Raw genomic sequence first — 487587 nt, forward strand, 5'->3', positions numbered from 1 at the left:
ATTAACACCTAATAATTACAGTTCGGGCTGGCATAAGTTTCCTTAATAACACCCCCCTTATCTTAATCACTGGTACATATTCGATACAACATTGATAGATCATTGTTAATTGTATGTTTCCTAACTGCTTGATAAATGTGCTTTTACACACGTGGTAAATGACACTAAATACTCATTTGGAATACTTTTATGGGTGTAATATTTCATATGTAAAATACGGATAGAATGATATAGTTTTGATATATGTTTCTATTATTAATCATCATCATATGATAGTAGAAAGAGAATAGGCTATCTTGAAATGTCGTTAAATGCGGAGACCAGTCTGCAATACAGGAGATATCTAATACATAGTTAAAAAATATGGCTAATAATTATTTATGTTGTGATCAGTACTTAATCCTTACTAATATTATAAATGCGAAAGTAACTCTGTCTGTCTGTCTGTTACACAATCACGCCTAAACTACTGAACCAATTTGCTTGAAATTTGGTATAGAGATATTTTGATACCCGAGAAAGGCTACCTTTTATTGCGAAATATGTACCACGGGCGAAGCCGGGGCGGACCACTAGTATTCTTATAAGATCATTATGATCAACATACTACGGTTTTATTATTACATTTGCAATGCTGGTAAAGTACGACTCTCTAAAGGATTATGCCACGTATAATAATTTTCATGATGCATACTGGTAAAAAACTAACCAAAACAATTAAAATCTGCTCAGCTGTTTTGTGGTTTTAGATTATGTACCTACCTTATTTTGACTTTCGTTTTAATACATATTTATAAAAGATGTGCATCCTTTTTTTTCAATTTTTCGTTATAACAGTTCTAAAAATTACTGGAAAAGGGAACCCTAAATATTCCTAATTAAATATAATATTACATTCGATGACACAAAAAGATAATCGATTATTATATTCCAAAACAATGGTATACAATTCAATTAGCGCAATGCGGTGAATAATTTTAGGTAATGTGGCCATTTGTTTTAATGAAATGTTACTTATTATCTAATTAAAGGTTTTATATCCAGCACGCGACTATTGTTCAATTTATAGGTACATTCGAGATGGTTTTTGTTGATATTGAGAAGGTTATACAACGGGAAGGAAAGGTAGGTCCCTTATTTAGTTGCATAATACAAAGTTACTAGCTCTCCACCCGCGGCTTCGCCCGCGCAGTCAAAGAAAAACCCGCATAGTTCCCGTTCCCGTGGGATATCCGGGATAAAACCTATCTTATGTCCCGGGGTAAAAAGTAGCCTATGTCCTTTCTCGGGTATCAAAATATCTCTATACCAAATTTCATGCAAATTGGTTCAGCAGTTAAGGCGTGATTGAGTAACAGACAGACAGAGTTACTATTAGTATGGATAAATAAACACATTTTTTTTCATCATGAATCAAAAAGAATTTGAAAATTCATATTTAAATAATATTTGATCTATTCAGTAGGCATCTTTAGAGTTCAAAATATAAGCATAGGTAATATTACGGTGCATTTACATCAAACGAACACAGTGCTATTTTTTTTTTTTTTATGTTATGGGAAGGCAAACGAGCGGACGCGGACGCACTGCCTGGTGGTAAGCAGGTTGCGTCGCCCATAGACCATAACAGAGGTTATGGTTGTTGTCTACCAGGATTAAGGGATTTGGAAGGAATTAGGGAGAAAGGGGCGAGGATGGGAGGGATTAAGGATAGGGGAGGAGAGGATGGGTAGGGGATAGGAAGGGATGTGGGCCTAGCTAGAACTTGAGCAAGGCATTCTTTCGTGTTCTTTTAGTGTAAACGAAAACTCGGTGTTGCTCCGTATTAGAACATTGCATAGAATCTTTAAGAACGCACTAAGAACAACGAAAAAATGCTCTAGCCTGTTCACACTGAAATTTTTTGGCATAGTGGGGTTAGAATGAGCTTTCGCTCGTTTGATGGAAATACGCCGTTACAATAGCATGAAAATCTTAGTTCGATGGGTCGGTAGATGTGGTTACTGGTTAGGTTAAGTAGCTCAATTAGCTAAGTACATTCTCAAGTCATGAAATTATTGTTAAAATATTTAACAAGGTTTAAGAGTGGCAGATACCTGAATAACTTAAGACTCCTATTAAAATTTGTAAAATAAAAATTAACACACAATAGTAGATCATGCAAACATAACACGCAATTTTTGAAATGTGTAACTATAATAACTATCTTTGTTAGCAATTATCAAAGACAATAAACATATAATATGTAGTATGGTGTACTGTTAACTACATGTAACTATTTATTTATTAGTTATATTAATAACAGGTGTATTTGCACACAACATTGTAAAATAAATATATCGACTTTATTGCATCGTGTGTGTTATGAAGAAATTATTAATACGCACTTCATATGAATAAGTGGAGAAGAAATAAAGACATAGTTTGAAAAGAAAATAATATTTAATTCAACGTTAAATTTATTGACGATTCGTGTATCAACCTAGATGTAAGAAGAATTAAAAACTAATACATGACCCGGATAACTTTCAACACCAAATTCAGACTATGTCTGTTTCTTTTTCGATGTTTTCCTTCATTTTAATACATTATTGCACGCCTCATAAGCGAAGCGTTGAGGTGGGTACTACTGTCACTTCGCGCAAAACACCTGATTTTTCAAACTTAAAATGTCTTTATGTATCATACATTGCACTTGTAAGATAATACATACACACACATATTAAGAAAAAACACTATTTTTAACATTCATTATATTTTTGATGTCATTTTTGTTATTTAAACTAGTTAAAAAACAGTTTAAAAAAGTTCTGTCTTGGACGTCCGTGTGTCTGTATGTGCGGATCCTTTTTCTTGTTAACACGATAGCGACCGAAATACTTTACTAATCGAGTCTTTTTTTTTCTCTTACGCTTGAGTATGCTCAGGAATAGAACCCTTTCATTTTTCAGGGTCTGATTCGATGTGGTTTAATTGTTATTAAATAAACAAAAATAATAATTAATAAATAATTATTAAAAAAAATTATGAGGCGTGCACTTTTGGATTTTCCAAATTATTTTTTTAACTTTTGCCGTTTAACAGTTAAAAACTGAATATAAATATTCTTTTAACACGCCCAAAAACGAATACATATTTCTACACAAAAAAGTTGCAAAGAAAGTTACAAAACGCGATCAAATTGACCAATTAACCCGTTACAGCAATCTGTCAATTTATGCAGTTAACCCTTCGCGCGGTCAGAGCGTCGTCTTAGCGGATACAATTAATATTCCTCTTGTTTTGACGTTTGAGTTGACAGTTCACTCCGAATGACAGATGGCGGTTAGGGGAGGGTTATGATGGTGAACGTTTTTAATATAAAACAAATTGGAGTTATCGGCTCGAATGATTTTTATGGCGTTTGGTTGGTTCGTTGGAAGGATATTATCTTGAATCTAGATAAAATACATATGTAGACACATTTTAAATGCCTATTTTCTTTACCTACGTAATAATTAAATCAGTGATTTATGCTTTGAAATATAGTATAATTGTTAGTCAACATTTTACAACGTAGAGACAACATTATTTTGCCAGATGTAAAGTAGAAATCTATTTTTCAACATTATAAAGAGATTGACAAATCGTTACCAATTTAACTATCTGTATAACTTTGCCAATCATATCCTTCCTATAAATCTGATTAGGAATTTAATGAATATTTTAAATTCACAGCGCAGCAGCTCATAACATTTTCTTTTAATTAGATTCCGTATCGAATGAATAACATTTAAAATCTGTTAAAACTACAAGTAGATAATAGATATATAATTAAAAAAAACACAAGACACAATTCACTAGTTCCATTTTTAATTCGATTTTTCCCTCATTTTTAAAATAATTCAAATAATTCAAATGTTGCATGAAAACTCGGCTTTACAAACCAATGTCCTGTCACCACAATCGATGCTCATTACTGGATGACTTGGCGCCATTTTGCCGCCAAATGAGGTCATTGCTTTTAATCATGCCCACTTTCAACAATTGGTTACATTTACATCTGTCAGGATGTGCATAGATACAAACAATAAATAATAATACCATTTGAATCTACTTGATAATTTGTTTGTTTAAAAATTTTGGAGGCGTCAGTTACATATATGTTACCGGCCAAACCCGATTTCAGGACAAACTAGTTTTGCCTAGGCTAAACTAGTTCGTCCTATACACTATCGGATGAACTGGTATAGCCTAGGCCAAACTAGTTCATCCTAAGACCAATAGGATAAATCAGTTCCACGTCAATACCACGTCATACATACTTACTTACGTATTTGTGTACTGTTTTCTTGTATTTTGTAACCCAAATAATATGATTCTATTCAACTATATAAAAAGCAAAGCTAAGCAAAGCTTTTTCCGTCACAGTTACACGATGATCATTATTCATCTGAATGTCTAGAATTTCTTGAAAATAAAAATAATCCCAGCAGAATTCCAAATGACAAGCAACATCATCCACAAAATCGTCATCTTATTGCTTTTTGCTCATCTAACTCATGAGTAAGATAATATCCAAGAAACAGGCATATTTAATGATGAACCCACCCACCAAATTACCAATTGAGGCGCTATTTCCTATCCAGTTTAACTGAATTTCAGTTAAATATCATACAAAGGTCCCTAATTACGTGAGACTCCGTACAGACTAGATGCCATTAGAATGTAATTCACCCTGAGATCAAACGCAAATTATTTTCTACCTAACTTTGAAATCGTGGGCTAAAGACGCTTAAATATACCGATAAATATCTAAGTCGTATCGTATTCGATAAATGATGATTTTGCCTTATGATGATGGAAATCGGGATTAAAAAACAATCTTGCTACATGACGATAGAGGTTTTACCTTGCCTTGTCTTCTCTATCGTTTTGTAAAAGTATCATTAAAATAAATTCAGCACTGCCAAAGTTTAACCCTACCAAACAGGAAGACAGGCTATATTTTATACGGTTTCTACTTTAGTATAGTACAGTTAAATTATTTTATACCCTACGACACGACATACCCCACGATATCGTGTCGCCAACGTGCAATGTCCTCAAGCAAGCCAGCAGTGCCCGAAGCTGCAATTAGAAACACAAAAGCGACTCTGTGTCGACTCCTTCCTGTCAACGAGACTCGCTAATCTGATTTTTGGTGAACACAGCTACCTTATTATATGTTGGAAAGTTATTAACAACAGCTAGTTCACGTAATTTGTTTTACACTGTACGATGTTTATAAATTTAACTGTGAAATTAGGGTTTTGGTACCTCACTGATATGTACCAAGCAAGCTGCTGCTGCTGCTGCTGTCTGCAAGCTTCACATTGAAGTCTAGTTTCATCTCATCTCAGTAAGAAAGCTGGAAAATGTTTGAAATTCCTTTGAAACTCTATTTCTACCTGTGATTGTTCCAACATCATATCCATATAGGTAGTATTTATTGAAAGTTACCTCAAATAGTATTAAAGAAATATCGACGCTTACCTGCACAAACACTAATATCATTATCTATAACATCAACAATCATAATATAATATAAGATATCTAAAGTCCATGTAATATAACTATTCACACAAAGATTTTATCCACACACACAATTAAAAATGCACCCATAAAGAAATACTAAACCGACATCCCAAAATAGATAATCTATTCATAATGTAATAGATTTAGACGTAGCCCGCAGCCCCTGTAACAGGATACTATAATCCGAACACAATTACTACGTTTGGTATCTCCTAAATGAGAATAAACCAATATTGCATGCTCTAGTAGCGGAGTGAATAAGTTATGGGTATTATTATTTGGAAAACTGTCTGCAAATGGATCTTGTTACTGCAGATTCGTACGGTACAGTGTTAGCTGCAAATCTGAGGAATTACATATTAAAAAGAGGCATTAATTTGTGTATTTCTAAAGTTAGTAAAATCGGACCAATTATTCGACCTACCTGAAGCTTATAGTGTTATCAAACGTCCTAAAACTCAATTAACTATTATTAATAACGATTATATTGAAACCCTAGGCACAGAATACTTAATAGTAGTGCCATAGGTTAGGGAAATGGTAGATTAGATAGGTAGGTACCTACCTAATCTTTTATCGTTTTGAAGGTAGGAGATGATACATACTATTTAGCTACATCCGATATCAATTTAAAATAACAATTTGAGTATCATTCCTTAGTTAATATTCTATGATACAAACCCCAAATATCACAATACATTCGCAAATAAATTGAATCAGAGTAATCTCAGTCTCATTCCGGGATCAGAGACAATCTCTCTCGAATTACGACGCGGTGCATTCAATATGTTGATGTCAATAGATAATATATTTGGTTTTGAATTATTTTTTTCTTTTGGTATTTTGCAATACCTTTACATATAGTATTTCAGGAGTTACTGTGTTCAAAAATTAAATAAAATAAAGGCTATGTAGGTACCTACTGTGGAAAATACTGTCTGTTAAAATTGTGGTTTAGAATTAGAGAATTTGGGAGGTGATCTAACTATTACATATATGATTTTAAGTTATCGTCAGGAATAGGAAATTATTAGAAGTAGCTCATTATGAAATAATATAGTCACTACAATTTTGAATTATTTTAATGTGATAGAGCAGTATAAGAAAGTCTAAAAAACTGTCGCCAAACGGTCACTCGCCTTAAAACCCTCTTTAAGTGAAAATGCAAATACGAAACAATAGCACAAGACAGAGGGCTGTGAGGGCACGCGGCGGAATAACGCGATAATACGGGACTCCATCAACATTCACAATTAAAATTAGTCGTATTTTTGTCGGAACCCGCGTAACTACGTTTACCGGCCCACTGCTCTGCGTTTTAATATTTTCTTTTGTTTCATTTCTTGGTTCTGGTTGCCGTTTTAATTTGTCAGCTTTGATTGAAATGCTCAGCTTGTTTTGTTAGGTATAAGAATTAAGAATGTCTTGTAAATGAACTCGACTGCTTACTTTAGAATCGAATTCTTAATTTTTCCTACTCTATTTCCTATATAGTTATACATATTTATATCCATCGACTAAACCTTTCTAATAAAAGTGAATTATTCAGAGACACGAGTCTTTTTATGTATATAATCAATTCCGGTTCGATGTAAACTCCTATTACATTTCTTTATCCGCCTAGCTGAAAATGTACAATGCCATGACACAAAAATAGCAACCTTCATACTCTGAGAACAATTTGGTGCCAAAAACATTTTTTCCCTCTCGAGCGAGTTAAACTAACGAACCCTTGAAACATTTAACGATGACAGCGGAAAACCTGAAGCGTTCATTTGTTAAAACGGGTCAAGATTCTTGTGTAACACCTCTGGATAAACGGCAAATTTTAGTATTAAGTTGCACTTGACCTGGGAATTTGCCTAGAATAAAATTAATCATCATTATCTGTTAGTTAAAATGACAATTAAGGTAGGTAATAAAATAAACAAGTGTTGGAACGTGTTCTGCTAATGGTAAAAGTGGCTCTTATCATGTGATATTTGTATTCTAAAAGTAATCTCTACAATATTCTGCGATAATATTATTTATTCGAATAGAACTTTCAGTCGCATTAGATCAATATACATACATTTACACATTTTAGTAAAAGCAAACATCAACAAGACTGCTACTTCTACTTCTAGACAATATTTGAAGTGTTGCATGTCTGTATACCTATATTAATCGCTTTTAACCTCGTAGTTCTAATGCTTCAGATTACTATTACTTTAATTCACTGTTAAAAAATTAACCGTTCCGAATTCATACTACAATCAATACAATACGTAATTACGACGAAAAATTTCTCACACTATTTCCAGCTGCAGACTAACTTCTTTAAAGTTAAAACTGCAAAGTTCTTAAAAAGATTCAAAGAAACAAAACAAACATGAATAGCAATTCCTTCATTGAACCAACACTTTTAACGTGTAAGTCAAATGTAAAGAACAAAGACTTTGTAAAGTCAAAACTCCTTAAACTTAGTTATTTAATTGCTCAATCAAAACAATTTAAACACTTGAAATATCGAAGTTAATAGAACTCGACTTCGAGAAAAAGTCAAGTCTGAAAAATAACTTTAATACAATTTAACCCCAATCACATGTGAAGGACTCTGGACTCGATAACTTTTAAACAATAATATTGTATTTATAAAACAGTTAGGGGTTATTGCTGTTAAATTAACTGTTATTTATAAGTTACTTTCACGTGGGAATGCTGATTTTGTTCTTTTGAAATTTTCTAAATGACTGAATAAAACAACATCGCTTCGGAGTCCGGGGAAGCGAAATTATTATTGACCACAGCTGCTACTTGTAACTATTATTTGTAATAGAAAATTCTAACTGTAATAATTGTATTCTTCTAACTCTAAAATACTGCTTGACAAATAGTTCATTTGAATGAAGTATTGAGGTAGAACAATAGCCTTACAATAGTCAATAGCCCTATTTTTCTTTTTTTCATGATTATGAATAATTAAGTAAAATCATTTTTCAATTTTATTTATCATAAACTCTCAGAGCATGCTACCAATAATCTGACATTAAATAGATTATAATCGAGATTCTTACAGCTGATTACTATCTCTTTCCCTAATTTCGACAAGACCAGAAATTATTTGAAGATTCTTACAGAATCTTCGCGATCATAATTAATGCCTCCTGAATCAATGCTGTTATTACCATACTTTATATAGTTATACTATGTATATCTATGTGTATAAAAATGAAATTCCTGCTCTGATTTCATAGATTTAAAATATTCAAAGTTAGCAAGAACCTCCATCAAACGGAAAAGTAAGCCATGAGCTATGTAACATTTATCAATCACGCAAGATTTGCAAAACAAATCAAGTTGAACATTCAGTCAACAAAGGGATTGGATATAAAGCTGCGTCCATACTGTAAAAGAGTTCATTATGCGCCCCGCGTGAAACGTTTAGGGTAGCGGGTTATGGACTGTGCTATGCAAGAGGGATATCTATCTATCTATCTCTTTATAATCACTACATAGTTAATTTTATATTTATGGTGAATAAATGATTATGATTGATAAAGCGCATTCCGCCGTCTGTGTCTACATGCTTAGATATTTATAACTACGAAACAACTTTAAATGCAGTTTTTAAGAGAAATTTATTAGAAATTGATTCAAGAGGAAGTTTTGTTGGGTTTTCTACAAAGCGGCAATTTAATTAGGTAGCGGTAATGGATTGGAAGACCTATTTAACTAGAGAAAAATAGAAACATTATGAAAGATATCAAGACTTCGAAAGATACAGAATTTCAATCAACCAGATGATTAAAATTGGCGTCAAGATTAGTTAAGATATTTGTGATATTAGAAGATATTTAACTATTTCAGTCTACAAATAAGAAATTACACTTTTTGTCAGTATTACCTACATAACACCATCCATTTATGTTTGAGCCCGCGATGTTTTATGCACCATCGAGCGTCGATCGCACAGTCACATCTATATTTGCTCAATCACTTCACTCTAAGGGGAGAGTAACTTTTCAATCGTTACGAATATGACACGAATACAAATATTGCAAATAAGATTTGCTTTGGTATGCAGTTTGGAAATTATAATTAGGGTATGGTTCCTTCCTTGGTGAGTAGGTACAATAAATTGGTCTTGTTGATGGTTAGTTTCATCATTCATGTTACTGGTGATATTGGCGTGAGTAGGTATAAGCAAATGGAAGGTCATGGATGTGACTTAGGTACTATAAACAAAACGCCCGGTTAGCAAAAAGACTTAATCTTATATATATAAAAATGAATCGCAAAATGTGTTGGTAAGCGCATAACTCGAGAACGGCTGAACCGATTTCGATAATTCTTTTTTTATTATATTCCTTGAAGTACGAGGATGGTTTTTATGTAGAGAAAATGTAAATATGTACCACGGGCGAAGCCGGGGCGGACCGCTAGTATATTATAAATTAATCTAGTGTGGATCGTTTTTTAAGTTCTAACTGGACATTTTAGCGTGGTCTTCACGTATATCGATGATATCGTAATAAATATTGTTTATCGTTTAGTTTTTTCGTATTACAAATTACAATACAGATTTATCGAATATGTAAGTATTTACGGTCCTCTGCAGGAACGCAAATAAGATTAGTTTTAATGAGAAAGCTTAATATGATCCTAATTTATTTAATTATCAATTCTTCCTAGATGAAGATGTGTCAGTCAACTGTATCGAGGTTTCTTACTTTGTTATCTTTTAATTTACTTCAGTTTGTAGATGAGACCTATCGCATACAAAACCTGTGGTATGTTATTACTTTAGGAATGGAAGCTTACATGCCCTTCTTGTTTCTATAAACAGCGAAGTTGTGAGTGAAGTAAGTCAGTTGGCTTTTCTTTCATAGACGTACACGTAATATGTGAAATTTACCTATGTATATTTATGTATTGTATGCATACCTACGTATTTATTGTATGTATAGATATATATAGATATGTATGTATAAGTACTTTTCTTGCGGACAAGTTCATTATTTTCATTTCATTCATGAATATTTTTCATTCATTAAGAGTACCTACCTATTAATAGCCTGACTGTTTTCATTTTGTTTCTTCCAAATAAATAACGAAGAAAGTATTCAAAAATAGTAGATTCTGCAAAAGAAGGAAAAAGTTTAAGGAATAGGTATTTCTCGAGATAATGAAGTCATAAAAATAAATAGCCAGTGATAGCAGAGTCTATTTTCAATAACATTATCAAACAAATGTGTCCTAAGTCCTTTTCGATATCCAATACTTATTTACTTTCTCTCGCGCCTAACGAGCTAAGAAACAAATGTAATTATTTAAAAGAAAGAAAAACAATTTAAGCTGACAGAAGCTCATTGAACAGCGAAACGTATTCAAATATCTGAAATTGTTGACAAATTAAGTTCCCCATCGTCCCTTACCACTTGAGAGGACGACTTCAAAATTGTTCACCATCTACCATTTACTACTACTTTAACCGTTGTATCAAAATTAGTTCCTTAAAATCATGGCTATAAGGTTCAAAATGGAGAAGCAAAGCATTTATAAACGTGTGTATAATGTGGTATTGATCGCGAAGGGACGCAGCAGAGATGCTCGTTTTACTAGTTACTCAATTAGGCCCTTTGTATTTATTTATCAGAGTTTGTATAACGCTAGACAGAGACACCGATACACAAAGCTGTGCATTAGACAGAGCAAGAAGATAGTAATTTGAGACAGTTCTTTTCACGTAATACGTTTCTATTTTTGAATAGCGCGGGAAATGCGTTTTTTTCTTTATGGTCCGGGAGCCAGCAGCAGATTTTATGACCAAGTTCCTCTCAAGCGGTAATTAGTAAAATGCATCAAAGTATAGCATTATGAAGCCTCGTGAACGTCAGCTGGAGCTCGGTTGGGGGGAAGAGCGGTTGTGGCCTCCCGTATCAGCTGACGGTTTTTCCACCAAGATACAGCTAGCTGACATATATATTTATCCACAGTTACATATAAGCTATCATCAGGTAAATTTTTGTTTGAGAGGAAATAACGGAAAATAAATTTTTCTTTAAATTTAACTTTCATGTTCGAGACACCAGCTGACGTATAATACACCATGTTGTAACCAGCTGACTATTTTTTTTCGTTGAGATATTGGGTTAGCTACAATTTGACAAATTTTTAGCTGAGAGGAAATGAATGAATGAATGTATTTTTTTTCCTATGTGCGTGGGAGGCTACAACCGCTCACCCCCCCAACCGAGCGCCAGCTGACGTTCACGAGGCTTTATAATACTATACTCTCATGCGTCTGACGAATTATCTCTTGAGAGGAAATAGTTAACCAAATTTGCACCTGGCTCCCTAACCATTAATGGTTGTGGATTTTCTTTGATACTTTAAGCCTTTGAATGTTAATGTTTTAATGCTAGGATGGAATTAAATGTTTTTTAAATAACGATTGTGTTGGTGGACATTCTTTTAGCTTGTTTGAATTAAAATAAATATACTTTCAGTAAATTATCATGCTGGAGATTTCCGAATAGTATGTTAGTTACCTAAGTTGTTGTCGGTTTTGTTCACATATTAAATTTAGCTTAATTTTGACGAAGAAATGATCTAATTCTAAATGAATTCATATGGAAATTGATAAATAAATAGGTACCTAAATGAAATTTTGGAACATAACTCGGAGATGAAACTGAAAGAAAATTTTTAATTTTAATGCATGGACTCAGGCTTCCATCATATGTATAACTATTTCACAAATACTTCACAAAACAATGACACTTAATAGGCAAGGAGTTGCATCACAAGTTGACACAACATTTGGACAACGAAACCCGCGACTCATGCTATCTGACAGTATTCAACAATGGCGTTGAAATAAATGTTTTATTATAAAATAATCGAAGCGCGCCGGTAGCGAGGCTCTCCTTTGTGCTCATGTCACTAGTCACAACTCAAAACACTTGGGTTTAAGAGCTGTTGAGTATTTTCGTATGGTTTAATGGTTTTGCAGAACTATTATATCGTATTTAGTACCTAATATGTATGAGTTTTTCATATTTCTATTAAGTGCATAGATACATTTTATATTTATTCGAAAAAAAAATGTTTTCATATATGAATCACTGTGTCTAATACACGATCATTTGTTTAATAATCTTCCGTTAGATAATTAAAAACGTAAATTTCTTTTTCAACGATATACTTAGTATCCACATAATTCATGTGATTGGTATGTCGTATTAATAATCAAAAACCGCTGAACTGATTTTGTTGAATTTGTTGTTTTAATAATACAGCTAAATTATAGTCTAGAATAATCTTACTAAAACTTCTGCAAACTTATTTGTGTTTTTCAACAACAACCGCTTCATTTCAGACAAAAATATTTCCACACTAAAAACACACACCATCTCTTACACTATTTAAAATGTTTTTAAAAAACAGTATTAAAGGCTTCCGTATGCCATCGTTTATTTAGTCATTGTTGGTGGATCGCCTAATTGTAAGAGGCGGACAGACGGATAGAAGTAACGATGGGAAACCGAACGTTTTTGTGTTATTCAAATAAACATTAATTTGGATGATGGTAATTATGGCCGACGGTTGGATATTATTTATCTGTATTGACTAATTGGTTGGATCTTGGGATTATCGTTTGTGGAGAAATTAAGCGTTTATATGCTTATTTAAATGTATATATACGAGTTATACTATATTTAATACGAAAATAATTTAATTACCTATGTACAGAAACAAAATGAATGTATTTTTTTCTGATATTACAAATTCGTGATATTTACTTTCTTTTATTTTTTTAAGTCATAGAGTTACTAATGAATCATAGGTTATAAACATTTTATTACTTATGCATAATTATTATAAATCATAACTACTTTCATCTCCTATTTCAATCCGATAAGGGATGATATGTATTTGAAAAAACTGCACTTATTTGACCCTAGGTTTTTAACTATTCCAACCGATTTACCTTGAAAACGTTTTAAACAGCCAGAGGTTCACAATTAGGTATAATATGCGCATGAACTGCATGTATTGCAAAAAGCACATCATATATACCCAGTATAGGTACATACAGGATAAATGAAGATGGACACATGAGCATCCGCTGTCACATCCTCATAAGCGCAGGAAGACCGCAATCTGGACCCAATGGCGAACGGCCACCACGGTATATAGCGCAATTGATTCGTCCGTTGCAATGTACACTTTTATTATTATTGAGGATTGGACAATGGGCATGGATATATAAATTGGTTTAATATAGGTAGGTACATAGATGGGAAGAAATAGAAATAAGATATAAGTAATAGGTAACACTGCATATCTTTTAAATAAAATATAGTCGCATTACTTGCAACTTACACTACTGCCCGTCAAGAAAGGCTGAAGGAACGGTATTCTCCAAGATTAGGATCATAAATGCTACCCATCAGTGTCGAGGCGACGACGAGGCGAAGTAGAAGAAATTCTACTGTTAAAAGAAGGCGAATTATACATATTGGTAAGATTATAACTCTCTTCAAAAAAATTACTCATTTGAAAATGGCTTCAAAACCACAAATTGCAAAGCAAAAATAAAAATTATTGAAATCAATCTAAAAACGCAGAGCTCCACCAAAACATCAAGATCTTCTCGAACGTTCAAAGAAACGTCAAACTTGTATAACATTTCGCGCCAAAAAAGGCTGTCAATTCGCAACAGAAGCGGGAGCCCCACAGACCCACAATGTAATCAGGCGCGAAACTTATCACGTTATCAAAAAGCAAATCACCGAATCCTTTGATGTCGTCGCTAATTTGACAATTACGGGGAGACGGGCGCAATCGATTTCAGATTCAATAATAGGGTGGATGGAGTTTTAAAAGTTCAAATATAGACTGCGTAAATGTACTCCATTCTTTTTGAAAACAAATTGTAGAGGTATCTCGGATTAAGAAATTTTACATATTAAATGCTTTAAAGTAAAAAAGAAGATATTTTTTTTTTCTATCTTTAATGCATTTATGTGAACTTTCCGTTTTACGGTTTCATTTGTGTTTTTCTAAATAATACAAAAAATATCAAAAACATTTTTTTTCGCACATAAATCTAAAGTTTAAAGAAATACAATTTTCAAAGAGTTTCCTTTAAATTCCTTTCAAATTAATAATTCATTAAAGTATCAAAGCTACCAGTTCATGTTTTTGAACAAAAGCCCCTGATGGGCCACGTGTCTTTGAATCTAATCAAAATTTAACTGGATACCCTTCAGTCGTACTTAATTTGATAAACGGCTCAATTACACTACTTTTAAATTATAGATACTTGATACATTATCCTACTTGATGTCGTAAGCTTATTATAGAAACAATTTTGAATTATTTTCAGTTCAGACTTAAAACATTTTGATCTTACGGTGTAGATATAGGTATGGAAATAAGACGGAATCCAATTCTCAATGCTTATTACTTTCGTGCTGTTATATTTTATTTTATTCAATTACAAAACTACTGCAGTAATGCACCAACATTGAGTTAAGATGGTAACAATATCTTTATCTAATTACGAATTTGGAATATAATAACCAAGACTTACCGTAACAAAAAACTATAAACAAAAAATTTCATGCCTTGTTGAAAAAAAAAATTTGCAGAGGAAATAAATGTAATTAAAGATTTCTTTAATTATTATAATAATACAATAGTGCAAATTAATATAACTTCCACATTAATTTACCCAAATTCTCACGGTTAAAACAAACCGCCAAAAGAGCATTAACGCGTCTAACAATACGCGTCCAAATTAACTTCCATCATTCGCATACCAAAACAATTGCATTCATTTCAATACAGGACCAATAAAGCAAGCGAGAAATATGCCTACTAATTTCACCTACTGATCATCTTTCGCGAATCGTCCTTACAAATCGGTGCGCTTTGATTATTCACAAAGCCGCTTCCTTGCTCCGTTTCCTTTCCACAATGGTTCTTTTATTCAGCGGTATTTTGTCGAGCAATCATCGAGCGCATTATATGTTCATTTGGGGTTGCATTGAACAAGTATTCGGTGTCACTCGGTGTATCCGGCTGCATCAATTAGCCACAACACAATAGAGGCGCGATTTGCGTAATGCGTTTTATTTAGATTTCTATGGTGTTTTGCGCGCTGTTAATTTGTATTTTATCGCCGAATATTATACGGAAAAGACATTTTCCACTAACATAAATGTTTTTGGAAAACTAATCGTTAAGTTTTATTCAATCTATTGCCAAAAAAGATGGTGTATGAATGTCGCACAAAACATAACGTCTTTCGAAAATTACAAACGGTATGTGATGAAAAAGTGAACATGAGTGTCAGAAGTCCCTATTTGGTTAGGGACTTTTCACATCCGTCACACTGATTGTTTTTACTTTAGTGGCAAGTTGGTGATCAGCCTTTTATACCCTGACAGGCCGACAGACCTGGCTTTTTTGGTCATGAATACGTTTTAAACCTGAGACCTCCTAGTTACTAAGAAATATCAGCAGACTAGAAGTGGTTGGGTTTAAAATTTACATTGAAACTCAAAATCAAACATTTATTTATTCAATTATACTTCTTCTAGAAACACTTTTGAATCGTCATTACACATTTTTAACATTTACCACCGATTCGGAAAGCAGTATCTATGGAGAAGAACCGGCAAGAAACTCCATAGTTGCTCTTTTAAATCATCGCATTAATATTATACACGCAGCATCAAACTGAAATGATGAATATTATAATAGACTTTAAAACCCGTCGCTCATTAAAATGCTATATTATAAGAAAAAAATAAACAGTTAAGATTTGAACGCGCAATTCTGATCAACAAAAAATCATAATTGAAAATATTATAGAGCGATAAACCTAATCCAAGTCCAATCCTAATTTCATAAAGCGAAATTAACTCAACAGGAGTTTGTTTAAGGTGTCACCCGTTACTTTGATCATTTGCAACTTATTTCGCGTTCGCGTAAAAGGATTTTTCCTTTGTCAGCCCGCGATCGTGAAATGATTGACGTGCGATTCGCGCCGATATTACATTACCATTCCCTTTTTATCACTGTTGCTAAAATACTGCACGTGAATTGCAACCCTATTCTCATAGAAATAAGTTCCTTGATTTGGTAATCGGATTTTATCAAGTACCAATGCCAGTTCGCTTCTACGAGATGTTACAATTTCATCTGTTAAGACGATATTGTTGTGTCGTTACAATTTTCGTCTCTAATGCTTACGGAATAAGATTGTATGTGCGTATATTTGATGGGAAAGGCTCGTGTGTATTAGTGTAATAAGCGCTTGGCTTGTAGTCTTTGGAAAATGAGTTTCCTTGGCTATACAGGGGCGTAATTGTCGCGAAGTCGGCGCGTCTGATCCGAGCCGCGGTGCCTTTTGATTGTTTTTTACGGTGCTCTGTTTTTGTTGTCGTTCGATAATAGCAAATCGTGGTTATTTACGAGAATAGATACGAGGTTTTGTGAGTGTGGCTTAACATCAACACTTCATTAAAGTCTAGTTTGTTACTTACTCTGATATTACGTATTCTATTACGCTGATGGCACTGGGCTTTTTAATGCCAATGCTTGATTATTATACGTGTGAGATTTTTTGCAATATGATGTATCTAGTAATGAGCGATGTGTTTCGAAATGGTCATAGAAAATGACGATCGTAATAAGAAATTGCAGCTAGCTTTCCGTCCTCTATTTTGACACGAACTGCCAAGAACTTACTAGACTAACTAACTTACTAATTCTCTGCATGGATCTAAATTTTCAGTTATATAATATATGTAATATTCAAAAGGTGAACACCATAGACCGCTTCTACACAATCCATCAGCTAGGACTGTTGAAAACAAAAAATATATAATTGTTTGTTTGTTGTTCCCAAGAGGAATGTGCAAGATTAACTATAGAAGGAATGGAACCAAGTTGCAAACGGGCTTACAAAATAGCAATTACATTATAAGAAATGAGAGAAATCCTCACATATTTACTTTAACAACCAAGCGTAATTGACTGTTTGTATATATGTATCCCACAGATATCGTAAACAAAATAAGTAAAGTTTTAAATAGATGTAGTTTGTTTATGGCGAAGTATTTTTAATGTCTCGTTTTACAAATAGTTATTTTATATTGATAGTGTAACTACAATCGCCGACTTTGAAATTAAACTGCTTGACATTGTTAAATTCGAATTATCTTTATTGCAATCAACATAAGGAACATGGTAATAAATGACAATTAAATTCGTTTCTATAATTTATTTTTAAATTTATCAATGTTCTACTGTAACAATTATTTTACTTGTAAAATTAATGTAATACCTACCTAACTATTTTCATGCAACATTATTAAAACATTGCTTCTTATAATAAATAAAGCAGACGTCATCACAATAAAATTATGATCCTGTTAATCCTGTTCCTAATCCTTATGAAATATCAGAATACAAAGTAAGTAGTAGGTAGTAAGTCAGTGATAATCACGTCAAAATCGGTCCAGCCGTTGCAGAGATTAGCCGGAACAAACAGTCAGACAGACCAAAATTGTAAAAATTACTACATATTTTGGTATGCACCGTACATAGTACATACATCCATATGCATTTAGTAAAAAGCGGTTATTTTAATATTAAGTACCAGAAAATAGTTAAGTGCGTAGAACTAGAATGAGCTTTGCCTATCAAAAATATCTTTTAATTATTTTGGCGTATTTATAAATTGTAAAACACAAATCACTGCGTGAATTTCATCTGAAACATGCATTACAGTGTAGAATGCAACGTGGGAAGTAACAGGCTGTCATGTCCGTCTGTTTGTCTGTTGGATGTTTTTAAACAACTCCCAACTACTTCAACGAACGTGTCGCATTTCTACAGTGAGTGTAGGGTTGACAAATTTTGTTTTTAAGTTTGAATAATCTATTTAGGTACCAATACCTAATTGTTTTCTTATGAATTTTTGAACTGTTATTCTTTTATAATGAGACGAGATTTTTGGTCATTATCAATTTAGTACTTGTATCGATTATTTTCTATTCATTGGCTATCTTGCATAAGCGTTTCTTCATATAATATAAATAATAATAACACTCGACAAATAATAGTGTACCTAAAGACTCATCTAACATCTTGTAGGTCTAACAACCAATGATTATATTTTTTACAGTAAAAAGTGTTCAAAACTTATCTTTCATAAACATAACTTTATAAAACATTATACAAGACATCTATACGACCAAGAATAGCGCTACATTTACAATTAAAAAATACAAATAAAAATTTAATAAAATTACCACAAACTGGCAACCCTACCAAAAGATCGCGAGACGTCCGCGTTGACGTGTCTTTAAAACAGAGTAAATATAAAACATCTCATGTTACGAGATCGATTTTAAAACAATCAGCTCAGCCCGGCGCCTCCGGGCAAACAGGACAGACAAACGTACACACATCTCTGTTTGATGTATCGTAATTTATTTGTTGGATAATTAAACTATCGTTACACGTTAAACAATAATGTTGTATTTGAACCTTGTGGGTATTTTGTTTATAATTAAGAAAACAATAGAACTAATTATTAACGATAAAAATAAATCAAAGAAGAATCAGCAATTACAAGTCGTGACTTTGCTCGCACTGTATCTGTATATGTAGGATGGTAATTTTTCAATTGACATTTGATATGTAGTTTAAGAGCAAGAGACAATAAATATATATATTGATTCATAATTACCCTTATAATTACCTAATATAAAACCAATTAGAAATTGGGTTGGTACTAAAAATTTCTTTTTAATTCCTAAAAGTATAGTTCTCTCATTTTTTAATATTTTACATTTCAATTTTACAGCAAATATTACCAAACTTACGTTTGCATTTCTACAAGCTCCATGAATATTCATTATTAAATTACTCAACCACTTATTTATTAGGCATTTGCAGATAAAAAGTATGAAATGAACCCCGAACACTTATTTTATCACCTCAGCGAAGTTTGTTTACAATTACCATGCAAATTGAGTAAAAGAACATTGGATTCTAAAATGGCGTACGCAATAAATACGCTGTGTTCACGTAAAATATATTTCCTTGTACATAATGTATCGTGTTCCGTTTTATGAATCCCTATCAGAGCTTATCAAATTACTTTTCTACAATTCTCTATAAGGAAGTACACCTGTGGGTCAAAAACTGGAGCAAGTTAATAGCATATAGGCGATGGTAAAGCCATTTATAATCAAATGCCAACGATAAATAGCCGACTGTAAAACAATAGACAACAGCTAATAATGTCATAATAATGTAATTTTTGTTTGGCATAGATCAGTATAATGTAGATGCGACAAATCTTTTATGAAGTAGAGTGTAAAAATATTTTGTACGAACTTTTAACTCGTTTGATTATACATTATTTGATATTTGAATGCTGACCATTTTTTGGTAATTGTTTATCAATTTCCGAAATTTTACTTACTGAATTTGATTCTGAATATTCAAGAGGTTTTTTCTAGAACGATCTTATGAGAGTATGTTTATGTGTTACAATTTGAATTTAATCATACGAAATTAATATTTTGAATTGATCTGATGATATATTTAACTAAACCTCACAACTCAACTAATGAAGCCTGAACCAAAACCACATCTAAATATTTAATCTATGTATTACAGATACATTATTTTTATGAATAACCGACTGCTTTACCAAATATGGCAACATTCAACATAATGAGGTGTTTAAATACTAAGTCTGAACATGTGCATTCTAGCGCCTTTGTTATAGAATATAGACCATAAAAGTTCTGTTAATAAAAAATAAAATAGGGGAGGCCGGGGTTCAAAGTGCCGGGGGTAGGTTGTTCCGATTGAAATAGCTCCGCCAAGAAAAGAGATAGCAATAAGTGTGAAGTGCATCGCGAAATGTCATATCATCGCGCATTTGCGTCAGTCATTTTAGTGACGGTCTGCCCGCGTGTTAGCGTGGTAGTCGATTGGCGACACTCAAACATTACGTAAGTAAATTTTTTCGTCATCATACTTTTTGGTCTATTTCAATCAATTTTCTAGCTATTTGTGTGTTACTTGCTATTACTTATCTGTCGAGCAAACTATAGTGATTAACTTTTTAATATCGTTTTTGGCTTTTTCAAACGTATTCTATCATAATTGGATGTTACTTTAGAAAATGGAATTTGGGGTTCCAAGTTCCTCTGCTGGGGGGCTAGTTGTTCCGCGGAACAACCTGCCCCGTAACGAACAAGTTAATAATAAAATTAAAACTTTGTTTTAGGATGAGAAACTATAAACGAAAAACCGAACGGGGCAAGGTTTCATTTGAGCTTTTGAGCCTGAAGCAATCTTGGCGGTGCTTTTGGTAAAGGTTTAACCTTTACCAAAAGCACCGCCAAGATCGTGTGTAACAACTAAGCGACGAATAAGAAAATCAGCAATACTGACAGATACGCCTGAAAAGAATGCTTTGGCTGAAGAAAAGGCAAGAAAAGTAAAGAGCAATAGTAAAATAAAGACGAAGGAAGTTGAAAAAAGAGTCAGAAATAATAAAGTAACTGGTAAAAACAAGCGAAATTATAAAGTGGCAAGTAAATCCGCAAATGTTAAAGAAAATGTGAAAAGGAAACTACTGCAAGAAGATAATCATGGAAGTGATAGTGACGAAGAGACAAGAGACCATGGAATGGTATTATCTAATATATTGCAATTTATATTCCAACTTACGACCAGGTGAACAATGGATTGAATGCGTCATGTGTAAGAATTGGGCTCATTCTAAATGCCTGAAATCTGAAGATGTTCATTCTTATGTTTGTCAAAATTGTAATTCTGACGACGACTCTGAATATTTTTTTAAGTTACTGAAATGGATCTGTTTTTCCAGAGTAGGTTATAAGTTTAGATTATTGATCTCAGTAAAGTCATTGCTATAAGACTGAATTAAGAAACTATAACTCAAAATGTTAAAATTTGTTATTTTTTGTGTTTTCATTAAAATAAATAATTTTGTTTTTTTTTTTGACAAGCAATCGTTTGTCAAAGTTGATTGAGTAATATTAAAAATGTTTATTATTCTAAAATCTATTAATTAGGTTGAACTACACTTGTTATTATTGTATGTTTGCAGTTATGTTCATTACATTTTTTAATTTTGTTGAAAAGTTTGTAAAAAACATTAAGATTTTGTACTTTTCTAAATAAAACTCTAATAAATATTCAATTATACACCTAATTTATTTTATATAATACCTTTCCAACTAATACTACGTTATTAGGGACTGGAGTTGATAAGCGGAACAACTTACCTCAGCTGAGGAACAACCAGCCCCTTTGTGGGGCGAGTTGTTCCTTGTCGACTTTTTGCAGAAAAAATATCCTGAGCAATAATATATGCTTATTTCAAAGAACTTAAGTTTACAATTTGAAACAAGGATAAATTATGCACCATTTTATATAGGAATTTTTTTTTTTTTTTTATACTTAGATAGGTGGACGTTTGACCCCAGTCCCACCTGATGGAAAGTGGTGACGAGATCTAAGGTGGTAAGTCACGCCCGCCTAGAAAGTGCCTGTTAATTCGTCTCTTGAAAATTCCCATGTTGTACCTCTCTGGAAAGATGGACGCCGGCAGAGAATTCCACTCTTTGGCAGCTCGCATTAAGAAGGAAGACGCAAAGCGTGCTGTGCGTGCAGTCGGCATTTCTACCAGATAAGGGTGGTATCCCGCCGTACGCCTGGACGTCCTTAGGAAAAAAGGGGAAGCTGGGATAAGGCCATGCAATTCAGTTGCACATTCCCCGAAATGGAGTCGATAGAAAACTGAGAGACTGGCGATTTTGCGGCGATGACCAAGGCTCTGAAGCCGGTTTTCGAAAAGCTGGTCGTTTCCTATAATTCGCTTGGCACGACGTTCCATAGCATCAAGAACTTCGAGGTGACATTTGGCGGTGCCTGCCCAGAGGTGGCAGCAGTATTCCACACAAGATCGAACTTGAGCTTGATAAAGAGTTAGAAGCTGTTCAGATGTGAAATACTGCCGCACCTTAGCTAGTATGCCAAGTTTTTTAGCTGCGAGTTGAGCTTTGGACGTAATAAACTGGCCAAAGTTGAGGGTTGGCGATAGTGAAACTCCAAGCATTTCTAAGTTGTCGGCTAGTTCTATCGACACGGCTAGTTGCTCGTCTTATTTTACGCACTACAAAACATTCAAATGAAATAAATTGAAACTTACATAATATGTACATAATGAGCGCACCTTTAGTTGAACATCGTGTACTTTATTTCGTTCAGGTGTACAATAAATGATATTCCAAACACATGCATGTTAAATTAGTAGAAATGTTGTTTTATAATTAAATTTAAAAGTGAAAATGCAAATTGGAATGTCTATTTGCTGGGGTTGTAATAAATCCTTTGTACCTTTTAAATAGATAATAAATACTTACTTATATTTAATTATGTTGTACCCATCGCAAGTAATTTATAACAACAAGACATGAAAGTAGAGTTTTTTCTTTAGAAAGAGAAACATTAGGATTGCATTTAGATTGCGTTTATTTTATATAGTTTACTAGCTGTCCCTGCAAACGTTGTTCTGCTTATCACTTAGGGGTATGAAAATTATATGTTGTTCGATTCCCAGACCTACCCGATATGCACACAAATTCAAACACCGCGACGCGAGAATTTTATATCTTACTTCCATTTAAAACAGATGTTTTGGGAAAAAATAATAAAAAATAGTATTCTCTCAAAAGGATTGAATAGCCGAATAGGCACCTAGGCGAAAGCTATTCTTGCTTGTTGCTCCTGAACTTACACTATCTACGAGAAATCAACTTCAAAAAAAATGTAACATCAAGAAAATCGATTAACGACGCAGCCACGCGCCCGATCTCTACGAAAAACGTGGCACATGCCAAAAAAGCCGTTACACAAAAAAATACCATCATCATTCCCCTCCCAATAATCATGACATGTAAATAAAGTTCGCGTATGCAAAAAACTTTAATCTGTATTTAATTAAAAGGAAATGAAGTCATCTCATATAATTACAAGGTGGGCGGTGGTGAGCCCAGTAATGGCTTGGTAATGAAAAGATGCCCGCGATACAAACTTTGGACACCTGTCAAAGCGTTTTAGTGATTAACAAAAAATAGAGTGTATTGTTCGTAATTAAGCTTTTATTTTAATAGCAATAAGATGAATAAGGGTGTGCAAGTTAACAGGAGACACTCGTTATTTTCATCGCAAAGGCATTCGCACAGTTCCATCTTGCCACGCCAAATGACAGTGGCATATTTTACTTTTACAATAGATAATATATAATATGTCTAAGAATATAGGAAATAATTACACTGATAAATGTGTAGTGAAATTAATGAAACATTTAACTAACGTAGGTATATAATAGAAAATACACAATGAATCTATCTACGAGTTAAATTAAGAGTCAAAAAAAAGTATTTTTCTGTTATATTTTTGTACTTATAACAAACAGAAAACACATCATATTTCATAAGATTAATAAGATTTAACAGCTCTATTATCTTGAATAGTAAAATATAATATTACCAATGACCTTATAATATTGAAGTAAATTGTTGAACATAAATAATTTATACAATTAACTGTTTATTATTACAAACATATTGGCGCAGACTACAATAGTCCATTTAGTGTAGTCAAGCAATTCGTTATGTTGGTTAATACGTCGTCAAACTGACTTTAATTTAACAAGCCTTCTGTAAATTATATATCTAAGTATACTAATTTGAAACATCGTAACATAAAACCTTTTTGTATTCCCGCCAATAAAATACTTTTGTTATTAGGTACAGATTATAATTATTGAAACTAAATAAGTTATAACAAAAACAGGTTCAATCTTCTGATTAAGATGACTATTAAAATTATAACAGTCGACAAAACCGTCGCCACAAAGCTGTTTAATATGATGCCCTACTCAAAAAACAATATCTATTAAACCCACCAAAATCTGTTTGTCATCCTTGACAGTGAAACTTAGAAAAAAACATGGCGCCGGCGCGTGAGAACCGCCAAAACCGAAAACTTTTACAGAAACAACAGTAACCTAATATTTTATACCGCAAAAAGTTTTCATATAATAACGGAAGTGTATCTGAGTGTTTATTTAGGCACATCTCGATGTAATGGAGAATAATATTTAGCCATCTTGTCGCAAATATTTTCGAAATGTTTTTACAGTAAATATTGGTGATGGTAACCCTATTTAGGCGCCATTTCGAAATGTCACTTCTATTATTTTTAATCATTTAGACCAATTAGTTGACTGAAATGTTTATTGTTTGTTTCATATCGCTAAAAATGCATAAAATTATAGTTTAAAATAAGTTAGTTCTCTAAACTACAAACATTTTACAACCGTTAAATGACAAAATAAATATCCAAACAATTTCTTAATATTTCTGTTGCTTTTTTAATTAGTGCATGGTATTCAATTCCATACTAAGAAATAGTTATTATTTTATCTATATCTATATAATCGGTACAAACTATTATAAAAATACAGGCTATTTTAAGACGAATAGATGCGGATGTGCAGGCGCCGTCATTACAGTTGGAGCTCGTCTATGTAGGACTGAAATACTATATGTCTCAAGTCATAGGCGGTAACGAATAATTGCAATTGATTTTAGAGGATTAAGATATTTAGAATTAATAAATTGTAAAAAAAATGATAATAAACTTTTACTTTTCTTGAAATTTTAAATAATAGATAGTCTTGTAGGTATGTCTCAGCAATGATAGAATATATAATAGATACGATTTAAAAGTATGTAGATGCAAAGTTTTTAAGTAAATGCTTCGTGTTTTAATTTCATTTCATTATTTAGACAGACAATTTTCAGTTGTTGTTATAGAAAAATAATCAACTACCTACTACAATTTCAAAAAGCTGTATGTACAAATAAAAAGACTGGAATCATTTTTTCACAAATAGCGGTTACAATTACCAGTAAAAAAACACTACGCTATACACTATTCAATTGTACCACAAATCTCCTGAAATCCGATCAGCCAGGTTAGAGGTGAACTGTCTGCGCCGACGTGACAACCAAATGAACTTAGGTACACTGTCAACGCACGGTTAAAACATAAGTAATGTATAGTGTTACCAACACTCAATATTGTTAGAATCGTAATTTTAACACATCTTATTCAGACTTTAAATTGTTTATTCAGAAATTAACTTGATATCCTAATTATGGTACAAAGCGAAATATATTCAAATGCTTTTGATAAATTAATAAAATAAATTTTGTCAAATTTCGTAATTTTTCATTAGTGGTATTGAACTAGGATTTATATCAGACTAGCGGTCCGCCCCGGCTTCGCCCGTGGTACATATTTCGCAATAAAACGTAGCCTATGATCTTTCTCAGGGTCTATGTCTGTGCCAAATTTCATCAAAATCGGTTGAGAGGTTTAAGCGGGAAAGCGTAACAGACAGACAGACAGACAGAGTTACTTTCGCATTTATAATATCAAACGTTGTTCTGCCCAGACACTCTAATACAGTCGACAATCGACATAATATAACAAACTCAAACATTTATTTATTCAATTATACTTCTTATAAAAGCACTTTTGAATCGTCATAACATTTTTTAACATTTACCGATTCGGAAAGCAGTAGGTACCTATCAATGGAGAAGAACCGGCAAGAAACTCCATAGTTGCTCTTTTAAAATCATGTCAATATTACAATTTAATTCTAATATACGTAACCTTGTATGTAACTAACACATATTACTATAGTTGACGCATGACGGGTCAGTCAGGATAATTTTATACATACAGGTCTATCTAACATAATATAGGTAGTACAGCCTAATTACAACGCTACCGTGAGCAAACACGCTAATTCTAATGCCAAATCCAAACTAGGTCGAAATCAACGGGCAAACAAATTAATGCTTAGCAATTCCACCAAACAGCGAACCGGTCATCGCACAACCCTTCGAATATGGCCGTTGAATTATTCATGTACCACAGTAGCTAATTGTAATGAAATTTATGCCCCCACCCTCCGCGCCGTTTACTCTTGATGTGGTTGGGGCTACATGCCGCTGTGACCGACTGCGGAAGAAGGGTTATGGTTTTCAAGTTTCTTTCAAAACCATTGATTGATAGAGTGAGAAAAGTTTATGGTTTCTACAAATATTTTAAGTGCACTGCTGTGTATTGCAACTCCAAACAAGATTGGAATGGATTTTACAGGTACCTATAGTTCAATTTTTGAGGATTTTCCGCATTCAGTTTTTAAAGAAGTTTCATATTAGGTGCATGCTGCAGTTAAAACTTGTTTAACAAATGAGTTGTGAATTACCGAACATAAATTTGACGTCGTTTCATTATACGACCAATATGTTTATGAATGCATAGTAAAGAATAATGCGCTAAAATCCATTACAAAATATCACATAAAATGTAATAATAGTCACAAAAATACAATATACCTCATTATTTATTTAAAATATTATAAAAATATATATATTTAAACGCTGTAAAATTTTAAACAATACATAGCGTAAATCTGAGCTGTAATATGTCAAAAAAGACAGGAAATAAATATATCCGGGTGTAATTATGTTATTGTTCTTATGTTTAACAAGTGGTTATTATGTACTTTGAATTATGTATTAATCACGCTTTATTTTTAATGTGTTATTACTTGTCATCATAAAATTTCATAAAATAGCCTATAAATCATAAGCCGGTCATAACTTGATATAAATAATTGTTTTGTTTGTACTCAGTTGTTGTTATTTATAAGAATTACTTCCGTGGTCGACGATGTGTTACGAATATTTGTTTAGATAAAAATCTTTATGTACAGCTTTTATAATTGTTTCATTCAATGATTTTCTAAATAAATATGGAACGAAATTGCAAGATATTTATTTTAGTTGCCATTACATTTCCTCAATATGTATATTTTTTATCCCAATACAAACCAGGTGTCATCCGATGCGAACGGCTACTACCTATACTATATTATACTAGATACTATATGTTCTAACTTCTAGATGATTGATAAAGGTTATCAACAAATATTCAAATTTCTCTTTACAATGCAAGGTCACCTTTCTCTACCTTTCGCATAAAAAATAAGTTTTTTTTTTTTAATAATATCAACTCATATCTGCGTCATGTAATCCCAGTCTTACATCAAGCGTTAGAGAACGAGCGAGTCTTATTATTTTATTAGTTCACGCGCGATTTAATCACGATTGTTGGTTTTGGTAAGTTAATAAGCGACAACGGGTTGGGGTCCAAATGACAATTTGGCGCAGCGAGAGGGTTACGTACTTTAGTTGTAATGGCGGGCTGGCGCCAATATTTTGTGCAAAAACCTGCAAATGCTCTAATAATGTATCCTTGTACTAGATGGATCTTAACGGCGCCATCCAAATTGTGATAAATTATTATTAAATGGCACTTCATTAATTTTAAATGCAAATTATGTGAATTGACTTCTAATTAATGATTGAATAAATGATGTGTCATAAAATGAGTTATCCATACATTTTACTACGAAAACATGTAATATGTAAATATATTTACCTGTGTCTAACAAACTTCTCCGTCAAAAATGTTATCTTATCAACGTTAACCAAAATCGCTACCAAAATACATACCTTTCACAGGAAATTACTTAGTGTAAGCTCAATATTGGACGAGGGCAAAAAATCGAAGACATTTTGAAAGCTCAAAAGACATCTTTTAGAGATCTCAACAATAGATACAGTTCAATGGGGTGTCGCCAGACCTTTTTTAATACGACGTTACAAAAATGTGTTTCGCGCGTTTTGTACGCGTTGGGGTAGTTTCGACCTAGCACCCTGCACATTAAGGGTTGTGTTTTTAGCAAGGAATGTTTATGGGAAGTTGTGATAAGTAATTTTGAGTAGAGTGGGGCGTTATCGGTCGGTTGTGTCCATCTATTTACTAATGACTTCCGGGCTCCGGCGTCAGGTGCGACCTCCCCGTCCTATTTTTTCGAATGAACCCTGATGAAACGTTCGTTTTTAATTTACGAAATGATCTAGGATTGTCGTGATGGATAAATTCGATACTGTTTAATGTTGGAATAACGAAATTTTGTAGAATCGAAAATAATGTTAGGTTACAAACAATCACAAAAGGTGATTTTTCTAACCACACATTGATAACTAACTTGTACTTCTAGATACTTAGCATTCTTTTCATACTTACCAACAAAGAATTTATTTAATTTTTTATTACAAAAATACTTACTGTCATAGTTGTTAAAATTAAAACTCAATTTGATTGCCAACACATCCAGTAGGTACCTATCTAGATTTTATCTTGCACCTACGGGAAAAGCTTAATTTATAGATAATTAAGGTTGTATTATTTATGTACTTATTTAATATTTTCTATTATAAGTTATCTTTAATATCTATAATCTAACTGTAGCATGGCACCTGGAATAACTTGTCCATCTATGACTTAGGTAACGTTCGTTGTTATAAATATTACCTCAACATAATATTATACAAATATGTACATACCTACTTATATAATTTTTTATAGACCGTATAGCATAGAATTGAAGACACAGCTGAGACTTACAAATTTAAAACACTTTTTAAATCGGTTTCCTTATTCTATAAGTTGATCAATCGGTCCTTAAATAAGTTAACTATGGAAATAAGATAATTAAGTAAAGTAAAAGTAAAAAGTAAAGTAAAAAATTATTTATTCTTTAAGACACGTACATCAGTCATAATACATACATTATTACATAGTACTTAATACATACATTATTACAGTAGGTATTAATTAATCTAGGTAGGTACATAAAATGATTTGACATTACAATATAATATATAGAACATTTACCTAACAAAATTTATAGTCCCCTATGTACCAAACATACAATGCCAAATAGCTTCTAACAACATCAATTTAACGGGACCATATCAATTACACTACAAAACCAAACTAAACTGAACTCTACTAACACACATTAGAGTACAATTTTCAATACCAACTCTATACAGTACTGGGGTATCGCTTACAAAAGTACCTAAAGCTATGGGCGGGAAATTGTGCTCTATCCCACTGGAATATAGGCGGGTTTGGTGTGAAATCGATTTAGAAGAAGTAAGGTATCAGTTACAGGATTGGCTGACATTGACTCCGCCTACCAAGTAAGTACAATATGATCATAGATATTGGTGACAGATAGATATAATAAAAGCACTTATAGCATCTATAGACACTCCTTATCAATCCTGGAGCTTTGGCCTTTGAGCTAAATAAATGTACTTTCTATTGATTTCTGGTACAAGTTGTTTAAATCGAAATTGAGTAACACCGTAAAAATAATTAAAGTTAAATTCAAAACTGAAAACATTTACTAAACTATAATTATCATTATCATGTATGTACACAACCTAAACTAACAAATTGTAATTAGGTACCTAATAAATTTTTAATAAGTAGGTACCTACTACCTCTTACCACCTAGGTATTTAAAATGTCGTTACTACCTATAAATGGTGCCCTAGGGGCCTAGATACAATAAAAGAAGTCAAGGAAGGCAATATAGAAGATGGGAGGATGATATAATATAAAGGAGGTGGCAGGACCATGCTGGACGAGCCGACGAGGAGTGCAAGAAATAGATCGATGTGGAGAATTCTTGGGGAGGCCTATGCCAAAGAGCAAGACAATCATAAAACCGGTGTCTAATGCAAACAATAATATTTTAATACGATGTTGCTTACATAAACTAACATGTTCAATAATACTTACTTAACTAAGTAGTTTTTAAGAAGAAATGTAACATTTAGATTGTTGATAAAGGCTTTATTTATTTATTTATTACTACCTATATACTACCTAATTATTTTATTCTTATTCTTATTCTAATCAGCAAGAAACCCAATTCGTAATTTTTTAAGTCAATTATTAAAATCATCTGTCAAACTTCCAAATCATCTTCAATACATTTTGATTGATAATAGCTAGACAAAATCGATTAGCAACGAAAATAATCGATTGCAATTATTAGTGTTCAAATAGTTTAGAACAGGCTATGACGTCATGCGTTATTAACAAAAAAAACTACTCGGCTATACCTATAGGTACCTACCAATCAAAGTAGGTAAACAATACCTACTACGTATTATGCAGCAGTAGGTAATCAATCTCAAACGTTAGTAGGTATAATGTAAGTAACAGTTAGATTTTTAAGGATTTTTAAATATTAGATAACAACTAGTTTTAAATATTATATGGCTTATACAGAAATGTTATGGAAGAAAATAATAAGCAACGCAAGTTCAAAGGACGTCTTTTCAAATATAATTATTCAAATATTTAATTCAATTCAACTATTTTCGTTTAAAAATATTAATATTTCGAAACTCATTTTATTGTACCTACGATTATTAAAATAACTACAATGAAACGTCATTCAATTGATACTAAACACAATAATAGGCCAACAATAAAAATAATTTAATACGCATGAGTAATAAAAATAAATATCCGAACATCAACAAACAAAATTATAATAAGGTTGAGAGCGTCAATTAACAGTTTGATGTGTTTAGAGATCCCTAGGATATTGTTTCCTATGTACAATTTCTAATGTTCTGCTACAAAAACTAAACAAATGTAGATATGAGTAGGTAGGTACTCACTCTAAGTACCTACCTACACTTAAATTTTAATTAAATTAATACCTATAGATATTTCGAAATTAATTTGATATCGTAAGGTACTAATAATTTTACAATTAGTTTGTTTATTCACAAAAATAATACTCAACGATGACGATACTCGACGATGTAGAGTACTCTACCTAATTATTACATTATCTAATAATACTTAATTTCATGCAAGCAATCTGTTCATCGTAATAAATGATATAGATAACTATAGGCATATAAAAACTTATACAAGACGCGGCATTCATCTCCACGGAACCCCCAAATAATTTAATCAATTCTAACATAATCATGTTGCCGGTCACGCACGGTCCAGTTGAAATAACACAGCATCCACACTCTCATCCCGTTGTCTATGCGCCGTACGTGACCAGAGACAATAACTGGCCATAGACACTGACCACAGATAAGTATGCTCAAGTGTCAAACTGAGTAAAGAATATTTTTTTGTATTCAGTATCAGTAGCATCTGCTTTGAAGAAAGTACTTGAATGCCGTATTTATTTTGATACGATCTTTTTAATTAACATCTGCGCGACCAGTTGCTTTACAAAGATATTATTTATGTTTATTTTATTAACTATTTTATGTTTTGGTGCTTGGTCCTTTAATGTTTATGGAAGATTTGTATTATTTAGGGAAGCACCTATGAATCTGTAATTAAAATAAACTACTAATAGCTCCATCTATTGATACCTATGTTGTAGGTACCTATACTAGTTTAATGTTACTGTAATTTATTGCGATTTTTGTGAACTCAGATATGAAGTTAAGATACTACCCGTACTTATCTGTATCTTTAAATTAATTATTTATATGTTTTATGCTATATAATTAGTATAATAACTATTAGATATAATACCTAATAGCTAATAACTATTCTCTATAGTATTTATGAAATAAATTGAGTAGGTATACGAGTGAAGTGTATTTCAAGTTCATTGACCATGCCGTAATTTAATCCTCATTATAAATAAAAGGTTACCAGCTCAAATAAGTCTAGATTTAGGCTAGTCACAAAAAATCACTCCAGCACCCTTCAGCGTGATAATTGTTGGCAGTTGAAGAAGCCTGTCTGCTCTTTGCCTAACGAAGCCACTTACGAGACAGGCATCTGCCCGTCATCTTCAACGAGTTTATGCTCTATGGTAACGTCTGTATTATTTTTTATCTGTGGTGGCGATGCTACTGTCATATTATACAGCCAAGATGTTTCTTTTTTTTATTGACGATTGATTGAATAACTGCAAACTAAACTTTTACAAGTAATAACAATTACTAGACTATGGAAGTTGTGTGACTACAATTAGTGACAAATAGATAGTAGGCATCTTGAGAATAATATCTATGACTTTTGATCTATGTAGAACAGTTTTAGGTAGGTACTTACACATATCCAATTTTCGTGTTAGTGTAACCACTAACCGCACTCCTCCGAAGCGTATTTCCAAACTATACAAGGCCAGCACGCAACGGTGTGAAACTAATCACGTTTAGTTTGGAAATAACTTTTTTACAAAGTTCTTCCAATCTATACAACAGCAGTACGCAAATACTCGCGTATACTTTGTAGTGAAGTAAGTAAGAATAGCGTTCCAAAACATACAGCGCCAGTACGCATACGGACTAATCGTGTATGTTTCGGAGTAAGCGCGGCGTTTTTCCATTGCTCGCGTTTATATTATTGTATTGCCTTTTTTAAATCTATTATTACAATGCATACACGAATGTTGCGTACTGATCGTGTATAGTTTGTATCGTGGATGCTTGCGTCTTCGTTCCCGACTATACTACACGACTTACTTACAATTGACAATAGTGAGTAAAAGTAAAAATCTAATAATTTGGAAAATCCAAAAGTGCACGCCTCATAATTTTTTTTAATAAATATTTATTAATTATTATTTTTGTTTATTTAATAACAATTAAACCACATCGAATCAGACCCTGAAAAATGAAAGGGTTCTATTCCTGAGCATACTCAAGCGTAAGAGAAAAAAAAAGACTCGATTAGTAAAGTATTTCGGTCGCTATCGTGTTAACAAGAAAAAGGATCCGCACATACAGACACACGGACGTCCAAGACAGAACTTTTTTAAACTGTTTTTTAACTAGTTTAAATAACAAAAATGACATCAAAAATATCATGAACGTTAAAAATAGTGTTTTTTCTTAATATGTGTGTGTATGTATTATCTTACAAGTGCAATGTATGATACATAAAGACATTTTAAGTTTGAAAAATCAGATGTTTTGCGCGAAGTGACAGTAGTACCCACCTCAACGCTTCGCTTATGAGGCGTGCAATATGTACTTAAGTCCAGAAGAAGACGGTTGCGAGGCGACGGAGTCCCGCTTTGCGGGGCTCCTATTTTTGTGTAGTTAAAAAAAACACGAACCTAACCTAACCCACATTATCTGTTACCTACCCCTTATCTGTTAGGTACCTATTTATTTGCCTAAGCTTACATAATAATATTTTTATTCCATATTTTACTGAATCAAAAATAATCAAGGAGAATAAAAGTAGATAGATATAGCTGTACAAATATATGAATACCTGTTTATTTATTATTTCGTTCAAGTGTAAGTAGTGTAGTATATTTGCGTACTGATCGTGTATAGTTTGGAACGAAGACGCAAGCATCCGCGTTACAAAGTATACGCGATCAGTACGCAAAATACGTGTATATATTGTAATCACAGACTTAAAAACAGCATTACAATATATACACGAGCAGTTTCCTATGGTTGCGTTCTGGCTATGTATAGTTTGGAAAGACGCTCCTCCGAAACTGCTTGACTGATTTTTTTATTTTTCTTTTGTGCACAATAGGTAATTTAGTCTAAGAAGAGGAAAATATTTTCATACCGCTAAGTGATAAGGGTGTCCTAGTAGAACTATGATTCAGATTGCCAAGTAATAATTCAATGATCAATATAAGTAAATAGATACCTATAGTACCTACTACCTATGTTGGTAGGTACATCATTAGCATTCAGCATTCATAAATTAATGACAACAAAACTGGTGTAGTTCCCCATGTCGACGGTACAATATGGGGATCAGTAATGATAGATATCCTGTCTGTTTATCTAAATTATAATCATATATACCTATGCATACGAATATACGAGAGTTAGGTATATGTTATACCTACCTACTATTTAAGTTATAAATGATCAAATATATTATAGACATACCCAAATCCTTATTCCTTACTAATATAAAATATTATACCTAAACGTAAGTACCTACAGGTATATTTTAATGTTTATATTTCTATTGTGTATGGCTAGAGAGTAATAATTGATATAAGCTACTTTGTACCGCGGTGAAACGTCGCGTTACCACTTACCTACCATGGGAATTTAAAATTGAAATTACATGAACAAATACGTGGGCGGAAAAGTATCAAGAGCGTGATTAAATAATCACGCCAAAAGAAACATTTTTAGCAGAGGTTAACGGACAAATTAAACTATTATTTACTTATGCCTAAATTATAACTATTTTCATATCGGTATATCTCATGTTATGTCGTCGCTACGCTCTATACTACGTCCGCGTCGTTATAAAATGTTCAATCAAAAACAGTACGGTACACCTAGCGCCATCTAGGACGTTCAAGGGAAATTAATGCTTTCTCAGAGTTTTGTTTTGCTCACAAATCAGAGAAATTGAGTAAAATTTGTTAACAGTTTCTAAGCACATTATAAATAGATACCTATATGTAGTTCTAAACTGACTGTGTGTTTTATAAACCATTTTAAATAGACCTAGGTATTTTATAATTTAATCAGTATTTTTATTCTATATCTAGGTATTCTATAATCTTTGTTATCTAGTATCAAGTTGGTATATATTTAATGTAAGTGTGTATAAAATATATTAATTAATCATAGTAAAGAGGACCAGCATATTAAAAACATAAATCGCAATTAATTAAAATAAACTGGAGTCAATAACTTGACTTCACAAAATATCATTGATTCCTAGTAGGTATATAATACCGTAAATTCAAAATTCATTGAACAGTTACAATAGAGAGTAATACGTCCATTCAATTATACGTTACACAACTTAAATAACAGTTACAGTGCTCACCCTAACGTTACAACATGGCGACATGTCAACCGCCATAATTACTATAGACAATGTTTTTTTTTTTTCTATAAGGCATAGAGCTCGGAGTCGAACGAAACCTCTTTTGTAATTTATTACAATGTGATTTTACAGAAAGGCATCGATACAAAAGATGTACATAGCTGGGTGTAAAATAACATTTTAAATGAATCTTTTCAGAGGGGTGCCATAATAGGTATTGCGAGCTCTCGCTACGCGTGACGCACCCTCTAAGTTGAAATCAAAATGTTGTATTTTAACACACGAGGTGACTGGTCACAGAAAGTTAACGAATAAAGAAAATGACTTGTTTAATTCGCAATATTACTTTAATACTATAGTAAGTACCAACGTTTATATGTAGAGTCATCTCATAGTTTGCTAAAATCTTCAAATAATCTTGCATTTTCTTCTATAACATGAAAACACAAGACATCGAAATAAAGCCAAAAGAATTCTAAGACGAACAGCCGGAGGAGGACTTGTTTCAGGAGTTAACATCAGTTATTAGACTAATCTCTTCATAAGTAATATTGTGAAATCGAAATTAATTATTAAATATCATTGTAGTAACTATCATGAGAAGAATAAACGACACCAAATAAAAAAAGTCCAGTGAAGTCCTCATCACTCCACAGTTAAATCGTATCGAGGGTACCTACGTGAGCGTTCACAAACGAAGTTACACAGTCAAGTAGATAACGAGTGCCCTCTATTGTGTCCTACACGTAATGCACAGAGTACGTAACTTTGTTACCGGCCGCCGGAGCGCATGCTAATGCCTTGCGAAAAAATTAAAAAAAAAAGAATGTCAGAGCTACGCGATGGCGCGCGCGGCAAATGAATTTCAATTTTTGTGAAAAACGAAAGAGTCGGCCGCGGCGGGATGGTGGTTAATCGACCGGGACGAGTGCAATAAAAATGAGAATCCTAAACGATATCCAGTGGATTAGTTTCACATATATATAGAATGTATCAAATTACTATAATAAATTATTATGAAGTAGGCATATAATATCATTACATCGAAATTCGAAAGTGTAAAATCGAAAGTTTAAATACTGAGTAGGTACTGTAGTCTGTATGTAACTAACTACATTTGTTTTTATGTCTAGATTCTTATGATATGTATTTTTGAAAGCCGACATTTAAAACGACCCAAAAAGGCTGCGTGACGGAAAATAAGATCGATATAACAAACAAATATCTACAATCTGCGCGCAATGCTCACCGAGGTTCATATTACAAGACAAAAATAGCAACTCGACACCGCATACCTGGCGCATTATAACGAATAATTTGATAAATATCTCCATTACGGCTTGAAAAAGCTTTTGTGCTATTAATACGCGCTTTCAAATATTATTTTGTGTGACACGACAGTTGTGGTAACCTTTTTGAAATATGTGGGTCTTATCTGTATTGAGTTGGTTATGGTACGGGCAAGGTACGGGCGTGTTTTGGCGGGATTTATGGTTTATTTTTTTTACTTTAAATGGGTTTTACTGTGGTTTTACTGTATTTAGGTGTTTTTATATCTATGCTTTAATATAATTAATAATGCTTTAATATTAATATATTTTCCTTATTAACGTTCGTCTGTCTGTGTTGAATTTCTATACCTTTCCACACATTTTATTTCTGGTAGATATTATGTACTTCTAAGTTCCAATGTTCCATAGCCTCCATAGGTTACTGGGTTTAGTCCATTACTACTATTTACAGTGTTTTTTTTTTTCTATTGTGTTGCAATATAAAATTAAATCAACAACAAAAAATCCACACAAAACGAAATACATACAAAAACTGTGACAAAAATCCCCAGGCCATTACTAAAAAAATAATTACATCCCAATGACATCCAATACATAGAAGGGTCCCTAATTATAAATCACGTCACGACATGACGGGGCGTGCCTCTTGTCGTCTCCGTGTCGCCCCCGTCGAGGCATTTACATCACAATAATCCTAGCTATGTACTTAGGATACTTGTATGTTAATAGCAATGTGACAAGCCCCCGCTGGGTTGCCATGTCGCTAGAGATTTGGTGAAGCATTAACCGATTTGGAAAAATGAGGATTTATTGAGGAACGTTTTGTAAATGCCACTCTACTTTGGACGCAAGGGCGGATCCAGCTGTAGTGCCAGGGGGGGGTCACATAGACGTGGTCAATTTTCAAAAGCTATATTTTGGTAATTTAATTGATACGTAGATTTAAAAAAAATGGTCAAGTGCGAGTCGGATTGGCGAACCAAGAGTTCAGTACAAACATTTTTATATGTTTTAATATTAAATTTATGCTTTTTGCGATTTTTCCTTTATCTGTGCTATAAGACGTAAGTTTCTATTAAATAAAGATTAAATATCAAGATTCTGTGTTCACGGGAAGTACCCTGTAGGTTTTGATTCCTGGCAACATCTGTGCTGACATTGCTTTTAACCAAATTTCAGAACTCTGTGTTCACAGGAAGTAGTACAATACCTATAGATTTTGATTCCCTTGCGATAATGTCGAAATTTGCAATAATTTACGGCATAAATGGCTGTATCTTTTGATTGCGTTGGCTTATAAGTTTGATTTTTTCACAGCTATAAGGAACCGTAGATTTGAGTATTCGGTATGAATTTCAGATTGATACCTCCACGCGTTCCTGAGAAAAAGGGTCTTCACAGGCAGACAAACTTGAAAAATATATTTTTTTTGCAATTATTCCTGTATCTGTACTATAAGATGTTGCTTTGTACCTACCGAATTTCAAGATTCTGAGTTTACGGAAAGTACCCTGTAGGTTTTGAGTTTTGATTCCCTTGCGAATGTCGAAATTTGCGAAATTTTTCGTCATTTACGGCTGTATCTTCTGATTCGTTGACATAGAAGTTTGATTTTATTATAGCGTAAAAGTATTTTAGACTTGATTTTTTGGTATGAATATCAAGTTAATAGATGTCAGCGTTCATGAGTAACAAGGTTGTAAGTTAAAATTTTTTTTTAATATTTTTTTATATTATAATCTAAGGAAAAATTCATGCTTTTCGCAATTAGTAAACAAAGTCGTTGTCTCTGTGCCTATGTCCCTATGTATGATTAAATCTTTTAAAACTACGCAACGAATTTCGATGCAGTTTTTTTAAAGATAGAGTGATTCAAGAGGAATAGTATATAATTTAAAAGGTTTTAGAGAAAGCGGGCGAAGCCGCGGGCGGTAAGCTAGTCTGCGTTATAAGACGTTTGATTGTACTAAATTTCATGACTCTGTGTACTCGGGAACTACCCTGTAGGTTTTGATTTCTTAGGGAGTGTCGAAAAATTTCAGCAATTACAGCTGCATCTTTTGATTGCGTTGGCTAAAACGTTTGAATTTTTCACAGCATCAAGGGACCTAGACCGTAGGATTTCGACATTAGCAAGGGAATCAATACCTGCAGGGAGCACCCTGTCCCGTAAACACAGTCTTTAAATTGAGTAAAAAGTATCGTGTTATAGCACAGATGTAGTAATAACTGCGAAAACCCTAATTATTTAATTAAATTAAATAAAAATATATTTTTAAATAATTTTAAACTTACAATCCCTTTACTCATGAACGTCTACATGTATTTATTTGATATTCACATCAGAACTCAGGTCTATAATAACTTAAATCTGTTATTTAATTCAAATTTTATGTCAATGCAATCTGAAGAAAAAGCAATTAGAGCCGCATATTCTGTAATTCGCAACTATACTTGCAAGGGAATCATCAATCAAAACCTACAAGGTACTTCCCGTGAACACAGTTTTGAAATTTGGTTAAAAGCAACAACTTAAGCACTTACAAACACAGATAAAGAAAAAAATCCTTTAAACAAAATTGTAAGATACAACATAATGAAAACATATGTTTGCTCGAAGTCCTCGGTGCGCGAGTCCGACGCGCAAAATTTTATAGTGTACATTTGAAAAAAAAATTTGCTATTTTATGTCTTATCCACGAACTGGGATATTTCGATATTTGAGGTTTTGTGTGAAAAGTGTAACAGCAAAAGTTGTAGAAAAAAAATTAATTACATACAACTTTACCATTACACTTTATTCCGCAGTTATAGTTTTGTTTTAAATCGAAAAACCTGTTATTTGTCCTTAAATTACGACCACAGGTCGACCCTAATAAACTTTTTCTATAATTTTTGTTATATTCTCTTCCGTTACCGTTTGTAATTGATTTCATTGTTCTATATTACTTTTATGTCTCAAAATTCAATAAAAAAATCATATTGAACAGTATTAATTTGTTAATTTAAAAAAGTTAATATTAAATTAGTGGTCCACTTAGGTCGTGGACCTAGCCCAGGGGGGGGTCATGACCCCGTGACCCCCCCCCTGGATCCGCGCTTGTTTGGACGTGTAATTAGCACCAGTAGCTATAGGTAGAAACTAGAAAGATTTTTGGGATTTTTTAAAATAAAACATTTTTTATCCTGCACCTGATGAAATGTTTCCAACATTTTTGTTAATGATCACGTAATTATTACAAAAATTTACGACAAAGAAGTTAATTTTATGATTTAGGTACCAATTTGTATAAGATTTGAAACTATATTAAAGAATATATTAGGCACCTATTTTCTATATTTCTTTTTCGAGTGCGTTAAGGTGATTGCAACGATCTGTTCCCAGCCAATATCCCGCTAGATGGCGCTGAATTCTACATTTCTAGTTTATTTGAGTTTTTGCGTAATTGGAATAGTCATCAAACCTAGGAATAGTCATGGCGGTTACTGAATATTATATTTTATTGAAATATGTTATATCATTGCCTTAAAATCCACCCAATTCGGTAAAATTATGCGTTTTAACATCTGTCATTGCATACAGGGTCGTTTACACACACAGACGTATACAAAAATGATAAAGATTTAACTCTAGATGGCGTGAATGTAAAGCGCGTCACACACGGTGAAGATACTACCTATAATATTTTATCTAATCTAGTAATATTTTATATTACAGTATCTTAAGGTATCCGGTATCAGCGTTCTGACCATCATTTTTCTTTTTTCGCTGTAGAACCGCCATCCTGTTACAAATGACCCACAAAGGAGAATGACCACGGGTGGTATCGGTAAAATTTTAGTTGTGCCACGTATTCGTTATATTGTTAATTCCTATTTGTATTTATAATGATCATATGTATCAATATTAAGTCTTAATTAAACCGGATAAATTGAAATAATAGTAAAAGCACAGACTAATAATAATATACTACGTATGTAAAAGTAAAAGTTTTTCTTTTGAAACATGTATGAACTTTCGCATTAGTAGGAAGTAGGATTGTTATAAAAATAAAAGTTATATTTGTTGGCGTAAACTATTTTATTGTAATTTTGGGAAATAAATAATGTCAAAATTGATTACCTACAATAAAACGCAGTTTTATTTTATTACCTACATTACACTATTGTTTTTTTTTTATCAAAACATGTATTTGAAGTAGCAAATATGATATTATGCTGATCCAAGCATTTTCACTCAAAACTAATATCACTAATGATTTGTAAAAGTAAATTATTTCAAAATACATTTCATAACCAACAAGTAAGAATAATTATTCATACAACAACAAATCAAAAACACTATTTACTATGGAAAAAAAACCAGGAAGGTGAAAAACATATTTATGATTTCGATGCACTCGACTTTTAGTAAAATAATAGGTAAAAATATTATTATGGTTTTGATCACAGACATATCTGTGGTTTTGATTTTAGCTACTAGTATCAGAAAGCTGCGTGTTCAATGCACGTCGGGGTCCCACAACTGTGGAGGAAGGAAGGTAGAATACCTCCATCGAATAAGTGAAGTTTCTCGACATACTCGATTTGCCGGCCGGCCTCAATGAAGATTGTCCGAAAGTTGTATATCTGCTCTGTAACGAAAAAATTTCGCTAGCGCGATTCAGAGTGAGGTGTCGTACAATATACCTAATGAAGTTTTTCATCTTTTTATTTTACTGCAAATACAAAATAAAAATTAAACAATGGTAATGTAAATTCTAAACAAACTACTACCAAAATACAATTAGAACAAAAATCATTTGACTTGTTTATTTCACCCAGAGGCCAGAGGCGGCTCGTGACAAAATTGTATAGGTGTTCACTTGAAATAAAACAACGAAAATACAATAGCGTTCGGGATGATTTATTACAAAATAAAACCGGCCAAGTGCGAGTCGGGCTCGCGCACAAAGGGTTCCGTAGCAGCAAATATAATAAATTACAGTTAAATCAACCTATCTCAAAAACTATAAGAGATACTTTGATCAAACCAAAAATCGTTGAAAGAGTTAATTAGCATGCATCACCTCTATTTTTTTTAGAATTTTATACCCCGTAGTTATAAAAATAGAGGGGGGGGGACATACTTTTTACGACTTTGAGAGCTGATATCTCAAAAACCGTTCACTTTAAGAAAAATGTTTTTTAGAAAACTTTATATCATTTTAAAAGACCTTTCCATTGATACCCCACACGGGTATGTACATCGAAAAAAAAAATTTCATCCCTCAGTTACATGTATGGGGGGCCCCACCCCCAATTCTTTTTTTTACTATTTAGTGTCATATTTTTGTAGCGGTTCATACAACACATATTCCCATCAAATTTCATCACTGTAGTACTTATAGTTTCCGAGTAAATCGGCTGTGACAGACGGACAGACGGACAGACGGACAGACGGACATGACGAAACTATAAGGGTTCCGTTTTTGCCATTTTGGCTACGGAACCCTAAAAATGAGCACCACATTTTATAAATGTCTATAACACTAAAAATTACAAAGTACAGGCTATTTCAAAACGAATTCAATGACTAGGTATCAATAATTAGTAAATCACCGAATTTGCATTCGCGAGCGTAGGTATCCATAGTGTTTGTCACTGACGGTCACTGACCTCTATAACTTATAGTTATAGAGGTCAGTGGTGTTTGTTGTGTAAACATGTATGTATTTGAGTAGTTAGTAGCATATTATATTCTGAATTTCTGATCCATGCCTATTCACTCAAAACTAATAACACTAATGATTTGTAACAGTAAATTATTTCAATAGGTAGGTATTTGAACATTTCCCAACAAGACGTAAGAATAATTATTCGTAGGTATACAAGATACAATAACAAATCTAATACACTATTTATTATTTTATTATTTACTAGCGGTCCGCCCCGGCTTCGCCCGTGGTACATGTTTACGTTTTCTCTCCATAAGAAGTAATAGCTAGAGAGCTAGCGCAAAGCTACCTGTATGTATTTGACCAGACCTGGATTTTTGTGTGTTGATTCCCCTATACCTACTATACATGAGATGAGGAGTCACTAAGCCCAGAGTGGTGGACGGGGCGCGCGCTTAGGTAAGACAGGTGGAAATTTTTGGCGAACTTTGAAACCATTTGACCACGTCTGCCATTTTGATATTTGAAAATAGATTATTATTACTATCGGAAAATAACAATGGCAGACCATTATCACGCGGATAACATTCTGGCAGACACTTATGAAAGTGCTGAAAAAAATACAATTTTGAAAGTATTTGACCAGATCTGCCATTCATATATTTTATTTATTAGGGTCTTAAAAACTTATTTTCGAAACGGCAGACATTTTCATTGCGTACAGACTTCAGCAGACAACAAAACTTTACAGACTTCAGCAGTCAACAAGACTTAGCTTCTACATGGTCAGATGTATATATGTATTACGTTCCCTGACCTTACATCAATGATTTACTTTATTAATGTTTTTATGGTCATTTACATTTAATTTTGAAAACTATGGAATAAAATTTATAAATTTGATGATACAAAACTAAATATACATTTGTAAAGAATCTCAAATATAAAGTTGTGTTGCAAATAACAAATCATCATTTAAATATTTAGTTTATTTCTTTATTTAAGAAACAATTAACAATTACAAAACAACATAAAAAAACACGCATGCATTTATTGAAATGTTCATTCATCATCACTATCGTATGGCGTTGTGTGACTCGTCTTCATAATCCATTGAATCGGATTCTGTAAAAGTAAAACGTAAATTATATAATAAAAGAAATGAGTCATTATAAACTTACCTAGTAAGGCAATGCCTTTGATGTCGCACGATGCCGCCGCGCCGCCAGTGTAGGTACTTCTGCTGCTACATGAAAATATGCTAGGGTTGCAACAAATGGGAAATAAAACAATTGTGATTATTACTATTATGATGTAATCATTTATTCATATTATGTACATTCAAAACAATTGCTATTATTAAATCTGATGTAATTATTTTTTCATAAATATATAATTATTATTAATTACATAATATATTGCACTGTGAAATATTTACGTATCACTTTATTTTTGATGTTCTTAATTGTCTTTTATAAAATTTAAGTGACGCATTCGCATTGGGATCAACAATCCGATAAGAAAAGAATGGAGACAACATATACATAGCTTTGATTTCAATTCTACAGATACAAAATATACAATCTATCTAAAATGATACAACGGATGTTTCCTGCGTTTTCTCGTCAAAATACTGAAACAACGTAATTATTGTATAGTAGTTGGGCGTGAAAGTAAAAAAACAAATGAAAAGTGTTTTCCATATGATTATTTATTAAATTTACGCGATTAAGAATAATTTCAACGATACAATTTAGTAACCGAGAATTCAGAGGATTAAAGAAAATACCTGCCTGATCATTTTATCAAACTCTAAAAGAATTATGGTTATTTCGCATCACTCGGTTTATTAGTTTGGTAATAATTATTAAAGGTAGTTACAACCCTAGCCATTGAGTCGAACGGTAGGCAACACAATATCGACTTTGTGCGGGTACATATGGTACATTTCTTCTTGCTGTGAAGCGTAATTATTATTATTAAGATTTTTTAGGCTATTTTGAATCAGCTGTTCTAATTTAATTCTAGAAATTTATTAAAACGTGATTTTTTTAAAAGTATATTATGAGTTTATAAATACCTCAACCAATAGTTATTGTGTCCTATCCTCATTTCTTTATATCTTGGTAGTTAACTAAAGTGTTAAATTTACATAACCTCAACAACAACATTTACACTGCCACTGCACTAAAACTAAACTAACTAGCTCTCTAGCTATAAGAACCATCCTCGTACTTCAAGGGATATAATAAAAAAAGAATTATCGAAATCGGTTCAGCCGTTCTCGAGTTATGCGCTTACCAACACATTTTGCGATTCATTTTTATATATAAGACTAGCGGTCCGCCCCGGCTTCGCCCGTGGTACATGTTTACGTTTTCTCTACATAAGAACCATCCTCGTACTTCAAGGAATATAATAAAAAAAGAATTATCGAAATCGGTTCAGCCGTTCTCGAGTTATGCGCTTACCAACACATTTTGCGATTCATTTATATATATATACTAGCGGTCCGCCCCGGCTTCGCCCGTGGTACATAATATTTACGTTTTCTCTACATAAAAACCATCCTCGTACTTCAAGGAATATAATAAAAAAAGAATGATCGAAATCGGTTCAGCCGTTCTCGAGTTATGCGCTTACCAACACATTTTGCGATTCATTTTTATATATAAGAAGATAAGATTATGTGAAAATAACCAGGAAGGTGAAAAACATATTTACGAAAACATAGTAACATAATATGGCTGTCGCTACAATAATTATATTTCAATTTTATCTTTTTATACCTAGTAGAACTGGCCGACGAATAAAAAAAATCGTATTAGAATAAATACAATAAATTACGGAACAAAAAAAGGATTGTAACTGAATTAGGTATGTTTGTTTCTGGGCGCACCGTTTTCGACGACGCGACGCGCGACGTAAGCGTATAGGTATAGGTACCTACTTTGCTAAAACAAACTAATAAAATTGTGTGTCTGTCTGAAAATTCGGAAAAGCATATTTTGCAAGTTTGTAATTACTTTGATAGTTTACCGATTTATAATAATTGTAATTGTAATTGTATAATATATAATTTGCAATGTGGTGAAATTTCATAAAAATCACGGGCCAATTTTTTGTTTTGAATCCCACCGAAAATATAATTGCGTTATTAGAATAATTAATTACTATACCTACCCACGATCAATTATTACAATATAGTCTCAAATGCATACTAGAGAAATATTGCAATTTGATTCAATTAAAATGCATAGCATACAAAAATAAATTCACAACACAAGAAATTCCGCGCGCAAATCATAGCGCGTGTCAATGAAATCAAGAATGTTTTATATCAAGCCGACGCGACGCGACGCGGACGACGACGCGACGCCGAACAAAAGTACCTACGACGGACGACCACGCTTCGAGTTGCCAAACAACATGAGTAATAAATTGTTTACAAAAAAAACAAGTTTTCCATTTTTCTGTATGAGTAGACAGAACTTCAAAACGCCACCTGCTACGGTTTATATTATGAACGATTGTTATAAAAATAAAAGTTATATTTGTTGGTGTAAACTATTTTATTGATCAATAATTTTGGAATTTAAAATTGTCAACATTGATTACAATAAAACGCAGTTTTATTTTATTACACTATTGTTTTTTTTATCAAAACATGTATTTGAAGTACCATATAATATTATGCTGATCCAAGCATTTTCACTCAAAACTTATATCACTAATGATTTGTAAAAGTAAATTATTTCAATATACATTTCATAACCAACATGTAAGAATAATTATTATTATTCCTACCTACAACAACAAACCTAAAACACTATTTACTATGGGAAAATAACCAGGAAGGTGAAAAACATATTATTATTTACGATTTCGACGCACTCGACTTTTAGTAAAATATAGTAGGGAAACATAATATTATGGTTTTGATTTTTGCTACTAGTATAAGAAAACTGCGTGTTCAAACTACTTGTTTGTCTGTCTGAAAATTCGGAAGTACTTTGGTAGTTTACCGATTTATAATAATATTGTATATATCGTTGTTTAAAAAATATTCAATCACAATAAAATATGATATATTTACTGATTTATCACTGGTTTCAGTGATGAACTGATGAGTCAATTATAGCCACTATACTTTCGTCATACGTGTGTATGATTGATGTGATTTGCAACGTGGTGATATTTCAGAAAAATCACGGGTCAAATTGTCCCACCGAAAATATAACTGCGTTATAAGAATAACTATACCTACGATAAATTATACATAATACAATATAGTATGATATAGTCTCAAATGCATACTAGTGAAATATTTTATTTGAATCAATAAAATAAAAAAATAAATAAAAAATAATAATAATACAAAAATAAATTCACAACACAAGAAAATCCGCGCGCAAATCATAGCGCGTGACAATGAAATCAAGAACTTTCGAGCCGACGCGGACGACGAAGGAGCCTAACAAAAGTACCTACAATCATAGGCGGCTCGTGACAAAATTGTATGGCCGTGTTCACTTGAAATAAAACAACGAAAATAGGTACCTACAATAGCGTTAGCAGTACAAAAAAAATGAGCACCACATTATAAATGTCTATTTATACACTAAAAATTATAGAGTATTTCAAAACGAATTCAATTATTATTTAGCAATAATTAGAAAATCCCCGAATTTGCATTCGTGATCGTATTCATAGTGTTTGTCTACACTAATATTATAAAGAGGAAAACTTTGTTTGTTTGTTTGATTGTAATGAATAGGCTCATAAACTACTGGACATTTTACCAATGTTTGCAAGTTTGTGATTACTTTGATAGTTTACCGATTTATAATAATTGTATACTTATATCATTGTTTAAAAATATTCAAACACAATATGATATAGGTACTGATTTATCACTGGTTTCAGTGATGAACTGATGAGTCAATGTTAGCCACAATACTAATCACTTTCGTCATACATGTGTATGAACTATGATTGATGTGATTTGCAATGTGGTGAAATTTCATAAAAATCACGGGCCAATTTTTTGTTTTGAATCCCACCGAAAATACATATATTACTAATTGCGTTATTAGAATAATTAATTACTATACCCACGATCAATTATTACAATTTACAATATAGTCTCAAATGCATACTAGAGAAACATTGCAATTTGAATCAATTAAAATGCATAGCATACAAAAATAAATTCACAACACAAGAAATTCCGCGCGCAAATCATAGCGCGTGTCAATGAAATCAAGAATGTAATTTTATATCAAGCCGACGAGCGACGACGCCGAACTAAAGTACCTACAGTACCATTTACCTTCAGTGTACAATACAGTTTACAGACCTACGACGGACGAACAATAATGAGTAATAAATAAAAAAAACATAGTTTCTAAGGTCATTAGTTTTATTTTATTTTATTGTTATTTTCTTTGAACGATTGGAAATGAAATTACTCAATTTTTACACAGAACTTTGATTTATTAGAATTATGCTCATTATGCATAAGATAACGAACGCGAATGCACGACATCTAGCGCGTCAATGTCTAAACATCGCCTTTCGTTTAGACATTGACGCGCTAGATCTGTAATAAGTATATAGTCTATGCGCTAGATGTCGTGCTTTATGTCGTGTTTCGCTTGGCAAAAGTCACGCACACTACTGTAGAAGTGTCAAATTTTTCCGGTATTTTACTGTTGTTTTTCTAAGTAAATATTGTAAATTATTGATTAAAAAGGTCGAACGCGCACACATTTCATTATAGAGAAGTGATAAAATGATTAGTTTTAAAGAAATAGTGTCTGTGTTAAGTGTTTAGAGGTAATCAAAAATGTATGGAGGGACGGTCGGAACATCAACCTTAAAACAGGAAAACCTGTGAAATTAAGTATTTTTGTTCAAATTTATTTAAAAATGTTCGTTTTAAAAAAGATAACAATTTGTTTATCATCATTGTAGATAATATAAAGCATATGGTTTAGACTGTTTATGCATTTCATACATATCGCAAATGCATCGACACGTACTTTCGATGCTTGAAATATCAACGATAAATCCAGCTATAAAGTGATAAGCACGTAGGTATGTCAGCAAGATTCGCGTCTGAAAGATACGAAAAGACAATAGGTATTATTTAATATTTTCATCTGTAGTGTATATTTTGCTTGAACAATTAAATAACGTACCTACTCTGGCACATTGATATATACATATGGAGACAACACCGCCTACATCACTTATGTTCCGCTCAACATACGCCATATGGCGTAAGTCGTAACTGCACGCTCATTTTTTATATGTTTTAAAGTGAAACGCATCAAATATGCCTTCGTGTGTGTTACGATATTGCACAAATAATACAAATAATACGGAAAAGTGCAAAGGAATAACTTTTATCGGTAAGTACCTAACTAGATAATAATTTTTAAAACTTAGTTAGAGCAAAAAAATGGCGCACAGATTTTGTTCGTGGTGTCTCCTCCATACGTAGTAATATTATCTCAATGACCTGGCAAATATGGAATAGTTATTAAATTATACTTAGGAGTAAATGTCCACAGGCTTTAAATTAAAAATCTAGTTTAGACGGGACTATAGATAAAATATTTGTAATATCTCATATAGGTACTTAAGTCAAATGTGAGAAATAATTCCATAAAACAAAACATAATTCAAACATAGCCTGTGACATTTCAATAACTTCGGATATAATACATTTCTTATGAAACGTCCAAATCTGAATCAAGAAAGAAATACACAACTCAAAACTTTACTCCCCTTCGGGAAGTCGTCACTCCCGTATCTAAAAGTGATTGCAATGAGAACAAAACATATCCTCCTCCTCCTCCTGCCATAAAAAATATCAAAAGCGCCAGTACTAAGAATATTTTCAAACAACATTTCAAGATATTCATTAGCGACATAATCGATCATACAAAGAAAGGAATCGAACAGATTATACACTATGAATAAAGCCCCTTGTCATCCTGAAGGCAATTTTTCACTGGCGAAATGATTTTATTGCATTCACATTGCTGTAGGCGTCACATTCTTTGCATTGATAATGGTGCGGATTTAAATAATTAAAGGCCCTATAAATTTCCTATATAGTTGGTAAAATCAGTGATACACGTCATGTAAACACGTTTATTAAAGTGAAACTTTTATTACATCGTCTCAAACTTTTTGGTCTGTGTAGCGCATGTCGCGTGACGGTCGAACCGTACGATAATTATCGTACAAATACGATAATTTTGTGCCTAAGTTTCACTTTTACCGTGGTTTCATAAAACCACACAACATTTTTTTTAATAATTTGATCGAAATACTCGTTTATTATGTCTAAATAATAAATTATTCAAAATCTCTTTTGAGGAATTCGTTTAAAATATTATCTATAGTCTATAGCCGCTTAAATATCCCATTGTAAGCATTGCTTTTTACTTTGCGATGAATTCTTTTTTCTCATTTAAACAATTAAAACCATTTAAAACATACTTATCATGCATCTATAAAAATCAGCAAAAATTACACGAGCCCTAACAACTTTAACTTTCGTTTTATTTTTTATCGAAGGCAATGGTCGCAAGTCTGACCCTGGTGCTTTAAACTGTGACTCTCATGGCATCGTTAGCCACCGTGACTTGCTGTCTACGATTGTCATTACGGGTTACTCATCTTAAGTGCGCTGTCTCACAGCCTTAATTTGTTTTTAAAACCGAATGACGACATTCAAACAAAATATGCTCACATTATCCTCGTAAAAGGCAGTAAGTCAGTGTAAACATTTTAGTGGCCAAAAAATGTATATGAAATTATGAATATTTTCTTTTATTTGATAAATTATTGTCACAATCAATATTATGCACTTGTACTAAGCTGCAAAATTAAATAAAAATAGAAAGTATTATAATATACTAAGTATATAAAGTACTATATACTTAATGTCTGTTTAACATGTTTACTTCTAGATTACACAGATAGCCACGGCCCGCGATAGGAATGTAATTTCCAATAAAAATCTTACAAGCGATACAAGAAAGATGTACCTACTTACTATAAGAGCGTTTTCACATTATCCGATCCGATATCGGATATCGGACGCCGATAGCCGATATCCGATATCGGATACAATTTGCCCTTTCACATTGTCCGATAAAATCGTTCCGATATCAACATGAGTGTTGCCAGAAATTTTTAGAGAAAACTAAACTAATTTGCCAGTTGATAAAAAAAAGGTGTACTTAATTAAAAAAAATCAAATGTAAATCATAGTTGTACATGTACATTAAAAATAACTACGATAAAGAAAAACAACTTCAAAAAAGAAAAGTAAAATGTTTATTTAGATGTGCTATTTACTAAATAGTTTTGATATCGGTCATTTGTATAACATAATATACTTATGTTAACACAATATAAATTAAATAAATTTATATCAATACCTACTATAACCTAGTATTAGTTAATAGTTTTAGTAATACCATGGACGAATATAATTTATATTTGTCTATGGTAATACATATTAGTAAATACCTTTCAAAATCTATTAAATGTATTTTTAGCAAGACGTACTAGTCATATTTTAGTCATTTTTTCACTACATACATTTATAAAAGTTCATGTAGTACCTATGATAAATTTATCAAGTGATACAATCTTTGTTCACATTTTCTTTTCTTTTTCTTATTACACTGTAATATCCTAAAATAATATTGTCTCTCGTTCAAATATATTTGTATTAAGATTGTTGTAATTTCCTGTAAGTAAAGATACATAAATTATTTTATTGTCATAAACAATTATTTTAGAATTAAGAGTTTTCATACTTTGTATTCTTTGTTGTAAATTCAAAATAAAAATAAAATCGGTGTGATCGGTTAAAAACAAAGCACTCAATGACAACAATACAAATATACAATATTATATTATATACAGCACAACCAACATCCGAGTAGAAGGAGGAGCGAGGCAGAATGAGATAAAATAAAGATGATAGACACTAATGTTTTCGAAGATAGATACATATTTGAATTTAAGAATGCAATATATTTTTGTTTACTTCAGTTCAGCCAATTGTCGTATATTTTAATACGGCAAATAAAAATACCTGCCGTATAAATCGTATTTTAAATGCCTATAAATACTTAAATGTGTGTTTTCTTAATAAAAAAAGGTTTCTTTTAATAGAAAGGGTTTTAGGTTAAAAGCAAAGAATTTTTTTAAAGATTGAGCGCCCTATAAGACTGAAAATACACAAACTAGTGCTTTTTTGCTGTTGGTATACTGCCTTTTCGAAAATTGAGTTGGCAACACTGAACATTATCGTCCGATAGCCACTGGGAATATCGGTGTCGGCTCCGATATCCGATATCGGACCGGACAATGTGAAAGACAGGCACATATTTCATACATTTTACTTCCCTCCGATATCGGATATCGGCTATCGGCTTCCGATATCCGATATCGGATCGGATAATGTGAAAACGCTCTAAGGGTGCACTCACACACATCAGTCACCGTCAAGTCACCGATGACTGATCGGTGACGGTTTGTGTACGTATCCACAAACACCAGTCACCGTCATGTTGTCCGTCAGTCACGTCGCCGGTTTGACTGAATCATTGAACACATACATCAGGTTAGTGAGTGATTAGACGTGTGTCACGCTAGAGAACATGTAGCAATTGACGGTAGCACGACGCTGACTGAACTGAGACGTGACGGCACCGGGTGAGTGGGGATAAAAGTATGATACATGTATGGAAAGATTATTTGACGTGCCTGACCGGGGACGTCACTGATAGATTTCGTGCCGGCGACTGTCGTGTGGGAACAGAGTCATACTAGAACTATTGATACATATTTTTTTTTAATCCTGTCCGGTGACGTGCCGTGACGGTGACTGATGTGTGTGAGTGCACCCTAAGAGTTATACCTACGAATTTAAGTGATATTTTCGGTGTTCGTCGGTGTTACACCAACATTATGATATTGTGACCTTATGTTGTAAGACTAACAGTATAGAATAGAGATTATATAGGTACAATAACTACCGTGTAACTACCTAATTTAAAAAATAGGTATCAGAATTACCAAGAATTATTACCTATATGAACGAAATTATTTGTGTAACGTAATTCTACATATCCACGAATCATATCGTACCCATATTATCAATAAATTTAATTAATTCTTGTAAGTGGTTCCTATTTAGAAGAGGTACAGAATAAAAATAATATTAAGTACCAGTGAAATCACAAGTGAAATATTTTGAAATTTCTTGAATGACGGCCACGGATGACGGCTATAATATGCCAATGCCAACAATCTTGACAAATGACATATGACATTGACGAGCACATCCGCGGGTAGCCGCTCGAATTCAAAGTTAAATCTCGGTTCAAACTTTGTTAAAGAAGATAAGAAAATGTTTTAAGATAACTTACAGTATGCGTTGAGCACGGTCGTGTTACACATGTGATGTTAATATTATTGCTGTGATATTTAATAAACATGGGTGTTAAAAGAAGCGGTGTACTTGAATTGGTGTCAGGTTGGGCGGCGGTGGAATTATTTTTCCAGTGTGTTTATATTGGTTTGTGGCAATTACTCCAGCTAGCTGCACGAAGGTTATGGAAAGGACATCGTAGAAAATTATCCAATAACAAGCCACCAGTGGAATTGACCGTAGACTCTTCAATTGGAACTCATTGCTATATAAAAATTATGGTATGTACAATGTGGGTATTTTACGAAATATAAAATGAACTAACTAACAGATTTTCCTAAGTATTTAGACTTGAGAGACTTCATTTTTTATGTAAATATAAAGCAAAAAATAATATAAACAGTAAGGATAATGGATATATTGATTATATATAATAATGGAAATAATTTCAACAGTTTAAATCCGAAATTCATAACAATCATTAGAAATATTGCCAGGATTTCATCCCTTCCATATATAAATGTTTACTGATTTGCTTTCTTATAACAAAATAAGTTTCTATTTAAATATAACTTACCAGCGTGAGCAATTTAGTTTAAAATATTTGTCACCATCAAATCACTGTTACAACAAAATAATAACAACATTTCAGGGGGTCAAATACCACTATGTAGAAACAGGGCCTCGTACAGGCCAAGTGATATTAATTCTCGGAGACGCCCCTGACACTGGTAACCTCTGGGTTCCATCCTGGTCCTCTATAGTTCGGAGGCTAGCTGACAATGGTTACCATGTGATCACATTGGACCTCCGAGGGTCTGGAGGCAGTGAGAGTGGGGATCGACGAGACCTGTCTCCGCCAAGGGCTGTGGAAGAATTAGCGGGGCTGTTGAAAGCTTTAGGGGTGTCAGAAGGCTGTCCCGCTATTGTTATTGGCTTTGGAATTGGAGGCTTGCTAACTTGGTAAGTTTTATATCACTTCAAGCTGTGTCTTTAATAAGTAGATATAATATTTGTCACTTCCTTCCTTTAAAATATAAATGTTTGTAAAAATGTGCTTTGTAAGTATGATGGCTGATAGAATTGAACAGGAGAAACATGAAAAAGCTTTTAGTTGTTGTAAGTAACTGCTCTTTACATGTAAATAGCTATTCTTTCCTAACTGTTATTCATAATGTCATTGATTTATTTTTTTACTTAATTTTACACAAGAAAGCAATAGGGTGACCATGACCACTGCACCTTGTACTTAATGCATTTACATTGAGTTCTCTTCATACATTATTGTAATAGTGTTTGAGTGTTACAATGTACGGATTTACGATATAATATGTATTTTTATTACCTTATTTAGTTTTCAAAGTCAAGGTTTGCTTAGTATTTTTGGTAAGCTGGATATATCGTTAATTAATTAAATTAAAAAAAATTATGTTGCTTTAGCGACTGTACCTTTGCGAGCGTAAAATACATCGTGAACATAGTAGACTTGAAACTTTTAAGTTTCATCAAAATAAGTTTAGCAATTATCCGTGGAAGCGTAACAGACGGATATTTAAATTCTCACATAATTTTAATACGGATATGTATGATAATAGGAAATTAAAATCGTATTGAATATACCTAATTTTTTAACCCGAACTTTAGTATCAATAGGACAAATGGTACCATGATGCAATATTAAAGTTTAATGTATTTTATATCAATATAAATGTGTTTATTACTAAAATTATTATCTGTCAATCGTTCAATAACCTTTAGGCCTAGTCTGTCGTAATCAGAATACCTTGGAATATGGAGATTATCAGATGATATCTTTAATTTAATATTTGTTTACTGGATGCGATGATTAGTTAATTTGTATTTAATTTATCCCTTTAATTAAACTTATAACCCTTTCATTCATTTAAAATCATATTCGAATTCGGGATTCGAACCAACATGCTTCGCCTTGCCCAACTATCTCATTGTATTTCAGTTCACCCATGCGCCTTTGATAACCCTTTTCGATGTATTGTCCAAATCAAATACATATTTTAAGTTCGATCGAGTAGTTCCTAGATTAGCTCATTCAAACAAACAAACACAACAACGCTCTATAATATCAGTAAATAGGTAAACATTATAGGTAATATGACTATAGACCAAAAAATACATAGCTACGTAACTAACGTATGCTCCACTAAACTAAGTAGCCACGTGCAACCGTCTATTTCATAAGAAAATATCCTTGAAAGATAAGCAATTATAAAAATTCCTCAAATAATTAAATGACTAACAATGAATTCTATTTAATCTACATGTCATTGTATGATTAATTACACAAAACCAGCTCGCATTGCTTCGTAGTAATCATTTATTTGAGACGATGTATTGATACTTATCTTGAAATGATATGCCTACATTTTTGAAATATTAAAACCGAGCCGCCTCGGTCGGCAGGATTTTCCCTGAATTTTTTTCTTTTTTATTCTCAATAATTCTGAAGAAAAATTAACATTAATAAGTTTAATGCTGACACTTTCCTGAAAATGGGTCCAGTCGATCGCATGTTAGAAATGCTGAAACACGCTTTCTTTTATATTCTTTCTAACAATCCGTTTTGTTGATATAATAGCAAGATAATACAAATTTCAAAATTAAAACTAAAGGCATACCATTCAAATTATTTACAGTTATTTGTTGTTTTGATAAGAGAGATAGAGTAATACCTCTGATAATGAATCAGCTTATTTAAAATCCGTATTATATCTAATACTCAGTAAGTACACATTTACAAACTATTATCACGTAGGAGGAGGGTGTTTTCAAGATAACTACTTTTTAATTTACGTACATTTTAGTTCAGTTTTGTTTATAAAAAAATAATTAAATCGTCTATTTGGCAAATGAAAGTGTTTAATGGTATGCATAGTTTTTAGTTATTTAAGATAAGATAATAAATCAATAATTATTAAAAAAAGTAGGTCAGTATGCCTGTTTTCACATAATTTATTAATTAATTATTATTATGAACTTCGCCTCCATTACAAGAATTATCTGAGTTCCTCGATGTGCCATAATTGTTTTAATTAATAATAGGGTGTCCGCAATAACAACAAAGTCATGGACATCAGCAAATAATAATAAGGATCAATCTATTTTTTTTATATGTGTATGATATTTGTAATTAGAACTTATTCATTTCTAATATATTACAGCATCTATTAAGTAGTTCTAGCTAGTCTAATAAAATAATCATTTAGGTATCTAGTACACTGCCAAGGGTCCCTGATAAGCAAGTTCATTGTGGTTGGAGCACCACATCCGAATCTCTACTGGCAACACCCACCGGCCAAGTTTTGCCAACGATCTCTGCATTTTATACAGGTTTGTGTGACAAAAATATGCTGTAGAATACTTCTTTGTTTTATAGAACACTTTATTATTATTTATTAATAATTTAGGAACTGCAGGAGAATTAAGAGAAATTTTCTTTCCGTTTCTCATTTTAACTCCTCTATATTTTAAGTTTTTTAATTATCTCTGTAGTTATGCTTTAGTTTATACAGATTTATTCTTTAGTAAGTTTAGTTGCTTCTTTTTGTACAGTGGCCATACTTCCCTGAGAGATGGCTTGCTGAGGGCGTGTCAGAAAACAATAAATGGGCAAACTCTCGAGCAAGAGATTGGACCGGCGCGTTAAACTATGTCAGAGGTAAGGTTTTTAGAATAAAATCTATGATCTGAACTATGGGACATTTTAAACGTGATTTTCAGTAAAAAGCCCTAATTCAGTTGTCTTGTCCGTGTACCCTATTAAAAATTGCCTTTGTTTCCTGCTAGATTTTATCAGCAATAAATATATAACGTGGCGCTCAGACTAGTCGATACGACTGGACTATAGGGCACTAAATATGATCCCTAATGGCTATTACCCTTGTTTTTCCGTATTATGAGCCAAAATAACCATCCTAGGGGCAGCTTGGTACCGAATACGACCAGAGCACAAGGTCCAAGCGCGTTGCTTGCTGGTCGGCGCCAAAGACAGCTCCGCGCAGTTAGTGGCCAGCGTGCAGTACTGCGGGAACGCGGCGCTGAGACTGGTCGATAGGACTGAACCGGGGGATTCGCATTTGCAAATGCTGATACACGATTTTATTGTTGGTGAGTTGGTTTTATCTTAAAACGTGTATCGTGTAGTATTATTTTACAAATTTTATAATTAGTGAGTTGGTTTTAGATGTTTTAAATTGTGCAGTCGTATTTTACATATTGTATTTCTATTTTAAATCCTGATCTTCGATGATTTTCTTTTTAGCCATTAGTCGATACCATATTTTTGTGTATTTTTTATTAATGCAGCCTTCATATTTAGGTTCTTTTGAATGAGCTTCTAACAGATTAATACTTACACTATATTATCAGATATGTACCTATCTTTTAATGTAACTGCATATATAATCTACCATAGATTTAATAGGCCAACGACGACGACGACGACGACCTATCTTTTATTCATTTTAATCTTAGAGCTTTTTTCCTTCAATAAAAAGTATGTATGTAACCCTACAACAAAATTTCAGGTAAAAAGAAACCAACAGAAGAAATACAGCGTAGTATAATGGGTCGGGTTTTTGAAGCCGTCGCGGATAAGGGCAGGGTTATTACTTCGCGCTTGGCTTTACCGGCCAATGCGTGATAGATAGTAAATATGTTTATGTGTTCTGTTATTTATGTCTCTTTTCGTATTGGTTATGGTACGAAGTGTAGACAATTTATATTTTTAGGGCTACAATTTGTCTATTGAACATACTTATACATATAAACAACTACTAATAATCCTAGCCGTCGTCAAAAAGTGTCCGAATAATGTTGTATGAAAATTCGCTCAAATTAACACCTTATTCCATGGCAGTAATGTTCAGAATCGAATTTTACACGTATAAGAAAACTCTGCCTAATTCGCGAAGGCAGAGTTTTATTTCAGACATATTTTGAGCGTGATTGTGTCTAGTTGTTTATTTTGCGTCAATTATTATTTATATGTCACTCTTTGTACTGAAAGGAGGTGTATCATTAAAAGGGCCTATAATCATAATAAATAAGGTAACACCAATATATAAATATTTCCAGTTCAGGAGATTATTATTGATATCAATAATAAATTATTTAGTTTATATAAATAATATCTAAAACAAGTGCCATTTAGTTCTCGCAATTATGGTATTTATTTTTTATAGATTGTATATTTGGTCGAACCATGCTTTTATATTTCAATACAATAAAATATTAAACTGAATTCTCAAAGTAAACGCAATTTTAAAACGTGCTTAAATTATTCTGCTTTCATCTTCAAAGATAAAGATTAAAATTGAGTTTCGTTTGAGTATTCAGCATTTAAGTTTTTACATATCTCTAAAACGTTGACTGGGATAAATATTAAATATGTATATAATAATTATGTAGGTAATGTAAGTTATAATCCAAGAATTTTTTTTAAATCAAATTATTAGCTTAAGCATTTTTTTGTACAAATAATCTTATTAGAATATCTTAAATAACTCAAATTATATCATAATAATTAACCTTTATAATTCCGTATCATGCGTGCGACACGATTGGGTCAACTATGTAGCTGTATACATTGAGATTATATACACTGATTTTATATCTGTACTAATATTATAAAGCTGAAGAGTTTGTTCGTTTGTTTGAACGCGCTTATCTCAGGAACTACTGGTCCTATTTGAAAAATTCTTTCGCTGTTAGATAGCCCATTCATCGAGGAGCTAGTTATAAATAAATATATTTTACAAGTCCTAATAAATTTACTTTTATATTTTGATCGTTACAATTTGTCGCCAAATCGTAATCGTATCAAATTAAAAGAAGTGTTACCATGATGTCTGATAGCAGTATTATTTTCAGCGTGGGAAAGAGATGGAGACCTATATAGCGCTGTCCTTTTTCCACACTAGATATAATACTGCTTACGAAATCATGGTATGGGGACTTTAAAACATGTCTTCATCATGCATTCTAATACATGACATTCTCACATACATGTGATTCCATTTTATCTATCATAACTGCAATTAAAATTAATTATTAATTTTCTTAATCACAAGTTATATAGTTCAATACTCAACCTCACTGATAGGAGTTCAAAGTGATGAAAAAATGTATTTTTGCATACATGATAATGAAGTGAAATGCATGTTATTCCATATAATGCATGTATAATAAATAATAATATTTTGTAAACATAGTGATAAGGTTTTATAATTTGTAGTTAAGTATATCTTTATTCCATTTCTTTTGTTTCCATGTCAATATGTATAATGTATTAATTTTAAGTTGTAAATTAGGGAGATGTTTCAAAATCGTGTGGCTTGGATTTGAACATTTTGTATCGAAAGATATATGATATATGTATTTTTTATTTTATGATATCAAATTACGTAAATTATTTTTTAAACAAATGATCACTTCAATTCAAAATAACTTATACAAGATCTATTTGCGGGTAATGTCAATTTTGACATTTCGCTTTTTTTAAATAAATTATTAAACTTTTTACTACTTCGTATAACAAGCCCTTTGAAACATCTCTTATAATAAACCAAAGAAATATTTATGTTCCTAATTATAATGTAATAAAAAGGTTTTGAAATAAAACATCTTATAAAGTGCAAATGCTTTTTATTATGCAATATGCCCACAAAAAGCTAACCGTTTATAAATTTTCTATTCATATATTATATTCACAAATCGGTAATATATATCAAAACAGTTGTGTATATGTGCATTTAACTGCACGTTATATAACCAGACAGTTAATTTTGTGACGGTTAAACATAACGAGAAGTTGGATTGAAACATAATTAAGTGGTTAATAACTATGTGTATTTTTTATACATGTTTCCTTTTTTGTAGTCATTTTTTACGATAAGAGGTGAAATGTTGCCTTACACGATAATTTACATTTACCTTACAGCAGCCTATATTGAATCTTTTTGTTTACAATTTCACAATTTTACCGATTTTTTACATACATACATGATATACTATACAATTTAGAATATCCCTTTAACAAGCCAACATCCATGCAATTATAGCAACACATTTTCATAAAACATTTAACCGCCACAAAGCCAATGCCTGAAATAATTAAAATTCTACTACATACATGTTTATAAACACTATACAATCTACATATTACTTCGATAACGTAAAACATTGATATTACATATTTATACCGTTATTTATCTAAATACAAATTGGTTGATGTCAATCGAAAAAACTTGAGAAATGAGATCAGAAAAAGATTTATTATTACCCTTCAATACAGCCGAAAGTCACAAAAACTGTTCCAATTAACTCAGTATGAATTTATGCTTTGGAAGACCAGTGTGTATAATACAAGTTATTACGAACTCTAAATCCAACTGACGCCACGATGAAAGTAAATTTATTTCAGTTAAGTGTATATAAACGTAAAATAAACAGTCAAAAAGACTAGAAGTAAGGCGAAGATAAAAATCAGTCAAATCTTTAACACCGAAAAGGCATAAAATCACCAACAATCCGATAAATTTGGCACATCGATCTGTCTTAACACTAATATTATAATTTACACAGCGACAATAAGCCGAAACAACCCGATATAATATCTAATCCAAACATTTTTACTGTACAAAATTATCTATTTGAACAATGATATTATGAGTAAAAATGTGTAGACAGGTTACCAACACAACTTTCGATCATCAAAAATGGCGCACGATTAGACGTTAAACTTAGATGGCATATTTCAATTATCGTGAGAGAAAAAGAGACAACTGATGTACTTATAATATGGCCAATTAGCCACATTTCGACTTTCCACGCCCGGAGCACTAACAACCTATATAATATATATACATCTTTTTACTCATAATATCTTTGTTTGTTTTTTTACTCGATTTCTTTAACTTTAGATTATCTATGCAGCTAATTAAATAGTGTCAATAAAAGGTCTACTATATCGGTGTACTATTTCACAATTAGCTGCTACAAAGATGTTTTTCAAATATTTTGTGACAAATATTATATATGTTACAAGAGTTATTGAGAAAATTCCTTTTTCGTGCCCCATCTTTTATAATTTTTTAAAAAGGAAGCAAAGTTTCAACCCAATGTTTACTCTGAATTTCGTCACACTAATAATTTTAACAAATTAAAATTGCAAAAGGCTTAAAAATAAATAAATGTACATAAATTACAACTTAACATTACTTTATACAAACTTAAAACAAATGGCACATAAAAATATACAAAAATTTGTCAAATACGTTAAACAAATTGTAACATTCCAAAATTCCTAATTCTATGTTAGTAATTATTAGTTGGCAGTGATCATTTCAATCCGTAAATAAAAATTTAGAATAAAATGCATAAATGACTATACAATAAAATAAATAGCTAATAAAATGTCCGAAAATGGTAACATTCTATTTTAATTTTCACTTGTGAGTAGTAAACATTTTTGTTCTTATTCGACATAAAACCTCGAGAAATAGTCGCACTTGTTATTTGTGTTAATGAAACACTAAAGAAAATCGAGTACAATTTTCTGTACTTCAAAAGTTCTTTACGCAAGAGCACGCAGACTTCAAACCAGAATTTCTGGCAAACGTTAGCTACACAGTAGTTTCCCCTTTCCTCTCTACATCAGACACGGCTTCGCTCACACAACTGTCACTGTCAGGTTTGAGCGTCACGTCACTATTAACCGTCACGTCCAACTGTTCCCTACGAGGTATCCTTTCCTTATCTCTACTTGTTATTTGCGTGTACAATTCATCTAAATCGCTAGAAAACGACACAGGACTCTCACAATTAACTTCTGGACAACTCAACGCTGGCGTTGGAACGTATTTGCCCAATTTTGGATTATTTTTTATCGTTTTCCGCCACCCCGGGTCGTAGTTCACGTATTGACTCTCTATCGTTGATACGTCTTCGTTGCTGAAGCTTATTTCATTTGGACACATTGACGATGGCGAAGGGGCGTATAAGCCGTGACTTCGTATGCTCACTTCTGAGACTTGGTAGTTTGGACAATAAATGTCGCTTTCGTTTTCAAAGCCTTGTTCGCTCGCATTTGTACTGCAAGTCTCAAAATCGTACGTCGTTTTCGCCATGAAATACTCCTCTTTACCACCGTCAAGTTTTTCTTTAGAACCTTCTATGTCCTCCTGATTTTGTAGTAAGTTATCCATCTCTCCCAAACATACGACATCCTGGGGCGTACTAGATCGATTTATATCATCGCTGTGCATTGTACATTCTTCAGAAATATCTTGCAAAGATTTGTCTACTCCGTCTTTATTTTCTTGATTCTTATTTGGCTGTAAGTAGTCAATGTATTGGCCGAAACTTTCCGTGTCTGTGATTTCGTTAGTAGAACATAAGGCACTGTGCGTTTCTTGTAGCGAGGTCATTTCTGAATGCGTGTTGATAGTTTGGTCAGAGCATGTATGCGGCATGGCCATTTCGGAAGCTGAACTGTATTCTAGACTACATTGCTGGGATATTGTGCGCATTTCGGGCTGGTCATTGGCATGACTTTGCAGACATTCTTCTGATACGCTATTCCTTTGTCCGTTTAATGGTTTCTGTACATTAGCTTTGACCACTTGATGTTGTGGCACTTGCGTCTCAGGAACATTTGTATATATGTTCATTATTTGATCTCTTCCAGGCTTGGAATCGTCATTTCTGTTCCACGATTTTTTAACTGTGGAATAACTTTTAAAGTCTTTAGATTCGTCTTCCAACAAGTTTGGATTTACTGCGTTACGGGTCTCCTTCATGCCGTTATTTGTTTTATCTACGTGCAAATTCGTGTTGTTCACTTTCGTACCAGATTTCATCATATTCGCAATACCATTATATGCCTCTTTTGAAGGCAATGGTAGGGAAATATTTGATTCTTCGTCACAATCTCTTCGTAAGGGTAGTTCTAAGCAATTTCTCTTCATACTCTGTCTTTGTTTCTTGAAGAATTTCTTGGCTACATTTATTTGGTTTGGATTATAGAACATCTCTGGCACGAAATTATTACTATCAGGGTACGTCATCATAGAATTATTTGATCTATATTGCTGTCTGTGCAACACAACTAGATTGATATTGGGGGTCTTTCCGTTGATATTTTTAAGATCTTTCTGCAATGTTTGTCCGTTTAATTCTGCTCCTGCTTTGTAAGTACCACTATTATTTGTTTTCGAGTTAGTTCTATTGGAGCTCCTGCTACCGGATCTCGATCTATTATCGCCTGGGATCTGCGAAACGGGTGCGGTGGACGTTTGATTCGGCAGAGCTCTGTGGTTTGTATCGAACACGCTTCGATTCCTACAGCACTGTTTGCTCGATTGTAGGTAACAATGCATCATTGACCATTGCGCTCTGACGTCACTTCTCGCTATGCCATAGAAGAACAAAATGAAAGTGCCCAATACTGTGGCACAGACAGCATATATAATGCTACATATATCTTCTTGGTATGGCAAGTACGCTGGTAATGGTCTATACACGGCTACAGCACCACAAGTCCAAACGGACATGTATAAACAAAGCACTATAACTTGAGCTCGTAACTGTATTATTGGTGTATGTTCAACGTCATCTATTTCTGAATCGGCAGCCGATTTAATACTGCGTCTCTCAGCCTCATTGGCCTGATTCGGTTCCCACATTTCTAAATCAACATTTTCTGTTGCTTGAGTACCTTCAGACAGTTGTACGTTCATACTGCGTATCGTACACCGAATTAATAAGAACAGAATCGTTAAGAACATAAGCAGAATCGCTCCAGGTATGAATAAGGCACTCAACGCTGGTGCTGTGCTCAAGAAACATTGAGAATAACCCGCGTAATCTTTCAAATTAACAGCTCCCGAAATCCCGCATACAATCAAAGCTATCCCCCATCCTACTAAATACAACCCTAAAATAGGTTTCTGAATCGGTATATCTGGTGGAATTTCATCTTCAGGCGATCTTACCGGATTGTGAGTTTTTGTCACCCATTTATACATATTACTGGCTGACACACACATCCATAGCAAACAACATAGCGATAGGTAATGTATCAAAAGACCGAGTATTTGACACAGTTTGATGTCTTCCGTTTGGTAAATACCCAAGGTATATAAGAAACAGAGCAATCCGATAGCTATCCATGTATTTATTAGGGCGTGTTTGGTTTTCTTCGCCATTTGTATCGCGGGATAGCACATAATGTATGTAAGGGTTGCGCAACTAACGCAGCCTATAAGAATAAGGCTCCCGACATACACAGCGGGATGGGACACTTTGAAACGCGCGCCGTCTGTTCTCGCCCCGTATATACCAGTTTCTACGTTTTGCAATAAACCCACGTAGGCTAAGCGCGTACAACTTATTATAATCATTTCGGATACCACGTGTGATACTCGGCAATCTGAAATGGAAAATAATTTGACGTTACTTATCAATATTTCAACAAACATCATTGTGGATGTGTATGTATATACATAATTGAAAAATATATGGAGTGCATAAAGTTACTAAGAAAAAGTCCTTCGTGTTTCATGCATCATGGCTTTTCTTTATTACCACAAAGCGTCGTGATCGAATAGTATATTTGCCACGACACTGATTTTGCTATGTGATATGGAAATATTATCGTGGAAACGATTGTCATAACGAGTTGTGAGCGTTATCACAAGAGACATAACACGATTGCATGTTGTGGATTTTTATTGTGACCAAGATGCATTGTGAGCTATTTTTTCGCTCAGTGAACGTAATATTCATATTTAACTACCGTGTATATGTGTATTTGTGTGTGTTTGCGCGCGTGCATGTGTGCATGTGTGCACGCACCCGAGTGTTGTATGCGTGTTGTGTAAATTACGGCTCTGCCTTCATACCAAAATGCTAGATATGCTGTTTGCACGGGAATAGAATGTGGGCGCGGCCTCTCAGCTAGCATCCAAGTATACGTTATTATAATTTTTTCGATTGTATAATTATTCGTTAACTCCGGTCTGCATCGAGCAGTCATGGGTATAAAGTTTAATTAATATGTAGTTTTAAAGTAAATTAGTTTTTTTGGGGCCTTCGAGAGCTCGTAATTTGTATGCGTATGCATGTGTATGTGCGCTCGCGTATTTGTTTGTGTATACATATATGTGCGTGTGTGTGTTTTTCTTATTATAGAGGGAAAAAATACCGTTAAGTAGAGATTGTCTAATCTAAAAATGAACGCCCCTCCACTAAACTTAATTGTTTCAATGTGTGAGGACAAATAATTATTGAACCACTTTATATGTGTGCGCGCGTCGATTCTACTGCAAACTTTGACACTCGCGCACTGATTTGTCAACTAATCGGGCGATCAGTTCAGGTGCCTAGCATTGTATGGCGGGGAGAGCGCGCTATGTACGGAATGACACGTCCGTTCTGTCGTGCATCGCGTCATTTATGCACTAGTTGGCCAACTGGTCCTGTCGTTCGGGCATGGACGGGACTGGAGGACTGAACGACCAATGAGGCAGACCAATTTGTGTGTATTGCGTCTATACACGTACTTTGAATGTGAGCGTAAACACAGTGGAGGGGCGTTCATTTTTAGATTAGACAATCTCTATCTCTCTGTGTGTGTGTTTGTGTACACTGTATACATATGTTGTTATATATTTTGTTATACATATATTGTTATATATTATTATATTTATTCATTGTATATGATATATTAATTTTATTTTGTTCATTTACGCCTTATTTTTTGCTCACCCACCTCAATCAAAATCTCTCCTTACGCATATACATACGGTAGCCTGGAAGAGATCGCTACCTAGCGATAAGGCCGCCGTTTGTACATGTCTTTCTCTATTTTATGTTCTTTCTGTATTTGTACTTTCTTATGTGTGGGCAATAAAGTATAAAATAAATCAATAAATAAATAAATATGTGTGTACATATGTCGGTGTCTGTGTGTATACATACCGGACGTGTTGTCAGTCCACCGCCTCCCCCCGCGGTCCCACAGCGCGGCCCGCGCGTCCCCCGCCCCGCCCCCCGCACGCACCGTCACTATTATCGGCTCCAGCAACGAGCCGTGCATTGATACGTCGTCTGATGAAAAAAAACATGAGATACACATTGAGATATACATATGGAGACGACACCGCCTACATCACTTATGTTCCGCTCATAAGCCATATGGCTTAACTGCACGCTCATTTTTTTATTTGTTTTAAAGTGCATCAAATATGCCTTCGTGTGTGTTACGATATTGCACAAATAATACATGCACAATTAATTCATCGGTAAGTACCTAACTAGATAATAATTTTTAAAACTTTTTAAACTACTACAACTATTTTTAAAACAGATTTTGTTCGTGGTGTCTCCTCCATACGTAGTAATATTATCTCAATGGAGATACATAGTATTTTCTAGTGTTTGATTTTACGCGAGTATTATACATTGAGAAATTAAAGACTTTTTAACGGATTTTAAACGCGATTTTATTCTTTTACATAAAAATATCGAATAAATCGCGTTTAAAATCCGTTAAAAAGTCTTTAATTACTAAATGTATAATACTCGCGTAAAATCAAACACTAGAAAATACAACATAAGATACGTCAAAAAACAGGCTTAAACTTATGATTTTTTTGTATTGACACTGATCCTTGATAAGTGTACAAATAAGTCATATAGTACAACAAAAACTCTCTAAAATTTGTGATATTATTGTATTGACACTGATCCGGCAAGTGTACAAAGTTTGAATTAAATCTGTCCGTTTGAAGTGGGTCTCAATCGAGTCGCTTTAACAGTAAATTAAAAAAATTACTCGAAAAAGTATAAATGGATAAAAGAAAAACGTGAAATTGAGCTTATCAAGTTATCTGTATGTCTTTACGCTTAGATCTTTAAAATTACGCAACATATTTTTATTTTTTTTTAATAGATAGTGGTTGTCGATGTAGGTTTTAGCATATATTTAGACCAAGCGGCCGAAACCAAAAGCAGAAAGCTAGTCATTACTATAACAAGTCTCTTACCAAGTTGAAACCCAACCACCGGCGAAGTGATCTCCATATTCATATCCTCCCTTTTAGTACTCCTGCCATAATAATCCTTAGACCGGTGTCCTCTTATTAGTCCGTCGTCTACCTCTGGTAGAAGGGGGAATAGTGAAGCGTCTTCGTAGAACGATACTACTAACTCTTGTGGCTTACTCTGTAGGAGGAGACCGGAGTCCGATGTGCTATAGAGTAATGATTGAGGGATCTGGAAGGGATGTTATAAATAAATAAATAAATAAATGTTATAGGACATTATTACACAAATCGACCTAGTCCCACAGTAAGCTCAATTAAGGCTTGTGTTGTGGGTACTAGGCGACGATAAATATAATATTTAATAAATACATATATAGATAACACCCAGTCCCAAGAACAAATAATTGAGTTCATCACACAAATATTTGCCCTGACCGGGGATCGAACCCGGGACCGTCGGTTCAGTAGGCAGTTACTTTACCACTGCGCCAACCGCGTCGTCAATAATTATTATTATGTACGGTTTAAATTTATTTTATGTTTGTTGGATAGACATGATCAAACTCGTTCTAAACTACAGGACATTGGCAAAATTGTGGCAATGTATTACTGTCATAAATTAAAATTTCAAATGAATAGTTGGTGGGATAATATAATAATTATTTATGCTACATTCTGCATAGCATTTTTTGATTGTGTAAAGATTACAAAAAACAAAAAACATTTGAAAAAAATATACATTTACAAACTGACCTGCACACTTGCATATATAAACGCGTCTGTAACAGTCAACAACGGTGCCACAGTCCTATTAGTGGTCGAGCAATGTAACCGTCGTTCGCTTTCCCTCCGCTTAGGGCTTCGCCCCCCGCGCTCCGCACTGTACCATACACACGTGACTCCGCTGAACCCTTCGCGGGCTGGGAACCGCTCGATCGCTAGTTTTTGCTGAAAATAAGGAGATAATTTTATTAACTGGCTAATTTAACAAGTTTCCATGTAACGGTAAAATGAAAAATAATAAAAATTTGATTAGTAATTATTTGCAATAAATAAAACATGGAAAGACGACCCCCGAAAGTATTTAAAGTAGATTCGGCTTTAGGGGATTTCAATTTTTATTATTTTCTATTTAGCCTACAATTTTACCACATTAAGATTATCAACACAGACTAAATAGTTTAGATTTACAAAAGTGTTGTCATTAATATTTATTTATAATTTTTTTTTTAAGTTCATTATGAATTTCTTCTTTTTCTTTTAGAAAATAAAATGTTCACCTTATGCCCTTGTACATTAGCTGTGTGCGCAGATATTATCTCGGCAGCTCGCACTAGGTTCGTACATGATCCATGAATGATTTCCGCGCGAGTCATCACTGATGTGGATATGTTCATTGACGCTTCTATCACTTCTAGTAATGCTGAGCCTGGAATGAAAGGTTTTTAAACAAAATAGAAAAAGGTTTCAAATACAATTTTGCTTGCATAAAACATTCGGTTATAAACAACTACAATTACAAATATAATTACAACTGGCATTTTCATAAAGCAAATACAAATTTGAATCAATAAATTACATTTTTGAAAACATTTAGTGACATATACATTTTATAATCTTACAACATACCTAAATCTTTCTCTTCAGCAATATACTGCATATAGTTTTTAACAGCGTCCGCGATAAACATAACATCATCGGCATCTGATATTTCTGCCAACGGATATGTCTTCTCTTCAATCAGCATAGCCAATCTCTCCGTAGCATTTATAGCCGAAAATTGCACTAAACTGACGTTCAGTAACGCAAACTGTTGCAATAACTTTGTTATATTGCTGATATAAGAACATTCTGTCGTATTCGCTTGGCCCCAGGTAGCGTTATCAAAGCATTGCCTGTACGCTTTGCCTTCACCGCTCCTACAAGGCACAGATGCAGTATGATTTAATAATAACTGCGGCCATGAATACAACCCCTTATTCCCCACTGTGTTATCTGTCGGACAATATTGCGTAAAGTTCGATAAAACTATAATTTGTACTGTATAATTGTGTTTAATGTGGTTCTGGTCACAATATGAACACGTCCAATTTCCCGCATGGTGGGTAGAAATACAGGGAAAGTATACAGTTGTTTCAGCCAAGCCTTCTTCTTGCATATCGGTGCTTGTTATATTTACGTCGCCACAGCATTCTTGCATTGAATGCACCCAGTTTAACTCATATTTGGCTACAACTGACGCAAAGGGGGCATTACATGTTAAACTCAATGTATCCCCTTCAAAAACAACTTGATCATGTGATGGTTTCACAATCAAACTATTCGTGGGCAGAACGCTACCACATGCAGAGAGATCTAGGAAAATTCTTAGTTTGCGTACTGGCTTGTCGGCCATGTTCTCTGGATATGCACATTTTGGACCACCAAATAACTTGACGCTTGTATTTCTTGACCAGTCGCCTAGCCAGAGTAAATCACAGTTGCATATTAGAGGGTTTTCTGTAATATCTCTGTAACAAAAATGATGGTAATTTTATAAAGTTAACAATGATAATATGAACATTTCCTAAACAATACTTTTATTTCATTAAACCTGACTGTTGTGACATCAAATAAAGGTCAATTGGTAACAGTTGGATATAATAATATTGAATGTAATTATAATCTATTACCTGAACTTTATATTACAGCTATTTTTTGTGTTTTTGTGGGAAAGAAATAGCTTTAAAAAAACATCAATAAAAAGGCAACAAGAATGTTCACTTACAATTGTTTCAAACCAATTAAATAATCAAACGTCCCACTTCCAAGTGCAGAGATGTGATTACGAGACAAATTCAACCGTTCCAAATTAACCAGTCCTTTAAACATTTCTTTGTAAACATTACTTATTTGATTATGTGATAAATCCAGTCTTTTCAGTGAAGTCATGTTGTAGAAGGCATCTGATTCTATTAAGTTTATTTGATTTCTGCTTAGATCTCTGTAAAATATAAAGTTTATAGTAAGTTTATTTATTAAGTAGTTTTGGTAATACCTAATTAAAAAAGGCAATTGAAATAGTGAACTGCATGTAACAAGAAGTAATAAATAAATTTATACTTTGATCAATAAATAACATAGTAAAACTTTGTGGGCTTTTGATTTGGAACCAATAGTTATAATTATGTAGCTAGGAAGATCAATTTCAAATTAGTAATTGTGTGGATATAATATACTTACAGCTTTTGTAATTTTGGTAAATGAAGATCCCTTGACAAAGTTGAAATCGCATTTCCAGATAAGTTCCTGAAACCAAATTAAATTATATTATAAATATTTTCTATAATAATTACATTATTTCTATTTTCTTCAATCATAATTTACATTTTTGTGAATGTTAAAAAATCAAGTAATACTTACAAGCTTACAACAATCGTAAAAAGTTTGCTCAAGTCGATTTCTTTGAGCTCCGTCAACTGGCCAGGGTTACCTCCACATCTCAACTCGCTCGGGACCAGCTCGGGCGCACTGTCACCCGATTTTATTACTTTGCACGAACATAACGATGGACAAAATCCAACGGACCTTCCCACGATTAAAAACCATATAATACACGAAAACCAAACCATTTTGCTTTTAAACTTAAAACCTCAGGATGGCACAAAGCCAAATACGACAAATAATCACATCTTCAATCCTCATAAATTCCGTACAACACCAACGACACACTTTGAAAACTACAGAGCAAGTGTTTAGACAATTTAAAGCGATAAATAGAACTAAATCCGGCCCGACTCCCTTTTATCATCGGTTTTAATTTTGTAATAGTAGAAAAATAAACAACAATCCATCCACACACAAGCACTTGGCCGACATTTGTAAAAATGACCAATGACTGATTGACGATTGTCATTGAACATTGATTGAATTTATATTTGACACAACATGTAGAAATGGTAATAATGAAATATTAATGTAAAACCTGAATACTTTAAAATATTGTGAATAATTTTTTATCTCATTTTATAATTTTTAGGAAATATAAATTAGGTTGATTTTTAGTCTATGGATATTCTCAAAAAGCTAGTATCTTATCCGCAAAAAAGAACCAAATGTAGGCAGTCTATTTAAAAAAGTAAAGCGTCGTATTCACGGTCCATCTTGACGTACGTCCCGCCAAGGTCATACACGATGCACGACGCAAAACGACAGTGAATAGTGTTGACGTACGTCAATAATTATTATTATTATCTTGCTGGATGTGCACGACCAATTTTTCATCCAGCGAGCACCCCCACCACCGCGAACGTCGTGCAGATGGACAGTGAATAGCGCGGACGTACAGCAGATCAGTGTTGCCAACAGAAATTAATGTAAATATGTACTTGGAAACGTGGCCTATTGATATGATTTTTTTGTGATAACCTAGTGAGTACCTACATGAGCAAGCAAGAAACAGTTATTTTATATTTTTATGTACACAGGAAATACCCAATTATCTTAATTATTACTTTTGGATCAACCTAGTACACATGGACAGTTTATATTCAGAAGTTATTATTTTAAAAGAACTCCAAGGCGAATTGATGAATAACACAGATTTTATGCAAAAGTTCACTGCAGAAAAATGGCAATTTATTTAAAAAAAATGTCCTAACGAATTTGTTTGTTTAAAAAAATGATTAGCTATATACTCTCTGTTCCCGCCACTTCAGCATTTACTGAAAGAGTCTTTTCGGTCATGAATGTGAAGTGGCGGGAAGAGAGAAACCGAGCTTCATTAAAAATTAATTGAAAATGAGCTCTTGAAATATATAAATTTAGATTTGGAATGTTTGGATTCATATAATTCATTTAAAAATAATGAAAAATTGTTAGGTACTGCAAAAAGTACAAAAAAATACATTTTTAAAAATATTTATTTACTCTTTATTTACCTCCTTTAAAATCAGATATACTCTATTTATTCAAATAAAAGTTGGCAACCCTAGCCATGCTTGATGCGCGCACGATCGTCAGTAGGATACTATGCGTGCCAAATAAGAATAGGACTGTCAAGACGCCATATTGTTCAGTAATACGCGCTAACTTCATTACCAAAGCGTATGGTGTGCAAAAAAATCAATAAAGAAATTATATTCAGTTTAAATATTTAGTGTACGCTTTGTTGGTATTTCTAATACATTTCACGCCAAATTTATTATGAATGAGTAGGATTTGAAAATAAAAGCACGTGTATAAAAAAACATGTATATTATTTCAGTTTTTATCAATCGGATAATATTTCCTCTACACCACTTAACACAGCGTCATCGTCGTCGTACTCTGAATCTTCATTGCTGTCGCTGTCACTGCTATCTCCGCATTAACTATGAAAATGTTAACTTTTTATGAATACTGTTTCCATACCTATATAATTAATTTATCCATAAGCCATCAGTGAAATTCAATAAATAGTATTTTTTAATGAATATAACAATTATACAATAATTAAATATAATCATGAACAATAAAATTTTTTTTTATGAAAATTCTTTTTCTCACATTCTTTTGCTGGCAGTACTAATTTCACAGTTTTCGTGTGAAGTTGGCAGCAAGCGCGGTCCTATTCTTAGTTGGCACGCATAGTACACCCAGCGTTCCCAACCGTACGATAATTATCGTACAAACACGATAATTTGGTGCCTACGTACGATGTACGATAGCATGTTATTATCGTACGCTGATTTTACGATAATTTCTATCAGGCAAAATTCGAGAATTTATATTATTTCACCCATACAAATATGAAATTTTGACGTGTTTCATATCGAACTTTCATGGGAACAGTGATACAGTGCGACACAAAAGAGATGAAAATAAATGAGGGCGCCACCGTCGCTCATATAGCAACACTGATACTGCGACGCAAGCGATCTTGATACTATAGAATAAAAATCTAAAAATCTATATAATATATTATATAATCTAAAATAAATACCGCGATTTAAACCGTTATAATTGTTTCATTGTAGCAATAGTGTAAATTTAAGACAAAAATACATTAGTATTTTAATTGACCTACCTAGGTCAAATTTTACTTAAATGTATTTGGAATTAGTTATTTTATAAAAATCGGTCAAGTGTTTAGACTGCAGAGGCGCACATAGAATCAAACATACAAACAAACAAGCATACATGCAGCTCAAACACATTACCCTCTTTCTGGGTCCGTCGGGTAGAAAAAAAACAAGGCGATTTGAAAACTACATATTTTTATTTTTTTTTGTAGATAAATTTTGTACTTTAATATAATTCATCAAAATCTAAATATTCTACTCCTTCAAAGGACTGATCATCACTCTGTTTCGAAGTACCTCTCCTATGTTTGGCTGGCGTTGAAAATTTGCCTTCATTTCTACTCCCTTCCTCTACTATCCTGCGTACTGTGCTTTCAGAAACCCCTATAACAAACGAATTAAGATGAATAAAATCAAATAGTACATTTAACATATTTTTATAGTAGCTTAAAACTAAAACTTCCTTTATTTTATTAATTTTTTTTTTAATGTAGGAGGCCAGCGTCCCTGCGCTACACTAGTAAGTAGTTAGTAAGCTAAATCTAAAATATGATTTTTTTTTCTTATGGTTTGATTGATTAATAGATAGCTGTATGAAAACAATTATCACTATACTATGTAGTAAAATCTAAACTAGGTACTTTATTTGAGGCTGGTTGGATTGGATATAACTTCTTGACTCAAATTGTGCTGGTCGCACTATAAAAACAAGTTTTTGTTTACATACAAATAACCTCAAATTAAATTGCGAAAACGTAATAATCGCCATACATACATACATTTAACACTCGTCACTAATGGAATATTCTATTTTACGTAGTAATGAACAAAAATAAATGGAATCTCACCGGTATATTCTGCTGTACGTTTGTAAACGTTTTCCAAATCAGTCAATAACTTTCCAGCTTGAAATTCGGACAAACACCGAATAAAAACTTTATACACGACATCACGGACACCGCTACGTTTAACCTTTTTCATGATGTCTCCTTTTTTATTTAAATTTCTTGTTCTAAATAACAATTTTATCTCAATAATTCTCCACTTCACGAAAAAAACAACAAATTTTTATTCAACTTGACAGCTACATTGGCAATTCAGGGTTGCCAGGTAATGAAAAACGAATTAGTTCCAAAATAATTAATTTCATCTCTTTTATGTCGTACTATATTTTGTCAGATTGAATTTTAAACTTGGCGCGTTTATTGAACATAAAGTGGAAATGGAATCGGTTCAGGTCTGTAGTCTGTACCACGCGTAAAACCAAAGAGTATAATGAATATTAAGGCACGTAAAACGTTTGGGTTTCAGTGTCCCGTTGATTTGACAGCGGTAGTTAAACAAAGATTAACTATAGAGAACTTGCATACTTATCAATATTACAATTTATATGATTTATTTATTTATAATTGACTTTATTCTAAAAAGTACGATAATTTCGAACCAAAAACGCCTAATGTACGATAATTTTACGCCCCTGGTACGATAATCAGCTCACTTCAGGTTGCTAACACTGAGTACACCCAGCACCGCGGCCTTGAGCTGACGTACGTCGGGGATGGACCGTGAATAAGACGCTTTAGGTAGTTTAAAAATTTTTGAAAGTTGTGCCGTTGGAGAATATTTCTTGTTGTTTTACTTTAGTTTGTATTTAAGCCATTTATATTAGTTACTTGTAAAATTTATTTTATTTCATATGTCGTAGTGTGTAAACTATCATGTCCGATCGATATTCTGAGATAAATCAATCTAAACGAGATGTGCCATCTTTTATTGAACCTAGACCACCGCTAATATCAAATCCGTTCATGCGCCCCCGACCGCAAAAGGGAACTAATCTAATGGATCTTTTCGAAGAGGAATCCGTAGTATGTGACGAGCCTGAATTAGTGCAAGTGTATTTGCGGTTGAAACCTTGCATTGCGCCAAGTGATCTATACGAAGTACGTTCTGATCGTTGCCTAATAACATCTCTCGATACCGCGACAGCTGGCCATGGCCGACGAACGCAGCATAATGTGTCGAAAATGTACACTTTTTCGCACATATTCAGATCAGACACTACACAAAAGGTAACATTATTTATGAAATCGTAAAACTTCTTACTATAGCACCTACTTTCGATTCTTATCTTAATTCTTGTTACTTTTATAAGAAATTTATTTAAATTTCCAGGAAATATTTGACCATGTCGTCAAGGATAACTTAAAAAAGTTGCCTGAAGGTCGCAGCTTTACGTTACTTACATATGGAGCGTCAGGTTCTGGTAAAACCTACACCCTCATGGGGACAGTAGCGTCACCAGGCTTAGTCCCTCGATCTTTAGAATATGTCTTCAAGCTTGTGGATGTTGCTAAAGTGCCAGATTTTAAGCCTTCCGAAGGTGGCGTTGATAGACTTAATTATGCTGAGCAGGAGTATGAGTTACAGGTAGGTTGATTATTTCTTTTAATTTATGTAACAAGTATCATTTGCAGGTGTAAAACTATTTTCTACAACAAAATAGGGTCATTGCGCCTGTTCGCGTCCACATGCCTATTCGCGTCCATTTTGCGGATATCTTTTAGAAAATTCACGAAAATAAGTATACTTTGAGTAAAATTGTAATAAGAAAAATTTCCGATAATACCTCATATGTATAAGATGTATAAGAGACACGCACACATATTCAAAATATGCCTGCGCACCGCCTATCCTATTAAAAAAATATATTTAATTTTGTCTATTAAACGAGAGAGCTAAAACGCGCGGGATTTTAAGAAAAAAATAGTGCGTAGCGTCGCGTTTGACGGTAAGTATCTTATTGTTAAATGTGAATTTTTGAATATGTAACTGTTTCTTTACTTTGCTAACAAAACATGGAATAGTATGGATTATAAATCAGCTTATTTCTTTTACAATTAATAGCTAAAATAAGGTGGACGCGAATTACTACACCGAATTTGTACAACTTCCATTTTGCGTCCACGGTGGGCGCAAACTATACCTACAGGGTTACAGGTTAAGTCGACCTATTCCTGTTAAGAGCGTGTAGTAGGGGTCAAAACAAACTGATTTGATCTTATAATACCATATCCAAAAGTTAGCCGTTGAAGAGTTATTGCAATTTTAATTTTTTTCTTGAAAATGCCACTTTATCTTCGCATTTAGCGTTAAATTTTTTATTTTACTTATTTGGTCTGGGTTTTTTTGAGTTTTTATGTAAAGGTTGAGTTAAACAATAATTCTCAGCAATAAAAATCCATATCCCTGCAAACAATTCAAAGAAATGGCTTTTAAACTAAAAATAATAACATTAAAGTAATTAAGTTAACTCCTTTTAAACAAAGATATTGAAAAAAATCTCTATGAAAATGTGTCTGCAGATGTTTTTAAAAACATGTGCATGTTCTTAGCTATGTAAAAACATAACAATAGAACATATTGCGTCCACATTGTTTTTCATTACTTAGCAATGAATTGTTTGTTAAAATATGTAATTTAAAATAGATTGTAAATTTTTGACTAAGACTACAAGTTGATAATTTAAATTTTCATTTACATATATTAGCAAATTTTTATGCTATTTTTTCATTTTAAAATGGGTATTCTAAGAATGAGACTAGTATCTTTGAGAATGAGAGTCTGTGGTTAAGAAAATAATATGAACAAAAAAGAAATTTAATTCATTAGAAAATCTCTCAAAAGGAAAAACCGGAATCCTTGAAGGATCACTTTGATATCCGTCCGTCTGTATGTCCGTCTGCCGGTCTGTCTTTCTGTCAAGACCCTTTTTCTCAGTAACGCGTGGAGGTATAAAGCTGAAATTTATATTGAATACTCAAGTCTACGGTCCCTTGAAGCAGTGAAAAAATCAAACTTATAAGCCAAAGCAATCAAAAGATACAGCCGTTTATGCTGCAAATTTTCGCAAATTTCGACCTTCGCAAGGGAATCAAAACCTACAGGGTACTTTACGTGAACACAGACACTTGAAGTTTGGTACGAAGCAACGTCTTATAGCACAAATAAGGGAAACATTGAAAAAATAATCATTTACAGTTAAAACATATGAAAAAAAAACAGGTTAATACGGAACCCTCGGTGTGCGAGTCCCACTCGCATTTGGCCGGTTTTTATTAAATAACTATATTCGTAAATATATAATTTATTAAAATCTAATTTTTATTTGCATTTATCTGATAAAATATCACCCAATACACTCTTAATTCCTTTTCTAAGCTGGTGGACGCGAACTGGTCCACGGGTGGACGCAAACTGGAATTTTTGGACGCGAACTGGGTAAAACGCCTAATTCTGCTATTTGTCTAGATAAATAAAAACCACATGATATTTCCAACACAATTGAAAGTAAATCTTAAAATAGACTATGTATTGAACACGTTACATAAATTTTGCGTTGAAATTTGTTCTGGAACATTTTTATTTTCTCCTTCAAACTTTCCAACTGCACTAAGTGGACGCGAACAGGCGCAATGACCCTATATGAATAATATTTATTTATTTATTGAATAGCTTCAAACAAAGAATACAGATAAATTGTTCTACTGTTCTGATAAATTGCAGAAAGTTACAGCATTTAAATAAAACAATATACAATTTTTATTTGATATTTCGATTTTTTTATAAATATAAACTGTGTGATGTAAATAATAGTATTTTTTCAGTGGGTGAAAAGATTAAGAAAAGTCTCTGCTCCTTTAAGAGAAAAGTACAAAAGAATGAGCGCCCAATTATCCTATGATATGACTGTCAGTCAGCTAGATTTATCCACACAAACTAGACATTACGTATGGGTAAGTGAGCATTGATAGCCTAATTATTAAAACTCCAGCTATATTGAAAAATTGGATAATCAACACTTGATTATTACACATTCTAATATAATAATGTTCGCTCTTACAACTATGTAAGTGTAATCTGTATAAAATGTATCTATGGTAGTTCCTTGAATTTTTGTAAAAGTGATAAAGTTGAAATTGAATGTAGCCAAGCTATGTAAAAAAAAAAGATTAGTACAGTAACACTATATTTCCTCTAATTCCTTTTTGATACCATGTTGTTATTGTGTAATACACTGCTTATTGCAGGTGTCATTCATAGAGATTTACAATGAAGGGATATATGACTTACTAGCTGCCAGGGAAAGAGGGAATGCCACAAAACTTGTTATCCGTGAGGATTCCAGTGGAAATGTGTACGTTAAGGTATGTAATTTTAGAGTATTCTGTTCTTTATTACATATTTGAATAATAAAAAAAAAATGTTGTGTGGTTTTATGAAACCACGGTAAAAGTGAAACTTAGGCACAAAATTATCGTATTTGTACGATAATTATCGTACGGTTCGACCGTCACGCGACATGCGCTACACAGACCAAAAAGTTTGAGACGATGTAATAAAAGTTTCACTTTAATATATTTCTTTATTGTTTTATCTCTAAGCTTAGCTGTAGCTAGGATACTTCTTAATTAATTTAATATTCCATTAGTGATACAAATAGGAGCAATATTTATACAGTCAAAATCTGTTATAACGACATCGAAGGGACTACTCATATTGAGTCGTAAAAACCGATAGTTGTAACAACCGGATTTGAATTTTCTCCCTTTCTTTCCAAACGGTTAAAATTGTCGAGTGTGATCTTAGTGTGATACACTATATTCTTTTGCCAGGTAGCTTTGAAATAATACGCGATTTTTCTTCGATATTGATTTGTTTTCTTTTTTGCGACATTTTACAATTTTCACAGTTAACTCAACAATAAGTAACAAAGTAACAAACTGACTTAAGAGATATGACGAAGCGGGCCTTCAGGCTAGGTACTGCATGCATGTGCTTTGTTTCTAAGAATTACAAAAGACCCTAAACTTTGATTACTTTTACGATAATAGCCATTGACTATTATACCGTGCCAGATGTGGATACAGTTACCTATTCAAATTGTTTACAATTGACAACGGACCAGTGGGCGGGGCTTAAAAAACATGGCTACGTATTGTGTGCAACAAAAGAATTAACCATAGGTTTACATTGAATTAGTGTCATAAATTTTAATTATTTATGTTTTCTATAAATGATTTTTTTCAATTTGTTGGATCATGAATGGATTAATGAATCCTCATTAATATCATTATGTTTTTTCACAGTATCCTTCTTTAAACTCCGATTTACTAGACGCTGATGTCGTGCCTCTATATTTTTTTTAGCTTTATTTGATTCTCTAGCAGAGCTTGGTAGATTACACGATGGAACACATGTTTTTTTTAAAGTCATCTTTTTAGTAATAACACCTGAAAAACAAATTTTTCAATTAGTTTTAGATTTATATTTACATTTATATTTGAGGTTAAACATTGTCAACTTACTTGGTACAATAAAATCATTCCTTTGAAAATGTAATGAACACACTCTCATATGCGGATTTATATTTTTCAATTTTAAAGCACGCTGCCAGGCTTTACATTGATCTACTTTTTCTTTTTTTCCGAAATAATTTTCAACATAAACAAAACTGCTACCAGGTTTAGGTATAGCATGAAAACTAACTTCTAAATTCGTATGAGATTTACTACCACAACCGTTCACCGCACAATAAACTCTACTTTTATTTTTAGTACGAAATTTTAAAGAATTTTTATTACTTAATTTAAAAAAAAATTGTTTTTTAATAGATTCGGTAATATACTTACTTGTGTAATTACTCCGAAAATATTAACCAAATGTGGTCGCTTAATGCGGTATGTCGTAGTAAACAATGTCGTAAAAACCAATGTTTTCGATAAGGCGGTCATATAACACTCAGCTAGGACCTTTGATTTTGGTCAATTTAACCGGTATGTTGTTCTAAACGATGTCGCCATAAACGGTTTTGACTGTAGTTAGAAATTAGTTGTGGGCACAGATTAATTTTAAAATTTGCTATTTTTCAAGTAATTATATATTGCACGCCTCATAAGCGAAGCGTTGAGGTGGGTACTACTGTCACTTCGCGCAAAACATCTGATTTTTCAAACTTAAAATGTCTTTATGTATCATACATTGCACTTGTAAGATAATACATACACACACATATTAAGAAAAAACACTATTTTTAACGTTCATGATATTTTTGATGTCATTTTTGTTATTTAAACTAGTTAAAAAACAGTTTAAAAAAGTTCTGTCTTGGACGTCCGTGTGTCTGTATGTGCGGATCCTTTTTCTTGTTAACACGATAGCGACCGAAATACTTTACTAATCGAGTCTTTTTTTTTCTCTTACGCTTGAGTATGCTCAGGAATAGAACCCTTTCATTTTTCAGGGTCTGATTCGATGTGGTTTAATTGTTATTAAATAAACAAAAATAATAATTAATAAATAAGTATTTATTAAAAAAAAATTATGAGGCGTGCACTTTTGGATTTTCCAAATTATTATAAGATATATTATTGAGGATTTTCAAGAAAACCAATTTGTGTCTCTGTATATTTAATTACTTTTAATTACTTAGTATATTTAATTATTGTCATATATTTAATTACTTATTAGACAGGATATTATATTTAATATCCTGTCTAAAATCATTGTGTGGCTTAAAAATGTTGTTAAGATATATTTACCATCAAAAACAGTTTTACATAGTTAGGTACATATTTTTCTTTTTTGCCATATTTTTTAATTCCATCCAAAAGGGTGCGACACAAGCATACGTGCGTTCAGGTGAAGAAGCGTATGACGTCATGGTGGCCGGTAAACATCAGTAACTCAGGCCCCGGAATCACAGACACAATAGAAAGTCTATTGTGTCGTGGCCCGATCGGGCCGTTCGGGGCTCAATGGGTTAAAAATGTTGTTGAGATATATTTACCATCAAAAACAGTTTTACATAGTTACATAATTTTCTTTTTTGCCATATTTTTTAATTCCATCCAAAAGGGAGCGACGCAAGCATACGTGCGTTCAGGGGAAGAAGCGTACGACGTCATGGTGGCCGGTAAACATCAGCTGCAAGTTGCCGCTACGGGTGTGCACGCGCAGTCCTCGCGATCACACTGCATATTCACTATCACTATGGTCACGGAAAAAGGTAGAATTGATTATAAGCGTAAGGAAGAATAATGTGTGAAAAAATTAGCAACATTTAGTTAGTTATTTTTTGTTAGATTTTCGAAGTGAACTGCTAAATTTGAAATTGTTTATTTAAAAGTGAGTGCTTTTCATGAATTCATATTGTTGAATAATATGTTTAAAAATTACCATTTTGTATGAAATTGTAAATGTTTTATTTCAGCAAACTAAAAGGAATTCATTTAAAGTTTAATTATTTATAGCATACAAATGCTTTATTAATGAGAAATAATAAATCCGCGTCTCTCGCCTTGACTTGCGCTGTGTTAAAAAAATAATAAAATAGGTTTTACGTGAAGTTGTTCTGTATTGTTTGAATGTATGTATTGTGTATTCCAAGATGGCGCCTGCAGCACGTCGTGCGTGCGCCTGTGCGACCTGGCGGGCTGCGAGCGCGCGCGGCGCACGCGCAACACGGGCGCGCGCATGCAGGAGTCGCGCGCCATCAACTCGTCGCTGCACGTGCTCGAGCGCTGCCTGCACACGCTGCGGCGCCGCCACGCGGGCCCCGCGCTCGTGCCCTACCGGTGAGTGTGTGTGTAGAGCGTGTGTGTAGAGCGCTGCCTGCACACGCTGCGGCGCCGCCACGCGGGCCCCGCGCTCGTGCCCTACCGGTGAGTGTGTGTGTAGAGCGTGTGTGTAGAGCGCTGCCTGCACACGCTGCGGCGCCGCCACGCGGGCCCCGCGCTCGTGCCCTACCGGTGAGTGTGTGTGTAGAGCGTGTGTGTAGAGCGCTGCCTGCACACGCTGCGGCGCCGCCACGCGGGCCCCGCGCTCGTGCCCTACCGGTGAGTGTGTGTGTAGAGCGTGTGTGTAGAGCGCTGCCTGCACACGCTGCGGCGCCGCCACGCGGGCCCCGCGCTCGTGCCCTACCGGTGAGTGTGTGTGTAGAGCGTGTGTGTAGAGCGCTGCCTGCACACGCTGCGGCGCCGCCACGCGGGCCCCGCGCTCGTGCCCTACCGGTGAGTGTGTGTGTAGAGCGTGTGTGTAGAGCGCTGCCTGCACACGCTGCGGCGCCGCCACGCGGGCCCCGCGCTCGTGCCCTACCGGTGAGTGTGTGTGTAGAGCGTGTGTGTAGAGCGCTGCCTGCACACGCTGCGGCGCCGCCACGCGGGCCCCGCGCTCGTGCCCTACCGGTGAGTGTAGAGCAAACATATAGATCGGTGGGTGATAGAGCAAGGGTATGTATTCCTGTCTTAAATTTTCTATTCTTATGGAAATTTTCCAGGCGTATAAAAATTTTCCTGGCTTATAAACATTTTCCTGACCTATAGAAATTTTCCTGACTTATGGAAATTTTCCAGCTTATAGAAATTTTCCTGACGTATAGAAATTTTCCTGGCTTATAGAAATTTTCCCGACGCATAGAAATTTTCCTGACGTATAGAAATTTTCCTGGCTTATAGAAATTTTCCCGACGTATAGAAATTTTCCCGACGTATAGAAATTTTCCTGGCGTCTAGAAATTTTCCTGGCTTATAAACATTTTCCTGACTTATACAAATTTTCCTTATCTATATAATTTTGCGGCAAAGAGAAATTTTCCTCACGTATAGAAATTTTCCTGGCTTATAGAATTTTTCCCTTCTCATGGAAATTTTCCTGGCTTATAAACATTTTCCTGACTTATACAAATTTTCCTTATCTATATAATTTTGCGGCAAAGAGAAATTTTCCGGACGTATAGAAATTTTCCTGGCTTATAGAAATTTTCCCGACGTATAGAAATTTTCCTGGCTTATAAACATTTTCCTGACTTATAGTAATTTTCCTGACGTATAGAAATTTTCCTGACGTAAAGAAATTTTCCTGGCTTATAGAAATTTTCCCGACGTATAGAAATTTTCCTGGCTTATAGAATTTTGCCTGACGTATAGAAATTTTCCTGGCTTATAAACATTTTCCTGACTTATACAAATTTTCCTTATCTATATAAATTTTCCTGACTTATACAAATTTTCCTGACTGATAGAAATTTTCCTGACGTATACAAATTTTCCTTGTTTATAGAAACTTTCCTGGCGTATACAAATTTTCCTTTATTATGGAAATTTTTCAGCTTATAGAAATTTTCCCGACTTATGGAAATTTTCCTGACTTATAGAAATTTTTCCTGACTTATCGTAATTTTTCTGTCAATCGCCCTAACTATTGTTTAAATCATTTTTCTTATCTTCCTAAAATTGGAAATTTTTACGACTGATTAAAGTAAACCACCCACCTATTCCCACCCACATCCCGTACGCTATGCTCTCTGTCCACAGGCCGCGCGTGCGCAGAATGGCTCAGTATCTGCATAGCTAGCGAACGTATAAACTCGCCCGGTCGTTGGGCGCTTTCACCAGGGCCCTGGAATTATGGAATTATTTCATTATTTAATTTCATGAACAATATCATCATCATCATTTTTATTGAAAACAATATTCATATATTTTTCTTTGCCCGCGGATTCCCCTGATGTTAAATTCGCATTAGTTGAGTCGTTTCACCGCTGTCAAAAGTTACCCATGGCCATGTCACATTAAAACGAATAAACACACTTTCGCATTTATAATATTACTAGAGGTCCGCCCCGGCTTCGCCCGTGGTACATATTTCGCAATAAAAGGTAGCCTATGTCCTTTCTCGGGTATCAAAATATCTCCATACCAAATTTCATGCAAATTGGTTCAGTAGATTAGACGTGATTGAGTAACAGACAGACAGACAGAGTTACTTTCGCATTTAAAATATTAATATAGTATGGATTTATAATGTGGTGCTCATTTTTTTTGTAATAAATTATCCTGCTAACGCTATTGTATTTTCGTTGTTTTATTTCAAGTGAACACCCATACAATTTTGTCACGAGCCGCCTCTGATATGTAGCGTGGTGGTTTCAGAGCGGTTTGTAGAGAGGAGGCGAATAGTGCATTGTGCTGCGCGACTGTGTCCACGGCCCACGTACACGGACACTTAGGCCTATTGATTACATGACCGCTCGTTACGTATAGCATGCATGTACAAGTGACACATTTCATTACTGTTTATATGTATTTTATTTCAACGGTTTAATGCATAAAAATTTTGCATCCAGTCAAAACGATTAATCATCTTTCTACAAGGGTTTTCTTTTTTAAAATGTTTATGTAATAAAATTGTTTTTTTTTTTTTCGGATTATGCGGAGCTGTGAAATTATGTTTGCATGCCAGTATAACTGGCGAATGTGCTGTACTTTTCCATAAAATAATAACTTGTGAACCACATTTGAGCAAATAAAGATTTATTTATTTATTTATTTATTCTCTAGAGAATCAAAACTAACCCGCTTACTTGGCGCCGGTTTATCCGGGGCACGTGGGGAAGCCGTCAGTATGGTGGTGACTCTGAACCCGGCGCAGGAGGATGCGCATGAGACAAGACACGTGCTGCAACTAGCTGCCGTGGCGAAGGAAATACGTGAGTATACACACACACACACACACAAAGACGTAAGCATACACGCATACATACGTATACACACGCACACGTTCGTATACACACACACACACACACACAAAGACGTAAACATACACGCATACATACGTAGACACACGCAAACGTTCGTATACATACACACACACACACACACAAAGACGTAAATATACACGCATACATACGCATACAAGCATACGCACGCACGCACACGTTCGTACATATACACGTACACATATAGACACATCAATACGCAGAAATACACGCAATAGATGCGTAAAACAAGATACAGATGCAGATGTGACACAAAAATACAATCACGCTTATACCTAGGACACACACAAACATTCGCGAGCACAACATAATACACACACGATCTCATACACAAAGACACACACATGTGACTAAGCGAGTTGACTGCAACAATACAAGGGCAATATTAGGTGTATATTTATTTATATTTGTTTATTATTTTCAGAAATTAACAATACTATATCTGAATACCCGAGCTCACTGGAGAGCAGCACACGAGACACGACGATAAGCTTCAATTCGGAAATCATGAAATTGCGCTCCGATAATGAGAGGCTGCATTTTGAATTGATTCAGTAAGTGTAATTTGTTTTTTAAGCTATTGCATAGCTTCTATCGCGGGCCTTGAGCGCGGGGACCGAATCGAGAAATTCCGTAACGAAAAAACCTCACGCTCCCCACTCCGACGGGCACGGAGGTGTGGCTTGAAGGCATGCTATGCAATAGCTTTACCGCGGCAGTCCCCGAGTGCCACACGTCTTTTTATATTTTTTAATAGACAATCCATTTTAATTAGGTTTGGTATATGAAATAATTTCGCCAAAATGGCTGAATAGAGTTGGAATTTTAAGGGACAAGACAGGATTATCATTTAATGATTATGTTTCCTCTGTTCTTTTGAATTAAATGTTTTATCTATATTGTGTCTTATTTTTATGGTGTTCAATTTTTTCTGTGTTGAAACTTTTTTTTAACTATGCATAACAAATCCTTATACATATAATGAAAAAAAACGACTAATATTAAACAAAATTCAAAACTACCCACATCCAATTACACTATTTTTAATATTATTTTTTCCACAGAGCACAATCGCAATACAAAAAACTGATGGGTGCGATGGAAGAAAGACAAGCGGCAAGCGCAGATACAATGCGAGAATTGGTCGAGGAAGCTAAAGAAATGACAAAACAGTATTATGAAGCACAATTATTGGCTTTAAGAGCTGAGGTAAGGATATTTAGTGTTTTTGAAGTGAGACTTCTTTAGGGGCGTAGACAGTAAAATTTCAAGGTCGCGTCACGGCAATGCCGTCACGTCATGGAGATGGTGACGATTTTGGTATCATTGAATCTTGCCAAAGAAGTTTCACTTCAGACACGTGTGCTCGGCACACTCTTTTTTATATATTTTGTGAACATTTCGCGATACAAGGAACTAATGGGTTCTATGGAAGAGAAACAAGCGCAGATACTTTTTTTACAGTATTATGAAGCTCAACTATTGGCTCTAAGGGCTGAGGTAGGGGTATATGACGTTTGTGTAGGGTGAAATTTGTGTTTTTTGCGGGAGTTTCAGTTGAGAAACGAAACATCTTTATATTAAAAATTTAACAATATAGAAAAAATTTGCTTGTTTTTACCAGGTAGAAAAATACCTAATTTTTTATTAATAATAAACATTGAGCTACATATATGGAGCAGACACCACGAACAGAATCTGTGCGCGGCGCGCGGCGGCGCGGGGCGCGCGAATGACGGCTAGACAGTCATAGATTATGCGATGTCACTGACTCACCGCTATAGAGGCGACACTTTGTTTCATTCTGTCTATTTTATTGGGTGCCACTCCTTACATGCACGTTGACTTGAAATTTTCTTTGTACTTACTTATTATTTATTTTAGGTATAAACTGACTTTACTACGCGGGGCTAACAATATCTGGCATATAATATAGGATGATGTAAATAGTGACGTCATATGGAATAATTTAATTTTTTTCGGGTTTTAGGTTCAGTCAGGGCTAAGGGAAGTTTCATTCCTTACAAATTGAGCCTTTTTTAGAAAAAAAAATAAAAGCCGTGTAATTTTGTACAAAATGTTTATTTAGGTCATCATCCTCAGAACATGTTCCCGGCTCAGAAATTGCTTGCATTGTTCCAGTACTATTGTAGCACACCTTCGGCTAAAATAAATATAACATAATGTTAGTGATGGCTAAAATAATATTTTATTTGTTATACAAATCCGTAAAATTTTATTATTATTAATGACATCAATACAAGGAAAAGCAGACTTCTTTAGAACACGCCTTCCCGCTTTTGTGGTATATTTATCCTCATCGCGAAAATGCAATGAACAGACGCAAGTTCTATCGGATGGTAACCAGGTTTCTTCACTGCGGTTGTTTTGGACAAATTTTACCCATTTTTCCCTTTCTTCACTGCCCAGACATGGAAACCTTGAAAAGAAAAAATATTAATTACTTATCTCTGAACTAGCGGTCCGCCCCGGCTTCGCCCGTGGTACATATTTCGCAATGAAAAGTAGCCTATGTTCTTTCTCAGGGTCTAAAGATTGTCTGTGCCAAATTTCATCAAAATCGGTCCAGTAGTTTATGAGCCTATTCATTACAATCAAACAAACAAACAAAGTTTTCCTCTTTATAATATTAGTGCAGATAAATAAATAATAATTCAGTTATACGTTCAAGTCAGTAGCTTATACAATATCAATTAAAAACTTGATTAAAATCAATTAACAAAAAAAAATTGGTGATTAAGTAATTGATTTTCATATTTCATGATTTCACCTTTTTTCAATTAACAACCAGTCTATTAGTCCATTGAATGAGTCCCTCCAAGGGGGGTCTAGAGTGCGTCAGTTAGTAACGTAAGATGTTTCTTCGGAAACATGTCAAGAGTCCCTAGGTAATAAACATACTAAAACCCCGGGCCACTAGGAGGAGCCCCGGAGTGGGGGGAGGGGGAAAATGGGTCCATTTTTTCATTTTTCGCTTAAATCTCAAAAACGGTACATGTTAGAGAAAAACTTTCAAGGAAAAGTTGAAAGGCCATAAAATTATCTACAAGTTGTACCTGAATCATTTTTTCCTATATCCTACCGTTTCTGAGTTATACGCAGTAAAAAATGATTTTGGCTCAAACAATTTCCCCATACTACACATCAATCGATCAAAAAATATTTCTTTCTTCCAAAAAACTCAAATGTGCAACTTGTGACCGGTACTGATAGATTGCTCTTAATAAGGTCTATAATTGGTAAAATAAACACATTCCTCCGTGGAAGCCTTTAGGAGGAATCGATTGTCAAAATATTATATTAGGGCAGTTTGAGTTACTGAACTTGATTTTTTTATTTTTTTCTTCCAAAAAACTCAAAAGTGCAACTTGTGACCGGTACAGATAGATTGCTCATAATTAGGTCTGTCATTGATAAAAATACCAGATTCCACCACGGAGGCGTTTACGGGGAATTGAATTTTATCAGGGTAGTTACGATACTTGAACTTTTTTTTTTTTCTTCCAAGAAACTCAAAAGTGCAACTTGTGACCGGTACAGATAGATTGCTCATAATTAGGTATATCATTGATAAAAAAACCAGATTCCACCATGGAGGCGTTTAGGAGGTATTGAATTTTATTAGGGTAGTTACGATACTTGAACTTTTTAACTATCTACCCTAATAAAATTCAATTCCCCGTAAACGCCTCCATGGTGGAATCTGGTATTTTTATCAATGATAGACCTAATTATGAGCAATCTATCTGTACTGGTCACAAGTTGCACTTTTGAGTTTTTTGGAAGAAAAAAAATAAAAAGTTCAAGTATCGTAACTACCCTGATAAAATTCAATTCCCCGTAAACGCCTCCGTGGTGGAATCTAGTATTTTTGTCAATGATAGACCTAATTATGAGCAATCTATCTGTACTGGTCACAAGTTGCACTTTTGAGTTTTTTGGAAGAAAAAAATAAAAAGATCAAGTTCATTAACTCAAACTACCCTAATATAATATTTTGACAATCGATTCCTCCTAAAGGCTTCCATGGAGGAATGTGTTTATTTTATCAGTGATAGACCTAATTATGAGCAATATATCATTACCGGTCACAAGTTGCACTTTTGAGTTTTTTGGAAGAAAAAAATAAAAAGATCAAGTTCATTAACTCAAACTACCCTAGTATAATATTTTGACAATCGATTCCTCCTAAAGGCTTCCAAAAGAAATATTTTTTGATCGATTGATGTGTAGTATGGGGAAATTGTTTGAGCCAAAATCATTTTTTACTGCGTATAACTCAGAAACGGTAGGATATAGGAAAAAATGATTCAGGTACAACTTGTAGATAATTTTATGGCCTTTCAATTTTTCCTTGAAAGTTTTCTCTAACATGTACCGTTTTTTAGATTTAAGCGAAAAATGAAAAAATGGATATTATTTGTGCAATATCGTAACACACACGAAGGCATATTTGATGCGTTTCACTTTAAAACAAATAAAAAATGAGCGTGACGTTCGCGCCAACGAGCGAGCAAGCGACTGAGTGCAGTTACGCCAGATGGCGTATGTTGAGCGGAACATAAATGATGTAGGCGGTGTCGTCTCCATATTAATATTATCTCAATGATAATAAATATATATATATATTGCGAGGTAAAATTCGCACCAGCGTCTTTTCCATACCATGGTGAATGGTAAAAAGAAAGTCTATAAGTTATAGACAGGGAATATAAGTATAGGTTATAGACTATAACCTATACTTATATTCCCTGTTTTTAACTTACCCTAATTAATTGAAATGCCAGAGGAGCAAGTAAAATGTACTAAAACAATGTTTTTGTTTAATTTTAAAATGTCTTTGTTCTTCTGTGACGCAAAACGACTTGTCTTTGTTGTAAATACAAATGTTGCTTATTGACAAATTAAATCGGAAATTAATGAGTTCAATAAAAACATTTTTTTTTTTTTTTACTTTGTTATAGATCGAAGAGATGGCAGAAGAATATGAAAATAAACTGAATGAATTAAGCAAGCGGTCAGTGCACAGCACTCCTTCAAGAGATAAAAAGGTACATATAATACAACTTTCTATATATTTCTATATATTTTACTAGCTTAGCTTAGCTTTGTCTAAAACCTAATAAATTATATACTAAAACCTTCCTCTTTAATCACTCTGTCTATTAAAAAACCCGTATCAAAATCCGTTGCGTAGTTTTAAAGATTCAAGCATACAAAAGGACATAGGGACAGAGAAAGCGACTTTGTTATATACTATGTAGTGTAGTAAATCTCACCAAATATTTTTTATTTTGCAGATCACACAACTGATGACGGAAAATGCTATTTTAGAATTAGAAGTGAGTATAAAATTAAAATAAGTATCTATTAAAGTTTAAAAAAAAAACAAACAATATCTATAGTTAATTTTTTATTCAGGAAAAACTAGCGGCTGAAAGATTAGCTCGCGTTAGGGCAGAGGAAGAAGTGCAACATTTACGCGCTTGTATTGAAGAAAGAGATGGTAATTATTTGAAACATAAATAAAGCCTTTTTAAGCATTTTTAGTAGTGTAAAAGTAAATAAAGTCTCATAATCTTAAGTTAGCATATATTGTATAAATAATTAAGAATGAATTCTTCAGATACACATAATTCATCAACTTTTTTTAAATCAATTTTATACAAATTTATTTATTTATTATTTGTTTTCAAGTTGTATAATATGTTACTCTACAATATTCCATTATTTATTTTGTTTCAAGAAAAAGAAGATTTGGCAAGTGAAGATGTTATGTCAGTCACTGAAACAGACAGCGAATCGGACGTAGACGATCCATGCAATGAAAGTCTCGAACCGACTTTCAAAAAGGAAGACATAGAAAAATCCAGAATTAAACATAGTATTGTAAGCGATAAGCAAGAAAACAGCAGCTCTAGTGAAGATAGTGTTCTGGAAAAATCTGATGATACACTAAAAGACGATAGTGATAATAGCATAGAGCATGCCTTTACAGATAATGTTCTAGTTACATGTAAGAAAGCTAGTATACGTAACACAATTGATATAGTTAAAGAAACAATAAATTGCGAATCGTCCCCAGACATTACGAAGGAAAAAGAAATTAAATCTCCCGAAGCTTGTGCAATTGATCATCTAAATAATGACACAACAAATGACGTAAGCGAAGAATTAGCTGAACAAACACAGGACCTTGTTCAAGTAAAAGTGAATCAAAAGGAAAGTTACTTCTTTAAAAAAGAAGATAATGTTAGTATTGAGAAGAAAGTATTACGCGGGACCTATTGTGTTTCCAATACTGATACGAGTGATGATTATGAAGACGCGCATGGATCATATAAAGAAAATAATGATACTGCCAATAAGAGTATAGATGAAAAAGAAGATATTGTTCCCGAGATCAAAATAGCTAAACATACAGATACAATGAAAACAGAATCAATCGTTAACAAGATAATACAAAGAAACTCGAGCAAAAGCAACAATTCCTTGACTCAATTTGAACAACTTGAACTAGCAACGAAATCGTGTAATGAAGGCAATAAGAAGGAATCTAAGGAATTTTTCCGCATTAATTTATTGAAAGAGAAAAAAACATATTTTGACAATGACAACCATTCGGATTACAAGTGTTCCGCTAAATTAGAAAGTAGAAAGGATTATTTTGCGGAATCTTCGAAGGATAATAGAAATATTGACGAAATAAAACAGAACGATGATTACAGATCTCCGTCTATAGTGAAAGATGAAGTTACAGGCGACTACGAGCCTAGTATGATTAAAAAGTTATTAGGCAAAAATCTTGCTAATATAGATGTGCCATCTGCGAATAAAAACACACTGCGTATTTCAACCGATTCTGTTGACCTATTCGAATCCCCTCATCCGACAACGAAGAACTTAGAAAGTGTGGAATTAATACGAAAGTCAATAGATAATATTGTATTGGCCGAAAGTTCTAGTACTGTTGAAAAATCTGCTGAAGTTGTTAATACAGCTACAGAAGTTAAACAATCACCTAAAGAAATTAAACTGCCCTTAATGAGTTCAAAGGAACTGGAAGAAATTAATAAGAAAATTGTTAAAGATAATGAAAGCCGCACTCTTAAAAGTAAAATAGCCAACACAATTATAAAACTCGAAAAAGCTTCACCAGATATTTTCAAACAATCTTTAACATTACTAAAGCAAAAAGAACTTGATGTTGTACAAAATAAAATCGATATTCAAAAGGGCAAAAACAATACTGATCAAGAAAAGAAACCAAAAACAGAACCCAATGCTGATTTATCTCAAACTATAGCAAATACAACGGTAAATAATACACTAGAAGATTTTGAAAATATCTACAAGGAGGGAACAATACCGCGAGCGACTGAGTTCGATCTACTCGTCTCACAGACTAATGAAAATGAAAAAGAATCAACGGAAACTGAATTAAAATATAACTTGCGTAAAAAATCACGGCAAAGAACACGAAGAGATCGCAAAGCGAATTCCATTGAAGAGAAAGGCGATATAAAAACTGATAAAGGCAAAAACGAGGATATGTTGTTAGAGAGTAACGCAAAATGTGAAAGTAAGAGACCAAAACGTAACTTGAGATTGCGTAGAGTTAAGAATTTCTATCTAGAAGACACGGAAGAAGATAGAGACGACAAATTGAAGGATATAGTTAATTTGCAAAGTGAATTCTCGGATGTGACAATGAACGTGCCGGCTCCTGATAAAGTGGTTAATGATATTCCTTCGCCAGAAAAAGTGGATGAAAATGTACCGCCTCTGATGGGTATACAGAGCTGTCCTGCTAAAAGGTAATTTGTTTTTTAAATCTCTTAAGAAAAAGGCTATTTTTACCTCTACTCATGCTTCCATAATAGTAATTATGGGAATGTTTGTGTCACGCTTAAAATTGCATGATTTGCTTCGAGTATAACAAATAAGTTATAATATGACTAACATGGGATGCTTTTTTCCGGTGCAAAGCGGACGACGTCGTAGGCAACAGCTAGTACGTTAATGATCTTCAATCAAATGTATAAAAGAAAAAAACAAGGTATTAAAAAAATATTATAAAAGTAAGGCATAAAAATAATAAACAAAAACGAAGAACGAAGCATTGACAATTAATATAAAAAAGGTATTAACAAAAGTCCAATTTCAATTCTATAAAACTTTATTATATTAAAATTATTTCACAGTACTAGAAGTCGCAGGAAGTTGTTCACTCCAAGAGCGGAACCATTAGATGAAAGTCTATCCCAAACAGGCGATAGTAACGAGAGGATACGCGTGCCGAGACCGTCCTACCATAGACCTAGAGCAAGGAGAAAGCTGTAGAAAAAATAAATTGTCTATGACAAGTGCTTCGATTGATATTTTAAAATGAAGAATGGATTTTGTTCAATTTTTTTCATAATCGTAATTTTTTCTGTTACATTTATCAAACCCGGAAATTAGTGTAAATAGACTTATTATCCATATTAATTACAATTGGCTTTGGTAGCGCAAGATTATTGTGGATTTATAATCAAATGATATAATTTAAAAATATGTCTTAGATAGACTGATTGATTAAAAATTGTGTATATAATTAAACTGACATGTAATTTTTAACGTTTATTAATAAAATTACTCTAATTACATAATGTAAAGGCATTTTTACTTATTGACTTTTATCCCCAACAAATAAAACGATTCCAATTGCTAAAAAAATATATTATTGTATGTATTAGTAAAAAAAGTAAGGTTAGAAAACATGAAAACCTTAGATCAGCGTTTCCCCTTTTGCCGAGGTATAAGATTATTCGAATCGAAAAATCTTATGCTTTCATAAAAACTACTTGCGTAATCGATTACAAACACTCTGCGTATTCGTAAAACATCGAAAGGACGTCTGCAAGTGCTCCGCTAAAAATGCCGTTTCATGCTGTCAAGTCTTACAGAAACAAGTCAAACACATCAAATTTTAAAAAAGATGGAATGACCTTTCATTTGTAAGTATTTTTTTATTTTTTTTACGTAAATATCTATTTAAATGCATTTTCTAATAATCGTCGATGTATCGTTTAGCGATATGATCAAGACAAAATAATCGAGTCATGTTTATTCGATTATTGACACGAGACTATCATGGAATGATTTACAAATGTAGCGAGACTATCTTGGAAAGAAATACAAATTTAATCTTTATGAACTACGCAATAAAGTTGAATTTAGAACGCGATATTGAACCGCACTCCCCACGAGACTATTTTGGAATGAAATAAAAATTTCGCGAGACTATCTCGGAAAGACATACAAATTTAATCTTTATGAACTACGCAATAAAGTTGAATTTAGAACGCGATATTGAACCGCACTCCCCACGAGACTATTTTGGAATGAAATACAAATTTCGCGAGACTATCTTGGAAAGACATACAAATTTAATCTTTATGAACTAAGAAATAAAGTTGAATTTAGAACGCGATATTGAACCGCACTCCCCACGGGACTATCTTGGAAAGAGATACAAATTTAATCTTTATGAACTTAGCGATAGAGTTGAATTTAAAAAGTCGTCGCTTAAAAGGTCGTAAATTTTTACGACTTTTTTTAGTGACGGAATACTTCTAGCTATCGTTGTCGATAAAAAAATATTTTTCTAAGTATAATTTGAAATGAGATGAGAAATAATCTTTATTATATTAAAATTTTACACAACTGCACAAAAAGGAGTATAATGTTCATTTTGTAAGTATATATTTATTAAAATTTACGCTCGGTTACTTTTAACTGGCAGAACATTTTATGGTACGGAACCCTTCGTGCGCGAGTCCGACTCGCACTTAGCCGTTTTTTTGTAATGTTAATCTTGCAACCTTTCTATTATGTAATTTGTTCATATGTAGGTATTAATATTGCGTAAATACATATTCAAATACAAATAAAATGGCTTTTTATTGTTTTTTCGTATGCATATAATAATGATGAAATCGTTACAAATGACCTGTGTAGTATTTTTTATGAATATAATATTAATGTTATTTCTAATTACAACAAAATTATTGTTTTTGTAATATCGATATGGTTACATCCCTTTAGAGCGATTGTATTATTACGTATATGTACAGAGATTTTTCTGTGTGATCGATGTATGTGTACAAAAACATGCTAGTGTGTCAATTTTGTAATAGTTTGAGTTTGTAAAGACACAAATTATTTTTGTGAATGTGTGATTGTGTTTCATAGTGTGAGTTACACTCCCCGCACCAAAATCGGCAGAAAGTTTAGTTAGAACATTTGCCAGCGTGCTCCATCCATTACTTAATGATCTAAGATGAAAACTAATGAATTTTCGAATTATTATGCCCATATTTTTTTTTATAAATATTAAATCTGGCAAGTTTCTCGAACAAAGTATATCGACTCTGTCCATCTAGGTATCTACAATGTCTATGGTTACTGTCAATTTGACATAATATGTCGGCTGCCATATTGTTGTGATGTGATCAGTGATTGATTTGATTGACGTCTACGGCCTGTTATTGTGATTGAATCGGAGTATATTTACATTTCTTTTAAAATCAATTATTATTAAGTCTTATTTATGATATGAACTGTATATAATAAGAATCAATTAACAAAAACCAACAATGACAACCACTGCAAAAGTAGCAGTGTCTCAGATACTGCGCAATAAAGATGAATTAGGTGAAGAAGATGATGAACCTAAAAAGAAATCCAGGGAGGATTGGCGTAAGGCCAAAGAATTGGAGGAAGCTCGAAAAGCGGGTACAGCACCTGCTGCTGTCGATGAAACAGGTAATTTATAGGTTAAATTACTTGTGTAAACAACATCATAGTCAATACAAAAGCCTACCGTTGCATTGTAAATACATATATTTTCCTACGATATGTATTAACAATGCATTAACATTTAAAGCTCAGTTTCTCTGTTTCATCAAAACTTAAGTATATTTAACACTGTTTTATTTAATTGTACACAATAAGAACTATGTTCTGTCATCTGAAACACAAGTTCATAATTCAATGACTCATCGATCAATGCAGCCTGCAATTAACTAATAAGCTACTTTTATACAAATTAGGTTATTATATTGATCAAATCAAGAAATCAATAATTAAAATAATAAAGCCTAAAATTTGTAAAACCAAAACCTGAACAACATTTTTTATGTGAACTCCTTTCATTTCAACAAAATTTTATCTCGCTTAATATTCCAGGAAAGGACATAAATCCGCATATACCACAATACATATCATCTGCCCCATGGTACTATGGGACGTCTGGGCCGACTCTCAAACATCAGCGTCCACAGGAAGACAGGGAAGGACAGTTTACCAAACTCGACACATTCTATAATAAGGGTGTTGATACTGTGAGTGTTTTAAAATGTTAATTACAGTGTGATCTTAATACTATTATAAAGGCGAAAGTTTGTAAGGATGTATGGATGTTTGTTACTCTTTCACGTAAAAACTACTGAACCAATTACAATGAAATTTAGCACACATATAGAGGGTAACTTGGATTAACACATAGGATAGGTTTAATCCCGGAAATCCCACGGGAACAGGAACTATGCGGGTTTTCCTTTGAAAACGCGGGTGAAGCCGCGGGCGGAAATCTAGTAAGTGATAAAATAAAGTATCAAGGAGTCAATATTTCCATTTCTTATGTAAGAGAATATGATTACATTTTTATAACTTTGTTGTATTGTAAACTAGCTTACCGCCCGCGGCTTCGCCCGCTTTGTCTAAAACCTAATACATAAATTATATACTAAAAGCTTCCTCTTGAATCACTCTATCTATAAAAAAAACCGCATCAAAATCAGTTGCGTAGTTTTAAAGATTTAAGCATACAAAGGGACAGAGAAAGCGACTTTGTTTTATACTATGTAGTGATGATGTGAATAAAATGTATGTATGTATGTTTATATATGCTGTTATTATATTAAATGTTAATATTATTATGACTGGAACATTTAATTTCCGGGGTCAGCACAGAGTATTTAAAGAAATGGAAACCATTAGAATTATATTTATTTGCAAAACTATAATTAAATAAGTATATTTTTTTTACAGACCTCAGTTTCTACCAAATATAGGAAGGGTGCATGTGAGAACTGTGGAGCAATGACACATAAGAAAAAAGATTGTCTTGAAAGGCCCAGAAAGGTAAGACATTAACTTTAACTTATTTCTATAAGTATGTTAATAAGTTATTGATTCTTAATATAAAGAGCTATAACGTAAATACTTAATTTGAAGAATCTTTTTTGGAAAAGATGAACTTTGTGTTTTAAATATCTCTTTTTTGAAGTGAAACTTCTTTATGGGGGTTGGAAAAAAATTTTGTGTAACATTTTTCCATTACGCGCCATCTTGTTTTTATCCCGTCCCGTCCCGTGCGTAAAGTTGCATATAGTAAATTATTTTTTGAAAAATAAGGTCATAAAGAAGTTTCACTTCTTACGTGTGTACACTAGTACACGCACACATTTTTTATTGAATATGTATGATAAAACCATTATTTTATTCTGTAGATTGGAGCAAAATTCACAAACGCAGGTATCGCGCCAGATGAATTCAACCAGCCCAACCTAAACTTAAGTTATGACGGCAAAAGGGACAGATGGAATGGCTACGATCCATCCGAGCATAAAGCTATTATAGAGGAATATCAAAAGGTTGAGGAGGCGAAACGAGAAATGAGAGCCAAGAAGTTGGAGGAAGGTAGAATATCCTAATCTTAATATATATAAATCTCGTGTCACAATGTTTGTCCTCAATGGAATCCTAAACCACTTAACCGATTATAATAAAATTCGCACCCCATGTGCAGTTCGATCCAACTTGAGAGATAGGATAGTTTAAACATGTAGGTACCACGGGCGAAGCCGGGGCGGACCGCTAGTTAGTTTAATAAATTACCAATATAATTTTGAGTTTGATCAAATTGTTATAAAACCTATAAATTTCAGATCCAACAGCAATGGAAGATGACGACAATGAAGGTGAAGACGAAGACAAATATGTGGATGAAGTTGACATGCCTGGTACTAAGGTTTGTATTTATAATACTTTTCAATGAATATTGTGATTTGTGCCCCCCTTACTTGATTAAGCTTTCTTTAAATCAAAAATAAAAATAAAAAAATTCTATATAAAAAATAAAAACCGAACTCATCATACATTCATTAACCATATTATATCTTTATAAACTATCAGAAAATATTCTATAAATAACATTCAAGTGTGTAACATTTGTTTAGAATCTATCAAAAAAAAATTGTAATTAAATTTGTTTTTTTCACAATATTCCATTATTTATAACACTGGGCTCTTTTTTCAATCCTTGGTTAAAACTTATTCGTCGAATAATGTATAAAACTACCATTTTAAAAACGTATCCTAATTGCCCATATTTGACAGTTTACGTGACATTTTAATATTATCGTGTAATACTTTATTGGACGGATAAGTTTTATCCAAGCATTGAAAAATTGGCCCTTAAAAAAACAATAAATTGTTATTCACAGGTGGATTCAAAACAACGTATTACAGTGCGAAATCTTCGTATTCGTGAAGACACAGCGAAGTACTTGCGCAATTTGGACCTCAATTCCGCATACTACGATCCTAAGACGCGTTCCATGAGAGATAATCCACACCCTGAGGCTGCAGAGTAAGTATTAAGCGCGTCACACACGGTGAAGATAATATAATATTTTATCTAGTACCTTAAGGTATCCGGTAACAGCGTTCTGACCATCATTTTTCTTTTTGTCATTGCGTACTAAGGCCCCTGTAGAACCGCCATCCTGATACAAATGACCCGAAACACTGACACAAAATTCAGGTTGGAAAGATGTATATAAATTAATAACATTTTTCATGATGTCTCTGTAATTTGTCAATGAATTTAAACATTTTCTTACAAAATACGACTTTATTAGAAAACTAAAGGTCTTAAGATGCTTATATTAGCTTCACCTGTATGTTTGTACCTGTGTGATTCCTAAACTCGAGTGTAACTGGGTCAAAATTTGTACACTTATCAAGGATCAGTGACGATGCAATAATTTCTATATTTATTTTTGATTAATATGTAGTTACATAATGTGAAATAGGTACCTATCTTTAAAACTACGCAACGGATTTTGATGCGGTTTTTTGTATACATAGAGTGATTCAAGCGGAAGGTTTTAGTATATAATTTATTAGGTTTTAGACAAAGCGGGCGAAGCCGCGGGCGGAAAGCTTGTATAATATAAAAAACTATAGCACTATTGCATTTATTTCCTCTTTATTTCACAAAAAATCTATAAAACTATATAAACAATGTAAAACTTTCCAGAAGCGACTACGCAGGCGAGAACTTCGTCCGTCTCACCGGAGACACAGCCTCACACGCACAAGCACAAGTCTTCGCTTGGGAGGCACAAGCCAAAGGACTGGATGTACATCTGTTAGCCGAACCCACGAAATTGCAGCTTCTGCAGCAGGACTATCATGAGAAGAAACAGCAGTTTAAGACAAAGGTAATTGTATAGAGTGAGTGTGCCAGCAAGATACAGGTGTATCTGTATTCTGTACTGGTCCTGTCAAATAATTTCATCATTACATACCCTTTTCCGCTCACAGGTGAAGTTATCAGTGCTGGACGCACCCATTCAGCATTAGTTGCTTAATCTAAACTGTACCGGTATAAACATTTCACTATAATTTGTTATACAATATCATATTTATTATTGTATACAGATGATGCAGTTAGTGCTGGACCCAACTATCCAGCACTGACTGCTTACTCTGTAGTCTGTACCATTCCGATAAAACAATTATTCAACTAAAATTCGTATTTCATTGTAGCACATTTGTGTGCAGATGAAATTGTATAAATCCGGTTTAATAATTTCACTATAAACCGTTCAAAATATTATATAATTTCACATATAATAGTTACAATTTTTTTTTGTACAAGTATAACTTTACCGGTCTGGTCGATTAATTTAACCTCCTTACAAAATACCTTTTTATCTCGCAGGTGAAACAATCAGTACTAGACAAGTACGGTGGGGCGGAGCACCTGGCGGCGCCCGACAGAGCCCTACTGTTGGCGCAGAGCGAAGTCTTCACTACGTACAATAGGGACGGCACTTTGTTGGCCGCCGCTGAGAAGTCCTGGCTCAAGTAAATAATAAATAAATAAATATTTCAGGACAATTTTCACACACGGCACAATCTGATCCCATACTAAGCTTTCACTTGTGTTATGGAAACCAGGCTGATAAACATACATATATAATTTTTAAATAAATACTTATATAGATAATCAACACCCAGACACAGAGCAAACATCTATGTTCATCACACAAATATTTGCCCCGGGTGGGAATCGAACCCACGACCTGTGGCTTGAAAGGCAGGGCCTCTACCAACCAAGCCAACCGGTCAGTCGAAATACCAAAAATCGCTCACAATTAAGTGAGTAATATAGACCATATGTAGTTCAATAACTAAATTAAGATACTAAGGGCTTACTTTTCAATCATTGGTTAAAACTTATTCATCGAATAACATATTAAACTACCAATTCAAAAATGTATTCTAATTGTCCGTATATGACAGTTTACAGGTGACATTTTAAAATGTTCGTGTAATTCTTTATTGGACGAATAAATTTTAACCAAGGATTGAAAAATCGGCCCTAAATATAAAAAACCACGTGTGTCACTCGGGGACTGCCGCGGTAAAGCTATTGCATGCTATGCCTTCAAGCCACACCTCCGCGCCCGTCCCCGTGGGGAGCGTGAGGTTTTTTCGTTACGGAATTTCTCGATTCCGTCCCCGCGCTCAAGGCCCGCGATAGAAGCTATGCAATAGCTTAAGCTTCATATATCTTTCTTATTTCAGGAGTAAATATGAGGAAGATGTTCTCATAAACAACCACACGACTGTCTGGGGCTCGTACTGGAAGGACGGGCAGTGGGGATACAAGTGTTGCCATTCCTTTATAAAGGTAAGTGTTGCCATATTCGAAAATTATTTGAAACTTAGTGTTGCCTAAAATAGTACATATTGTATTGAAAGCATTTTTAGATGATGTTTTTTTTTGTCGTATTGCTCTCCTATTTCTGTAATTATATTATTAACGCGAAGAAAATTTTACTAGAATATAAAAGTATTTATATAAATATTGTATGGTGTGCCAATTATATTATTATCTTGTTCACAGATGTCATACTGCGTAGGCGAAGCCGGTAAATCTGTTGTAATGGATGTTCCAGAACCTTCCACTAGTACAGCAGAAAAGAAAGGTACTGTGATAATAAATTATATTACCTGTATTATTATGTCGTATAATCTATACTATATTTTTTCGCTAGTAACAATATTTTAAAATGAAGGTGTATGCGAGAATAAAAAAAAACGCTTTTCTCTGGCTGTATATGCTTCTACTTTCTACAGAATTAAATAAATTTTTGTGTTTATGTTCCTTTAAAAAATGTATTGCATAAATATTTTTCTTTACACTAGTAACAACAAAATCGGAGAAATCGTCAGAATCGTCAGAGAGTTCGTCGTCAGAATCCGAAATGGACACGCGGACGAAAACAGAGAAGACAAGCAAGAAGAAAAAGAATAAGAAAAATGCAAAGAAGAAGAAGAGTAAGAAAGAGAAGAAGGAAGAGGATAAGTTGAAAAAGGTATTTTTGCATGTAGTTATAACGCGAATCATGTAAAAAGAACGCTGGATGAAAGTGATGGGATGTGGTTTGGCATGTATCGAGTTTAGCACGAAAGTTATTTGCTGCTTATTTTATTTTTGAAGTAGGCTCTCGAGTCGTGGCTTCGCAACTACATATTTGTTATTCTTATACCACCTCATAACACCAAATAGACCAATAAATTGCCAATGCGCAGCTTAACCGTCAGCGTTCTTAGACCTATAGATGAGTTTAGGAGCATGAACTTATTATGTTGTACATAGTTTATTTCTTTAAAAGTAGTAGGTAATTACATTTTTTTAAATAATGATGTGTCTTTGCCTCCTTTTAAAGTGAGCTAAATTTTAATAATTTCACCGCGTCATATTTTTTTTACTTGTTACATGAAAATGACATTTTTATTTATTTAGGACAAGTAATATTTAACCTTATGCCGTTGCTGTCCGAACAATATTCTTTAATAGTTTTTTTTCGAACAGGCGTTAGAAAAAGAAGAAAGGCAACAAAAGCGCGCGGAACACCTCCTAGCTCAAGATGAAAGGAAACGGCCATACAATAGTATGGTAGAAGTCAAAGAACCGACTAGTGAAGAAATGGAGGCCTATATGATGAAGCGAAGACGGGAGGAAGACCCTATGAGTCAGTTCATGTGATTCAATGTGAATAAAGATTAATTAGACATGTGTTTGTTTTATTTTGAAGTAATGTTAAAAATATACGTGACGACATCAAAAATATTTTTTTATTTCAATCAGATCTAAAGAATAAGAAATGATTCAATTTCTCATACATTGTTAATGGTTTTTCTAAAATTACTCCTCTCCATTGGCCGATACTGAATTTTTGCATAACTACCGAATACAAATACCCAAATGATTTGAATACTTTCTTGACCCACATCATAAAATATTATGATACTAGATTTCCGCCCGCGTTTTCAAAGGAAAACCCGCAAAGTTCCCGTTCTCGTGGAATTTCCGGGATAGAACCTATCCTATGTGTTAATCCAAGTTACCCTCTATATGTGTGCTAAATTTCATTGTAATCGGTTCAGTTGTATTTGCGTGAAAGAGTAACAAACACACACAAACATCATGACAAACTTTCACATTTATAATCCCCGTTTTCCAATTACAGAGCATAATGCGACTCAGTGCCGCACAATGCCGAATTATGCTGATGCTTAATTGGAACGTGAAACGCACCAGCAGGTTGCGCTATGTTCAGTGTTGAAAAAAAAAATTATTCATAGAGTTAGCAATAACCTCATTAATGTGTAAATAAAGTGGTATAGGTAAACCAGAATCTGATGGCAATTAGGGAAATCAAAATTTTGAGTGTGCAACCCTAGGGAAAATGGACTGATCGATCTTGATACTGCTTATTTTTTAGTTTGTTCTCAATATCATTAGTCACATTACATAAGTGGACAATACTGTACTTAATAATGAGATATCCACTTAATATTATGTAGGTACATACTTACATGTATAATATACATATTACTTTTACACAGGTAATACATATTATTATTTACACATACCTATATTTGTATGTTCATTATCATTATGCCATGTGAAAATATCGATGTTATATCGATAGAAAACTAGACTGCTTATAATTTTTTATAAAATAAAATAAAAGTAAAATAATATGTAAAACTATGTTTATTTTCGTAAGTATTAACAGATACACACATTATAAAATTGACTTGGACAGCTTGGACTTGACGAATAGCCGTATTGGAAACTCCTGTAATAAGTTTTCATAAAATTATATTCCAATCAACAAACAATATTATAGTTACCTACATATAATATTTTTTAATTAAAAGTATCAAAGCGGGTAAGTCCAATTTACCAATAAAATCTTCTAAATTGAAAATTGTGATGTGTTTGACCCTTCTTCATCAAATATTTTTCTATACACATTATAAACAACACCTCTTGCTTGTGATCACAGCGGCTTTTTCGACATTTTCGAAGATTTTTTAGACAAAATCCTAAAAATTATTTATCAACTGCAAAAAAGACAAATAATTTGACAACCAATTTGATAGTTGTCAAATAAGTTGCCACATGAAAATCTTTTATTTCTTAAATATAAATATGCCATCAGATTCTGGTAGACCTATATACATAATAATTGGTTGAAAAATATTTACGATTATTTTAAGTAATTTGAATTTTGATTTTTTCATTAACATTTTTTTCAATGTTTGTACCTTCATCCATACTTATATTTATTTTTTTAACACAATTTGAATTAACTTTGATTATTTCGAAAAAACTACAATGAAACGAAAGCTTTAAAATTTTTTCCAACAATTAATAATTACTAACGATAAATCGATTGCACGCATCAATTCACGCGCATTACTTTTTCTAGTGCTCGATTGTGCGAAGCGTTGCTGTAGTTGGAACATTCAACGTTAAGCATTATGCCGCTTAATGCGCTCTAGTGCTGTAATTGGAAAACGGGGAATATTAGTAGGATTGTTGAGCCACATTGTCAATTTTCAAAGCAAAAAAATGTATACGATTTTTCAAAGCTTTCGATGCATAATAATTTTCAATGTATGGAACCTGCAACTTTGCAACAACTTTTTAAAAAAAAATACACGATCAAGCTCTTTGTCTAAATACCATAGATATTTTGTTACTATCTGGCACTCAGAGCAATAAACCATCTGGCAATTATAAAATGACGCACGCCATTTACGAATTCTGTTAGAAACGTCAAAATTTGTTTCATTCATGTCAAACTCATTTTCTTTTTGTCACTTTTTGTTGATTATTAGCAGGCTTTAAGTTTGTGATTGCTTAGATAAATAAAACGTAATGATGGCTGAGGATACGACGGCCGACGCAACAAGGCGATTAAATGTTAAAAAACAGACATTAGACGATGCGTACGCTGCACCGGCGAATTTCTTAGAAATTGACGTGGTGAACCCTACTACGATGGGAGTTGGGAAAAAACGGTACACAGATTACGAGGTTCGAATGAGGGTAAGTGGCTGGTGTTCTTCTAGAAGTTGATTTCGTGATAATTCAATTATATCAAGTTTGTAGTGCGTCGCTATTGAGTGCAACAATAAGTGGGCGTTCTGGCAATCAACTGTGCGTTCGTAGGGTCGATGTGCTGTAGTTTAATCAATTTCCTGTTCCAGACCAATCTTCCTGTGTTCAAAGTGAAAGAGTCGAGCGTGAGACGGCGGTACAGTGATTTCGAATGGCTAAGGAACGAACTAGAAAGGGATAGTAAGGTGGGTGTTTAATTCTTATCAGTGAGTCATTAGTCATTGACTCTTGGTATTTAATTTCCTTTGATATTTTTCGTGTTGTTTTAATTTCTCTGATGAAACAATAGGAATGACTATTTTTAGGTAAAAACATTGAGAAGATGATAAATAACCTGTTAAACTTAGGGAAAATGTCAAGTAATAAATTTTGTGTTATCCTTCAAATGATTTTCGTAGAATTTTAAAATTTAGTCATCATTTTTATGTATACTTACAGATTGTAGTTCCACCATTACCTGGTAAAGCATTAAAAAGACAACTCCCTTTTCGAAGTGATGATGGTATCTTTGAAGAGGAATTTATAGAAGATCGTAGAAAAGGTAAGGATTTTCATTTTCTAATTTTACATTTTCCATTAACATATCGAAAAAAATTATTTAATAAACATTCTATATATATATAAAAATTTTCTTGATAAGAAATATTTTAAGAAATTCCTTCTTTTTATTAGTACAATACATTGAAGAATATTGCAAGATGCACATAAATAATGAACCATAATATTACTTTAACAATTCATGAATAAATACACTATTATTATACCTATATGATGTATAGAAGAATCTATTAACTACATACTTTTGGATCATATAATTGCAATGTAAAATATATTAATTGTATTTATCTTGCAAGTGAATAGTGTTAGTAATCTCTAATAATAATTAGAGTTGAAATACTTCTAATAAGAATTAAATAGTAAATGTAATATAATTACTTAAAATAAATAATTTAATCAATATTCAGGTTTAGTTTAAGTGCATTGTATCAAACAGATGCATAGATTTTGTTGCACACAGCAAAAAAGAAAATAGAATTCAGATTTTGCAATAAAAATAAATATACAATTAGGACAAAGAACATGATTCATATACTTTTAGAATGTACATAATATAATTTTATGTGCATTACAGTATATTTTTTATGTGTATTTGATTAAATTATTATCATTTCAATGATCTACTATATTATTCTTTAACCTAAGTTCAGCTATATTTTTTCGCCATATAACCATTGAGGTATATGTATAGAGAGGACACCACAAAGAAAACCTGTTCAACAAGTGCGGCGGCGCGGGGCGACTTTGTAGATATTCTGCCTCTTATTACTTATAAATTAAAACCAATCAATGTAGGTAACAAATTAATATTGTTTATCTTATTAAAAATATGAATAAACTTATCAATTAAAACCAATCAATGTAACAAAAAAAATTGGTTTGAGACGATTGACTCTAACTCGTGTTACAAATTGTTTAGTAGCGATGTCCTCTCTAGTACGTAGTACATAGTAACTACTACTACTGCAAATAACCCAAGAATGTCATCCCAAGATGTAATCCCTAGCTTTGTAACATTTAAGGTTAATTATTGGAATAATCAAGCTATTATTATTTATAAGCATAATAATATATAATTTACCTTCAACCTTGAAATGTCAAATAAATGAAGAATTTAATGAGATTTTTTCCTATTTGAAGCTTACTGACAAAGAAATACAAATTTTATTTATTATAATAGTTCTACAATACCTATATGTACCTCAAATTATAAAATATTATTTTCTGTTTTTAGTTTTTACATTATGCATAATATTATTGTTATATGAAAATGTACACTTGCATGAAAATATATTTATTGCATCAATGAAAATTTAACAAATAACAAATATTAATCACTCAAGTACATACTAATAATATATGGGCAATTTTGCCTGAATAACATAAAAAATACTTTTAAGGGTAAAATTAAAATATAGTATATAATTAACTTTCTTAATCCCCAGTAAAGTCTTGCATAAACTTTATATAACACAATCGTAAGACAAGCGCAATACATTATAAGTAGTGTTAAAAATAATTAGTGAATCCTTAACAATGCACTAACTTAATCAGCTGCCGACGTTAGTGTTCACCTTGAGTTATCTTAGTTGCGTCTTGGAATATAAACAATAATATTTAGTATCAAACGCCAGTCGATGGCCTGTTTGTTATTCGTTTTTAGCGATTATCTCTGTGTAATTGCATTTATGAATTATTAATAAATAGGTGTACGCTATGATGGTTAGATATATTAGTTAGATTGCGATTAACCTGTAATACTTTGGATACCTATCCTTATTACCTCAACACTAAACTACTTTGAGGATACATGCTTTTAAAGAAATCATAGCTGTAAACTTATTTCAATCAAATTTCTTACAACGTAAGACGCTATGAGAATTGTAATCTTCTTCTTATATATAAAAATGAATCGCAAAATGTGTTGGTAAGCGCATAACTCAAGAACGGCTGAACCGATTTCGATAATTCTTTTTTTATTATATTCCTTGAAGTACGAGGATGGTTCTTATGTAGAGAAAACGTAAACATGTACCACGGGCGAAGCCGGGGCGGACCGCTAGTATAATATAACGACGATTCGAAAGCGTTTCTAAAGCATATTAGAATGACTAACAGATTGGAATTGCGTCTATGTATGATCCACTAATTACCCTATATTTAAATAATTTCTTTTTATACTAGTTAGTCAATAGGATTATAACTGTTTATTATATATTTCATGTCCTGAAATCAAACCCAATTGTACACAAATTCCATTATATTATCACGCAAAATACGCGCTTTTGTCGATTTGCGGAAACGTGTTGTCCGTATTATTATTATCGCCTATTTGCCCATATAGACTTAAATTTGTTTATTTTTTTAAAAGTGAATTGGGTATGTTAAAATCTTGTGTTTGTATTTATGATTTTATGCTTTTAATCTTTATTTTCAGGTCTAGAAGTGTTTATAAATAAAATAGCGGGTCACCCGTTGGCCCAGAACGAGAGATGCCTTCACATGTTCCTGCAAGATCCCAATATCGATAAGAACTACGTCCCCGGCAAGATCCGGAACACATAACCTTATAACATCTTCATACTGTAAAGCAATTCTCCCATACATTATATTTTTATTTATTTTTATAAATAATTCGTGATTTGAATTAAAGGTAAATATTAATATAGGTAAATATTGTGTGCTATCAGTTTGTTATTAAGCTTTTCTGTAAAACAGTATTTTTATATGGCTTGGCAGTTTAGAAAAAAAAAAATTTTGTTCCCACAAAATTGGGCAAATGTCGCCAACCTAAATATTTAGTTTGCAGAAGTAAAAATCCTATCCATAATATATCCATGATTTATTTAGTGTTGCTATTTAATTAATGATGCTTTTCTAAAGTTATAAATAACTATAGAATAACATTTAATAAATAAAGGAGAATTGCTTTACAAGTAGCCGTCCCGTACAGTGATAAAACTTGGACCTTCACTTATATCATATGATAACGAGATTTAGGCAATATTGAACACTTATTTCATTCCACAAATAGAAGTGAAATTTTGCATATAAATATTCTGTGAGGCTTGAATTCTTAATGAAATCATAACAACTCAAAGTTTATTATTTTTTGAGGATTTAAGTATTAGATTTGTTTTTTTAGTTGTTTGTGGATTTTTTTTTCTCTCAACTGAATACACTTACACATAAATTAGTAGAATTTATTGTATTGCTTATCAAATCTATTGTATTTAAAATGAATTATTATTAGATTGCTGGTCAATCTTCAAATAGTAGTTTGGTTTTTATTTTTCCAGATTATTTCCACAGATCCATAATTGTAACATGTTTTATATGCAAATATTTCACTTCTTAATAATTGTCTATGTCACCGATGTGTAAGGTCTGTCGGAAAAAAATGTATTTTAGAACAAAAATAATAAAATTATATTTAAGATACCTAGTTGTCGTTAAGCAATATTATTGGTATTGTTAATATTGTTTATTGATTGGAGCGTTTGGCGTTAAGTTATTAGAAATGTGGTTATAAATCGGCCCTGCGTTATTTTTTTTATGAAAAAAATTTCGCGCGCTTTACATTGTGAAGTTAGCGCGGTGAGATTTTATGTACAAATGTACGTGCACCCTTGATTTATTTTAATAAATTTATATTCAATTTAAATTAATTATGTACCTATTGCAATAAAACGAGGATCTGATTCGAATTATTAAATATTTTTGTTTTTATATAAAATTGTATTTAATTAATGTACAATCAAATTATGTTGTTTATGTATGCTAGTTGCAGTTTGAAGAAAAAATGTTATTCTGTATCTTTGATATTATTAGGCAGAAAATTTGTAAAAATGAGGCTCAGATATAGCAAAGATTAAATTATTTTTACGTGGGGCCTGAATATAATGTAGTTGTTTGTAATCGTTCGAACTAAATATTAAGTTTATAAATCTCATTGTTTTTATGAACCAGTCATCATGTTCTCATATATTTATTGTGATCGTCTATTTTTGGCATTTTATTTTGTTTTTTGTACATTTTACTCGATTTTTTTACCCTATCGGTATCATGAAAACATGGCATTACACTATAAACTTATTGTTTCAAAATTAAAAAAAATACAAAGCTAAAATATTATAAATATTCAGTGAAAAATGCGCTAAGAATAGACGGAGATTGTATAAGTTAGTTTTTAGTTAACGCCTCATTTCGCTTAAATGACATACAGTTAAACATTACAGATTATAAAAATATACAGTTATAGCCCTAAGGCCCGTTTAAATGAAGCCTGATTTATCTGTATTTATAGCAACACTTATATTTAAAGTATATTTACACCAGTCGACATTAATTTGGTTTTGTAAATCATGTTAGGTTAGGAAAATTAAATAAATTTGCTATGGTGTCGATTTGTGCTTTTATTTTAATCCCTGAATACCAGTGTTTTCTTTTATTATACAAGAAATAAATTACCAAATCTAATAAAGTGAAAAAATGATCATTTTATCGTTGTTACGATTTTACTACTTACATCACTACATAGCTTGCATAGTATAAAACAAAGTCGCTTTCTCTTTCCCTTTGAATGCTTAAAGATTTAAAACTACGCATCGGATTTTAATTTTTAATTGATGGAGTGATTGATGAGGAAGGTTTTAGTGTATGCACTTGGCCTTACATAAAAACGATAAAAAAACTTACACTCATAAAATTATTGTATTGTCACCGATCCTAGATAAGTGTAAAAAGTTTGAATTAAATCTGTCCGTTAAAAGTGGGCCAAAGGAGTCGGTTACATTCAATCAGGTGAAGCTAATAAAAGCGTGTTAAAAAACTACTTCCAGTATCAGAATGACCACTGAACCGATCCTGATAAAAAGGTGATATGGCTATCCTTTTATTTAAATCGAAAGATTACTCGACATGACGGTAAGACTCTACTCGACTAGGTTTTGTTCGTATGTAACGTTTGAAAATATATCGACAAAAGCATTTGAGTCACTTTTTTTACTGAGGTAGGTTTTGTCGAGTATTGTGCATAAACAAAAGCTCACTTATTAAGCGCGTCACACACGGTGAAGATACTATAATATTTTATCTTAAGATACTGTTATATTTTATATCACAGTATCTTAACGCATCCGGTATCAGCGTTCGGACCATCATTTTTCTGTTTGTCATTGCGTACTAAGACTCCTGTAGAACCGCCATCCTGTTACAAATGACCCGGGTCATTTGTAACAGGATGGCGGTTCTACAGGAGTCTTAGTACGCAATGACAAACAGAAAAATGATGGTCCGAACGCTGATACCGGATGCGTTAAGATACTGTGATATAAAATATAACAGTATCTTAAGATAAAATATTATAGTATCTTCACCGTGTGTGACGCGCTTTAGAGTCCGACTCGTGACTCAAATAGTGGATACCAGGGCATTAAAATTCGAGTTTATAAATTTCAAGCAAAATGTAGTTAACTAATATTATGGATGTTTATCTTTTTTAATTTAGTCCAGCCTTTCGCATTCCCATAAATTGTTATAGCAGAAAATAATAGCTTTAATCCTGCTAATATTATAAACGCGAAAGTTTGTAAAAATGGATGGATGTTTGTTATTGTTTGACGTAAAAATTACTGAACCAATTACAATGAAATTTGGTATAAAGGTAGCTAAAGACCCAGAATAAAACATAGGCTTCTTCTTAGATGAAATAAAACAAATGTTTCACAAAGTTAATTAATTTATTTAGTAAAACATAAACAGTTTAGATAAGCAACTAATTACTGCTACTCTCAGTCTTGATCTGGAAATGTCCTCGACCAGGTTTAGGAACCGAATCTTCTTGGCGCCAAAGTTTTTGACCGCGAATTTCAATTTCTTCATGCCACGCCTCTTGAGTTTTTCTGTAAAATAAATTATTGTATTAAAACTTTATAAATTGAATTTAATCAGTAAAAATTTAAAGTACTTAGTGCTTTCATACATTCTAAAACTTATTTTTATTTCTGAAACCTTTATAAGTCTCATTTAATATGGCGCGCGTTTTGATGACAGATTAAAAAATTACAATAGTCAATAGTATACTTATATAGGGTTTAGCTGAAAGTGGTAAATAGGGATAGAAATCACAGACAAAAATATGAAAATAGATATGGCAGCTTTTTACTTTCTAAAACAATTTAAAAAACTCACACACACACAACATTTCCACCTTTCATCTCATTTAACACTAGCTGGGTCTTCTTCTGGTTTTAGCGTGATGATATATTATAGCCTATAGCTTTCCTCGATGAATGGGCTATCTAACACCGAAAGAATTTTTCAAATCGGACCAGTAGTTCCCGAGATTAGCGCGTTCCAACAAACAAACTCTTCAGCTTTATAATATTATTAGTAGAGATATGATATAGCAACATCCAAAATCTCATTCGTAAAATAAAAATAAAAACCATAGACGCAACTTTTTGTTTTTTTCTCACAGACCCCAGTACCTTCACATTTCAAGAACCCTTTAACAGAAAATCACTTTCAACATCAACCTGCAGTTGTCCAACAGCACGCTGGTGTTGGGGAAGACGCTCTTTGTAGCCCATGGACCGCTCTTTGTAGCCCATGGACCGCTCTTTGTAGCCCATGGACCGCTCTTTGTAGCCCATGGACGGCTATTTATAGCCCATGGACCGCTCTTTGTAGTCCAGGTTATAATATCATACAATCTCTTAACATTGACCTGCAGTTGTCCAACAGCACGCTGGTGTTGGGGAAGACGCTCTTTGTAGCCCATGGACCGCTCTTTGTAGCCCATGGACCGCTCTTTGTAGCCCATGGACCGCTCTTTGTAGCCCATGGACGGCTATTTATAGCCCATGGACCGCTCTTTGTAGTCCAGGTTATAATATCATACAATCTCTTAACATTGACCTGCAGTTGTCCAACAGCACGCTGGTGTTGGGGAAGACGCTCTTTGTAGCCCATGGACCGCTCTTTGTAGCCCATGGACCGCTCTTTGTAGCCCATGGACCGCTCTTTGTAGCCCATGAACCGCTTTTTATAGCCCATGGACCGCTCTTTGTAGTCCAGGTTATAATATCATACAATCTCTTAACATTGACCTGCAGTTGTCCAACAGCACGCTGGTGTTGGGGAAGACGTTCTGCAGCATCATGAGGCAGGGTATGACCACCACGGAGAGGAACTGGATCTGTTCCGCGGGCTGGTTGGCGCGGCGACGCCGGTCCATCATGCTGAGGGGAGTGTAGCCCATGGACCGCTCTTTGTCACCCTGGATAGATGTATTTTTTGTTATATTTATGGATTGTAAATAAACATTTAGGGAAAACATGTTTTTTATGCAATCAATTCCAATATTTCCTATTCTATCATATTATCCTATTTCCACAGATAATAAATCACTATATAGTATAAAACAAAGTCGCTTTCTCTGTCCCTATTTCCATCTTTAAAACTACGCAAAGGATTTTGATGCGGTTTTTTTTAATAGATAGAGTGATTCAAGAGGAAGGTTTTAGTAAATAATTTACATATTAGGTTTTAGACAAAGCGGGCGAAACCGCGGGCGGTAAGCTAGTTATTTATATAAGAGTAAGGAAATAAAATCTATATGTAGTAAATTGTAGCTCCTTAAGAATATATAATACCGAATATTTCATATTTTTTCGAATCATAAACTGTACCTGAGCATAAAATTCCGCATACACCGCCTCAGCGATCGCCTTCGCTACACCAAAAGGCTTGCATGATCCAGACAGATCGCTTGTTGTCATTAATATACCCTGAATATTAAAGAAACAATAAGTTTTAAATTATAGCACATAATATTATATTTTATTTTTATGTATTTAGTTGTATGATTAAATTTTTGGGTGATATACTTTAAGTAGTAAAAAGAATTCCCAGTATTAAAAATATTGCAAAAATTTAAAAAAAAAATGACTAAGTATAGAAATCTTAATAAATACTTCCTCTATTTTCCGAATTTACATGAATATGTTTAGATAATAATAAATAGAATACCTTTAGCATTCGTCTATGAGAGTTATTGGTCCAGTCGAAAGCTCTCTCAGCTAATAAGGGCGTTAGTTGCGCGCGTAACTGCAAATTCGTTTGAAACAAAGTTTTCTTGTTATATTTATTTTTTACAATAATAAATAATTAGTGAAACCGTTAATATTATAATTATATATATTGTGTTAACAAACTAGAAAACATAAATCTAAATACATACATACTTTAAAGACAATTTGTCAAAATACCTACCGAAATTGCAAAAAATTAGTTATTATTTTTCAAAGATATAGAAAATATATGTGGTATAATAATAATACACAGATAGTATACCTACTTGGAAGTAAATAGCCAAATCGGTGCATAAAATGTTGTATTTCAATTCAGTCATAATCCGCGTCCTGTCCGTAATCGAGAGCTTCGCCAGTAGATTTTTATCCTGTTGGTATCAGAATAAATGAGTTAATGAGTTATAAAACAATAAAATATATATTTCCAGTAAATAATTTGCAAAAATAGATTAGTTAGATTACTTTTGATGCATTTTCGTTCTCAAAAAGAAATTAACTACGAAAATGAGCGTCAGGGTAAAATCCGCGAGTGCGTTATGTTTAGATACTTACTTGACTATTTTTTTAGAGAATATTTTGTCTACTAAGTACTTAAATTTCGCACAAAAATGTTATAACGTCGATCACCTTGTATAACCACATCTATACTACTATTATAAAGCTGAAGAGTTTTTTGTTTGTTTGTTTGAACGCGCTAATCTCGGGAACTACTGATCCGATTTGAAAAATTATTTCAGTGTTAGATAGCCTATTTATCGAGGAAGGCTATAGGCTATAGGCTATATATCATCACGCTAAGACCAACAGGAGCGGAGCAATGCGGGTGAAACGGCGCGGCACAGCTAGTATAATATAGTACTATACACAATACTGTATACTTAACCAAAAACAATTAAAATAGTCTCACCTCAATAATCTTCTTAGCTAGAAAGAAATGGTGGTGCTCTAACGTGGAAGTTCTGTACATGCGTGCGAGGGGATGTTTCGATATTTGCAGGTAGTTGTTGTTCAGCCCGGGGTGGTCCAGGTCGTGGCATAGCCCGGCCAGCATTAGCGCTGCCGTCTGCGTCAAACGATGTCACGTATTTATTTTTTATTTATTTTTCATTCCAGAAAAAAAAAAACACTTTTTTGTTTGTTGCCAGATGTTCCTTTTTTATAGTAGGGGAGGCCAAGAGGGGATTTTGGGATTTACTCGAGCGCGTCAGATTACTATAAGGGACGGTACCTTAGCTATTCATTAGTACCTCTAGTCAATATGAGCAGTTATGGTTGGTGGGTGCGCTCAGGGGACCCGCTGGAAAATTTGAATAATCCATAATTCCCTAAGGTTGAGCTCGAATCGTCAGATAAGCGAAATGGGGACTTCTTATATTGTAATTAACCCCCCCATATATTAATCTGACGCGCTCGAATAATATTACTTTAATTTTTTACCCTTTCTTCATAGCGATTAAATCGCCACTTAAATCGTCAGATTAACGTATACTTTTTTTCAGTGACGTCCTGGAGCATGCAAAATATCAATATCTAACGCGCTTGAGTATTTCCAAGTCAATTTTTTTTATTCTTAAATTAAAAAAAATCAAAAAACCCTTCCCCACCGCTAAAAGTGAAAACATTATAGGACCTTTTTTTCTCGCTATGGTCTAATCTACCAATTCTAATAAGTTCCCGTGACGCTCGAGTAAATCCACATTTAGCATCCTGGGCTCCCCTACTATTATAAATACATCTTTCTTATACAATTTACACTACATTTTAATCTATATTTAATACTTAAACTTACAACATTATATTTCAATGGCCAGGCGGCAGGCATTCAATCACCGCTATATGATAATCTATCACATCGTTTTACCCGCATTGCTCAGCTTAGCGCAATGATATATAGCAAACTAAATTTCCGCCCTCGTTTTCATAGAAAAACTCACAAAGTTCCCGTTCTTGTGGGATTTCCAGGATAAAAAGTAGCCTATGTCTTATTATGGGTCTTTAGCTACCAACGTACTAAATTTCATTGAAATCAGTTCAGTAGTATATCCGTGGAAGAGTTACAAACATCCATCCATCCGTCCTCACAAACTTTCGCATTTATAATATTATTATCTTAGATTAAGGGTGCGTATAAAGCAAAATTACCAATCTTCTTTTAGATGATACGTGTAATATTCAAGACCAAATCTAAAAAATAAAATATATATCAAACTAGATGATATGTTCAACGATTCTGTTCAATCAAAAACATAAAATATTAAAATTGACTCGATAAAAAAAATCACCAAGTTAGCTCTAATTTTCACACTTTTACGTTTTCTACTTGACATGGTAATACTTATTATGATTTTTTTTTTCATAAACAATTATATTAAAACATTTGCAAGATATTTGTCAGAGCATTTTGTGTAATTACTTTTAGTTTTGGTTTTATCTGCGATAAACCACTTTTATCGTGACAAAACCAAACGAGAAAAAAAGAGCGCCAAAAGTGGTTTATTATATTATCGAAAATATTTTCTACGAAAATACGACGCCATTCAGGCGTCGTATTTTCGTAGAAAATATTTTCGAAGTAAAGGAGAAATTTCGATTAATACGATACTTAGTGATGGTACGTGATCCCAGTGTCTTTCTTGTTTTTTGTTGTATTATTTTTAAATAGTTTTATGACACAAATAGGCATTTTACTTCAGATTTTGTTCAAAATCTTTATAAACTATCAGTTCGCCCTCTCCACACAATGCTTGTGACACGACTGGTTCGGGTACGCCGAATTCGGCGTACTATTAGTTGCCGCATTTTCCAAGTACGCCGGCGGTATCTAGTCGTAGCGCGCGCGCGGAGACCAATCCATAATCTAAGATTATTCTATATGTAGTAGGATATGTTGACCCGACCTGTTAGTAATGTTCATGCAAAACTTGAAGTAAATCCATGCAGTACTTTTTGAGTTTAGCCCAGACATAGGCCCCCCCTACATGCAGACAAACAGACAAAACTTCTAAAAACTATACGTAAGTTAGTGTGATGTGTTTGTAAATTACTGTATTGCGTAAATGTGTTAGTTTGGTGTATTTGTAAGTTAATGTAGCGCGATTGTAAGTTAGTGCGTTTCATTTATAAGTTAGTGTGGTGCGTTTTTAAATTAGTGTATTGCGTATATTGGTTTGGTGCGTTTATAAGGTACAAGAATAAACGATTTTCTTACTTATTTTTTTTTACAAACACTCACCTCAACAAAATCAAAATAACCCGTATTATTAACGAGTATCAAGTACATAGTATGCGTAAACAGAAACGCATGATCCGCGTTGTGGTACGGATTGTGTCGATAGCACTGCAGTACGGTAAGTGCAAAGTCAGCGAGTTGGTGTCTCTCGAAGTTTCTATCTGCGAATGTTTCCACAAACATGTAGCAGACCAGACCGGCCATGTCCTCTTTGGAGCCGTCACTTATGTGGTAGTCGAAGCTGCGAAGATTTGGGGCTTTTAAATCTATATGTGTACGGAAAACTGGCAGATATCAACGTACAACCTATACCCGCGAAATTTTAAGTTATAATCAATTCTTCTATGTCGAATTTTTTTTGGGTTCGATTCTTTTTTTCTTTATACATTTCTGAAAATTTTAGAGTTTAAGAAAGGATTTTCAGTTTATAGGATGTATCATCACAAATATTCTAGATGCCCAGCAAGTACTTTAGTAAGTTTAGCTACTGTAATGTAAATGATGAGTGTGATGTTATCAGACGACATTGTAAAAACAAGTATAATGCAAATGCGCAAAACACATATTTAAATAAGACATTTTGATCACTACAAGAGACAATTATCAAAAAAAGTAATGTTAAATATACCTTCTGAAATTATTAGGAGGAAGGACAACTCCATTGGTTTCCATTAGTTCTTCCAAGTCATGTCTACAGGGTAATAGATGCATGCTCATTAGATTTGAGTAGACTTCATTAAGATTCTCCTGAAAAAGGAGTTATTTAAAAATGGAAAATTTGTTTTGGATATTGGGGATCATTAGGGCTATTTAATTTTTTGAAAATCGTTGTTCTGTAAAAATTATTTTAGTACTTTATTAGTAACTTTAACAAGTAAAAGTCAGTTTTACTGGCTTATTATAGTTTGGTAGTGTATATCCGAAAAAGTAAATCATATGGTTAGCTTTTTATACAGATACAATGAACCTTTAGCCAATTAAATTCTATACTTTTTCGAAAACTTATCTATGAAATACGCAACTATTATCAAAAAATGCACATACATGATAAACTTTCCGTATTTGCATATTATAGAAGTGCACAATGAGCGAGCAATAGTTCACAAACACGTTGAATATCTGCTCATCATCACTATTGAACGGGTGGGCGTTTGTTTTGTTCGTCAGTTGGACGACGCCTGGAGATAAAGGGATTTATGTAATGACTAGGAACATTAATTTTACTTGGGATTTGGTTTTGAAGGACTAATAATTAGCTAGGCTATTTATTACCAGCATGATATTAAAATGGTTAAATTACAACGGGTCACCATGAAATTTGACTTTGATTGCAAAGCATTAAATTTCGTAGTTTAGGTCGTAATTAGACGGAAAAAAAATATATGGCATGAAAAACTTTGCTTTTGTGCTTAGAAGACTGATTGAAGGAAATTTTAAAAAATCTCGGATTTTAATTTTTGATTGAAAATAAAACTATTGAAATAAAAATGTTTATTATTTTTATTAAGTTTTACTATCAAATTAGCTTACAGAAAAGTGGAAAATAACTTAAAAGTGCACACTTTTGCTTTTTCTTTTATATTCATAGCTACTTTCTCTCAATAAACCCCAAATATAGTCGCCCATCATGTTTTCATTGTATTGGCCTTGATAGCGTTGTTCAAAATTCATGATGTCCTGATGGAAACGTTCTCCTTGCTCTTCGGAATAGGCTCCCATATTGTTTTTAAATTTATCCAAATGAGCATGCAGCATATGTACTTTTAATGACATCCTGCAGCCCATGGCCTTAATATTTGTAATTGGAATTTGCCTTACCTTCCAAACACCTTTTACAATATCTACAAGCAACATGTGGAGCCCATGGCTTATCTTGATTCCGTACAGGACAGTCAAAATATGCTTCATAGGCTTCACAGAGAACGTGAGATGTCTTTAGTTCATATTTCACGTCTCGAACTTTAATAAATTGACCACATATAAAACAAAATGCATTAGCATCGTATTTGCACTTTCGTGACGACATTTTAAGTTATTCTGGGCTTGTAAATAATACAAATTGGTTGTTTATCACTCGGGTGCCATCTAGCGGCACAGTGTAAACGTTAATATCCCACTCTCACCACGCGGTCTTTTTAAAAAATTAAAATTTATGAAAAAATTGAAAAATTTGTATTATTATTATAACTATCACAAAAGCAAACTTTATACCGAAAAAAGGTATTTTCTTTTCGTTTTTGTGCATAACTAACTGGAAAATAATAGTATAAACTTTAGGACAAAGAACGAAAATTTTTTTGTCGAGTCGTGTTATCTGTACCTAGTTTCTGGCTCTACAGCGCTACATATACATATAAAAATGGCTATTGGCTACGACACAGACATACGAATTTACGAAGCTCTTTTCGTTTTGAAATAAGTATTATAAGATATACGTATTAAATAAATTAACAATATTTAAATAAATGATAAATCAAATAAGTGAATGAATGCTTATACAGTGTTGTGAGGATTTTTCGTGACGCTCTTCTACTTCTAGCATACCGCGCGATAAGGAACTTCGTTCCAACATTCAATCATTTTAGGACATTAATCAGATAGAAGCAACAGGTTACCAGGTAATACCACACCCCGGACACTCCATACAAAATTATCGTTTTGACAGTCACACTGTAGAGACTGCAAATGTGTGTGTTAATGCTTTATGGTTGGCACATTTGTGACTAGCGTAAAAAAATTCGCGTTTTTCTGATGACATACATCCGTAAACAGCACAATATCTAACCATTTTCTACGAAAAACGATAATCACAAATCCAAAATAATAAAATTACTTTAAGTCAATTTGATTAATGTTGTCAATATTCGTTGCGTATCGTCCTTGTAGAAAAATGCGGATCTCGATATCGTCGGATATCGTCCTTGTAGATTATTGTTGCATATTGGACAATTTTGCGTTGTGTAATTGATACCTTTTCCGTTTTGCGATGAATTATTATAGTTGCTAGCGAATGATTTAAATAAATGCGATTTCTGGAATGCTTTAGGATATGCTGCTTGTGTTGGTTTTTGAGGGTGCTGGAATGTTTTAGGTGGATCTTGCTTGCGCTTAGATGATTCTAATGCAGTAAATTTCATCTCGAGGAAACTTAGAAATTCTTGCAGTGTTGGTAGCTCTCTAGGATTTTTCAATGACTCGATGTAATCGTTATGAGTGTCGGTATCTAATTTAAGCGCTAAGATATGAACGATCATCGGGTCCCACGTGCTTGTATCAACACCAAGGTTTTTGATGGCATTCAGGCATTCCTTTGTCGCGTCGTGCATGTTTTTAATTTGTGTGAGCGATTGCTGCTGCATGTTGGGTAGGCCTAAAATAATATTAATATGAGATGTAAAAATAAGCTTTTTATTCTCGTACCTGTGATTTAATATTTCCCAACAGGAAGTATAATTTTGTGAGCTTATAGATAAATGCTGTATGAGGCGTTCTGCCTCGCCTTTGATCTTACTTTTCAGATACTGCATTTTTTGTGAATTTGATAAGGAAGGATTAAGATGAACAGCTTCGTTGAATAGATTTTTAAAAGATACCCATTGCTGATAGTTTCCATTGAAAATCGGAATGTCAACTTTCGGTGTGATATTTTCTCTGTGAGAGACTGACCAGAGCTTTGTGTTTATTGCTTCTTTAAGGTTGTTGAAAATGCTTTCGTGGCGAGTGAAAGAATTCTCATATTCAACGTCTTCCCCGTCCAAAATGCTGTCGATTTCCCAATGAAGGGAGTCAATAACGCTCCATCGGGAATTTAACTGCTGAAGGGCATCCTCGAATTTCCACTTAGTGCATATTTTTTCAACATCAATACTTGTTTATGGAATAATTCATCAAGTTTGCTCGATGTAGCTTGCGATTTAAATGATGGCTGAGGATTTAAATCCTGTTGCTGCTTGCTTGTTCCCGGCTGAGACAATAAGCCAGGTGTTGCAGGTGTTATAGGGCTTTCCTTGCTTTCCGCTGGCAAGTGCCGCATAATGTAAGAACGGGTTTCATAATAAAAATCGGCCGTTCGCTTATAAATGTTATTGCTAAAATATTCATGCGATTTATCATCATATTCACATATTTTAATATGATTGCATTGAAATTCTTGCCAGTAAGAATCTAACACACTTAATCGCTTATTAATATGAGCCGGGGTCTTGCGTTCGACACCGTCTTTTTTAAAATTGATTTGGAGCTTTTCTATCGCTTCGATGATCATGTTTTGGCTAGCTACTAGATCTTCCATGATGAAAATGCTACTTCGCTTCGATAGATAGTATAAGTAAAAACTAAAAAGCTGTGGACTCACCGCTGCTGCTGGAACTTACGTGGCAGTTCCCACTACACGAGTTATGATTTATCACACGCGAATGGGTCCTGCTTACGGTTAAGCTCGAAGGACCATAAAGATGTACGGACTATGGTTCGTACACCTGGGATGCTGCTGCTACTAATGAAACTAAGCTGCTAAATAATATGATTTTATTGCTATGCTGTAATGAGTTACATACGTACGCGGCTCGCGACATTTTAATGTGAACTAACGCTATAAGTATGTAAATGAAAATGCTGTGATATACAAAAATGATGATTTTGCACTCTGTGCGGTTGCACCGTACACCATTTATAGCTTGATCGTGCGGGGTGAGGTAAGTGTTTAATTTTGGCGGGAGGCGGAGAGTGTCCGTTCTGTAGCGTTTAGTTACTATTATGTATTCTGTGGTAATACCTCAAATCATGACAATATCATCAAAAACCTCACCAATAACCTTGTCCTTATCCATGATAGGGGACACGAGACAGGATCTAACCACAGTGCCCGTGGTGGGATCGATCTCTTTATGGAATCTCGGGTCGCGATAAGCGTCGCGGATATTTAGAGATTGGCCTGTACGCGCTACTAGACCGGCTGACGTTTGTTCTTGTGTCAGACTGGAATTTCATGGGTTTTGTAACGCCTTAATAAATAAATAATAAATATTATAGGACATTATTACACAAATCGACCTAGTCCCACAGTAAGCTCAATAATTAAGGCTTGTATTGTGGGTACTAGGCGACGATAAATATAATATTTAATAAATACATATATAGATAACACCCAGACCCAAGAACAAATAATTTAGTTCATCACACAAATATTTGCCCTGACCGGGGATCGAACCCGGGACCGTCGGCTCAGTAGGCAGTTACTTTACCACTGCGCCAACCGCGTCGTCGAGATAATTTGTCCCTATATGGTACTACTTTATTTATGAAAATATAAGTTCATAAAAGAGGTTAGGGAAGTACAAAAGGTATATTATCTTCTTAAAGTTGAGAAAAAGAGGACAAAAAAGAACGTGTATGCCGAGCACACGTGTCAGACGAGAAACTTATTTGGCAAGATTCAAAAATACCAAAATCGTCGCCTTATTCCATGACGTGGCGGTATTGATATGAATCGACCTTGAAATTTTCCTATCAACGCGCCTTAAGAAGTTTCTCTTCAAAGAGAGTTAAATATTTACGCATATTTATGCAGTTCGGTCTCTACAAGTTGCATATTAAGCATCATCAAAATCCGTTCAGTTGTTTTCGCGTGAAAGACAACATCCATTCATTCTTACCGACTTTCGCGTTTATAATGTTAGGAAGATATTGGCTTACTTCACTTTTACTTTCTTTCTCGGCATTGTGGATTTCTCCGAACTCCAGCCATCATCCCACATGTCAGCTTGCAAATGTTCACCGATGTGATCCCTGTCGATTATGTAGAAACTGCTCCTCATTGCACCGATGAATGATTTTATCACAGCCTGTAAAATGAACGAGGCTTTTGACAGGTAAAGATAATATCTGTACAGAACTGAGCATGTCTTCTGGGTAAGAGCTGCAGTTTTTATTTTTCCCATAAATTTTAGAGCTTCTATGACTAAAAATACAAATATCACTTGCTAAACTACCTACGAAAACTAGGTAAAAAAGATTATCGAAGAACTTATAAGTTCCTGTTTGCGAATGTGCCAGAAAAAACAAGTAATAGTTTAAAATAATATAAGAACAACATTTCTTACAAGCATATCCGTCAGCATAGTATCAATAGACGCCAGATCGCAGAAATAGTTCTGCAGCAAAGCGCGAAGTTCGTTATTGAGGTGCGCAGTCCGTTGCAGCGTGATCCGAACCTGCGCCTGGTGGACAGCTGCACCGGCCCAGCAGGCCACACTCACTACTGTGTAAATTACGTTCTGGCGGACAGATTGTCTGTTTAGTTCCTAACTGATACAGGCAACTTCATCTGCTCATAATGCTATCAGCTATACGATTCAAATAAGGATAGGCATATCGCAGAAATAGTTCTATAGCAACGCGCGAACTGCGAAATAACTTAGGTTCTGGCGGGCAATTTTTCTGTTACCTAATTTACAATTTTTTCCCGATTTGCAATATTTTTAATTGATGCTCAAATTCTATTGCTATTAGTAATAACGTAATACGCCATCCTCGATAAATGATGTATACAACACAACTACTTAGAAGAACATGTAGATGAACACCTTATTACGAAAGCTCTGTAAAGCTAAAAGCCCTTACATGGTCATACGGCTCACTGGTAGTCCTATACAACTCCAGTACCGCATAGCAATCACCATCGGGTTTAATCACAGGCATGCACAGTGCAACCTTCGCGTCTATCCACTTGAGGCCTTCAGCAAAGCGCCTGTCGCGTTGCACATCGTCTATCACCAAATATTCCTTGGTATAGGCCACGTGGGCTGATGCTATTTTACCCTCCTCTGTTAAGGATGCGTTATAATAGAAAAATGTAGTTCAAATTTGAGGGTATTTACTGGATATGAAATATAACTATATTAAAGCTCGTGTGGTTGGTTCGAAATTTGGAAAAAAGACGGTAGGTATACGGAATAAGGTGACAATTAAAGTATTTTGGTATGTTTATGGCAATAGGAACTTGATTGCACTTGAAATAAACAAAATAATAGTGTTCAACAAAATTTATATTCACCCGCAAAAATATAAAAAACATTTACGCAAAATTAGTGAACTAACCAATTGGTATATTGACTTCATGTCGTTCAGGATTCTTCGTGTTTTGAGTCATGAGAACTATTTCATTTTTAATCGTGTCAACGATATACACAAACACACCTAGAAGTAAAATATCATACTGTAGGTAATATTTTATACCTATGTTTTCCCTATGAAATTACGCGAGATAAATGTATAGTCTTTGAAATAGAATTAAGCGCAATGGAAAGGGATCAATGATGTTTTAAAACGGTAACGGCCGTTTATAATCCGCGCTCTTTCATTCTCTCAAATAAAACAGATTACATCTCGCTCGCTCGCCTACACAAATCAGGCAATTACCTGACTATGGTATTGGCAATTCTGGAGCATGTATAACATTAGCAAGCTATTAACGTTAAATTTCGATCTTATTATCATTTGCCTCTTACGCAGGATTTAGGAACGTAATTTACATTGAATTAAAAAAATAATGGACTAACCGGAACTATTCGTAATAGCCTTCAAAACATTCGCTGTTTCATACAACAGTGAGTCCAAATCGACCGTATCCTCTAAGAAAACAGTGAATCTATTTATATCCAAATACGTTCCTGGTTTCGCTTCCTCTTTAACATCTTTTCTTTCAATTTGAGCGTATGGTGCTATAACTCGTCGCGTTACTTTGTCCAATTTATCAGATGGCACCAGAAAATGTGAATGGACCTTTGATACATTATGCTTTATTGCTTCTTCGCTCTGTTTTATTGTATCGAGACGACTTTTGACTGATTTCACACTACGCGGCATTGGATCCATGTTAATTATAAGTTGTTTCAATCAATGATATTATAAATTACCTACTTTCGATAAAATATCAGAGATTTCAGTCTTGCTTTTGAAAAGATTGACAAGCCCCTGACACTAGTTATGTTTTTGTTTGGTTGAGCATTACCAACATAAATGCAGAGATGAATAGATTTTACAGTAATTTAAATTTAAGGAATAATTCGCATATTGCAATACGCATATTACTCCAGTCAGTCTAGACATTCAATTCACAATAATTCCAAAAGTTTTCAAACTTCGGTCAAGTGAATGGTACATTGGGACGACAATAAATCCCATTTTGCAACCTTGTCCGCAGTCCGGAACTGCAATTAAATTATTTTTTGCTGTATGGTCCTGAAAAAAATTCCAAAAGTTCTGCAAACTTGGGGAAGTTTTCGATATAATATTTCATATCACGTATTAAATTTGCAACCAATCTCAGTGTACGGAACATCTTTTAATATTGAATATTAATTTTTTTTTTTTTTATTAAACTGAATGAGGTTGCAAATTTGTAAATGCACCAGAATAGATGTTTTCGAAGTTTGCAACCAAGTTCCAAAACTTTTGTAATTATTCCGAGACCACCTTACTCGAAAAAATGACCACGAATTAAAAATAATTATAAATAAACATGTTCCGGTCAACAAAAAGGTTGCAAATTTATACAACCGTTCGGTATATATTTCCGATATCTGTGTTAAGTTTGCAGAACTTTTGGAATTTTTTTGCACGACCATACAGCAAAAAATAATTTAATTTCAATTTTAACAATGTTCCGTACACTTAGATTGATTGCAAATTTAATACGTGATATGAAATATTATATCGAAAACTTCCCCAAGTTTGCAGAACTTTTGGAATTTTTTTCACGACCATACAGCAAAAAAATAATTTAATTGCAATTTTAACAATGTTCCGGACTGCGGACAAGGTTGCAAAATGAGATTTATTGTCGTCCCAATGTACCATTCACTTGACCGAAGTTTGAAAACTTTTGGAATTATTGTTAAATTCTCGATTTTCAATGTCGATTCTGACTGATCTATATTATATAAACCACGTATAATACAAATCCAACATAACATATGATCTGCTTGAAATAGTTGAAAATTACCCATCTTTCATACAGGCAACAATATGCTACAGTGAAGCAAATAAGGAAACACAAAGATTAATAAAATGAATATAACTACATACAGTACAATAAAGAAACAAATAATTCACTAGTTGCACTTTTAAGTTTTAATTTAGATTCTTATTATAATAAACTACCCATGTTGTTTGTAATAAAATTCTAAATAAAGTGGAACTAGTGAATTGTGTGTTTCTTTACTATAAAATGCAGTTCCGTCAAGTAGTAACAATCATCATCATCATCATTAGCGGCATGCATTTGTCCACTGCTGGACATAGGCTTCAGTCATGACACGCCACGCCCAGTCATTCGCTCGTTGCCGCCAGTTATGCCCAGCAACCCTGCGGTTGTCGTCACTCCACCTTGTAGCAGGGCGTCCTACGCTACGTTTGCCGAGTCGCGGTCTCCACTCTAAGACATGTGTGCCCCAGCGGTTGTCCGTTCTGCGGCACATATGACCGGCCCACTGCCACTTCAGCTTGCTAATCCGGTGAGCTATGTTGGTAAGTGGTAACAATACAAAGTATAAATTATATAACTACATACCTCTAGCTATACTTGCATGTCCATTATCTTATCCATTAATTTATTGATTTAGTACACCAGGCTTTGAGAAAAGATTTTATTTTTCCCTCACATCAATACATTACAAATATTTTCTATTTACATGGTTTGTTTCACAATAATTACTTAAATCCAAGATTATCACACACATTTATAAACATTCAAAATGCAATGTCAGTCCATTAAATGTAAACTTATTTATAAAAACTACGGCCATGTTATTGGTTTCCTTTCCCTCTTGATTGGTGGACAATCTGTGACAAATGTTGCCTGAAAACAAAACATAATAAAATATTAAATTTTATATTTGGAAACACTTTTATTTCACTAATTTTTGTAGTTTTTAACAATTTTGAAAACAATTCCTATGTTAATTTTAATAAAAATAAATTTCCATGTATGTACCTTTACCAATATAATTATGTGATAGTTTCAATTTTCGAATGGATGGATACACACACACAATCACACGTAAAAAATGTGTGTGTGTGCCGAGCACACATGTCTGAAGTGAAACTTCTTTGGCAAAATTCAAACATACCAAAATCATCACCTTTCTCCATGATGTGACAGTATTGCCATGAGGCAACCTTAAAAAATTAACTCAACGTGCCTAAGAAAGTTTCAGTTCAAAAACACACAACAGTCTTATAGCTTATGAACCAGAAGTATAAAAGTTACATATGGTTTTATTCACAGTTATCACAGTTAGCGTTATATAGGTACTACAGGAAAGTAACTGCTTTAGTGTGCGTCCACACTGAATGCGCGGTGGCGGCGGCCTAGGCGGGCGCGACGAGCGGGCGCTCGCGGTGGCCACACCGACGCGCGAGCTCAAGTAGCGGTTCGACGTTTTTCGGGTGTTGCAAACTTTGGACGATTTGCTATTTTTACTGGACAGTCCGATTTTGAGATGAGATCATTATAGAAGTTGTACACGAAATAAATAAAACAGAGGAATAACGGGTGAATCTTATATGAAGAATTGAGATTATACCCTACAAAATTACTGTGGTGTATATATAAGTGTTTTAGATTGAATCGCACTTATAAATAAAGAAGTTTCACTTCAACAATTAAGTATTTACCGCTATTTTACGAAAAACAATAAGTGTGCGTCCACACTGAATGCGCGGTGGCGGCGGCCTAGGCGGGCGCGACGAGCGGGCGCTCGCGGTGGCCACACCGACGCGCGAGCTCAAGTAGCGGTTCGACGTTTTTCGGGTGTTGCAAACTTTGGACGATTTGCTATTTTTACTGGACAGTCCGATTTTGAGATGAGATCATTATAGAAGTTGTACACGAAATAAATAAAACAGAGGAATAACGGGTGAATCTTATATGAAGAATTGAGATTATACCCTACAAAATTACTGTGGTGTATATAAGTGTTTTAGATTGAATCGCACTTATAAATAAAGAAGTTTCACTTAAACAATTAAGTATTTACCGCTATTTTACGAAAAACAATAAAGGATATAATATAAGAAGTCGAGCGACAAGACCGAACTGGTTTGATACCCCCGCCGTCCGCGCATTGGGTCGCTTGCTGACTAGGCCCGTAGTGTGGCCAGAACGCGCGGATAGGAGAGTTTGAAAACTACGCGCGCTGGCTCGCTCATTACCGTCGCACTAGGCTTCCGCCATAGTCATTTCAATGTGGACGCAAAGGCGCGTTTCATACGTTTGATATTTCGCGCCCGCCGTCGCAACCGCGCTAGGCTCGCAGTGTGGACCTGCACATAGTCATTTCAATGTGGACGCAAAGGCGCGTTTCATACGTTTGATATTTCGCGCCCGCCGTCGCAACCGCGCTAGGCTCGCAGTGTGGACCTGCACTTAGTTTTTCAAATTTTAATAAAAATTCACATATTATTTTATAAATTTTTGGTGGCAAATATTTTTAAAAACAGCAAATCTCAAGTAGATTACAAAATGTTTGAGAAGATAATGTTAAAGAATGTCTGCTTTAATTAATAGCAAAAAAAAATTTTCAGGATTTTAGTTCAATGCACATTTGATTTTTTATTAAACTTTTCTTTGAAGGGCAAGTAAGTTTTTGTCCTGCTAGATCAAGTTAGTTTGTTAGTCTAAACCAGAGATAGAATACAGCATTTTAAGTCAAAATTTGTGTTATTGTCAAATATTTAAAACTATTATAATGTTACTAGCTTATAATGTTACCCGAGGGAGGTTTTGCACTTGTGGTCAAAAAAAGTTCTCATTGGAATATAACATGAAGCCTATTTGCCTTGGAAAAAAACTAGCATTAATCATTCTCTAGTTTCGAGACCATTTCGGGACACAAAAATCATATCATAAAATTGCATTGTTGTGACATGAAAGGAAGAAAATCAAATAATATTCGCATTTATAAAACACTAGCTGCACTTTGCGGTTTCACCTGTGTGGTCCTGTTGGTCTTAGTGTAATGATATATAGCCTATAGCCATCCTTAATAAATTGACTATCTAACACAGAAATAATTTTTCAAATCCGACCAGTAATTCCTGAGATTATCGTGTTCAAACAAACAAACAAACTCTTCAGCTTTATAATATTAGTATAGATAAGGAGCAAGGGCAAAGAAGTAAGGATTGCAAAAACCACAAGAATATTTTGATAAAATAAAAATGTATACATATAAAATACTTACAGGATCAATAGGAATTTTTCTCTTAAATTTATCAGATTCATTGATTACTGGTTTTGTTTCCACTTTCATTTTTTTATTTATGTGTCCTGATAGCAAGTCCGGTGGAGGTCTCAATCTGTCATTCTGAATTGTGTATTTTAAATGAATTTGTGTGCTCTCTATATTTACATGTGCGTTATTTGGCAAATTAAGTTTAGTGGTCGGTTCCGGACTTGTATTTCTGTTTTTATTTAAAACTTTGCCTCTCCCAGAATCCTTGTATTTCCTTTGCCCATAGGGCACACAAAATTGATGAAACAAAGCCAGGAGATCATGCCTCTGCATCGATAGAATATTTGGCACTCTTAAATGTCTCTAAAAACAAAAATAATAAATCACAAACCACTGTACTTTTATATAATTTTGAACGAACACAGTGAACGAATAGATACCTGTTGAATTATATATATTAATTGTTCATTGCTCATGAGTTCAGGATGCAATAACATATCGCAAGACATTGTCATAACGTTTAACTGCTAACACATGAATGATTTGTTTTTATTTTAAGAAATTTGTAAAAATAGCCGCCAAATACAACCATTATCGAAACTTGAAATCGAAGATGTCAATTGTCAATATCAATAATTCTATTTTTTTGTAAAATGTCATTCGAAAATTAAATGTCATCTTGACACTAACCGTCCACAGACAAAATGAAGAACTTTGGTACCAATATTTTTGATGATATATTTGAGCCTCAACTTACTAGCAATTAAAATATCTTTGAATCAACGCATGTTAATATTATCTCGTAATAAAATGCTATATTGATGTATATAATTGGCGAATTATCTTACGAAGTTCTGCTGTCAGATGTCTTGTAGTCTGTTGTTCACTTCACACTTCAGAGTTCAGCTTAATAATCACTATCCAGTTGTCATTTGTCATTCTTTAGGTTTTGATTGTTTGCTGCTCGATATAATCCTTATTTATTTTTAAAATAATTAAGTATTTTAAATTTCAAACGATTTACTAGTCGAAATATTTTTATAAGTGCGAGTTAAACTAAAACAATAATTTTCGTTATCGGTACAGTGCTGTAAAAAAAGTGTTAGTTGCAGTTTATTTATTTTTGAATGAAAAAATAAATCTTGCATTTTCTACATACCTTCATGAATCTAAAAAAAATTAAAACAGCAGTGTAAAAGTGAGATAAAATAGCGCGCAAATGCAATACGTCTTCGAGAAAATATCGATGTGTGGATTGGACCCGGAGGTTTGTGTTCGGTGGGATTATGTTATTTCTCAGTGCCTTAGCGATTGGAATGATAACTGGCCTGCAGAATGTTACCACAGAGTTGACGAGCACGGACAGTGACGTCGCTTCCACGACGGTTTCGGACATGGGGCTGATCGAGACGTCGAAAGCGCCCGAGACTAGCGACTTCGTGAATGTGACGATACAGGAGCGGCCCTCGATGTGGGATTTGTACCTGAACCACTGCCCGCGGTGGAGGCCGATAAATCATATATTTTTTCAAGTGTCGAACGTATTTTTTTTGTTATCGTTTCTCGCGCCCCACACTCCGACGGGACTGATATGGTTGCGTGTGTCGCTGATCCTCGGGTGCGCGTTCTCTGGCCTCTGGGCTTGGAGCATCGAATGCTACTTGGATGCTGTGCTCTGGAACAGTGCATTTGTGATCATAAACTTCATATATTTTGCAATACAGTTCTACTTGATGAGACCTATAAAGTTTCATAAGGAAATTGAGGAGGTGAGTGTTTTTTTATTATTCCCCTTTACATGACAGAATAAATATTTATTTAATATGTTTATATATTAGCTTAATTAAAATTAATTAAGTGAGACTCCATTGTTTCAAGAATTCAAAAATAATTATCATAAGGTTATCAACAATCCAAGGTTAAAAATGCATAATCAAACAAATCTCTTGTGAAACTGATTATTTTAAATTAATTTGGTTTTTATACAAATGTGACAGATTATATTAATTTTGGTAATGTATAAATAATAATTTACATGCATTTACTTTTATGTGATAAATGAAATATGGAACACCATTGTTGTTATACAAGACCAGTTCATCGGAGTGATGTAATATTGCAGTTGCTTCTAACTCAACTTTCAAAGAAATGTTGAATTTTCATGCAGTAATGGTCTTTTTATTTATATTTGATGAGTGCATTTTAAACAATGATAAATACACCATTTTTAATAATAATCATACAAGCTCTTTTCATTCCATTGGATTATAAGGATAACACTTAATGTATTCATAATTTTTAAATGGAGTAATAAGTAGGTAGGTGTATGAAGAACTTTAAAATATGCCCAATAGAAGAATTTCATCAAATATTGCCATTTTAAATGATTATGTTTACTTAGGTGGTTATTGTTACAGATATTCATAGATTTTAAGCTTAGTTTTTAAGCTATTGCATAGCTTCTATCGCGGGCCTTGAGCGCGGGGACCGAATCCAGAAATTCCGTAACGAAAAAACCTCACGCTCCCCACTCCGACGGGCGCGGAGGTGTGGCTTGAAGGCATAGCATGCAATAGCTTTACCGCGGCAGTCCCCGAGTGCCACACGACTTTTTTATTGTACTGTTGGGGTCCCAATCTTTCAACATAAAATAAATATTTAATTAATGACAAGTTTTTCCCTCAAAATGTACAAAACATAGGTATTAACTTTGAGAAGAGGGCAAATTAACTTTTTAATTAATATGTTTAGTAATTAAGAAAATCATTTGATATTACGATTTTCCCATTTTTACGAAATTTACTTTCGGGCGCGGAAATCACGACCTCGTCGTCGGCAATCAATCAATGTTAAAATATAATTATTTCAGCACTTAGATTTTATAATCACACAAATAGTATCTTAATAGAACAATGTTAAAAATTACTAATTAGCGGCTATTTACCGCGAGTTTGTTTTCACTTTTCAGTCCACTTTCGATTTTATTACACTGAGAATCAAATAAGGAGAATAAATAAGGAGAATATAGGAGCTAAAATTATAACGAAATACTTAATGAAACCTTATTCAGATATAATTATTAAGCTATTTTCTTATAGATATCGATATTTTTATTGAATATCCTTAAAAGTAAAATTTTATTGGTATTATTAGAAAGACGCGAAACTTTTTAGTTAAATCCTTAATTGTATAGAATGCCCTTTTTTGGAGATGTTTGTTGTTATTTTACTCCCAAATTTCTCAAACAATCGCGATGTCACTACGTATATTGTTGTTTAAAACAATAAGAGGTTTTCTAAAAGCTCATGCAACCATATTTGTCTCAATGAATCACGTTAGCTTCGAAAGTCAATACATAGGCCGAAAGTGACAGGAGTCGTAGGATCAAGCTATGAGCTGACGAGTTTTACTCCCTTCCTATTTAACAATACTTGTAATATCATATTAAGGCCCATAGCTGGTGCTAAGGGCGTCGACAGTACTCTGCTATGCATCCCGATTTGGGTAGCACGTTGGATTTCGATCCAGCAATTTCCAATCGACTCCGTCTCTGCGATAACAGTCTAAAGTCAAGCCAGCTTTGGACGGCCACGTTTCCGTTTTCCCTGGGAATTCCAAACAAATATTCTCTTCAATCTATTTAATTATGCTAGGATCGAACTAAAGGGAAAGTTTAGTTGAAGGATAGTTATAACTTTGAATAACATTAAGATTTTGATCTCGGTTCAATCCTGGATTTGATGTTAAATCGCTTTCGCAATTAAGACGAATTCAATGCCTCAAAGTTTACTCTAAAGAAAATACGACCGTACATAGATGGACCATACATAAATAGAGCATAAATCCTTATGGTTCGGTTTAGTAAATAAAAATAAGTGCTAGTCTCTAATTAATACTAAAATAATGCCCGAAATCATAATAGACTACAAGCCCGCATATGAAAAAAATATGGGTGAAATGAACCACCAGGGGTCATATCTAGAACGAAAGAAGAGCAAAAAATAATAAGATTCATCACTATGCCGTCACTTGTAAGCTGTCCAACTGAGTGCAGATGAGAATTGAAAAGTACAGGTAGACTCGGTAAATTTTGGTCATATATTTTTGTACGGCATTCTTAACCATCGATAGATCCATTTAAAATAATAAGAAACCGCTCAGTGCCGTACAAAAATGTGGGTCCACCAAGTCGGAATTTTTATTTAATTTCCGAGAGTTACCGGGGGTAAATTTGGTCATTTGACCATGTACGGCATCTGTGTCATACTATTGCTATACTGCTTTTAATCCATTATTCCGCAACGCCGTACAAAAATCATGGGGACAAGGGGAAAAAATCGAGAGTTGCAATCCCCTCTCTTTCCCCACTCCAGGGGGTCATTTGACTAAGTACGGCTTCGGTTCCAAAACATTATCTAGCACTCAAAAGTACTATTAAAAGCAATGCCGTCAAAAAATAATTGTTCTTTTAAATGTATACCAATAATCATCTTAATTTCATCGAATTCTTGATATAAAGAGCTGTAAGGTCATTTGACCCTGTACGGGAACTTTTTTTTTAACATGATATTGTAAAATTCAATTGTTGTATAGTATTGCCGTTCAAAAGAAACCGTTCTAAAAAAAGTTATAGAGAAATGCAAACCCAGAAATTTTGTTAAAGTTTAAACATCGTAGATTAATGAAATATAATAGTTTTCTACACTTTATTCGTTGTTTTAAATAGTATTAACATAGATAAATTAGGAAAAAACGATGCCGTACATTTTTGTGCAGACCACATCTTTAAGGCTGATGAAAGCGACGAAAGCTACAATTTTAAGGGTGCTTTATGGCCATTTGATACAGTACGGCATTAACATATTTTTACCCAACTACGGCAAAGCAAAAGGAGGGTTATGGTTTTGACAGGTCATGTATGTATGTTCATCTATTCCCTCGTAACTTCTAAACTACTTATCAGAATTCGACAAATGACATATCATTAGAAGCGTCTGAATTGTTCACTGGATAATCAGTGACCAGCTAGCTAAAGGCTATATGGGGTTTCACAAAATCTAATGTGGCGCCCTCTAGCGGACAAAACATACAGAGTAAAAAAATAAAGTTAAGATAAATATGCCGTGTTTGGTATCATTTGAAAGCGCTTTACTTGTACATTTTGAATATGTATATATTACTAGCATTTGCTTGTGACTTTACCTGTATTCATGGGCTGATTGAATATAATTCACATCTTTTCGTTCATAGCTTTTTTATTAGTTCATCAATTTAACGGAGTCCATTCCACTTGACTCCGACTTTCCAAGGTGATAATTAACCACCTCGAGCTTCTTAATATTAATGTATATTTATATTTTATTAGAAAAATATAAAGCAAACATTTCGTTATATGGATTTTTTCTTTTTCAGATTTTTCCCCTTTGAACCAACGAAAATGTACGGCACATGAAAAAATATTATCTATGCATAAAATACTTTAAAAATAAATTTATTTCGTGTTGTGTCAAATGACCCCCTGGAGTGGGGAGAGAGAGGGGATTACAACTCTCGATTTTTTCCCCTTGTCCCCATGATTTTTGTACGGCGTTGCGGAATAATGGATTAAAAGCAGTATAGCAATAGTATGACACAGATGCCGTACATGGTCAAATGACCAAATTTACCCCCGGTAACTCTCGGATATTAAATAAAAATTCCGACTTGGTGGACCCACATTTTTGTACGGCACTGAGCGGTTTCTTATTATTTTTAATGGATCTATCGATGGTTAAGAATGCCGTACAAAAATATATGACCAAAATTTACCGAGTCTACCTGTACTTTTCAATTCTCATCTGCACTCAGTTGGACAGCTTACAAGTGACGGCATAGTGATGAATCTTATTATTTTTTGCTCTTCTTTCGTACTAGATATGTCCCGTGGTGGTTCATTTGACCCATATTTTTTTCATATGCGGGCTTGTAGTCTATAACCCTACAGTCCTATTCTGTAGTTATTACTTAGAATACTACGCTGGTCACCCGCTGTTCGCGTCTAAATTGTTTTCCCTTAGCAATAGAGTTGCTTAACATCGAGTTACAAACACTGTGCCCACTGTTTCGGATGTGACAGTTGTACAATTTGTTGTAATGACGGTGCCCGGTAAGGTAACACAACATTGAAATACGTGTTCGGTAGTTAGATATTTTCCATCGATCACCGAAATAGGTCAGCATTTCGATACATATGTAATTTGTTGGTACTGCTATAAGAATTATAGGTACTTAATAATCGTCGAAGTATGTACATTATAAATCATTATTTCATAGGGTAAGAAATATACTTCAAAATCAATTTTAAAACGGAGCCTGAATGTTATGACTTATGACCGATGTCTTTTGATTTCTGTACTAATGTTACGTTAAATTTTAGGTTACGCTGATACCTAAGTTTTAAAAAATGTTGGGTACACACTACACACAGATCCTACGTCTTTGTTCATACTAATTACTAACTAATATTAAACACATGAAAGTGCGTTTATTTATCTGGCCTTCTTACACGTCGCAAAGGAGCTATTGAGGGGTGTGATTTTAAGTGTATAGAGACCAAATAACAACATAGAAAGCTAGTATACAAACAAAACTGCCATCATAACATAGAAACTGTACAACTTCCTAACGCTTGTACTTGAATTAGTTATTATTCCGATTGCTAACATTTCCGTCGAATGATGTGGATTGTGGTATGTAGATTGTTATCATATGCTGATAACATTACGTTGAATTACATATGTTGATTGTCCTTGCATAATTACAATTTAGATAAGAATTTTCAGAACACGTAAATTATGCTACTGTTATGATAAATATGTAAACCTAAAGATTTCGATTGTTCTTCCATACTAAAATAAGCAAGTTGAAATTTATTTTATAGGCAGGATTAGAACCACGCGAGCAAAGCCATCAGCTGAATCTTCGGAATAATACTATTTTGTGTGAGGTATTTCTGTTTAAAGCTCAATCTTTTGCGATTTATTAAACACACATTTCTTATTCATTGATTATTAACTTGGACCATCGATGTAATCGAACACGAAAAACATTTTATATTGAAGGTAGGGGAGGTCCCTTGTTTTTATAAACAGTATTTAATTTCACCTTTGATCCAATATGCCGTATTACGTAAAGGGAGTATCACGCAGGTGTTGTTATTGTCACAAAAAAGTTGAACAATACTTGATAAGGTCTATCAAATGTTCAAAACAAAATGCCCTGGTGTTCCTGGTAGAGAATCCAAGAGATCGTGAAAAATGTCACTTGGTAAGCCACAGTTGCAAATTGGAGAATGTAGAAATATAAAAATCAAACACATAATTCCCCTTAAACTGCTTAATGAAAATCTTATTTTGTTTTTCTTTCCTTAATGCTTTTGCATTTACTCAGTACTTCAAAAACATTACATAAATGTTATTATAAGTTATATGGGTATTAAAGTTACAACACAGGAAGTTCGTTCTCATATAATTAATGGTTTGGTCAAAGAAAAGGCACTTACAGAGACAGTATAAGTGCACTATTAATGCCTAGATGGTTCAGGGGTGGTATTTTCCGGAAGGCACTGTCTTTGTCATCAGTCTACAGGAAGAACTAATATTTATTACGGGAAATTGCGAAAGGTGCCGGCGGCTTCTTAATAACTGTATACGTAGTTATGCAAATGGGAGCTTTAATACATGAGACTTGGTGGCAAGTTTACCAACTTCATATATTGTTTTGAAACTTTGATATGTTTTAATACGAGGGTCGGTTGAGAGGTTGGGATATATCAGCATAACTTAAAGAAACTGAAGAAGGAAAGTTGGGTCAGTTGTATAACATCGGGTTCGTAAGTGGCCCAAATGGTTATCCTTTTTATCGAGAAATGTTTAATATAAAGCATGAAACCTATCAATTCAACTTTTGCGTGATACTTGAGTCTAAAATATTTGTTTATTTTATTTTTGGAAACATCCGATGCATATTATTTTTGGACATAACTATATAATGTTTCAGTCCAGGCTTTGTCAAAGTTATAATAGAGAACAAATTTCAGACGTCAAAAGTATCACGTTCAAATTCTGCTGCGGTTTGAGCAATGTTTAACTCTAGTTACGTATGCATCTAAAGTCTAAACTATTGCAAATGAAAATTCAAAAATAACACCGGAAAATTTGAAATATGGGGAAATAGTTGACGTGTATGGGCAGGGTTGATTTTTCTTCTGAAAAAAGTAAATTTGACTATTATTGCAAACACTGAAATGTTTTTAAATCCTGAGGCTTTTGGCAGGCAGGATTATGCAGTAAGACAGGATTGCGATGTACGTTTTGCCACCAATACATGCCCACAATTGAATTGCACCATTGTCACGGTACACCCCCAAACAGCCAGATTCGAAGAAATGTTTTTTAAAAATGAATTTGTGCACGACTTGTTACGAAACAAATGATTGTTTGAAGGGGTCATTTAACTTGGACAACTAGGTTAAGTGTTCTCTATCGCACGATATATTAGATTTAACTGCGGCTTACAGCCTGGGAGTATTTAAAGCGTTTATTGGAAATATGGCCGCTTTGATAAATATTGTACATAAATAGTACGTTAATGGTTGTGGAAATGGGGTGAGATAGTTTTAGTCAACTGATATCTTGGCTGTTTCGTAATTCTATTACTATGAGCATGATTTGACCGTGTTTATAATTTAACGTTGTAAGGCATTTATAAATATGTGCTGTATCTTCCCACGAATGAATGAGAAATAAGGAATAAGGAAAAATGGATAACAATATTTGTAGTGGGTAGTTAATCATGTCAAAATTTGATCTTAATCCATGTCGAAAAGTCATTCAATTGACGCATTGTCTAAAAAGTTAGATCAAGGCTTTACTGGTTTGCTATCGCTAGCGATTATAAGGTCTAAAATTGCTTGCATGTATTTATTTATAGTTTATACCAGTGTCAGTACACGCTTATTCTCCTTAAAGGATTTTGATTGGTGTAATACGATTGAACAGTTTGTACCAAATATACGACACGGGGCATTACGCTTGTTATCCAATTACGTTTAAATGTACACAAGTGATAGGCAGATAAGAGGATTTCGATCAAGGTCATCTGGCTGGCTATCTAAAACTATATTTAACACTGGACAGTACGAAAGATCGTGTTTAAAATATTTTTGGATAATTATTTCATTTATTGACTCTTATTTTTTTCATATAATATTTAATACTAGCTGAGATAATAAAGTCTAGTTGTTAAAAATTGAGGTTTCTTTGATACAAACCAATCTTTGATATTTTTGCGTTGTGACGTCACGATTCCATTGATGACCTTGTCAATGACGTAATTCAGGAATTATCACCAAGTATTTTCTTGATGGAACTGCATCTTTATCACGTAATTCACACTTGAGAAGAAACTGAAGAACATTAAACTACCTCATTATGGAAACCGGTTCGTATTTTATCAAATTAATGTAAGTAAGTACTTACATATTTCTTTTAACAATTAAATAATAAAAACAAGTGAAACTAGAGAAGTGAAAGTGGTTTAAATTTAGTATTCCTTATGATTGTTTTGTACAATAAAGAACTCTACTTCATCCATTCATGGTCCCTTAAGAGCTTCCCATTTATTATTTAATAGACTTTTAATAATGAATAATTGAACTGAAGCCGTAATAAAAACTTTACAAGGAAATGTTTGACATAATTTAACCTACCAGAAATTTGTTTTGTAGAAATGTTCAAGGTAATTTTCAAAAGTGCTCGGACGTCTTTTTATGGAAATTATTTATTTATATATTAAATTGAAAATTTAGTATCCTTTACGAATATTTAACCAAATTCCTACTTGTAGGTGTCGAATATGTTTGGGGCTTTGTACAAAAGTGATTTTGAACAATATCAAGGAAAAAAAGAGTGTGTGCCGAGCCTACGTGTCAGAAGTCAAACTTCTTTGGCAATATTCAAAGATACAAAAATCGTCGCCTCACTCCATGACGTGACAGTATTGCCATGCCGCGACCTTGAAATTTTACTCTCAACTCGCCTAAAGAAGTATCACTTCAAAAATTATTATTGGACACCATCTGCATCTGTCTCATCTGTATAAAATAAACGGATTTCAGATGCTTTATACCAAATCTGATGTAAATTAATTATTGGTAAAATTTGAATAGGAATGTGCGTGTAGGTGTGCGTGTGTGTACGTACATACGTGTATGTGGAAGAAAAAGAATAAACAAATAAACAGGAACGAATAAAGCACTTTTGCTGCATCCGACGTTTATAATAAACTAGGCAGGTACTTTGCCGATAACATAATGAAATTAAAGACAAGTGAATTATTACAACAATGCCCAACAATAGATTATAGGTACATGATCAGAGTTCAAATGTTGTGGTCTAGATTTTGTAATACGTGTATTGTTCTAGAATTGCTTGTTTATTACTCCACATGGCCGTATAGATTTCATTTCGGTATTATTGGTACGTGAGATGAAATCTATTGCAGCGTTATGGACCTAGATTGTGAGCCTAGACAAATATTTTACTGTGTGTGTAAATAAGTTATTGAGGTTTCAGAAAGGATATTTCAATCCTAAGTAAACTTATTAGACAACTAGCTTTCCACCCGCAGCTTCGCCCGCGCAGTCAAAGAAAAACCCGCATAGTTCCCGTTCTCGTGGGATTTCCGGGTTAAAACCTATCCTATTTCCCGGGATAAAAAGTAGCCTATGTCCTTTCTCGGGTATCAAAATATCTATATACCAAATTTCATGCAAATTGGTTCAGTAGTTAAGGCGTGATTGAGTAACAGACAGACAGACAGAGTTACTTTCGCATGTATAATATTAGTATGGATTACCTAATATAGAAAGGCCACCTGTAAAATGTCAAAAGAAAAAACATTTTTGAGAAGATATTCGACGAGTTAAAGTTTTAACAAAAGATTGAAAAATCTGGCCTGCATATTTATACAAGATTTTATATATATTATGTCGAGTTTAAAACCTAATTTATTTTCCATGTTTCCATTCTGTTTAGACAGATATTACATAATTCAAATATTAAACCTTGATTACAACTGGCAGGTTGAGATGCCTCCACGCCGATACGGGCTGAATAATGTTATGAATAAATCACGATTTCGATTATTTCTTAAGCGTTAAAAATTTACAATGCTCTCTAATAATTTAACTCGAGAAATCCTAACTGCTAAATTCTTAAATATTTGATGTAGGTACCTACCTCTACAAATATAGTATGGTAGGCAAATTCATTGTACACATCTTGTAGTTTGTTCAATAACAGAATGCTTAAAATAATACCTTTTATAAAAATATATTCACGTAATATCGCCAAGTCCTGCTTAATAATTCTGACCGCATCATATCGTGCCATTAAAATTTATTGGTGAAACTCAAGTGATTTAAGTTTAACGCTCAAATCTACGGAAATTTGAAACAGTCTACATTAATAAGAGGCTTTTTGTTACTCTTTTTTTATTTTATATTTCACGTTCACCTGGACGCTTTTTAATTAATCTCAGAAAAGAATAACTGGAGAAAAAATATTTATTATTCACTTGTTCTGGCCCGCGGCTACGCTCTTGTGGTGGGATAAAGTGTATGCTATTTTGTTCTATTTCTAAGTAAATAGCAGTTCTAGATTTATAAGATTCAGAACAGCGCAATCTTGAAACTGCGCAACAGTATTTGTTTCTTATTATTTAGTCTCGGTTTCCTTTGTCTTTCTGTGATTTTGAATTTGTTAGCAATAGAAAAATATCTGCTGCACTAGACCTATTCCTTTCTATGGAACCCCAATAAGCTACTTATAACCCATCAAAAGACCACCAGTACGTCGATCGATAACGTTAAAAAGTTCACCGGCAATAAATTGACCTGTTTTATATTTCAACCCCATAAGCGCAGCGTATGAATAGGCAGGCAAGGGGTAAATAGGGCGGTGCGAATGACCTATAAATGGGAGGGCTCGTAGCGCACGCAGTTTTTGTGCGACTTTGATTAACTATTGTCTATGTGGAGTATAAATTATCTACACGTCTAAAATACAGTAGTTTAAAGAGTTTTGGTTTGGTAAGAAGGTAGGATTTGAAGTTTGTATGCAATAGATGGATCGAATACATTATTACACCAGAAGAAAGTTTTGTTATTTTTAAGCTACTTATTTGTTATTTTCTTTAAGCTTTTGACAGTATCGTTTTAATACAGCTAGAGTCAGGGTGTATGTCTAGTTATCTAAATCATTTTCAGAGAAATTATAAGCGTTTTACCAAGGCTATAGGTTTGAGGTTGAGTAGACTAATTATTCATAAGTCAAGATGCGGCACATAAAGCTGATTACCTACTTGACTATAGATTAGAGTCGATGGGAAATGCATGTGCATCATTATCTCAGGTGGATAATTGTAATCCTATGAAATAAAGTGAATAGTAAGCATGACGTTGTGTAATTTCCATAAATCAAACAAAAACAACATCTACTTATGGTGGGAATTTTATACTGTTTCTCAAGTGAAAACTTTGTCTTTGATTAACAAACTATTGTCTATGCTTATAGACAATATTCTATGAATGTAAAATTCTCTTGTTTACCCAAACTTCGAAACTAAACTTCTTTTCGGGACATTTTCGATAAATATGAGTCGTATAGGATGTTGGCCGTGTCAAATAGTGGTTCGAATTTAAGAATATTTTTGTGTTAGATAAGTCCATTTATCGGGGACTAGCTGCGCTCCGCGGTTTCACCCGCGTGGCTCCGCTCCTGTTGGTCTTAGCGTGATAATATAGAGCCTATAGCCTTCCTCGATGAATGGGCTATCTAACACCGAAAAAATTTTTCAAATTGGACCAGTAGTTCCTGAGATTAGCGCGTTCAAACAAACAAACATACAAGCTTTATAATATTAGTATAGATAAGCGATACGCAATATGTAACATCACTTACTACCAAAAGAAGCGAACCATGAAAAAAGTTGTAAAACTCACAATATAGTTATTCCTTTTGGGAGCAGGCGAAGTTGTGTATATCAACTAGTATTAGATAAAGTTATGTGATCTGTGTCACAAAAAGCAATCTTGTTTTTCTGACAATATCTTACCTTTCCCAATAAACTTATATTGAATGGATTTGATGAATGCAGGGGTCAAACGATTGCTAGGGTTTGAACGTTTCCAGAATTTCGAATCACTTTGATGTCCCATACCTTCAAAAACCATCGTAAGTGGAAATATTCCGGATATTTTAGAAATTTCATTCGAGCTACTATCTTCGCTACCGCCATCATCATCATCATTTTCTTCGTCTAATTTGTTTCCATTGTAATTGTAACATAGCCTTTTTTTTTAAATTGGAGTCATAGTAGGTACATATGTACTTAGGTTGTAACTATAGGTATATTTATAAGAATCTTGTCAAAGTGTCGGTAAAACTTTAAACAAGATGAGACTTGGGTCATAGAATGGACTCATACTTTATTATCGTCTCTCTCTAGAATCGTCTCCACAGATATAGATAAAATAAATTAGGAGTGAGGATAGTTAATCTTTCCGTATTTAATTTGGTAGGTAGTGCCGCTAAGTTCTAATCGACCAAGCCTGTCATTAGTTATATTTAAGTAAACGTCTTATGTTGGTATACGAGTAGTTTATCATGGAGCAGAAACAGTACTGTAAGTTTTTAAAAAGGTTTTAATTTCTGAAAGAGCGAAAGCATCTGTTCTTGTAAGTCTGCTGCAAGTAACCACACTTATCCTTTTTTATTTAAGCACTAGTCTATGTACTAAACTCTCGAATGAAACGAGATTATTATCGCTATAATGTTCCTGCATATCTTATACATGTAAAAATGAAACCCGTTTTCCTTGGTCACGGCATCACGCGTGAACGGGAGGACCGATCTTAATCATAATATTATATTGTATCGCAAAATAGATTGTATATAAGGTAACGACATGATTCAAGACATTGTCTCGTCAATAGAATTATGAGGAATTCTATAGAAAATATATATGGACTGTAGGTATATAATCTCGTGCTATTCCGCTTTTTATGAAAAATGTTGGTAAGAGGTGACGTGGATTTTACGTGGAGGCTACGTGATAAAATTGTCCTCGCAGAATGAGGATTGTCGTATAAAAATATGGTGAAATAATTACTAAGTATGGAAAGTCCGACAAAATTGTTATGTCACTCCAGGGCACTATTTATGACCTAGGTTCAGTGCCAATGGTCCAGCTCATTCAGCTACAGTAATGACATAATACTCAAAGGCAGATTGACCTACTTTTATCTGTAACAGAGATTCAAGTTTTTATTATGAAAGCCAAAGATTTAGTTCGATTTGTACCTATATTTTTGGGTCAGGAATTTATTGGGTCAGCATTTATTTTCGTTTGTGGAAAATATGAATTTGAAACCAAAGGTGTATCCGGTGTATCGTTTGAACTGTACTATCTATCGAATTTTATTATAATTATTTTTCTTATATTCAACAACGTTTATGACTTAACCAAGATCTTACTTTTACCTACGCTATCTGTGAACTAAAGGTTCATTATTGTCTTGACAAAAACAAACTGACCTACAAAATAAACTTAATAAGTCGGTAACAAACCCAACCCAACATTATCAGAAATAACTGAGGAAACATTAAAGTTATTTTATTATAATACACAATACACATAAACCTTAATACAGGCTAATGTTAAAAGTATGAAAACAGTACCCATATAAACTCCTGGTTGTGGTGATATACGCGTGTTTCCCTTCTGTACGATTTTACAAACACATCACGTCCTCGCGTAGGAAATAAGTTTTCCTGTGAAAAGAAGACTGTTATGTGAGGTACTATTGTGTCTGCTACCTGAAAAGCCTACGGAGTATTTCAATACTGGATTTGTTTAAAAACTGTGTCATTACTTTTCCATCGTACCCTGAATTTAAAGCGTCTGTTCTTATAAGTTATAGGTCAGAGCACAAAGTAAAGACTAAAAGTCCCTAAATTATTAAAAACTCGATTTATGTTGATAATGCTGGGTCGAGATTGATTATACGACGTCGTCAATTAATTTAGATTGTATCTTTTAATCTCGTTGCAAAGTCTATTTTGTTTTCTACCAACATTCCGCCCGCAGCTATGCTTACGTGCACTTCGTTTTATCGCATGCTAATTTCGAACCCCTATTTTACATCATTAAAACTTCGTTTTCGCGGCGAAAAGTAGCTTATTCTCCTAGGTCTAATATTTCCTCACTAAAACCGTATCAGATATTTTGGCATGAAAATTATTCAAATTTAAAAGCTTTTATGGCGATAATACAGAGGAGGTATATCTTAAAAATATATTTTACATTAAATTCTTTTGATATTCGTCTTAGTTTATGCAAACATCATTCTGAAAAAAATATAAACTGAATATATACGTGAAGATAACTCGCAGTGAAATTACTGTCTACAATATGCCAGCTGTAGCAGATGATATGAGATCCATCCTACATCGTACAAGAACACGTGCGAGTGGTTAATTACTTCGTCTTGATTAATTAGTCATTGTCCCATTGGGAGGATCATGGGTATTAAAAGACAGTTTCAGCACTAGTTCATCAAGCTTATTGTGTAATACTTATTTGTAAGGTTAACTTACACATAGGCTAAACAGAACATATCCAGAATCTGTAAAACCTATCTTCAAGAGTGTGATATGAAAAATCCACCAAAAATTATCCGCTTGAGTCAGGAATTGACAGATCACACATCACCTAAATAGGTACCAAAGATATTCCTTAACTCGGAATCAGAGCGTATTTCGCTTTGGGCATGCTCGATTTATCTTCGCTAGTCTTCTAAACTACAAACCACGGTAGCGTCAAATAAACAAGTAAACATTCTGAGATTTACAAATCGCTATCCATTTCTAAATTTAACAAAGCTTGTAAAGTTGTAAGTGCTCCAGTTTAGACAATTTTTCGGTATAAAGGTGTACAATAATTTTTTAATGTTCTAACTGTACTGTAAACTGGCTATGTTAATGTGGTCTGTGATGAACAACATAATATTTTGAAAATATTTCACCAGTAAAAAGCTAGTGAATTACATTTCTAGAGACAGGGTATCTTCGTCTTAATTCTGGTTCTACAGGGACCGAGTCGATAGTGCAGGATATAGAAAATTAATACCCCATTACTGAAGATTATTAGCTGCTTACAGTTCATCTTAAAGCATACGAAAACAGAGGACACGATTCTTAAATAACGCTCGCTACACGGCTCAGATTGATTTATGCAAAGCTTCCAATATTGCATCAAGTCGAGGGTTCGATGCGATTCTGTGCTAGCTCCTGTTATCGATTCGCTTACACTCAAATGGATTTATGCATGTGAAATGAGGTTTGCTTGTACGAACATGGCTGCTGACCGAGTATTTGTTTGGGTAAGAGGAAAAGATTTCTTTAAGATTATGAGAAATATATAGGACGCTAGGTATAAGGACCTATTGTGGAAGAAATGCAGCAAAAAATTTAATTTCAATTTGAGGAATAATTCCGAATTTGAAAGGACCAATTTAAACTGAATTTATTTGCACGTTAAGCCGTTTTAGAAATGCAGTAGCCATGATGGTTTTTTTATAGAAGGGTTAGTAAAATTGATTAGTTACGCTGTCTAGGGTGGCGCAAGATGAGGTAATTACAAATTCATCTGTATAATATAACGAGGTATATGTTATTCCTTTTTTATGCCATAGTAGACCCCGTCAAGTAGCCTCATAGAAAACGTTGATGTTGTATTAACCGTCACACGCATTATGTGTTTGCAGTATATTATATGGAAGCCTTTACACTACAATAAAAAAATGTTAATTTTATAACATAAAATATTGCCATTCTTGAATGGAACACTGTTGACCAGAATTAGCACAGAGTAAATCTATTTAAAATTCTTTAAAAAGTCGACAACTCGTTGTTGCGAAGGCTGTAGAGCGCTGCAGTCTTGAGTACTTAATAGTCTTATAGTATTAGCCTATATTTTTAATACAGTTTAATTTACGTAATCACTACTTTTCAGGTATAAGTTAAAAATTGCGCCGTTCGCTTAATTATCTGCAAAGGCCCTTTCTTAAGCGGCTTATGTTACGGTTTTAGGACCAAAGATGATAAAAACCATTATTATTGGTGTACTAGCTGTTGGCCGCGACTTTGTTTGCACGGGAATATTGTGTTTGTTTCCAAGTGATTGGTAAACAGTGTTATTTATATAAACATCTCTGTTATTATCTAGTTTTCGTAGATATACTCACCAATGAAGAATTAAGATCTTGTTTACTGGTTGCAATGGTCCTAATTTAATTTTCCGACCTTGCACTAAGACGACTGCTTTTATTACCACCAAACATGGCTAAAATATTTCGCTCCAACGTAAAAAGTGTCCTATTATATGGTAGTGAAACGTGGAGAGTTACTAAAGCTATCACGCAAAGAATCCAGGTCTTCGTCAACCGATGCCTCCGCCAAATATTAAGAATTTACTGGCCCGAGAAAATATCAAACGAACAACTGCTGGAACGCTGCCACGAGACGCTGATTTTGCGCCAAATTTCACGCCGCAAGTGGAAATGGATCGGCCACACTCTCAGAAGAAACACATCGCATATACCCAGGCAAGCCCTGGAGTGGACTCCCCAAGGGAAAAGGAAGCGTGGCCGTCCTAGGCAATCCTGGCGTCGTTCGGTGGCGGCGGAAGCTAAGGCGATTGGGTTGACGTGGCCGGAGGTGAAGAGCGTAGCCCAAGACAGAACGCGATGGCGGCGCACTGTGGACGCCCTCTGCCCCACATAGGGGACATAGGACAATAAGTCAAGTAAGTCAAACATGGCTAAGAACTATCTAGTCACTCGTCACCTTAAAAGGTCGCTCTTAATTTCGGAGCAACGATGTTTTATATACAAACAACGTACCTCGGATTTTAAAGTATTGACACCTCTTAGTGGAGTGAATATATTGGTCTACCTAATTATTTTATCTAAATGTTAAGCTTAATAAAATAGAGGCATTATAAGCTTTTAATGCATCTATTTAGTCAGGTTTCCAAAAAATTTGCTAAGTATGTATCCCTTTCTTATTATCCTTTGGCGACAGATGAATAAAGGCGGTTATAAGCACAGATTATTAGCTACTTGCCAGGTAATAATAGACCATCCAATAATCAACATTTTAAACTCTATTGACGAAAACTTGTATCATAATATTGTGTGCACAAACACAAGGCAGGCAAACGCGCGCATATTTTTTGTTTGAGTTTCTACCTGTTCCGGTGATATTGAAATTTTTAACTGATGATGCATGTTACAATGCTGGTGAGATTTAATGTTACTCTAGTTCATATTACAAATTACCTTTGTGAATAAATTTTGTTTCGAAAGGCTTTTTAGAACACGTTATATACAGTTGTTCCTGTAAATTTATTTTATTTCAATCTATTCATCTTATAAAACTGAGAACTATAGATGCCCTTTAAAGGTCTTTGGGAGCTTTGTAGTTATTAATATCTAATTCTTCTTTTAGTATTAATCTACTAAAACTTTTGATAATTCCTTAAATTTTATCGTTAATTTTACACGATCCAATAACATTCAAGGCAAGGAGACTTATTGTTTACTTGTTTCGTTTCAAGGCGAACACTTTTTAATGGACAATTCGCATTTTATCGAGTGAAACGAAAGATCACAGTGTCAAAGCAAAGTTACGTCATCCCGCTGTAAAACATTTTATCTAAATCTTTATTTGACAAAGACTAATTAATATGGGCGACCTTTGAGTACGGTATTTAGTAAGTAATTAACTAATAACATTGAGTTACATGTTATGTTTTTCTTGGCTTCGATAGTTATGAGTGGGTAAATTATGATCTATAAATAGGTTTGGCTGGAGGTGGAGGATTTTATACGAAAGATATACACGCAAGATATATTGAAGTATTAAGTGCTTATATGAAGATGATTATTTCGCCCAGGGTTAGAGAATTGGATAGGGTAGTATGGGTAAGATGTATAGAAGGGTTGAGAAAATGCCTTGACTAAGTATTAAAATTATGTGTGAAAACATGCTATAAATATGATACTGATAACTAGCAATGTTATCGCACGCCGTGAAAAAAATTGATGTGTGTGATGTGATCGAAATTTTCCCACAGGAACGCTGCAAGTTTCCATTGTAAAAATTAGCTTTTTTATGAAAAGTGGAGGCAACAGAGCAGACGTGTCACCTGATTGGTGATCAGCGTCGCGTCGCCTATATTCACCGAAACATCATGAATTTATGCCCAGGTTTAAAATTTTATAAGATCCATGTTTCTGACGGGATTTAGTAATATGATACCAACTATTGGAACTTTCACATGCCCAATAGAAGATTCAGTTTAGATGATTAACTTCTTATATCCTCGTATAAGTACTGTTAAATCATGTGTTATGTATACAAAACATTTTGCCTGAAATTAGCTTGGTATGAAAATACAATAATTTTGATAACGATCGGTAATGTACGCGACAGGAATTTAAAATGTAAATGAAGCTCTTAAGGTGTTTGATAAACTTCAATCGGAGTCACATTGCGTGCGCGTGTAGAATTAACGAAATTGAAATTCACGAAATGTAAGACGTCGTGTACCTATGTACTTTTTGTAGTAAATACTAGTTTTTTTTTTAATAAAAGTACATATACACGACTATACAATTCAATCTTTCCTTGTTTTATTTTTACGGCCGTAATAATTTAGCTTTCCTTATATTACTTTTTCGATTTGTCTTCAAAATTTCTTTAACACCTAATATTTTGCCTTAACAACAAACCTGACACTGGTAATTAACAGCCTTTACACCAACACAGACCTTAGTTTCGTCTATTTGTGTAAAATGAGAAATATGCGACTCCTACACGAATTCGGTGCTTCTGGATTTTTTCGTAGCTAGGTAGATTAAAACCAGAATTTTTGTGTCCTCTCATTTAAATATTACAAAGTGAAACAATGTTTTATGCTGATCATTCTTGCATGCTTGTAATCCACGTTGATTAAACCGCGTCACACGGCTGCTGAACTCTCTCTGTAATTAATTTAATAGTGAGGTATTCATTACGGACTAACATTAATTAATTGTTCATAACGCTGATTGACACGTCCGGTGTCGTGGAAATGTGCGCAACGAGTGAGTGTCGAGCGTTCGATTTTTTGAAATTCGAATCTGTCATTTTTAGGGTTCCGTAGCCAAAATGGCAAAAACGGAACCCTTATAGTTTCGTCATGTCCGTCTGTCCGTCTGTCCGTCTGTCCGTCTGTCACAGCCGATTTACTCGGAAACTATAAGTACTACAGTGATGAAATTTGATGGGAATATGTGTTGTATGAACCGCTACAAAAATATGACACTAAATAGTAAAAAAAAGAATTGGGGGTGGGGCCCCCCATACATGTAACTGAGGGATGAAATTTTTTTTTTCGATGTACATACCCGTGTGGGGTATCAATGGAAAGGTCTTTTAAAATGATATAAAGTTTTCTAAAAAACATTTTTCTTAAAGTGAACGGTTTTTGAGATATCAGCTCTCAAAGTCGTAAAAAGTATGTCCCCCCCCCTCTATTTTTATAACTACGGGGTATAAAATTCTAAAAAAAATAGAGGTGATGCATGCTAATTAACTCTTTCAACGATTTTTGGTTTGATCAAAGTATCTCTTATAGTTTTTGAGATAGGTTGATTTAACTGTAATTTATTATATTTGCTGCTACGGAACCCTTTGTGCGCGAGCCCGACTCGCACTTGGCCGGTTTTTTTCAATTTATTTGAATTATAAGGCTTATGATCTATTTTAAAGTTAGGGGATGTGGGTAGAATAATATTCTGTAATTTAATATAACTACATAAATCAAATTTACACCACAAATTTTAAATAGCTTTCGCATCACTATGCTTTTAATAAGCTGCTTTAGTATTAATTAAAAATAAATTCAACACCAACACCTTTTGATTAGTATTTAGTACGAAGATAAAACCGAACTGAATTTACCGCCCTGATTTTAATTTATGTAGGTAAACAGAATTTGGTGAAGTGAATATATTTCTTGTTACCAACATATAAGTCATACAGTCGCATGAAGAAAAAGAACAATACAGGGCATTCTTTGTTGAGCATTGTTTCAAGTTGAAATTGCAGTGTGGCTTTAAAGATTTTGCGGGTGTTATTGTGCTCTATCGAAGCTCTTTTATGGCCGAGTAGCTTTCGGTTCTCTTAGGAAAATATGGTAGCACTAAGAGAATGTTAATTGTACCAAGAAGTATAGTTTCGAGAACAGTAAGATTTTTCATTATGATATTTTTATCTGAGTTGAAACTGATTTCGTTTTTGTTACTATAAATATCTGTCTTTTGTCATTGTGAATATTCGCGGAATATAAAATTGAAACTGAATAGTTATTTTACATTACTAGTAAATGATAAGTGCTAAATTTTAAGGGGCAAACTTCATGTATCTTCTGGGCTGTGTCATTTATTATGTATGGTTTGGTTTCGGTTCGGTACAAAGGTAAAGTTCGGTTATCCCCACCTTCATTCAAATAACACAACCGCTTCCTTTGTCGGTATTTTATGGGAGGAAGCTAAGCTAAGCTTTGAGCGGAAATATTTCGTATGAAGTCTTAACTGTATGTATTTCTTATATTTTTATGATACAAACTGTTTGGTCGTATAAGTAATGCATTCTAGGAACCAGAGAACGTCTGCATTTTTCCCTAATGACTATAGTTGGATATTTTCAGCTTGCGCATTAAAATGCTGATGGTTATATGCAGTAGTGTAAGATCCTAGCCTAATGACGCCATCCATTTGTTCCTTTAACAAGGATAGAAGGCTAGATGGCTGGAAAAAGTTGATTGTCTCGCGATGCGTCTAACTATTAGATGATAATGAGCTTTTTCTTTGACACCCAAGATCGATGTGATTCGATACAGCCTCTTTATTCTGTCTTGTAAACTTGTAAACGACGCAATAGCAATCAATGGAAATAAGAGAAGCGCAATCTTACACCGAACTCTATATTAAGTTTTCTAAGCGTTTTAAATTATTTAAGTTTAGTTTGGAACTAAGAGGTGTTGTTTAAAACGTCCAACTTTATTAATTTATATGTATTTTTACGCAGTTTATACTTTTACGTAGTAGATCGTCTTCTCATACGTAATCAGAATGTTGCCTATGCAAATCACGATGATAGGTACATTTATTATTTGTGAATTACGATACACAATTAATTAATTGTAGAATAGCTGCGTGAATATTCAATATTTAATCGCGAAACACGAAGTGGAACTTAGATGATATAATGAGCCGAAACTTGACCACCGACCGATCCCCACATATACAACGTTTAGCATATTTAATTTGTTCTTACTAAAAATAATATCTTCTTCCAGGTATACACAGCACTGTTCAAGCCGCTGCGCGTCTCCCGCCGCCAGTTCCGACGCGTGCTGATGTGCATGCGCAACGTGCGGCACCTCAAGTGCCACGAGCTGTACGCACACGAGAAGGTCACCAAGGTGGACAGCCTGTCGCTCGTGCTGTCTGGCAAGTGAGTGTTCTAGAAGCTTCTGGTAAAATAGATTTGGTAGAGATGAGAATAGCATTGTAAGAAGGTTGACACTGGACCTACCTACTTATACTACCTATAAAGTTATAAGAGATTTTTGCCACTACATAGTCTTATAGTAATGGAGAGCATACATAGTTTTATAATATAACGATTGATGAGATGCATGAAGTTTGAAAAGTTGCGAAATTATTAAGTGCTAATTGCGAGAATTGAAATAGCATGCACACAATAATAAGCAAATATTTTGACGAAATGTGGTCAGCTAATTGGTCTTTAGAGAGCAATTTGTAAAATTCCAATTCATCAATGCTGTTTTTAGGAGATTTGCGGTACAAATAGTCATCAATCATGTTCCAAAGCATGATAAAGAATGAATGCGTAAAATTCAAATATAAATTAAGCGGAGTTAGGCTGGGTCGGACGCTGTGACGGTAATCGGCCAATAAATCTAATTATGCACACATTTTCAGAGTTATTTATTATTATTTATTTATTAGAAATACCAACGTTTGTTTACATTGTTTCATTAATTATTAATTACAGACTTATTGTATTCTTCTAAATGTAACAAACAATTATAGGTATTCACAACATGCAAATATAAATTACACAAACTGACAATTTTTAATTGTAAACTCAACAGCGAGAAGAGAAAAAACAACATTACATTATAAAGAGAACAAAGGAAAATGTATATAATAAAAACAATAAATAGTTGCGTCTCATTACTAACACATAACTATAATAAATTGCTATTTTGGTGTTAGAACATAAGGCTAAGAACATAATATAATTTTTAATAACTATGACTACATGCTATCCATTAAGCTTACATACAAACAATTTACGAACAGTTCGGAGAGAGGTATTATTAATATCAATGATATCACCATATTTATTTACCATCTTGCACAGTCTTGGAATAGGAGAGTTGGCTCCGAACTTACACCTACGGACTGGTGGAACAAGTGGATCAATTTGCTTTCGGGGATACCTACTAGGGACACGAAAATTTACTTTATTCAAAAGTTGAGGGCAATCAATTTTATTATTTAACAATTTTAATGCAAAAATAAGATCGATTAAAATTTGCCGTTCCTCTAAAGAAGTCATTTTGAAAAATTCCAGTCTATTAGTATAGGAACGCAAACTATTTCTTGATAGTCCGTTTGAATAAATTAAATGCCAAATAAATCTTTTTTGAATTCGCTCTATTCTTAACATGTGTGTCGCATAGTGAGGTCTCCAAACCACCGATCCGTATTCCAAAATGCTTCGTACTAATGAGTTGTATAGCGAAATTTTTAAGTTATTATCCCGAAATACTTTTATATTTCTAATTAAAAATCCTAGCATTTTATATGCCCGGGAGGTAATGTACTCTATATGAGGAACGAAAGTTAACTTAGCATCAAAAACAATGCCCAGATCTTTAACTTGGTTCAGTCTTTGAAGAGAAGTGCCATTGATACTATATGTGTACGCGACGTTAGTGCTTTTTCGTGAAAAAGTAATAAAGTGGCACTTATCTGAATTCAATTCCATGCCATTATTTTGGCACCAAGAAGAAATGCTCTCGAGATCTGATTGAAGTCTGATACAGTCTTCTATTGAATTAATTTCTTTAGATATTTTCAGATCATCGGCATATAGATAAGATTTCGATGATTTCACGGTAGTGACGATATCGTTAATGAAAAAGTTGAAAAGAAGAGGCCCTAAATGAGAGCCCTGTGGAACACCAGACGTAATTCTTTTAGAAGATGAATTGAATCCATTGACCACCACAAAAAAATTGCGACTAGATAAATATGATCTAAACCATTCCAAAAATATGTTGGATATACCGTAAGCTGACAGTTTGGCAACCAATACACTATGACTAACCCGGTCGAAAGCCTTACTGAAGTCAGTATATACAACGTCAATCTGTTTCCGTGAATCCAGTGATTCAATTAAAGTTTCACAAAAATCTACAAGATTGGTTGTTGTTGATCGTGAAGGTACAAAGCCATGTTGGACATCATGTAAGAACAATTTGAAGTGATTTTGGAGGAAGGGACAAATTAAAGCTTCCAAAACTTTAGCAAATGTGGACAAAATGGAAATTGGTCTATAGTTTTGAATAGAATTCTGAGGGCCTGACTTATGTATTGGTACCACCTTGGCTGATTTCCAATATAACGGAAAGCATCCAGTTTTGAGAGATCTGTTATAAATAAGTGAGAGAGGCACAGTCAACTGTTTAGAACATTCAACCACAAAAATTGAGGGAATTCCATCGGGCCCAGCACCTTTATTTTTATCGAGTGATTTAAGTTTTTTCAAAATTGTATCATTATCGATCTGTGGTGGCACTAATAATGGACTATTATTCCTAATATTAAAGAAATAGTCAGAGTTTAGGCAGCTATTGTAAGTGTCTCCACTATCACTTGTATATATAGAACCAAAATATGATGAGAAAAGCTCACAGATATGGGAACCATCTGAAGTTGTCACCTCACCGTCAGTCATAAGAGCCGGATAAGCACCAGTACCGCCACGTTTCGATTTAACATAACTCCAAAAAATTTTTGGGTTGCGACTAAATTCATTTTGAAGATTTTCCAAAGTTAAGGCTGACATCATCTCACTGCGCGTGAGTCGTGTGTGACCTAACAATGAAATTACTTTTTAAATATTTTTAAGTTCCGTACTGATATAAAAAATATATTTATTAGTCAAGAATGGAAAATGAGTACGCTGAGTATGAAAAACACAGATTTCGATGGATTTTTGTACAAATTTATTCACTTCTATGCAATGCACTTATAGCGTAATATAAATTGATGACACTAAAGAAATCAATCAATTTCTTGTTATCGTAAGTACACCCTTAGCAAGTTCCTAAACGATGAATCACCGTACTCAATCATATATATATTACTCTCACATTGGTGTTATTAAACCTATTTGCGATGTTTCGCACTCCAGATGTGCTTCTAAGAAGCGATCTCTCACGTGTGAGTCATATACTTAACTTCCAAACAGGGCTCGAAATAACTGTAATCCTAGCTCTGCTATAAATGAGTTGATGGAATTAAATTAGCTCAGTTTATTCCGTAACTATATACTCTACCGTATTTTTTCCGCTAGTTTGTCCTGTATCGGATTTCGGATCTTCCTGATAAATGCCAATAAACTGGTTGTTTTTTTTGTTATTGAGTGATGAGTATCAATAAACGTTACATTAAAAACGTCCCACTTGATACTTGATAGGCCGATTTTGAGAAAGGTTAAAGTCGGATTAAAATGCGTTTTATGCCCATAGAATTTAATGAATGGAAGATTGTAGGTTCAGTAGATAATTTGCAATTATATTGTCGAACTTACTATCATCTGTAAACCATTTTTATTGTCTTCAAAAAAGAAAAGATGGGAAACCTAAAACTTTCATAAAATCCCGGACTACATGTTTAGAACAACTACATTACTATAACTATAAGTCACAAAGGCATCTTAAATGTGATTAAAGAGCAGCCGACACAGCCCGTAAACATTGACTTCACAAACAACGCATTTGAAACAAACACGCTGGTGTAATCTGCACTGAACTTGACACTATCTACCTGACACGTGGTATCGTGATACAATGAACCGCAAGATAGTGGCTTTTGCGTATCACTTGTTTGCTAGAAAAAGCTACGTTTTATGTACTAGTACTGCTTTATTGAGAAACTTCTGGAAAGTTCTTCCTGAGATGGTTGATGCTTCTAAATTTGTTTGTTGTGGTTCGAAAGTATTAAGCTTATTGAAGGTAGATGGTAAATGATCATTCGTGAATTTGGACAATTCTAGGTGTAAATATATTTACAGGACAAGTAAATACAATGCAACATAATATAATAACAATAATTATAATGAGAAACAAATTGATAATACTAAAATCCCTAACTAATACACGGTAATAGATACGGACTATCTCATAGTGTTCAATTATGTAGATCGGGTAATGGAAACATTAATATAGAAGCATAAACCCTTATCTATCCATAGCAATTCAATGGGTTCAGTTAATAGACTAGAGTAGATAATTTTTGAAACAAAAAAAAATCGCAGTCGGATGAAACCCATTAGAAAAGGAGGGGAATATGATGAAAATTAAAGGAAAAATAAATTACGGTCAATCCGAGTTCGGGAAAAGGGAGGGGGGAGCTTTTAAGAGAAAAAAATGGTTTCTCTTGATTTCCGACAAAACTACAAGTCCTACGGAATAAAGTTCAATGGCAAAGTTGTAGATAATAAAAAGATCTACAACTTTTGTATTGACAATTTTTTCACATAACCTCAAAATTTAGGTGAAAAATTCAAAAACCCAAGTTTTTGGTTTTTTATTTTTATCTACTTCAAAATTTATTTTTTTTTCTACGAAATTTGGTGGAAACTTGCTTTATTATGTCCCAAATACACTGTAATTTATTTGACTGAAAATATTTATTTTTTCGCCTTATTTTGAATTAATACCAAAAAAACAACCTAATTTTCAATCGAAAAGTCACCCGTCAAAATATCAGCTTTTTTCAAAAACTTGGGGAGCCTTTTATTCATTGAAATCTCTACTTTCATATGGTGTAAAAAAAATAAACATTACCATAGTAAATGTTCTCAGAAAATGCATACAAACAGTGTGAAAATGAGATTTTACTAAATCAGGCACACTTCTCAAACTACCTGAAATGTTTTTATCGACATCATTTTGCTTTTGAATATGCTGTAAAATATTATACTTAGAACAGATAATTTTTTTTCTTTTGAAATATTACCGAAAAGCCGATACAAGAGAAGATATAGAGTTCGAGAAGTGTGCCTGATTTAGTAAAAGCTAATTATGACACTGTTTGTAAGCATTTCCTGAGAACATTTACTATGGTAAGGTTTATTTTTTTTACACCATATAAAAGTAGAGATTTTGATGAATAAAAGGCTTCCAAAGTTTTTGAAAAAAGCTGATATTTTGACGGGTGACTTTTCGATTGAAAATTTGGTTGTTTTTTTGGTATTAATTCAAAATAAGGCGAAAAAATAAATATTTTCAATCAAATAAATTACAGTGTATTTGGGACATAATAAAGCAAGTTTCTACCAAATGTCGTAGAAAAAAAATAAATTTTGAAGTAGTTAAAAATAAAAAACCAAAAACTTGGTTTTTTTGAATTTTTCACCTAAATTTTGAGGTTATGTGAAAAAATTGTCAAAACAAAAGTTGTAGATTTTTTTATTACCTACAACTTTGCCATTGAACTTTTTTCCGTAGGACTCGTAGTTTTGTCGGAAATCGAGAGAAACCATTTTTTTCTCTTAAAAGCTCCCCCCTCCCACTTCCCGAACTCGGATTGACCGTAATTTATTTTTCCTTTAATTTTCATCATATTTCCCTCCTTTTCTAATGGGTTTCATCCGACTGCGATTTTTTTGCACTTTTTATTATTTTTAAAGGGATCTACCCCAGTGTATAAGCAATAAAATGCATAATAAATGTAGAACTGAACAATCAACTTTATCAAGTCTGTTGACGACGGTTATCAAAGTGAATTTAATTACTGCCTGGTAATTACTTTGGTAATTAGATTTAACGCGAGCTCACAGTGTCGCTATTCAACGATTGAATTGTGCCCGTGCTATACAGAATCCTGTATTGTCTCTATTTATTATATTTACCAACTCAATCTAGTCTAGGTGTATGTACTTCAATTGTATTTTGGATTTTTGGCTTTCGATTTACTGGGATAGTTTCAAAAGCACTTGGCTAACAACCAAATGAGTAAAATTTTTGATTGTTTACTTCTAAAATGCTAAATGTAACTTGAATTAAATATTTCTGTTGCATCTTTCCTTTTCTAATTAGAAAGTAGAAACGTTCACCAAATAAAAATTAATCTTTAAAATTATGTTAGTGAAGAAGTCATTCATCTATCAGTGATTTATTTTTTGTTTTTGAATAGGACTATCAAACTAAATAATCCGAACTGCGGACTTATAATGGCGTTCATTTTTAAAAACAAAAATAAATTTCGTCACGTATAACATTTAAGCGCATTCAAGATAAGTTCGTTATCTCGAAGATTCCTCGGATCGGCAGTTGCCAAAATCGCAACTCGTTAACGAGGAATTTATGAAAAGTTTATGCAGTACAGATGCCGCGTCAATTGCCGCATCGAAAGTTACCTCATCGGTGACCTTTCATATATTTGTGAATAAAAAATAATGTCCACGCAATCGATTGGTTTAAGAATTGTTACTAAGACATTGATGTACGAAGAGAATTAAAATAGGTAATGTTTGGTTGGTATATGTTTGTTGCAAATTGGCTCAAAAGCCCTTGACGTATTTAAATGAAACTTTTCAGTAAAATAAGTTATACATTACAATAACACATGGGCTTTCCAATATGAATTTGCCAGCGGATGAACCGCGCAGGACACCTAATCTATACTAATATTATAAAGCTGAAGAGTTTGTTTGTTTGTTTGAACGCACTAATCTCGGGAACTACTGGTCCGATTTGAAAAATTCTTTCGGTGTTAGATAGCCCATTTATCGAGGAAGGTTATAGGCTATATTTCATCACGCTACGGGCAACAGGAGTGGAGCCATAGGCCAGTAGAAATCGACACTAAAAAACCCTAAATTCGCAAAGCACGATGTAGATTTGAATTTTTGGTATGTTGTTTGGATCAGTTAGGGTGATGTAAATCCCAATTTGCAACTTCGAAAAAGTTGTGCTCGCTGCGCACCACGTGATAAACTGCGAAAATTTTGGACTTTTTTCACTTTTTGCTCTAAAAGTCATAAACTATGCGTTTCCGACAAGTATGATTCAGTACATAAATTAAGGTTATTAAATTTGCAACAATTTAAGCCTAACCGCAGCTCTCTAAACCTTATAACGACTAAACTGTGGCCATTCGAAGATGGTTCATTTTTCCCGAAATATTGAAATTTTTAGTTTTGCTCCCGTTTGAAGCAAAATATTGGCAAAAACCGCTCGTTCTATGAGAAGTTCGTATAATAAAGTTGTAGTGCATTTAATTTTCTTTCATAAGAGCATAGAACAAAGTCTGTGAGACAAATAGTTCACTCACAATATCTGAAAAACAAAAAGAAGGTAGAAATAGATTTTTAAAGAATTGAAACTGAGGGCATATAAAATCATAAAAAGGATAATACTTTTTCATTTGCAGGATAGGTAATTAACAAAATTACAAAGATAATTAAATTTGCAACAATTTAAGCCTAACCGCAGCTCTCTAAACCTTATAACAACTAAGCTGTGGCCTTTCAAAGATAGTCAGTTTTTCCCGAAATTTTCAAATTTTTAGTTTTGCTCCCGTTTGAACCAAAATATTGGCAAAACCGCTCGTTCTATGAGAAGGTCATAAAATAAAGTTGTAGAAAATTTAATTTTGTTAATTACCTATCCTGCAAATGAAAAAGTATTATCCTTTTTATGATTTCATATGCCCTCAGTTTCAATTCTTTAAAAATCTATTTCTACCTTCTTTTTGTTTTTCAGATATTGTGAGTGAACTATTTGTCTCACAGACTTTGTTCTATGCTCTAATGAAAGAAAATTAAATGCACTACAACTTTATTATACGACTTTCTCATAGAACGAGCGGTTTTTGCCAATATTTTGGTTCAAACGGGAGCAAAACTAAAAATTTGAAATTTTCGGGAAAAACTGACTATCTTTGAAAGGCCACAGCTTAGTTGTTATAAGGTTTAGAGAGCTGCGGTTTAGGTTAAATTGTTGCAAATTTAATTAGCTTTGTAATTTGGTTAATTACTTATACTGCAAATGAAAAAGTATTATCCTTTTTATGATTTTATATGCCCGCAGTTTCAATTCTTTAAAAATCTATTTCTACCTTCTTTTTGTTTTTCAGATATTGTGAGTGAACTATTTGTCTCACAGACTTTGTTCTATGCTCTAATGAAAGAAAATTAAATGCACTACAACTTTATTATACGACCTTTTCATAGAACGAGCGCTTTTTGTCAATATTTTGCTTCAAACGGGAGCAAAACTAAAAATTTCAATATTTCGGGAAAAATGAACCATCTTCGAATGGCCACAGTTTAGTCGCTATAAGATTTAGAGAGCTTTAATTAGGCTTAAATTGTTGCAAATTTAATAACCTTAATTTATGTACTGAATCATACTTGTCGGAAACGCATAGTTTATGACTTTTAGAGCAAAAAGTGAAAAAAGTCCAAAATTTTCGCAGTTTATCACGTGGTGCGCAGCGAGCACAACTTTTTCGAAGTTGCAAATTGGGATTTACATCACCCTAACTGATCCAAACAACATACCAAAAATTCAAATCTACATCGTGCTTTGCGAATTTAATGTTAATTTCCACTGGCCTACCACGGGGGTGAAACCGCGTGGAGCAGCTAGTGTATAATATAGGAATATACGATGTTCCATTTCATGTACACGTGTAGCTTTAACTAGGACAATATACATCCTTGAATATCCCACCTCTAGTCGGAGTCTCTCGTTTTAATCAGAAAATTTGTGAAATGTGAATGTTATCAAAAAAGAAGAAGCAAATGACTTTAATCTCTGATACCGTTAGGTCCACAGACATGTATATTTAAGTAGACAACGCAAGTACCCCGATCTGTATGAAAACCAAGCGTGTCATATTTTTTGTACTGACCTTGACGCGTTATGACGTCACGAGCGCTTTTTAGTGATGTTAATTTCATTTTACGCTAAATCGATTAGGCCGCCACTCGCGCGGCGATTCTAGTATCGTCCTATCCCATCGAAGTAAATCGAAAGAAATCAGATCAAACTAGATCTATGTCTAAGAGGTAGTCAAATAAATGAATCGTAATCGATTACTAAATCGATTCAAGACAGAAAAATGATAATTACCATAGACAGAGGGATGATAAAATAAAGTTATAAACCTTTTAATATTCTAACAAGTAAACTAATGTGTTTTAGCTTTTTCTTACATATGCCCATTGAGTTACCATGTACTACGTACTAGAGAGGCCATCGAAAGAAAGTAATGAAACTGTCAATCAATCAATCTTTATGTCCCGTTGCATCGATCCATTTTCCTTTTATGTTCGGGTTACTTGGAAAACTGAAAAAACAAACATAGTCTAAGCAATAAGGAGTTTTCTTAAAAAACTCCCAAGATGACACTTTAACTAATGGCGTCCATGTCGTAATATTTATTTTTAGTACCTTTGTATTAAAATACTTAAAAGTTCTAGGTCAAGTCGTATTAAATGACAAAAAAAATCTATGCCTTTTTTTCTGAAAAATTGCTCCTACAAATTATCATTTTTCTGTTCGATTATAAAATCGATTAGAATCGAGAACTGTTGCATCAAATGAACATCACTAACCACAAAATTGGACAGAAAAATGAGAACAGAAAAATGAGAAGACGCTATTCATTGCTTGTTATCATACGACGCGATCTTTACCGTGCCAAGTAAAAGCCGCAATGTATTCCGAATCATTTCGTATGATTTGGTATCCGTGTTTGTCACGATCGTTTTCCACAAATATTCTTTATTTGATTTTAAAATAAATAGTGCATATTCTGATTAGAAAATTACTTACCGGTGGAAGGAAACATCTCTGCTAACTTGGCCACTCACAGCTGTGGAGTTTCTACAGTTTATAACGGCGCAATTCGGCATTTTACTTTATTCAGCTTCACGTCTTTCCTTGGCGAACTGCAAGCGCGGACTGAGTGTAGGCCAGCGTCAAGTAAGTTTCAATAACGTAGTTTGGACACGGGAAGTACATACACTCGCTTAGTCTATCTTGATACATGTCCGTGGTTAGGTCTATATGCGAAATACGATCTTAAGCTCACAATAAATCGATTACCATTTATTTTGCATGACAACTTATAAAAGCTCGATTTGTACAATTGACAAAACTAATTTCGATTATTCTTCAGTTATTGATAATGTTGTACAAACAACGTTATTGAAATAATAATGGTTAAATATATCAATATGAAACAATAGCGCTAACCAATAAGTCAACTTTGAATCGAAATTGAAAATTCGTAGAAAAGGGACTCAAAGCCTCACAAATGCTGATTACTTGATATTACTCTGTGATTGGTTTTGGATTGAAAAGTACTAGATTTACATTGTAATGTTGTCTAGCTTTTTTTTATTAATCTTTTAGTCTCATTTTCTTTGTATACAGAATTATTAAACATCAGCACAAAATTTCCAGCAGTTTGAATTATTAAGTGATTCTTTTCTTAAGAAATACCTATCAAAGAATATAAAATGATTCTCTTCTTCCTATCCTATCTTACCTACCGGCAAGTAATTCTTTAGTTAGATTGTACCATGTAGCCAATAAATATGTGATGAATATAACACGACTTGCTTCAGTGTGGTATTTGGATAGCATCGTCAGGGGATCGGGTCAGGGTAGCGCAAACATTGGACAGATCTGCCTTATGCGGTTTATTTCTCAATGTTTGATTTGCACACGTTGTTTATAGTTGTGTGTATTGACGTAGTCGTAGTGTGTGATTTTTGAGCATATTGAGGCTTATGCCTTCCTGTACTGTTTTTGTACTAGGGACGATTTCGTGTTTCTAAAATATTTTGATGTGAGAAATTCCTTCAGATCAATTAAGTATGTGCTACAATCTGCTTGTTTTTGTTATAATTAATTCCTTAGGTATGAAATTAGCGATACAGAAATACTTCTTCCTTTGAGTAAGATGTCGATGATGGGAGAAGTGTCAATAAAACGGCCGTTTTGATAGATTTACGTCTTATAACAAAAACTTAATACTTACTTTCGAACGTAGAATCCTGAAATGCAACATACTACGACACTATATCTCCATTACACGAGGAAGTCGTATTATATACACATCTATACACTACAAAATCCCAATAGCCATCCTCGCGCGTCACAAATGGAGTAAAATTCAAGATCCACTTACGTGACACAATCGTATAAGGACTGTACCGTAACGTGACGTGTCTGCTGATGTGGGATTGATAACGGAGTTATCATGGGACCAGACCTCGTACCATGATGTTTTATAGTATTACTAGCTGTGCTCCGCGGTTTTACCCGCAGTGGTCCCGCTACTCCCGGTACCCGCTCCTATTGGTCTTAGAGTGATGATATAACCTATAGCCTTCTTTGATAAATAGACTATCTAACACCGTAATATTTTTTTTTAAATCGGACCAGTAGTTCCTGAGATTAGCGCGTTCAAACAAACAAACTCGTCATCTTTATTATATTAGTATTTATAGTATTATTTCTAGTGTGAAACAAAAAGCTCTATAGCTCGTCTAGCGTCATCACTTTCCCACACTGGAAATAATACTGCTATAAGATATTGTAGCCCCCCTATTCCCAGTAACCATTGTGCACTATTGATTTGATTTTCCCGTGAGACCTGCATTATGCATAATTGGCTGATTATTTGCCGTTGTATTGATGAGGTCTATGGTGGGTAAAGTTTTTTATTACAGTTCAAAACAACGTTCTGTTGAAGTTTTTTTTTATTGTTACTGTAAATGAAAATAAATTGTAGATATTCCTTTGACGGTGTCGTAAAAACCGGCGCCTATTTAAGTTGTGCTCGAAAGGGACAGAATTTATTTATTTGATGAAAAAGTGGTGCTATAATTTAGACGTTTTGTTATAGATATCATTGAATAATTCATACCAAAACTTGAAATTACTATCAACAAGAAGTGTTATACTTTTCCCTCTAGTTACTTTTAAGGCAATGTAACCAGAAACAGCGTGTAACAGGTCCAATATACTATGAAATTGTCTAGTTTTTATTGTTATTAGATAGTTATTAATGGTCGAAATGTCACTAATCCTAAATTGGAGTGGAAAGTAGGTAATCGACGTAAAAGTTAGTGCTAACAGTTTACGAGCGGAGCGAGATTGCTCTGGGCGGACGTTAAATGTTTTGTGAACGCGATGTTTGGACGAGTTTGTTGGGTAATTTGGGGGGAAATATAAATATATATTCATTACTTACATAAGAAAATATACATGGTTTCTTTGCAGAGGAACGCAGTAGTTGGAACTGAACACAACTCCCTTTCGTCGTTTACTAATATTTATTTATTTTTAAGGTTCACCAACAGGTGTTACATTTAATGAATCACATCGAGTACAATGGTCCGGGAGCCAGCAGCAGATTTTATGACCAAGTTCCTCTCAAGCGGTAATTAGTAAAATGCATCAAAGTATAGTATTATGAAGCCTCGTGAACGTCAGCTGGAGCTCGGTTGGGGGGAAGAGCGGTTGTAGCCTCCCGTATCAGCTGACGGTTTTTCCACCAAGATACAGCCAGCTGACATATATATTTATCCACTGTTACATATAAGCTATCATCAGGTAAATTTTTGTTTGAGAGGAAATAACGGAAAATAAATTTTTCTTTAAATTTAACTTTCATGTTCGAGACACCAGCTGACGTATAATACACCATGTTGTAACCAGCTGACAATTTTTTTTCGTTGAGATATTGGGTTAGCTACAATTTGACAAATTTTTAGCTGAGAGGAAATGAATGAATGAATGTATTTTTTTTCCTATGTGCGTGGGAGGCTACAACCGCTCACCTCCCCAACAGAGCGCCAGCTGACGTTCACGAGGCTTTATAATACTATACTCTCATGCGTCTGCAGACGAATTATCTCTTGAGAGGAAATAGTTAACCAAATTTGCACCTGGCTCCCTAACCACAATAACATATTACAAATAGGTAACAATGCACACCTTTATCAGGCAATATTGGGGAAAGGAAAGTTTTATCATTCCAGATGTTCCAGATTGACTTTTTTGTACAAAAAAGCAGAAGCAAAAGATTTTGTTTTAAAACAACTAAGCTCTGTTTTCAAAAACAGCTTTTGTAACTTATATTTACAATAATTTTAAAGTGAAAATGACCCTCATAATATATCGGGTGTAACAGACCTCGCATAAGATTGAATGTGTCATCATCATTAAAAATCTCTGAACATTATCCCTTTGAATACTGGATACGAGTATGAGGACAAAAATATTTCAAAACTTTACTTCTATATCACGTGAAAAAGTTACATTTTTATAATCCTGATCTTGAATTTTTATTGTTTTTCTCCTAAGCGGGAGTACCAATCTGGTACAAAGCACAAAATGCAATTTCATTTTTTTGTATGAAATTCTCGTACGTCTTTAGTTCAGTAAATGTAAAAACTAACAAATTGAGAAACTCTTTTTTATAAATCGGTTAAAGACAATACGCAAATAAAATAAAAACGCCATTGCGACGGAGTTTAATTGGAAATATAAACCGATTGAATTACTTTTTACCGGTTACATTATACCTTACCGTTCGCGGAAAAGGGCCTGGAGGAATCCTTAGAAATGCTGATTACTTAATTGAATATACCTCTTTGATTGTAACAACAGTAAATACTAAATACAAGTTTTATTTATTTTTTGTTTTAAATTTCCTTATTTTTGTTTTGTTGTTTGTTCAGCTGGAATGAATAATTCATTGTTCTATGCTCTCAAAAATCTATTGAGCAGAAAAATTGCTGAGCAGTTTCTGATGAAATTTGGTTTGTAAGTAGATTATGCAAGCAATGCGTAACACGTAGGAATGACTTAGACTTTTCCATATCAATTTATGCTCCAACGCAATCCGTGTACTGCCATAAATAATTATTGCATGTATTTAATTTATCGTACATTACACACAAAAAAAAAAATCGAAAAGAAATGAGAATGTTCGCGCACCGGGCGGCAGTGCTTGTTTCCTGTGCCGAGAAATCTCGTTCCTTCCTCCGACATTAAAGTATCGGGAAATATGTACAATTTATATCTTATAAAATGGATAAAATTCCGTATACGAGCAATTTAATGAGGAATTTATCAAGCTAATATGATTCGAAAAAGAAGCCGGAAAAAGCTTCATCGCGTAAAGCTAATTAAAATCACGTATTAAAATTAATAGGTGTACGATGTAATTGTTGCTAAAATTATTATTAAAGTTAATCTATCAATGCGTTTTAAGCTTAGGCAAACAATTATACGATGTTATCTTTTCCTAAAAATTGCAAATATAAAAACAACAAAAGAGATGAGATATAAATTCCTAAAAGAAAAATAAAACTGCATTTCTCTCACTACAAAGCACATGGTTTTGTGTGCTCTTTAAGTGTGATTTATAAAGTGTCCTAGGTGTAAATTTAGAACGGGATGGTGCAGTAAAAGGTGTAATCAATCTTGGTGCTAAGACGCTGTGTCAAGAGAATAAACGTTAGTATAAAATTACAAGTATTTCTCAGGATATTCTCTGCATATGATTAAGTAGACTGACTTCGGTGTATGGCTGAGATTTCAACAAAACCTTCAAGGATGAATCCTTCTTTAAGCGATGTACTCACGTATCTGCCTACGTAATTTATGAATTTATCAGACTTAGCAGTTTTGACTCTGGTGGGAATATTATATAAATAAAAATAAATCGTTGAAATTTAGGTATGTACCTATAGTTTTGGAAAGTCTGCATCATATAAGACCATTTATATGTGTTCTTTATTGTCAGGAGAGTTCGTATAAAACTTTAAATTATTTGTTCAGAAAATGTTAATATTTTTTCTTCCTTTTCATTGCAATCTCATCAAAACTTCAAAAAGTTATTACAGATCTCCTTTCGCTTTTTCCTTATTACCTGAGATCCAGTAAATTACCTCCATTAATGATATTAGACTAATGAGATCTTGTCTCCAAAGATTTGGAAGTTCCAATAATTGTCATTATTTTGAAGTAGGTATAGCTATCTTATTTTGTAAACGGAGGAAGTTTTAAAGATGAGTAAAGAAATGCTCTATATCAAATTAAACTGCTTTGGATAACTAAGAAAGTAAATAGGAACAATCTCTGAGCAATTGGGTCTCATGGTCAATGGTCATATTAGTTTAAGAGCTATCGGTAACGTAATAATCTATACTAATATTATAAAGCTGAAGAGTTTGTTTGAACGCGCTAATCTCAGGAACTACTGGTCCGATTTGAAAAATTCTTTCAGTGTTAGATAGCCCATTTGTCGAGGAAGGCTATAGGCTATATTAAGACTAACAGGAGAGAAGCAATGCGGGTAAAACCGCGGAGCACAGTCTAAATAATAAAGATACCAGTTACCGTGGGTTTTGCGAATGAAACGTTTCTTTGAAATCAAAAGTCTTTATCGAAAGCATAAACCATATGTTGTAGTACGTAGGAGTACATATTACGTAATCAGTCCTCTTCAGGCTTTATTCCCACGCAACCTTTAATCTTGTGTATTTGGTTTTGTAATTCGTATGTAATAAGCTGTTCCTATTTTTTGGTAAGGAGGTATAATTTGTGTCGTGCATAAATTATGATGATTCGATCTGCTACACGTACTTTAGCCGATTGTAATTTTCTAAATTGAGGTGGTTTGAGTATGGGTAGAATTATTACCTTATGAAAGCGAGTAATTGTTTTGTAGTAAGACGATGTGATTATATATTTTTATAGCATGAAATACAATGTGCTTGCATCATAAGTCTGATTTTAGATGTATTTTAGAGATTATCTTTTTGTGAACTCAAAAACAACTACATAGTTAAAAGTATAAATATTCTCCGGCTATTCCATTTGTCGCATTCCCGGAACTTTTAAGTTTGCCTCTACACGTTAGTCGCTTTTCAAACACATTAGCTAGTTTCATTTAAGATCTTTTGGATGTCCTTCATTAGCCTCCAGTGTAAATATATCAATCATTAGAAAGTCCTTACACATGAACCATAAAGTTGGCCAGTGCGTCTATAGGTTCATGATTCATAGCAATCATTACGACTTATAAAGTGAAAATTATTGACCTATTACAAAACTGCAGAGGCATTCATTTATGGACCTTTATACGCACACGGGATTGCAATTTCATGAATAACGTTAGAGCCAGTGTTTAGTAATGAACTGTCACTTGCCTATTTAACTTGGTTGAGTGTTATTTGTTTTGATAGTTATAAGTTGAGTGTCGTTGAACCGATTATAATGAGCTGTTTAAATTTAAAAATATAATATAATTTATTTATAGGCTGTATAAATGTTTGTCTTTTGATATATGAGTTTGATGGAATGAAAATAAAATATGTTACAATTTTTTAATTATGTAGTATGGTCCAAATTATCCTTATAGGTAAGGTTTTTGATCTCTTGAAGCATGTTGGTTCATTAAATATCAGGAAAAATACGACTAAAAGCAAAGGGTCTTTGCCTATGTCTTGTTTTGTTTATCAATAATTGTAAGACTGTTATTGTTTACATTAAAAATAATGTCTATCCTAAACTTTGAAGAGATGCAAACCTTCGCGAGCTTTCAAGAGATAGGGACCTCAACCGACCAAGTCAATAAAACCATATCTTGCAAGCGATGATGTATGTCCTTATTTACGTACCTTGAATGAGCGGAGTGCGGACCCGTTCTGTGTTCATTACCTACTGGTTGCCGCACCTCACACAAATCACGACTCGATCACGTTTGAATTTACTTACACCTGGCTTAGGAAATTGATAGTGCATTTTTGCGTCATTTGGTTTTGGTTATATGCGTTGCGTTGTGTTTGTTTACTACGCTTTTATACTTGACTTGATGATTGTCCTCGGTATATTTTTTTTATACTGGGCCTTGTTCTATAGCGAATTTTTTATTTTCTTATATGTTGAATGCGGGGTAAGCAACTGTTTCAACAGAATACAACATTTTATCGTAAAAATTGTACGTACATTTCTGTAGTAAAAACTGAGGTTCGAACTTTACGAGTGCAAACAAAAAAAACAGCGCTCTACAACTTTTTATAGTATGTATTGATTGCTAAAGTGTTACGCGCCGTTTTTAGATCGGTCTAGTCAGTAACTTGGTATGCAGAGACCTAGCTGGTTTTGGTCATCGTAGTTTGTATAAAAACTACTAGCAAACATATGGTCTTGTTTATATTATGATATTAAAGATTGTGATACTTAGTCAGAGGAAATTGTTATAAAGTTGAATGTAAGTATAACATTGTTCAGCATTTCGATTCTATGCTATAATAACAGATCGACCAAATATCAGATACTAGCCGCTCCGCGCGGTTTCACCCCCGTGGCTCCTCTCCTGTTGGTCGTAGCGTGATGGTATATAGCCTATAGCCTTCCTCGATAAATGAGCTATCTAACACCGAAAGAATTTTTCAAATCGGACCAGTAGTTCCCGAGATTAGCGCGTTCAAACAAACAAACAAACAAACTCTTCAGCTTTATAATATTTATTATCAGATATGTCTACATCTGCTTACCAGTTCTTTTCATTTAACGACATTGAAATTAGAAAATTACTAAAAGATACTTGGATTATAAACTGAAGTGACTTAGCAGAAAATACCTTGATAAAATATGGCCCTTCTAGACAACAATACTAGAGGTAATACTTAGCAACATAATAATAAACCGCTTAGTGCTCGAGCGTATAGTAAGGAATAATGATTTACTTGTAAAGAACCGATTAGTGAAACAGATGTGAAATATCTCATACTCAACTACCTATATAAAACATAAATCCCTCGTTTATACCAGAGTATAGAAGCGTGTGAAATGATTGATTTCAATTTTCAACTGACTTCAAAAAAGGAGGAGGTTCTCAATTCGACTGTATTACTTTTACATTACGTTACTTCATCATAACTTTCGACTCGATGCACCGATTTTGATGATTCTTTTGCACGCCTCAAGCGAAGCGTTGAGGTGGGTACTACTGTCACTTCGCGCAAAACATCTGATTTTTCAAACTTAAAATGTCTTTATGTATCATAGGTACATTGCACTTGTAAGATAATACATACACACACATATTAAGAAAAAACACTATTTTTAACATTCATGATATTTTTGATGTCATTCTTGTGATTTAAACTAGTTAAAAAACAGTTTAAAAAAGTTCTGTCTTGGACGTCCGTGTGTCTATATGTGCGGAGGATTTTCTTGTTAACACGATAGCGACCGAAATACTTTACTAATCGAGTCTTTTTTTTTCTCTTACGCTTGAGTATGCTCAGGAATAGAACCCTTTCGTTTTTCAGGGTCTGATTCGATGTGGTTTAATTGTTATTAAATAAACAAAAATAATAATTAATAAATAATTATTAAAAAAAATTATGAGGCGTGCACTTTTGGATTTTCCAAACTATTTTTTATTTTAAAGCTATTGCCTTCCAATTTGTTTTCTTAAAATTTTGTCCAGTTCCATCCAACCATTTTTTGTGAAAAAATAATTATGTAAAATTAAAAGAAACTAAAACAACGCGGGCATATTTTTATTAAAGCAAAGAATTAACCGACGCGGTGCATGACGAATTCTGAATGTCGGACAGGCTCGATCGCGTCGAGGTCGCAGACAAGCTCCGAGCCTCCGACCTAATGGATTATGATTGAAAAGGGTCACCCTTTGATGTGGATTGATACTTGTTTGTCGGAAACTCGGAACATATGGTACCTGTACTAAGGATGTCTTTGGCTGATCTTAAGTGAAAGGTTCAGAACTCGGAATAGTGAAAAGATTGAGGAAAAGGTTTTGTAATGTTACAAAGCGTCTTGCAGGATTTCGTCTGATATTAATTACTTTAGCTATATAAATTTTTGAATGCCGTAAAACCAACAATATCAAATTCTACTTTAGCTATTTTTATTTGTAATATAAAATAACATTGCCTGTAGCAATTTAAAACTCGTAATAATTTGAAAAAAATATCGAACAGCGTGCTCTTCATTAATTATTTGCTTATAAAGCAAAATCACCCAAACCACAATAAACTAAAAAGAAAAACGCAAGCCTGCTTCGCTAGATCTTTAAAAGAAAAAAATACGACATCGTGTGATATCTAGCGTACCTACTAGATACGAACTACGAAGTTTAATTTAAGGTTTAAAATCTAATATGTTTTCTATTTTGCAAAGGCTTTCGATGTGTATTGTTGACAATTTCTTTGATACAACAGATAATGAGGAATTAATGAATAATGAGAACTAGAAGTATACGTAAGACTAAGACTGGGAACAAAAATACCAAAGCTCTTTTCTATTTTCGGTGATTTTAATAAAGATCTTCAACTGGAATCTATAATAAATTTGCTAAATAATGAATACATTAGTTAGTTCACATCAATCTCCATAATATAATCTATTAAACATTGACCTTTCGAACTATGGGACGAATAGGAAAGGTTACATAAATATCATATTTAGGGAAATAGGGAACCTTTGATATTAATTTGTCTTTGTTTGAAAATTTATTAACCTTTTCATATTGTTTAATTGGATCACAGTATATTCGAGGAATGAGAGAAATTATTTTGGCCGAACACTGATTTTACTCAAGTGTTATTTTTAGGTCTTATTATTAAAAAACAAACGATTAATTTGCATGTACCCTATCTCAAATCTCAATCTACAAAAATACCGTCTACTAAAGCTTTTACTGTACTTTCGAATTGTAATTGAATATATTGTTTCATTTTCAGGTTAGTAGTATCTCAGAATCAGCGAGCACTCCACATAGTGTTCCCACATCACTTCCTAGACTCGCCCGAGTGGTTTGGCGTGTCCACGGATGAATATTTTCAGGTATTCTATTCAATACTTTTTAATTTTATAAAGTGAAAACTGAGGGGAAGTGTATTCTTTTAGGATTATCCTTGTAGGATTATCCTTGGACTAAAGTCTTTAATCCTGAACAATCTATGGAAGTGTTTACAGCCAGTCTTACGGGTATAGTAAGAGGATAAAGAGCAGCTTCTATACCATAACCTATATATTGTATTCACGTAATTTTACCTTATGTGGTTAAACAGTTGCTGTGAAATACAAACTTCAGAATCTTTCGGATTGTATAAGTGATGATGATTACAATATCATTGAAATAATGTTTCGTATTGGTTGAGATAATTGTTTATTATCTCAATGAATGGTGCGCGGTGTGCCGTGTGTCCCTCATGGTTAGGGAGCCAGGTGCAAATTTGGTTAACTATTTCCTCTCAAGAGATAATTCGTCAGACGCATGAGAGTATAGTATTATAAAGCCTCGTGAACGTCAGCTGGCACTCGGTTGGGGGGGTGAGCGGTTGTAGCCTCCCACGCACATAGGAAAAAAAATACATTTATTCATTCATTTCCTCTCAGCTAAAAATTTGTCAAATTGTAGCTAACCCAATATCTCAACGAAAAAAAATAGTCAGCTGGTTAAAACATGGTGTATTATACGTCAGCTGGTGTCTCGAACATGAAAGTTAAATTTAAAGAAAAATTTATTTTCCGTTATTTCCTCTCAAACAAAAATTTACCTGATGATAGCTTATATGTAACTGTGGATAAATATATATGTCAGCTGGCTGTATCTTGGTGGAAAAACCGTCAGCTGATACGGGAGGCTACATCTGCTCTTCCCCCCAACCGAGCTCCAGCTGACGTTCACGAGGCTTCATAATACTATACTTTGATGCATTTTACTAATTACCGCTTGAGAGGAACTTGGTCATAAAATCTGCTGCTGGCTCCCGGACCATCAGACACATAAAACTGAAAGAATAGAATAAATTCAATTGCTTTGACGGGATCATGGGTGGCCGAGTTGGTCAGGAATCCGCCCCGGATTGGCGTGTAAGGATGCGGGTTTGAATCCCGCCTCGTGATCGATTTTTTTTCTATTATTTATAAATTTATATTGTATAAGTAGTTTTATCATGTTCAAAGTGTAAAATTCTCGAATTTGTTTAGCATATTATAACACTATCGTCTGTGTTACCATGCAAGTGCTAAGCAATTCAGAAACAATGTTTTGCCAATATCTTACATAAGAGAAAGTAGACGATCGACCATTAAATGTGTCACCGATACCATTGTGTGCAAATTATACGCTTAATTTGCTTTATCAATGCTGTTATTGTTTCGTGTTACTTAATGAAGTAATGCGTTTTCATTATTCTTATAGGATTTAATGGAAAACATTAGGTGGTCGTAGATGGAAGGAATTGTTAAGAGAGCTTTTATGAGTCGAAATATTATAGTGACTTTTTATTTATCGAAATACAAAACGAATAGTTTTCAAAATAGTTGTAATAGATAATATTATAACGGTATATTATGTCCAGATAATATAATTTCCTGATAAAGTCTGAAGTTTCTGTGGCATGTATGATTGCATTGCTGCAATAAATAGTTATTTTTTCTACCAATATATATATAGATGTTTACAATCTTCTCTATTTGCTTTAACTTCTTGAAGATTCTTTGTATAAAAGTAAACAGAATATAGACAGATTTACATAGAATTGCAAGCTTTTTATCTACCTAGGCAAAATGACTACCATCCACTCATATATATATTTTTTTTATTGGTAATAGGGAAGCGCTTGACCACAATCTCGCCTGATGTTAAGCTGAGATGTGGTCTAAGATGGAACGCGCTTCCCTAGAAGGTACCTGTTCACTCTACGCTTGAAAAAATCTATAAATTATAATAAAATATATCCCAATATTTCCAGGTATCCATAATGGCGATGGAAGAATCGCGAGTGTTAGTATGGCACCGCGATAAGTTAAAGCTGTCGATCATGTCGGACGCTTTCCTGCAAGCGGTGTTCGACCACATCCTCGGCAGGGACGTTGTGCACAAGTTGATGCAGGTTTGTGTGTCTGTTCTGGTTGATCTTGGAAATGGATGGTCTGTTTTAGAGAACTTTTCTAGTAGTGGACAGTCGATTCTGTACGTGTCACCATAAATTATCTACTGTTTAAAGAGTTGGGGATTCCACATTCATTTTCAGGAACTTTCATTTGAAAAAAAGTTAATGTAGATTGTAAAATAGTGTAGCGTGGGTATTTATTATAATAATAATAAATAGATACAAAAATAACTATACCTATAGAAAATTATACCAAACAATTATTCAAAATACAAGAAGTAGATCAAACTCGGTCCATCCGTTTAGAGACTACAATGCCTTATAGATAATTTGTACGGTTATGACATAGTTATTTATTTTAAAGTGAAACTTTTATTATGGGTAAAATTACGCTACTTCGAATACTGCCTTTACTACCAAAATTGGCTGGAAAACGAACAAAGACGTGCAAATAAAATCCACCTTGTAGAAAATAAATCGCATGAGTGGGCAATAAATTTAGTAAATGTAGTACAAAGTTGTAACCTACTTCTCTCCGGGGCTGTGTTAAGGTCGCTTATTGATGTTTTGTTAAACGGTAATAGCTTGTCACGGATTGTAGAGAATATATGTAGTAGGTAATTGTTAAGGAAATATGGTATTTATTGCGCAACTTATGTATTAAAATTATCTTGTCACATTATTTTTAGCCAAACTCGTTTGAACGGTTTCATTGTTTTTGACTTGTCAAAACTATTTTTCAATTTGTATACTATAAATTATTAAGTAGATACAAATATAAAGATGTGATTAGATAGATAGATATGGGATCCCGTGTTATAGTGTTTTGATATAAGAAGCATTAAGTATATTATAATGCTCTATAACCTTTTCTATAAAATCTTCGATTTAAGTTCCATTAAAATCGATTCCGTCGTTCCACACAGCAAATTTAATCACTTTTATTAACGTTTTTATTAAAACAATCCGCAGGTGAGCGAAACGATGGCGGTCAGCAACGGTCACCTACCAAACAGTTATGAGGAAGGCGAAGACAAGCCGATGTTGATTGTTAAGAAGAGCGGCGATGGACCCGGTATCACGGCATTGTTGAATCGACAGTTGCAAGGTGAGATGGGAGGAAAAAATCACAAAAAAATTACAAAAAAAAAATTAATTGGAAAAATATATCGAATAGGAAGGGAGTTTGAGAAATTAGAGGAGAGAGTTATGGGAAATTAGATCTAAGAATACTATTCTTTATAAAAAATAACAAATTAGAATATTGAAAGATATAAATTGAGTCTGAATGCGATGAATATGGTTTTGTGGTTGAATTTTAAATATGATTTAGGCAAAAAATCGCATCTGTTTCACTGATCGACTTTCTTAAAAGAAAAAATAGGTGATTAGCCTTAGTATCATGGAGGTGGTAATAAAACAAATGCTTTTTACGAAATTTATACCAGCAGTTGTAGTTATTACCTTCAAACATACAAATTGTTTTATTATTTATCTGTATATTTCTATTTTCCTTTTAAAATGAGCTTTCGTAATGCTATTCATGTTGTATTTGATCGTAAAAGCTATGTAGTGTATGTGAAGATTGAGATTAAAGCTAAATTCATACCAGTTTGAAAAAAATAAACATTTAAAAACATTATTTTAAGAATTTCATTTATGAATATAGCTTTATTTCATTTCCCTCGTGAAGTCATAATGAGCATGTATTTTTTTTAAATCCATACTGTAGTAGATAATACGATTACTGACAGTTTTTTTATAAAATTGGAACCGCTGCGATGTAAAATAGTTATAAATTTTTAAATTTAGCCTTTTTTTATGAAATGAAATTAAATTAAATGCAGTATCCAAATTTTCTAAACTATAGGATTAACTGCCATTTAAAAGTCCATATTTATTTTTAAAACATTGAAATAGTGTTTAAATTTAATTAAATATTTTCCGCATCTTACACATTACCGTACAAATTCATTAAATAAGATATCGCATGGCAAAGTATACCTTAAAGCTAACTAAATAAGGTCCATATTACTGTGCAGGCGAACACGCGCCATTACTCTGCGCGCCCCCAACGCAAGAATGCTGAACTACGAACCCTACCATTATGTCCTTTTACCTTTTATCCTTTCATCCTTAAAATAGTACAATTGCTTTAACAAATTATCTATGAATTAAAACATAAATGTACATTCTGTACGTAAAAAAATCCAAGTGTCAAATTAGTTGACATGCGAATTATTGCCAGCAACAAAAAATGTTTTGATAACGTTAAAACAATTGTACTATTTGATTGCTTATAAATCACAAGTATATTCACGTATTCACATTGGAACAAAATTTTATATCCGGCTTTTATATTAAAAAAATATCAATATTCCCAATCCGTCCTTTGATATCCAAATTAACGAATTTATTTTTTATATTGGTATTACTCAATTATTATGTGATTGGTGTGTAATTAATATGGCTTTATATGTGTACTTGGTTTTTATTTTTATAACGAAACGCACATTTATGTACCTATATTATAATTATTATAATATAATTAACAATGACATATACATTTTATTTTTAGTTTAGGTTAAGTTTATGAAGTACAATATACACGTAAGTAGTTTGAGTATTAACGCACAGTATCATTAATATTATCCATATTAATATAAGTAAATAAGTAGGTGATATTGACGAAGCTTAATGATTTTTTATAAGAAATTTAAGAACAAATTACATCTAGTATTAAATATTCAGCAAATTATAACAATTTCATACGAGAAAAGTATTATTTAGTTTCGTCAATTGACATAAACATATTTAAGTGTTGCATGCTATGAAAATATTTTTTTGTGTCTGTATGCTTCTTATAATGTGAATGAAGATGATTCCATAAATTCTTCGATAATATTACGATATTTTTGGCGTTATCTTTACGGTACTTCAATATTTTCATCTTTGTTCACACTAAATATAAACTATATATATTATTATAGTATTTGGGTCGAGATAACACGCTTGGCTGTCATTGTTGTCTATGTATACGCCATCGTAGTTCATGTAGTGATGCACAGATGTCGCTTTTATCAAACATTAAAAAAATGTGTTACCATATTTCAACTTGCTTTTCGCGATTAGTGTTACTATAAAAGAAAAAAAAAAGTGATTTAATGACTCGTCAAGTTGAGTGTATCTTGACCTATCACAACAATGCTTTAATATGATCCTGTTACCTTGAATATATTTAAATATAATAAATAATAACAATTGTATTATCCCTCGTGTCTCCTTTCCGTTGTAATCCTATGCATGTTTGGAAGACTCGAGTTATTCAGGTAATGCTTATTTTATTATTTTTTTCCAAATTTAAGTTTCTTCTTTCGTCAAAAATTTATCAACAGGTTTTGTACGAAATTTACAACGAAAAGCAAGTTGAAAATCATCAAACCATGTTACATTTATCAAGAGCTATTCATTGTCATTCATATATGTATCGCTCTATATTTTACATATATTTGTTTTATGTTCATTTAATTACCATTCAAATATGATAATTAGTTCCATTATAATAGGCATGACGAAAGATTTTGAAATCCTCTTCCATAATGTGTGTATACGTTTACTATACAAGAAAAACCCTATATTTCGGTAATATACTTAAATTTAACGAAGATAAAAGCCATTTTCCAAAAAATATTTATTAACTGTGCCAAAACAGCTCGCAGGTGTCATGGCGTAGGCGTGACGTCACATTTTGGTAAATACGTAATTATTTGTACGCATTGCGAAGAAAATTAAAAAAATATTTATTTAATATGAGTTCTAGAAACGAATTTCAAAGTTTATAAGTGGTGTGCAGTATTGCAGTGTGAATCCACATAAAAATAATGCTCAAAAATGTGTTAGTAATTATTTTAAGCGAGAAAATAATAAGAAATGATTGTATAAAGTTGGCGCGGAGAACCCCGAACCATGTATTCGTGAATTCGCAATTATATTTCTGTTCTGAGTCGATAAAGCATACGTGAAACAATAGAAAATAAATAAAAATGCGTATTCTCAACATATTCATAACAACAAAAAACATCTGACGTGAGTTGTTTACTTAAGCGTGACGTCACGCGTGTTTTAGTCAAAATGGCCAACTGCATTATTTCAATGTTTTATTTTATTGATAATCTCATTAATCTTAATGTTTTTAAGATTTCTAAGTCACTATATGTAATTTATCTATTATACATTTTCCCTTAAAAACACTAATACGATCATGTATGGATACTGTCGTCATGCCTATTGTCTCAATTAACTTGAATATTCTACATATATTATACATGACGACAACGAACTGATGCTTATACTATAAACGAAAAGTAAATGATCAAAGAAACGATATATAAAGGTAGATAATAATAAATTTAATCGTAATTTTATAATTTTCCAGCGACAGATCCGAACGCATGGCGCCTGGGTAGAATCGAAGAGACAGACCACGAGACGCCGGTCTGAGGCCACGCATTGCACCTAGCGGTCCGACCGCGGAGACGCGATTACCGTTAGGGCAAGTCTGCACATGGCGGCCACAGACTATACACGGACTTTATCGCGTCTGTGGACGCCGCTTTGTTCCTACGTTGACAGTGACAGATGACAGCTGACAGATTCGTTGTGGTCATAGATAACAACATGGATTGGTTGTGTCATTGTGTGTGAAAATGTCTACTACCATAAACATTCGGCAGCGGAGTTCGCTTCGAGGGAGAATTTTTGTAAAAAAGTTTAAAGAGCTATCCCGGTTAAAGAAATAAAAAAAAAGACTCGAAGCGATTTCACCGCCATTTGTTTGGCAGCTAGTATAGGTGTACTAGTTTTGAATGGTTTTGCGTAAGATATAAAATATTTCGACGACGTACATTAGGTTTAAAATGGCTTTAATATCGTTGCGTTGACGCTTCGCTTTATTGTATATGTTTTTTTGTTACTTGAAGAATGATTTTGGTTGAACTTGTGATTGATTGGATCTCTCTAGTTGTATTGGACGTTTATTTTCTTATAGTAGTATTATACGACCGTGTCGCGGAGATATTTTCTTATATTGGATAGATTACAAGCTTATTTTGTACGTGGGAAGCAATATTTTTGGGTTCATTTACATATTTATAAACTTCGCGATACAAGAAATCTATGTATAAATTGTCACAAACGATAAATATTATTTTGTGTACACATTTATGTAGATAGAGAGAACTAGGAAACGTAGTTATTGGACTGACGTACTTTTTCAAGGCGGAGTTAAATATTGTATATAATAAGTGTCTATGTACAAAATTAGTTTCGAATAACGTAAATGTCGTTGCTAGTGAGATAGTTAATGAACAAAATTGAAGTACTATTGATTTGACTTATATAAAAAGGGGTGGTAATGGATGCGTTAACAAGGGTTGCCAATTTTCTTAATGTGTACAGCTAAATAAATAATTAATAGGGAGGACTATATAGCATTAATCTGATAAAGATAATTCTTAATTAAATTCGGAGAAGTAATTCACTCATAACATAATATATAGTTCAATTGTGGAAAAAGAACAACCATCCTGGCCTATTATTATTTTAAATATCAATGATAAATATGACCTCTTAGTACCCACCGTTCAAATGAGTGTTCTATGGTTGGTACTAAAACGTCATATTTATAACGTAACAAGAAGGTTGGCAACCCTGGGATTGACAAAAGTGAAGTGGGTATCAACTTTGACATTGTATAAAATACCTACCTATTTAATTAAGGGCCGATTTTTCATTCCTTGGTTAAAATTTATCCGTCCAATAAAGTATTACACGAACATTTTAAAATGTCACCTGTAAACTGTCAAATACGGACAATTAGAATACATTTTTGAAATGGTAGTTTAATACGTTATTCGATGAATAAGTTTTTACCAAGGATTGAAAAATCAGCCCTTAATCTACTTCCTGCTCATATAACCTACTCTTCATTTAAAAATGAGAGGTGTATCATAGTTTCAGTCATCTACTATATGTTCATTTTTCCTTCAAAAATATTTTAGTTTCAAATATTACATTCTTCACTCAAGTCAGACGCCTACTATGCATCTCTTATCACAAAAAATTAACATTATCAAAAATCTTACGCACAAGATCTTTCTCGACTACTTCTAAACTCATGTAAACCATCAATAATTGTTTTGAAAATTGGTCTCCCGAATAGCAATTAACGAAAATGAACTTACAAAAGTGCCCATTAAAATGCAATAAGTGAATATAACTACTAATGTTGACTGTGAGATAAATAAATTGACATTCCAAATTTGTTTTATAGCTTGAAATTGCAAATGAAAACGTGAATTGATTTAGAAATTATTTTAGAAGTGAACGTGTTAATTTTTACTTTATGATTTTGCACCAAAAGTATTGTTCAATAACATATTGAAATATGCGCAAGTTAGTGTATGGTCAAATGTCATTTTTTACGCGCGCTCATTCCAAGTACAAGTATTGCCATAATAATCTATGAACGTATCTTATTTTTTTATTTTAGTTTTTTATGCCAATGGGACTTGGGAGGTATTAAAGTTGCATTTTTAAATCAATTCACTGTTAAGTAATTACTATTAATAATATAGATTATCATAAATGCACTGCCATTGCTAATGTATGTGATTTGTTAAATGCCGAAGTGTGTAATATTGGATCTCAATGGATGACGAAATTTGATAGATTACTTGGAGATTATGTTTCGCTTGATGTTCTCTATACTATATTTTTTCGAATACACGCATAAAAATGCTTGAAATAAGGCCCGTTATATCGTGGTGAACATCCAGCCAAACCTAGCCTACATGTAATGATTCGATAAGAAATTACAATTATTTTAATGCACAAAGATCAACAAATAATGGATGACTGTACAAAAATATTATGTTTTTTTCTGAATTGCATACCAAGTTGCTCAATAATAAGTGTTGACATTAACAAAAGGTACGATTTTTCTGCTCTAGTTAACACGTTGCATAATGAAAATGTCTCTTATCTTCAGAGACTCGGAAAGGTTGTTTCTCTATGAAGAATAATTAATTGTATTTATTCTGTCCTCAGCATTAACATTTATCGTGTTTTTTAATTATTAATTCAAAATTACCATTTTTCTGTTAGGATAATTATATATTATTTACTTAGTTAAAGCATTATTTTTCATTAAATAAATCTACTGACTTACAGATTAATAAAATAACAATTATTATTGTTACAATATTATTTCTTGGTTTGAAAAATAAAATGTGCATTAAAATAATATGAATTTCTTACATGACTATAACTGTTGTACAAAATAAAGGTTATCAAAGTAAAACTTTTAACTTTGATATTACACCTTTAGAATGCCTTAATGATATGCCATGTGTGATATAAGTATGTAAATTATGTGTGGGTGATCACTTGAATCATTGTAGTACATGTTAATGAGATAGAAAATAAAAATACCTTATGAATTGTGTACATATTGTTTTATTTACCCCTTTTTGGTTTTCTTTTAAATTAATATGGAATAATAAATATTATGTAGAATTAAACTGATCTGTAAACAACGATTTGATTATTATTAGACACATTAGTTTATTTGTACAGATGGCAACTATTAGATGAGGTTTTGCTATAATGAGCGACGATAGCTGCAACGCAACAATAACCAGACAAATTTAAAATAAATTATTATTAAATGCCTATGTTATTTCATTAGATTCAAAAACTTTTTTGATATACATATTTAAAATTTCAGAAACATACCTTTGTCATACATCACTGGTCTGTGTGGTAAAAGTAGATAAGATATCGAATATGAAAATCAATAATTATGCCACTCAAAAAAAAATTTATGTAAGAATTAAAAAAAAAATTTGGGTTTTATATAAATGTTTTATTTAAATTGCATTTACAAAGGATAGGAAACTAGTTAAAACAGAACTGCTCTTTAAAAAAAATCCCAATCAATGCTTAATTAATTTTTATTTGTCCTTAACTTAGTAAAATTCTTCCTAGTCTATAACTTAGGTTTTATCTGAAACATTTTTCTTATATTGCTTGTTGCATCACATTAAATTGATGATCTTTGACACAAGATTATAAAAATAATTTTAATTTCTGGGTTTTTAAACAAACATTTTATATTTGTTCCTTATAAAAATAGCTATAGCTTTAACCTGTAGGGTAACTACTTTAGTTATGTATTACGGTAAGTTTTTAGCTACAGGGTACAATAATCTCATCACTCATGTAACAATAAAAATAGTCTGACAGTAATTGTAAAATTATATATTAAATTTTCTGACACTAACAGCCCAATAAGTAATAAATTATAAATATAAATATTATACTAAGCGAATATCCCTCACAACTCATTTTAAAATAAATAAATGCATTCAAAATATATCTTATTAAAGTTATCACGAATCGTCAAACGTCATGCGTCCCACACCATGACTCTTTATGTACCTTCTATATTGCTTATATTTATTATTTTCTGCTAGCGCTTTCTTAGTTTCTAAATCTTTAATTTCTTTCCAAATGACAAAGTTCTCTTTTATCCATAGTTCCTCATCAAGGAATGATTGTTTTTCATCATCTTCTAAAGCATCAAATTGATGCTGTCCAAGCTGCATATTTTTTCTAATTAAATATAATTTCTCTTCATCGCCATATGGCTTTTTTAAAATTGTGAAATTCCATAACCATCTTAAATACCAGTAAATATAATAAGACACTGTATATGGCAATAATATTAACTGTATCCATAATATATCTTTAATCTCTGGTTTTGCATATGCACCTTTAATATCCATATTTTCTTCTATAACTCTTCTGACTATCCTGTCCTGTTCCTCTTTTTGTTCTGCTTTACTTTTCTTATTTCTGCCTTTGCCCTGAGAATCTTTGATTTCTGTCTTGGCCATATCCATAGCTCTGTTTCTATACTTAGGTACAGTCATGAAGTATTTGATGGCTGTATCATATTTAGACCAAGCGCTATAGTACTGTATTACAGATATGATTGTGATAGTAACTGCGAGGACAATTCTTACGTCGACTTTAGGTGCCATCCGCCGCCTGTAATATCTGTAGTAGTGAGCATAGTATTCTTGTGGATTGTCCAACATGTAGTCGTAGTCAGATCGAGCTTCATCGTCTCGTAAGATCTCATAAGCAGTCGCGATTTGCTTGAATTTTTCTTCGGCTTCTTTTTTCGCTTCCTCGCCTCGATGCAAGTCCGGATGGACCTTTCGGGCCAATTGTCTATAGCTCTTACCGATTTCATTCTTGGTTGCCTCTCTTGTTACGCCTAAAACTTCGTAGCAATTTTCTTTACCGCAGTAAATACCTTCAAGTAGATGATCGTGACCGAACGCGACAGTTATGTGACATATTATAAACACAAGAATAAAACGTTTATTATAACACAACATTGTTATCATTTTACATGAACTTTGCTTTGAAAATATAAAAAAACTAAGTCAATGTGTTAAAAATGAATAAAAATAAAACGAAAATCGAATCGAATCTATGCACCGCAAGCACAGCTGGCTCATGTCAATTTGAACTTTGATAAAATAATGTCAACGTCACATCGACGTCAGCTAATTTTTCTTGAGTTCTAAAATGTGTACCTACTCCCACGAGAATCTTGCAAAACTGTTGCGTTATAAGTTTCTTCAAACGTTGAAAAACGTAAAAATGTTATATAGTGAAAATAACTGAGAATGGTTTCATAATACAATATTGAGGTATTATTACTACGTATAGTCACAATCCGTGTTTTCCAATTACAGCACTAGAGCGCATTATGCGGCATAATGCTTAACGTTGAATGTTCCAACTACAGCAACGCTTCGCACAATCGAGCACTCTTAAAAAGAAAAGGCTTATTACACTACCCGATATGAAGGGCCCTGCATCTAGGGTGGGCGTGTTCCCTAGTTAGTGTGGCGCTTATTACACTTCTCTGCGAATTGGGCCCTAACTCAGTTTATACGCGAATGTCTAGAGAGATAAACGTATTGTTGCATTTTACATTATGCCGCCGTCAGTATCGAAACTTCAAAAAGTTGCTGTAGCAGTGGCAACCGTTGACGCAATAACAAATATTAAAAAAGAAGAGAAAGATCTGGGTGAAAGAGTATTTGCGGTTACGTGAAAAGCTTTCAAATATGCAAATACTAAGCGTGCTTGAACCGGGAGTTTTAATGAATTAATTAGAGTAGGTGCAGAACAATTTTAACACTTGTTGAGTTTTAAAACAATTAAATAAACAATTGATTTAAACAATTTATTTATTTGTTAACATGGCGGTGTGATCACAAACATTTGGAACTTCCCTTTTAAGTTATATAAACCTGTAGTAGGGAAGTTTGGTGACACCTTACATACAAAAGCAGCCACTCCACGCAACAGTCGCGCGGCAACTGAGCTCCCTAACCGCCCTAAACGTTATTACATCACCCAATCTGCAGGGCGCTTAGGGAGCTAGGCAGATCGGGCAGACCCGATCGCCCTAAATCGGGACACTAACTCCCTAAGTCTTATTACACCACTCTTAGTTAGGGTTAGGGTCCCTAAAAATTGGGTGGTCTAATAAGCCCGTGAATAGGCATGACGACAGTATCCATAAATGATCGTATTAAGTGTTTTTAAGGGAAAATGTATAATAGATAAATTACATATAGTGACTTAGAAATCTTAAAAACATTAAGATTAATGAGATTATCAATAAAATAAAACATTGAAATACTGCAATTGGCCATTTTGACTAAAACGCGTGACGTCACGCTTAAGTAAACAACTCACGTCATATGTTTTTTGTTGTTATGAATATGTTTAGAATACGCATTTTTATTTATTTTCTATTGTTTCACGTATCGACGATGAAGTATCAATACCTCCTAACTAACATTTTAGCGATTTTCGTTTTATTGCATTTTCGTACTTAAAATAGAGTAATACATAGGCCCATAAAGGTCATTTCTCTGTAAACAGTCAATTTGAGCAAATATTAAAGTGTAGCAATACCTTATAACAAAAGTTGCGTCATTTTTGCTGGCAATATATTCTAACTACACCCTGACGCGTCCGCTCTATGTTTCACGCTTTCCTTGGGCTCATTTACAGTTTATTCCTGGGTTAAAAGTGGTGAGTTTGGCATGCTTTCAAACCAAGAAGAAAGTATCCTAACACGTGCTTCTCCATCAAACTCAACAAACCATAGAAAAATTGCCATTCTTGATGAGTTTTTTGATGCTTTTCCAAAACTACCATCGCATTATGCGCGTAAAGATAAGAACAAATTGTTCGTAGAGTCAATTAAATTACTAAGCATTGTACATGTTACTGGTTTGACGAAACAGCTGCTGACCTGACGTCTAGCACTTTTGTTTCGTTTGTAATTAATTACCTGGAAAAGCATTGTGTTAGCCAACAGCTGCCTATTATTATATTTTCTGACGGATGCACTTACCAAAATCGCAACGCAGTTATGTCGAACGCACTATTATATTTTAGTTAAAAGTATAATATTACCATAACTCAAAAGTTTTTAGAACCTGGTCACACGCAAATGGAATGCGATTCAGTTCATAGCACCATTGAACGCCAACTTATAATAATATACGGGCATTTCTCCGCAACTCGAGGTCAAGCGCCTATTTTGCGTGAGAGAGGGAGGTGGGGGAAACCAGCTAAAACTGAAACCACCCGAGCATATGAAGCCAAGCAGCTTGGAAGGGCTGCCGAAGGCTTCAGGGAGGGACCCGGGAGACCTCAGGTGTCTTGCCCTGTACTCCACAACCCCCGTACATTCCATGATGACGTGGGCTGCCTTTTCCTCGGACGCCATGCATGCTCTGCATAGCGGACTGTCTGTGATCCCTAAATTAAAGAGATGTTTGTTGAAGGGGCCGTGCCCTGTGAGGGTCCCTGTTATTACACGTAGTTGCACTCTGCGTAGGTTGAGAATCTGACGTGCAAGTCTAGAGTCAATGTTTGGTAGGGCTTCTCTGGCATGCTTGCAGTCAGATCTGCTTGAACATTCTGCTTTTTGTGCAGTGCTAGTGAGCTGGGTAATCATCCGACGGATTCAGCTTGCAGGTAGCGGTATAATGGGAAAAGGTCCCATGACCGGTGTTTCAGATGTCCTTCTGGCTAATATGTCAGCAGCATCATTTCCTCGTGAGTTTCTGTGTCCTTTTATTCATTGTAGTACTAGGGAATTTCCCAGATCACATACCCTAGTTAGGGATAGGTGACACTCTAGAATTAAGCCTGCAGTGATTTCATGGCTTTTGATTTCCATGAGTGCTGCTTTGCTATCCGATAGGATCCGAATCGAAAAGTTGTTACGTTCCTTTTGATTATGGCTGAAGCTGCAAGAAGAAGTCCTAGGCATTCAGCCTGAAAGACTGTATTAAGGGGTCAGACACTGTATTACTCAGAGAAGACCCTAGCACCCGTGCCATTTTCAGTCTTGGACCCGTCCGTGAAGATGAGTAAATTTTCGACGCTGTTGTGCTCTGACGTGTGTTCACGTAGCTGAATCTTATATTTCTTGACTTGAACGCCAACTTAAGAACAAAGAAATTTACGTTCCAAGTGATTATGCCACTATAACCAAAGCAGCAAGAAAATCTCGTCCATATGAAGTTGAACAAATTGAAATAATGTTTCATATTCAAATCACTATCTTCGAGCATAATCACGTGTAGTGATAGGATTTTAAATCAACATTTTACTATAGTATTGATACAAAAACCTAATATTAAAATAAAAAAAAATGTTGTAATCTTAAGAACAATTTGTTCTAAGTATATTGGCAATAAATTGTATCTAAAAAATACGGCTTCCTGTTTAAATACAATTACAAGCAATATCTAATATCTCCATGTTTTTTTTAAAAAGCTGTGAAGTTACATTTAATAAATGATTCCTTGATATCTAATATCCTTTGATAATGAACGTAAGCTAAAATAATAATTAAAAACAGTAACGAAAAAGAAATAAAACGTTTTTTTCTTCTACTGAAAAATGTAGTTTTTGTAGTTAGCATATATTGACACTTCATCGTCGGTATGCTTTATCGACTCAGAGCAGAAATATAATTGCGAATTCACGAATACATGGTTCGGGGTTCTCCGCGCCAACTTTATACAATCATTTCTTATTATTTTCTCGCTTAAAATAATTACTAACACATTTTTGAGCATTATTTTTATGTGGATTCACACTGCAATACTGCACACCACTTATTAACTTTGAAATTCGTTTCTATAACACATATTACATAAATATTTTTTTTAATTTTCTTCGCAATGCGTACAAATAATTACGTATTTACCAAAGTGTTACGTCACGCCTACGCCATGACACCTGCGAGCTGTTTTGGCACAGATAATAAAATATTTTTTGGAAAATGGCTTTTATCTTCGTTAAATTTAAGTATATTACCGAAATATAGGGTTTTTCTTGTATAGTAAACGTGTACACACATTATGGAGAGAATTATTAATTATTATTCAAAATTATTTTGATTTTGAACCTTTTCAATGTGTACTCGTATAGGAGCTACCAACGTTGACAAGTGAGCATTTTAGTATAGTTGGTTCTTTGATATACTGTTCCTCTTGCTATTTCGGTTAGAGTCCGGGCTGTCTGGCTGGTCACAGTGGTTGCGTTTTTTAGTGCGCATCTCATCTGCACAGGATAATTTCCTTAATTTTAAGTCATTTTTTAACGCGTAATTTTTAATATTTTACCTTTAGATAGATCCATCAGACATAATTTTTTTATTGCAAGACGTTTTTTTCGTTGTTAAATAGGTGCCAGACGCAATTTTTTATTTCGTTTTTATAAAAAATTCAAATTATTTTAGAATGTCTGTAAATTTCATATTATGTTCTTCAAACATAATATAATCTAAAATTAATTAGCCAGACGCTAATTCGATTGTTAAGTATTAAATAATGTGTATAAATAAAAAGAAGTAATGAAGCATGCAGCTCATCAGCTAGTGTATTTTAACTATGCAACAGGAAATAATTGCAAGAATACAATATTATTTACACTTGTTCTTATAAATAAAAGCTAAAATGAAAAAAAAAACATAAAAGTGAAAAATAAATTAAAGTTACCATACATTGAAAAGAATGGAATAAAAACTATATCAATGAAGGTTAAACAATTACATAGCATGAATTTATATAGGTATACTAGCGGTCCTACATGTATAAACTATCCTATCTCTCAAGTTGGATCGAACTGCACATGGTGTGCGAATTTTATTATAATCGGTTAAGTGGTTTAGGAGTCCATTGAGGATAAACATTATGACACGAGATTTATGTATATATATAATATATATTAAGAATTAAGATTAATGAATTAATATTGTTATCATCATCACTACATAGTATAAAACAAAGTCGCTTTCTCTGTCCCTATGTCTCTTTAAATCTTTGAAACTACGCAACGGATTTTGATGTGGTTTTTTTAAATAGATAGAGTGATTCAAGTGGGAGGTTTATATGTATAATAACATCCATTAAATAGTGGAGAAGTACTGTTATTTTTGAGGTTTCTAATGTGATTTCGTAAATAATTACATTTTTTCCACTTACAGTGCAAACGCAGGCACCCTACGAGTTTTATCAAAATAATGTACTATAGGTCTACCAGAATCTGATGGCATATTTATATTTACGAAATAAAAGATTTTCATATGGCAATTTTATTTGACAACTATCAAATTGGTTGTCAAATTATTTGTCTTCTTTGCAATTGATGAATAATTTTTAGGATTTTGTCTAAAAAATCTTCGAAAATGTCGAAAAGGCCGCTGCGATCACAAGCAAGAGGTGTTGTTTATAATGTGTATAGAAAAACATTCGATGCAGAAGGGTCAAACACATCATAATTTTCAATTTTGAATATTTTATTGGTGAATTGGACTTACCCGTTTTGATACTTAAAATAAAAAATATTATAAGTAGGTAATTATAATATTGTTTGTTGATTACAATATAATTTTATGAAAACTTATTACAGGAGTTTCCAATACGGCTATTCGTCAAGTCCAAGCTGTCCAAGTCAATTTTATAATGTGTGTATCTTTAATACTTACGAAAATAAACATAGTTTTATTTTATTTTTATTTTATTTTATAAAAAAATATTAACAATCTAGTTTTGATCTGCATTATCATTACATCCATATTTTTACATGGCATAATGATAATGAATATACAAATATAGGTATGTGTAAATAATAATATGTATTACATAGATAAAAGTAATATGTATATTATACATGTAAGTATGTACCTACATAATATTAAGTGGATATCTCATTATTAAGTACAGTATTGTTCACTTATGTAATGTGCCTAATGATGTTGAGGACAAAATAAAAAATAAGCAGAATCAAGATCGTTCAGTCCATTTTCCCTAGGGTTGCACACTCAAAATTTTGATTTCCCAATATGCCATCAGATTCTGGTTTACCTATAACTATAGTACACATTGAAAAGGTCTACAGAAAAGTCCGTGATGGTATTATATTATGTCTATCTCTTATGGATAACCCACAATAACTTTTTTTGTCATTTACTTTTTACGACAAATAATGGCTAATTTTCGAAGCGATTTTAACCAATACAGCATTAATCCTTAACCAATTAAAGACCTTGAATACATTGTTCATTTAATATAGATCTATATGGCCCTTTACACCGTATGATTTAAGTGAATATTTTCGAAGATATTACAGATTTAAAAATTGCGGGACGTAGCATTTGCGGCCAGCCGGCCGCCCGGCTAAATATTTTATACCCGTGCGAAGCCGGAGCGGGCCGCTATGTTTTTATATTCAACGTTCACAGTTTTTCTGTAGTGTATTTAGTATCAGCATTGCACCCGTGCGAAGCCAGGGCCGGGCGGGTTACTAGTTAATATTAGAAAATTTAACTTGTATTGGCAACACTGTATTTTGTCTGTGGTTCTTTTTCTTCTTGTACGCGGTGTGTAATGTGTGGTATTAGGCAATGTGCTATTGGAAACATTATAAATAAGGTTATGTAATCGTTGTTTTCATTTAAACCCATAACTTAATAGTTAAGTAATAAAAAAATTGTTTTGTATAGAAGATTGTTGATGTACCCTAATAGTTTATTTTTTAGCCTAAGGAATAAAATGTACTAATGGAAGGTACTTGTTCCCACAACACAGGGAATCCTAGAGTAGGAACAATTCAATTTCTATGCATCTTATATTTTCGAAAAAAAAAGTTATTTTTTATTGTTATTTAATTTTCGCGGCCAACCCTTTGTATCTCTCTTGCACTTTAAACTATCTCTCCATATACACAATCATCAAATCGTTATACTTACCTACTTTCACTACGTTTTTATTTGTACATATTTAATACTTAACAATCGAATTAGCGTCTGGCTAATTAATTTTAGATTATATTATGTTTGAAGAACATAATATGAAATTTACAGACATTCTAAAATAATTTGAATTTTTTATAAAAACGAAATAAAAAATTGCGTCTGGCACCTATTTAACAACGAAAAAAACGTCTTGCAATAAAAAAATTATGTCTGATGGATCTATCTAAAGGCAAAATATTAAAAATTACGCGTTAAAAAATGACTTTAAATTAAGGAAATTATCCTCTACAGATAAGATGCGCACTACTAAACGCAACCACTGTGACCAGCCAGACAGCCCGGACTCTAACCGAAATAGCAAGAGGAACAGTACTTATATCAAAAAACCAACTATACTAAAATGACTTTTTTTTTAACGTTAACAGCTCCCGTACATTGAAAAGGTCTACAGAAAAGTCCGGGATGGTATATGTCTATCTCTCAATACTTAGTACATTATTTTGATAAAACTCGTAGGGTTCAGCCTGCGTTTGCAATGTAAGCGGAATAAATGTAATTTTTTACGACATCCCATTAGAAACCTCAAAAATAACAGTACTTCTCCTCTATTTAATGGATGTTATTATACATATAAACCTTCCTCTTGAATCACTCTATCTTTTAAAAAAAACTGCATCAAAATCCGTTGCGTAGTTTCAAAGATTTAAGCGTACAAAAGGACATAGGGACAGAGAAAGCAACTTTGTTTTATACTATGTAGTGATGGTCAACTGACAGCTGGAAGGCCAACCGTCGGACAATCTGTAGCAATGTTGGAATGGTTGCCATGTCGGTTCCAATATGGTTGGCACCACAGACATGTATATTTAAGTAGACAACGCAAGTACCGCGATCTGTATGAAAACCAAGCGTGTCATATTTTTTGTACTGACCTTGACGCGTTATGACGTCACGAGCGCTTTTTAGTGATGTTAATTTCATTTTACGCTAAATCGATTAGGCCGCCACTCGCGCGGCGATTCTAGTATCGTCCTATCCCATCGAAGTAAATCGAAAGAAATCAGATCAAACTAGATCTATGTCTAAGAGGTAGTCAAATAAATGAATCGTAATCGATTACTAAATCGATTCAAGACAGAAAAATGATAATTACCATAGACAGAGGGATGATAAAATAAAGTTATAAACCTTTTAATATTCTAACAAGTAAACTAATGTGTTTTAGCTTTTTCTTACATATGCCCATTGAGTTACCATGTACTACGTACTAGAGAGGCCATCGAAAGAAAGTAATGAAACTGTCAATCAATCAATCTTTATGTCCCGTTGCATCGATCCATTTTCCTTTTATGTTCGGGTTACTTGGAAAACTGAAAAAACAAACATAGTCTAAGCAATAAGGAGTTTTCTTAAAAAACTCCCAAGATGACACTTTAACTAATGGCGTCCATGTCGTAATATTTATTTTTAGTACCTTTGTATTAAAATACTTAAAAGTTCTAGGTCAAGTCGTATTAAATGACAAAAAAAATCTATGCCTTTTTTTCTGAAAAATTGCTCCTACAAATTATCATTTTTCTGTTCGATTATAAAATCGATTAGAATCGAGAACTGTTGCATCAAATGAACATCACTAACCACAAAATTGGACAGAAAAATGAGAACAGAAAAATGAGAAGACGCTATTCATTGCTTGTTATCATACGACGCGATCTTTACCGTGCCAAGTAAAAGCCGCAATGTATTCCGAATCATTTCGTATGATTTGGTATCCGTGTTTGTCACGATCGTTTTCCACAAATATTCTTTATTTGATTTTAAAATAAATAGTGCATATTCTGATTAGAAAATTACTTACCGGTGGAAGGAAACATCTCTGCTAACTTGGCCACTCACAGCTGTGGAGTTTCTACAGTTTATAACGGCGCAATTCGGCATTTTACTTTATTCAGCTTCACGTCTTTCCTTGGCGAACTGCAAGCGCGGACTGAGTGTAGGCCAGCGTCAAGTAAGTTTCAATAACGTAGTTTGGACACGGGAAGTACATACACTCGCTTAGTCTATCTTGATACATGTCCGTGGTTGGCACCAACCAAGAAGCTTATATCTAATACACTTGAGATTGCACTATTACCATTAACTTGTTACAAGAAAATATAACCTTGAATGACGTCAGTGTTTTTTTTGTCTCTTTCTGTGGGTGACCACACTGGTTTGTATATTCAGGATTTTTCGAAATAGAAAAAACTAAAAATCATGGTCTATAAATAATAACGACATATATTTTTAACAGTATTTTTATTATAATTACTTACAAGAATTATCACCTTTATACGACATACAATTTTAATTGGTAGAGAATGATAGTTTTAAATAACGCTTCATAACTTTTGGCTACAAAGCTTGGATATTAACCGATATACATCATTAACATCCTTTGTAAATAGAGGAAAGTTGTGTTTTGCATCAGATGCTGTTTACCAAATTGTAAGTTACTCATATCTTCTATTTAAACGCGTTGCTTCGACGGGTCAACTTCAAGCCAAAAACATCAAATAAAAACTGTTTATAGCAGTATTTTTTTTCTGGGTCGTAATCCTCAGTAATTTAACCCTTGATAGGCACATATATTTCTTTTTACTTCATTTTTTGGAAAGCTGAAATACGTAAAACAAAAAAATATTATGTTAAAAAGTATAAATTTCAATGTAAAAAACAATGATATTATATATAGAAACAAGAGGTAGATACGTCATCAACGCACCAAAACTGATTCCGTGAATTGGTCCTATTTGGGACCAATGCAATCAGTCAGATTGTCACCGGTCCCAGTGAGCGCGTGTGCCGATAGGTACATTAAAGTTTTCGAAAATGCCTTCCTGTGTGTTCAGAAAGTGCACGTATTCGTGCAAAAAAATAAAGAAAGATAAAGGAATATCATATCACAGCAAAATATATTAAATTATTACAGTTTAAGAGTAAAAATAACAATTTACAATTCTTTATTAATGACACTTGCTTGACACGTGTATTGAAATAATGAAAGGGATAAAACATTGCTTCAATCACTAGTGTGACAAAGCTAGCGCACACTGTGTTCAAAGATTATCATGTAGATACGATTATTGAAAATAGAACGGTTATTTTATTAATTTCGATTTGGGTAAATACTTGATTAATTTTATATTTAAATCCACACAGTGCATATAATTAACAAATATATCTATTTATTATATACAATGAAATCGTGATGGCAAAAATGTTTGTTTGCAAAAATGATGTTGAATATACGTATACATTGAAGAAAAGATTATCGCTACTGACGAAAAAGGCTATTTGCTTTTCTGTAAATAGCTATTGAACATAATTTTTATTTGTGTTTTAGATAAAAAAGGCTTATACTTCATCCTTTCTTTTATTTCATCCTTTTTTTTTTCATCTAGGCACCACTATTATTATAATTATCCTACAAGTTGGAGTGATGACCTTGTACGGGTTTCGGGAACTGCCTTGAAACGAATAGCGTAAGATCGGTCCTTATGGAGTTCTATAAGGAGGACTATATGCAGTATGCTCAGCAGTGGGTGATTATCGGGTGAAATGATGATGACTTAAACGAACACCACAGCTAGTAATAAATACTTAATACAGTTATATCTCCAAAAAAGTTTTTTATTTTTTTTTTTCATTTTAATACGACATCATAATAATCATAAAATAGTAAATGAAATTGTCACATTTATTTACTTGTGCAGTAATCTGCCTAACATCTATAACATTGAACCTTCTGTGTCGTTTATCTATGCCAATTACCATGGCAACTATTTGTTTATTTATATTTAATTGGTGAATTCTTATGACTTTTGCTTACACCTGCGTGGAAGTGACAAACTATCTTTGTCTTTTTTATTTATATCTAGAGCCGTATCTTATACAGTCTGTCAATGTAATAAATTAAGTAAAATGAAAATTGTATTTGTGTGTGCCTGACACTGCATATGAAGCATTTTTTTTGGATATATTGTGAGTATATAACGTATCTATACATAAAATATCATTGGTAAAAAAGAACAAAACCACAATATGTGAGTGCAATACCGATGTCGTGTGTCATTACTAGTATAAAAATTTTTTAAATGGTGTTCTAAATGTTCATCATAATATTGTTTAGCAATATATTATCGTCGCTATCCGTAAAAACCCATCATCATGGTTACCTTACTTGTTAAATTTGTTTGTTGAAAACTTGTTGAAAAATGATGAAAGTATTAGGAAAAGAACTTATTTAACATGATTGCTTATGTAAAATGATGATAAATTTGACGATTTTTGCCATTAAAATGATTCTAAACAGGTAAATGCATGAGTATTGAGGAATATTGTAAATAACGTAAATATACACTTGCCTGTGAAATTATAGGCCAGAATTTGGTGTCCAAAAACTTCTGCAATTTTTCACAATGCAATACATTATTAATATTCGGAAAATATTTATTAAATACGCAACAATATTAACTTAAATATTCGAAGCAACGCAATTTTTTTGACACTTATGCCATATTGTCAAAGTGAGAGTTGCTACAATTTTATTATGGTAACTACCCATAATCAGGGAGTATCGCTTTTTAATAATTGGTTCAGATACTTATTTTATTTAGCATAAATAATAATTGTCTCATCCAACAATGCTTCTGAATGACGTTGTTGGCAATTTATCAACAAACTCATGTACAAAAACTAACCTTTTGCACAGAATATTACAGCATACATAGTAGCCTTGGGAAAACTTCGTATTAACAGTGGCAATACCAAGTTAGGTGTGAAAGTGATAAAACACAACAACTGGGCAATATTTTCTTCTTACACGTCAAATGTTCATACCGAAATCTCCAGTGTATAACAGTATAAGATATAAGCTTCTTGGCACCAACCAAATCGGAGCGTCTGTATATGCTATAAAATGGCTCTACCAAGGGCTCTACTATAATAAAAAAAATTTTTTGCGGGGCCAAGTTTGGTGAGCTCACTGTCACTGTCAAATCAACATGACAATATTATTGACAGATATTTTTAGGAAACTCAAACGAGTAAATTTCAATCAAGTCAAGATCTATAAATTTATTGCCTTAATGAGTATTATTAAATTAGATATTGCTATAAGTAAATTAAAACTTCACATAATGTTGGAAGACGACCTGAATTTATTTATATCAAATATTTACACATTTCTTTTTAACGAAGAAAAAGAAATTTCGGGTTTACTTGTCAAAAAACATTCAGTTCAATTGAAGACACAAGGCGATTTCAGTTTTCCAAACACTGTGAAATCTTGGGTCGAAATCTTAGACGGCATTAACTTGCAAAACGACGACGAAGGTCTGTTGAAACGTTTACATAAAGATTCCGATAGTTTATTACAAGCTTCACAAAGTTGGACATTACCAATACGAAAGGCAATCGAAATAAAAGATCGTGTTCATATATTTTTGGAGAGAAGAAAAGCAATAGAAGTTGGTCTTACGCATTCGTTTACAAATAATGAAAGGATTCATAATGGAGTTAACAAGGGGGATATTTTAGTGGAATCTGATTCAAATGAAAACACAAAATGCATAACCTCTTTACGAGTGAATTACACGACGAAGGTTATAAATAATTTATGTGCAATTAGCAATAAATGCTCAGAATTAAAACCGAAACTGTTTGTAACATTAAAATCAAGTGTCAAACTTGAAGATAGTAAAATAGTTTTATGTGGGACAGTAATCAATTGTAAAACTGGTGCTAAAGAGACAACAATCACTGCTGAAGACTTTATTAGGTAATGTACCTAATCATTCAGTTCATATAATTTTTTAACTCACATATCTTTGTACAATTATTTTATATAATCTAGGGATGATACAGTATTCAAATAATTTCCTATAACATATAAGAAAATAACACACATATTATATTGATCCATACTTTACAATAAATCTTAATATATATATAAATCTTGTGTCACAATGTTTGTCCTCAATGGACTCCTAAACCACTTAACCGATTATAATAAAATTCGCACACCATGTGCAGTTCGATCTAACTTGAGAGATAGGATAGTTTAAACATGTAGGTACCACGGGCAAAGCCGGGGCGGACCGCTAGTCATCTTATAAATTTAAATAAATATTTCAGGCTCCGTCAAGAGGAATTAACCCTAATAGCCCAACACAAGTATGGTGTGCGAGTGTCCACAGATTCAAAATGGAAGGAATTCATAGCACACCTTGGGGAATCAGCTGTTGCCTTCGAACTGTTGCAGATAAAGCCTTCCAGTCCGGTCAAAATACAGTTTGATGCGTCTAGTGGTTCTAGTAAAGGTATAAACATTATACAGTGTAAAAAAAATTACTTAAAATAATAAAGATTAAGTTTTTATTAATTACTTTGCTGCAGAGATTGTTATAAAAAGTCATTTGGAAGAATTTGTTTGTTACTATGAAGCACATACAAATACATATCATACCAATATTGGACTTATTTTCATTTCAAAATTAATAAATGACGAATAAATGGATGCATCCTAGTCAAAATCCATTCTTTTCACCCTACAATTTAAATACTGCTAAATTTATAGTTTTCTATATTTCTTGTAGTCAATCCAAAACTCATAAAATATTATTAGAAATTACATGAGGCCGTATGTAACAAGAATGTACTGCGATTCTACACAGCTACCCAATTGATGTAGGTAGTTGATAACAAATCGCAGCAAGTCAACGACCATTAACAAAGTGAGGGTAGTTGGGTCAAACGTTGTATAAACAACAGGATTCGTACGAATGCGCCACAAGTCAAAGGAAAGCGGCAATTTATAGTTTAAACAGCTAAACATGTTTTGATAGGAAATAGTGACAACAATTCATCCACAAAAATATTAAATCAAAAGTTACGTCTAACAATATAATTAAACTATAATTGAATTTAAACCTCTTTATTCCAGGTGCAGCATTCATATTATACAACTGTGCTCGTCTGGAGACAATCATAAAAACATTTAACGAACATGTAAATGATGGCAGATATCCACCATTGCCTAAGTTTGAAGATGTCGATTTTTCTTTACTTACCAATGAGGTAAAATTAAATAATAATAGTTTAAAAAACTAAAAAACACGCTTTTTATAGAAAACCGAACTAAAAAATAGAAAATTTTATCAAATTAGTGTATTGTTATCGGTCCTCAATAAATCTACAAAGTTTGAACGAAATCTGGCCGTTTAAAGTGGGTCAAAATCGCGCCCAAAGAAGTCGGTTACAAACAAACAAACATACAGGTGAAGCTAATATAAAGCGTGTAAAAAGATACCCACTATTTTTACATGTACAATTTATTCAAATAATAATAAAAATATGTACCTTGATATCAATCTATTTTGAATGGCTTGTTTTTGTCTAAATGTAGATGTATCTTATTTAAAATACTGATTGTTTTGAAATTGTATGTTCAAATCTGTATTTCTTCTAATATTACCTATAGCCTCAATGAAACCTTATAAGTAGCTTAATAATGAAAAAAAAAAATTGCCAGATGAAATAGTTGAAGAAAGAATTTTATTACAATTGTAATATCCTAAAAAATCAGTAATATCACAAATCTTCCAAGCTTGTGAATGAGATAACTTAAAAATATTTATGTTTTCTCTAGTAATATATAATGAATTATATTTCTTACATTAATGATTTCTATTACAGGATGAATGGTGCCTTATTTTCAACTACATATTGGGATTTCCATCTTTATTGAGAAATTGCGTGGAAATTAATGAAAATAAATGTGATTTTCGGCCGCATTTGGTTTGCAGTTTTCTTAGTTCTATGGTCAGGGTTTTCAGCCAGTACTATAGAAAAGTTAGGATTTTAACTGTGAGTAATATTATTTATATGTATTTGTTAAATGTTTATTCATATTTAAATATTATTCCAGTTTGTAAAGGCCTTTTTAAACACATTATGCTAGGCGTCCATTACAGGCGGATCGGGCCGGGCCGCATCGCAACGGGCCGTCTCTAATGGACGCACTGTTTGCTCCTGCGTCCACCTGTACGGGGCGCGGCGGATCGCCTAGGCGGATTTTATCTAACAGACGCTCGCCGCTTACATCCGCCTGCCTGCGTCCACTAGACGGGTCGGGGCGGGCCGGGCCGCAGCGCACCGCCGGCAGAAATCCGCCTGCGAAGCGATATCCGCCAATGCGTTGCGGCCCGCCCCGGCCCGATCCGTCGCTAATGGACGATGTTTCATACAAAACATAGGCCGGCGTATTTTTGCGTTGCGATGCGGCCCGGCCCGATCCGCCTAGTGGACGCCAGCCATTAGATGTATGTAGAAAATGCAATAATGTAATTCAAAGTTAATACCAGTAAGCTGAAATATAGAAAAATTGTAACTAGCATAATTTAGCATTTTCGATATAGATAATACTTACCCAAAAGAATTTAAGCCAGGAATCGAAATACTGAAAGTTTTTTTAGATTTTGTACATAATTTTTAAAACTCCAATGCATAGGTATTCTTGTAAGATTCTAATAAAACTGTTTTACTAAGTGCTAATTTTATCTTTATTTTTCAGGAGCCGAGACAGCATCTTCTTCCAGTCATGTTTGCGCGAATTTATATGTTGAAATCATTGAACGACACATTAAAAACATGTTTAAGATTATTAAATATTAAAAGTGTTTCACAAATGTATTAGTACTTTCTTTTATGACCTAATATACCTAAAGATTATTATGAATCCTTATGTAATTTGTTGTTGTTTACACATGATAGAAATGACCTTTAGATAAGGGCTGATAAAGATTTCTATCATCATGTAATAATATGACATTGAAATTCTTTAATGGGCGATGAATAATAAAACTCCTTTTTATACGCAAAGTATAGTATAAGATAATTTTATAAAATAAATTCAAATAAAGTTTATAACCCTACGCTCACGAATGAGCTATAGAAAAAAAAATGTTTTGTTTGGAAACACAAAGTTCACGTGATTGACCCAGGTATTTTATTGTGGGCCTAGCTCGCAGCCCATTGGTGCGCCGAGCGCTCGCCGAACGGAACCGACAAATCACGAAGCGCTGTAAACGGTCGCGCGTCCCGAATCGCCTAGTGTGTTTTTGACATCGGCTAATGCAGTCGTGAACTTCGGAGCGGATAAATATACTTTTATTTATAGTTTTTAATCGAATAAAGTCGTGTTACGTTTGTGAACGCGTGTGTTTAACCGGGATACAATAAATATGAGTATTGCTGACCTGATCCAAGCTGCTGAATACATCGAAAGGCGTGATAGAGGTGAATTGGGTTTTCTTTGTTTGAATTGTCAATTGAGTGCACTACTCGTAAACGTCAACATGGCTCCCGTCTATTTTTGCTTTGCCATAATCAGCTGATTTTGACGGAATTGCAGTTTTCTTTGTTGCAGAGTCGGAGCACGGGTACGCGTTAAATTTGCCAGCGTGCGAAGAGCGTTCGGGAGGAAGGCGGCCGAAGACGAAGAAATCGCAGGGCAGCAGGTGAGGCGACATCAGTGCCAGTGTAGTGAATAAGTGAATTAGTGATATTGTTGTGAAGTGTCGCCGTGGCAAGTTACAAATGTATGTTTTTTGTTCCAGGACGACTCATAACGAGTTGGAAAAGAACAGGTTAGTGGTGATTATTTTAAACGCTTAGGGAGTTAGATGCCGGCGGCTCTGACCTTGGCAGAAGTCGTGAAGGGAAGTGTAGTAGTGATACAGCCGAGATCACTGCTAGTTGTAACCCATTTGGCACGGCGGCCACTTGAGGTTACGTCATGAAAAATAGCTGTTGCCCTTAACACGAATGTTGGATATCGGGGAAAATATGCAGGAAAAGCGAGCGTGACGCGCTCCTTACTGTACAGCAGCTACAGGAAAACTATTTACCTATTTGTTCCAAATGTGTTGTGATATACTGAATTCACGTGCGTTACACAGCATTCATTAATTTGTATTTTGAACAAGTAATTAGAAAACAACATTCACTGAATACTAATGGTTTGAGCAATTAAATGTTCCCAAAAATATAATGTGTTCAAATAAAATAGCGATAGCGGTATCACGTAGGTAGGTAATTTCTATTGAGGCAGCGAAACTTTCTAGTTTTATGTTGAATCGCGATTTAGTATACTTGGTAATGAGGTAAAATACTGTTTTTCGTTCTATAAAATAATTGTAATTACAGAACGCGTGTGTTTAGCGATATTTTATCGTTTGTGATATCTCATGACCTACGAACGTCCCATTCTATTGTTGAAATTTCTCTAGAGTATTGTTGTATGTAGGCAGTAGGTAGATACGCTTGTAAAGAGAGCTCGTAATATATTTACGATTTGTTAATTTATGATATCATTACATGTTTACCAAAATGATATGGAATAGATAAAATATTAATTAACAATAAGGAATACTATTGACAGAGTAAATAATAAAATGATAATAAATAACGAATAAAGATGCATTGGTAGGTATATTCCTAGTTGAAGAATACGAAAATAAATTAGTACCGATCTATGTTTTAACAACCCTTTAACTTGTGTAATACCTACCTATGATGTACAATTTAATAGAGTAATAGAAATCTGTCATTTAGGTAGGTAGGTATCTATAATTTGGATTTTTTAAATAGAGATACCTACGTAAAAAGCATTACGTAGGGTCATTGCGCCTGTTCGCGTCCACATGCCTATTCGCGTCCATTTTGCGGATATCTTTTAGAAAATTCACGAAAATAAGTATACTTTAAGTAAAATTGTAATAAGAAAAATTTCCGATAATACCTCAATGTATAAGAGACATGCACACATATTCAAAATATGCCTGCGCACCGCCTATCCTATTTAAAAAAAAATATTTAATTTTGGTTATTAATCGAGAGAGCTAAAACGCGCGGGATTTTGAGAAAAAAATAGTGCGCAGCGTCGCGTTTGACGGTAAGTATCTTATTGTTAAATATGAATTTTTGAATATGTAACTGTTTCTTTACTTTGCTAACAAAACATGGAATAGTATGGATTATAAATCAGCTTATTTCTTTTACAATTAATAGCTAAAATAATGTGGACGCGAATTACTACACCGAATTTGTACAACTTCCATTTTGCGTCCACGGTGGGCGCAAACTATACCTATAGTGCATAACAATAGAACATATTGCATCCACATTGTTTTTCATTAAGTAGCAATGAATTGTTTGTTAAAATATGTAATTTAAAATAGATTGTAAATTTTTGACTAAGACTACAAGTTGATAATTTAAATTTTCATTCAAATTAGCACATTTTTATGCAATTTTTTTCATTTTAAAATGGGTTTTCTAAGAATGAGACTAGTATCTTTGATAATGAAAATCAATAAGTCTGTGCTTAAGAAAATAATATAAACAAAAAAGAAATTTAATTCACTAGAAACTAAAAATAGGGTAGGTAGGTAATCTTAATAGAACTGATTATTAGATATTTATTTACATAACGTAACTTTGTTTTTTGTTAATTTTTAGTTCTATTAATGATGAGAAGATAAATATAAATAAGTTTTTCCAGTTTCCTTACAGTGAATTATATTAATAATAATGTTGATTTTAGGGTTCCGAACCTCAAAAGGAAAAACCGGAATCCTTGTAGGATCACTTTGATATCCGTTCGTCTGTATGTCCGTCTGCCGGTCTGTCTTTCTGTCAAAACCCTTTTTCTCAGTAACGCGTTGAGATATAAAGCTGAAATTTTTATTGAATACTCAAGTCTACGGTCCCTTGAAGCAGTGAAAAAATCAAACTTATAAGCTAAAGCAATCAGAAGATACAGCCGTTTATGCTGCAAATTTTCGCAAATTTCGACATTCGCAAGGGAATCAAAACTTACAGGGTACTTTACGTGAACACAGACACTTGAAGTTTGGTACGAAGCAACTTCTTATAGCACAAATAAGGGAAACATTGAAAAAATAATCATTTACAGTTAAAACATATGAAAAAAAACAGTTTATACAGGAACCCTCGGTGTGCGAGTCCCACTCGCATTTGGCCGGTTTTTATTAAATAACTATATTCGTAAATAAATAATTTATTAAAATCTAATTTTTATTTGTATTTATCTGATAAAATATCACCCAATACACTCTCAATTCTTTTTCTAAGCTGGTGGACGCGAACTGGTCCAGGGGTGGACGCAAACTGGAATTTTTGGACGCGAACTGGGTAAAACGCCTAATTCTGCTATTTGTCTAGATAAATAAAAACCACATGATATTTCCAACACAATTGAAAGTAAATCTTAAAATAGACTATGTAATGAACACGTTACATAAATTTTGCGTTGAAATTAGTTCTGGAACATTTTTATTTTCTCCTTCAAACTTTCCAACTGCACTAAGTGGACGCGAACAGGCGCAATGACCCTATGACCCCAGTTGTGTTAGTTTGCACGTAACTCGATTTACGAGAGACAAATTATCTGAAAATTTACAAAAAACGATGAAACAAACGTCCTGTACTAACAGTTCCCACAAAAGAAATTGTCGACCACGTGAATAAGAGTAGAGAGAGTAATAAAAACACTAAAATATAATAACGTAAATGTAACATTATTTACGCCTCGACCCTCTGCTTTAGTGGGCCATATGGTCGACATTAAAATAATTTATGTCACATATTATTACACCCTATAATATCCAGATCATAGATAGTTACTTGACCGGTAGGTTGTGTATCTATTTCCATTAATAATCGGGTATAAACACGACAAGGGACAATAGGTTCGTAAAGTATTAATGTAATACAGCATAGTATTAACATAGCTTCGTCCTGTGGGTTTACTTCCATTTGGATAAAAAAGAAGCTTAAGTAGGTATAGGTAGGCATTGATCTATCTGAATACCAAATTTTAACCAATTCGCTCTTGTAGTTCTTGCGTAAAAGAATAATTAAGATTTACAAATCCATATGTTTTACTTCTGGATTTATATTTGCATAAATTACGATACTATTTGGACACTGGAAAACAACTGAACCGATTTTTTAGAAATTTCATAGATGCAGATAGATTTTGGCATGGAATAACATACCTATGGGCTACTTCACCCTAGTCCTATGCTAGGCAAACTTCGGTTAAAGATAATAAATTTCTTGTTAAATATATATAGTTACGGCATAGGAACTGATAAGATGTACACGCGAGTCATCCTTCACAATAAATACTTAGTACCTACCTATAAAGGACGATCTTTAACAATGGAAACATCCCTTGAAAGTTTGATTCTGAAACTATAAAGATATTCACTCACTGGATATTTATTTATTTGTGAAGGAGACCGATAAACTTTACTAGAAATTGGAGAAAAAAGGGGCGTGGTAAACCCACGTCTTAAATTAAATGCGCACCATTTTGTGTATTCTTATCTTATTAAAGGATGTCCCCCTTTCATTGTGGGATTATGAAAATGTGTATTCGTGTGAAAACTTGCTTATGATGAGGTAATTTTTAATCATGCTAGTGCTCACATAATATATTATTTGAATAAAGATTATCAATCGAAGGTCATTAAGATTGCCCTTTATAAAATGTCCAAGCGTGTCTTGAAAGTTACATCGGCTATTGTAACACAAAAGTAAAGAACATGTTTTATATCTACGCTCATTACATACATTTATGTTATGACTCATTATAGGTATAGTTAATTCTAAAAACAGATTACCTATTAACATTCAATGATGTAATAAGAAAACTTCCTCTCATATTATTTCTCAAGTTTTATTGTATTTAAGAAAATTATCTCTCCTTTATTATAAAATACATAAATACTCTTTAATTTTCGTATAATGCGAAAGGAAAAGAAGAAAACAAATTCATTAACATGAAATGAAATCACCTGACACAAACATAAGTATTACATCACAGTAGGAAAAAACGTCATTAAAATTACATATAGAGACAAAAAACAAGGCATGTTGCTAATGAGATAATATGTGTTATGGAAACGTACGTAAAACTTTACTGGTACAAATTATATAAAGAAACATTAGAATACTGTTTACTGGTACGGAATCCTATGATGGATCATGGAACTTTACCATACATTTTTATCTAACGCTCTCCGCCCGCGGCTTCACCCGCTTTGTTCTAAAACCTAAGAAATTATACACAAAAACCTTCCTCTTGATCTCTGTCGTTGTGATTAGCATAGGTACATAGGGATATAGGGACAGAGAAAACGACTGTGCTATATACTACCTATGTAGTGATAATGATACACAGTGACAAAACCTAGGGCATGACTGCAACGTGACGTGGCATCGGCCTTCAAGGTTTCCTGAAGTCACCTATTTGACCGACGCTGTAAAGTTTATTATTATTATACAATAATCGAGGTGCGGCTAGACGGATTTTTTATTCGTTAGTAACGATAAATAGGTGATGTGATAGTTTATATGAAGGTCGTACACGTACCGAAATTTTTACCTGATCGTTCGCCTTTAGAATAGTGTTTGTCATACCCATTTCCTATTGAAGTGATGATGACGATGATGTAGTGAAGATGGATTGTTGCTATCAATTTTAAAGACTTAAATAACAGAACCACATGACGATTTTTTTTTAAATTTGATACTTATCGTAAAAACGAATCATATCAAATAACAATGTTTAAATCGCACGGGAATTGCCGTTAATGCCAATCTTGAGATCCCGTTAAGAAAAAAATATATTTAAAGATAAAATAATCTCGAAACAAGACAACGAACAATACAATAAGAGAATCGCGACTTTATAAGGAGGTCATTTAGCGTATGCGAAAGTTATTTTAGCACGCTTATAAGAAAATATGCATTTGAAACACGGCTTTATTTTAAACAATAAGACATTTTGTACATGCTCTCTACCTGGAATAAGCCTTATTACAAAGAACATAGCGTGTAATTTGGGATAAAACTATAATATAGCTACCCAATGTTAATCCGGAATAAAAGTAAATCCAATTTGGAAATCCAGGTTCTATGTTATTATTTACTCGATAGAAGATTTTGAAGTTTTGAGGACAGCACCGAAAACCACAAAATATTATAAGAAATCGAAATGCAGTAATAAGTATTACAGAATCAAAATACCGTCGTATATTTTATGTGCAGTAATATAAATACAGATCATAATTTATTAACACAAAGCAGTTATTATATAAATTGCAACGTAATCGTATGAAATAACCCAATTGTCTGTGTCTGAGAAACATTTTTAATATTGCCTTTAAAGTGAGATTTGATTCCAGGTAACAGATTATACGGGCTTATCCGTAATTCATTCATATTAAATTCCAAAACAAACTGAAATTGTCTGTAAATATTTAATTTTAATAATCATTACGATATTCTGTTATACGGTGAAATGAACATTTTCTTTAGCTGTTTTATTTATCTGTATTAGGTTACTAGCTGCTCCGCGCGGTTTCACCCCCATGGCTCCACTCCTGTTGGTCGTAGCGTGATGATATATAGCCTATAACCGTCCTCGATAAATGGGCTATCTAACACCGAAAGAATTTTTCAAATCGGACCAGTAGTTCCCGAGATTAGCGCGTTCAAACAAACAAACTCTTCAGCTTTATAATATTAGTATAGATTATGTTATAGGGTACAAAGAACATTTATTTCTATAGCTATATTTATTCTATCCTTTAGTATTTTTTGTGTTGGGAACAGGGCAGGGCTTTGGGATGAAGGAGGCACCCACTTATAACTCATAGGGTATTAAAAACCAGTTCAGAACTATAATAATAAATTCCCATATGGTGTGGTGGATGACGTTTGATATTTTTTATCTAAGATCAAACAATGTTCTTATAAGGTAGGTAATGTTCGTTCCTAATCTAATATCATGTTTATTGTTTTAAAATATGGTTGTTTATTTAGAATATTTTAAAAGCCTATGTTCAAAGTGCAGTTCCGTGTCCCTTTAAGTTCATCTGTTGGATTTATTTATTGCATATTTGCAAGATGGTCACTTCTAATTCCTATTACTTATTTCACAAATAATCGCACACAAGACCTTCCAATTTGTAAGTTTTATGTATTAAAATTAGAATCAGAACAATGACAAATAATTTCTTTTCACATAAACGACAAAGGACAGTCGTCCTTCGGCCAGTGTAATTAGGTTTAAAATGACGTGTTTACGACTCGCTTCGCCTTTCTTTGTGCATCGATTATGCATATCGATCTATTGTAATGACTAATGCTTTTGTTCTTGCTAATGTCCTATATTAATTTGATACTTATTGTTCCAATCGCAAAAATTCGTTCGGAAATCTGCAACCCCGAAAAAGTAGAGATTGATGCAATCCCTGTACTAAAAACGATACATATTATAATTAATATTATGTAGAACCATAAACATGTACTTATACGAAAAAGTTGTACATGTATGTTATGTATGGTTATATAATATATCTAATTTGCCGATACTAGTGTTGCCGAACTATCGATAGTTTGACTATCGATAGTTGACCTTGAAAATAAGTCAAATATCGATAGCACTATCGATAGTATCGATATTATCGATACTATCGATACTATCGATAGCGTTAATCATGGAATACTATTGATGAACTGCAATAGTATCGATAAAATCGATAGTATTGATTGCCAATAGTTGCTATACTATCGATACTGTCGATAGTATCGATACTATTGCTACTGAATATTGCAACTACAATCGATACTATCGATAGTACTGATACTATCGATAGTTTTGAGCTATCGATAGTAGTAAATTGTGCAATAGTATTGTTCACGATTTCTTGGTATAATGGGTCAGTCAGTGCCACAGCAGCATATTATGACTCAGTTTAAAAGTTAAGACTAGTATTTGGTTTAATCGTTGTAATAAAGAGACATCTAGTTCTAACATCTAGTTCTCTGTCATCCACTATAATATTATTGATAAAGCAATACTATCGAGAAAAAGGTCACTATCGATGGGACGATATTATCGATAGTATCGACACTATCGATAGTATCGATAGTTCGTTCGATATTGAGCTTCGATAGTATCGACACTATCGATAGTATCGATAGTTCGTTCGATATTGAGCTTCGATAGTATCGATACTATCGATGGTATTGCTATGTGTCGATAGTATTTACGCTTATAGGACTATCGATACTATCGATAGTATCGACACTATCGATAGTATCGATAGTGCTATCGATACTATTGCTTTTCCCCAACTATCGATAGTTAATCGATAGACTATCGATAGTGGACTATCGAGCGGCAACACTAGCCGATACCTTCATTCAAACTTCGTATTGAATACATCAATACAATGTGATAACCTTATTTCTCTTTCCACGTGTAACCAATTATTGTGTTACGACAGAAGCCGTCAACTCTCATAACTAATAATTGAAAGTAACGTTTAAGAAGTTAAAAGAACTCTTTGGATATTAATTACATCGTAGCATCATTTTAGATATACTTTTGGGTGGATCGATCCCGTTCTGGATTAGGCTTTTTCGGGAACTGGTATATTATGTTTGTGTTGAACTTATATTTAAAGATTAGACATGAGAGGACTTCCCTTAGTTTAATCGCAACTTGTGTGCAATAAAAGATGAGGTCAGAGCATCAGAGCATAGCTTGTTCGTCGTTTTTCTACTTATAAGCCATTCAGTTTACAATAATTCCTCATTTGTAATTAGTAATATGTGAATACCGCAATATACTATAGACAAGATACATTTGTATATCTGCACTATAAACTTTATAAAGCTATGCGGCATTTTTGAGATTAAGATCCTCGCCAATTTAGACATTCCTCATAAACAGGGCAGTAATTTGGCAGAGGCCTACAGAGACTATTAAAAATGATTAAAATTTTAGTAGTTAAGTAATTGAAATTAAAACATTTCCCGTCCTTTGAACTAGAGCCTACTCGAAAGTTCCCTAAGATTTTCATTAAGTTTCGAGTAATTAAAGAGATAAATTGCGTCCCGTTTTAACTCGATCACGATTCACAAAAATGGATTTCGACGGCGAGTCGAGAGTGATTTATGAATTTTTAATTCAGTTTCGAGGGTATTTCGAAATATTAAATATTTAATGGCAGTTCCTATCGAGACGCTGATTGTTATTGATTGCTTCTTTCGAGTTTCGGAATGAGTAATGTTTATGCTATTTTAAAGTCACTTAAAAGTTGGTACACTTGTGGGTTTAGCGGGTGGAGGCTTTGAGCAGATCCTTTGTTCTTGTTATGAGATGTAAATTCTATTTAATTTCCCTTATAATGGATTTTTGTCAGTGAAGTTTTGCTTGAACTGCCTATGAATAAGAATTACTAGTGCAGCTTGGAGTTGGAAACTGCAGAGTCAAATGTCGACCCGACCGTGCCTTTACTTGATTATCATGTAGAATTGGAAGTATAGACGAAATAGTCTCGTTTTTTCCTCTACACTGCCGTAAAGACATAATAAATATCGCTTTAAATCCGTAAAGTGTACTTCAAAAGGTCAAACGTATGAATCACGAAAGATTTGCAAGCGTTTAAACTTTATAAACATCCAGGGCGAATTCGCCATGAATTAGCGGATGTTTTTGATTACATTGCTCCGAGAGTAGCGTATTTCGACACTCACACCGCTTTCAAACAAGCAACCTACGTCAAATACTCTTAACGCATGTGACTCTGGAATCTGGATAAAGAATGAATATATGATAGATGAATGAATATGGAGTAATTTGTAACTTCATGTTAACGTGATGTGTGAATGTGACGTCATCATACTTGATTTATATAAACTACTTATAAATTACTTTAGTAGAGACAGAGGTCAAATGTTACGCCATGAGTCTTAAAAGGTACAACATTGATTATGATGTTTAGAACAAACCCGCCCTATCATTCTCATATCTGAAAAATAAAGTCTTATTGTTTACTTCCCAAATAGGAGAATAATAAGGAAAATTTTGATCAAAATTTCGAGAGTATTCGTCATAAATGTATGCCAAAATATGTAATTTCTGATTCTATTTGTACCGAAAACAATATAAAACGCGTGCAATTATTAAATTATAATATATTATCTCATTTGTATATTGAAACTATTTCTTATTCCCTTCAGTACAATAATATCGCGTTTCATGCGACTACAATGTGCCTACAGGTAATTAATACGTAATTGCTGGACGCGTGAGCGATGCCGTGTCGTATTCGGTATCATGTGCACTTGCAATTATGCGATTATGAGTTTTATTAATATCTGGTGTAATCATCATGGGTTGTTTAACTGGAATAATTTTAATATTATGATGAAGGTACAGGGCTAAGAAGATCAGAATTAGGGACATTTATGTAACAGTACACGAAGACGCCTAATTCCTTCCTATGCATATGGAGGCAAATAGATAAATTTCACGATGTTTAACAACATGCCCTCCTCATTCGCAACATTATATACAATTAAGGCTGTAGGAGAGGTAGATATTTTAGCAGGATTATAGTATACTGATGGGGTCACGGAAGAATTCTACCTATACCCGTGGCCCCGTCGTTGATGCGGCTTGACGGAACACAGTGGGGTTTTGGTCGATAGGAATCCGACATAACCCGCGGCCCTTTCCCCGGAGGCCGTGGGTATCTATGCAAGATTTCCCCACTTAAAAAAAAAGGATTATAGTATACACCACAATCCTAACACGTATGACGGAGAGAATATGGTTACCTTTGCGTGCGATTATGGTAAATTAGGACTGGGTAGCGTAATTAAAAAGACATGTACATTGTACACAAGCTCATTTAAGTCTATTAAGGCTTATACATGCGCTAATAACCTTGACCATACTTGACGGATCTCAAACCTCTCCCGCTGCACCTTCTTTTTTCCTCGCATTTTGTATTTAAAAAGATACCAATCAGTGAAACAAAAAATCCTCGTCAGGGACTGTTGTGTAACTGATAATTTATTAAACATAAAATTTTCAGAGCTCTAAGTCAGCAGGTTACGAAGTTTATAGAGTATTTGCGGAAAAATCGATGACCACGGCACATTTTTTTTCTAGAAATCTATTAACTTTGGAAAAAAGTCCTCGCGAGCAATTAAAGATCAAAGACCATCCTATTTTATATATTTTTTTCGGTATTGTGCTTTATGTTGTACCAGACTTTATAGAGGTTGAACATAGTCGAAATTGCCGGGTAACGCCTTAAGTATTCGTATGCGCAAGACTCAGCAATTTCATTATTATTGCGCTCTCAAAACTTGATAGGACTGAAGAACTCTATTCTCCTTTAACTAATTTCTGCGGTTATCTGAAAGAAATTGGTAAATACTAAATAGTGATAAGACCGTAAATTGCTTTGATTTATAATTAGATTAAGTTGTATTGTAAGGCTAATAATAGATAGGTAAATAAAAAGAGGATAGGACTGTAAATTTTGGTCTCCAATCCGGGACCACTTGATCTGGCAGCTGGAGTAAAGTGGAGAGAATGCAAAATATGTTTATATCGGTTCACAGTTTCTGTATACCATGCAGGTGGACTTGGCGCGGCTCCAACGCAGATCATGTTCACGCGTTCTATTCGCGTTTGTGGACATTGCTGGGCGGCGATATTTCTTCCATTTTCATTAATGTCGACGGCTGGTATCTGGAAGAGGAGTTATTGTTTGTTAATACTGATCTTATGGCATGTGCGGTGATGGTGTTTTGACTTGCTGTGTTGAATGCAGTTCTGATTAAGAAGTAAGAAGAAAGATAGGGCATATTTCAAAAAGAAAAGCTAGATTTTAAACGAGTTTTGCCATGTATGTGATATCATAAAATACTTCAGTGTGAGTGGCTTATTTCATTTGATGATGTTAAAATAATTCGTTCTGCCTAAAAGTAAGAGAAGTTTTTATCTAAATAAAATATTTCACACTACAGAGACCGTATAATTTATTCGTTGGAAAGCAATGTAATAACGTGTATTATTCTCGAATGGGTGTGTTCATGTTGCATACATAGTAACAGTTATGGCTTTTGAAGATTGTACATTGTGTTGATAACGTATGAAATCATCGTCCTGTTTGAGGGAATTTGTAATTTGCAGTATTTATACTAATACTAATCTATACTATCTATACTATTTGAATACAGAGTAATATAATATAAAGCTGAAAAGTTTGTTTGTTTGAACGCGCTAATCACAGGAACTACTGGTCCGATTTGAAAAAATTATTTCGTTGTTTGGTAGCCCATTTATCGAGGAAGGCTATAGGCTATATATCATCACGCTAAGACCAACAGGAGCGGAGCCACGTGGGTGAAACCGCGAAGCGCAGCTAGTCATAAATCTGGTAGGGTGGCTGGAAGTTCGATTAGCTATAACTATTATATAAGAAATGCTTACGTATCGTAAGTAAATTTGCTGACCTATGCATACAAAAATTCAGTCAAACATAACGTGTGTAGTTTAGCAACACAATAACTTTCACTTTTATTATTCGAGATCTCTTACGACACTTTTATATGCAAGTGTCATCTGTAGCTGTTAATCTACAAAACTACTTTGTCTGTTAATAGCTTTGTTTTAAAGCGTTTTCTCATTAACGTTACAGCCTATTCAGCGTGACAACTAACCTACATACAGTATTACGATTTACTAAACAACATTGTTACGCCTTTGGAAATGGTACCTTGCTGCTTGCTATGAACATGAGAATTTAAATTGTAATGGATTTTGACTATTTTCTATAGATATTATGAATGTGAAAGTCTGTCTGTTGTGTTTTTTGCGCAATGAAAAGTCTTGATACGTGTTTAAAAGTACGGTATAAAAGTAGGCAATATTTGACTTCTGATCTACAGCTTTCTCCGTACCAAATTTAAGGAGCCTAAAGCGTAGAGATATACAGAAGAATGAGCTTGCACAATTGAAATATAACTCATAAATAACATGAATATGGTTAGTGTGATTCTTTCTGCGATATATAATAATATGAAAGATATAAAGAATCTACCATTTACATATTTTTTTCCTCAGTCTGGACGATCTGTCAGAAATTTCGCTTCCGTCCCTTTTTCGTGACAAATTACGCATAAATCCCCTCTAATTGTTAACATTTTTCGGGAATCGCCTGTCTTACAGAAGGCCAAAAGCTCTTTGATAAAAATATCGGTTCAGTAGTTCCCTTAATTGAGTGAGGAACAAAAACTTTCTCATTTATAACTCAAGTTGGTACTAACTGGGTACTTTTCGCTAGTTGAAAAGCGTTACATTACAACAGAGATACTTCCTTTGTTGTACAAGTAAGTTAAAAAGTAACTTTGCATAGATAAGCGGTAAGTCTTTTAGGGTCTGTTAGATGATAGGCGACGAGCGATGAGTTGAGCGAAAGCGTAAGCGATTAACTATAGTAGTTTTACACTACTTTTACTTTTTTTTTTTGAGATTTATGAATTTCCTTGCGTGGTTAGACATTTTACTGTTATTTTATTATGATCTTGTTGGATGCAAAATTTCCGAGTTATTATCCATTTTACACATAAAATTTTATTCCCAATCGAAATCTATCTATGAATATTGTTTCACAGTATCTTGTCGATTCAAAATTAATTCAAGCAGCGGTACTCAGACTAAATATCTCATAACTCGACTACCGCATAAAGTACCTATATATGCTAGGTACATACATTGTCCCCGAATGGTCCCACGGTTAAAAATTCCATAAATATTCCCGGCATTCAGTTAACATTAACGTCAAGTTGAATAACGTTGCATAAATGTATTCTAGTGTGCAAATTATTTGCATACGTATATCATTATGTGGAAATTGTGTGCAAGTACTATCTGAGCGTATTTTTTAGGTTACGTTGCGATAGGGCTCCCAACATTGTGTTTTTGTTATCTATGTATTTATTAACGTTTGAAATGTAGTACATGGTGGGTCGTCTATTTGCACGGATTTTAGAGTAGTCGAAGTATCGTAATGATATTGATCGTTGTATTCGTATGATTGTGCAGATTTGTTCGATGTATGTTTCGTTTCTATACGTGCCGTTGGACGTTGTAAGTGAATGTCTTTAAAATGAGAAGGCCAAATTTCAGATAGGCGATGGTAGTGTATTTTATTTAAGAGAACATTGAGTTGTTGTTGAAATATAATTGTGCGTCTTAAATATTGCGTAATGCCTTTTAATGTACGAATAACAAATAAACGTTGCTAACCCTACGTTACGAGTTACGACATGATAGCCACTTAACTGTTGGTTAGAGTAAAGATTCTCAGTTCGAATCCAGTAGCAAGCAAAAAATGAGGAGGTAATTTGTCGATGGTCCATTCCATTGTTCATTATAATATTCCATTAAATCATTTTTTGAATACAATTTTAAAGGTATATTTTATTTTACCCGTAAAAAAATTATAAAGGAAACCTTACAAAAAGAGATCGTAACAAAATAAGCTTCTATATTTCAAGACCTATCTTTATTATCAAAATACAATCGTCCGTAGCAACCTAAGGTTATATAACATCAGTTGTCAGTTATCGTTTTCCCTTTATTCTTGCCAAAGCCTGACATGTGTCCTCCTTCACACAAAAAACCTTAACGAATGGTAGTTCTATAAAACTGTCGCTTGGATACAATTTATACGTCACAAAGGAAAATAATTTAGTCATATTGTATAGGAGCTGTCCGAAGGCAATAATACAGGAGTAACGAACGCGTCAACCAATTAAACGGACAAAGAACGGTGTCTATTGACAAACCCACGTCCAATTAACAAGAAATCGTTATTCATTATAGCTCGCACAAAAATAGTTTTAAGCCCTTTGAGATCACCTACACGCTAACGAGGCCTGGTGGAACTACGGGAGGCACTAATAAAGGGTGGTGCTGTACGCCCACGCGACATCGCTCCTGGATACACTATTGAACTTAACTTCTAGTGAATTTCAAGTTTTAGAGACTGTCGTGCTCGTGTACCCTGGGTTGGCTGGGTTGATTACGCCTTTATACTCGTAAAAAACAACCAGTTTGTATTGTGTCCAAACATTGAATCGATTTTATGTTTCTAATTGTATTGAAGGTAATAATGGATTTATTACGTGACTGCTTCTTAAATTTTACCTTTATCGCCGCACAAAGTCACAGACAGTCATGGACTAAATGGATCAATATTGAAGAAGCCGCATTCCCGCAAAAAGTTTAGAGATTAAACATTGAAATATGAAAATATCGGAATCCGCAGTTAGATATTCACATTTCACGTTTCCTACATTCGAGAACTTCTCAAAAAGACTCGCGACACGTTTTTTAGCGTCACACGAGTAAACATTTCTGTGTTCGATTGTGGCAACTTTCTCGGCGCGGAGTGAGTCGTTCCTCCGAGTTAAGATTTTTAGCTTCACATCTTTTAAAAGTTAATAAAAGCGCTTCCCTCCCAACGCGACGTTGTAACTTATTATAACTTGAAAACTTGCCGGTGTCATATTTTTGCCATAGCGATTCCTTTCTTTTGTTGCCGCTTTTTTTTAAAAGCGAAGTTTCTAAAACGCCCTCAATTGCGTTGTTTAAGTGTTTCGTGTTTCGCTTTAGTGTTATATTTTATCTTTTGGGCACGTTCATGATGAATACCTACTTTTTGTCGAGTATTGACGAGATGTTCAGTGACCTTTTTGTTTTTTGTTTAAACAATTAGTTTTGGGTTGCTAACTTGCTTTAATAAAGGACGGGAGACCTTTTTGTGTTAAAATAAGGCTTTAATTCGTAGTTATTTTTTGGGTGTAACTTACTCGCGCTTAAATATACTTAAAGATATTTTTTAATTATGATTGTGGGTACACACAGTGTAATGAAACCGCGTCTATTTTACATAATGACCTTAGTTCAGCACCCTTTCGACTCGGCTAAGGTTAACTGCCTTCAACACGCCAATTGTAATTTGACATGTGGAACCTTGGCGAGTTAGATATTCATAACTGATTGATTTTTTATTTTTACCAATGAAATAAATGGTTAGTTTTTTGCTGTTCGCATTGCGAGACACCTACAGGTTTTGAAGTATTCGGAATAAAATAATTGTAGTGTTTCATCCATTTCAATGCCACTATGTACCCTAAATCCAAAGCAAAGTCTTATTCTTTCCTTTAATTTAAATAAAATGCCTTGTCATCTTCTGTTTATAATCCCATATGTTATCTTCACACTGACAGTATTAAGTATGTATGTGTATGTAGTATGAAGTTCAGAGTAATATGCAAAATGCATAAAGCTGAAGAATTAACAAAGCGACGTATCACTTTCCTGTTAAATCCAGTTTAAGTTATCAAAATACGCAAGAATAAGTATGACACTAACTGGGCCGGCGACTGCACAATTCTTGTACGAGGCAGCTGTCCGAGTATTCTCACTACAATAAACTTAGTCGGCGATATGTGCGATCGATCGTTAGAGTCCGGTTCTGCGATTTGTATTCTATGATGCTTTTCTTTTTTACCTTCATTTTGTAATGTCAAAGATGGTGAATGGGTAGACGTGACAAAAGACTTATTTAAAATTGGTTTTGTCAATGAATTTGTTTTTTATTAGTGATATAATTTTTCATCAGTGACAATCATATTCGACAGAATAATATATTGCTGCGATATCTCAAAGGTCTCATGAGTGGTTCGTCGATGTAATTCATAAACAATCCACTCCTTTCTTGGCAGGCGTATAGAGTCGTTTGTCAATTTTACGTTTTACGTTTGCCGACGTTTATACGTCAAAGACTATGTTATAATTATATCTAGTTTCATGCCACTGCAACTATCGCGTGTAATGAAATGCATACGTCATATTGTTAGTGCATACACTATCTTGTGCAAAACAGTCAATAATTTTAGATTTGAGTTTTTAAGTTATAATTTTATGTATCTGACTCTTTCGCTGTACAAAATTGAAATTAAATAATAATGTGAGTAAAAAAAACATGATTTTTTTTTCTAATTTTCTTTTCCTTCGAACTTTTTAGTTTTTACCAAAAAACAGACGAATAAACTTCGAGGGTAGTTGTAAGTATTGGATGGTCGAGTATAACATTAGCATTGCAGTGGACCCCGGTCTGCGAAACAGCACGTGTGTTTGATTTATTGAAGAGCGACTGTGCCGCGATGTATTGATTGGCACTGTAAGATGTTTTGGTACTGTTATATGGTATTTTTTGCACGATTGCACGATATCATTTTTATGAATTGTTTTTAACATGTACATTTATACACATGGTGCATGGAGTAATGTGACTGTGAATGTGGAATGTGGATACGTGTTTAAATTGAGATTTTTTGATAACTAACTAAATTAGGTCATTACTAACTGGTCAATGGTCAGGTATTTTAATAATAAACTTTTATAACCACAAGACAACAACAAATAGAACCTCAATTTTTTGGCGTCGGTTAAGATCACTAGAGTGAAAACAGTGATCATATGTAGTCATTACTTTGTTGACATGTTTTGGCACGGGCTTTCGTTGATAACATAACAAGTAAATCATTTCGGGCCGTTCTATAAATGCCAGGCATATGTGTGTGTTTGTGGCGTGTGTAGAGATTACTATGCTATTTTTATTATTTGTTTTTCGTAATATTCGAACATCTGTAAGTGTTGTTAATATAAATTTTGAGTGAGAGTGAGGTGGGGAATTTTAATAATTGGGAGTATGGTGGAATGTGAAATTATGATTTTGCGGGTATTATAGAAACACAAATGCCTTTGAAGACGAACGAAGTGCTTAAAATGTAAAGTATTTCATTTATTTCATTTTTTAATACTTATGACAAAATAGTGTCGTCACGAATAATTGAAAAAGTGTTCCATGTACCTACTTGTCCTTTTAGTTTTCAACTATACTAAATGGCAATGCTCTTCATGTCTATGCAATAGCAATAATTCACACACGAATCTCCAAAAGCAATAGATAGCACGAAACAAGCGAATAATAATTACAACCATCACCAGCCCATCGTTCAATTACACTTGTTTATATTGCAATCGAGTATGAAACAATTATTCCCAAGCACCGGATCACCTTGACTTTTGGCGCGCAAACCACCAAGAACCAAGATGGCGCCGGCGAAATCGCAAGTGAACGGACTGCAAGCGCGGCCTTGTTTTTTTTTCACGATTCGACCGCGTGACGTAATTCGTTCAGATGATTGTGAAAATTGAATCTTTGAACGCCTCGGGAAGATTTGCAAATTGGATTTCGGTACCGGGTTTTGGATCTGTGGCATGAAACATGGTACCGCTTTCATGTTGTGTTGGTGTTTTCGATCGATGTATGGAATTATGTGTGCTTTCATGCTATTTATACGGACTTCGTGAAAATTTTACGATGATATAAACTTTTTGTCTTGGTTCGGTTTTATATTATTGGTATTATCATTTATAAGTCCCTATGTGCGTTGGCGCATTGATTAATTGGATATTTTAATAATATGGTTAGTCATTATCCCTTGCAGCGATATATGTAATGTTTTAATAAGATTGGCTGTTATTTTGTATGATGCAGGAAAAACATTGATTTATAATAATTAGTTCTAATCTAATCGTAGTTGTTAATAAATAATGCAACGAGAGTGCATTAACACTATTTTAATTAAAATATCGAATGTACATTTTTACACCAATACCAGGAAATGACAAAAATAATTCAGTTTAATAAACATTTATTTAAGTAAAATAAGCATATGGCTTTAATACGATAAAGTACATTACAGGTACTATGTGCATTATTAAGCGCTTGCATATAGGTACATATAAAGAAATCAACAACAAATTTTGTTCGCTCAAACAAAACGGTTAAATGTAATTATATACAAGTTTTATCGTAACCACTGCGCTGTTTATTTTCAATTAACGAGACCGGAATGCAGCGGTGCACTTGATTTTGTGAATAGATAAAATTGTTGGCGAGCGTTTTTTGCTATTTCTCGAATGTTCTGGAAAAAAATGCTTCTCGAATGTTCTAGAAGCAATTTCTCGATTCTGGAACGGCCTTAAGGCCCGGGCTGGTGACAGTTGAGCACGTATTTAGTGGGTATTGTTTTGGTGTCGTTTATATTGTATGGATTGTGAGAATATACCAGTTTTGCTGTGGTTAAAAGTGTTATAGACGTATAAAAAATATTCTGTTTAGGTTTTTTTAGTTGCTGTTTGTTGATTTGCGTTTAATTTTGTAGAGCTACTTAATTTTTAAAGAGTTTCCACTTGGCCACTTATCTATTTAACGTCTCTTAAACATTTTAGTATATACGTACATACAGACAAGTTATAACAGGTTCAAGTTAAACACTCATATGCATCACAAATATTTGCTTGCGTGGGAATCGAACCCACGCCCTCTGTAGTCAGTAGGATAACGATTCATTAAGGTGCATAAGAACGATCCCCCCCATCAGTTCCAAGCCTTGTCGTGGCCGGGGGGGCTCAGTAGCTCGGAGTGCACTGTGTACTCTGGGTGAAGCTAATTGGACGCGGAGGGGCTGAACGGCCGGTCTGTCGTCTGACGACTCGATTGGCTCGACGGCCAGGGATCCATATAGCTGGCTGGCTGGCTTGAAGGCCGGCTGGCCGAGCTGGCTGGAACCGGCTGGTCACACCGGCTGCCTCGCAGGCTGGCTGAAACCGGCTGCTCCACCGGTTGGCTGGCCGGCTGCCTTGGGCGGCGGCTGGCTGGCTTGTTGTCACCGGCTGGTTGTCCGGCTGGCTGGCTGGCTGGCTGGATGGCCGGCTAGCTAGCTAGGGTCCTCCGGGGGGCCAGGTTTGGCTCAGGTGCCGTTGCGGTGCGGCGATGGATGGCGGCCAGCGGTCGCGGCCTGGCGATTTGGCTGGGAAAAAATGAGGTTGGAAGGTCGATCGGGGCTCGTTTGGGACTCGTTCCGACTGACTGGCAGGGGGCCGCGCTTTTGCGGCGGCGGATGGCGGCCAGAGGCCGCGCGTGTTGTGTTTGTTGGTAGTCTGACTACCAACAAAGCAGGGGGCGGGATCCCGACACGTCACTTTGGTGACATGCGGTGACTCCTGTAGGTGGGTGTGGGGCGGCGGCTGTCCTGCGACAGCCGTCTGCCAACTCGTAATCCGGTCCGTGGGGCCGGACCGAGGGCCGCCACCTCTGGTGTGAGGTGGGGGCTGCGAGGGAAACCTCTATAAAAGTGCGCCGGAGGGTCCTTCGACGCGTGAAACACGTTTCGTAGGGCCTTTCGGCGCGCGCCCTCCGGCCGGTCGGTGCTGGGGTCGGGGGTTTGGGGAACGCCGATGATGGAACGGGGAACAATCCATCGTCGGCGAGTGGGTGGCGTGAGCTCGTGTTCCAGCTTGCGCCGCCTCGTGGTGGGTAATTTGGTGGAGGGCCTGGAAACAGGCAATTCGCGGAGGGCCTGGAAACGGGCAACTGCTGGGCGGGACATGCGGAAGATTGCGATAGTGTCCCCGCATCCCGTCTAAAGCAGCGCGTTGGTACACAGTGGGGTTTTAGTCGGTAGGAATCCGACATAACCCACGGCTCCTTCCCCGGGAGCCGTGGGTATCTTAGGTAAGATTTCCCCACTTAAAAAAAAAAAAAAAAAAAAAAAAAAAAGGTGCATAAGAACGATCATAGGACCTTTTTAAAATTAATATACAATGATTAAAACCCATATTTTCAAAAAATGTTCTATCAACTAAGTAGTAAAAATGTTATGTCATATTCACATATAAATAAAACCTTAAATAATCAACGAAAAAGATCTAGTGCTAGGTACCAACATATTTCAAACTATTCCCTTACAGTGCCACAAACTTAATTGACCCGGTGGCAAAAACTGGAACTACGTGCCGCCATTTTGAAATGTCACATTTTCACAGATCTTTCATACGGAATATTTTGTTTAAATGAAAAGTTACTTATTAATGTTAATTTACACCATTGGCAATGACATTATTTTTACCCTTGCATCCGGGGAAATACTATTTGGCGGCACTAAAATCGACATCAGTGACACCGTCACCGGCTCAGTTAAGTTTGTGGCACTTTACATTTCGATATTACGTCTAAACTCTAATTTATGAATGTCAAAGTCCACAAGCAAATCGAATTGTTATACCAAATGGGAAAGACAGTATTGTTTCAGCACCAACACGTACTTCGCAGATTATATCGCCACAGATAATAAAGACCATTAACGTTATTATTTTGTTTATAAGCTTATGAATCCTCAGAAAGGAGGGCCGATTGCGGCATTGTCTCCATTCTCTTTGTCCCATCTTCTGAAAATCTTGATCTGAAAGATGTCCCATCTTGAAGATCTAAAAATCATTCGAGCGTTACGTTTCCAAGTTTTAATCTATTGGTTTTTTCTTGTTTCGCTTCTGGCGGCCGCGAATAGTTGGTTATCGATAAGTAAAAATTGCCGATTGGAATCGTTCAAAGCCCAGTTAATTAATGGGATTCTTGTAATAATATTCGTATTTTCGATTCTTGTAATAATATAGAGATTTATTATTTCATATTGATATGGAATAGTTTTTGTCTTCATTAGCTTTGCTCGTTAATTCTTTGTCAATGTGATAGTATAATTGACTGTTAAGTTACAGATAGTAGGTAATTATTAGAAGTCATAGTTATTCAACATATCGCATGAAGACTGTAAGTTTAAAATAATTTGGAAAATCCAAAAGTGCACGCCTCATAATTTTTTTTTAATAAATATTTATTATTTTTGTTTATTTAATAACAATTAAACCACATCGAATCAGACCCTGAAAAATGAAAGGGTTCTATTCCTGAGCATACTCAAGCGTAAGAGAAAAAAAAAGACTCGATTAGTAAAGTATTTCGGTCGCTATCGTGTTAACAAGAAAAAGGATCCGCACATACAGACACACGGACGTCCAAGACAGAACTTTTTTAAACTGTTTTTTAACTAGTTTAAATAACAAAAATGACATCAAAAATATCATGAACGTTAAAAATAGTGTTTTTTCTTAATATGTGTGTGTATGTATTATCTTACAAGTGCAATGTATGATACATAAAGACATTTTAAGTTTGAAAAATCAGATGTTTTGCGCGAAGTGACAGTAGTACCCACCTCAACGCTTCGCTTATGAGGCGTGCAATAAGTTCAAAATTTAACTGACCGGTAGGAAAAGTTTTAACATAAAGTAACATCCTCACAAATGAGGTCATTTTGCACCAAGAATTTTACAATGCTACATCTCTAATATACAAAGTAAGGTGAATTTTCCGAATTCAATCTCTAGAAACAACAACAGCTTAACTAAACATCTCCATGTCACAGACCTCATCTGATACAATAAGAGTCGAATTCAAAGGTAATATATGTAAAAATGTAACTGGGTTGTCTCCGCGCGGGCACTGATCGTAGCCGGGAGCTATACGAGGATGATCTATCCAGTTTGTTAGAGATTTCATCCTAGTTGACCCTAACGATCGATATAATTCTGCTTTCTACTAATATTATAAATGCGAATGTTTGTGTTTGTTTTTTACTCCTTTACGCAAAAAATGCTAGACCGATGTTCTGGAAATTTGACACACACATATAGGGTCATTTGGATTGACACATTGGGTAGTTTTTATCCAGAAAATCCCACGGGAACGGGAACTATGGGGACCATTCCAGATGGTGATTTTCATTAATCTTTGAATCCAGTTTTTCACAAATAATAGAATGTTTCCGTTGACTACAATTTTCTATCTAATATTAAGAGTTTCCCTCCAGGTGGCATAACAAAATTCCACCCCGTATATACCTATTCGCTTATCGCGGCCCATCGTGTCCCTTTGTTGTGTTATCACCCGAGGGGCTTTATCTATTTTATATAAACAAATTTCGTCACGAACGACGGCTCTGTGGACGTGATGTTTTGTTTCGGGTTAGATTTTTTCGGGATTGGTAAGTTGTATAGTATGAATTGTGTTCTGGTTTTGATTGGGATAGTCTTGATGATGATATTCTTTGGATTGGTTGTTATCGATAAATTATATGCGATGTTGTATCTATTATTTAGAATTTTATGTCATGTGCACTGCTTGTTTAACTTCACAAATAACAATGACGTCACTATATGGGACACTCTTGTCTATTCTTTCATTCTTATTTTTAATATTTTGATAAAAATATAAATGGTTGCTTATTATATTACCTGCGTATCTTTTATCTACACGATATATTATGAACGATGTTCTGTATCTTTCAGTAATTTAGCTGGTAAGAGCATGGCCTATTCCGTATCGAATTGTGTTCAACTTCCGACTAGTTAAACATGCCAGTCGATAGTCGATACTACTGAATATTGATTATACATTATCCACAAGTTTCCAAGTATTATATCACTTTATTCCATAATTATAGCTAGGGAAGAAAATGGAAAAGCTTTGAATTGCTTGACGTGTTATTACGATGATTATTAACAGTTATTTTCTTTCAACAAAGGTCGTTTTATTAGGCAAGTTACACACGAAAAACAGATATGATTGAACCGAAAAGTATAGTTATTTTATCGTATAGAGAAATGATTTCACATAAATATTATCGGCGTAGTTATTAGAAAGGGATATAGACCATTTGTTTCGGCGAAATGTTGATTCGTTTTATCAGCGTTTGCTATAATAATGTTCGTTATTTTGTAGACTCGCCGAATATTGGAATCGTTAGACATTATATATTGAGGAGTTGCTTTTATTCACATATATTAGTTTGATTCTTCAGCAATGTTGGAATACGTGATATTTTTCGCAACTTATAGTTAGTTCTAATACTGAGAAAACTACATTATTTCCTCGTTATAATGACTTGCTAGATAAATAAATTTGTTTCTATGTGACTTTCCGTGTCAGATTTTACATGCAGCTAATAGGTAGTTATAGACTACAAGCCCGCATATGAAAAAAATATGGGTCAAATGAACCACCAGGGGTCATATCTAGAACGAAAGAAGAGCAAAAAATAATAAGATTCATCACTATGCCGTCACTTGTAAGCTGTCCAACTGAGTGCAGATGAGAATTGAAAAGTACAGGTAGACTCGGTAAATTTTGGTCATATATTTTTGTACGGAATTCTTAACCATCGATAGATCCATTAAAAATAATAAGAAACCGCTCAGTGCCGTACAAAAATGTTGGTCCACCAAGTCGGAATTTTTATTTAATTTCCGAGAGTTACCGGGGGTAAATTTGGTCATTTGACCATGTACGGCATCTGTGTCATACTATTGCTATACTGCTTTTAATCCATTATTCCGCAACGCTGTACAAAAATCATGGGGACAAGGGGAAAAAATCGAGAGTTGCAATCCCCTCTCTTTCCCCACTCCAGGGGGTCATTTGACTAAGTACGGCTTCGGTTCCAAAACATTATCTAGCACTCAAAAGTACTATTAAAAGCAATGCCGTCAAAAAATAATTGTTCTTTTAAATGTATACCAATAATCATCTTAATTTCATCGAATTCTTGATATAAAGAGCTGTAAGGTCATTTGACCCTGTACGGGAACTTTTTTTTTAACATGATATTGTAAAATTCAATTGTTGTATAGTATTGCCGTTCAAAAGAAACCGTTCTAAAAAAAGTTATAGAGAAATGCAAAACCAGAAATTTTGTTAAAGTTTAAACATCGTAGATTAATGAAATATAATTGTTTTCTACATTTATTCGTTGTTTTAAATAGTATTAACATAGATAAATTAGGAAAAAACGATGCCGTACATTTTTGTGCAGACCACATCTTTTAGGCTGATGAAAGCGACGAAAGCTACAATTTTAAGGGTATGGCCATTTGATACAGTACGGCATTAACATATTTTTACCCAACTACGGCAAAGCAAAAGGAGGGTTATGGTTTTGACAGGTCATGTATGTATGTTCATCTATTCCCTCGTAACTTCTAAACTACTTATCAGAATTCGACAAATGACATATCATTAGAAGCGTCTGAATTGTTCACTGGATAACCAGCGACCAGCTAGCTAAAGGCTATATGGGGTTTCACAAAATCTAATGTGGCGCCCTCTAGCGGACAAAACATACAGAGTAAAAAAATAAAGTTAAGATAAATATGCCGTGTTTGGTATCATTTGAAAGCGCTTTACTTGTACATTTTGAATATGTATATAATACTAGCATTTGCTTGTGACTTTACCTGTATTCATGGGCTGATTGCATATAATTCACATCTTTTCGTTCATAGCTTCTTTATTAGTTCATCAATTTAACGGAGTCCATTCCACTTGACTCCGACTTTCCAAGGTGATAATTAACCACCTCGAGCTTCTTAATATTAATGTATATTTATATTTTATTATCAAAATATAAAGCAAACATTTCGTTATATGGATTTTTTCTTTTTCAGATTTTTCCCCTTTGAACCAACGAAAATGTACGGCACATGAAAAAATATTATCTATGCATAAAATACTTTAAAAATAAATTTATTTCGTGTTGTGTCAAATGACCCCCTGGAGTGGGGAAAGAGAGGGGATTGCAACTCTCGATTTTTTCCCCTTGTCCCCATGATTTTTGTACGGCGTTGCGGAATAATGGATTAAAAGCAGTATAGCAATAGTATGACACAGATGCCGTACATGGTCAAATGACCAAATTTACCCCCGGTAACTCTCGGAAATTAAATAAAAATTCCGACTTGGTGGACCAACATTTTTGTACGGCACTGAGCGGTTTCTTATTATTTTTAATGGATCTATCGATGGTTAAGAATGCCGTACAAAAATATATGACCAAAATTTACCGAGTCTACCTGTACTTTTCAATTCTCATCTGCACTCAGTTGGACAGCTTACAAGTGACGGCATAGTGATGAATCTTATTATTTTTTGCTCTTCTTTCGTACTAGATATGTCCCGTGGTGGTTCATTTGACCCATATTTTTTTTATATGCGGGCTTGTAGTCTATTATAATAAAAGTATCTAAATATGAATTAAGATACTCTTTTATGTGTCCTATTTCAACAAGACAATCCCGGAGCTGTAAATAAATTATCAAATAAGTACTAAGAGGTAAAATTATTTTACATAACGAACTATTGTCTGCCCCATAACAATTTAATAACTCAGGCACGGAATCACAGACACAATAGAAAATCTATTGTGTCGTGGACCTATGGGGCCGTTCGGGGCTCAATGGGTTAAGAGTCAAAACATCACATTAAATACCAGATTCATACAAAACGAACAGACCAAAGACGAAGCTTTTAAAATAGACAGAAGGTACACGCCACGAAATTAACGTTACTACGTGACCAAAGTTTAATTGTTCCGTGTAAAAATAAGAGGTAAATCGTGAAATGTTAGGAGTAATTGTGACAATTACCTGAGCTACAGGAGTTGCTCTGAATTTTAAACGTTCATTAGAAACGACGATTTTCGATAGTGCAGATAACGTTGGACGTGCCTGTCTGGTTAATTACCTAGCTCTAGGTACTGGATATTCTAACGAATGTAACTACCTAAAGTATGAAACTAATTTTGTAGTAACTGATTTGTGTTATGTTGTCTTTGTGACTTATGCGGTTGGTCAACGGTAAAGAAACAATTTTTAATGAATAACTATAATATGTAGATAAGAATTAATTAGTAGAGTTTTAACAAGCTTATTGTCGTAAATTAGTAGAAATGTGCTATAATCATATTATTACCGCCTTTTAGAGTCGATTGATAATATAATAAAGCACGACTAGATAGTCACCATGACTTGTAAAAAATAGGGGTTGTTGATTCATGTACATAGATAACACAACGTTTGAAACAAATGCTTGCTTGATTTTGATAATGATAATTGCCACGTTTTTGTATAAAATATATAAAGTGCAATAAATATTTAAAAATGAATATAAAAGAAGGTTAACCGGTCGCTTTTCCTTCTATTTTACCTGCTAGTAACGAAAATAATTAAGTTGTTAATATCGTTGGAAATTATTACATTGTCTCTTTAATATTAGTCTTTTATGTCCTTTGTTGTTCCGTTTCTGTAAAATTTCATAATGGAAATTATTTTCTCGTAGTTAAAAGGGCTTGTAGTAAGTATATACGCATATTTTTAGTGACGAACAAACAAAAGATTTCAATAACTTTAGTTGAATTAATAAACTAGTAGTTTTGAAAATGTATACGAAGGTAGTTAGGTAAATATAATTTGGTAAACTACTGACCCTCTGAAAATATACCTTTATATCGGCCGTGTTTGGTTTATCAGACTGGCGTTCATTAATTTTGTTGGCGTGTCAAAACAATTTGTTATATCCGCCATTTTGTCTCGGTTTGCGTGTACGTTTGTACGTCAATCAATCGATCGATTTTGTGAGGTCATTTGATGGAAAATCTATATCTATGCTAGTATAAGGAGGTAGAGTTTTTGGGGTTTATTTGTTGGTTATTGCTGGAAGTATCAACTGACTTATTGTATACAATATATTAGCACAGTATTACAATATTTCCTACAGTATGGCGACGAATGTACTTGCACAGAGAAACGGAGGGGAACTGGCGGGGGGTCGGGCGACGTGGGCCGCGTAATGCAATGATGATTCTGAATTAAGACTCTTAATTCAGAATCTGAATTCCGATTATCGTTCTAGTTAACTTATTCAGATATTGAAGTAGTTACTGATGTTGAAACTGGGATATACTGCTAGTCTACATTTAAACTAGTTAATACCAAATAATATGGATAATTATTTAATGCTTAAAAAATGTAATAATAAAATTTGAATTATTTAGGCTTTGACGTTTCAGTTAATTTTTCAATAACTTATAGTCGTGCGTAACCTCCCAAGGAACCCCAAAAAGTGTCGACAGTTGCTGAATAAAATATTGTGCACGGTTTTCCCGTATTAAAGAAGGTGTTATGAATGCGGGGTCCGAGCGATAAACCGTAGTGGGGCTTGGGACGGGGACGGGGGACGGAATATTTGGACCGTTTTGTGTTTTATAGCGGTGTGTGTGTGTGTGTGTGTGTGTGGATGGTTTAAAGAGATGTAGTGCTTTTTGATGTAGCAAATTGAGAATGATTGTTGTTGTGTATATCTATGTATTGGTGATAGGTTTAGAAAACCGGTAAAGGGATAACTAGTCAATTGAAAAAATGAAAACGTAAAAGGTATCATAGTTAAAGGTATATGTATACTTTTTACCTAATCTGCAGCTAGCTGCAGACTGTGTGTCTTTGATTTAATGTTATATTAATAATTGTTAGTGGTGGTTGCCTATAATTGTGACAGCACTATGTCTACGATTGTTATTACTTTAATGCTTTTATCTATGTATCAGTGTATGTCATGTTGGTGATCCTTAATGAAATAAATAAATAAATAAATAGTTAAACATAAGATCAGTTTTTCGTGTCACAATGTAAGTAACCGTACTCCTCCATAAGGGCTGGACCGATTCTCATGAAATTTTGAATACTTCTTGGGTAGATATGAAAAACGGCTAACATCTATTTTTCATGGCCCTAAATTATAAGGCAGAAAAACTGTTACCGGGACAAGTAATTATATGTAACATAAACTAGGTAGTAGGTACCTTCCAACCTACTTGTACCGCTAGAATAGTAAGCAAATAATGTCAGTTTGTCAACTATTTCGTGGAGGTCACCTCGGGGACTATCGCTAATGGTACGATTTAGATGGTACCTTGCTTGGTTACATTTGTATATGTAAGTATTTTGTTTTTGTGCTCTAGATTTTTGTTTTGTATGTACCTATTGTTATGTTTTTATTTGTTGTCTGGAATTGAGTTTGATTGTTGAGGTTTAATTAAAATTTGGAAGTAAAAATGTAGAGTTTATACTGAATGAAGATAGTTTTAATATGAACAAAAAGTTTTTTGATTTGTGGAAATTATAAATAATATCTTCTTATATATAAAAATGAATCGCAAAATGTGTTGGTAAGCGCATAACTCGAGAACGGCTGAACCGATTTCGATAATTCTTTTTTTATTATATTCCTTGAAGTACGAGGATGGTTCTTATGTAGAGAAAACGTAAACATGTACCACGGGCGAAGCCGGGGCGGACCGCTAGTTAGATTATAATTGCCAGTGTTTCACAAATGCATAATTGTTATTGCAGCAATAATGTTTAAATGTGTTACATAGAGCCTTGACTAAAAATTGTTGTTTTATATCTGTACTAGCGGTCCGCCCCGGCTTCGCCCGCGGTACATAATATTTCGTAATAAAAAGTAACCTATGTCCTTTCTCAGGTATCAAAATATCTCCATACCAAATTTCAAGCAAATTGGTTCAGTAGTTTAGGCGTGATTGAGTAACAGACAGACAGACAGAGTTACTTTCGCATTTATAATATTAGTATGGATATTTAAGTTTTCGACAGCATAAAGTTGAATGAAGGCTTACTATTTTATTTAATTCAATTAAAGTCAAATTTTTGCTATGTCAAACTGTGATTGAATGCACTAATGAATTTATGCATGCACTAAACACTAATGCACTATGCTTTTATTTCGTGATAAATTAGAAGATATGTTAATATGTAAGAAGCTCTACAATTAAAGTCTATAACGGATGTGAAACACAAAGCCGCAGGGTATAATATCTTATTTAATATCTTAACTTGCACAAGCATAATCAGTAACAAACGCACGTAAAAGTAGTTTTTGTCGTACGTTTATTATAAATGATTATAAAACTAACCTTCATAAATCTGAAGCATCTTAAAAGCTTACCAAGCAGCCTACACACAGTGCCAAAGGAAATTCGACTCTATATCTATAAAAATTGAATACGCTTTCGTTTGTAGTGTGCTGTTCGAAGTTAAAATAGTCGAAAAGCGTTATTTAGTATCGCTCGGGGCCAAGTTCAGGGTAATGGCAGCCTGTGGCTATCGCGCTTGGCACCTGCGCTCCTGCATAGCGCCGACCGCGACCCGCCTGCAGGGCTGTCGACGATTAGTTTAAGACGCGTGTGCGTGTTCGATGAGATTTCTTAACATGCTTTTGATAGTAGGTATAACTACTTTTATATTATGTGAATATGTGGACTTACTATCAATTCGGTCTTATCAATGGTAAGATCTATTTTACAGTAACGAATTGCTCCGATTACGACTGAGTTGAGTCACTCCGAAGCAGTGTAGCTTTCTTTAGATTAAATAATTTTCAAAGTCGGTTTTGTTTTGAGCTATTGCAAAAAAATACGTAGCTACAGAAGTTCAATTCTACTTAATGTACCTACTAAAATATATAAAGGATTTTATTTTAATCTCGTCCAAAACTGCCAGGGTTGTGTCTATCTTGTGCCTGGCACCTGTGTTCGTACATAATGCCGACCATGACATTCTTTTAGGGCTACCAACTGTGAGTTAATTTGTAAAACTATTACAGATTATTTGGTTCTAAGCTTACCGAATTTTTTCTACGTTTTAACCATAAGTAAGGTAGGGTGTTTGTATATGTAGACAAAACATAATTTATTTTCTAAATAGCTTGATCAATAGAACAACACAAAGTTCAAGTACAAATTTAAAAAATTATTTTCAAATAAAAGCGTTAGTATTATCTATTTTAATCGTAGAATATGAATTATGCCATTATTTTAAGTACAGTACCGAGTTTGTATTTATAAAGAAACCTTACCAATGATTAGACCTACGTGAAAGGTGTCATATTCAGTTTTTTTAAATAACATAGAAATCAAAGTTTAAAATAAAAATTATTAAAACAATTATTTTAACAACCGCGTTTTTGACAGTCTCTCAGTAGTCAGTGAAAGTTAATTTTACTGACATACACAAACACCTATAAATGGAGATAAACAAATTTAAGTGTACATAATATTATGTAATTCTGTAAAACGCTCGCATAATCGTTAATTCTCTCTTAACGTTTTCCTCAAGATAATATCTTATCGGCATCTTAAATTTTTATCAGATATGACAAAATAATATTTCACCAAATATTATGTATCGTGAAAAATGGTACGTCACATCTCCACACCCCATTTTAGATGAGTTGGCAACCCTATTTCGCGCACAAATGGATTTTGTAAAAATATATTTTTCGCAGGGAAATTTTTCAATTAAGGGGATTTTAGGTAACTATGCAAAACATGTATTGACAAAAAACTTTATACGGTTTATACTATTTTAGTTTTGTGTATTATTCTTGTGTTCATTATTAATGCATCCCTAATCTGGCTATTTTAGGCATAGCAACATTACCTTTCAGGTGAATGTTGGAATATACAAGCTTATAACAATGTTTAAACTATCACGATAACAGTAGCTTAGTATTATTAGTTTGGGGTTATGAGGGATTCCTTTGGCTAGGAAATTAGGCCTTAATGATAATATAGTTTTCGTTTAAACTTATAATAGAACAAATTATCGTTATCATACCTGAACCGTAATCGCTAATGGTTTAATCCATCAGTCCCCGGAATCACAGACACAATAGATTCACAATAGATTCGGTGGTCAATGGGTTAAATCAATTATATCATTCGTGACCTAGCTTTCTATCTTTGCCTTGCTTTATCGATCCTTTCAGTTACTATAGTTATGGTAATAGACCCTGCGACCCTTTGAAATTATCCAAGTCTAAGATCTAATCTAAGACCCGAAGTAGAATTGACCTATATAAATTTTGTATTATTTGTCTAACTACCTTCATCTATATTGCAGGGTGAAGGTTGTTTCTAAATCGGTTCTCTTGCGGGAATGAATTTCATTTTCGAACTAAATTTATACACTGTTATTTCAAGTATAATCTTTCTGTATAGTTAATATGATAAGCTGGAGAGAGAAGCTTAAAAAATAGTAGCGTAATGTGTTCAGTGCAATTCATACTACAAAATGTAAACCTTTAAAATAGTTTGAGATTTAACGATGATTTCACTTGAACACTATAGAAAAACTATTCGGATGTTTCAATCGTATTCAAACATCCGAATAGTTTTTTTGATTGAACACCAGCTGCATTTCTCCGCCCCTGTCTGTCTTAGCGTGATGATATATAGCCTTAATATAGCCTTCCTCGATAAATAGGCTATCTAACACAGAAATAATTTTTGTAAATCGGACAGTAGTTCCTGAGATTCGCACGTTCAAACAACCTATTCAGCTTTATAATATCAGTATACATAGATATTAATTAGAATGATGACGATACAGTGAAATAATAGCTATCTCTTTCTCTAGATTGTCGCTCGCTATTACATAAGAGCATCATAAGAGTTATGTAATGGTGCTATCAAGATTTCAATTTGACGAAAAATGAAAAATATTTTCGTCCGCCATGTTTTGAAATTTGATAGTTTCAAGGTCTAATCTACCAGGTGTAGGATTGCGTAACAAACCACGGTAAGGGTAAGGGCACACTGCGCTGGTATGACGTCATTTTAATGAATGATTTTGTTGTAGGAGACTTGACGTTGCGAAAATTGACTTCAAAGTTATACAATTATATCTTCTATTGAAATTATAACTTGGAAAACTAATGTGTTGTATTTTCATTTACATAGATAACATAGAAACATAGTATATTTATTACATAATCGAATCTACAGAAATGTAGAGTACCAGCAATAAATAAATACCGATTAGGGACCGGTATTTATTTTTTAAATACAAATTCCATAATTTTCTGAAAGTTAAGTTTTATAATTAATCTTAATACATATGTAGGTATATAAATCTCGTGTCACAATATTTAATAATTTAATAATAAAATTCGCACACCATGTGCAGTTCGATCCAACTTGAGAGATAGGATAGTTTAAACATGTAGGTACCACGGGCGAAGCCGGGGCGGACCGCTAGTATTGTATAGTTTTCATTTAGCCACAGCTAGATGTGCAACAACCTTAACAGTGACTTGTTGGTTGCGGTATGATTAATACGAAGTGTGCTCAGGATGGGCTCGGACGTTAACTAATGTACTTCGCCCGGCTTTACCCGCACTCTCGTAAGGGTTGAGTTGAATTTCAAGTTGCGAGTATATCGATCAAATTGGATGGAAAACTTGTTGGAAATCGTGTTTATAATACGTGCGTGAAATGAAAAAGTGTGGAAAATATGGGAAATGCTTCTGCCCTATAGGTATAATACATTAAATTAAAGGGATTTCTTTTTATTTTATCCATTTCATCTAGTTGCGAAGAAGTTTAACTTTATGTACACAATTAAACATTTTAGTATGAATATTGGGGAATCCCCTTATGTTGTATAATTATTATTTTAAAGCGTCTTTAGCACTTCATAGTCAGAAGTCACCGAGAATTGACCTATAAATAACGTAAATATCTTTATCACAACGCAAGACTGTTTGTTTTGTTTGTTTTTTCTTTTTATTTACAAAGGAATTGATTATTGAATTGTATGAAACACCAATCGTCTTGCCTTTTCTAAATAGTTCTTATCTAATCAGGTAGGCTATTTTCTATCTACCCTCATTTTAAACAAATTATACAATATTAAATAAAAAGCAATAAAATTTAAAATTCACTCACATAACTACGGATTCAGCATAGAAATTCTAGAGCAAATATCATGAGGCCATAAAATAGTTGTAAAATTAAAATGTACGGATAGCATCGCTTACATAGCGTTGGCATTTTATTGGTCCTCTCCGATCTTTCTACAAAACATTTCTTGGAACAAATAATAAGTATCACAAGATTGTAGAAAACTATACGCGAATATCGACCTTAAGATAGAGTAAATAGGGACATTTAATTGTATAAAACCCGGGGGAAAAAAGATGTTCGATTTGTCCCACCTATCTTTGGCTGTAATCGGCTTTCCTAAACTGGTATCTTTTTATTACCGGTCTTACGTTATTCGGACGGATATAAATAATCGAATGTAGTAGCGTCCGCAATCAGAGACGCGGATCTTTTGTATACGGCTTTGTTCTTTGATGTTAACGGTGTACGATATGGCAGTTTGACGATGGGTATTTCGGCGTAGTTATGAGTATTTCTAGATATTTCTCGCTATCTTGTCACAGTAAAGTTTGAGCTATGTTTCTTACAACTGCCGATTGTTTTCTTGGTAGATATAGAACAACTTCTAAAATACAACGTAAATAACACAATTATAATTTTATTGCTACGAACAAAGTTGTAAATTATATCGATTCTTTAATTAATTTTTCAAAGAAACTATGAAGAAATAGTCTACTACATATTTACTTTGGATGTACAAATATCTTCATTGAAAACAATAAAATCCGTTCAGCCCTTTAGGAGGGAAAGCGTAAAAGATAAATACTTTCTCATGTAACATGGTGATGTTTAAGTACACACAAGTTTTAACTATCACTTCTATCGACGCAGAAGCTGTTTTATTAATAGAAATGATAAAGCTCATAAGAAAATTTATACCTAGTTAATAACCTTTGAACTGTTGCTTACCCATAGAAAAGCAATAAATGAAAATATAGCTGTGTTAATGATACATCCGATAAGGTGTAAAGGTGGTATGTTTTAGTATCTCGTTAAAATAACCGTTTAGAAGGCTTCTAGTGGGAATTTTAGGTGTTTAGTTTATGGGACTTGCGTTTTGCAATATGGGGTGGGGTTAATGGCCTTAAGTTTTATTCAGTCACAAAACAGAGGCAAATGTTTTAGATTATTAAAATTATTTATTCGTATTTAAATGTATTAGCGTCTTCTTAATTTGTCATTATCTAACATGAAAAAGCTCATAAACGAAATTATACTCCGTTTTGTTATTATTGCATTTTGGATGGAGCCGTTTTCATAATAACCTTTATTATACAGGCATACGCTTACAAAGCAAACTCGTAATTCAATTTGATAATATAATGTATTACATTTCAGAGCATAACATGAGATATTAATATCAAAACCTACATTAGTATGAATAATCTAAAACTAATTTACAATGTTATTACATTGCAATATCTAAATGCAAACATCCGACGTTGTTATCTCAATAGTTTTCCTAATTACAATTAAATATATTGAATAAATGCATCGCGTTGTAGTTTGATTCTTATTGCGTTTGATTAAAGGTTAATTTTCGTGTTTTCTAAGGGCCGATTTTTCAATGCTTGGATAAAACTTATCCGTCCAATAAAGTATTACACGAGAATATTAAAATGTCACGTAAACTGTCAAATACGGGCAATTAGAATACGTTTTTAAAATGGTAGTTCTATACATTATTCGACGAATAAGTTTTATCCAAGCATTGAAAAATCGGCCCTAAGTTGAATAGAATATTCAATGCTAGTTGTGGCACGCGGTTTTATCTGCAGCTCTTAGACTGTACATACCTGTACCTAACTTCTTTGTAAATTAATATACTCAATATTAAAATAATAATTTTTCGTTTTATACAAAGTATAACAACTACAATGTAAGACCTTAGCAATAATTCATATTTATATAACATTCAAAAGTATTGTATAGTTACAATTGCAGTTAATTACGTAAGAGCTATAACCAATCTTCAGACGATATTGTGTTTTTTTATATGTGTATGTATTTTGCTGCTTTATTCTAACATATAAAACAACTGAAACTGTAACATAATCAGAAGTGAAGTCTTATGTCCCCTAGTAGGCAAGGGGCAGATACATATAGGCATTATACATGTGTTTCACTGATTGATTTTCTTTAGGGACAAGTAGGTGATCACCTGCCAGATCGAGACATTTTTTTTCTTCATCGGAATCGAACCCAGGACACCACGGTTCTACGTTCATTCATCAACCACTGTACCAAGGAGACGGTCAACATAATAGCGTTAATTTATTGTAATTAAAGCATTACTTAACATCCCAGGGGTATTGATGGTTAGTTGAACACGATTATATAATCATCAGTCGATTTACATAGGTAATTGTTTCAAAGGAACACGCGTAAATGAATTAATAGGCTCTTGGATAATTGTGTGGGTGTGGTTTTTAATTTTGTATTACCGAGCGTGTAGTGTTCAATGTAGAATTTCAGTTGAATTATTTAAAGCGTTTAAAAGGAAAAAATACTATGGTTAAGCGTATTTAGGTGACTGGTGATGAGACAGTCAAATAGTTATGTATAATTTTAGTAGGTGTAATTAGGTATGGATTAAACGCTTTTATTAAAAAATAGACCAAAGTCCCATTTATTTTGTTACCAATGATCGTCAAAATTTATTAAACGCTGTAAGAATGGAAATATAGATGAAAAAGAGACAATTTTTTAACCGACTTCAAAAAAAAGGAGGAGGTTATCAATTCGGCCGGTGTGTTTTTTTTTTATGTATGTACACCGATCACTCCGTGGTTTCTGAACCGATCGTGATTCTTTTTTTTGTTCGATGCGGGATGGTGTCGAATTGGTCCCATAAAAATTTTATTCGGATAGGCCCAGTAGTTTTTATTTTATGAGCATTTTTGTCTGTATTTGTAAATGTTGCAAGTGCAAGTTTGAAGTCGGTTGTTTTTAACGCAGTTATTGACTTTTTATCAATTATAGTAAGGATTATTCCATGAAAAGACAGGACAATACAATGATTCGACCAAATTGATTGTCCTTTTGCATAATTATCATTAATCGTTATTAAGAAATGAATACTTTATCAAATGCAAACACGCTATTAACAGACAGCATTGTTTTTTATTTGCAACTATATATTCGAAAAATAGATGTATAGTGAACTAGCCTTCCGTCCGCGGCTTTGCTTGCGTATGTAGTAACTCAGGCCCCGGAACCACAGACACAATAGAAAATCTATTGTGTCTGGGACCGATCGGGCCGCTTGGGGCTCAATGGGTTAAAGGAAATTTGGGTATGAAATGTTTCGCCACTGCAAATCGTATACCATGTGCCGAGCAGACGTGTTATATGCGAAACTTCTTTGCCAAGACTCAAAGATAACAAAATCGTCGCCTTGAAATACTCGCAACGCGCTTAATGAAGTTTCACTTAAAAAATAGCTCCGTTGCGACGATAAAGATAGACAAACAAACAGATATACGCACAAGGGGACACGGCACTTGAATCAATTTGCCTCGGTACCCTCTCTTGTACACGTCAGAGTTGACGACAAGCAATCATTCTTAAAATAATTGCTTGGCTCCATATCGGAGATGCATGCCAGCTCCATTAACATTGTATGCAGGCGAATTTGTACTGTATATCGTATTATTTCATGTGTTATGTAATTGTGTTGTGACGTGGTATAAATGACTTTATTTGTGAAAATAAGTGTATACTTTTTACGTTTCGAGTGGTGGGGGAATAAGGTAATTTTGTAGAAACTTGACTTTTCGACAAAATTATCTGTAATATTGTTTCATGTTCATCATATAAGGTAGGATTGTTATGAAAAAATATATTTCGTAAAAAGGAAAAGAAAATAATACCGCTTCGTCTACGATAACGAGCTTATAACACGTGACGTCACAACACCGAGCCACCCACACAACGGCAATGATAAACGAATTTTCCGACAATTACAACCATATTTTTATTTAATTACAGGACATTATCGGCAAAAAGGTTATTCGTGTCCGTGTCCGAAATGATATAAGCTTGCCAACGGCCAACTGGTCTCAGAAATATCAAATAATCCGACACAGCAATTATTGTTTTCCGCCAAATAACATTATAATGGCGACCTGCACATTATTTGTCCATTACCGCGTTCGCGAACGGTACCGCCGCAGATTATACAAACGACACAGATTATGAATGTCTCGAACGCTATTGTGTTGGTGTCGAATTTGAATGAAAATTGCCGAATTTGTGTTGTATATTGCTTTCGTTGATGTGGAATTATGGGTGTTTTTAATTTGGAAGGGTTGTGCGTGTTACATATTTATTATTAACCGAGTTCAAAAAAAGGTGGAGGTTCTCAATTCTACCGTGTATATATATTTTTTACTCTTAGTATTCTGTATTATAATATGCTTTTGATACTATAAATATAATCTGTATTGTAAAGTAATGTATGTAGTTGCATTTACCCACGTTTAAGCGGTTTAACAATGAATTTGAGGAGAATTAGTTAAAATGTTATTTGAATGTAATTTCCCCACTGTTTCCTACAGCGTCCACTCAACTAACTTTCACTTCCTATTCCCCAATAGCCAATAGTACATATTTAGTTTAACTGTCTAAGGGCCGATTTTTCAATCCATGGTTAAAACTTATCCGCCCAATAAAGTATTACACGATAATATTAAAATGTCACCCGTAAAGTGTCAAATACGGCCAAATAATACATTTTTGAAATGGTAGTTTAGTACGTTATTCGACGAATAAGTATTAACCAAGGATTGAAAAATCAGCCCTAAATCTATGTACATATTATATGATTATTTGAAAGACGAATTCTAAAGAAATAACTACATATATATGTGTTTGTTCATTATTTTGTCTTGCTTTCCCTCTGTTTCATACTTAATCGCATAATATCATATAGAGTTATTTCGTTCTTGCGGAAATGAATATTGTGACTCATCATACGTATTCAGATGCGGAATACAGTTACACCGATGCTGTAAAAACGAATGCAATGATCAAATATAATAAATTGTAAAACGTCGCGCAAATTGCGTTCGTGCTATGACGAAGGAATTTCGTGGTCGTATCGTAATGATCACGCGATTTCAAACTGGGCCACGTCTAGCGTCTTATTTGGTAGCAATTAATTGTAAATAATTAATATTGTCTTGGAGATCCAAGTGGTTGTGAGGTTTTAATGGTTTGTTGAAGTGTTTATTGGTTTGTGTAAAATTGTGGTGGAGTTACATTGTAAGAAACTAGTTTTTTTATTGATTAGGTAACACATACATTGTAAAACTATTACATACATACTACATAGTTGCTAGTTTTTTTTTAACCTTTTATGACTTTTTAATAAGTGATCATATTTTTGTATCTTTATTTCTCTATCTCTTTAACGCAAATAAATTTCTACATATAAAGTACCAGGAGAGCAGAGACAAGCAGAAGCGCACATGCACTTTAAATATCGTTCACGAAATTCGCTATATACGAGGAATATTGAACGGTAGTAAACATTGCAAATACTGGTACCAGGCTAACATAATCCGATAGAAGCAAGCGCTACCGATGCATACCGTTAGAATGAACTTGCCGACCCCGGCCGGGAAACTGGCCCTGTTATATCATACGAGCTTGCGAGGCAAAATGTTTTTGTAATCCTTTATTTTGTTGGTAAATAGAAGGGTTTGATGACCCGATTGGCGTAATGGTTAGGCTATCAGGTTTGATTCAGGGTAATTTAACAAATATTCCGTATAATTAACTAATACTACAGAATAAACTAATAATACAGAATAAATTAACTAAATTCATATTAAACAGTAATGCAATACCTGAAGTTATAGTCAAATCCGTATAATCGTAGTGAAATATCACTCAATATGTAAGCATACAATTTTACAGTAGATACCTTTATGAGACGAGACCAAAAAAAATGCCGAATAAAACTGCATATTTACTCCCATAGCTATATAAATCGTGATACAAATCCATCGCCAACTGACTAATTGCACTAGTGGTATTTCGGATAGTTTACAACATGTCATTTTCCGTAACATTAAGTATGGCACATGTTCCACGGATAAAACACAAAGACATCGTTTCACGGTTGAGAATACGCAGAGTTGTATTTGAGTACGCTGTGTGCATAGTCGTAAGATGTTTGTTTGTTCAATTCAAGCGCTAGAAACTTCCAGAACACGTGTATCTCACCTCTGGCTCTTCAGGAATAAATTAATGTTATTATGGTGAATATTACCAGCGTAATACGAGTGAGATTGTTCTAAAGTTTCTACCGAATATCTACTCGAATGTATGACCCTAAAACATAACTGTGTAATAATGTGTCTGACACGTTGAAATTTAGTTTCTACGCGTGTAAATTTGTACTTGCCTTTAAAATATGCGTTACGGTAAATTAACATCATACGCTTTAAAAGATCGCATATGATTGACGGACCCTATGCGTTCATGAGCCCTGTCATGTGCTCTTGAAATGGGCTCGAAAGCACCGAAATGTCGAGTCGAATAAGCTTGTAAAAATCCAACTGTCAACACGAAGTCAATTTCGTCGAATTTGCATAGAGCTCTGGGGTTGAGCTTGTTCGATTTTTGCTTAATTACCGCTCGGGGTCGGGAGAAAGAAAGAGTTACCCCCTGTTTCCGTCGCGACAACTTCTTCATTTAGATTTCGGTTCTATTTGCAGGCGATAAATTGACGTCAGCCCGCCTTTTGATAGTTGAATAATTTTATCTCCAGCGAGTTTACATTTTGAGCTAACTGGAGACGACTCATTCACGATCGTTTTATGGCGTAATTGAAAATTCGATTCCGAGTTGACGCGTCTCACATTATAACATGTTTAAATTTGTATAGGTCTCTAGCAAACAAACTGAGTATCTCTCACCCGTCTAAACAAGAGCTGTACAGTGAGAAATAACGTTTACACACTTATACACAATGGCCCGCTACCGGTCGGGATATTTACGCACACTACAAAAACAAACAGTCCCGAAATAATCGTAGAAATTGCTTACTCACACACCCTACGAATGTCCTGTTAAAGTGAGACCAGGCTCGTCAAAGAATGTTAGCGTTAGCGGACAGAAAATTCAAGACGCATCTTACGTATTCAGTTATAGAGGGCTGAGGGAGGGAGTTTTTGTGCGGATTGTAAACACGGCACAGAGTAGCGGCTCGCGACGTGCCCCGACATACGTGCCGAGATAGGTTTAAAGAACGAGAGATGACCGAGGAGACTCGACTATTTGCATAATAAGCCCGTCGCTCCAAGAGATTAAACTTTGGCGTATGACATCCCGGCTGCAGCTCGTATAATTCAATAGTGGCAAACTGAATTCCGAGTCCATCCCGTGATTGGGTGCCCGATTTATGTAGACGCGACCTCCGGCCATTTGCAAGTCTTTGTTGTACACGACTTTACGTACCGTAAAATGCGGATATAAACATAAAGGGGATTTACTTGGCTTTGAACAGTCTTATTATTTTTGTAGCGAATCATTTAATCTTATAACATGTTATCACTTAAGTTTCATAAATATTGAAAAGATCAGTTACCGTACAGTTTTTCTAATTTCATGATTAGGGTTTCAGTTTCATATAAACGACAAACTAATAGATGTTGAATAAAAACTGTGTAACATACGAGCAAATAGCATACAATTAACACAATGTGTCAGAACAAGCGTGTTTATATGGTCGAGAGAGCACTGTAAACGATCATATTAGAGAAGTGCCTTTTTACTGGCATATGTTAAGACTCAGTGTAATATCAGCATAATTACCCATCTCTTTACCGTAGCTAGTTATAAAAGTCGTTCACGTTGCATGTTCAAATGGCCATTAAAATGTCACAAGCTTGATGCGGGTAGAACGGCCTTCCCGAGGGTGGCGAAGCTAATTAATTATTTATATTTCTTATAAATGAAAACGCCGGCCGGCGGTCTGTCGGTTCAGATTTCGCGGTCGGAATAAAATATAAAGCGGATTACTTACATTGTTTTTATCTAATGATGGAAACGGATACCGTATTTTAGCGAATGGCGACGTCAAATGCCCACGTTTCCCTCGGTTAATGCCTCCTCCGCCGTATCGACGTGTACGGATAGCGGGGACGAGGGTCCCCGGTCCAGGCGGTAATAAATGCCCGCCCGATCCACTCAAACATTTCACTTTTCTCAATTTCGTTGACCCCATTAATAGAGACGCTCGCTCGCAACCCTCTCTCCCTGCTGTCATTCATTGTCAATTAAACGGTCGCCGATATCGCCGAATATATGACGGCTCGCTGAACTTTCCCGATTGCAGATATCTGTACGCGATCTATTCACGGGCCGCCGGCTTCGGAGCAGCTCGAAACGTGGGAGTCGGGCGCTGCAGCTCTCGACGACGACGGCGACGGGATCGCACAGCCATGAATTACCGTGTCAATGTCTAGACGAGGCAGCGACACGTTATCGATTATGCAGTTAGGAGAAATTATGTAAGCGGGGAGCGGCTTTCGGTGTCTTCCCCGAGGGATGGAACAAAGCGCGGCTCGCGTCTTAATTACTCGTGACGCTGTATCCCTCGAAAGGGTGACGCCGCGACGCAAGGTGCGAATGTCGCGCGACTGGGAGCCGCGCAAACTGTGGAATGTTTGTAATTCGAGTTATGAAAACGTTATGATGTGAGGGTTCGCGCTTAATTACGGCAGCGTGTTCGTATGATTTTTAGTTTAATTCGCGTGAGCGTGGATTGCGTTTAATTAAACCCGCGTTGATTTATTTTAGCCAAAGTATTTAATACTGCGGTTGTTTTCGCCCTGGCATTTTTGTTGCTCGTTCAATCTGCCAGGAACGCTGCAGGATAAAAGAGTTATGCTTTGGATACTTTTATACTGATATTTTATAATCACTAGGTTGAATTAAAAGCATGCATCCGAACTTTTGTAGGGCCACTCGTAGAATTGCGTGCGTTTCTGTTGATAGAACTTTTATTTGATCGGTTTGAAGTAATAATTTAGGAACTTTCATCGAGGGAATTTAATTTGGGGCCGAGCGCGGATGAGATCACGTTGAAATAAATCAATGTAAGGGTAACAATGCGAAGTTCTCAATTAGCCAAAGTGACGTATAAGTGACGTAATGAAATTTGTCAAACGCCGGCGTTGTTTTTGTTGGGACATTTGCATTTCCCCGAATCGTTAGATAACGTAATGGTTCGGGAAGAGGTCATTTTGTCGCTTTTCAAATTAATTGTTTTCTAGCTGTGTTTTTACTGGCGGCGCGCCAGGGTTTGTGATGATCCATTAACGTGCATTAATGTTTCGGATAGGCGTAATAAATGTTTTGTTGGATCAATTATGAAGTATTTCTGCTAATGCCTTTTGTTATGGTCGCGCGATAAATAACGTTCGAGCTGTGATTGTGCTTCCAATGTTATCGCTTTCACTTTATTTATATTTGCGTTGTTTTTGTTCGTGATTGATGTGTATAATTAGGTTCTATTCAGTTGTTGATTTACAGTTTCATCAGCTATTATATATGGTGCGGAGTTTTAAATATTAATGCTCTCTATAATTGAAGATTTGTGTTGATGTGTTAAGTTTCGTTGAATCGCAAATTAACATTACGGCATAATAATAGGATCTGTCTTTTTGGAATGGAACTTTAAAATGTAGTGTAACAAGGTATGGTTGTGCATAGTAGCTAAATATAAAAGAAAGTCAATTAGGACGATTATGTTCTGGTATAATTATTGTAAGATAACGATTATTTTTGATAGATCTATAAACATGTTATCATTTATCAAAAAAATAATAATTCAAATCCATGTCATTAGCGTTCTGATGCAATCCAATTAGGTGACGTGTTTTCGTACTAAAAATTTTTCAATTTCAAAATTACGTTCATCAGAAATCGAACCTGTGTAGATATCTCAACTTACATATTATCTACTAGCTGTGCCCTGCGGTTTTACCCGCAGTACTCCGCTCCTGTTGGTCTTAGCGTGATGATATATTGCCTATAGCGTTCCTCGATGAATGGGCTATAATAACACCGAAAGAATTTTTCAAATCGGACCAGTAGTTCCAGAGATTATCGCGTTCAAACAAACAAACAAACAAACTCTTCGGCTTTATAATATAAGTATAGATTAATCGGTAGTACTCACTACATAGTAGTAAGTAGAATATTTTATGAAAACACTTACGAATATAAGTGATCTATATTTACGCATTACGCATTACCTACAGTGTTTCGCTGCATTTAAATTGTACGTGATAACGGGCCGTTGACCCCGCGTCGATAACACTATCGTGATAACAATGTACGTTTGTCATTTTGTGTTGTGTTATAGAAGTTTTGTTATCTGATTGTTGTTTTGTAATTTTTTTTATATTTTTGACGGTCGAGGACTTGTGACTAAGTAAGGATTTAAATTTGATGTCGTAATTTTGTATAGGGAATTTTTCATTGAAATTTCGTTTAAACTATATAATAGTTTTGGTAATGAAATACTCTTTTTTGAGTTTTCTATTGCGTTATATGATATGTTTGACTTATAAAATATAAGGTTTTCTGAATTCTATAAGTAGGTATCATTTTAATAGAATACCTCCTTGAGACGTCTACATTTTTCAATATTATCTTCTTGACACAATAAGGATTTTGCAATAGTATTTTGAAATTAAGAAAGAAAGAAAGAAAATAAAGATTTGCTTGTTTATCGTTATTTGAGTAATCCGAAAGACATTTTTTTTAAATAATTTTAACATCATTTTAGTTATAGTTTTGTAAAATGCATAGCAACAAACATTTTAGAATAAATTGTAGTAATTGGCATTTATTACTTAACAAAAATGTTACGTATACTTGCTTCCCAAATATTTCGCATCTCACAAACGATCAGTCAAAACGCTCAAGCTGCGATTATACTCTCCAGTCTCTATGTATATTGTATAGCCTTCCTAATAGAAAAATGAACATGGAAATTGACCCTACCTTGCGTCGTCGGAAATGTATATTTTCCACTACTAATGAATCCGTGTTTCAATATGTGGCCTGACCTTGGCGGTCGCCGGGCTGTCTATTGTATGTGTAGTCATTTTATATCGATATATTGTGTGTGTGTGTGTTTGTTTTACTATGATTGTCACACGGTTACACGTGTGTAACTATGTTGTGTTGGTCACGATAATAATTGGTAAGGGATGTGTGGAATATGTTAATGAAATATTGATCTTTTTATATGTACATTTTTAATTTTTATGCACTGTTAGATGAAGATTGTTTTATTTTATGAATAATATTTTCTATCTCATTTTTAGTCGACCCATCGAACAACGAACAAATCTTGGTTAGTGGCCAACTGTCAATCGATCACGCTTTATGAATGACATAGCTTTAACTATGGTTTAAACTCGTGGTAACCCATCAATATACTGACCGCGCCTAAGTTTAAGCAAACTTAGGCGCGGTCAGTATATCCTTGCATCCGCTTCAAATAATTACAAAATAGCTTTTTAAATATAAATAAAATCTCACTAGTTATATCCATTTAACATTAGATAGTGTGACCGCCTCAGGGCTACCAGCTCTACGTTTAAAAATACTCATGTATTTCGTAATTACTTGTTTACGATGTTTGTGCACGACAAACCGTAAAGTACCTAATTTATTGTAAATATAACGTTTAGAATCCTGAAGGCTTACGCCTGAAGGCTTATAAAATAATTAGTATGAAAATAAATACGTATTCGTTCTAGTTACATTGAAAAGTTTATGTTTTGTAAAGCAAACTATCTAACTAGTCTAGTAGAGTAAAATAAGTGTTCAGTATAAAATCCTGAAGGCTTATGCCTGAAGGATTATCTGTATAGTAAAGTATAAGGAACAGTTCGTACGTAAAGTTATTTGTGTTGTTAATTGCATAAAGATTTATGAAGGCTTATGCCTGAAAGGTTATTATTGTGTTAAGAATGTTTAGTAGAATAGTAAATGTTTATATTTTGTTTTGATATTGTAGATGTTTAATTGTAGATTGTAAATGTTTGTGTTTCTTAAGATGATATTATTAAATGTTTATGTCTTTCGTATATTATGTGAATTAGTGAATGTTTATGTTTTTCTTTATGTTTTATGAATATTTTAATTGTTTAAAGTGTGATATTAGGATTTAATTGTGTATTTCGTCATGCGACAGCGTCACGTCCGCGACTGAGCGCACACGCCGTCCCCCGCAGTATATTTATACACATGAAGCGGGGGACGGGGTAGTATAAAAGAAAATTTGTAAAGAATTGTGCGCGCAGTCTAAACGGGGCGCTGGCGGAGTATATTATGGATGTAATATTAGAATAATATGTTATAATGATTGTAATAAAAACAATAAAACTGTAAATTTATGTATAAGTAAATATTTGAGAAATAAAGAGTGAGGTAAGGGGTGTGGCCAGCCGGAGTGGAGGGGATAACGCGTAAAGTATAAATATGGACGCAAAACCGGTTGCGTCACGGCATTCCAGTTCCACCCGCGCTTCAGAAAAGCAAGAAGAATAACTCCGCTCCGGCTCGGCACCCTGGCCCTCTACGTATGAAGAAATAATTGTTTGTATTATTTACAAACCCCCACACCACTACAGTCCACTAAGAGAGGGCCTTCAGCCGACATTAACATTGGTCAGCTTCGAGCCGGATAAGAAGAAAAATGAACACGAGAAGCCGGAGCGGAAGAGGAACAACACCATCAGCATCAGAAGCGACCGCCACCGCCACAGGAACGTCGTCTACGAATACGTCGGGAGAAACGAGCTACACTACGGGGACATCGGAGACCTGCACGACCGCGACGAGAACGACGAGGACAGAGGAGAAGAGCAGCTCGACGCCAGCTACGCCGAGCACCATGCCCGTCGACAAGTTGCAGCCAGCACCGTCACCCGTCGTGGGATACACAAACGCCGCTTTCGCGGCGCCAGCCGACAACACCGACGCGCCGACGACCGCCGCCTCCGCGGCGCCGACGAGCAACGTACACCTGAATACAAACGCCGCTCTCGCGGCGCCATCGAACGTCGCCGCCGGGTCGCCAGCACGCCGCTCGAAGACGCTCCGCCAGGCATCAGAGGTGCGGTCGCGGCGCTCCGTAGCCTCCCGCAAGAGACTCCTCGCGGAGTTGGAGGTGAAAGAGCGCCTAGCCGAACTGAAGCTGGAACAAGCGAAGGCCGCAGCAGAACTGGAAAAGGCGCGGCTGGAAAGAATACGCGCCGAAGAAGAATCAACAACGGAAGAAGAAGAAGAGGACTACGAACCGGAACGACGGGTCGAGTCGTGGTTGGAACAACATTTAAGCCAGCCACTGCCACCCGCCGCCAACCCGACTCGCCAGCTCTCACCGCCACGCTACACAGCGAAGAACGTCGACAACAAGGAAGATCGAGGATGGGGGGCCCGCCAGGAACAAGACGACGGGCCACGGGAACCGAAGAAATACCCGCCCACGCGGTCACCAGAAGTTGCGGCAATTGTAACCGCCTTCAATGAAGTCGCAAGAAGCCAAAGAAAAGTAATAAGATACGGCGGTGAACTGCCAACGTTCACCGGCTCCAGTCACGAGTGGCTATCATTCAAGGCATCGTATGAAGAAACTGAAGAAGGATTCACCGACGGGGAAAACGTCGCACGATTGAGAAAGGCGCTGAAAGGAGCAGCCCTAGAAGCCGTCACCGCCCTACTCATATCGCACACCGGACCCGAGAAAATCATTGAAGCCCTGCAGAGGAGGTTCGGCCGCCCAGACGCGCTGGTTCTGGGCGAAATGGAAAAAATCAAGTCGCTGCCGCGAGTAACGGACAACCCGCGGGACATCTGCATATTCGCAAATAAAATATCGAATATCGTCGCCACCGTCGAAGTTTTAAGAAAACAAGAATACCTGCACAGCCCGGAAATGCTGCGGCAGGTACTGGAAAAGCTGACGCCGATCATGAAGAATAAATGGTACGACTTCGCTGCCGACGAACGCGACAAGACACCGCTACTGAAAAAGCTCGCAGAATTCCTGAATAAAGAAGCAGACAAGTGCTCCAGCTACGCTCCATTAGATACAGAAACAAGGAAAAGGACGGAGCGAGCCTACGCAACGAACGACGCGAGCGAGCGAGAAACAAGATGCCCGATGTGCGAGCGAGAGCACAAACTCGTCGAGTGTCGACAATTTACGAACAGCGACGTAAATACACGATGGGAAATAGCGAAGAAATATCGAGTGTGCTTCCGCTGTCTTCGAAGCAAACATCAACGAGCAACATGCCGCGCTCGTCCTTGCGGCCTCAACGGGTGCACCATGAAGCACCACAAGATGCTCCACCATACAAAGACAGCGGAAAAGAAAATTGAAGAGACAGCGCAACCGCAAGCCAGTGAAGAGAAAGTCCTAGTATCAGCGATTAACATCAACAGCGCCACGTCAGAGCAACCTACGCGCCGCCGCGCGTATCTGAAGATCGCTCCCATCACCATCATGGGACCGAAAGGAAAATGTGACACGTACGCGCTGCTCGACGAAGGAAGCACGGTGACCATCATTGAAACGGCGCTTGCAGAGCAGCTGGGTCTCGACGGGCCACGCGAGTCCATCACAATTCAAGGCGTGAATGGGCACGAGAATGATCACGAATACAGCAAGAGAGTGAAGGCACGAGTACGAGGACGACATGAAGAAAAAGAATACGCATTAGACAACGCCCGCACCGTGCACCAGCTCCACGCATTCACGCAGTCCATCCGCGAGAGTGACATCGCCCGTTGCAACCATCTACACGACCTGCAAGAGGACCTACTATATGAAAATGCAACACCGAAGCTGCTGATAGGACAAGACAACTGGGAGCTCATTATAACGCGAAAACTACGGCACGGCAAGAGGAATCAGCCCGTCGCTTCGAAGACATTATTAGGATGGGTCCTGCACGGCTGCCGCTCCTCGAACAAGCACCCAGTTTTGTTCTGTTCTCATCTCTCGGAAGCGGAGAAGTCGTCTGACACACTCGAAAATATGATGAAGAAATACTTCGAATTAGAATCCATCGGCATCGAACCCAAAAGACAGCGCAGCGACCCGGAGCAGCAGGCACTCAGCATATTGGAAAAGAAAAGTCAACGCCTGCCGTCCGGCCGATATGAAACCGGACTCCTATGGAGAGACGAGTCCGCAGATACACCGAACAACTACGGCGACACATTGAAAAGATTGAAGACATTAGAAAAGAAATTGGACAAAGACGGAGAGCTGAAGAAACAATATGAAGAAAGAATAGAAAATCTACTCTCGTCCGGCTACGCAGAGAGGGCGCAGACTCCGCCCACCGGCGGGAGAGTGTGGTACCTCCCGCACTTTCCAGTGATCAACCCGGACAAAGCGAAGATTCGTCTGGTGCACGACGCGGCCGCTAAGTCTCACGGCCGCTCTCTCAACGACATGCTGCTGCCCGGGCCCGACCTGCTACAATCTCTGCCTGCCGTCATCATGAAGTTCCGTCAACATCCAATCGCCGTGTCCGCCGACATCAAGGAAATGTTCATGCAGATAAAAATCATTGAAGAAGACCGTGACGCGCTACGCTTCCTCTGGCGTGGCGACCGACGCGACGACGGGCCGCCCGATGAATATCGTATGACATCGCTCATCTTCGACGCCTCTTCATCACCGTGCACCGCACTCTACATCAAGAATAGAAACGCGCAAGAACACGCGCACGAGAGTCCGGCAGCCGCACGCGCGATACAAGAAAATCATTACATGGACGATTATATACATAGCTACGCGTCCGAAGATGAAGCAAGGGAGATAACGGCGCACGTCGATCGCATACATCGATACGCCGGCTTCGAGCTGCGTGGGTGGGCATCGAACAATGAAAACGCGATAAGAAACTTTACGAACACCGGGGCGACCACCGTCGAGATCGGCGGGAGCGAGACAGAGCGAACATTGGGACTACTCTGGCACGTGAAACAAGACTACATCGGTTTTCGCGTAAACACAAAACGTGTACCACAGGAAATAATCGAAAATAAGCGAACACCTACGAAGAGAGAAGCCCTCAGTCTCATCATGTCGGTCTTCGACCCACTCGGCCTCATCGCGCCCATCCTCACACCGGCGAAAAGAATAATGCAAGATACGTGGAAGTACAACACCGGCTGGGATGACCCCATTCCCGGCGCGCTACAACATCGCTGGGAAAACTGGGTGGCGAATATTCAGCACCTCGACGCGCTCCGCATCCCACGCTGCTATGACTACGAACCCGCGGCTGAGAGAGAGATACACACCTTCGTGGACGCCAGCGAAGAAGCATACGCAGCAGTCGTGTACATAAGAGCGACGCGCGCCGACGGATCGATAAACATCGCGATCGCCGCCGCGAAAAGCAGGGTCACGCCCACGAAACCGATATCGATCCCACGTCTAGAGCTGCAAGCCGCCCTGCTCGGAGCACGCCTCACACGAACAGTCGAGGAGGGTCACGACTTCGCCTTCAAAAGAAAAGTGTATTGGAGCGACTCAAGAACAGCACTTGCATGGATACGCAGCGAGCCACGTACATATAAAACATTCGTGGCGCACCGGCTAGCCGAAATAGAAGACCTCACGAAAAAGGATGAATGGCGCTGGGTCCCTACGGCGCACAATACGGCGGACGACGCTACACGCAACACCCCCGCTGACTTCGACCCGCAACACCGTTGGTTCACCGGTCCAGACTTCCTCCGCTACGAAGAATGCGACTGGCCGGTTGAGAAGAAAGAAAACATCATCACCGACACGGGCGAAGAAAAAGAAAAATGCGGCGCGCTGAACACGTCGGACCCCGCCCCCGCATTCATCGACATCGAGCGCTTCTCAACATGGACACGGCTAGTGCGCACGACGGCCCGCGTACTGCAATTCATCGAACTCTGTCGTCGCCCCAAACAACTCGTCAATGCAACACGTCGAAAACGTACAAGAAAAAATGAAGAAAAAGACGCGACGTGGAGAAGAAATGTGAAAAAGAACAATGAAAAAATCGTCTCGCGTCCGAACAATGAAGAAAGAAAATATAGAATATTAAGTGCGCGCCACCTACGCGCCGCGGAAAATATACTTGTGAAATTAACACAGAACGCAACGTACAGGAAAGAGATAGCGATACTACAGCAAGGACACCCGCTCACTGAAAAATATCAAGGTCCGCTAGCGGGATTAAGTGTCGCCTTAGACAAAGACGGAATACTGAAACTACGAGGAAGAGTGAATGAAGCCAGCGCGATCGAGGCAGAGGCCGCAAACCCGACAGTGCTCGACGGAAAACACAAGTATACGCAGCTCTATATACAACACGTACATGAAAAACTGCATCACGGCGGCGTCGAAATTGTAGTAAACGAACTAAGACAAAGACTGTGGATAACAAGAATACGACCCGCAACAAAGGAGGTGTTAAAGAGCTGCCCGCGCTGCCGCCTGCTGCGCGCGAAGCCCGCGCGCCCATCGACCGGCAACCTGCCCGCCGCACGCCTCGCGCATCACGCGCGCCCATTCACATTCACCGGACTCGACTACTTCGGCCCGCAAGAGGTAACCGTCGGCCGCCATCGAGAGAAGCGCTACGTGGCCCTCTTCACGTGCTTAACATCGCGTGCCATACATCTGGAGGTCGTCGTGTCACTCAGCACCGATTCAGCGATCAACGCGCTGCGCCGCTTCATAGCGCGGCGCGGCTGCCCGGCCGAGATATGGAGTGACAACGCAACGTGCTTCCGCGCGGCCAACAGAGAACTCACGGACGCGTGGGCCGCACTTGAAGAAGAAGCAGCAGCCCGCCGCATCAGCTGGCGCTTCCTTCCGCCGGCCGCCCCATTCATGGCCGGCGCGTGGGAGCGCATGGTACGCACCGTGAAAGAAGCCCTACGCCACACGCTTCACGAGCAGCGCCCGAGTGACGAGACGCTCGCCACACTCCTCGCCGAAGTAGAAGCCACCGTGAACTCACGCCCACTCACTCATGTGGCCGTGACGCCCGACGTGCCGCCCGCCATCACACCGAATATGATCCTGCTGGGCTCCAACTGCTACGTGCCGCCACCCTGCACCATCGAGGAAGACCAAACAACAGCGCGCACACACTGGAAGCGCGCGCAGCAGCTCGCCGACACCTTCTGGCGACGCTGGGTGCGAGAGTACCTGCCCGTACTCCAACAGCGGCGGGAGCCCCACGCAAGCGGCGCGGCCCCCAAGATCGGCGACCTGGTCATCGTATGCGACTCCAATCAACCAAGGAACACGTGGCCCCGAGGACGAGTCGTCGCTACGTATCCCGGCAAGGACGGCGAGGTACGAGTGGTCGACGTGGAGACCAGCGGCGGCAGAATCCTCCGGCGGCCCACCAAGAAGATCGTCGTGCTACCAGTTCAAATCGCAGAGTGCGACGGCGGGAGAAATGTGCACGACAAACCGTAAAGTACCTAATTTATTGTAAATATAACGTTTAGAATCCTGAAGGCTTACGCCTGAAGGCTTATAAAATAATTAGTATGAAAATAAATACGTATTCGTTCTAGTTACATTGAAAAGTTTATGTTTTGTAAAGCAAACTATCTAACTAGTCTAGTAGAGTAAAATAAGTGTTCAGTATAAAATCCTGAAGGCTTATGCCTGAAGGATTATCTGTATAGTAAAGTATAAGGAACAGTTCGTACGTAAAGTTATTTGTGTTGTTAATTGCATAAAGATTTATGAAGGCTTATGCCTGAAAGGTTATTATTGTGTTAAGAATGTTTAGTAGAATAGTAAATGTTTATATTTTGTTTTGATATTGTAGATGTTTAATTGTAGATTGTAAATGTTTGTGTTTCTTAAGATGATATTATTAAATGTTTATGTCTTTCGTATATTATGTGAATTAGTGAATGTTTATGTTTTTCTTTATGTTTTATGAATATTTTAATTGTTTAAAGTGTGATATTAGGATTTAATTGTGTATTTCGTCATGCGACAGCGTCACGTCCGCGACTGAGCGCACACGCCGTCCCCCGCAGTATATTTATACACATGAAGCGGGGGACGGGGTAGTATAAAAGAAAATTTGTAAAGAATTGTGCGCGCAGTCTAAACGGGGCGCTGGCGGAGTATATTATGGATGTAATATTAGAATAATATGTTATAATGATTGTAATAAAAACAATAAAACTGTAAATTTATGTATAAGTAAATATTTGAGAAATAAAGAGTGAGGTAAGGGGTGTGGCCAGCCGGAGTGGAGGGGATAACGCGTAAAGTATAAATATGGACGCAAAACCGGTTGCGTCACGGCATTCCAGTTCCACCCGCGCTTCAGAAAAGCAAGAAGAATAACTCCGCTCCGGCTCGGCACCCTGGCCCTCTACGTATGAAGAAATAATTGTTTGTATTATTTACAAACCCCCACACCACTACAGTCCACTAAGAGAGGGCCTTCAGCCGACATTAACAATGTTTTTGCAAATCATTTATCTAGATACGGCTTGGCGCGTGAAGTACGCGTGCTATACGTTATGTAATTTAGTGAGGTTATAGTAAAATTGTTTTAATGATAAATATATTAGAAGCAGTGAATATTAAATGTGTTAGAACCAGTTAAAATTTGGTAATCTCCTTTTTATATTTAGTACACGTTAGTACAAATACAAGTATTTTCTTATCAACATTTTAAAGTGAAAGTGACTACTTAATATATTTTTCACGTGTTTGTAATCTGTATTACGTACATTATTCACATTATGTGGTAATTAATTACATTTATTTAGTTATAAATATTAAAATAAAAATGAAGTCACAACTGATAAAAGTAAAATCATTTCATCTACATATTTTAGATCTAGGGTATCTCTATCTTTCCGCCCGTGGCTACGCCCGCGATTTCAAAGAAAATCCCGTATAGTTCCCGTTCCCGTGGGATTTCCGGGATAAAATCTTACCTATGTATTAATCCAAGTAACACTCTATATGTGTGCTTAATTTCATTGTAATCGGTTTAGTAGTATTTGCGTGAAAGAGTAACAAACACACACACACATCCTCACAAACTTTCGCATTTATAATATTAGTAGGATAGATTCCACATCAATGGACTAACTAACCAACCGTTGAAATAGATTAGTTAACTATTATTAGCTTTACAAAATGGCGTCCCGCTGTCTAGTGCGCGCGCGCATTGCATAACGTATTGCATGGCACGATCGTACATGTGATTTACATGCTTATAACTATTATTTTAATGGAATGGGATAGCTGGTGAAAGTGATTATGGGTATGAAAAATGGTTTAAGGTATTTTAGGTAAAATATTCTATTAATAATTCAGTCATGATGTCAGACTTAAAGAATTGATAAGGCAATAGATGTCAGATGACAATGCTCTTATCTGCCGAAGTGACCGCAATACAAACTCCATAGACGCTGCTCGTTCCAACCTGAATAGGAGACATGCCCAGAAAAACTTTCAGCTTTTATAAAAAAAACGAAGGTCTGACCGTCTTGCTAGACGTAATTGCGCATATCATATTCTCTTTAAAAAAATCAGCTAATTGAGTGACGATCAACTGATCGTTAGAGTTGTTACATACCGATAAAGATAAATTTGTAAATTAGCCGTAACTTTTAGATAAAAATTTGTTTTTTTAGAATTTAGACCATTATCTGATAGGCATTTAGTTAAATCATTATTATCCATAGGATATTGAAATATATCTTTATGAATAATAATGATTTAATGATAGTGAACCATCTGATTGTGTGGTTTTATTTTAACTTCACACTTAAGCTTAATAATAGCTAAATTTCATTTATGTTGCTAGTCTCCAATGTATAATTTAGCTAACTTTTGTCCGCGTCTGCACCTGCTTCTGCGGAAAAGAGCGGAGTTTTTGTGTTCCTCCCTGGAGTATTGTGAATTTTTTCCGAGATAAAAATATCTGCGAGAAACTTGCCAACCTTGAAAATTATAAAATACATATTTATGTAGTGATCAATTTAAAAGGCCCTGGAGAATCGAAATTAATTTGTTTGCACACTCATTTAGTTTTAAACATTCAACTTTTATTTGGAATTAGTGTTGGCTCTACCTGGCTTGAACCAGGATCAAAAAACGTTAATACGATATAGGTTTTCTCACTCAGGAATTATGTTTCTTTCTGCAGTCTAAAATAATTTTGAAATCAGGCCAGTTGTTTTTGAGTTTATTCACTCGTAATAAGTACAAACACATAAATCTTTGCTCTTTATAAATATTAGTAGGCATAAATCGTAGGCTTAACTGAACAACCGTTGCTTGAACCTCCCAAAACGAAGCTAGAAACTCGATTAAGTCTGTGATAAAATTGTCTAAAAATAATTCATGATTCACGCGATCTATGTAACGAAGGCTGTTGAAGGCTCTGAGTAAAGCACGGGGTGAATGACCTTACACGGTTCGCTTGGCTTATGTAATCTGTTGTCATAGCGACCTTCTTAATGCCCTTATAACCTTATAAATATTACAAGAGAAACGAGGTTGTGTTTTAAAATGGCGACAGTATAGAATAAAAATTAAGTGGTTAATTCATATTAAGATTTTGTATCAAAAAGGTGTGTTAGTAGTAATCACTTCTATGCAAATGTAGCTGTTATGTTAGTTACGTGTTCACAGTAAAATGGATGGACGGATTTATATGGGATTTAGCATACAGATAGTTCATTAGTTAAATTATTTATATGCATGCTATATTTCGTGAGAGATTTTAAATATTTAAAATTTTATAATACACCGGTTTCAACACGCGATGTATTCATTATTTTATTAGACGTTTCTAGAACTTTATTTCAACATTTTTTTGTTACAGAATAACAATATGAGAAATATATTTTTATGCTCTATATTTTCGGATTATTTTATAGACAGATAACAAAGGTAAATGTAAAACGACAGTAAAGGAACATAAATAATTATTGTGAATAAAATTCATGTTATCCTAAATGTAATAATGACGAACGGAAATAAAATAAACGCAAATAAAAACATATTTTGACAAGGATATTTACGTAAAAGGAGTGACTGTATTATTATTTATTACTATAAGATGGACATGTTTCTGTAAGGATGATGTAGGAATACCGAATAAGGTTAGATGTAACGCGTGTTTGTTAAAACTAAAATTTATATAAACTATTTTCAGGATTAATATTTTAATTACTAGCTGCTCCGCGCGGTTTCACCCCCGTGGCTCCACCCCTGTTGGTCGTAGCGTGATGATATATAGCCTATAACCTTCCTCGATAAATGGGCTATCTAACACCGAAAGAATTTTTCAAATCGGACCAGTAGTTCCCGAGATTAGCGCGTTCAAACAAACAAACAAACAAACAAACTCTTCAGCTTTATAATATTAGTATAGATTGTTTATTTTGTTTGAGTAGGTATCTAGCAATCGAAAGTTTTAATTCAACACTTCTTTACAGCTTCATAGTCTAATTTCTCCCTAATATCAGCTTACATTTGTTAAATCTTTCCTACTCGTGTAATCCATAAAATTAGCATTTTAATACTTATCACACCGTAACATAATTTAAAAATAATTTTAACACGTTATGATATACATCATATCAATGTACATTGTACTCACGATGTTATATCCGTTAGAAAAACATAAATTTAAAGCCTACAAAACAACGGGGGCAATTAGAATGGCTGGGCCATAAATAGGTCGTTGAACTCTGCCTAAATAGGCGTTTCGCGATTGACAATATCATGTGTGTGTGGGTGATAATTTACATGTGTTATGTAAACTTTTGAATTTTTGCTGCGTTTGTTTATGGCAATTTTTATATGGAAGTTGGTGTAGATTTTTGGGTGTAATATGGATTGTAAGGTGCAATTTTTTGTTTATTATCTGTAGTGAGAACATAATAGATGAATACAGAAATAAGTAGTATCTCATCATCTCTAATAGGTACTAATATTGTGTCTGTTTTTAGGTGAATGATAGAACAGTGATGTTGAATTTAGTTATGATCATAAGGTATATAACTAATTTCATTATATTAAATCGCAATCAATATAAACAAATTACATAAATACACTTTTTATTTATTTATTACTTGGTTATACTAACATCGTATTCAAAATTCAAACTATATTCTATCTTACATCTCTACCTATACAACTAACGCAAAGTCCGGCAAGATCTGGGTAAATAGTAAATATTCACAGAGTCCATCCTCCGGGCACTGGGGTTCGGAGTTATTACGGCGATAGCATCGGCTAGAAAGTACCTACGTACGCAACTGGGCGGTGCGTGCGCGCGTCATGAATAGAAATCGCTCACTTGTGTGCGGAGTGCGGTGGTAGTGACAGCGGGTTTTTGATGTGGATGATCTTATATGGATGGAATTAGAAAGAAAGAAGAAATTCTCATTGTTCAGAACGGTGGTTTCCAAAATTGAAATAGCCCTAATGATCGCCAAAAAGAGAAAGGCACTTTAAAATTTATATAATAAAACAGTGTCATGTTAAAAACTAATAATTTTGATACACATAATGTACACATAACGCAGGTATTTGATGTTTTTTTTGGAATAAGTAGTTGTTAGCCCAAAAAACTCATGTTTTGTAATAAAAAACAGATCGAAGTTGACTCAACGACGATATACGATGTTTATCGTCGTTGTCGTCACTTATCATACATTTATGAAGCTGGATAGTTTAGCAACAAAATAATTCAATCAACTGCTGTTGATTCAACATAATGCTCAACAAATGTTAAACATGAATAGGCTTATTATTTAAACTCGATATTTTTTCACAAATCGCTTCAGCTAACCGCCCCGCTATCACTACAGCCCTGTTCACTCGTAACTGCGGGGACGGCAGTAGGTAATAGTACAGTTATATTATACCTTCACGTGGCGGCAATGTTCTGGGGACCTTTTATCTTACGTATTCGCAGAATTTTTGTAAAGAGATAGTTTTGGAGACGTATGTCTATGGGTGGATGTATATCGGAAGTGTGAGGAACGAAATGAGGTATTGGGAAGTATGCTGTGTGATATTGCGTTGCAGAATCTTTGCTTGGTCATTATTTTGCACGCCTCATAAGCGAAGCGTTGAGGTGGGTACTACTGTCACTTCGCGCAAAACATCTGATTTTTCAAACTTAAAATGTCTTTATGTATCATACATTGCACTTGTAAGATAATACATACACACACATATTAAGAAAAAACACTATTTTTAACATTCATGATATTTTTGATGTCATTTTTGTTATTTAAACTAGTTAAAAAACAGTTTAAAAAAGTTCTGTCTTGGACGTCCGTGTGTCTGTATGTGCGGATCCTTTTTCTTGTTAACACGATAGCGACCGAAATACTTTACTAATCGAGTCTTTTTTTTTCTCTTACGCTTGAGTATGCTCAGGAATAGAACCCTTTCTTTTTTCAGGGTCTGATTCGATGTGGTTTAATTGTTATTAAATAAAAAAAAATAATAATTAATAAATAATTATTAAAAAAAAATTATGAGGCGTGCACTCTTGGATTTTCCAAATTATTTTTAAACTGTTGTTGTGGTTTTCATTATTTATAAAATAAAAGAAACAATTAAAACCCCATAGAGCAACATTCTCTGTATTTTTATCTACTTTGGTTGATATGATTTTACGAACTAAATAAACATACCAACAAAATGCATACTTTTTTGTCGTTTTAACTAAATATGGCCGTTATCTCGACTTAACCACACATTTGTTCATTGATTTTCTCATTAGCAGCTATCCGGAAAAAAATCACCTTGGTCGGGTCATTGAACTGGCACTGATATACCTACTGAATTATGAATTTATGACTTACTAGCTGTTTGCTCTGACTTTGCACGGATTTACTTAAAATAAAAAATCCAATGTTAGTTGGTAAAAAAGTAGCTATCTAGAGATGAATCAAAATCGATCCTGTAGTTTTTGTGCAGAAATTACAAACATACCTACATGAAAACAAAAATTTCTTCTTTATATAGAGATAGATATGAGAAGGACTTTATAAAAGTCAAAAAGTATATGAAACTATACTCTGTTGTTGTCGTCCCAATAGATTTAAAACTGAAGAGAGTTCAAAACTGTAAACAAACAGATGCAAAAGGCAAAGAATTTATCATATTGTATAGAGTGCAGTCCCTAAAGATGCATACGAATTGATGAGAGAACTGACTGTTTGAATATAAGAGAGGAAAAATCACCTTCTTCGTCTGTAGTTTTTAACTTGAAAATTATAGTTAGGACAAATCTATTAACATACATTGTATGTATAACTATATTAACTTGAAAACATTCACCTTCGTGGGTTCATAATATCCTGGTATCTGCAATGTTTGTAAAATTATTAAAGAATGGAAAAAATTCGAACCCTCGTCTGGTTCGAATCCCGTGATCGATTTTTTCCAATGACGTAATTTTTCTATTCTTTTAAAATTTCAAAAAGCATTTGAATTCTATAAAACTAAGTATGAAATATTAGCGAGCAACATATTATTCTTTATTTGGTGTGTTGGTTGGTACTTTAATTTTTTTTTTCTAAAAATATCTCGCATTTAAAATGTATTCGTCGTTTGAATACAGTAATCTGATTGGTGCGTGCGATCATTGCAAATGTGTGACGTCACGTTAACGGGTTTATGGGTAAGCGTGAGCGTGGCACGTTTGTCGACTGTTAAGTTTATTTCTATTTCCGGGATACACGGAGTATGGAATTGTGTAGTTTGTAACGGTAAAGAAATAGTTGTAGCTGATGTGTAACAAAAATTTTTTTTTTATATTTTTGGGATTTTCAACTTTTTATATGGAATATAGATTGATAAGTGTAGGTATTTATTAACTGTAATATATGTTACAGATATCCAGTAGGAAGCTTAAATGTTCATGTCACAAGCGATCAATACAATATATTGCAAATTACGTGCAGGAAAAAGCGTCTTATCACGCGTGAAAAGCCGCAGGTATAGCTAGTTTAGATGATATTATCTTATAAATATGAAGATAGATAAAGGTAGAACATATAAGCTACATTTTTGAAAACAATACTTACATGACAGGTATTTAAATGATGAAGAGCCATGCCCTATAATTTAAAGCACACGCAAGCGAAGCCGCGGGCGGAATGCTAGCTAATGAAATATAACAAATAGCTGTTATTATCTAATGAGGCGTGACAGATTTGAAAGGTACATCGTTAGGTGAATCTTAATGTTTTTTGTTGTACTTTCACCATCGTCACAGTTGCCATAGTATAAAATTATAAATGCAGTTACGTAATCACTTATTATTTTATATAATGGGTTATGTTTGTAATATAGCTAATACAGCTATACTTATATACATAAATAAATATGTAGTAATATTATTTGTCGGTTTGTGTAAATAGGAAACGATTTATTATTATTTTGCCTTTAATATTGAGACGGAAAATTGAATGAACTAAAATACACAGGAAAATGTACACAGTGTAAGTAAGAAAAAGTTACACTCCCAAAATTTAAGTTTAATTAGAAAGAAAATTAAAGAAGTTTCCAGAAGGAAATTAAATATAATTTATTTTGCGAAACATACTTTTTCGTGAAGATCGTACTATATCACATTTCTTTCCTGAAAAGTAAATTCGTAAACTTCATTTCGGAGTTGGTGTTCTACAGTAGTTATTTATTCTATGATATTTATACTATTAAAAAAGTTATTGAAAATTCTGATTATATTCAAGGGACAATATGATTAACATGAATCAATAAATTTCTTTAAAAAAAGGCATCTTAGCCTTACTTTTTGAACACATCTCTATCAAATTCTGATCAGCTGTTTACAAGAAAGAGTACTTACATACTTAACAAACATCTCATTAACTTAGTAAAGTTTTATATTAATGATTATATATAAATTACTCAGACCATAATTTATCAATTGTTTTTAATATTGTATACTCTGATAACAATTTTCAGTTTTAATTACGTTCAATTTGTTTTATTTCACGGGGTCATTGCCATTTGCTGAATTAATAACCTTGGCTTTGATTATTCAGTGATGACGAAATAAAGTTCGTCTCAAAATGAAGTATTTTATATGGAAGTATGACGTGGTATTACGGTGATTTTATTATGGGATTTAGGTGCAAGTAATTGTAAGCATTTTCAAATGAAAGTGATAAAAAACACATCGAAGTAAAAATATGCTTCTCTGGCGATATTACAGGATTTTAATAATTTTAGGAAGAGAAGGACTTATCAACGCACAAAAAGCATGTATTTTATGGTAATTTCAATTTTTATAGTATTGTAATAAACTATAGTAGAGCCATTTTAATAGGCAACATTTGACAGTTCAACAAAATTCAAGAACGTAACCTAGTAACGACGACATAGAATAACATGATATTTCGTTTTGTTAGAACTGCACATTTGCTTGACTTTTTTCAATTACGACTACATATTTATAATAACAATGACCGATACAAGTAATTTTAAGATTTCATTTTACTGATAAACCATTTTAAACATAATAAACAATTTCTGAATTGAAGAACTGACGTCACTACAATTTTGTGTCAATAAACCTTTTTTCTTTTTAAATACCAGAGACGTTACTCTAAAAATCGAAATCTGACATCTAGAATCGAATGCATTGATTACTTGTGAATAAAAATTATCATAAATCAATAAATTCGATTGACAAATGTTTCAAATCCGTATCGATTAATTCACTTTAATCGATGTTTTTAAGCAGGTTACCTCTCTTCGAAGATAAAATTGATAGACGTCAAATGTTGCCTATTAAATTGGCTCGACAATAATAAATCTGTAAACGAGGCTACTTTCTTGTACCTATATTTAAGAAGCATTTATGGAATTTAGACGAGATTTTTTTATTAAGCACTAAACATAGTTTCGGGACATCAAAGATTTACTAAGCATCACTAACATGTATTTGACACAAAATCCCAAAACGGGCGTGAATGGGAGCGCTATCAGTGATTCGGCGACGGGGTCAGCGACCGCGCACAATGCCGTCGATTGTTTACGTCGACACGTGGACGGTGACTGGACGCATGTGATTGTATGGATGGATGGATGGTCATACACACAATATTACTTTATGAACACTCACTATTGTGTGTGACTGTTTAAGGAAGAATGTCCATCTATACCTGATCATAGTAAGTGGTTGCAAGGATGGATGGTTGGCTGTTTATTACGCAAAAAGAAGTTGACAGGAAATTTGGTTGGATTAATTTGACCAAAAGTAAAGGATCATCGCCTGACTTCCACTGCAAATTTGTAATCTAAAAACACAAAAATATAAAATAATTACTGACACATCGTTAGGATCACGAGTAAAGGCCCTCTTGATAGATACCAAGAGGGATTTTACTCAACGAATTTATTAGTACCGAGCATTATAAAAAATTTGCGCATATTTTGTTATTGAAACATTTAAAGAATTAGAAAGATACACAATTTGATCTCTACAATTTTTTTATACAATCCGCCAAATTGCTCAAACTGAATATTGAATCACTGATTGTATTTCACATTTGAATACAATTCGGCATCAACTCTAGAAGGTAATTTACGTAAGGTTAGGCAAGCGGTTCGACGACCTCGTTCGCACTGGCCCGGCTTGCGTAAACGTAACGTGGCGCTAGTCTTTTGGCTAGAACATGTTTGTTCATATTTACCTGGGAGGTGAAGGTTCGATTCCTATAGATATATAGAAACTATTTATTTATGTATAGGAATCGCGTTAGGGAAATAGATTATAAAAGTAAAAACATATTTTATTGTCACCGTTCCTTGATAAGTGTGCAGTTTCGTTTAAAGTGAAAATCGACTTCGAGTCAGTTACATACAAACATACATTTGAAGCTAATATAAGCGTTTTAAATAAAATCTTAGTGTCGTTAATATGGACTATAAACTATCACTGTGCCAAATTTTATGCAGTTACGATTACTCGTTTTTTGTGTTAAAGAGTAACAAATCTTCACGAAATTTTTGCATGTACATATAATGGTATTGTGTAGAATGTAGATTTAATGAAGCAATATTGTATGCTTGGTTGGACGTACATCATGTACATCTATCTATGTATGCAAATGTCTTTATAACACAAAAAAAAATATTATTAAAAAACATGTAGCATTTATTCATTATGCTCTATAACATCGCTCTCGTTGGATTGATAAAAGAATGAATTTGAACTCAATTAACGTATAGAAAATAATATTTAATTTATTCACCTTCAAAATTTCAACATTTGGTTTTCAGGATATTTTGCTTACGAAAAAAAAACCGGCTACTGGATGGATACTGGAGGACTTGACTTCCTGGATGTTTTGCAGAAAAAATGTTTAAAGATGTGTTTTATTTCCCAAAGATTTTGTAAAATATAAAAAGTTGATTTAGATATTATACTACGAATGTTTACTTTCATAAATCGTCAACCTTACATCGCATGACTCTACACAGTTATTATAAGAAATTTAAAATATCATAGCTAAATACAATTAAAATTGTAAATTCGCATACAATGTGCATTTCTCGTATTGTTTGCTGTGAATGCGTTTTTGCCTGTTTTGCATACTGTGTGAGATTTTATTTATCTTGCGATTTCTATTCTTTTTTTCGTTTGAACGTGAGTTATTTCGATTTTATTCATGTACAGAAGGTGAATATGAAGCAGTTTTTTTAGTTTATAGAACATTAAAATATGCAATTTCTTAACATTTTTTTTAACAGGAATTATACCTATCTCAAGTTTGATTGCAGAATGGGAGTGTTCTTTTAGACACTCAAAAAATAGTAGCTCAAAATTTTATGAATATCTAAATTGCCTTAGTGCCTGATGTCTCGGTACCGTCAGCGGTATGAATCCTGCCTGAAGAAAAGAATGATGAACATGAACGCGTAAAAGCGTTTTAATAAACCAATTCATTTATTTATTATTCTTTACCCTATACATATAAAATACAAAATAATGGTAAAGAGGTATATCAATATGAAAAAAATCTTGAATGCTTCGTAGATTTGCCAACGAAGACACGTCGTAAACTAGTTAATATTCCAAATTAGCCGACCGTGCACAAAGCTATTTTGTGTTGCGTGTTTGCGCCATGCAAACCTGTACCGTGAGAATGTTTAGAATGTATATTTGTAACACGATCAGCACATAAATATTAAACAAAAAATGATGCAACTGCATTGTTAATTTGTGTGACTGCAAGTTTTATTAATGCAATAAAGGAATAACTCGTTATTAATGCAGATTACATATATTAAATCGCGTGTGTTGTCCGTCCGTCTTTCAAAGAAAATAAATTTGCGTCCAGTTTTTTGTATCGTTCTTTGAGTATGTATGTTTAAGTAATTAAATACATCACCATTTGAAATAACTTACCATTAGAATTACCATTAAAAAGTGCAGTGGTGGCTTAGTGCACATCGAACTTGAATCGGCTTTTTTATGGCAGTGCGCAAAGGGGCAGCTCTTTTTAATGTCGGACTATTTCCAGATAATTAATAACTATAGATAAAAGTATATACCTATAGAAAAAAAATTAAAAAAATCACTTCTCATAACTTTAAATAAATACGAAGCTCACATTTCTATAAAATCTCGATAAACAAATGCAAACATCTAATATCTATTATAAAGGCGAAAGTTTGTAAGGATGTATGGATGTATGGATGTATGGATGTTTGTTACTCTTTCACGTAAAAACTACTGAACCGATTACAATGAAATTTAGCACACATATAGAGGGTAACTTGGATTAACACATAGGAGGTTTTATCCCGGAAATCCCACGGGAACGGGAACTATGCGGGTTTTCCTTTGAAAACGCGGGCGAAGCCGCGGGCGGAAATCTAGTAGTTTATAATTAAGATTTTTTATGCTTTTTTATCACTCACTTATATGCATGTGGTTATCGTTTATTTAAATGACAATAAATTAATTTCTTTCTTTACCCACAAATTCTTAAATCATAAACTTAAACGAAATCAACAGCTAGATATTTAGATAAGCACTAAGCTAAGTCTGTGTCTAACCAGCACTACGCAAACGTGAATCGAATCCACGACCGTATATGGAACGTTTTCGATAACTGTACATTAATGCGTACATACGTGATGTACATACATATAGGTATTAGCTTTGTGTTTCTATGTGACATATCGGTAATACACTAGCAAAATCTGTACTTCAAGATGGTCGCGAAGTTTCCGGAACTGCCAAACTACCTTTTTAATGAGAAGTAATTTTTTTATAATTAACACATCTAGTGATGAATAAAAAATGTTATGTCAAAGCTAGATACCTATAAATAAATAAATAAATATACCTATATAGTATAGACTTTTAGTTAAATGTACTAGAAAAATGTAGCTAATACCTATAAATTGTTTTGATAATTTAGGGCTCGCTTTTCCGCGACTCCGTCCCTAAAGACATAGATGAGACATGATATTTTGCACGCCTCATAAGCGAAGCGTTGAGGTGGGTACTACTGTCACTTCGCGCAAAACATCTGATTTTTCAAACTTAAAATGTCTTTATGTATCATACATTGCACTTGTAAGATAATACATACACACACATATTAAGAAAAAACACTATTTTTAACGTTCATGATATTTTTGATGTCATTTTTGTTATTTAAACTAGTTAAAAAACAGTTTAAAAAAGTTCTGTCTTGGACGTCCGTGTGTCTGTATGTGCGGATCCTTTTTCTTGTTAACACGATAGCGACCGAAATACTTTACTAATCGAGTCTTTTTTTTTCTCTTACGCTTGAGTATGCTCAGGAATAGAACCCTTTCATTTTTCAGGGTCTGATTCGATGTGGTTTAATTGTTATTAAATAAACAAAAATAATAATTAATAAATATTTATTAATCCATCAGTCCTCGGAATCACAGACACAATAGAAAATCTATTGTGTCGCGCCCCGATCGGGCCTTACGGTGGTCAATGGGTTAAAAAAAATTATGAGGCGTGCACTTTTGGATTTTCCAAATTATTTCGTAATTTGATCTGCCAAGGTTGGAGCCGTATTAAAATTTATATAAATTCTTATTTTATCATAGAAATTGTATTTTAATGGAAATGTTTTCTTGTTTTACAGGTAAGCATCAAATATTGGATATGCTAAGATAATGGCGCTTATTTAAAAGAAAGAAAGATTGGTTGGTGAAGAACAAAAATGGAATGAAATAAATGATAAGGGTAAGTGTATAAAGGTGCGTACAGATTATATAACATTGTGTTATATAACACGACAAAATGTACTGAATGTTTCATTGTTTTATAACATTTTTCAGTACCTTAAAATTAACTTGGTTACAAATTCATGTTTGAAAATTTAATCATTTCGTATTCAGGAGGTTTTTTTTTAACTATAACCTCCCCTTATATTATGCATGTTAAGTTCTTTCAACACTATAATCCATACTACAAGCTTCCCTTTGTCTATCACAAGATGGAATCACCAAAAACGTCAAGTGTGCCCTCATCCATTTTGTTTACGTTTCGTGGACGATGTTTATCCGCTTTCATCACTGCACCTAGTCCTGGGGGGGGCACCGATACGTCTTATAGCAGTACTTATTCCAGTGTGGGAACGTAATGGCGCAAGATGATCCGTCTAGCGCTGTCACTGTCCAACACTGGAAGTAATACTGCTCAAAGAGCATAGGTAACCCCCCTGGAGACTCATAAATAAAACATAAATGTACATGCATCGAGTGTAAGTCAGGTGTAAAATGTTCTGAACAAAGATTAGCGTAGCACTTTGCTTTGTAAGCTATGCAAGGCATAGGATAGTAAATATTGTGAGATAGTGGGATAAAGGGTTCAGAAATTAAAGATTCTAACGGATTCTAAACGCGATATATTCACTTGTCTGATAGGTTAGTGTTCAGTCTCGCAAACCACTAAATACTTATTTAGTGTGTCTTAAATTTAATAATGTTATCTTATCTTACTTTTATATATATTTCATAATATTTCCTAGTATTCATCAATATTACTATTAGTGTGTAATATTAATTTTATTCAAATTCCGATTTTTTTAATAAAATTATTATTTCTGGATGTCCACAGTACTCCAAAAACAATTTGGTCTCAAACAAATAAAAGCTATATTTTAATTCAGTGTTCACACCTGAGAATTTCAGCATCTTTATAATTATAAGATCGTTTCGCAAGGTCAGTATTATGATAAGGGGTCAATGAACGGTCACTGATTTTTGGCGTTGAATATTTCTTAATGTTACGGAAAGGTGATGTTTTTTTCATTAACTTTTTCGATAAATAAAGTTTTATAGGAAATTATTTTTACGGGAGAAACAGATTTTTTTGGAAAAGTTTTTGATAAATAAAATATACTAGTCTTCTTGTGAGATATTATTTATTGAAGGAAATTTGTATATTGTTAATTTATTTTTTATAATAATGAACGTTATTTATATTGGGTGTAAAATAATTATACAATGCTTAGGTATTATCACTACATAGTATAAAACAAATTCGCTTACTCTGTACCTAAGTCCCATAGTATGTTTAAATCTTTAAAACTACGCAACGGATTTTGATGCAGTTTTTTTTAGTAGATAGAGAGATTCAAGAGGATGGTTTAAGCTAGTAAAAAATAAACCTTATCAGTTATCACTTTAGTAATTAGCTGTGACATGACGCAATGTTTATTATATTTACATCTGGTTATCTGTGTGTTTGTTGCTTAATAATGCTTGCGCGGATCGGATTGGATGGAGTTTAGATTACGTGTAGATTGTTTACAGTTTACAGGCCTGTGTAGGCAGTTTGCTAACTGCTTTAATTGTTACAAAAAATGTGTGGGCAAATATACGATAAAGAAGTACGTATATTGTGTTTTTTTTTTAAATCTAACTCATACTATGCATATCTTCTGTCCATCTATTACGCTTCCTTGGCTAAACTACAGAACCAATTTGGATGGAGTTTCGAACAAAAAGAGTTTTTTTTTTTAAATCAAGCTTTTTATTGTTGAAATAGGAGATGAATGTTTTGTTTTATGTTACGGAAGAAACCGCGAGGCACCTCTGAGCCCTGTATGTATGTACCGGGAACTTGCAGTTCAAATAAAACTACACACCAAAACCATATTTTTAGAGTTGTGTTAGAAATGAAGTCTACACAAACAAAAAGGAAACGCGTGATTCGCCATATTAGCGTTCAAAATAATGCCGTGAAATACGGATTACAATGTACATATTTGTATAAAGAAAGCTATTAAAGACCACTGGGGGGTTACCACAATATCAAAAAGCAGTATTATATCCAGTGTGGAAAAAAGACAGAGTATAGGTCGTCTAGCGCCATCACTTTCCCACCCTGGAAATAATATTGCTTTAAAACTTCATGGAATCTCTCTCGTTCGTGTTGTAATAAACTTGATTACGGTGCAAATGGTAATATTATATTAGTCGAATGTTTTAATGTTTGTGGGTTTATAGCTTTGGCCGTGGCGTGTTTTTTCAGTGATGGAATATTTTATTATGAATTTCGTGTAAAATCCTGAATGGCCTCTGAGTTTTAGTGATGTTTTTCAGTATTTCACAAGATTTTAGTATATTTACTATATTTTAGACAACCCTTGTTTAGGCTCTACCATTTTCCACATACCTAACGATCTGCCTGTAAGTTTTTAATGTATCCAAATACAAGAATATTGATGGCATAATAGTGAATGTATCACGCCTTTATTCACGTAATAAAGCCTTACCTAACAAACTAATTACTTATTAGTACAAAAAAACACAGATTAGAATATCCGCTTTCTGCTATCAATGTTATTGTAAACACACCCACGCAATAATGAAATCTCTCTTTAATTATTACGATAACAAATAAATTTATTATGGTTACAGCCCTATTTTACTCATGATAAAGAGAAATCTTGATTAAGGCAGTCCTCTTCATGAAAAAGTACAGTGAATAATTACAACTCTGGTAGCCCTATTCCACTCATGAAAAAAAAACCTTGACATTGACATCCCTATCCCATTCAAAAATAGAAAACCTAGACTCTGACAACCCTATTCTTCAAATGTCGCGATTGACAGCCCTATTCCACTCATATAGCACGCGAAAGTAGTGCGCGGGTGTGCGGGGCGCGGGGCAGGTATCGCGTAACCTTGCGTACGGCGATCAACAAGCGTCACCGGCTATATATAAACATGTTTGCGCGCGCGCACGGGTCGACGACCGCGCGTATCTTAATCTCGGCTAGTGTTAGCGAGTAGTTGGATTCGACATTCGTACGCGATGCAGCGGACTTGACGGGTTTAAAACTGTTTTTTGTGAAATGTCACAGTTTGGCAATAGATAATAGAGATTGATGTTTTTGGCGGCTACTTTTAATGAGGTCAAAGAGTTACGGGAATGAAGTTCAGTCAGGTTTTTAGCAATTTATAAAGAGTTGCTGTTGTTTGCAGCTGATTTAAATTAGGTGACCATATCTTACGAATTACAGCGATTTTTTAAATTTGTAGAATGTCTCAAGAAGTACGAAACTAACATTTTTTTGGCGAACGATTTAAATTGCTTCTCTAAACACGATATAGATATAATACATAATTATTTTAGGGCAACTATATTTATTCAATGTATCGCATAATCAACGTAGTAAGCACTAGGTGCTGTCAATTGGCCGAAACAGCCAGAAGTAGGTATGTGCCGATCAATGTCAGTTGCAGGCATCACTGCACACGCATTGTTCCCAAGCCAAAGGGCCAAGGGACCAGAGCCCGCCCCTACGTGCCAAGTTTCAGTCACGTTAATCCCTTTGTTATGGTAACAGTTATAAATTATTGTGCGGTTATGTGTACGTTCTTTTTATGTTGATTTTAAGATGAGTGGAGGATTGTTTTTGTTCAGTGAACGAGTGTATCAACATTTTTTTTTATAATTTTATTCAAATACTCCTTTACCCTCTTTATTAGTATTGCCCTCTAAAAGGTTGTATTATAAGTCTGTTGTGGGTATTATTTTTAATTCTTTTAAGAACTTACGATAAAATTTAAATTACATTGAACGTGCCACATTGATATAGCGTGCATTTTCTAAAAAAAAATCTCAATTCGATGCGTGTAATATAAGCGAGAGATCAATGTAACGTAACGTTACCCAACATTATTTTTGAACGTAACAATGTAATCTCAATAAAGATTTGTAACAATGGTAAAGGAATTTAATTTATTTCTCGCCGGATTGCGAAGTGAGCGGGTAAGGACGCTTATTGAAGCAGTATTTTACATCGCTGAATACAAGGGCCAATCTCGTTCACATAAATAGTTCGGTTCGATGTTGCAAATTGCAAGGGCTCTTGCTTTTTGTTACAGCTTCTAAAGGATTCAGTTACTATCTGTTGTTGAATTGTTTCGCAGTTGAATGATGTTATTAGATGTTTTGGTATGTTTTATGTTATGGTTAATTGTTGTTGTACTTATTTTATGAGTTAATAGTTGTCTCAAGTACGAAATTTTGACAACGAATTGAAAATCATATTTTACGAATTCCTTGTTTACTTACCTTATTTTACTTATTTATAATTAACTTACGCATACGCGCCGCTGCGGTAACCGGTTCTACTGTGCCAACACATCGCGTGCAATAACTACAATGTCAAAGTGCGACAACTGTAACAAGGCCCTAACAAAAAGAACACCAGGCTTAGAATGCGGCAAGTGCGGAAAGATTGTTCATGCCACCCAATCATGCACTGGACTGTCATCCAAACAACTCTCCGCCTTACGGAACGCCGGAAGCCTCGAATGGACTTGTGAGGAATGTCAACTTAACTCGCCTCACAAAAAATCATCTTTCATAATACCATTAGAGGAGGAAGAAGATGATACTATCTCAGAAGGGAACCAAGGTACGAGTTGTATAGACACTAACAAATTCCTAAAAGATATTACTTTAGAACTGAAAAGAATACTTAAGAAGGAGCTTCAGCCCATCGAAACATCCTTAAGCTTCTGCTGTGACAAAATCGACGAACTAACGAGAACTGTTGAAGCCCAAAATAAACAAATAAAAGAGCTAGAGAAAAAATATACTAACCTCAAAAACGAAAAATCACACTTCGATCTAGAAATAAACGCATTAAAACAACACGTGCGTTATATGGAGCAGCAGCGTCTGGATACCGTCATAGAAGTTGCCAACATTCCGTCTCGTCCTAATGAAGATCTTAATGACGTATGCAACAAGTTAGCTAATAACCTTAATCTAACCACAGAAGGAATCTCCAACATGAAGCGCCTGGAAGGAAGAAACGGACAGGATGGATGTATTCAATTGGAGTTCAAACAGGAGGAATTATGTAATTTGTGGATACGTGCTTCCAGACGCAAAGAGGTACTAGTGGGACAGGTGGCATGTGATGCAGCAGTACCAGCAGCTAAAACCAAAGTGATAGTACGCAAAGCCCTAACTAAAGCGAATAAAACCCTACTTTGGCAAGCTAAGCAAAAACTAACACCAAACTATAAATATGTGTGGTTCCAGCATGGGAATATATTAATCCGTAAATCAGAGAATAATAAACCTATTGTGATCAGAAGCGAAACAGACATTGAAAATCTCTTAAACCAGGCAGCACCAGCACATCATCGGCGGTAATAGATATAGTATTTTATATGTGTCACCACAGTTCAGTCGAATATCCCAAGCAATAATTTAGAACTTTTTAATTGTAGTACCTATAACTCATTTTGTAAAAATGTTCCATTGTTAGCGAAATCTCAATTTAAGTTAAATTTAGTCCATATAAATATAAGATCACTAATTAAAAACTTTTGCTATGTTTTAGAATTAATAAACAGTTCATGCTCACCAATAGATATTCTCATACTAACTGAAGTAAACATTAAAGAGAATATCGCAAATATGTTCAATGTAAATGGCTATGTAATGCACAAAAAGTTACGGAAGAATAAAAAAGGTGGCGGTATTATAATATACATACGGAACGTTCACGTATTTACAGTCAAACATCACACTTTAAATCACTGTGAATCAATTATTGGTCATTTAACCACTAATCACAAATATGTTGCAACAATTTGTGCATTATATAGGCCACCCAACGAAAGTAAATACTTGTTCGTAAGGGAGATAAAGGATCTTTTATCTAGTAAGCCTTTTAAACACTTCGATATTTTTGTTATAGGAGACATGAACATTGATTTAAAAATAAAGGGTAACATTCAAGATTTTTACATAAATAGCATGGCCGAGTGCGGTCTAACAAGTGTTATAACCGATTATACAAGAATTGAAATAAGAAACCAAATAATAACGCGTAGCGTAATCGATCACATTTTCGTAAGGACGCAATTGTTAGACCTGTACTCGGGCGCGCTCGGCACTGCAATGGCTGATCACCGTATGATCGTATTGTCGTGCATTGGACAATCATTAACACAGGTACAGGGTGATGTTAAAGTCATTCGAAAAATAGATAACAATAAACTTAATAATTTGCTTGATCATGTTAGCTGGGATGATTTTACGAATACAGAGTGTCCATATAAATTATATGATAACTTAAAAACTACCATTCAAAACTGTTATAATCAATCACAATTTGAACAAATAATTTCAACATCAAGTAAAAGAAACAAAGATCCTTGGATCACTACCACCATAAAAGCTATGTGTAAAAAAAAAGATTTATCTTTTATTGAATGGAAAAATGATCCGACTAATAAAATACTTCGATTAAAATACAATAAATTACGTAACAAAACGCGCAAATTCATAGAAAAATCAAGAAATAATTACTACCTTAATCAAATTAATCAAAACTACAACAACAGTCATGCTTTATGGCAAATTCTGAATTCATTAACAGGTCGCTGCAAAAATTCTATAGACAATTGTATCTTAAAAGCATTTCATAAAAATAACATAGACATTAAAACAATTGCTAATAATTTTGCACAAGAATTTTATTATAGTATTAAACAAATTATTCCTAAATGCAATAAGCGTCTATTATGTGAAAATGATTATTATTATCCACAAAATAAATCAATGCTACTTAAAAAAGCTAACAGAGAAAAAGTATGTAATATAATAAAAAAACTTAATATCAACAAAGCTCCTGGACTCGACAACATTCGATGTATTGACATAAAAAATATATGCACTAAAATCGTAGACATTATCGTTAAATTTATTAATGCATCTATTGTTAATGCTAAATATCCTATAGAGTTGAAAACTGGGATAATCCGACCTATTCACAAAAAGGGTTCGCGAAGTGAGTATGAAAATTATCGCCCGATTACCATTCTTCCGGTATTAGACAAAATCGTGGAAAAATTTATAGCCGAACAAATGCAGAATTTCTATGCCGTAAATAAAATTTTATCTGTCTCTCAATTTGGATTTCAACCATGTAAGTCAACTTCACAACTCTTGTCAAAATTTACAGATGAAGTAAACTCATGTCTCGATAACAAAAAACATGTACTTCTATTATTTATCGATTATAGTAGGGCATTCGATACACTCAGGCATGACACTCTTATACACAAACTAGACAACTCTGGTATCCGTGGACCTCTTCTGGGATGGTTTAAAGATTATCTTGCTAATAGAAAATTTCGTGTTAAAATAGGCGATGAAATGAGCAATGAAATGACCGTCACCGAGGGTACAGCACAGGGCTCTGTGTTAGGACCTTTATTGTACTTGGCGTATGTTAATGATATGGAACATGTCATCAACAACTGTTCTATCTATCAATATGCTGATGACACCTGTCTTATAGCCTCAGACAAAAATATTAATATTGCAGCTCAACAGTTACAGGAAGATTTTACGCGTATCCTAATGTGGTCGCACGATGCGGGTCTTGTCATAAATGTTAAGAAAACAAAAATAGTACATGTACACTCGAGCCATTTGAAAAACTGTAATAATTTTAAAATCATTGCGCATAATCACGTATGTCTTCACAAGGCTACATATTATAACTCGGACTGCTCGTGTGAATGTGTGGATCAAGTGCCTTACTATACTTACTTAGGACTAATTGTTGATAATAGGTTTAATTGGAACCATCATATAGATAATCTGTGTGAAAAACTTAGGGCCATACTCTCAAAATTATATATCATCAGAAATAAAGTACCATACAAAATTCTTCTTTGTGTCTACAGATCATTGGCAGAATCGATAATACAGTACGGTATCACAAGTTATGGACGCACATTTAATACTTACATAGATAGGATCGCAAATTTACAACTAAGAATAATCAAAAAAATTGTACCTATTAATATTAAAAACAAGTTTAAAGATAAACCTCTCGAACTATTTAGCTATTGTAATGTACTGCCAATAAAACAAATGTTTCAAAAGTTTTTTCTCATAGAACAATTTCATAACATAAACCTTCAAAATCCCATTTCGCATCAGTTTGCTACCAGACAAATAACTAACAATAAATTAATGATTCCTAAAGTACATAATTTTTATGGGAAGCGTACGTCAAATCTCTTATTACCCACTATACTTAACTCTATGCCACGAAAAGTCACGAAGGTCGTTAATATTAAAAACTATAAAAGAATATACAAAAGATATTTTCACGAATTAATAAAAACAATAAAATGATTATAAAAAATAACATTGTAATGAACACCCTGTATTTGTATGTCATGAATAGATAAGGAACCGGTTTAAGTAGGCACATCTTTTGTCTTCCTTGCGAATAACAAACGGTGTTTATGCGACTGTGAGCGTTGCTACAAACCTCGTAAGGTTTCGCATCGCAAAATTGTATTTTAAATAAATGTGAAAGCTTGTTTTCTAAATAAATAAAAAAAACTAGATTTCCGCCCGCGGCTTCGCCCGCTTTGTCTAAAACATAATAAATTATATACTAAAACCTTCCTCTTGAATCACTATCTAATAAAAAAACCGCATCAAAATCCGTTGCTTAGTTTTAAAGATTTAAGCATACATAGGGACATAGGGACAGAGAAAGCGACTTTGTTTTATACTATGTAGTGAAGTTAATTCTATAATATTCTCGAAGATGATTAAATTTTTAGGAAAGAAATTACAAATTTCTTATTTATTGCAATGTTTTAACCTTTTGTCTTTCATGGAAATGAAACTAATTATTGAGAAATAATAAAAAAAAGTCATTAGCTATCGCAGATTTGTTTTCTATAAACGAAAGCTTACTAAGAACTAATTGCTCGAACGTGTATTTAATGAATACTAATCTAAAAATACGTACTGTTTAGTCATGCAGGCGAAAGTTTGTTTACGTTTTTTGTTGTGCCTTTTTATAGAACAATCTATAAGCCGGTTATAACCTAGATATGTTTATCTGTTCGTGTATACCTACTGGAATGCCTTGCGTATGACTCACTTTAAGACATAGGACAAAAAATAGGTGGAGCGTAGTAGTTTTTTTTGGTAGTGTTTTTTTAATTGTGGACAGCTGTTGAGATTTTAGTTTAATTTATGGAGTGTTGGGATGGTTTTAAATCTTAATTTTTGAGAAGAAGTTGATGAATTTTAAGTATGGGAGCGATAAGTGTGATTGTCTTGTAGTGACAACGAATAAATGAAAATTTTTACGAAAGCTGTATGAAAAATGACTCCAGATTTTAAGTAAAATGATGATTACTATTTCATATTATTCATAAGCAATACTTAAGTCATTTAAAATTCTGAACACGTGTTTAAAAATCACGGTGAAGTCACAGTGATTATTAGCAGTGAATCATACAGAAATGGATTTCGTTATCAGCACACATTTAGTTCTGTCAATGGTTTACGTGACGTCAATCACGTTGACATGGTTGGTTATGTTGTTTTTGAGTGTATTTAAAAAAATATAGCTTTGTACCACTTAAGCCTAACTGCCTGAAGTACAAAGGATTTTGTACATTCTTGAGTGATTTGTGTGCGTGAGTGGATAGGTTGGTTTAGATTTATGGGATTTTTTTTTGTATTAGGCGTAAGTGATTACTGCTAGGTTAAAACTGGTTAAGAAACAATTCTTTAAGAAACATATAGTGAGTTACTTACCTAACGGTTAAAACTAAGAAATATTTCTTTATGAAACACTAGCGGTCCGCCCCGGCTTCGCCCGTGGTACATGTTTTATAGCCTATGTTGCTCAGTGAAGACGCAGCTTTCTAATGGTGAAAGAATTTTTGAAATCGGTCCAGTAGTTTATGCGTGAAAACCATACATACATACTTACATAATTACTACCCTTTCCTCTTTATAGTAAGGTAATTTAGAAACAATTTTAAATTTTATAACGAATCAATTTATTTAAATAATAGATTTTAATATGTCTTTTGTAAAATACAATGACGATGCGGATAATTGATCTGTAGGTATTTGAAATGATTATTAAATACTTAGCTGTAAGTTGCAGATTATACAAGAGTGAAATTGCATATTTGTCAAAGGAATGGCTTCTGTTTATCCTTGTAAACAAAATATACTTAACCTAGTAATATCGGCCGCTTTCCATCACAGTTTTATTTCATAGCTAAGACCCGTCCCCAAGTACGTGCTAGCGATCATCGCGCAATTTAACTGCCGCTCGTAATTAGGGCTGGTACATGGTAGTTTTTACTTTTTTGGGTAAAGATTAGTGTGTTATTTTGTTTACACACAGTATATAATGTCGGAAAATTTACGACATTACAATTTGATAAGCAGCAACATTGATGTGGAGTACAATAACGGAATAAATATGTATGAATAAATATTTTAAAATGGTTTATTTACTTCAAAATAGCGTTAGGTATTTGATTACTTAGGCTCTTAACTAGGGATGTAACGATACATGATTTTGCCGATACGATACCGATACCGATATTTGTAGTAATGTATCGGCGATACCGATACCGATACCGATATCGATGGCTTGGCAGAGACAACTGTTAATCGTATTCTTTTAAATAAAAATGCCAAATCAAAAAACAACAAAACCATTTATTTTAGTATTATTATTTTACGAAGTCAGTTAAACTTTAAGTAATATACATATAATCAGCACCTAATAAAATTTTACTATTGGTAGAGTTTTTTCAGAAAACAAAGTGCGCACGCGCGGGCGGCCTCCCGCATCGTTCATTGGGCGCGGGTTTTTGAATTATTTGATATCAAAAAAATTGGTTGTTTGTAAAGTAGGTTTACGATCGAGATGTTTACGTGATATACGTCTTATTGGTGGCAGCGCTCGAGATGAAACGGGAGATCGGTCCGTCTCTCTCTCGTTATACCTGCGATCGCGCTCGTGAGGTTTTGGTGTGACACAAGTTTATGAACATGTCACCCGACTAAAACGATTTTAAAAACGTTATCACGTTAAAAATTAAAAAAATTCAAAATTATTTCTTTCTTTCCTTTACATAAACAAATTTGTGATTGGAAGTTGGAACACACCTAGTAAGCAAATAAAATGCTTGTGTCAGGAGGTTCCGCTCTTCCTTAACACTATTACAGAAACAGAAATAAAACAATATGAATGAATACAATGCAAAAACATAAAAGAAAAGAAAGAAATTTAATAAAAAAATATCGGTATCGGTTGATTTATTATCGGCGATACCGATATATCGGCTTGCCGATATATCGGCCGATATATCGGTATCGGTATCGGTATCGTTACATCCCTACTCTTAACAGTTGCACATCAATATTAACATAAAAAATACAAAAATAAATAGACAATAATGCACAACCATGCCGAGAAAAAATTCAATAGATTACATGAAAATTCTTGTAGAAAAGAAATACATATTATAATAAACAAAAAAACAACCATAAACAAGATTCAACACGTGCAACATGTTATTACGTAATTGACGTCACATCTTGATTAACGCATAGTTTATAAGTGGCAGCCCTACGCGTAATGAAGGCACGGCTCGCCTGGCAAATTGCGTATATTCAAGTGGTATTAATTTGTTGGGAGCAAGTGACCGAGGACGGTTGCGTAAGGCCATTGAACCCTTACCTAACGCTGATAAGACGACGCTATTGGTCGAGCGGCGGGATTCTTTTTTTGAATATTTGAATTTTGTGTGTGATTATTTGCGATTGTTTACTGATGAAAGACTGTTGGTCGACAGATGGGATTCTTTTTTTGAATATTTGAATTTTGTGCGTGATTCTGTGTGCTTGTATGCTGGTTAATGACTATTTATTGGTCGACTGGGGTCTGGGAATGGGATTCTATTTTTGATTAGTTGGAGGAATTTTGGATTTGTTTCTGTGTGATTGTAGGTATGCTTAGATCTGATGGTATTCTTATTATATACATACATATGCATATATGCTTGTTTTAATAAGCGGCGAATTTTTAGATGTTATTGAAGATTGAAAGAAAAAAGTGATTTGAATATAAACGAGGTGTGATGAACAGATTAATGTTGTTTTGGACTTGTGTAATAAAGATAAGATACATGATAAAATCTATTCGCTGAATTACAATACTGCGAATACATAAACTTATAAATAAATTTTAATCGTAATGTTCTTTAAAATTGATGATAGTCTCGTCTTTTTTTCTTTGTCTTTATATACCTTTATACTTAAGTATTTTCAATGGAATAAATTATAAAACCCACTCCAGATTTTATTTTAAGATATGAATTAAGTAATCGGATATTTTGCGTGAATTTGTTTTTCATCGATTATCAAGTGGCAAAAAGTAACCTATAATAATTTAATTAATTTTATCACTTGCAACAAAATAATGTTGCTGACCGTACATCGATTTCCTTAAAGCTTACACGTATCATATTCCATTAACGCGCGAAAAAAGGCGCGAATTTTTTTACCGTTGTAGCCTGGCGCCATTTTTTGTGCACGTAGTGGTTTCTCGTATGATTTATAAGGATGAGGTCCATGACCGCGACGTAAGTTTCGTTTTTAAAACTACGCCAAATTTGATCGGACTGTACAGATTAAATATTTCATATTTAGTTTATTGTTTTTATGCTTGACAGAAAAAAAATTAAAAAAAAAATAGTAAAATAATTTGTTAAACTACTTACTCCGTAAAATATAAATCTTCGATTTTCCTTTCAGACTCAATAATTTATATTTTATAGTACTTAAATATGCATTCAAACTGTCTCTCCGGAGGTCAAAAATAAACGTTCAATTCTAAAAAAATGAGTTACTTAAATTATATAAAGAAAAACACACCTTGCCAAATTATTTTTTTTAACCTAATAAATAAATAAAAAGAAGCATTTATCTTGTAGTAGATCTTTGTCCATTCAACTGCATGCCCTTATAACTATAATTTATTAATAACATGCCTAGTCCAAGAGCCAATAATGCTTAAGCGAATTCTATTAACAAGCTCTACCCGTCTTGTTACCGCACCGTTGAATATTTACGTGTACCCGCATTTCCCTTATTTATGAGAAATACGGTCCAGATGCTTTGCTGGGGGGTTGGAAAATTGTCTGTGTGATACAGGGAGACAAAATGAGATTATATATAGGCCTGAGGTACCGGTCGTTGGAAGGTCTTAAAGATTAAGGAAACTTTTGTACTAGGTAAGCGAAACAATGGTCTGCAGTTAGTATAGTCGTAGTTAATGATGTAATAACAAATTTTCTGGTAAAACGCTCTTTATTTTTGGAACTGAATTAATAATTTACAAATGTATTAATATTATATCTAGTTTAATGTATATTTTAGTGTAATGCAACTAAACTAAATTAATTTAGTTTAGCAACAAACTGATTTCAAATGTAAATTATATGAAAACTATTTTAGTGCTAAAATCTAAATGAATGCAAAATCAACACGCGTTTAACATGGCGGTTTACTAATCTTAATTATATTTATTCAAACGAGTTATTCCACTCAATAAACACATAAACCTTACACAAATATTATCGAAATGCTATGTAAATAAAGAAATTAAACCTTTGAAAATTATAGATTGCGACTGCCGCTCTCCCATCCGGCGTCGCTTGCAATAATTTCGCAAATAATAAATAATTCAACAAAACATCGACTCCACGCAATTTCCTGTTCTGTCAGATGTCGGACCACTTGCTATTAGGCGGGTCCACACAGAGCGAGCAGCCTCGCGAAGTAATTGTTGTGCGAAACAGTTCGGTCAGTGTGGACGTGGCTCGGCCGAGCAAATCACGCCAACCTGTAACGCTACTAGTGTTACAAGTGCTTATGGGCGGTGGTGACCGTTTAACATCAGGTGGACCACCTTTTCCTTGATCTGACATAAAAAATAGCTTGAGCCGCTATTTACCTCGACACTAACCGAGCTGCTGGCTGCTCGCTCTGTGTGGACTCGCCTTAGAATTTTAGTCCGTAAAAAGATATCGTTGGATTTCGAGTTTTCCACGCGGCTGCTCTAATAAACTTGAAGATGGTACGGAGTTGCAGGCGGGGTTAAAATATTACAAGCTGGCCGTTTCTTTACCGAGCTACAATCGAGCTATGTCTTTTGGAACTATTTCTAAGAGATGTTGGTTTCGTTATGTAATATCATCAATGTCTATTTATAAACACTATAATTTAAGAAATAACAAGTTTTACGCAATTGTTTTAATTTATTTGGGCCAAATTATGTCTCGATGGTGTCCCATATTCAAATCAACTAGAATTTGGAACTTGCTGAAGTTTAAATGATAAATATATCTGAAGCATTGATACTGAAACATTTAAATAATTAACAGATAACTAAAATAGAGTTGACCTAGAGACGTAGAAATAGTTGTGTTATTTTAAGCGCAGCATTTATGTGACAAAGGAAAACGTAAATCACTCACACTTTAGATGTTTATTCGTAGTTTAATATTTTAATTTGAAGATAATCAAGAGATTTTAAATAACCGTATGTATAAACTATGGTATATTTTAAATTATTTTTGTATTTGATATTGGTAAATAATTGAAGAATGTACCCTTATGTACCTAACTCATAAGTAGGTTATGAGTTAGGTACATTGTGTACCCTTATGTTTAAAATTTATCAAATTAGATTATAAGGAACTACATTTTCTAGTTGTGTGGCGTAAAGCTTTCTCCGCTAGCTCTATTCATTTTTTGTATGTTCTTTTCTTTTTTTTCAACCAGAATATGAAGACAATCTTATACATACTGCTTGGACGAATTTATTTCAAGTTTGGGTCAGTAGTTTCTTAGTTAATTCACGATAAACATGTCAAAAGAAATTTTATTACACACAGGTTTAGTAGGTAGTTACATATATTCCAATACCTATACTTTTAGAAATACATATATGCAATATGCAGTTCAATAGTTATTGAGTTATCGAATATTCCGTTCAAGGGTTTAAAAATTTCAAGTGGCGTATAGCTTTAACCTTTTCGGCATCCCTAGTGCGGGATTGACCTATTTTCGAGTCCTACAGTAAAGGTGAGAGATATATCTGTTTATGCTTGACTATCTTTTGGATAATCTTGGTGAATTTGGTCTGTAATGTAATGTTCTTGGTTTAAGGTTAGTTGAACTTGTGTGAAATTGAAATGAAATTTTGATTTTAATAAGTGTGTTGGTAAGTAACATATTATAAATTTAATGTTTAGTTTTATAGCATGCAAATCTGTCTATTGATTAATTTCTAAAAAAAGTTCTCAACGTCACAGAAAATCATAAAATCTTAACGAACAGACTTCTTTCCAACTCTAGTTTAGCTACTGTGAATTACAATGTTATTTTTAAGTTAGTTTCGCATATAATTTGAAAAACTTATATGAAAATTAAACAGTTTATAAAAAATTACAAGGATACGTGAAGGATCCGAAGATAAGAGAAAAATCACGAACAAAATTGAATATTAAGAACAAATATATTTCTCTAAGTTAGTATTCATTAAATGCTATATAGTAAGCGGTAATAAATTAAACAGTAAATTTAAGGCTATCCAAGCGCTTGCCAAAGCCGGGAATTAATTATATCATCTTAAATGCCAGAATAGTATGAAACAGATTATAGATACAATGTTGAGACATTGTTCGTCAATTCTACTGAAATACTAGGAACCTGAAATAGCTATACAGGTATAATGAATAAGGTCTACTTTCCTATACGTTATTTAAACAGGAAGTGTTGTTTATTTCTGTATATCTTTTGAAGATAATGAGTTATGTTTCAAAAAGAAGTATAGTAGAAAAATAAGTTTTAAAGTTTTAGTTTAAGCTTATTTACCCATTTGTCTTATTGTACGTATTTTGGAGTACCTATTCCTTTTGTGTATCACGATAATGCACAAATAGTACCTGTCAAAGTGCATATTTTGTCGAATGTATGTTTCATCGCGATACGTGCAGTGGTACACGGGTGACAATCGATAGAATTTAAAGGAATTTTGACCTCTAATTTATCCTATTTCGTATAAGAAGAAGTTTGTAAATACAATAATAGACAATCAAATTTAAGGCTTATACATGCGCTAATAACCTTGACCATACTTGACGGATCTCAAACCTCTCCCGCTGCACCTTCTTTTTTCCTCGCATTTTGTATTTAAAAAGATACCAATCAGTGAAACAAAAAATCCTCGTCAGGGATTGTTGTGTAACTGATAATTTATTAAACATAAAATTTTCAGAGCTCTAAGTCAGCAGGTTACGAAGTTTATAGAGTATTTGCGGAAAAATCGATGACCACGGCACATTTTTTTTCTAGAAATCTATTAACTTTGGGAAAAATTCCTCGCGAGCAATTAAAGATCAAAGACCATCCTATTTTATATATTTTTTTCGGTATTGTGCTTTATGTTGTACCAGACTTTATAGAGGTTGAACATAGTCGAAATTGCCGGGTAACGCCTTAAGTATATGCCATTTCGATAACTAATACAATTCTAACATATGTATTCACAATAAGTATAAATTCAATCAACAATGAATAAATCCTGTTTTATTGGGTAATAAAGCATTAACAAAATGAATTAATCTAGTATTGTAGCTCTTTATATTTGTCTAAGAAATTAATGAAAATATGTTACAAAAGCTAAAGCTAAAAATCTTCAAAGGATACGACATATTTGAAACACACAATAATCGTATTTCACAAACAGCAATCTGGATGCAGTAGGTAACCGGTTTTCTAATTAAGTTAGGAAGTGATTTCGTGGATTCCGGTGTGACCAAAATAGATTAGGGGCACATCACTATGATATATACACATCACTATATATCTGCGAGAACGGCAGGTGTGGTACGTAACACAGATGGGCTGTGTGCATTTGATACTAAATAGTGATGCGCTGTGCATTTTAAGTGATATCGATTTTGATTTAGATTACCGGTTTGAAATATCGGTTTTTTAGGATTGAATGTGTAATTTGATTTAGACATTTTTTATAATGATAATCGTCATATCTTCACATTTACAAAGATTTTCGCATTAATTACAGTACGTACTTCGAAAAGATAAGGCACTAGTTATAAGCACGTAATAACTCTTGTATTCATGTAGGTACAATTTAAAACTTAACTGAATATTAAAAAATATAATGAGGTAGGTACCTACATCGTGTTTTAAAACCCCAAAAAAATTAAATCAAACACAAGGTTGACTTGTGAATTACATACGTTGTTCCATGAGCAGAGAAAGAACACCTTATTTTTAACTGTAGGTTATAAAAGTTCAATCAATGAGCACTTTTTGCGCAGTCGGTAAATGTTTACGTGCGTGCACGAAGCACGTGCTCCAACTCGATAAATAAGTGACCCCAATTGCTTACAATGCGTCCTTTAGCACAGATTGTATTCTATGTAGTGCTACTGTTGGATAGATTATCTGCTGGTTAACAGTCTATGGATTAATTATTGCTTTACATATTATACAAATTCATAAGTGTCTTAATGATTTATACTTTGTGTTCATTCTTATAATTTACTAGCGGTCCGCCCCGGCTTCGCCCGTGGTACATGTTTACGTTTTCTCTACATAAGAACCATCCTCGTACTTCAAGGAATATAATAATAAAAGAATTATCGAAATCGGTTCAGCCGTTCTCGAGTTATGCGCTTACCAACACATTTTGCGATTCATTTTTATATATAAGACTAGCAGTCCGCCCCGGCTTTGCCCGTGGTACATATTTACGTTTTCTCTACATAAGAACCATCCTCGTACTTCAAGGAATATAATAAAAAAAGAATTATCGAAATCGGTTCAGCCGTTCTCGAGTTATGCGCTTACCAACACATTTTGCGATTCATTTTTATATATAAGATATAATAAAAAGCTCTACATTTAAAAAAAGATCGTGTGTGCCTAACAAACGTGTCAGAAGTGAAACTTCTTTGGCAAGATTGAAAGATAGTGAAATCGTCGCCTTACCTGACATGAAGGTATTGCCATAAGGCGACCTTGGTATTTTACTCTCAACGCGCCTACTAAAGAAGTTTCACTTCAAAAATCTTTAATATTTTAGTTTATCGATATGAATTCGTATGCTGAAAAAATAGGATCCACGCTGATAACTTTCCGAACAAGATTTATTCCTTAAATCTAAGATACTAATTAAAAAGTACTAATTACGATACAGTGTTTCTTTGTAATCTCATTTTTTTCAGTTTATAATAACTTCTGTATAAGTTATTTACTATCGATATCGGTAATCCAGAAGTCGATAGTAATTGAAAGAGGATATAAAAGTTGACTTATATGAACCATTTGTAATGTTGATCGAGGAAAGATAAAACCAACAGCCACTGGGAGATTTACGATCGCTCTGATTGGACGATTTTTTGTTTATTGACTATAAGTTTGGCGCCCTGGGTTCTCCTGGATAGATTATTTTTTGGTTTCAAAGTTTTGCCAGTTATCGCTTGGTTAGGTGGAGTTAAATTTAACAAATTAAAAATCCATTTAAATATGTATAATGAAAAGAGTGTTAGTACACTCTTATTGAAGTATACTGTTATAATTTATTGATATCAAGTATTAGTTTAAACGACGCGTAAGTAGAAAAAGTTAAGTCTCAGTCGTCCGAATTTTAGAACGGCCCATACTTCTTTTCAATAAATTTTAATTAATTATGCATATAAACTTGATTAATTTTACAGCCTTTCTCGTGAATATCGTCTTTAAGGTAAAAAACTTCAAAAAATTGTGTAGTCGTTTATGAGTTACTCGCGTTCAAACTATCAAAGCGACTCCATTATGGACCTAATAATATAAAGTGTTTCTAGGTCACCTGGGTTTGAGTCTAGTAAAGGCAAGCTGGTCATGTAAATTACCAATCAATAGAACATTACACTAATTGTATTTCAAGGAAACTTATTTTTTATGTACGTTGGTAAATTGTTGGAAAAATAGCGTTCAACTGAATTGAACTTACGTTAACTAAAGCTAGGTGTTTCCTTATTGATTCCCAATATAAAACCTTTGTGTTTATTACACTGTAGGTATGTTTATTGGATGTATTATAATTAAGATAAGCAAATAGGTACCATATGCCAACGAAAATTCTTAAACAGCTTTATACGTTTACGTTTTTATTATACGTTTTATACTATAGTTAGTATCGACTACTGAATCGACTTTAATCAAACTTGCAACTAAAATTAAATTAAGCTTTACACCTTTAAAATTACATTTTGGATACACTTATCGATTATCATATGTGTATGTAACTTGAAGTTTCATTAACATACGTATTATCAACCGCATTTAGTCCAAATCGATAAGTGATCAAATATTACCATCACCTTATATTTACAAGGCGGTTAATCATCACGCTACGAAAAGGTGATAAAAGCTTCCACACCATTAGACAAGGGACACTCGCAGGTGATCAATTATGTGGACAAACATTGCGACGGGAAGTTCGCTCGTTAGTATTAGTTGCGATATTGATCGGGTGATGAGCATATACTAGGTGGGACCGCGACTTCGCCTGTCTTAAGGTTAACAATTTATGTAGGCACTGAGAACCATTCTGTCTATTAAAAATCGCGTTATGATCCGTTGTGTGAAAAAGATCTAAGCATACCTACATAGAGACAGACAGCAGAAAGTGACTTCGTTTTATAGTTTGTGCTAAGTGTATGCATACAATTTTAGATACGTATTGTAATAAGAAACTCGAAGGAGTGTTCGTTGAAAGTCCTGTTAGTTGTTAGTAACGAATGTTTTTTACTTTGTTAGATTTATCTCTGTTTGCATTAGAATTAATGTAAAAGATAATTAAAAATCTTGCAACTAAAATCTACCAAGGCGGAGCCGTGCGAGCAGCACTAGTCATCATCATCATCACTGTAGTGTATCTATGAAATAGATATATACATTGTCTCACGTACACCAGTGGTGGGGATAGCTTATAGCTGTCATTAGTCAGTCGACGGCCGATGCCGGACTGGAATGGACGTGTTCCCGCACTATTGAGTGTAGTGGTGAGCCAGTGCAATTCTACATATATACGTACTGTAAGCACAGTACAAGTGGCGACGAGGTAAAAGGTCAGTGTTACAATATTATAAAGAGTACGCGTGCAATAAAAGTTTTAAGAAATTTAATAAAAAAGGGAGAGGGTATGTAGTAACATACCAGAATTCATTTTGAAATGTTAAAGACAGAATATCCGTTACGTCTGTTGGTTCACATTAAATACAAATGCAATTTCAATCTTATCCGAAATCCTTCACAAGTTAAAATAGAACGACAAAATAAAAATAAAATCTTTCGAATTTTAATCTAGTAAGTAATTAGAATACGCAGTTATTTTGGTTTGAATAATTTATTTAAATTTAAGTAATTTATTTTCAAGACATCCTGTGAGCATAATATAATGTAATCAGGAAAGGTTAAACTTCTTGTTATTTTGAGTTAATTATTCGGTATATCTCACATTGAGGAAACCTAGTTTAGAGGCTTCTGTGATAAGAAGAAAGAAAGAAGAAAAGATAATAGATATTTAATGAACAGTACCGTGTTTAGGTTGTTGGAAAATAATTACTCACTCACTATTTAATTGCGCTTATTTGTTCCACTCAGAAGGAGAAAAAATAAGTATAAACTTACTATATGTACACACTGAATTCATTATACACATATTAGAAATTAAACAATAAATGCTGAAAAAACAAATAGATTTCCGCATTCAAGGAATAAGAACGAACGATTTTAAATTTAAACAGAATTAAACTGTATTGAAACATTTTAGAACTACCTGCACATTAATGAATATTTTAGCCGCAGAACGCATACAACGCTTATACCGCGACTCGTTAAATGCGAATATAAATATGAAAAAATATTTAAAATACTTGTTTGAGTAATATATACATAATATGATAAAAATGCATACACTAAAATACTGTGTGTGTATATCTACACCTAGTTTTATTATATTATTCAAGTGGCAAACTATTTAAATGTCTTAACGTTTTCACGACTGCTACTTATCTATAACTAATTTCGTTAAAATTAGAAATTAGAAATAAATATTTAAAATGTCGTTAGACTATAAATAGATTGGGTAAATTAACATATCCATGTTTGTTTAATGCATAAAAAGCCACAATATAAATACAAGTGGTAACATGTAGTAATTACCAAGATGTGGCAAAGTATTATGAACTCGCAACCGCCATTGTTATAATTTTATATTATTATGACATTACATGTAAATTGGGCGGCTAAGCATGTGACGACCTCCCACAAGATGGACAGACGACCTGGTTCGAGTGGCTGGGAGTCACTGGATGCAGGCCGTCCAGCAGTGGACGTTCCATGGCTGAAACGACGACGACGAGTAAACTCGTTTGAATTTCATATTCTATTTGAAATGAAAATAGATGGACTTCCATTAAATTGGAGGTATTGACTTCCATTAAATTGGAAGTATGGACTTCCATTAAATTGGTAGTATGGACTTCCTTTAAATAGGAGGTATTGATTCCCTATATATAGGAGGTATGAAAGAAAGAAAGAAAGATGACTTCCTTTAAATAGGAGGTAGGGACTTCCTTTGAATAGGAGGTATTGATTCCCTATATATAGGAGGTATGAAAGAAAGAAAGAAAGATGACTTCCTTTAAATAGGAGGTAGGGACTTCCTTTGAATAGGAGGTATTGATTCCCTATAAATAGGAGGTATAGATTCCCTATAAATAGGAGGTGTAGATTCCCTATAAATAGGAGGTATAGATTCCCTATAAATAGGAGGTATGGACTTCCTTTAAATAGGAGGTAGTGACTTCCCTTAAATAGGAGGTATTGATGCCCTTTAAATAGGAGGTACTGACTTCCTTTAAATAGGAGGTATCGATTTCCTTTTAAAAGGAGGTATGGATTTCCTTTGAATAGGAGAAATTGACATTCCTTAAATGGGAGGTGTGCCATCGGGACGAGGCTACTTTACATTCGAACGTTTTCAATGGGAAAATGTATCCAACAGTAATTCTACGTGTGGTGCCAAAGGTAAGGTGTCGAGGTCGACAAGTGCCAGCAGGCCGGCAACTTCACCTTGCGCAGCACGGATGGCGCTGCCGCTCTCACCACGCTTCGAACGCCATGTCATCGCGTCGTGCACCGCAGGAGTCGAGCTTCGAGCGTCATAGATCGAGTATCATTCGTTGATACGCAACACGATATCCTAGGTACCGTGACATCACATCTGGGTCCGCGACACCATGCCTGGTGTCCGCTACCACGTCGAGCAACGTGTCAACACATCCAGCCGGTGCTCATCGGAATCCAGGGTGACGTGTAACTGGGTGACTGGTACCAAACTAATCTGTATTGCAATCATTCACATAAAACGGTCAGTAGATAATATAATTTCACATTGAGTGTGCAATTAGGAAAAAGTTTTCAAACTGTAGTAACTTTACAATGATGGTAATACTGAACAGATTTTGTTGTAGGTTGTAACGTACAAAACCAGTGTGTAGTTAAATCTTATTACATTAAATTTAACCCAACGTTTTACGTATATATTATATAATTATTATCTCGTGTTATATTACTAGTAGTTTGGAACCTACTGATGTTCTACATCAGTAATTCATGATATTTCAAAAAAATAAATCCTGTGGCGTAAGCACGTCTTTCATATTAATTACACGAAAAAAAGGAGGAATAAATACTCAAATTATGACCAGATATCAGAATAAACTATATTAGCAACGTGTAAAGTTTATACTGCAAAAATAGTTTAAATTCTAGAAATATTACAATCTACCTTCATAAATACCAGACAATTTTAAACAACTACCTATAAATATTTTGCAGACAGGGTTGATAAATTGGTTAATAATTAAAAAACAATCCTGTGACTTTATAAATCAAAAAATATAATAATTGATAAATAATAAATTAATTATTGACATCATATTGGACATACATTTGCAATAATAATATTATTAGTGTAATTTCGTTATGTATCGAAATAACAGTACCTAATTAGTGTTGTGTGACATACCTACCTAATATTGTTTAATGTAATTTAAAATATGTATAAATAATTTGTCGTTCAACTACGAGTGGAAGGAATAAAAATCTTATAACTTGTATATAGGTAATATCTTTGTAATTACATTCCGCAAATAATGATGATAATATGAATTTAAATATACCTTAACGATTTTGTAGTTAGCAAGTTAACACTAGCAAAGAAAGACATTGAATTGAACGTTAAGTTTTACATTTATTACATAGGTAATATTTTAATTTACAAGACAAATGTGAAAAGTAAATCGTAATAAACATTATTTCGGAATAAATAACGTCAAACAATGCGTCGAACACATTCATTCAACATTCATTTCAAATAGATACTATGACATATTATGACGCAGGATGTTTGCAAGAGAGATAGATACATGTGTCAAAACAAAAACTTTTACTTTTATTTCTATTTATTCGGTATTATTACGACTTAATAGTGATAAATATGATCATTATAAATGCAAATAGGATTTAACAATATCGCGAATACGTGGCACAACTAAAATTTTACCGATACCACCCGTGGCCGTGGTCATTCTCCTTTGTTGAACTGTCGAATCCTACAAAATGTCTAATCATTTTGAAGGACAGACGCGCTGTTTATAAAATGTTGGATAATGTTATACACTTCTATACAATATTCGTTTGAAAATAGAAAAAAATTTTTGAAAAGGAAGGGCAGGGGTGGAAGCTAGTACGGAATGAGTTTATCAAGTATCAAACGAGTAGGTTTGATAAGTATGTTCTGATTTTAAGAGTTCTTCATTAACTTAGGTTTCAAAGTTCTATTGGGAATTATTGATTAATAACTTGATAACTGTATAATTCTATAATTTTTCATTATGTGATTATTTGGAGCGAAAATTAATTAATTTTGAAAAAGGAAGGGATGTAGTGTATCTATGAAATAGATATATACATTGTCTCACGTACACCAGTGGTGGGGATAGCTTATAGCTGTCATTAGTCAGTCGACGGCCGATGCCGGACTGGAATGGACGTGTTCCCGCACTATTGAGTGTAGTGGTGAGCCAGTGCAATTCTACATATATACGTACTGTAAGCACAGTACAATCACTGCAGCCTTTCAGGACGTCCACTGCAGGACATAGGCCTCCCCCAAAGATTTCCATAACGACCGATCACCAGCGGCCTGACGCCAGCGGCTCCCCGCCACTTTGATCAGGTCGTCTGCCCACCTAGTAATTTCAAATTAATATCTAAAATCTTGTCCGTCTGAAAATCCATCAATGAAACTAGACTTCATAAAGGCTTCGTAAAATAGATACACCATAACCAAATTCAAAAGACATAATTCTATTTCCACTAAATACATTTTAAATGCCCACCTACAGGATGTTCTCACGGCGAATAGGGAAATAGTTTTTTTTGTGTAGTGGCTTTGTTTGCCGGCATTCGCGGTACGCGGCCCTTGGCATTCAGTGGACCGCAGTGTATGGGCTATATTTAGAGGTCCGAGGAATTTTCTGGAGGCTTCTATAGTGAATAATATGTTTAGGAACGCATAGAAATGTGTTATGAGGGATCTTAAGTATGTAGTAAGATAAGGTTTGGAAAATGATTGTTTGTTTTTAAATTGACTTATAGAATGAAATACAATTATAATTGTATTTTCTATACGGTATTTACTTATCTTTTGATGTGTTAGTTGACTATGTTCTATCCGTAAATTATTAAAATTGAACAAAGTAGGCACTCCACACTTACATAAACGAGGAATGTTTCTTTGTTTTTATAAACAGAAAATAATATGGATTACCTGCAACAATCAGTACAGAATACATATTTTAAACGGTACTTATTTGAAATTTATTTGAAATACTTATGTAAATTACAAAAAAAAAACAGCAATAAAACAACACGCTGTATATACATTATTAGTAATAACTGGGTGTGTAGCAAATGTTTTTTTTAATAGAAATGCATCATTGAACGAAATAGTTTGGACATATAATACCTAGCGTAGTTATTTGTGAACGAACGGTTTCGGCGAGCCATAAAATTGAAATAAGCAATAACCATTATGAGCGCTTCCTTTATTAACATTGTTTATGGTAGTGCGATCAGCGGGTAGCTATCTCCGGAGTAGAACTCATCAGTATTGGCACATCCTGTGTTTCGTTAATGGTTTTATGGGAATGTATTAGTAAGATACGTTTGTTTATAAAAAAATATTTAGGTGTGATGAGAACTTCAAAATTAAATATCGTAAGCATTACTTCGTAGATAGTTATTGGATATTTAATAAAAATAACTGATCACAGGAAGTCGTTTTGCCTAATTAAAATATGTATATAGCGTTTATAGCCCTTGTATGTCATTTATACATCATGTATTAATGACATACAAGAGCTACCACTATCAATGGAGCACGTACACACACCTCCTGTATACTATTATTAATTTCCCTCCATTCCCATACACACGTACAAAGCGTCTAAAACAACCCCGACCGCTTATAAACATTAACAAGCGTTCCTTGAATAGAATTCATTAGAATTAAGCGTTGAATGCAGCCCGGTAAGCCGACACAATTTAATTGTCTGCCGTAGTTAATAAAGGGCGCAGCGTGCCTCCCACGTGACGTGTATCGATCGCGCCCTGCGCCCTGCACCCTGCGCCCTCCGCCCCGCGCCCCCGCGCTCCGCGCCCTGCGCCCTGGGAGCGCTGCGTTTTAGGGCAGTTTCGGCTTACGTAATAATACAGGGTGCTGCATTATTTGCGTAGCCTAGTTTTAAATTTCGATGTTTGGAATTTTTTTATGTTGGAGGATTTCTTGTTGGTTATGGTGTGTGGATTTTTTGTTGTGGAATTTTTAATGCAGTGTTTAATTATAATAGATATGATTGAAAGCGGTGCTGATGTAGTATTTAAAATTTAACAAAATAATTGCTATATAATATCAAAGATTATATTATGTACTAGGAAAGAGAAGTTAGGCAGGTAATAAATAAGAATTAAGAACACTATTTCTGTTAAGTTTCAACTTACCCTTGTGTTAATTTCAAATCGTTATCTGCACTTTCAAATCGTATTTTAGTTCTACATTGTTTACAATTTTTAAAGACATAACGTAAATATCGCATCTATTACTTTACTATTCCCTGACATAGACAAACAGGGCTGTTGCAAGTTTAAAACGGGATTAATGTAAGTAAATAGATGTTATATAACATTGCACAGGGTTACCTGGTTTGTTCCACACTACTTACTTGTAATGCTGTGCAGGGCTGGTGCAAGGGTGTTTGCGAAACTTTCTAGGGCTGCCAACTTTCAGTTTTAACATGTGCTCCATAAAGCTTAGGTAACTTATTCAAAAGGGCGGTTCGGTTTAAGGGTTAGATAGTTTTTATTACTTTTTAGTTTTGTAGAGTTATACTGAGTCTATTTTTAGTTTGTTTGTAGTTTTAGGGAAGGTTATGTACTCATATTTTAACCTTATAAGTTGTCTGTTTGTGTTTTTGGTACATCGTTTGCAATTTATTATTTATAGAAATGATTTTTTCGTAGTTATGTGTTATTTTTGTCTATGATAAGATTAGATAATATAATCCTAACAACAATAATAGATTACTTAAGGAAATGAATGCTATTTCACAAGGACACTTAGTAAAACGATACTCATTGACGAATAATTTATTAATTAATCGTAAAGGGACACAAATATGATTTGTAACCCGATCTCCGGGGTGACTACGGGTCTGACATTTATCGTATTAACCTTTCCCAACGTTAGTGGAATTTGAAAAGGGCTGGTTCGTATCCCTTTACTTTCCTGTTTGTATCCCATACCATAGAAACCCATAAGCATAATGGGTTTTGTTTTTAATTCTGCATGTTGTAATGTCGTGCATTTTGCGTTGTTACTAGCAAAATTACAAATGTACAGATCCAAGATATTATATGGTTAATGATATAAGTATTTGTTAAAATATATTTGATTTTTGTATGACCTTCCTGTTAACATACATTATCAATTTCTCCTTTTTATATTTAAGTATGCCGCTGTAAGATTGTAAAATCCGTTAGAATATAATCTATCTTGCAAGATTGCATTGTCGAAAAATTAAGTGTAAAGTATGTAATGACGTTTCAAAAGTGCTTCTAAAAGTCTAATTGAATAAATAAATATTTGAGTTTGAGATTGAATTATGATCCGTATCATTTTCTTGTATGAATGTATAGTATGCGTATAAACTATAACCAAGAGTACCTTTTTCTATGTAATAAACAAAAAAAAATATTATAAAAATGTCCTATAACCCGTCACAAAGCACTCACGGGCGCAATAGGCCCGCCTATAAATTGCAAACATCTCTAATGCATTTTTAACCCTCCGTCTTAAATATTTAACAGTTTCTTGTTCCATTAGCGTGTTTAAGTTCCCTTTATTCGGTAATGTGCCGAATTGAGAATTATGTTCGAGTGAGGATTTGGGACCATGTGCTTGCTTTCGAGTACTTGCTCAAATACGGAAGAACCAGTAGTTTGACCTCTGTATTGTATGGTAGTGGATGTGTCATAGAGTTCAGAGTAATTCAGGTGTATTTATTGCTCATTATTGAATAGGTATCTGATCTTACTTGAGACTGTTTAAGATCAAACACTTGTTAGAATAAACTGATGTTATATGGGAAGGAATATATGTTGGGCTATATCTGAGTTGAATGAATCATACAAATTATGAGTGAGTGTACTCTCGTGGGATAAAAACGAAAAGTTCTCTTACAGGATATGCTTATTTTCAAGTAATATGTCAATTTAGCGAGTACACAGAACTTAATTGTTTATTGTTTGAGATAAAACAACGACAAATTTCACTTATAAAATATCTAATTGAAATCAATACATATTTTTTTACATGCCATCTTCAGATAAGATTGCAATGCCACCTCGTCTGTAACTTACCAACTTTACGTCAATTTTAGTACAAAAAACGTATATCTACAACTCCTCTTAAAATCTTACCACTCGCACCAACAATTTCAACTATAATAGCGCAATTTAAAATCCCAATTTCGTCACCAGCTACGTGTCGACGGCTATCAATATTTCCCTCTCTATTTACCTACGTGACCTTCCGTAATGGGAATCAATCTCTCACGTAACATATGAAATATATTTCTTTGTTTCAGGTAAAAAAATGAACGGTACAAAGCTCGCTTTCCTTATGTACGAATAAGGGTTTGGAACAAGGAAGGAATGTGGTATGTAGTAAATAGATTGACGGGATTTGTAGCTTGATTTGATGAGTGTTAAGAAATAAAAGAAGCAATGGATTTAAAATGATTTATTTTATGCCGATTGAAATGTATAATAATTGCAGTTTCTATATAAGTATAATATTCTCTTATGAATAGTTACATATTTTAAAAATTACACTTATAAATGGCGCATATTTTAGCTGGGTTTACGCAAGTTTTTATAATATACAAAAGATTGCATTTAATTGCCATTTCATCTAACGTAATTGAAAATAATAAATTTTGTTTAAATAAATCTATTTAGAGTTCCGAATACAGGTTAAAAATAACTATACAGAAATAACTCACTTAATTTACAGTTTAATATTTTTCCACAGCCACGTGTATTAAAACGATTCCACAATGATATCGCAAATATCTATAAATAATTTAAAGCGCAAACCCACTCGAAACCGTGAACCATCAATCTTCACTTTACGGAAATTATAAAAAGCGATTCGTAAACCCGCCGCGTGCGGTGGGTACAAGCCGAGTGTTCCATTTGGGGGACGGACATACAGAACGTGTCTGTACTGTGTATGTGATCGCCTGGGTGCAGCGGCTAAGCGTAGAATGTTCTGGGTTCGATTTCTATGCGACTGCCTACTAGGGACACTGCCCTTCTAGGTACATTGGTCAAGCGGAGAACCGTGTTCTGGGTTCGATTTTTAGATTTTTTTATATTCGACTGAATTCATGAAATAGTACGTGTGAGCGTAGAACTTTCTGGGTTCCATTCACAGTGACAAAATAATAAACTCGGTCTGGCAGGATACAGCTGATCACTTTGTCCGTGAATAAAATCGATCGAGAGTGGTAAATGTTAAAAATACTTATGTAATGGTGATTCGAAAGTGCTACTAAATAGTAGTCTAATTGAATAAATGAATGTTTGAGTTTGAGTTTGATCAGTTAACTGTAAAGCAATGTATAATGCATCTGCCATATCCCAAAAGTACACACTGATTTTACACTGTATGCACTCGCGTCTTTCTCCGTCGAGATATTTACTTAGCATTTGTTGTACACGCTCGATCATAATAATTCCGAGTCGTTCCGGCGATAGGAAAATTGGAAACGCTTTTAAGATTTCATTTCGGAAGTGCAGTTTGTCATATCCAATATTGCTGAGTGTGACGGACCAGTCGCTCGCTTTGTTCGCTGCGATTAATCGAGTGAATGGAGTGAGGTTATGTATTGTGGGAGATAAAACAACGGTGACCGGAATAACGTTCGATCTTAACGTCATCTTTGTGTAAAGCATGGTTAGTTTGAGACGTTTTAAAGCTAAGATAGACTTTGAAACGCATTAATTCGAAATTCACTATATAAGAACGGTTAAATATATTATGATTTATTATACTGAAGTTTCTACATGACTTTATCTGTTTAAATCATAAGTTTAGTATATTCAAAGGCATTATATCAACAATAATAACACTATAATCAACAATAGATTGTTAAAAACAAAGATGCTTCATACTCTATTTGAATATGACACAATACAAACCAAACTTGTACCATTAAAAACAATCATCCAAATGTGCCGTCACAAATTCACTCCGGCAGCGTACTGGCAGTCAAAACCAAATCCCCTCCCGAGCCGCGCCCTCACAATAAAAAATATCTCTTTAACGCAACGCTGAATAAAATTAGTACTTATCCCACTCGGAATCTTTCCTTGCCACGATGACGGCTCCATTTATTTCGACTCGAAAATGGAACAATTTTTTTTATTCCGAGCGCATATTTTGCGTACCGCAGTGGAGGGTTGAAAGAGTTAATAGCGACGCTGTTGATGTAGATTACTTACGGAAACTAAATTCAGCGGCCGGAATTATTTTTCGCTTATAAACGCGTTAAATGCTGCGAATTATTTCAGTTTTAGTGTCGTTTAGGGGATTTTTGTGGAGCTGTTTGGTTTGTAGTTTTATGATTTCTTTTGTGAAATAAAAGATAATATTTAAGAATTAAATAATGATTCAAAGTCTGTATGTTCTAGTACTGTTATAAGTGCGACAGTTTATGAGAATAGGAATATGTTTGTTGTTATTTACTGCAAACAGGGCCTACCTTAGCATAAAGGGTACAGTGCTGGATTTGAGTATAAATTAGCACAAATGCTATCTTTAATATGAGTAACTTACGAGTGAAGCTGCGAGCTAAAGCTACGTATCTACGTATGCACTAATCTTTATATTTGATGCATAAAATGTTCATTTTTAAGAGTACATCTTTATAAAGCTTATTATTCTGTCTTTATCGGGTAGTAGTAATAATTTTGTGGCATTAAATGTGGCAGTATAATCGGGTAATGCACTAATGACTAAACTAAATATTAATGATTAGATTAGAGGATTTCAATATGGTATTCAGTAAAGTACTTTGAGCCACTTTTAAAGCCATTTTATGTAGGTTTTATTCACGTAAACGGTCTATATTTGCACTGTTATATTTTCGATAGATATACCTTGTCGTGTCCGCAGTTCAAGGCCATAAAGATCTGCATAAGTACGTACCTATTTTTATATTCTGTAAGATGTTGTTACATTCTGCTTCTTAGTTCTTAATAAACAAGGATACATTCATTATTAAGACGCATGTTTGTCTTTCTGTGTATTTTTCGCGAGTAAATAAGGGCGGACTTTACAGGAATTTTATTCATTAATTAACAACAATGTACTATGTACTTACAGAACATGCTATAACCTATTTAATGGGGTAATTTTGGAACTGTATGCATGAGCGAGTTTTCGTATCAATCAAATTTCTCGGAAAATTATATTTCCCAGTTCATCGCTGCGTCAAGCGTGGTGGTTCGCAGAACTTTCGGTATTAAATGGCATTCATTTTGTCGATATATTTGTCTGTAAAAATATTGAGTATCTGAGTGAATTGTTAAAACAAGCAAAGAAAAAGTCACATTTTTGTTCTTTTGATATTAGTATAGGGTGGAAACGGGCACCTTTTTTATACGTTCCGTTTTCTTCATAAAACACTTAAATCGATTATGATGAATTTTCACATAAATGAAGACTTATTTTGCTGCAGTAATACTTTCGGATACACTATGGATAGATTGTAGATAGGTTGTATTTGGCTAATAGGGCTGGAAATTAGTATGGGGAATGGCACCCACGTAAAGTGCACACGAGCGAAGCCGCGGGCGTAAACCAATAATACCTACATGTATCATTACTGTATTGAAGAGCTTTCATTGCATTTTCCTTTTATTTATAGTGAAATATAATTTCTGTTGGCAAATATATTATGGTCAAATTAACTTTTAACAAGTTCGACGAATTTTCGGTAAATTATATACAAGGAAAGATTTCACATGAAATTAGCAAAATAAACTCTATGATTGAAGTTTCAAAGGTTTAAAAAGGCAAATAAAAATGCTGTTTTTGCTTTTAAAAGAATGTAGAAATAAACTAGAATTTCGAGCAACACAAGTTTCATAAATCAAACTCAAACTCAAACTCAAATCAGTATTTATTTTTATTGGCAAGGTATTGGAAAATGAAAATATTAAGTCATTCGATACCGAGCGAAGAATACCGTCGACCTGCAAGGAAGGACGCTCGGGCAGAAAATTGCCGTCAAACAACTTGATATATAAGATAAATGAAGTTTTATTTACTAAGTAAATAAATATGACACAGTATCTACAACATTTTTTTAGGAAAACACGCTCACAGCTTTTTAAAGTTAATTCTAAGAGAAAGCGTTTTAGTTTTTTCATTCTTAGATGTAACTTTATTAAAAAAAAAAAAAACCGGCCAAGTGCGAGTCGGGCTCGCGCACAAAGGGTTCCGTAGCAGCAAATATAATAAATTACAGTTAAATCAACCTATCTCAAAAACTATAAGAGATACTTTGATCAAACCAAAAATCGTTGAAAGAGTTAATTAGCATGCATCACCTCTATTTTTTTTAGAATTTTATACCCCGTAGTTATAAAAATAGAGGGGGGGGGACATACTTTTTACGACTTTGAGAGCTGATATCTCAAAAACCGTTCACTTTAAGAAAAATGTTTTTTAGAAAACTTTATATCATTTTAAAAGACCTTTCCATTGATACCCCACACGGGTATGTACATCGAAAAAAAAAATTTCATCCCTCAGTTACATGTATGGGGGGCCCCACCCCCAATTCTTTTTTTTACTATTTAGTGTCATATTTTTGTAGCGGTTCATACAACACATATTCCCATCAAATTTCATCACTGTAGTACTTATAGTTTCCGAGTAAATCGGCTGTGACAGACGGACAGACGGACAGACGGACAGACGGACATGACGAAACTATAAGGGTTCCGTTTTTGCCATTTTGGCTACGGAACCCTAAAAAACAAATACAACTTTTTGACGTTTCCACAAAACATGAAAGTTCATATTTCAAAATGAAAAACGCGGAATAAGCTAGCCCCATTTACTTGGTACAGATTTAATGAAATATAGTTGAAAAGTTTTCCTGTTTTCCCCGGGAAATGTTTTGGCCGTTCAATCACAGCACATCACGGCTACCTTGTGCCTGTCGGTTGCATTTCCGTAAATTGGGCGCCATTTTGTGTCATTAAATAAAAACAAGATGGCGACGTGGCAGAAAGGTCACTTCGTTATGAAGGAATGGTTTTGCTGGTGTTAACAAATTGTTTGCGGGTATATTGTTCTGATGTTTTTTTTTATAAAAATGATTGCCATCGATTTGGTTCCTTTTTAGTCTTTAATTATTGGTACGGGAGCTATTAACGTTAAAAAAAAAGTCATTTTAGTATAGTTGGTTTTTTGATATACTGTTCCTCTTGCTATTTCGGTTAGAGTCCGGGCTGTCTGGCTGGTCACAGTGGTTGCGTTTTTTAGTGCGCATCTCATCTGCACAGGATAATTTCCTTAATTTAAAGTCATTTTTTAACGCGCAATTTTTAATATTTTGCCTTTAGATAGATCCATCAGACATAATTTTTTTATTGCAAGACGTTTTTTTCGTTGTTAAATAGGTGCCAGACGCAATTTTTTATTTCGTTTTTATAAAAAATTCAAATTATTTTAGAATGTCTGTAAATTTCATATTATGTTCTTCAAACATAATATAATCTAAAATTAATTAGCCAGACGCTAATTCGATTGTTAAGTATTAAATACGTACAAATAAAAACGTAGTAAAAGTAGGTAAGTATAACAAGAGAGATAGAAAGGGTCGGCCGCGAAAATTAAATAACAATAAAAAATAAATTTTTTTTTTCGAAAATATAAGATACATAGAAATTGAATTGTTCCTACTCTGGGATTCCCTGTGTTGTGGGAACAAGTACCTTCCATTGGTACATTTTATTCCTTAGGCTAAAAAATAAACTATTAGGGTACATCAACAATCTTCTATACAAAACAATTTTTTTATTACTTAACTATTAAGTTATGGGTTTAAATGAAAACAGCGATTACATAAACTTATTTATATTGTTTCCAATAGCACATTGCCTAATACCACACATTACACACCGCGTACAAGAAGAAAAAGAACCACAGACAAAATACAGTGTTGCCAATACAAGTTAAATTTTCTAATATATATCTAATATTAACTAGCGACCCGCCCGGCCCTGGCTTTGCACAGGTGCAATGCTGATACTAAATACACTACAGAAAAACTGTGAACGTTGAATATAAAAATTAAAAACATAGCGGCCCGCTCCGGCTTCGCACGGGTATAAAATATATAGCCGGGCGGCCGGCTGGTACCGCCGCAAACGCTACGTCCCGCAATTTTTAAATCTGTAATATCTTCGAAAATATTCACTTAAATCATACGGTGTAAAAGGCCATATAGATCTATATTAAATGAACAATGTATTCAAGGTCTTTAATTGGTTAAGGATTAATGCTGTATTGGTTAAAATCGCTTCGAAAATTAGCCATTATTTGTCGTAAAAAGTAAATGACAAAAAAAGTTATTGTGGGTTATCCATAAGAGATAGACATATACCATCACGGACTTTTCTGTAGACCTTTTCAATGTGTACTATAGTTAGTACATTATTTTGATAAAACTCGTAGGGTGCCTGCGTTTGCACTGTAAGTGGAAAAAATGTAATTATTTACGAAATCACATTAGAAACCTCAAAAATAACAGTACTTCTCCACTATTTAATGGATGTTATTATACATATAAACCCCCCACTTGAATCACTCTATCTATTTAAAAAAACCACATCAAAATCCGTTGCGTAGTTTCAAAGATTTAAAGAGACATAGGGACAGAGAAAGCGACTTTGTTTTATACTATGTAGTGATGATGATAACAATATTAATTCATTAATCTTAATTCTTTATATACAGTAGCACCTCTATAAGTCGAATATCAAGGGAGACGCCAAAAAATTCGAGTTATAGAGTTTTCAACTTATGGAGGATTTCGACTTAGGCGGATTTTGATTCGACATAAAGAGTTTGAGGTTTATTCTTATAAATTTTGAGTTAGAGAGGTAAAATAAATTAAAATTCAACTTGCAGAGGTCACAAACATGTTTTTATTTATTATAAATCAACATTATTTCAAATCATTTTAAAATAAAAAATATGGCATTAAAAAAGTCAGTATTTTTTTTTGCTTTAGATAATTTGGTTGTTTTCTAGCATTTTATAATCTATAAAAAGCAGAAAATTCTTCTTTTTCAAAGATACTGGTTTGCTTTATAAAATTTCGTAAGGTATTCAATGCGGTTCTTGCCTCTTTGATGGAAACCCATGGAGCGCATGTACTATTCACGTCTTCTATGTCATCTCATTAGTATCGGTTTTCTGAGCTACTGAATCGATAATTTCGTCATCAGATACTTAACGCAAACACGTGTTTCGTGAGTCATAAATTAATTATCGTTCGAACAATTGAGGTAATAAATTCCAAATCATCAAGTTCTAAAGGTTGTAAAATAAAACGTTGCTATGTTCGAGATACAGAGGTCAAATTTGATTTTTCGAGTTATAGAGTGAAAATATGTACCAAAATGGCTTGGAGGGACTCGGTGATTATTTCGACTAACAGAGGGTCAAAATTTCAAGTAATAGAGGTTTTCGGGTTTGAAGGGAAGGGAACAAGACATTTTTTCGAGATTTGGAGGTTTTTGACTTATCGAGGTTCGACTTAACGAGGTGCTACTGTATATACATAAATCTCGTGTCATAATGTTTGTCCTCAATGGACTCCTAAACCACTTAACCGATTATAATAAAATTCGCACACCATGTGCAGTTCGATCCAACTTGAGAGATAGGATAGTTTATACATGTAGGTACCATACGGGCGAAGCCGGGGCGGACCGCTAGTATACCTATATAAATTCATGCTAACTACTTTAGTTAAATTCAATACAAACTTAAACATGCGAGTGTGTGTGTGTTCACGTGTGTGTGTCGTGTGTGGTGTGGTGTGTGTGTGTTGTGTGTGTGTATGTGTGTACATCAATATTGAAACAAACTTTCTAGTTGTTTACAGATGATGGAATATTGGAAAACAATAACAATTCCTTAGACGATAACATAAATAATTCTGACAGTGTGAGGAAAGATGATGATGATGATGATTATGAAGATGGCTTTTTAAATTTAACGATGTAATTGTTTAACCTTCATTGATAAAGTTTTTATTCCATTCTTTTCAATGTATGGTAACTTTAATTTATTTTTCACTTTTATGTTTATTTTTTTTCATTTTAGCTTTTATTTATAAGAACAAGTGTAATTAATATTGTATTCTTGCAATTATTTCCTGTCGCATAGTTAAAATACACTAGCAGATGAGCTGCATGCTTCATTACTTTTTTTTATTTATACACATTATTTAATACTTAACAATCGAATTAGCGTCTGGCTAATTAATTTTAGATTATATTATGTTTGAAGAACATAATATGAAATTTACAGACATTCTAAAATAATTTGAATTTTGTATAAAAACGAAATAAAAAATTGCGTCTGGCACCTATTTAACAACGAAAAAAACGTCTTGCAATAAAAAAATTATGTCTAATGGATCTATCTAAAGGTAAAATATTAAAAATTACGCGTTAAAAAATGACTTTAAATTAAGGAAATTATCCTGTGCAGATGAGATGCGCACTAAAAAACGCAACCACTGCGACCAGCCAGACAGCCCGGACTCTAACCGAAATAGCAAGAGGAACAGTATATCAAAGAACCAACTATACTAAAATGCTCACTTGTCAACGTTGGTAGCTCCTATACGATATGTTATTGTTTAGTTACTGAGGAGTTTGTAAAGAAGCGAAGTGCATTCATGTCTTAAGTTATAAGTTAATAGTTACAAGTTATTGATATAATATTATGTAACTGTCTTACAAAAAACATAAAACTAATAAACATTAAAATGATTTTCACTATTTCCTCCGTGATTTGAGGAATAACTTTACTATACTATGCTCGACTTTAAACCAAAAAAAATAAGATAAAACGTTATCACGCGGTTGCTTTTATATCATTGTTCCCTCTACGATCGTAACCCAGTATGCTCATACATAAGGCTATTTCATAAAATTAGCAACTCAAAATGTTGAAATTCGTGGCGTCTAGTAGGAATTAAATTATTTCGTGCGCGTTCAAGTTTTATTTCCCACATTTGGCTCTAACGTCGCGTCCACAAAGGCACTAACCGGCCTATGGAGGTTTTATTGTCTCTGTTATAGTCCAGGGGCTCGCTGCGATGTACGAGTTGCAGTTATTTTTAGTTAATTTTGAGTAGTGTGGTTTACAAATTTGTATGTGGTTGTGTGAAAATTTAATTTGAAGGTAAAACATATTTTTCGTAAAAAAAAATGAATTGTATCTCTTTTTGATAGATAATCAGATAATGTCTCACAATTTTTCGATTCTTTGATTATACGCAACGCAACAAGTTTCATTGTTAAAAATCTGATATTGCAATTTAATTTTAGATACCGACCAATATGATTACTTGGTATCGATATCTTATTCCTGTATGTCCATGTATGTCCATGTTAAAATGCGTCGTTAATTGAATAAAGGTTTATCCAGTTTGAAATACATACCTCAAATGACTGTCACGCACAAAATGCACTAACCGACGAAGTACGCGCTCAATATCTCAACCAAACCGCCGGTCGCCTCTCACACCGCAGCTGCCTAAAGCAATTTGGCGTTAACACAGCGTCTGTCATATCGCGCCGCGCGGCAATTACTCATCCACCTGTGTTCAGCTCATTGTGACTTTCGACGCTGCGATCCCGGGTTTGTTTACGGTGTGATGGGTGGACTGTGCTGACTTCATTGTAGGTTTTATAGTTCTATAGACGCGTATATTTGACGTGTAAGCAAGAAAAGTTAGGTCTTACCTTTAAAGTAACCACATACATTTGAAACAGACTAATGTAGTTTGAAATGAGATGATAGAGGAAAATGATAATATTTAGCGTTACAAGAACATATATTGAAATCAATTGTGGTAAAGGTTTTGTATAAATACTGCCTGATTCAAACAAGTCAACGGCTAAATCTTCTTTCCGCGCTATTTCAGAAAAAAAGAGTATTCGTATGAAGAACATAATTATGTCATCATTCAGCTATGTTTAATAAACGAAGTAACGCACGAAAAAAAATTTCGTAAACAATATACTAGTAAATATTTTACTAACCATTTCGCCTATTAAATTGACTATTCATTACTGTTGTAAAGTTTATTTTCTCTGTATCATATTTTTTTTAACTTAATTCGTGTATTTTATTGTAAATTAAATATCGATTACGCTTAAATAAACGTCAAGTACAATATTCAATGAATATGTACACTTAATTTGTTTGGTTTTACTCTACAACGAATCGAAACGTGAATTATTTATTTAAAGGAAAGTACGTCTTCTTGGTAAAGAGGTTCTAGTAAGTGAAGTCCTGAGTTCATTTTCCAGTAACGATATTAAATGGATACATATTTTTTTGCATGATAGTGGTTATAGTTATATTAATAGATTTGTAACTGGCTCTCAAACTATAGATCGAGTTTATTACCGCTACACTGATTACTAGGCACTACACTGATAGGCCATTATAACCACGCGTTTGTTTAATATTGATATAAATTCATAGATATAGATAAAAAACAGAAAACTACAACTTGGGTTCTAGACGAGTTAATAGGCACCTTCTAGGACCTAGGTAGACGTGACTTACCAACTTAGACCGTGTTACCGCTTTCCATCAGGTCAAACCTATCTAGTCAAGCATATCACATACAAAAAAAATATCTACAACAACATAAACACATTATAAAAATGATTCGAGGCGTCATACTTTCATGTAGTTATCTAAAATTGCCAACGTAAGGATATATTCGCGATAAACGCTACGCAACGGTAAAACCGGGCGAGTTATAAAATTTATCTCGCGAAGGAAATAAGCTAGATGTTGTCAAGACTAGATCCCTGGTCTGTAATGTAGGGAAATTATGATTCTTACGTAACGGTACTTTGGGTCTCGGGAGATTCACGGTTTCATACGTATGGTTATGTTCTTGATTCTGAAATGAATCGTGTTTTTAATTGAATTTGACTGAAGGAAGGTTTTATGGTTATGTATTATAAATCGGATGTAATCCAGCTACTGGTTCTGGTTTATCTGTGGCATTATAAAGTTAAACTATAAAGCCATAGTGTAAAAAATATGTATGTATAAAAATGAAATAGAAAACTTGCATCAGTTTTACGGGGTTCAAAATCACATTAAAGTTAGGCAAGCCGTTAGCGTCTGTAGTGTATGTCCTTCCCTATTATCGGCTCTTAGACGCACACGACCTCTCACTCCGACCGCCTGCAGCCAACTGAGCTGTGTGAGCGGTGTCACCGTTGCACGTGCGCAAGAGATGACATAATACTTCCCTCTTTTTCACTCACATACACTACATCCCTCCTTTATTTTAGAAATTTTTAATTTTTTCAATTAATTTTATTAAATAAAATATTATGTTCTATTCGGGTATGTTATATGTATGCTTCTATTCTAGTCTATACCTAAGCACCAGTATCAGTCAATGGTATCAGTTAGTAAACACAGCTCAGGGACACGTCCGCTCCATACCAGCGATAGAGTAGAATGTGTCACCTGGCCTAGTAATATAATTCTATCTATATGCAACATCTCTCCTTTTCATTTTTTTTCTTTTTTTTTCCATTAAGTATATGTATATTCAAAATTATAATAATTTTTACAATATATGTATTCAAATCGACATTAATTAATAATTTTTTCAAACTCAAACCTTCATTCATCAACCAGACCTCGTCCAGAAACGTTTAAAACGTTTCGTCAGCATAAGGACAAAATATGAATTTACCACTGGTTCGGAAAGCCGCCTCAACAGAGAAGAGCCGGCAAGAATATGGCATATAGTCGCTCCTTCAAAATCATAGAAATGTAACATCTTACATAGGTATTTATAATAACAATAATGACAATTTATTTAAGTATACGACAATCTATCATGAATAAGTTGTATACTTATATTTAAGTTTATTAAGTCATTATTTATTTATTAACCAATGGGACGAAATCGTTTTCAGTAACTTAATGTTCCTTCTGTAACTTAACTATACTTTTGACTAACTGTACCTGTACTGTACCTGCACTGTACTTAACCTGTTTTATTTTTTTCCTTACATGACTATTGCACTACCTTGTTGATATGTTTCACTCACTATTTATCATGACCTGCACTCCAGGTCATTTAGAAGAGGTGAATGCTGCTTCTTCTGACGCATAATTTAATTCACTTTACCTGCACCGGCATCTGCACCATCTAAGTAACCACTGTTTTCCCACATATTAAAATTATTAATAAACGATAGCTGCAAACCGAATTATTACCAAGTGAAATGCCTATAGACTGGGTACATACTTAAATGCTCGGTTATTATTTAATATCTATATTCTGTATATGTACTTCGTTACTAAAACAATATATGTTCCGATTTTAATTCAATATACCTAATAAAATCGGAATGTAATATAATATGTATATATCTGTACCCTAAATAATATAATAAATATTATACGGCAAAATTGTAACCAAACATTAATTGGTTCATTATTTATTCCTATTTAAGCAACAACAACTTATCATATTATGATCCTTAGGCACAAGGAAGATTTGTTTATTTATTCGTTTGTCCGTCTCTCTTTCATATCGCAATAAAGCGATTTATGATATATTTTTGGGTGATAGTTTAGAGGCTAGAAAGTGGCAGCCTTTTTTATAGCGCATTAAATATATTTAATTCATACAGATACATAGTATTACAACGTTAAGGTTCATAATTATCAATTATTTAAATACCAACTTTCGGGTATAAACCACTCTGACAGAATTATAGTCTTAGTGGAGCTTGCTCTGCAACAGTACAATATCATACTATACTGTGCCATTGACTTCTATTGAACCGCTTTTAGCTTCACCTGTATGTTCGTATGACTGTATGCAACCGATTCTTTTCGATTCGCTTATGACCTACCCAAACCGTACAGATTTAACTTCAGTGACAATATTACAACAATTTATTGACAATACAATAATGAATATTTAGTAAAGCGTGATTAATAATGTATTACTTTTTTTTATACTTCTTATTGTAACCTCAACACACACGCGGTGTTGTTCATTGTATGATTATTACATTAATAACACATAGGTATTTAAAATTCAATTAATGTAACGAACCTAAAACGAATCAAAATGTATCATTTTGTTGATGACTTTTTTTATTTGTTACTTATGATAACATTTGTATTTGTATTACTGACAACTTAATAGCCACTTGAAAAAGAAAAAGATAACTTAATGACAATAATAATGGCTAGACATTAATCACACATTAATGGTCTGAAAATAAGTAGTTGGATACATATTTTTTTTTAACTGTACAATGTTAACTGTAACAATCAGTAATACAAATTTAACTGTAACAATCAGTAATACAAATTTAACTGTAACAATCAATAAAAACTTTGTTTTCCTATAACTATATAAGTATTTGCATAAATTATGTAATTAACTTGAATTTACAATATTCAATTTTGCATTTCGAAATCAATACCACTATACCACCTCAATATTGTAGAGATTGATACTTGGAATTTATATTCTGACTAAGGCACGAATGGTGACCTTTTCGCGATAATACATTTTTTTTTTTTTGCTTTGACAAGAAATCTTTACCGTATTTCTTAATTGATAATCTTTTATTCAATCTAGTACGATATCCATTATTTTTTCGCAGCGGTGTTAATGCATTAGGTGCGATATTTAAATTTGCAAAAGATGAGCTCTTAAAAGATGTATTACGTAAGTACCTACTTTATGAATATGAAATCAGACCAGTCTTACAAACCACCATTAAAACTTGGATTTTATATGAATTACTACGTTGTAAATCTTATTAAATTCTTAATAACTTTTTAAACTTGTAAATAAAATTATTAGTGTATTGACTTTTATATTACTATTCACGTTGATGTTTGTGTTGCTGATTTTCTCGTCTATTATAAAATTGGTGTTTTTTTTAATTAAAAACAGTCGTTATTAATATAGTAATAACTAGATGCACATGGTGTATGATTTTACCATAGTTCTTACATATACCTTGCATATACCAATATTTGCGGTATGATGTGGTTATGATCCATTTTTTATTTTACATTAAATGTTCGTCTTGAAATTGACCTTTATTATCTATCTAAAAATTTTAAGTGTATATTTGACAGGTTGTTTGTCACTATACACTATCTATCAAAGTAATCTACTATATAAAAATAAGTCGGGTTTTCCTTCCTGACGCTACAACTCCAGAACGCACGAACCGATTTCCACGGCTTTGCACTCGTTGGAAAGGTCTCGGGCTCCGTGAGGTTTATAACAAGGAAAAAAGTGTCTCTGGTGCGAAACGGACTTCGCCAGGTTTGCTAGTTATTAACAATTAACGATTCATATTTTATGCCAACTGTCTATTGTCCAACTTTTGTCTTTCATGGCATATTATTGTATAAATTACGTAAAAGTCGTTTTCAACGTTCCAACATGTAATGATTAACAGTGTGTTATACCTAACCCCAAACCGGGGTGCTACATTTAAGCTGAGAGAGTGGTGTTATGCTACTGCTACGTTCCGTTTAGAAAGCTTCTAACATACCCGCAACGTTCCCGCGCAGGGAATTGTCGCGTCCTTGCCACGTTCCGATAAGGAACCTCATACGCTGCTACATACCGCTTAAGACCCATCTTCAGTAGTACTACGACATTGCTACGATTGCCGCTGAGGAAATCCTTCTACGTCTTGCTTGCTTCGGCTCCTTAATTCCTGTTGAAGGAATTCAGCGACCAACCCTAAAGACACCCTACCGCCTAGCCTTCGCAACGAGACGCGCACTCCATCTTACGTCCACCTATATCAACCGGCGGTAAGAGCCCTACCGGAGGGTTTGGACCTAGGCACACCACGACCCTTATTGTTACTGATATTTGTATTTTATTTTATTAATTAACTAAATTAATTGCCGACTGTATGGTGAGTATCTAGTTCTTATTATTTTTTTTTGTTTCCACCTCACCTACAACGCCACATAGTATAATATACAATAAAAATGAATAGCCAAATATGTTGCTAAGTGTAAAACTCAAACCTCGGCACGCAGCGTATCGGCTCGACCAATTCGGATAATATTCATGTTCCAATTCGTTTAACGAACCGATAAAAGGCGAAAGAGCATTACAACGTTTGCCAGGTGGGTAGTTTGAAATAATGAATATTGAGACTACTCTGTATGTCTCTCATTCCATTTATTTTTGTTTTCGAATATTCATTGTTTTATTACCTTACCCTGTTTATGATTATTATATTATCACTTAACCTGTCTAACTTTATAGTTGTCGGTTAAATGTGCAATACCTATCGCAGATATTTTAGGTATTGTTATCATTATGATTATTATTTCGTTGTTTAACAAAATCTGCTATGAAATTATGAAAATATTAAGTCACTTTTAGATAAGAATAATAAAATCTACTGTAAATATTTTAGTATTTACTGTATGCTCTTAAAAATTGTATTATTCCATTTTTTATTTGGATATCAATACTAACCGTAAGTAATTTCGAAGATACAATCTATCTTACGAACAATACTTCACTGTGAAATGGTGACGAACTATCACTTTTTTTTTTAAGATCGCGTATTTAAGTGCACGAATTCGCAATATGGGCATCACCCAAAATATAAACATTTTATACGAGCATCACCCGTATCACATCACTACAGGCATCACCTGTATTGTAATTATATTACGACTACCAGGCATCATTTGGTATAAAATTACAAAGTACACACGGGCGTCACCCGATTTTTGTTTTTGCACTACCAGGCATCATCATCTGGTATAACATTACAAAATACACACGGGCGTCACCCGATTTTTGTTTTTGTACCACCAGGCATCATCTGGTATAACATTACAAAATACACACGGGCGTCACCCGATTTTTGTTTTTGTACCACCAGGCATCATCTGGTATAACATTATAAAATACACACGGGCGTCACCGGATTTTTCTTGACCACCAGGCATTATCTGGTAACACAGTACAAATTACGTACACGGGCGTTACCCTTTTTAAAGTGAAACTTTTATTACATCGTCTCAAACTTTTTGGTCTGTGTAGCGCATGTCGCGTGACGGTCGGCTGCCGAGTAGGTATAAAGCAGTGTTCGGAACCGTTCGAACAGTTTCACTTTTACCGTGGTTTCATAAAACCACACAACATTTTTTTTTTGTCAGGCTTCATCTTGTAACATTATAGCTTAACAACAACAACTTTAGAAATCCCTTGTCGTGGTCCACTTCACCATCGAAACACATACATCAACTTACATGAACTTCCATAATGTTACTATATTAGCCTGTCCAGGAAACTTACGTTCCTTGCATGATAACCATTAATTACTTCTTTATGCAATAATGAATAATCTTAAATAATACTCATGCAACTTCACATCGAGTAATTAAATAAGATATAAGTGGGTATTTGGTATAATTATATTTTTGTAACCAGACAAATCTATTCTGAGCTGATAGGGAATCGAACCTTCTTAGCTCATTTAATCATGTTTAACCAATCCTTTAAGCAGGTTTTTACATATCAGTATCAATAAATTTATATTTAAACAAATGTCCCAAAATAATAATCTACAGCCTCGACTAAACAAAATATCACATTTAGTCTCGCATAACGCAGTTACAGTCCTATGCATGACTACGTGAGTACATATACTGGACGACGCTAGCTGTATACCCGTACACTGTACAGTGTATTTATCAAACAGGCACCATACGCTCGAGCAATAAAGACAGCCCGCGTATACATTGGTATCAGTGTAGTTTACGAGAAACAATTGACAACACCTACTTTATCCTTCTGGCTACAATTATTTAAGAGGTTTTGCTAAATCTTTATGTAAACGAAACCTTCGTTTTCTACGGCGCGGAGGCCGGAGGCCTCTCGAAAGGCACGCACATGTTATTTATCTACTTTGTGCGGATATTTTTTTTTTATGTAAGCGGCACAAAATATCATAATGAAAATAGGTTTGTGTGTATATTATTATTAACTTTAATATTCCCTTCGATGTCACTCGACTGTGGATATAATTAGTTCAATAGTTATCACAGCACACCTATTTCCTCCCTTTTTTTTTTGTTTTGTAATTTTTTTTTTATTATCAAAAAAAAATTACTTACATTTATTCCCGATTTACCTCGTCGCCAAAAATGTAGTGTATGTCCTTCCCTATTATCGGCTCTTAGACGCACACGACCTCTCACTCCGACCGCCTGCAGCCAACTGAGCTGTGTGAGCGGTGTCACCGTTGCACGTGCGCAAGAGATGACATAATACTTCCCTCTTTTTCACTCACATACACTACAGCGTCCCTAACTGTAACAACTAACAACTAAGTACTGTAACAATAAGAAATAACTCTATTTCATCATTGATATCTTTGAAAGACCACTATAAAAAAATAGAAACATTTTAAAAACACAAAAAGGTAGCGGAAATTTAAGAGTAATATATAAAATAATCCGTTCGGCAGCGACGTATCCACCTAAAATTGAATACCAAACGAGGTTGATAAGTTATTCCCCAGGCTCCTAATGTCTCCGCTACATATTACTGAGGGATTCAATTTGCGACGTTGCTAGCCGAGTAGCTGACTGATCGTCTTACTACGATGATTAGGGTATCGTTTTATACTAGCTGTGTAGCGCGGTTGCACCCGGGTAGCCTTGGGGTAGGTTCTTCGAGAAATAGATTATCTAGCAATTATTTTCTATAGATTTTGGTAGAACAGATTTTCATCGTTATAATATATAACAATGTATATGTAATATATAAGAAATAAGAAATATGAGTACGGCTGATAACTTATTGTCTTCGTCGTTTTTGAAATCTGTATCTATATTATTCTTGTCATAGAAAATGCATTACGTTATTTTACGGTACGGTCATGTGCGTTCATAAAAATCAATAGGTAGGTACGTAGATTACTATCTACGAAATTATTATCCAAAATAAAATAGGAAGTGTATTTTTAATATTAGGTGTCAGTAGGTACATTATTTTTAAATCGTTACGACTTACGAAATACATTAATGGCTTATTAATAGTAAGTTTTATTACGTTATTAAGTATGGTTCATATTTACCCACAAACCTCTATTTCATTAGAACTGAACATTTGTACTGAAACTTTAATCAAACGGCATTAAAGCATAATGCCCTAATGTTTCCTTCCACACCAGCTTCCGAACATACCTTTATCTCTACCCTCGTGTCTCGATAAAGGGCTACATTAAATTTTCATTTACAAGCAAATCTTAGATTTCACACGCCCTCACACATCTAACCCTTTTCTTCATTTAACTGTAATTATGTAGAACTGTTGGTTTGTGGAATTTAATTGAAACTATAATGCCCGGTTTATATTATTTCAGACCATTTCTGGATTGGATCTGTATCGTGTGACGCCTACCATTGACGTAGGTACTATATACAAATTGGTTCGCGATCGCCTATTATAAGGTCTTCAAAAAATGTCAATGTGTAAAACATTAATTGAAATTAACACCTTATGTCCTAGCAATAATGTTCAAAGTCTATTGTATCTCTCTTTAGGAACTGCCTCATGCGGCTTTTCCATACGGCTATGAACTGGGAACCTTCAAGAAAAGAGCATATTCCTACTTGAAAGGCCGGCAACATACTCACAATGTCTCTGGCACTGTGCGTACATATGGGCGACGTGGACCACTTACCACCAGGTGACACGCCTGCTCTGTTGCCCCCTATTGCATAAAAAAAAACTGCCTAATACACGTGTAGGCAGAGTTTTGCTTTTGACAATTTTTGAGCGTCTCACTATTACGCTATATCTAGTTGTTTATTGTACTTCAATGAGTTGCACTGAATTTATCGCATTGGATTCTAATATAGACCACCTTATCAATAGGACTGTAATATATACAGTTTGGAAGGCTCCGTTCGCCAGAATGTAACCCGGCCACTAGTCCAAATTATTGTTTTGACAGCTGTCAATGATGTCACTGTTTTAGATATGGATAAGCTACCCGCATTATTTGATACTGATACCGGGAATATACGTAATCCTTAGTTCTGTGATGGAATGACGTGTAATTGAGAGAGATTCCAATGAATATTCGTGTTTGATGAAGCAAAAGATGATTCGTGAGGGTTGGTTTTGACAAGATAATATGGGGCAGATTGCGGAAGGTCTTTTTGAGATTTTTTGTATCGATTGAAGTAATTGTTAGTGATTTTAATATAGTTATTTAAATTGTAACGCTCGAGCTCTAGTCATCATTTATTTTAGGTAAATATGACCTCAGTTGTGAACTGTTAGGTTAGGCGTATTTCTTACGCAAGATTATAAACAATTTAAATATTTTACAACCGGTTTTAGCGGTTTTATCTCTGTTGACAAAGAGGAAATAAATATAGGCAATCATAACCAAATAAAGTAAATTATTTAAGTGTTGGTATATTTTATAAATAGCGATGGTTTTACTGCAGTTTATTACAGTTTAATGACATTTAAATTACGGCATTGATTTTAAAAATAAAACAGGGTATCTGTACCTATTTATGTAAGTCTCGTGTCACAAACTTGGTAACCAGATTCCTCTGAAATGACTTTTTAAATTTTTATGATGCTTTGAGTACAATATATTGGCAGAACGTTAGCCAGGTCAACTAGTATTCAAACAAAATCAGATATCAATACTTTTCATCGTACACAACGAACTGTTTCAAATCATTCCCTTTACTCCGGCCAATCCAAAGCCTACAGGGTATAAATAACTTTTGACGCGTCGATTAGCCCCGGATGGTCTGTAGATATTCCGACAAAACTAATTCGGCTAAGTTCGGTTAAGTTCGCCAACTCTCGGGGGTTTTGAAATAATTACACCCCACATACTTTGAAAAGTTTACACTGTTTACTGCGTTGCTTGTAAGCTGTAATGTTACATAACGTTGAAGTGTCTGGCTTAATCGAGGTTTGTTTTAAGTGAACGTTTTGTTTCATGGTATGTACTGGGAATTGTATTATGTATGTAGTTATGTTTGATTAAGGTTTTGATTTGGTGCGTATTTTTATGCGTAATGTAGAGCTTTTTGTGCAATTGAAAATTAATTAGGAGTTATAACTAATTATAGCCGCCTCCTTGGTACAGTGTGACGCGTGAGCGTAGCACCGAGGGGTCCTGCAGGGTTCGATTCCCGGTGGAGACGAAGAAAAAAAATGTCTCGGTCTGGTAGGACACAGAAGGTTGATCACCTACTTGACCCTAAAGAAAATCGATCAGTGAAACAGATGTATAATGCATCTGCCCCTTACCCCACTAAGTCCCATGTCCACACATGGGACTTCATTTTTATAACTAATTAATATTATGTAGACTTCATTTACCAATATCAACATAAATACTAACATATAGTACATATACGTATTGAAAAAAAAAAGATTTTGAAAACGAAAAAGGCGGATTATAATAATTTATGTACGGTAAGATATAAATTGAAACCCCGATTGAAATATTCACATCCAAGAAATGCTTACCTATTAGTTAATTGCTTTTCTAGGAATTTAATAGCAAAATTACCTTTCTGTTCGGAAAGTTTGTGAATCGACCTTCTAACTTAGTCAAGGTTCGCTAATAACAAACCGAATGTAGTAAATATTATATGAAGTAAACTATTAACTACCTACTTAATACTGAAATTGAATTAACATTTTGGTAGTAAATATTCAGCACTAAAATAAGGTTTAATAAATTATATAAGAAAATTACACTAGTGATTACAATTAGTCGAAAAATCGAATTATGCTTGCTATAGGTACTATCTGTGCCGCGAGGTTTCATCCGCGAAAAAAATCAAGAAGGTAGTTCTATAGTTCATAGATATTCTGATGCATAAACTATATTACTGTAAAGTTGCATCCAAAGCTGTCCAGTAGTTTTTTCGTGAAAGAATAACTAACATACATCCATCCAACTCGAAATTATAAGTAGGAAGAGTAGGGAGTATCAAAGCATAAAGATGAAGTTTTCACTGGGAAACGACAAACTAACGCCCGTAGCACACCTCCGCTGCAGAACTGTAACAGCGGAACCGCAGTAGTTTCGCTCTGTCTTGTCCCGTGTACGAGAAGCGGAACAGTAGCGAAACTGCCTGTTCTAACACATACATCTAAATATTTTTTATCTCTTTCTTCACGCGGTTTCGCCGATCTCTTCTAACGCCAGCCACACTACCGCGCTCACGCCGCTATTTGTTTGCGGTGCCGCATTGTTTTCGCGCGTGTTTGTCAAAACCGACAAAAATAAAACGCGGAACTATATTGTTTTTGTAAAAGAGTATGTAAATCATCAAAACTCTGAGGGGTCATTCTAAAAAATGTATAGAAACGATCTTCATGGGACTCGAGTTCTTTACATCTTTCTTTTTTTATTAATCTCATGCACCCAAATTCTACGAGTTTTATGTCTTTTCAAAGTTAAAGTCCACAATAATATTTCTTCGTCACGTCATTTCGCTTCGATCGTTGCTTCTTGACCACATTCTTGACTGACTCACATGAGGTTTCGCCGATGCCGGTTCCACTAATCAAACTACACTTGATCACAGCGGAATTCATCTAGCGGTTCCGCGGTCATGGTATCGCAGCGGAGGTGTGCTACGGGCGTAAATCAATGCCTATAACCCAACTGCGTATACAGAAAACTTGGGAAGTTCCGTGGATATTTCGCGGTGAACTAATTTCGCCAGCGTTCGGCCCTTTCGGAATAATTACTTGTATATACTTTAGGGGTGAATAACGGTGCATTTCCATCAAACGAACATAGAGCTACAGCAAGAGCATTCTTTCGTGATCTTACAGTGCATTTATATCAATCGAACATAGAGCTTGAGCAAGAGCAAGAGAATTTTTTCATGATCTTTTAGTGTAAACGAAAACTCGTATTGAGTGTTGTTCAGTATTAGAAATTTGCGTAGAATCTTTTCGAACGCACTAAAAACTTCGAAAGAATGCTCTACGCCTGCTTACACTTAAAGAATTTGGCATAGTGGGGTTAGAATGAGCATTTGCTCGTCTGATGTAAATGCACCGTAATGTATATATGTACCTACTAGTGTACGCTTGCGGTTTTGCCGGCTTTACGTGTTATAACTGGTGTTTCTTGTATTAATCTTATTCCGTTGGGGTGGATTTTGAAGAAAATGGTTGGTAGTGTCTGTATACTGTTGAATGCAGTAACGTCAATCTGTAGATATAATTATTTTTTATGTAAGTAAATAGTTGTACAAATTATAATGTATCCCCATTTGTATAGTTTAGAAAAATGTGATAAGTACTCAGATATTTAAAATAATTCACCTAAAAACCAATAAAAATTATATTTACAAATAATTCTTAATGAGACGTGACTTGATTGAAACCGAAACCATCCTAAACGATACAAATACAGTTACTATAGTCATTAAAACTACACCTTATTTTTTGTCTATACCACTTCCAAACAGAAAATTAAAAATAGCCTTGTAAAATACCTTTCGCTCCGTAAAATACCGTTCCGATGTAATCACGTGTCAATATTATTATCAGTGTTTGATGAAAACGTATAAATTGCAATCGGCCGATGCACTAACAAACTGGGCCATAAAAACCTTATCAAGCCTTGGACGTAGTTACGGAAGAAATTGCTTTCGATGTACGATGTTTTTCGCTGCTTTTACACGTGATATTGGTACGAAATATATTGATTTTTTTGTAGTGTGAGAGTTGGTTTATTGATTTGTGATTGAAAACTTGTAAAACTTAAGTTATATAGTTTATTAGATGTATCCTGAGCTATATTATAAAATATAGCTCAGGATATATTTATAATCTTTTCTCTTTCTTATATAGAGTATATAAAAGCCAATAATAATAAATTTTATACGGACCCAATGCGCCGATTATTATTTATTACGTGTTTGTTCTTAACAAAAAGTTGATATACTGAAAATTATTTTCTATTTAAAAAGCTAAACAAAACATAAAACATTCAAACATTCAACTCAACTATTGATTACAACGAGATTAAATTTAAAAATATGACTGTTATGCGTGGATTTAACATCGACGCATAACTCCTTTAAGATTTTTACCTAAATTACAACGTCAAAGGAACAGAATATACTCAAGGGGCCGCCGACGTTTTTCGTTCCCAAACCTAATGTTCGTGGCCGGTCATAAAATCCATTGAGGATTTCGTAAGCGTCACCACTCTCACGGTAATGTAACCTTCGCTGCGAGTGCTACGTGCATCTGATTGCTATTTTACGTGGTTGAATAACAGCCTAGCAGATAAGGGTAAACAGAGAGGCGGTTGGAAACAATTTTATGTTAAGAGATGAAAAATAAGTGTCTATTTTTCATGATATTATTCATTTGTTAGTGAATTAAGCTACTAATTTATGGAAAAACATACTTGTTGTTAAGTGGGATGATAATTATTTATTATGATTATGATGATAATTATAATTTTACAATATCCCTATCTGATTACATAGCTCAATCCGCACCCAGCTCCCGTGCTATACTATAAAAAAATACTAGATAATTTTATCACAACTCGTGTATCCTCTCGCGAAACAGGAGGTTAATGACCCTTGTCAATCTTGTTTACTTCGTAATAAAGACGAATGCCTCGGCTATGAGCCTAGTGTTGACGGGACACATGGGAGCGGCGTGATCTTAAATTTTGATATATTTTTTTAATTTTTGTAATCCGTCTTTGTCATAAATTGCCCCAAGGAGTCGAAATTATAGTATCTATACTAGCTTACCGCCCGCGGCTTCGCCCGCTTTGTCTAAAACCTAATAAATTATATATTAAAACCTTCCTCTTGAATCACTCTATCTATTAAAAAAAAAACCGCACCAAAATCCGTTGCGTAGTTTGAAAGATTTAAGCATACAAAGAGACATAGGGACATAAAAAGTGACTTTGTTTTATATACTATGTAGTGATAGTGAAGTTCCGTGAGCAGCGGGAAAATAAAAGGATACGGATAAAGAAAAGACTCATTTTTTAACGTTCGTAAAACTAACATTAACAAAATATTGATAGTTAATAGAAGTGAGCGAAGTAAGTAATTTGTCTCATATTTTCTCTATTGATTAAGCAAGATTCAGCTCAAACTTGTAATCTATTTCAGAATACATTTTATACCTATCACTATCACTACATAGTATAAAACAAAGTCGCTTTCTCTGTCCCTATTTCCCTATGTCTCTCTATATGCTTAAATCTTTAAAACTACGCAACGGATTTTGATGCGTTTTTTTTAATAAATAGAGTGATTCAAGAGGAAGGTTTTAGTATATATGTCACGGCTAAAGGTAGGTGAGAACATAAACTTAAGATTAGCCGGCTAAACTTAGGTTTATTTTCGACGAGGTGTTAATGTTAGTTTGTTCTATCTTTAGCCGGCTAAACTTAAGTGTAACCGCAGGCCCGTGACTAAAAATGTCGGGGTGGGTAGATTTGGTTAGCGCCGGGCCGGTGGAGGGCTTGAGGGGCCCGCACAGTGCCAGAAAACACTCGCCCTGTTCCTTACATGTATTATAGTAACCAAATCTACCCACCCCGACTCAGGGCAGAAAGCTGGTGGCTAGGTTAGGTTAGGTTAGAACTCTTAAGACCCGCACGAGCCGAGCGAGCGCAGCGAGCGTGCTGCGGCAGCAGCCGGCGAAGTGCCAGAAAACACTCGCCCTGTTCCTTGCATGTATTATAGTAACCAAATCTACCCACCCCGACATTTTTAGCCACGGGCCTGCGGTTACACTTAAGTTTAGCCGGCTAAAGATAGAACAAACTAACATTAACACCTCGTCGAAAATAAACCTAAGTTTAGCCGGCTAATCTTAAGTTTATGTTCTCACCTACCTTTAGCCGTAACATATACATAATTTATTAGGTTTTAGACAAAGCGGGCGAAGCTGCGGGCGGTAAGCTAGTTTTAAATAAAGTAAACATGGTGTTTGTCATTAGAAACGAAAGAATACATGTTATTATTTATTTGTAAAGCTTACACGGATGTTTACGTCAGATTTTCCTGCATTAGTGGCGAGTGGATTCTACGAAGAAACCCTACTTCTTGACACCAATGTACTGTGTAATTATATCGCGAAAGTGTAAACCAAGTCAATGTATGCTGATCACTACATAGTATAAAACAAAGTCGCTGTCTCTGTCCCTATATTCCTATGTATGCTTAAATCTTTAAAACTACACAACGGATTTTGATGCGGTTTTTTATAGATAGAGTGATTGAAAAGGATGGTTTATACTTTATTTCTATAGTTTAATAGACACAGCGCGGCGGACGAAACCGCGGGCGAAAAGCTAGTGTTACTTAAATATATGTAGTGTTATTTTTATGGAAATGTTTGTATTTATAGTTTTTTCGTCTTATTTGTTCTGGGCTGATTAGAACGATAAACATTTCAGAGTTTAGGAAGCGTGTAACCAGTATAAAAATTAAAAAAAAAAAACTTTAAATGTGGTTTCTTTACTATAATAATCTATGTGCATAGAATATTTCGGCCAAAGTAATTCAGTACTTTTTGCAACAAACTTCAACACTAACAGCCAAACTTTATAATATTGCACGCCTCATAAGCGAAGCGTTGAGGTGGGTACTACTGTCACTTCGCGCAAAACATCTGATTTTTTAAACTTAAAATGTCTTTATGTATCATACATTGCACTTGTAAGATAATACATACACACACATATTAAGAAAAAACACTATTTTTAACGTTCATGATATTTTTGATGTCATTTTTGTTATTTAAACTAGTTAAAAAACAGTTTAAAAAAGTTCTGTCTTGGACGTCCGTGTGTCTGTATGTGCGGATCCTTTTTCTTGTTAACACGATAGCGTCCGAAATACTTTACTAATCGAGTCTTTTTTTTCTCTTACGCTTGAGTATGCTCAGGAATAGAACCCTTTCATTTTTCAGGGTCTGATTCGATGTGGTTTAATTGTTATTAAATAAACAAAAATAATAATTAATATTTTTTAAAAAAAATTATGAGGCGTGCACTTTTGGATTTTCCAAATTATTTTCTTATATTAGTAAGAAATTGTACTAATTTATTAATATGATATTTCTTTATCTTTTCAGGTAATTATTTGTCTTAATGGAAGAAGTCGTGAGTTTTCATTTCGTCTAATTGGACATTATGAGATAAAAATGTTTTAATGAGCGACTGTCAACCGAATACAGGATGCAACGGTAATGTGATTAATTAGGATTTTTAAATTTGTCTAGACTCATATTCTAAACAAATAGATTTTTAGGCTGATCGTATACGAGAACGTTTTTAATAACTGTAAATTTGCTATATAATATAACGATTAAAAAGGATTTGTATGTTGTATAGAGAAATATTTAAATTTATTATCGGGTCTGGTATTTCTTATTTCCATAAAAATTGGCACTAGGTTAATGACCTAGTAGTTGTGATTTATTACAATTTTTACCAAATTCTTATTTGTAATTAACAAACAGCATATTGTAACAAAAATGTATATTTTATGGTCTTAAAAATTTAAACTTAAAAAGTAGCTTTCTAATATTTTAATAATAAATTTTGTGTCATTTACGTATAACTTGTTTGATTAAATTATTTAATAACGTTTTCTTAATTAATTTCTGCCATTAATCGCCCGCCGCTAAACCGCCTTACAGTTGTTTACGATGACTGGTTCTAGTCCGAGCGTCAACTGGAAATTTGGTGAATTGATGTGTTTTAAATAAATTAATGGATTCCATTGTTTGCGGGACGTTGACCCCGGATGTCAGGCACCGGCCCGTATGATAAAAATTATGCATGAATTAAATTAAATGTGCCGTTTGGATAATGAAGTTTATGATTTTTGAAGATGTTTTAAGATCGATTCTGCGGCTTTGGTTGTTTTGATAGTTTGTACAGAATTAGTGGTCTAAAATATTGATTGTAGAAGAAATATACGATATAAGAAGATCCTTTTTAATTAGAAACTTTATAAATCTGACGTTTCGAAATATGATTGCTAACATGTATCTTACAAAACTAACTAACTTTGTAACAAAATCAGGCTTTATGGATTTCGATGAAAATTTTTCACATGTATAATCTGAAATATATCAGAATATATTCAACTAAGTGGATAGTTAAAAATTAAAATAATAGTGACATTTAATTTAATTTTCCTAGATGTTTACCTAAAGCGTAGGTTCACGTTAAACCTGTATCTAGCAGAAATTACTGTTATATATATTACGGTAGTTAACGGGACTATTTAAGGACGTGTAGTGTAAAGCTTCTTTATATGGAGCTAATAAACGCGATTTCTTAAAAATAGGAGGTTATCTATATTCTACCCAGTCATATATCCAGTCACATAAGAATAAAATATTTGAAAACTAACGCTATTCGAATCCAACGCACAAATAACCATGCAAGTACGTTTTATTTATACAATATGCTTTTTGTACATATAAGTACCTACACTAATATTATATTTGTAAAATATTTGTTCATGTAATTTTTAGAAACATTCATATCTCATCTAAAATTTATCACAATCGACTAACTGGTTCAGGAGATATAGCACAACAAACACACAGAATCCCTCCCATTCAAGTTGAGCAGACTCAAATGCGTTATCAAATACGCCGTTAACTTAATTTATTTATACCGTGCACCGTCCCGACTGTACTTGAACTTATGTGAACATAAATAACTTAATTCGTTTGCGGGCAGTAGATTGCTTGCAAGTTGTATTTCTACTTAGATTCCGTAGTCTAAACCAATTTGTGGATGCTTTGTAAATCCGCTCTCGGACTAAGTTAGAGATGATATGTTGGTGATTAAATATTTGTTTAGATCGCTTTAGATAGTCTACTTTATAAAGATTAATGAGTGTGTTCGCCTTAGACTCTTAAACTAACGAAAACGTTAATTTAACTCATAGTAGGTGGTTTCATCTTATGACGTCGTTGGTTACATCCAAGTTACATCATATTCTATGTAGTTAACGCTTGCAGTTTGTCTTATATTTAACGCTATCGATTAAATCTGTTCTCCATACACCATCCCGTGTTACTTCGTCTATATCTATTTCTACTTATTATAACGATAAATGTTAGCCAATTACCTCTAAAGTTGCATGTTTAACCATACCTATAGGGTAGTTGGTTCTCATTACTGAAAACACTTAGCGCGATTCAGAAATACCGCTCCTCTCTATTTCCAACAGTCTCTTCATAACTTCTAACTGGTTGTCTAACAAGAAATTGGTAAGTATCACAAAGACAGGCTCGAGGGCACATACCCACGTTATTATAATTAATTAATGTTATATCGTACAGAAAGTTGTCAACGCAGAAACGTCGCCGGCAAATGGTGGAACATTAGCCGAGTTAAGTTTTGCAAATGACTCCGGCTTGCGGAGACGCTAGGCGATTTGTTTGTAGGGCTGTGGGATAATAATATAAATACTTATATGCGGTAATAGAGACATAATAAATAAGCTGTTTTACTTGGCTTGCAATAGTAACAGACAATACTGTAAGTAACTCAAAAGTTGCAAAAGAGTAAATCAATTACTTCTGAGTGTCATAGGCTTTTGTTTTTATACCAGACTAGCTTACCGCCCGCTGCTTCGCCCGCTTTGTCTAAAACCTAATAAAATTATATACTAAAACCTTCCTCTTGAATCACTCTATCTATTAAAAAAAACCGCATCAAAATCCGTTGCGTAGTTTTAAAGATTTAAGCATACAAAGGGACATAGGGACAGAGAAAGCGACTTTGTTTTATACTATGTAGTGATAGTGATTCTAATGAAATTAGATTTATTTATTTTAAACTACCTATACGTCTTCGTTGTTCAATAGTTCAATTAAAATATATAGATTAACACAAGTTTTTTTATGCTTTTAGTTAAAATTGAAAATTGATCCATTACTTTAGGTGCCTTACCAGGTTATAATCGTCTAGTCTCGGTATCCTTAGCTAAAAGGAACCTGGGACTCAAATTATGTTTATTATAATAACATTTTCAATATATTATAATGATTATTAAGCATTAACAACCCTATCAAGCGAGACACGTGAATTTCAATTCAGTATATTATTTTAAAGCTGAATTCATATGAATATTCCCTTTGAGTGAAAATTACTCGGAAAATGGTCAATGATGTGTGTATTAATAAATAACTTGAATGACGCAACTGGTTAAATGTATCAATGAATTGATATTCCTGGAAAATCTACACGCAATGTAGTCCTCAAATATTCAAAGCTGTTAGGTGCCATGGAAACTTAATGACTAACGAATATAATTATATTTGTTTAAATATATATAAATGTTTTAATGTATACAATGTATATTAAGTATAAATGTTCAGATACTAGAAAAACATTCTTTATCACGCGATATTTTTGAACTTTTAAAAGTTTGAAATCGAATCGTTGGTGTAATCAGTGGCGTGCCTAGGGTATAAGGACTGGGCAAGCCCAAATTTTTCAAAGTGTTTGATGGGTACCCTTTTCATGAATAAGATACCTACCTAGGTATACTGTGTAATTATGTTCGTTATAAAACTTAAAAAAAAACGTGAACATATTACCTAGGTACATACCGAATCAAATCTTTTAAACACGCGCGCCCTCAAACAGTTGAGTCAAACGTTTATCATTAAAAATTAAAACCGATAAATTATATAAAACTGTATGACATTATATTATTAATAAAATTGTACAGATTATTTATATTCTAATTCAAAACGCCAATCTTTCTGAAGGAAAGATTTTATAACATCGGAATTATAGAAAGTAACTAGGTGTTTGTTTTAGAATTCAATTAAGTACCTACCTAACAGCTACTTTTCTATGGCAATTATTGATACCTAATACAGAAAGGCGTTCTTGGCCAAATAAATACTTATACGTATTTCTTAATAATTAATACGTACCTATGAATACGATTTAACGATGAGAAAGCACGCTCCGTGGAAGAACTACTACCTATTTACTAGCAGGAATCGTAACTAACAAAATATGTGCAAGTTTCAACAGCTGGGGAAAGGCTTCTTCTAAGTAATTCTCATTCATGAAATCGTTCGTAAACATTACAATTAAAATTTCGTATAAGTGACTTACTAGTTTCGGTAATGCACAAATCGGGAGTTGGTTTTGATGAAGAAATTAATTGTTTTTCAGTAAAGTTTAATGATTTTACCTTTCCCCCGCTGAGCACAAAGCAAACCACCACAATTTACAACACAATCTGCTGTCGCGACACTTATTTTACCACAAAATTCGAAAAACTTAACCTAAATTACACCGGTATAATCACCCGCTCAAACAAACTATAATTTAACAATAATATTCACGACGTTCGTTCGCGCAATCGTAACTATCTTCACACTGTTAAAAAGCCGGGCCTTTTTTCCCTTAGAAATTGCTATAGAGTTCTATAGCTAGGTATGTATCTACTCCGACGAAATTTCATACGTTAGAAGAGATGAGCGCAAAGCCCGGTAAAAGCCCACGCGTGCAAGCGAGACACCGCACTATTTATAATCCATCGAATTTAGGTTGTAACGTCCAAATAAAAGGTACGACCTTATTCCGATAGCAAGAAGGATGAAATTAAACGTTTACTCGAATTCGTCATTGTTTTATGCTAGGCGTATTATACATATTATATTATATTATTGAAGGTGAGTTTTCATTGAATTCGGAGTTGCTCATTGCGCGCGAATATTCAAACGTGAATATAGGTATTTTCCTGTCTCTTAGCGAATTTCTAAGGCAAGCCGGGCTTTTCGGCTTGTATGAACGTACCGCCACTGGGTGTAATATTCAGGATACTTAGTAGCTACATTTTTATTAAATTTGTAACAAGCTGCAGTAATCCGATAAATCGATAGTTCGTCTACACCCTAACATTAATTATAAATGTCAAAGTATATATTCGTGAAAAAGCAGTAAAAATGAACCGGGAAAGCCTAAGAAATTCCTTCCTCGCTGTTTCTAATTTGCCACACGTCATCTTGTTGCGGGATAATCCGGGACACGCGGACTCAATAATTTTACACTTCGCCGAGTAATTACGGAAGCCTTAGGGCCGGTTCTGATGGTGAGACATTGCGACTTCTGTATCTAATATCATTATAGACTATCTTCTACTATTATAGCACTATATGTTGGACGGGTATATTAATCGAGGGTCGTATTCTCTTACATTTTACTGTCCAGTTTTTATTCCACGTATTGTAGTGATATATGATTTCTTCCTATTTCGATGCAGATTTGTTCAATGATATATCGAAATGTAAACATGCCAGCACAATTGAGAGTCTGAAAATGACGAATTGCGACAACAAGTCGATCAAGTTTATACTATGTATCAGTAATTAGAAGTTCTAATGTTCTAATTTAGAACATTCATTGACTGTCTTCTATTTACATGTAAAATAGGTATCTGCAGAGCCCTATTCCAAAACGTTAAGTAACAGTATAAATTATCAGTCCTTTACAAATAGCCAGCTATACTTAAATATATCCCGAAAACTCGCTTCGAGTACGGACCCTTAAGTGTCTTCAAACTCAACTCTAAACAGCAATGCTTTGTCGAAGGAAATTGAGTTTCAACTCAAGGAGGCTCCCATTGTTACGATTCTCAGATTCGGTTTATCTAAGGGTGTTTTCACACGTGACTATAGCTAGATAGATGGTTGGCTAAATCACGTTTTTGTTTAGCGCAGCCCTGTGTATAGGGGTGTCGAAAGTTTGAACATACGTGATACAATTACTAATACGATTAAATTAAAGATAGAAGAGAAATGTTTGGTGGATCTGTTGTGTAATTCAATAAATTGTATGGGTTTAAAACTTTGTTAAAATACCGGCAAATAGTGTCTAAAGATAGGGATGATATAGTTTGACCCAATTTGTCCCGTGTATTCTCATAGTTTTACTAGTGTTATGGGTCACTACTCACTTCATCAGGTTACCTCCATTGTTTGCTGAACCAAAAAAAAGTTTATTTCAGGAATTTAATTGAAGCAAGAATATGTTTCAATTTACTTTTATAATCCTTATTTACTTCACAAATATCGCATTGTATGCTAAAAATAATCTTGAGGAAACAATCGACCTGCCAATTTAATATCTTCTTGTTATTTACGAAAAGCCAAATTTCACGAGCCCATAAAATGTTTTATATCCGATTTCCTTCCGAGCACTTCACTTGTTTGAGATAACGCGGAATGCTTAACCAATTGTGATGATAAATTCCTTCTTAATCTTGATTTAAGTATTCGTAAAGTAGATGTATTAAATGTAACGTTAGAAGAAACATAATATCTATACTAATATTATAAAGCTGAAGAGTTTGTTTGTTTGTTTGAATGCGCTAATCTCGGGAACTACTGGTCCGATTTGAAAAATACTTTCGATATTGGATAGCCCATTTATCGAGGAAGGCTATGGGCTATAATATATCATCACGCTAAGACCAACAGGTGCGGAGCAATGCGGATGAAACCGCGGGGAACAGCTAGTTATGAATAACCTTTATAAATACGCGATACAAAATATGTACGTGAATATGATAAAATTTATGATCAAAATTATATTATTAAAATCAAATTAAATAGAGTACATATACATTAAATTACGAATGACATACCACCACATTTAAACACAGAATAATTAAAACGTATGAAAGCATTTTACCAAATTAATTTCGACTCTATGTTAGTTTTAATATAGAATTTCAATAATTTAAGTACCAAAGCGTATGCTTTGAATTATAAATTCTAAATGTATTTTGTAGGGATATTATTTATTAAACAACATTTCGATGTATTTTTTTAGTTCATTTGAAGAAGCGAATACCTCAAATGCCTCCGAAAGGTATTTTGTTTGCACGAGAAATATAATTGTCTGTATCCCTTTGATGAAATAAAATTCTTTTGAACTAAGCCTTTCGCTCGAGATTAAATTGTCCTCATATTAAAATAATACGACAAACGTAAGCTTTATTAAATTATTTTCAATGTGTATTTGGGATATTCCTTTCATATAAATTGCGATGCTTGTTATTGAAGCGGATATGACTTATTAGGAATTTTATTTTATTTTGGAATAAGATGTATTTTGCTTTGCTGTTTTTATTTCAATCGTTTACTATACCTTGTATGATTTACAGTATTTTAGATGAATGCAATGTTTTAAATGCAAATAGCTATTTGTCTTATGCAAATAAACATGATGAAGTATTTTACAAGTTAATACAATACATAATGATTAAATAAAATATCCAAAGAATTTTGTAAAAGACATTTAATGGACTAATACTTTTTTTTGTATAATGTTAAGGCAACAAAAAAAAGCATTCGAAGTCTGTAAAGGACATTTACTACGATTTTTTTTTGTTTGTACAATGTGAACGCAACCAAAAATCATTCAACAAATGACTACAATTTTAACTCTTATCATTCCGTTCCCTCCGTCAGCCATTATGAAGAACGATTTGAAAATAGAGTGGCACGTGTTGAAGGTAATATAAAATTTGCGTTATATAGCAATTTTTCCAAGTGTTTGGGAGAAACCGGCGTGAAATAAGCGATCGTATCGACTGCTGTTTGAGTGAAGGAGGCTCGTTGCGACGTGCCGTACACCCTGTAGTGGTGAGCTTACATGCGGCTGTAAGCATGAATCTATAAAGTACTAGCAAACCGCGCGAACTCCGTTTCGCCACCAGAGACACCTTTTCTTTGCTATAAACCTCACGGAGCCCGAGACCTTTCCAACGAATGCAAAACTGTGGAAATCGGTTCGTGCATTCTGGAGTTATAGCGTCAGGAAGGAAAACCCGACTTATTTTTATATAGTAGATTTGTTACTGACTATTGTTGTGCAAAATAAGTATGAAACCTATATTATCGTATTACATACGATTAATTGTTGTGTGTGTCTTAAACACACTTTGATGCTTACCTACTAAAGTGGAATAAACACTTTCGGAATAACTCTTTATACATAGTATTTTTGTACAGATAGTTTTGAATTAAATGATAAATAAAGAGCAAACTGATTATTTAATCATTAAACATAATATGTGCCGCGTTTTTATACGTATGCACAATTATATTCAATTTGTTTGAAAATCCTTCAAATCCCAAAATTGTAAAACGTTCTTGGTACCTACTTTTTCCCAAAGTTCTCTCCGTCTCTCTATCTCTGTCTCTACAAAGCTTCCGTTTTATAGAAACAAACAAATTTACTTTTTATAGAGACAGATTAATACCAACGGCCCTATCAGCATGTAATCCCGCCCTTATCTGAAATACCTAGTTTAAAGGTTGACGCGATCGATGAACCTTATTCGATTTCGTTTACATTGCACAATGGTGGAAGAGGATCCCGCTTGATTAAATTCTTAAGTCTTTTTATATGACTCCGGTGTTTCGCGATATAGTGCTCTTTGTGTTCGGAATTAATTAATCCCCCGGTATATAGAATGGCTGGACCTTTTTTTGCTATTTTATGAAATGCCTGGATTTTTATCTAGGTAGGATTTGAATGGTACTCGAATAGTCTAGATTTGTTGGTATATTTCTTTGTGAATTTAGAAATGAATGAACAAGTTAAAATTATTTTAATTACGAGAGGTAACACTATCATATTATAATATCAACAACAAACATAGGAGACATATGAATAACAATTTATTTTTATTTTGAAGTATATTCTTAACAATAATTTAGTATAAATTTACACAAAAGCTATTACTTCCATTCCATGACCGAAGCACACACGTGCCGAAATGATGGGTAGTCTACACAATCACATGGCAACCCCTGTCGATTCGAAAATTCAATTCAATTTGTAACAGTGTGACCAGCTTTGTCTTCAAAACTTCCCATGGCCATAACAAAGGCAGTCGTAAGTCCGGGAAACGATAAATTGCTCCGTTATTCCAACATATCCAAAGGCTTGCGGTTTTTTAATGTTCGTTACACGGAGCGTGAGTAACTGGATAGTGCAAGGGAGTTTTATTTGTGTGGAAACTGAGCTTTTGGAAAGTACTTACTAATATTATAAAGGCGAAGTTTGTGAGCATGTATGGATGCTTGTTATCTTTCATTTGTATATATGTATTTCAAACGAAAAACGGAACGCAAAAACGGGTTATTGGCTCTAGATGAATGACACTGAGTTAGATTATAATAGTCTAGATTAGCGCATAAACATGTTGCTTAGACCAAATACATTATTGTGGGAATAAAATGATATGAAAGCTGCTATTTTGATTAGTCATTGAAATATCTGTCCAGTAGTGACTGAAATTCAGCGCTGGAACTATTTTGAGTTGAATTATAGCTTACAATAATCACAATAATCCTTTTTACTGCTTTAATTGCCTGAAATTAAACTGAACAACTGAGCGCTTTGCGCTTATTCGAGGCACGCAAAGACATGGTCTCGAGACGCTTACGCGATCTAGTTGAATGTATAATCTGTGGTTTGTACAAAGCACCTGGCTGTATTTCGGGAGCTTTATGCCCATTTTAAGTGGAGATTTGTTGCGTACTCCCGAGTTAATAGCCGCTGTTTTATTAACGTTCGGTTTTGAGACTTATTTCTAACTACCCGCTCTTGTGTTAGATTTATTGTGGGCTTAAGAAAAAACTACGTAAGATGTAAGAGGTATGTCTAAGCGACGGATCTTTCGATCTTAGTTTTTTCGATGTCATATCGAAGGTAATGTGCTTTTCGATTCAGGAATACCTTGATAAAAGTACTGGTAAACCTGTTATGTAAGAAAAACAATACAAAACAATATCTAGAATTATATCGCTGACAATGCAATTTTTTATTAAGAAAACAATACGATCTTTTTCATATTCCCACCCAATCGAACGAACACAGAAAAATGTGACTAAAACACCTTTCTCACAACGCAAAGAGCAAAAATGTTTTTACACTATTATCAGAACATAGAAAAATGTTACTAAAAACGTGTTTCTCACATCGCAAAGAGCAAAAAGTTACCGTTATCACTGCGGTGCGCGGGAGTCGATCCGTGGCAGTGTCAAGGCCGCGCCTAGAATACGCGATCTATTTCGAACGAACATTATTGTTGGCATTGACATTGGATTTGTAAAGCGGTGATGTAATCGTGGGTTGGTTTTATCCGACTTCACAAAAAGTAGGTTCGGAAAAAATTCAGGCGATTTTTTTAGGTTTTCTTACCTTGGAACTTTCGATGTGTACTGATTTTGATTATTTTTTTATTTGAAAGCTTGCGACGTCCAGTTGGTTCCGTTTTAAATGGCTAGTTCTGACTGTTTGAATTCTAAAAATATAATTATTTTATTGTGGTTTGAAGATAAATGAGGAAGGGCTATAGACAAACATAACGCGAATAGTTTGTTACTTGCTTATTTAAATGGATAATAAAATAATTAGTTTACTTTGTTCCCGGGATAGAGACAAATATGCCACTCATGAATAAGGAAGCTAAAGTTTAAACTGGTGAAAGAATTTTGTGATTGGTTGTTTTAGAATTAATCCATTTCAAACAATAAAACGAAACTTTCGAAAATAAACGATCTTTTCTATTTATATAGTGTAGATATATAAAATAAAACTACTAGAGCAATATTTACGAAGAAAATTGTTGTTAAACTTATTTATAGAATATTGAAATCTAATCAGTATTTAAATCAAGTTAAAAACGTAACATTATACGTAGAAGTTTAATATTTTAACCATAAACAATGAACCGTAGCTCCTAGTGGAACAAAAAGCTTGTTTATATCTTGAAGTTTTAAAATAAATTTCCACTTGTTTGTTTTGAAAGCGTGTTCCGATAGCTCGAACAAAGGGTGTCTTCATCACGTCTATAGTCGTCTCGGGATAATGGCGGTTGTTCCTTAATTACCGGGATATTATGATTCGAGAAGAATCTATATTCTGAAGAAGTAAAGTTTTGTGATGGATCTCGCGATCGAATCGATATTTTTTGTGAATAGTTCATTTATTGAGAAAAGCTATAGGCTTAATAACACTAACTTTATTATTGAATTGAAAAATGCCTGCCATAGTCCAAAACCATATTATTTATTTATTTATTAAAAATTAAGTACATACTTGAAATATTAATAATAAATATTAAGTACATACTTGATTTTATTTCGTTTCTTTGCGTGTAGGTAGTGTTATTTTTTAAATTTTGCCATCATAGAAAGATTGTAAACTAATATCCTGAAACCTATGTAAAAGTTTATTTAAATTTTGATACTGCTAATAATTGATAATCGAGTAAATATAGCGTAATAAATTCACTAACCAATTAGTTCGTAATATGATTAAGCTTTTCAATATATGATTACGGATATTCTATATTTGGTAGAGCTAACTAATAGGCAGATAAATTTAGATTAATATTATTAATATGGATTAATTACCAAATGAACGTTGTATGCGGTTTGAGGTTGGACCATATGGACAGCTCTGTCATGCTTTGACGATCATTATCTGTAAGGTTGTTATTAATTATGTGTATTTGCTTTGATTAAAGTTTTGTTTGTTGCGTTATCAGTAAATTATACAATACTTAAGTTCATAAATTAGTTTCGGAGTGATTGATATTAGTTTAAATTTAAATAATAAAATGTGCTCTGTTCATTGGGCTGAAAGTTTTGCAAATAGAAATATGTATAAGTAGCTTAATGGAGCGAAACCGCAAGCACTGATGTTTCATATCAGCACATCTAAATGAAAAGGTAATATTTTTAAACGTTAATATTGTATCCAAAGTACTAAACTAAGCTCTTCATATTGAAATATTTCCTTCATGTAAACGTAATATTGCACTACATTCTTAAATCTACTTCTGTTAAATTCCCTTCAACGAAACGCATTCCTGTAACTGCACTTAATTACACTTTAGTGTAAACTTAGCTATAAAATATAAAACTAAACAATGTACGGTAACAATTGAGAAACGAGCGACAAACCATAGTACAAAGAAGTGGTGGGGACAAATTAACAATATTCCGCAGACGATAGCAATTACTGGTCAATAATAAATGGTATCCCTTTTACCTGTGCGATCGATGGAGGTGCAATCGAGTCGAGATCGTTGTGAGTTTCCCCGACTTGATTTTGAGCAAGAGTTGTCCTGTGAGTTTTGATTAGATTTTCTTTACGGACAATTAAATCTGCTTGCTGTGTCCTGCTATATTCTTTTATAAGGACCTAAGACTACTTGACCACATTTGCAATAACTAAAAATTACTGCAAGGGTTCTAACTGTTAACTATAGCATTCTGTGATTCACTACAATAAATAAATCGCGTTAAAAATCCGTTAAAATGCTTTAATTTCTAAATAATACACTATAAGCTAGTCCAAAGTCTAGGAAACCTGCTTCATATCTTACTTAGTTTATAAATTTAAATTGATGCATACTGCATACTAAAAGTCAATAAATCCAGTAAATATTAGTCTTCCACATTGGTTCGTGGCGTAATAACTCATCCTGATGTATTAAATTTTAATTGCTAAACAAACAGACGAATTACACTTGACAATCTCTGGTGGTATGAAAAATTGCAGTCTGTAAACAGTGGAGTGATCATAATGTAGTGTATTGTTTGATTTTAGTGAAGTATGTGAGACATTAATCATTTTAAATATCGACAAGTTAACGATGTTTAGTAGCCGTGCCCCGTGGTTGTACTCGCAAATTGCTGCAATTTTTTTACCCCTATTCATAAAAAACGTTCTTCAGTCATTACCTACATGAAGCGACCTTTCTGTTTTTTTTTGTTATTTGGTACCTGCTATAGATAATAATTAGTCAGAGCTTATCCACAAAAAAAAATAATTTAGTCTCTTTTGCTCAGTTAATGTCAAGTTTTGTAAAGTTAAAGAAATTTTTAAATACATCAATTAAATAGGAATAAATGAACCAAAAATGTTGAGTATTTTTTTATTAAATAGGTTTGAAGAGGGTGACAAGCAATAAGCACTTAGTATTAAGCCAATGTACAATGTACAATCAAACAAACTGCCTTTTATTATGTATGTATGTATGTGACTTGCGAGAAATAATATTGTGATATTATTCTTGTGATTAAATGTTTTAATAAATTCATAAGATCGTTCAGCTACAAATGTATCTTGTTACGTTTTTTGTAAGATTAATAAAAATTGTCTTTGTATATTCAGTGTATAGGCGCGAATTCTCAGAAATAGGGTTTCAGTAAAGGCCTGAGGGTATCAACCCTCCTTTTGTGAGCACTAAGTACTAGAATTGGTAGGTAATGTAGAATCGCAGTACATTACATTTATTACATTAAACCTTTTTACGCAGTACTACTGAATTACATTTATACTTAATACATTTATTTATTTAAAACTTCTGAATAAATTTAACTCTTATTTAAGAGGAAGTCGAGTTGACACCATCACCTAGTTCCACAAAAACGGCTGAACGGTTTTTAATGATTTTTGCTTCATTTTTCATTAGGACTAGAATTACAACCTTATAAAAACACGTAGCCTATTAACTAGTCTTAAAAATCGATTGTAAAGTATGATTACTACAAAAAGTTATATAGTATCACAGTTTATTTATTGATATTATACCACCTCTTCCTGGCGTTTACCTCTAAAGTCTATAGGAACAAGTAAATTCTAGTATACTTAGGGTGTATTTGCTCCCTCTAGCGGAGTGTGAGCGCATCAGAGAGCGGCGCGATGTCGCGTTATCGCGGCTAACGATGTGTCTCATTAAGCCAGAAGCCTGCATGTACACTACGGAATGACGTCAGATTACGCCTTTATAGCCCCCTGTTTTGGCGCGAATTCATTTCGCCCGCGTTAATGTATGCCGCATTATTTTTCAATTATGATGTGCTGGTGTGTTGTTGTGTAGATGGATTATTGTATTTATAGTGTCTTAATGTTTGTTGATATATATTAAAATTTTAAAAGTAAGCTAAACGTACTGCTTAGTATAAAATAACGTCTGAAACTATTCAATATATCGTGCCAAAATGTAAAATTACATTCGCAATTTACACCTCCCTATCGACACTTAATAGCAAACCGAATTTAAACGTGAATACTGAATATACGGAATTGCATGCGATCGCTCGCTCGTGCATCATATTTCAGCCTTAACGTGAACACCGCTTACTGTAATGCGAAGACGAATAAACTAGCCGGCGAACATTACATTGCTCTTTAACTTCCCGGCTTCACCGCGGGTGCGCGATGTAAAGCGGAAATGCAAGGCATTTGTTTAATTTTTACGGTATTCCATACACTTTTGGGCGGTGCCGTTTTGAATATTTAAAACATGTAAATGCACTCGCTAATCGTGGATTCCTCGGACGGTTTGTTTTGCTTTTTCGTTGCGGAAATCCATTAGCGGTGTCCCGGGCTGTTTGTTGGTTTACGAGTTGGAGACTATGGTTTGGATTGCGTTTTAAGTGACAATTTTAAAGCTCTCAAATAATAATGGCATTGATGAACAGTAAGTATTATTATAATTTGTATGGATTATAGTCAATAACTTTTATATCAAAAATAATAGCTTACTCCCAAATTATAAAATGTATTCTTCCAGCATTTTCCAATATCACAGGTTGTCTGGTAGAAATCATTTGTAAGTGATAAGACCGCCTTTTGTACAATGTTCCTATGTGCTGTTTTCTTCTCTGTTATTTTATTTGGTGTGCAATAAATAATTTATTATTATAATAAGTGGTGTACCTATGTCGACTCAACTATTTTTTATTTATAACATTATCACTGAAATCTCAGGTGTCCCTGTGATCAACTTAATAGTCTGATGGTCGCGATAGTTTACTACAACCGCAATATAAAAATAAAAAGATAATTACATACATTGTAAATATCGCTATTATTCAAATTACCGGCTATTAAATATATTCCGGTATCGCATGTCTTTAAATAGCTGTCTGTCTGAACATGATATGCTGTTTATACAATAATGCCCGCAAAATGTTTGTATTTTTCATAAAAGTTTTCCACGTTTGAGCGTTTTTCAGCCTGTAATTATCTGATGTTGGATTGTGGATAGCAATATAATTGGGCGTATTGATTTCTTTTTTTGTTAATGAACAAAGGTCGCTACGTTTAAATTATTTTAGTAGTAGGTGCCTACTGATGATATCGAGAGAAATTCGATGTACATAACTACCTAATAATAGAGAGAGATATGCATCGCAAATACATATACGAAACGGTGTAATCTGTATGTTTATTTCTCAATGCAGATATATAAGGAATTAGGTACTAAACGCAAGCATATAAGCGGACTAATCTATAATTTTTGATTCGAGTAGACATTATATTAATATTTTATTTGAAATTAAACTTCATATAGTATGCTCTAATTTTATAATTCTATTGTTCATTAAGAAATAAGTTTATGTCAATTACGTTTCAACCAGGCGTTTCTAATAAAAGCACGTACAATGTACATACCAATTCGAATGGAAGTTGCCTTAATGACGGGGAAAAAATAAAGCATTATTTCACTTGAGTAGGCAAAAATAATTGACTGAACTCAAGGGGAGGGGGGATCGAGTGTACGTGGGTTGGAGCTTAGTATTGTTTTTGTATTTTTATACGCTTTTATTAGATTTATTTTTTATGTGTAAGTAGTGTGTTGTATAGAGAATTGTATTTGTGTGTTGATAGAGCTTAGGTTTTATAATATTGTTGTAATACGTGTAGGTATAAGTCCTCGTCGTACTTGGAAATTAATAATCGATATAGAAATGAGAATTTTTCAGAAGTACGTTACATCGTTCTGTTTATATAAATATTTATTATTCAAAATCATATCACTGTAAATCGTGGTGTTTTATGTTTTCATCACTACATAATAAGTGTAGCTGCGAATTAACAATATTTTTTACTGAAATCCGTTACGCAAAAATGAGATTGTATTTACCTACTCGTATAAAAACGACAATCTTCCAGATAATGTATTTGGCTTTTCATATACCTAACTTTAGCGTTAAATTGTCAATAAACTTTCACTCTTTAGCCTCGAATTACCAATGAATATCCAATCTTCTCTTATATATAAAAATGAATCGCAAAATGTGTTGGTAAGCGCATAGCTCGAGAACGGCTGAACCGATTTCGATAATTCTTTTTTTATTATATTCCTTGAAGTACGAGGATGGTTTTTATGTAGAGAAAACGTAAATATGTACCACGGGCGAAGCCGGGGCGTACCGCTAGTTAATAATAACTATAGTTATTTTATACATTACATCTACTTTAGTTAAGATAATATACGAACTAAAACTAAAGCCAAGTCAAATAGTCCGTACACTGGGTCATTATGGCCCCAGCGAAATGGTCATTGCGCGCTAATGGCCCAGATACGCCCCACAATTATCTGTGAGCTATTTATGTTTTGTTTACAGGAGATAAGAGGATACGGGAGGCTAGTGTGTATGTGGAATGGAAGATACGGTGTGGTGTATTTTGTTTTGTAGGAAGGTTAAGTTTGTCGTATATTGTATACTAGCTTCCGCCCACGACTTTGTACGTGAATCGCCGCTTTTCCCCTTTCCCGCAAGAATTTCGGGAAATCCTTTCTTAGTGGATGCCTACGTCCTAACATCTACCTGCATGCCAAATTTCAGCCTGATACGTCCAGTGGTTTGGGCTGTGCGTTGATAGATCACTATATCAGTCACCTTTGAGTTTTATATATGTATATAGACTAGCTTTTCGCCCGCGGCTTCCCTCGCTTTGTTTAAAACCTAAGTTATATACTATACCTTCCCGGTTGTAAATATTTAAACGTACAATAGGATATAGGGACACAGTAAGCGACTTTGTTTTATACTATGTAGTGATGTCTCATGTCTAAGTTCATTGATTTTCGTTATATAAAGCTGTTTAATCGTATTTTGTTTGCAAATAAATAAACTGTTTGACAATTTTTTCAAGTATTTTTGTGAAAATCTCGCAAAATTATTAAAATTTTCAGTGATAGAGATTTGGATATTCGTAGAAATTTCACTATATTTAGGTATATAAATAAAATTAAATTATTATATGCTGTAAAAATTGATATGCAATCATTTCACTTTACGTAATCTAACTACACGTGTTGATTTTTCGTTTATCGCTCAGCTGTTGTGATAACGATGTATGTGTGTGTGTTAGTGGAAAGAAAGTTTAAGGAAGAGTTTAAACGGATTTTAAACGCGTTTTTAAAGGTAACAAATTTGCTACACAAATAGAAGGCTTTGTAAAGGTGGACTATAAATTAGACACTTAGTTTCAATAAATATAAGGTAAATATTAACAATTATAAAGATGCGAATAAGAAGAAATTTTAACCTGATGTGGTACCTACTTGAAACCCCATGTCAGCCACAACCACAAGTAACTAATAAGAATTGAAAAAAAAAATTAAACAATAAATATGACCGCGTAGATAATTTAAATATTGTATGAGTTAAATATGTCATTGTAATCACCTTTTAAAAACCTTCATATCGTACCTACACTTTGTTTAGAAAAGGTTTTACAGAAAAAATATATTTAGTATCCAAGAATATAATTTTGTGCAAAAAAAAAACAATTTTTTAAAACATTTATGCTACTGAGTCTTAAATAAAATAAACCTCTCTGCATACAAACATACAATAACAATATAATATGATAAAAATAATTCAAAATCTTCCGCTAAAACGTCACATTAAAAAAACAAGTGAAATACGCAAACAACAACAATTTCATAGCTCCAAGTTCCAACGAGTCTGTCTCCAATATATTTGAAAATACAAAAGGCAACGAGCCATCAACTTTATCACGCGGCTTCGCGTGTTTTTATTAAACCGCGATTTTAAACTGCCGCTCATTTCACTAAAACGACGGACACTGTTATACGAAATGCAGTTAAGGAGAAGCTTTTAACGGCTCATGTATATTGTTAAAATGCTATTTAGAAGGAGCTATCCTTGTAAATAATAGGGTACTACAAAATGCGTAAGGAGATTATGCTTTTTTAACGCATTTAATTGGCAAGTTTCTTTCTTGTTCGTGTGCAAAAATTATTGAATATTTCGAATTTTTTATACATACCTTTTATTGCACACAATTTTACTGTAATTACGTTATCAAATCTGTCAATTTTATGAAATGACTATATAGAGGTAAATTTATTGCCAAAAAGTCATGTTTTACATTCGATTGCCCGCCTCACCTTCGCCTCGTCCACAGTTAAAAAGTTAACCTATATTATAGTGGTTTTCAACATCCATATCTGCATGTTTACGCTTTAATAAAACTACAGCTATCAGCATTTACCTCGCCTTAAAGCAATGGCGGCCGGCCAAAACCTTTTGCATAAAATTACAAGACATAAAAAATTATTGGTATATGAAAACAGTTGTTTTAGCACTGCCATTATCACTCGATGCTCACGAATTAAACGCTGAATCTACATTTAGCTTTAATGAAATTTTTTCACGATTGCATTTTTATTTTGAGAAACGTTTCACGTTTATTTTGTTATTGTTTAAATGTTCTTTGGGCAAAGAGAAATAAACTTCAGTCTCCTTTATGCAATCTTGGCCATAATGAAAAATATTGGATTTGCGTATTTTTAAAACTTAAAAGTACTTTTCTATATTCATTTGATAAACACTTTAAGAACGGTCAAAAGACCGTTCAACACTATACATAATATGTTTTTTTTTATTTAGATAGTGATTCAGCAAGTGATGCGTAAATTGTTGGCACCTGCTTGACTTTCTTAGTGAAGTTGTTTCGATTTTTAAAGAGTATTAATATGTAGAACCTATACTCTTCCTATAGTTCATTTCATTTTTAATGACGTATACTAACGAGATCTTACAATGATTATTTTCTCACAGTGTTGGCCATGTGTTGTGTATTTTTCTGTAACATTTCGTGACGTCATTGTCTACTAATGCAGTCAGACGTCCCGTTTGGTTTCGTAAATTGAACTTTTTTTAGAAATTCGACTTAGCGATAAACAAACCTATTAATCATAGCTAATTCTAAATGTCACTAAAAACATTATGTTAATAAATATAATTTTTTATACAAAACTAAACCCATAAATCTAATAAGGAAAGTGTAATTCCAATCAGTTTTTTGTTTACACGGCATTGGAATACTACAAATTACTTGACACACTTATGGGGTGATGTAAATTGGTGTTTATTGTTTGCGTGGTAAGGTTTAATTTCGTTTGGTGAGTGCAGCATCTGGTATGGATCGCAAAATCTTTGCAAAAAATGGACGGTGGCAAGGCCGACGTGTGACGTCATCGGTGCACGCGCTAGTAAAGATGTGCTCAACGTGGTACATAATATGTATTTGAATTTAGAATTTTTGCGTCGTTTTTTTTTTATAGCTGACAAATTGTGGATTCATTATGGAGTCCTAATTGATGTGAAGATTAACAAATGGGAATTGGAAATTAATCGTAAATTGATAAAGAGTTAATTTATCTTTTTTGTATTATTATTTTGGTTTGTATGAGCGCCGAGCGGACATGAATTGAAATTATAAAATATCGAATTTAGAATTTCCACTCACGTACCGTGAGATGAAAAGAGGTTTGCCAACAACCAACGTTAGCTTGATTGTTGTAGAAAAAAAAAAAAAAAATTGAGTTTTGCATTAACAGTTTCCTACACACCTCTTTTTATTACACACATTTTAAAAACATTAAGTGCTACATGTTTTTTTTTATTAAATCAGTGTAAACGCACCCTTACACTCCATTGCATGGCAACTGCAAGTTATCTCATTACGTCGCTGAGATGAAACACTGTGCTCGCGGATTTATTTATAGATCTTTTAATGCAATCCATCTCTCTACAGCTAACATTTTCTGTCAGAAGTTGGTTTTTTAATTTATCTGTCGAGAGAGCGTATGTTTCTATTATTGTGTGTGATGGACATATTTTTTGTTATTTTTTATCTCTTAGGGTTTTTAATGACTTCGAGTTTCGACTATAATAAAATGTTTTTACAAATTAAATATTAGTTTAAAAAGTATATTTTCACATCACCTTCACCGTCGCCATCATTACTATCATCATCATCAATTTTTGTCACATGTCATCGAATTTTTTCGCTCTGGAACATTCCGATTTGCTCACAATATTTTCTACCACTAATAAGAGCAGGGGAAATAGAAAAAATGTGATAATTTTATGTGCACGTCCAATTTCGAACCCTGATAATTCAACGATCTTAACCAGTTAACCACTGAGCCAGCACTCAGTTAATATATCGCAAGCTAAAATTAATTATAACATTTCCATTGCAGAAATGATTTATAAAATGCCAAAGTATACTTTTATTTCACAAAAGTTTCGCTGTCAGCAGTCGCGAACGAAAAGTTTGGTTCGTAGTGAACTGTGAAGGCAAGGGAAAAAATAATTTTTATTATCTGTATTTGGCTTTGGACGTGCGCTTGACAGAGTCGATTTTTTGACAAACGAACAGTGTAATTTACAATGTTGGTTTTGTAAAATTTGTAAGGTAACTAACTAGGTATCGCCTGGTCGAAAAATGTGCGGATATAGAGTGTTATTATCTTTACTTTCGTAATAGTACGAATTTTGAATACAATTTCAAAAGACATTTATTTTTTTTTTATTTCAAGGAGTGTTTTCAGTACTATGTTTATTTGCGAATAACCATTTTATGGAAATTCGTCTCGCTGCATCGTTGAGAAAAGTACCATAGAAATACGTCACACTGCATATTTTTTATTCAAGTGTTAACTACCTTTTTATCAAATTTTAAATAATCGGTACAGTAGTTTTCAAGTAACACAGAATCGGTCTAATCATCTTGTTTACAAGACTGACATTTACAGACTTCCTTATACTTGCTTTATATTTATTTGTGAAAAAAAAAATGATTATGCTATTCAACAAGTCTACCTTTAAACAATGAAAAATAAACGAGAAATAAGCTTATAAGGTCGAATGTTCATATCCTTATAATTTTGAATATAAAATTGTTATTTTGTAGTTATTAATATGCTATGACTCATAATATATTTACAAACCAAATACCTAATAACTTGTCAGGAAGCTTTTTTAAATTTTAATCCAAACTGATTTCGACTTTTTAACCGATATTAGTCAATTTTAACATGGCTATTGAATAGGCCATGACCCATTGGTGCCTAACACAAAAAACTATGTTCTAATCTAGACTATATTATACCTATGCGGAAAAGTCATCGAGATGAGCCATTTTTGCGTGAAATTTTCCACCATGCTTTTTATTATTATCTAGGTTCAATCTTTTATTCTTAAAACATTATCCTTATAAAATAACGCATACGCATTTTAAATAGTTACTATACTCATATAAAACTAGCTTTAAATTATTTTTTAATAAATAACATTTGGCGGGCGCAACGCTCGTGTATACACAGCCTTGACTGACGTCACAGATAAAATTATAATAAATGATAAAACACTTGCACAGATGTTTAAGTCGTCTTGACATTGACATTGAAAATTTGACAATTCTATTTATTTTAGTGATAAAAGTCATTAGCAAGGCCGCTCTTTAGTTTTATATGTGTGACATTGATAGCCGATTTGATGGAGTTATTTAAGAGGTACGTAAAGCTGGCGATGAAAAATTAGCGAAATTAAAAAAAAACAACACCAGAATTTGTTGCTTATTTGTTGCTAATTAGTTGCTATAATGACGATTTTGTTGCTCAACCCGTTCGCTGAAAATCAGCAACAGTTCTAGCTTAACGTTAAGGTAGCGTGAAGAAATCGAAAAAAGGGATGGATCGTTGCAAAAATGCAGGTGAATTTGTTGCTAATTTGTTGCTGCATAAAAACAGTGAAAATTTTGAATTTTTTTCATTGGCGCCAAAAATAACACTGGCCACGTCAACTTAATTGTCGATTTTCGGTAGTGAAACATAAAAAAAAATTTGTTGCTCCTCACATCGTTCACTTGCACAGTGTACAGAGCCAGCAACAAAATAGAAACCGGAAGTAGAGTTAATTTTGAAACCGGTTTGGTAGAAATTCGTCCACGCCAGCTTAACTGTCGATTTTCGGTAGTGAAACATAAAAAAAAATTTGTTGCTCCTCACATCGTTCACTGGCACAGTGCACAGAGCCAGCAACAAAATAGAAACCGGAAGTAGAGTTAATTTTGAAACCGGTTTGCTAGAAATTCGTCCACGCCAGCTTAACTGTCGATTTTCGGTAGTGAAACATAAAAAAAAATTTGTTGCTCCTCACATCGTTCACTGGCACAGTGTACAGAGCCAGCAACAAAATAGAAACCGAAGGTAGAGTTAATTTTGAAACCGGTTTGCTAGAACTTCGTCCACGCCAGCTTAACTGTCGATTTTCGGTAGTGAAACATAAAAAAAAAAATTGTTGCTCCTCACATCGTTCACTGGCACAGTGTACAGAGCCAGCAACAAAATAGAAAAAGGAAGTAGAGTTAATTTTGAAACCGGTTTGCTAGAAAATCGTCCACGCCAGCTTAACTGTCGATTTTCGGTAGTGAAACATAAAAAAAAAATTGTTGCTCCTCACATCGTTCACTGGCACAGTGTACAGAGCCAGCAACAAAATAGAAAAAGGAAGTAGAGTTAATTTTGAAACCGGTTTGCTAGAAATTCGTCCACGCCAGCTTAACTGTCGATTTTCGGTAGTGAAACATAAAAAAAAAATTGTTGCTCCTCACATCGTTCACTGGCACAGTGTACAGAGCCAGCAACAAAATAGAAACCGGAAGTAGAGTTAATTTTGAAACCGGTTTGCTAGAAATTCGTCCACGCCAGCTTAACTGTCGATTTTCGGTAGTGAAACATAAAAAAAAATTTGTTGCTCCTCACATCGTTCACTGGCACAGTGTACAGAGCCAGCAACAAAATAGAAACCGGAAGTAGAGTTAATTTTGAAACCGGTTTGCTAGAAATTCGTCCACGCCAGCTTAACTGTCGATTTTCGGTAGTGAAACATAAAAAAAAATTTGTTGCTCCTCACATCGTTCACTGGCACAGTGCACAGAGCCAGCAACAAAATAGAAACCGGAAGTAGAGTTAATTTTGAAACCGGTTTGCTAGAAATTCGTCCACGCCAGCTTAACTGTCGATTTTCGGTAGTGAAACATAAAAAAAAATTTGTTGCTCCTCACATCGTTCACTGGCACAGTGTACAGAGCCAGCAACAAAATAGAAACCGGAAGTAGAGTTAATTTTGAAACCGGTTTGCTAGAAATTCGTCCACGCCAGCTTAACTGTCGATTTTCGGTAGTGAAACATAAAAAAAAATTTGTTGCTCCTCACATCGTTCACTGGCACAGTGTACAGAGCCAGCAACAAAATAGAAAAAGGAAGTAGAGTTAATTTTGAAACCGGTTTGCTAGAAAATCGTCCACGCCAGCTTAACTGTCGATTTTCGGTAGTGAAACATAAAAAAAAATTTGTTGCTCCTCACATCGTTCACTGGCACAGTGTACAGAGCCAGCAACAAAATAGAAAAAGGAAGTAGAGTTAATTTTGAAACCGGTTTGCTAGAAAATCGTCCACGCCAGCTTAACTGTCGATTTTCGGTAGTGAAACATAAAAAAAAAATTGTTGCTCCTCACATCGTTCACTGGCACAGTGTACAGAGCCAGCAACAAAATAGAAAAAGGAAGTAGAGTTAATTTTGAAACCGGTTTGCTAGAAATTCGTCCACGCCAGCTTAACTGTCGATTTTCGGTAGTGAAACATAAAAAAAATTTGTTGCTCCTCACATCGTTCACTGGCACAGTGTACAGAGCCAGCAACAAAATAGAAAAAGGAAGTAGAGTTAATTTTGAAACCGGTTTGCTAGAAATTCGTCCACGCCAGCTTAACTGTCGATTTTCGGTAGTGAAACATAAAAAAAAATTTGTTGCTCCTCACATCGTTCACTGGCACAGTGTACAGAGCCAGCAACAAAATAGAAACCGGAAGTAGAGTTAATTTTTAAACCGGTTTGCTAGAAATTCGTCAATTTATTCACTATTCTATATAATTCCGGTTTTTATTTTGTTGCTGGCTTTGTACACTGTGCCAGTGAACGATGTGAGGAGCAACAATTTTTTTTTTATGTTTCACTACCGAAAATCGACAGTTAAGCTGTCGTGGACGATTTTCTAGCAAACCGGTTTCAAAATTAACTCTACTTCCGGTTTCTATTTTGTTGCTGGCTCTGTACACTGTGCCAGTGAACGATGTGAGGAGCAACAAATTTTTTTTATGTTTCACTACCAAAAATTGACAGTTAAGCTGGCGTGAACGAATTTCTAGCAAACCGGTTTCAAAATTAACTCTACTTCCGGTTTCTATTTTGTTGCTGGCTCTGTACACTGTGCCAGTGAACGATGTGAGGAGCAACAAATTTTTTTTTATGTTTAACTACCGAAAATTGACAGTTAAGCTGGCGTGGACGATTTTCTAGCAAACCGGTTTCAAAATTAACTCTACTTCCGGTTTCTATTTTGTTGCTAGCTCTGTACACTGTGCCAGTGAACGATGTGAGGAGCAACAAATTTTTTTTTTATGTTTCACTACCGAAAATCGACAGTTAAGCTGGCGTGGACGAATTTCTAGCAAACCGGTTTCAAAATTAACTCTACTTCCGGTTTCTATTTTGTTGCTGGCTTTGTACACTGTGCCAGTGAACGATGTGAGGAGCAACAAATTTTTTTTTATGTTTCACTACCGAAAATCGACAATTAAGTTGACGTGGCCAGTGTTATTTTTGGCGCCAATGAAAAAAATTCAAAATTTTCACTGTTTTTATGCAGCAACAAATTAGCAACAAATTCACCTGCATTTTTGCAACGATCCATCCCTTTTTCCGATTTCTTCACGCTACCTTAACGTTAAGCTAGAACTGTTGCTGATTTTCAGCAAACGGGTTGAGCAACAAAATCGTCATTATAGCAACTAATTAGCAACAAATAAGCAACAAATTCTGGTGTTGTTTTTTTTTAATTTCGCTAATTTTTCATCGCCAGCTTTACGTACCTTTATTTAAGAGTTGGCGTCCATTTTGTTTACGTGAAACTGTTTTTTGAATGCTCTTGAAATGTGCAAGTGGCATGTAGTGAAGAGATGATAGATTTTTGAAGTGAAACTTCTTTATCGGGGTTGGAAAAAAATTTAGTGTAACATATTTTCGTTACGCGTGACATTTTTCCGTTACGCGCCATCTTTTTCTTATTCCTATACCACGCGTGATTCTGTAAAGTTGCATATACATAGTAAATTATTTTTTGAAAAATAAGGTCATAAAGGAGTTTCACTTCTTACGTGTGTACACTAGTACACGCACACATTTTTTAACACATCAATTAAACATGTCCAAATGAATGAATTTTCGAATTTAGGGTAGACTAAAACTAAATGTAGAGCAAATGAAAATATGAATTTTTAGTGAATAAATTGTTTTTTAAGTAATTAATTGAACCTTTATTGTGTAATAATTTAGGTCTATATAAGTTAATGGCCTTAATTATTGCACAAGAGTTTCTAGTTTAAAAATAAAGGAATTTTAAAACGTTTAATTTTTTCTGTTTCTAGACTTTTTGCAAAATATATTTAAATACATACTGGTTCATAATCGTTTAACATTAACAGATGATATCAGTACTTCGCTATTTAATATTTATAGTTTTTATACACAGTACATTTCTCCCTTATCTCAGCCCGTAGTTTAACCGTGTAATTACGATTATAAATGTTGATAAACAAGCCTTATAATTATTTAAGTGGAGGCAGATAGTTGTTTATGAGTTATCGTAGAATAGCCTGTGTTGATAGGTTTTTATCTTTTTATGGATAGACGTAGTATAAAATATGTGAAGGTAACTAAATCTGTGTGTTCTAGCTTGCATGTGGAAACGATATACGGATGAATTTGGTTAAGATCTAGGTTACTTTTTGAGAAGAAAATAATATACTTAATGAGCTAGAATAATGGATGTATATTGTAGGAAGAGTTTTCGTGCTATAATAATAATACGAGAAAATTTAGGCTCAGATTGACAAATTTAGCTACTTACAAAATTCAATTGAGTAGGTACTCGATAATTTATATTACCAACGATTCTCGGGACACAATATCACCTATTCAATGTGCGTCGTCTAAAAGAGTTGTTTATTTTATCGATAACTATAACTTTAATTAATACCTTCGATATACTTTTTTTATTGTACGATAGGGAAGTGCTTGACCACGATTTCGCCTGATGGTAAGCTGAGATGTGGCCTAAGATGGAGCGCGCTTCGCTAGAAGGTACCGGTTCACTCTTTACTTTTTGTAGAACATCGAAAATATACAAGTTCTATTAAACCACTAAGCAACATGCATCCTACAGATAAGAGATCAGTACTTGGCACAGTTATAACTCAATAAGTGTTTATTCTAAACATTAAACAATATCAAACAAACAGTTTATACGCACTTACCGTTATCATAAAGTGCTGTGACAACAGTGATAAACGGTATCCCGTTAGCGACCGATAGCTGGTGACGTCATCGATTGCATTTATACATGCAGTTTGTAATTATAAAAAAAATGTTGTGTGGTTTTATGAAACCACGGTAAAAGTGAAACTGTTCGAACGGTTCCGAACACTACTTTGTGTAGCGCATGTCGCGTGACGGTCGGCTGCTGAGTAGGTACACAGACCAAAAAGTTTCAGACGATGTAATAAAAGTTTCACTTTAAAAATTTTTGACGGGATTCGAACCCCCATACTTCGCTTTACCGTAGCAAAAATTGCAAGTATATTAAGGTCAGTGACCTACGTAACATCTGCTCTCAAAAAATTGCAAATTTTTTGAATGTTTTTCATTGATGCTCTATTCCTATTGGTCGTAATGTGATGATATTATGATGCCAAGAATAAGAACATTAACATTCACCAAATAGTGTCTCGCATGTATTGAATAATATTGTGTAAATGCTCTATCAATTGTCTAAACAGATTTGGAAATATTTGTTTAACTCGTATGCGACGTGGTATATTTATTTAGTAGTTTATAGCCTCGATAAAATTAGGTGTTAGATTACATTTTTTCCAGTTTCTTGACAATCAATATTGTAATAATGAGAGTTCAATTAAAATATTGATAGATAGTTATTTTAATGTTCCCTATTTTATGCTCTATAATGTTGAATCTTAAATGTAGTCGCAAAAATATTGCATCCTAAATAGCACGTTAATCTTTGTAAATAATAGATTACACTTCTTACTTGCATAGCAACGAATAAAATTGCGACATTAGCTTGTAAATAAAAATCTGTCTGATTCTTCAAAGAATACGCTATAAATAACATCTTAGTAGTTCTGTTATATTATGTCAAATACTGTTAAATTGTCTAATAAAACGGTCTGCCTGCAACACGACCTACGACAACGCGAACATGGTGAGGCAGGCCGGCCGTGATGTTAAAAATAGATGCGTCGTTTGTTGTATACATAATAATATTCTAGCACGGACGTCAATATAATAAGTCTTATTTGCAGCATATATTAAGGTGGATACGACCTTTTGACATTGACCCGGTAGGTGACCTTTTGGCGAGCGAATTCGAAGCGATTTTCGAAATTCGAATACGATATGATTTTTTTTCGAAAGCTGCCAGTTTTTGAATGCTGGTTGAAATCATAAAAGAGATTTCATGTTGTTTTTTTGTAAGCGTGTAATAAACATGAGTAACATTTATGAAGTAGGTACGTGAGTAATTTTCCATACAAGAAAGTTATTAGACGTTGAGTAGTTTATTACTATTTCTGCGTTTGTTATCAGACAGATGTTTATTTTAGAATTTTAAGGTCATACAGTTGACAGTGCATCCGATTGAATAGGAAGTTGATGTTTATGTATATATCTAGGTATATTTACATTGCTATGAGTGAAATGTTGATTAAATATAGTTCATTATAGCAATCAAGTTGTCATATTTGTTTAGTCTTCGTATACTTTGATCACAACATTGCTACAGTGGTTTTATGAAGTGAATGATACAAAGTGAAGGATTCGATTACCGATGAAGGCTTAATTCTCAGTCCGGAAGTGTATAAAATAAGAATAATTTGGAAAATCCAAAAGTGCACGCCTCATAATTTTTTTTTAATAAATATTTATTAATTATTATTTTTGTTTATTTAATAACAATTAAACCACATCGAATCAGACCCTGAAAAATGAAAGGGTTCTATTCCTGAGCATACTCAAGCGTAAGAGAAAAAAAAAGACTCGATTAGTAAAGTATTTCGGTCGCTATCGTGTTAACAAGAAAAAGGATCCGCACATACAGACACACGGACGTCCAAGACAGAACTTTTTTAAACTGTTTTTTAACTAGTTTAAATAACAAAAATGACATCAAAAATATCATGAACGTTAAAAATAGTGTTTTTTCTTAATATGTGTGTGTATGTATTATCTTACAAGTGCAATGTATGATACATAAAGACATTTTAAGTTTGAAAAATCAGATGTTTTGCGCGAAGTGACAGTAGTACCCACCTCAACGCTTCGCTTATGAGGCGTGCAATTAGTGAAACAAATATACAATATATATATATTTTTATCTCATACCCTACTGTGGATTATAATTTAAAACTGTCCTTTTTTCTCTCTTTTTCTCATAGTGGAAAATCAGACAAAGGTCAAAATACCTATATCTAATGTTTATTATACTCACTATAATAATTTCCTATTATAACACCTACGTTATAAAAATTGCGTCTCTCATGTGTAAGGTCATTTGTAAAACGAACGTAATTGCAGTGTAAATAAAATGCATTTTTACGCGTCATCGCCTGTATACGTGATAACTGGCACGGAGTGTTGTGACTGGCGTAATTGGAATATTTTTCATCTTATAACGCAGTTCATTGGTTCAAATGCATGTAATTTTCTTTATTTTTTTCCATGATTTCTTTTTTTGAAGTGTAACTTCTTTAGGCGCGTTGAGAGCTAAATTTTAAGGTCGCGTCATGGCAATACCGTCACGTCATGTCGATTTTATTAAGTCTACAATTTATATTTCTGCACTAGATTTCCGCCCGCGGCTTCGCCCGCGTTTTCAAAGGAAAACCCGCATAGTTCCCGTTCCCGTGGGATTTCCGGGATAAAACCTATCCTATGTGTTAATCCAAGTTACCCTCTATATGTGTGCTAAATTTTATTGTAATCGGTTCAGTAGTTTTTACGTGAAAGAGTAACAAACATCCATACATCCATACTTACAAACTTTCGCCTTTATAATAGTAGTAGAATAGTACATTAATATACATATTCATACTTTATTTTATTTTTTTATTTTATTTTATTAGTTTCCAAACAGCTTATACAACAATATAACAAACAAATTATTCAAGTACAATTAATAACGTTCTATGTATAAGCCTATTCTATGGATACACAAATGTTTAGAGTGTGAAAGATGTAAAAACAATTAAAAATACTGTTACCACAACAATAAAAAAAAATACAATAAAAGATATACTTAGGCTAACAAGATTCGACATAAATCCGTATGCTTCAGGTGCTACGCAGAGCAGTAAGTACTAGGCGACGAAAACTGGCTAGACTATTTGAAAAAATGTCAATAGTGTTATCTTTATTAACTATTTCGTTATATAGTCGGCATAACCTATAAACTGGGTTATTATAAGAAATATATAAGCGAGTGGCGGGAATATAGAAGGGTTTAGCGTTCCGAGTGACACGAGCGTTACAATATAAAGAGAATTTACAAAGCATATCAGTGTGAATTAGGTTATTGATAATTTTATACATATAAGTTAAATCAATGAATTTACGTCGCATTTCAAGTGAATCCAAATTGAAATATTTAAGTCGAATGTCATAGGTGGGCAAGGATCTTCTAAGGTGTTCACGATTGCATAGAGAACGTAAAAATCTTTTTTGTACCGATTCGAGCTTGTCGATATGTGTTTTGTAGAATGGAGACCACACTGAGGAGCCATATTCAAGGGTGCTACGGACCAGAGATTTATAAAGAATTAGGGCACTATTTTTATTTTTAAAAGATCTGGACATTCGTAATATAAAGCCTAAATTTTGATTGGCTTTTTTGACAGTAGATTCGACATGATCGATAAATGATAAACTTTTATCGAATGTCACCCCTAGATCTCGTATGAATTCTTTACGACCTAAGATAATATTTGAAATTTGATACGAAAAGTTAATACTGTTTACTTTATTAGTAAATGTGACAACATGACACTTAGAGGTATTTAATTTCATTAAATTTCTCTTACACCAGGCATGAAGAGCAATTAAGTCTTCTTGAAGCAACTGACAGACAGCAATATTATCGACTTTTCTATATAGTTTCAGATCATCCGCATAAAGTAGACATTTACTACCTATATTAAATCGTAAGGGTGCATCATTTATAAAAACCGCGAACAAAAGAGGGCCAAGATGGGAACCTTGGGGAACACCGGAAGGAACAGAATAGGATTCAGATAGGTAGCCGTTGAGAGCAACTATTTGAGTGCGGTTTTTAATGTACGAGATGATCCAACGCAATAAGTTCCCATGTATGCCACAAATCATCAGCTTTTTAATCAGGAGCTCATGGTTGACTTTATCGAAAGCCTTCTGAAAGTCGGTGTAAATGACATCCACTTGTCCTTTGTTGTCCAAAGTTTCTAAGAGATAGTCAGCATATTCAGTTAAATTAGATGTTGTTGATTTACGCGCGACAAATCCATGTTGTTCAGAAATAAGTAAAGGTTTAACAAAATTGTAAATTTGATTGTAAATAACACGTTCAAATATTTTAGCAAAGCAATTTAGTATGCAGATAGGTCTGTAATTACAACAGTCCGATCTATCGCCGGATTTGAATATTGGAATTACGTGAGCGATCTTCCAAAAGTCAGGAAAGATGCCTGTAGATAGAGATCTATTAAAAATTATATAAAGTGGTAAGGTGAGTTCGTTATAGCAAGATTTAACAAAATGAGATGGAATACCGTCCGGTCCAGGACCCTTGTTCGGATCCAATTGTTTAAGAAGTTTTTTAACATCATGCGCTTCAATTACTACTTTGTTAAGACAATTAGACCAATTGTTGTGGACGGGATCCTCAACAATGGCATTATTTTCATATACAGAATGGAAATATTCAGCAAAAGTTTGACAGATATCACTACCCTTAGTAGCAACAATGTTATTATATTTAACTAGTTGGGGAAAACTTGAACATTTATTTTTGCTCTTTACGTAATTCCAGAATAATTTAATGTTACCTTTATGTAGACACGATTCAACATCTTTTAAATAATTGTTATAACACTCCTTCATCATCTTTTTAGACCTTTTACGCAAAAGAGAGAAAGTGTCATAATCACGTGGGTTTTTATACATTTTAAATTTATGATGAAATTTCTCTTTTTCCCGTAGGCATTTGATTAGAGAGTTACTAAACCAAATAGGTATTGATGAATTTCTTTGTTGCTTATAAGGTGTATTATTTTTAATGATGAGATTTAGAGTGTCATAAAACTGTGTCAGATTTTCATTTATATCCGCGGAGGAAAGGAGAACCTTCCAATCAATATTCCTAAGTTCATCTTTACATTTATTTATATCACATTTTCTAAAATTTAAGATTTTATTATTCTTACATGGTTCGAGGGGCGGGACGTGAATGTCATTCACACACACTTCAAAAGGTGGATGATGAACGTCCATTTTACTAAGTGCAATTGAGGGTTCAAGTGATACCGGAATCAAACGGGCAAAAAATAAATCCAGAGTGCGATTATTGTCATTTTTGATAAAATTGTACTGGTTAAGGTTGCCATAAGTCATCAAGTCTAAAATTAAGTTGACTTTAACGTCATTAAACAAAGGTCTAGGAGTAGCAGTTTTCGTCGCGTTACAATTAATCCAATCTAAGTTAGGAGTATTGAAATCCCCCAGTAAAATAAAAGAATCATCGGGTCCTGACAAAATCTCAGTAGTATTATTATAGAAAGCTTTCAGTTTATCAATGGAAAGATCCGGTGGTAAGTACACTAGACATATTTTTATAATTTTGCTAATGTGTTTATTTTTAAAGTTAATTAAGCTTAGCCAAATACATTCCACATTAGTTTCCCATTCGAAAACTCTATTAACTATGTAATCTTTTTTTACTGCAATTAAAACACCTCCACCAGAAATTTTATGACTAGTGCACTTATCCCGATCTCTCCTGAAAATTCTATAGCGATTATCCAATATTTCACTATCTTTAATTGAAGGATCGAGATTAGTTTCTGTTAAACAGATAATATCGTAATTGCAGTTTAATACATTTAAAAAGAAATCCTGAAGCTTACTTCTAATTCTGTTTACATTCTGGTAAAAAATTAGCATAATGCAGCGGTTTAAAAAAAATAATAATAATAAAAATTAAATGTAGATGCAGAAAATTATGTAAAGACTAAGGCAGATTTTTAATCTTATCTAGACTATTAATGATTACAGCTGGAGAATGTTCGTTTTTTCTCATATAGACCTTCCCAAACTTAACCCACACGAACTTGTAATCGAGTGTCTTAGAAGCTTGTCTAGCCTCCATGAAAATATGTCTCATTTCTGGTGTGAGATTTTCAGCTACATAAACTTGTTTAACTTCACCTACAACACCGAGGTCAAGCGAGTTCAATACATTCCTGGAGTTAGATTTGTTGTAGCGATGCACTGCTGATAATATCATATCGCGATGCCTAGGAGTCATCAATGTAACCAAAATAGTGCGCGGGCGGTCGGTACTTTTCACCCGTTTGGCCACACGATAGCAAGAAATAACAGCATCGTTGGGAAGCGAGACAGATATTTTATCCAACAAGTTAGACACAATTGAATTTAAGTTCTCATCCTTTTTTTCAGGTACGCCATGTAATTCAAAATTATGTCTTCTGGATATTTGTTCCAATTGGTTAACCTTATTTTGAAGAGTTTTCAAATTATTGTCAATAGTAGAAGTACTGACTTTTAATTCAGTTGTAGTTAATGTCTGTGACGAGGAATCAGCTTGCATATCGTCGAACTTCTTCGAGAGAAATTCTAGTGAGCTTTCATGTTCAACTAGTTTGTTTTTAATGTCCACAATTGAGTTCTTCGTACACTTCAGAGCGGCCTCATTACGATTGCTTATATCTTTTAATTTACTGGAGCATTCCATTACAGAGTCTAGATCGGTGCGAAGTGACTGAAAGCACTTTTTCATTTCGATTATTTCAGATTGTAAACAATCAAGAGCCCCACTGAAAGTGTCTATCTTCTCTTCTTGTTTGTCTAATCTCAATTGCATATCACTACGGAATGATTTGAGCTCCGACAAGATGGTAGAAAAATTCGCGGAGTCACCAATGGAGGAAGCAGCCACAGGGGACGTCACTGCACGAGGAGAAGGTCTAATAGGTGTGTTTGTGTTGTCACCACCCCTTCGAGAAGCAGCAACACAAGCGGGACATATCCAATTAGTACGGGCCACTTGTGAAGAATTGGTTGATAGAACGCATTCCGTATGATAAAGTGCACTACATTTAGTGCATTTGATTCTCTTATGCGTCACTAATACGTTCAAATTACATGCCAAACATTCTCCAGCCATAATTAATCAATGATCGTGTAGACACAGCATTAGCAGAAAATATTCATATAATTTTTTTATCTATGGCAACTTTTGTGTGAATTGGCAGTTGACACTTGACAGTGAATTATGACAGTTGCAGATGTTATTGTTATTTTGTTGTTGAAAAACTAGGTTGTTCAAAGTTTCTTCTTCTGTTTTTACCCTCTTCTTGAAAATGTTATATAGTGAAACTATGATAATTTTCAGGTTTATAATGTGTGAGCAGTGTTATAAGTTTTACTCACTCAAAAGTCCGAAACGTGGGATCAAAATGAGTCACAAATTACACTCGGTAAATCACTGTGAGACTTGTTTACACGCCAATTATTAGCACATTCAAAATATACTTGTACACTTTACGCAGTCCGCTGACAGATACTATTAAATAGTCCTTGAAAAAACAGTAACACGACACATTCATAAACACCACAACTAAGAAACATTAAAGAAGCTTAAAAATAAAGTACAATGTTAACAAGACGGTAAAACACATGTTAGGTTTCCTTACGGGAAGCGGCGATCAGTCATACTGCATACATTGTTACTATACAGGGTGGATTTTTGAAACGTTGTTTAATCAGTAAGGGCAGGTATTTGAACTGTTACAGCTGCAGGAAAATGTTCCTAGAAGACCATCCATAACTTTTTAAGATATTCTGAACTGCATTGACAGATTTTGGAAAAAATAGTCGGCAAAAAAAATGCGAAATCGAAAAATATTGTTGCTATCGATCCTATTTCATGGCGGTATCAAAAAAGACGCCATCGAACCATTTTAGGTTTGTGTACAAGAAATAACAAAAAATTGCCAGTTTTCCTATAGAATTTGTAAGGAAAACCGTTTAAGTTCAGAAACTATGTTAAGTCACAACACCGCACACGGCACAAGCTTCATGTACATAGACATAATGCAGGTTAAGGTACTTATCTTTTTAATCCAAGTGGGGAAATTTTTCCTCAAAAACCCACGGCTCCCAAGGAAGGAGCCTTGTCGGATTCCTGCCGACGAAATGCCCGTGTACCAACGCATAGCGCACACAGATTAAGGTCTATGTTAGACAGACACAGATTAAGGTAGCTGCCTTTACTGACCCGTCTTAAAAATCCAATCTGTATAGTTACTATGTATGCAGTAAAAATCCAACCTGTATACTAGTCTAAAGCAATAAGGATTTGGTTCACACGCAGCTGTGGCCGTACAATGAATCAAATCGATGTTTTAACAATAGCGTCATCTATTGTCGCTTATGTAAAACTCGATGCGTGTTGTGCTTGATCGATGGTGAAGATTTGCAGCCATTTGTTAAACGGTTTGGACATACGTTTTACGAGTTTTGTATACATGTTTCGAAAGAATGTTGCTTGATTTTTTTTATAGCGTTTTTTAATTTATTTATACTCTTCTATAGATTGTCTAATATATTACTTGTTACTTGTATGTAATCATGAATCGATGTTACTGAATCGTTAAATTCATATGCGTATTAACGACTTAAAATTTCATCAATTAAATCATCAATAACTGCTATCCATTTTCATTAAACTTTCGCGCGTTTTTTTTTGAAAATCGAATCACCACTACAAAAGGCAAAAACCTGCCACAGATTGCATAAAATAAACACCGTTATCTAGAAAACATTTCCAGCCAGTAGGTACGTATAATTAATTATGACGATAACATCCGAGATCCTATAATAATATTGTGTTGAACGTCTAAACCCCTCTTTGCGCTGAATGAAATTGCGAGCGGTCACACAATAAGATGGGACAAACGTAAAATACGTTAATATCAAAATACGTAATAAATTCCCGTCGACACAATCGCCATTGTTCATAATCGCCTGAACAATACGCATGGCGGGAGGCTGTATAATTTATGCCACCTTCATAATTCCTATATAGCGGGTAATTTATAATGGCCAAATTAATTTTCCTAGAGCTAGCTTAATCCAACCGCATCTGCGTTCTTCATTATATTGATATTTATGTAGTTTTTGCGGGTATGGAAAAATATGTTCGCTTGAGGGAATATAGGTATTGCCATGGTTACTCTTTATATGGATTGTGGCTTACAAGATGAGCATTCGTGTATGAGTTTTTTCACGTGATTTTTATTGTTGATATTTATAAGAAGTTGCGATGTTTTGTACTTTAGCGTAAATTTAATCTAAGATATTTCAATAATAAAGTTAAAAGAAATATTATTCAAGAACAGAGAGAATAAGTAATATAATTTTCAATAATATCTTTAATTTTTACAAATACATACGGTAACTTATATAACTTGATCTGCAGGGCGAGCACGAAAATTCGAAGTCGTAGCGCAAACGTAGAGGCTTACTACATTTACGTAAGACGTTTTCTGACACCCTTCAATCATACTAAAATACTTAAACTACATTGCTGAATAAAAAGTTACAGAATTACATTTGTACGTAACGAAAATCGTCGAAGCATATGAAAAACTTAAACAATTTAACTAATAGCAATATGGAGTTAGGGGAGTCCCAATCCATCACAAGTTTGGATCGTAAAAAAAATGACTGACGCACGTCACCATACATTTCATTAGGCGAACTCGTAAACGACTTATGTTAAGAAAACTAGAATTGCTAAGGGGATGATATTACTCATTTGTTGCGGATTTACATCGCACGACACGATTGTCGTGTGCGATATTTGTTAGTCAAGATTTTGCTAGTAAATTTTATATTGTTAAGTTACTTATATGAGATTATCATAATTAAGTTGGTAAGATTGGTTTAATTATTCTATTCAGGGCCGATTTTTCAATGCTTGGATAAAACTTATCCGTCTATAAAGTATTACACGATAATATTAAAATGTCACGTAAACTGTCAAATACGGGCAATTAGAATACGTTTTTAAAATGATAGTTTTATACACTATTCGACGAATAAGTTTTATCCAAGCATTGAAAAATCGGCCCTTAATTCATTAACTATATTCAAATCCATACTCTACAGGACTCAACACAAGACTAATTGTAGAGCTATTCTAAAAACCAGTATGAATCTACGATGTAATAATAACACATTATACTAATTATGTAATGTAAATACTTATCTGACTACTCACGATTATACACTAATGAAATACATTTCGTGCAGGTAAAAACATAATACACGTTATATGCGATAAAAAAATCGTGTCGGGAATAGTAAAAAACCGATTTGCCGGATCCCGTCACACATAGCCGGTCAAACGGATAAATCCGTCATTCCGATGTATATAGTATCGTTTGTTGATTGATTTATTTTGTAACCTTATTTATGACGAGACGCTGACGATGTTTTTCTTCCACATAAGTAACAAATGGTGTTCCATGAATAAAGACTTATTAGATTTATTCATATCCGACGTTTGAATGTGATATTTTTATGGCGTTATCGTATAAATCAGTGTAAAGATGTTTTGGTGCTTCATAGAATACGTTACTGGGAAATGTTTTAACCACTTTACTTATAGGGATATTGAACTTTGTAAAACAAATATTAACATCTGAATAAAAATATTCTTAAAGATACCTTATAAATAGATACTTTATTACATCATATAGTACTTTGTAAGTCGATATAAGAGCCTCTTCAAAATTCATTTCGGATGAAACTAAACAATTAGCCGACGTTTCGAGTGATTGTGACACAAAGCCTAATGAATAGTTAAATTTAATTAAAGCAACGACAATCGAAACATTTTCGAGTCGACGCAGTACTGCTGCTAAATTAAATTTTTTACGATAGCACGTAACGTTATCGTGCGATGTAAATTTATTTTTGTCTCTTGTCGTTTTCATTTTGCTCTCCGTTCCTTTGTTATTTATTCAATGTTAAAGGGATAGTGTTTAATTTACTTATGGCCGATTTTTCAATGCTTGGATAAAACTTATCCGTCCAATAAAGTATTACACGATAATATTAAATTGTCACGTAAACTGTCAAATACGGGCAATTAGAATACGTTTTTAAAATGGTAGTTTTATACATTATTCGAAGAATAAGTTTTATCCGAGCATTGAAAAATCGGCCCTTAGTCGGATCGGTTTGTTATTGTTTCTTGTAGATACGTCTGTTTTATAGGGTTGAAGGTTTCTTAGTGAATTAGGCTTTGGAGCTTGCAGTAAAAGTTTTATTTGTTGCTTAGGTAGTATGTATTGATAGAATGAAAGAAATTAAAACAAAATTCTAACACTAGTACTGGTGCATTTGAAGAAGCAGATTCGGATACCAATTAAGATGTTGTTTCAATTCGTAATAATAATTTAATAAAAATAAAAATTTCAAACGCATATATGCCGCAATTTTTTCTTTAAATTATCTCTCCCGACGTTTCATATCTACAGTGACAATTAAAATTCTACTTAAATTCTCAAACTGCTTCGCTTCAAACCAAACAAGAAAACAGCTATCCTTCCAAGGAATATCAGTTACATAACAACAAAAATACCGTATTTTCGTCCACTGTCAGTACCCGTTAGATGCGTATTAAACGGACAATTTACCAGCGCCTCGTGGAAAAATCAAATCCGTTCCCTTTAATATCGCCAGATCGTAAGATGTACGGCTCGGTCACAATGGAGTCACGTCGTGGACGTCAATGTACCCTCGTCAAGGGACAGCTCATTAAACATACAATTTGGTAGAATGCGGATTGGTGATTTGGATATGTGTAATAATAGTTATATGAAAATTCAATGGTCTAATAGTTGGGAATTACGAAGTCTATGGTAAACATGTAGTGTAAATGATATGCATAGAAGGAATAACTGGTAGAAATTTTTATTTATTCCGATATTCATTATTGTAAAAGAGTTAATACGTTGCGTTTTAATTAAAACAACCTATTAGTTAAAACTTATTTAATTACGTGTCATAATAAAGTGGTTTATGAGGCTGTTAGACCAGCCCCCCTAGACAAGTGGCTTTCTATTAGCGTAAAGTTCAATAGAATAGATTATGAATGTATGAGATTGACGTTTGATTACGACGACGACGACGATTGATTACGAAAATCTCATAATTCATAATCTATTCTATTGAACGTTACGCTAATAGAAAGCCACTTGTCTAGGGGGGCAGCTGTAATCTGTTATAATGTAAATGTAACTTAATACTACGATATTTTATTAAATAAGTCTCTAGCTCTAAGATTATATTCAGAATTAAACATTAATATGATTACAATTGGATCAAAAATTATATTGTGTACTAATTATATATTTTTTTTGTTTCAGGTAAGATTGGTGATACTTTTGATTATTTGCTGTAAGTTCTGATACTTTAAAATCAACATTCAATACGTTAAACATAATTTCCCAGGAAGGAATACTGGTGAGCTATTATGTAGGTACATATTATTATAGATCAATTGTATTTCTTATCTAATGATATAAATTTATCTCTTTATTATATTTATTTCTTTCATACTAAATTCTCAATGAGCTCTTATACGCATTGTGAAGATTTCTTTATTAGTACTTGAAAGGAGCAGAAAATAAAAAAAAACGATCACTAGGAATTATTTTTATTCTTAAAAAATCTCATTTATAAAGCATTTGAATTTTGAATGCTATTGTAACTAAATATTAAGTAATCAAATCATTTCTAGTCTTATAACCATACCTAAAAGGTATTAGGTACTTTTAAACAAGTAGATTACAACTATGAACAATCCCAAACATTCGACCACCATTCTAAAAGCAGTAAAATGTATAGCTATTTTCTATTCATTAAATGACTTGAACACGAGCGCGAAGATTTCTCCATCGTGCGTGCAAGTTAATACCCTTTAGTATCGAAACCTTATTTGGTTGCGCACGGAGGCGTGGGTAACACTTAGGCCAGTAATATGTTAAGGCTTTGTCAGATAGAACGCGTTCGTAGCGCGTCAGAGAGCTAACCACAGTTTCTGAAGAAATATTTCGCTTCTTTACCATAATCCCCGTGATTGCCAGGCAAAGATCGCTATTCGCTGTTTAATAATAAAGCCCTGCTACATCTTTCTGGTACCGTTTTTTTATTATTAAATAATGTATGTGCAATAAAGTGTTATAAACAAACAGCACAAAAGATAGTCTCGCTTAGTTTTGATTGGTCATCCGACCATTCGTCAGCCATTGAAAGCTTTCCATTGGCAAATTTTAAGTGACATTCTAATCGTGCTGACATCTGCACTGGCACCAGTATGATGCGTAGTTGTATTTTTAGTGCAACACAGTTAGCGCTTTGTGCGCGCTAAGTACACGTTCTGTCTGGCAAAGCCTTTATCCTTTATTATTATGTAAGAGCTACGCTGTAGTAAGAAAACAAATGATTTATTGCGATGTGCGGTGCGCTTTCAATGTTTCGCACTTGACTGCGTTTTTAACACGATAGCAGGCTGATGTTTTTATGTATGTGTGTGTGTGTGTGTATATAAAGGACTATTTTTTATACTCAGAAGCATTTTTTTGCTATTTTTTAAGTCTATTTGCTATGCTGTCGTTAAGGATTTATTTTAGATATTTGTTTTTACTCCGCTAAAGGGTAAAATAATAAAAAAAACCCTAGTTTATTATGCTCAATGCTTTTAATGTAAGATTTATGTATTAAAGTGCCAATTCGTAATTTCATGGAATTTGGTGTATTAATCTTTGTTTTTAGCTGTTTATATAAGCAATTAATGCAATTGTAAATAAGCACCTGAATTAAAAATTCATGTATTGTTGTTCTAGTATTTGTTTGGCGTCTAGAATGCATGTGCACCACGATCAAATCGTGTCGATTTATGTGGTGTTTCTTCTGTATGCTTAATGTATATGTTTATTTTTCTATCAATAAATGGTAAAAAAAAAAAAATGTAAATTTTATTGGAATCTTCGGGAGAAGTTCGCAATTTTTTTCTGTTCTATCTAATAAAAATACATCTAAGTTAATAATTTAACTATGAGAATCATTTGTGTATAACACTATATATTTACGCAAGCAATGGAAAAAATTTCTTTTGAAAAACCTACATGAACAAAATCGAATCAAAGACAACGCTAGAAAGTTTTATTTTTCTTAATTCTCCATTTTAATTTCTAAACACTAAACCTGGTTTTATAAGGAACGTTCTAGAACAATACGTTTCCGTTATTCCAAATAAATTTCCGTTATTCCGACTTAGTACATTTCCGTTATTTTTATTTTGAAGTCAAATTGTTATTCCGTTTAGCCGACTGAGACCTCCCTATTGTGATTGATTCATTCACTTTAGACTAAGTGATGGGTCTTTCATTCATTGCCGAATGCTTTTTATCGTTCGATGAAAATGTTTTAGTTCAATGGAATACGAATTATGTGATATTTTTTTTATTTGTATGGGGATGGAGGGATAATTTATTATGAAAGCGAATTTATCTATTAGTTATTGACTCTTACATCTATCAATGAACTGATCTGTTATGTTCCGTGATCAAAATAATTAAATTAATTATTTGGACAATTCACGAATACTGTCGATGCATATGTCATCGAAAACCTTTCATCTTTCAGACTGACCGGTTGGCTTGGTTGGTAGTGGCCCTGCCTTCCAAGCCAGAGGTCGTGGGTTCGATTCCCAGCCGGGGCAAATATTTGTGTGATGAACATAGAGGTTTGCTCTGTGTCTGGGTGTTAATTATCTATATAAGTATATGTATATTGTATTTAAAAATTATATGTATATATGTATGTTTATCAGCCATCTGGTTTCCATAACACAAGCGAAAGCTTAGTATGGGATCAGATTGTGCCGTGTGAAAATTGTCCTGAAATATTTATTTATTATTTATCTGATTTTAAATAACTTGATATCAAAACGGAACAAATTAGACTGTAAAGGATTGATTCAAATGCTTTTTATAATTAAGATTGATTCCACCTAATACTCAAAACTTTTTACAATTTTTTTGTTTTCATTACAAACAAAAAACTAATCACAATCAAAAAAGTAACAAAAATAATAAAAATGATGAAAATCCGTGTTCACATAAACAGCTACACGAAGTAGAGTCAGTGTCGCTTTAAATCATTTTTGTTTAAAACTTTTTCGACGAAACAAATGACGGCGGGCCATTTGGAATAAAACAAAAAGCGCACGAAATTTCGGCTGCTCTATTTGTCTCTGTCTTAAATAGTAGCGGCAGAGAGGGATGTCACCATTAAATCTTTTTTCTTATATCCAACCGTTTTTATAGAACATGATGTGATTTGAAAATGGAATTTATTTCGAAGTGATGTAGTTAAGGTTGTGTAAAAAGTTTTCATGGTATTAACGGATAGATGAGTTTTTAATGAGGGACTTAAATCTAGATTCATCATAATTAAAATTATGGGAAAATCTTATTTATTGCTGTTAAGTACATTTATTATTTAATCAACGAGGTGTGATTCCTCCATAAGATTATTTAAATTGCTTAGTTTGGTGATAGGCTTTGGTGACATATGTTCTGAAATATTGTAAATATACTTAAGAATGTATTTTCATACAACACCAGTCTTGAGCATCTTCATATTTTAAGTTACGTAATACTGTTGTGTGAAGAAAATTAAAATTTTTAAAAGTAATTTGACATTGTTTCATTTTGTTTGTTAACTTTAAGCTATTTAACTTAGGGCCGATTTTTCAATGCTTGGTTAAAACTTATTCGTCGAATAATGTATAAAACTACCATTTTAAAAACGTATTCTAATTGCCCGTATTTGACAGTTTACGTGACATTTTAATATTATCGTGCAATACTTTATTGGACGGATAAATTTTAACCAACGATTGAAAAATCGGCCCTTAAACTGGAAAGAGCTAGAATAATTTAAAACTTTACAGTTACCTAAATAAACTTTATTTTTACAGAATTTTATGATACCGGACATAAATTATAAGGACTTTCCTTTATCAAAATCAAAGTAAAATATTATCAATACAACATAGTCAAAGAGCTGTATCAATAATAACGCAGAACAAACAAACATACGCACACTCGGCTACATCACAAATCCATTTCACGTGCCATTACCGGTCGGAGCGTGCGGCCGACATTGTTTATCGACACCTTTTCTTTGCTAGATATAGTGTAAGAGCTGCTGGATATTATTTTAGGGTAATCATTTTCTGATATTTGGTGTATTGTTTTTGTTATTGTGAAAAGTGTATTTAGTAGGTACTACTTACATGCAAAATGCTCACTTTTGCAAAAAATATTGCGATCACATTATTTAGCAACACAACACCTAGATAGGTAAATTTATCATACTGTACTTTTCTAAGTAAAATGGGAGAAAGTATGTGGCTAGTAAGTAGATAATATATACTTAACATGATTTTTCTACTTTATTATCGTACACAACGCACTAACTTTATTATTTTTAACCATAAAACTAACCTGCCCTCAAGATCAAAATATCCAACTGCAAAATATTTTTGGCAAAACAAAAAGCGATAAAACATCTCCAACACTCGAGCACTACAAATATCAAAAGGACAACGGTCGCGGGTTCGACTCCCGAATGTCGTCAACAAGCGGGCTTCAGATGACACCTCGTAAAACGATCATAAAACACAACCATCAAATATTTGCTTGTCTGCACTGAGAGATAAGGAGTGACGGAATAAATCCCTCCATTGAGTGCTTTTTTATTTTTCCCCTTTTTATATTTGTGTTAATATATTGGGGAATTAATATGTTTGGATGTAAAGGCAAACAATCTTTGTTTACATCATTGAACGTGAATACTCTTGTATACGTTGAGATTAAATTACATAACAGGTGATGTTGTAAGTCTCTTACGTTTACTTTGTATAAATTTTGCTATTTAGATAGATGGAATTTTGCAAAATACTTTTTGCGAACAATAGTGTGAGAAATTGTTGAAACTGTTTGTATTGCGAGCGAAGCCGTCAGCTAAAAGTAATTTTTCATATTAGAAAAATTATCATACCTAATAATAATTTATTTCTCAATGAAATTTTACATACTTCCTTCTGCCTCCTTTTTTATATTAACAAGCTCCTAGACTACAATTTCCCGGGAAAAAATGTGTCCCGGATAACGTGGTACATGTACAGCCCGCATGTTGACTCAAGCATTACTTGTGCAAACGTGCCGTCGATTTTTTTATCGGATTCGACCGAAATATATTTCATAGATACATGTAATGTTAGTGAACTTAGCAGATCATTTTTAGCAGATCAAAAAAAAAATGTGAGTTCTTATCGCGTGCAGTTGAGTTCTACAGTTCCTGATACTTTTTAGAAATAGTTCTGGCGTTTTTACCTTAACAAACGACATTTGAAAAAACCCGACCTGGACCCGGCTTAACGTGATGCTAAGACGTAATGCTACGACGTGATGCTACGACGTGATGCTACGACGTGATGCTACGGCGTGATGCTACGCTGTGATGCTACGGCGTGATGCTACGGCGTAATGCTACGGCGTAATGCTACGGCATGTGTTACGGCGTGATGCTACGGCGTGATGCTACGGCATGATGCTATGGCGTGATGCTACGGCATGATGCTACGGCATGAAGCTACGGGATGATGCTACGGCATGATGCTACGGCATGATACTACGGCGTGATGCTACGGCGTGATGCTACGGCATGGTGCTACGACGTGATGAAATATGACATAAATAAATTTTCTAGTGTTTCATTTTACGCGAGTATTTCTAAAAATGGGAATTTATGGGACTAAATTGTTCTGAAATAAAGAATTTATTTATTATTTATTTATTATTATAAAAAGTATCAGGAACTGTAGAACTCAACTGCACGCGATAAGAACTCACATTTTTTTTTTTGATCTGCTAAAAATGATCTGCTAAGTTCACTAACATATACATGTATAGGTATGTATGTATGTTGGTCTCATATCGCCCGTCATAAATTATGCGGGGATTTATTGAAAAACAGCTCCTGGGTTTTCCCGGGATAGAATGTGTCAAACACGTGCCAATTTGCAGCTTAATTGCTTTTGTGTATGCGTAGTAAACATCATAACTTGATGTAGTGGAGCTTTAAGCTAAAAGATTAGTAATAGAGGTAATTATCATTACAATCAAATACAAACATACAAATCTTACTTATTTATTTAGACTGGTAGAAACTAAACAACTTATTTCATGAAAAACTGGTTCGATTTCAAAAGTTAATATGGTATATTCAACATCAAACTTCAACAAATAGAACAGGAGCATCCATGAAAAATGTAAAAATATTGTTTCAGCAGACTTTTAGAACAATTCCTTAACAACCTATAACTTCAAGTGAACTCATTTAAAAATCCCAACTTTTCATATTCGATGGTTATTACCAGATAATTGGTGTACACATAACGAACCGTGACGTCACATCGATCGCACACAGCTGGCCCACCCTAATTACAACGATAATTGATTTACATAACGTAGCTCCAATGTATTGACATGTATTTGTTCTGATACATGTAACTGATATACAAATATTATATTATATTCTACTGGTAACGATCTGCGTCGTTAGGGGAATAAATTGGTTCTTGGTATTGGATTTTTAACGGAATTAATACGCGTTTTATTCATTAGTGAGCCAAGAGCTTTTATTTCGTGAATTTATCGTACGCTTTTTCATAACTTGGAGGAAAATTCACTGCCACATATCACTCAATTCTCGCCTATTGATGTAAATGACCAGTTTTAAGTTAGATTTTGATATGTTGTTGAAGTATGAACTTCTACATTATTCGAAAAAGTCGTTTAACACCTTTGAGATAATATTACTACGTATGGAGGAGACACCACGAACAAAATCTGTGCGCCATTTTTTTGCTCTAACTAAGTTTTAAAAATTATTATCTAGTTAGGTACTTACCGATGAAAGTTATTCCTTTGCTTTTTCCGTATTATTTGTATTATTTGTGCAATATCGTAACACACACGAAGGCATATTTGATGCGTTTCACTTTAAAACAAATAAAAAATGAGCGTGCAGTTACGCCATATGGCGTATGTTGAGCGGAACATAAGTGATGTAGGCGGTGTCGTCTCCATATGTATATCTCAATGTTTAACACGTCTTATCTAACGCCCGTCATATTATACAATCCCTTTGGATCACGTATACATTGCTCGGTTATAAATGCTCAAGTTCCCGGACGCCGCGGGCGTGGCTGTCATCCGTCAACTGTCAATGTCAAACTGACAGCTACCCGCCTTTATGTCATTCGCGCTAATCACTTGAAATGTAACTGGGTTGTAGAAATGTTTGCGGTATGGTGATGTTCAATTTTTTCTAATCTTTTTCTTCGTTTTCTCAAGGACTAACGGTTTCAGGATGTGGTGTATAGTTAAGAATAATGCCATAAAAAGAGATTTTGCTAACGCATTTGTTAGAATATTAATAATGTTTTTATTTCAATGAACTAATAAAATTGTATTTGTTCCAGGTATGTGTTAAAAAATTTAGAGGAAAAGTGGTAAGAACGATAAATCTCATTACTTTTAAGTTTCATTGAGTACATTTACTGAATATTTACTTTAAGTTAAATTCAGAATAATTTAAAATGTTAACATAATCACTATTTAAAACGGTCATAATTTATGTTTATTGTACTTACTAATAGAATGATGACAACATCATAATTTAAAAAACAAATAAGTTGTACACAATAGCGAAAATTATTTTCTTCTTATAAACATTTTAAATAATACAGGAAAAATGAGATATTAAATAGCTCTCTGGTTCGTGCATAACTACCCTAATTCCAAGTGAACCGACACTGACGTAATTAGGTATTTGGCACCAAGCAAGCTTTCAAGTGTGTATAAAAGTTCAGAGGTTATCGGAGTTTCCTTAAGGCCGATCAGTTTATCTGGCCAATTCTGTAAGAGCTCATTCACACAGAAGTTTCTATAGTACAGTTGGGTATTCAATTTTATCGTCTTGTAGAGGACTTCGTGTATTTATCAAGTTTTGCGTGTACTTCGAATGTTTTGTAAGTTTGGAGTTATGTGAACTCTAGAAAAATATTTTGTATAGGTATTTTTTTTAGTACATTTCATTGGAATATCTACAAACGAATTCTTTATTGGACACCAGAAGAGAAATACGAAATCGTCTGAAAACGGCCATATTTATGAAGTTTATACTCTTGTTCAAAATAATATATGACTATGATACTATTCAATTATGAATCATCATCTTCAGTTTTAATTGCCAACTTGTCAAAAACTAAGCACCGTTAACCTGTGTATTCATCACATCATCCCGGAACAAACTACTAAATACTTTTTGGCCAATTTCATTCGCCTTTATTTGGACAAAATGCAAGTATGACACAGCCTTACGCTGACCGGAAGTTGAGGCCTCTGCCAAGTTCCGCCAGACTGGCTGACTGGCTGGTTTAGTTGCATAGATGCTTTGTTTTAGCGTAAATCTTTGTGAGCTCATCGATATATTTTCCGTTATTGTATCGTGTGAGGTTTTTTTCCGTTTAACTGTGATGTAGGATTGAATATTTTGAGTATTAAAGCTTTTCAAAAGTAATATATAGTACTATATTAGTAGCTATTGTAAAATAATCTGGTTTACGAAAGGTTATCGTTGCAATCGATTGCTGCTTTTCTTTCAATTCTAAAAAATATGACGAGTCATATCAATTAACAAAAGCAAGTTAAATATGAAATCATTTCATTTTTTTATTGTATCTGACAGACGGTTTCACTGGATTATAATATGCCCGATGTTTAATACTGTATGACAAAAGTTTTCATACTTATTGGTTGTTTAAACTGTCAGATAAGCTGGACTGCCCCCCTAGACAAGTGGTTTTCTATTAGCGTAAAGTTCAATAGAATAGATTATGAATGTATGAGATTGACGTTTGATTACGACGACGACGACGATTAATTACGTCAATCTCATACATTCATAATCTATTCTATTGAACTTTACGCTAATAGAAAGCCACTTGTCTAGGGGGGCAGATCATATGCAGTAGTTAGGAAACTTCCCATAAATCTTACGATTTTTCATACATTCTTCTCTACATAATTAACACCCACATACCTGTCAATATTGCGATCTCACGCGAAATATTTGTCAAAGACTCCGCACATCCTTTGGCGTGCAGTCGAGTGTGGCGACACCTCCCGAGGTGTCTTGTGCCCTGGTACATGTCAACGTCTTTTGTATGGATATCAAAGGAATTTTGAAATTTGCCTCAATATCTTTTTTGACTAGTAAAAGTGGCATTTTATGTGACGCAATAAAGTGGCGAAATTCCTTGCTTTATTAGGTTGGTTATAAGGGTTGCCTTTTTGATATGATCTACCCAGATTCCTTGGCTCAAACTGTTTGATGAACTCCTATCTTTGAGACAAAAAATGCCAGTATTAAAAAAAAGACGGGTTGCACTCCGGGAGTGCCGGCAGAAGTGAAAACTTGATTATTAACGTTGAGCATGTTTGATATTTTGGAATGGTATCCGTCTTACGCTTTTTCGATCAGGTCACGTGTCCTGACGCGAGTTTAAGATTTTATACCCATTACAAAAAAAGTGCTCAACGCCGCTAAAGAAGTTTTCACTTCAAAAAAAAACATCAAATCGTAGTGTACCTTAAACATATGCTACCTATGCGTTGAGTTTTTCTCTATCACACGAATAGATATATATATATATATATAAATGTTAAAATAGTTTAGAATATTTTTTTTTTATTTTCAGTAGTCGTAAAACAAATATGATTTAAGTTGTAAAAAGCTTGTCTAAAATTGATATATAACTTCTATTGAAACTGCATCAAGAAACTAAATATCACCTAAGTATATACTATTGTATAGTTAGATACTTTTTGTTTAATACTTAGGTCTAAGCCCTTTGATTACCCTAAGCCCTAGCAAACAAGCTAAGCATCCAAGTTGATCACTTAAGTAGTACAATCACTGTGTCAGCTTAACATCTCGCAGCTTAGGTGTTTTTGCATCGTAAATCATAATCTTGATAAGGTAAGCAAAGTCTGGCTATATGGGATCATTTTCTGTTTACTATAAAGACAGCTACTGGTTCATTTTATAATTTTCAATAGCTAAAAATCAAGTAAAACATCATTAAACTACGGATTTATACTCCTTGTGAAAATTCAAAACACTTTTATCGTAAAACACTAATCATTGCGTACACAATTCCAATACATTTGAGTATCGTATTTTAGTAATACACCGTAATTATAGCAGCAGTGTAATATCTCCCGCAATAACAAATACAGCGCTCAAATGTCGACTATTATTCGGAATTTAATCAGCGTCTATGCCGTTAGCTGTACATTTGTGAAGCGGTGATATACGATCGGTCTATAAATCTCGTCTCGGTGCGGCCTACCGACCTCCCAGTTCGGAAATGCTATCTCAAAATGTATCTGCACGGGCCATTTGACGATTCGCGTATACGGACGCCTCTTTACAATTTATGCGCGCCTGGTACTTTGTGACATTATTGTATATTTCCTTCTCGCGACTTTTAAAAGTTCGCTTTTATTTGCGATATGAAATCGTTGCGATTCTTTTTACGGTACTACGGAAGTATTTTTATGGCGTAGTACGGCTATCATCATTGTCGACGACGGAAAAGCTTATCTCGAAATGTTCCTTGCACGGGCCATTTGACGATTTGCAAATGGACACCTCTTTACAATTTATGCACGCCTGGTACTTTGTGACATTGTAAAAACATGCCGTTACGATGTCAATGTTAGTGTAGACTGTAGAGTGTAGACAGACATTGTAAAGCAAAATAAATTTTTACACTGGCTACAGACATTGAACAATGCAGATCCTATTTTTTTCACTTTCATTTCCTTTTTAGTGTAACTTAAATTTCCTTTTTTGTAAAAATTGAGATAATAAAAATATTTTAGATATTTCCTAAGAGTAAACAAACCTAATCATAACATTTTAACAATTGACTGCCTTCAAATGCAAACGTATTGGAGTAAATATTGCGAGTAAGGCGCAACATTCAATATAATATTTCAATGACTCAATATTTTCCAATAATAGCATAATATAGCTCAATTTCTAACATAAGAGTGCGTGAAATGTACGGTTTCATTCGACAAGTAAGCAAGCCATTACAATATTTCTATAATTTAAACGTTCATATCAGACAATAACATTTCGAAATTGAATGCATCGCATAATATTTCAATAGCCGCTATCCCGGAATATTCAATAAATGTGTTGCAAATGTCCAATTGTATAAATAAAATATATTCGACACAAATTTGCATACTGTTATTACACCTGTTATAGGTACAATGCTTTTTGTGCTATCTGTTATTGTTTTAGTCTATGATGGATATGAATAAATTAAAACAATGGCTGCCTTTTTGAATAATCTATCGAACGCGTTATGTGAAAGACAATGGTTTTTTTTATTATATATTCATTCATTATTGTAACTCTTCCATCGGAATGCTTTTGTAAATGAAAACGTGATGTTCTAAAATTAATTAACGATCTGTAAACTTGTTTGCTTTTTGCAACAATAGCTGTATTTTAATATTAAATAAAAACCATTAAATGTCTCAATTTACCTAATTTATATCCGTGACGTCATGTAGATTTAGAATAGTGAAATAAAAGTCAGCCTACGATACATAAATACACGTTAAAAAGTTTGAAATAGCCACTAAAAAGAAAATAAAACGGACCCTATTACTCAGTGACACGCAAAGCCTAATCTATAAAAGACGGAATTTTCAAATAAAAAGCTAAAGGGGCTTGTAATTAACCGTTATCAGTTACCTTAGCTTGTCGGGGAGTTCATACCCCATTCTTCGGAACAAATTATCAACATTTTGCAAGTCATTCGGGAAAAATTAGTCGACGCTTCGAGTCGTAATTGTTTCTGGTGAGATCGATAAGTCGCTGCCGTTTCTGCGATTGTTTATTGGCTTTATCTTTGACGGTTTTAATAGAATTCGTTACAAATTCGTCTTAAACATTGGCATATGTCTATCAAACTATATCTATAGCTGTATGTTGTTTTATGTTAAAACTTCAATAAGCTCCACACGAGAAAATCATTCTTCGATATGCTTATTATAAATTAATCTTCCTATAAATTATTATGACGGTTATAATTTATAACTGAACGTATTTTTTCTTGAAATTCGTTTAGCTAATCACACCCTTACTAAACATTATAGGCAAAATACGGGTTAGCTCTGAATTGTAACTTTAAGCTGTGGCTTTAAAATCTAAGAGCAGAATAATGAATATTAATAGTTCACCAAATCATAAATAACACAAATTAATGACAACTCTTAAGCTACAAAATTAATGACGAACTATCAAGAGATAGTAGATGACCGTGCACTTAGAAAGAGTCATGATTTCCAAACAAAATACTCTTAAACAATTACAAACTATACGAAACAAAAGCTATCCAAAAGACATTAAGGAAACAGGAATATACACTCTATGCGGTTGCGCGAGCGTCGCTAATGGCTTGCAAGGGACGCCTGTATATAATTGATTGTAATCGTCCAGAGAAAGTTTGCGCAAACTACTACGATCGCTGCAACTGATGACCGAAGCCATCGGGTTGGTGTGTGATACAAGTTAGAAGCGGAGGCGATTTTGGAAAAATAATAGGAATAAATGTGAAGATTTGGATGGTTGGATGTGTATAATATTCTATTAGGCAGCACAGCTTAATGATGATAGGATAAAATTTAAATACACAACAGAATGTACTTTATTAATTTTAATCTGAAAAATTTACACTGTCTGATTCCGTATTCATTCTTTGATTTTTACAAAGACCTTTTAAAAATAGTTATTAACAGAAATTCTACCATTTTCTTTCGATACCTAAGATAAAAGATAAGGTAAAGATAAGTTTCCAAAGATAAGCAATCTCAATATAACTTGCAAAATCTTCGAGATGCATTCGCCAAATCGCCTCCCAGGGGCCGACCACTGAACGTCGTTAGCCGATACTCCAGTTCTGAGATTTTTCGTGCCAATGCCTCTCGAATTTATGGCGTCTGAGTTTCTAAACTCGCATAAATTGACGTGAAAACTTCCACTGCTCAGTGACAATGTGGTTCTCGGATCGTTCCGTACGATTTATCGGGTAATTGTTTTTTAATATCGCCCTTCGTTGTATGCGAGTGATGGATTCGTGTGGATTTGTTAGTTGGTTGATGTTCATGCTGCCTTGTTACAGTGGTTTGAATTTCAGGGAATTAATAATAAAAATTTGACAAAAACTGACAAAAACACAGAAGGCTTATCCTCTTTTTTTGACGTGTAGATAATAGGTACTTGCTGTTTATGATCTCGCGATTTCCAATGCGTACAGAATCAAGTAAATCCTAGCAATTCTATAGCTTATGAAATAATACAGTTTCATAAATATTCGTTTAGTTGTTTTGGCATGATTGAATCACAAACATCCATGCATCTTTCGAAATATAGAAACTTAGCATTTATAATAGGTACTACCTATTATTATAAATAGACAAGCTGTAAATGAAGTAATTAAATGTTAAATACATATGTTTGTTTATGTTAACACAGGGTTTTTTTTTCACATTCATTTCATTGCACGTATTGAGATTTAACATACATTGAACAAATCTGCATATTAATACGAAATATGGATTCCTATGCAAAATATTATATCATCGCGATACATAAATTTTATACTAATATTAATACAAGGTATATTTATATGTATCAAGTTTTTATATGTATCAAATGTTTTTTATAAGCAATATTTACAGTGCTTATAAAAAAACATTTTTCGATTGAATAATTCTCTTATACAATAATTCAATAGAAACACGTTTAAGCAATATTCTCATACATAAAGATATTAGGATTAACAATACCATTTGATAACTTAAATATAATACAAAGTATAAACCATTTTATCCCCACAACGTAACTCTTATTTATGTCAGTCTTTGTATTCACGAACGGACGGAATTCATAAGCCGGGACGAGTGTGATTGTCAATCAGAATCCCTTTATGTATTAAAGGAAAAAGTTAAAGAGATGTTACGTTTATGGTGTTATTTATATTGAGGTTCTGTTTGTATATGCTGAAGGAAGTTTGGGAATTGTGTTTTGGATGTAAAGGAAGGTGATGTGTAAATGAAAGGTATTTTGTCATATTACAAAATATACAGAATCTTTTATATCAGGCTTCATTTGACATTTATTTATTATTTTGCACAAAAGCTCTTTAGAAATTTATCACCAAATTAAGCCTAAAAGCAAACAATATTTTATGTTCGCAAGAATAATAAGTCCCCTGGCAATATACCATCATAAAACTGAACAAATATACTACAATATGCACACTTTATACAGTACACAGCAAACAAAAACTAACCCGCGTGAAATGTACCATCGTCTGACCAATTATATTGGCTATTGACCCACCATGGCTTCCCCACGACAGCGCATTAGAGCGTCACCTATAAAACTTTATTTACTGCCGCTCTATGAATGTGATCTTTTATTATGTTAATACTGTGGTGTGGACGGCCTAATTTACGAGGGATAGATGGCGTGGGGAGCAAAGAATTTATCGCTCGCTCTCTTTATGCGAAAATGTTTAAACCGCACCAAGTGTGGCTGAAATACTCGATTTTTTGCAGGGGACTGACGGACGATCCTATACGTTTTGCCGTGGTTTATAGCGAGATGGAATTTTAAATCTAGTTGCCTTGATGATGATGCTATATTGACGTGTCTCTTGAAATAACATGATTAAAATTCGGATGATTAAATTGGAAACTAATAGACGTGGTAAGGAGTAAATTCAATTAAAACAATTGTCACTCGTAACCCAAATTACAACTTTGTGGAAAATTTACGACGGTATGGAATTTTGGGACAGGTAAGCAAATATTTAGGCCTCACGTGGGTAGACAACGTGGCAACTGTCTTGCTAAGTGCGATACTTCAATACTTTAAAATATTTGCAAAAGCATGAAAGAGTATCGAAAATCATCCTTTTAGTCCTTAAAAATTTAACCTTACTGCGAAAAAGCAATTAATGCTTCCAAGAAATGCCATTTAAACTCAATCTCCAATATTTCAGCTACATATCGCCGATATGCCACGGAATATTTCCAGTTACATAACGTCGAATATTACCATGGATACGAATCACACGATATACTTATGATATACACACGGCAGTGACACTCGGCTCGGCCATTCGTGTTCACCCGACTGTAACTAGGATGCTGTTCAAAGGCAGTAACGAATCAAATACCACTACGTTTCTGTTCGGAATTGTTTATGCGAGAATGACCCGTGTTGCATTCTGCAAGGTATCGAAATAGCTCGATCGAATTACGTACATTTTTGCTTTGGCGTGTGATCGACCGTATTAGGAATTCGTTGGGCTGTACTCTAGGGCTGTCAGGGTACTATTTTTCAATTGCTACGTCTGCGTGCATCGCATTGTTCTCTCTTCCGACGGAGAGAATAAAAATCTTTAGCCATTTTACATATATTTACATAATGGCATTAAATATTCAGTGAATTTTTAGGTTTCAGTCGAATCGGTTTAGAGGCGGAATATGTTTATCGTGTAAATTGTGCTGATAGTCTTTGAAAATGGTTTTAAAACTTTAAATTTTGTAACGTTTACTGTATTAATTTAATGATCCTGTATAATAAACCTAAATACCTACGTTAACATAATTCATGAAATAAGACGGTAACTTGTAACAATTTGAACTTTTGACAACTCATCAAAACCGTAAAGCATACATTTTAATCTACCGAGTCTAAAAGTCTGAGTGAGTATTAAAATCCTCTCGCTAACAAGTTTCCAAGAAAATATTTATATAATCAGCAGCAGTATTAATATCAAAGTTTCGCAGGTCGTTGCCAACAATGGAGAAATTATATAGATTAACGTTAAAATGTCGCAATCGCTTACAGCTTTGCCAAAGTTGGGAACGCATACATGCATTTAATTCTTGGACAAACATATTGCCATTGGTATCGTATTTACACGGCAATTATGTTTTGTCTATGATCCAAGTAGAATTGGGTCGTGTTTGTCGATGGCTTTGTTGATTTATGTCGTATAATAATGTGGAACTTTGTGTACTTTTACGGAAGGGTAAATGTAATGCTGATTGAAATGAAGTAGGTATCGTGTTCAATTGTCGGACACGTAAATTCAATTAAGGTATTTTTATTTGTTAAAATCTGCCGTGAATTATTAATGTATATATAAGTACTCTGTACTCTTCTTCTTGACATAGTTGGACAAAATAAAATTGTACTAGTGTTTAGAGCTACAATTAATAGACCTATTTGTACGGCACCATTGTAAATAACTCAGCAAAGTAAAAAATACACAAATAACGAAAGAACAAGACGGGCCTTCCCAACAAATAACCATATAACAGAGTCGTTAGCGTAAAACTAAACGTTACAAGTGCAGTTAAGGCGAGATAAAATTGGTACAATTCGGAAAGCGAGCGCCAACTCGAGACTAATAAATCTACCTGCCAACCACTCAACAGGCAACTGATATAAATTCTATACGTATAAATTGCGCGCGTATAAACGCCACGCGTAAATTCACGAGCGAATAAATTGTCGGACAGCGGAACCGGCGCGCGGCAACCCTACCGCGCCGCCAGGGGTGCCCCCTCGCCCGTATCTTCCGTTGTACTGATTTAGTGCGTTACGTATGAAGATAATAACTGGTGAGTTGCATTCAATGCGCTTTTAATTCTTTGCTTTGATGTTATTTTGATCATAGTTTAAATTTTAAAGTTGTCTTTGTACATTCTTATTCAATATTCGACGATGTTCTTACTTCTCATATGTGTTCCTTCCTCGTTCTCTAACTTAAACAGAGGATAATCAAATTAATGTTTGCACAAGTTAAACGTTATTGCCATCGTGTGGCAGCCCTTGGCGTTTCTTTACACGGCAATTCACGGAATTCCGGTGCCCTGAGCAATCCAGCGCCACGAAAAACTATATTGCGAAACCCTATTGAGGTATTTGCGGACAATATGTCTTAATACAGGGAATTGTTTTATTCCTGCCTTCCCTATACGTATAGGGCTGAATAGTGAATGAGTAGAGGGTTTTTTGGATAATATTGAAATTTGAAAATAATGTTTTGTGATATTTAGTTGTGGTTAAATGAGCTTTCTTGTTTTAAAGCCACCTGAAAATTTATCTAATCTGATGTTCAATTTAATAATTATTCATTCTACTCTGGATATGATTTGCCAATTGTAATATTACTTACCACTTTTTAATATAACGTGCCTAACTTTTCCTTGCCTTGAAATTTCAACTATGAATATTTTTTTACAAAAATCAGGTCAATAAATGCTTTTGACAAATTTTTTTATACAATTATGCCATTTAGCTAGGATATTCTAATACCTAAAAAAATCTTTAATTTAGAGGGAAATATGAACAACACGCGGGCCGCGATCCCGACGGAACGTTTCAAAATAAAATTAAAATAAATTAATAATGTAATGTTTTCGTATAAAAGCGGGCGTAATTAAAATTTTGCGACAGCTGTGCCACTCAATTTTAAACTTGGGGATGTCCGAGGAATTTCATGGAGACATTTCTTTGTCATACTGATTTTTTGCTATTTTCCTTTTTTACGATGAGAGTTTTGATACATTTTTTATAACTAGCTGTAGTCGGTATTCGGCTTTAGTCTGCAATGTCTTTGATGAAGCAATTTTGCATAATAATGTAATTTTCATATCATCATCATTAACTTTAAATTGTCCACTCAGTGAAAATACAAAAAATGTGAATCACACAGTAAAATGTAGATTTAAATATTTTATTATTATAGTTTTCTCTGATTAGTCTGACTTCTCTCAAAATAATTTATCTCGCAATTTTCGGCTATTTTAATACATAGTATAAAAAAATCAGATAGGTACTTGTATTTGAATTTAATTTCCGATGTTACGAGATATTAATTATTATACTAAATAGCCAATAATATTAAGATTACACTGGCTCGGAATGGTCGGTCTAGACAAAGGAAGCTAGCTCTAACCACGTTAAGCTTTGATTTCAAACTTTGACGAAGGATTTACGACTTGGCTACTGTGATTCGAAATTAATTTGGAAACTGATGTTTAATAATTACCTTTATTAATAGTTGGCTGATATTAATGTGTATGATGTTAATGTTTTTTCTATACAAATATTATAAAGAGGAAAAGTTTGATTTTTTGTTTGTTTGTTTGTTTGTATGAATTGAATAGGCTCCGAAACTACTTGGCAGATTTGAAAAATTCTTTCACTGTTGGAAAGCTACATCATTTCTGAGTGACATAGGCTAGGTTTTATCCCGGAAATCCCACGGGAACGGGAACTATGCGGGTTTTTTTTTGAAAACGCGGGCGAAGCCGCAGGCGGAAAGCTAGTAGTGAATAAGTTAAAATATCAGGTAATAATTTAAAAGAAATAAACTAAGGATTCAAGTAACTTTTGACATTTCTATTTATTAGCAGGTACAAGCTGCGCCCCACGGTTTTACCTGCATTGCTCCGCTCCTATTGGTTTTAGCGTTATGACAGATTTTCCCGATAAATGGCCTATCTAACACTGAAATAACTTTTCAAATGGTACCCGTATTTTCTGAGATTAGCACGTTCAAACAAAATCTTCAGCTTAATACTATTAGTATAGATAATAAGTACTATTGCAGGTTACCTACAGATTATTATTGAATTATACAGGGAACTGCATAGGTAATTACATAATGGTAAATGGCGCTCCGTTCGGGCTCAGTAATTAGATTCACTTTTGGTTCATTGTTTTATACTGTTTGAAGTGTGAAATTAATTTTATGTGGCAGTTGGATATGATTTTGTTAAAAGAGTGTAATTGTAATAAGGTATGTGGTGTAAACAAAAATCTCGAATTTCATATAAAAATATAACGGATTATATTTTAAGTTGAAAAATTAAATTATTCAAGTCTAAATGTTCGTTACTCAATCAAGCAAAAAGAATGAAGGGGTCTGAATGAGATTAAGCACAGAGATAGATTACAGTATTTAGAAAATTACATAAACATATTTATCTTTTAGTAAGTACTTTTGTAGTGAATACGTAAAAGCAAATCATAACTAGAATAAAACGAGAATAACTGTCATATTAACCTATCTACTAAACCTTGATTCAACAAAGAAAGATTATCCAAATACATTGCCCCATATCTACACAACTCTATCACACGATAACATCGCAACCCGTACATACCCAGCGATGGATATCGAACGGGTAGATGTAAAACATTGGATTCTCGTTATCAATAGTGGCAGTGGCCGTGAGGGCCATTCACAGCGCACTGTAGTTTTACTGTCGCACGTTACACCCTGCACCCGAGCCGCCCACTCGCTAGGGCTGGCATAAAGAGGAAATTGTAAAAATAGAAATTCTATCTTTTTGTCTATTATTTTAATGCCTACGTCAATTATCGGTCTTAATTTTAATTGGTATAACATCAAACAGAAGGCACGTACTCTAGATTATTTATTTTGTTGTGATTTTTATTTTTTTCAAGTGGTAAGTAAATTTGACTTATTATATTATAAGTTATATAAAACGCAAGCCTTTTAATTTTTTTTGACATTTAATTTGTCAACGAATGAATTTTATGTTTTACTGTGTGGCATATATTTCTAATTGATTGTGATTTTATTTCTAATGCAGTAAAGTGAAAATTAGGCAAATTACAACAATAAATTAAAAAATTTAACGGGGTTATCTCATCTGACATTAAAAGTGACCCTCGTAAAACTGAACTGCGCCAGCCCTACCCGCTACCCGCTAGTCAAATAGGGAATTTAATAAAATCAAAAACGCGGCGGGTTCGCTGTTTTGATATATGTGTCGTTTGCGGTCGTACTGAGTGCAATGTGGTTGATTATTGCTGAAAAAATCGATATGAATGAGTAGAACTATGTTAAAAATACGTTATTGTATAGAATATGTATAATAGGTAGGTTATAGGTATAAGAGATGTCGTTATAGAGGGTTATGGAGTCTAAGGTTGTATATTAGAATAAGATTTCTTAGATAATGCCGTAGATATATTTTTTTCCTATTATGGGTTCATACTACATTATCAATAGGTATAAACTATTAACACAATCGTATAAACATCATACTAATTCAAACACAAATTTTTATTAAAAAATACATTATTTATCCATTAAGGGCCGATTTTTCAATGCTTGGATAAATCTTATTCGTCGAATAATGTATAAAACTACCATTTTAAAAACGTATTCTAATTACCCGTATTTGACAGTTTAATATTATCGTGTAATACTTTATTGGACGGATAAGTTTTATCCAAGGATTGAAAAATCGGCTTTAAAAAATCTAATATAAAATAAAATAATTTGGAAAATCCAAAAGTGCACGCCTCATAATTTTTTTTTAATAAATATTTATTAATTATTATTTTTGTTTATTTAATAACAATTAAACCACATCGAATCAGACCCTGAAAAATGAAAGGGTTCTATTCCTGAGCATACTCAAGCGTAAGAGAAAAAAAAAGACTCGATTAGTAAAGTATTTCGGTCGCTATCGTGTTAACAAGAAAAAGGATCCGCACATACAGACACACGGACGTCCAAGACAGAACTTTTTTAAACTGTTTTTTAACTAGTTTAAATAACAAAAATGACATCAAAAATATCATGAACGTTAAAAATAGTGTTTTTTCTTAATATGTGTGTGTATGTATTATCTTACAAGTGCAATGTATGATACATAAAGACATTTTAAGTTTGAAAAATCAGATGTTTTGCGCGAAGTGACAGTAGTACCCACCTCAACGCTTCGCTTATGAGGCGTGCAATACAACAGAGCAATAGTAAACATGAAAGTAAAACATTAATTAATAAGAAAACATTAAAGACGAGAATAATTGTTGAAATATAATTAAGAATATAATTGTAAATATTAAATTCATTTTAATCATAATCGAAATAATATCAAGTGAAATGTTGTTAATACTCTGGTGGGTTGATCAGAAAATAACTCGCAAATACGGGCGTTGTGCACTTTGTGGGATTGTAAGTTGTAACCACAATGCTTGAAATGGGCTTATTTTGAGTACAAATTGTATGTAATTATGACTACAGTAATACATTATTGGCTACTTGGAATAAGAGCTATAAAGAATCTCTATAATAAATAAATATTTCAGGACAATTTTCACACACGGTCTGATCCCATACTAAGCTTTCGCTTGTGTTATGGAACTTGAAACCAAATGGCTGATAAACATACATAGGTATATTTTTAAATAAATACTAATATACGGACAGTCTAAATCTCTATGTTGCTATGTAGAGTTCTACTTTTTAACCGACTTCAAAAAAAAGGAGGAGGTTATCAATTCGGCCGGTATGTTTTTTTTTTTTTTTATGTATGTACACCGATTACTCCGTGGTTTCTGAACCGATTTACGTGATTCTTTTTTTGTTCGATGCGGGATGGTGTCGAATTGGTCCCATAAAAATTTTATTCGGATAGGCCCAGTAGTTTTTATTTTATGAGCATTTTTGTCTGTATTTGTAAATGTTGCAAGTGCAAGTTTGAAGTCGGTTGTTTTTAACGCAGTTATTGACTTGTTCCTAATACATCGTTCAATTGTCCCCTATAAAAGATATGTATTGTGGTTTGTGTTTTGTACGCAACTTTACATCACCATAACCTAACCTTAAATTAAAATTTAATATATTGTAAAAACTTATAGACTCACATACTGTCTTCTCTTATTTTTATCTTCTCTTATCTTTGTGCCTTTTTTGGAAACTTTTCATAAATAATATCAATAGAAAACCTCTATTATCTTGCAAAAACAGCATATCAAACAGACTTTCAACGGGTGCAAATCTTTAATAAAACTTACAACAAAGACAGCAAAACTATCCCCATACACCATATAACTTACGTTTTCTCGATTCATTGCGGATTAGCGGACACAGCCAGGGCGCATCGTTAGTGTTATTAATGGCGTCCATTAACGGTATATGGAAGGAATGAAGTATTAATTTGTTTTTTGGGCGGGCGCCTGTTTATAACGCGAGACTTACGCGGACCAATAAATTTTTATTCGAAGGTTGTTTTGCGTTTTGATTTGTATTACTATTATTTCTTTCTTTCTTTTTATTACTAGAAGATTGATTTGTTGTGTTGCGATTTATTTTTAGTAAAATTTATTGTGATATGTGATTAGATGAGGTCATAATATAACACACTAGATTTCCGCAACACCTTCGCCCGTAGGCAAAGCAACTTACTATTGGAAACTAAATGTTTCACAGTGGTAAAAAGTAGCCTACATCGCTCTCTAACCATTAAAAATATAAGTTTTAAATGTTTTATTGTTCTTTAAATTGTATCAGTTATAAGTGGACAATATTTGTACTTAGCTGTATTTGTATTAAACGTATTTTCTTTGGTTCTTTCTAATTATCTCTAGACACAAAAATCATATAATCTAATCGCTTTGTTGGAGATATTTAGCAGGATAAGGATTCCTATTTTTTCCAAGCTGACATACCTGCTCGTCAGCATAATATTTGAATGTTATATTTGGCGACGTGACGTCACGCAAGCACACCCGGGTGTAGGGATAACGAGCTTCGGAATCTGTTCTTGGTATGACATCGGTTTTTTAATATGTTTAGTGTTTTATGTTATTCGCATTTATTAACATTTTTATATTATAACACACGATTTATTAAGCATACATTTTGTGCGAATTCCTCATCCGATATATACTGATATTAAATACTCAGCTTCATTTAATTTAATTTCATTAATTTATTCCTTTTGCGAGCGTTCATTAAATTTTGTTCAGTGATTAATATTGTATCGCGTTGTTTTAATTTAATGTAGATAAATGGAAAATATTGTTTTCCATCATATACCTACTTAATTGAGATTTTATTATCTACACATATTGCTAATCAAATAAGTAAGTAGGTTTATTGTATATTGGAAGAATACTAGACTCTATAATCTAATAGATGTAATTATTGTATTCATTAGAATTATTATAGGTACCTACATATTATAACTCTCTAGTTTCGATAGACGTAATAAAAGTTCGATAAAATAAATAATTTTAGTGGAAATTTATAAAAAACGAATATACAAGCATCTTGTATATTTGAAGAGATTCAATAAAATCACTGAAGTATAAAAATACTTACTGATACCTAGAAATACTCCTACCTATCTTTAAAAGATTTTTATAATACGATCCCTTGTCTTAAATCAATACAAAATGGAGAGTTCAAAAATGATACCAAACATCGTTGAGAGGGTTACATCGTACTTACAGCCCTCGGGGTGCAAGCGACCCGGGCAAACACGGGAGGGTTGTTTAGATGACGGGTTAGCTGTCTAGCTCTGAAATGCATGTTTTTAAAGCACTATATAATGAGGCCTGATGAGGCAATGTCACGGCACACACATTGTTGTGGAGATCGACAGCGCGTGAGGGAGGCATTGTAAGGGTTAAATACTAGAGTACATGGGAAGGGAATGTAGAATGTTGTTTTTCAAATTCCTTGCATGTAAAATATAGTAATGCTAGAAAAAAAGACCGTGTGTACCAAAATCGTCGCCTTACTCCATGACATGACGGACGAGTGACGACGGTATTGTCATGACGCGACCTTGAAGTATTACTCTCAACGCGCCTAAAAAAGTTAAACTTCATCAATAATAATAATAAGAGCCAGTATCATAACTTCGGGTTGAGTTCTGTTTAGCTCATCTGTCAGTTAAAATGGCAAATAGTTTTTATGAGGGTATCAGTTACTCTAACAGCATCAATCGTTTAATTGGTTCTTAGTTTTTGAAATCTTTTTAGTGTGATTATGAAAAGGACGATAACTACCTACTGTACATTCGCATTGTCGGTCTGAAACTCAATTGTACTCGTAATAAATATTTTTTTGTAAATCTCATTAAAACGATGCAGATGTTATCATATTACATAACCTACAGCTAATTTTCAAGATGTCTAAAAGTATCTATACAGGAGTCCCCATACAAAACTTCAACCCTCTACAATCGGAACGAATCAACTCGGCCGCCCCGTTCCTTACAACGTACATAAATATGCAGCACATACAAATCCGCGCCAATTAGAGGCATTGCGTGTTCACTTATCGCCAACGCGCAATGTACACGCATTCTCGCGATTATGTCATTCGCGTAATCGCGGTGGTAATGGACCGTACAGATACCATCGACCGTCGTGCTGTAATATCGTCGTCCCGCTTATTCGTACAGTGCGAGAGCGAGATGGTTATACTGTAATTAGCGAAGTTGCAATATCAATATAGATCGGTTATTGAGTTCGGTTTAATTTTGCGGATTTCAATTTGACTTACAGATGTATTGACACGGTTTAACGTTGGTTGCGTTACCTTAAATTTGTAGCTTTATTTAGGCAAGGGTAAATAGCGGCTTCTAATATTGGTTGCGTTTATTATTGGTATAGGTACTTAATTACTTTTGGCTTGGAATAGATCTGTTTGTACGGTAACGGTTGCGTTTTTGACATTACGTGATGTTTATTTTGGGAAATACTCGAAGATTAAGAATGAACATACTGTTTAAATTTTTATAAGAATACCTACCTATTCTATAATTTGTTTTCGAGATGAATTACATACTGATTTTTGACAAGCTTGAAGCTTGATATTTACTGTTTAAAATCATAGATGACATATAATAGTTTTATACATGTAGGTATACCTAGACAAATATTTAAGAAATGTATTCCTTTATCTTGTAATTAGTTCATTAAACTTATGCGTATCATTTCCAATACCACGTTCACTTCATTTGTCTCAACACGCCGTATTTAGCGTCAATAAAAAGGCGGCCATTCACGGCCGATCCCTCAAGGAACGTGACTAAGCGCGTGTAATTAATACGGTTCACGCGTGAATGTCGCGCTCTATGTTCGACTCGTCAAAGGCACTAATCCGATTTGAACTTAATCCTTGTATTTAGTTGGTCCTTTGAATGTTGTGACCTTTTGTGATGGTGTTTTTTTAGGTCGGGCGTGTTGAAATATTGTGTTGATTGGTTGTGTAATATGTGTAATGTTGTAAGTTATTATTCAAATTTATGTTAACAGCGGATTATTCTGTCGTTTTTAATTTTGTCATAATTTTCATGTATGTGAAAATATATTTGAATTTTTCGCAAAACGTAAATCTTTAGGGACTACTATAATACATTTCGAGTGTATGTCTTTCCGTCTTTCACATTGCAATGGGACAACCGATTGCTGTAATTATTAAAGGTTGTTTGAATTTTGAATTTCGATCAATAACTTAAAATGAATGTATTTCACAATAGCCTTAAAAATAAGGAATAAATCGAGTTTTAAAAGCGGTAAAAAAATCATTAACTTCTACATACAGTTTTAGCTCACCCGAACGCCGCCCTCCACTACCGAAACACTTAGAAAAAACAAAATAACAATCACGCCCGGGAACTGGGGATCTTTAACAAAGTTTTCCCAACAATTTATCGATATATTTACGAAAAACGACTTTCCATTAGCAGACAGACGTCTCTTTTATCAAAGCTGAATGATTGGAGCCATTCTCGCCCGTATATAAATCACACGGGGCGTTTTTTCCACTTCTCGACAAAAGAAATACCTTATTTGCTAAGTTTTTTATCTGGGACGCGATACAGTTCTCGTCGGATGTTGGCCGTTTGTTTGTGTGATTGGCGTTTGTCATTTTATTGGGTTTTTGCGTGGATTTGGGAGGAATACATAGAAGTGCGCACAGCGCAAGGCACGTATTTTTATGAAAAGCAAGCAACCTTAATATTTACCATTCAGTTTTTGGTCAGTCAATTTCGAAGAAGCAAAGTATTTTGAACATAAATTGAAAAGTTTTAAAAAATTTATTAATTATTGTATGTAAAAAGTGTATTATTTATGTCGTTGTAGAAAAAAATGTTGATGGATTATAACTATTATAAATCTACTTTATTAAATCTACTCATAATGTCCAACTGATCGCTTGCATCTACATTCATACATTTAAACGATATATAGCCCGACACTCAATTTTTAAAGTTATATAAATAATTCATTTAGAACCGAGACCTCATGCTATCCCGTATTATTAAATATTATCCCGCCATTACTCAATCACGCCTTAACTACTGAACCAATTTGCATGAAATTTGGTATAGAGATATTTTGATACCCGAGAAAGGACATAAGATAGGTTTCATCTTGGAAATCCCGTATTATTAAATTATTTATTGACAGTGGCCCGGGTAAGTCTATAACCTTCCTGGATAAACCGACCGACCGACCGACCGGCGCGATAAACCGACCCAGTTGAAAGGATGTCGGATTCAAAGAGCCTCTTGGACGCTAACTGAATTTGAAATAAGTCGGTTGTTTTCCTTTTGACTGTTGTTGGAAAGATTTTCATCACTCGCTCGTATGGTGATATGTCCCGCGGAAATAATGGGCGTCATGTGTACGGTTAGCAAAACAGTTATTAAATTAATAATAGAGTATGACACAAATAATAAATGTATAGGAGAGATTTGAATTTATATTTAAATTATTATTTTCTGTATTAAGTTTTGTATATTCTAAATTCCTTTTACGTTCCAAAGTGGCTACTTTGATATGACAAGTCTTTATGGTGATTTATAAACTGTTATCTTAGTCCTTTTCTCCTAAGAAAATACGATAATGTATTGGACGTTAAACATATTTCAACACCCGAAGTAATATTATAACTCAAGTTATATCAAACAGAAAGCCAAAAATCATATTTAAAATACATTTATTTTGATTTAAATTTTATATAGTAAACGGTAAATGACAGCAATACAAAACAAATATTTTGTTTATCATATTATTATAATATACGTTTATCAAGGTGTATCAAAAGGTTCATATACAGGGTGGAAGGTTAAGATGGGGCATTTTCTTAGTGAATGTGTGGAAATAGTTTTTCGCGATTTCTGACTTTTCTAGTACTCATACCTCAGTTGGTCTTTTAGAGTGTTTTGATCCCCACGAGAAACTGGATCGATTGGCATCAAAAAAAATTTTTTTTAAAACTGCCGATTTCCTTGCTGACCGTACATTTTTTTTTAAATCTGTGAATGCAGATTAAAATTTCTCAAGAATTTAAGGATAGTCTCCTAAGAACGTTTTCATGTAGCTACAACGGTTAAGGTACCTGCCCTTCATGCCCCATCTTAACCTTCCACCCTGTATTCAAACATAATTGTTGATTCTTTTGTAAATGTTCAAACACGTAATACAGTACAAAGTAGGTAAGCTAACAGAGCCCATGTAATCCATTAACGCCGAAAAAGCATTTTTGAGCCTTAGGAAGATAATGCAGTCTTATACACAAGGCAACTATAAATTACGTTAACTCAACATAAGGAATATTTAACTACGATGCGAGACTCCAATGCAAATTGCGCTTTGTAAAGGCACTGTATAATTATGTAAATGGCTCACAATAATTGTTGGAAAATGAAAAACCACGTAGGTGGGGTGTATGTAGATTTTTCTAAGAGCCATTACAGCTTTGTTCAATGTTGGTACACTATTGTGGCTTATGTAATAATGTTGGTATAATAGAATGTTATGTAAATGTATGCGGATTTAAGTCGTTTTGTATTTGTTGATGGTTAGATAGGTTTTTATTCATAGGACACACGTGTACGTTTAGCATAAACGAAACAATAATAAATAGACTCGGTTGTAAGTACGTCTTTGTACTTAATTCGAGTTCGACTCAAAGAACGTTTGTTCGTTGTCTGCTATTGAAGCTAGGAAAAAAATAATGGTTTTATACTAGACTTAAATTACAAGAAAGTATTATAAAAAGATCGATGAAAACAACAGTTGCAAATTCCTCTTGCATAGTAAATGAATGTCTGTCTCAATAAAATAGCCCATGTGCTAAAACAAACCATAGCAAAACTGTAACAAATTTGCTCCCGAATCCATCAGCCGTTTTTACCTGCAAGTGAAACCAACCATCTTCATAAACTTTCGCGTTCATAATACAAGTAGGATAGTGTATAAAGAAAGTCAGTCAGCGAGTAACACTCGGCTAACTGTAAAACAGTGGCCCTCCACGTTTCGAATCAGTTAACCGTTCACACAATTTTATTATTCCCAACGCAGACAAACCCGCCGCTCGAGTGCTAGCTAACTCTCGAGAACTTTCGAAATAACAGAACTAAGAACAACGAATGAGTTCTGTACAAGTTTTGCAACGTTTTTTTTTTTATTTGAGTTTAATTTGCTGGCTGTACCGGCTCAACGCATGTCTTTTCATTTTAACTTATTTGTGCTGCGGATGTTAATTAATTATAATGATGTTCCAAGTTTCGGATTTCAGTATTTAGTATTTACAATAATTGGTATTGAAATTGTAAATGAGATTGCGGTAGGAATGAATCCTGAAATGTAATGAAGATACGAATCGTTTATGCGTTTATTTGAATGGTTTCCATATTCATTGTTTGAATTAAATAGTTGTATTACCATCGAGATATACTACTAGAGGGGTTATTCCAAACAAAAACATTGCGCGCGGCCGATGTGGTGGGGTACGTGTGGAACGAGCGAGGCGTGGCTTCAAGTTCAAAGATTAAGCAATGCGTGCAGATGCGACACATTGTGCAATCTGTTTACTCGGTACTATCTGGTGGTACTGATACTAGGGAATTAATAAAACGAGGATTTTATATTAAACTATGTATTTTAATTTCCTTTAAATAATATAAATTTAGTAAGCTTTTGTCGTTTTGTGTAGTAATCAATAGTTTTATCAGTTTTTGCTTCATGATGTAATCGAATTTTGGAGTATTGGTTTATAATAGCCCTAATTAAATGGATACGATGATTCAATGTTGATGGCGTTTACGTATAAGAATCTCACATTTTGAAAAATCTCACGTGAGATTCGAGGATGGGGGAGGGGTTGAATAAATTCTCACGACATCTCACCAGGGGGGGAGGGAGGTGCAGAAAATTTTAAAAAACACCTCACGTAATTTATGGACGCCCCCTTACTCGATCACAATTTTTGTAACGAATGTGAAAGACGAAATAATAAATACGCAAAGCGGCTTTTACTATAAACGGAACTACATTTAAAAATATACTTTATTTATTGAGTTATAAAGTTGCTTCCATTCTGTTTATTTAAATTCTTAAAAACATCAATCGCCGCAGAGGTGGCTTGCGACAAAGGCGGCTTGTGTCAAAGGCCTCGGCGATATCATATTTTAAGAACATAATATTATGTACTTTAGGCAAACTTGTAATAAGATCTATTTTACTTTCTTATTAGTCCATTTGACAAGGATATTGGGTAAGATACCTATTGGAATAATTTTATTATTATGTATGTACTTATTAAATACGCGAATAAAAAAAATTTTTAGTCGTGAATATAGAAATTGGGTCGCATTTTTTTAATCCGCGAATAGTGAAAACGCGAATAAAGGAAGCGCGATTAAGGAACTTTTACTGTATTAGTTTCTGTGAATGTTGTGTTTATTTGTAATTGTTGTGCATAATAATTTATAAATCCTATTGGAACAACTGTTGATTAACCTTTTTTTAATAAATAAAAATAGGTAAATAAATAAATATTACTTAATATAACCTACCGTTTTACTTTGCGTAGTCGGGTAAAAGTATAAATATTTAGGTACTACACCACGGTAATCTTTCCTAGTAGATATTGTATACATATACATAGTTAAAAAAATCCAGTTACATTTTTTAACAGACTCATCGATAGTGTCACGTCTTTGCTGTTAGTCTATGAAAAATGGCGCGAAACGCAGAACGCGTGGTGATTTTTCGCAAAATGATAACAATATTAGTAAAATGCATGACTTACTCATAATAAGGAAACTTACTGGTGAAAAGTCACTCCTCGGGCTTTGTTTGTATTATGGGAACTGTTAAAACAATATCTAAGCAAACACGAAGGCATTTTGAACAGAGCAATAACACGTGTTGACGCGGCAAACGGGGGGCACAGTCCGACACAGACTAAAGAGACTTGTGATTCTTACCTCTAGCTCGTGTTAAAGAGAGTGTAGTAGCGATCGCCTCTCTAGTACGTAGTACATACTATCTCGATGTGTATTACCTACTTTGTATATTTAAAAAGTACAATGCTACTTTGTATATTAAAAGCTAATACAGCTTGAAATAAATCATGTTATTGGAACAAAATCGTAATAAGATGTTCAAATAGAAATTGAATAATATTCAAACAAACACTAGGTAATATAAGTTTCAAAGATTATTCAATTTAAAGTTACAGACAGGTGGATACGTATTGCCTGCAGTCGCGCTCTAAATCTCTATATACTAGGGTTTTCTTACCGGAATAATGGGCACTAGCTATTTCAATTTGAGATCGACGTACATCCACAGTGGGAGAGATAGCGTATTGAGACGCGTTTTGTGAAGTTAGACTTCATTTGGACTTACGGGGATAATATAATACTAATAATATGTATTATAAAGCTAAGAGTTTGTTTGTTTGTTTGGACGCGCTAATCTCTGGAACTAATCCGATTTGAAAAATTCTTTCATAGAAATATTATTTAAATGATAAATTATTTCATATGGTGTTAGCCTATTTATGCAGGAAGGTTATATGCAAGACCAATAGGAGCGGAGCACAGCTAGTTTTCTATAAGTGAAAGAAGTCTAAAGTCGAAAACTTATATGTACAACTGTTCAAATATAGTTTTTGAAATACTGGTTATTATATTTGATAGATTTGTAACTTTAATTGCGTCTTTTCTTCTTCTTTTTATGGATTACGTCACAGCAAATTCAAAATTGCCCCTACATTCAACATAATTTCATTTTATAACGAATGCAGAAACATCCTGCGTGTACACTTTACAATCTTCTGTGTCATGTAACGTCAAAATAAATGGAATATGTAAACCCTTAAACGTTTTAAATGGGTAGGTCAGAGCTTTTTACAAATACTTTATCGTTAAAAGTTGAATCGTTACGTCTTAAAATTAATATAGAACAATCGACAGACCACAAATCACAATGTCAATATTTTACCTTTTATTTTTTACAGATTACTCCCTAGACATCTTATTCGTATTAAAACACAACTCAAAGAAAATAATTGATTTTGTTTCAAAGAACTATACAGTATAGTGCAAACACGTAGGATATCAAATAATGGCATTCAACTTTTGGAATTGAATCAAACACGTTGACACGTGGTTCGATTGATTTCCCAAGGCGCGAACATTTATGTAATCAAAGAAATACGTTTGGTGCTTGTAAATTGTATCGAATTTGTTATATTTCTGTAATATATGGTATATAATATGAATAAGAAGTCTATATGCCTCAATGATTAAAAGGCCTATTTACCCATATACATATAGGTATACACGGAAAACTACCTGATGCTAATTTTCTAGGTACATAAAAATGTTTGAATTGCAGCTCTTTGGTGATTATTAAATAGCATATTAATTCTCATAATATATCATTAATATACTTAGGGCCGATTTTTCAATGCTTGGATAAAACTTATCCGTCCAATAAAGTATTACACGATAATATTAAAATGTCACATAAACTGTCAAATACGGGCAATTAGAATACATTTTTAAAATGGTAGTTTTATACATTATTCGACGAATAAGTTTTATCCAAGCATTGAAAAATCGGCCCTTATTCGCATAAATCTAAAAATATATGACTGTAAGATATAAGTACAAATGTTTTATTTAGACTGACTAATTATGAACATTAAAAGCAATACTTAAACAAATCACGACACGGTTTCTGTGTTTCTTAAGTCAAATTACTTGAAGTGAAAGGGACATCCGACAAGTAACAACTTAGTACATTTATCAAAGTCTATGTTATAACTTATAACTAGGCAGTAAGTTGTTGCTGTCTTTCTTAGGTCAAATGCGAAGAGACTAAATTAATCAATGTCCTAAGGCCTACAAAAGGTACTTTCTTATTTTACTAATAAATACTACTGATACTTTTACACACGTAAACCATTCGTTTTATGACATAAAACACATTTGATTTATTACTAGCTCTGCGGTTTTCCTTACATTATTTCAGAAAGAGAACGTAACGTTAGAACGTCTAAATACTCGTCTATACAGCTTTCCTCGATAAATAGCCTATCCGCTAGAAAAATAATATTTCAATTAGACCCATCAGTTACTGAGATTAGCGCGTTCAATAAACAAACTACATAACATTTAGTAACTAGATACAAAGCAACAATTCACTAATATCTATAGATTTCAATATTTCAATCACTTTTTACTCCAAATTATAAAAATTAAATATTTAAATCTGCTCTAAAAATGTATGTTTCTAAAAACCCGCGCACACTACGAGCACGTCTTCCGTAGCTCTTGCGGCTTCTTCGCTCGAAATTACAACTGCCGCGGTATTGGTAACCGGTGAATTACCCGGCTTCGCTTACCCGATACTTCAATTTCGTTTTATCCGCCTTTTGAATTTAACACGGCGATTTCAATCTTTGAAGCGAGCGATCGAGCTGTGAAGTTAGTTGGTAGTGTATGTAGATTGTAGGTTGTGTGGGAGGTAAAGTAATGTTCTAGAATACGATAGACGACAGTATTTACTTTGTAGATGTAAGTAATAGGGAATTTAATATATTATGTATGTACTTGTACATATAATGGTTGTTCATAAGACGTTATGAATTGTACTTGATTCCTGCTACCGTAGGTTTCCATAACACAAGCGAAAGCTTAGTATGGGATAAGATCATGCCATGTGTGAAAGTTGTCCTGAAATATTTATTTATTTATTTACTGTTATATTGTATACTAGCGACCCGCCCCGACTTCGCACGGGTGCAATGGCGGCCGGCCGGTACCGCCGCAAACGCTACGTCCCGCAATTTTTAAATCTGTTAAATATCTTCGAAAATATTCACTTAAATCATACGGTGTAAAGGGCCATATAGATCTATATTAAATGAACAATGTATTTAAGGTATTTAATTCGTTAAGGATTAATGCTGTATTGGTTAAAATCGCTTTTTCGACAAATAATAAAATTAACCATTATTTGTCGTAAAAAGTAAATGACAAAAAAAGTTATTGTGGGTTATCCATAAGAGATAGACATATACCATCACGGACTTTTCTGTAGACCTTTTCAATGTGTACAATACTTAGTACATTATTTTGATAAAACTCGTAGGGTTCAGCCTGCGTTTGCAATGTAAGCGGAAAAAATGTAATTATTTACGACATCACATTAGAAACCTCAAAAACAGTACTTCTCCACTATTTAATGGATGTTATTATACATATAAACCTTCCTCTTGAAACGCTCTATCTATTAAAAAAACCTCATCATAATCCGTTGCGTAGTTTCAAAGATTTAAGCGTACAAAGGGACATAGGGACAGAGAAAGCGACTTTGTTTTATACTATGTAGTGAAGTTGTTAGGTTGTGTTATTAAAAATATATTTCTATTAATCTTACTTCGCTTATGTTTTTGTAACACCAACCAATCGGTAAACAAATTTATCTCTCCATGTTGAATTTGGTTCGCAAAAACCACGGAATATTTTCAAGGTTATATTGTATTCAGATAATTGGCATATAAATGATCAAATATATAAATTTCACTGATACATATTTTGCTGATTAACAAACATTTTATGTAACTTTCCGATAGCAACATTTTCAATATAATTAAATATAATTCAGTATCGAATTTATGTATTCTCTTTAATACAATTTGAGTGCGTACTCAATAACATTGTGCCCACGTAAGCTTGTTAATTTATTACGGGGTAACTGTACTCGTTTAACGAAATAAAATACAAATATTCATATAGCCTCTGTTCGCGGTTTTTTCGTTTTATCAAATATCTTACTAGCTGTTCTCCGCGGTTTCACCCGCATAGCTCCGCTCCTGTTGATCTTAGCGTGATGACATATAGCCTATAGCCTTCCTCGATAAATGGGCTATCTAACACTGAAAGAATTTTTCAAATCGGATCGTTCCCGAGATTAGCGCGTTCAAACAAACAAACAAACTCTTCAGTTTTAAAATATTAGTATAGATTTGAAGGTAATAATTAAAGAAATACTACCATGACATGACCAATAGGTACTCTCTCTATTGAGATCTTTGATAAATAGCTTTAGGCTATTAATTTTCTAGTTATATCTATATATTTTCATCATCTTGTAACTTATATGTATCAAACATTGTGCCTTTGAAAAAACTCAGTGAAATAAAACATATTATCTACTGTACTTTACTGTATAATATTGTACAGGCCGAAAGAAACGACAAATAAATTATTATTAATTTTGATGAACAGAAAAATAATGTACCTCTTTTTATTATTTTCAGGTAATATAATTAAACCAGTATTCGAAATTATTGTAAGTATTTAAATATTTTTCCTCGTGTGTGTGCTATTATATAAGTCGTATACAGGTCATTGACTCCAATGATTAGTATGTAAGCGATCCTCTGTGTAAATATGTCTTTGTTCCAAACAATAGCTTGTTAATCCTAAATAATCTTCGGACTGATTAAATGTTCACGTTTAATTATCTTAAATATGAATAAAGGTTGTTTGTGCGAGTGGCGGTTTTGACGCGTTTTGAATTAATAATCGTTGAGTTAAAAAATGGGGTGTAAACACCTTTTCACAACAAATCAATTGTAACCGATTTTTGTGAAAGTAAAGATATACAGGGTGTCCCACTGTTGGTATACTAAGCTCAAAGGAGGTTATAGTTTTGCATACGCTGAGTACGTAAAAAATAATTAAAAAATTCCAGACGCATTTTTTTTTTCAAATAGATGAATTCTTAAAACTTTATGTGTACACCCATAACAAGCGAGCCGCCCAACTTTGCCACCAGCACGTGAGCTATCGTTTAAGATTATGTTTTCATAGATAAAATGCTCATATTAGAGAAGCGGTATATGCCGGCTGCGCGAAGCTAGAGAAGAAAACATGGATTTTCAGGAAAAATTTAGCAAAAAATTTTGGACGTAATTTTTTTTTAAAGTATTTTTTACGTGATCAGTGTATGCAAAACTACAAGTTCCTTCGCGCTTAGTATACCAATAGTGGGACACCCTGTATAATTAACTATCTTTCCGCCCCGGCTTCGCCCGTGGTACCTACATGTTTAAACTATCATATCTCTCAAGTTGGATCGAACTGCGTGCGTGCGAATTTTATTATAATCGGTTAAGTGGTTTAGGAGTCCATTGAGGACAAACATTGTGACACGAGATTTATATATATTAAGATAAAGTAGAAGATATAATAATATAAGAGTCTGTATAGGCTTTATTATTAAATCAAACTACTCATACATATGTACATTTTATATAGCAGGTTAACTTTGTATAGTAAATAGTCCATATATATCAAGGAACAGACCAATGGTATAGAAATATCCTCTACGATTTTATATAAACAGTAAATAAATAATACACGATTAATAGTTATCATTGCTATAGCATTTCACAAATATACACCATTTAACACGACCACTCGACCATAAATTACAGTCCAGTTTAGCATTCATTTCGCCATACGTCAGACGCGTACACAAACATGTACATAGTGCATCTTAGACACGGCGCAATGGAAACAAACAAAGCTGTTTGCAGACGTGCCTCGGGTACAGACATGCAAACAGGTCACGGCGGTGATATTGAGTGCGTGTGGGTAAACGGGAACGATAGTTGTTTGGTAGGCTGTAACGTTTGTTAATAGTATGTGTTGATGTGTAGTTTGATAGGTTGAAGCTTTCTTGGTTATAGCAGTTGTGAAGTAATTGTAGTGTGACTGGACTTCGGCCCTTTGAATCATTTTCTTTGATTTGTTCTAATTCTTTCCATATGTGGGATTAATCAAATGTTGAATTATTTGATGAATTATGGAAATTCGATTAGATTCTTATGCAAATGTAAAATCCTCGAGAGTTATATTCGCGTAGTATATGTATTTAATTAATTTTGTAAATAAGTTAATTATATTTCGACAAACTGTACTATTTATAAATATAAGTAACGCTACCACAGCCTTCAAAGAATCACTGACCACTGAACTAATCGAATACCAAAAGCGCGGCATATTAGTTACCAAAAACGTGGTGTTTCAACCGCTCGTGCACGCTCCACCCTATATCCACGTAAAAACATGAGTGACGTGTGCCGTAACAAAGTTTATAATACACTGTGTGAATATTAAACATGATATTTAGCAAGCGCTAATTTTGTGATCGAATAGATGACGTGGTGAATTTTAATATGTATTAGATTAAATTGCCCCCTTTAAGTACGAATTTGTATGTACCACTGCTGTTTCCACTGAAATTTTTAATATTGAATGAAAATGATGGTCATTACAAAAGTTCCCCATCATTTGTACATTTTGTATGTTTCCTTGTAATAGCCCATACATAACACGATTAAAATGATAAAATATAACCCTTATGTCTTAATAAACTTTAAAACGTTAAACTTTGAAAATCTATTTTGATAGGACTTTCATTAGCAGATGATTTTATAAACTGTACCAAATTTAGTCTACTTTTTTCCTTGAAATATAATTATTGCTTCCCGCTTTCATTTATCGCAGGGGAAGACGCGGGCGTCAGCTATTTTATAAAGCACTTGTGAAGACTTAATATTCTAAATTTAGTTCCATGAAAAATATTAAGTTATAAATTCTTATCAACGTTAGAATATCTCTGGAAAATATTACGTTATTTTTATGGACTAAGAAATTTTATTATATAAGCATTATAATATTTGCTTTCCAAAGGAAATTCACCTAGCAACTATTTCTGAGAAAAGACCTAAGGTATGGAAAAATGTTCCGTCTCATAATCTTGTAGATTAACAATATCACGGCAAAAACATTTTATAAACCTTCACCGGGGGTTCTTCACGTTGTAATATTGTTTTAGCGCTGTAAATAAAGGCGCGTCGCTATAATGCATCCAAGTACTTATAAAACAATTGTCTGAAGCACTGCATTATCTCGTAGTAATAAGCGTCCTATGTTCCCTGCACGCGCATTCACGCTGAAAGAAAAAAGTCGTTTAACGTTGTAAATGTCAGGATTGCGTTGTTTACAGCACTCGCGTAAAACTTTAAGCTGAATGGACGATTCATTATAAATTTAGCGAACGCTTTAAAGCGATGTAAAGCGCATTTTTATATAACTACGTCCCGTCTGTGCCCTTTGATGCGAGCGGTTTCGGTGTACAAACCTTTGCGAGGTGATTTTTTTTTATTTTTATTTTCGAACGTTTTTGCGAAATTCTCGTATGAAGCCCGATGTAATTTTATTAACGAATTGAGGGCGATATTTTTGAGTTGACTACGAGTGCTTTACGCTTTTAATTTGTGATTTTCGGTCGAGTTTTCGATGTAATAATTTATTTTAGATTGGTATTAAATATTAATTTAAGTTATTTTTCGTAATTAAAACGAGCAAGATTCAGCGATGGAGTGTAAGACGTTTCGGCCGAGCACACTACTAGATCGTGCGTCTCTGTCTGCCTCACGTGCAGTAGTGAGACAGCAATATGCATCTATAGTGGCATTTTCGTGCGGGTAGTTGTTTGAAACACATGTACCGTAATTACCCCGGTCCCTCGGGCTTTGAAGTTCCAAGTGCGCTCAAATGTTTTGTGCAAATCATTACCGCTGGTGAGAGTGGGACTTAATTGGCCCACTTGCTGATTACTTTTTTTTCGTCAATATTCCTTCTGTTTATGCCAGCCTGGTGTTGACGATAGTTTTAAGAGCTAGTCATAAAAATTTCCGAGTGATATTTCGAATTTTTCTTGAAGTAAATTTAATATTTATTTAATGGTAATTTGCTTTGTAAAATTAATTGTGCCAGTGTTGAATTTTCTTATTGATGTCATTATTGAAATAAGCAAAGCAAACATATACAGCCGTACAAATAAAAACTTGCTTATTCAAACCTTATGCAATGCATAGATATGATAAGAATAAATAAAGAATAAGGATGTCATAATTTCTTACAAATAAATTTGGAATAACGTCGATGTATCTATGCTCACGCTATGCAATAGGCGCGAAGCGGCAACGTCGCAATTCATTCACAAAATTATGAAAAACATTGAAATTGTCTACGGTTAAGCCTTGGTGCTGTCATTTTGCTGACGCTCGTTTGACTTCGTCGAATTTGTTGTGAAGTTTCATCATACGATGTTCTGTTTATTTATTTTTTAAATATTTATTGGAAATAATTTAAATATATCATTAAATATGCAAGCAAATGAAAGAGAACGCTATCCAATATCTGGAGAACAGAAGATAAACCCACCTTGAGATAGAGTGTTGCCAAATAACTGACCGTACTCAAAACATACAACTCCAGGCTTATAAGATTTATATTTTCAACGAAAGTGTATATTATTGTGATAAGTTTAGAAATAAGTTTTATGTATGTATGGTTTAGCGCATGTTGTAAATAAATAAATCATTATAATTTATAAATATCAAAAGGGTTTTTCATAATTTCGTATATTTTGACATTTCATACAAAATTTTCCATTTCAATAGGTACGTAATGAAATTATTAATTTGCTCAACTTTTTCTACTTCTCGTATTACTCTCATTGCTATTATCTCAAATTTAGGCTGAAAATTGCTTCTAAAACTTGTAAAACACAGCACAATGTACTAAAAGATATGTTATAACTCGGTTATGTCAGACTTATACTAGGGTGGTAGCCGTAATAAGGACGGAATAGCATTAGTATGAATACTTATTACGAAGTTATACTAGGTTACATTTATTTCGTGTTTATTTGTATGATTTTTCCTTATTCTTAGTTTATCCTTTGCATAAAATGTTATAACTCGTTTATTTGTACGGCTGTTAGTAATTTGAGCGTTATAATTTAAAAACTTATCTTCTTAAGTTTTTTTTTTATACAAACATAGTGCATGAAAACAATCTTTACATAGAGTCATACAAATACACGCATAAAAAATATAAACAACCGCTAATACATTGTAGCGAAAAGGTGTTATAAGCCCGCCCTTACACCCAGGGCTTCCCACTGCGTGGTAAATATTTCCTGGTGCATTGCAAAAGATTGTAAGCGCGGCCCTTGTTACAAGATATGGCCTCGTTATGTGCTAGGGCTGTCAACTTATTTTTTTTTAAAGAAGAAGTAAAATTTATGCATGATTGATTTGTTTTAAGGTACCTTTAACTTGTGAATAAATTGTTATTACTATATTAAATTGTCACTGCGTATCAAAAATTTGTGGCAAGCTAACAAAATCAGTAAACTAAACAATTAACAAAATCATCATCGTCAAAAACATCATCCACTGTCTATTTACTTTCCTCGTAACACATGCTTTAAAAAAAATCTAAATGCTTTATTTATTTATGAAATATTTTTCACGACATATCTCACCCCTTACGATTCTATACTTTCCCTTTTGTTCAAAGCACAAAATACCGTAATGAAAGGGTGTTAAAACCTTCGATTTTAGCACTATTCCAATTAATGTATTGTTAGCAAGTGATTAAATATTTTATATTCGTAACTCGGCTGTAGTGCGAGATTTTCTGGGGCATTTAAGGGATCGTCTTGATGGGGTCGCGCGCTCAGTGCAATGAGTTAGGGTTGGCACTAACTAGTTTTAATATTTAGTACAATGTAACGAATATTTAATTTCATATGTAGCTGTGTTTTGTATGGTATTAGAATGTTTTATTTTCTTTTCCTTCGATTTATTGTTCAAGTTATATATTATGTCTTTATTGTAAATGATTTAATTTTCTCTAACGATAAATATGATTATTTTCTCAAGAAAATACAGGATAATCAACGACGTAGACGTTATTGTTTTATGAATAACTTTCAATTACTCAATTACATATTATTATGATGTCTTTTGAATATAATAATAACAACTTACCTACTTCAAACGAGTCCTTATACCCTATGATTATGAATCTTTACCGTTCAACCCTACACCGCTGCATCCCGGTACCTTTTGTCCCCACTCCCATTTAAATTCATCTGAACATTTCGTCCCCTTTGTTTCGGCGCAGCCTCGCGATTTTAATCACTTAAGACCGTCGCGTCGGATCGCTCGTGAAGCTGTAATGAAGACGGCGTTTTTTAGAGATTCGCTAGAGAATGAATGGTTGGGGGGCCTGAAAGACCCCGGTAATAAGGTGACGGTCTAAGTACCTGGCGCGCTGGCTCGTGTTATGTTGTGTGGCAGGAGATATGCTTGGTTAATGTTCATCATCAACATAAATTGAGCTGTCCTTAGTTACTTTTTTTTTTGAAGTTTTGGTGGTATTCAATTCGATTTATATAAATTTTAAGGTTAGAAATACAAATACCAAAAAATATTGTATTCCTTCAATTTTGTTATAAAATGATTTTGGCAGATAAACGATATCGTGAAATTATTGAATTTGAAATTATTGATTAGGTGAAATACAATTTACGTTTATTTAAAATGCAAAATAAATTGTCCACCAGAAAAAAGTAAAATAATGTACGCAATAATTTTTTCAACCAATTTACCTTTCCCGTATCGAGATTAATATTCCTTTGGGTTCCGTTTAACTAAGCGTAAACCGTAATTTTGTATTAACGAAATTAAATAATTGCCGTGCTGTGGTTAGACGCGGACTGGCTTAGGATCAGCGAGCTATTAACGGGGAAAATTACAAAGTCGATTGCTTTTTATTTAGCGCGATGAACGGTGGTGCGTCTTGATTAATACCTAGTGTCTAATTATAGAATTAATATTTCATATATCGGTTATTGACAAAGGCTTTACAGGGAAAGGTGGAAAATACATGCTTTATTGTTGGAAACCCAGTTTGTAGTTATTAGAATTTTATTTAGTGTATTTTATCTTTTTTTCTACTAACATTATATATAGAGACTGTGATTCATTAGCTTTTAGCCATCAATAAAAATAATTGTATCCAATTTTAAGTTGATTTTTTGTATAATGTCAATAAAAATCATTTTATTTTTGTTTTATAAGACCACCATTATCTCCCGTGCGTGCATTTCTATAATATAATTCAAAAGTCATCATAATTATCTCTGCACTCGCTATTTCCTTTTCCATGAGATTAAAAGCAACTGGTAGTTCGAAACGATTCCGATAACATTTGAACCCTCGACCCTCTTGCATAATCTAATTGCATTGATTTATTCGTTTGGTCCCGGATTAAATAGTGCCTAGTTATGCAGATCACTCTTGGAAATTGAACATTTTGTGTATTTGTTCTTGGCTAATTTTTTATTAACAAAGAGAAAAAACTTAAAATGCTTAAGTGAAGGTTAATATAAAATATGTATTTTGACGATTCAAAGGCGCTTCTGACGGAAACCTACTTGTATGATTTGATTTGAGATTATGTAATGCTAAGTAAGCCAGAACTTTATTTTTCGGCCAGTTTGTATGTATTCACGAATCATGCGAAACTACGGCGTGAAATTGAACGCATGAAATCTGATGAAAGGTGGAAGAAATGGAAGAGAAGAGATGAAAGTTTATCTACCTACATTTTTTTTTAATTTGTGTGGAGAATCTGGTTCTTTACAATTAGGCATTATATACTGCATGGAGCAAGTGTTTTAGTTCACATCGTCATAACTAACAATTAGTTGTTCAAACCTACCTATTATAACTGTGCTATTATATTATTTTTCCTATCTTTAAATCAATTTTAGTGTTGCGAAGTAGTTGTTTCTAATTCTGCTTTGTTTATTTCACACATTATAAACTTTATAAAAAAAAATCTATACAAATTCTTATGCACTGCATATTGCACAAAAAAACTATAACCACGAGTAACTCGACGGACAAAGTCGCTGGTTTCCTTTACGTCTTTTTTGGTAAGAGCTCATTGAATAATGCAGTAGCCAACATTGGTACTCGACACTGACGACACTTGCAAGGCTTTTATCTCAAGCGCTCGAATTAAAAATCTATGACGTCGCGAATTTGGATTTATTCACCCCGATGTTGTAGGTTTAGTTTGTTATATTTGCATTGTGTTGCACTTTTTTTGGTAATGATATTTTTTTTTTGAAGTGAAACTTCTTTATCGGGGTTGGAAAAAAATTTAGTGTAACATTTTTCCGTTACGCGCCATCTTTTTCTTATCCCTACCACGCGTGATTCGACGTATTTCTGTAAAGTTGCATATAGTAAACTATTTTTTGAAAAATAAGGTCATAAAGAAATTTCACTTCTTACGTACACTAGTACACGCACACATTTTTTTTAAATTTAAATTTCTATGTTACAGAGTAGGCAATATAATAAATAGTTTTGTTGTTTATGTTTATTTGCATTGAATATGCTCCGAAACTATTGGACATATTTTAAAAATAAATTTTCTTACTTTTTTTCTAATTCTATATTGAATTACTTCCGCTAGAAAACATCAGTAAATTTTTATCCTACTTTGATCATCCTGTCACCTGAAAACAGAGAGAAAATTAATGAAAAGCAATAATCCACAGTAATATTTATTTCGTGAAATAATTTAAAAAGAAATCTCCGCGAGTCGACTTATTTACGAAGATAATTAACGATATTTCAAAACTCTTATTTTTGAAGGCCGTCAGGGCAATTTATAAAACAAATTTAGTTTCGTCCGACTTATCTTAATTAACGTTGAGTAAGGGATTGGAACGGCCGCCAGTTACACTGTCATTGTAATTTTTTATTAAGTTAATCATAACTGTGTGGTAGTATGTATTAAAATGTCATGTTATTGAGAGGAAGAGCCGATTACAGACATTGCAAAAATATAAAACGCAAGATTTAATACCATAAACATAATCCCATATCCTTCAATGTAAATGAAAACTTTCAAATTTAATTTACAGAAATGATGACGTCTTATGCTACAGAATGCAAAGAAATTCATATCAAAGCTATCATAAGCTATGAAATAAGATTATCGCCATCAATTCAAATAAAACCACACTTAATTATGTCAAACAATGTCATGAGAGACAAACACGTAACGCGATCGAAAACGAAAGCAAACGCGCTGTCACTAATGCCACACACATTTATTTATAATCCGCTGTCGTCGCACGTTTTGAAGAATTCCCTGTGCGATATGAAAAATGGATGTTTTGATTTCAATATTAAAATTCTTGGCACAATGTGCGCGGTATTTGTTGCGGATAATTTCGCAAGCAAACCCGCGGTTCCGGCGAAGCGAACGCATAAATCAACCGACGGATGCGCCCGTGGCAGTATATTCTTATAATACTTGGCACGGATGCTAAAACTTTTATTTGTTTATTAAATTCGAATGAATATAAATTCGCCACTAAAATATCTTAATAAGAATGGAAATGTATGGGAATTGAAGTCGTTTTGGATTTCGAAGCGATTTCTCTGTTCTTGTTCCAATAACCATATATTCAATTTACTAATTTGGGTTGCGGTACGCTAGCTTTAATAAATGGGTAACCTGAGTTTGTTTGTTACGTAGAACGGTTTCTCGTATTCTATTTTGCTAAGGAGAGCAAATTATATTTAAGAAGGGATTTTTCTAATATTGCGATCCTAAGGTAATATAAATGAAAATATTTGTTGTTCTTTCAAATTCAGTATATGAAACTAATTTGAGTGAATCCAAACCAAAAATTGAAATCAAGTAAGTAGATTATGAACTTATTTGGTCTGTACCAAAAAATCTTTTCTCTTCATGATATTAGCAAAGATATTACAATGTTCTTCATGTGCGATGAATTATTGCACTCGCCTAATACAGGGTGTCCCAAAAAGTAGTGATGAACGGAAGCTGGGAGGTAGAGGACCTAAAGGGCTATCCGAATCACCCCCATGTATGTTATGCGATTTTTCGTATTTTCGGAGTTATGACGTTTTTTTCAATTTTTCACCTATCGCCGAGTACGGTGATATTTTCACTCATGGTGACGTCAATTATTGCGGAAGGTGCTTGATTTTTTTTGTGTGCTAAGCTGAAAGATAGGCCAATTCAGTATGGTAACATTTACTATCGTTAGATCTTTGAATGGAATAAAAAAAAGAATTAAAATGCCAAGAAAGATAAAATTACCCATTATGTTCTCCACTTCAAGGGCCCGTAAAAAAATAAAATCACATAAAAAAAGTTTTCCATTTGGCTTTTAAAAACTTGCTCTATCTATCAGGTAGCTACCCTGAAAATTTCATTTTATTATTCAGAAGGCTTCAATCGAAAAATTGAAATCTAAATGAGGTAAGTGCAAAAATTGAATTAACATGATGATTAATAAAAACAAATTAAAACCAATAACAAGGTGTTTAATTACCAGAAATTTTTAAAATGACCCCGCTATTGCTCAGTGCAAGTGCGACATCACCGTAAAAAGTTGTCTTTTAAATGTCTGAATGCCCTTTTATCATTTTTAATGGTTTCTTCTGCTACTATGAATTTCCAGGTTATTTCGTTCAAATTGTGGCAGTCTCTCGTCTTTGTAGTATCCCCACGGAAAAAAATCAATAGGGTTTATGTCCGGGGACCGTCGAGGCCAGGCTAAAGGGCAAAGATACCCTGAAAGATGGATTGGTCGTTGCAGCCTGCGCATGCGCTGGTGACGCCTGCCTTAAAGCCTGGCCTGCACGGTCCCTCGACCTAAACCCCATTGATTTGTTTCAATGGGGATACTAAAAAGACCTCGGCTACTTGAGAGAATGCTACAATTTGGACGAAATAACCCGGAAATTCATAGTAGCAGAAGAAACCATTAAAAATGATAAAAGGGCATTCAGACATTTAAAAGACAACTTTTTACGGTGATGTCGCACTTGCATTGAGCAACAGCGGGGTTATTTTAAAAATTTCTGGTAATTAAACACCTATTTATGGGTTTTAATTTGGTTTTAATGATCATCATGTTAATAAAATTTTTGCACTTACCACATTTAGATTTCAATTTTTCGATTGAAGCCTTCTGAATAATAAAATGAAATTTTTAGGGTAGCTACCTGATAGATAGAGCGAATTTTTAAAAGCCAAATGGAAAACTTTTTTTATGTGATTTTATTTTTTTATGGGCCCTTGAAGTTGTGAACATACTGGGTAATTTTATCTTTCTTGGCATTTAATTCTTTTTTTATTCCATTCGAAGATCTAACGATAGTAAATGTTACCATACTGAATTGGCCTATCTTTCAGCTTACCACACAAAAAAAAATCAAGCATCTAGCGCAATAAGTCACGTCACCATAAATAAAAATCTCATCGTACTCAGCGATAGATGAAAAATTGAAAAAAATGTCATAACTCCGAAAATACGAAAAATCGCATAACATACATGGGGGTGATTCGGATAGCTCTCTAGGTCCTCTACCTCCCAGCTTCCGTTCATCACTACTTTTTGGGACACCCTGTATATCTCTTTGATAAACATACACAAAAAGCCCTTTATAAGGCACGCTGCTTTTATCATAAGATAATTTATTGAAACAAGGCTTCTCTCATAATTTGTCTATACATTCGGTGTGATAGACGCCCACTTTCATAGAAACGAATGGGTAATCATGTTCGAAATGTTATTAAGTGTTCATTGAACTTTTACAATTGTATCTATAAGATATTTTTTATAAAAGAAAATCATATTTTTTTTTAATTTATACAAAAATTTTCTTTATAGCCCTCCATTGAAACATTAAGATGGCTTCAATTTATAAATAAAAATTAATTAAGGCTATTGAAGAAAGCTACTTTATATTATTTTTTTATGCTTTTGTGTTATAAAGGTATAGATTTTCTTTTCCAATATAACGTTATTAGTATCTTACACAAATTAGAATTCGAATTAGAAATTGAAATCTCAGTAAAGAGGCTTTAAACGACTATTTTTAACTTTTACTACATTTCAAAAAAAAATGATACATCATCACTACATCACTACATAGTATAAAACAAAGTCGCTTTCCCTGTCCCTATGTCCCTTTGTACGCTTAAATCTTTGAAACTACGCAACGGATTTTGATGCGGTTTTTTTTTAATAGATAGAGTGATTCAAGAGGAAGGTTTATATGTATAATAAGATCCATTAAGTAGTGGAGAAGTACTGTTATTTTTGAGGTTTCTAATGTGATGTCGTAAAAAATTACATTTATTCCGCTTACATTGCAAACGCAGGCTGAACTCTACGAGTTTTATCAAAATAATGTACTAAGTATTATACACATTGAAAAGGTCTACAGAAAAGTCCGCGATGGTATATGTCTATCTCTTATGGATAACCCACAATAACTTTTTTTTGTCATTTACTTTTTACGACAAATAATGGCTAATTTTCGAAGCGATTTTAACCAATACAGCATTAATCCTTAACCAATTAAATACCATGGATACATTGTTCATTTAATATAGATCTATATGGCCCTTTACACCGTATGATTTAAGTGAATATTTTCGAAGATATTACAGATTTAAAAATTGCAGGACGTAGCGTTTGCGGCCGCCCGGCTATGTATTTTATACCCGTGGCCGTGCGATGCCGGAGGCCGGAGCGGGCCGCTATATTTTTATACCTATACAACGTTCACAATTTTTCTGTAGTGTATTTAGTATCAGCATTGCACCCGTGCGAAGCCGGGGCGGGTCGCTAGTTTATCAATAAATTACCTAATCAATACTTAACCATTTCATTATAATAATCAAACATTTTCATCTAAGGAAATTTTTAACGAATACAATTACTATAATTATATCCCAAGAAATTTTAGTCTCCGTCCTTTATAAGCGTAACCTTTACACTTTATATAACATAAAACTAATATAAAAACCACGTAATGTAAGGTAGTGTTAACTCAATGACCCGTGGCCAGCTTTGATCATTTTAGGGGCTATTTCAGAAATGCGCTGACCTTAACGGACCCTTACACGAGCGTGTACGCATTGTTGATCGTTTTAAATGGGGATTATTTCTAAGTAAGGACTGAGTGAACTTAGGTAAAGTACTAATTTATCAGTAAGGTGTAATCTCCACCTAAATTTGTATCTATAAACCGTATTAAACAAAACCCCGTTTAGGATTGATGAGAATGTATTCAAAAGTTTATATTTGCTGTACAATTAGGTAGGTACCTATATATATTTTGAGGTGGAATTTATCGTCATCATGCATTGATCATATTATGTTTACGAGCTTGCGAGCTACGATGTAACATATTGTCAATACAAAAATATGCACCTTAAAGTTGTTACACCCGTCGTTTTGAGCAGAGGGCTAATAGCTTCTGCTCAAAACTTCTTATTAGTAATAAGAAGTTTGCCCTCTATTTGTAAAGTAATAATTTCTCATGTTAATAACAAGCTAACTTTTCTCTGTATAACCTTCTTTTTAAGTTCCATAAGTTGTCAGTAGAAACTATAGAATTTAAAACTGAATATATTTTATCGTAAAAGTATAAAAACGTAATGCATCCGCATAAAATGACTCTTCTCCACATGGCACCAAAGAACGTGTAAAGTTTCCAGCCTGCCAACATTGTAAAATTGGCAGATGCAATTTAGAATTTTCTCTTTGTTGGTACTCCCGCACAAAGGTGGGTTTTTATAAAATATAGCTGGCACACTTCAAGACGGTCGAAGAGTATTAGCCTTTGTGTGGTTCAACCAATTGTGGTGTATTTTCTATTTGAGTTAGTGTTGTATTTGTGGATGCAGTGTTTTAGCTGGGACGATTCGATTGAGATCTGTTTGAAGGTGGATGCTGTGTTTGATTGAAAGTTTTGTACCTGTGTAAGTTTATACAGATGATCTTAAAGTATAATTTTAGGATGAATTTGTAAGACTTTTCTAATAGAATTTATAAATTTTTGCGTTTAAAATCACCCAAAGCCTAATATTTATTTATTAGACATACCTAATTTAATTAAATCAATAGTATTGAGTTTTTTTTTGTGTATTATTATTAACATTGGTGTTGGAAAATAGTATTAACTATCAAGCCTACGAAAAATAGTAGGCCAATTATTTATTCAGTTTTACTTAAAAACTACGCTTGTACATAAACTTCAAATCCACACGTACCCAAACGTAGCCTTAACAACAAAAGCCATATTTAAGGCCACCGTCAATAGCACTCTCATTATTCCACCATCCAAGATTCAGAAGCAATTCAGATCTCGATACAAGTCGATTGGCAGTTATTTTGTCGGACGTGACCTGAGCCCCGCAGCCTTGCACTTAGCCAGGTGCATTTTATTTCAACAATATTTGCACTAGCTGAAGTGTGTGATTGTTAAAAGCAAATATGCTTCTTTGTGTTTGCATTTTGCTTATTTCAATGTTTGGCTTGTGTTCTTTAGAGGTGATGGAACGTGTTATTTTTCGTATCTAGGTGAAATGTATTTTGGAGATTGAATGTAAATGTATTCGTAAATGATGATTCTATTTTATATTTAAAGATTGAATATTTTATAAACACACTTGCTGCCAGCAGACGGTGTTCTGCCCCTGTTTCGTGTTTTCTCTTCATAAGAATCTTCTTGGTTGAATCACAAATTACATTTGAGTTAGCCATGAAATACCTACATTGAAATTTCAATTACACCATAATATTGAACTACATAATATGTCAATTTAATCAAAATTTATAATTTACCTACATATTTACTACTCCCCCGCAACTAGCAAAATCAGCAGAACAAACGGCAAGTAACATTATAATAAATATAACCGTTTAAAGGCGCATTAAGGCTCTCGTAGACGCTTCCGCAGAGATTTCTGAGTCTGTGGCGATAAATTGTCGCCACCCAATATCGTTGCTAGAAGTGCAATATAGGATTAGGTAGGTACTCGTAATGATTGTAAAATTTGTCTGGTTTGATTGTATTTTTGTATTGCTGTACGTTTTGAAGTTAAAGATTTTTTAACACACTACAAGTACAACGAGCGCGGCCACGGTCAACTGCTATGTTACTTACAAACTTACTTGCGATTAAAATCAGTTGCAAAGTATTTTTAATTTCGAAATGCACAATACTAGATTACATAAAAAATTAACTTTAATGTGACTTACTTAATTTTTAACAACAACAAAAAAGTGAATTTTCGTTACTTTCTACATTGCATCAGACTTATGTATACCTACTATATTGAAATTTTAACTAAAACCGATAAACAACAAATTACCGGGAATTAACAAGCATCCAATTACAACCGCATTCACACCGACGCGTACATCACGGTCTTAAGTCGTGCGATTTTCCGGTCCGTTCTATTAGCGTTATCGCTACGGTGTGAGGGGCGGCCGCTATCTTTACTGCTCTTATGTCCATTGTCCAGTAAAAAGTTACGAGTAATCGCAAGTACGTCGCTTATCTCTGGACGATGCCCAAAAAGATTAACCATCGCTTTGGTCTTGCTTTTTTTGCGTGTGAAATGAATTAAAATGTAGAATGTTTGGTGTAAGATTTTATTGCGAATAGATAAGTTTAAATTTTATTAAATAACTAGCTGTGCCCCGCGGTTTTACCCGCAGTGCTCCGCTATGAATGGGCTATCTAATACCGAAAGCATTTTTCAAATTGATACAGTAGTATCTGAGATTAGCGCGTTCAAACAAACTAAACTCAAACTCTTCAGCTTTATAATATTAGTAAAGATTTATAGATTATGAGGTTCATGTTATTTTATTAACCGATTGTGAAAAAAGGCTATCAATACACACATTTTTATGTTATGTAATTTTATGTTAGAATAGTAATACTATGCGCATACGGTAAATCTATGTACACACTACATACGCATTTATTGTATTATTTATTTAATAAAAAGTGATTATTATTCGTCTAAGTATTTCATAAAACAATACTCGGCTAAGGGTCCTCAGAATCCTCTAACACAATCACATTATCGCAATGGCATACAGAAAGAATGCAATAAATCCAAGACGACGAGTTATGTCCCGGGATAAATATTATTGTAGTGCCTTCTGCAATAAAATAACGTAGATATATGTTTAATATTGAAATACGTTTGTGGTGTATTATTTTGGTAATGTATTTAATATATGACTAGATGGAAGAAGGAACGAAGAAAATTACTTATTTATTTATTTAAAAAAGGCTTACCAATTTACTTGAAATAAATGTTGTCTATTTCTATGTTTATAGCTAAAATTATGTAAACAACTAGATTTCCGCCCGCGGCTTCGCCCGCGTTTGCGAAGGAAAACCCGCATAGTTCCCGTTCCCGTGGGATTTCCGGGATAAAAACTATCCTTTGTGTTAATCGAAGTTCCTCGTAAAATCCTTTGTGTTGGTTCAGTAGTTTAGGCGTGATTGAGTAATAGACAGACAGACAGAGTTACTTTCGCATTTATAATATTAGTATGGATGGATATACTGAAAGTAAACTATTACCAAAAGTTTTAATTCTCAGCTAAAATAGTGTTAGAAATAAAACTAGTAGAAGTTTAAATTTGAGCTGAATACGATTTGAGAACGATTATTTTTATTTTCACAAAATACATACATCTAAGAATAACGAACACTTAAACAAAAACTTTTCGCAAATAGGTCCATTTATTTAGAAGCTGTAATGTCACAGACAAACACGTGTTAATATTTAAAAAAATCCTTTTTATCCTGTTTTAGAAATAAGATACTTCAATTATAATCAATATTAATTAAGATCTCAAATTCACATTTAATCGAAGAGGATTTGATTATAGCAATTGACTTGATTTAATACCAAAGGTCAATAAGTCGGTTCAATTTCGGTAATTGATCCGTTAAACTAATAAAACAGATATTGGCGGTAAATTATTTGAGCTATTTAAATGTTATAAAATATTTAAAATATGTATAGATGTTTCAGTCCATTTAAGATATACTTAGCATTTATAAATTAAAAAAAGTTATCACCCACTTAATCCAATCCATACTAATATTATAAATGCGAAAGTAACTCTGTCTGTCTGTCTGTTACTCAATCACGCCTAAACTACTGAACCAATTTGCATGAAATTTAGTATGGAGATATTTTGATACCCGAGAAAGGACTTAGGCTACCTTTTATTGCGAAACATGTACCACGGGCGAAGCCGGGGCGGACCTCTAGTAATTTTATAAAGATCAAATATTGATTGTATGTAAATATGTTTGTAAAGAATTGGCTCAAAAAGTACTTGATGGATTTGGATGAAACTTTATAGTAATATAGGTTATACATCAGAGTAACACATGAGCTATTTTTTTTTTCGTAAATATTTGATATGCTCGCGGGTGAAACCGCGCGGCACAGCTAGTATATACAGTAGGTATATGTAGTTGGAGGTAGTCTAACTGTGTTTGTCGAGTTTTCTAACGGGCTAGATTTAATATAAACTTGTGCGCTGAGGTGCTACGCTGTGAGACGAGAAATTGATACTGACGGTGGAAAATAGGTGTGCTTTAAGACAAAGGAATATCAATTTATTCGTGTGGATGCAAAGTTCAAAAGTTTTGAGAATCGAAGATATTTTAGATGACTAATAATATGCATTAAAAAAAATATATTTATTGTCTTTTGTTGTAATCTTTCACTTACACTTTTATCTAATTTTGCCAATTATCCTATATAAATAAACGCTTATAAGCTTACTATTTATAATTATAAGCTTTTTTTGTACTGCGACTATCATCTAGATAATTTTTATGGAATATAAAAACGGCTAAAATTCTTATACACTATAGTTAATATGCTTTTTTTTTCCCACGTTACCACGCAAAAAACACATAAACGTACATCTTACGTATCCTTTCTTCCTTGTAGGCTTTCTTTTAGCCTACATAGCAGTCCGTACCGTCTTAAAACTTCATTATTCCCGACATTTAAACCGCTATACCTCAGAGCATAGCGCAGCTCATTGACCAACTCTTTCTATGACTTCAATACGTCTGAGGCGGTTCTGCTGACGGAAAGTTCCCTTTCAAACCCGAGACTTGGGAGATTAAACAAAGCAATGAATTACTGAGCGCGGGTACTTTTTTTACAGACTTGTACGCCTGTATATTTCATACGCTCTGTGAGGATGAATGGCGGAGTGTTTCTTGTAACGTCTCGAATATTGTGTCTTGGTGTAAGTAGATGGTGTGGATTTATAGTACTTCTGATAATACATGTAGTTTTAGATTGCATCTTACAAAGATAAATAACAATTTCATTTAATATTTTAACATTCCCAACCTTTATGAGAATAATTTGTTGTATCTAAATGTTAAATCCTACAACTGGTACTCTCGTATAAGCCATACGTATAAAAATAGAACCAAATCACGTAAGGCATTCGAAAATCGATCAAAAACCAGTTAGCCACTGCCAAACGAATTACCGGTTGCGAAATAAAATTAGTGGGGACTGGGGAACGGATCGACCCATCGCGATGTGTTTTTAATAGATTTTCGTTGGCGGATATCGAAGGTTGATTTCGACTAAGTGAAGGCGGGAATCGAAATTGTGTAGTTAATAATGTATCGGGTTTTTGTATGGGAATTTTTATGGTAGATAGATGTTGAATTAATACTATTATAAAGGCGAAAGTTTGTATGGATGTATGGATGTTTGTTACTCTTTCACGTAAAAACTACTGAACCGATTACAATGAAATTTAGCACACATATAGAGGGTAACTTGGATTAACACATAGGATAAGTTTTATCCCGGAAATCCCACGGGAACAGGAACTATGCGGGTTTTCCTTTGAAAACGCGGGCGAAGCCGCGGGCGGAAATCTAGTATTAAATAACTTTGTCTTAAATTCTGGTTTTTAAATGTTGTAACTGTTATATTTATGACTGTAAAATCCTTTCTATACATGGTAACTTTTAAGTCGTAATAGATGTTTCTTTAACTAGCCCCTGTCTATAACTTTACTCACCTACTACCCGTATACGGATTGTCTCTAGTAATTTTAATCAAATACACACACACACGAAATTATAATCAAATCCACTAATTTCGTTTTGCATCAAACAACAAACATATAATTACTCTACTTGCGTTAAAGACCAACAAACATGTACTCAAAACTTTCTCACACAAGTGCATTACTGATAGCGAGATGGTTGGATCAGCATTGGAGGATCCTCTTCATCAGGCATACCCTGCGCTTGGCACTGAGAGCCTTTGCGTTTCGGCGGTATAAGAGCTGTGGGGGCAGTAAACCAGCGTTTAAAAGAGACTTTAACCTTGGTATATTAATGTGGTATTTTATGGATTTTATTTGCTATTTAGTATTTGAAGGACAGGATATTTTTTAATTGATATGGGGGTAATTTTAAAGAACGATTTTAAGCCTGTCTTTGTTTTGTAAGTATGCGGCGTTAGTATCTATAATCTATAGTATGAAATTAGAAACAAATCTCTAAATTGAAAATGGTAGGACTTAACTCGCTTATCTCAAAAAGTAATACTAACTTTTTTTTCATTCAACCTAGTCTCATGTACGTATCACTGAATTGAAATATATATAACGGTAAGAAGTCGGTGCAGACGTCTTTAATGTAATGACTTTTCAGCAAACAACAAAGCAATTAGGTTCATCAATCTACTGCACTCTGCGAGAAAACGCCTTTTTATCTCGACAACAAATTAAACACAGCTCACTTCTATTCTACGCTCATTACTAACTACTGCAGTTAGCATTAAAATAAAATTAACATGTTTAAATAAAATCACGTCATTTAGAATTAACATGTTTTATTCAACTCGCGTGATTAGTGGCCACACCTCGCAGTAGCCTCTTATGAAACTCGAAGCGGGAAGTTCGGAGGCTCGATTCGTTTAATGCTCTAAATTAAATCACTCCAATTATAGCGAATTTAACTTTTCATGCAGAACTCCTAACTTCGATAATGGACAAAGTTGTTACTCGATCGTAATATTTGATCGGCGCGCTAAAAATTTCATTTTGTTCCCACGATGGGATTTCTTCACGTATTTTTTTCCTTGTAATGCGAAACTTCAATCATAACTTAAAAGTCTTTGTAATGCTATGAATGTATATTATAAAGAAAGTATATTTCTACCTGCAGCAATTAATTTTGTCATATAAACGAACGTTAATTTGTTTTTCATATACAAAACATTTTACACCTATATAATATATTTTAGTATATGTAAATAGCAATGTTGAGGTCATAAATATTTGAGCTTAATGAGTTATCACGTAGAGTCGCTACGAAACTCCGTAGCGCTAGCAAATAGCTACACGCGTAGCGATTTACATTGCGCTACGCTTCCTCTACGCCGTAACGGTATAAAAGTATGGAAATTTGACGTATATCATTATATATCAGACACTGTATATTTCTTATTATATCTTATTAATTTAATAATCGAGCAGTTAAAGTGAACTTATTCCATAGTACATACGTTTCACCTTATTCCCCGAACCTGTCAGCCCTAAACGTCGTAGCAATTTGTCAGCCCTAGCGCGGTCCACAAGTCAGTTTGCGGCGCACGTACATCACGGTGGCCGGCGATCTGTATGCAAACCAACCATCGCCCTTGCACAGATGTGATGCGTTACGCTCCTCGTGTTGTATGCGCGCCTGGTACTTTGGTTCGCGTTTGGGTTTTTTTTTATTTGAAAATGGATATTGTAGACGTCAAATTATATGATTCTTTGTTGTTTTCCATTGAATGAAATTCATTTAATTTATTATTTATGCGTTTTGAAGGCATATGGAAAATTATTAATTTGAAATTATCATTTTTTTTTTCTTAATAATCTGTAAGATCACTTTTATAAATATTATATTTCTCTACCCTACCTACCACAGAGTTCTAATTAATCTGTGACAATTTTGGAATATGGTTAACCTCTGTATTCTATACTATTCTAATTCCTATTCAATGGCACAGCAAATTAACAATGGAATTACTCAAATTTAACGTCTCATTAAACAGAAATAAAGCTGACTGAGAATTTATTTCTAAATTACGTTGTGTACATAAATCATTTGAACATTCGTGCCTTTCCATGACTAATATCCGTCGTAAACACGAAAACACATAATTTACGAGGTGTTATACCAAGATATTTTACAGCATTCTGTTAAAACATTTACCACAATGAGTCCGGCCTACATTTTATAGGTGTTTTTAAAACTATTCTCGTTTTAATTTACATAGTTATTTGGTGTTGACGTAGAAATAAGGCCGCAATGCGCAATTATAACTATTATAGACTTATGTCATATGTGTTTCTGGTTGGAACGGTGAAACATATAGGCCGATATTGATGAAACTTTAAGCGTTTAAAAGCTGTTGAAGCAAAATATTGTTTATAAGATTATGTACGGCTAATATTGTAAAACATCTGCTTTCAAAGAATATAACGTATATTATGTATGTTGTTTATAAGATGTACATTTAATTTCTGTACATTTTAATTCGTTCGTTGAATTGTTTGGAGCTTGAGTTTACATGTAAACCAGTACAGTCATTCTTACAACAAAGATAGATATTCCTTTAAACAGAGTCCAAACATAACTAGGATATCATAAAATTGGTAGTAAAATGTAATTAGTTGGGTATCGCGGGTACCCGGCGGGCAGCAATCTATATGCTAAGCTCGCGTGACCGCCGCGACAGTTTCGACTCAGTGGAGTTAAAAATACCAAGCTTCATGTTTATGATTGCATACAAATTGCATAATGCTGGCCTAATCTGTTAAATTATGCTGTTTAGGTGTTGTTTGGATGGTTAAATGTATTATTTATGAATAGAGAATATAGAGAAATGATATGTTAATAATTATTAGCAAGTAATATTTGTGTTTGAATGTATTTTAATGTCAGTGTAAATTATAAGTCACTAGGTTTCAGCCCGCGGCTTCGCCCGTTTTGTCTAAAACCTAATGAATTATTTACTAAAACTTTCATCGAGAATCACTCTATCTATTAAAATAACTGAATCAAAATTCGTTGCGTAGTTTTAAAGATTTAAGTATACATAGGGACAAAGAAAGTTACTTTGGTTTATACTATAGTACAGTAGTGATGTTATTGTTCTCATGGTATTTAATCATGTTATTTAGGTATAATTCTCTTCACGCCAATATTTTATTTATTTTATTGAAAAATCGTATAATATATTTTGTCTCTAAAACGCATATGCATATCTGTACCATATGTAAGAATTTCTTTACATATATTTTTCTGAACCCACTCGATTATGAAACACGATAAACAAATAAAAACGTTATCTGATTATCTACTTCTAGTTAGCATTTAAAATTAGAAGCCTTCTTGAAGAATTGTTTAAATCCATTAATCTTATTACAGGAATCTCTTAAAACACTCTCAAAGAAAAGCCTCCGCTACGTGGGGTATTAACGAGATTCTATTTATGTATATTTCATGCTTGCTTCTTAAGCGTGACTTTACTCGTGTTTAATGACCTTTTTTATAATCCCATCGCATATATTTAAACTCTACAATATTTAATTTCTTAGCAAAATCTATCATATTTCTTCACAATATAAATAAATAACATAACAAAATATTCCAACGAAATCATCACATTTTCTTCCTCATATATTGGAACACTAAAATTTCTCGAATGTTTCATCGAACATCAATATATAATGCGACATTTTTCAATCTCACATCGACCCCCCGCGAAGCCAAACAAAGTGTATCCTTGAAGCAAGTGATTATTGAAAGGAGGGTGTATTGATTGCGCATTGATTCGACGGCGGGGGGTCAATTATGGTTAGTGATGCATTCGTCGCGATAGACTTTTTTACGAAGGGTTACAGAATTGGAACGGCGGGCTTACTTCCTCATCGCTTATGGCGTCCTGGTATGAAATCTTGGGAGATTTTGTGATGTCTTTTCCTTTGTGAATGATTATGATTGCTTTTTGTTTTTAGGGAGTTTCAAACTTCAATTTATTTGTTGTATTTTGTTAATTTGTTATACTTAGGGCCGATTTTTCAATGCTTGGTTAAAACTTATCCGTCCAATAAAGTATTACACGATAATATTAAAATGTCACGTAAACTGTCAAATGCGGGCAATTAGAATACGTTTTTAAAATTGTAGTTTTATACATTATTCAACGAATAAGTTTTAACCAAGGATTGAAAAATCAGCCCCTAAAGAAAATACACACATATACTTAGGTATTTATTTATTATTTTATTTATTTATTCTTTATTGTACATTAGGTTTAATCTTATTTTATAATATCTTAATGGATTTAGATGTACAAAAGGCGGCCTTATGGCTCTAAGCCATCTCTGCCAGGCAACCTTCAGGTAAAGGACAGAGCATAATATTATACCAAAGGCTAGGAAGCCAAATAACTAATAAATTTAAAATAATTAATTTGAAGAAAAAAAATAAAAAAATAAAAAAAAATAATAATAAAATAAAAATAAAGCACAACGTCACACATAATTTATAAATACAACATAAATTTATATATAAAAATTACTTATATTTATATACATATAAAATGCATAAACATAATTATACATAAGATTACAATATATAAATACTTCACTATAAATAGATAACATACATACTATATATACATACTATACAAAATATACAATATACATATAATATACAATATACATACAATATTTATATAGATAGATAGTAGTCTTTAAGCATTTTTTTAAAGGATCTTATCGTCTGGGCGCCACGAATCGTTTCAGGAAGGGCATTCCATAAACGGATACCCGATACAGTAAACGATGTACCGAATAATTTACTACCATGCACAGGAAAACGGAGTAGAAAGTTATTAGAGGATCGGAGAGTATAGGATTCAGAAGCAAGGTAATGGAAATTGGATTTCAAGTAGGAGGGAGTACTGGGATGAAAAAGAATGGAATAGAGGAGATGGAGAGTGTGAGCATTTCGACGCAGGCGTATAGGTAGCCACTTGAGCTTCTTGCGAAATTCTGACACGTGATCAAATTTACGTAGACCATATATAAATCTGATGCAGAAATTTTGCAATCGTTCAAGTTTATTGAGCTGATCTTCGCTCAGGTTCGTGTAACAAGAGTCCGCGTAGTCTAAAAGGGGAAGGAGAAGGGATTGAGCTAGCATAACTTTGGTGGGTATAGGCAAGAAACGACTCAAGCGCTTCAAAGAGTTTGCGGCAGCAAATACTCTTTTACTAACTGCTTTGACTTGAGGCACCCATGATAACACCTCGTCGAAAGTTATGCCTAGATTTTTTACTTCAGAACTATAGGGTATGACAATTCCATTCAAGTGCACAGGGGGTAAATCGGCCCAGCTTATTTTTGAGCGGAGTTGTGGACTTCCAATTATAATGACTTGACTTTTGCGTGGGTTGATCTGAATTCCAAAAAGTGTACTCCACTTACTGATGGAAGCTAAATCAGTGTTGGTCGCTCTGATAGCCTCCGGCAGAGACCCTGCGTCTGAGTGAGTGTAAATTTGAAGATCATCTGCATACATATGGTAGAGAGACGTTATATGAGGAGTCAAAGAATTTATGAAAATGGCAAAAAGGAGTGGAGACAACACGCCACCCTGTGGTACACCAGCAACGAGATTACACCACGATGAATATTGATCATCATTCATAATACGCTGCCGACGACCAATCAGGTAACTACGAAACCAATCAATTGCCGGAGGAGAGATATTAATAGATTTTAGCAAACTCAACAGGATTTCAAAGTCAACGGAGTTAAAAGCTTGACTGAAGTCTAACAATGTTAGAACTGTGAGATGCTGCTTGTCCATACTTAAACGAATATCATCGGCGACTTTGACTAGGGCAGTTACCGTGCTATGACCAGGGCGGAAACCGGACTGGTAAGGACTTAGGATGTTGTGACTGTACAAGAACTGGCTCAACTGTTTATGAATTAAGCGTTCCAGTACTTTGGACAGAAAAGGTAGGATAGAGATAGGACGATACTCATTGAAGGATGTTGGATTGTTTTTTTTAGGTAGGGGGATGACATGAGCATCTTTCCAGATGGACGGGAAGCTGTGGGACGTAATGGAAAAGTTGAGGATGTGAGTAATGATGGAAACAATTATATCAAGGATTGGGATGATCATGTTACGGCAAATGCGGTCAGTGCCAACGGCCTTCGAAGTTATGGACAAGATAATCTTCTTAACATCACCAACGGCAAATTGAGTAAAAGTAAACGGAGGATAGTTAGGAGTTGGAAGGCTAGAGATTTGATTTATGCAGGTTTGGCTACTAAAATTAGGAATAGGACTGTATGAACAGAAGAAGTTATTAAGATCATTAAGATTGAGGTCGGATGGGAATTGATGATTACTATTTTTCCCAACTCCTAATGATTTAAGAAATTTCCAAATATTTTGGGGGTCGCCGTTTTCGACCGATTCGTGGATATGGCGTCGTTGTGCATCTCTACACATAGTGTTGCAGTGATTTCGTATTTTCTTGTATTTTTCACGTTTATCATCAGACTTACAGGATCTCAGTTTAGCTTTTGCACGATTTTTTTTCTTTATCAAAAGTCGGATTTCGGGTGTAAGCCAAGGTGAAGGAGCTTGCTTTAATTTTACTGGCCTAAGTGGTGCATGCCTATCGTATAACTGAGTTATAAGGAGACTAAAGTTCTGAACCTTGTCGTCAATCGATTCAGCGTTTAAGACAGGCATCCAATTAATATTGCGGGCATCATCACAAAGTCGCTCTTTGTCCACACCACCAAAGTTACGACGCAGGACAGTTACTTTTTTTGCACGGGGCAACTGGATGTTGTAGGAGAGGAAAATAAGGTCGTGATAGGAGAAGGAGACGGCTGGGAATTGCCCGTGCTTAGGAACCAGATTAGGTGCTGAGACAAACATTAAATCTAAAAGAGAAGGAGTAGAGTTTGGGAAGAAGTGTGTTGCTTTTGAGGATAGACAATGTAAATTAAAGGAGTCAGTGATAGAAAGGAGTTTAGAGCTACGCGAATCTTTTCGTAATAAACATGTATTAAAATCTCCCATCAAAATTACATGAGTATATAGAGGGATGTGCTCGTCAAGAGTGTTTTCAAAGTTGTTGAAGAAATTAGTGGTTACAGAGGGACTATAGAAAACACCCAGAAGAACTTTTGTGTGAAGGAGGGAAATTTCGATGAGAAGATGTTCCGCCGCATCGGATGGAGGAGGCTGAGGTGAAGAGCTAATAATAGTGAAAGGAATGTGCGATCGTAAGTAAATAGCCACACCCCCACCACCCCTTCCGACACGGTCGTTACGAATTAAGTGAAAGCCAGGAAGATGATAGAAGGAAGAAGGAAGACTAGGTTTGAGCCAAGACTCGGACACCAAGATAGCGTGGAGATTAGTGCAGTCAAAAGAGATCAACATATCAGGAAAGTGCGCCGGAATGCTCTGAGCGTTTATGTGAACTACGTTGAAATTTTGAGGATAAGAGGAGAATTCGGAAGAAATTGAGGAATTAATAGAAGGAAAAGATGCATCGTAAAAATTATCGTTACTGCACGAGCTACCAGACGAGGAAATGGATAGGAATTCATCAGAGCTACTATTTATATCGCTAAAAGACATTCTTTAAAATAATTATAAATAAGAAAAAAATATATATATATAAATATAATATATACCTATAAAAAATATAATAAATGAATAATATATAAATTATAGTAAATAAACGAAGTTGTACTGTGCATTTATCCTGTACCCTCCAGCAAAATAAAATGAAATTATTACATAATAAACGCTTGACAAACCAAATCATTACAAATTACAATATCTATACAAAAACAAGGCAGAACATAATTTTTAATTTTAACAATTAATTGAACCAAAGTCTTAGTATCAACACGACTAAAAACTACTCTTTGACAGATTTTGACATTGACTTGACAACTAAGTGACATAAGAAAAATAATTATAACTTTGAAGGTTGTTTATTGTTGTTAATTTTAGATTTACCTTACTTTTATGTATAAATTTACAATTAATGTTATTTAGAGAAAGTTTATATATATGGAATATAATATAAGAAAGTAAATAACAAGGTAATCGTCGAAAAGATTAAATAAAAAGTGTAGTATGACATACTTACAAAGCCACAACAATAACAAAGTAAAATTACACATTATTTCACTTTTTGCAGTCTTTTTGGTCTAGAGCCTACAATCTTGTCATCTTTCGTATGATTCCCACTAGCTGGAACAGAAGATGTAGAACAAGCAGCATCAGGAACGGATATTGCATCAACATCTGCAATGCAGGTTGCTCGGTAGCGGGAGCCATTTGGTCCAATTATGAAAATGCAGCCGTCTCTAGTCCAGCACTTATCGATACCGAAACGCTTACGAGCAGACATAAAAGCATTGTGACGTTGCTTGGTCAGAAACTCAGATAGAGTTATACCCGAGCCTTTTAAGGAGATTTTATTTGACCACAACTTATCTCGGAGTTTCACATCACTTAGCTTTAAAATGATTGGTCTAGGTTTACTCTCCTGCATTCGACCCAAACGATGGCAACGATTTATGGACTCTTCAGAGAAATTTGGAAGTTTGAAGTGCTTGGAGATAAGATCACACACAAGAACTGACGGATTTTCTTGACTCTTTTCAGGAACACCGTGAATGAGTAACATTTTGCGTCTACTTCTTGTTTCTTGTTGATCATATAGCTTCATCAAAATTTCCAGTTGGGACTGCAGGCAATCAAGTGATGTTGTGACAAATGCACGGAACGTGTTGAACTCGGCAGCAATTTGAGTGGATGTATCAGTGCTTGCAGGGGCTGGATTTACCAAATTCTTCTGGAATTCTGCCATCCTCTTATTAAAAGTGACCGTCAGGTCAACCATGGACTGTTTCAGTGATTCTATAGATGTCATGATTTGGATCAATATTATGTTCTAGTGAAGTTGTTGTTAAGCAGTTTATTCAAATGAAATTTTTTAGTGGATATTAAAGCTGGTAGGTACAGAATATTTTAAGATTGTAATTTCATAAAAATGTACGTTAAATTAATTTATTTTATTATTAAACACTTAAGAGCAAGAAAAATACGTTATGTATTTCCTTTATTTCCTATCGCAGCGGATTTATTGAAGTTATGTAAGGACCTTAAATTTCTTTGGGCGTCATTTTTTTTAAATAATGTTACCTATATTAAATTTCCACCCCTATTTTGCTAGAATTTTTGAATCTTGTCATTCAACAATGTACAATTAATATATCTTCGTTACATTAAAATACCAAAGTTATACAACACCACCCCACACTTACAAAAACAACAAAAAGGGCATCCATGTAGGAAAATCGATAAAGTTTTACATGCATATTCATAATCGCCACATCATTACCCCACATGAATGGTAAGTGACAGGGAACTCCCCGTGTGGGGTGATAACAACGGCCGGTACCTGATTCTTATTAAGTGACTTTGTAAATTTCCCATAAAACCGGGAAATGTCTTGCCGTTATGGAAGCAGTGTGGAGAAAGATATCCATTTACGTTATTTTTAATCATATTTTTGGTAACTAAATAAATCTTAGAACATTATAATATTCGTTGAATAAGTGAAACTTTTTAGTTCCGATTTTTCAATGCTTGGATAAAGTTATCCGTCCAATAAAGTATTACACGATAATATTAAAATGTCACGTAAACTGTCAAATACGGGCAATTAGAATACGTTTTTAAAATGGTAGTTTTATTCATTATTCGACGAATAAGTTTTATCAAAGGATTGAAAAATCAGCCCTTAATGACATTAAAACGAATCGTGTAATAATAACGCAAAAGCTTATTGATTTTTTCAGTTAAAACATAACGATTAGTTAAATATATGTTCATATTCATATACAAAATATGAAATTATACTATACCTTCTAAATAGTTACTCTATTAATTCCACAAAGAAAACATAATGATTTTACTGTAACCACGCTAGTGCTATAAAGAGTTCAACACACCACAATATTCCGTGATATTTATGCATACTAATAATAATCTGAAAGCAACATAAAACTTAAATATTTAAATTAATAGAAGAATATAACTATAACATGCAATGACATACTTTTACTTCAAGAGAGTAAAGTATCATATAGTAAAATATATGAATACGTAATCCGTAATATTTTTATTACTTGATTATCTGTACGAACGCTATAAAGGCTTAATATTCGACGTCTTCACTAAGTTTGTATGCCCGTAGTAAAACGAATGGCGTAGTTACCGACATAGTCCGTTTTCTTATGGGCATGCTTGTATGGAAAGGTATACATTTTTGAGTAAAGCAATGAAATTTGGTTCGAATGTTGTACTCGTCCACCTAAGCCCAAATCGCCTGGTAGCCAGTGTCTACTCCCCGGCAGAAGGGAGGGAGGGGGGGTTATAGAACAGAGCGCCCGGCGCTCGGAAAAAAAATTCTGGCGGATTCATTTGGCCCTTTGAGTCGAGTTTGGTGTCGTTATCAGGTAACTAGATGATGCCCGATTCATTCCCCATACCAGTTTTTTAAGGTTCCGTAGCAAAATATGTCACAATCTTTAAAATAATAAACTTTTGGCAGTGGCAAAATCCAAACAAACCAGTATATTTTTATATTTTTGTATGAAGCTTGGTTTATAAAAAAATACTGTCTGAAAGGCCATTTCATGCAGATTATAAAAACATTAACATGTAACATATATCTTACCATTTTCAATGTGAAATAAATTATAGAAAGTACAGGAACGTTCGTCAGCGCAGCGTAGGGGACGGCTAATAGACCCGAAAAATAAGCAATAACATAAAACAAAAAGCAGTCAAGTGCGAGTCTGACTCGCCCATCGAGTGTTTCGTACTTATTTGTCCTATACCATGTTATCTTGTCTGGTAGGACCTGGTTAACTGATACCCACACACTTTCGTCTTTATAATATTAGTGTGATTTTTAATCATCTTTAAATTATAAATGAAGTCAGGTAACATTGTTAAAAATAAAGATATATAATAATAGAACGTTTTTGTTTTAATAATAATGACAACCACCTCCACAATTACATAATTCGGTACATTTGAGCTGGCGTATAAAACACTTCAATCTGGAATTGCAAGATTTCACGCACCGACATCTTATCAATTCAAAGCTTCTCTTTTCTTTTTATTTCAGATGGGCAAGGAATATTTTGATTTTTTTAGGTTCCTAAATATATACAGCCTGTAAAACTGCCCTTAAGGTGTGTTGTTTAAGGGCAGCTTCTGTGGGAGGCAAATTTTCGATTTGCCTGTCCGTTTTTGTTAAAAATTTGTTTGCGACCCTCATTTACTGTCATAGCGGGGTACAATATGAAAAACAAACATATGTACTTATAATAATTATAAAAAAATATAAGTTCTGGATAAGAGTATCCCTAAAATATCGTGACCGTCCTTACCTATCATGCATTGTAATCACAAACTTTTCAATTTCACTGTCTGCATATTTGCCACTGTAAAGTGCTTCAAATCCTCGTGTGACATTCGGATATGCCTTCCATACCTCAAATGCAGGTGTACCTATAGTTCTTTTAGACCTTCTAGCTTGGAATACATGATATTCTGTACTAGCCACATCTGTCGACTGTTCTTAACATTATTTTGGCTACTACTACTATATCGTGTGTTCCAAAGCTAGAAGGTCTAAAAGAACTATAGGTACACCTGCATTTAAGGTATAGAAGGCATTATATCCGAATGTCACACGAGGATTTGAAGCACTTTACAGTGGCAAATATGCAGACAGTGAAATTGAAAAGTTTGTGATTACAATGCATGATAGGTAAGGACGGTCACGATATTTTAGGGATACTCTTATCCAGAACTTATATTTTTTTATAATTATTATAAGTACATATGTTTGTTTTTCACATTGTACCCCGCTATGACAGTAAATGAGGGTCGCAAACAAATTTTTAACAAAAACGGACAGGCAAATCGAAAATTTGCCTCCCACAGAAGCTGCCCTAAGGGCAGTTTTACAGGCTGTATATATTTAGGGACCTAAAAAAAATCAAAATATTCCTTGCCCATCTGAAATAAAAAGAAAAAAAAGCTTTGAATTGATAAGATGTCGGTGCGTGAAATCTTGCAATTCCAGATTGAAGAATACGCCAGCTCAAATATACCGAATTATGTAATTGTGGAGGTGGTTGTCATTATTATTAATACAAAAACGTTCTATTATTATATATCTTTATTTTTAATAATGTTACCTGACTTCATTTATAATTTAAAGATGATTAAAAATCACACTAATATTATAAAGACGAAAGTGTGTGTGTATCAGTTAACCAGGTCCTACCAGACAAGATAACATGGTATAGGACAAATAAGTACGAAACACTCGATGGGCGAGTCAGACTCGCACTTGACTGCTTTTTGTTTTATGTTATTGCTTATTTTTCGGGTCTATTAGCCGTCCCCTACGCTGCGCTGACGAACGTTCCTGTACTTTCTATAATTTATTTCACATTGAAAATCGTAAGATATATATTACATGTTAATGTTTTTATAATCTGCATAAAATGGCCTTTCAGACAGTATTTTTTTATAAACCAAGTTTCATACAAAAATATAAAAATATACTGGTTTGTTTGGATTTTGCCACTGCCAAAAGTTTATTATTTTAAAGATTGTGACATATTTTGCTACGGAACCCTAAAAAACTGGTATGGGGAATGAATCGGGCATCATCTAGTTACCTGATAACGACACCAAACTTGACTCAAAGGGCCAAATGAATCCGCCAGAATTTTTTTTCCGAGCGCCGGGCGCTCTGTTCTATAACCCCCCCTCCCTCCCTTCTGCCGGAGAGTAGACACTGGCTACCAGGCGATTTGGGCTTAGGTGGACGAGTACAACATTCGAACCAAATGGCATTGCTTTACTCAAAAATGTATACCTTTTCCCATAAGAAAACGGACTAACAAGCTTACTGCCGCTAAAATGTATCGAGCATTACTCACTACACTGTAAACGTAATGCGCCGTTCTTGTTGTATTTACGTTTATTAACTATTTGCGCAGTGGGTATGTACGGTAGCTTTGATGTTAGAAAAGTTAGTGCTGTGTTTAATGTTTAACGTTAGTCTGAGTGATTAGATCATTGTAACAAGGTAGGTAGGTTTGATTTCGAATTTGGTCAAAAATTAAATCTGGATCTGTCTAGGAGGTAACATGAACAACTAGCAAAGAAATTATATTGATGTGAAATACTTAAGATTTATTACTATTAAAGCTAAGTACATATAACAAAACGTCCCTATTTTTGTACGTAGGTATTTTAAGTATAAACGCTCTCTTTGTATTTTTACTTAAACAAGGTAAATTAACGTGGAACAGAATTAATAATATCCGTTCACAATTTGACGAGCCATAAACTTCATAATTACCGCGATTGTAGTAGGCATTATCATAGTGAGTGCTCCCAATTTTGTCTTGATGAGTTTTTTACGAGTTTATCAGTCGTATGTAATTTATGGCGTCGTAAACTCGTAAAGTGTGCCCGATAACAGTGTACTGCAGTGTATTAGAGGTATGGCCGAATGTTTTGCTAAACGACTCTGGTAGGCTACCTGACTTGACGATTTTATGGTTAGTAACTTTGAGGTGCTTGGATGTGTTGATGTTATTAGTAAATGAATAATAATAATTATAGAATGGTGTGTTTGATTTATGAAATGATGATTCAATAAGAAAGCCTTGCCTAAATGCATCTTCCTAATTTAATGACGTGAAAATTTTTATAAAACAGAAGAGGTTGTTTGTTTGAACGCCCTAATCTCAGGAACTACTGGTCCGATTTGAAAAATTCTTTCGGTGTTAGATAGCCCATTCATCGAGTAAGGCTATAGGCTATATATCATCACACTTAGACCAACAGGAGCGGAGCCACGCGGGTGAAACCGCGGAGCGCAGCTAGTTGGAACCTGGTTGTTTAGGAAAAGCAACATTCCTTAGTCCGTTCCCGTTCCGTCTCTTTCGTTACGTTTCTTTAAGTTTAAAATTTAATATCAATATGAACCGCCATATATGATATCCGTCTAACATTATTAAAAAAGCATTATAAACTAGTTATTTATATTAATGAAAATTTATAGCATGTTTATCACATACTCAGATTCCTGCACACATCAAACTCCGAGCCTTATTAAATTACGTCAGGCGCTGGTTCAAATGCACGAACTTGGTCGCTTAAGTGATCATGTGTTTAAAGTTTAAACTTGAGCCAATTCCCGGCAAGTTGGGGAAAGACGCTCGTCAAACTATATTCATGTAAATTCCATACAGCTTCCGTATGTATGTTAATGCTCATATTGCATTTTAGTTTGATATTTGCATATTTTTCATTAAATATTTTAGATGGAAGAAGATAGTGGCGGGTGTTGACCGTCTTTGAGCTTTTTATGTTTTAATAAAGATAGTGCTATGTAAATATATTAAGAAAAAAACAAGCTTATTTTCTTAATAACTAAATAATTTTATGAGAAAAGTAATCTAAATAAATTGTGTTACAAGAAACACATTTTTCCTATTCACACCGACAATATATACAATTAGAGCGCAAAAGAAATCCCCTTGAAAGCCATTTGAGCGAACGAACATTTTTGGCGGTAAAAAGCCGCCATCTTGAGAAGCGCACGTCAAAAGTGACATTGACAAGAGTGTATCAAATGCCCCAGCGGCTCGGCTGACAGACGGATCACAATGAAATTTTATTCCATTCATTTCGTATGAAATTACAAGTGTATTTCATTTGGCGGGCTCCTTGAGGTGCGATGGAATTAATGTCGTCTCTCTTACGTGACGTTGACGTTTGATGGTGATTCGATTTGGGGCGTTTCAGTGCTGTTGCCGCGTTTTTTTATAGTTTCTTCCATGGACGTATAAAAAAAGACGGACGGTATATCGCCTAAACATTGAGTGAAGCCTAGTAATGGCGGCGAAACATCCATGTGTGTGTGCCATGTTGCCATGGCAACAGCTGTCCTGTTGACAATGGCGGCTGTATTTTTTTCTATAAATTTTGCCGTAATTATTTTGTCATTAAAACATAAAAGACATAACTTGCTTCCCTGTGGAATGTAATCCCTTGTGTTTTGTTATTTAAAATTGTACTGTTGCGACACCATTTAACCACGCAAGACGGCATTTTAAATATTTTTTGTGAAACAGTGACGCAGTTAATCAGTCGGTAGTTCACGACGTAATGGCGGCCGACTAGCTTACTATGGTGAGAGTGTGTGCGTGTTTATTGTCTTTACACGATCGCTAGCTTACTATGGTGGCTTCACGTTGTTTGTTCGTAATATGGCGTCCGTCTTTTTTTATACGTCCATGGTTTCTTCTTTTTTTATAGTTTTTTTTTTCCTGTAGATATTGAGTGGAGGGCGGGAAAATGAAGAATGTTATTAAACAGATTGTTAATTGGCAATTATATTGTTCCCAATGAATAATTAATACTTATCCAAATAATATGTTACAAGTATGTTTATTATTTAATTATAATAATTTGACAAGAATCTGTCTTACGAAAATAATATGTTTTTCGCCTTTATAGTAACTTCCCTTCGAACAATATAAGAAAGCAACAAAAAAGGATATATCCGTAATTACAAAAACTCCTGTTGTGCTCCTTAGTGTTGTCACAGGCGTCGTTAATTCTTATTAATTGAGTTTGTTACCGTATCTCTATGTATTTACTTTTCTAGGCAACAACAACCTTTTTATTACGACTTACGAATAATATACAAAGTACTATTGACTTTCATAATAGGGCTGCCTTATTTTGATTTATTGTATCATAGAGATCTTAGGAATTACTAGATGTGCCGCGCGGTTTTAAAATCAAGTATTTCTATAGCTGATGTGTTATTTTGTTATATAGAATATAATATGACTGTGAAGCAAAATCCAAATCCGTCCCATAACTTTTTCGTGAAAGAGTAACAAATATACATCGTACATCAATCCATTCTCAGAAACTTTCCCATTTATTAAATAGGGCATATTTTTGAAAGTATTTAAAATTATAGTAAAAAGAAGCTGACAATTTGTAACAGCTACTGTTGGCGATGCCTCGCTAAGGAAGTTAGTGCAAGCAAATGCACGTTGAAATATAGTTTTAAATAAAATTACCTTAAAAGCCAAAAGAAAATGTCCCTTGACATGAGAAGAATTGAATTCCCTCGTTGCGAGTGTGGCACGAATTCTATTTTACATTTGTTTTCTTATTGGTTTTACAAATAGGCAAGTCCAATCTACTATTTTTTATTCCATTAGTAATTGAAACCGTGAATTCACGTACTAACGAGATAACAATAAAATAGGAATATAATACGTTACTCTGGATAAACGAACAAATAAATAAGCACTTTTCTCAAAACAATTAAAGATACAATCGCCTCAATGAAACGTAGCGACACTGTAAACATCCAATTATTTCAAATTATCGCCAACGTCGCGTTCATAAAAGGCGAAAAAGGGCACGTAAATGTGGAATGAACGGCAAAGTGTAGGATGTAAAAATAAAGCAGTGGTACAGTCGCTGTGTGTGTGCAACCACTAAAATCGTATAACGTTACCGCGGGCCTCCTCGGGTTTCAGCGGAAACGGTGCGCGAGCATTGCTATAATTTGCGACCGAGGTGCCACTACTATTGGCACTTTCTCGTAATTATGGTAGCCTGGTAGTTTAACAGTTTAAAATTAATTGAATGAAATAAATTGCTTTTATTTAAATAGTATAGTTTGATCGCATTCCATACGATTGTATTTTAAATTATATAAAAAAAAACATTACACTCAAAATATACGTTAATTCTTAGTAAGTGAATATTATATTTAATTAGTATTTATAGTTACACCAATAAAATTATTAAATAAATCCCAAAGTTCTCTTTCAGACAAAAACTGCTTAAGATTTATGAAACGTATTCATTTCATTCAACACATGCATTATTCTTGTTTCTCTTTCGAAATTTTTCAAGAGTATTGCATTAGAGCTCGCAAATTCGTTTTCTCAAGTGAGTTTCTTTCGAGAAATGCAATCGAGTTGCATTAGTAACGCACGAAATAAGCTTTGTTAGTTACGCCTGATCAGGCGAGCCGCCGGTCCGCCCCGGGCGCTCTCTTTGGCGACAAACCAGCGGTGAAATGCATTCGATTTTATTGCGAGAAACAATTTAGATTTTAACGTTAATGTTTCTCGCTGTAATACGAAATTGTGGATGATTATTGTAGAGCCGTTAGTTTGTTCAGTGTGGCGAAATGTAATCGCGTTGAAGTAAACGTTTTTATATTTACGTTTTTATGTCGGGTTTGGTTCAATGAATTCATGATGTTTTATGAATGGAGTTTGAATTTATTTTATAACTTTTATTTAAGCACTATGCTGTTTTATTTTTAAACTTGCTTTCCGCCCGCATGTTCCTCCGCGTTATCTTAAACTTACCCGAGAGCTACGCTATCTATAGATGAAAATAAAATGAAAATCTGTGCAGTAGTTTTCGAGTTTAACGCGTCAGACAAACGGATAGACGCTAGGAGGACTTTGTTGAATAATATATATAGTTATTGTTATTTAAACTCGGTTACGAATGAGATCGAGTATTATTATTTCGAGTTCGCATCGTAATTCCTTAGTAATGATGAAAATAAGCTTTGTTAGCAAGGGAGTAACAAACGACCGAACTGCAGGGCTCCATTTGGGTAGCCTTACTGCGGGTTACCTCTCATTTACTTTGTGTATTTTACCTTTAGATTTATAAATACTAACTTACCTACAAAACTAACGATCTCTTTAGTAGTTATTTTATAAGAACATCGTCCTTTTGTGAAAATCTTACAAAATATATATACTATGGTTGTACATAAAAAATTACCCGTCATTTAAAAACAATACAAAAATAAATGTAACTGCAATTTATTGAAATCTAATAAAAAAGTTATAAATGACTGGTTTGTCATTTAGATTAAATTACTTAAGGCATATGGTTCCTATAACAAACCTTAAAAAACTGCCTGCCTTTACACTGAAATTCAGAAAACATGTTTAGCACTAAGACTGAAATTACATGCAACAACTTTTTAACTTCTTTGCCAACACAGAGTATTTTTGCAACGCAACATGTTGCACTCTTCAAGCGTAGAGTGAACAGGTACCTTCTAGGGAAGCGCGTTCCATCTTACCACATCTCAGCTTAACATCAGGCGAGATTGTGGTCAAGCGCTTCCCTATTGCCAAAAAAAAATGTTCGAAAATTCTTCTTTTTATTAACTTGCTTTTTTTTCTTGTTGCAGGAGAGCACACCTCAGAAGTTGCTTGGAAAAACTCAAGGACATGGTACCACTAGGCCCCGAAGCATCACGACACACCACATTAGGATTATTAACAAAAGCGAAAAGATTTATAAAGGTAAACGTAAATTATTTACATGTTGTGAGAGAAATTTTCACGTGGTATAATAATTAATGTGAGGCAACTACTGGCTAATAACCGGTTCCGTACTATAATCGTTTTTGTGAAAAGTAAAACGCTATCGATAATAACGTAATTACTGTATCTTTTAATTTCATTCCAAGGAAATGTTTCTAAAAGGCATAGGTATTTAAACTGTCTGTATAATAAGACAGATACATAACAGTTTAACGATTCCTTTTCATTTTCAAGAATGTAAAAAGCCAAAAACATCATGTCTCTATCTCATATACCTTAACATAAAAGCTGTTGCAAAATCTAGCAATGGTAGGTAATAAGCTCTGTCGTAAATAATCTATAAACAAACTCAAAAATGTTAAACCCATTACGTACATTTATCAATTACTCACATCGTCACTAGATTAATTACGCAATCCGTAAAGCCACAGTCTAATGAAATAAAAGCAGTTACGAAATGCAATTACTGCTCATGTGATGCAGGCTGTAATCTCGCGATTGTCTAGAGCACAATCCCATTATGGTTCTGAAAGCTGTCTTAGGAAGTGTGAGATTGTGGCGTGTTTTGGTAACTATGTATACGTGATGTATAACTGTATAGGTATGGTTATGTTGTGTACTGTGGATGCACATTTGGCGGAAAGTATCGTGATAAAATTAGTTCATTTGAAGAGACAACAGTATCGTGTAGGTATGTGATACTTTGTTTATACAAGAAAACAATACAGTAAAATAATTAATCGAATGCTCTTTTTGATGTAGGTAATTAATTACTGTTTATTGAAAGTGATTTTATCGAATTACAATATAATATATATTAATCGCATTATAAACATATGAGTATAACTAGATTTCCGCCCGCGGCTTCGCCCGCGTTTGCAAAGGAAAACCCGCATAGTTCCCGTTCCCGTGGGATTTCCGGGATAAAAACTATCCTATGTGTTAATCCAAGTTACCCTCTATATGTGTGCTAAATTTCATTGTAATCGGTTCAGTAGTTTTTACGTGAAAGAGTAACAAACATCCATACATCCATACATCCATACATCCATACATCCATACATCCTTACAAACTTTCGCCTTTATAATATGTATTAGATGTTCTTGTGTATTTAAACCATAAGCAAGTTTAACGAAGGCGTACCTTACATATACACAAACATGATAAACATTTTAAACTGCTATCTCCATGCCATAACTTTGGCCGCACATAAAAAGATAATCCATCTCGAAGCCAGACCGCTGTGATACTCGAGAGGACCTCAAATAAACAAAGCTAGCTGCAAAGGGTTCGCGATTCCGCCCGTCGTTTCCGGGCCGTCACATCCGCCCCCCCCCCCCCTCATTCTTCCCCCCTCTTTAGAACACCCCCCTCCCTTAGCCAGGGTACAGGAAAACACCCAGAGGTGTTCCCGGGGCGCTTCGTATGCTAGTGAAGCGATTTATGACGCTCTTGTGACATAGTAAGAATGTTGAATTGACAAGACTTTTTTAAGACAGGCTAGTATTGGAGGTAATTACTTGGAAATTTAATAGATAAGTGTAAATTCATAGTAAATTTTAAGAATCAAATTCAATAACGAACACTCCCATCCAGCTAAAGGCCATTCGGGGCAATAGTCTGATTCAGAATTCGAAGTATAATATAACAATGTAGCCGAATACTAGTGTATCTCATAGGTATGATTTTGTACTCTCAGTTCCATTAACAGCACAAAATGTAACATTTTAACCACGGGAAACTACTTTGACCTAATTCGAAACTACAGTCCAGTTATCAACAAATACGTACGATATTTCTCGGAATATGACTGCTGTAGGCGAGTCCATTTAGAAGGCATATTCACCATTAGGCATGTTATTTGTTAGCTACATTAGGCTGTGTGTCAGAGGTGTGAATGATGGCTCCGGACGCGGCTATCTGTCTCGTAGACATTGTAGTGTAGCCTATGTTAGGGTTGGCACTTGCGAGAAATTAAAATTATAAAATTTAATAAATGGTTAATGAAAATGTTTTGTATATTGTAGATTGAAGTACGGTCCTACGTTAAAGTTAACAAGTAAGTTGTTAAGAATTCAAATCCAGTCACATTTCTCACACTAGCTTTTTGTTATCAAGATTCATTAATAGAAACAAAGATTGTTTAAGAAATGTTTAAATTTTTTAATTCCATTAAATGTCCACGTAATTTATGTAAGACGATAATTCCTTGTTTTATTTAAGGCAGATTCACAAACAACAATAAAGACAAATGTATAACACAATTAATTCAGTATTTTAAGAGTTAGTAGTATAAATTAATTATACAATTTAAAAACAACCTATACAAGTAACAATACATAAGCTGAATAAATCCTTATAGTTCATTAATTACGTAGCATTTAGCGCCGTAGCAACGCCGTAGCGGCTCGTAGACGTTTAAAGCTAAAAGAAATAAAATTTAAATAATTATTAGTATAACGTGTAGGGATCGCATGGGACGGCTGACATTCATCAAACGCAGTCATTAATCCGAGGCGCACGCGATACGACCACGCAACGACTCCGACACGATCCCAATTATACGCATTGTGTATACAATTTAATTAGTTTTTACCCGATAAGTGTTAAGAATTGGTAGTGACTTTTAGTTTTAACTGCGGTGAATGCAAATTGGGTAGGGTAATTTTTCAATGCACTGTAAACTTTGTTACACAAGTATATATTTCGAATCGAATATGTTGATTTAAGGTATATGAACAACTTTAGTTGTTCCCCAAACCTACGTACGACACTTTATTGATTATATTTAATCGATTAATCTATAGCGTTTGTAATTAACTTTTATTGTGAGCATACGTCAACTCGTAATTCAATTACGATAAATATTGAATCGATTTTTTACCCAGTCATTCCTAAACAACATCTATTATTATCTAAACGAGATGTACATATTTTTTGTCTGAATTCTATAATAAATTGAAAACAATCAACAATTAAGCGTATTCAATATAAAATCGTCGGCCATTATACACGTAAGCTCCGTGAAATGAAATATAACAAGTGAGGGTATTCGGATAATTACCGAAACGTGTTTGCCGTGTCATAGAGACCGCTCGTGAGTCAGCGAAACTGGGAACTGACCGAAACGACCAGTCACTGTTCGAAACTTGTGGGCTAAGAGCTAGGTAACAAAAGTAGGCGTTATAGTTTATTTAAGGTCAAAAATAAAGTGGAGAAATACAAATTGCAAAAGATTTTCTTTATTAACAAAAAAGCTACATTGAGAAACATTTATTGATATTGCTATTTTCGTATGTTTAATTGTTTAATACAGTTTTATAGGTTGCTGCAGCTTAATAGAAAGTTGCGATTGACAATATTATTTGTTGTATCGATGTAGAGTTAAATCATATGGGCGTAGCGCTCGTAGCGAACCACATACTAGCGTAGCATGTAGAAATAACATCGAGCAATATAATATGTCCATACAACTCATAAAATATAGATACTCCTCATACGAACCGGGCAAACAATAAACATATATTATTCAAGCCCTATTAATAGTCACTGACTCTTACGCTATTGTCGGAGGCGTCGAGAGTACTACGGTAGCGGTAAATTGAACATGATTGTACTTAGCAAATATCGAACGTCGGAGAATTGAAGATTTTTTCGCTCCGAGTTGTGAGTGTTATTTTAAGACATTTACATTGGGAACGGATATTGGGAATCGATTTTGAATTACAAGTACGTGATGTATGAGGAATTTAAATGAGCGGTATATTTTGTTTTTGTGTGTAAAATCAAAGATTTATGCTATTTATTTTAGGGAAAAGACGCATCCTGTTGTTCAAAGAAATAGTGTTTATTGGCAAATATTAGACTAAAGGCAACACTGTTTAGAAGTTTAATAGAAATTCATCACATGTATCAAAATCAATAATCGATTTTTTGGTACTATTTTAAATACTTAAGATATAGATACATTCACATACCAACTTAATTATAGTAAACGCCTAACACATAAAATTACTTCATACACACAAACATAAGTTCCCCACAACATAGATAATTAAATTTAGCAAGCGAATAAGAAAAGCTCAGAAGTTTCAATGTACATAGCACGTAATCAATCTGTTGCTAACGAGCTATCAACAAAAAGCATCTACCGAAATACCGGGGCCGAAACTACATATTATGAAGCGTGGTTGCGAATCACTAAGTTTTCCGATTAACGCCTACACGGTAGGGCTACCACTAATCAGTTTTCGCGCTAAAGGGCAATAGGAATATTAACGTTATGTATTTATTGATAACATAATATGTATTCTGTTTATAAAAGATATAGTTTCTACTCAATGAAAAGCAGTATGTTGTGATATAAATGTACAAATTGATATTCATTTAGCGTCTTTACTAACTGCGACCTCGCTGAATTGTGGAGTAAAATAATATTTTGATCCAATCCAATTCAATTATGCATACACTATTTACTTTATATTTACTGTGTTACCATGTATATCCTTCATATTCAACCTCGTAAAATACACCACAAGAAACCTTTCTTATTTCCCCATCCCGCAGCCCTACACCACCCGCCACCACGGAAGTTGTATATCTCCGAGTCGTCGGAATTTATTGCCCATTACGGTTAAAGGGCTCGGATTTATAATTATTCTTTGTGCCTACGTCTCACCCGCTCGTGACTGCTACTCGTTTGTGTGTTTACTTGTTATCAACAAGCTTGTGATCGCTATCGGTGGAATTATGTGTTTGATACATCCCTGATCAGCGATTGTTCTAGGAGTTTTTATGTTAGAGCGACAAACAAGCTGGTAGGTTAGCTGACGGTAAGCGAACACTATCGCCCATGAACATTTGCGAGCTCTTTGAAAAGTTGCCGCTTTTAAGGAAATGATAACTAGCAACTACTTTTTTACGCAAAATCTTCTAGGGAACCCGGAATATAATATTTTGTAAAATATCTTAAATACACATCACACACAGTATAATGTAAAGTTGTACTCAGGTCAAAATGATTCTTCAAAAACTTTATGATATAACAAATTTAAAAATAAACTCAGGGCAGAGTCATAATGAAGCTCATTGTCTAATACATCTTTAGATATATTATATAAATTTTTAAAATATTATACTCATCTAGCACATCATATTACAAACTTATAGTTACTCAATTCTAATCCTTCTATTCAAATTTTAACTCTTAAAAAATAATACAGCACCAATCCAGAAATGTACAAATCAACTCCAACCAACATATTTAATACCATTATCCCCATATAACATAAGAAGTACCGTAACAAGACATCAGAATACGGTCTACCTCTACCGGCTTCATTAAACTAATGAGCCGGTCCTTCACGTTTGAATTTGAACCAAAACTCAATATGTCACGGTTTGGACGAATGCGTAATTCGACGTCCCTTGAATTTATGTTTGCTTGGTGTAGAGATAATAGATTTGTGCGTTGTTGTTTCATGTATTTTAGCTTAGTGGATTCCCTTAAGGTGGAAAAGGTCAATGAAAATTGGGCGAAAAAGTGACTACCAATATAAATATGGATGAAGCAATTCGTATGTAAAATAATGTAGGATATAATTTTTACAAAAACAAAGTACATATAATGATATCTAAAGGTGTTTATTTGCGACGGAATTGATAATTGAAATTGCTATATGACTTTTTTATCTTCATTATAAATTTAGTAGTCTTAACATACAGACTATCACATTTACAATATATTGATAAATTTAAAATGATAAACGTGCCTTACACTCATAAAATATTTACCCCACTAATTTGTTACACCATAAAAAACCTACACGTAACCTGCATATAGGTTCAGTTCAACTGACAATAGTACACAACGCACTAATGAAACTGGGCTCGTATTGTGTACAACAATTGCTGGAAAACTTTATTTACATGAGTACATTGTTTCGTTTAAAAAACTACAGTGTTTGGTGTGTGCATGCAGTTCCAGAATTTTGTTAGGAATTTTTTCATCACGTTTTCAGTGGAGTTTTATTGGATGTTCTTTGTTGGATTGCAATTGAAGGGTAATGGAAGATTATTTGATTAATTTTCATATTGATTTTGACAAAAAAACGGGAAACAGAATCATGTAATATTATATCTATCGTTATTTTTTATCATTTGAAATCGAAAGTTATGTTCGAATATAATTTCAACAAATAAATAACCAAGTAATTTAATATGTCACTGTATATTATTCTACAGCATTATTCATTTGTGTGTATACCAGTGAGTAATATAGTGCTTATTAATTTTTACACGGAACAGCAGGTGCGATAATCGACCTATCAAATATATTAAATTTAGCATAGAGATACTTTTAGTACATGCCTACTTCTAGTTACTACGTGAGCAAAACCATCGGCTATAACTAGTACAGAATTGTAGATAAGTATTTTCTCCAACAATTGAACGTAAATAAGCAATCTCAACACTTTCGCAATTATATTTATGGTAGCGCTAACCCCGGAGGGCCGGGGTTAATTACCTCTTGATTCATTGCTGAGACGTTCATCCTAGTTATTGTAAAGGAACGAATTAGATACTTATTTCTGCCTTTATTTGGTACAGCTTTTCATTTTTCAATTGAAATGATAAGTCATACGAGAACATAGGTACTGCTTTAAATAGGATAATGCATATAAATTTATTAGAAAAATAAACATATGAAATGTGTTTAGATATAATTTTTAAGATGATAATTATAACTTATAAGGTTATTACATCATCAACATCAGTTTATCATATATCAAAATCAAGATATGCTCTTATAATATGCTCATCATCATTAAATTTTATTCCTCCATAATGTCATGTTCCACATTCTCAACAAAATAAATATTCGAGATAAGTGAAGCGTTAGTCGAAAAATCGCCGTCCATAAAATGATAAACCGTAAAATAGCGATGCGACATCGTCTCGATAACGCGCCGTTTAACCGGAATAGTTCCGATTTTTACGACGTGCGTAAGGTTGTCGATGAAAATTTATGACGATTCGCGGTGCGCCATAAATTTACGGGCGCGGACGTAAAACTGTAGATCGATCGAATACTGATTAAATTATGTTATTGGGCATAAATATCTTGTTGCTGACTTAATTGGTAATTTGGTACTTGAGACTTGAGGGGCGGGACGTAGTTCGAATTTGGATTTTCGCGGGGGTGATGATTATTGAACATCTGTAATGGTTTATATTTTGATAATGAAACATTTAAGAATCACCGATTATAATTAAATATGTAACGAAAATGTAACGGGTGCTTTAATCACATTTAACACAAGTCAACAAAATTGTTGTCGTAATATATTGAACATACAAAGGATCTATTATCAGTAGATATAAGAGACTATAGATATATATGTCATAAAATACTTTAATCATCTCTATTAATGTTCAAATTATCGTTATATCGTTAGACTGCAAGCAATCGAATCGAAGTAGCGCGTCGATTGTTTCTTGAATTACAGCAGAAATATACCAGTCTCTCACTGCGATCCTTTGTCCTCAAAGGAAACGAATCATTAGAACAGGTGTGAAATGCATCCATTATGCTCCACTAGAGTCACAATCGAACTCTTAGGCCCTCCGAGCCCTCAGAGCGTCGGAACACCATTAACTGTACGCAGGTATTAATTCACCAAATGGCAACCCTCATTAATGCCCAGGAGGGTAATATCGCTCGATTTATTGGCGAAATCCCTCCCCCCTCCCCCCTTACGTGACATATCCCCTATAATTAAAAGGCCGTGTTATCAGCGGCAAAGGTTACGTCACGAGTTTTTAATTTCGCGTTTTGTTGGTAGCGTAATTATGTTTTGCCTTTGGTAGTCGTGGATGTCAGGCTTTTTATACCGTGGCACAGAATTTTAAAGGATTCGTATGCCATATTTATAAACTAATATTTAGTCCCGTACACGGTCCCGTATTACAGTTAATTAAAATTCTGTCGTCTTTCATAGGGATCTACATATAAAAAATTGATTAAGGGCCGATTTTTCAATGCTTGGATAAAACTTATTCGTCGAATAATGTATAAAACTACCATTTTAAAAACGTAATCTAATTGCCCGTATTTGATAGTTTACGTGACATTTTAATATTATCGTGTAATACTTTATTGGACGGATAAGTTTTATCCAAGCATTGAAAAATCGGCCCTAAAAATAAGTACGATCGTACTTTTTTTACACGTTTCTTTTCCTCAATTTTGTCTTTCAATACAAGGTATGTACAAAAGAATATATAAAAAACACAGTACCAAATAATAACAAGTGCTAGCAATCTCGATAAAATGTCTCTCCAGATTTATTGGCACTCACAGTCAGGTGTAGGGTGTAAATAAGCCGCTAGTAAATTATTTATCTGTGCCGTGGAACTGTGACGTAATGAATCGAACATCTGCGGCAGTCTGTGGTGAGTGGTGACATGACAGATGCAGAATGTTGTAGTGTAAAAGGTTCTGAAAGAAATGTAGGTATAATTTGATTTGATTTGGTAGATAGAAATTTGATTGGGTAAACAACATAGTTCTGAGTAATTTTGAATCATGTTATGAAAGTTTTGTGGACTGAAATAGTTATCATTATCATAACATTAGAAGGATTATTACACAATTAGTTTTTAACGCTAGCTACTGTAATATCAATTTTGTTTATACTTTACCAAATACCATATTACATGGTTATTCTTAATGATGATAATAAAGGACTTTAACCGAGTACCAACATTAAGACCTTGTCAGATAAGAGAACCTTAAAGTTGTGCGTTAAACATCCATTAATATCATCTTAAACGTCTTTAATTCTGCATTAAATCATTGTAAATTCGACACTAAATAAAAACAAAAGCATTAAGTTCTATTTCCTAAACAACTAACTTTATAAACATACCTCGTAGATTTAAAAATACGACGAAACTCCAAAAGCATTGCTTGAAGACAATATTTTCCAATCAACGTAGCGATAAATAATATCATTTTGCCGCGAGTTATGTGACAACCCTACGCTATATGTAATGTGAAGCGCTGACGATGTGCTTTCGATCGTGAGAACGTCTTATTCCTATAGATTATAATATTAGAATTAAAATATATTGTGAAGCATCGTGCTCATGATAACACGTACTTGTAATTTTTATTTTTAATTAAAATCATTTAAAATATATGATTTTTTTTATTAATTCACTGTAAAGTGAATTTAACTGGCGCAGTCGGTAGGATACTCGGGTCGCCCGCGGGAAGATATATCCGAAATAAATATCGGTTCCGAGGCCCCGCGCGGCCGACCGGTTTTTTTTAAAACCCAAGCGAGTATCCAGAACATCAGCAGTATCCAGCCATCGATACGGAAACCATGTTAATGTGAGTTGCACAGAATTATTTTATTGTGTTGCTTTCCTATATTATATTCCTATATTAATTTTAGAATAAACCTTCACGATTTTCCATCCTAGGAAATCCCGGGGTACCGAGGCTGTTAATAGCCAACAGTCCTCAAGAAATAGTTTAGTTGATAGTATAAGAAGTATTGATAGTTTTAATATGTCATTTGACACGGAAGAAATTTTTAAATGCTTAAGGGTGGTCCCAGATTTTGATGGTAACCCCCATGTATTAACAAGATTTATTAAAATATGCGACCAATTAGTTATTAAATATATAAAAGATGACCCCGAGTCCACTCTTTCAAATTTATCGCTGATAAATGGCATTTTAAATAAAATCACGGGACCGGCGGCACGCCTCATTAATACTAACGGTATTCCTGATAGTTGGGGTGGAATCCGTGAGGCCCTAGTTAACAATTTTTCTGACCAGAGGGACGAGACGGCTCTGTATAATGATATAGCGTCACAAACCCAGGGCGGCAGCTCGCCCCAAGAGTTTTATGATAGATTGCAGTCTTTATTCAGTACCATGATGACTTACGTAACTTTACATGAATCTCTTAAAAGTACTATAGACGCAAAACGTGACCTATATAAAAAATTGACGAAACAAGCTTTTGTTAGGGGTCTTAAAGAACCCCTCGGGTCGCGTATACGCTGTATGAGGCCCGAAACAATAGAGAAAGCATTAGAGTACGTTCAGGAGGAATTAAATACAATTTACTTACAACAAAGAAACGATGCTTCATCCAAATTTAATTATTCGAATTATAATAATGTACCGAAGTCTATATATAATAATTCTTTAATGCCGTCACCCAATTTTCATGTACCCAAACCCCTCTATGTACCTCAACCGTATATGTTTCCTCTTAAAATCCGACCAAATCCACCGTATCAATTTAGAATGCCTGTTCAAAACCAGCAGAACGTTCCTAGAATGCCCACACGTACCCAACAAATATTCCGAGCTATTCCACCTAACTATAACCCCCATAGCAACGTATTCCGATTACCACAACGTCCTCAACCAAATTATTATAAAGGTCCAACGCCAATGAGTGGCGTGAGCCATTATGTCACGAAGGAATCACCTTCGACTGGACATGACTGGCGTAAGCATGGTAACCCACCACCTACTAACTATTTTAAAACTCGTGATGTCCATGTTAATGAATGTGTACCATATGAATATTACTCTCCATACTATGACTACTATGACGCTGACTATAACAACTATTATGTTGACTATGCTGACGATAATTACTCTAACTATGACGCGATTTATGATCAAAATTACGACATGCCATCAGAAAACGTATGTGAAATTAATGAAAGTAATGATACTAACCAACGAACTGACTCGACAGACAATGAGAATTTTCCGAAGGCCAGCCTCACAAGAAAGCCAAGATAGAAATTAATTTGCAGACACAAAGGCAGCTACCGTACATACAGATTTTAGACCCACCATTAAAACTTTTATTAGACACAGGAGCTAATCAGTCATTTATAAGTCCCGAAGCGGTTCAAAAGTTTTATTCAAATATAAGATTAAATTACGATCCTTTCGAAGTCACTAATATACATGCCACTACTAGAAACGATTTTTCTATTACTATACCATGTTTCAAAGAGTTTCAAGAGACTGATAAAATTACACTCTTTGTATATAAGTTTCACGACGTATTTGACGGACTTATAGGCCTTGATTTGCTCGAAAAATTGGAATCAAAAATTGACTTAAAAACTCGACAGTTTATTACGCGTAATGCCACTAACCCTATTAAAATGTATAATTCGTCCAATGTAAATTTATATGAATGCGTTTTACCAGCGGAGTCTTCCAAATTACTTAAATTACCCGTTAATGTACCAAATGGTGACACTTTAATACCAGAACAATTTATTTCAAATTGCGTTATACCTTATTGTTTAACATCGGTTAAAAATAACAGAGGAATTTTAGAGGTTCGTAATCCAACTCAACATGATATCATTTTCTCAATGGATAGACATGTCTCCGGTGAAATATATAATACAGAATTATTTAATTCAAATAAGTTATCAACCCGTACATCAGACGTTATATCTCGGTTACGTACAGATCATTTAAATCAGGAAGAGCGAGCTAACTTAGAAAGATTAGTTGCACAGTATTCAGACGTTTTCTATATAGAAGATGAACCACTTACATTTACTAATAAAATAAAGCATCGCATACGAACCACGGACGAAGTACCGATTCATACTAAAAGCTATAGGTATCCATTTATACATAGAAATGAAGTTAGAGATCAAATTCAAAAAATGTTAAGTCAAGGTATAATAAGACCTTCAGACTCAGCCTGGAGCTCACCAATTTGGATTGTTCCCAAAAAGGCAGACGCTTCAGGGAAGCAGAAATGGAGATTAGTCGTAGATTTTCGTAAATTAAACGAAAAAACTATTGATGACAAATATCCTATACCTAACATTACTGACGTCCTTGACAAATTAGGCAAGTGTCAATACTTTAGTACACTAGATTTAGCTAGCGGGTTTCTACAAGTTGAGATGGATCCTAATGATATTTCTAAAACTGCGTTTAGCGTGGAACATGGGCATTTCGAATTTTTAAGAATGCCCATGGGACTTAAGAATTCTCCGTCCACCTTTCAGAGGGTTATGGACAATGTCTTGCGTGGTCTACAGAACGAAGTATGCCTAGTTTATTTAGATGACATTATAGTCTTTAGCACCAGTTTACAAGAACATATTGTTAACCTTAAAAAAGTATTCCAACGTCTACGTGAGTCAAATTTTAAAATCCAAATGGACAAATCCGAATTTCTTAGGTTAGAAACTGCATATTTGGGTCACATAATTAGTAGAGACGGAATTAAACCAAACCCAGATAAAATTAGAGCTGTAACTAAATACCCTATTCCAAAAACTTCTAAAGAAATAAAGCAATTTTTAGGTCTTCTAGGTTATTACAGAAAATTTATCCCTGACTTTGCCCGTGTTACAAAACCGTTAACTAGATGTTTGAAAAAAGGTAGTAAAATTACTCTAGATTCAGAATACGTCAATTGTTTCGAAAAATGTAAAACACTTCTATTGAATGACCCCATATTACAATACCCAGATTTTACGAAAGAGTTTATACTTACGACTGATGCATCCAACGTTGCTATTGGTGCCATATTATCCCAAGGCCCAATCGGTTCTGACAAACCTATTTCATATGCTTCACGTACTTTAAATGATAGTGAAATGAATTACAGTACCATTGAAAAAGAGTTATTGGCAATTGTATGGGCAACAAAATACTTCCGACCGTACTTATTTGGCAGAAAGTTCAAAATTATAACAGACCATAAGCCCTTACAATGGATAATGAATCTTAAGGAACCGAACTCTCGGCTGACTCGTTGGCGCCTTAAGCTTTCTGAATATGACTATACGATAGTTTATAAGAAAGGTAAATGTAACACGAACGCGGACGCATTGTCGCGTATAGAATTGCATAATGAAAACGTAGAATCTATGATAGTGAATATTTCTGACTCTGAATCGACTGTAACTGCACCTGATGACAGACCATTAAATAGTAGATCATCGACTGTTTCTGCACCTGACGACAGACCTTTAATTAGCCAATCATCGACAGATACTGCCCCCTCCTTAAGAGCTTACGGTACAGACGAAACTCTTAACATTAATAAACCAGAAGGCACAAAACATACTAGCCGTGAAAATCCTATTCTTGACATTCCTATAAGTGATGACCCACTTAACACATTTCGTAAACAGATATTTATAAAAATCACGAATAACTCACCTTCAACGAAACCTACCATAAAGAAACCATTTGAAACATTCCTACGTGTCTCAGTACAAATTAACGAAGACAGCTTACAAGAAAACATTGTAGAACTGATTAAGAAGTATGTAGATCCTAAAATTCGTACTGCAATTTTGGTCAATCCTGTTAGTAAAATGTTCGATATAGTACCTTTAATCCAAAATACTTTTAAAAATTCATGTATGAAATTATTTCTTGTTAAACGACAGATTGAAGATATAACTGATTATTTAGTCCAACAAGATACTATTCGAAAATATCACGAAGGTAAAACGAACCATCGCGGTATTAACGAGACTTACCTTTCCTTGTCCCAACGATACTTCTGGCCTAAAATGAAAACCGACATAACAAGTTACATAAATACATGCCCAATTTGCAACAGTGCAAAATACGACCGTAACCCTGTACGCCCAGTGTTTAAAATTGTGCCTCCTCCTTCTAAACCATTTGAGATTGTTCATGCTGACGTATTGACTCTAGAACAGGATAAGTATCTGACTATTATAGACTCATTCTCTAAATATGCTCAAGCGTACCGAATAAGCGACAGTACCGCACCGAATATCATTAAAACATTGTTACTTTTCATGACGCACCATGGTTCACCTATGTCGATAACTACTGACCGAGGTACTGAATTTACAAATCAAGTATTTTCCGAATTTGTACGTCTGCATAAGATTAATCATCATATGATTGCTCCTAATACCCCCAACGAAAACGGTATGATAGAACGATTCCATAGCACCCTTATCGAGCATATAAGAATATTGAAATTAAAGCATAAAAATGAAACTGCAGCAAATTTAGTGCCATACGCGATCTTAGCATATAATAGTTCTGTACACAGTCTGACTAAATGCCGACCTTATGATGTAATTACAGGACATTATGACCCTAGAGACCCAACTGACTTAAATTTATCGGAAAGACTTTTACAACAATACATACATAACCATCGAATTAACATGGAGACAGTTTATAAATTAATACACGACTCATCATTCGCAGAACGTGAAGCAATTATGACGCGACATAATACCCGGAGAGAACCTGAGATTGACTATGCACCTGATCAAGAAGTATATATACGTAATCCGATAGCCGCGAGGCAAAAGTTAGCTTCACGATTCATAAAAGACAAAGTTGTGTCTAATTTACCGATACATGTATATACTTCCAAAAAACGCTTACCTGTTTCGAAATCCCGACTCAAACGTACTCCAAAACCCACTACTTCCCTTTAACCTAGGCCTGATAAACGTTATCACCCATTACCATACCTTTTTACACTATATAAGACGACATTGATTTAAAAATTAATTTAGCTAGAAAGTAAATGTTAGAATTTGAAAAGAATTTTGATAATCGTACATTATAAGATACTATATAAAATTAGGGTTCAACATTTAAACAAAAAATTGGAAAATTGGATAACGCATCGTCCTTGTTAGAGGCTTTAAAACCAGGGCGTGTAAAACGTGGCTTGTTAAACGCTATAAAGTCCTACAGAATAACCAGGTCCCTTAGACGATAATATTAATGATTTACTTTTAGTTATAAGAAATATAGAGGATAGTTTAGCTTTTACGCGTACATCGCGAGCGCGAAATGTTATGTTAGGAATAGATATATTACGTAGTATAATTTGAACTGGATCATAATTTAGTAAAAATAGGATAGTAATTATATTTAGATTCCCCATTATAACTCCTCACACTTATAACCTTTACAAACTATCCGTCTTGCCTAATCGTACAAGTCATATCATCATACCTCCCTATCCCTACAGAGCAACCAATAAAGATATTTATGTGTACATAGAGGCTGAATGCCCGAAGTTGAGCAATCGGTTTCTATGTGAAGAGACCTTAAACCACCATACAAGAAGTTCACCCGACTGTATTGCAAACCTCAACACCACGCCAGAGATATCCAGCGACTCTAAATCCACCTGCCTAACATTAACTAAGCCAGCAATGGAGAAATTGGACGACAGTCACTACACCATTATTTTCCCACATCTCACAAAAGTTGAATTATCCTGCAATCATAAGGAATACCTTCATCTCCAAGGCAGTTTCATAGCAACGTTACCTACAAGCTGCTCTCTACGTACTGACGACCTCACTATTACAAATATTAATAATGAAATTAAAGATACAACTACAAAAATTTTAATTGCACCAATCAGTAATATTTCGACGAGAACGCTAAAAACCTTGGGACTGCACTCCATCAACCTACAGGGATTACACAACCTACAGAAGCAAATAGAAGTATATACGACGGTCGCCCCTGAGAGAGAGTTCGCCATCTACCATACGACAATACCACTTTACATCTTTCTACTGTGCGCAGCGGCCACTTCAATGTTCCTGTGCTATCGTCGCTACAGATCAAAGAAAATGAACATTCAGAGATCGAATAATACATCAGCCCCAGAAGTTGATCCTGCCGCAACATTTTCACTCAATGTCCTAAAATAGTTGCGGATCTGCGGGGGGAGGAGTTATGTGACAACCCTACGCTTATATGTAATGTGAAGCGCTGACGATGTGCTTTCGATCGTGAGAACGTCTTATTCCTATAGATTATAATATTAGAATTAAAATATATTGTGAAGCATCGTGCTCATGATAACACGTACTTGTAATTTTTATTTTTAATTAAAATCATTTAAAATATATGATTTTTTTTATTAATTCACTGTAAAGTGAATTTAACTCGCGTTACAAAGCTGTATTGACTGATTTATTTGTGTTTTCAAATGGTACAGAATTTTAAGGTTGGGTTGTCGTTTATAAATAAGTATGGTTATGGTTTAACCGAGTCGATGTCGGCTAAATAAGGTGCGCGTGGTTTGATTAGAGGGTGGGTTATTATGAATAAATAATAATCTATACTTAATAATATTATAAAGCTGAAGAGTTTGTTTGTTTGTTTGAACGAGCTAATCTCAGGAAGTACTGGTCTGATTTGAAAAAAAATTTCGTTGTTAGATAGCCCATAGTCCTAAGTTGTAATAATTAGACGGTCTCAGGGAACAAATAGTATAAAAAATATAGACTCGAGTGTTTGATAATGCAGTAACAAGAATTAAATTGATATTTCTTATTTAACTGAAAACCTGAAAACTATGTAATTCTAGATTAAGTATATAAGGAAAATATAAGGTAAACCAGATTTAATATTTAATTAAAGTGCTGCTGTAGGAATACGAAATTGTAAACGGAAATTAATTTACATTTTATTTGGGTATATTGATTACATGCCGAAAGCGTTCAGTGGATTTCAATATAATTAGTAATATCTGTTCGAATGTAAATAATGATTATTAATACATTTTTATAGCTTTCCCTATATTCAAGTAATTTCTATGAAATGTCTAAGATGTATTAGTTGTATTTCAATTGTTTTAAGAATATAGCATTACAAAAAAAATTATACCGGCCGAATTGATAACCTCCTCCTTTTTTTGAAAACAAAAAAAAAACTTCTCATAAATGCACTAAAAGCTCTTCAACAGATTCCGAGGTGAAAAGCCCTAATTTTTTCACATTTCAAACAACACGAACGTATCTCACGCACAAAATTCAAATATTTTATAACCTCACATTTTTATTCAGTGTACAGTTTTGTTCTTTTAAAAAATATTTCGTCGGGCCACTCACGATACCTATTTCGCAGCGAAATAAAACTACACAATACAGTGAGTGTGAGGCTTTATATTTTTGCATTCGCCGTCCGTAAAAAAAGTTTTCACATTAAAAACTTACTAACGAATCTTGAAAAGAAAACAATTGTGAGTGTAGTTCAATTTGTTTATTCCGTAGCTATGAGTGGAAATTAACTTTTGCTTTTGAACTACGCGTAACTTTGTTCGCTGTTCATATTTTTTATGTACTTTTTATTGGACAAAGCTTTGTATTGAATCGAAGTGCTTGGACAGTTTCTAATATTGAAGAATTATTGTAGTTTAAGATGATTTACATGTTAGCATTTTTGTTCATTTTCTTCTGGTTTATGAGATATAAATCTTTTTTTTTTTATATTTCAGAACAATTTTCACACACGGTACGATCTGATCCCATACAAAGCTTTCGCTTGTGTTATGGAAACCAGACGGCTGATAAACATACATATATAATTTAAAATAAATACTTATATAGATGATTAACACCCAGACACAGAGCAAACATTTATGTTCATCACACACATATTTGCCCCGGGTGGGAATCGAACCCACGACCTCTGGCTTGGAAGGCAGGGCCACTACCAACCAAGTTTATGATTAACATATACCTATGATTAACATATACATATACCTGCCAGAAAAGTGTAATGTTTTATCTCTTCATGTACATGTATGTTTTATTATTCCCGCTTCCAACCATAACCGTATCATCATCAGCCCATAACGTTCCCACTGCTGGGACACGGGCCTATATAAGGAATTAAATAATGCCTTTTTATATCATTTTTACCTAACACTCTTAAAATATTAGAATAATCTTAAGACAGTCTAGACATCCTATTAAAAAAACCATTACCCTCCCCGTCGCAGTCGGTTAAGAGCCCAAACCTCAGTCCCGCGACTAAATCTAACAGACATGCAAATGCTTCGTTGAATATAAAACAGCTTTGGAACGTATCGGTTATTGTTTAATTCATGTTTAATTGGCAATTGGAAAAGTTTTCCAATCTCCATAGAAATGCGTTCGGTCTTTCTGTTTAACTGGGGACTCAGTACTGATTGGTCCGATTTTATTGGTTCGTGTGTTTAATAACCTAAATTATAATAAGTACTTCCCTCGATTATTTTATACTATCTTTCCGCCGGCGGCTTCGCCCGCTTTGTCTGAAACCTAAAGCTGGGTATCGACTTCGCGCTCCTGCCGCGCGCGCCATGAATGACCGCGCCGAGAGTGCGTTCCGCGGACTGCGTTCCAAATAATTGAAGTATATCGACTAAGCGCGCCTGGCGCGCGTGGCAACTGTTCCAGTGTTTGACCGTTCATCATGGAAGCTAGTCGTGTACGAGCAGCAGCAGCATTTTTTTTCTTTAACTCCGGCACAGGGACTCTCATTTCACTACTGATTTCTCTCCAAGCATCTTCTCTCATCGATTTATTATGATACGAAGAAATTTTACTGTTCCACAAAACTTCTTTCGTACGGCGTGCCATATAGCTGAATTAATTTACGGCAACTTTGGTTATCCATAATTATTACTCGGAGCGCAACAAACACAAAAAATACGACAAACCCGTCTCCATTGGCGCGCGCGCCACGTTTGATGCGCGGTAAAAAACCGACACCCGACGGAACGGACCGCTCCGCGTTCGACCGCTCCAACGAACATTTTGGCGCGCGTTCCAAACTGGTATCCATTTCACGCGGCTGGAGCGCGCGCCGATGTTCGATCTCTTGGAGCGCGAAGTCGATACTCACCTTAAATAATTTGGAAAATCCAAAAGTGCACGCCTCATAATTTTTTTTTAATAAATATTTATTAATTATTATTTTTGTTTATTTAATAACAATTAAACCACATCGAATCAGACCCTGAAAAATGAAAGGGTTCTATTCCTGAGCATACTCAAGCGTAAGAGAAAAAAAAAGACTCGATTAGTAAAGTATTTCGGTCGCTATCGTGTTAACAAGAAAAAGGATCCGCACATACAGACACACGGACGTCCAAGACAGAACTTTTTTAAACTGTTTTTTAACTAGTTTAAATAACAAAAATGACATCAAAAATATCATGAACGTTAAAAATAGTGTTTTTTCTTAATATGTGTGTGTATGTATTATCTTACAAGTGCAATGTATGATACATAAAGACATTTTAAGTTTGAAAAATCGGATGTTTTGCGCGAAGTGACAGTAGTACCCACCTCAACGCTTCGCTTATGAGGCGTGCAAAAATTATATACCCTTCCTCTTGAATCACTCTATCTATTTAAAAAACCGCATCAATATCCGTTGCGTAGTTTTAAAGAATACAAAGACATAGGAACAGAAAACGACTTTGTTTTATACTGTGTAGTGATTTTGAGTTCACGTATACGCCCAATGGAAAGGCAAGTTTATTTTACTGTTTTTCCTTGCGATATTCATACCATTAATGAAATTTTAAATCGATAGGTTAACATTTATTTGCATATTCTAAGTTCTAACCTGTTCTTGTTATATATGGTCTAATTGAGATACATGGATAATAGCGTATGCACTTTCATAATATGTAAAGTAACATTAAATTAGACATTAAAATATGTATAACACACTAGGTTTCCGCCCGCGGCTTCGCCCGCGCAGTCAAAGAAAAACCCCATAGTTCCCGTTCCCGTGGGATTTCCGGGATCGCGTCATTTTCCCGGGATAAAAAGTAGCCTATGTCCTTTCTCGGGTAACAAAATATCTCCATACCAAATTTCATGAAAAATGGTTCAGTAGTTTAGGCGTGATTGAGTAACAGACAGACAGACAGAGTTACTTTCGCATTTATAATATTAGTATGGATTCAGTTTTAATTCCCATCAATCTCAATTATCTCTCATCCCTATAGATTAACACAATCTTTGCAATTTACAACAACAAGATTAAATAAAAACTAACACAATAGTAATTCGTGTACAATAAAAACAACTCCCAGCTTAGGATGCGAACAACGTTAAACTATTAAAAGTTAACTGCGAAGCAAGTGCTAGGTAAGCAATGAATTTCAGTCCGCTACTAAGGTTGTGGTTATAAGGATACTGATTGAAAAGCGGAGCGATAAGCGAAAGCGGGACGATATTTATTTACAAAAGTATTTTAGTAAATGGGTTATTAATAATTATAATTTATTTACATAAAACTGTTCTTATAAAGTGTATTTTATGACTTCAACGGTCAACTTAACAAGACAATTATTAAGTTCTAGCGGTCCGCCCCGGCTTCGCCCGTGGTACATATTTCGCAATAAAAGGTAGCCTATGTTCTTTCTCAGGGTCTAAAGATTGTCAGTGCCAAATTTCATCAAAATCGGTTAAGAGGTTTATGCGTGAAAACAATACATACATACATACATACATACATAATTACAAACTTTTCCTCTTTATAATATTAGTATAGATAGATAGAATATCCATAGTATTACTAATTGATAGCATTTTAATTGCGGTATATTTCTGACGATATTACTAATCTGCCTCCTAATGGCTGGTTCACACTTTGATTAGTGCGAGTGCAGGTGATGAGTAGTACTACGTGTGGACAGCGACTGTTTAGTGCGAGTGTTTAGTAGGCTGTGTAGTAAAGTGAATAGAAGCGTGTTCTATTTTTTTGCGAGTGGACTGCGAGTAGCCACGTCCCGCGCGCCCTCCCTTCCCCCTCACTCGCAGCATGCCTGCACTCGCACTAATCACCTGCACTCGCAGTCAATTGGACACTACTCGCACTACACACCTGCACTCGCACTAATCACCTGCACTCGCAGTCAATTGGACACTACTCGCACTACACACCTGCACTCGCACTAATCACCTGCACTCACACTAATCAAAGTGTGAACCAGCCATAAGAGCATATACGCACTATGCGGGTAGCCGTCCGGCTGACCGCAAGCACAATTATGTACGTAATATTATATACATAGAAATGAATATTACGTACATAATTGTGCTTGCGGTCAGCCGGGACGGCTACCCGCAATGCGGCTACCCGCATAGTGCGTATACGCTCTTAGTCCTAAGCTTACCTAAGCCATAGATATATCTGAGAGTTAACACAGAGCGGAGTTATTATATCAATGCGATATACTCCGCTCGTTGTAAATCATTCGACACGTCGCATTACATATTAATTCCCATTTGCATCTATTTGAACGTATTTAACGATTTAATTTATAATTTAGCAGCACATATTTACTCTACAATACCCTTATCCTACCCAAAATCTACCAATAACCTAACTATTGATCGTAAATAATTATCTTTAATAAATTATCGCTAGCGCTTTAACACAAAAGCTCCAATGGGTGCAACCTTATCGGGCTTATCTAAAGCTGTTTAGGGTGAGCTTTGGAAGTTGATGTAACCTTAACAAACAGTGCTCGCTCGAACGCGAAATTATAACATAGTTATGTACTAATATTGGTTGCTTATTATGTACAAACGCGGCTACAGTTATTAATAAATAAAGGGATTGGTGAATTGTGTTGTTGTTTTTTTTTGTATTGTAGGTATAATTGGAAGTATAAGTTAAGGGCAATGGGCGTTTATAGAAACGATTTACAAGTTCATACAAAATTTGTTTTTTTTTATGTATCTTTTGATTTATTTATGGCAATTTATATTAATTTAAACTATATTATTAAATACAAACCCAAATTAATATACATAAAAGTAAATGTGTTATTCTGGTAACACAAGCTTGCATAACTGATAATTATCATCAAAATCCGTTCAATGTTTTTTACGTAAATGCCTAACTCAAACTCACTCACACGTTTACCCAAATGGCAAATAGTCTTCTTCTAGAAGCACTTTTGGATCGTCATAAGATACTATATACTACCTATAGTTAAACATACATCGATATTTTCTTACATACTTTCTCGTTTAAAAGGATAAACATCATCAGTTTATAAATATTGAAATTATTATTGTTCTCATCCATTATACAATAGGATATTGGGATCAAACTTATAAACAATGCATCGAATATAAACTATTTCCGAGTATCATAACACGAATTTCCAAGTAAATATCATATTCAATCCGATTCCCAGTTTCGTGGAAACAATACCTTTGTGTGGTCTCAATTCTAAATAGTTCTCGATTTATATGATCTTTCATTTACTTTTCTTCCGCTTGGAATAGTTAAATAATATATTTTTATACGAAATTTATAATCCTGTTAGTTTGGGTTGTGCGTTTATGTCAGTCAGTCAGTCAGTCATTAAGTCGGTTTTGTTGTAATATACTTCGATGATAATGAAATACAAGATGCCCGTGTTCCCGATAATGTAGATTTCTACTAAAAATACTACAAAATCTGCTAAATACTTTCAATTTAATCCATAACAACGAAAAACATCTTTATAATATTAGTATAAATAACCATATCTAGTCCGGGATACATCGCCCATTTTTGCAAGTGATTACTATCAAGCTAATTTTTCGTGAGTAGCTTTATTTTGATGAGATGCCCAATAATTTCATGTACAAAACTCTCGATTGTGGTAGCTACCAGAGGAAACAAGGATAAAATATTTTGATTTGATGGTTCTCAAATATTAATTACTAACTGAATGTTTTTTTTTTGTTCAATCTCAAGATAATTATCTAAATTATTCGAAAAAATATTTGTCCTACAAAATCTATGGTTTGATCAAAGAGTCCCCCTTTCCAATGTGTATCGATAACGAAGTCATCATAAATGATTACTAACCAGCTGATTTTTTTATTTTCACTTATTTAATACTTATATAATTCAACAGACATATTGTCCTACAAATTGCGTAATAAATATTTGAGAACCGTCAAATCAAAATTTTTTATCCTTGTTACCTCTGTAAGCTACCACAATCGAGAGTTTCGTACATGAAATTATTGGGCATCTCATCAAAATAAAGCTACTCACGAAAAATTAGCTTGATAGTAATCACTTGCAAAAATGGGCGATGTATCCCGGACTAATCAGCACAAGAATAAAAAAACAATTTCCCACATTCCAGCTGACGAGCGAATCCTGGTTATCGAGTTAGGCTCCCGGCAAATGCACTTATGCGCCCGAGTGACAGACTATCATGTTAGCCCCGTCTCGCCTGCTATTGGTATATATACGTGTAGATATATTTTTAACCGACTTCAAAAAAGGAGGTTCGGAATTCGACTGTTTTTGGGTTTGTTACCTCAGAACTTATGACTGGGTGAATTGATTTTGATGATTCTTTTTTCATTCGAAAGGTAGTAGTGCCTTCTGGTTGGACCTATTTCAATTTCATCATACCATTGACGGCGATTTCAATTTTTTTTGTAAAATAAGAAATTATTCTTCTCTGTGTTTTAGATTATACGCGAATCAGAATTAAATTTAAATCATAATTTTACGGTGAATATTCTGTTAATTTTATAATGTACCCAAAAATTTACAATAAGCTATGGAGGTAAAGCAGCAAATGACGAAAAGTCACCCTAAACACAAAACCCGTATTTTTCCACTCCAAACTCGAAAATATCTACGCAAATTTCCCGGTTTCAGCGTAAATTTTATATAGCCTCACGCTAATAAGGCAGAAGTTGATTGATCATATAAAAATTTAAGTTTACGAGTCCCGGGCTAATTTGCAATCCGCATCTCAGCAGTTTTGTTTACTACCTCCTAAAATATAGCACTTTTAAGCACTTATTATAAGCTTTGGGGCTTTATATCGTTTCCTTGAGCTTTCTCTGTAATGGAATGAGTTTGATCGTTTGTTGAATTATCGGCTTAGTGTTTGTGTTTTACTTTAAGTTATGTGCTAAGCCATCTTATAGTACTTGTATAGATAGGCACTTCTTACGGCTACATTTGAGTTTTAAAGCGCAAAATTATAAACATATATAATATACATATGCTTAGAATAACTTATTTACATATTACCTATTTTATATTTAAAAATCACATTGTTCTTATTATGAATTAGAAAAATATACAGTGGCTTGTGAGATGAAACCATGTGGCATAACTAGTCCTACTATAAACTGTATGTGTGTATGTATAGTGTGTACAGTGGACAGCACAGGGTGTATGGAGGGGCCAGATTCATGACGTTGGATCGAGGTGACATCCCGAGGGGAGGTTGTAAGGCTGCGATGTAATGCCGTGTTAGGTACCTACATGTTATTTTTGAGGATTATTCAGTGTTTATGTTACAATTTTACAAACACAGGTAAATATTTTTGGGTATAAATTAAATTTTAATATAAAATACCTACCCATAAAAATCTAGAAATGCGCTCTCTCAAATATTATTAACTAACTGACCCAGTAAAACTTGTTTTGCCACGACGTCATAAACAGTAAGTATTAGTTGCACAAACAGTGCCGAAATATTAAATTATGTAACAGCTTGTTTACAGCAAAAACAAAGCGAACTCTGGACTAAGGTTTAAACATACATAACATAGTCAAAGCTATATTTTTTTGCTACTACATATAAATAAATTAGTTTACAAATTATGCGAGTGCTCATTATAGCCACAATCACATGTTCTGTTTAGCTTATCTGTCTGTTAAAAAGGCAAATGTATGAACAATGAACATCTCAAAAAGTTTTCAATAAGCTATCAGTGTTATATCAGCAAGTAGTGAAACTGGTCCATAACAAAAAATCAAAAGGGCATTATAAACGTGCCCTTACAAGGCACGGCTACCCCCGTTGGCCGCTTAAAAAATATATTTACAGAGATCTCGTATTTCGCTCAGTTTATTTATGACAAATATGTCGCGAGCGTTTATACGGAGCCGCCGCAGCCGAGTTTTTTTATTATTTTTCATATGATGACATAATATAGCCACAGTGTAGATATTGTGCAGGGAAATATTCATTCAATTTGTTGCTGCTTTTGAAATAAGCACGAGTTAAAAAAATGTTAATGCAAATGAGTATTGTAGAGAGAGAGATTTTAACTTTATGTACATAAAAGCGTTATGTAATAGATGTAGGTATTAACTATTAATACTAGCATTATTCTGGGTGCCAAATTTCATAGAATCATGTTGAATTTTTATAATTGCAAATTATTCTCAGTTACAAAGGTGAAGAAAAAAAGTCCATTCTTTAAGTACTTTATTTTCTATGTCTCGTTAAAGGCTGTATACGTGTGAAATAATTCTCAAGCATCCTCAAGCAAGGTTCATTATAATAATGACAATTCATAAAGAACAATGCCCATTTTTCACCTGAACATGTATAGAAATGAAACAAATCTTAAAATTTAGCTTATTTTATTGTGAACTCATTACGCTTATCATTTTTTTATCAGAGACGTAGGAAAAAAAGATTTTTGTTATTTTTCTAAACTCGTACAAACTTCTTAAAAAATGAAATTATGGTTTTTGAACGTTATCTGTAGAGTTGCTACGTTCCGTTTTACTTGCTGGCGAGTGACGACTGGAGACTGACTTTTACTATTTTAACTAGTTTTATTACTGTTTGTTATATTTTAAGTACTTAATTCTTTTACCTAAATAGTAAAATATTATGAACATTTATTAAAGTCAAGTAAAAAATAATACGAACATTATCAGTTTACGTTTAATTATGATGATGATAGAGTGAAACGGATTGTTTTGACGTTTGACAGCCGCCTGTCATATTCGAATCGGCGCAGTCTCTTTCGTATTATGTATATATTTTAATAGAAAACAATGTATCTAGTAGAGCTGGCATCATTGAATATTGTTGTAATTGTTTGGTCGGGCGCAGAACCATTGGGTGTTGTGCCCACATCATGACATTGGTATGGTACCTTGGATGGGCTAGATACGAAGAGAATATATCTGCTCCTGCTGAACGGTTGGATGATGTTGTAGTAAGAGATATAGATTTCGATTTATGAATAAAAATATACCTTCTTATATTAATGTTTCATTTATGATTCCTGTTTTACCCAGATAAGAAAGTTGCTTTACTGTAGGCAAGACTGTAGGTCAGTATTTGATCCACATTATTTTCTTCGCGAGCGAATAACTAGTTCAGAATAAAGTATTGCAATCCTTTTAGTGATTACTCATAAAAATATATTTTTACTAAAAGTAGGTAGGTTCTTTACAAAATGTAGTGATTACCTAACCTACATACTCATTGGCACTACCAGCATAGGTACATTTTGCCTGAGTGAAAGCTCTCTGTAATTAATAGGTAGAATGATATAATTAATTAACTTTTAAATACCTACTTGGTACATATGTACTGCCTACATATTTCCATAGCTATTTGTGTTGATAATTTGCCCGCGACAATTCCTAACCTACAAAGTAGTAATTCGTATTTTTTAAAATTCCTGGCGTTTAACTGGTAAAAGTGAAAACAGGGAATTATTCCCTAATCAAGCACGCAGTATTCCTGCTATACTTGCGGTCTATACATAAACTTTCTTTATCAGGTTTTCAAATGTATGGAAGGTGGGCATTGTCCTTTCTCACAAGTCTTCGACTAATACGAAAATTCGTATAAAACCTAAGCTTCTTAAAACACCTCTTAGTGACGGGTCAGTGAAGTTTCCGAAATGACAATGGTACGATTACTCACGTTTGGCTGGTTAAGATTATAATGAGCCCTCTTCACAATGGGCAGCGTTGGCCCAACAAATGATCGTCGATGTTTGCCGCCATTACGGGGATTATGAATAAACATCTTCAATGACGGCCGATCATAGACATTTAGGCCCTCTGCGATCTACACTATCGTGATTGCCTCTGCTCGCCCAACGCTGCCCTTTGTGAAGAGGGCGCAAAAGACCTCGGACACACCGCAGTGCGTCTGCTAACGCTCGATAAATTATATTCGACCACGTAATTGAATAACGTACGGATAATCTAGTTTTTCCTCATTTACATAGTGCGCAGATTTGCATAATACTCTCAATGTGGACGCTTGAATAAATTATTGTAACGTGTCTAAGTTGAAATACACGGAACTTTTTGTTTATTTTTCAAGTTCCTATGGATTATTGTCGAATTGGAATGGTTTTCTTGGTGTATTGATTTGCTTTTTTCGTTCAGAAATAGAGTTTTCAAAGCAAATGATGATAGATTTTGTTTTAAAATATCACGATCATATTCTAAAGCGGGTAAGAAATGCTATAAGTAGCGCATATTTTCTCCAAGCGAATTTCAGGCTGTTATTAAAAAATAGCTCTCATATTATTTTACTAAAGACGTTTCGTAGCTCTTCTTAAATGTAAAATAATGTGATATTATAGCGTTACGCGATGACATCGTTATTTTCGTACCATCTAATACAGTTATTAGATGCTTACATTGTGGTTGAAGGATGTTATAAATGATTGTATGTAGGTACATGTAACTCATGCGGCTAGCGCCAATAAATAGTATGAAGCATAGCCATGTGTTGTTTGCTTGTTCTTTTCCTCTAAAAAAGTAAAATATCTCGCAAAGGAGAAGATTGTATAATGACCACAGCAGCTCTCTAATTTATACGTTCCACACCTATTAATAATGTGTCATACAGTATCACTTAACACAACCACTAATTCGCAGAGTCTAGAAGAAAGAGAAAAGCGGCACACAAGTCACAAGGAGCAGCTTGCGCGCGAGCAGCGGTACTTGCGAAGGCGGCTCGCGCAACTGCGCGCGTCGCGTGACGTCACGCGCTCGATATCCGAGAGCTCGATGCACGCGCACTCGACGCGGGCGGACTCGCTGTCGTCGCTCGAGTCGTCGTCCGGCGTGTCCACGGCGGAACGGTCGCCGTCATCCGTCTCTGAGAGTGGTGAGTGTGTTGCAGATGATTGGTTGAATCAGTCGTTAAAGTATCTAGGTCGTAGCCAACTGGTTAAATCAACGTTTTCAATTACTTTGTCGCAGATGATTGGTTAAATTGATCTTTACTATATTTTCTATGTCGCAGCTAAATGGTTAAATCAGCCAGTTAATTTATAGACTAGGCTAATAGTGCCGTTTAATTAACTTCTTGAATGGCATATTTTTAAAGTTTTGTGGAAGTAAATTTTTTAAATAGTGGACAAAACACAAGTGATATAATAGTAAATTTTATTACTATAAGTTCAAGATATGGGCGCTTTTTATAAGAACTAGATTAAGCCATTAATTTAGCTAAAGACGTCTTGTAAAGCATAATCTTTTGAATCGTAATTACTTCTTTATAAACAGCACTTAACCTTTCCGGAGAGAACGTAATAAAATCTCGCGTAATTTCTCAAAGAAATTCAAGCGTTCCTTTTTAAATAGAATCCTAAATTATATTACACGTTTGTGAACTTTACCGGCACATAATTAGTTATTATCTAAACTTGCAGGTATTTTATACAAGAAATGATATGTTTTGTTTGTATTTTTGTACCTATTTAACGTTAAAACTACTCGACTGATTATCAAAATTCTATCACAAGGAAAACTCTACATATTTACCTAGTAACATAGGCTATTTATCCCGGGTTAACCCGAGCAAAACCGGGCTAAACGGCTAGTTTAACAAAACATTGCATTTGACAAGCTATTACAAGATCCATCACACATAATAACATTGATATGCGTCGCTTATTGTATACTGGCATATAGACGCTTCGACAGGTACCTGTCATTGTCAGAGACACAATGGGTCTGTAGATAATGTTTGTGTGTCTGTACGTCTGCGCTATTGTGAGATGCGGGCAGGTGACTTATGCGATTAGCAGATTAGATTGTATGAGCAGTTCATGTGTTCGTGATTGCGTTTTTGGTTAAGTATGGCGTGTATTTCATTGATACTCCTGATATCATTATAAATAGAAATAAAAGTGATTGCTACAAATTGCTTGAATGTAAATGTAAAAAATATGACAACTCAAAAGTGCGTTAGAAGAAATCTAATTGAATAAATAAATGTTTGAGTTTTGAATTTTGAATCTATTTAAATATGATATAGCGACAAATTAACTAATATGAAATTAGACTACTTAATTGATTTTGAAATATTCTTGTGTTAATCGTAGCTGCTTTTTTCAGAATCTTGGACTGTAAAGTGATTCTTTTTTAAATTACTAATGTCTCAAACATTTTAGTTATTTAGCCAACCATCTAATTTACTTTATCGATTCTAAAACTTCAATAGTAGTCAGCAACTTGGCCTTAAGTAAATAAAATAAGAAGAAATCGCCTTAATAATCTTATTAAAGTAAACGTTGAATGACGATAAACGCTTATCGACTTTAACATAATGCGTCCATTTCTTCGAACAAAATTAAATTTTATAAGGTTTCCATGTAAAAGGCTGCCCCTGCATTATGTGATACTTCGGCTTAACTCTTGTATTATCTATATAAGCTCCTTGAAGACATCGCTGGGAGATTATATCGGGGTGTTGTGTACTTGTGTTATCTATGGTATATTTGGGACCGCCTCGACCTTGTAGTTAGTGAGTGTTTGTTATAATCGAGAGGTTCTGGGTTCGATTCCTTTGTTAAATTTGCGTATGTGCCGAGCACACGTGTCAGGAGAGAAACTTCTTTGGCAAGTTTCAAAGATACCAAAATCACCGCCTTACTCCATGACATGACGGTATTCCTAGACTCGCCTTCAAAAAATTTGTGTAATAAAGCATGGTAGGCTCTTTAAAATTTGATATAGCAGACTTAAAATATTCTTCTAACGAATACATGAAAAAGTAAACAATAAATAAAATAACTCATTTACTTACTGGTTACAATTTTGTATCTGAAACAATTGCTTAATAGTTAAATAATATACATTTCTCGTAAATAAAACATTCAACGTAACCCGTATCCAAAATTTAAATGGAATGTATTAAAACAGAAAGCACAATAGGGTTGTCACATTGATAAATGCCTCGGATAAACCGACGCACAAACAGTAAATTCACTATACCAAAATTGTTTTACGGGCCAACCCTGTTATTACTTAACTTTGTTGATAAAAACATAGTTTTTTATTTCCTTTTTCGTATTCGTATGTAAATGCAGAGCGGTTCGTAAGAATTAATGGGTGATTACGGTATCAAATACGTATTACAGAGGTACTAGAGGATCGTAAACAAACACACAAACGGTGCTACGAAGGGGCTACGATGTGTCTACGAATATGCTACGCACTACGAATGAGCTGATGTGAATTTATATTTGATATTATGTTATGTTTTTCATTCTTCCTTATAGTTTAGGACGGCAAGGAATGTGCGGCATTATTTTGCGAATGTAATTGAATCGTTTATGCGTGTTTTTGCTACGTTTGATTATTCTTATAAGGTTCAATGACAGTCTAAACATTCAGAGTCGAATGATCTCAACAAAATCATTCACATCTTTGTAGTTAAAAACAACCGACGATCCGAGCGCACAGTGTGTAGCACGAGCCGCTGAAAATAGTCATTTTCATAAAAAAAGAGCGACATTTTTGTCTGCGTTAGAGCTTTTTAATACGGAAAGCGGCGTAAAAGTCTACAAAGGGCAAAAGCTTTCAGGGCCCGCATTCAATGGTAGTTTGAATGTTGATCGCGGCCGTAAAAATAAGCATTTGCACATGAATTAAATGTTTATTGTAAGGGAGTCTTGCTTTGTAGTTTTATAGCACATGTGTGTAATGCACAAAGGGTAAATCGTGGAGATTGTATGCTGGGCGAGATGGGTTAGCCAATTATTATTAGATAAAGTATAGATATATTTCTTCCAATGATGTAGTTTGTAGAACCATATTTACAAAGTTTCATGTAAAAGAATATTTCATTTTTTATTTACTTACTTGAAAGTGAAAGAGATAAAAAAACGCATGATTATATTTTTTTATTGAGGTAATATTGACATTTGTACGGGAAGAGATTGTGAAGTCCCGTGTCCCCGTAGTGGGGTAAGGGGCAGATGCATTATTCATACATCTGTTTCACTGATCGATTTTCTTTAGGGACAAGTAGGTGATCAGCCTTCTGTGTCCTGCCAGACCGAGACATTTTTTTTTTCTTCGTCTCCACCGGGAATCGAACCCAGGACCCCTCGGTTATACGCTCAAGCGCCAACCACTGTACCAAGGAGGCGGTCTACGGGAAGAGATACCGGGTATAAAATATAAATCTATATTAATATTATAATGAGGAAAGATTTTTTTGTTTGTTACAATTAAACCAAAAAACTACCTACTTGATCGATTTTAAGCATTTTACCATCAGAATGCTATCTTTACAGATGCTATTTTTATCCGTTAAAACCCGGACGAAACCAGGACAATCAGCTAGTATACACTATAGACGAGCGAACGTTGTCACCGTTGATGAAATAACGTTAATCTCATGTGGCCAGCGTGGCGGGCACCTGATAATAATCCATTTACCCGACCTCACCTGCGTTAAAGAGGGTAATGCGATGTGACGGGTTGGAACGAGATTCTTTATGGATGTAAACGAATTGGCCATTCGAGGATTTGGATGGGTTTTGTTTTTTGCAGGATGTAATGCAGAATAATTTGCAATTGTACCTAGTAGAGCTTTTATAAAAACGATAATAATAGAGGATAATTCAGTAAAAAGAAATGTTTGGTTCTGCTAGATGAAATAGTTATTTTTAATAAATCATTCCTGCTGATAAATAGATATTTTCCTCTTAATGTTCGCAAAAATATTTCTGCGAACTATATCATAATTCAGAACATATTTTGGAATGAAATCTATAAGATGGTATTCCTTTCAACTTTGGGCCTAATGTATAGATATATTTTACCTCTTAATGCGATTTATGTAAAGTCGTAGACGTATGATATATTGCGAACACCGAAAGCAACTTAATATTAATCTATTCACCAAACAGGGACGCATATATCGACGGCCCATCAGAGGGAACGAGACAAAAATATGAATGGCCGAAACGAAATCGGATTTTCCATTTTATGAATGGAATATATCATACAAAGAATAAAACTGGTTTCTTTTTTACAAACAAATGTATGTGTAAATTTATGGGGCACTAAAATTTTTTATTGCGCTTACGCGAATATAGGCTCTGTTACGTAGAAAGAGGGTTCATTTTGGTTGTCGCGTGTAGTTTAATACGTTTCCATGCACGTTTGTGTCTAGTTGTAAATATTTATTAAACATAAGAAATGAATGTCGCAATATGCACTTAATTAAAACCGTTTAAAAGTTAAAACCGTTTCCTTTCGCCGTTTTCAAGATAATGTGTAATAATGTAACCGGAGTTATCCTTATTAAAATTTAAAAACTAGTCTTTCGAGCTAAATAAAAAAGATAATGTGAATGAAAGGTGTTACATTGAATCCGGGGATGGTTCTCTTCAATAATATAAAAATTTTCAGTAAATCCATTATTTATTTTCAAACTGAAATATCGTAAAATCGTTTCGTTAATCGTTAATCGTTAGACCACACACACACAGTCACATTAGTTAAAAAAAATATATTAAATCAGTATATCATATAGCATATATTCAACATTAAAATGACTTGGGTAAAATACATACATGATATGAGTACTGTACGGACAAAGCACTTAAAACAATTTGAATAAATAAAACGTTGATATTAACTGCACAATAGGAACGTCCGTCCGTCCGTCTAATAGCATATTTTTATGACAAAGAATACAAAATAAGCGGCCCGAAGTAAAGCAATAAGCGAAAGAGTGCTGAGGATCCTAAGATGTCACTCCCTAAGGCCGTTTGTTACTAAGATACAGTGAATTTTTAAACGTATAAAAAAGCTAAATAAAATTCACAGATAGTCACAAAACGCTCCAAGCGACAAACCTTTGAGCTCGAAACGCGGGCTTGTTAAGCTTTGTCAACTCTACAGTTAACTAAATAAAGGTCTTTATAAAATTCTTTTTTTTTTATGCACTGTCAAAAAGGTAACCGTGAGCGGGATTTTTTTCTTTTTCCTACGGCTCTGTAAGTTCGTTAAAATATACGTTTGGGAAGACTATATCTACCTTATATATGCGGGTATATGCGTGTACGTTGTTATTAATTCATGCTATAATGTTTTTTTTTACTTTGTCTACGTTATGCGCCGTTATGAGATGTTCTCATGTCATTAAGGAAGATGTTTGTTCCGGGTCCGGAATTGTATTTGTTTTTGGATACATTTGCATAAATGCGTCGAATTTTTAGGGAATTTTTGTCTTATAATGTTATGTAATTTATAATCAACTTTGCAAAGTCTTGAATACTTATCAATACTAATATTATAAAGGTGAAGAGTTTGTTTTTTTGTTTGAACCCGCTAATCTCGGGAACTACTGGTTCGATTTGAAAAATTCTATCGGTGTTAGATAGCCCATTTATCGAGGAAGGCTATAGGCTATATATCATCACGCTAAGACCAACAGGAGTGGAGCCACGCGGGTGAAACCGGGTGGCACAGCTAGTATAAGAATATAGATATTATATTATATGTAAAATAATAATGTATATATAGCATCGTTAGACCCCTGCGAAGAATATGATTCGCCCCAATTGGATCGCAATTGAGTCTACACGCGTCTAATGTCGAGATTGGAATATTAGCCAAATGATAGCTTGATTTGTTATTGATTTCTCGTTATTGAAACCCCTAAAAAGGGGTTGGGTAATTGCCTCTGGCATGTGGATGCATGGCAAATTTGTGTATTTTCGTAATTACATTAATTTTTGTTAATACAAATTTATTTTGAGTTGTGGTTAGATTATCGATATGTTGATTACTGTTTTGATAACTTCTGGTTTGGTCGATTGTCTTAGTTTCGTGTTATAGGTACTTGAAAATCTTTCCATATCATTTAGAACTAGAATCTCTCTATCTCAATATGAAATTTCACGCAGAATCTAAACAGCCATCTGATTGAGTAAATACAATTTGTTTTTTGATAGATTAAAAAGCTTCGTGTTACCGTATGAGATGTAACAACTAACAAGTCAAACTAATATCAATAGCCTTGTTGTGTTTAGTTAAATAAATACTTAAAACTCTAAAGTCATTAAAATTTTAATATTAAAAATACTTATAAGTTCACTAACAGTTTCTTGCGATTAAGTCTAGGCAGACTGATTTCAATCAATAATGTTAAATCGGCATTGTTTCAGACCGATAAATCTTAGCACTGACTGTGCGAGGTCACCCGGCCTCGTAAATCTCGTGTCAAGTGCCAAGTAGAACGGAAATTTGGTGTTCGAAATATGGAAAGTTGCATCGTAAATTGTTTAGCTTTTAGATATACGTATAGTGGGTAGATAGGAACATAGGTAACATCGTAAGAGATTTACTCAGATATCAAATGAAAAATAAAACAAATATAAATAAAAACAAATACAATACTGTATTGTTTGCATTTGTTTCTTATTTTATACTGCTAGCTGCTTCACTCGTGTGAGGCTTTAAAAAAATCAATATAATATTACGCACAAATTTCTTATTTTTAATAAAAAAAATACACAGCAAAATATTATCTAATTCGCATATACATCACAGGATAAATGAGATTTGTCTCTATGTAGGTATATTTATGATACACTTGGGTCCAATTAAGTGAGAGAAAATTGGAAAAATATCGTATTGTTTTCCTAATGTCTAGATGTTACTAATATATTAAATCGAAACCATTTAACTTATTCCCAATAATATATGAAACATCGTTCAACTTAGAGGTCTAAATATATTGGTTAGTTTGTCTTACAAAACCTTACCATAGCGAGGGCGTATAGATTTATTAATTTTGAAAGAAAAACGCACCAAGGTTATAATTTTGTGAAATTTATACGGATAGCGACTGGTTTTACTTATAAATTATTTTGTTCATTAAGAATAAAGAAAAAAGTAAATTTATTTAGATGGTATATCTACTAATGGACGGTAAGAATTTACGCGCTCTGATAATAATTTGTGTACGGAAAACAAATAAATTACTTAGTTTTATGTTCCGATTAAGGTGTGACGTCATAGGCCTTACCAGTGAAGGTAATCGCCACTTCTCTTAGGGCCGATTTTTCAATCCTTGGATAAAACTTACCCGTCCAATAAAGTATTACACGATAATATTAAAATGTCACCTGTAAACTGTCAAATACTGGCAATTAGAATACATTTCATAAATGGTAGTTTAATACGTTATTCTACGAATAAGTTTTAACCAAGGATTGAAAAATCAGCCCTTAATAACTAAAATATAACGTATTCAAAGTGTTTATTTATTTAAGTATCTATATTTCGTTTACAAAACAAATACATTCTTATCTCTTATCATATCTTGCTTTCTTTTATTAATTGAACAATAACAAAATAACATTATTTTATTCCTTTTTACTTTTACTTTTTTTACAATCTTAATTAATTACGTTTTCTCTCGTCAATTGACCTAAATTTAAAAATATTTACAAAGTAAACGATCATATCTAATTACCAAATTATAAACATATTAAAAATATACCTAATTACAACAATATAAAGGGTGTAATTATAATTCGCATTACAATTCGCATCTCACATAACTTGCCGCGTTCGGATATCCGCTCGCAAACTAATTATCCCTGAACGGCGGATCTGCTTCCGCGCCTCTGTATGTACAGACATGTACGTGTACATTTACATGTACGGGTACATATTCAGATACGTACGTCTATACTTACCCGTACATGTACATGTACGTAGATGTAAGTAGATGTAGATGTGCATCTGTGTTTGTGGACGACGAAATTCGTTCGGAAATTACGTGCGCAAAAAGGAAATATTTCGTTTTGAATGTGGAAAAATTTTAAAGTGTAAAGTAAAGTAGTTTAGTGGTAGTCTGTTATGGGTTCGAATCTTGGGTCGAGTTGTGAGTTAAACGAAAAATATATATGACGAGACCAGTAAATTGCGGATGATTTATTTTTGATAATACACACAATAAATTAAAACAGCTTAAATAATAACTCAAAGCTAAACGTAAATACTTAATCAATACATTTATAATTGTTACCACGAACACCTACAAACTAAAATGAATAAACTCCATCGCAGTCAATGCATTTTACCCAACAGAGAACTTCAAAAGCGCTTGTAAAAAATTCACAAGACGCAGCGAGCGAGGCGCAGCCCCGCTGACGTCATCCACACTTCTACGAATTCAATTTTCCCACCGAGTTCTTACAATAATAAATATTGAAATGCAACACAAACACTCCCGGTATTTTTATTTTTATTTTATTTTGTACTTTTGCGCCGTCTCGATACTGAGTATTGAGCAAATATGCACTCGGTTGCTTTGGGGACGTGATTTTTTAAGTGAAGGTACGCGTTTTATGATTTATTACTAGCTAGCTTTCCGCCCGTGGATACGCCTGCTTTTTCTAAAACATAATAAAATATTATAACCTTCGTCTTGAATCACGCATCAAAGTCCGTTGCGTAGTTTTAAAGAGTTACGCATACATATGGATATAGGGACAGAGAAAGCAACTTTGTTTTATACTATGTAGTGATGACTAACTTCTGATTAAAACAGATGAGTATTAAAGCATATAAAGTAATATAATTATACTATTTATCTTAACTCGACGGAACTGCATTCTTGGGAAACTGTAAATCACTCACTTTGCTATTTCCGTACACTTTAATTAGGAATTAAATAAAATGCTATAAATATACAAGATAGCGACTGGTTTTACTTAATTAGGCATTTTCTAGTATGAGGTAAATTAACATATATCTGGCTTATTAGCTTTCTTTAATAGTAAGTAGGTTTTAGTACCTATGGAATCGAATCCAGGATATCTTGGTTCTCTGCGTACTATTACATAGGAATGAGGTGGTCAAACAACTATAAAAATGGGATTCTGTACCTATATAGTAGCCTATGAATCCATACTAATATTATAAATGCGAAAGTAACTCTGTCTGTCTGTCTGTTACTCAATCACGCCTTAACTACTAAACCAATTTGCATGAAATTTGGTATAGAGATATTTTGATACCCGAGAAAGGACATAGGCTACTTTTTATCCCGGGAAATAGGATAGGTTTTATCCCAGAAATCCCACGGGAACGGGAACTATGCGGGTTTTTCTTTGACTGCGCGGGCGAAGCTGCGGGTGGAAAGCTAGTACTTATATATCAAAAAATATAATGTACAAATGTAAGCAATGATACAAAAATAAATACAATTAACGATCCACCGCTGAGTTTCCGTTATATAATACTAGCGGTCCGCCCCGGCTTCGCCCGTGGTACATAATATGAAAAATAGATGTTGGCCGATTCTCAGACTTACCCGATATGCACAGAAAATTTCATGAGAATCGGTCCACCCGTTTCGGAGGAGTATGCAGACTAACATTGTGACACGAGAATTTTATATATGTATAAGATAAACTTATAACAACTATCGTTACATAAGCATAAAGCAACGGAAATAATATAATAGTGTCGGTACTCGCTCGCGGATTTCCGAACGATGTATGTTCAGTACTTTATGTAACTACACTTCGATGATTTTGTAAGCTTTTGAAATAATCTGAAATAATGTGGGTAGATAAAGAAAGTAAATACGCCTTAAATAAAATATTAAAGCTGAAGAGAATCTCAGGAACCACGAGTTAAATTTGAAAAATTATTTCACTGTTAGATAGTCAATTTATCACGGAAAGCGATATAATATATCATCACACTAAAACCAATAGGAAAGGGTAGAACAATGCGAGTTAAACCGCTGGGCACAGCTAGCGTTTAATGTGTTATTATATTATATGCTCTATGTTAAATCCTTATAACTTTATATAACTTCATGGCTTCCGCCCGCGTGGTGTTTTTTTCTCAATAAAAGGTAGCCTATATTCTTTCTCAGGGTCTAAAGATTGTCTGTGCCAAATTTCATCAAAATCAGTTGAGAGGTTTAAGCGGGAAAGCGTAACGCATTTATAATATGCAATCAAGAACTGTCAACTGACATACATAGTATACTACTCCATAGAAATCTAAATAACAAGACACATAGAAGTGCTATAATGTCATAATTAGTATGAAAACCACTGTCGCCAAAATACACACATTTAAAACGATATCTAGACAGTTCACACAAGTAAACTATGCCTTTTATTGGACAGCTTTGTTTTAATGAAAACTAACATAAATAATAAATTTCGCATTTTAATATGTACCCTAACTTACGACTTTACGGTTTATTTTAGTATAACATCCCTAGGTACGTAAGATGTTTTGTTTCCTTTTGCTTAGAAACTTCAAATACGAAAAAGTTCGGCTACTCGACAACAGAGGGTGTTAATTTTTGATAGATATAACTTTTAACCTCAACGCATAGAAATAAGGTTGAAATTTCATGAACGTTCATTCAACGCTTTAGTGATGTAAGACTTCATCAGCCTTGTTATCGATAGTTAAGTGATAGTTAACAAATAAGAAATATATAGTTGTTGATTTTAATACAGTGGTAGGCTCATCTCGTGGGCCCACGGCAGACTATACATATAGGTATAAGAAATAAAAACATGTTACGTACTTAAATATTTATTTATCTATATATACAAATAATAAAACAGTGTCTGTACATTATATATTTAAAAAAATGGAGGGGGTTTAGAAACTGAGAGTTTAAATTTGAAAATCTCGAACACCTGATGCAGAACCGCGCCAGACCACCAAAAATTATAAGAGTTATAACAATTACTTAATGTACGTCTTTTTGTTGTGACATTGAAATCATCTTCTTTGAAATGTTTTGAACATATCCTACTATAGCCTGTAGGGAACCAATTTCTTTTCCCAGTCGCGGATATCCATTCGTCCTTAATGTCAGGACGGCGTTGTGGAAATCTACAAAGAATATATCTTCTTCTTATATATAAAAATGAATCGTAAAATGTGTTGGTAAGCGCATAACTCGAGAACGGGTGGACCGATTTCGATAATTCTTTTTTTATTATATTCCTTGAAGTACGAGGATGGTTCTTATGTAGAGAAAACATAAATATGTACCACGGGCGAAGCCGGGGCGGACCGCTAGTTTAACATAAAATAGTTTTGTCAACCTAAGCGAAGCCTATCCTTTACATTATGGCATTATTGTATATTTAATTAATGTGATTCTGTATCGACAGTAAAATTGTCCGAAAATGATTGTATCGATGTACTTAGTTTAAAAAATTATACATATATCAGTTATAAAAATAAAATAGAATTCAAATTAAAATATAATCAAATTATTCCATCAGTCGTCATATTACGCAAAAAAACATCGTATTACGATATCGAAAAATTTTAACACATCACATCACTAGCTTGCGACTATTTACTCTTTATCGTTAACAATGCAGTACATTGCTTCTTGTAATTGTCATTTGATAACATCTGGCAGTTATAACAACCGACCTGTCAGATGTTGACAATAGTAAAAGGCAATGTATAGCTAAACGTGATGAGAGGAACGGTTGACTGTGTCATTCGTATTGCTTGTAAATATTGTTTAATTTTAAGGAAAAACGGCAATATTTATAAACAAAAATACTTGCCGGTGAAATGTTATTCCTTTATTAGTATAATTACAATTTATGGAAGAATTTCCGCACTGGGAAATGCTGCAACACACCATGTTTACTCACGCACGTGTCAGAAACAACTGAACAAGCGACCACCAAGCGACGAACAGACTTGTGGAATGGTAACCACCTGAGCGGCGACAATGTCACGCGCGCTTACGACTTCTAGTGTCTTGTTATTTAGATTTCTATGTACTACTCCTTGATAATAAATTAACACATTTCCTTACTGCCTTATTTCTATAATATAAAAATGAATCGCAAAATGTGTTGGTAAGCGCATAACTCGAGAACGGGTGGACCGATTTCGATAATTCTTTTTTTATTATATTCCTTGAAGTACCAGGATGGTTCTTATGTAGAGAAAACATAAATATGTACCACGGGCGAAGCCGGGGCGGACCGCTAGTAAATAATAATGATGATAACGGTGATAAAGAAATTCACGTGAAATAATAAGATCCTTAGAGAGTATTTATATGATATGTTGAGACGTTAATGTTGTGTGTATAATTTATGGGACCCCTAATGTCTGGTTAGGGAATTAATAACCACGATATAAGATATCTGGTCCACACAACTAGGTTATATTGTATTATTTACTAGCGGTCCGCCCCGGCTTCGCCCGTGGTACATGTTTACGTTTTCTCTACATAAAAACCATCCTCGTACTTCAAGGAATATAATAAAAAAAGAATTATCGAAATCGGTTCAGCCGTTCTCGAGTTATGCGCTTACCAACACATTTTGCGATTCATTTTTATATATAAGACTAGCGGTCCGCCCCGGCTTCGCCCGTGGTACACGTGGTATTTACGTTTTCTCTACGTAAGAACCATCCTCGTACTTCAAGGAATATAATAAAAAAAGAATTATCGAAATCGGTTCAGCCGTTCTCGAGTTATGCGCTTACCAACACATTTTGCGATTCATTTTTATATATAAGAAGATTTGTATTACACCTATGTAAACATTTTTTCGCTATCAATCCTAATAAATCATTTAGGAAGGTAATTTTATACGTAAAAATTCTAAACTATATTAGAGAAATATTGCATTCAGAATCATTAGTGGTATGTTTGAAGAGACCTGCCGTTAAAAAAAATTGATTGCTAGTTTTTTGTATATCTACCATTCGCAATGTACACATTGTAATAATTGTACATCTATTGACTATTACTAAATTTCAATACTCTCACAAACATAAACATTGCCATGAAATACATGTGTACAGAATATCTGTCACACATTAACGTAAAACAACAACTTATTCCTCACAAAACTACCCAATAAACACAACCAACTCAAACACACATAAACACATATCAATACCAAGGACAAGTGTTCCCGGGAACGTATTTGTACGTTCAATATCCGGGTATTGGTATGCGTCCCGCAACTCAAAACTACTGCTAATTATTACGGGAACGTCAGACGCGTTCCCTGGCGCCAATTTCCTGCAATACATGCTAAATGGACTGGCGAGGTTCGATCTTGTAGGGCTGGCAAATATTTGTTTGTTGTTTATTACGGCTAGGCCGGGATGACTCGGGTTGTTAGGAAAATAAAGCCTATGTTACTCGATAAGATGTAGTTTAAAAAACCGGTTGAGTTGTTTTTCTAACAACTCAACTCGTGTTTATATATTATTGATATAAAAGTAAGGATTTTCTATCGTTTGTGCTATAATTTAAGACATAAATAGTAAACACTATACTCACATAAAATATCATTTTTATAACGAATGTGTTATACACATTATTTAGCTTAAACTTCAATGTTAACAAATCACAAGTAATTATTATCTGAAGTATCTGTGTATTATTGCAATCTTTTTTACCAATTCCCTTAAACTGCTGCAATAGACATGTTCTTAAAATAAATTAAAAAAGTATCCATACACTACTAAACTCGTTGGCAGCCCTACCCGATTGAGTCCCAACTTTGCCCAAGAATCGCTTAAAAGTTGATGACAACTGATAGAAGTGTAATGATGCAAAAACGACTGCATTTTACTGTCATTCCAAGAGTTTACTTGCAATATTAAAGACGATAACCATGTTTAGTATGTAATAAACATGTTATCATGTTTCATAATTTATATTTTAGTCAAGAACATATTAAAATTTTGATGTCTAAACGGATACATGTTTGATAAAATTGGTTCATAAAATAATATGAAATTTGTTTATATCTTTCGTTTGTTGTCGTTTTTGCCTCGTTTTCGATAACGAATATAAATTTATAATTTAAGAGAGATTTTCTGTCAATTGTGACTAACTATTGTTCTAATTTCGATTACATTAGTATGTTGCGTTTCTTCGTTTTTAATCATTGTATGATTATACTTATAAGTAATATTGTTATATTTACGCAAACAAAGCAGGTGGAAAACAGTAGTACTAAAATAATTACAAAATGTTACAAAGAGCATAACTGAGCAGGCATTTATTTATGAATGAAAGGAAACTTAATAGCCATTATCATGGACAAAGTGATTATACCGGGATTAAGATAAATCACATTACTGTATACAAGTAATCTGGCCTTTGATAATGCTGCGTCTACACGATCACTCTTCTTGTCCTATTTGCATGACACATTTACTTGAGTTGTCAAATTAGTAGGTAATATGTAGACAAGGCATATATAAGTTCCTCTAAAGGAAAAATTGTAATCTTTATATATAAAAATGAATCGCAAAATGTGTTGGTAAGCGCATAACTCGAGAACGGCTGAACCGATTTCGATAATTCTTTTTTTATTATATTCCTTGAGGTACGAGGATGGTTCTTATGTAGAGAAAACGTAAACATGTACCACGGGCGAAGCCGGGGCGGACCGCTAGTACAAACTAAGTGTATTTCGTCAAATATCTAGAATATTCTTACCTCTAGAACATGATATCTTGACGAATCAATTGATACAGATAACATCTCGCTCGTATTCCCGAAAGGGTTAAGGTTCATGTATAAATATATTCCTAGTACATTGAAACAGATATATCTAAACCCCATGGAATAAAAGCCGAGTGCATTACCATAATCTGAACACAATTCTGAACTCTGTCTGAACAGTAGTCTATGGCTGAGTGGATAATGGATAGACATCAGATGACCTACGTAAAGGACAGCATTCCAATAGACCTGGGAAAAAGGATGCAATAAATGCATATCTTTCGTTAGAAATTATTTAAAAATATCTGTTTGGAAGTATATAATAATAATGCCTTATTTCTTAACTCTTAATCAAAAGTATATATTACGACTTTAAACGGCTAAATATTTATTTCAACATTCATTTTTTCATATAACATATTAGTTCCGTTTACGCACGACAGGGGCGCTTTTCAAAATCCCATACAAATGCTCTGAATAATGATACGAATACTTTGACCATAGTTTTCGTATATAAGACACTAGCATTCCGCCTGCGGCTTCGCCCGCGTTTTCAAAAAAAAACCCGCATAGTTCCCGTTCCCGTGGGATTTCCGGGATAAAACCTAGCCTATGTCACTCAGAAATGATGTAGCTTTCCAACAGTGAAAGAATTTTTCAAATCTGCCAAGTAGTTTCGGAGCCTATTCAATTCATACAAACAAACAAACAAACAAAAAATCAAACCTTTCCTCTTTATAATATTTGTATAGACTAGCTTAAACAGCTATTGACAGGCAAGTTAAAGCGCCGTCATGCAAATTGCACAAGCCCGATCGTGTGGCCGCGCCCTTCTCGAATATTCGACGCGAACGCCCGGGAACTTTGTCAAATGGAACCGGGCTAATCTTATCCTGAGGGAATACATAATGAATATGTATATAGCTCTAATATACGATCAGGCGCATTTAGTAGACGCCATGTTTGGTAGTTTGATGGTAGGGTGTTTGATTCCATTTGTTGAGTTTTTATAAGACATATAGATAAATAAACAAATAAGGTAGGCACGTGGTAAGTAAGGTTTAGCATAATCTGGAAAGGAAGCACGTCTATTGTTATTATGATTTACTGTTCAAACGTTTTTATGAATTCAATATGAGTTTTTGTAGACAGGTAAGAGTTGTAATCAAGAAGCTTATATCTAATACACTGGAGATTTCAGTATGAGCATTAACTTGTAACAAGAAAATATGGCCTTGAATGACGCTTGTATGTTTTTTTATCCCTTTCACACTCACTTGCCAAGTTAGGTGTGAAAGGAATAAAAAAACATACAGGCGTCATTCAAGGTCATATTTTCTTGTTACAAGTTAATGTTCATACTGTAATCTCCAGTGTATTAGATATAAGCTTCTTGGTTGTAATGAAAACGTTATAAAAATATTATGTCCTCGTGTGACTACACACTTTTTTTAAATTTCGCTCAGTGCGAGCTACTTTTTTATTTACCATTGTTAGGGCCATTTTCAATAAGAAATCATAACATGAAATTACTTATAATGAAAACGTAATTTGAAATTCGGTACAACGATCAAACAAGCATAGAGCAGGCACCTCTCTAACAAGACGCGGCACTATAATCCCATTACTCCGCCCGTAAATTATATCAAGAATTGTCCCATTAACGAATTAAATCCACCATTCAGAGGCTCGCAAATATAAAATGAAACGCCAGAAATTGAAAAGGCCGGGCTTTGAAGTTCATTTCTTATTTCCTGCACTTTGAATAGAAGTCATCTTTTGACAGCAAAAAGTACAGCCAACTTTACAATTTCAATATCCGCTCTTGGATGACAATTTTCATTTCCTCTGCCGATTCGGGCATTAGATATGATTGCGTTATTCAATTTGGTCCAATTATTATTATTTATATATGTTTTATGTAGATAAATAGATGTTATGTATAACTTGATCATGTGTAAATTGATATTGACAGTGCAAAGCTAGCTTTTTTGGCGCTTTTTAACGAACTTTAAAAAAATATCTGAAAGAAAAGACATATCAGGAAAGTATGCAACTACCCTAACAGAAGCATATTTTTATTTTTAACCTGTTAACTACAAAACCGGCAATTGTGCTTGCCGAAAATTAATTTTAACTATTTGGCACCTGCTAATTTAATTAATTATAATTCACAATTATGTGATATAACTTCAAAGTTCCGACTTCCTTTGTGCGTTAATAGCAATTCGCGAATGTCAATTGGATTTTAGTGTTTTGTTAAACTTGAGGGTAGTTACGAATATGGGACCAATTTGAAGTTACCATGGCAACCATATTCTAAGGTTGTTGTCATGGTAACCAGTTTTGTTTTGGAATCCTTGAATGTTGAAAATTGAAATTAACAATTAAGTGTACATGCTTGTTATCGATATTCGATTCAAGTGTTTATGTACAAAGTAACTATATAACAAGATATATAAGAACGGCAAATAATAAAGAAATAATTTAGTAGGTAGTAGGTACCTATATAATTAACCTATGATGGTAAAATGTTGTACTTACATGTTTTAATGATTAATATTGAACTCTGAATTATTAGTTTTATCTCTAAAAAATCGCTATATGGACAATCCATCTATCCAAAAAGGTAGATTACTTAATAATTTGTTAGAATAGAAAATAAAAAAATATTTAAAAGGCTCTTTAAATAGATTCTCCGGGCGTGGGAAAGAACGCATAATTCTCAACTCGAATATTAAACTTAGTCTCGAACAAGGCGAAGTTTTTTCTTCGTGATACGTTCCAAAGGGTCCGCAGCACAGACATAGATAGACTACGCAAGTACCGCGATCTGTATGAAAACCAAGCGTGTCATATTTTTTGTACTGACCTTGACGCGTTATGACGTCACGAGCGCTTTTTAGTGATGGTAATTTCATTTTACGCTAAATCGATTAGGACGCCACTCGCGCGGCGATTCTAGTATCGTCCTATCCCATCGAAGTAAATCGAAAGAAATCAGATCAAACTAGATCTATGTCTAAGAGGTAATTAAATAAATGAATCGTAATCGATTACTAAATCGATTCAAGACAGAAAAATGATAATTACCATAGACAGAGGAATGATAAAATAAATTTATAAACCTTTTAATATTCTAACAAGTAAACTAATGTGTTTTAGCTTTTTCTTACATATGCCCATTGAGTTACCGTGTACTACGTACTAGAGAGGCCATCGAAAGAAAGTAATGAAACTGTCAATCAATCAATCTTTATGTCCCGTTGCATCAATCCATTTTTCTTTTATGTTCGGGTTACTTGGAAAACTGAAAAAACAAACATAGTCTAACTTTCTTAAAAAACTCCCAAGATGACACTTTAACTAATGGCGTCCATGTCATAATATTTATTTTTAGTACCTTTGTATTAAAATACTTAAAAGTTCTAGGTCAAGTCGTATTAAATGACAAAAAAAATCTATGCCTTTTTTTCTGAAAAATTGCTCCTTCAAATTATCATTTTTCTGTTCGATTATAAAATCGATTAGAATCGAGAACTGTTGCATCAAATGAACATCACTAACCACAAAATTGGACAGAAAAATGAGAACAGAAAAATGAGAAGACGCTATTCATTGCTTGTTATCATACGACGCGATCTTTACCGTGCCAAGTAAAAGCCGCAATGTATTTCGTATGATTTGGTATCCGTGTTTGTCACGATCGTTTTCCACAGATATTCTTTATTTGATTTTAAAATAAATAGTGCATATTCTGATTAGAAAATTACTTACCGGTGGAAAGAAACGTCTCAGCTAACTCGGCCACTCACAGCTGTGGAGTTTCTACAGTTTATAACGGCGCAATTCGGCATTTTACTTTATTCAGCTTCACGTCTTTCCTTGGCGAACTGCAAGCGCGGACTGAGTGTAGGCCAGCGTCAAGTAAGTTTCATAAACTTAGTTTGGACACGGGAAGTACATACACTCGCTTAGTCTATCTTGATACATGTCTGTGGTCCGCAGTCAAGGGTCAATCGAAGTTGCTGGAACTCTTTAATGAAATGTGATATTCTCATATAATTTTGTTACCGTTTTATATTCTTTTTTCGAGATAGATTGCTATATGCTAGCTAGGTGAGGTTTTTTCTTTGTTTCTGTGCTAATTTCGAATGTGTCCTACAACTTTTTAAAGTATTTTAGCTAAAGAAGAAGATAATATAATAAATTATGTAGGCATTGTGAATGATAATATATATAGACGACCATCTCTGGAAACACCTACCTAATCGATTTAAAAGAAGTAGGAAAATTTTTACAACTGTCTATTAAAATTTAAAATGTTATAATTTTTATATCTATTATACGTTGTTTTTAAATATTTAGTATTTTTTTGGCTCTAATGCTATTTTTAAAAGAGCAAATTAATGCTATTTTTAAAAGTGCTCTCAATTAAATTTCTTCTGTTCTTTCCCACTTTAAAAAAAATCATATATTCCAACAACATAGAGCTTTGAAGATTTAAGATAATTCCCTATTCATACGTGACTAGTTGTTGACGTTCAAAGAACCAATAATAGATACGATCACGACGTGTCGGAGCGTCTGTGTGGCTTATCTGTGCGATAAGGGCTTGAACGGATGGAGCGTTTTTGATACAATCGCTTATGAGTGGTGGTCGGTGGATGAAGGTTTTAAGATGTGATGGCGGAATTTTTGAAGTGAGAACATAAAGTATTTAGCTTACAAAATGCGTTAAATTGAGTTAAATATCGACATATCTGTACAAACTATTGCATAAGTCTACGATTATAAAAGGCATAGGTAAATAAATAATATAAATGTGAACTACAGTAAGACTAAAATGCTAAAAGTGTCGCTTTTTAATGAAGAATTTAATTTTCCACAATCCATTTTATACAATCTTAATATTAAGTATATCACAAGCCATATCTACTTATTATTAAGAATATATTATTCTTATTAATGCTAATATACACATCTCACAAGAACTTATCGATAAAACCAAAAATAAAGCTTTAACGTCTCTATTCACACGATAAATAATCTTAAATCGATTTAATATGAAAATTCTAGATATTATCGTCTTGGAATCATACGCGTCTGATCCTATACGTTTCGTTGAAACGCGAAGAAATTGAAGAAATCCTAGGAAATTATATTTGAAGCACTTGTGTTTATGAGCCAGACGCTGTTCAGTTGCGTCTTTTTAATCCGTTTTTCCGTATCTCCTTTCTGATGTGACATTATGGTATGGGTAGATTATATCTTGGTCTTAGGCTGTTACAAGGCTTTGTTCACGGATGAATTCTACCTATACCCGTGGCCCTGTCGTTGATGCGGCTTGACGGAACACAGTGGGGTTTTGGTCGGTAGGAATCCGACATAACCCACGGCCCCTTCCCCGGAGGCCGTGGGTATCTATGCAAGATTTCACCACAAAAAAAGAAATTCTGTTACAAGGCTTGTAGTTTTTATTTCTTGTTATTATTACAAGAGGTGCAAAATGACACTATCTAGATTCTAGAGTAATAATGTCGTATTGCAGAGTAACAAAATGATGTGATCATGAAGATCTAAAGATCTAATCTAAAAGAAATCTAGATGAATACACGAATGATTGAGTTGGAATTTAATGTTTATCATAACAGCAAACGGTTAAAAGTCATTTCACTAATAATAGACTACAAGCCCGCATAGGAAAAAATATGGGTCAAATGAACCACCAGGGGACATATATCTAGAACGATAGAAGAGCAAAAAATAATAAGATTCATCACTATGCCGTCACTTGTAAGCTGTCCAACTGAGTGCAGATGAGAATTGAAAAGTACAGGTAGACTCGGTAAATTTTGGTCATATATTTTTGTACGGCATTCCTAACCATCGATAGATCCATTAAAAATAATAAGAAACCGCTCAGTGCCGTACAAAAATGGTGGTCCACCAAGCCGGAATTTTTATTTAATTTCCGAGAGTTACCGGGGGTAAATTTGGTCATTTGACCATGTACGGCATCTGTGTCATACTATTGCTATACTGCTTTTAATCCATTATTCCGCAACGCCGTACAAAAATCATGGGGACAAGGGGAAAAAATCGAGAGTTGTAATCCCCTCTCTTTCCCCACTCCAGGGGGTCATTTGACACAACACGAAATAAATTTATTTTTAAAGTATTTTATGCATAGATAATATTTTTTCATGTGCCGTACATTTTCGTTGGTTCAAAGGGGAAAAATCTGATAAAGAAAAAAATCCATATAACGAAATGTTTGCTTTATATTTTGATAATAAAATATAAATATATATTAATATTAAGAAGCTCGAGGTGGTTAATTATCACCTTGGAAAGTCGGAGTCAGGTGGAATGGAATATATTACGAAGAAGATATCTATATTTACTACTCAAAGAAATAAATGTATTTTGAACACAATCTAAAAATTATTCTTTCAAAGAATGTAAAATAAAAACAATTTATCCAATATTACTTTTAAGCCCCCGAACCTATTAAAATTATTTTCAAAATATGTGTTGTGAAAATCTCATAAATCCCTTTTCTTTCGACTACTTAGAATAAAATATAGAAAATCCATACTAATATTATATCCATACTTCCATACTTAATATTATAAATGCGAAAGTAACTCTGTCTGTCTGTCTGTTACTCAATCACGCCTTAACTACTGAACCAATTTGCATGAAATTTGGTATAGATATATTTTGATACCCGAGAAAGGACATAGGCTACTATTTACCCCGGGAAATAGGATAGGTTTTATCCCGGAAATCCCACGGGAACGGGAACTATGCGGGTTTTTCTTTGACTGCGCGGTCGAAGCCGCGGGTGGAAAGCTAGTATTCCATAAATGCATATCGATCCCATCGCACGCGATAACAGTTTTATCGAAATAATCTAGATTGAACCGCAATCGATTGGATTATAACTGATTTGTAATTAAACGGTCGCCGATTTAATAATCGATTAAGGATTATAGCTTTATAACAAGTTTCCATTGCTGATAACTATCAACAACAAGTTGTGTTTTGTAATGCGCGTTGTAAAAAAAATATTTATTAGTATATGCCTGCAAATAAATGTTTTTATTCTGTTATAATTTTGGGAACGGTAACAATTTTTGCCCCAAGACAGCTCATAGTCTATGTTTTTCTTGTTTTATTCACGTGTTAACGTTCGTTTTTCAGATGAGGTGGACGTGATCGGCTACACTTCGAACCAGAGCGACAGCGAGTCGCTAGTGTCTGGGCACAGCGGCGACAGCGGCGTGGGCGTGGGCGTGAGCGTGCGGCGCGCGCGGGGCTCGGCGCGGCGCTGCGCCAAGCCGGCCAAGCACCGCGCCGCGCGACACACGAGAGTCTAGGTGAGTGTGTGGCGCTGCCCCAAGCCGGCCAAGCACCGCGCCGCGCGACACACGAGAGTCTAGGTGAGTGTGTGGCGCTGCCCCAAGCCGGCCAAGCACCGCGCCGCGCGACACACGAGAGTCTAGGTGAGTGTGTGGCGCTGCCCCAAGCCGGCCAAGCACCGCGCCGCGCGACACACGAGAGTCTAGGTGAGTGTGTGGCGCTGCCCCAAGCCGGCCAAGCACCGCGCCGCGCGACACACGAGAGTCTAGGTGAGTGTGTGGCGCTGCCCCAAGCCGGCCAAGCACCGCGCCGCGCGACACACGAGAGTCTAGGTGAGTGTGTGGCGCTGCCCCAAGCCGGCGCTAGAGAGCTATCTACTGCGAGATAATTAGGTGCGAGTGTGCATGCTGCATAAACTGTAATTCTTTACAGTTTATACTGTAATATTCGTTTGTATTCTGTTATACTTAAAGATGGTCAATTTAATTTTAAATGAACAGATGTATAAAATACTTTTAGTGGAACTATTAAGTAGCTATGTAGTGTCTTATCATCTTGTTATAATATAGATATTATGAAGTAGACCGAAACTTTAATTCCCTGCATAAATTTCCACCACGATTGCCTGAGAAGGATTAAATACAGTGTTCGTTTTCAGGTGGTATGTGCAGCGCGAGGCGGCGGCCGTTGACTCCGCAACTCAATACAAACGTAGGACATTTTGTTGATTCATGTACTGGGACGACTGTTGTTCGTGACTGAGTGGGGATCCCGTCCCGTGACAGAGTGACTCGCCGGAGTGACAGCCCGCGCCGTGACGCGTGACACGTGACACGTGGCACGTGGCACGTGTGACGTGTCACGCGGCACGCGACACGCGACACCACGCGACGCCGCGCGCCAACACGCGACACCACGCGACATCGCGCGACACAACACACGACACCGCTAACCATTACCGAGTACAAAATTGCCAAAAAGTTTATTTTTTCGTCATATCTTCTTGTACACGTTTGGATTGAATGTTCGTTTAAATTGTTTTACCGTCATCCGCTTACTTGTTCACGACGTCATCACAAGGTACTGTGAGCTCGCCCGTCATCACCGTATCGAGTGTATTACTTTTTGTTATACGCTTTTTCTCATTTTAAAGTCACTGTAAGAAGTAAAATCTTTCGGTACTTATTGTTACTGATTTTACTAAATAAATAAGATGTCGCCACTCGTTCTAGTGGCGAATGTTGTATAGATAAATATCAATATTATATTTTTTGTATATAATTATTTTTCTTGTATAAATTAATCAAATAGAATTAGATCTGTAAACGTGCGGCAGTGGACCTGCCACAAAATTGTAACGTATGGGGATCACATTGATGACGACCCACCAAAAAAAGTTAATTAAGGTCTAACAATATTTTTTTTTTTTTGTATTAAACAGAACGGTAATAAAGCATCACGACTTGCGATTATAATGACAATCAAGTCGCAACATTGAACGTGTCGGAAATTTTTTATCTGTGCTAATCTCAAATGTCTGTTGAGTATTCTTTGCACATCTGTTATGGCACAAACAATAAATGGACACGTTTTGAAGCAAAAACAAACTAACATCCTATTTTTAAGTATTAATATTGATTTATTAATGATCTCACTTCATTGTCACGAAGCTGTACTGGTAATGTGTCATTGTTTTTGTGAAATGTTACGTGGAAAATAAGCTCTAAGTATTTATTTAATCTAAATTTATATTTACAAAATTCAGACTTACTAAATTATTATTTATATAGCATGTGTATAGACAAATGACATAATTACTAGCGCGGATTTCGATTTATATCGACACTTGTACCAAAAAAGGAAATATTTTATGAAAGCTCGACAATACATCTTGTTGATACAATCAAATACTAGCTGAAATTTAGAGTACACAATATATTTTTGTTATTACTATTATATCTTATAATTAATAAATTGTTAATTCTTTTTACTATGTACGAATGGTTTCATTGTATATAATTTTTCGTCACGGTAACACGGCCCGAATCAATCTCATCGTCACCTTCCCAAACATCGGTTCATTCATATTGTAAATTGTTTTAGGTATGGATGTTATGATAAGCATAGTTGTAATCATTTGTAATTATATTTGTTTTAGAAATGACAGTCTGATCTCTTAAGGTTATATCAGTAGCGGCCGAGCCGCGTTGTTTGTCGGGCGCCATTGCACAACTCAGCACTGACTAAAAGTGACTGTCAGTGACTAATGACTAATGAGTCACTGACAGCCGCGCTACATTCCCGCCAAAATTGACATTGACGTTTTGTTCCACAGTGTTGACTGTAAAAAATATTCATTAGAGTTGAATCAACTTTAAATGTTCTTATTACCTTGTAACATATTAAATCTTTTCATTTCGTGTGTCTTTACCTCATTACGCAATTACACTTAAGATCTAGTCTTTAGCAGAACTGTATCAATTTTGGCGCTATCCCCGTAGCGCGGTCAAGCCCGATGTGTCAGCTTTCACACGCTACGATCACGCCAGCGTCGACTCTTGTGTTGAAGTGATTGAACCGCAATACATACGAGGCCAGTAACGGAACTGTAGCGCCGTATCAACGACACGAGTCGCGCGACACTGTCTGTCGAATCCTGTCTCAATTGTAAAAATATATATATTATATTCCTAAATTAATTTAATATATTTCACAAAATTATTTATTTTACGTTATCATTTTTCGATTATTTATCCGGTACCAGTGTTTCGCTTCACGCCCCATCGATCGATCGCGACGATCCCTCTCATCGCTCAATTTATTTGCAATCGAGCGTTACGGGTCAACGGCGACGGGACGCTATAAGAGTACAAATTCTGTATAAGCCCCTACTTGAGTGTTAATTGTAAATGTTAATTGTAAACACGAAACAGGGAGAAGTATCGCAGCACGAGCGCGTGTGCGCGGGCGACAGTTGTAGCCTACGTCCAGTCAGATCTGCCTTCGGTGTTGTCTCTTCCTTAACTAAATTGTGTCTGTATCCTATTGCTACAGTGAATTTGTTTTGCGATATCTTCCAACTGTCCTCTCTTCTAGTAGTGCGTGTGCGGGTGTACCCGTGCTCGGGGTACCCGTGCCCGGGGTACCCGTACCCAGGGTACCCGTGCCCGGGGTACCCGGGTGTATCACTGTAACGATAGGGTATTAGCGAGGCGCGACGCACTGTACGCGCGCGCCGCTCGTTAGATAAGAAATGTGTTATTAGAAAAAAATTGCAATAAATTCTCGTCCGACGTCTCTCGCCGCTCCTCGACTGTATACCCAACTTAGTCGCTGTAAATTGTAAAATTTAGTCCGGCGTGTAAAAATATCAGTGTGTAAATATTTGGAGCCAAAATTTTTATACAAATTATTTCATAAATATATTCTTGGACCAAGTTGATGGTGGAGCGGCGAGGAACGCGACGGCGCGGCGCCGACTCGCTCGCGGCACTCGCCCGGTGTCGCCAGACTTGGCGTTTGACGGGATTGTTTTTGTATCCGACGCATATAGCAACACTAATATGACGTTCCAAAGCCGAAATCTTAGCGAGCGCATGCACTGTTGCTGGCGCTTCGGCGTTAGAGATATTTATTGATGGCATCATTCTGTGTTGCTCTATGGTCAAACGAATAAAGGCGGTAACATCAGGCGAGTGTTGCGAGTTGCGAAGCTCCATTTTGAGCAGTGTCGGCGCTCGCAGTCAATCGTTGTCTGATCGTAGAGGCAAACATTAGGTACTATTGTGACTACTGCTAACGGACTTGGCAGCATTATTCAATATAATTGACGAAAAGTGGCACACAATTTTACAATATGTAAAAAAGTTATAGAATTAATTTAATAAAATTATAATTAAAACTTTCTTGGTATTATTTCATATTCCCTTATAATCTCGGTAAGCTATATAAACTCCGTCCATGAGCAATCGACCGAAAAAAGGCTTAAAACCTCAAAAAATACGAATCCTCAACGAATCCAATGAACAAGAAATTGCTGGTACAATAACTATTACATTTTAAAAAATAGAAACACAAAAAATATCCAATGACAGTTCTCAGTTCTCACTTAATTAGTTTATTCCATCAATAGTCTATTATTGGGTAAATACTGAACTGATGAATAATTATGCTAAATAGAATTAATATACTTAGTATAGAAAGAACAATTAATAAGATATTCCGATGTCTGGGTTCGATTCCCTGTGACATTATGCCTTTTTAATCCGTTTCTGTACACATTGACTTATCACACTCATACGCAAAACAAAATATTTGAAATAGCATGCTAGAGAAAGAGAGCTAGAATTTTAATAATTGTGCTATAAGCTGGGTTGCACCATGCTACTATAGCAATAACAAACAAGTTATAGTAACAGTTAGGGAAAATACGAGTTTTGACAATTTAATAGAGTACTTACATCGTAATTTTAACACTAACCGCTCGTGTTTCACAGTAGCTCTTGTTGACGTTCAACTGTCAGAAGCATCCAATAATAATCCAATACAAATGAGATGTCATTTGACTTGAGACTTTGATAACTTCAACTATGCTAAAAAATGTAAAAAATATGCTCGTGCAACCCATTTCGCTGTCACTGTAAAAGTCAAACTCAAACTCAAACTCAAACATTCATTTATTCAATTAGACTACTTTTTAGTAGCACTTTCGAATCGTCATTACATAAGTATTTTTAACATTTACCACCGATTCGGAAAGCAGTATCTATGGAGAAGAATCGGCAAGAAACTCCATAGTTGCTCTTTTAAATCATGTCAATATTACATAATATGTAACTTATATCTAACTACATAATAATATATCATAATATGCCAAAGAACTATCCTGTGGTTTTTACGCGATAACCCTCCAGGCTCCATGGGTCTTTATCGTCTATATATTCCTGAATACTGTAGTACGCTCTCTGAACTAGTACATTTTTTATATAAGTTTTAAATTTAGAACTACTAAACTCTTTAATATTATGAGGAATTCTATTATATAAGCGTATACCTTGACCAAAAATGAATTTTTAACTTTAGCTAATCGGAAAAATGGCATTTCAATTCTATTCCTGTTCCTTGTGCCATAATCGTGTCTATCTCCTACTCTTGTGTGTATGTCGGAGCTTTTGTGTACATGCAAAATATTATTAAATATATACTGTGATGGTACAGTAAGGATACCAGTATTCTTAAAATGATCTCTTAGTGAGTCCCGAGCACGTAAATTATATATAGAGCGAATGGCTCTTTTCTGTAAGATAAATATAGTTTCTATATCTGCAGCCTTGCCCCACAGTAGAATTCCATAGGACATAATGCTATGAAAGTAGCTGAAATAAACCAATCTAGCTGTATCTTCATCGGTGAGATGCCTTATTTTTCGGACTGCATATGCAGCTGAACTGAGCTTACCTGCCACGGTGTTGACATGGGCTCCCCACAGTTACAGTTATTGTTAAATTTGATATTATCCTAAACTATAACTAGAATATGATGCAACCAAGCCTAAATGTTTTCGCATGTACTCATATCACTAGTAAGTCATAACTAAACCAATACCTTTTTTCATCGGAATATGACATCCAAATTGAATCGTATTTGAGTCTTCGTAAAGCGCGCTTACAGTTTCTGCTTCGTGTTTTGTATTAACGTTAGTCCGTAGTCGTTAGTCAATCAGTATCGACACGACGATACGTTAGTGTGTATTTAGACCAAACGAACATAGAGCAAGAACATTCTATCGTGATCACGTGTGAGTGTGACACTAAAAAGTGTACCCAGTAATAATAATGTACTCTGTGAGTGTACCTAAACGAAAACTCGTATTCAGTTTTGTTGAGTATTACATTGCATATAATCTTTTCGAACGCACTTAAGATAAAATATTATAGTATCTTCACCGTGTGTGACGCGCTTAAGAATTTGACATAGTGGGGTTAGAATGAGCGTTCGCTCGTTTGATCCTAATACAACGTTAGTGAAGGTGGTCATTAATTTAATTTTGCGCTGCAAGCTGCACTGTACCCCGCCGTGAGAAAACGCGACGGTAAAAATGCAAAATGTAGAACTATATATTTTCATGAAATAAATAAACTTTAATAATTATGAGTGGCATTTTTATTTATCCCTTTTTGATACCTACTCTGTCGTCTGACATGTCGAAGAATCAAAAGTTCGACGATATGTGTCATCCGCCAACCCGCACTTGGCCAGCGTGGTGATTATGGCCTGTACCCTCATAGGAGGCCCCTGTCCCAGCAGTGGGAACATATATGGGCTGATGATGATACCTACTCTAAGGTCTAAGGACTAGACATTGTGAGCAGTTTTGAAATAAATTGTTTGCCATATTATACGCTACTAAAGCGCGTCACACACGGTGAAGATAAGTACTAGAGTCTGTCTAAAAAGTCAGTTTACATGGGTAATTTAAAGGGTAATTTTAAAACACAACCTAGCAACACTGCAAATAATGTATAGTTCAACCGTATAATCTAGATACATTACAATTAAAATATTTATATTAAAATTTGATAAAAATATAAGATGATAAGTGAATAACAAAATATTTGAGGTAGGTACAGGATTACAGGAAAAGTCTTTGGGAAAAGTCAACAAATAAAAAAACACTTCAGAGCATAATGTACATACCAAGTACATATATTTATTAACTTTGACTTGCATAAACAAAACAAAGCAGAGTCAATGCAATTAGAAATGGAATTGAATTCATCAAAGTCATCCAAATTGATTTTCAAAGGGTGTCCAGTTTTTGAACCACGACCTTTTCCAGGCGTGCGCCATACTGCGTTATTTACGCTAGCTTCGTTTTTAATACGAGCCAAAGTCACTCTTGAAACACCTGAAAAATCATGTTCTGTGTAAGGAGAAAACAAATAAACAAACGATCACACCTTTGCACATTTTATATAAATTACAAGAAAAAAAATTAAATAAATACAAGTATCAACTAGTATTACATACCGGTCATGGCGGATACTCATAGAAATCTAAATAACAAGACACTAGAAGTCGTAAGCGTGCGTGACCTTGTCGCCACTCAGGTGATTTTCACATCACCAGTGCATTCGTCACTGTTCAGTTGCTCTGGAGACGTATGAGTGTATTCATGGTGTGTTTCAGCAATTCCCATTGCGGAAATTCTTCCACAAGTTGTAATTATACTTATAAAGGAATAATATTTCATCGGAAAATATTTTTTTTTAGAAATAATGCCGTTTTTCCTGAAAATTATAGAATATTTACAAGTATTACGAGTGTCACCATAGTAATCGAAATAACAATGAATGACACAGTCGACCATTCTTATTATCACGTTTGTTCGTATTGGAGCAAAAAGTCTCATATACTTAGGGATGTTATTCTAAAATAAACCGTAAATTCGTGCGTTAGGATACATATTCAAAAGCTTAATTTAATAGTTAAGTTAGTTTTCACTAAAATCAAGCTGTCCAATAAAAGGCATAGTTTACTTGTGTGTACTGTTTAGCTTTCGGTTTGAATGTGTTGATTTTGGCGACAGCGGTTTTCATACGAATTATGACATTATAGCACTTCTATGTGTCTTGTTATTTAGATTTCTATGCGGATACTCTTGCTGTAACTTTGTTTTTGTTCACCAAATCTCTTTGTTTTGCCTTTTCACGGTGACAAAACTTAATAATCTTGTAAATTATCTCCCTCGCACTACTGCTCAAAGGTTTTGGCATTTTATACGAATAATAAACAGGAAAATCTAAATAAAATTGAGAAAAGTTAGGTTACAATTTACAATTTTGACAGCACCTGCAGGGTTACCAGTATAAGTTTTTAAATTTCTACTTAAAATTACCCATGTAAACTGACTTTTTAGACAGACTCTATAATATTTTATGTTAAGATTCTCTGATATAAAATATTACAGTATCTTAAGGTATCCAGTATCAGCGTTCTGACCATCATTTTTCTTGATGACTGACTGACCCGAAAAACTGACACAAAATTTCGGGTAATTTGTAACAGGATGGCGGTTATAGTATCTTTACCGTGTGTGACGCGCTGAATTCGCCATATTTATTATTTTTTTCATCTACACTGCATAGTTGCACCACTGAATACGGGAAACATGGGAATAACGGAAGGTTTAGAGACTACAGTCAAAAGGGTTTTAATAAAACAAGGCGTTATATTTTAACTTTTTTTAATTATTAATACTTAATAATGGACATCGACCAGCGATTGACCTGAACAATTTAATACGCATTACAAATAATATTGCAACAATAAAAATTAACAATAACAAAAATGGTAAAATAATAATTAAAAAGCGAAATTTAAAATCTACTATAATGATGGCACCAATAATCTTACCACTGGCAATATTTACAAACTACGCGTGTATTTTTATTCTGTGATCATTATGTACTAAATAACCGTGTCTTAATATTATTTATTATTTCTAAAACACTACTGTTGAGTATTTTTATCTTTAATGTTTAATTATAAACAGACTTTTACACAAATGTCAATAATATTAAACCTGTTTCGAAATACACAAATTGCAATACTAAAAAATGACAGAAAAATATGAATTATGTAATTATCAAATTCGATTAAGGTAACATTACATCACAACAACAAATATGGGTTTTTAACACCACTTATAAAATATTAGGACACAACATCA

At 34.1% G+C, this 487587-nt stretch overlaps 12 protein-coding genes and 1 long non-coding RNA gene across 17 annotated transcripts; 8 read left to right on the forward strand and 5 right to left on the reverse strand.

Moving 5' to 3' along the window:
* Positions 1-22126: 22126 nt before the first annotated feature.
* LOC149482643 (uncharacterized) lies at positions 22127-22729 on the reverse strand. The gene has a single exon (XM_089703588.1). The coding sequence runs from the start codon at positions 22727-22729 to the stop codon at positions 22127-22129; it is 603 nt and encodes a 200-aa protein (XP_089559714.1).
* Positions 22730-52796: 30067 nt separating this feature from the next.
* LOC149482644 (epoxide hydrolase 4-like) lies at positions 52797-58117 on the forward strand. The gene is made up of 6 exons (XM_089703460.1): positions 52797-53149; positions 53521-53831; positions 56111-56234; positions 56457-56562; positions 56823-57011; positions 57431-58117. Exons 1-6 carry the CDS (start codon positions 52934-52936, stop codon positions 57544-57546), a joined length of 1062 nt encoding a protein of 353 aa, XP_089559586.1. The 5' UTR covers positions 52797-52933; the 3' UTR covers positions 57547-58117.
* Positions 58118-59510: 1393 nt separating this feature from the next.
* Remo (Remoulade) lies at positions 59511-70802 on the reverse strand. Its single transcript, XM_089703234.1, has 9 exons — positions 70355-70802; positions 70175-70240; positions 69720-69935; positions 68582-69462; positions 68233-68381; positions 67706-67900; positions 66953-67181; positions 65886-66014; positions 59511-64335 (listed from the first exon to the last, which is right to left on the reverse strand). The coding sequence occupies exons 1-9, from the start codon at positions 70561-70563 to the stop codon at positions 61529-61531; spliced, it is 4881 nt and encodes a 1626-aa protein (XP_089559360.1). The 5' UTR covers positions 70564-70802; the 3' UTR covers positions 59511-61528.
* A 3712-nt stretch (positions 70803-74514) lies between these two features.
* LOC149482646 (uncharacterized) lies at positions 74515-93268 on the forward strand. Of its 3 annotated transcripts, XM_089703463.1 has the most exons (15): positions 74515-75065; positions 75169-75423; positions 77661-77789; positions 78084-78200; positions 80667-80694; positions 80939-81061; positions 81443-81629; positions 84393-84541; positions 85035-85164; positions 85675-85819; positions 89596-89682; positions 89932-89973; positions 90053-90137; positions 90378-92448; positions 92836-93268. In XM_089703463.1, exons 1-15 carry the CDS (start codon positions 74712-74714, stop codon positions 92972-92974), a joined length of 4041 nt encoding a protein of 1346 aa, XP_089559589.1. In that variant the 5' UTR covers positions 74515-74711; the 3' UTR covers positions 92975-93268. The 3 variants fall into 3 exon arrangements, with proteins under 3 accessions (XP_089559589.1, XP_089559590.1, XP_089559588.1); XM_089703464.1 differs by lacking the exon at positions 80667-80694 and having other exon boundaries at positions 80911-81061; positions 89932-89977; positions 90063-90137; XM_089703462.1 differs by lacking the exon at positions 80667-80694 and having other exon boundaries at positions 80911-81061.
* A 1872-nt stretch (positions 93269-95140) lies between these two features.
* On the forward strand, positions 95141-102054 carry Slu7 (Pre-mRNA-splicing factor Slu7). Its single transcript, XM_089703465.1, has 12 exons — positions 95141-95440; positions 95864-96018; positions 96728-96820; positions 97189-97378; positions 97627-97709; positions 98185-98330; positions 99003-99186; positions 99690-99835; positions 100559-100664; positions 100881-100962; positions 101183-101352; positions 101853-102054. Exons 1-12 carry the CDS (start codon positions 95272-95274, stop codon positions 102024-102026), a joined length of 1698 nt encoding a protein of 565 aa, XP_089559591.1. The 5' UTR covers positions 95141-95271; the 3' UTR covers positions 102027-102054.
* A 2044-nt stretch (positions 102055-104098) lies between these two features.
* Snx3 (sorting nexin 3) lies at positions 104099-109420 on the forward strand. The gene is made up of 4 exons (XM_089703328.1): positions 104099-104384; positions 104546-104641; positions 104895-104997; positions 107452-109420. The coding sequence occupies exons 1-4, from the start codon at positions 104214-104216 to the stop codon at positions 107577-107579; spliced, it is 498 nt and encodes a 165-aa protein (XP_089559454.1). The 5' UTR covers positions 104099-104213; the 3' UTR covers positions 107580-109420.
* Positions 109421-110736: 1316 nt separating this feature from the next.
* On the reverse strand, positions 110737-124328 carry LOC149482649 (cAMP and cAMP-inhibited cGMP 3',5'-cyclic phosphodiesterase 10A-like). Its single transcript, XM_089703466.1, has 15 exons — positions 123899-124328; positions 123438-123536; positions 122961-123163; positions 122441-122614; positions 122034-122182; positions 121147-121316; positions 117384-117517; positions 116968-117086; positions 116343-116580; positions 114018-114173; positions 113377-113478; positions 113049-113126; positions 112709-112807; positions 112127-112296; positions 110737-110917 (listed from the first exon to the last, which is right to left on the reverse strand). The coding sequence occupies exons 1-15, from the start codon at positions 124212-124214 to the stop codon at positions 110791-110793; spliced, it is 2334 nt and encodes a 777-aa protein (XP_089559592.1). The 5' UTR covers positions 124215-124328; the 3' UTR covers positions 110737-110790.
* A 1644-nt stretch (positions 124329-125972) lies between these two features.
* On the reverse strand, positions 125973-129181 carry LOC149482650 (tRNA-splicing ligase complex subunit ASW-like). Its single transcript, XM_089703358.1, has 3 exons — positions 129016-129181; positions 128585-128938; positions 125973-126198 (listed from the first exon to the last, which is right to left on the reverse strand). Exons 1-3 carry the CDS (start codon positions 129088-129090, stop codon positions 126136-126138), a joined length of 492 nt encoding a protein of 163 aa, XP_089559484.1. The 5' UTR covers positions 129091-129181; the 3' UTR covers positions 125973-126135.
* A 298-nt stretch (positions 129182-129479) lies between these two features.
* On the forward strand, positions 129480-180531 carry bves (popeye domain cAMP effector bves). Of its 2 annotated transcripts, none has more exons than XM_089703304.1 (6): positions 129480-130344; positions 151085-151242; positions 170866-170968; positions 172885-173025; positions 173998-174133; positions 177461-180531. In XM_089703304.1, the coding sequence occupies exons 1-6, from the start codon at positions 129862-129864 to the stop codon at positions 177523-177525; spliced, it is 1086 nt and encodes a 361-aa protein (XP_089559430.1). In that variant the 5' UTR covers positions 129480-129861; the 3' UTR covers positions 177526-180531. The 2 variants fall into 2 exon arrangements, with proteins under 2 accessions (XP_089559430.1, XP_089559431.1); XM_089703305.1 differs by lacking the exon at positions 177461-180531 and adding an exon at positions 175068-175234.
* Positions 180532-181023: 492 nt separating this feature from the next.
* Positions 181024-182901, reverse strand: LOC149482652 (dnaJ homolog subfamily C member 25 homolog). Its single transcript, XM_089703467.1, has one exon. It carries the CDS (start codon positions 182499-182501, stop codon positions 181476-181478), a length of 1026 nt encoding a protein of 341 aa, XP_089559593.1. The 5' UTR covers positions 182502-182901; the 3' UTR covers positions 181024-181475.
* An 11616-nt stretch (positions 182902-194517) lies between these two features.
* LOC149482653 (DALR anticodon-binding domain-containing protein 3) lies at positions 194518-198212 on the forward strand. The gene is given in 5 exon segments (XM_089703468.1): positions 194518-195281; positions 195638-195822; positions 196446-196579; positions 197198-197368; positions 198075-198212. Coding segments are annotated over 5 exon segments (1320 nt in total). The 5' UTR covers positions 194518-194589.
* Positions 198213-198598: 386 nt separating this feature from the next.
* Positions 198599-482757, forward strand: LOC149482654 (max dimerization protein 4-like). Of its 2 annotated transcripts, none has more exons than XM_089703317.1 (7): positions 198599-198799; positions 198915-199020; positions 199120-199149; positions 428939-429053; positions 456611-456842; positions 478698-478873; positions 479515-482757. In XM_089703317.1, exons 1-6 carry the CDS (start codon positions 198745-198747, stop codon positions 478871-478873), a joined length of 714 nt encoding a protein of 237 aa, XP_089559443.1. In that variant the 5' UTR covers positions 198599-198744; the 3' UTR covers positions 479515-482757. The 2 variants fall into 2 exon arrangements, with proteins under 2 accessions (XP_089559443.1, XP_089559444.1); XM_089703318.1 differs by having other exon boundaries at positions 198930-199020.
* Positions 418441-419696, forward strand: LOC149482655 (uncharacterized). The gene is made up of 2 exons (XR_016316596.1): positions 418441-418667; positions 418766-419696. It is a non-coding gene; the product is annotated as an uncharacterized LOC149482655 (long non-coding RNA).
* Positions 482758-487587: the final 4830 nt, after the last annotated feature.

The sequence above is a fragment of the Colias philodice genome, chromosome 14 (assembly GCF_061535455.1).
Source record: "Colias philodice isolate Cphi_HAF_F1 chromosome 14, ilColPhil1 Martin Lab GWU primary, whole genome shotgun sequence".
Lineage (NCBI taxonomy): Eukaryota > Metazoa > Arthropoda > Insecta > Lepidoptera > Pieridae > Colias > Colias philodice.

Coding starts and splice junctions, on each gene's coding strand:
- LOC149482644 (XM_089703460.1), top strand. CDS start 52,934: ATGGGTGTTAAAAGAAGCGGTGTACTTGAATTGGTGTCAGGTTGGGCG. Junction 53,150..53,520: donor ATTGCTATATAAAAATTATG/GTATGTACAATG, acceptor ACAACATTTCAG/GGGGTCAAATACCACTATGT. Junction 56,235..56,456: donor GATCTCTGCATTTTATACAG/GTTTGTGTGACA, acceptor CTTTTTGTACAG/TGGCCATACTTCCCTGAGAG.
- LOC149482646 (XM_089703463.1), top strand. CDS start 74,712: ATGTCCGATCGATATTCTGAGATAAATCAATCTAAACGAGATGTGCCA. Junction 89,974..90,052: donor ATGCTATTTTAGAATTAGAA/GTGAGTATAAAA, acceptor TTTTTTATTCAG/GAAAAACTAGCGGCTGAAAG. Junction 92,449..92,835: donor CAGAGCTGTCCTGCTAAAAG/GTAATTTGTTTT, acceptor ATTATTTCACAG/TACTAGAAGTCGCAGGAAGT.
- LOC149482650 (XM_089703358.1), bottom strand. CDS start 129,090: ATGACAATGTCTTGCGATATGTTATTGCATCCTGAACTCATGAGCAAT. Junction 128,939..129,015: donor TAATATATATAATTCAACAG/GTATCTATTCGT, acceptor TTTTGTTTTTAG/AGACATTTAAGAGTGCCAAA. Junction 126,199..128,584: donor GAAAAATTCCTATTGATCCT/GTAAGTATTTTA, acceptor TTTTGTTTTCAG/GCAACATTTGTCACAGATTG.
- Slu7 (XM_089703465.1), top strand. CDS start 95,272: ATGACAACCACTGCAAAAGTAGCAGTGTCTCAGATACTGCGCAATAAA. Junction 96,019..96,727: donor ATAATAAGGGTGTTGATACT/GTGAGTGTTTTA, acceptor TTTTTTTTACAG/ACCTCAGTTTCTACCAAATA. Junction 100,963..101,182: donor TAGTACAGCAGAAAAGAAAG/GTACTGTGATAA, acceptor TCTTTACACTAG/TAACAACAAAATCGGAGAAA.
- Remo (XM_089703234.1), bottom strand. CDS start 70,563: ATGGTTTGGTTTTCGTGTATTATATGGTTTTTAATCGTGGGAAGGTCC. Junction 69,463..69,719: donor TTAATTGGTTTGAAACAATT/GTAAGTGAACAT, acceptor TTTTTGTTACAG/AGATATTACAGAAAACCCTC. Junction 67,901..68,232: donor CTAATGTACAAGGGCATAAG/GTGAACATTTTA, acceptor CCTTATTTTCAG/CAAAAACTAGCGATCGAGCG.
- LOC149482654 (XM_089703317.1), top strand. CDS start 198,745: ATGAGTATTGCTGACCTGATCCAAGCTGCTGAATACATCGAAAGGCGT. Junction 198,800..198,914: donor CATCGAAAGGCGTGATAGAG/GTGAATTGGGTT, acceptor ACGGAATTGCAG/TTTTCTTTGTTGCAGAGTCG. Junction 199,150..428,938: donor AACGAGTTGGAAAAGAACAG/GTTAGTGGTGAT, acceptor TTCTTGTTGCAG/GAGAGCACACCTCAGAAGTT.
- LOC149482652 (XM_089703467.1), bottom strand. CDS start 182,501: ATGATAACAATGTTGTGTTATAATAAACGTTTTATTCTTGTGTTTATA.
- Snx3 (XM_089703328.1), top strand. CDS start 104,214: ATGATGGCTGAGGATACGACGGCCGACGCAACAAGGCGATTAAATGTT. Junction 104,385..104,545: donor ATTACGAGGTTCGAATGAGG/GTAAGTGGCTGG, acceptor TTCCTGTTCCAG/ACCAATCTTCCTGTGTTCAA. Junction 104,642..104,894: donor AACTAGAAAGGGATAGTAAG/GTGGGTGTTTAA, acceptor GTATACTTACAG/ATTGTAGTTCCACCATTACC.
- bves (XM_089703304.1), top strand. CDS start 129,862: ATGTTATTTCTCAGTGCCTTAGCGATTGGAATGATAACTGGCCTGCAG. Junction 173,026..173,997: donor TTGTGCACAAGTTGATGCAG/GTTTGTGTGTCT, acceptor AACAATCCGCAG/GTGAGCGAAACGATGGCGGT. Junction 174,134..177,460: donor GTTGAATCGACAGTTGCAAG/GTGAGATGGGAG, acceptor ATAATTTTCCAG/CGACAGATCCGAACGCATGG.
- LOC149482649 (XM_089703466.1), bottom strand. CDS start 124,214: ATGGATCCAATGCCGCGTAGTGTGAAATCAGTCAAAAGTCGTCTCGAT. Junction 117,518..121,146: donor GGATAAGGACAAGGTTATTG/GTGAGGTTTTTG, acceptor CTTTATCTCCAG/GCGTCGTCCAACTGACGAAC. Junction 110,918..112,126: donor GTGCTGTTGGACAACTGCAG/GTCAATGTTAAG, acceptor TTTATTTTACAG/AAAAACTCAAGAGGCGTGGC.
- LOC149482643 (XM_089703588.1), bottom strand. CDS start 22,729: ATGCTTGGAGTTTCACTATCGCCAACCCTCAACTTTGGCCAGTTTATT.